This window comes from Phacochoerus africanus, chromosome 9 (assembly GCF_016906955.1).
Source record: "Phacochoerus africanus isolate WHEZ1 chromosome 9, ROS_Pafr_v1, whole genome shotgun sequence".
NCBI classification, from domain to species: Eukaryota; Metazoa; Chordata; class Mammalia; order Artiodactyla; family Suidae; genus Phacochoerus; species Phacochoerus africanus.
In genome coordinates, this window is record NC_062552.1 from 112,900,456 (window position 1) to 113,452,167 (window position 551,712).

Here is a 551,712-nt window from a genome sequence, read left to right on the forward strand (position 1 = left end):
TCGGGAGGGAGAAAAAAAAAAAATCTCAAGTTGTGTCTGCAAACCACAAATAAATGTTCTAAGTAAATACGAGGTTTTTGTTTCTCCATCAGAGTAACAGTAATGGGCATGACACAGTAAAGTCTCCCCTGAGGGTAAAACAGGAACCACAGGCCAAAAGTGGGCAGCACCTTTGACCTCTGTAAGAAACCTACCAGGTGAGGGTGAGCCACATGGTGCTGATGCCACGTTGAGATAGATTCCATAACCATGTCATGCCAAGCTGAGCCCCTGACCAGCCCTGACTCTGGCTGGATCACCCAGGAAGCATCTGTCTCACAAAATCTGAGTCTAGCAAAAGATGGTCACTTTAATTCACCTTGCTGCTTCAGCCAAAGGAGCTGTCCAAACTGAAATGTCCTAATTGGCTTTTCAGTAAAATGGCTTCATTCTAGTTCATCACTAATCTCTAAATCCCCATGGACTAAAAGTGAAATGAATCCACCACCTCAAAAAAGGTACATTTTGCCTTTTCCAGTCAAGAGTGGGCCCCCATTGTGGCTCAGTGAGTTAAGAACCTGATGGAGTCTCCTTGAGGTTGTGGGTTCAATCCCTAGCCTCACTCCGTGGGCTAACAATCCAGTATTGCCTCAAGCTTCAGCATAGGTCACAGATGCAGCTCGGATCTGTGTTGCTGTGGCTGTGGCATAGGCCTGCAGCTGCAGCTCTGATTCTACCCCTAACCTGGGAACTTCCATATGCTGGAGGTGTAGCCATAAAAAGAAAAGAAGGGAAGGAAGGAAGGGAGAGAGGAACGGCCCCTCTCTATATTAAACACCAAATCTCAGCTGTGGGTGAAATTTCCCAAGTTGAAGCAGGATGTGAATTGTGTTTTTTAAATGCATCGAATTTAAGATGATGCTCATATAGAGCCTACTATGGATAGAATCATGTGCCCTCTCCAACAACAACACAAAAATTAGCATGCTGAAACCTAAAGCCCAAACAAGACTGAATTGAAGACAGGGCCTTTAGGAGGTCATTAACATTAAATTAGGTCAAAAGGATGGGGCTCCCATTCTGTAGAGCTGGTGTCCCTTCAGAAGAGGAAGGGACATCAGAGTACCAGGGCCTGGTGAGAAGATGGTCATTTGCAACCCAAAAAGAAAGCTCTCAGCAGATACCAACGCTGGTACCTTGATTTTGGACCTCCAGTATTCACAACTGTGAGAAAATAAATTCCTGTATTTTAAGCCACTCAGTCTATGATATTTTGTTATGACAGCCTGAGCCAACTCATACAGAGTCAAAGTACAGATGTTCTGGAAACAGGGTGGAATAGCAAAGTCAACCTGCCCAGTCTTTTTTTTTTTTATTTTATTTTATTTTATTTTTTTTTTTTGCTTGCTTTCCAGGGCCACACCTCCAGCTTATGGAAGTTCCCAGGCTAGGGGTTCAATCAGAGCTGCAGCCACTGGCCTACACCATAGCCATAGCAACGCTTGCCGGGATCCAAGTCACATCCTCGACCTAATCACAGCTCAAGGCAACGCCCCATCATTAACCCACCAAGGAAGGCCAGGGATTGAACCCATATCCCCATGGATACCAGTCGGGTTTGTTTCCACTGAGCCACAAGGGAACTCCTAACCTGCCCAGTCTGAATTTTCCAGTCCCACTGATTACTGGGATTGGCAGAAGCCTGAGGAAGCTCCCCCAGATACTGCTGGAAAAGAACCCTGAATCAAATCTTGGCCCAGACAGTCCTTGGAACATCTTTCCTCTTTACTTTCTAGGATAATTGTGGTGATTTTGGCATATGATTAATCCCACTTGGAAAGCTGATCTCCTGAGAGTTGGATCTTAAATCAAGATAGATGATTTTCTTTCCAGAAAATCTAAGCTATGCAAATGTGTGTTTGGAAACACATTAATAAAGATAGCATGCAATGGACCGTCCATGTTGAATGCAGCTCACATTCACAAGAGAAGGAAATCTCTTTTTAATCAAGAGAGCAGAGGCAGGATTCAAGGGTCTTCAATTAAACTCATGGGAATAAAGTGCCAGCCAGTGGGAAGTACAGCCTGCAGAAACCAGGACTCACTGAGCAACCCAAAGCCCAACGCCTTCTTCCTCTAAATCTTTCAGAGATTGTACTAGGACAGGGAACTATAGCTAATCTCTTGGGATAGAACATGATGAAAGATAATATGAGAAAACGAGTGTGTGTGTGTGAGAGAGAGGGAGAGAGACTGAGTCACTTTGCTGTACAGCAGAAATTGGTGCAACATTGTAAATCAACTACATTTTAATTACAAATTTAAACATTAAGGTTAAATAAATAAATAAATCTCTCAGAGAAATCTCTAAACGTGTTTTTTGGATAAGACGGAGTCAGAGAGTGCCGGATGAGCAAAAATCCTGGAAGGGAGGAAAACTGACCTGGATGTAGGCATCAGAAGGCCTGGCCCCAGTGCTGCCTGTTTGCAACCTTGGGCCTTCAGGTAAGTCACTTACTTGTTCTAGTCCCATCTGTAAATCTAAGACTCCAAGGTTGACAAAAATAGGGTTGTTGAAAGAACAAATGAGATAATTTGTAAAAAGTGTTCTGTAAACTGGAAGGTGATCACACATACAGTACAGGCCTCTTTAGAATTTTGCATGAAACTCTGCATTACAACTGCAGCTTTTAAAAAAATCCAGCTCCAGAGAGTCCCTTGGTGGCCTAGTGGTTAAGAATCTGGCGTTGTTACAGCTATGGCTCTGGTTACTGCTCTGGCTGAGGTTCGCTCCCTGGCCTGGGCACTTCCTCATGCCATGAGCAAGGCCAAAAAAAACAAAAAAAAAATCCAGCACCAACTCTAAGGTTTTCCTTCTTTCTTAGATGTTTTTAAATACCTAAAATAGAGCTACACACCAATGGCCAATTTGTACCAAATTACTAAATGGACACCAACCACGTCTTTGTCAGGCTACAGCTACCCACCCACCTGATCCCACTGCTGGTGAAAAGGAGAACAGAAGGAAAACAGCCTACTGGAGGCTCTGAAGAACTAGGAGCGTGCAAGGCAGTGGGGATATCGGTGTCCTTTCTGCTACCCTATTATTTAAGGATATTCTTATCCTCATCTTATTTGTACTTTGCCATTTGTAGCTTAAAAGAGTGCTAATATTTCCATTATGCCTAAAGTTTCAGAGGTCCTCTCTGATCCATCCCTACATTCCTACATATACTCAGCAAAAAGTCATTCACTCTGTGGCAGGTGCTTCCCAGGGCACTGGGAACACGACAGTGAAGAACAAGACAGGGAGCATCCCTGCTCATAGGGCTCACCTGCCAGAGAGGAAGGCTGGCATCAAATGTGACACATGGGCAAGTAAGATGGTTTCAGATCAAGACAGGTACCAGGAAGAGAACGGAACAGGTAACATAATAGAAAGTGATAGGGGAGTTCCCGTCAGACAGGTACCAGGAAGAGAACGGAGCAGGTGACATAATAGAAAGTGATAGGGGAGCTCCTGTCGTGGTACAGCAGAAACAAATCCGACTAGGAACCATGAGGTTGCCAGTTCGATCCCTGGCCTCACTTCAGTGGGTTAAGGATCTGGCATTGCCGTGAGCTGTATTTTAGGTTGTGGATGTGGCTCAGATTCTGCATTGCCGTGGCTGTGGCGTAGGTTGGCAGCTGTAGCTCCAATTGGATGCCTAGCCTGGGAATCTCCATATGCCATGGGTGCGGCCCTAAAAAGCAGAAAGAAAGAAAGAAAGAAAGAAAGAAAGAAAGAAAGAAAGAAAGAAAGAAAGAAAGAAAGAAAGAAAGAAAGAAAGAAAGAAAGAAGGAAGGAAGGAAGGAAGGAAGGAAGGAAGGAAGGAAGGAAGGAAGGAAGGAAGGAAGGAAGGAAGGAAGGGAAAGAAGGAAGGAAGAGAAAGAAGGAAGGAAGAGAAAGAAGGAAGGAAGGAAGGAAGGAAAGAGAGAGAGAGAGAAAGAAACAGAGAAAGAGAGAAAGAAGGAAGGAAGGAAGGAGAGAGAGAGAGAAAGAAAGAAAGAAAGGGAAAAAAAAGTGATAGGACTAGAGAACGAGAAGCCAGGTCTTCACATGGGACAGGGAAGCCCTTGCTAACAAGGTGATCTCTGAACCGAGATTTACAGGATGGAAAGGAACCAGCCACGCCAACATACATTATAAGCAATGGAAAGTGCAAGTGCAAAGGCCCTGAGACAGGAACATGTCTGATCTATCTGAGGAACAAAAGGAAGCCAAGTAGTCCAAAGGTTGGATCAAGGGGGATGTTGAAGAGATCGGATCAAAGAGGCCATGTCCATGGCCTCCTTGCACACGGGAGGAAAGTGAAGCCCACAGAGGCTATGTGAGCAGCCCAAAGTCACACAGCTAATTATTGCCACAGTTCATTTTAGAAACTAATTCCTTTGCACTCAAATTCAGAGCTTTTTGACACCATAGATCTGCTTGCCTCCAGCTGTGGGGATGTTGTCTGCTGATCTTATTGGTTAGGGGTTGAATCAGAGCTACAGCTGCCAGCCACAGCCACAGCCACAGCAACGTGGGATGCGAGCCGTGTCTGCAACCTACACCACAGCTCATGGCAATGCCGGATCCTCAACCTACCAAGCAAGGCCAGGAATCGAACCTGCAACCTCATGGTTCCTAGTCAGATTCCTTATCCCTGAGCCACCACAGGAACTTCCTGATCTTACCGGTTTTTAAAAGCCCACAACATACATAAAAGCAGCTAGCCAATCCCAATTTTCAACAGATCATCAAAAGTGATCCCAGTGATTTAAAATGCATAAAAGTTCTGCTATGAAGCCAAGACTTAGTGCCAGTCTACTTTTGTGCGGGTCCTCCACAGTCACTGTGTGTTAAAGGCGTGGCTTTACAAACACCAAGGAAGGCCACAGCTCACCAGAGAATAATCATTTTACACTTAGGTCTTGTTTTTTGCACCTAAACCTCTTAACAGTGCTTTGCTTAATTCACCCAAGTGCAATCAAAACCAATCTGTTCTCAAACCACCTTCATTTTGTGCTATTAAACTGTCAGGTAATGGGGCTGCAAGCAAAACATCATAATTACAACTTCCTTCCAAAATCTGTGAGCACAGCCACCTGAAGGTACAAGTCTGTTAATACCCCAATCCTAAGGAACCAACCCTCGTCTTTGCTATTACAATGCTATGCTCCTCATCTTTCCTCCGCTAAACACACTTGCTCTACGTAAACCCAAACTTTCAAAGAACAGACCCAATGTCTGCTCAGGGGCCAGGACCCAATGACTGCCCCACCCTCAGCCAATAGAGACACTATTTGGTTAGGCGGGTTAATGAAGAAAAGAATGAGTGGGAAAGGCTAATCCACCGCCTCATGCTTCCTCACCTCCTCCTCCTCTCCTCCTCCCCCTCCCTTTCCTCTCGCCCTCCTCTCCCTCCTCCTCATCGCTCTTATTCTCTTCCTCCTCAAAACTGCTCCAGTCCTCAAGCTCTGGAAGCCTCATCAGAGAGAAGCCAGGGATCCCCAAAACAGAAAAGACAGACCAGACCGAAAGAGTGTTTAAGGGCCCATATTCTAGTCCAACCGTACCACCTACCAGCTGTGTGACCTTGGATAAGTTAGCAAACCTCTCTGTTCCTCAATTTCCCTCACCTGTAAAATTAGGATTATCTCTGCCTTCTAAGATTAAATAAAGAAGATTAAATAAATTAATCTTCTGGGTAAATGATAATAAATAAATTGTTCGATCAGTCTATTAACACATGTGCACACAGTTCTCTACACGGGCAAGATATGACACCCTAACCCACCGCTCTCCTCCTGCCTCCACCTCCTGGCTAGGAAAGACTACTGTCACCCCACCGCCAGAAACAATTGTACCTCAAGTCAGAGCACATTACTAGAAGGCAGCTCAGTGGGGTCCCCATGGCAATCAAGTGTCAAATGGGGACAATACACTATGCCATCACCCTAAGTATTGTGAGAACAACTGTACATAAGAATTGTACATAAAACACCTGGCATGCAATGATTGCTCACTGAATGTTGTGATTTTTATTGAGGTCTCTTCATTTTTAGCACCACTGGTTGTGACTGTAGATGCTACTTGCAAGTTCCTCCACTATTTCAAGCTGTAAAGTGTGGGATTCATCTGTGTTTATCACTGGGACATAAATAGACAGAATGATGATTATATAGAAATGTATGTTAAAAGCTAAGACAAGCTTCACAAAATCAGCTACCCAGGCCTCCCTACCAGAGCTCCTTGAATATCCCCACCTGACTCTTTAGACAACCGCCCAATGGACCCACCTCTTGGAGGATTCAGGGATGTCTCCCACTCATCAAGTCCTGGGCTGAACTCACGAGTTTTCCCTCAAGACGGGTCCTGCCTGGCTGCCTTCCCAGTCATTCCAGCTACAGCACCTCCATCTTTAGTCGCACAAAGCCTGTGGATTTTTGCCCTCCCTAGCTCCCTACTCCACCCATTTCTCCATCCCCTACCAGCTACCACCACTATCGCATCTCGTCTCTCACATCCAGAAGAGCCACAGAGCACTTGTTTCAAAATTTAGCTCAGATCATGTCACCCCTCAACTTGAAACACTTCACTAGCTTAAGATAAAGACTACTCCCCAAATCCGTCCCCCCAATCCACAAGCCCACCCTACCCTCAACAACATGAGGCTTTGAGATCTGATCCTATGGATTCCCCAAACACACCCTGAAACACATGCTCTCTTGATCTTTGCTCAAGCCTTGGAAACTTCCCTTCGATTCCTCAAACATACATGTTCCCTATGCCTCAGGGCCTTTGCACTTGTTTCCTGTTCTGCAGGTTCCCCTCTCCATTAGCCAATTAATTCCTACACATACTCCAGGTCTCACTACAAATGTCTGACAGTCTTCCCTGACTACCCACCTCTCCTGGTTCTTACAAGTCTCTTCCATCAGACCCTTTCTAAAAACCTTGATGCTCTTTTTCATGGGACATATATAAACTTGTAATTATGTGCTTCTCTGTTCAATGATTGACTTAGGTCTGTCTCCCTCAGTATAAACTCCAAGAAGGCAGTGTATTTCCTGTATTTGTTGATATTCAATAAATACGTTTTGCAATGATTCTTCTCCTCCCCCCCCCCAAAAAAAAGCAAACAAACAAAAGAAAGGCACACTTTGTATTCCCAGAGATCTATAAACAAAATAAACTGTCTGGATTGTATTTAAGATAGAAAAGCCTTGGTGTTGATAACTGGTAGTATCTCTTCACTCTGTCTTCAGTACCCAGTTAATTCATAAGACATTTTACTCAACAGTGACTGGGTTTCCTTTTTCAGTCTGGAGAAAAGAAATGCACTTGTAAAAAACACTAAACACACACACACACACACACACACATCAAGTAAACAAATTTCAAGCCCAATTCACACAGAGGCGTTGCCTTGCCCCATTCGGAGTTCAAATAAGCTAAGAGAAATGCTTGTCAAAAGCATGACAAAAGCAAGAGCATTCTTGTCAAAACTGGACATGAGGTTTCAACTTGTTCTGCTCCCATAGTGATCACTCACAAGGAGCCCTAGCATCTGTATGCTAATTACAGACACCGCAGCTGATGCTAGGCACACACACCTGCCTAAATGGCACCCCTCTGCACCCAGGGAACATTGCCCAACACTCGGAAGAGCGTGTAGACAATACTACTACTCCGCAGGGGCACACTGCTTGGTCCCCTCCCCAGCCCACCAGCCCCACCCTTGCAAACCGTTCCCCATTCCCCCTCCTACTCTGATCTCCCAGACAAACTAGCTGCCTGGCTTGGTAATAAGACTGAGTGAAGATCTGTAGGGCCCCTGTGGGCTTCATTATTCCAAACGCCCTAGAGAAGGGCCACCTCTAGGGACTGTTGCTGCAGATTCCAGCCCCACTTGCTGCCAGGAAACCTTTCCCACTGAGGCCACCCTGTGCAGGCGGTGCAGCTCCAAGTCTAGGGGGAGGCACCCCACCCATCTGCCAGAGACAAAGATCACCAGAAACAAAGGAGACACACACACACACACACACACACACTCGCACACACAAAGTCAGAAGCAAATACCGACACCTGGTGCAATTTCAAGCCAAACACCCAGCTTGGTGTACCTTTAAATAGATTTTAAAACCATCCAGGAGGGACAATGATTATGTGATAATGACAGGCACTATCTGGGTTTGGAACCCACGCTGCCTCCGCCCTCCTCCCACCCGCGCTGCAGTTCCCAGGCGCATTTTCCAGCCTCAGGACACACGCTGCCAGGAGCCAGAGTGCTTCCACTCGAAGCGCGCACACGCCGGAGATGGAGGTAGGGCCAGGGCGGTCAAAAGTAGGAAATACCAACCTTTAGGATCCCAGTTCACCTGTTTTCTTGGAGTCTCGATTGGAAATTTCATTGCTCCGTTGCCCAGAAGGGGAGAAAATGAAAAGAATCGAAATAATAATAAAGTCCTCAAGCTTTACACGCCTCGGTACAGCAGTCCAACAAAACAATTTCCAAGGATGAGCGAGCCTTGGACTGGCTCGTGGAAGAACCCCAGAGAAAGACAAGTGGGAAATATTTGGCTTAGGAGAGAACTGGAGACTGCTTGGGTGTTTGCACCGGTGGAGGGGTGGCCGGCAACGACCCCCCGGGGTAAAAGGAAAAGTAAGACCGGCGAGGGATGGATGGAGAGGGAGCCTTGGGAAGATGAAAAGAGCCACGCTGTCTCCCAAACGCGGCGCCCGCAGGTTGGGGGCTGAGCAGCTAGAGGGCCGGCGTGAGGGAGAAGCCCACTGCAGTGTCACTCCAGCCCCCGAAGGCGTGTGCTCCCGCACTCCCGCACACACACACTCGCACACACTCGCGCGGGCGCGCGCTCGGGCGGGCACGTCAGCCCCGCTCGGCCGCGCAGGACGCACAAGCCCCACCCCGGCCCCGGCTCCTCGCCCCCCGGGCGACGCCCCCCACTCCCCACCCCGCGAAAGCCATTGGACGTCGGGGTGGCGCGGCACCGGGGAGCGCGCGACAAGGGCGACCCTCCCGCCGCGCGCCGCACAAGCCGCACTTCTCGGAGGGCGCGCAGCGGGTGTAGGCGCCGGGCGGAGGAGAGGCGCTTGGCCCCCAGCGCCCCGCCTGGGGCAGCGGCTGGCTCGGGATTCGCCTGCGCGGCAGCGGGAGGTGGCGGGAGGCGGCGGGAGGCAGCGGGAGGCAGCGGGCGGCGGCCCGGAAGCCGCGGTGGGGCGGGGGGCAGGGAGCGGGCGGCAGGCGCGCTGCTACTTACTGGCTCGGCCGGCCCGTGGGCGGGCGTGGAGGCGGCCGCGGCGCGCTCGGTGGAGTTGCAGCCGGAGACACGCTTCGCTGCCTGGAAGGCGCTGCAGGAGGCGGAGGAAGGGCCGTGGAGGCACCTCTACCTCGAGGGTGACCTCCTGTCACCGGTCCCACCCTGGGCGCACCCCGCTCCTGCTGGTCTCACTTCATGTTTTCACTCCAGTCCGCTCCCGCGCCTGGTTCTCCCGCCTGCGCCCCAAACCCACATCCCCAGCTCCTTCCGAGGAAGCCGGTGCCAGCCATGAGCCTTTTGTTCTGGGACCGCTCCGCGTCGGCAGCGCTCTCCTCGCCCGGGAAGCCCGCTCCCTAGGCGCAGCCTGGTCCCTTCCCCAGCTACCTGGCTGGGGCCGCTTCTCAGAGGCCGGGGAGGGGACTCGCGAGGCGCCGGGGCCCCTGAGGAAAGCTGAGTTGCCAAGACCTGGAGGCCCCGGGAGTCCGAGGGCTCGGCTGGAGCAGGTGCAAAGGATCTCCAGACATGTTCCCGGAAAGAAAATAAACCGAGAGCATTTCCCCTTTCCCCCGGCTCTTGCTGCCTGGGCCTGAAGCCACGAACGGGCTTGCGGTGGGACCTCGGTCTCCAGAAGAACCTGGTGGTCCTGAGATGCTTTTGAATGAGCTACTCGAAGTACCACTATAAATAATGTTTATAAATTGCTTCGGATGCCTAGCGACAGAGACTTGCCCAGAGTAGATGCTCAAGAAATGCTTGCTAAATGAAGGAATGAATTGCAGGAAGCAGTGTTGGACAGGAAGTAGTTTAAGTTACTGTCCATTAGCTGTTAATTTTACTTATATCTTGAGCTCCTTCTATATGCCATTACTGACAATATGGAAAAAACACCAAACAAATAAACAAGTTTTGACCTGGACTTTGCCTTCATGGAGCTTACCATCTAGTGCAAGGTTAGGTTAGATCATTATAGCCTTAAGAAAGAGGAAGAGGAGTTCCCGTCGTGGTGAGTGGTTAACGAATCCGACTAAGAACCATGAGGTTGTGGGTTCGATCCCTGGCCTTGCTCAGTGGGTTAAGGATCCGGCGTTGCCGTGAGCTGTAGTGTAGGTTGCAGACGCGGCTCGGATCCTGCGTTGCTGTGGCTCTGGCGTAGGCCAGTGGCTACAGCTCCGATTGGACCCCTAGCCTGGGAACCTCCATATGCCGCAGGAGCAGCCCAAGAAATGCCAAAAAAAAAAAAAAGAGAGAGAGAGAGAGAGAGAAGAAAGAGGAAGAGTCTATCCAGCTTTTTCCCAAGCCTGCTTTCTATGGCACACCTTAAGGCTTTGGGGGAGCCTTGTATCAGCAGCATTTTTCACATCATCCATCCCCCACTGCCCAGGTTTCTGAGTCCCAGGGCAAGATCCACAGAGGTTCATTGTTATCTGTGGGAAGGGTTGGTAAGTGCTTTGTCACTGACCCTATAAGCTGCCAGGGAATTTTCTGCAGACCTCATTCAGGCAAAATGGGTACCAATCTGATGGCACTATTCTGACTCCTTCAACCTTTAGGCAGGTGCAGGTTCCCCAAGTGCTTCAGAGCCACCTTCTCTGGAACTCCATCTCCACACTTGGCTTCCCTCTGCTAGAAGGCTGAGGATGGTTGAGACACGGAGATAAGACAAAGAATTACTGTTTCTCCAACCATGCCCCCAGAGACACCAGTATGTATGCAAATTCTGCTCCGAAACCCAAAGGAAGCTGCTTCTAAGCTCCTGTGAGAAAGCCTTCAGAGCTCACAGGCAGAAGGGTGCCAGCCCAGTCACTGCAATACAATGGTATTACCTGCATCAGAGTCAGAGAGAGGTTACAAAAGAGAAAGCTACTTTCTCTCCTGAATCCTCTGTGGATGGGAGGCAAGACTGACATTTACCAAATGCTCCTTCACCTCTGCATACTTCTCTCCATTCTTCTTCCCTGAATCATGTGGAGGAAGCTCTCAATGGCCTCACCGTGCAGATGAGACAACCAAAGCTCAGAGAGGTAAAGGAAAACACCCAAGGTCACGACGTGGAGATTCAAACCCAAATGAGCTCATCTGGTTCCTGGACCCATAAATCTGACCCTGAAGCTGTCACATGGATCCTTTAGGGTAATGAAGATCCAAGTACTCTATTTTCCAAGGCTCCAGCCCCTTCTTTTCTGAAATGAATTGGACCTGGTGTCCCAGGGTCTATATCACTATCCAAGGCAAATTCCCATGGCACAAAATGCAGCCATGGGAGTACATCATTCAGTCAATCAACAAACATTTATTGAGCATCTCTTGTGTACAAGACAGTTTCCAGGGTTTTTTCAGAGTTATTTTGGCCCCTAGAACCCTCCCCCAGAAAAGCATCGGCAGAAGGATTATTGGGGGTAGGGGGATGGGCAGTTTGGGATGGATCTATTGGGGTGAGGGAGCAGAATCAGGGGTCCAGAGTTACTGGTCTAGGTTAAAGATCTGCATTAGTCATTGGCTCTTAGGATTTTCTCTCTGCTAAATCACTCCTCCCTCTCCAACCTCTGGGGCGTCCCTCACCTTCACTTTCATACTCCCTTCTCAGAATGTGGACAAAAAGACAAGTTTGTGGAGAGGAAAAAAAAGTACCAAAACTAATTAATCAATTAATTAATTAATCCCCTCCCCTAACTGCCTGAAGTCAAACCCAACTCTTCTAAACTGCGTATCTGGAATGTCCAGGGCCCGGAAAGGGAAGGGGCAGGGAGGAGAGCCCCCTCCCAAGAAAAATAACTTAGCACATTAACCCGTTGTGTTACTGCGATCCCCTTCCATCGCCTTCAATTCTGCCCCTTCGCCGTTACAGACTAGGTTCCACTTACCCCAAGAAGGAGGAATGAAGTGATCTGGGTAGAGAAGAAACATCCAAAAAAGATGCCGCGCCAAGCGGTTCCCTCTCCTGCGTCGCCACAACTTCCATGGCTATTGCTGCGGGCGGGTTAAGTCTGGTGGAAAGAGACCGCCTCGGGTTCCTGCGGCAAGAAAACAAAGCATCGTGGCGCCAAGTCGCCCTGCACCTGCCGTGCCCCGCCAGCAGCCCCGGCGCCGCGTCCGGGGTGCCTTTGGCGGTAAACGGCGCAGTTCCTTGCAGGGTTTGCGTTGCTGCTGGCTGCGCCGGTCTCTGCAGCTCAGAAACTGCAATAGTTGCGGCACCACTTTATTGAACGCCCTGTGGCCCAGCGTGGAAGGGCTGGGGAAGCCGGAAAACCCCAGTCATCTCCCACGAGAAAGTTTCCCACGAGTTAGTGAGACCTTTACCCACTCCCAACGCCGCAGCCCAGGATGGGTGTGAGGGCGGAGGGATGCTGCCTGCCGCTTGGGGAGTCAGCCTCAACGAATGACTGGCAAAGGACGGCTCCGCGAGTTGAACACCGGATCCGGGGTGAGGCAGGAGAAAGTCCGGGACAGCGAATCGCAGGGAGTGTTGGAGCAGCTTGGGGACTCCTGCTTAGTGCTGGTTCGGCAAGCAGAAGCGGGAGGAGGGCAGATCTCATTAGAATCTACTTTGAATTCCCGAAGATCGGAATGATTTTTCCCCCATCGTTTTCACCACTCCTTCTTGAGGTCTAGAAGAAATCCGATTCCTTCAAGTCCTCTTCTCAAAAGACCTTGCAGAGAAATCTCCACGGCATTTTATGAAGATATTCCCCCCACACACACCCTGAGCAGATCCACTCAGTGGTGAAACTGTTAGGCTTATGTCTGAACGTTAACTTAAACTTATCCTACCAGAAATGTTTTCTTTCCCCAGCCGTTTCCACTTCGTTCTCAGCACTTAATCATGCCTACGTTTGTCTTCATGTCCCAACCAGCATCTGCGAAAACACACTCTTAAATATATGTTGCTCTAATCGTAGGCTCTGCTTTTGGCTTGGAAAAGCTGGAGACACATCAGCAACTAAAGGGCAAAAGGGTGTCATATCATACTGCTCAATAGTAAACTCGGTATGGGTAAATCCTACAGATTTATTTAGTGACAGAAACCTCTGATTGGGGATTAATGAAGACAACATACCGTGAACTCCAAAAGAGCTGTAATTAAAGGCCGAGGCTGATGACTACATTTCATAACCAGGAACTGCCTCTGCCTCCTTTGTAAGTTTCTCTACTTTCAAATCTTTTTATTGAGATATAATTGCCATACAACATCGTATTAGTAGGGTGTACAGCATAATGATTCTATATTGGTATATACTGTGAGATGATTACTGCAATTAAGTCTAGTTAACATCCATTATCACATGTAGGTACAAATTATTTTTCTTGTGATCATAACTTTTAAGAATCCCTTTCTTAGCAACTTTTAAATATACAATACCGTACTGTTAACTATAGTCACTATGTGATATGTTACATCTTCAGGACTATTTTAAACTTAGAAAATAGTATTTAAAGTCGTGTAAAGTATTATGCCAAACATTTTACCAAAACTGTACAGAGCTATAATGCTACTTATTATAAAACAAGTTTTAAGGTGATTCCTTCTCTTTGAGTTACCACCAAAACATGATCCCAGGTAAGTTTTTAGAGATGGAGCTAGACTTTTTTTTTTTTTTTTTTTGGTTTTCTCCTCAAATTTTTATTTTGAAATTTTTCTCTCTTTTTTTTTTTTGTCTTTTTGCCATTTCTTGGACCACTCCCGCAGCATATGGAGGTTCCCAGGCTAGGCGTCCAATCGGAGCTTTAGCCACTGGCCTACATCAGAGCCACAGCAACTTGGGATCCAAGCCGAGTCTGCAACCTACACCATAGCTCACGGTAACGCCGGATCCTTAACCCACTGAGCAAGGCCAGGGATCGAACCCACAACCTCATGGTTCCCAGTCGGATTCGTTAACCACTGAGCCATGACAAGAACTCCTCTTTTGTTCTTTCTTTTAGGGCCGGATCCAAGGCATATGGAGGTTCTCAGGCTAGGGGTCTAATCAGAGCTGTAGCCGCTGGCCTATGCCAAAGCCACAGCAATGCCAGATCCAAGCCCCATCTGTGACCTACACCATAGCTCATGGCAATGCGGGATCCTTAATCCACTGAGGGAGGCTAGGGATCAAACCCACAGCCTCATGGTTCCTAGTCAGATTCATTTCTACTGCGCCACAATGGGAACTCTGGTTTTGAAAATTTTCAAACATGAAAAAAAGTTATGGTTGTTTGATTTAAAAAAAAAAAAGAATCCAATCAAAGATTTCACTTGGTTGTTATTTCTATTTAGTATGTTTTATTCTGGAAAAGTCCCGTCGTCTTTTTTTTGGGACTCTGATTTTTTTTTTAAGAGTTCAAAATCATTTGCTTTCTGGTAATGTTTAATGTCATGATGTACCCAAAGACAAGTTCAGTCAAAGGGAAAAACAATTTCCTGACCACAGCAGATCATTAAAATAACTCAACACCTTCTAGTTGAATTCAGCGTCTCTACCAATATCCATGGAATAGAAGGCAGTTCTATCCAGTACTTACACAGGTTTCTCCCCTAGACTTAGCCCTAGCCTTAGTCGAGGAAGTTATATTTGCTTCCTATCTCCCAATACACCATGTTTCAAGGATGAATGAGCGTTTTCACACATCCACACCAAGTTGACAGGCACATATGGTATTTTACTGAATTTAAAAACAAGAACTCAGCAAGGTTACACACCATAATGAATGATTTTCATGTTGTTCTAGGAAGATTTTAACGTGAGCCAAAATTCGAAGGCATGTGGAAGGCATAGGATATATGCTTTCAGATAACCTCTTTATTTATGGGCATGTCTTATTCCTAGAGCCTTTAAGCTTGGCAAAGTGTTGAAAACCCTCTAGAAGGACCTACTGTCTCCATGTATTGGCAGATGCTTCTACCAAGTAGCCAATGAAAGGCTTGGGATAGTCTGAATAATGGAAAAGATTTTGCTCAGTAGGGAGTGGGATATAGTCTCAGCATCCCGTGGGAATGTTTGAAATATAAATCTTTCATTTTTGCTGCTTTCAGCAAATATTTGTTTGGTCATAAATGATTGGATCAAATGTAATGTTAGAACCTTCCTTTCCTACCACTAAGTCATCTAAATGTTTGCTGAATCATAGAACCAGATTTGGATTTATCATTTCAAGATATTTTTTTGTTCACCTTTCCATCTCTGAATAGGATTCCAACTTAAATGACCCTCCAAGATTTCTAAATACAATTAGTGAAAGACATTCTAAATTCTGTGTTGATTGGCTTCTCCCAAATTCAAGAAATTATGATGAGGTCAAATCTTTTCTTGTTTCTAGCCTAAATCCCATCCTTCCTTAAGTTTTTCAGTACTTCATTGAAGATGAAGAGCAGAAAGACCCTTGCAGTAACTTTTATCTATTAGAGATTAAATTGTGAACTACCTCCTCTTCATGTCAAGTGATTCTTTTTACCCCTTCACCAAGATGTACAAGCATTTAGCCACCTCAGATTTGTTTGTTTGTTTTTTGTCTTTTCTAGGGCTGCACCCCGGGGGGCATATGGAGGTTCCCAGGCTAGGGGTCGAATCAGAGCTGCAGCCGCCAGCCTGCGCCAGAGCCACAGCAACGTGGGATCCGAGCTGCGTCTGCAACCTACACCACAACTCATGGCAATGCCAGATCCTTAACCCACTGAGAGGCCAGGGATCGAACCAGCAACCTCATAGTTCCTAGTCGGATTCACTAACCACTGAGCCCCGATGGGAACTCCACCTCGTACTTTTTAAAAAAGCATTTTTTTTTCACTCCAGGTTTCAGAAAAGAAAATCGAAATCTCTCTAAGCCTTACTGAATTTCTCCATCTATAAAGTAGGGGTAAGTAATGAGTACAATGTATTTGGCCAACTGACATCCATCCTTTTAGGTAGGAAGTCCAAGCAAGCAAGTGAATCACGGCAAGTTTCACTCAGTTTCTTTTTTCTTTTTTTACACTTTAATTTTTTATTCTGGTTGATTACAATGTTCTGTCAATTTCTGCTGTGCAGCAAAGTGACCCAGTTATACATATATACACAATCTTCTTCTCACATTGTCTTCCATCATGTTCTATCACAAGTGATTGGATATTAGTTCTCTGTGCTACACTGCAGGACCTCATTTCTTATCCATTCTAAATATAACAGTTTGCATCTCTTAACCCCAGACTCCCAGTCCATCCCACTCCCTCTCCCTCCCCCTTGACAACCACAGGCCTGTTCTCCATGTCTGTGAGAGTGTTTCTGTTCTGTAGATAGGTTCATCTGTGCCATCTGTTCATCTGTTCATCACTTATTCCACATATAAGTGATATCATATGGTATTTGTCTTTCTCTTTCTGACTTACTTCACTTAGTATGAGAATCTCTAGTTCCATCCATGTTGCTGCAAATGGCATTATTTTGTTCTTTTTTATGGCCGAGTAGTATTCCATTGTGTATATGTCCCACATCTTAATCCATTCATCTGTTCATGGTCATTTGGGTTATTTCCATGCCTTGGCTATTGTGAATAATTCTGCAGTGGACATAGGGGTGCATTTATCTTTTTTAATGAAAGTTTTGTCCCCATATATGCCCAGGATTATATATTGCTGGATCATATAGAACTAAATAGTTCTATATTTAGTTTTCTGAGGAATGTCCATACTGTTTTCCACAGTGGTTTTACAGTTTCTTCATCTATAAAACAGGACACTAAATATCTGGCTAGCTCCACATACAGTGTCACTTAAGAGGACAATAAATGTGAAAGTGTTTTGCAAAATGTGCAGGGACTTACAGATTTAAGGGGTCATTGTTAAGATTACTTGCTCCATAAGGTTTTTTTGACTCTGTGCTACGCACATAGCAATCATCTTTTAAGATTACCCCATTGATTTTTTAATTTTAGCCATGCCCATGGCATGTGGAAGGATCTCACTCATGCCACGGCAGCAACCCAAGCCACTGCAGTGATAACACCAGATCCTAAACCACTGAGCCACCAGGGAACTCCAAGATTACCTCACTTACTTCTCATACAATCCTAGAAGATGGGTACTATTATCATCTTGATTTCGTTTAAAACAATGCCTGATATGTATTAGATACTTAAATATTTGTTAAGGAGGAAATTGGAGCTTGGAGAGGCTAGTGGCTTGTCCAACTAACATGGCTAGTTAGAGATGGAAGTAGAATTCAAACCAGGCTCCCATCCATCTCTAAGTCAAAGTACCATTCCTTATGCAGAAATGTTAATAAAGTCCTTATTCACTTTTTACATAAAGTTAGTTTGATCGCTGGAGTAGAGTCCATTCCACCTGAAACTGCAGCTGAAACTCTACATTTCCAAATCCTTGGCATCTCCCCACCTTCTGGGTTCCTTTCATTTTTTTGCCCTATGAAAGTGTGTTCTCTTGGCTCTCAGAAAGAACTAATGAATGTCCTTCCCATCCCAGAAGTATTTACATTTTAACAGCAATTGAACCTTTATGTCAAAGCAGTGAATATGAATCTTAGACCCTCAGGAATCATCAAACAAATAAAGGGAGTGCTGGGGAAGAAGTGAGCAGATAGGTAGGTGGGAAAGCCTTTGTTATGTCCCTGAAGTCACTCCAAATCACACCAAATATGTGGCCATCTTGCCATATTGAGCCAGCTAAGCAGTCTTGATGGAATTACTTTGACTTTCCCAGGTCTTACCCAGTTCTCCACAGTCACATGGTGTTGGTGGGCTACTCTATCCTACTCTGGTCTATTAATAATGATGCTTATAGAAGGAGGATCTCTTTCCAGTTTATGCAATACTCCTATATTTAGATTCTGATAATATGTTGTTTAAAATAGCCCTCTAATGTTACAGACACACAGTGAAGTATTGACCACTAGCTTGTGAAATAACTAATGATCTGCACCACTCTTCATCAGGGGTCAATGTTAAGCTGACAGCTAATTTCTAGGAGTCTTATTGTGTCTCCTACGCAAGATCATTCTTCTCTATTTCTTCCATTATTTTTCAAGAAGAATTTCCAAAGCACTGTATCTTAGGGTGACAAAAAGTTGTAAATGACCATAACCCTTAGTTAGAAAGAATCCAAAATTTTGGAGTTCGTGTGGTGGTACAGCGGAAACAAATCCGACTAGGAACCATGAGGTTGTGGGTTCGATTCCTGGCCTCACTCAGTGGGTTAAGGATCTGGCGTTGCCATGAGCTGTGGTGTAGATCACAGATGTGGCTCGGATCTGGCATTGCTGTGGCTATGGTGTAGGCCAGCGGCTGTAGCTCCAATTTGACCCCTAGCCTGGGAATCTCCATTGTAAGAAAACCACCATCAATTATTATCCCCGCTATCCATCACACCATAGTAAAATACTGGTTTATCAGGACCTACCAAGTTAAATCTGCCCTCAGCAACATCTTGGAAAAGCCAAATACTACATTTCCTTGTTTAAAAACAAGGTCACTGCAAGTCTAGATGGACATTGCTATCCTATATGGTAATTAGCCTCTATAAACAAAGTCCCTTCTAGCCAATATTATAGCTTAGAAAGTCACTCTCTCCAGTGGAAAAAGCACCATGGCACTGGCTTGATTTGCAGGCAGGGCCTTTGTTCAAGCCAGAAGACACTCCTTGGGAGCATGGGGTGGGAATTGGGAAGGACCTACCAATACCAGGAAGCCCAGGAGCCCTTGGAATGGATTTCAGCCCCATCACCCCCACCTTGGTGCCCATATGCAGTGTACAAACTTCACAGCTGTATGCTCTTGCCCTCTGTATAAAATACATAGATGGATGAAATGAGTGGGAATGTATATGATGGGTTCCAAATATTCACAGTCAACTATGGGGGAAAAAATTTAAGCACTTACGTCATACATGAATTCAAATAAATTTTAGATTAGTTTATGGGAGCAAAAAATTATTTTATTTGTCATTGGACATTTTTAGCTCCTCTTGTTTTCCTTATTTTTCTCAAAGACCACAGTATCATAACTCTACAACATTATAACTGTGTTTTTTCTTGAAATTGATAAAATTAAGTTTGAACTCACTACTACAGTGATGCCTCTGTTGCTTTTGAGCCATGAATGACAAAAATAATAAATTTAAGAATAAAATATTAGGGAGGAAAATCTATACTTTACCTTTGATCAGCTGAGTAATTTGTTATTTTATTAGGAAAGCTACTGAGAGGATGTGAAGTTCCTACATTCACAGGGATGTTTTGTTTTCTTCTACTCTCTCCCTGGAAGATACCTTCATCTATTGTTTTCTTCTTTGGTGTTAAGACTTTTATTTGCAATACAGATATATTGGATATAGAGTTTTCCTGGCAAATAAAATTTTAAAAGCTAACACCCGAGGGTTCCCTTTGTGGCTCAGTGGTAACGAGCCCAAACTAGTACCCATGAGGACTCAGGTTTGATCCCTGGCCTCACTCAGTGGGTTAAGGATCTGGCATTGCTGCGCACTGTGGTGTAGGCCAGCAGCTGCAGCTCTGATTCAACTCCTGGCCTGGGAACTTCCATATGCCACAGGTGCAGACCTAAAAAGCCGGGGTGGGGGGAGCCCTAACATCCAAGCAAGCTCATCTACTAAATTTCATATTCAAAAAGAGATAACTGAGGTTTAGTGCACTTATCCCTTCTTCTGCCCTTTCCCCGTGGAAAGCTACAGATCCTTACAATGACATTCACATTGATCCCAGTCCATCAAACGGAGATGCCGTTGCTTTAGAAGTTTTGAGCTTGTTCCAGTAAGAAAGCTGAATCATAAAATGTAGTCATTAGTAGAAGGAACTTTAGAGATCTTATATGACAGCTTCCAACTTCCCAGGTGACAAGAATTTCATGGTCCAAGTGCTTCTTCTGAAGATCCTATTTCAGTGGGTCTAAGGCTTGGAGATTTATATTTCTTTAACAAGAGCGCCTGGTGACTCTCTTGTGCAAACTCTGGCAATCTTTGATGTCCTGGAATCCTTCATTTTACAGATATGGTGCTGAGGTCCTAAGAAGTAAGGTGATTTTCCTGAGGCCAAACCGTCGGTCCATGACAGGGTTAGGACTGGAACAGAGATATCCTGAGTGGCCTCAAGGCGTCATAAAATGAACACATCTATTTCCCCTCATTTAAGAAGCATTCTGGTTAATCAAACACTTACAACACCCTGTCCTTCATTTGCCAAATACGGTTCACCAATCTTTTCTTTGATTGGCTTCCTGCACTTGTGTGGTTAATGGGGCTCCCTTCATGTGGGTCTCTTTGGACCTCATCACCTCTGTCTTCATGAGTCTTGGTCAGAACTCTCCTTCACCTTAAAACTTATCAAACCAGGCATGTGTCACTTGACTCTCAGTTCTTCTCTATATCATTTACTTTATCATCCTTTCATTTTATTGCCTAATCTCTCAGTGTTCTATATCTAACTCTAGGGCATGCTTATTTATATAAATGCTAAGTGTTTGGCATATGAGACAATAGTCATAGAGTGGAAAGACCACCATGATAGAGATCAGAACCACCAATTTCTAGTCCAAGTTGTCCCTAGTAAGCTGTGTGACCTTGAGCAAATCACTCAGCCTTTCTGAGCTTCTGTTGTTCAACTGAAAGGGCTCAACTCTGAGCTTATGAGCCCTTTCTATGTCTGCTCCAACTCTTTAAGAAAGGAAGGGACCATCTCTCCTCAATTTATTTTTCTCTCTACGCTGAGCCTGTTTCATGTAGCTACCTAGAGTGTTCAGCCACTCAATAAATGCTGACACTTCCTTCCTTAGTCTAGTTTGACTTTCCTCCTCCCATCACAGATAGTGTATGAGCCACATATCTGATCATAGCCGGTCTTCGTTTTGGTAAAGACTAGATTTTTTTTCCATAGTATAAACCGTGTGTCTTTCCAGCTTACGATGGGCAGTCACTTGGAGTTCAAAATAATACACAAGATTGTAAAATAAAAACGTACCATTTCAGGACCTTGGACAGTTAAAAGTACTCTGGCTGTAATGACTGGCATCACCACATAAGTGAGCTTGTGGTACATTTGAAAATTTACAGGATCATATTAGACATGGTACCTTGAAATAGTCTACTCGAATGCATATACGTATGTGTTACTGGGTCACCTTGCTGTACAGTAGAAAATTGACAGAACACTGGAAACCAGCTATAATGGAAAAAATTAAAAAAAAAAAAAGAAATGGTCTGCTCAAATTTTTTTCAGAGCTGCAACATAAAAGAGCCTGTCCATAGTAATGTAGAGAATGAGTGCTAGTGTCAGTTACCCTGCACCTGTGTTTTTCTCTGACCTTTTTTTCTAAAATTAATATAACTGAATATTCAGATGCATAAAGTTATTTGCACTCCAAGCTGAAACCTAAAGGTGATCAAAACCCCAGGCAGTGGCAAGTCCAAATTGTTGGGCCACATTCTGAAACTTAGATTCTTTTCTTTTTTCTTTATTTCTTTTTTTTTTTTTTTTGGTCTTTTTAGGGCAGCACTCTCAGCATATGGAGGTTCCTGGGTTAGGGATCTAATTAGAGCTGTAGCTGCCAGCCTACACCACAGCCACAGCAACATCAGATCCGAGCTGCATCTGTGACCTACACCACAGCGCATGGCAAGGCCAGAACCTTAACCCACTGAGTGAAGCCAGGGATCGAACCTGCAACCTCATGGTTCCTAATTGGATTCGTTTCCGCTGCGCCACGACAGGAACTCCCTGAAACTTAGATTCCAAATCTATCATTTCCTCTTTATTTTCCCAGATGTAGTTTCAGGAAATGTAAGCAACAAGCTTTTAAAACTGATCATGGATGATTTTCTATGATGCATATCTTACAAGAAGAAAATAAAGACTTCTCTGATGAGGGGTATAAAAGCCTAGGCTCTATCCTTAGACACATGAGAGTAAACATCTTCAAGGCATTGATGGAACCCTACACCGGGGCATAGTGGTAGAGTCGCTGCAATGCAGTGCTGAGCAGCTTACACAACGCTTCCTTAGATAAGTTACCATTTCTTTTTTAAAGGTAAGCAAACACTTTCAATTACGCAATTATGAAGAACAACAAGTAAACCATGTCAGAAGCAAAAAAAGTTCAACCTCACTACCATCCAAGAAATGCAAATTGAAACAACAATGGGATGCTGTTTTTCATCTCTCAGATTGGCAGAGAGTAAAAACATTCCCAAGGATGTGAGAAAATGATAACCTTCACGCGCTGCTGGCAGGAATGCAAATTGGCACAAGTCTTTGGTAAGGCGATTTGGAAATATGGATCAAAAGTCTAAAAAATAGTGTTGAAGCTATATATGTAATAACATGAAAACAGATTCTTAATCATTGTCAGTTAGGAAAAGGAGATTACCAAATTATATAATCATGTATTTACGTATTTAAACAAACAATCCAAAAGCACATAAACTAGGAATTCCCACTGTGGCTCATCAGAAACGAATCCAGGAGTTCCCGTCGTGGCGCAGTGGTTAACGAATCCGACTGGGAACCATGAGGTTGCGGGTTCGGTCCCTGCCCTTGCTCAGTGGGTTAACAATCCGGCGTTGCTGTGAGCTGTGGTATAGGTCGCAGACGCGGCTCGGATCCTGCGTTGCTGTGGCTCTGGCGTAGGCCAGTGGCTACAGCTCCGATTCGACCCCTAGACTGGGAACCTCCATATGCCGCGGGAGCGGCCCAATAAATAGCAAAAAAAAAAAGAAACGAATCCAACTAGGAACCATGAGGTCACGGGTTCGATCCCTGGCCTCACTCAGTGGGTTAAGGATCTGGCATTGCTGAGAGCTGTGCTGTAAGTCACAGATGTGGCTGGGATCCCATGTGGCTGTGGCTGTGGCACAGGCTGGCAGCAGTAGCTCTGATTCAGCCCCTAACCTGGGAACCTCCAAATGGCGTGGGTGGGGCCCTAAAAAGCAAAAAATAAAAATAAAAAATAAAATAAATAGGAGTTCCCGTCGTGGCGCAGTGGTTAACGAATCCGACTAGGAACCATGAGGTTGCAGGTTCAATCCCTGCCCTTGCTCAGTGGGTTAACGATCCGGCGTTGCCGTGAGCTGTGGTGTAGGTCGCAGATGCGGCTCGGATCCCGTGTTGCTGTGGCTCTGGCGTAGGCTGGTGGCTACAGCTCCGATTGGACGCCTAGCCTGGGAACCTCCATATGCCGCAGGAGCGGCCCAAGAAATGGCAAAAAGACCAAAAAATAAATAAATAAATAAAAATAAAGGCATTAGTTTAAAATAAAGTAAAATAAAATAAATAAAAGCGCATAAACCAAACCAAAATGTCCATTATCCTATATTGTAGGATAGTTGGGAAGGCAGGGAGAGAGTATTTCCATTTTGTTTAAATATTTTCTTAATGTATTTGTATTCAGTATGAATGCTTGTTTCTGTTAAAAACACAATTTATAAAAAAATTCCCATAGAAGTCTAGTGGTAAAAACTGCCTTGTTTCTCCTCTTTAAGGATCTACATTTGGTATAATTTGCTTTGGCATCTTTACGATACTAAAGGGAGGCCCGTGGGGCTCAACAGTTGTGGTCAAGAAAGTGAATGGCCCCAGAGAAGTATGGACAAAGAGTTAGGGTCTGAATTACTCCTCCCGGCTTTGAAGCCATGATAAAGAGTTTGGGTTTTATTCTGGAAGCACTGGATCACCATTTGAGAGACAGAGCAAAAAGAGGTGATAACTAAATTTGTGAAGTATTTGTTTGCTTTTGTTTTTAATTACTCTAATTTTTCTGTGAATAATAAAATGAGGCAAGATTAGAAGCCAGAAAGACCATTGTAAAATATGATAGATGAGATTAAGGCATTAAATGTGTAAAGTGGAAAGAAATAGATTTGATTTACGTTTCGGCAGTAAAAGTAGCAAGATTTGCCTATGTGGTAAGGTAGAAAGGAAGAAATCGAGGATGTCTCACACATTTGAAATTAGGGATAACTCTAACAGTTATTCTTTTTTGTTTGTTTTTGGTTGCAATGTGCAGTGGCTTGACGTGGGATCTCAGTTGCCAGACCACAGATTGAAACCCAGGCTGCAGAGGTGAAGGTACCAAATCCTAACCACTAGGCCGCCAAGGAATTCCTTAACAGCTTTTTGTTTCGTTGCCTTTTTTTTAGGCTAGGGGTTGAATAGGAGCTTTAGCCACCAGCCTACACCATAACCACAGCAATGCCAGATCTAAGCCTCATCTTCAACCTACACCACAGCTCACAGTAACACCAGATCCTTAACCCACTGAGTGAGGCCAGGGATCGAACCTGCATCCTCATGGATACTAGTCGGGTTTGTTACAGCTGAGCCACAACAGGAACTCCCAACAGTTATTCTTTAATATCAAACTTAGAAAGACTAAACTGCTCCTTTTGATGATTACTATTTAAATCTTTTTACTGAGGTATGTCAATGTAGTGAGTTGAATGGTGACAACTAGAAGAGTATGTCCACATCCTAATCCTAGGAATTTGTGAATATTACCTTATTTGGAAAAAGAGTATTTGCAGATATAATTAAATTAAGGATCTTGAGATGAGATCACCCAAGATTACCTGGGTGGGCCCTAAATCCAATGACAAATGTCCTTATAAGAGTGATGCAGGGAGTTCCTGTTGTGGCTCAGTGGGAACCTGACAGTGTCTGTGAAGATGCGGGTTCAATCCCTGGCCTTGCTCAGTGGTTTAAGGATCCAGCATTGCTTCAAGTTGTGGCAGTACGTTGCAGCTGTGGCTCAGATCCAGTGTTGCCATAGCTGTGGTATAGGCTTCAGCTGCAGCTCTGATTCGACCCCTAACCTGGGAACATCCATATGCCGCAGGTGTGGCCCTTAAAAAAAAAAAAGGGATGCAAAATCAACTATAATAGAAAAAGTAAAAAGCCTAAAAAAAAAAAGACTGATGCAGAGGGAGATTACAGACAGTAGACAATGTGAAAGCAGAGACCAGAGTGGTGCAGCTACAAGTTAAGTAATGCTAATAGCCACCAGAAGCTCGACAGGACAAAGGATGGATTTTCCACTAGAAGCCCTGGAGGGAGTACAGTCCTACTGAATTTCAGACTTCTACACTCCAGAACTGTGAGAGAATACATTTCTGTTGTTGCAACCCACCCAGCTTGTGGTGATTTGCTAGGGCAGCCACAAGAAACAGATACAAAAACCTACACAAATTATAAGCCTATAGTTTAATAAATTATCACAAAGTGTTCATTACTCTTTTCCATTTAGAAAAACATTTAATTATGGAAATGGTAAACATATGCAAAAGCAGAGAGAGTAATATAATGCACCTTCATGTTCTGTAAATCCAGTTTCAATAATTAACACATGGCCAATCTAGTTTCATCTGCACATCCACCTACCACTTTGCAGCTGGATTGTTTTGAGGCAAATTCTAGTTATCACATTATTCCATCTAAAAATACTTCAGAATATATCTCTAAAAGATAGTGACTCTTGGAGTTCCCGTCTTGGCTCAGCAGAAGTGAATCTGACTGGTATCCATGAGAATGCAGGTTTGATCCCTGGCCTCACTCAGTGGGTTAAGGATCTGGCGTTGCCATGAGCTGTGGTGTAGGTCCCAGACACAGCTCAGATCTGGCATTGCTGTGGCTGTGGCGTAGGCCGGCGGCTATAGCTCTGATTCGACCCCTAGCCTGGGAACCTCCATATGCTGCAGGTGCAGCCCTAAAAAGACCAAATAAATAAATAAATAAATAAAGACTCCTTTCTCAGCATAAGCAAAATACCATATATCACCTAAAAATTAACCAAATATTCCTAATAAAATCAGATATTTACTTGGTATTCAAATATCCTTCAAGTGTTTCATATAGAGTTTCCTTTTCAGTTGGCTTGTTTGAAACAGGATCCAAACAAGATCTGCACTGAGTATTTGATTAATTTATCTCATCTCTTTATCTACAAGTTCCCTTTTCTTCTTTTCTTTTTCCTTTTAATTTATTCGTTGAAAAAACCCAGGTCAGAGCATTCACATAGTGGAATTCCTTGGATTTTAGTCCATCCCTGAGTGTCTTCAATATTTTCCTTTCTCCTATGTTTCCCATAAACTAGATGTTAGATCTCGAACAGATTCAGTGTCAATAGTTTTGGTAAGAATACTTCATAGGTGAAGTTTTGGCCTTTGCATACGTTAATGCCCAGTGTCTTTTTGTGTGACACTAAGATTGATCAGTGGTTTCAGATTTGTCAGCCTGATCTAACCTTTATAAAGTTCTCCATTAGCTTTCCTCCTAATTGTTTTATATTCACCCATGATCACTGCCTAGAGTCATCATTTGCATAGAGTCCAAAATTATGATACTCTAATTCTACAGCCCCCTTTATAACAGAGGAGGAAACAGAGGGCCAGATTAGCCTGGTAATTCACCAAAATAACTCACCTGGTTAGTAGCAGGATCCAGGTGAGATCCTAAGACAATTCTCTTCCCACTGTAAGATAATTCAGATAGTTAAGCTGTTGAAATTGGTAAATATTGTTCTGCAGAGTAACCACAATAATCACAATCGTGAATACATTCATTTGGCAGATGAGAAAGCAGAATTTACACATCTTGTGATTCTTATTGTGGTTTAGTCAAGGAAGTCAGTAAATGTGAATTTGTGCACAAAAAAAGAGATTCAAGCCAATTGTTAAACTGAAGGACTTGAGTTTGGTTAGGAGAAAAATTCTTTTCTGTTTTGACACTGAAAAGAATCTGTTTTGCTTACATTTTAAAGCAGAAAACAAAATAACGTAACTAGAAAGAGCATCCCCACAGTTTGTTCTATTCCGATTTATTTTATCTTAATTTTAAAAACAATTGTGCAGTATTAAATACAACATGATATGCAAATCTGAAGTCCTGAATTCGCAGCTCAGTATCACATGCATTCAGAGAGACTATAGCTCAAATTATGTTCCCTTCATTAAAATACAACTAAAACATAAATATAACTGATAACAGTCAAGTGTAATGTAATACTCTGGGGTTGTAAGAGAAGCGTTAGCTCTTCTTCCTAGCGCCAAACTTATTAAGAAAGTGATTTCAGTAACATTAACTGGGTATCTGTTCTGTCATATAAGAACTGAGCCTGGAGTTTCCATTGTGACTCAGCTGCTTAAGAACCTGACTGGTATCCATGAGGATGCAGGTTCAATGCCTGGCCTCACTCAGTGGGTTAAGGATCTAGCATTGCTATGAGCGGTGGTATGGGTTGCAGACATGGCTCAGATCCCGGGTTGCTGTGGCTGTGGCAAAGGCTGCAGCTACAGCTTTGATTTGACCCCTAGCCTGAGAACTTCTATATGATGCAGGTGCAGTCTTAAAAAAAATAAAAAATAATTTTAATTAAAAAAAATTAAGGGGGGAATAAAATAACAGAACCTGGAGTCTTTTCACAAAACTGTATTTGAAACAATATATGTCCTTGAATTAAGCCTTTATATTTTAGTGTATATAGTACATATGATAATAGAGTTAAAGGACCTAGAAAATTTTAATCTGGAGACTTAGTAATAACTAATATCTATTCCATCAATTTCTACATAGAAAAGGGAGTTGATATCTTTTCATAGCTAAGTATTAGAGAAATGCAAACCAAAGCTACAATGAGGTACCACCTCACACCAGCCGAATGGCCATCATTAATAAGACTACAAATAACAAGTGCTGGAGATGACGTGGAGAAAAGGGAACCCTCCTACACTGTTGATGGAGATTTAAAGTGGTAAAGCCACTATGGAAAACAGTATGGAGGCTCCTCAGATAACTAAATATAGAACTACCATATGATGCAGTAATCCCACTCCTGGGCATATATCTGGACAAAACTATAATTCAAAAAGATACTTGCACCCCTGTGTTTATTGCAGCACTATTCACAACAGCCAAGACATGGAAACAACCTAAATGTCCATCAGCAGATGAATGGATTAAGAGGGTATGGTACGTACACACAATGGAATACTACTCAGCCATAAAAAAGTAATAATGCCATTTGCAGCAACATGGATCAAACTAGAGAGTCTCATGCTAAGTGAAGTAAGTCAGATAGAGAAAGACAAATACCATATGATATCACTTATATGTGAAATCTAAAATATGGCACAAATGAACCTATTTACAAAACAGAAACAGACTCATAGACATAGAGAACAGACTACTATACTCTACTATAACAAGTTTAAAGCAAGAGTGTTATCCCCTCATGTTTTGGGGTGTTTTTTGTTCTTCTTATCTTCATATTCAATTTTAAGCAATGATTCAAACAATATGAAAAAGGGAGTTCCCTTGTGGTGCAGCAGGTTAAGGATCTAGCATTGTTACTGCAGCAGTTCCAGTCACTGCTATGGCTCAGGTTCAATCCCTGACCCAGGAACTTCCACATGCTGCAGGTGCAGCCAAAAAGAAAAGATTATGAGTGTAAAATTAAATAATGATGATGCATTTTACGGTGGCCGATTGCGTGTAGAACTTTCAATTCTGGAATAAGATTACTTTTTCTACCCAAGTGTCATTAGAAGCTTTCCAGACCTGAATATACAGTGATGTAAGATTCATAGTAAACAAAATACCTGAAATTATTTTAAAAAAACATTCCGAGCATAAATCTGAACACTACAAATCACATTGTATATAAAAAAAAATCAAGCAATTATCCAGTATACATAAGGAACTACTACTAATCAATAAGATAGACATCCAACAGAAAATTAGACAAAAATCTTAAAAGACATTTCACAAAAGAAGCTATCCAAATGACAGTACACCTGTGAAAGGGTAATCAATTTTTCAGTCATCAGGAAATGCAAAATAAAAGCATAATGTGATACAGCTACCTACCTGCCAGAAAATAACAAATGTTGACAAGTATATAGAGGAGCCAGGATTCTCATGAAGTAGTTGAGAGCATAAATTGGTACAACCACTTAGAAAACCATTTAGCAGTACCTATTATGTGCTTGTTCTATGACATAGTGATTTCACTGCCAAAAATATACTCAAAAGACATAATTAGGAATGTTTATCAGAAGCATGATCTGTAGCAGTCAAAAATCAAAAGCTACCAAAATGCCCCATGAACAGTGGAATGGATCAATAAATTGTTGTACATTGCACAACTTAATACTCTGCAGAAGAATGAACAAATAACATGGGTGAATCTCACAAATACAAAGTTAAATGAAAGAAACCAGCCTCGAAAGAGTACATATTGGAGTTCTCTTGTGACACAGCAGGTTGAGGGTCCGGTGTTGGTCACAGTGACCTCAGGTCACTGCTGTGGCTCGGGTTAGATCCCTGGCCTGGGAACTTTCACATGCCATAGGCAGAGCCCCCCCCCCCAAAAAAAACTAAGGAGTACATGTTGTGTCATTCCATTTATATACGAGTTAAGACCACACTAAGCTAATCTATGCAACTAGAAGATATCAGTGACTAGAAGACAATGACTGGAAGATTTAGGGGATTTCAGTAATATTCTTTTTCTTGATGTGAGTTCGAGTTCCACAGCTATGTAAGGTTGGTGAAAATTCAGCCAGCTGACATATATGCACATTTCTCTGAATATATACTACAACTTAAAAGTTAAAAATAAGAAAGGGAAAAATCAGTTAAGTCTCCAACCTGTCATTTCCAGCCTATCATTCCCTTCCACTACCAGTTCCCTTGATGTTTTGTAAGTTGCCTTTCAGTGTTAAAATACTTGCTCTGTTTTAACAGGTGGTGGGTGGTTGATGTGATTTCTCTATAAATAATTTGTAGAGTGGTTTTAGAAGTATGGTATAAATGTTAGTTTTAAGCATTAGGGAGTGTGCACAATATTTTTTCCTCATAGAGATCACATTATTAAGTCATACTACTTTTTTTTTTTTGTCTTTTTGCCATTTCTTGGGCTGCTCCCTCGGCATATGGAGGTTCCCAGGCTAGGGGTCGAATCGGAGCTGTAGCCAACAGCCTACGCCAGAGCCACAGCAACACCAGATCTGAGCCACGTCTTCGACCTACACCACAGCTCACGGCAACACCAGATCCTTAACCCACTGAGCAAGGCCAGGGATCGAACCCGCAACCTCATGGTTCCTAGTCGGATTCATTAACCACTGAGCCACAACGGGAACTCCTAAGTCATACTACTTTTATTCGGCTTTATTTTATCTGTGTAGGACAGAATCCAGACATAGTCTGATTTCCAGCTGCAGATTATACTGCAATAGATCCCTATACACAATTGATTCCTATTATTCCACAGCTGTTGGAAACATTAGGCAAGAATCAGATCACATCTTCATTGTTGATTCTGAAATCTTGTTTGAAATAATGAAATTGTGACACTTGCTGTCCTTTTCAAACTATTGCTATTTCCCAGTAGTAGTCCATATCTAATAGATATAGAATAACCAATGGTCAGGATTTTTTTGCACGTCCTGGTGCTGCAGAGACACCATCAGTCCGGTTGTGCCACAGCAGGAACTCCTGGTCAGGATTTAATAGAAATCATTTTGGAGCCCAAACTCCAGCTTCCTCCATAGAGGCTCACAAGTCTTTGATCCAATCAGAGATCTTCTCAGTGTGGCAACTTCCTCTGTAAATAAAACTAAAAGAGTTCTGCATAAATACAGACAAAGGCTGGATTAAAATTGATGATAAATAAATTAATCCCAATAAGCAGCATCTACCATTCAGAATAAAGAAGTTTGTGAACTATGCAATGCCATTTAAAAATCCAGGAGTTCCCACTGTGGTGCAATGGGATCAGCACAATGGGATGGGTGGCGTCTTGGAAATGCTGGGATGCAGGTTCTATCCCCAGCCCCGCACAATAGGTTAAGAATCCAGCATTGGCATTGTTGCAGCTATGGCTTAGGTCACGTCTGTGACTCAAATCTGATCCCTGACCCAGGAACTCCGTATGTTGCGGAGCGGCCAAAAAAATTTTTTTTAATTAAAATTTTAAAGTAAGTAAGTAAAAATCCAAAAGAATATAAAAACTTTTAAACTGTGAAATTACGAGCATTATAATGGGTAGATATTTACCCAGCGGTACAAACAGACAAAACAGCAAAGGGGTTGTATCGAGCACTTAATTGTTTTACTGTAAGTTACAACAAGTGAGCAGTAGGGAGAGAATTCACATCAGTGTCCTTTAAGGTCAAGTATCAGGCAAATCAAGGCAACAGTGTTTCTAACCCATAATGTTAAAAATAATAATTCCTGGGCATTCTCTTGTGGTGCAAAGGGTTAAGGATCTGGCGTTATCACTGCAGCGGCTTGGGTCGCTGCTGTGGTGCAGGTTTGATCCCTTCCACATGCCATGGGTGAGGCCAAAAAATAATAATAATAATTTCTGTCCTTTGGAAACAGTTATGCTTTGTTTTTGTTGGTATAATATGGGGAGCTTAATTTCCTAAAAAATTCTTATGACATTATTTTTTGAGATTTCTCAGGACCATAGACTAACTTTTAAAATTGAGTAAGACATTTGAGTCTACCTTTTATATGCCTTTGATATGAGCACCAATGGTCCTCAAACTGTATTTTAAGAAGCCCTGGGAGCTCCCACTCAATATGTCAGTGGTGGCCAGGGATTGCCTGGAGAAGGACCAAGAGAGAACTACTCAAGGACACTCCCAACCGAGGGCCAAGATTCACAAGTGGAAAATTTCTCTGGTTTTCACAACGCACTTTTTTTTTTTTTTTTTGCGCTTTTTAGAGCCACACCTGCGGCCTATGGAGGTTCCCAGGCTAGGGGTCGAATCCCAGCTACAGCTGCTGGCCTACACCACAGCCACAGCAATGTAGGAGCCGAGCCACATCTGTGACCTACACCACAGCTCACGGAAACGCCATATCCTTAACCCACTAAGCAAGGCCAGGGATCGAACCCAAAACCTCATGGTTCCTAGTTGTATTCGTTTCCACTGCACCATGACGGGAACTCCCACATAGGTTTTATCTAAAGAAAACATTCAACAGTTGGCAAATAAGAAAAAACACATTTTTTTAAAGTAGGCAACTCATCTGGTCTAAGTACTCTTAAAGCTGAAGGTTTCTGATTAAAACCTGCCTAATCAGATTAAGTGATTTTCCCCAAATCCCAGAGCCAATCAGTGGCAGGACAGGAACTGGAACTTTTGTTGTCTGATTCTGATTTGGTTGGGCTTTCCAAACCACCCTTCAAAGAACCTCTGGAGTTTCCATAAAGAGGGGTTGGGAATCTTGAGTTGAAACTAGTATATGCTAATTTTGCCAGCCTTTATAGATTCCATTCATTTCAATGTTAAAGCCCTTGACAGAGAGACCATCTGCATTTTTTAAATAATTCTTATGGCACTACTTGAAATAATATGGGTAGTAGAGCCAAGGATAAACTATTGAGTCCGCCCGCCTCTTTGCTCCAAAGTGCTATTTGCAAGGGAAAAAGAAATTAGCTGCTAAAAATGTTTAATTGGTTACAATCTCCAATCCTTCAAGAGTAAAACTGCCATGGGAACTGCCTAGCTGATTTTAAGGCTTAAAACAGGTCTTTTAAGTATATATGTTTCAGGATTTTTTTTTAAATATCAGGATGTTTGTTCAAAAACACTGCATAATTAGACATCAGCTTTCTCTCTGTCATGCCAGCTTTATTTTCCAAAGAGAAATCTGGAGTTCCTGTGCTGGAGTTCTGGAGCTCAATGGTTAACAACCTGACTAGTATCCAAAGAGAAATCTACTGAATTCGTTTCTTTTTTCCAGTTTGGTAGCCAAATGGTTAATTAAGGACAGGGATTTCTTTTTTTAGCTGTTACTATAGTCAGGCTCCCATTTAGTCTAAAAATAGTCATGCCTTTGCACCATTTTTAACCCTACAAAGCTGAGACTCCTGTCTATCTAAATTAGGATAGCTTAAGCTTAAAAAGTCCATCCTCAGTTGAAACCATGGCAACCAGTACACACCACACATCCTGCATCTTGACGGGTAGTCCTTAAAATTCTTTAATCACAAGACAGGAAATCTGTTTTGTTTGGTTATCATTTAAGGACAGATTTACACTAAAGGATGGTCAACCATCTGCTTTTATTTAGGAAAAAAATGGATTTATGATAGTGTAAGTTTTAAAATTAGGGAGACAGTCTTATTTATTTATTTATTTACTACCTTATTTCAAAAAAAGATCTGTGGTTAAGTCCCAGAACTTCCAAAATGGGAGATGGAGAAAATGAGAAGAATGATTGGCGTGTGTGCTCTCCACAGCTATGACCATGTAAACAACTGGTTTGGCAGTCATCTAAATAATAAAAATAAAATTGGATTCTGCATGGTGACACTGCCAAGTAGCACCATTAAACTTTTAAATATGAGGGACTATTTATTTTTCTGACTTTTGTTTCAAATTGAAAATAGCTTTATCATTTTTTTTCTGATGATAAAGTCAATACATGCTCAAATAGACAATCCATGCGTTTTAGAAAGGTATAGGGAAGAAGGTCAAAATCAGCCCAAATCATCTAGCGGTAACTGTTTAAAATTGTGGTGGAGGAGTTCCCGTCGTGGTGCAGTGGTTAACGAATCCAACTAGGAACCATGAGGTTGCGGGTTCAGTCCCTGCCCTTGCTCAGTGGGTTAACGATCCAGCGTTGCCGTGAGCTGTGGTGTAGGTCGCAGACGCGGCTTGGATCCCGCATTGCTGTGGCTTTGGCGTAGGCCAGTGGCTACAGCTCCGATTAGACCCCTAGCCTGGGAACCTCCATATGCCGAGGGAGCGGCCCAAGAAATAGCAAAAAGACAAAAAAAAAAAAAAAACCCGGTTGGGGAAAAAAAAAATAAAATTGCGGTGGAACTCCTGCAGTGGTGTGTGGGTTAAGAATCCAACTGTAGCAGCTCAGGTCACTGTGGAAGTGTAGATTCAATCCCTGGTCCTGGGTAGCGATTCAAAGAATCCAGTATTGCCGCAGCTGAGGTGTAGGTTTTGGCCTCGGCTCAGATTCAACCCCTGGAATGGGAACTATCATGTTGCAGGTATGCCATAAAATTTTTAAAAAACTAAAACTAAAAAACAAAATAAAATTATGGTGGCCCTCCTCCAATATCTCTCTGTGCGTAGACACAGGCATGCCTTAATAAATGTATATAAATGAAGTGGTATTATGTATGATGTTTTGTGAAATATATATATATATATATTTAAATGTTTGTTCCATATCATCAGGACTGCACCCCAGAAAAGTTGAGCCAATATATACATAAACAAGACAGAAGTATAAAGTTTCTCTACACCCTCACCAATATAGCATATCTCATTTTTTATCTTTCCCTATCTAATAGACAAGATGTCATGTTTTGATGGTAGCCACTCTTCTCCCATCAATTCATAACTCTAAGAAAAGGAGACAGAGTTCCCATCATGCTGCAGCAGTTAATGAACCCAACTAGGAACCATGAGGTGGTGAGTTCGATCCCTGTCCTCACTCAGTGGGTTAAGGATTTTGCATTGCTGTGAGCTGTGGTGTAGGTTGCAGACGCAGCTCAGATCTGGTGTTGCTGTGACTGAGGGGAAAGCTGGCAGCTGTAGCTCCTATTAGACCTCTAGCCTGGGAAACTCCATATGCCGTGGTGCGGCCCTAAAAAGCAAAAAAAAAAAAAAAAGAAAAGAAAAGAAAAAGAAAAGGAGAAATATAATTAAATTCAATAAGATAATTGAACTAGGTGACTGTGAAAGGTTCTTCCAGTTTCAGCATTCTACAGTTCTACCAAATGTCCTCAATTCATTTCTCTATCAAGCTTCTATTATAAGCAAGACCCTAGGGGAAGAGAAGCTAACTTTGAGCATCTAATGTGTATGAAAACAACTGTTTTAGATCATGGTTTTTATGCTCATTTTATAGAAGGAAACTATAGAGATTCAGAGGTGGTTAAACAAGACCAGAATCAGAGCGAGTTACCTAAATAGAAACTTGAGTTTATCCCCCGCCCACCCATATCATGTTGTATCTCATTGGCTTTTCTGTCTCTCAGGAATATACAGTCTACTCTGAAGCAGGGGTAGGAATTGGAGGTGTGAGTTGCATACTCACATAAAAATTATTTAGGCCAATTTATGTGATTCCTAAGGTCAAGCCCTTGTCCTCCTCCACCCATCCCTATCACCGCCTTGTGTCATTCCCTTAGCATTCAAACTGGCGCATGTAAAGCACCAGAGTAGATGCTCAATAAATATTGCCCATGCACCTCCCCATCCACCTGACTCCTTGTCTGGGAGTGTTAAAATTTTCTCATGGTAGGAGTCCCCGTCACGGCCCAGCAATAAACCCAACTAGTATCCATGAGGACTCAGGTTTGATCCCTGGCCTCGCTCAGTGTCTTAAGGATTTGGCATTGCTATGGCTGTGGCATAGGCTGGCAGCTACAGCTCCGATTCAACCCCTAGCCTGGGAACTTCCATGTGCCAGGGGGGAAGCCCTAAAAAGACAAACAAAAAACAATTTTCTCATTGTAGTCGGGATGGTCCTGCTCACTGTACCATATGATACTGGCCTGGCAATTAGAATACAGATTGGTTGCAACACCTAAATGGTAGCCCCCACTCCCCTACCCAGCCTGACCAGGCTCAGAGCCGTGAGCCCAGGGAAACAGAGTGAAATCCGGAGATAGACACTCAGCTCCAGGGCACAAGTGAGGTACCTTGTGCACTCTCAAAGTTCTGCCTTTACCTTTCTATGTAATCTGATTAAATTATCATTATATCTTATACTTTTGGCATTTTCTCCTTAGCCTTTTGACATTTTTTCAGTGTCTCTAGGTTTTATCGAGATTACTATCATAATTACTATTATTGCTATCAATCACTAGCCATTGGTAACTCTTATTTTCTATGAGTCAATGTTACTTTCAAATGGCACATCTCAACTACCACTATTCTAGTTTAGTTACTAGTTCGGAGAACTAACATCCAGTATGAGCAGCAGCTCAGAACCAAAAAACGACTGAATTCTGACTGATCACATTCACTTGTGGTCAACAAGCCCAAAAGTCAGGGGCTGATGTGCATTCACAGTGGTCTAAGAGCTAGACTCTTCATAAACAGTCTTGCAAAGAAATCATATAATGCACAATTTATATTTCACATAATACAAAACAGCTTTTTATTTCATTTTGTGTAAATATACAACAAGCTGCAGTTTAGCGGTTTCTGCACATCAGATATCCTCAGCTGGAACAGACACGTACATTTCCATTATAAATTTCACAAGAATTTCACCTAGTGTATAAAGCAGGGCCATATTTCCAAGCACATTTCCATGTGCCTTGGTTCAGCTGAAGAAATGTTAATTTTCAATCACTGTCTCTGGTTTTTCCAGGCTCTTGGATATGACAAGCCTTTGATGGTGGCCTGCCTCACTGTATGATTAGCCTCTCTATAGGGGAAAGAGCTGCCATGTGCACTTGGGCCACAATGACAGCCCATTCCTGGAAATAAAATGGGCCTGTTATATTTGCTGCAGTAGACTCAGGCTCTCTTTTCTAATTTGTCATCGTTTTCCCCAAACAAATATGTTATTATTCAACAACAAAGGGTCTGACAAAATGCCACAGAGCTCGTGCAGCAACGCTAACTCAAAGCAGGAGATGATGAATGTTAAGTGCATTCTGGCTTGATTTGTTTTAAAAAGATCACTTCTAAGAAACACTTGGGATCAGTACTTGGGGTATTGGAGATGTGTACTGACAGCTGGGGTTTGTTGGAACAAGGGTGGCTTTGTTCTCTTTTATGTCCGTTCACGCCCATGTACTTGCTGTCAGTCAGTGCTCATGGAGAGGGCTACGCAGAAGATGACACAAGAGAGCAACAGCCAAGAGGTGAGAGATTCCCTCTGACTAATGCTGGGGAGAAGGGATTGGCTGTCACAAGTTCTATTTTTAGTAGTTGCTGCTATGATAATTTCTGCCAAGTCCAACCTGTCCCTGCAAATGACTTCTTATTTGGGCATGGGTACACGTGTGGACGACCAAACCCAAAACCTCTTCTTCCTGTGCACATAGCCAGACTCTGCTTCCCAGCCTCTCTTGAGAAGAGAGCTAATAGAATGTGAGCAGAAGTGATGTGGGCCACTTTCAGGCCTGGCCTTTAACAATGTCCATGGGTCACCCTCCTCCCTCTTCTCTCATCTGCCAGCTGGAGATCAATGCCCAAGGAGTCCTGAAGTCATGTTAGAAGAATGGGGGAGCCCCCGTAAACCAGATTCTTGAATGCCTGAAGATCTGCTGGCTAACACCAGTACCCCTATCCACTGGCACTGCCAAAAGAAATTTTTTTTTTTTTTGTCTTTTTGCCATTTCTTGGGCCACTCCCGCGGCATGTGGAGGTTCCCAGGCTAGGGGGCTAATCGGAGCTGTAGCTGCTGGTCTACGCCACAGCCACAGCAATGCAGGATCAGAGCCATGTCTGCAGCCTACACCACAGCTCACCGCAACACCGGATCTCGGTAACCCACTGAGCAAGGGCAGGGATCGAACCCACAACCTCATGGTTCCTAGTCGAATTCGTTAACCACTGTGCCACGACGGGAACTCCCAAAAGAAAATTTAAATGTCTGTGATATCAGGTCCCTGAAATATGGGTGGGAAGGTGAGGGAGGTTTTTTATAGTAGTTATCCTACCGTGACTAAGCACCATGCAGGAGCCCAGGGAAAGAAGAGATGAGGCTCACTTGGAAGGTGCCCGCTCTGACTTCCTTTCTGGTCATTTTTTAATTTTTTTTTTTTTTACCTCCTCTGCGGCTTGCTCTCTAATAACTGACCCTGAGCTGGAGAATGAAGGGGAGACACATGTTGGGTTGTTATACACCAGCACATTAATATGACGTTGGGAAACACTATGAATATAGAGAAAACACACACTCTTTTTTGGCCACACCCACAGCGTATGGAAGTTCCCAGGCCAGGGATTGAATCTGAGCCGAAGCTATTATTTATGCCACAGCTGCGGCAAAGCCCACTGCTTGGAGCTGGGGATCAAACCCATACCTCAGCAGCAATCTGAGCTGATGCGCCAGATCCTTAACCCACTGAGCTACAGCAGGAACTCAAAAACAGGCCTTCTTGAGGAGGGAAATGTCCTAACCAGCAAATGTGTTTTGGACACACATTCCCTAAAGGAGTCATTCTGCTAGGTGCTGGGAATAGAAAGGAATTATTATTAATAATTAAAAATTATTAATTATCTCTACCTGGAGTTAAAACAATGACAAAAAAAATAAAGTCCTATCTCTCAACAAGCTTACAAACTACTTGGGAAAACTTCAAAGATAGCTGACTAATGAAAGAAGACAAGCTTTAGAGTCAGACAGAACTGAGGTGACATCAGAGATTCCACTTATTAGATTTATGGAAAATGAACCAGTCAGTTCCTCAGTATCCTCATCTTTAAACCAAAGACGGTTGTGTTTTTTAACTTTTTATTTCTTTTTTTTTTCCTTTTTTTCTATTTCTTTTTTTTTTTTTTGGCCATACAACAGCATGCAGAAGTTCCCAGGCTAGAGCTCAAATCTACACCATAGCAGTGACAGTACCAAACCCTTCACCCACTGTGCCCCAGGAAACTGAAAACTCTTTATTTCAAAATAATTTTGAACTTACCGAAGAGCTGCAAGAGTTCCCATCCATCCTTCGCCCAGCTTCTCCTAATGTCAACAATTTAAATAGTTATCACATAATTATCAAGACCAGGAAATGAAGCCTGGTACATCACAATAGCTAAACGACAGATCTTATTGGGATTTCTTCAGGTTTTTGGAGTAGGCCGGCAGGTACGGCTCCGATTCAGTCCATAGTTTCGGAACTTCCATATGCTGTGGGTGCAGCCCTGGGAAAAAAAAAAAAAAAAACAAGACATTACTAGTGACGTTGACTTTGATCACTTGGTTAAGGTGGTGTCTGCAAAGTATCCCAAAGTAAAGTTACTATTTTCCCCATTCAACTGAAGCGAGACATCCTTACATCTTATTCAGTAGGGTGTATATTCAGATCTTTTGCCAATTTAAAAAAAATCATATTTTCTTATTACTTCATTTTAAGAGTGTTTTATATGCTCTAGACATAAGACCTGTATCAGATATGTGATTGGAAATATGTTTCCAGGTCTGTGGCTTATCTTTTTACTCTCTTAAGAATGTCTTTTGCAGACCAAAAAGGTTTTTAATTTTGATAAATTCCAATTTACCAATTTTTTTTCTTTCATTGGTCATGTTTTTGGCATCATGTTTTGTCAAACTCAAGATGAATCAAATTTCCTCCTACGTTTTCTTCTACAAGCTTTATAGTTTCAAGTTTTACATTTAGGTTTATACTTCATTTTGAATTAATTTTGTGTAAGGTATGAGATATGTGTTTAAGTTAATATTTTGCATATGGACATCCAGTTGTTCCAGCACCATTTGTTGAAAAGACAATCTTTCTGCTTTGAATTGTCTTTGCAATTTTATCAAAGATTCATTTATTGTATTTGTAGGCTCTTCTGTTGCATTGATCTATGTTCTATCCTCTTACCAATACCATCCTGTCTTTTTTTTTTTTTTGGTCTTTTGTCGTTTTAGGGCTGCACCCGCGCATATAGAGGTTCCCAGGCTAGGGGTCTAATCAGAGCTGTTGCTGCCGGCCTACGCCACAGCCACAGCAATGCCAGATCTGTAACCTACACCACAGCTCATGGCAACGCCGGATCCTTAGCCCACTGAGTGAAGCCAGGGATCGAACCCGCAACCTCATGGTTCCTAGTCGGATTCGTTTCCTCTGCGCTACAACAGGAACTCTGCACCCTGTCTTGATTACTGTAGCTTTATAGTAAGTGGTAAAATTGGGTAGTATGAGTTTTCAAACTTGTTTCTATTTCACAGAATTATTCTGGCTATTCCAGCTCCTTTACTTTTCCATATAAATGTCAGAATCAGCTTGTTGAGAGTAGCAAAGAAGAACCCGCAGGGTCTTATTTTATCTATGCTGACAATCTCTATCCTTTAATTATTGTTTAGACCATTCACATGTAAAATACATTAAAATTTATCTTCTTACTGGCTGTTTTCTGTTTGTCCATGATTTCTTAAGGTTTTTTCTTTTTTCTTCCTACTCTCAGGTTCTTTAAGTATTTTTTAGGATCCCCCTTTATAAATTTCATATCAGTTTCTTATATGTTAACAAACAACGACAAAAAAACTCATATAAAAAAAGATCAGGGAGTTCCCGTCATGGCGCAGTGGTTAACGAATCCGACGAGGAACCATGAGGTTGCGGTTCGGTCCCTGCCCTTGCTCAGTGGGTTAACGATCCGGCGTTGCCGTGAGCTGTGGTGTAGGTTGCAGATGCGGCTCGGATCCCGCGTTGCTGTGGCTCTGGCATAGGCTGGTGGCTACAGCTCCAATTCGACCCCTAGCCTGGGAACCTCCATATGCCATGGGAGCAGCCCAAAGAAATAGCAAAAAGACAAAAAAAAAAAAAAGAGAGCTCAGATTTGGGGTAACTAGAAGCAGAATTGGATGAGTGTGGTCAAAAGATATGAATTTCTGCTTATAAGATAAATAAGTACTAGAGATGTAATGTACAACATGAATAATATAATTAAGACTGCTGTATGTTACACATGAAAGTTGTTAAAAAGTAAATCCTAAGAGTTCTCATCAAAAGTAAAATATTTTTGGAGTTCCCATTGTGGTGCAGGGGAAACAAATTTGGCTAGTATCCATGAGGATGCAGGTTCAATCCCTGGCCTCACTCGGTGGGTCGGGGATCCAGCATTGCCATGAACTGTGGTATGGTTCACAGACATGGCTCGGAGCCTGTGTTGTTGTGGCTGTGGCGTAGGCCGGCAGCTGCAGCTCTGATTGAACCCCTAGCCTGGGAACTTCCATATGCCACAGATGTGGCCCTAAAAAGCAAAAAAAAAGTAAAATATTTTCTATTTCTTAAATTTTGTACCTGTATGAGATGATGGATACTCATTAAACTATTGTGATAAGCACTTCATTATATATGTAGGTCAAATCATTATGTGTGCACCTTAAATTTATACAGTGCTGTTTGTCGATTATATCTCAATAAATATGGCAGGAAAAGAAAGGCTATGTGCAGCCCCAAAAAATGTTTAGTGCCCAATATTTACAATATGCACCTTGAATTAAGGAGAGGCAACCTGCAAATGTATTATGCTGCTTTATTTGTAGAGTAAGGAATTTATAGCATTATATCCCCAAGTGCTTTCCAACCTTAAGCATGCAGAGAAATGTGGGAAAAAATACCAGTGCCAAGTCCAACCCAAATATCAAAATAAATCTCTCCCTGCAAGGAAGACCCAGGCTTTAGTATTTTTCAAAAGCTCCCCAGGAGAGTGTTAATAAGCAGCCAGGTGTGGCCACCAACTCCTAAAGATTATGGGTTAGGAGTTGGTGCTCACGTGTGAAGTGCAGCCTGGGGATGTGTTTGATTAAGTCTGTTGTTGAAATGGCAAATAACCCAGGCAGTGGTTACACCTGGCAGTGCCACCCGTGACCAAGCACCTATTGTCCTCATACGTTTATGTCAACTGCTCACGCACTGCAGGCTTTTCTGACTTAGAGGTTAACCACTAGAGGACACTGAATTATGAACAAGGAATGTGTAAAAACATATTTAACACAAGTGGGTAGACAAAACCAGTTTCCTAGAGGTGTGACTTAAAAATGCCTCATTCCAGTTAGACAAGGATATACGAGGCAGAATACTTTCTCACTCTGAAACTCTTCAATTTTTTATAAAATGGTAGTGTCAACAATCTTGGTGTTTGAACGTGATTTAAGACCATGAATAACTTTCTAAGAACAAAATAGCAGTGAAATCACTAACAGTAAATCTGCCACCTTCCGTAAGCAGCTACAGGTCCTAAAATACCTCCAGGGTTTGAGAGATTTGGTCTTTGTCAGAACACTAGGAAAAGGCTGCCTTTAACAAATACCCAGTTTTTTGTAGAACGAGGACTGAAAGGAACACTTACTGCATTTTAATTCTTTTATTTTAAAGGTCAAGAAACTCTAGCTCAGAGAGGTATCTTGTTTAAGTTCACACAACGAGTTAAGACCACGCAGCCCAAGGATTCCTATCTCGTAAGTCTTCATCCTATAATATTTCCACGCTATCCTGAGCCAAACTTTAGAAATGTTAAAACAGTTATTCTGGATGACACCAAGAATGGAGAATGCATTGGGAGAAAGGTAACCTGTATATAAAATTTGAATATGGGTTTGGTTTATTTCAAGTCAGTTCTCAAATTGCTCCTATTAGAAATAATTACATCTATGTATTAAGAAATAATGAAAACACCCTTATGTAACAATAAAAAATGCTCTTAAAATTTCAGTCTAATCCAGGTAGGCATTTTGAATTGATTGACTCTTCCAAGTGGTCAAAAAGTTACTTTCTAGGAGAATTCATTTCCATAGTGTACTTTGAAGTCTAAGAAAATTCTAATTATATTTGGCTATGATTATAAAGTGAGTAATAGAAAACCCAAAAGTTTTTCTCTCAGCATGTGAAAGTTCCCGCGCCAGGGATCAAACCAGTGCCACAGCAGTGACAATTCTGAATCCATACCCTGCCACATAAGAACACCTAGTTTTTTCTTTTATGAAAGTCTGACTCCAGGATGGTTATGAAAGTCCACGGTATCAGGAACTCATTCTCCTTCGAGCTCATTACGTGCTGATCCTTGCCTTCATTCCCAGGCCACTGCATGGTCTGAGACGGCTGCTCCGGGTTCTGCCATCACATCCACATTCAAGCCAGGAGAAAGGAGGAAAAGGAAAAAGGAAGACACACTCTCTGCTTTAAAGACACTTTCCTCACTTTGCATCCATCTCTTTTATTTCACACATTAACCAGAATTTTGTCTTGTACATCCTACTTATAAAAGAGGATAGAAATGTAGCTTGATTCCATGTGGCCCAACCAAAAATTAGTTGGTGCTAGGGAAGGGGAAGAGAAGAGCTTTAGATCTGACAGAAATGTTGCAATTAAAAACAAAACAAAACAAAAACAAAACTACATCTTAAAAACTGAAGATGCAGAGTTCCTGTTGTGGCTCATCGGTAACCAAGCCAACTAGTATCCCTGAGGATGTGAATTTGATCTCTGACCTTGCTCAGTGGATTAAGGATCTGGCGTTGCCTCAAGCTTGAACCTAGGGCGTAGATCCCAGATGCGGCTTGGATCTGGCATTGCTGTGGCTGTAATGTAGGCCTGCAGCTGTAGCTCATATTAGATCCCTAGTTCTGGGAGCTTCCATATGCTGCCAGGTACAGCCCTAAAAAAGAAACAAAACAAAGCAAAACAAAACAAAACACAAAGAGTAGATGTGTGTGCTGAATGGCTACTGTCAGTCCTGAGCTCTTGCCACTTTCTGCACATCTATCCCAGTGTCAGCCATCAGTGCCTGCACCTTACTGCCTAGAGCTTTCTCAACACTGAAACCCACTTTACTGCCCATGGGGAATTAACCACCCACCCCCCAGTGGCCCTCAGAGGAGGACCAACAGGAGGTGGTGGATAAATACCCAGCTCTCTCATCTCCAGGGAGGAGAACTCCGAGGTGTTCTGTACTGTTGCCCAGAGTTCCCTGGAAGGATTGCAACTCTAGTGGTCCATGTGCTTGATAGTATCATGAATGTTGTCTTTTCTTCCACCCTTGATAAAGAGAAGCTGCCCCTTTTGAGGGATAATTCTCCAGTGAAATATGTTCCCAAACTCAGTGTGAATGACAGATTATCTCTGGATTATGGTAAAGTCGTCACCTCTAGGGTAAGAGAAAAACTGGGCTTAACTGGGCTTACCTCCATTTTGGAAGTATAATATATGTTGGTCTTTTATAAAAATATATGACTTTTGGAGTTCCCGTCGTGGCGCAGTGGTTAACGAATCCGACTAGGAACCATGAGGTTGCGGGTTCGGTTCCTGCCCCTGCTCAGTGGGTTAACGATCCGGCGTTGCTGTGAGCTGTGGTGTAGGTTGCAGATGCGGCTCGGATCCCGCGTTGCTGTGGCTCTGGCGCAGGCCGGTGGCTACAGCTCCGATTCAACCTCTAGCCTGGGAACCTCCATATGCTGCGGGAGCGGCCCAAGAAATGGCAACAACAGCAACAACAACAATAACAACAACAACAGCAACAACAACAACAACAACAAAAATATATATGACTTTAAAATATACATATTTGGGAGTTCCCTTCGTGGCGCAGTGGTTAATGAATCCGACTAGGAACCATGAGGTTGCGGGTTCGATCCCCGCCTTGCTCAGTAGGTTAAGGATCCGGCGTTGCTGTGGCTCTGGCGTAGGCCAGGGGCTACAGCTCTGATTGGACCTCTAGCCTGGGAACCTCCATATGCTGCGGGAGCAGCCCTAAAAATGGCAAAAAGACAAAAAAAAAAGCATATTTGCATTCGTTTCAGACAGCTTAAGTATAGGTTTTCCTAAGGCAAAGGACTTGAGCAAATTCTCACTTATCTTTTCCATTTTATTTGCTCATGATTGCACATTGAAATAATTTTTCCATTATTTTAGGAAACACATGCCTAAGAGAGCTAACGTACGTAATGAAAAGTCACTGAGATAACTTTCTCACTGCCTGTTTCCTGATTTAGTGGAATGAGCACTACATGAAGAGTCAGAGAGCTGAGTTGGGTGAGCTAATTACATGCTCTGGACTCCAGCAGTCTTTTCTGCAAGATGAGGGTTTTGGCTCAGTGATTCCTGGCATCATTCTAGCCCCCCAGTTCTCTCTGACATACAAGGGAAACTATCTGCTTCTGCCAGCTGCATTTTAAAAAGTAAATTAAGAAGGCTCAGGAGTTCCCTCATGGCTCAGCAGGTTAAAGATCTGGCATTGTCCTTGCTGTGGCTCTGGTTACAAATGCTGGTCTGGGAACTTCCCCATGCCATGGGTGAGGCCAAAATAAAATAAATTAAGAAGGCTCAGAACACCCCTTGTTCCACCGTATTTGTCCAGTTATCTTCCATAAGCATCCATTCTACATGTTATAAGTGACACGGAGGAAGTCTTTCTGTGCCTAGCTCACAACCCATGTTTCTAGACTGTGCCTTTACTGTGGAAAAGTTCTCCTCTATTCACTTCTTGACTTAAAATGTTTTTCTTTAAAGTTGCCTATGGTTATAAATTTCAGTGAACACTCAATGTTACATAACAAGAAGATGTTCTCATTACATATTTTCATACTGTTGGACAATTTAGATTTTGTTTAAAAACATGAAACACAATGAACACTGAACAAATGTTTGCAGGCAAGGCAATGGAAGGACTCAAAGAAGGTAAGAGGAATCTTGTATTTCAGCCAAATCAAGTGAAAGGGTCCGTAACCCATCCCTGTCTCTATTGTCTAAGCTTACATGCTCAAATTTTATAAAGAAATAATTAATGCAGTCTAAATTTAAACATTCCTTAATCTTCTTCATTTCTGTCCTTCATTTTGTCTGGAGTAGAGATTAAATCCCTTAGATAAACTGGGTAGGGCATTTATAAAGGATGGTTTTCATTTCTGGCTTACAAACTCAGTTATTTTTTAATTGATTTCAGGTGTCCATTTGTGATTCATACATGCACCTATAGGAGCTTTATCTCAACTTCATAAATCTGCTAATTGTTGAAATTCCAAACTCTTTTTTCTTTTTGGCCATGCCCACAGCATGTAGAAGTTCCCCCAGTTCTCTCTGGGCTAGGGATCCAACCCAAGCCACAGCAGTGACAATACCAAATCCTTAACATCTAGGCCACCAGGGAACTCCAAATCTCCATTTTTTTTTTTTTTGGTCTTTTGTCTTTTGTTTTTAGGGCTGCATCAGGGCATATGGAGGTTTCCAGCCTAGGGGTTGAATCAGAGCTGTAGCTGCCATCCTACACCACAGCTCACCGCAACACCAGATCCTTAACCCACTGAGCAAGGCCAGGGATGGAACCTGAGTCCTCATGGATACTAGTTAGGTTCAGTAACCACTGAGCCATGATGGGAACTCCCCAAACTCTACTAAGTGGAAAAAATAATATCAGAATAAACTAACAGCTTGGATATGTTTTTTGTTTGGCTTTCTTTTTAATTGTTAAGTTGCTTGTAAACAGAGCATGCTATAGATGGAGAATTATCAAACCTTTAGGCCAAGCATCATCCCTGATGTGTTGTGGCAACTGATGGGCAGTGGAAGAATAGATAAAATGCTCTTAAACTACAGGGACAGGTTACCTAGTAACCACAGAGTGAGTAAGTCCTGTTCACAGAGACTTGCTCTCTTAATTGGATGAAAAGATTTAAGGAACACAGCTGGGAAGAAACTGGAGCGATGGAGGACGATGAAATACTGGTGGGCCCAGTATCTACAATTGCAGCCGCCTCTCTAAAGGGGCATGATGTGAGTGATTCTCAGTAACAACAAACCAGCTGAGCCACCTCCAGAGTCATAATTTTGTACTCTTTTAAACTGTAGGAAAAAAGAAAATAAAGTGTGAAATGGAGCATATTTTAAAAGTGCAGTGAACACTGTGTGGTGATACAGATATGGGAATGATCATTTTCTATGGACAAGATGAAATTTGTGTTCAGAGTTCTCTTTCTTACAAGAGCTCAAAATGGTCCCTCGGGATCAGCTTATCCCTTTATCACTCGCTTCTGTCTGTCTCTATTTCTTTTCTATTGGGCACATGCTGCTTCATAGAGAATTATGGCCATTATAGTTCTCTCCAGCCCTGATGATAAAATTAAGAAAAATCAAGTTATGGGTGGACAATGATGAAGATTTTTTTTTTATTACCAAAGGGCCTTTAGATAATATAGTAATTTCTTCCTGTGCTCCATTAAGAACCCAGTATATATGGCGCTAACTATAGTTGGAGAAGCTCTATCTTGGAGTCACGGTTCAAAATGTTCTTCAAAAGTATAAGGAGTAAAGTCACTCCTTATACTCCCTGAGTAATATGTGTAGGTTAGCATTGCCTTGAGTTGGCTCTCTTCCTCACAGAGATTCAGCTTTAAACTTTCCTAAAGCCCCCTCTAGTGACAAACAGCAAATTAATCCTTTGCTTTAGAACATGTTAATATCACCAAGCTCTAAAGTTCCATTTTCTCCTTAACTTATTAGATGAATGAATAGCTAGAGTATTTTGTTGGAATATGACTCAGAAATCATCAGTGGCTCAAATTTCCAAGCATTCTTCAATCGCTTCACTGAAACCAAAGGGTATTTTTTTTTTTTTTTGAGACAGGGGTCAACACCGAGGGTACATGCCCCATTTATTTCATTCTATTTCTTTTACTCTGCCCTGATGGGTATACTTTAAAAAATACTCACTTTAAAAAGTCCTTCATTTTTATCCGTCAGGGATTTTAAAGATGAACATATGTTCATAAAAAACCATTAAATGGGAGGAGATTATCTTGGCCTTTACCTCTTGGTGTTTTTACTGCATTACTGGATAATTTTCTTTGATAATACTGAGTATGGACAAGCAGACAAGTATAAATTCCAGGAATCTTCTGAATTATGAAACTAATGGTAATCTATAAAGATATATATTAAATGTAAATGTAATAATGTTTTTAAATAATAAATAATAAAATACAATAAATGAACTATGTAGAGTATGTATTAGACAGTATATTATGGTACATAATAATAGAAAGTTAATTTTATTTGTATCTCCATTTCTACAGGGCTTCAAGCTCATCTAATAAAAATAAATGTGACTAAACCATTAAATAAGAAAAAAAAAGCCACCTGCCTAATAAAGTGAATAAAGAGATAAATAGAAAAAATAGGCTACAACCAGTTATTGCAACCAAACACAAATCTTAGTTTTGCACTGACAAGCTAAGACAACAAGAAGAAACCCAATAATAAAAGCAAACAAACCAATTCATCAAGGGAGAAAATTCTTTCTAAAACACAGATATTCAAGTATCTAAATGTCAATAATGTACCATTGGAATAATTTCTTAACAATGAGAAATTAATGTTTGAATAGTCAACAAAAGATCTTCAGGCCATTGCAGCTGGTGGTGATTCTGACAATGGAAGCTTGTTCCTGGGAGCTAACTCTGTGATATACCCGGGCTAGCTCTCTGCATCTACTCGTGACCATGGGTTATTTCCAGGGAATAGCAACCAGACAGCATCTTCTCTTTTTTCTTCATACACACAGAGTGAAGCCCAAGTGAAACTGACAATATTAACGGTCTGAACGTAGCCTTGAACCCTTGTGCCGGGACTCTAACCCAGTCTAAACCCAGATTGGGACTTGACCCCAAGGTTTTAAATTAGAATCACTCACCCTGTGTCTAGACTCACTGAGGTTCAGGTTCTTCATGTCTCCACACAGAAGGAATTCAGCAAGAGACAAAGCGATAGGCAAGAAATAGATTTATTAAGACAGAACACTTGTGAGAGATGCAAGCGGGCAGCCACAGAAGCTCTGCCCTTAGGATCCGGAGGGCTACAGTTATTATCAGACAAGGGGAGTGGGGTTGGAAAAGTCCACCTCTTCTTTTCTGGGAGCAGTAGCTCCTCCTTAGTATCAAGTAAGGTGTGTATTCAAATCCTCAAAAGACTGGTCCTCAAACTCTTGCCCTTGGTCTGAATATGAATGCAGGCCTAATCCCATCCCCCACCCAACGACCTGAGGCAAGTCTCAAGGCTCCGTTGATGAAGCAAACCTGCCTTGTTCTGATGGCTTTTTTTGAGCAATTTATTTACTTACAGCAATCTCCCAATGTCCCTTAAGTTTCCCTCCTTATCTGTGGTCCTTTATTAGGACTTCTAAAAATATCTGTGTCTAACTCCATCCCCATCACAAAGACAAATTAAATTGCACCTATGATAATATGTTCTCTGCTAAAATTGGAGAGAAAAAGACCCTAATCATGCACGTCTTGGAAGAACTAGAAGAAAATCCTTAAGAAAAATAATGACATGCGGATGGCTTCAGCTGAAGTTGGACACGAAGCAATATAGTCTTCCGAACCCTCTCCCATTTTGCTCTTCTTCCAATTGTGGAGCCCCTTTCCTATTTCAAAGCAAAATCTACTTTTCATACCCCAAATCTACTTTCATAAGAGGAACTGGCATCGCCTTTGTGTAAATCAAGTCACTGTGTTGCCTCCCCCAGGGGTATTTGCCCTTCATGCTTTACTTCTAGCTCAATTTAACAAATGCTTACTGGAAGCCTATTATATACAAGGTATTTTCCAGATTCTAGAAGTGGAATAAAAGCCTTCATGTTCTTAGACAGGGATTTCAAACATTAATGACTAGGTAGGCAAGGGAGTTTTTCTCTGGATAACATCTGACCCTCTGCCCCTGTACCCTTCTGAATGACCTTTGTTGTTAGGGATCACAGAACCACTACACACATTTCCACATTCCTCACATTTTGAATCTAATTTTCTCCTTGCCCTAGAATCTTAAAGAATCAGTAGCACAAGCATTACTATAACCAAATTTCTGGCTTATTCCACTTTTCTTTTCATAGCATTTCTGACTTACTCCCTTATGCCTAAATTCCTTAATACCCTGAAGAAAACAAAAGTCTTAAAAGAGAGAAAACTATTGTTGAACATCTCATTTTGCCAGGCACTCTACATGTTAATCCTTGCAACTACAAAATTAGTGGCATATTTTCCATCTTAGAAAAAAGGGATCTGAGGCTCAGAGAGGTTTAGAAACTAATTCAAGTAGTTTAGGAACTAATTGTGGCAGAAAACTCACAATTAAGTTCCACAAATCTGACTCCAAAGCCAGTAATTTTTCCATCACAGCACAGGTTCTCAAATGGGATTGGGGTGGAGTGGGGGGGGGGGTCCTGCCTCTCAGGTGATCTTTGGCAACATCTGGAAACATCTTTGGACACAACCACGGGTGGAGTGCAAGCAGTGGGTAGGGGCCGGGGACGCTGCCAAACATCCTCCCCGCCCCAACGAAGAATTATGCATCTGGCCGAAAATGTCAATAGAGCCACTGCTGAGGACACATGGCAGAACGCTCCCAGGCTCCATTCTGTGACTTCCAAGGATTCAAAAGTAACCGCTTTAAAATTAAACAAATTGTAGAAAGCCATGGAAAAATCAACGCCTAGTTCATGTTGCAATACTCTTCCAACATAAGGGAAAACCGATTTTATTAAGACAAAAAAGGCGGAGGGGGATGGTGAAAGGAGGAGGGAAGCTAAGGAAGCAGGAAAGAAACACAAACTGATTATCCGGGTTAAAAATCAAGATATAAATATGTGGGTGTTTTTCATTCTCATGATTTTTCACTAATTCAAATGTTCATGGGTTACTTTGAGATGTAATTATTTGGAATTGGTTAAATGTTACCCTGACCACAGCCAACATTGGCGTTTTGACTTTTTCCTGGGACCCAGGGGAAAAAGATGCCAGATGAAACCACCACCTCTTCCTGTTCTTCCCGCTGGGACAAGGCCTGTCAGGTGCTGGCGGCTTGACTCCTGACAAGAGGCCGCTCTGTAGACTACTGGCAGAGTCCCAGAGCAACAGACTGGCGCTTAAGGTTCTTTCCCTGCCGGGCCCCTCCATCCCGGCACCCTCCCGGCTTTCCTCCCCTCTGCGGCTACCCCCGGAGGCGGGGCAGCGAGAGCGCACGTCCCAACGCCGTGACGTCACAATCCCGGCGCCGTGGAACCCGCCCTTAGCAACCGGCCCTGCGACAGTCTCCATCCGCTGCCGCCCCCTCGCCGGCCCCTGGTTGCCAAACCTCTGCTGCGGGGGCTGGCCGGGCACGGGGAAGGACCGAAGGGGACCCGGCTGTACCCACGGCGGCTGCAAGAGGTCTAAGCATGGATGGCAGCCGAAGAGGTAAAGGGCAGCTCTCGCGAGCTACCGCTAGCCATCTCGCGCCGGCCGGCTGTCGGGCCTTCGGGTCTGGGCTTCGGGTCCGGGCTTCGGGTCCAGGCTGCGCGGTTCTAGGCCGAGCGCTGGGCGCTCCCTGGCCCCTTTTTAGTCGCCAGTGTTGACCCGAGTGTTGCCCCGTGCTGCCCAGGCTTCTTGCATCAGAGGAAGCCTTGCTTGTGGGGTTCACAGGTCCGCTTCTTGCTCTGAATTTGTTGCCCTGCCTCCAGGAGGCCCTGCCCCTGGAATTCGAGGTCGGAGACAGAGGAACCAAAATTGGTGTTTGGAGTGAGACTTCTCTGGGCCCCCAAATCAAGCCCCGCTGCACTCCTCAGGGGTGGCCCTCAGTTATCCCAGCTTTTGAACGTGGTGGTAAAAACGCCTCTGTCTTGGAGCTCTTGGGGATTAAATGCAGATGATACATCAAAGCTCTTAGCACACTATAAATACTCAGTAAATACGAAATCCTCCATATTGTAACCCTATCCCTGCCCCACCAAACTAGTGAGTAACCCAGGGATTCTCTAACTTTAGTGTGAGTAGGAATCGTGCTAAAATTCAGTAGGTCTGATGGGGACTGAGCCTTTGCATTTCTAATAAACTTCCAAATAATGCCGTATTGCTGGCTGTAGTTTTAGTACCAAAGGACTAATCCGTAATCTGCTCTTGACTGAATAGCCTGGTTAAAGTGGACATTACAGTGGATCCACTGGAGCCACGTAACTTGAAACATCTATGCCTCAGACCGATCCGGATCATTTGCATTTTCTGAGCAAGGCGTTTAAGGCAATCTCCAGACCTCTTCTGGCAATTTAGTGTTCTTATGTTTTAAACTGTACCTTTAAAGCCAGCTGCTAGATGGTTCCTTGCAATCAGTCTTGTTTGAAGACAGGTGTGCCTTTATTATGTAATCTTTGATCAAAAAAAGTGTTGATCTGAATGTAGGAAATAACTGTATGTTAGTAACCTAAGTTCCAGGAAAAGCAAACCAACGTGCCTTTATGGTTTTCAGAAATTTTACCGCATAAGTTAACATTACCTTTGCTGTGTACTAGAAAATATTTCCGAGTTTCCTTAGTTTTAAATGCACAAAACATCTTGTATTATTCTCATTTCACAGCGAATAAAAGTGATTTGCCCAGGTCACAGTAAGTGGCACAACAGGCTTTGAATCCAGGTGTAATGAATGTGAAACTAGTGCCATTGTTTCGTTTACTATCCCTTTGTAGAACTGGGAGCATGGGAAAGGATGTATGTCAAATTTAGAGTATAATGGCCTTAATAAGACAGTAAGTCTCAGTGTTTGTTTATTAAACTTTTTAAAATCAGGTTCATGTCAAAAGATAATAAGGTTTATATTTCCATAACTTACCCAATTAGCTTCATTTTTAGGACATTATATAATGTATGGTATCAAACATTGATTTTGAGTTTTTAAGAAAAATGTAATATTCCCCAGATATCTGGGGTAGTCAGTTCTCCTATACATAATTATTAATAGGAAACCATATTTTAGCCAATGCTAAAATACTTAATTTTAATTGAAAATTTTGCGCTTTCTAAATTTGTTAGATTTCATTGAAGTTACCTGTGATGATTTCAAGAGCACAAAATGTTAAGGCATCTAAAGTTAAAATTTATTTATCTTTTGTCATTTATTCTCTGTGACATTTGCTATCTTCTCTATGTATACCTACTTTTCCTTTTTCTATGGACTGCAGGGAAACATACATACATTAGAAAGGAGTCTGGAGGGCATAAGCTGGATACAGAGAATAAACTGTATTTCTTAGCCTGTTTCATATGGTATAGTAAATTAGAGCACGGTTTAACTCCTAAGCAGTTTATATTGATCAAGATAGCATAATGGTTAAGGCTCAGGAACCAGAGTGCCTGGATTCAGATCCAAAATCTGTCACATTTTAGTTGTATAATCTTGGATAAATTGCATCGCTTTATCTCTCTGTGCTTCATCTATAAAGTGGGAATAATGATAGTACCTATGTCCTAGGATTGTTGTAAGGATTAAGTGAATTTGTAGCTACAAAGTGCTTAGCACTGTGTCTGGCACGGTTAGCAGTGTTCAGTAAGTTAGTTATTTGACTGCAGGCGAAGAAACCCAACTCGAACTGGCTGAAACTTAAAATGGGAACTTTTGAGCGCAGGTAGAGAAAGTCTAGGGTGGGTAGAGCTCCAAACATAGTTAGATCCTGGTATTCAAATGATGTTACCAGGTTTCTCTTTCCATCTTTGTTCCACTTTCCTCTGTTTAGGCTTCATTCTCAGACGGGTTCCCATTGTGCAGTGCAGGCTGGCCACCAATAGTGCCAGGCTTGTTTATATTCTAGGGATTTCCCAATAGTTCCAATAAAAGTCCCAGGATTGTGTCTCGTTGGCTGGACTTGGGTCACATAGTCATTCATGATTCAGTCGACAGAGTTGGCCAGGTGGGGGTGATATGCCCCCTTCTGATGGGATCCACAGCTGAGCTAAGAAGGGGGAGGCGTGGTTCCCCAAGCAGGTTGAGGTCCTATTTCTAGATAAAGGGGCATTGGATTCTGGTCAGACAAAAAGCCAACCCTTTTTTCCCTCTGAAGAAGTAAGGTTTGCCTGAGAGTTTGGTGGTTACTTTGCTTTTTTTATGTTTAGTCTCTCTTTCTTGACAGAAACGTATGCTGTCTTCATTACCAACTCAAATGGTATTACCTGGACTTTTCTTGTCCTAAATAAGTTTAATTTTTTCCTTCTTGCTCTCTGGCCTATGATGTAGAAGGACCTTCTCAGGTATTCTGATCTTCAGACTGGTTTTTTTGTTTGTTTTGGTCTGTTCTAGCAGGCTTTGTTCTCTAATCCTGGATTTTAGTTCTAGTATCTCAACACCTCTTTTTCTATTTTCTTGTTTTGTTTTTAATTTAATGGCCACACTCAGCACATGGAAGGTCCTGGGCCAGGAATTGAATCTGAGCTACAGCCGCAGCAATGCTGGATCCTTTAACCCTGTGCACCAGGCCAGGGATTGAATCTGCACCTCTGCTGTGACCTAAACCACTGCAGTCGGATTCTTAACCCTTGTGCCACAGAGGGAACGCCTAGCTCTTTTTGTATTTTCCAACATGCCTGTTTCTTCCAGACTTTGTCTTTGTCTTCTCCACACATTTATAGCTTATAAAAAGCCTGCCTGATAGCAGATTTTACCCACTTAAAACATGTCTTGGGATACAGTATATTTTGGGGGTTTATTTTTTTGTTTTTGCTCTTTTTATACCACAGCCACGGCAACGCAGGATCCGAGCTGCGTCTGTGACCTGCACCACAGCTCATGGCAACGCCAGATTCTTAGTCCACTGAGTGAGGCCAGGGATCGAACCCACACCCTCATGGTTCCTAGATTTTTTGTTTCTGCTGCGCCACGACAGGAACTCCGGGATGAATGTTAAATTCCACTGAACTCTATAACTCAACCTACTGTCTTGGGGGTTACCCCTCACAGCACAGTCACTTTTATGGGGAAAGAAATTATTTTGTCACAAAGTATGTAAGAGCTGTGCATAGCCAATCTGGTCTAAAAGACAAGATACTGACCTTAGGAGAGATAGTGAGTTTTCTACCACTAGAAGTGCTTTTAAATAGAAGATGTTGAGCTAGAATCCAAGCAAGAAGGTGAGCTGGTTGGACTAAATGAACCTTAGGACATCTTTTAATCATCATCAAGTTCTGGTTCTGACATTTTTATGTGCTTATACATAATAACATTACACTATATAATTTATGATCTACTAAATTACTTTGAGAGGATTACTTTCTTTAAGTCATTTTTTTTTGTCTTTTGTCTTTTTTGTTGTTGCTATTTCTTGGGCTGCTCCCGCGGCATATGGAGGTTCCCAGGCTAGGGGTCCAATCGGAGCTGTAGCCACCGGCCTACGCCAGAGCCACGGCAACGCGGGATCCGAGCCGCGTCTGCAACCTACACCACAGCTCACGGCAACACCGGATCGTTAACCCACTGAGCAGGGGCAGGGACCGAACCCACAACCTCATGGTTCCTAGTCGGATTCATTAACCACTGCGCCACGACGGGAACTCCCTCTTTAAATCATTTTTTAGGACTAGACTATGGTTAACTGAAATAGGTAATACATTTGTATTAACTCAAAATCGTATTCTATTTTGAAATCATTTAAAAACCAGTAGGGTCAGTGGTTTACAGAATAAAGTCAGTGTATATCCAATAACATAAATGATGTCTTTATCATTTTATCTAATGAAACTTAAGTCTCTAGGCACAACAGTTTTGAAAATAACTTATTAAAAGAAAAAGGCTTTTATCTATGGCATCAGGATTTTTGTCTGATATTGCTGGTTAATAATATGATTGAATAAAGTTTTAAACAATTCTGGTAGTTAAGGATAAATATTTTACTTTTTATTTGCTCAATATTGTCTTTGTAGAAGTTGTATTTCATTTATCCTAATTCATATTTTTTTGTTAAAAGTCAGAGCAACTTCAGTCCTTCCCAGATATGGTCCACCGTGCCTATTTAAAGGACACTTGAGCACCAAAAGTAATGGTAAGTGAGGTACTTAAAAAATGGTAAAAGGATTGTTAAAAAGTTGACTATGTTTACTTTATTTGTGAATAATATAACATAGTAAAAAATACTTTGTTTAATCATACTTGAACTTCATATTATTAATTAAATATTATAGGAATTCTTGAGATTCGAGAATTTAGGAGTCCCTCACACCTTGAATGTGGACCTGGCCACCTCCTGTTCGCTGCTGCAGCTCCAGCCCAGCTCTGCTCTTTGCTGGTGGACTACCCTGGCTGAAGGCATGCCTTCCTTGTTAAAACAGTGATTAGAGGTTGTTAAAGACACGGCACTGAAAAGGAAAAGCTGTTCAGGGAAAAAAAACACTTGAAAAATGCATTTTCTGTCAGGAACAAACACTTATCCAATTGGGCCTCTTTATCCAATTGAATTTCTAGATCCAGTGAATGGGAGACACAAACTCTCTAAATGTTTTCATATTTTACAGCCTTTAAATTTTAATGTACGTGGAAAATATTTTTATAATTATAGCTTAAAATTTTTAATCCTAGGTTTTTAGGCAAAATAATTCTTTTTTTTTCCTTATTTACATGAAAAAATCTTTGATACCGATCCTCGACATGTGAAAGAAGAATCATTTTCAGTTACCTCACTTATTTCTTTGTACTAAAGTAAATATACACATAGAGCCAGAATCATGAACTTTGAAAAATAATTTTTAGCTAGAAATTTGAACTAGTTTTAAAATAGGCATGCATAGAAAAGCAGGATGAAGAACTATATGTAGTTTACTAATTTTTTTTTAAAGAATATATGTATAGAGCTGTTATAAGTATGCGCTGCATTGGTTCACATCTAAACTGCATTCTTTATCAGCTGTATGACCTTGAAGACCATACTGTCTGTGCCTCAGTTTCCATGTCTAGTAAATGGTGATAATAATGACTAAATGAGTTTTTACATGCGTGCATGGTACCTAATCAATAAATATTTTTAGTAGTAGTTGCAGTAGTAATGTCAAGCTTATCATTTTGTATATGCTTTCATTGCGCATAGAATTTCCATGGAAGGATACCTTAAAAAAATCACAGAGTATACTGCTGGGAGAGAAGACTGGGAGTCATGGCAGGAAATGCATAATTTTCCAATCTCTACATGCTGTTTTAGTTGTTTGATTCTTTTTTTTTTAACCACATGCATGTATTACTTCTCAGAAACTTTTTAATATTTAAAGAAGTTACACCTACATTTATACTTTTATATACATGCTTAATCCTAAGATTTTTTTTAACATCTAAAGTCAAGAAGTTTAATGTCATCGAATTTCTTTGTGATTATACTTAAAATAGTCCTAATACTTCAAAAAAAAAAAAAAAAAGGCCAGTAAATTGATTTGTAGGTCTTGTTTTCAGGTGTAAAAATTAGAAGTTTGCATCTCAAAATAGAATCTTTGCCTACAGTTTTGGAGTGTGGGATTTGCTTGATTTCCCAAACTCCCCATGTATTCAGGTGTTAACAATGGCTACATTATTTCATCATCAGGCAAGTAGGTAAACATTTTTAGTTAGGAGAGAGAGAGCTGTTGATAAGAAGCAGCTTTGTTAAATGTAATGGTTGATTATATTCCAGAATCTCTTTGCAAGACTCTCAGGCTTGTAAAACTTTCTTAGAAAGGTTTGAACCCAAAGTAGTCAGTAGCTCATCAGTTATCAGTGCAAGATTACAGTGGGGACATATTCAGCATCACAGATACAATGTCAGTATGTCCATGGTTAAATTTCAGAACAGTTTTTATAAAAATGAGCTTAGTAGTCAGTAATTTGTTTACTCTCGTGATGATTTTTATTTTAATTTTAAATATTTAATTAAATATGTTTTAATTTTTAGCTTTTTGCACTGACTCCTCCTCTCTCAGACTAAGTACCCTCCACCTGGTCAAGAATCACATGGCTGTTCACTATAATAAAATCCTTTCAGCCAAAGGTAAAAATGTGCAAATATTAACTTTCTGTACCCAATTTAAACCCTTCTCAGTTTCACTTCTAATTAATGTAAATATGTAGCAAAAATGAATACATTATATATAAATGGGTTTGTGTTTGATGCAGTGAGATATCAACTACTGACTTCTACATCTATATACCTACAAATTCAGAATGCCATTATTAACTGTATTTGAAATCTGTATAATGCCTATTATTTAATTTCCCGTTATTCCTAGTGTGTGTGTATATATATATGTTTTTTTTTTTTCTTCTTCTTCTTCTTTTTGCTTTTTAGGTCCACACTTGCAGCATATGGAAGTTAGCAGGCTAAAGGTCGAAACAGAGCTACAGCTGCTGGCCACAGCCACATGGAACCTGAGTCACATCTGCAGCTACACCACAGTGCATGGCAACACCAGATCCTTAACCCACTGAGCGAGGCCAGGGATCAAACCCACATCCTCATGGATACTAATAGGATTCATTACCACTGAGCCACAATGGGAACTCCCCTAGTATATTTTTGTGGTTAGATACTGATCATAATATAACAAAAAGTTTTAATCTACTCTTTTGTTTTCAAATCTGAAGAATTTGCACAAAGAAAAGAAGATGGTAATTACAGTCTTTTCTGTCAGCTTTATTGAGATATCACTTATATACAATAAAATGTCCTAATTTTAAGTGTACAGTTGAATATTTTGAAAAACATATACATTTTTATGATAACCACTACAATCAGGCTATAAAAAAGGGATCAGCTAACTATAGCTTGCCAGCCAAATCCTCCTGCCACCTGTTTTTTTACAGCTCCTGTACTGAGAATATTTTTATTTATTTTTTATTTTATTTATTTATTTGTTTATTTTTTGTCTTTTTGCCTTTTTCTAGGGCTACACCCATGGCATATGGAGGTTCCCAGGCTAGGGGTCTAATTGGAGCTGTAGCTGCCAAGCCTACGCCAGAGCCACAGCAACATGGGATCCGAGCTGTGTCTGCAACCTATACCACAGCTGACAGCAACACCGGATCCTTAACCCACTGAGCAAGGCCAGGGATCGAACCCGCAACCTCATCATTCCTAGTCAGATTCGTTAACCACTGAGCCACGACGGGAACTCCAGAATATTTTTAAATGGTTGGAAAAAAGTCGGAAGAACAGTATTTTTGTAAAGTGAATTCACACGAAAATTGAAATTTTGTTCATAAATAAACACTGTCACATCATTCTTTTGCATATTGTCTGTGGTGGCTTTTTGCGGCATATAGAAGTTCCCTGGGCCAGGGATCGAATCAAAGCCACATCTGTAACCTTCACCACAGCTGCAGCAATGTTGGATCCTAAACCTACTCTGCTATACTCGGGATCAAACTGGCAGTGCCACAGAGACAAGCCAGATCATTAACCCACTGTGCCACAGCAGAAACATCCTCTGTGGTGGCTTTTTCATTAAAAGGCAGGGTTCTCCAAGTCCTGATTTTCTTTTCTGGGAAAATAACAATTAAAAAATAAAAATAAAAAAAGCAGAGTCGATTAGTTGTGATAGAGGAAAAGCCTAAAGAATTTACTATCTGTTCCTTTACAGAAAATGTTCACTCCTGGTATAGAACATTTTCCTCATCCCCAAAAGTTCTCTTTAGTCCTTTGTAATCACTCTCTTCCCCCCCGTTCCTGGCAACCACTCATCTCCCTTCTATCCCTATAGTTTCGCTTTTTCTAGAATTTCATATAAATTAATTATAAAATACATATCATTTTGGGTCTGGCTTCTTTCAGTTAGTTAACACTTTTGAAACTAATCCATGTTCAGTATTTCTTCCTTTTTATTATAATTACTATTCCAGTTAATAAATAAACCACAGTCTATCAATTCACCAGTTGGTGGACATTTGGATTGTGTTGACTCAATACTATTAAGAATAAAGCTACTGGGAGTTCTTATTATGCATTATTGGGTTAAGAACCCAACGTGTTATCCGTGAGGATGCGAGTTTGATCACTGGTCTCACTCAGTGTGTTAAGGATCCAGTGTTGTCACAAGCTGTAGCGTAGGCTGGCAGCTCCAGCTCTGATTCAACCCCTAGCCTAGGAACATCCATATGCTGCAGATGCAGCCATTTAAAAAAAAAAATAAATAAAGCTGCTATAAACGTTCACATAGAATCTTTTTTTTTTTTTTTCGTCTTTTGTCTTTTTTGTTGTTGTTGTTGTTGTTGTTACTTCTTGGGCCGCTCCCGCGGCATATGGAGGTTCCCAGGCTAGGGGTCGAATCGGAGCTGTAGCCACCGGCCTATGCCAGAGCCACAGCAACTCGGGATCTGAGCCGCGTCTGCAACCTACACCACAGCTCACGGCAACGCCGGATCGTTAACCCACTGAGCAGGGGCAGGGACCGAACCCACAACCTCATGGTTCCTAGTCGGATTCATTAACCACTGCGCCACGATGGGAACTCCCCCACATAGAATCTTTGAACATATGTTTCCATTTCACTTGGATAAGTTTATTTACTAAAAGTGGAATTGTGGGGTAATATGGTAAGGGTATGTTTAACCCTTATAAGAAACTGCCAAACTTTTTCAGAATGACTGTCATTTTGCATTTCCGTCACTTCCACATCCCCACCAAACCTTCCTATTGGCGGTCCTTTTTTAGGCATTGTAGTGGATATGTAATGGTATCTCATAGGGTTTTACTTTTTGTATTTCCCTAATGCCTAATAATGGCGAGCACTTTTTTTTTTTTTTTAATTTATGGTCACACCCGTGGCATACGGAAGTTTCTGGGCTGGGAATTTAACCTGAGCCACAGTTGTGACCTATGCCACAGCTGTAGCAACACTGGATCTTTTAACCCACTGTGCCAGGCTGAAGATCAAACCTCCACCTCCATAGGTACCCGAGCTGCTGCAGTTGGATTCTTAACCCACTGTGCCACAGCAGGAACTCCTTCCTTTTTTAATTGAAATATAGTTGCCATACAATATTTTATCAGTTTCAGGTGAACTACGTAGTGATTTGACATTTGGATAAATTATGAAATGATAACCAAGATAAGGCTAATAACGATCTGTCCCCATAAAGTTATTACAGTGTTATTGACCATATTCCTTATGCCATATGTAACTTATCCGTGACATTTTATAACTGGATGTTTCTACCTCTTAAATCTCCTTCACCTATTTTGCCCCCCATTCCCAGCCCCCTTTTTTCTGGCAACCACCCATTTCTTCTCTGTATCGGAGTCTTTTCATTTTGTTTGTTCATTTTGTTTTTCAGATTCCACATAAGAGATCATAAATTTTTTCTTTCTTTGTACGATTTATTTCATTTCACATAATACCCTCTAGATCCTTTCATGTTTTAGCAAAAGGCAAAGTTTCATTTTTAATGGCTGAGTAATATTCCACAACATATGTGTTTGTGTGTATATGTATATATGTGTGTATATATATACACACACACCATATCTTTATTCCTTCATCTATCAATAGACACTTTGATTGCATCCATATCTTGGCTATTATAATGCTGCAGTGAACTCTGGAATACATAAACTTTTTGAATTAGTGTTTTTATTTCCTTTGAGTAAATTCCTGGAAGTGGAATTGCTGGATCATAGGGTAGTTCTATTTTTATTTTTTTGAGGAACCTTCATACTGATGCACCAATTTACAATCCCACCAAATGTGCACAAGGGTTGCCTTTTCATTGAGCAACTTTTCATGTGCTTATTTGCTATCTGTGTATCTTCTATGGTGACCTATCTATTTAAACCTTTGCCCATTTCTAAAAATGAATTGTCTTCTTTGAGTATTAAGTTGTGAGAGTTCTCTTTCTATAAATAACATACCCTGTGTCAGACACACATTTTGCAAACATTTTCTCAAGTCTTTGACTTGTCTTTTCATTTTCTTTAAGTTTTACCATGAAATTATTTTACTTATTTATTTAATTTTTTTAGGGCCACACCTGTAGCATATGGAAGTTCCCAGGCTAGGGGTCAAACTGGAGCTGCAGTTGCTTATGCCACAGCAATGTGGGATCTGAGCCTTGTCTGCGACCTACACCATAGCTCAGGGCAGTGCTGGATCCTAAACCCAGTGAGCCAGGCCAGAGATAGAACCTACATCCTCATGGATACCAGTCAGATTTGTTTCCACTGTGCCACAAAGGGAACTCCCAAAATAATTTTAGATTTGCAGAAAAGTTACAAAAATAGGATACAATTTCACAGAAACTCTTCACCCATCTTTCCCTGATATTAAGACCTTACATGACTGTAATTAAAACCAGAAAATTAGTATTGATACCATACTGTTGACTACAGACCTCTTTTGAATTTCCCAGTTTTTCACCAGTAGCTTTAAAAAAAAAATTTATTTTTTTCATTTGAAGAGCTAAAGTTTTAACATTTTAGTTCATGTTTTATGAGGTTTATCTTATAAGTGATTAAAACATCTAAAGTATTTTGTTAAATGTGAAACCAAGTTCAGCATTTCGGTTTTTTAATAGTTTATGCTTTTCATGTCCTATTTAAGAAATCTTGCTTAATCTTAGGTCATTAAGATTTTCTTATGTGTTTTCTTCTAGAAGTATAAATTATAGCTCCTACATTTAAGTTCGTGATCCATTTTGAGTTAGTTTTGGTCTGTTGGTATGATATAAGGATTAATTTTTTGCCTATGGATATCTAAATATTCCCAGTGATTGTCCTTTCCTCATGGAACTGGCTTGGCACTTTTTGGAAGACAGTTGACCATGTGTGAAGGTCTGTTTCTGGACTTACTCTTCAGGTCTGTTGATCTGTATGTCTGTTAAAATATCTGCACTGCCTTAATCACTATAGCATTACAATAAATCTTGAAATCAGCTAATGTAGGTGCTCCAATTTTGCTCTTATATTTTTTCAAGCTTGTTTTAAGACTCCAGTAACCAGTATGTTAAGTGCATGATACAGGTAGGTTAAGTTAGTGATGCTCTGTGCATTTATTTTCCAGTGTTTACTGTTTCATTTTGAGTAGTTTAATTGCTGTGTTTTCAAGTTCACTAATGTTTCTTTCTGCAGTATCTAATGAGCTCTTAATCTCAACCAGTGTATTTTTTATGAAGGATATTTTTCATCTTTAAAAGTAGCATAAAAAATCAAAACAAGCAACTTCTGGAACATTTTGTGATATTCATATTTGATATTTGTTGTCATTTATAAATATTGAGAATATTATTAAAAAACTGATTTTTCTCTTTCAGCTGCAGTAGACTGCTCAGTTCCACTAAGCATGAGTGCCAGCATCAAATGTAAGTAATTTTTGACATATTCATTTTTTTTTATTGTAATGGTGAGTTACTTTTTTTTCTATATATAATAATTTTTTTTTTCATTATAGCTAGTTTACAGTGTTCTGTCAGTTTTCTACTGTACAGCAAGGTTACCCAGTTACACATACATGTATACATTCCTTTTTCTCACATTATCATGCTCCATCATAAGTGACTAGACATAGTTCCTGTGCTGCACAGCAGGATCTCATTGCTAATCCATTCCAAAAGCAATACTCTGCATCTATTAACCCCAAGTTCCCAATCCATCCTGCTCCCTCCCCTCCCCCTTGGCAACCATGAGTCTGTTCTCCAAGTCCATGATTTTCTTTTCTGTGGAAAGGTTCATTTGTGCCATATATTAGATTCCGGATATAAGTGATATCGCATGGTATTTGTCTTTCTCTTTCTGACTTACTTTACTCAGTATGGGAGTCTCTAGTTCCATCCATGTTGCTGCCAAATGGCATTATTTTGTTCTTTTTTATGGCTGAGTAGTATTCCATTGTGTATATGTACCACATCTTCCTAATCCAATCGTCTGTCGGTGGACATTTGGGTTGTTTCTGTCTCCTGGGTATTGTGAATAGTGCTGCAATGAACATACGGGTGCATGTGTCTTTTTCAAGGAACGTTTGGTCTGGATATATGCCCAAGAGTGGGATTGCTGGATCATATGATAATTCTATGTATAGTTTTCTAAGGTACCTCCATACTGTTTTCCATAGTGGTTATACTGTTTTCCATAGTGGTTATACCAACTTACATTCCCACCAACAGTGCAGGAGGGTTCCCTTTTCTCCACTCCCCCTCTAGCATTTGTTATTTGTGGGCTTATTAATGATGGCCATTCTGACTGGTGTGAGGTGGTATCTTGTGGTAGTTTTGATTTGCATTTCTCTAATAATCAGTGATGTTGAGTATTTTTTTCATGTGCTCTTTGGCCATCTGTATATCTTCTTTGGAGAAATGTCTATTCAGGTCTTTTGCCCCTTTTTCCATTGGGTTGTCGGCTTCTTTGTTGTTGAGTTGTATAAGTTGTTTGTATATTTTAGAGATTAAGGCCTTGTCAGTTGCATCATTTGAAACTGTTTTCTCCCATTCTGTAAGTTGTCTTTTTGGTTTCTTTTTATGGTTTCCTTTGCTGTGCAAAAGCTTGTCAGTTTGATTAGGTCCCATTGGTTTATTTCTGCTTTTATTTCTGTTGCTTTGGGAGACTGACCCGAGAAAATATTTGTAAGGTTGATGTCAGAGAATGTTTTGCCTTTGTTCTCTTCCAGGAGTTTGATGGTGTCTTGTCTTACATTTAAATCTTTAAGCCATTTTGAGTGTATTTCTGTGCATGGTGTGAGGGTGTGTTCTAGTTTCATTGATTTGCATGCAGCTGTCCAGGTTTCCCAGAAATTCTTGCGGAAAAGACTGTCTTTTTCCTATTTTATGTTCTTGCCTCCTTTGTCAAAGATGAATTGACCGTAGGTGTCAGGGTTTATTTCTGAGTTCTCTATTCTGTTCCATTGGTCTGTATGTCTGTTTTGGTACCACCACCACACTGTCTTGATGACTGTGGCTTTGTAGTAGTGCCTGAAGTCTGAGAGAGTTAGGCCTCCTGCTTGGTTTTTGTTCCTCAGGATTGCTTTGGCAATTCTGGGTCTTTTGTGGTTCCATAAAAATTTTTGGATTGTTTGTTCTAGTTCTGTGAAAAATGTCATGGGTAATTTGATAGGGATTGCATTGAACCTGTAGATTGCTTTGGGTAGTATGGCCATTTTTACAATATTAATTTTTCCAATCTAGGAACGTGGAATATCTTTACGTTTCTTTACATCTTCTTTAATCTCCTTTATTAATTTCCTTGATTAATGTTTTATAGTTCTTTCACCTCCTTGGTCAGGTGTATTCCTGGGTATTTGATCTTTTGGGGGTGCAATTTTAAAAGTATTGTATTCTTATATTCCTTTTCTAATATTTCATTGTTAGTGTACAGAAATGCAACTGATTTCTGAATGTTAATCTTATATCCTGGTACTTTGCTGAATTTGTTGATCAGTCCAAGTAGTTTTTGGGTTGAGTCCTTGGGGTTTTCTGTGTCACCTCTTCTTTTCCTGTTCGGATGCCTTTTATTTCTTTCATTTGTCTGATTGCTGTGGCTAGGACTTCCAATACTATGTTGAATAACAGTGCTGAGAGTAGGCATCCTTGTCTTGTTCCAGATTTTAGTGGGAAGGCTTTCAGCTTTTCTCCATTGAGTATTATATTTGCTGTGGGTTGTTGTAAATGGCCTTTACTATGTTAAGGTATGTTCCCTCTGTACCTACTTTGGTAAGAGTTTTTATCATAAATGGATGTTGGACTTTGTCAAATGCTTTTTCTGCATCTATTGAGATGATCATGTCGTTTTTGAATTTTCTTTTGTTAATGTGGTGTGTGACATTGATTTGTGTATGTTGAACCATCCTTGTGAACCTGGGATGAATCCCACCTGATTGTGGTGTATGATCTTTTTTATATGCTGTTGGATTCTGTTGGCTAAAATTTTGTTGAGGGTTTTTGCATCTATATTTGTCAGAGGTATTGGCCGATAGTTTTCTTTTTTGGTGGCATCTTTGTCTGGTTTTGGAATTAGGGTGATGGTAGTGTCATGGAATGTCTTTGGGAGTGTTGCTTCTTCTTCAACCTTTTGAAAAGTTTATTGAGGATGGATATAAGTTCCTCTTTGTATGTTTGGTAGAATTTACCTGTGAAGCGATCTGGTCTTGGACTTTATTTGTAGGGAGTGTTTTTATGACATATTCAATTTCATTTCTAGCGATCGGTCTGTTCAGTTGATCTATTTCTTCTTGATTCAGTTTTGGCAGGCTGTAAGACTCTAGAAAGTCGTCCATTTCTTATAGGTTGTCAAATTTGTTGGCATGCAATTGTTCATAGTATTCTCTCATGGTTTTTTGTATTTCTGTAGTATCCTTTTTCATTTCTTATTTTGTTTATTTGGGTTTTTTCTCCCCTCTTCATGGTGAGTCTGGCCAGAGTTTGTCAATTTTGTTTACCTTTACAAAGAACCGGCTCTTGGTTTTATTGATTTTTTTTCTTTTTTTTTTTTTGAATCTCCATTTTATTGATTTCCTCTCTAATCTTTATTATTTCCTTCCTTCTGCTGACTTTAGGTTTTGTTCTTTTTCTAATTCATTTAGGTAGTGGGTTAAGTTGTCAATTTGATATTTTTCTTCTTTTTTGAGGAAAGCCTGTGTTGCTGTGAACTTCCCTCTGAGCACTGCTTTTGAAGCATCCCATAGATTTTGAGTGTTTGTGTCCTCATTATCATTTGTCTCAAGGTATTTTTTAATTTCCTTTTTGATTTCCTCAGTGACCCGTTGGTTTTTTAGTAGCATGTTGTTTAGTCCCCATGTAGTTGGTTTTTTCTCATTTCTTTTCCTGTGGTTGATTTCTAGTTTTATGCCATTGTGGCCAGAGAAGATACTTGAAACAATTTCTACACTCTTTATTTGTTAAGGTTAGCTTTGTGCCCCAGTATGTGATCAATCCTTGAGAATATTTCATGTGCACTTGAAAGGAATGTGTATTCTGATTTTTTTGGATGTAATGTCCTGAAAATTTCAATTAAGTCTACCTTTTCTTTTGTGTCATTTAGGATCTCTGTTGTCTTATTGATTTTTTTGTCTAGAGGTCTGTCCATTGATGTGAGTGGGCTGTTAAATTCTCCCCATCAATTTAAAGTATCCCCATCAATTTCTCCTTTTATGTCTGTTAGTATTTGTTGTAGGTGTCTGGGTTCTCCCATATTAGGGGCATATATATTGACAATTAGTAATATCCTCTCCTTGAATGGATCCTTTTACCATTAAATTGTGTCCTTCTTTGTCTTTCTTTATGACCTTCATTTTAAAGTCTATTTTGTTTGATATGAGTATTGCAAATCCTTCTTTCCTGTCTTTTACATTGGCATGAACTATCTTTTCCCATCCCCTCACTTTTAATCATATGTATCCTTTGTCCTAAGGTGAGTCTCTTGTAGACAGCTGATTAAAGGTTTTTGCTTTTTTATCCAATCTGCCATGCTGTCTTTTGATTAGAGCATTCAGTCCATTGACATTTAAGGTGATAACTGATAGATGTTTATTTATTGCCATTTTAAACCTTGTTTTCCAGTTGATTCTATGTTTCTCTTTTTTTCCTTTCTTTTTTGGTTGGATGATTTCCATTTATTTTAACACTTGAGTACTTTTCAATTTTTGTGAATGTAATGTTTGGTTTTGATTTGTGGTTGCCCTGTTTTTTTAAGTATGTTAACCCCTTCCTATATCTGCTGGCTGTAGCCTGATAGTCATATAGGCTTAAATACATCATTAAAATAAAAAAAAGAATCTGTATTTTCTTATTTTCCTTCCCCACATTGTATGATTTTGAAGTCTTTTTTTTTTTTTTTTTAATAACGTTTCTGCTGGCTTATTTAAGTGATTGCTTTTCAGTTGTGGTTTCCTCCATTCTGTTTGTTCTTTTTTTTTTTTTTTTTTTTTAATTTAGAGAAGCCCTTTCAGTATGTCTTTTAGCATGGGTTTAGTATTGCTGTACTCTTTTAGCTTTTGTTTCTTGGAGAAATTCTTTATTTCCCCTTCTATTTTAAATGGTATTCTTATTGGATAGAGTATTCTGGGTTGCAGATTTTTTCCTTTCAGCACTTTAAATATATCTCCACTCCCTTCTGGCCTGTAGTGTTTCTGTAGAGAAATCAGCTGATGGCCTTATGGGGGTTCCCTTATAATTAATGCTTTGCTTTTCTCCTGCTGCCTTTAGAATCCTCTCTTTAACTCTTGCCATTTTTATTATAATATGTCTTGGTGTTGTCTTATCTGGGTTCAGCTTGCTTGGGGCCCTCTGTGCTTCCTGTATCTTGGTATCAGTTTCCTTTAGATTTGGAAAGTTTTCAGACATAATTTCTTCAAATGTATTTTCAATCCCCTTTTCTTTTTCTTCTCTTTCTGGAATTCCTATTATTCGTAGATTGGCCTGCTTTATATTATCCCATAGATCTCTTATATTGCTTTCATGTTTTTTCATTTGGTTTTCTGTATCCTGTCCTAATTGGGTGATTTCCATTATTTTATCTTCCAAGTCACTAATTCATTCCTCTGAATTATTCATTCTGCTCTTTAGTGCCTTTAGCTCAGTTTGCATCTCTGCAAATGAATTTTATCATTTTTCTTGGCTCCTTCTTATATTTTCTAGTTCCTTTCTAAAGGAATCTGCATTACTGTTCATATCCTCTCTTAATTCCTTGATATTCAGCCTAATTCCTTCAGTATTTTCACTGTCTCCCTTTTGAACTTAATGTCTGTCCGACTGCAGAGGTCTGTTTCGTTGTTGACTGCTTTAGGTAAATTCTCTTGTTCCTTTAACTGGGATTGGTTTCTGAGCTTCTTTGTCTTGCTTATGTTTTTCTTTTCCTGTGAGTTTAGGGAAGCCAAACCATAGTCTTGTAAGGTTACTTCTATGCAAGAGCACCCCATTGTATTTTTTGAGGGGGTTACTCTTTATTTTTGGTGTGGGAGTTTGAATATTTTCTGTCTCTTTCTTTGGTGTGAGCAGGCTGTTATTCCCTGGATGCTCATTGTGTTTTCATGGAGAAGGAGGCAGTGGGTGGGGCCAGCAATCAGTGCCTGGTCACTGGGCTCTCAACAGCAGCAAGGACCTGTGGGAAGGTGGCACAGGCTACTCCTAGTTTCAGGGCCCTGGAAAGTGGCAATGAGCTCTAGGCAGATCTGTAAGGCTTCCAGAGCATTTGGCAGTAGCAGTAGCAGGGTGCGTGAGTTCCCAGGGGAGGGAGAGCAACAACAGCTAGAGTTCGATTGCAGTGCTCTCCTCTGAAGTGACTGGAAGCTCCGGTGGTGCCTGTTCAGGGACCCTTAGTGGTAGTGGGCCATGACTACCTCGAGTCAGTGATGACTGCAGTGGTTTGCCCCTGCCACTTGTAGACCATGCATGAAGCACCCCCTCTCACTTAGCCCACATGGGAGGTGCTGCACAGGCTCCTAGTTGCAAGATCCTGGGAAGTGACAGAAATCAGCTGTGTGGTTACTGCCTGGGAGTATTCAGCAGTGGCAGCAGCAGGGCCAGTGTTCCCAGGGGTGTGAGAGTGCCAACAGGTGGTGTTTGGTCACAATGCCCTCCTCTGTGGTGCCCTTGAGGTGATTGGGGCTGCAAGTGGTGCCTGTTCACAGACTCCTAGTGGTAATGCAAATTGCCCTTTTTAAAAACAAAAATAAATGGTAAACTACACATAACCTAAAATGTACCATCTTAACCATTTTTATGTCTACTCTTCAGTGACGTTCAGTACTTCATATTGTAGTACAACCATCACCACTATCCATTTCCAGAATTCTTTTCATCTTGCAAAACTGAAACTTTACACCCATGAAACAGTGACTCCCCCACTCACCCACTGCAGCCGTTGTGGTATTTTCGTCTCTGTGTGCTTGACTTCCCTAGGTACCTCATGTAAGTGGAATCATCCAATGCATCTCCTTTTGTGAAAGATTTATATCACTTAGCATAATGTCCTTAAGGTCCATCCATGTAACATGTGTCAGAATCTCCTCACTTTTTAAGACTAAGTAATATTCCATTGTATTTGTATACCATATTTTGTTTATATATCATAAGTCAATGGACAGTTGGTTGTTTCCACCTTTTGGAAGTGGTAAATAATCCTTCTATAGACATGGGTGTATAACTACTACTTTGAGTCCCTGCTTTCAGCATTTCTGGGTATATACCCAGAAGTGGAATTATGGGTAATTCTGTTTTTACCTTACATTTCCAATTTGAGGGTTCCAGTTTCTCATCCTCCCCAACACCTGTTATTTTCTATTTTTTTTTTGAGAGTAGCCATCCTAATGAGTATTGACATGTTGCTTTTTGAGGAAGCATATACTAATTTCTGAAAATTATCCATAAAAGAAACTTGTGTATTTCTAAGTTTAGGAACTTAGAATTGAGCCCAGGCTCTGCCATTAAACTATGTAACTTTGGATAATTTAACTTCTGTGGGTTTCATTTTTCCTACATATAAAAATTTGAGTAGTACTAAAAGGCTTGCCCAGGTTTAAGTTTAGAGTTCTTTGATTCACATTGCCCTTGGCTTGTTAAGATTAGTGAAGTATTCATTAAAAATACCATGACTGGCACTTTTCTTCAGATAAATAGTATCTACTGTTTGTATCCTAATAGCCTAACTATATGTATCTGAAAAGCCACATTGACATATATTACCACAGAATCATGATATATCTCCCCTTTGACCAAATATTTCTATATCTAGAAATCTTTACTAAGGTGATAATCAGACCATCAGATTTGAAATTCCTGTTTCAAAATGTTCTGAAAGATACCATTTGAAACCTTTTGAGTATCTCTCTTTGAGTTCAGTTCAAGAAATATATACTTTAAAATAGCCAAAGATATCATAGCCTGTGCTTATTAGTAATTATATGAAAATCAAACTTTAATGTTTTCTTAAGCTACTATGTAAATGTAATTGTTACGTATAGTTTGAGAATTTTTATATTAAAAAATACCAACTTAAGGCAGTGCTAAAGTAGTGAATGAATGACTGCATAGATAAGGAAATGCCCCTTTCGTGCAATCTGGGAAGGATCACAGACAGCAGGATATTCGTACTCATCTCTCCTTGTATATTTTCCTTCTTTGGGGGGCGGGGAGGGGCACGCCCACAGCATGCAGAAGTTAGTTCTGGAGCCAAGGATCAAGCCTGTGCAACCTGAACCACAGCCATGACAGTGTCAGATCCTTAACCCACTGCACCACCAGGGGAACTCCTTATATATTTTCTTAGTGAAACTTGATAGGACTTCAGCTGAGCTAACTGCCATACCTACCACTCAGTGAGCACAGTGTCTTTATCAGTCCCTATGCTTGTCCCTTTGTATTCTCCCCATTCTGTGGCCTTCATGTTTGCAACAGGCCCTAGTATAGGCTCTAGTATTTTTTAATAAATCTTGGGCTAGGAATAATTTTACAGGAAGGGTAAAGGCATTTTATGCAAGAGCAGAGTGTTTATATACACACACACACACACACACACATATTTTTTTTTTTTTTTGGTCTTTTCTAGGAGTGCACCCACAGCATATGGAGGTTCCCAGGCTAGGGGTCTAATTGGAGCTGTAGCCACCGGCCTATGCCAGAGCCACAGCAACTCGGTATCCAAGCCACTTCTGCGATCTGCACCACAGTTCACGGCCACACTAGATCCTTAACCTACTGAATGAGGCCAGGGATTGAACCCACAACCTCATGGTTCCTAGTCGGGTTCGGTAACCACTGAACCACGATGGGAACTCCAAGAATATATTTTTAAAGTCAGGTTTCATTATATCACACAAGTTATATGGGCAGGTCATTTTATGTCTTTACCTCCTTCTTTGTATAATGAAGATAATTAAATAATCTCTAAGGATCTTTCCAGATTTTTAATTTATGTTTTATATTTCTTCTTCTGTATCGTATTAGTATCCTTTTTGTAGCTCAAAGCTTGTTCAATGTTTATAGGCTTTAAAAATCTGAATCATGTGAATTAAGGTGGTTTCATCCATTTGACATTAGGTCAGAAAATCCTCTTTAGGATCCAGATGGGAAAGTTTTTTGCCACATCTTCTGCAATCTACACCACAGCTCACAGCAATGCCAGATCCTTACCCACTCAGAGGGCCCAGGGATCGAACCCACATCCTCATGGATACCAGTTGGGTTCGTTTCTGCTGAGCCGCAATGGGAACTCCCAAATGGGAAAGTTTTGATAGATTTTTATACTGAACAGTTTCCCTAACAGTAGATATATAAAAAGATTATCTCTTTTTTGAGAAATTAAAAGGCCTGACTATATGTATTAATTCTCTTACTGAACCAGTTTAAATTCACCAATTTAAAATAATCAGGCGGAGTTCCCGTCGTGGCTCAGTGGTTAAATCTGACTAGGAACCATGAGGTTGCGGGTTCGATCCCTGGTCTTGCTCAGTGGGTTAAGGATCCAGCATTGCCGTGATCTATGGTGTAGGTCGCAGATGCAGCTCAGATCCCGCAGTGCTTTGGCTCTGGCGTAGGCCGGTGGCTGCAGCTCCAATTCAACCCCTAACCGGGGAACCTCCGTATGCTGTGGGAAGCGGCCCTAGAAAAGGCAAAAAAAAAAAAAAAACAATAAATAAATAAATAAATAAAAGTTTGAAAAAATAAAATAATCAGGCATTTTCCATAATATTTTGTTAAGTACGCTAGTTTATTCAGTGATTAATTTAGCAAATATTTATTGGGTGCGTGCTATGTGCTAGAGTAAGGGCTGGAGCTGAAGAAATGAACAAAGTACCTGCTTTTATAGAGCTTACATTCTGGTTGAAGGAGAAAAACAGCAAGCAGATACAAAGGAAAGTAAGTAAGTATGGACTATATCAGATGGTGATAAGTGCAGTGAAAAAGGATGAAGCAGGATAAGGAGATTAGGATTTTGGAGAAGAAGGCCTCAGTGATAAGGTAAGCAGAGACCTGGAAGAATTAAAGGAGAAGCAAGTAAGTGAGTAAAGGAGGGAAGAGCAATCAAGACAGAGAAAAAAGCAAGAATAAAAGCCTTGATATATGACACTGTGGTCAGTGTCTTCAGGGGAACAGGAAGAAGAGCTGCATAGTGTGAAATAAGCCAGCTGAAGAGTGACAGCAGATGAGATCACGGAGGTGGGACGAAGACATGCACACCTTGTAGGGCCGTGCCCATTTGCAAGCACTTTGGCTTTCACTCTAAATGAAATTGGAAGCCATTGGAGGGTCTTGAGTAGAGGAGGAGGACAGAACCAGTTTAAAAGCACCTTGCCCACTGGTGAGTTGAGGATAGTCTGTAAAAGGCAGTAGTAGACTAGTTAGGAGACAAATGACTAGTTAGGAGACAGTAATCCAGATGAGAAATAATGGTAACTTGGGCCAGAATGCCGGTAGTAGAGGGAGTGTGAAATGGCTGGACTCTGGAAACATTTTAGATGTGTCAACAGTATTTACCAATGGATTGGATGTAGATAGAATATGAGAGAAAAAAAGGAATGAGTCAAAGATGACTCCCAGGAATGAGTCAAAGATGACTTAGAGTCTGTCAACTAAAATAACAGTTATAATTTACTGAAGTGAGGAATGTGATAGGAAGATATTTAGCCAAGGAAGTGAGTCAAGTGAATCAAGAGTTCAGTTTCAGTCACTGTAAATTCAAAATAAATACCTATTAGAGTCTAAATGGAGATGCTGAGGAGGCAGTTGGAATACAAAGTCTGGAGTTGAGGAGAGTTTCCAGGATGGAGATAAAAATTCAGAAATTGGCAGCATATAGGTTGTATTTTTTAAATTGATCTTATTTTTTGTTTTTAGAATTTAGACTTAGCTAGTGCTTATTTATCCCATGATATTTTTTTTTTAGGGCTGCACCAGCAGCATATGGAGGTTCCCAGGCTAGAGGTCCAGTGGGAGCTGTAGCCACTGGCCTATGCCACAGCAACAGCAACTCAGGATATGAGCTGCATCTGTGACCTACACCCCAGCTCACAGCAATGCTGGATCCTTAACCCATTGAGCAAGGCCAGGGATCGAACCCACAACCTCATGGTTCCTAGTCAGATTTGCTAACCACTGAGCTACAATGGGAACTCCAATATTTTCTACTTTCAGTCAGTTGAGACAGGTGTTTTTCTTTTTGGCCATGTAAATGAAAGTTGTGATGGCTAGAAGAATTGCCAAATTGTAATCACTAAACTGAAATGCAATTAATAATCATTACTTCGTGTGTTACAGAGCTGATGCTCATATAATCAGTATGAATCAACTTAGAAACAGTCTTTATAGGCATATTAAAAAAATAAATCTTGGAGTTCCTGCTGTGGTATAATGGGATCGGCTTCGTCTCTGCAACGCCAGGATGAAGGTTCTTTCCTCAGCCCAGCGCAGTGAGTTAAAGGATCCAGTGTGCCCTGTAGGTCATAACTGTGGCTTGGATCTGATCCCTGCCCCAGGAACTCCACGTGCTGTATGTCAGTCAAAAAGGAAAAATTAGTAATAATAATAAATCTCTAGAGTTTCTGCTGTGGCAAAACAGGATTGGCAGCATCTCTGCAATGCCAGGAGGCAGGTACAGTCCTTTTCAGAGCACAGTGGCATTGGTCACAACTGTGGCCCACATCTGATCCCTGGCCCAGGAATTCCATATGCTGTGGGACAGCCAAATAAATAAATAAATACATAGATAAATAAATCTCTAGTTTTGAATCATCTCTGTTTTTATAAGATATTCTCTTGTCAGGAGTTCCTGTCGTGGCTCAGTGGTTAGCAAATCTGACCAGGAACCCTGAGGTTGTGGGTTTGATCCCTGGCCTTGCTTAGTGGGTTAAGGATCTGGCATTGCTGTGAGCTGTGGTGTAGGTCGCAAACGCGGCTCGGATCCCGCAGTGCTGTGGCTCTGGCGTAGGCCGGTGGCTATGGCTCCGATTTGACCCCTAGCCTGGGAACCTCCATATGCTGTGAGAACAGCGCAAGAAATGGCAAAAAGACAAAAAAAAAAAAGATACACTCTTGTCATAGCAGACAACTGACTTGATAATTTCAGTCTTTAAACTAGAATATCTCTATATACTGTTTACTTGTTTAAATAATTCTGTATTCTAATGCATTAGAAAGGCTTTCCGTTTTTTGAGGAGGAGGTGCATACCCATGAATACAGAAATTCCCTGGGCCAAGGATCAACCCACACCACAGCAGTGATGATGCTGGATCCTTTAACCATTGAGCCACCAGGGAACTCACAGAAAAGCTTTACCCGTTTTTTTATTTGTTCGTTTGCCTGTTTTGGGGCTGCACCTATGTCATATGGAAGTTCCTGGGCTAGGGGTCAAATTGGAGCTGCAGTTGCTGGCCTACACTACAGCCACAGCAACACCAGATCCAAGCTGCATCTGTGACTTCAGATGCAGTTTGTGGCAATGCTGGATCCTTAACCCACTGAGCAAAGCCAGGGATCACCTTGCATCCTCACGGATACTAGTAGAATTTTTAACCCACCAAGCCACAATTGGAACTCCAAGCCTTTACTTTTTATAGTAGTTTTATTGATGAATATTTTTTCATACCATAAAATTCAATGGTTTTTACTAAGTTTATAAGGTTGTGCAGTCATCACTAAATGGTCAAATGGTAGCTTTACAGCTGTTTTCTCATCTCACTACTAGCCTCGAAAGCCATTAATCTGCTTTCTTTGTACACTTTCCTTTGTGGACATTTATATAAATGGAATCATTTATTTTCTTTTGCATTAGACTTTTCACTGCATAATATTTTTTAGATTCATATCTGCTGTAAACGTAGTATTTATTAATTGTTAAATAGTATTTCATTGTATGGATAACACATTTTGTCTCTATCAATTGATTGACAAATAAACAACCTAACTTTACATCTAAAGCAGCTGGAGAGAGAAGGACAAGAGCTAAAGTTAGTAGAAGGAAAGAAATAAAGATCAGAGCAGAATCAATGAGACAGAAAAGAAGAAAACCATAGAAAAGATCAATGAAACTAAAAGCTGGTTCTTTGAAAAGATCAACAAAATTGATAAACCCTTAGCCAGACTTATCAAGAAAAAAGAGAGGACTCAAATCAATAAAATTAGAAATGAAAATGGAGAAGTAACAACGGACATCACAGAAATACAAAGGCTCGTAAGAGACTACTATATGCAACCATACACCAATAAAACGGAAAACCCAGAAGAAATGGACAAATTCTTAGAAAAGTACAATCTTCCAAGACTAAACCAAGACAAAATAGAAAAGATGAACAGACCAATCAAAAGTACTGAAATTGAAACTGTGATTAAAAAATTTCCGGGAGTTCCTGTCGTGGAGCAGTGGTTAACGAATCCCACTAGGAACCACGAGGTTGCGGGTTCAATCCCTGCCCTTGCTCAGTGGGTTAACGATCCGGTGTTGCCGTGAGCTGTGGTATAGGTTGCAGATGCGGCTCGGATCCCGAGTTTCTGTGGCTCTGGCGTAGGCCAGTGGCTACAGCTCCAATTGGACCCATAGCCTGGGAACCTCCCGTATGCCGCAGGAGCGGCCCAAGAAATGGCAAAAAGACAAAAAAAAAAAAAAATTCCAACAAACAAAATCCAGGACCAGATGGCTTTGCAGTCAAATTCTCTCAAATATTTAGAGAAGAGCTAACACCTATCCTTCTGAAACTATTCCAAAAAATTGCAGAGGAAAGGACACTCCTAAACTCATTCTATGAGGCCACCATCATTCTGATACCAAAACCAGACAAAGATACCACAAAAAAAAATTACAGGCCAGTTTCACTGACGAACAGATGCAAAAATCCTCAACAAAATACTAGCAAACTGAATCCAAGAATATATTAAAAGGATTGTACATCATGATCAAGTGGGATTTATATTAGAGGTGCAAAGATTCTTCAATATCCGCAAATCAACAGTGTGATTCACCACATTAACAAACTGAAGAATAAAAACCGTATGAGCCTCTCAATAGATGCAGAAAAAGCCTTTGACAAAATCCAAAACCGTTTCTGATAAAAACCCTTCAGAAAGTGGGCAGAGAGAACCTACCTCAACATAATAAAGGCCACATATGACAAACCCATAGCTAATATCATTTTCAATGGTGAAAAGCTGAAAAAATTCCTGCTGAGATCAAGAACAAGACAAGGATGTCCACTCTTGCCACTACTATTCAGGATAGTTTTGGAAGTCCTAGCCATAGCAATCAGAAATAAAAGAAGTGAAAGGAATCCAGATTGGAAAGGAAGAAGTAAAACTATCACTATTTGCAGATGACATGATACTATACTAGACAATCCTAAAGACTAGAAAACTGTTAGAGCTCGTCAATGAATTTGGCAAAGTCACAGGATACAAAGTTAATACACAGAAATCAACTGCAATTTCTATATACTAGCAATGAAAGATCAGAAAGAGAAATTAGGGAAGCAATTCCGTTTACCATGGCATCCAAAAAAATAAAACACCTAGGAGTATACCTACCTAAAGAGACAAAAGACCTATACTCTGAAAACTATAAGACACCAATGAAAGAAATCAAAGACATAAATAGATGGAAAGACATACTGTGCTCTTGGATTGGAAGAGTTAATATTATTAAAACGACTGTACTACCCAAGGTACACATTCAATACAATCCCTATCAAATTACCAAGGGTATTTTTCACAGAACTCGAGCAAAATATTTTAAAGTTTGTTTGGAAGCACAAAAGACCCAGAATAGCCGAAGACATCCTGAAAAAGAAAAATGTAGCTGGAGGCATCAGGCTCCCTGGCTTCAGACTATACTACAAAGCAACAGTCATCAAAACCATATGGTACTGGCACAAAGATAGAGATATAGATCAGTAGAACAGGATAGAAAGCCCAGAATTAAACCCACGCACCTGCAGTCAACTAACCTATGACAAAGGAGGCAAGGATATACAATGGAGAAAAGACAGCATGTTCAATAAGTGGTGCCAGGAAAACTGGACAGCCACATGGAAAAGAATGAAATCAGAACACTCCCTAACACCATACACAAAAATAAACTCCAAATGGATTAAAGACCTAGATATAGGACCAGACACTATCAAACTCCTAGAGGAAAACATAGGCCAAACACTCTGACATAACGACAGCAACATCTTCTCAGAGTGGCACCACCTCTTAGAGTAATGACAGTAAAAACAAAAATAAACAAATGGGACCTAATTAAACTTAAAAGTTTCTGCACAGCAAAGGAAACCCTAAACAAAACAAAAAGACAACCCACAGAATGGGAGAAAATCTTTGCAAATGAATCAACTGACAAGGCATTAACCTCCAAAATTTATAAACACCTCCTACCACTCAATACCAAAAAAACAAACAACCCCATCAAAAAATGGGCAGAAGATCTAGAGACAGTTCTCCCAAGAAGACATACAGATGGTGAAAAAACACATGAAAAGATGTTCAGCATCCCTCACGATTAGAGAAATGCAAATCAAAACCACCATGAGGTACCACCCTACACCAGCCAGAATGGCCATCATCCAAAAGTCTACAAACAGTAAGTGCTAGAGAGGGTGTGGAGAAAAAGGAACCCTATTACACTGTTGGCGGGATTGTAAATTGGTGCAACCACTGTGGAAAACAGTGTGGAGATGCCTCAGAAAACTAAAAATAGAACTACTATTTGATCCAGCAGTCCCACTCCTGGGCATCTATCCAGAGAAAACCATGACTCGCAAAGATATATGTACTTCAGTGTTCATTGCAGCATTATTCACAATAGCCAAGACATGGAAACAACCTAAATGTCCATCGACAGAGGAGTGGATCAAGAAGATGTGGTACATATGCACAATGGAACATTACTCAGCCATTAAAAAGGAACGGAATACCGGCATTTTTTGCAACATGGATGGACCTAGAAATTATCATGCTAAGTGAAGTCAGACAATGAGACACCCAACATCAAATGCTATCGCTTACATGTGGAATCTGAAAAAAGGACACATTGAACTTCTTTGCAGAACAGATACTGACTCACAGACTTTGAAAAACTTAATGGTTTTCAAAAGAGAGAGGTTGGGGGGTGGGGGATGTGCTGGAGGTTTAGGATGGAAATCCTGTAAAATTGGGTTGTGATGATCATTGTACAACTATAAATGTAATAAATTGAGTAAAAATTAAAAAATATTTTGAGATTCATATCTGCTACAAACTTAATCAGTACTTATTAATCGTTAAATAGTATTTCATTGTATGAATAATACCACATTTTGTCTCTATCAGTTGATTGCCACTCGATCTGTTTCTGGTTTTTGACCATTATAAATAGTGCTGCTGTGAACACTCATGTACAGGTCTTTCACGTGGATGTAAATTTTCATTTCTCGGGAGTTCCCGTCGTGGCTCAGTGGTTAACGAATCCGACTAGGAACCATGAGGTTGAGGGTTCAATTCCTGGCCTTGCTCAGTGGGTTAAGGATCTGGCATTACTGTAAGCTGTGGTGTAGGTTGCAAATGCGGCTTGGATCCCACATTGCTGTGGCTCTGGCGTAGGCCCGCGGCTACAGCTCCAATTGGACCCCTAGACTGGGAACCTCCATATGCCGCAGAGCAGCCCTAGAAAAGGCAAAAAAGACTAAATAAATAAATAAATAAATAAATTTTCATTTCTCTTAGGTATACACTTGAGAATAAAACTGCTAGGTCATAGGGTAAAATTAAGGAAACTTTGAAAGAAATTGCCAAGCTGTTTTCTGAAGTGACTGTACCCATTTTACACTCTTATCTTCCAACATTAGGATTTCAATTACTCCAAATTCTTGCTTGTTACACTGTTATTAACTCCTTTTTTGATTATAACCATTCTGGTGGCTAGTGACTATAATCTAGTGAGGTGTTGTCTCTTTGTGATCCTCATTTGCATTTTCCTCATGATTAATGATGTAGAGCATATTTTTCATATGCTTGTATATCTTTAGTAAATGTCTGTTCAAACTTTTTGCCTTTTTCCAATTAGGATGATTTGAAACTTGAAATTATTTCATCCATTAAGTTGGGATGGATTCCAATAAAGTATTTGTTAAGGAGTTCTTGTTGTGGCCCAGCAGGTTAAGAACCCGACCTAGTATCCACGGGGATGTGGGTTCCACCCTTGTCCTCACTCAGTGGTTTAAGGATCTGGCATTGCTGTAGGCTGTGGTGTAGCCTGGCAGCTGCATCTCCGATTCGACCCTTAACCTGGAAACTTCCATATGCTGCAGTTATGGCTCTAAAAAGACAAAAAAAAAAAAAAAGTGTTCATTAAATTTTAAATTCTATATGAATATTTAAGTCATTTTACTTAATGGTTAGCCATCCTTCTAACTCTGAAATTTGACTAGCTTTCATTTGGCCATTTTCAGTCTTTAATAACGACTCAGTACCTGACTTAAAACACACTAAAATGTGAAACCACTTTTTTCATTTGTGGTTTCAAATGAGTAGCAGGTAAGACAATTGGAAATCAGTTATTTTATTTAACAATAATGTTTTAGAGAGTTCCCGTTGTAGCTCAGTGGTAACCAAACCCAACTAGTATCCGTGAGGATACAGGTTTGTTCTCTGGCCCTGCTCAGTGGGCTAAGGATATGGTATTGCCACAAGCTATGGTGCAGGTCACAGATGTGGCTTGGATATGGCATTGTTGTGACTGTGGCATAGGCCAGCAGTTGCAGCTGATTCAACTCCTAACTTGAGAACTTCCATATGCCATACCTGCAACCCTAAAATAATAATGTTTTAGGAGTTCTGTGTAGCTCAGCAGGTTAAGAATCTGGTGTTGTCACTGATGTGGCTCAGGTCACTGCTATGGCATGGGTTCAGTCCCTAGCCCAGGAACTTGCACATGCCATGAGTGTAGCCAAAAAAAAAAAAAAAGTTTTAAAATTGTGTCATTTTTTGCGTGATATAAACCTTAAATTTTTATAGCACTTGATGATATGGATAATATTTCATTTGCGGAGGAGTGTATGGACTAATTCAAAGTGCATTTGGTGATTACAGTCGCAGACAACATGGTCAAGCATTTCTAAACTTCTTTTCTCTGTATCTGCTGGGAATTGCTCCCTTGATCCCTTAGGCTTAACCAATTTGTCACATCCTGCATGTGCTCTTTAAATAGTTAATCCATTTGAAGTTTCTATACATTAAATATTTGTTATCTTTACATAGAAAAGCATATGGCTCTTTATTTAAATATTAGTGCAAACATTTTTAACAAGAAAAAAATGTGCCCTTTATTAGTTTTCTAAGACCAAAAAATTAATTTTTCTATTTTATTCTATATTTCAAAAAGATTTTTTCCTCCTCAGATGCAGACCAACAACGAAGAGAGAAGCTCAAAAAGGAATTAGCACGATGTGAAAGGGAATTGAAATTCACTAAAACTGCAGGGCAGGCCAATTCTAAAAGTAATTCCAAGTCATTGTTTACCACTCTACAAAAGGTAAGATGGTATTTTTAGCTTTTAAAAGTAAATATTTCTAAGATACTTCATTGGTTGTGCAACCTCACTTTTTGGTAATGTTTAGTATAGGTCAGAGTTGGTAAACTTTCTGTAAACAGCCAAATAGTAAGTATTTTAGGATTTCCAGGCCACATAGTCTCTGTCACAATTATTGTGCCATTGGAAAGCAGCCATAGACAATACACAAATGAATGGATGTATCTTCGTTCCAGTAAAACTTTATTAACAAAAAGGACCATGGGCCAGATTTGACTGTAAACTCTAGTTTGCTGACCCTGCTATAGGATTTTTGTGATACCTTTTATCATCTCATCAAGGAAGTTCTCTTCTATTCCCAGTTTGCTAAAAGGATTTTTTTCCTTTCTCATGAATGCATGTTAATTTTGTCACTTTTTCTGCATTTTTTGAAATGATGATACAATTTTTCTCTTTTATCTGTACAAATGTAGTGAATTACAATTGTTTCTAATGTTCAATTTTTGCATCCCTAGTATAAACACAGCTTTGTCATGATGTAATATTAGTACATTGTAATATTAGTACATTTTTTTAGTACATTGCCAGATACAGTTGCTAATATTTTGTTTAGGATTTTAGCATGTATGTCTATTATCGATAGTGACCTGTCATATTCCCTTTTTTCTACTGTCAGATTTTGTTAGCCTCATAATATAAAAGTGGACCCTATTACTTCTTTTTCTGTCTAAGTAGTTTACGTAAGGTTGGAATTATTCCTTGAATTTGATGGAACTCAACATTAAAATTGTCTGGGCCTAGAGTTTTCTTTGTGAGAAGACTTTTGATTGATTCAGTTTTTGAAATCATTATAGAACTATTTTCATAAGTTGTATGTATGTAGAAAGCTGTCCATTTCATCTAAGTTTTCAAATTCTTGACATAGACTTCCTCATAATATAATCTCTCTTGAATATGTATTATTTCCTCTTTTTATCCCAATGTTTATTTGTGCCTTCTTTCTTTTATTATTATCAATAGAGATTGGTCAGTTTTATTGATCTTTTTAAGGGCACATTTTTTTACTCCATTGATCCTCTCTTTTGTATTTTGTTTTCTAGTTCAGTAATGTTCATAGTTATCTTTATTTTCCTCTTTTAGCTTTGAGTTTATGTTTCAGTACTTTTTTCTACTTCCGCTTAGCTTATTTTAGGCCTCACTTCTTTCATTGTATAAGCATCTTTTTTTTTTTCTTTTTTTGTAATTTCTTGGGTCACTCCTGCGGCATATGGAGGTTACCAGGCTAGAGATCGAATCGGAGCTGTAGCCTCCGGCCTATGCCAGAGCCACAGCAATGTGGGAGCCAAGCCGCGTCTGCAACCCACACCACAGCTACGGCAACACTGGATCCTTAATCCACTGAGCAAAGCCAGGGATCGAACCCACAACCTCATGGTTCCTAGTCGGATTTGTTAACCACTGCGCCATGACAGGAACTCCTGTATAAGCATTTTTAAGGCTACATATTTTCCTCCAAGTGCTGCTACAGCTGCATTCGACAAGTTTTGATATGTGGTATTTTTATTATGGTACAATTAAAGTATTTTACACTTTCCAGTATAATTTCTTCTTTGAATCAAGAGTCTTTTAGAAGTGTTCTTAATTTCTATGTCTGTTTTTTTCTTGGTTTTCTTTTTGTTACAGATTTATAGCCTAAGGGTTATTTTGATAAGGAAATATCTGTATGATACCCATTTCTTGAAATTTATGGTCCCATAGGTGGATAATTTTTTAATGCCCTATGTCATTATATGTTTAAAAATAAAATGTATTTTATAGCTATATGCAGCATTTAGTATATAGTATATTCATTAGGTTAAGCTTCATATTTTTCAGATGTTTGAATCTACTAATTTTTTTGTCTGATTAATCATTTATTAAGAGAAATCCTTCACATGATTATGTATTTAGCTATTTCTCCAAAAATTAGTACTACCAATTTTTGTTTTCTATATTTTGAGTCTAAGTTATTACATACATACATAGAAATGATATATTTTCTTGGTGAATCAAACCTGTTATCTTTGAACTTCTTTGTCTGAATGCTTTTTGGTTTTTTTGTTTTTTTGTTTTTTGTTTTTTGTTTTTTGTCTTTTTGCCTTTTTCTAGGGCCACTCCTTCGGCATATGGAGGTTCCCAGGCTAGGGGTCGAATCAGACCTGTAGCCTCCAGCCTACACCATAGCAACAGCAACTCAGGATCTAAGCCATGTCTGCGACCTACACCACAGATCACAGCAATGCTACATCCTTAACCCACTGAGCAAGGCCAAGGGTCAAACCCTCAACCTCATGGTTCCTAGTCAGATTTGCCAACCACTGAGCCACGACGGGAACTCCGCTTTTTGTGTGAAAGCGTTTTCTCGTCATGATATGGTTAAACCAGTTTTGATTTCATTAGTATTTCTTTGGTATATATTTTTTTCCCATTTTTTTAATGCTGATATTTTAGATGAATTCTGAAATTTTAGGTGGTTCTGATTATTCACTCTGGTATCTTTGTTCTTTAAAGTGGAGCATTTAGTATGTTTTTATTTCTGCTTTCTTGTACTTTCTGTTTGGCCCACAGTAGTAGGCAGAATTCTTAGCCCCACAAGGATCCCTGCACTTAAACAACCCCCTCCTCTAGAGTGAATGCTGCATCTATAGCTTGCTTCTAACCCATAGGATGCAGCAATAGTGATGGGATGTCACATCCATAAATATGTTACATGGCAAAGTAAAGGAAATTTCCCCCATAGTTTGAGAGAAAGGGAAAATAGATGTGGAAGTATTTCTGCAGTGACAACTGTTCCCCGCCCCGAGCCACACCAAGGAAACAGGGAAAGGGAAATGTTCTTCCCTGAGAGCTTAGGGTGGGGTTCTTAGCGGGAAGGCCCACAAGAGGGTACGAACTCCCCAAGTCTCAGAGGCTTCATACTCTCATGCTAGTTCACACTTAGGCTCTAGCAATTAGCTAAAAGCTTCTAGTATCATCTTCTTAACCGTTTATATGGCATTCAGTGGCATCTGTCCCAAATAAGCAAATGCTCAGGTCCTATTTCTCCCTGCAGGTACCTGTCTCACTCTAGATTTAGGTTGGTTGGTTGCTTTGTGACCTTAGTTCTCTCATTAGTTCAAGAAAAATCACTAATTTGCAGTTTGTCCAGTTTTGTTGTAATGGGGAGAGCTATGCTCTTTCTGTCTCTCTTCATCTCTCAGCTGAAACTGAAGTCTTTTTGTATGAGCGATGATCTCTTTTTTAAAACTTTTTAATTTTGAAAATTTTAGCATTGGAATTCCCATTGCGGCACAGCAGGTTAAAGGATCAGGCGTTGTCTCAGCAGCAGCATGGGTTTGATCCCAAGCCCAGTACATAGGTTAGCTATCTGGTGTTGCCACAGCTCTGTGGCATAGGTCGCAGCTATGGCTCGATTCCATCCCTGGCCCAGGAATTTCCATATGCTGCAAGTGTGGCCAAAAGAAAAAGAAAAGAAAATTTTAGCGTCTATAACAATAGTATAGTATAGAGTATGTTCTTGTCCCCCAGGTATGACAATGATCAGTTAGTGGCCAGACTTATTTCATGTGTATCTCCTCACTCACTAACCCCATCCCAGATTATTTTGATGCAAATACCAGATATATAATTTTATCTATAAATATTTCTGTATGTATCTAAAAGTTTACAATATCATATATCTTAAAATTAATCATCAAATATCCAGTATTCAGATTTCCCCATTGTCTTTTTTTTTTTAGTTTTTTCAAATTTGAATCTAAATAATTTAAACCAATTGATAAATTTCTTTTAATATATAATTTCTCCTTCCCCCTCCTTTTTATCCCTCTACAGTTTACGTATTGGAAAAAAATGAGTCATTTGTCTCAACTTAAAGTTTTTGTGGATGATCTAGGTAATGCAGATTTAAGCTGCAGGCTTGTGTGGAGGGAGTATATGATTTCAGATTCTCAAAGGCCAGTGTGCCAGTGTTCAAGATGGGCAGGTTTCTTTGCAAGTCACCTAGTTAGGTTGTAGCCATTGAGAGGATCCCGGATTCATAAGCATGGTGTCCTAGACTGTCTAGTTTAGTCCCTGAGCTTTGTTTTCTGTCTCCTAGCAACTGGGAGATGGAAACTCTTGCCTATTGATAGAAGCCATTTTCACTGCTCTTTCCATTGTTCACGAAGGTGTGACATATCAGCAGACAAGGGAAAGACCAAGGGCACTTGTGATTAATAATGAGCCCAGATCCCTTTTGTTTGAAAAGTTTGAGGGAGCTGTACTTCCCAGTTTTTAGTTGGGAAGTTATGTCATCATATTAACACTTTATAAAGACAGCCCTGGCAGCAAGGAAGGACAGACTAATTACATGACATTTGCGTATGGCAAAGAAAATGATTAAGACATCTATGAAATAGCAGGAGCACAAGGAATATATATTTATGAGACATTTTGAAAGTAGAATCCCCAGGAGTTCCTGTTGTGGTGCAACAGAAACGAATCCAGCAAGTATCCATAAGGATGTGGGTTCTATCTCTGGCCTCGCTCAGTGGGTCAGGGTTCTGGTGTTGCCATGAGCTGTGGTCTAGGTTCCAGATGTGGCTTGGATCCCTGCATTGCTGTGGCTGTGGCGTAGGACGGCAGTTGTAGCTCTGATTTGACCGCCAGCCTGGGAACTTCTATATGCCACAAGTGTGGACCTCAAAAGAAAAAAAAAAAAGTAGAATTCCCAGGACTTGGTGACTGATTCAGGATATTAAGAGGAAGAGTCAGGAGTTATAGAGGTTCCCAAGTTTCTGGCTTGGGCAACTGGGAGGATGGTGATCATTCACTGAAATATTGATAACAGGACAAAGTAAAGTTTTTCTTTGGGAGTAGATGATGTAATGTGTGAGTTTCCTCGTTTGGACCTGCTTGATTGGCAGTGCATTTGGAACATCTAATATATTCTGTGGAGAGTTGCATATAAGCATCTGTGTCAGAAAAGAGCATCTGGGATGAAAACAGATTTGGGAATCATCAGCAAAGCTGTAAATATTTCTAAGAGTCCACAAGACTGTTATATAGATAAAAGGACCAGAAATAGAGCTACTTCCTTTAGAATAAACTTACTATACACTGTACCATACTTTGCCATCTGAGAATCTGTTCATCAGTATTTGACTTACATGTATTTTCATTTTTAGTGATTATACTTTTAACTGAAAGTTTAAAATATTTTTCTATTATTTAGCATTTGGAATATAAATATTTGTATTTTGAGATAAGAATGGGATTTGTTGAAAATATCTTATTAATTCTGTAAATGTAAGATGATTTCCATTCATTTTTCCTTTAGTCACTGTAACCCTGTAACTTTTTGTCTCTATAGTTCATTTATGTTTTTAAATAGGTATATTTTTATTCCATTAAGAATTCACAGTAATTTGCAGTTTTCTTACATTTTTTATAATACTTGATAAATGTTCAGGTACATTCAAATTAGAATTATTTGGGGCATAGTATTTTAAAAATTAGATGGGTTTTTTGATTAACAGAATAGTTTTGTTTTATTTTTGTCTTTTTTGTCTTTTTAGGGCCATACCCACAGTATGTAGAGGTTCCCAGGCTAGGGATCGAATCGGAGCTGTAGCCGCCGGCCTACACCAGAACCACAGCAATGCGGGATCTGAGCCGAGTTTGTGACGTATACCACAGCTCACGGCATCGCCAGATCCTTTAACCCACTGAGCAAGGGCAGGAATCGAACCTCCAACCTCATGGTTCCTAGTCAGATTTGTTAACCATTGTGCCACAATGGGAACTCCTGGTATTTCATTTTTTATTAAATAAACATTACCGATAAGAATTTTCTCATAGGCAGTCTAATGCCTTATGCATTTCTGCCTGCTCTGATCTGTTTCTACTGATCCCAAGTGTAAATAATTCCTGTGATTGTTATTTAATAGCCCTAAATGATTTTTCAGAGCATAAATTAGAAATTGCTTTCCAGGGAGCCAAACACCTCTGGTCTATACGGTGCAGTGTGAGTCTAGTTTGGAAACGCTTTTTAAAACTAATATTTTCTAAAAAAACTAACATATTAGAGTCATTGACTAAACTGTACCCTAATAATGCTAAGATACTTAGTTGCTTTGAGTAATTTTACCTTATATTTGGGATAGGATTAGAAAGCACTAGGAGGAGTCCCCATCGTGGCTCAGCAGTTAACGAAACTAACTAGTATCCATGAGGATGCCGGTTCAGTCCCTGGCCTCGCTAGTGGGTTAAGGATCCAGCATTGCCAGAAGCTGTGTAGGTCACAGATACGGCTCGGATCCTGGGTTGCTGTGGCTGTGGTGTAGGACGGCATTGTACCTCTGATTCGACCCCTAGCCTGAGAACCTCGATATGCCACAGGTGTGGCCCTAAAAAGACAAAAGCCAAAAAAAAAAGGGCACTTGGAAAGGAAATAGGTTGCTTGACTTATTTTAAGCAATAGTCACACTATCCTATTATCTGCAATTTCCTTACTGAGATAAATCATTACCTAAGTTAGCTGACTTGTTCACTACCAGGAAAGGAATTAACATCAGTTTAAAATTCCTGATTGGTAGAAAAATCTAAAAATGTAGAATTTTCAAATGAGTTTGTAACATAGGTAATATGACATAATGGGAAGAGCACAGGTTTGCCTGGGTTGAAACCTGTGAGACTTTGCACCTCAGTTTCTGCATCTATAAAATGGAGGTAATAATTGTACTACCACCCAGAAGTTGATGTGATGATTACATGAGTCGTACATGTAAAATTAGAACAATATCTGGCACGTGGTACACACTCTATACTGGTTAGTAACAGTGGTAGAAGGTATTATTCCTCTTCTATTCTCCTCAATGGCAGCAACAGTACCTTGTGCACGGAAAGCGCTCGGCTCCTTTCTGATTCAGCTTGTTTATCTTCCTCTTGTTTGCCTCCCCATGAGCTTGTAGGACAGATATAACTGACTAAATCCTAGCCTTTTTCTTTAACTTCTGTGTAACTTCACCTCTACCAATTAGTAAAGTGCCTCAGAGTTCTGTAAAAAGTACAAGAGTGTCCGCAAAGTCTTGGATCACAGACGAGGTTTCTCGGGCGTCTAGTCTGTAAAAAAATAAAATATTACCTCTACTCTTAAACCTTATAGAGAGATACCTGTAGAAATAGTTCTTCCAAATCCAATAGTGCAGGCCAAAATGCCTTCCCTTTCAAAGCTTTCCCCACTCATGAGAAGCTGAGAAAGAAACATATGTGAACTTTTTATGGAATAAATCTTTCTTAATTATGTTTAAAATATCAGCTCCTTAAATCAGAGCTCCATACATTGTGAGGAGAAGTTCCTTTTCATTTCCTCAAAGCCTTTAAGTCGCAGAGGAACTGCAGGCACTGAAGATGGCCAGCGTGACAAAACAGAAGAGGCAGATGCCACCACCATCAGTGGTTGAGAAGGAGATGAGTGCTCACGACTGGTCTAGAAACTCAGGAAAAACTTGAGATCTACCTCAGTACACAAGTTCAAGACCACAAATATGGGTATATGTTCCTAATCATCTTTTTAGTCTCCCAAAGAAAAATGATTGCTACTGGGTATATTTAAAATTATATTTTTATATATTAATAATTCAAAAGCTTCAATATAACTTCATATACAAATTTCCAGGAACATATAGGTTAATTTTGTAGAGTCTTGAGGCAACCATTTTAATGTATAATCTGGAGATCCCCAATTACATGAATTTGTAAATGTAATTGATCACTGTCAAACCAAATGTTCTTAGCCTTCAGGAGAACCACAAGATGAAGATGATGTGTTAATTGAAGAAGTGAATGGATTTCCGTCCTTTACAAGGTCACCGGTAACATCTTCAGAGAGACTACACCCAGGTCTACCTAAATCTGAGAAAGTCCTCACAAACGGTACTGAGAACAACTCCAGTTCCCCACTGTCTAGCATGGACTACGCTGCCTCTGGGCCCAGGAAGTCATACTCTGGAACCTCCTGCAGCAGAGGGCCCAGGGGTGCATTCCCAAATTCCCACCGGTTTCAGTTAGTTATTTCAAAAGCACCCAGTGGGGACCTTTTGGATAAACATTCTGAACTCTTTTCTAACAGACATTTGCCGTTTACCCCACGCACTTTAAAATCAGAAGCAAAATCTTTTCTATCACAGTATCGATATTATACACCTGCCAAAAGAAAAAAGGATTTTACAAATCAGCGGATAGAAGCTGAAACCCAAACTGATTTAAGCAGGTATGACATAACAGCCAATAGCAAATCTGTCAGGATATAGTGGAAATTAAACCATATTCCTTATTTTATATCATGTACCTTATGTGCCAGACTTAAGGTCTGGTAGTGCCCTGTTGTTTGGAATGAGATCAGTGTGACTTTACCTTTTGCATGAATCACTAGAACTATCAGAGGAATTGTTGAAAAATAAATAGCTATTAAACCTGTCGGGCGTTCCCATCGTCGCTTGGTGGTTAATGAACCCAACTAGTATCCATGAGGATGCGAGTTCAATCCCTGGCCTTGCTCAGTGGGTTAGGGATCCGGTGTTGCCATGAGCTGTGCTATGGGCTGCAGACACAGCTCAGATCCTGCATTGCTCTGACTGTGGTGTAGGCCAGCAGCTGTAGCTCCGATTCAACTCCAAGCCTGGGAACCTCCTTATGCCTCGGGTGCAGCCCTAAAAATACATACATACATACATACACACACACACACCTTATCAATCCCCTTCTAAACATGAATGTTGCATATTTTAGTTTATTATTTCAAACATAGTACTAGAACTTCAATATGTTTTTTAAAATAAACTTTCAGAGGATCCTTTAAATGTCATCAGTGTTTGTGTAATTGCATCTATTGATTTATGTTAGAAATGGCAAAACAGAACTTTGTCTAGATACTCATGTTGCAACAGAAGAAAGGGTGGGGGAAAAATGTAATTGTAATGTATACATGTAAGGATAACCTGACCCCCTTGCTGTACAGTGGGAAAATAAAAAATAAAATTATAAAAAAAAAAAAGAAAGAAATGGCAAAACAATGGGCTGTATAGGAGAAAAAAGCAAGTGTTAGTCTAACTATCCCTGTGCTCCCTTCCCTGCAACAACTCCCCAGGTACAATGTAGATAATTGGGATAATTTCTAGAAATTAAGTATAATTTGCCTCAATAATATTTTCATATACAGTGATGCCTGGCACATAATAAATATTCATTAAATATTGCCAAATGATTGAAGAAACGAATCTTATAAAGTATTGAGTTTAACAGATTTGTGATTGCTTTTCCTAGTGTTACATAAATGAATATTTACCTGGTGTTAGATTTTAAATTATTTTAAAAAGTAAAAAACAATTTATGAATAGTATTTTCTCTGTGTAAAATTAAGAGGTATAGTAAGATCAGTCTGTATACATTTAAAAAATTAAAGAATTGAATCCAGTGGTAAAATTTTTCAAGTGAGGAAGAAATGAGGAAATCAAATGTACTTTTATGATTATATTTTGACATTTTTTTTCTATATATAATGATTTTTATTTTTTTCCATTATAGCTGGTTTACAGTGTTCTGTCAGTTTTCTACTGTACAGCATGGTGACCCAGTTATACATACATATATACATTCTTTTTTCTCACATTATTATGCTCCATCATAAGTGACTAGATATAGTTCCCAGTGCTACACAGCAGGATCTCATTGCTAATCCATTCCAAAGGCTATAGTCTGCATCTGTTTACCTCAAGCTCCCATTCCATCCCACTCCCTCCCACTCCCCCTTGGCAACCACAGTCTATTCTCCAAGTCCATGATTTTCTTTTCTGTGGAAAGAAAAGGTTCATTTGTGCCATATATTAGATTCCAGATATAAGTGATATCACATGGTATTTGTCTCTTTCTGACTTACTTTACTCAGTATGGGAGTCTCTAGTTCCATCCATGTTGCTGCAAATGGCATTATTTTGTTCTTTTTTATGGCTGAGTAGTATTCCATTGTGTATATGTACCACATCTTCCTAATCCAATCGTCTGTCGGTGGACATTTGGGTTGTTTCTGTCTCCTGGGTATTGTGAATAGTGCTGCAATGAACATACGGGTGCATGTGTCTTTTTCAAGGAACGTTTGGTCTGGATATATGCCCAAGAGTGGGATTGCTGGATCATATGATAGTTCTATGTATAGATTTCTAAGGTACCTCCATACTGTTTTCCATAGTGGTTATACCAACTTACATTCCCACCAACAGTGCAGGAGGGTTCCCTTTTCTCCACTCCCCCTCTAGCATTTGTTATTTGTGGGCTTATTAATGATGGCCATTCTGACTGGTGTGAGGTGGTATCTTGTGGTAGTTTTGATTTGCATTTCTCTAATAATCAGTGATGTTGAGTATTTTTTTCATGTGCTCTTTGGCCATCTATATATCTTCTTTGGAGAAATGTCTATTCAGGTCTTTTGCCCCTTTTTCCATTGGGTTGTCGGCTTCTTTGTTGTTGAGTTGTATAAGTTGTTTGTATATTTTAGAGATTAAGGCCTTGTCAGTTGCATCATTTGAAACTGTTTTCTCCCATTCTGTAAGTTGTCTTTTTGGTTTCTTTTTATGGTTTCCTTTGCTGTGCAAAAGCTTGTCAGTTTGATTAGGTCCCATTGGTTTATTTATTTATTTGTTTATTTTATTACTCAATAAATTTATTACATTTGTAGTTGTACAATGATTATCACAATCTAATTTTATAGGATTTCCATCCCACAACCCCAGCGTATCCCCCCACCCCCCGAACCATCTCCTTTGGAAACCATAAGTTTTTCAGTCTGTGAGTCAGTATCTGTTCTGCAAAGAAGTTCATTCTGTCCTTTTTTCAGATTCCACATGTCAGTCAAAGCTTTTTTTTTTTTTTTTTTTGTCTTTTTGCCATTTCTTGGACCGCTCCCGCAGCATGTGGAGGTTCCCAAGCTAGGGGTTGAATCGGAGCCATAGCAGCTGGCCTACGCCACAGCCACAGCCACACGGTATCCGAGCCGAATCTGCAACCTACACCACAGCTTACAGTAACGCCAGATCCTTAAACCACTGAGCAAGGGCAGGAATCGAACCCGCAACTTCATGATTCCTAGTCGGATTCGTTAACTACTGTGCCACGACGGGAACGCCCAGTGAAAGCATTTGATGTTGGTATCTCATTGTATGGCTGACTTCACTTAGCATAATTTCTAGGTCCATCCATGTTGCAAAAAATGCCGGTATTCCGTTCCTTTTAATGGCTGATTAATACTCCATTGTGTGTGTGTGTGTGTGTGTGTGTGTGTGTGTACACACCACATCTTCTTGATCCACTCCTCTGTCGATGGACATTTAGGTTGTTTCCATGTCTTGGCTATTGTGAATAATGCTGCAATGAACACTGAAGTACATATATCTTTGCGAGTCATGGTTTTCTCTGGATAGATGCCCAGGAGTGGGACTGCTGGATCAAATAGTAGTTCTATTTTTAGTTTTCTGAGGCATCTCCACACTGTTTTCCACAGTGGTTGCACCAATTTACAATCCCGCCAACAGTGTAATAGGGTTCCTTTTTCTCCACACCCTCTCTAGCACTTACTGTTTGTAGACTTTTGGATGATGGCCATTCTGGCTGGTGTAGGGTGGTACCTCATGGTGGTTTTGATTTGCATTTCTCTAATCGTGAGGGATGCTGAACATCTTTTCATGTGTTTTTTCACCATCTGTATGTCTTCTTGGGAGAACTGTCTCTAGATCTTCTGCCCATTTTTTGATGGGGTTGTTTGTTTTTTTGGTATTGAGTGGTAGGAGGTGTTTATAAATTTTGGAGGTTAATGCCTTGTCAGTTGATTCATTTGCAAAGATTTTCTCCCATTCTGTGGGTTGTCTTTTTGTTTTGTTTAGGGTTTCCTTTGCTGTGCAGAAACTTTTAAGTTTAATTAGGTCCCATTTGTTTATTTTTGTTTTTACTGTCATTACTCTAAGAGGTGGTGCCACTCTGAGAAGATGTTGCTGTCATTTATGTCAGAGAGTGTTTGGCCTATGTTTTCCTCTAGGAGTTTGATAGTGTCTGGTCCTATATCTAGGTCTTTAATCCATTTGGAGTTTATTTTTGTGTATGGTGTTAGGGAGTGTTCTGATTTCATTCTTTTCCATGTGGCTGTCCAGTTTTCCTGGCACCATTTATTGAACAAGCTGTCTTTTCTCCCATTGGTTTATTTTTGCTTTTATTTCTCTTGCTTTGTGAGACTGACCTGAGAAAACATTTGTAAGGTTGATGTCAGAGAATGTTTTGCCTATGTTTTCATCCAGGGGTTTGATGGTATCTTGTCTTATATTTAAGTCTTTAAGCCATTTTTTTTAGTTTATTTCTGTGCATGGTGTGAGAGTGTGTTCTAGTTTCATTGATTTGCGTGCAGCTTATTTATGACAGTTTTTGAAAGTACTAGTTCTCATTTTCTTAGTCCCATTCTGTCCAACTGAAATCTAGCTACCATTCAAAAAAAAGGGAAAGAGTTCCCGTTGTGGCTCAGCATTTAAGGAACCCAACTAGGATCCATGAGGTTGCGGGTTCAATCCCTGGTCTCACTCAGTGGGTTATGGATCTGGCATTGCCGTGAGATGTAGTATAGGTCGCAGACGCAGCTCGGATCCCAAGTTGCTGTGGTGTAGGCTGGCAGCTGTAGCTCTGATTGGACTCCTAGCCTGGGAACCTCCATATGCCATGGGTGCAGCCCTAAAAAAAAAAAGAAAGAAAGAGAAGCTTATGTAATCCAAATCATATCTGCTTCCTGAGAAGAGCTGAGAATTATATCAAAATTACACATTTTATAGGAATGGATGCATTTCATCTCTCGTTTTTTATTTTCTAGGTAGTAAAGCTCATTATCACAGTGTTTACATTTTGAAGGTTTAACAATCATTTCTTTTAAAATATTACAGCTTTAAATCTGATTTTGAAACCGATGAGATTAAGAACTTCACAGATTCAGAAATGAATATAAAGCAGGTAATAAAAATGACATCTCTGTGTGTTCCACATTAGAATTACAGTTGCTTTAATTTAATAGAATATGTGTAACTATTTAGATTGTGAAAAATAATCTCTTGATGTCTTGCATGTGATATAGCCGATATACAGAAGTATTGCCTATTTACAAATGGTTATAGCTCTTTGTGAGTGACTAGCTGCATCCTGCCCAATCTGGGAAGTCATTTTGTTGTTAGCATCTTTTCTAGATGGCTGTTTGACTAGTTGGATAGGTGGGTGCATGGATAAAATAACTTAAATGTTCTTTTCAAAGATGCAGACTTAGATCACTAAAGGAGCTAGAAGAGTTGTGCAGAAGTTATTTTAGTTTCTATGCCTGTATTTTTTTTAAAGAATTGCCATTGATTATATTATTAGAAATTATACATTTTATAAGAATAGATGGATATAAGTCTTCTGTGCTTGCTTTTACACTTTACTAGACCATAAAGATCTTTTTCAGTGTTCGTATTTTGAATGTTTGGCAATCATTTCTTTTAAAACATTACAGTTTTGAAGTTCCCACTGTGGCATGGTAGGTTGAGAATCCAACTGCAGCAGCTCAGGCTTCTGTGGAGGCACAAGGTCGATCCTCAGCCTGGCACAGTGGGTTAAAGGATCCTGTGTTGTGCTGCATCTGCAGCTTGGATTCAAACCCTGGCCCAAGAAGTTCAATATGCCACAGATGCAGCCATAAAAGAAAATATTATAGTTTCAGGTCTGACTTAGAGATAACCTGATTATTTTTATTTGGGGAGTATTAATCATACACTTGCATCCTAATTTAAATTTATTGTTTGTGAAAAAGGTTTGTCTATTAAAATGTCAAACAGAATCAAAGATAGAAGAATAAAACATAAGCACACTCAGCTTCCCTCTTCCCTTCTGAAAATGAGTAGAGGTTTCCATCTCAGCCATTAATAGCTGTTTGACATAAAGTTCTGCTATTTAAGGCCCAAGGACAAATCAGTTCCTCTGAGAGCTCAGTTTCCACATCTGGAAAAACTGTACTTAATGTGCAAGATCATTGGAAAGAAAAAATGTTGTCAAAGTCAAGTACCTAAATCAACCCAAGCTTAATAAATGATAGCTATGACTAACTTGAGATTTAGGAAGGGGGTTAGTTCTGTGGATAACTAAATAAGCTAAAGCAGACGTCTGTTTTTGTGACATTGTGCTCCAAATGTTCAATTAGAAACATGTAGGAAGACTTTGATATGTGCACATATTCCCAAATCAGTACCACCAGCAGTCTGCTTGAGGGAGATAGTAAGAGCATTAGCTGCAGTAAGTAGGCTAGCATTTTAACAGCACTTTTAAAGTTGTAAAGCACTGCACCTAAATTAGCATTATAAAGATTAAATCCAATAATGCAAGTAAATGCTTGGCTCAGCATGTGGCCCCTAGAAAGGGTTCTGTAATACTAAGCTGCTTTTATTTTTGTTTGTTAATATTATTGTTCATACAGTTTTGGAGTTCCCAGAGCTACTACTACTTCTACATATTTGAAAGGTTGGCATTTGAAACAGCTGAGCTATTGGAGTTACTAAATAATAGGATATTTTCTCTCAAGTTTACTTAAAACTTGCAAATATGCATCATTTTCTCTTACTTGTAATTAATGTCACTTAAATATTATTCATTAAAATATAAGAAATTATTTTATGTTGCTTTAAATAAATTTAAGAAAAAGGTCTTGATGGTATGAAAAATGTGCTCTAAAGCATCCTTTGTCGTAATACACATCAGCATTTTTATCTACGGAGTATCTCTACTGTCTCTCAACTATTTTTGGAAGTTACTGTTTTGCCTTATTTCTGCTTTCGTGATATGTTTTTGAAAGAAAAATACAGATGTATTCTTCTCATTGCATCCCAGGCATCTAGTTGTATGACATATGATACCAAAGAAACAGTAATCCCTTTACCTTTACAGGGGCGCGAACTGCCCTGGGACGAGACTAAAGATGGCGCTCTTCAGTGTTCCTCAGCAAGGTAGCTGGTTCTGTTTCTCTGTGCAGCGACATACAGACTTTGCAGCAGAAGTACTATTTTAACCACATGTGCTCTAATCTGTTGCGGTGTTAGACAGTTCGGTAGCCTCCTTAGTTTTACCAAGGGAAATTGTGTAAAGTAAGAAGTCAGTGAAAGTTTATGAATTCATTTTGCTAATTCATTAATAAAGGGAAAAGGGATGCTGGCCTATATTAAATACCATCACTCTTCACATGAGGAAGGATTTTCCCCAAGAGAAATCCTCCAGCAGTGACGCTCACTGGTTTACATGGCCTAGATGGTACTGAAGAACCTTATTACCACGTGAGGATTCAACATGTGTGATTCTGAACATTCATCATGTGCTAGTGCTTTACCTATCCGTGCTTTGTAGAGGAGGCACTATTTTTTTAAATGACTCACCATGTTTAGTAATTGTGGAATACTGTGCCTAAATAAAAATGGTAGGTTAGCAGGTAGTATAAAACCTAAAAAATGTCTTTGATAGCTTCAGCTGTCAGATGCATTTCAATGTTAGAATTTGGATATGTGATGAGGTGGAAGGAAAAAAAGGATTAAAAAGGGCAAGAATGAGGCATCCTATAGCAGATAGGAAGGCAAACACACACAGTCCTGGCAAGCCTTTGGGGGATAGGGGGTGGCTGTTGCTAACTTCTCTCTTGAAATTCATGATACTTTAGTACTTATAACTTAAAATTATTCAGCCAGTTAAGCCGGTGTGCAGTGAATATAAAGAAGGACCTAGAGAAAGAGATCTTTATCTTTCCTAGTAGCTTCTTTTTTTTTTTTTTGTCTTTTCTAGGGCCGCTCCTGCGGCATATGGAGATTCCCAGGCTAGGGGTCTAATCGGAGCTGTAGTCACCGGCCTACGCCAGAGCCACAGCAACGCGGGATCCAAGCCACATCTGCAACCTACACCACAGCGCACGGCAACGCCAGATCCTTCACGCACTGAGCAAGGCCAGGGATCGAACCCGCAACCTCGTGGTTCTTAGATTCATTAACCACTGAGCCATGACGGGAACTCCTTTCCTAGTAGCTTCTATGTAAAAGAAGTAAAATATTATCGTTAAATATACCAGAATAGAAAGCTTGGAGTTTACTAATGATATAACTGAATAGTAACAAAAATTTATAATAACCAGTTTAAAATTTCTTTCCATATGGAAATATGTTTTTTGTTTTGTTTTGTTTTGCTTTTTAGGGCCCCAGTTGTGACATAGACATATGGAAGTTCCCAGGCTAGGGGTCTAATGGGAGCTACAGCTGCCATAGCAGTGTAGCCTACACCACAGCCATAGCAATGCCAGATCCAAGCCATGTCTGCAACCTACACCACAGCTCATGGCAACGCCATATCCTTATCCCACTGAGTGAGGCCAGGGATTGAACCTCATGGTTCCTAGTCAGATTCGTTCCCACTGTGCCACCATGGGAACTCCCTGGAAATATGTTTCCAACATCATTTATGTTTAGCCTTAGTCAAGTTAATAATCATTTATACAAAGTAAGTTTCGTAGTACAGTTTTCTTTTGGGGGGGTGGGGGGGAGCCGTGGCATGCAGGAATTCCTGGACCAGGGATCAAATCCATGATATGGCAGTGACCTGAGCCACAGCAGTGAGAATGCCAGATCCTTAACTGCTAGGCCAGCAGGGAGCTCCTCATAGTACAGTGTTTAAAAGAATTGTCATTTTGTAATTACAAGCCTGGTTTTATTTATTTATTTATTTTTGTCTTTTTGCCTTTTCTAGGCTGCTCCCTTGGCATATGGAGGTTCCCAGGCTAGGGGTCTAATCGGAACTGTAGCCACCATCCTACGCCAGAGCCACAGAAACACCAGATCCGAGCCACGTCTGCGACCCACACCACAGCTCACAGCAACGCCGAATCCTTAACCTGCTGAGCAAGGCCAGGGATCGAACCTGAAACCTCATGGTTCTTAGTTGGATTCGTTAACCTCCCAAGCCTGGTTTTAAAATCGCTCTTTGCTACCTGCTAACATGTGACCTTGGCGAGTTACTTAGACTTTCTGGCCCTTAGTGAGTTGTTTAGTAAGTCAGAAAAATAATATCTACCCAGTATACCTGACAGGGTTATTCTGAAGATTAGATGATGAATGAAGATGCTTTAAAATTCTGAAACATATGATTGCTAACATAATATTCTTGAATGCTTACTGTATGCCAATCAGTTTTGTTCACATATTCCAATTTTCTCTTTCCAGGGCAGTATGTCAATATTCTCTGCATCCTCCTTCAGAGAGAAAGATCTATTCTGAGTAAGATCTTTTTGACCTCTTCATTTTGCTTAGTGGAAGTCAAGAATTAAGAATCACACAAATAAGTCAGGATTGAACACTGATCCTTCTTTATAGCCAGCTTTGCGGTTCGGTCATGTAATACACACTAAATTTGAAAGAATGACCAGAATTTTCTGAAATAATTATTAATCACTTCATTTTTTGTCAGTGGAAGTTTATCCCAAAGTTAATGATACTTGCTGTTTTTTATAATTAGTACTTATAAATTTTTATATAAATAAGACTAATAAAGATGTTTTAGGAGTTCTCGTGGTGGCTCAATGGTTAACGAATCTGACTAGGAACCATGAGGTTCGGGTTCAATCCCTGCCCTTGCTCAGTGGGTTAAGGATCTGGCACTGCCGTGAGCTGTGGTGTAGATTGCAAATGCGGCTCAGATCCCACGTTGCTGTGGCTCTGGCGTAGGCTTGGCAGCTACAGCTACCATTAGACCCCTAGCCTGGGAACCTCCATATGCCGCAGGTGCAGCCCTAGAAAAGGCAAGAAGACAAAAAAAAAAGATGTTTTAGAGAAATGAAGGCTTTGGGTAGCTCAGGATACCTTTCTTAGAGGTTTCTAACCTCACCAGTTTTTTGCAGATATTATACTCTTCTAGGTTTTAATATTGTTTAGCTGTATTTTTTTTTTCAGGAAAAATAATCTCTTTGTATAGAGTTTTATTTATTCTCAAAACTTGGTGCCTCTGAATCAGTTTGAAGGCATAATTTTTATGCAGAATTTTAATCTTCTATTTGATTTGCAAATTCACTTTTCCCTTTATATTTACCTATTCAGCAATTGAGTGGTTACTTGCTGTTGACATTTTCTATCAATTTACTGATTTTTAGCTAATTAGAATCAAACTTATGTTAGTATCCTAATCCTGTAATCGCTACTAAAATATAATTAACTTGTAAGATAGGATAACAAAGAAATATGTCCAAGTAATTAAAAATTATCAATATATTTATATACACAAATGTTTTTCCTTATCTCAAAATCCTTTGGGGAAAAATTAATTTTTCTGCTCAATAAATTTCTCAATGTAAGAGCAAGAGAGGATTTCATGGTTGAGGTTGCTGCTTCTCCAGATGACTTTCCTCTTGCCCTTCCTGCAAGAGCCAGGCAGACAGGCTCACACCTCTGTGGCTGGACGTGGTCAACAGCCAGAGGACATTTAAAATGCTGGTCAGGAACACCTGTCACACTTAGTTGCCCTCTTGCCCCTGGTTGCTTCCTGTTTTGTTTAATCCCTGCTTATTTTGTACTGCCTGATGAATGTTGCAGATGTCTGTGAAGTTTTATTCTAAGGGAATATTTTCTCATCTTTAATATATATCCTTGCATAATTTGAGAAGGTAGGTGCCCATTTATTATATTCCTTTTAATAATATGAGATAGAATTACATTTGTAATAGTATAGCTATTTCTAATTAGGTGCTTATGTTTCCTATAGTTTTCAGAGTAAGTAAGCAGTAATATTTACTCTGTGTACTGTTTTGCTTTCACAGTGAGGAAGAACTGTTGTATCTGAGTTTCATTGAAGATGTCACAGATGAAATTTTGAAACTTGGTTTATTTTCAAACAGGTTAGGGTTTTTTAATTGTATTATGGTGGTCAAACAGTACATTAAATACTCTTGATGTTAATTTTTTAATTATTTTCACATATTAGGAAATGAAAATTATATTGCTTTTGGGGGGATCATGTTCTTATAATTGATAATATAATTGATGATAAAAAATGTTTAATTCATTCTAAGAAGAGTTCATAGTTTGGGGGAGTTACAGAAGAGAATAGAGATTTTATTAATTTAAATACTATTATATTCCGGAATTCCCGTTGTGGCTCAGTGGTATTGAACCTAACTAGTACCCATGAGGATGGGAGTTCAATTCCCTGGCCTCACTCAGTGGGTTAAAGATCTGGTGCTGCTGTGAGCTGTGGTGGAGGTTGCAGACTGCTCAGATCCTAAACTTCTATGGTTGTGGTGTAGGCCGGCAGCTGCAGCTCTGATTTGACCCCTAGCCTTGGAACTTCCATATGCCACATGTGTGGCCTTAAAAAGAAAAATACATACATACATATGTACTAATATATCTCTTAGATACAGAAAACTGATTGATGACTGCCAGAGATGGGGCTGAAGGGTGGGCAGAATGGTTGAAGGGAGTCAGAAGGTACAGAACTTTCAGTTACAACATAAATCATGGGGATATAATGTACAGCATAATGACTACAGTTAATAATACCATATTGCATATTTGAGAGTTGCTAAGAGAATAGGTCTTAAAAGTTCTCATTACTAGAAAAAACATTTCTATAACTGTGTATATAACATGTTAACTAGACTTATTGTGGTGATTGTTTTGCGCTATATACAAATATCAAATCATTGTGTTGTATGCCTGAAGCTAATATAATGTATCAGTTACACATCAACTTCAAAAAAATCTATCACAAAGAAAAAGAAACGGTGTCCGTATTTGAAAGAAAGAAGTAAAGCTCTTTCTTCACAGATGACATTATCATCCACGTAGAAATCCCATACAAAGAAACAAACCAAAAATACTATTATATCTCTTAGTATAAAATAGACTAATAAACTATGTTTTTGCTTCTTCTTTGCAAAGGCCCATCATCTCTTTTTACTATTTGAAACTGTCACAGGACCCCTTTATGTATATACTACAGGCTTTCCTCCTCATGATGTAATAATATGTCAAGTGCCGATATTTCTAATAAATTATTTCTATTTCTAGATAAAGTTTTTTAAATTAAAGCAAGCATTTTCATAATTAGTATAAAAAGCTATACCAAAAAGACCTTAATTTTTTGACAATAATTCTATTTACCTCTTTCATTTTAAAAATGTGGTTAAGAAGTTACCTGTGGCTCAGCAGGTTAAGGACCTGGCATTGTTACTGCCGTGGCTCAGGTCACTGCTGTGGCATGGGTTCAGTTCCTGGCTCAGGAACTTCCACATGCCACAGGGGCAGCCCCCTCCCCCCGCCCCCGCAGATGTGATGAAGAATATTTGTGTAATGGATGTAGAGTTTTAGATTTGCAAGATGAAAAAGTACTGTTGATTCATTGTGAATGACTGAACTGTACCTTTTAAAACTGATACGGGAGTTCCCGTCGTGGCGCAGTGGTTAACGAATCCGACTAGGAACCACGAGGTTGCGGGTTCGGTCCCTGCCCTTGCTCAGTGGGTTAACGATCCGGCGTTGCCGTGAGCTGTGGTGTAGGTTGCAGACGCGGCTCGGATCCCGCGTTGCTGTGGCTCTGGCGTAGGCCGGTGGCTACAGCTCCGATTCAACCCCTAGCCTGGGAACCTGGGAACCTCCATATGCCGCGGGAGCGGCCCAAGAAATAGCAACAACAACAACAACAAAGACAAAAGACAATAAATAAATAAATAAATAAATAAAACTGATACGGTAGATTTTGTTATGTGCTTTTTTACTACCACAACAACAAAAACATTAAGATCTTCACAGTAAATCAAAAAATTAAGCAAAGGTTAGAAGCCAAAACAAAAGCAAAAAAAAGTTGGCATGAAAAATATGTTTATGCTTCAAAAAACTCACATTTTTCTTTTAGTTTATAAGACTGTATGTTGCATCTTTTTGCTTTTTAGGGCTGAATCTGTGGCACATGGACGTTCCCAGGCCAGGGGTCAGATCAGAGCTGCACAGCCACAGATCCTGATGATGCACCAAGTGAGGCCAGAAATCGAACCCACATCCTCATGGACACTAGTCGGTCTTGCTACCACTGAGCCACAACGGGAACTTCCTATTGTGGCACCTTTTTTTTTGGTCTTTTTAGGGCTACACCTGCAGCATATTGGATGTTCCCAGGCTAGGGGCTGAACTGCCAGCCTACATCACAGCCACAACAAAATATGGGATCCGAGCCACATGTGTGACCTACACTACAGCTCGTGGCAACACCAGATCCTTAACCCACTCAGCAAGGCCAGGGATCGAACTGATGTCGTCACAGATGCCAGTTGGGTTCATTACTGCTGAGCCACAATGTTAACTCCAGTTGTGGCATTTTTTAATAGTAGCACAAAAAAATAGAATCAACCTACATGTTGAATAGTAAAGGTTTGGTTGAATAAATTGTAGCATATTTATAACTAAGTTCTGTTCAGAGATTTAAAATGATATAGAGGTAACTTATTGATACATAAAGGTGTTTAAGGGAGTTCCTGTCGTGGCTCAGTGGTTAACAAATCCGACCAGGAACCATGAGGTTTCGGGTTCGATCCATGCCCTTGCTCAGCGGATTAAGGATCTGGCATTGCTGTGAGTTGTGGTATAGGCCAGCAGCTACAGCTCTGATTAGACCCCTAGCCTGGGAACGTCCATATGCTGCCAGGTGCAGCCCTAGAAAAGACAAAAAGACCAAAAAAAATAAGGTGTTTAAAATATATAGTTGGTTAGAAAAAATAATATAGGTATCAAAACTGTGTATTGTTTTAATGACAGTTTTGGTAAAGAAATATAAATATATGCATAGAAAAATATCAAGAATAGTTGTTAAATATAGAACAGATTTCTTAGCTTTTTTAAAAAGTAGAAAATAATTCAGAACAACTAAATCTAAGATTGGTTCATGACTTCATTGATAATGACAGACAGTAACAAGTGAGTTGTTTATCAAGAAATCTATTGAGGAGTTCCCGTCGTGGCACAGTGGTTAACGAATCCAACTAGGAACCATGAGGTTGCGGGTTCAATCCCTGGCCTTGCTCAGTGGGTTAACGATCCGGTGTTGCCATGAGCTGTGGTGTAGGTTGTAGACGTGGCTTGGATCCCGCGTTGCTGTGGCTCTGGTGTAGGCTGGTGGCTACAGCTCCGATTCGACCCCTAGCCTGGGAATCTCCATATGCTGTGGGTGTGGCCCTAGAAAAGGCAAAAAGAGACCAAAAAAAAAAAGCTATTGATACACTCCTGTGATAACACAGTGAAAAAATCTGTCTGGACCCATGCACATCTGGGTTAAAATATTCTCAATGACGTGTGACCTCGTTGGAGAGGAAACCATCATCTTAGAGATGTTGTTTTCTCACCTTTAAAATGTATTTTATATTATCTTTTGTTCTCAATGTTGGTCATGACAATAGGTATAATGATTATTATGTATCCAGCATAAATGTCTAAGTCTTAATAAGTGCTTAATAAGTGATAACTTCAGGTTATTATGTGAATTTACCATCAGTGGGATTTTTTTCCAAGTATAATCTAAGAAGCATTTTAATATAAGAATTTTCTGTAGCGTTTGCTTTTGGGGGTGGTGTGCATGTGAAAGAAAGAGAAAGGGAGGGAAAAAGACTTGATATTTGTATATGTGTGTGAGAGAGGAAAAAAGAGCTTTTTGATGGGGGGGCTTAAAATATTTTACTCACACAAATGTAAGTAGCATGCAATCTTTCAGAAATATTGGCATCTGCTATATATATTAGCTTCCAGATTGGAGGACTTGCCAGAATAGGGAAGGATTAGTGTTTCTTTTTGGAAAGAAAAAGGTAATCTAAATTTTCCAATCTTTCATAGTTTAGTTATTACATGGGGGCTCGGCTATATTTAGTTGATTTTCTGATTTCGAGACATTAACATTTTTATTTATCATTTGTAGGTTTTTAGAACGACTGTTTGAGAGACACATAAAACAAAATAAACATCATTTGGAGGAGGTTTGTCTTTCTTTGAAACTTCATTGGAAAGATTCTTATATGGAAAAAATTTTTCTACCATACTTTCAAACAATTCGCTAAAAGCATGCACCTGCCCTTGCATTTTTTGTGTGTATGGGGTGGGGGGTGCAGACAGTGTGGGGAAGAAGTATTAATCCTGCTGAGATTAGCAGCACTGCAGACAAAGTAATTCAATTAGACTAACTTAATTAACAATTATTCTTGTCTTTTTCTTAATTCTAGGAAAAAATGCGCCACTTGTTACATATCCTAAAGGTGGACTTAGGCTGCATATCCAAGGAAAACTCAGTAAAGCTAGATGATGTCAATATGTTGCATTTACCTGATTTTGAAAAGGCTGAGGATTCAGACCAAAATGAATATAAAAATGAACAAGATTTAGCCATTCGACAGGAACGTCAACAATACCGAAAAGCTTTGGATATGTTATTGTCTGTGCCAAAGGACGAAAACGAGGTAGTCTCTTCATCAAATGAATTTTTCCTGCCCGTCTACAAATCAAAGTATTCAGAAGGAGTTATAATTCAACAGGTGAATGATGAAACAAATCTTGGAACTTCAATTTGGGATGAAAAAAATACAAGTATGTTAGACAGTGTACTAGACCAGGAAACCTCTGTGAATGTCATTGAAGGTGACAGTGACACTGAAAAGGTTGAGACTTCAAATGAATTATGTTGTCTTAGCACAGCACTCTCTCCATCTGTTCAGTTATGCAGTATCAGTGGTGATAATCAGAACATTGAAGGACCAACTCTTAAAATCATGGAAATGAGCATTGAGGACTGATCTTTGGATGTTTGACTAATAAATATCCCAAATGGCCAGTAATTCAATATTCCTTTTACTCTTTTTTTTTTACTTTTATATATTAAGATTTCTGCATTTGTTTTCTATACTGTCTAATAAATTACTATAAATTTAGCAGCTTAAAACAACACATACGTATTTATCTCAGTTTCTGCGGGTCAAGAGTCTAAGCACAGCTTAGATTGGTCCTCTGCTCTTGGTCTCTCACAGGCCTGCAACCCCAGTGCTAGGGCCGTGGTCTCATCTGGAGCCTGACTTGGAGTAGATTCTGCTTCCAGGCTCTTTGCAGGTTGTTGGCAGAATTTCTCTCCTTGTAGTCAGAGATTTCAGGGCTTTAGTTTCCTGGCTGCCCTCAGCAACTCCGGGCTGCCCACCATTCCTTGCCACTTGTCCCTGTCCATAGACAGCTAACAGCATGTCAAACAGAAAAATGAGAGAGATTCTGCTAGCAAGAAGGAGTCTCATAAAACATAATCATACTGTGAACACAGGATTGACTTCCATCACCTTTGCCATATTCTTTTAGTTAAAAGCAAGTGACAGGTCCTGCCCACACTTAAAAGGTAGGACACAAGGGTGTGAATGCTAGAAAGTAAGAATCATTCAGGTCTCCTTAGGATCTGTCGGCCACGATTTCTGAAATTGCTCGTTAGGGGAACATATTTTACGTAGACGTAAGTGATTCTGTAAGCAATGGGAAATGGTCTATCATCTGGAGTGAATCTTGAAACATTAAGCCTTGTCTATAGATCTTTAATTCTTTCTTCTCACTTTCCTGCAGTATCTAAAGCCTCACAACCAGTGAGCTAGGATGACCTGTCAGCTCTCTGAAAAATCATCCCTTCTTGTGAGGGTAAACGTTCTACCAGACTTAGTCTGCTACCCTCCCCTGGCCCTTGCAGTGCATGAACAGGATCCTTACCATTCAGATATGACTCAGAAGACTCATCTCTACTTAGCCTTTCAACTGTTCACAATAATGTAACTAAATATTTGAGTTCCAGTCTTACACAGTTTCATGTTTAGGCACCATGGAGAGTAAAAGATTGAACAGAATAATGATGGTAACCCAAATGATATTCCTGCAGCACATGGAATTTCCCAGGTCAGGGATTGAATCCGAGCCACGGCTGCAACATGCACCACAGCTGCAGCAATGCCAGATCCTTAACCCACTGAGCCAGGCCAGAGATCGAACCTGCACCTCCACAGCAACCCAAGAAGCTGCAGTCGGATCCTTAACCCTCTCTGTGCCACAGCAGGAACTCCTCCAAGTATCCCTTTTTTTTTTCCTTTTTATGGCCACACCTGTGGCATATGCAGTTTCCTGGGCTAGCGGTTGAATTAGAGCTGCAGCTGCCAGCCTGTGCCACAGCCACAGCAACACCAGAGCTGAGCCACACCTACGAACTACACTGCAGCCTGTGACAACGCCATATCCTTAGCCCACTGAGCAAGGCCAGGGATCAAACCAGCATTCTCACAGACACTATATCAGGTTCTTAACCTGCTCAGCCACAAGGGGAACTACCTAAGTATCCCATTCTTTAACTCAGGCTTTTATCATGCTTTGCCCACATAAAAGTTTCCCCACAGGTAGTACATGTCACTGACAGATTTAGAGGTGATTTCTGGTGGTAGAAAGATGACAAGTTCAACTTACTCATGGGAAGCTGACCATCACCACTGTGTTCAGGATTCAGGGAAACCTGCAAAGAATCAGATGGTAGGACGGGTACCCAGTCCACTTCATACCCAATGTCGTATGCCCCAAGTGATCCCACTGCAGCCTTTCCTGAATTCCACCTACCCTCAGCTCTCACCTCTGGGAGTTTTACCTTACTCCCTAAACACCTCCCTTCCCTATCCTGTAACCCTCTTCAACTGCCTAAGATATCCTAACATTATTCTTGGCCCCCAGCCTAGGTCTCCCCATCAGTCATCCTTCACCCTTCTATTTATTTGCTTCTTGGACTCCATTCTTCTTTTAGCACCCGGGGCTCCTTTCTTCAGTCTCACCCTCACTCTTGCACAAACCCCTCACCCCATTATCCATGTAAGTACCTCAGACTCACTGCCCTGGTTCAAATTTTCTGCCTCTTGCAGAAGCTGCCATCTTGCTTAAGGCCTTCTCAGTGACCACCTTTGTGCTGCTTCTCCACCCTCTGGGCCCAGATGTAGACCACTTCTACCTGCCCTGCTTTGGCATGTCCAGTCTGCTCTATCCTCCAGCTCTGGGTACAGCTTTTTGTCTCTTGGGGCCATGACCCCATCCTAACATACACCTGTTAGGGTATTTTGTTATCCTCAGGTTTCCCTGTAAAATTTAAACAGAGGAATGATTTAAAGAAATAGTAAATATGACTTAATGTTATTTAATATTACTTAATGTTATTTAATATTAAATAATGTTCTTGGTTGGCAAAAGTTGTATAAAGGAGGAAGTGAATGCTAAGTTTGGGAAACTGGCTTAGACTCGAAGCAGCATGTTAATTTATGTCTTTCCCTCTACTTTCTCCCACAGCCCATTCTCAACTCTGATTTGTAGAGTCATGATGAGTGAGCCTTTTGAGCCAAATTGCTAGGGTTTGAGCCTTATGAGCTGCGACTTGAAGCTGGTTACTGTGCCTCCTTGTGCTTTCTCATTTATTGAATGGGAGTAGTTACAGAACCTTCATAGCAGGGCTGTAAGAAATTAAATAGGCTGTATGAAAAAGACAGGCTGCTATTTTAAAAACAGACCATGTCACTCCCTTCTTTAAAAAAAAAAAAAATTAACACTTTTGAGAGTTTCCTCTTGCTAACAAGAAAAAAATTCAGGCCCCTTTGCATTTTTTATAAAGTCATGTTTTCCTTCCCAGTTCACCTCTTGCCATGCTCTCCCAAGCATCCTAAGTGTCTTTATCGTATCTAATTGCTTGTTCCCTAAACATTCAGAAGTCCCTCCTTTCTGTGCTTTTGCACTTACTATCTATCTGCTCCAAATATCATCTCCCCTCTGCCGACCTGTTGAATGTTACACTGAAACCTGGAGTGATTGTCCCAATGTATGTCCCACCAGTTCTGGGGGAGATCTCATATCTACCATGTGAATTACAATACTGTTTGTGAACCAGCTGATCTCTTGTCAAGGCTATGGGCTTCTCAAGAGAAAGGACTTGTTTCTCTTTGGATCCCCAGGTCATTGTCTGCTTGAGATAGTTTAACCTGGGCAAGACAAATCCAGACAAAATTTAGTGAAAACAGGACAGATATTTCCTCCTCTCTTTATGCTCAAAGTGCAAATTCCCCATATAGAAAGGGCAAGGTAGCAAATTGCTAAATTTAAATGGCACTTTCCTCACTTGCTCACATTTCAAATGGTTTAAAATATAAATTAGCATCTTCCTTAGAAGCCTTAAATACTCAACATTTTTCCCAGTGAAGCCAGATCCCCCAGATCTTTTAAAAGGAGCAGATGTAGCCAATAATGGCATATCCCAAAAGAACAAATCCATATGTTTAATTCCAAGGCTAGGAAGAAGATGCTTTTTTGAATTGGGGTAAGGAAAGTTTTGCTCAAAAGCCAACCTTATTGTCTTGAGAAGTGTCCTGCATTAACATTCAAGTTTTAAAGCAAAAACCCCAACCAGTCCTGGATGCGAGGGTTCCATGCTCACCTTCCAAGTTCTTAAAACAAGTGAGTCGAGATAGGCCAAGATGGTGGAGTAGAAAGATCCTGAGCTCACCTTCTCTCATGGGCACACCAAAATTACAACTATTTACAGAACAATCATGAAAAATACCAGCACCTACAAGAAACAATCCTCTACAGCTAAAGATATAAAGAGGTGAGTAGGAAGGGCAGAGTTGTGATACAGTCAAGTTCCATACCCCTGGGCAGGCAACCCACAAATGGGAGAATAATTATAATTGCAGAGTTTCTCCTCAAAGAGCAAGGGGTCTGAGCTCCACATCAGGCTTCCCCGTTGCTGCATTGGGAAGATGGGTCCCCCGAACATTTGCCTTCAATGGGGCTTACTTTCGGGAATCCTAGAAGGATAGGGGAAACAGAGGCCCCTCTCTTAAAATCATAAAGACCAGAGCAGACATAAATGAAATAGAGACTAAAAAAAATGGCAGAAAAGATCAATGAAACTAAAAGCCGGATCTTCGAAAAGACAAAAGAGAACCCAATCAATAAAATAAAAAATGAACAAGAAGTTACAACCAACACCAGAGAAATACAAAGGGTCATAAGACATTACTACAAACAAGTTTATGCCAATAAAACAGACGACCTAGAAGAAATTTATCAAATTCCAAGAAATAAGCAATCCCCCAAGACTGAACCAAGAACAAATGGAAAATTTGAACAGACCAATTAGCAGTATAAAATTGAATCAGTAATAAAAATAACCCCCAACAAACAAATCAGGACCAGGTGGCTTGACAGGTAAATTCTACCAGAGTTAACACCTCTCCTTCTCAAACTATTCCCCCAAATTGCAGAGAACCTAATGCTTCTGAACTCATTCTATGAGGCCAGATAGCACAACTACCTGATACCACAACAGACAAAAATAATCACACACACACCCCAATTTCACTGGTGAGCATAGATGCAAAAATCCTCACAAAATATTAGCAAACGACCTGATTAAAAAATGGGCAGAAAACCTGAACAGACATTTCTCCAAAGAACACATACAGATTGCCAACAGGCACACAAAAAGATACTCGACGTCATTAATTGTCAGAGAAATACAAACCCAAACCACAACGAGCTGTTACCTCACATCTGTCAGGATGGTATCATCAAAAAGATCACAGGAGTGGAGTTCCCGTCATGGCACAGTGGTTCACGAATCCAACTAGGAACCATGAGGTTGCGGGTTTGATCCCTGCCCTTGCTCAGTGGGTTAACGATCCAGCGTTGCTGTGAGCTGTGGTGTAGGTTGCAGATGCAGCTCGGATCCCTCATTGCTGTGGCTCTGGCGTAGGCTGGCGGCTACAGGTCTGATTCAACCCCTAGCCTGGGAACCTCCATATGCCACGGGAGCGGCCCAAGATATGACAAAAAGACAAAAACAAAAACAAACAAATAAATGCTGGTGAGAATGTGGAAGAAAAGGGAATCCTTGTACACTGTTGATAAGAACATAAACTGGTGCAGTCATTGTGAAAAAGGGCACAGTTTCCTCAAAAAAATTAATATAGAACTACCATATGACCCAGCAACTCCAATGCTGGCTATATATCCAAAGAAAATGAAAACACTAATTTGAAAGGATAAGTGCACCCCAGTGTCCATGGCAGCATTATTTACAATAACCAAGATATGGAAGCAACCTAAGTGTCCATCAACAGGAATGAACAAAGATGTGTATATCTTGTACATGTGTATATGTGTGTGACACACACACACTGCTCAGCCAACAACTTGGAGGGTTTTATGCTTGGTGACATAAATCAAAGACCAATACTGTATAATATCACTTACATGTGGAATCTAAAAAAATACAACAAACTAGTGAATATAACAACAACGACAAAAAAAAAAAAAAAAACAGACAAGACAGGTGCAGGGGATTGAGAGGTACAAACTACTATGTAAAATAGATAAGTAACAGGGATACATTGTACAGCATGGAGAAAAGAACCAATATTTTCTAATAACTACAAATGGAGTGTAACCTTTAAAAATTGTGAATCACTATGCTGTAACACCTAAAACATATCAATATTGTAAGTCAACTATACCTCAACTTAAAAAAATTAAAATGAAATAAAAATGTAAAAACAGGTGAGCTGACCATTGTTTTTCCTGCAAAGAAGAATATACTCTTTTGGAGTTCCCATCGTGGCACAGTGGTTAATGAATCTGACTAGGAACCATGAGGTTGCAGGTTCGATCCCTGGCCTTGCTCAGTGGGTTAAGGATCCAGCATTGCCATGATCTGTGGTGTAGGTTGCAGACACGGCTCAGATCCTGCATTGCTGTGGCTGTGGTGTAGGCCGGCGGCTACAGCTCTGATTCAACTCCTAGCCTTGCAACTTCCATGTGCCACAGATGCAACCCTAAAAAGACCAAAAAAAAAAAAAAATTGTAAACATTAAGAAAAAGTTCCTAAATAAACTTTAGTGCCTATTAATTTCAGCTTGGCTATGTAATGAATCCCAAATTGTGGTCTATATTGAACACCTATGACCTCTTAATTACTAAAGCATTGGTTCTCTCACTTTAAGGCACATCAGAATCATTTGGAGAAATTGTTAAGCAATTTCTGGGCTCCATAGCCATACCTTCTGATTAGAAGTTTTCAGATCTGGGATGTGCTTCAAGAATTTGCATTTTGAAGCTCCCATCGTGGCTCAGTGGTTAACGAATCCAACTAGGAACCATGAGGTTGCAGGTTCGATCCCTGGCCTTGCTCAGTGGGTTGAGGTGTTGCTGTGAGCTATGGTATAGGCCGCAGACACAGCTCGGATCCCGTGTTGCTGTGGCTGTGACATAGGCCAGCAGCTACAGCTCCAATTGGACCCCTAGCCTGGGAACCTCCATGTGCCGTGGGTGCGGCCCTAGAAAAAGACAAAATAATTTGCATTTTAACAAGTTTCCAATGTTGTTGCTGGTCCAGAAACGGCCCCACTAATAAATGAAGTGGATGTTCAACTAATAACAATAGGTTCCACCACAGGGATGATACTATGAGGAGCTCTGACAACCTGCTGGGAACATAAATATTTATTCTGCGCATGTGTTAATTGTTCCACAAGTGTCCTAATTAATGAAGCTGGCTACTTTGACAAAAATGTATTCTAACTCGTGATTATGGGGGAGATGTGAGATGACAGACTGGCAAGCACTAAAGGAAACATCTCTTGTCTGCAACATAAAATAACTCACTGGGGAAACAGGACTAATTTTATGCCTCTTTGCAATAAGATCTAAAATGAAAAAAAAAAAATAGAGGCAAACAGCTTTAATTGCGCTATTGTACTCACACAAATCACATCTTGCTTTGATATTTATTTTTATGGCAAAAATAGACCGATATATTCATTTCAAGTACATTACATTCAAACTTTTTTGCCCATTGAATGTACACACTTTTACAAACCAATGACAATTTAGAAGACAAGTTCTTCTGATTATATATGTATATTTTTGCAGTACTGATCAGACAGTAGCACATAAAGTTGCTTTTAAAACTAGAAAATAAACTAGCTAGACAACTATGTATACTACCTAATTTCAAAAAGGTAGAATTCCCAGTGCATTGCTTGAATTATAGGGCAACTTTCCAAGAAAATGTACTTCATAAAAATTTTCTCCACATTTTTGTTCGTTAGGACTATTAAAGTCATATTAACTGCTGTTGGAATTATTTTTTCTTTCATTCTTTCTTTTTATGGCCGCACCTGTGGTATATTAAAGTTCCTGGACTGGGGGTCAAATCAGAGCTGCAGATGCCTGCGTATAGCACAGCCACAACAATGCAAAGCGAGGCCAGGGATCAAACCAGCAACCTCTCAGACACTATGTCGGGTTCCTAACCCACTGAGCCACAACGGGTACTCCAGGAATTCTTATTTAAATAGAAATTTATCTAGATATTCATTTTTAAACTATGCTTTGCTAGATTCACTATGGGTAGAGTTTGGATCGCTTCAGTTTTTAACAAAGAAATACACAAGAAATGTATTTGGTTGCAGTGTAAGTATTTGTCTATTAAGCACAATAGAAACACTGAGGTGTTTTCATAGGAAAATATTTAACATTTGCATGAGAAAAAGACTGGTGTATTAATGTAAAAAATTACTTGAGAATATACAAGGAAAAATATATTCTAATGGCCCAATGCCAATCTTCTGAGTAAGGTATAAACTATGCATCCAAGTTTTTTAAAGGCTTAATGTTTTTAAAAACATTTTTATTTTTTTGTCCCTCATTTTCAATGTGTTGCTTAGAAACTGAATACACTGATAATTGTGTAACAGCCCAATTCTACAAGAAATTAAGCTGCTTACTTTTATTATAGAATTGAAAAACATCTAATATGAAGAGTCTAAACTGATATTAAAAGAAAACCTTCAAAAACACCAAGAATCGGAGTTCCCGTCGTGGCGCAGTGGTTAACGAATCCGACTAGGAACCATGAGGTTGCGGGTTCAGTCCCTGCCCTTGCTCGGTGGGTTAACGATCCGGCGTTGCCGTGAGCTGTGGTGTAGGTTGCAGACGTGGCTCGGATCCCGCGTTGCTGTGGCTCTGGCGTAGGCCGGTGGCTACAGCTCCGATTCAACCCCTAGCCTGGGAACCTCCATATGCCACGGGAGCGGCCCAAGAAATAGCAACAACAACAACAATAAAAAAGACAAAAGACAAAAAAAAATACCAAGAATCATTCCCATACAATAACTACTGCAACTTCTCCTATTGGGCCACAAAACCAGACTATGCAAATAAAACCCACTAGAGCGCTACTAATCTGAAAGCTTTACAAATTACAGTATTTTTTTGTTGTTTTTGTCTTTCCTTTTTTTGTTTTGTCAACTTAAGAGTTTTGTATTACTTTTAATCTTGTTTTTGTTAACTCTGTTTTGGAAATAAGTTTGTCACCTCTTTTGGTTTCAGGCTATTTGTATTCCAGTCAAACTACAAACCATTAGATACCTTCATAACACTTAACTCTAAATTACATTTCAATAAATACTGCTATAAAATAAGTAATGAAAGGAGTTCCCTGGTGGCCTAGCAGTTAAGGATTCGGCATTGTCACTGCTGTGGCTCGGGTTCCACAAGTCAGCCGTACTGTTAGTAGTTCTACAGGTAGTTCAAACACTTATCCCTTCCTTGTCATTCATTTATACTTATTTAAAATAAGTACATAGTTACTATCTCTTTCTTAGTATCAAAATAGTGGGCAGAGTTTAGATTTACTCTAGTTTTCAAAAACTATTTTAATTTAAATGTTTTTGGAAATATGATGTACAGCCAGGTTCTAATCACATACATGTGACCTAGAGGTACTCTTTACGTGGGACTATCTGCCTTGGATTTGTTGCTTCCTCGACTAGGTGCTGCAGACCTTACACTTTCTTCTTCTGCCGGGCCTATCTTCTACTTTCCATTTCAGGCCAGGAACAACCCAAAGGTATGTAAGCAGAAATAGCAACGGTAGGGGGATGTATTGCTAATTCATGTCCTTCACCCCGCCCCACCTCTCAGACAATCTCATAGGCAGCGTTCCCACTCACCCTCATCATATGTCCCACTCCTTACCCTTCATGACACTCACTGTAGGGAATTCTCTCGGGAAACTGATCAGTCAGTCTGACTTCCATAGCTTGGTGGGGCCCAGCCCCAGAGCCGGGCCGACGGAGGGAGAGTGCATTCTGCGCTCTCACCAGCAGGGTGCAGTAGGGAGGAAGGCAGCCGCATATTTTTCTTGAAGTACTCATGATGGCAATTTCACTACCACTACCTTTTCAGAACCCCTGTGATTTAAATAAGCTTTGGGAGGACAAATCCAAGAAAGTTAACACCCACTTATAGTAATATTTCCTTTTGTAAACAATACTCTCAATAATGTAACATACACCTGAACTTGCAGAGCATAATTTTTATTAGGGAACTGCCTGCATTATACCGAAAACGATGCCATTTTAACAATTCAGGATTCCTGCAAATGTCTTCTAAAATCCTCCGTCGAGTCACTCCCAACACACACAAGCCTTAAAAACTTTCTGATTTTTCCAACTTTTTTTTTTTTGCTTTTTAGGACCTCACCCGTGGCATATGGAAGTTCCCAGGATAGGGGTCGAATTGGAGCTGCAGCTGCCAGTCTACACCACAGTCATAGCAATGCAGGATCCGAGCCATGTCTGCGACCTACACCATAGTTCACAGCAACACCAGATCCTTAACCCACTGAGTAAGGCCGGGGATCGAACCCACATCCTCACAGATACTAGTCGGATTCATTTCCGCTGAGCCACAATGGGAACTCCTTCCTCATTTTCTATAATTAATCATAGGTGCTTAGGGTAAATGGAAACCTTATCTCAGGAATTTGAAAAACTCATGTTCTTTCGAGAATTGTTTTCCCAGGCAAATTCCTAATGTGTCTATTCCTCTATTTTTGAAATGTCTATCCCTCAGTTCAAAAAAAAAAGCCCCCTCTAATTTAGATTACTTTAATAAACTTTAAACTGGAAAGAGACGGTTTTAGCTTTCCACATGGAATCTGGATAGGAAGCAAATTCCCAAAATTTATATCCAAGAGTTTCTTTCAAAATTTTAGACTTTTTAAATGATTTGCGATAAACAGTATAAAGAGTATTCTTTATATTTTAATACATATAAAGTTGTATATTACATATAACATGGACGTTTGTGTTTTCTTAATATTGTGAACATTAACCTAATCCATTTGAGATGACTGTTTTCTGTTCATGAGGAAAGCTTCCCAAAAAAGATCGGCCATGACATACTGTCACCACTCCACCTACACCCTGACACTCCTTCTCCTCTGGATTTCCACTTAGACCTTGCTCTCCGGGGAAATCTGTTTTAATCCTGCCAAAATATTTTAGAGGCTAAATTCTAGGTCTTTCTGAATGTTTCACAGTAGATGTTCCAGAAGAAAATAAGTAATAATGACTGCAACTAAAATTCCAAATGATATGCTAAAATGAATACTTTTCTGTCCTCAAAACTAACAACTAGACTATGTAATCACAAGACCCCACTAATTAGGAAAACGGATGTCAGAGATGCTAAAGTTGATCAGCAGAAACACTGGATAATAACCTCCTCTTTGTGAAAATGTACAATTTTTGGTAATTTTAATACGAAATTAAGAACATTGATAAACTAAAAGACGCTAAAATACTGAAGCACTGTGTGAGAATGGCAGACAGAAACATCCTCAATTCAGACATGGCGAGCCTGTGAAACCTCGTGGTTCCTCAGTTTACTCCTGAAAATCACATTACTTCAAAGTTCAGGCATGTAGATTTATTTTTATTCAGAAATAATTTCATACTCACTAACTGTTAATTAAGTTTAAAAATTCAAGAGGGACACAAAAAATTACATGGGTCTTAGAAGCTATGTCAAACATGTGAGTTTTAAGAGTGACACTTACACAGTGTAATTTCGCCCTCATAAGTAATTTTCTTATAATCAAATTACTACAACAGGAACATAAGCATACCATATATTACTCTTTAGATTTTTGTTTTACAATATGTTCTTGTCCATGGAACACTTCAAAATGTTTAAACCTGACAGAAGAGCATTTTTTTAAAAAAAGGTACCATGGAAGGAAAAAAGCATCAGAAATGCTTCTGTCTTTTACATGATGTGGAGGCGGGGAATAAAGGAAAATTCTTCCTTTATTCTTCTGGGGAACTCTTTCTGAATATTTACACTTGGGTCTATTGTTCTTTAAACAATTTTAGATTTAACCTTAATTCTTTGTTCCCAAGCAAGAAACATGCCCACTTTCAATATTCATTTTCATTAATATCTTCGGAATTTCTGCTTAAGTGGTTGGTTTCTGGGTCAGAGTTAGGCAGATTCACACGGTATAAAGGAAATCCTGTCTCACAGTTAACAACACACTTAGCAGTGACGAGTTAAACTGCTTTAGGGGCTCACATGGGAGGCAGAACTGTCCCTAGGATATTGGGGAGATAGTCCTAGATTTGATGCTTTGGAGCAGCAGCTTCAAGAAGGAAGAAAGAGATGGCTCCTCAGCTAAATATACCAGTTAGTCCTTCTGATCGCCTTAGCTCCACCGTGACAAGGCCATCCCAGCCGGGGCCAAGGCCACACTCTCCTCTTTAATTTGGCCTGGTCCTGTCCACGGAGACGGGCCCAAGTGGGAAAGGGGAGGAGCTAAAGTCAACCTGGGGTGAGGGGTAAAGCTAGGGGACTGAGGAGCGAAAATTCCAGTACATCTTGAATGCCACAGTCATCTCTGGTGGCCCCCTAAGTCTGGGCAGTGGTTTTGGGAAATTAGGTGAGACTATTGCTAACTCTTCCCTTCTTTCAACCAAAAGAAAATAAAGCCTCTTCAAGGCTTCTTTTAATGATAATATAAATACTGCATTTTTGTGAAGTCGAAGGCAACTTGCATTTACCATCTTGTGTTTACACTGCACTTACTCTGGTCCTAGTCATGGTACATACTCTTATTATCGCTTCCAAAACACTTTCAACATGTCCGTTGTTACTGTTTCATCTATAAAGCAACACATATATTAACAACTCAGATTTATTGTTCTCCACAAAAAAAGTGCTTAAAACCATCTTAGGCAATTGTTTTTCACTTCATTTTCAACCAACGAAATCATACTCATTTGGATTTATGAATAATACTGAAAAAATAGTGAATCTAATCATTCTCATACATTTTAAATAATATGCCTTCATTCCCAACTTTAACTTACATTACTTGCTCATTTCAGTACCTTGATGAGCTGAACTCTTGTTTGGAAAATATAGAAGGTACAAATATATAGAATTTTTAGGATAAAAAATTTTCTGAATATAAAAATGCTTTCTATGCTTCAAAATAACACTTTTAGATTCTTGTAGTTTGGGGTTTGGTAGCTAAACTGTTGCGTACCCAAGACTTTTTAAAAATAAGAAAAGGTAATAACGTGGTTTTAAATACAAAGTTATATAGGAACCACTCGTATCTGGGGATCATCCTCATGGAAAGTTCAGTTTCTCAACAAGAAAACCCCAAATGTTTTAGCCATAAAATAAAATTCCATTACCAAACACTAGCTTAAGATAGAAACCTATCCGCCTTAATGATTGCCAGAATTGCCCAGCGTCGCTTCAGAGAGATGGAGAATTCTCTAGAAAAATACAATCTCCAAATGTGTGCAAGTACTGCAAATCCAACAGACCAGAGGAGGGCGATGCCCTCGAACAAAGTCCTCCTTGCCCGTCTTCCCCGGGTTAAACCCCTCCCTCTTCAGCCTCGCGCTCTGCGAACGTCCTTCTGCGCGCCGGCATTCGTGCCTTCACTTACGTCCGACGTGGCGCTCCGCGTGGGGCAGAGTGTCTGCAGGGATCGAGTGTCGAGGAGAAAGCGTGAGTTAGGCAAGCACTTTTTTTTCAGCTGTAAACGCTTCACATGATCGGGTCCCCTTAGGAAGCTGTGGGAGCTTAGATGAGCCTTGAGCTTTTCAGGAACTGAATGAGAACTCGGTACACGAACGTGTACTGGCACAGGGTCTGCACCATCATCATTCTCTGTTGCCTCAGCATGTCCAGCACCCGTGGGATGTCCAGCACCTAGATGGAGAGAAGCAGCCATGAGGACGGGGTGGGTGCTCCCAGGAGGGGAGGGGGAGGGGGAGAGAGGGTCGAAGCAGAAAGCTGGCTGCAAGCAGTCTCTTTTTTCTTTTTCTTAAACTTTATTTTACTGAATGACAGTAGCTTTACAATGTTAATTTCTGCTGTGCAGCAGCCAGTCAGTTATACATTCAGTTATATATACATTCTTTTCCATTACAGTATCACAGGGTACTGAACGTAGTTGTCTGTGCTACACCATAGGGCCTTGTATATCCTGCACGTAATAGTTTGTCTCTTAATCTTAAACTCCCCATCCTTCCTGCCCCAACACCCTCCGCGCCCTTGGCAATCACAAGTCTGTTCTCCACAGACAGTCTCTTCTCTACCATGGCATCTTCTAGAATGAATCCTCAAGGACTTTTGTTCAGAAACAGCTGTCAGGCCAATAGGTCCCCCTCTTCCCCAGCCTCGTGCCCTGCCCACCTCTCTTCCCACCAAGAGTTGAAATAAGTACCTCGTTGTGTTCCAGGCAGGCGATCATGATCTCTGACAAAATAACAACACCAGTCCGTCCCACTCCAGCACTGCAGTGGACCAGCAATGGAGGGTTGGGGCTTTTTGGTTCACTTGTACTATTTGTATGGCGTCGAACAGACTGGATCTCTTCAAGGTATGCTGTGAAATATCAATGAAATGGAAAAAAATTGAAGAGATTAAGGCCTATCCAATTGATCCCTTTCAGGTTATATCTCCACTGAGAAGACTCCAGTACAGAACCTTGGAGGCCCATTAACCAACCCCAGCTATGAAGTGACAGTGTGGCTTTGGGCAAGTCTCTGACTTGGCCTGGGCTTCTGTTCTCTCATCTCCAAAATGAGGAGCAACTCTGAGTCAGTTGTGGCATTTGCTACTCACTATGAACTATACTTTAAAACTTCTTCTGTTAAGCCTCCCCTAAATACTTGAAATTATTTATTTATTTATTTAGACTTTTTAGGGCTGCACCCACGGCATATGGAAGTTCCCAGGCTAGGGGTCTAATCGGAGCTACAACTGCTGGCCTACACCACAGCCATGATCCGAGCTGCATCTGTGTCCTACACCACAGTTCCCGGCAACGCCGGATCCTTAACCCACAGAGCGAGCCAGGGATCGAACCCACAACCTCATGGTTCCTAGTTGGTTTCGTTTCCACTGTGCCACAACGGGAACCCCTGAAATTTCCTATTTTAAAATGAGCCCAACACTCTCATGGGACAAGAGGAAGGAGATGTTTCAGGAAGCTAAGGCTTCCTCTCTGTGGCGGACTTAACAGCTCTGGCATAAGCTGAGCTGGGAACGAAGATACTCACAAAGAAATCCCTTCAGGTCCTCTGGACAGCCATGCTCAGGCCAGTCTGTGTACTGGAGATGCCACACTGTCCTCTCCTGGCCTGTGAGAAGGTGCTTCATCTTCAAGCCCGTGGTGGCGTAGCAGCCCGAGTCCGTGCGGAACCGGGTGGTGATCTTAAACCTTCCGTAGGTGACCGTGTTGTGCCGGGAACCAAGGCGTGGCCAATACCTAAAGCTCTTCTCCCTTCCACCCTCCTGTGGGAGGAGAGACAAGCGCGGTCAAAACACAGCCCAAGATCCAGCCAAAGGATGCCCTTTCCCAGGGAACACATCTGAACCTCAGAACCGCACCCCTACCCTGCCTTTTTCTCTACAAGTCAGAATTCCCCGCCATCAACATTTATTGTTCTTCTGAGGCTGAGAAAAATCAATGAAGAGAAATGAGTACTGACCTCTTCTGCTGTCACCATTGCTATAATTGCAATCCCCTGTTCCCACACCATCTGCCAAAAATCCTGACAGGTATTTTGTAATGGTCCCTGAGTGGCAATATAATCCCATTCAATTCCACTGACAGAGACCTGAAATTAGAAAACGTTTAAAAATAATTAATGTGTGTGTGTAAAATACTTGTATGTACATTTGTTCAAGGTAATACTAAAAAAGTGAACTGAAATATTTAGCAAAACAAAGAAAAGGCTTTATCTTATTCTTTTTCCTTGTCAGTGCAGTTTCCACTACCGACATCATCATGTGCACTGAATTCACATAATATCTATGTGACCTGCAGCAATTTCCTCAGCCTCTTTGACCCTCAGTCCTCATCATACAATGAAAATATTACATACCCTCGTTCTCAGGATTAGCAATATATATTAGCCCTGCAGGTGCTAGTTTCTCAATAAATGGTTGTTATTGCTGCTTTTGTGGTTCTTATAAAAAATAATATCATCATATCCCAAATTTCAAACACAATTTTCCCTTATGAAGTAATAAACACACTGGAAAAAAGTCCTAGCAAAAAGTTGAAATCTAAGTCAAATGTCAGATTTCTAGGGAAAAAAAAGAAAATTCCCTACCTAAGGTAGTCTCACCTTTGAGTTCTGAGTCAGGATTCCCCTCCATAAAGATACTAAGTTTCCACTATGATTTAACCTCCTTGGATTCAAAGAAATGAAAGATATCCCATGCTTTTGGATTGGAAGAATTAATATTGTTAAAATGGCCATACTATCCAAAGCAATCTACACATTTAATGTGATCCCTATCAAATCACCCATGACATTTTTCACAGAACTAGAACGGATAATCCAAAAATTTATATGGAACCATAGAAGATATAGAATTGCCAAAGCAATCCTGAGGGGCGGAAAAAAAGAACAAGCAGGAGGCACAATTCTTCCAGACTTCAGACAATATTACAAAGCTACAGTAATCAAGACAGTGTGGTATTGGTACAAAAATAGACACACAGATACAGAATAAAGAGCCCAGAAATAAACCCAGACACCTATGGTCAATTAATCTTCAACAAAGGAGGTAAGAATATAAAATGGGAAACAGACAGTCTCTTCAGCAATTGGTGCTGGGAAAACTGGACAGCTGCATGTAAATCAATGAAACGAGAACACATCCCCATGCTATGCACAAAAATAAGCTCAAAATGGCTTAAAAAGATTTAAACATAAGACACCATAAAACTCTAAGAGAACGTAGTAAAAATATTCTTTGACATAAACCATACAAATGTTCTCTTAGATCAGGGTCCCAAGGCAATGGAAATAAAAACAAAAACAAACAAATTAGACCTAATCAAACTTACAAGCTTTTGCGCAGCAAAGGAAACCATAAGAAAGAAAAAGAAAGAAAGAAAGAAAGAAAGAAAGAAAGGAAAGGAAAGAAAAGAAAAGAAAAAAGAAGGAAAGAAAAAGACTACCTACAGTATGAGAGAAAGTAATTGCAAACAATGCAACTAACAAGGGCTTAATCTCCAAAATATACAAACAACTTGGAGTTCCCATCGTGGCTCAGCAGAAACAAATCTAACTAGCATCCATGAGGACGCATGTTCAATCCCTGGTCTTGCTCAGTGGGTTAAGGATCCAGCGTTGCTATGAGCTTGGTGTAGGTCGCAGATGTGGCTCGGATCCCACATTGCTGTGATTGTGGCACAGGCTGGCAGCTGTAGCTTTGATTAGACCCCTAACCTGAGAACCTCCATATGCTGCAGGTGTGGCCCTAAAGAGGCAAAAGAGAAAAAAACAAAACAAAACAAAAACCTCATACAACTCAACAACAAAAAAACAAACAACCCAATCGAAAAATAAGCAGAAGACCTAAATAGACATTTCTCCAAAGAAGACATACAGATGGACAATAGGCACATGAAAAATGGTCAATATTCACTAGAGAAATGCAAATCAAAACTATAATGAGGTACCACCTCATACCAGTCAAAAAAGCCATCATTAATACGTCTACAAATAACAAATGCTGCAGAGGATGTGGAGAAAAGGGAACCCTCCTACACTGTTAGTGGGAATGTGAATTGGTACAACCACTGTGGAAAACAGTACGGAGGTACCTCAGAAAACTAAATATAGAGCTATCATATGATCCAATGAGCCAATGATCTCACTCCCGGGCATATTGCAGATAAAACTATAATTCAAAGATATACGGAGTTCCCACTGTGGTGCAATGGGATTGGCGGCATCTCTCTACCACCAGGACACAGATTCAATCCCCAGCCTGCAGAAGCAGGTTAAAGGATCAAGTGCTGCTGCAGGTGTGGTGTAGGTAGCAACTGCAGCTCATATCTGACCTCTGGCCTGGGAACACCTTATGTCAGCGGGCGGTGACAAAAGGAAAAAAGAAAAAAAAAAGATACATGCACCCTATGTTTATTGCAGTGCTATTCACAATAGCCAAAACATGGAAACCACCTAAATGTCCATCAAAAGATGGATGGATTAAGAAGATAAGGTACACTGGAGCTTCTGTCGTGGCTCAGTGATTAACGAATCTGACTAGTATCCAAGAGGATGCAGATTCGATCCCTGGCCTCACTCAGTGGACTAAGGATGCAGCATTGCCGTGAGCTGTAATGTACGCTGCATTGCATTGCTGTGGCTGTGGCATGGGCCAGTGGCTACAGCTCTGATTTGACCCTTAGCCTGGGAACCTCCATATGCCTCGAATACCTAAAAAGACCAAAAAAAAAAAAAAGGTACATATATACAACGGAATACTACTCAGCCATAAAAAGAACAAAATAAAACCATTTGTAGCAACATGGATGCAACGAGAGATTCTCATACTAAGTGAAGTAAGTCAAAAAGAGAAAGACAAATACCATATGATATCACTTATATGTGGAATCTAAAATAGGGCACAAATGAACCTATCTATGAAACAGAAATAGACCCACACCCACAGAGAACAGACTTGTGGCTGCCAAGGGGGAGGAAAGAGGGAGTACAATAGACTGGGAGTTTGAGGTTAATAGATATAAACTATTACATTTAGAATGGATAAGCAGTGAGGTCCTACTGTATAGCACAGGGAACCATATTAAATCTCTTGGGATAGACCATGATGAAAGATAATATAAGAAAGGGAATGTGGGAGCTCCCGTTGTGACTCAGCGGTAACAAACCCCACTAGCATCCATGAGGACTCGGGTTTGATCCCTGGCCTCACTCAGTGGGTTAAAGGATCAGGTGTTGCTATGAGCTGTGATGTAGGTCACAGATGTGGCTCAGATCCCATGCTGCTGTGGCTATGGCATAGGCTGGCAGCTGTAGCGCTCTGATTAGACACCTAACCTGGGAACCCCCATATGCTGGTGTGGCCCTAAAGAGACAAAAGAAAAAAAAAAACCCTCATACAACTCAACAACAAAAAAACAAATAACCCATCTACAGCTCAGATTCAACACCAGCCATTTCCATATGCCTCAGAAGCGGCCCTAAAAAAAGAACAAAAAAAAATAATGTAATGTGTATACATATATGACTGGGTAACTCTGCTGTACAGCAGAAATTAGCACAACACTGTAAATCAAATATAATGGAAAAAAATAAATATCATTTAAAAAAAGATTTCACCTCCTTGAGAACAGTCTAATAAAGTAATAACAGGGTGTGTAATCAGGAAATTTGGGTTATTTCTCAGCTCCCCCACTATCGAGGGACAACAATAACTGCTTTCTGAGCACCCTGAGTGTAACCCTGGGCCACATGTCATTCTACCCATGCCCACATTTCAGGCTGCAGTCCAACTTACACCCTTGTCCTCCCCCTGGGCCTACGGGGTGTGGCACCAGTTACCACAGTGAACAAGAACCAGGGAGGAAGGGTCTGATGGAGAGCATAAGGGAGAGATGTCAGTGCTTCCTCTTCTCTTTTTTTTTTTTTGGGGGGGGGGCATATGGAGGTTCTCAGGCTAGGGATCTAATCAGAGCTATAGCCTCCAGCCTGTGTCACAGCAATGTCAGATCCAAGCCACGTCTGCGACCTACACCACAGCTCATGGCAACACTGATCCTTAACCCACTGAGCAAGGCCAGGGATTGAACCTGTGTCCTTATGGATACTAGTCAGATTTGTTTCCACTGAGCCACGATGGAAACTCCAGCATTTGTTATTCAGAAATAAGTACAGTGAGGTCCCACACCGGTAAGTGGTCGGTCTAGGAATGAATTTTAAAGTCAGACACTTCACACTGTTCTTCGGGCTGCCTCTGAAGGCTTTGAAATATCACCACAGAACCACAACATCATGCAACTCTTATCTCATGAAAGACTGGATAAGCTATTACAAAGAAATCCTTAGTTATTAAATGATGTCCATGTTAAAAGGCAGACGCGTAGGAGTTCCCATTGTGGCTCAGTGGGTTTAGAACTTGACATAATGTCTGTGCAGACATGGGTTTGATTCCTGGCCTCGCTCAGTAGGTTAAGGATCTGGCATTGCCACAAGCTGTGGTGTAGGTTGCAGATGAGGCTCAGATCCGGTGTCACTGGTGGCCACGGCCGCAGCTCCAATTCGACCCCTAGCCTGGGAACTTCCATGTGCCGAGGGTGCGGCCCTAAAAAAGACAGATTTTAAAAAGCACATGCACAGATTCCCAAAGACCGCCAAGGGGACTGGCACTCACAGACAGACTGCCCGGCTTCTAGAAAGTCTCCAGTGTGAAATGGTTCTCATCAAACATCACTTGCAAACTAAGTAAAATGTAGCAAAGAAGAAAAATAACACCTGACGTTAGATTTCTTCTTTGTTTTCTCACTATGAGGAAATTTCTTCTACCTAAGAGAACGCATGGAATCTCCAGCCAGCATGAACAAAGGGTCCAGTGATGAACAGAGTGCATCTGGATTTTCTCACCTCCCTGCTCTGAATCATCACATTTTCCATCGTAATGGGCGTAACGCTATGCCAGTTAAGTGGCATTACACTGTTTCCAGGGGAAAAGCAAGCACTGCTTCTTCAAAGGACAGAATGAGGTTTGAAAATGATGACGAGAGTATGTGAAGAGCACAGGTGGCAGCACCGTAGGGAAAAGCTCTGGGCCACACCACCAGCATTTCTGTTACTTAAAAATGCACGTAGGTATGTGGGCTAAGGAACCACCAGCGCCTCAGCTGCTCTTGAGAGAGTTTACGAGCTAGAAAGGGATCTTCCGACGTGGAAGCACACAGTTCTCAAGTCAGGCAGACATGTGGTCCCCGAGTCCTGGCAACAGTGTTGGGGGCAGGAGGCTTCGCTGCGTGGAGAGAGCGAGTGCGCCACTGGCTCTGGGGCTAAGCACTGTCCATCCGGCCCTGTGAATGGGGTTCCCAGCTCGCTCTGTAGCTCTGCACAATCATTCAAAACTAGGGTGTTCTTAGAATACAGTCGCAAAGACAATTCAACTGGGACCTCACATCCCCTGTGCCACTCTAGACACGGCCCTCACCTTGATGTGCGATGCATTGATGTACCCAGTGTTGTTTTCTTTGGTTGGGACCAGCTCCACTCTGGCATCGTCATAGGGAAGGACATCCTGGAACCGATTTCTTTCTGCATTTTCAGGGAGTCGTGCAGTCGAGCACTCCCCGTCGACCAGCCGTTTTTTAAGAATTCTTTCGTATTCAGTGAATACCATTCCCTGTTCTAACCGTTGTTCCAGAATTTTACACTGAAAAATAGAATGCGGGGAACGGTCTGAATGCAGTCCCGTGCCACAGCCCCATTTCGATTGCACATCTGAAATCCCATTTTCCACTTCAAGTCTAGCAGTAACTCATACTGAAAATTCAAGATGAAACCAAAGTTAAATTGAACAAGTATAACAATAAAAGAATAAATGAAATAATCTCATTGGTGAGAAATATAATGCAAAGTCCTGTTTAAACTTGCTTTAAAAAAAACAATTCACTGCATTCATTTTCTCTCAATCTATAGTCAATTCTACGACCACTAAGGAAAGAAACATTCCCCTAGAGAATGATAAATCCTAGAGTAGGATAGTCAATTCCAACCTCTATGCAGAAATACTTCAATTTTATAATATGATATATTAAAAAACTGTAAACAGCAGTCAATACTGGAAACTTTCTCCAAGATCCAATTGTATAAGTAAATTAATTTTTGCTTAGCATAATTCATACCTATCTAGTTTTGAGAAAATAAGACCCTCATAGCAAAATACATCTCAGTTACAAAGAAAGTTTTGAAAAATTCAGTAACTGTTCCCTCTTGAGGCAAGCTCAATGTAATAAAAGCAGTTAATGTCTGCTTTCTCTTCTACATGTACTCATATGCACTTGCAGGTTTTCTCTAACTTTATGGCCATCGAAAATCAAGACTGCTACTGATGGCCGGAAAAAGGTCAAGAACAACATTCAGAAACCAACGGGCAGGAGTTCCCTCAGGGCCTAGTAGGTTAAGGATCTGGCATTGTCACTACAGCAGTTCAGATTGCTGCTGTGGCACAGGTTTGATCCCTGGCCTGGAAACTTCTGCATGCTACAGGCATGGCTAAAAACTTCAAAAAAGAAAAAAGAAGAAAGAAAGAAAAGAAAAAGAAAGAAAAAAATCAACAGACAAAAATCAACATTTTTAGCCTAAAATTATCTATTAAGACCTTAGCTATAAACTTGCCCCAATTTTGAGATTACAGAATTCCTAACACTTACTCAGGATTATCGAATGTGTTAAAAATTCAGTAAGATTTCAAGAAGGCAATTCTGTAGCCCCCCCATCAGCTGTCTCAGAGAAGGTGCGCAGCCCAGGGTGGGGTACATACCCTCTCATCGTTAGTGGCTCTGGCAGGCACTTCCCTTCCTTCATCAGGCAGAGGCAGTCGAGACAGGGAGAGTCCATTTAAGGCAGCCAACTTGAGAGGACCAATTTTTTTTGCATCTACTCGGTTCTTTTTCATTCCCTATAAAAAAATATGTATATGTGTATATCAAATAGACACCAATGCAGTCCCTTTGCAAAGAAATTTCAGTGGACTGAAGACAGGAAACAAAGGGAGTGTTCTCCTAAACCAGTCAGCCACCACAGGAGAGATTACACCCCTTCACACACACACACATTTGTTTAACAAATGTCAGGAGGAAGACATTCCTTCGGAGGCCAAAGCCCTGATAAGTCTTCCAGATAGAAGGTTTTGATGTGCAAGTGGTTTCAGGGCTCTGTTGTAATGTAAGGGGAGGCTCCAAGCAGGCAGCATTCCTTCACGGAACTCCCAAATAGCGAACCAGGACACGCCAAAAAATCAGCTGCAGGCCACAAAAAGGGTTTTCAATGTTATCACTTAATTTGCAATAAGCTTTTATAATTTTTAAAGACACAAATGAGCTCTTTAAATCATTCCGAAAAAAATGTAACATCCTCTCTGACGGCTCTCGCTTCTCTGCGCTCTGTTCTGTCACAGACTTACGTGACTGTGTCAGATCACAACACTTCTCAGAACCACCACAGTTATGAGGCAAAGAGCAGGGCTGAAATCTCCATCACTGTACCAGGAGGAGAGGGTGTAAGAAAAGACATCGAGGAGCTCCTGTCGTGGCGCAGTGGTTAACGAATCCGACTAGGAACCAGGAGGTTGCGGGTTCGATCCCTGGCCTTGCTCAGTGGGTTAAGGATCTGGCATTGCCGTGAGCTGTGGTGTAGGTCACAGAGGCGGCTCGGATCCCTCGTTGCTGTGGCTCTGGTGTAGGCCAGCAGCTGTAGCTCCGATTCAACCCCTAGCCTGGGAACCTCCATATGCCGTGGGAGCGGCCCTAGAAAAGACAAAAAGAAGAAGATGACATCAACAGAATTCTGTCTCCTGAAAACTGGCATTTCCTGAAGTTATTACTAAGGCCAGTGGTTTTCCTCTCTGAGGCAGACAAGGCCAAGAATGCCAAGTTTCCTTAGATAGGCTACACCTTCTTAGAAGCCACAATTATTGTAATGACAGTGGCCTTAATTTGACAGAAATGAATCTCTTGATTCTGTCTCAGAAATGAAATCAGCTTTACTCCTGCTCTATCAGGAGGGTGTGGGGGAGAGAGAAGAGAGAGGCACATGAAGTAAAAGCTTCCTGCTTAGGCTAAAATTTCACTGTGTCTCATATGTGCAGAAAACAGGGGTATGCAGAAAACTTGTAAATGTTTTACCCGTGGGTTTTGTGGTGGGGGAGAAGGGGAAGCCCTGATTTGTGAAGTCTGCCAGGCTCCGTGGTGCAAATACTCCCACTGCAGCCGACCTCAACCTGTCAGTGAAACCTCAGCTGGCTCACAAGATCCTGAAAATGGAACACTCAGCTCCCGCCAGCCAAGAGAGGGGCCTCCAGCACTTCTTGGCCTGAAAATGACTCAAATACACCGGATGAAGCCGAATGGATATAAGGTCAGTTCTAAAACCAGTTTCTAAAAAAAGGGGCATACAGTCAAAACTCACCCCCAGGAGTTCTCGTCGTAGCTCAGCAATTAACGAACCTGACTAGCATCCATGAGGACGCAGGTTTGATCCCTGGCCTCGCTCAGTGGGTTAAAGGATCTGGCATGGCTGTGAGCTGTGGTGTAGGTTGCAGATGCGGCTCGGATCCCACGTTGCTGTGGCTGCGGTATAGGCCGGCGGCTGCAGCTCCAATTGGACTCCTAGCCTGGGAACCTCCATGGGCCGAGGGAACAGCCCTAAAAAGACAAAAACAAACAAAAAACAAAAACAAAAAAAGAAAAAACTCACCCCTAATACTCCTTACTTAGCCTTTTTCAATGTAAAACCCAACCCATACAGTGAGTCTTATGTGAGAACCACCACATACGACTAAGGGTGGGGAAAAACTTTCTATAGATGCACAAGCACCCAAACCAGTCTACCTTTTTCCAGATGGCAATCAAATCTCTGGAGGTGGAAATGGGTGGAGAATTCTAAAATGTTTCTGCTTATTTGCAATTTATTGCACTGTTTTTAATACTAAATCTCTATAAACATAACCCACATTAGTATAGTTGCTTGTTGTAACAAAATAATGGCAACCCTGGTTGCTATGAAGGTGGGGTTGGGCAATTCCATAGGGAGCTGGGCTCTTCAGCTCTTGGGAAGTCAGTAAGTTAAATGTATGATGCAACCTCCTAGTGATAAGCTAAACTTGACCGAGCCCTGTCTACGTGCCAGGACCTCACTCTATTCTCCCAACGACTCTCTGGGGTCACCTCATTTACAAATGAGAAAACTGAGTCAGAGAGATTAAGCAGTTTGCCCAAGGTCACACAGCTGCCTCTATATATGGTAATCAGGATTGAAATTAAAACCCTACATCAAAATCAGTTATGCTGCACCTTAGAATTTAGAAAGTGCTTTTCACGCCTAACTCTACATGGGACCTAACACAACGTCACAGCGGGCAGAGGGGGGACCGTCTGTTACCGATGGGGAAGCTGAGGTTCGAGTGTCGAGAGCCTGGCCCACTGGGCGGGGACCCAGGGAACGGCGAGGTCTAGACTCAGAGCTAAGATGTCCCACTCTTGCGTCCTTTGCCTTCCCCAGGCCACAGCTGCCATTCACACTCTTCATGTAAGAAGATCCCTCCTGGGAAAAGGAGGGGAGTAAAAGCATAATCCAATCACGTAACCTCTACGTGAATGAGGGAGAAAATGTGTACTTTTTGCAAACCAAATAGATCAAAGCCCTCAGATTTATCGGAACTTGCCAGGCCCATTCAAAACTGCAAGGACAAGAGGCTTGAATACTGGACTCTACTCCAAGTGTCATTTGGGGAAAAGATGAGGGTCATGCATGAAAATGACAGACAGTTCTTGATGTGATCATGGGAACGTGTGAACTACAAGAGGGCCCAGTCCAGCAGGCTCAGGACTCAGGCAAAGGCCCTCGGAGGACACATTCTCACCCTGTCCCCACCCTGAATCACTGTCGCTTTAGCCAACCTCAGACGCTGGCCTTTACAGCCCAGGCAAATGAGTAAGAATGTACTCCCAAGAAAGATTTAAAGTAAACTTACGATTCAAACCCATTAAAAGAAAACACATTTAAATCCATGGCGCTATTCTAAGGAGTTTTAGTCTATGTATACTGATGTATTTCAGAAGCACTACAACACTGTGCCAACTTTCCTCTGCTTATGAAGATGTTTGTAAGCATCTTAGAAGACCTGATACACTAAGCCAGAATCACATGTGTGATGGGCCCTCGAGTCTGAATACGCCGGCCCGCAGAAATGGGGGGGGGAGAATCCCTAGCTGCCAGGACACCGGGAGCAATTGGGAGACAGAATGTGTAAGCTAATCAATCACTCTCACTTGGCTACAGCGCAGGGCACAGGGAAAGGAGGCCTGGGCAAGGAGGGGCTGGAAGCCTGAGCAAGGCAGTGAGATGACTCAGGGTGTACACCTGACATGACAAGACCACAGATGCCTGGGCAAAGCTGAAGTTAAAAAGCTTCCGTGGAAAGACAGAACAGCAAAGCTTGGACAAGCAATTATTACTCAATAAAATAGACAATGTACCTCAATGCAGAACAGTGTAGAAGATAGGAGAACAGGTTGCAGAGATAAATATGAGTTTAAGTTCCAGTTCAGTCACTCACTAGCTGTGTGACCTTGGGGAAGTTACTTAATATCTCAGAGTCTATTTTCTCATCTGCAGAGACAATAGGCAACTTGTAAACTGGATGTGGGAAAGCAGATGGCCTGCCCCCCACACAGTAAATGCTCTGGGAATGGCAGCTAGAGAGGATGGTAAGCACTTTTATATTTGCCTCTGGTCGGTAAGAAGTGCTTGGTTATTTACGATAGGGAATAGTAAGCTCCATTTCCTACAAAGGACTTTCCTTGGGTTCTCAGTCCACTCAATCTCTCTTTTAAAGAGACCTAGAGCGCTCAGGTTTTTTGTCCTGACAAAGTGCCACCTTCCCAGCTCCAGAATCACCCTCCAGCCCTCAGAGATCACTGCCCAGCAACTCGAGCTACACCCACATGGAGGGTGACATAAGGAACACACTGGGGACACTTCCGGGGGGGGGGGGTCTATTCCTCAGATATCACTTGAACAAACCGAACATGAGCCATCCTGCATCCCTGCAAGGTGCTTTTACCAGGGGCAAACAAAGCAATCTTGGCTGAAGTCAGGAAATCTTAACTTCCCTTTCTGTCCCACTGCATTAGTAAAAGATCCCATTCGTTCTTCCTAGTCCATTGCACCCAGCCCCCTAAGTTTACCTGCCACTTCATCGAAGTTACTATCTGTAGCAAAGCCACTACAATTCTACTCAATCTCCATTATTTCCACAGATAATCAAACTGAGTGTTTCAAAATAAAACAAAAATGGGGAAAAACGAGGTGTGTGTGGGTGGGGGGGTGTAGTTTTAAAAGTTCAAAGAAAAAAGCTGGAAAACATCCGAAAAGACAGAGGGCAGAAGGAGTGGAGGCAAGTCAGGTGTCAAGAGCGTGGTTCTCGCCTGGGTGAGGGCCCCCTGCACACCGCGCGGCTCACCCCTAACGGCGGAAGTCCCTCCACGATGTTCTTCTTTCCCGAGAGGAGGTCTGACACCGGCCGTTTCTTCAGCGAGTCCCTCCGGGCGCGGTACCTCCCGGACGTGGTCAGGTCGGACTCGGACATGGAGGGTGTCAGCAGCCCGTCCCTCCTGGGCCGCTGGGCGTCGGCCCGCACGTGGACGGGGCTGCCGTCCCTCCCCCTCCGCTCGGCCTCGGGGACGTGGGACTGGGGCTCCAGGATGTGCAGGGGCCCCGGGGCGCGGGGGCAGCTGGGCGGGGCTTCCTGGGAGTAGGCCGCCCGGGGCTCAGGCACCGGGGGCGAGGGATGCGCTCGCGCGCTGGGCTCCTCCTCCGGGTCCTCCTCCTCCTCTTCCTCCTCCTCCTCCTCCTCCTCGCTGCTGTGTATCAGCATGGTGGCGTCAGAGAGAGACTTTTTGTGGCCGTATCTCAGGCTTTCCTGCTCATCTGGCTCCTCTCGCTTTGTTCTTTCGATGACGACGTTTGGCTGGGAGCCCGCCGAGACGGCCCGCGGGGCCACGTCCGCTGCCGACGCCGACATGGTCCTCTCCTTGAGCCGCAGGCCGTCCAAGCCGTGGGTCAGCCCGGCGATCTCGATGCTGTTCCTCTTCTGGAGCTGGGCGTGCCGGGCGGAGGTGAGGGGCTCGCTGACCTCCTGGAGGGAGTGCGCCACCGGCAGGCTGTCCTCCTGGAACGTCTGCACCGAGTGATGGACCCGCCTGGTGATGAGATCCGGGTTGCTGCTGCTGATGTAGAGGTGGCGGGACAGGTCTGGGGTGCTGTTGGCGGGCCTAGGGTACGGGTAAGGGGGCGGGGGCCGGTACACCTGCGTTCTCATGATGTTGGGAGCTGGGTACTCCTGGGCCTGGAGCTGCACGTTGGTCAGCTCGGGCACGCTGACGGCACCCACCACCGGCCGCCTCTCCACGGGGTAAGGGTAAGGAGCCTGGCTGTGGAAACTGTAATTCAGACTGAATGGATAGTGGGCAGACTGGGGAGAGGTGAAGTGGGCGTGCTCGCGAATCTCCGGCTGGCTGTAGACCAGGGCATCGGGCCTGCTGTACGCGTAGGAGTTGCCGATGTTGAGGTTTCTCAGCGAGTGGCTCTGTCTCTCGGCGGGAGCCAGCCCTCTGCGCAGCTGCTTCATCACAGTCTCGTAGTCTGGGGTCGGGCGGTAGGACGGGGGGATCAGGGCACTGTGCCGGTGCGACGGGACGTAGTCCGGCCGCATGACGTCGCTCCCGGTGATGCTCGGGTTCGAGGACATGGGTGAGGGCTGCAGGTAGGGCTGTGGGTTATTTAAGGAGTTGGTGCTTTGGGCACTGTAGACACTGCCGTTCCGGATCCGACCGCTGAGGTCTATCTGGGCTCGATCCAGACTTGTCTGAGAGTGACAGTAGTATCCATTCTGATTGGTCACAAAGAGGTTATCTGGGGGGGGGAAAAAAAATTGAAGATGTATTTTCGAATGAGCCTTTTTTTTTTTTTTTTTTAATGAATGAAACTGGACCAATTACTCCAGACAAATACTGAGACAGCACCGGATGCTGATGACATTTCTCAGCAGAGCCTATGGAATTCCATGCTGAGACAACCTGGCTCTTTGCACAGCACCCCGGGAGACCTCCAACACATTGTTCCTGGGAGCCTCGCCTCCTCATCTGGAGAATGGGGATGGCTCTGCCTATGCCAAGGGTAGTGCCCGAGATTTCTGACATTCAATAAATGTCTGACAGTAAGAGTATAATCATACCACCAAATCTAAGTCTGACAGTAAGAGTATAATTGGACTACCAAAGACAGTCTTTTTCTGAAAGTCAAACACAGGTACTTTATTAGAGACGCAAACCAGACTTTCTAGAACTCTAGGGAGCTGTAGGCAGAGAGAGTGTTCAAAGCACTGAGTCTCTGATCCTGCTTTCTCCTCCTCCTGGAGATGCGGCCTTGCTGAGCTAGTTCAAGCACCACCTTTCCATAAATATCTCCTTATATGAAACATTAAGTTGGTTGAACAGATTCTTCTAGAATGAAGACAAAAGGGCCATAGTTCAGCAGGATCTGAGCCTCTTCAGGTTCAGTAGTATCGCCACTCACTTCACACCTCACTAGGGGCCAGAAGCCAAAAAGAACAATGCTCAGATAGCCTGCCCCTGCTTCAGTCAGACTGGGGTCCACAGCTTGCAGAATCAGGAACCTAATCTAATCCACTGTGGCTGCGTGTGTGCACCTGTTTGGGGCTAGAAGGAGGCATGTTTCTTCTGTCCAATCTGTATTCACCTGAAATACTAATGAGGGTGATTTCTAACACTTCAACGGAAAGCAGCAGTCAAGACCATCAGAGAACAGATACCATTAAAAAGCATCTTTTTTTGTGAATCGAAAGCTCCATGATGGTTTAAGTGACAACTGATTATCAAAATGAATACACCACAGTCTTACAGATGGACTTTATTCTGGTGGCCCTCACAGCCATGAAGAAACAGGCCTTCGGGAGTTCCCGTCGTGGTGCAACAGAAACCAATCCGACTAGGAACCATGAGGTTGCCGGTTTGATCCCTGGCCTCACTCAGTGGGTTAAGGATCCAGCATTGCCGTGAGTTGCAGTGTAGTTGCAGACTCGGCTCAGATCTGGCGTTGCTGTGGCTGTAGTGTAGGCCAGCAACTATAGCTCCAATTGGACCCCTAGCCTGGGAACCTCCATAGGCCACCGGTGCAGCCCTAAAAAGACAAAAAAAAAAAAAAAAAGAAATGGGCCTTGAATGCATCACTGTGTCCTTCCTGTTGACACACAATGCTTCCTCATCCTTATCCTTTTCAGGTATCTGGAACATGCTGCAATCTCAGTCTATGACTCCCCCGCGCCTCCCTGCTGTCATAGCTCAGCCTGCCTCCAAGCCTGTCTAGACTAGCAGAATATCCGCCTACGCGGCCTCTCTGTCTCCAGGCTCCTCTGGGCATCCCACAGACCATTCATTTAGGTGTAAAAGACTATGCTAAGAACTAATGGGGGAAAATGACTGGAATCCAGACAAATAAAAAGGAAGAGGTATGTACAGAAATCACCAGAATCCAAGGAAGCAGTGTCACGGCTGCAGGAGATCAGTGTTGCAGGAGTCTGGAGAAGGGAAGGACAACTTCCAGCTTGGGCTGAGCTGACGTGCACAGGGAAAAGATCAAGAACCACCTCAGAAATGACGGCATTCGGCTGGGGGAGGAGGGGGTGGTCCTTGCAGGGTAGGTGGGCAGGGGTTTCATCAGTAGCCCGGTTCTTTACCCCTGGGCATACACAGAATCACACCTCCTCACCTCCGGATGGCAGGCACAGACATGTGACAAGTAACAGTCAAGGGAAAGTGATCAGAGGGCATGGAACCAATTTCCATGCTCCTGTCCCCCTGCCACCCTGACCAACATTCCAGAAGGAAAGGGTGCCCCAGCCTGAGCCCCTGAAGCAGGCTGGCATGGATCAGTGCCCTCCTGCCAGTGCATGCGGACAGGTAACCTGTGCAAGCTCTCCTGTGTAAGCCACTGAGAGTTCAGAATTGTTTGTCTCCACAGCACAATCTTGCCCATCCGGACTAGTCAGAAGTGTACGTGCAGGAGGGTGCATGGGACAAGGGCACTGTGGCTGACAGAGCAGTGTGAGCAGAGCTGGGAGATGAGAGAACACGCTCGGTTTGGGGTAGCAGGTAGCTGGAGAGGGGTACAGAACAGAGGGGAATAAGATGGGGAAAGCAGCATGAAGGAACATGGCAGAGAAGGCTGAACACTCTACAAAGCAACAGTCGTCAGGGAAATGGGATGAGATGAGCCCAGCCGCTGAGTTCAGATGACCAGGGAGGGTGGGCCTAAAGATATCAGCTCCTGTGATGCAATAACTAATGAGAGGGTTTAAAACAATAAAAGGAACTAGATTGGATCAGGAGCAAAGAGACAGGGAGAAGGGGACGTGGAAGAGATGTTACATGAAGTTAATTAGAAGCAACAGGATTTGGAGTTCCCATCGTGGCACAGCGGAAATGAATCCGACTAGGAACCCTGAGGTTGCGGGTTCGATCCTTGGCCTCACTCAGTGGGTCAAGGATCTGGCGTTGCCATGAGCTGTGGTATAGGTCGCAGATGTAGCTTGGATCTGGAGTTGCTATGGCTGTGCCTGTGGCTGGCAGCTACAGCTCATATTAGACCCTAGCCTGGGAACCTCCACATGCCGCAGGTGAGGCCCTAAAAAGATAAAAAAAAAAAAAAAAAAAGGCAACAGGATTTGTAATTAACTGTCTGGGTGTTGAAAAGAAAAAGAGAAAAGAAAATTTACATTCAGTTTAGAATCCAAGTGCCCAGGAGAGTGACTTCATCGTAAAGAAAAAGGAAGGAATGTGGGAAAAGGGACTGGTTTATGGAGAAGAGTAATGAACTCAAATGTGCTACGTTAGTTTGCAGCAACCTGAAACAGCTGCCACCATCTGCTAAGTGCATCCCACTCAGCCAGGTACTTGGCTGAGGACTCACATGCGGTGGTAGCTCCCTTAACTGCCCCAACAACTGTCCGATGAAATGTGGGGCCAGGGCACAAGAGTCATAAAGGGGTAGGAAATAACGGGGTGACAGTCATCTTTGATAAACTCTGATACGGCGGGGGGGGGGGCGGGGGCAGCGAATGGGCAGACCTTCGGAGCAGAGAACAGTGATGGTGCTGCAGGCGGGAGAACCCAGTGCACTGTGAGAGCAGTTCTTCAGGAGGATAGAACACTTGATCTCTGAAGGGAAGGAGGATGTGCGGGGCGCTGGGGACCTGTGACAGGGCAGCTTGAACAGAGAAGCAAAGGCAGGGAGGTCAAGAGGTAGCCCACAAACAGAAGCGGTGCCCAGGTATCACTCTCAGAAGTGGGGTGGAAAACAAAAGAAAAAGAAAATTCAAACTGTAGTTTGGAGAGCAAGGAGGGAAAAAAAATAGCAGGATGCTTGCAGATGGAGGAAAAGAGATGACCAGCAAAAAAACACAAACACGGCAGAGAGAAGAGCCTTTTCCCACACGTAGGGGGCGCTAAGGGGGACAAAACCAGATGAGAGCAGCGTGGGAGGTAGTGAAGAAGGTAAAAGCATCCGGAGGTGGGCACTATGGGAACCCACACCCAAACCCATCCCCTCCTGCCCACCTCACTGCACGGAAAGGCTCCCCTTACATGCAAGCCTCGGCACCAATAATGCATCGCCACCAAACACGTCCCACGGTTCCCGGAGGAAGCAAGTCCAGAAACCTTGACCCCGCTCTGTGCCACAGCATTCCCCAGCCCCCGCAAAGCCAGGAGCAGCAATCCCAGTCAGAAGCCCGCCTCTCCCTCTACCTATGGAAATTCACCTATCTTTCGAGGTCCAAAAAACCCTTCTCAGCCTCTCGGGCACAAGTCCTTCTTCCACTGAAAGGTACAGTTGCTTGCTCTCATCACGTTCTCCGTATTCAAGTTATTTATATATACACTTGTCTTATCCCCCACCACCAGATTCTAAGCTGCTTACCATGTGGAATTACTTCTCTGCATAAATCTCCTCAGCCCTCACAGGAGAGCCCTGTACACAGAATAGAGGAGATGTCTGCAAATTGAAAGCTGGAGATTCAGCTTCAGAGGCACATCCTAAACACAGTGCCCTATGCTCATCATGTGAAAGATAAACGTAAGTAAATAAAAATAATGAGAAGGTCTCAGGCAAGGAAAAAAAACAAAAGGAGCCTGGGACATCTTGGGCTGGAAAGCAAGAAAGCACTCACAGGCTACTGGGGGCGTGTTAACAGGACATGGGAGCCAGCTTGAAGGAGCGCCCATGGGCCAGATTTGGGAACAAATTTGAGCATCAAAAAAAAAACCTTTTTTTTTTTTTTTTTTGGCTTTTAAGGGCTGCACCTGCAGCACATGGAGGTTCCCAAGCTAGGGGTCGAATCAGAACTTCAGCTGCTGGCCTACCCCACAGCCACAGCAATGAAGGATCCAAGCCGCGTCTGCAACCTACACCACAGTTCGTGGCAACATCCTATCCTTAACCCACTGAGCGAGGCCAGGGATCGAACCTGCAACCTCATAGTTACTAGTTGGATTCATTTCCACTGCACCACAGTGGGAACTCCTGAGCATCAGAATGGGTAATACATATTTTCGCCCCATGTCCAAAAAACTGACTCTAATGGCAGCTTCTTCTGCGAATCCAGGTTGGCTATAAACACGACAACGACATAACTTCCGCCAAAACCTATTCTGGCTTCAAGATCGCCACGTCTTCATGATTTATTCACATTATAATAATTTTGCAAGGCATTTCAGAAATAGTGTACTTTACCTTGGGAAGAAGTGTATGGTTCTGTATAGTGTCCGTTATAATGCAGCTGGGGCGGGGGAGCCATCACATAGGGCTGGGGTTTAGGCTAAGAAATGGAAAGTTGGAAATAGCGTTAAAACACATTGCCTATGTAACATATGCAAAGTAATTCTCTGCTGCTTTCTTTCTCTCCATTAAAAAAATTTCTAAAGGAGCCAAATGTATTTTATATACGAAAAATAAATATGAAGACTCGGTAGCTATCCTTTTCAGTGTTTCCCAGAGTGGCCAGGCCAAGCCCTGGGCACTGACGTCAGACATCGGACAGCACAAGAAAACAAGGTGCATCCAAGACGTAAGAGCAAAAAAGGAAAAGACACAAATTTCCTGAATTCCTATATAAAAAACGGAATGTAAGAAGCTTATATGTAGCAAATTTAACCTTCTTAGGCAAAATCATATATCTACTAATTTCTGCTTACTCCCGGCTAACAGTTAAAATTTTTAATATTAGGTTGAACCTAATACTTAAGTATGTGTAATTATGTATATATTATATAAATATTAGGCTTCACCTATGGAAAACCACCATTTCTTTGATTAAGTATCAGCACGCTGTCATAGTTCAAACTGAAAATCACCACTGCTAAAAGCAGATTTTATCAGGGAAGATGACATCACTAAAAGAGAAGAAAGCAATGCTATTTTTCCTTCTTTCTTACCAGAGACATCCTTGAGGAAGACCTCCTCCTAATTGGGTTCACTATGACGGGCTGAGTTTGCCTATAAAATAAGACACGTGTTTGAGAAGAGCATATATATATATATGCTCATATACACATAACTTTCCTAGTTCTACCAAAGTAAGTTAATAAGAAGGTAAAATGAGGAGTTCCCGTCGTGGCTCAGTGGTTAATGAATCCGACTAGGAACCATGAGGTGGTGGGTTCGATCGCTGGCCTTGCTCAGTGGGTTAAGGATCTGGCGTTGCCGTGAGCTGTGGTGTAGGTCGCAGATGCAGCTCGGATCCCGCGTGGCTGTGGCTCTGGGGTAGGCCGGCAGCTACAGCTCTGATTAGACCCCAAGCCTGGGAACCTCCATATGCCATGGCAGCAGCCCAAGAAATGGCAAAAAAGACAAAAAAAAAAAAAAGAAGGTAAAATGATACATCTTCTAAACCAAAAGACAGACTAATTCAATTATAAATTAAAGAAAAGAAAAGGGATTCTCTGTCTCTGGGGCCTTGACCCTTTCCTGCTGCCCACACCCCCGGATCCACTCTGGGATTTGAGCCTCATAGAGCATCCATCACCTGGACTACCAGAGGTGTGGGCAGGCGTAATTTTCCCTGGTGGGTCCAGGTAGAACCTCTGGAGTGAACACAAAGAGAAGAAATGAGGCCGGGCTAGGGGGCCACGAATTCATCCTGAGGGAAGCAAGGTTCAGTGCAAATGCATCTCTCCTATGGGCCCGTCTCGGCACTAACCACCTCCATTCACAGTCCTGAGGAGTGACCATCAACTGCCAGCCTGAGGGCCAGAAGCGATGGGAAGCGCCTTTGATGAAGAGCCTGTTAACGGCAGACTACAAACATGATGAAGAGACAAGTTTCTAACTTTGGAAACTTAAGAATCTATATATCCTCTGCGGAACTACGATACAGAAAGCAAAAAGAGTTGGAAAATTGGCTCAGTGGGGCTGGGGTAAATCCATTTACCTTTCTTTGTGAGAATCTTCCGTTTTCTTTTTTAAAAAACACACAATTTGAATGTTAAGGAGTGCCAACTGACATCTCTCAGATAATCTGAGATTTTAAGCTATTCACAGCAAGCTCCATCTTTGAATAAAAGTAGGTCATAAACAAGAAACGGAAAAAAGTCCTTTTGTAATCCTATCATTTTTCAACAGAGGCAGGGATTTTTTGTTGTTTTTGCATGGTTTTATCGCAAATAAGGTGTAGGCAGCTACACACATGAGATTCTTGGCTTTGTTAATGACATAACTTTGTCAAAGCACTTAAAAAAACTTTGATCATCTGTTCCTGGCTCATGAGCTTATGTGACATGTAATTACTGATGACAAAATATTCTGTGACCCTTGGTTATAGTGTTCTAAGGACCAATTACTAGAAAATCCATAATCACAAAGTGAACACTCATTCCATTTAATCATAATATCAATTTATCATAATATCAAGCCTCGTGTCTCATAAACTCACATTCCTAACACTAATTTCTTTTTTTCTTTTTTTTTTTTTGTCTTTTGTTGTTGTTGTTATTGCTGTTGTTGTTGCTATTTCTTGGGCCGCTCCTGCGGCATATGGAGGTTCCCAGGCTAGGGGTTGAATCGGAGCTGTAGCCACCGGTCTACGCCAAAGCCACAGCAATGTGGGATCCGAGCCGCCTCTGCAACCTACACCACAGCTCACGGCAACGCTGGATCGTTAACCCACTGAGCAAGGGCAGGGACCGAACCCGCAACCTCATGGTTCCTAGTCGGGTTCGTTAACCACTGCACCACGACGGGAACTCCCCTAACACTAATTTCTTACCTTCAAACCCTAAATATTATTAGCTAATTTTGACAAGATTTTTGAGATAAAAGAAAATTACTGCTTATGAGGAACCTATCAGGTAGCTATAATTCCTTTCACGAGTTGACTTTTTTGATCAAATGCTTTCTTTAATAATTTCCTTTTATTATCACTGGAATATTAAGACTATTGAAGAATATATGTTTCTTTCCCAAAGGAGGCTTCCCATTCTGCCAGTAATTGTTACGCAACAATAACATAGATATTAATTCAAAATGCAAAAATACCTGCATCGATTGGGCCTTTTTTTAAAACACTCCCTAACTGCACATTAATATATTTTTTAAATTAGTGTCCAGAATTTAAAGACACTGCATTTGGTAGCCTAAAAGTTTACTTTCCCTTTATTTATTCCCCATTGTCAATGCTAGGTTTAGGCAAACTGGGTCCTTTGAAGTTTATATTTAGGTCAGGGACTCACTAGATTGACCAAACTTTTTTTTTTTTGTCTTTTGTCTTTATAGGGCCGCACCTGCAGCAAATGGAGGTTCCCAGGCTAGGGGTCTAATCAGAGCTGTTGCTGCCAGCCTACGCCAGACACAGCAACACGGGATCCAAGTCGAGTCTGTGACCTACACCACAGCTCACGGCAACACCAGATCCTTAACCCACTGAGCGAGGCCAGGGATTGAACCCGCAACCTCACAGTTCCTAGTCGGATTCCTTTCCGCTGTACCATGACGGGGACTCCTAACCAAGCTTTTAAAGTACTACAAATTCAAAATTCAGAGATGGACAGAAAGGTTGCTGACAGAATCCCCCAACATGTCCAGCTGGGAGCAGAAATAAACTTAAGTATACTGAACACAAAATCCAAGGATGCAGAGCTTAGAAGCACAGGTGGCAACTCCCACACTATTTTGACACCTTGCTGGCAGCACCCAGGATGGAGACAAGCACCCACTGCAGAGGCCACTCCTGCTAAATCCACACCAGTACCTCTTTCTCCCACCAAACTGGCATAGGCAGCCTCACCATCAGTTCTAATATTCTAACCTCTTTCTTCTTGCCAGTGTTCTTGTCAGTGCCGTTCTCTATGAGATCAGCTATCCTTAGCTTAGTACACAAGGGAGGATGGTGTAACTGCTGGTTGTGTTTTGGGGCAGTTACTATGCTGATGGTTGCTGCTAAAAATGAGACAGCTGAAGATCTTTGCGGGGAAAGAAAAACAACAACACTGGAATGTGTGTCCTGGAGAAAACAAAGTAAGAAAAGGCTGCTAGCCCGCCCAAGTAAAACAGATGATATTACTTATTGAAACAGTGCCAAAGGCTGTACATGATTACCTCCTGGAATCCAAACACCAGCCCCATAAAGGAGGCTGGATGAGGAAACTGATACTTAGATAATGTAAATTGCTCCCGGTCACATGGCAAATAAGCAGAATGCAGCCCGGATCTGGTGGTGCTGTGGCTGTGGCATAGGCTGGCAGCTGCAGCTCCGATTCGACCCCTAGCCTGGGAACTTCCATGTGCCATGGGTGCAGCCCTAAAAAGACAAAAAACAAGAGTTATTTTCAGTCTTATTACCCATCAAAATATTAACAGCTAAGAATTCATGTCCTTCACCTGGGGAACAGGCACTACATGCACCTCCTACAACGTGAAATGGATTATCGTCCATCATAAATTTATAATTACATGGGAAGAGTTTGTGAAAATGGACTTCCATCATCTACTAGATGTACAGAGATTAAAAACAAAATGTGGAAAATGTCTCTTTAAATACGATTTCATTTTAAAAACACTCGTTTTCCTTAGATAAACATAATATATGCAACTGAAGATCTAATATAAATGGCTTTATTTATGTTTGGTGATAAACAGCAATATTTTTTTAAAATGAGATTTCTAAGACCTAGTCATTTGCCACATCAAAAAATTGTTTTCCTTCTTAACTGTAACATCATTACCAAGTGGTAATGTGCAAAAAAAAAAAAAACCAAAAACTATTAACCACCAACCAATACGGATGCTCACTGGAAACATTTTTTTTTTGTCTTTTTGCCCTTTCTTGGGCTGCTCCGGTGGCATACGGAGGTTCCCAGGCTAGGGGTCCAATCGGAGCTGTAGTGGCCAGCCAATGCCAGAGCCACAGCAACACCAGATCCGAGCCACGTCCGTGACCTACACCACAGCTCACGGCAATGCTAGATTCTTCACCCACTGAGCAAGACCAGGAATTGAACCTGCAACCTAGTCGGATTCATTAACCACTAAGCCACAACGGGAACTCCTGGAAACATTTTATGGTTTATTCAAAATGACTGATTCGCCATTATTTTGAAGAAAAAGAATGAACCGAGATTAAGTAATGATGGCTCAATATTATGAACACTCTTAAACTTATGAAAGGCTTTAAATTTATGAAAAGGCTGTGGTCCAATGATTGCCTATCCACTGCTTTATGCAGAGCACACTTCTGCATAAAAAATATTACCACCCATGGTTGGGTAAGTAAGCAGGCCAGCCCAGAGGAGCCCCAAATGCAGCAATCCTGGCACCACCGACTGTAGCCACTAGGGGGAAGCACTTTCGTATAAAAATGTACCCAGATCTCCAAGCCAGGCAGCCAGCAGAGGAAGCTTCCCACCTCCACCCAGAAAGCAGGAGTACTGCCCACCCCCCACCCCACCTGTGTCCATTAATGTTTTCCAACCCCCCCCCCCCATCAGCCAACCTGCAATGGGCCGCACATAAAAACACAATCGTGGGGGCAGGGGTGCTAAGTGCTAATCTTTAGCTATTCCCAGGTCATTTCCTTTTCTTTTTCTTCATGCATCCCAAAGATAGGCCTGCTTCTTTTTCTTTGCACTATTGCTCCTAACCAGAGTTTTTTCAAACCCTGGGTCCCTGTAAAACAGAAAGCACCTCATAGCCTTTCCTCTTCTTTCCTAGCCCTAAGGAAAGAAATGTCCTTCCCCCGCCTCCCTGACTTATAATCAGTAATAAAAGGAAACCAACAAGGAGAAAAAGGTCTCTCCTTCCCTCCTACTCCGACCACTATCTCCCGAGGAGATACCTGGGCAGGAAGATGCATGAGAGGATGCCCTGTCCTGGAGGGGGGCCAGCGGACAAGACAGACCTGTTCTATCCTCATCTGAACAGCAGACACACGACACGCTGACAGTCTAGCGTGGTGACTGCAGCCCCAGCTTCTGCCTTTCTGCTCTCAATTACTAGTTTTGTTTTGTTTTTGTTTTTGTTTTTTGTCTTCTTGCCTTTTCTAGAGCTGCTCCCATGGCATATGGAGGTTCCCAGGCTAGGGGTCTAATTGGAGCTGTAGCCACCAGCCTATGCCAGAGCCACAGCAATGTGGGATCTCAGCTGCGTCTGCGACCTACACCACAGCTCACAGCAATGCCAGATCCTTAACCCACTGAGTGAGGCCAGGGATCGAACCTGCCACCTCATGGTTCCTAGTCGGATTCGTTAACCACTGCGCCACAACGGGAACTCCCTCAGTTACTAGTTCTATGGCAGGAGCATGCCTCCTCTCTAAGTCTCCACAACTTCATCTGCAAACAGGCAACAGTAACTGTACCACATCTTTGCTGTAAACATTAGAGGAGATAAAGGCTCTCAGCATAATGCTTCACACAGAGAAAGCATTTACTGAATTAGAATTACAGTTACACAAGTTCCCATCATGGCTCAGAGGTAATGAACCCAACTAGTGTCATGAGGACGCAAGTCTGATCCCTGGCCTCGTTCAGTGGGCTAAGGATCCAGCATTGCCATGGGCTGTGTATGGTGTAGGTTGCAGATACTGCTATGGTTATGGTTTAGGCTGGCAGCTACCATCTGATTAGACCCCTAGCCTGGGAATTTCCATGTGTTGTGGGTGTGGCCCTAAAAAGACCAAAAAAAAAAGAGAGAGAGTTATGGTTACAAGCTGGTACTGAGGACTAAGCAAACTAAATGCATGGTGCAGGGCAACACTGAAACTGGATCTGGAAGAATGATGAAGAGTCTGCCAGAGAAGAGGAGGAAGGATGTTCCAGCAAAGACCTGGGGCCACAAGAGGTATCCACCTAGTAGGGACAGATGGTTCTAGGAGCCAGGATGAAGGGTCAGCTAGGTATGTGGACCCAGAAAAGTGTCAGAGGACTCTGTACTTGGCCCAATGGTTAAAGAAGGCTGGGGAGAGAAACAGGATCAGATCTGGTCCTGGGCCGTGACTGAGAGCAGTGCTCCATCTCTTGCTCATCTCTCCAGGAGACTGGCGAGTGCAGGTGAGACGGGGCAGGTAGACCCGATAGAAGCAGGTACAGTGCGCCAGAGGGGAGAGGACAGCTTCGAGGGGGGGTGGGATGGAGTGAAACCAGGTCTCACTTCAGCTGCCATTTTGCTGGGAAGCCTTTCCTCACTGGGTGGTCCCGGGTGAGGTACCCTTCTCTCAAGGGGTCCCACAGCACCACCGGCATTCCAAACCGGGGCACTGAACTCTTGCTTCTGTAGGTTCATTTAGCAAAGTTACCGAGGTCTCCTGTAGCCAAGGCCCTTGCTTGGCACTGGGAACACAGGGGTTGTCCTCGGCAGTGCAGCAGAGCCCCAAGGGGATGCAGACAGTCAGCAGGGAAACAAGCACACAATTCAAGTGCTTAGCACCACGAAGAGGAAACCAACAGGGTAAAGGGATAGAGGGAAACAGGCAGCCAGGGAGGGATCAGGAACAACCTCTCGGGCGAAGAGCACCTCTGAGGAGACAGGGATGAAGCAGGAGCAAGCGTGTGAAGACGTGGAGGAGAAGGATTCGGGCGGAGGGAGAAACATGTGGACAGATCAGGAAGGATGCTAGTGCGGCTGGAATAGGGTGAGTGAGGGGGAGGGTAAAGGAAACAAGGCTGGGGCCAGGCAGGGACCAGATCCCATGCGGCCTCGTGCCTTGAAGTATGATGGGATGTCAGTGCAGGGTTTGAGGAAGATGAATAGGACAGATTCACGCTGCAATAAGGTGATTCTGGCTGACGATGGAAAGTAAGCCGCAGGCAGGGCAGGTGCGGTGAGGGAGAGCCAGAAGGCTCCGGCAGTATGCTGGATGAGAACTGCGGCACTAAGTTATCAGCTAAGAAGGTACCAATCGTCAGATTTAGATAGATTTTGAAGGCAGAGCAGACAGTGTGCAGAGGAACTGCATGTGGGATGAAGGAGAAACAGGAATTAAGCAGGACTCCTAGGTTGAGGCCTGAGTGCCTATGGTGTGCTGCCATCTGTCAAAACGGAAAAGAGCAGGAAGAAGCAGATTCTGGGGCCGAAAGAAGAGGAGCAAGTCAAGAGTCTGGGGTTTTAGGCATAGGGAATTTGAGAGGCCTGTTCAGCACCCAAGTGGAGAAGTCAGGTAGGCAACAGGGTAAGTGTGAGTCAGGAGCACAGGGAGAAGAGCAGTGGGTGTACTTTTATCATAGAGCTGCTACTTTGAAGTCGGGGTCAAGCTGAATCCCCTAGAGAACGAGTGTAGATAGGAGAGGTCCAAGGATTGAACCAGCAGAGGTGACTGAGAAGAAATAGCCTAGAAGTTCCCGCCATGGACAGTGGGATAAGAATCCAACCGCAGTGGCTCGGGTCACTGCAAAGGCACCGGTTTGAGCTCCAGCCCAGTGCAGTAGATTCAAGGATCCAGCACCGCCACAGCTGCAGCACAGGTCGCAGCTGTGGCTCGAATTCAATCACTGGCCTGGGAATCTCCACACGCTGCAGATGTGGCTATAAAATTTAAAAAGAAAAGAAAAGCCTAGAAAGAAGAAAAGCAGGAGAGGATAGGTTCCTGGTTGCCAAGGTGCCAGAAGGAAGGGATGGGCAGAGGTTCAGTGCTGCCCAGCAGAGAGTGGAACAAATGCCTGAAATGACGGCCAAATGAAGGTCACTGTCACTCTGATGAGTGATGGCAGTGGTGTGGGAGCTTAGGGGGAACAGGGTAGAAGGAAGGAAAGGGAGCAGGATTACTAACTCTTTTGAAGAAATCTGCTATGAAAGAGAACAGAGATACGGCGCCGTGGCTAGAGGGCACGTGAAAGGAAGGAGGTAAAACATCACAGCATGTCTGTGTCCTGATGGGAATGATCCAGCAGAGAGGGGGAAAGCCATGTGCTCTTGGAAAAATGGACATTAGGAAGAAGGGGTGTGAGTTCTTCATATGGCTTGAAAAGCTGAATAATCTTTTATTACTTGAAATGTTAAAAACAAATTCCCTTTTAGCTTTTAAGAATTAGAATAATTCTAGCGACAAGTTGAAAGAAATCTTAGAGGCATGTCTATAGTAACTAGAAGTTGGTCCAAAGCTAAGACTAAAAAAAAATTAAGAAATAAAATTTTCAGGCGTTCCCGTCGTGGTGCAGCAGAAACGAATCCGACTAGGAACCATGAGGTTGTGGGTTCGATCCCTGGCCTTGCTCAGTGGGTTAAGGATCCAGCGTGGCTGTGAGGTGTGGTGTAGGTCGCAGACGCGGCTCACTCAGATCCCGCGTTGCTGTGGCTCTGGCGTAGGCCAGCAACTACAGCTCCCATTGGACCCCTAACCTGGGAGCCTCCATATGCCACGGGTGTGGCCCTAAAAAAGACAAAAGACCAAAAAAAAAAAGAAAGAAAATTTTCATACACAAAAGCAGAGACTGTTATAAAAATGTTATTAAAATGGCATCTTTTTAAAATTTGCCTTTCTAGAGCTCAAGATGAAGACTTCCGCATGCATCGTATCCTACAGATCCCAGAAGCAGGCTATACTTACAGGCTACACTGATTCAGTCGGTAAAATTTGTGTCGCGCAACGCAGAGTCTCCACACGTATTTCGCTGTTTCCAGGTCTTCCTAGGAAGTGACACATGCATAAAGTAAATGAAAGCACATCCACAACTTGAAAAAGAACCTATCTGAGAATAAGAAGGGACTAGGTGACATAATACATCAAAGTCGTTTTAACACACTGTGATTCTTTCATTTTCTAATACTGCACTAATGATATGAACGTTACAATTAGGATTCAGATTATGAAGACCATTAAAAAAAAAAAAAAAAGCTGCTCAACATTGTGATTCTTATATGAAATAGTTTAAAAGTGACAACTGATGAAAATGTCATTTTATGATTGACAAATAGGTACTCAAAGGCATTTTTAAACAAAACATTTGACTCAATGACTCCTTGTCTTAGTTAAGCAAATAAAAGAAACTGTGAAATAGTATGTCTATAGAGCTATTCACTTAGCAGTGGAAATTAAGATATCAGTATTTACCTTTTCCCCTCTTTAACAGTCCCTTAAATTTAATTTAAAGATGATCATGGGAGTTCGGAGTTCCCGTTGTGGCTCAGTGGTTAATGAATCCGACTAGGAACCATGAGGTTGCGGGTTTGATCCCTGCCCTTGCTCAGTGGGTTAAGGATCCGGCGTTGCCATGAGCTGTGGTAGAGGTTGCAGACGCGGCTCGGATCCCGAATTGCTGTGGCTCTGGCGTAGGCCGGTGGCTACAGCTCTGATTCAACCCCTAGCCTGGGAACCTCTATGTGCCTCGGGAGCAGCCCAAGAAAAGGCGAAAAGATTAAAAAAAAAAAAAAAAAAAGATCATCACGGGAGTTCGTGTTGTGCCTCAGCGGTATCGAAACCAACTGGTACTCAGTAGCATGTGGGTTCCATCCCTGGCCTCACTCAGTGGGTTAAGGATCCAGCATTGCCATGAGTTGCAGTGTAGGTCGCAGACACTGCTTGGATCTGGCATTGCTGTGGCTGTGGAATAGGCCGGCAGCTGTGGCTTCAATTCAGCCCCAAGCCTAAACTTCCACATGCCGTGGATGTAGCCTTAAAAAGGAAAAAAATAAAAAAGATCATCATAATCAGATAGTATTTAGCCAAAGACCCATTCATTCATTCAACAGTATTTACTGTTAAGTGCTATTATGCAAAAATGTTGTAAAATGTTATAAAATTTTATGTTCTATAAAATATGAGACACCATAATTTTAATGCTACCCCAAACACGCACACAGAAATGGTAACTTTCAGAGAAAAAAATTCTATGCAGATTCCCAGTGGTTACTCACAGTCTGAAACTGGATGGTCTCCTCTTTGTTTGCCAGCTCTAATGCAAAAAAGGACTTATTGTGGGACATGTTAGCAATATCATGCCACCTAAAGAACAACAAATTGAAAACGGCAATGTGAGCGCTCGTTTTTAATGCTATAGGAATATATGCTAGTTTCCTTTCTGAACCTAATGTATAAGCTACTATTTGTTAATTATTTTAGAAACAAAACAGTTGCTTTAATCAGCTAGCATGCATTTTTTAATTGAAGTGACAAGAGCTAGTTGCAAAAAGTCAATACCTAGGAGTTCCCATCATGGCGTGGCCGAAACAAATCCGACTAGGAACCATGACATTGTAGGTTCCATCCCTGGCCTCACTCAGTGGGTTAAGGATCCAGTGTTCCCGTGAGCTGTGGTGTAGGTCACAGATGCAGCTCGGATCCCATGTTGCTGTGGCTGTGGTGTAGGCCAGCAGCTGTAGCTCCGATTGGACCCCTAGCCTGGGAACCTCCATATGCCGTGGGTGTGGCCCCAAAAAGCAAAAAAAAAAAAATTAAGAAAATGTTAAAAAAGTCAATGCCTATATACTAAAATGAAGGCAGCATATTTAAAAATCTCAAGTCTATTTATCCTCATTTGCCAGACTAGTTTGATCAAAGATCCAGCCCTCAGCTGATTGCCAGTGCCTCCTTAATTCATTCAATACACATTTTAAAGGGTACCCAGTATGACGATACCTGAAACTGCGTAGGACCTAGGACTCTAAGATCAGTAAGGGATTGTGCTGCCCTTGAACGGACACAGCTAGAGGGTGAGGCTGAGAGAACATAGAAGGACACAAATACTCCAGCTCTGCAGCGATACAGAGCAAAATAAGGCACAAAAGTAGAAGAGAGGTGCTCTGAAAAGCTGGTGAAGCAGGGTGAGGATACAATTCAAATGCTAGGAACCCAAAGGGTGAACGCTGGCTGTGTTCCCCAGGATTCAAATTCCGACCTTGAACTTTCTGACTGTACTTTATCATGTTCAGATGTTATCACATAACTATAATTTTGTAAAAGGGAAAAAGAGGTCGGGAAGAAAAAAAAATGTACCCCTCTTGATCCTTTTCCACTATATTAGATTTATTTAAATTAATTTAAATAAATAAAATTCACTTGCAGTAATTTGGTGTTTCATTGTTAAACCTAGAGAGTATTAGCGTCATAGTAAACAGGATAATTTTAGGGATCAGTGGGTTAAGGATCCAGCACTCTCAGTACTGTGGCTCAGGTTCCATCCCTGGCCCAGGTACTTCACATGCTGCAGACACAACCAAAAAAGAAAGAAAGGAGTTCCCATCGTGGCGCAGTGTTTAACAAATCCGACTAGGAACCATGAGGTTGCGGGTTCGGTCCCTGCCCTTGCTCAGTGGGTTAACGATCCGGTGTTGCCATGAGCTGTGGTGTAGGTTGCAGACACGGCTCGGATCCAGCGTTGCTGTGGCTCTGGTGTAGGCCGGTGGCTACAGCTCCAATTAGACCCCTAGCCTGGGAACCTCCATATGCCGCAGAAGCAGCCCAAGAAATAGCAAAAAAAAAAAAAAAAGACAAAAAAGAAAGAAAAAGAAAACCGTATGGGAGTACCCATCCGGGCTCAGTGGTTAATGAATCCGACTAGGAACCAGGAGGTTGCGGGTTCGATCCCTGGCCTCACTTAGTGGGTTAAGGATCCAGCATTGCCATGAGCTGTGGTGTAGGTCACAGACGCGGCTGTGGCTCTGGTGAAGGCCGGCAGCTACAGCTCTGATTAGACCCCTAGCCTGGGAACCTCCGTATGCTGTGGGTGTGGCCCTAGAAAATACAAAAAAAAAAGAAAAGAAAATCACATGGACTTCCCAGTGTAGCACAATGGGAACGGCGGCATCTCAGAAGCACTAGGACACCAGTTAGATCCCCAGCATAGTATGGTAGGTTAAAGATCCAGCGTTGATGCAACTGCAGCTTAGGTCAAAAGCTCAGGTCTTGATCCCACATGCCGTGGGGTAGCCAAAAAAAAGAAAGAAAAAAAATCATTATAAAAAGTAACTGGGAGGGAGTTCCTTTTGCGGTTCAGTGGTTAACAAACCCAACCAGGATCCACGAGGATGCGGGTTCCATCCCAGGCCTTGCTCAGTGGGTTCAGGATCTGGCCTTGCCATAAACTGTGGTGTAGGTCGTAGACGTGGCTCAGAGCCTGAGTTGCTGTGGCTGTGGCGTAGGTCGGCAGCTGTAGCTCTGATTTGACACCTAGCCTGGGAACTTCCATATGCTGTGGGTGTGGCCCTAAAAAAAAAAAAGTAACTGAAATTTGCTTTGATATTGACATTTTAGGAATTTCGATAAAACAAGAATCAGAGAAAGGCCTAGATTTTCCACAAGAAATAGCCCTAGAAACAGCTCACATGAAAAATTCACATCAAAACAAAGAAGGGCCTCCCTATGATAAGAAAAGGGTCACATATTTTTAAGCATTTCATAGGCAGACCACCCTCAGAAGCACTATGTTCTGCAATGTGATTTTGGAAAAAGTATCTTAGAAAAAGAACCACTGCGTTAGGTGGTGTTTTACTCCGGAAAGGGCATGTTTCCATTTCCTAACGAGGCCTTGGGAGAGACTGACTTGTGAGCAATGTAGCACAGGTACTAAAAAATATCACCAACAGGAGCCACAGAAAGTGCACAGAAAGATGTAAGAAAACTACCTGAATACCACAGGAGGCCTTCCATTCTTATGTTTCACAAAGATACCTTCGAGGCACGCTCCGATGGATATGTCGCTGCCCTGGCTGTCCTAAAAGGAGAGAGAAGAGAAACACTCGGGCAGCAGATGCCTAAGAACCACAACGACACCTCCTTCCTGCTCTGCGTGCCAGAGACACAGTATTCAGCAGACCAGTGCTGAAGGGGAAGAGCCTGTAAACAGGTACCACGAATAAGACCTGGGCTCCTTAAGGAGTTCTATTTCGGGAACATTTCCAAAAACAAATTCCAAAACAGGAATGTGTTTTACTAGCAAATTTTGGTTATGGAATTCCTGTGGTAGCTCAGTGGATTAAGAACCCGACTAGCATCCATGAGGATGCGGGTTCAATCCCTGGCCTCACTCAGTGGGTTTAGGATCTGGCACTGCCATGAGGTGTGGTGTAGGTTGCAGACACAGCTCGGATCCAGCATTGCTGTGGCTGTGGCATAGGCTGGCAGCCGTGGCTCCGAAATGACCCCTGACCTGGGAACTTCCATGTGCCGTGGGTGTGGTCCTAAAAAGCAAACAAACAGACAGTTTTGGTCACAAGGGCCTTGGCTTTCACATTTTCAGTAAAACTGAGATGACCTCTGGGGAGCCGGGTCCCCAGGCCATGCTCACCTTGGCAGGGTAGCTCTCTTCTCCGTAGCCATCCATTCTCTCTACCTCTTGCATGTAGAGCATTTCAGCATCAGGAGCGGTGAGCCCTCTGCAACCCCAAGAGAGGTCAGTCAGATCGTTCACAAAACAAAAAAACTTCTCAAAAAAACCCCCATGTCAGTTTGGCATAAAACAGAAAACCATAAACATTTCCGGTTTCTAAGCATCTGTAATTAGTTATTTCTAGCCATCAGTATTTACGGAAGATCAAGTACATGCAAAAGCACTTGTGCTGAATGCTGAGCGTTAGTTATGCAAGATCCTATCCCTTGTACTTTAGGCAGGCGAGTGGAAACGTGGCAAATACAATATCTTCAGTGAAAGCTCAAATTCTTCCTAAACCACCAAAGTATGAGGCAACACTAGGCACTGTGTGTGCTAAATGCCACGTGGTCAGTGCTGGAAGGAAGGGTTATAAGATGGAAATCCTTTTGCGCTCCGGTGACAGAATTACAAGGATGGGTGGGTAGGAAGGCAGGGGGGGTAAAGAGGGCACTCAACCGCAGGGACACTTGCCGCTCCAGCCTCATCTTCTGCTGCTCTCCCACACCGCGACCATCACAAACTCCACATTTCATGGACTACATACCATGTTCCCTCATAGCTCTGGGCTTTTGCACATGCTCATCCCACTTCCTGGTACACCTGTCACCCACCTGGGCATCTGGTCAATTCCCCAATATCCTTCAAGACTCAACCTACATTATCACTGCCCCTTTGTTACCTTCTGTGGTTGCCCCGAGTCGAAGTCAGACGCTCTTGCTCTGTGCAGACCCCAGCACATTCTATGGACACTTCATGAGTATTACACTTACTATTACAGTGGGCTGTCCTGTCCTATCCCTTAAGACTCCAAAGCCGGGAATACATCCTTTGATGGCAGGTCACTGTCCTGTTTATCCCTGTGCCACAGCATCTAGCATTCTCCCTCAAAAAGGAGAATATCTTTTTTTTTTCCCTTATTTTATCTATGAATTATTTTTTTAATTTTATAATGATTTTTATTTTTTTCCATTATAGCTGGTTTACAGTGTTCTGTCCATTTTCTACTGTATAGCAGGTGACCCAGTCACACATACATGTATACATTCTTTTCTCTCATCATGCTCCATCGCAGGTGACTAGATATAATTCCCAGTGCTATACAGCAGGATCGCATTGCTTATCCATTCCAAAGGCAATAGTTTGCACCTATTAACCCCAGAATCCCAGTCCATCCCATGCCTTCCCCCTCCCCCTTGGCAACCACAAATCTGTTCTTCAAGTCCATGATTTTCTTTTTTGTGGAAAGGTTCATTTGTGCCAAATATTACATTCCAGATATAAGTGATATCATTTGTGCCAAATATTACATTCCAGATATAAGTGATATCATATGGAACTAGAGACTCTCATACTAAGCAAGTCATAAAGACAAATACTAAACTATCTTTTAAAGAGATGCACAAACAAATGGATGAAAATAACAAAAGATAGAGGGATGTGTGCCTGAGGGGTTGATTATGCTGGAAATAAAAGGGGGGGGGTTCATTTGGACAGCAGAAGGTAAAGCTGGAATGGCAGGATTTAACCAACTTGTTGGAAACCTTTAATCCCATGGGTAATGAACTCAGGCCAGTGGGAAGCAAGAAAAGAATCATGAACATGTGAGAAGAGGGGAGATGAGTTGAAAGTGATATTTTAGGAAGATTAATCTTTTGTGATTGTATGGGTTTGAGTAGGGACAGATCGAAGGCAAAAGGTTATTTTTAATGGGAAGGGATGAACAATAGGTTATAATTAGACAGACCTGGGTTCAAATCCCACCTCTACCACATGTAACTTTGGGCAAGTTATTTAGTCTTTGTGAACTCGATTTTCCCATCTGTAAGGAGATGAATAACATTTACCTTAAAGAGTGGTTATAAGAATTTCATGATACAAAGGACTTGGAACTGTGTGGTATTCAGTTTAGAGTAAGACCTAGCATTCTCTAGAAAAGATTTTTTTCCTACAGACAACACAGACAGATTCACTTTCAAAGACAGTCATTATCGGTCCAGAGGCGGGGTGGGGTGGCGGGACCTGCATCACAAAAGAAAACAAGTCTCCCTAATCTTACATTCATCTACACAGGACAAGATCACCTCCAAAACCTTTAATACGTGGGGTGAAGAACGGGCACCCTTCAGTGACTGGCTGCTCTCAACTTTCTCGGTATCGCCAATGACCCACCATGAATAATGAAAAAGTTAACATGGGTAAAAGCTGAGAAGAGCCCTTGGCATACAGTGAGAGCTCTGCAAAGGTGGGCTCCTTATAACTGGCAGGAGTTGCAGCAATAGTAGTTAAGTTCCAAACTGAATGGTCAATGCATGGGTCAAATTCCAACAGGCATTAGTTCTACACTATTTCCATTCCTTAGAGATACCTGTATTTCTGATGCAGTAAGGCCACTTTTTGGGTTGCTTCTTCCAATACTTTTTCATCTTGTAACCACTCCTGAAGAAAACATACTGCAGTTAAGGATGTAAATGAGTAACCCAATTTTCTTAGGAAGAGTTCATACTACTGACTGTTGTCACCAGCAGGCAAAACTAGGACTAGTATTCATATGTGGGAGCTTTGCTTAAGGATGTAATAATCATGAGCTTTCTAAGGAATTAAGTGGCTTCTGCTCAGGAGCCAAAGCACTTGTTCTGCCTTCTCAATTCATCCCAGAGAAAGTTTCAGACAAGTTTTTTCAGGTTGGCAAAATCCATCAGCCAGTTCTGAGCCCAGCATATACTAACGTCTTGTGCATTCCCTGGCTGGCTATGTCGCAGCTCAGGAGAACACACCACCTCCCGTGGCTATTCCAACACACAGTTTTCCTGTCCGTTCCATCGTTCCATCGGTAGCGGTTTAAAAAGTAGGAGGGGAGGCTCCTATTGTAGCTAAGCAGAAACAAACCCGACTAGTATCCATGAGTTCGCAGGTTCAATCCCTGGTCCTGCTCAGTGGTAAGGATCCGGCACTGCTGTGAGCTATGGTATAGATTATAGATGCCACTCAGATCCCACATTGCTATGGCTGTGGTACAGAACGGCAGCTGCAGCTCTGATTCAGCCTCTAGCCTGGAAACTTCCATATGCTGCAGGTGCAGCCCTAAAAAGCAAAAAAAAAAAAAAAAAATAGGAGGCAGTGTCTTTTTGTCATCTACTCCTTAAACTGCTGATGAGAAGCCAAATTCGTTTCAACATAACGTTATGAGGTTTCAAGCCTTCTTCAGTTAAAAGCAAAATCTCTGTGTGGTTCCGCAGAAGCTCTTTAGACTCAAATTCAAACACGAAATCAATTTCTCTGGCTGCAGCCCAGTGACCACAGACCCCTCTGTTTCTATGGGTTTACAAGGACCAGAAGACTACAACAGAGAAAGCATTTATACTTCAGATGTTTACAAGAGGGAACTGATTTTTTTTAACTCTATTCCTGTCTAGTAAGTCTACCACATGGACTTCACTTCAGGGATTATTAAGCGTATAGAAATATACTGTTTACAGAAAGCCCCAATGGCAAAAGAAATCTTACCACAGGAAGCAAGGCAAATTTCTGAAGAAAGTCCTGGGATTCATACTGATCAAAGTCACCAAAATCAGCTATATAAAATGACAAATAGTCACAGGTCAATTATGTTTAATTGGAAGCACAACATGCACAACTATATTTCAGTATGCAGTACAGAGATGGTTAGAAGTCAAATTTGCCTTACAGCTTATAAGGTGTGTGTATGTGTATATTGGCCATGCCTGCAGCATATGGAAGTTCCTGGGTCAGGGATCGAATCCAAGCCACAGCTGCAACCTGCACCACAGCTGTGACAATGCTGGATACTTAACCCATGGTGCCACAGCAGGAACTCCTAAAGTGTATATATATATTTTTGTTTTTATTTTTGTCTTTTTAGGGCCTTACCCACAGCATATAGAGGTTCTCAGGCTAGGGGTTGAATTGGAGCTGTAGCTGCTGGCCTACACCACAATCACAGCAATGCAGGATCCGAGCCACGTCTGTGACCTACACAACAGCTCATGGCAACACCAGATCCTTAACCCACTGAGCAAGGCCAGGGATCGAACCTGCATCTTCATGGATGCTAGTCAGATTCGTTTCCACTGGGCCATGACAGGAACTCCATAAAGTGTATATTTTTCAAATTTTTAAAAATTTTAGAAAACATTAATAAGGTAGATTCATTTGAGTTGACTTAGAAAAATGCCTTTTAATAATGTGAAAAAAAAGACAGAAACTATATAAATGATCTCAATTTTTGTCATTAAAAAACAAACAAAACCTACCCTGTAATCATGTATGCTTACTTACACACAGAAAAACATCAGGAAGAAACCGAACCATTCAAAGTAGTGATTACCTCTAGAGAATGGAATTATATCATCTGAGTATGTTACAGTAAGATGTATTTCCTTAGAAAACTTAACTGTGGAGTTCCCGTCATGGCGCAGTGGTTAACGAATCCGACTAGGAACCATGAGGTTGTGGGCTCGATCCCTGGCCTTGCTCAGTGGGTTAAGGATCCAGAGTTGCTGTGAGCTGGGGTATAGGTTGCAGATGCAGCTCAGATCCCGCGTTGCTGTGGCTCTGGCGTAGGCCGGTGGCTACAGCTCCAACTGGACCCCTGGCCTGGGAACCTCCATGTGCCGTGGGAGTGCCCCTAGAAAACGCAAAAAGACAAAAAAAAAGAAAAACTAAACAGTTAAAAAATTCAGCAAAAAGCGTATGAAAAACTAAGTCTTAAAGCCAAAGATGGCACTTAAGAAGATTCAAAGTACCTTGCATTCAAAGTACACACTCCTTTGAATGCGGCGCTATGTGTATCAGGCATTTGCTTGTCTAGAGATATGTCTCCATGCCTGCTAATATCTGAATGCATTTTGTAATGATTCTGATTAAAATTCAACTCCCAAGATTAAATGCCAGTTATTACTGTAAATAATGCCCCATCAGTAATCATTCCTAAGTATATGACATACACATAGATTAGATACATGAAAAATAACAAACAATTCAAAAATCCTTGCGAAATGCAAAACTATTGTGGTTAACAATGCTCTACAATCTAGGACAACTGTTTAAGACACCAAATAAATAATGTATGCTTAAAGTATTAAGAGAACGTAACCTCATCAACTCACTGGCTGATCTTTCTTTTGAAAACATAAGCTAGCAGCAGATCAAGTCCTTGAACTAGAGGAATGTACAGCATGTTAAATGCTGTGTGTGCGTGTGTGTGTGTGTATTTTCTCTCTATTTTTGATCTGTTTGCTCTGCTGACATCTGATGACATGCCAAAGCTTCCAGAAGTCTCATATTTCATTGAGGTAATCCAAACTCATTTACTCCCCACAAGGAAGCCCTTTAGATAACAGAATGATATTTTACTAATATAGAAAACTGCTCTATAGTAGTTACTTTCTATAAAGTCAGTTACTTTATAAACCCCTTACTATTTTTAACATACATTTTAATCTGATAGATCTATTACATTATTAATTGCCATTATTTACCTTGAACAGCTAAACCTGCTAGCTGAATTGCTTGTTCTAATGTACAGGGAATGTTTCCTTCCAAGATATCTTTCTTCAGCTGAAGATAATACTGATACCTATTAAAAAAAAAAAAAGAGGACAATTTTCAAAAGTCAGTATCAGTATTACCTCCAAATTAAGACACAGTGCACTTTAACATAATTTGGTGGAGGAGCATAAACTAACCAAAACCTTAAGATCAGATGGTTTCGGAGTTCCCGTCGTGGCGCAGTGGTTAACGAACCCAACTAGTAACCATGAGGTTGCGGGTTCGATCCCTGGCCCTGCTCAGTGGGTTAACAATCCGGCGTTGCCGTGAGCTGTGGTGTGGGTCGCAGACGCGGCTCGGATCCCGAGTTGCTGTGGCTCCGGCGTAGGCCGGTGGCTACAGCTCCGATTAGAAAGAACCCTAGCCTGGGAACCTCCACATGCCGAGGGAACGGCCCCAAAAATGGCAAAAAAAAAAGATCAGATGGTTTCAAAGAATGACAGGAATGTCTTTGACCTTATCTATACTCACACACACACACACCCCCAAACATACTATAATCAATTTACAGTCGCTGTAGTTATTTCAAAGTTACAAGCTATAATCATTTAGAAGACAGCTAGTCATCTGTCTTATGTCCTATAAAACAGTCTCTAAGTTTCACCATTTTAGTTGGAGAAACAGAGAATCAATGGCCAATCTTTAAAAACTCTAATTAGTAACTTGCTGATGTAAGACTTTACTAACTCTGGAAAGTAAAGCCAGAAGAAAATGGTCCCTGATATTTTAGACCAGGCGTATATTAAGATATTGTTTGATGAAATACCAAAAAGAATAGCTGCTAAGATGCTTTCTCAATATTCTTGTAATGTGAGCTTATTTCTGTTTAGGCTTTCAATATATAGGGCACTAGTTACCAGCACAAGCTGTAGTCAAGCAGACCCAAGTTAAATTTCAGATCTTCAACTTAGCATTTTGCCTGAACTTGGGCAAGGCATAATCTGTGGGTTTAAATTATCGCTAGTGGAGTTCCCGTCGTGGCACAGCAGTTAACAAACCTGACTAGTATTCATGAGGATGCAGGTTCAATTCCTGGCCTGCTCAGTGGGTTAAAGGATCCAGTGTTGCCTGCAGTGTAGGTCACAGACGTGGCTTAGATCCCGTGTTGCTGCAGCTGTGGTGTAGGCCAGCAGCTGCAGCTTCAACTCATCCCCTAGCCTGGGAACTTCTATACGTACCAGGTGAGGCCCTAAAGAGTCAATCAATCAATCAATAAACAAATTATCATTAGTAATATGAGGATACTACCATCCCTTCACAAGGCTGAACATATCAAGGAATATATGTAAAGCTCTTAGTATAATACTACAAAATAATTTAATGAACATTTGTTATTACTATTAGCAGCCATCTACTTTCAGCCAGTCAGGGAATTCCCTCATGATACAGCAGGTTAAGGACCCACTGTTGTTACTGTAGCAGATTGGGTCACTGCTATGGCACTGGTTCAATCCCTGGCCAAAGAATTTCCACATGCTGTGGGCATGGCCAAAACAAAAAGTACTTCCAGCCAGTGAGCAGTATTTCATCAGTATCACTTGTCCATCTTAAAGCTCTACGGTGAAGATTTATTCTGCCTTTCATTTATTCACTTAGGTAATTTACTAGGGTCTGCTATACATCAAGCATTGTTCTAGATGCTGGGGATCCATTGTTGAAAGAAGGTCCACCAACTTTCTGCCAGTATGGTCTACAGAACTATCTTGAATCCAGAATTTCTTCCAGGAGTTCCTATGGCTCAGTGGTTAACAAACCCAACTAGTATCCATGAGGACATGGGTTCGATCCCTGGCCTCACTCAAAAGGTTAAGAATCCGGCATGGCCATGTATGGTGTAGGTCGAAGATGCAGCTCAGATCTGGCATTGCTATGGCTGTGGGGTGGGCCGGTGGCTACAACTCTGATTTGACCCCTAGCCTGGGAACCTCCATATGCCTCGGGTGCGGCCCTAAAAAAAAGAAAAAAAAAAAGACAGAAGCTCTTCCAGGTTTGATGTCTGTCCAGGTACAGGTCACATCTGAATTCCGCCAAGAGCCCACCCCTTTAATCACTTCATAGATGTCTTTACATCATCTTCATTTACTCTAGCTACCTTTGAGGTTTCCATTCTTTGTTATCGAAGAACCTGACCAAAACACCATCCATTGCAAGAAGAAGAATTTAGATCCAGCTTTATCCCCTTCCACCTGCGGAACCCACAGATCCCCCTCAGCCCGCAACAGAAGGCTGGGAGCTCTGGGATCCTGTCAAAGAGGAAATCTTGAAACTTTCTACCAGGCAGTTTCTTTCAATCACCTACTGGAAGGTTGTGCATAAAGAAATATATCTACTGAACATGCTCTCCACATAGTCCACTCTAAATATTCTTGGTTCTTTCCATACTTTTCTCACTGGAAAGCGGCACACCTGAACCACATTAACTTAGCCTTCAACAGAATTTTTTTCTTTGCCTTATAGTATACTTTTGCTGTGATGAGAGTCGTTTCCTCCACATTTACTCATTGCTTGTTCAATACCTTTTACATAAAATCCCCCCTGATAATGTCCTTCTAAATGATACACCAGGAAAATCTGTCAGGTGTGCAAACTGGTACGCTTCTCTTCCTCAGAAAATGAATGCTGGAGTTCCCATCGTGGCGCAGCGGAAACAAATCCGACTAGGAACCATGAGGTTGCGGGTTCGATCCCTGGTCCCGCTCAGTGGGTTGAGGATCTGGCGTTGCCATGAGCTGTGGGGTAGGTCGCAGAGGTGGCTCGGATCTGGCATGGCTGTGGCTGTGGTGTAGGCAGCAGCTGCAACTCTGCTTAGATCCCTAGCCTGGGAACCTCCAGATGCCGTGGGTGCAGCCCTAAAAAGACAAAAGACAAAAGACAAAAAAAAAAAAGGAAAGAAAATGAATGCTGGAATTCAAAATATTCCTTCTTTCCCCCTGACTGCCATGAAGCTCAGAGCTAAAATCCAGGCATAACCTGAATGAACATCCCTCATTACCCTCTTGGCCATTGTCTCCAACGTAAGAGCCCCCTTTTACTGATGAGGGGTTGGAGCTCAAATTACGTCACATGCTCAAACCCACAGAGTTGGCGTCTGCATTCAGCCAGGCCCAAATGACTCCAAAGCTCATGTTCTTAACGGCCACAAATCAGTTATGGATTTTTCTAGTATTTTTATCATAATTTTTTTTTTAAGTATTTTTATACTTTTGTCCACAGACTACAATGGTAGAGAGCAAGGATTCAGGAGCCAGCCTGAACTGAAATCCCAGTGCCACTGCCTAAGAGCGGTGTGCCCTTGGGCAAAAGAGTTGCCCTTTCTGACTACTTTTCTTCATCCACGAAACTGAAATAACAACAATACCTATATTATAGGATTGGTTGTGAGAATTAAGCGAATTAACAAGTGTAAAGTGCTTGGCCATAGTGGCAAACATACAGTAAGGAACAGAAGTGCTTCCTTTTATTATTATCTTTCATTGCATTGTCCCTAAAATTCTATTAGGGCTGTACCACGGCATATGGACATTCCCAGGCTAGGGGTTGAATCAGAGCTGCAGCTACCAGCCTATGCCACAGCCATAGCAACGAGGGATCCAAGCCGCATCTGAGACCTACACCACAGTTTATGGCAACACCAGATCCTTAACCCACTGAGCAAGGCCAGGGATCGAACCCGTGTCCTCATGGATACTAGTCGGGTTCGTCACCACTGAGCCACAACAGGAACTCCAAAAGTCAGCTCCTTTACCTTCCCTGTTCATGTTCCCCACATCCCGCCCCTAGAAGTCCAGGGCCTTAACTAAAGCATTTATTACCACAATACACTATAACTGTTTGACTTACGTGAACTGTCAGTTCCATCAGGCTGTGAGGAACTCCTCCAGAGTAAGGGTAAAGCATCTCCATTTGTACATTCACCTCCCACAGTAACCAATATAAATCTTACACACTGTATTATATCTTTCTTTTTTTTTTTTTTTGGTCTTTTGTTATTTCCTAGGGCCGCTCCCACGGCATATGGAGGTTCCCAGGCTAGGGGTTGAATCGGAGCTGTAGCCTCTGGCCTACGCCAGAGCCACAGCAACGCAGAATCCGAGCTACGTCTGTGACCTACACCACAGCTCACGGCAATGCCAGATCGTCAACCCACTGAGCAAGGGCAGGGATCGAACCCGCAACCTCATGGTTCCTAGTTGGATTTGTTAACCACTGCGCCACAACGGGAACTCCCTGTATTATATCTTTAATAAAGGTTCAAATAAGGGAGTTCCCTTCATGGCTCAGTGGTTAACAAATCCGTCTAGGAACCATGAGGTTGCAGGTTCAATCCCTGGCCTTGCTCAGTGGGTTAAGGATCCAGCATTGCCATGAGCTGTGGTATAGGTCACAGGCGCGGCCCAGATCCTGAATTGCTATGGCTCTGGCACAGGCCTGTGGCTACAGCTCAAATGAGACCCCTAGCCTGGGAACCTCCATATGCCGTGGGTGCGGCCCCAGAAAAGACAAAAAAAAAAGGTTTAAATAAATGAGTCAAGGTGGTCAGTTGCTGTTTTCTCCTCCTACCTATTTCTCTCTCCAGTATTTATATCTCAGATCTGTGTTACAGTCAGTGCATGCTTATCCCTACAACTGATCCTAGCTTCTTTGGTTTTCCATCTTCTTCCAATAATTAACTGTAAACTCGATACATAAAAAGAACATTCCACAAACACAGGGCAGTAGCAGGTTCTTTCAGTTTTGTTTTTTGGGGGTTTTTTTTGTTTTTTTTTTTTTTTTTTGCTTTTTAGGGCTGCGTCCATAGCATATGAAGATTCCCAGGCTAGGGTTCGAATTGAAGCTTTAGCTGCCGGCCTACACCACGACCACAGCAACGCAGGATCCAAGCCTCATCTGAGACCTAGACCACAGCTTACGGCAAGGCCAGGGATTGAACCCACATCCTCATAGATACTAGTCAGGTTTGTTAACTGTTGAGCGACAACGGGAACTCTGAGTACCAAGTTCTTAATATCTGCAGGGCATTATGTTAAGGCTTTTTTTCCTGCTTTTTAGGGCCACAACTGCAGCATATGAAAGTTCCCAGACTAGGGGTCAAACTGGAGTTGCAGCTGCTGGCCTACGCCACAGTCACAGCAATGCAGGATCTGAGCTGCGTCTGCAACCTACACCACAGCTCACAGTAACACCGGATTTTTAACCCACTGAGCGAGGCCAGAGATGGAACACACATCCTCATGGATACTAGTTGGGTTCATAACCCAATGAGCCACAATGGGAACTCATGTGTTAAATATTTTTCGAAAGGCAAAGTTTAAAGAAAACATGGGTTTAAAAATCTAAGAAAAAGACAGGTACACAAATAACTATAGTGAAAGGCTGTGACAACTGCCATCTTAACGTAAGTACAAGCAAATTCTAGAACAGCCTGGAGAGAGCAAAACTCATTCCAGCCTGCAGGGGTCACAGAAGCTTTATAGAGGAGGTGCCTTTTGAACTAAAATTCAGATGAACAGGATTCCAGCACATAGATATGAAAGCAAGGTACAGGACACCAAAGTGAGAAGGCAGATAGCATGTTCAGGACACTGGAAGTAGTCCAGCTCGGCTCAAAAGTGACGTTAAACGGGTCTAAATAAAGATAAGGGTAGTAGTGGATTTTGGAAAATACGAAAGGCAAGAATCCAAAATTTTATTCCTTGGCCTTTTTTTTTATCTTTAAGGAAAAAAAAAAAAAGAGTAGTTCCCATTGTGGTTCAGCAATAACAAACCTGACTAGTAACCATGAGGAGGCAGGTTCAGCCTCCAGCCTCACTCAGTGGGTTAAGGATCTGGTGTTGCCGTGAGCTGTGGTGTAGGTCACAGATGCGGCTCAGATCTGGGATTGCTGTGGCTGTGGTGTCGGCCAGCAGCTGTGGCTCTGATTCAACCCCTAGCCAGGGAACTTCCATAGACAGGGAGTATGGCCCTAAAACATAATTAAAAAAAAAAAAAGGTCTAAAAATATAAGGTTGGTGGTGGATTTTGAAGAATATAAAAGGCAGGCTCAAGAATCCAAATTTTATTCCTTGGTTTTTTGCTTCATCTTTATGAAAAAAAAAAAAAAAAATTAGATCCTCTAGCCCACTCCTTGGTACCTTCTACCTTTTCTGCCTTTGTCCCTTTTAAGTGCACTTACTGCCCAAAGTTTTCTGATCTCAAACTCTCTACCTGTCCTTCTCCCCCCATCTGCGTATAGAATTCGGCTGCTGGTGTCACAACTAGAAGGACCCTTCTACACGCTTCCTTCAGTAGATACAGACTTTGTGACTAATTTTTTAAAAATCTCCTTTCTCATGTCACTGTTACAAAGATAAGAAACAAATCAACAAAAAACATTAAAAAGTGATAGCACTACAAGAAGAGTTCGCCACCAGGGTAAAAACATCCTATTTCCCCTTAATCATTCCTTTGGGCCTTTCGAACCCATAATCCATGCAACATGCAATAAAGCACTCTGACACATCCCATACCAGAACCTCCCCGTGACACTGCAGCTAAAAATGCGGGGCCAGAGGGCAAGGTTTAATTTGAACTCCTGACTTCAACCTTAGTTTCACTTTTTTAATCTCACTACACATCCTAAAAACAGGCAGCACGATATTCCTTACCTGGTAATCTCCTGCTGCAGCTGTGAAACTGAAGGCACATAAAACACGACTCCAAAATAGACAGTAGGTTCCAATGCATATTTATCCAGCTGCTTCTTGAGAGGTTTTTCCAAATCCACCCACCGGCGCTGGTTTTGCTTGTTGTAGTACCAGAGGCTGAAGTAAGTGATCTGGAAAGAGGGGGAGTCACTGAAGGAGACAGAAACGTACAAGAGGATTTCTGTACATTAATTGCTCTAATCTAGGACCTGGGACCAAGGGACCACAGGCTTATATCGCTTCTCTTCTCAGAAAAGGGCCACAGCAAAACCTGACAGGGGAAAAAGAGCGGCAAGACCTATCTCTATGTAGATACTCATCCAGGAAACAGAGGTGAAAAGTCAATTATGCTTGCAGACTATTTCTTGAACTCTGCACAGCAAATGTCCAGACATCAGAATGCAGCAGGTGCTACACCATTTCACGTAAGTTCAACCACAACAAAAATACTGAAAAAAAATAAGTTTTTAAATTATCAAAATACTAAATTTATCATAATTAATAGTTTATAAAAAGCATAACTAGGCTTCTACCTAGTTGAAATCTGACAAGATAGTAGGTGTTTTTTTGCTGTTGTTATTTTTTACTTTTTTAGGGCTGCGCATGCAGCATATGGAAGTTACCAGACCAGGGTCAAATTGGGAGTTACAGCTGGAGGCCTACGCCACAGCCACAGCAATGCCAGATCAGAGCCGTGTCTGCGACCTACACCACAGCTCACAGCAACGCCGGATCCTTAAGCTGCTGAGCAAGACCAGGGACTGAACCCGCATCCTCATGGATACTAATCAGGTTGGTTATCCACTGAGCCACCATGGGAACTCCCCTGACTAGACAGTGTTAATCCAACTTTTCACAACGCTCAAATGTGGTTTCTATAAATGATTTCTATACAAATTATTTCATGTAAATACTGTAAATTCTAGTAATAAAGATACAACTGCAACTCTCTTCATCCTCCAAAGTGCATTAGGTGCAAATTTAAAGCAACTGTAATAATGGGAGTTCCCGTCGTGGCTCAGCAGAAACGAATCTGACTAGTAAGTATCCATGAAGACACAGGTTCAATCCCTGGCCTCGCTCAGCGGGTTAAGGATCCGGCGTTGCTGTGAAACTGAAGGCACATAAGGTCACAGATGGGGCTCGGATCCCATGTTACTGTGGCTGTGGTGTAGGCTGATGGCTACAGCTCTGATTCAACCCGTAGCCTAGCAACTTTCATGTGCCCTAAAAAAAAAGACCAAAAAAATTTTTTTTAAATAAATTAATAAAGCAACTATAATGCTAATGTAGGTAAATACATCCACCCACCCACCCCACCCCCAAACACACACAAGAAAAGCTATACCTAAAGCAGTAAAATAACTTAAGTGTCTTACTAAGAAGTTTAAGAAAAACACCCAAATATTAGCATTCAGATTCCAGCTGCTGTGTAATGAAACTGTTCAGGTAAATCAGTCCTCACCTTTGACACGGTCAACCTGAAAGAGTGCTCATGCACTCAGGGGTAGAAACGAGAGCCCCAGGCCACGGCTAATATTTACCTCAAGATTAATTTACAGATCAAGGCAACTAGAAAAATCACTGCTTTGTTTGAGGCTCTACAGGAATACTGTACCTTCCTACAAGGTGACTGTTCTGTATCTGCACGCTCCAGAACAGCAGCCACTAGCCACATGTGGCTGCTGGGCACTTGAAATGCGGCCAGTGCAGCTGAGGAACTAAATTTATAATGTTACTAAATTTACAATTTTACTTGACTTGAATAGCTGTAAACATCTAAGGGCCACTGTATTGAATAATACAGCTTCAGAGCAACAATAAAATGAGAAACAATGATACTGAGGCTTTATAATCCTCAGTCAAAAAGTGAGTTTTTTTGTTTGTTGGTTTGGGTTTTTTGGCTTTGGGTTTTGTTTCGTTTTGTTTTCTTTGGCCTCGCCCACAGCATGCAGAAAACTCCAAGGATTGAACCTGAGCTACAGCAGTGATATGAGCCACAGCAGCGACAACACTGGATCCTTAACTACTAGGCCACCAGGGAACTCCAAAAAATGAGTTTTTAATTTACAGAGAGAAAGAGTAATTATATAAACATGTCCTCAATATTAATTTCATCTTACAATTTTTTCTTTATTTTATTTTATTCTACTTATTTATTTAAGGTCTTTTTATCTTTTTTTATTTTTTTAGGGTTGCACCTGTGGCATATAGAGGTTTCCAGGCTAGGGGTCAAATCGGAGCTACAGCTGCCAGCCTATACCACAACCACAGCAACACTGGATCCTTAACCCACTGAGCGAGGCCAGGGATTGAACCCATGTCCCAATGGATGCTAGTCGGGATTGCTAACCGCTGAGCCACATCGGGAACTCCCATCTTAGAATTTTTTACAAGGGAAGAAGAACCATATCTTTAAAACGAGTCTACTAATCAAATAAACTCAACAATAGCGAACAATGTATCCACGTTCCCTTTATATCCAAACAACTAGAATAGTGCAGGAATTCAGTGAATTTTGAATGAAAGAATGAATATTCCTTCACTTCTACGTTGCCACCCAAGTCATCACATACGAATGGAATATTCTAAACATGTATTATGTACCACATTCTCTTCCAAGATTAAATCAATATCATGTATTAAATCACCAGCAATACCTTATCAGATAGATATTCGTTGTGTGTGTTAAAAACTCTAAAACCAGTGTTTCTCCAAGTGCTGTCTTTGGACCACCTCTAGCAGAAGTACCTGGACAGCAGTGAGCTCTACAGAGCTATTAAATTCTCAAGCAATTCTTCTAACTGTTAAAGTCTAAAAACCACTACACTACACCACACGGCCCCCCTCCAATGTTATGCAGAAAATAACTCCTAGGAGTAATCTATCCTTGACAAGCCACATGGAAATCAAATTTTTGAAAATCCAAACACACCTGAACACAACAGAAAGTCTCAGTCCTACTGCTAATTATTTTCTATAACTCTGATCATGTTTATAAAATAAATTACATGTCATCTGTAAGGAAAGAATAGTAGCACCTTTTTAGAAAACAGGTACTATTCCTACTCCTATTCTTTCTTTTGAATGGCAACTCATAGAAGAAAGGAGACATTGATTAAAGTCCAAAGTCCTGGGATTAATTTCCAACACTTGCTAGCTAGGAAGTGGAAAAGTCAATCAGTCCGATTCAGTTTTCTCAAGTGTAAAGTAAGGTAATACTTCCTTCACAGCTCCCGCATGAGATTCAAATGCAAAGCATATATGAATGCATTTGGCCACTGGAAAAGCTGGTTTTGTTTTGTTTTGTTTTTTGCCTTTTTACCATTTCTTGAGCCGCTCCCGAGGCATATGGAGGTTCCCAGGCTAGGGGTCGAATCGGAGCTGTAGCCACCGGCCTACGCCAGAGCCACAGCAATGCCAAATCCAAACTGCGTCCGCAACCTACACCACAGCTCACAGCAACGCCGGATCCTTAACCCACTGAGCAAGGGCAGGGACCGAACCCGCAACCTCATGGTTCCTAGTCAGATTCGTTAACCACTGAGCCACGACGGGAACTCCGGAAACCATTATTTTTTTAAAGATTATTTAGTTTCACCCACTCTCCTAAATACTAAAAAAATAAAAAAAAACAAAGACTCTGAAAAAAAAAAAACTTTTCTAATTACATTTATTTGGATTGATTACAACACATTTCTGTTAACTGTACTTATGTGCTATGTTCTACCTGAGCAGTGGACTGTGTGTACTATGTTTGATCTATAACACGTACCACTTCTATGCATTAAATTCTACAAATATTTACTTTTTGCCATAAATATAGAATATTGCGCTTCCCCCCTCCCCAAGATTGGGCATTCTTTAGGAATCTAAAGCTGTTTTGGTTATAATGGTATACCACTTTTAACCAAAATCAAAAGGTCTTAAAAATACTCTCTTTTTTTTGTCTTTTCTAGGACCACACTGGCGGCATATGGAGGTTCCCAGGCTAGGGGTCTAATTGGCGCTGCTGCTGCTGGCCTGGGCCAGAGCCACAGCAATGTCAGATCAGAACCTCATCTTCAATCTACACCACAGCTCACAGCAATGCCAGATCCTCAACCCACTAAGCGAGGCCAGGGATCAAACCCACAGCCTCATGGTTCCAACCCACAGCCTCATGGTTCCTAGTCAGATTCTTTTCCGCTGTGCCACAACGGGAACTCCAAGAAACAAACTCTTAAAATATGCTGTTTATTTATTTTAGCGATGCACTTATTAAGCCACATATGGATAAAAAAATCAAAAACAAATACATTTGTGAAACTGTATCATAATTAATTTTTACAAATTATACGCCTCAAAGGAGTAGCAAGAACTTTAATTGTGCAAACAGCTGAATACAGATTTAACAAGTCATTTGCTGATTAACTATTTTAGATGTAGGAGAGTTTAAAATTTTAGACATTTAAACATTAACTCATTTTATATTGTAGTAAAGTATCTGGCATTTGCCCTTGTATTCAAGCCCTATCCTAAGGAGCAGTTAAGGCTAGCCAAAACAAAGTCTATATCTTGTAAAATACTTCCAAGGAGATATTATATTTCTAAAATTGCTGCTAAAAATGTTTATATACATATAGATAATTATAATATTCTAATTCTTAGATTCAATGCTTTCTTAGAATTTCCACACATACAAAAAAACAAAAAAAAACAAAAAACAAACATTGCTGTGGCTCTGGAGTAGGCTGGAAGCTATAGCTCCAATTAGACCCTAGCCTGGGAAATCTCCATATGCTGTGGGAAGCAGCCCTAGAAAAGGCAAAAAGACAAAAAAAAACATTTTTAATTTAAAAAAATAGGGAGTTCCCGTTGTGGCTCAGTGGTTAACGAATCTGACTAGGAACCATGAGGTTGTAGGTTCAATCCCTGGCCTCGCTCAATGGGTTAAGGATCCGGCGTTGCCCTGAGCTGTGGTGTAGGTTGCAGACGCGGCTTGGATCCTGCATTGCTGTGGCTCTGGCATAGGCTGGCGGCTATGGCCCCGATTTGACCCCTAGCCTGGGAACCTCCATATGCCATGAGAGCAGCCCAAGAAATGGCAAAAAGACAAAAAAAAAAAAATTTTAATTTAAAAAATTAAATTAAAAAAAGAATTTCTACACATACATAATGTAATAAATTCTGATTCCATGAGATTTTATAACTTAATATGGGTTGTTTCTAAGATAAGCAGAGTTTGAGCAATGTGATTATATTTTCATCAGGAATAGAATTTTCCATATAAATTCATTTTGAGGGATTTGTCTTAGATGATAATCTTGAGAAGCTGGATAATTAAATTTCAAAAAAATAAAAAGTAAAAGCCATCCATAAAGCATACAAAAGGCAGAAAAAAAAATCAAAAGACAAGTGGAGGACATTTCCTTCCTCATTCTATAAGGCAGCATTATCCCGATATCAAAGCCAGACGAAAGATCACCAGAAAAAAAAATGACCAATATCCTTAGATGCCAAAATTCTCAGTAAAATACTATAGCTGCCAAAAATCTTCAATAAAATACTATCAAACTTCAATAAGTCAATATCAAACTGACTCCAATAGCATACCAAGAGGGACATATGACATGACCAAGTGGGACTCAACCCAGGAGTGCAAAAAAAAAAAACTGATCAGTGTGAGATATTATTGATATGAAGGGGGGAAAAATCATCTCAACTGACACAGAAAAATCATCTGACAAAACCTGACTCCCTTTCATGATAAAAATAGTCAGAAAACTAGGAATACAGAAAGAACTTCTGAGTATCAAAAGCATTTATGAAAAACCTACAGCTAACATCATATTGAATGGTAAAAGACTGAAAGTTTTTCCCCTAAGATCAGGAACAAGGCAAGTATGCCCATGTTCCCCACTACTAGTGAACACTACTGAATATTCTAGCCAAAGCAATTAGGTAAGAAAATAGAATAAAGACATCCAAACTGGAAAGGAAGAAGCAAAACTATCTCCAGGCACAGATGACATGATCCTATATATTTTAAAAAATCCAGAGTTCCCACTGTGGCTCAGCAAGTTAAGAACCCAAATAGTATCCATGAGAATGAGGGTTCAATCCCTGGCCTCTTCCAGTGGGTTAAGGAACCAGCACTGATGCAAGCTGCAACATGGGTCACAGATGTGGCTCAGATCCAGTGTTGCCATGACAGTGGCAGTAAACCACAGCTGCAGCTCCAATTCAACCCCTAACCCAGGAATTTCCAGATGCCACAGGTGTGGCCATAAAAAGAAAAAAAAAAATCCCCAAAATGCCCCTACCAAAAGAATAATAACAAAAACTACTAAAGCCAATAAACTCAGTAAAATCACAGGGTTCAACATCAATATGAAAAAAGAAAGAACATGGACTCTATATAACAACAATGGAAAATTCAAAAAGGAAATTAAGAAAGCAATTCCATTTATAATAGCAACCAAGAGAATAAAACATCTAGAAATAAATTTAACCAAGGAGGTGAAAAGATGTATATACCGAATAATATAAAACATTGCTAAAAGAAAATTAAATGAAAAAACACCTACAGATTCAAATGCAATCCCTATCAAAATTCCAAGAGCTTTTTTCACAGAAATGGAAAACCAGTCCACAAATTAATTTAAATTACAAGTGGCCCCCAGGCAAAATAATAGCAAAAAAGACCAAAGTTGGGAGACTCACACTTTTTAATTTTGAAACTTACTACTAAGCTACCATAATCAAAATATTGAGGAGTTCCCATTGTGGCTCAGCAGTTAATGAACCCAACTAGCATCCACGAGGATGCGGGTTCCATCCCTGGCCTCGCTCAGTGGGTTAAGGATCCGGGGTTGCCGGATGTGACATGGTAAAGGTCACATGTGCCGTGGGTGTAGCCCTAAAAAGCCAAATATATATATACACACACATATACATATATATACATATATATATATATACACACATATATACATATATATACATATACACACACACACACACATATATATATATATATATTTCCTTCCTCATTCTATAAGGCAGCATTATCCTGATTATCATTATCTGGATATCCTGATATCCTCTATATATAGAGAGAGAGACATACTGGTAAAAGGAGAAACATTTAGACCAATAATATGATATAAAATTTAGTCCAGAAATAAACCCATGCATCTCATCAATTTATTTTCGAGAGCACCAAGACAATTCAGTGGAGAAAAAACAGTCTCCTCAACAAATAGTTCTGAGACAACTGAAGACCACAATCACCAGAATGAAATTAGATACTGACCTAATAATACTATATACAAAAATTAACTCAAACTGGATCAATAACCTAAGTATTAACAAATAAGCCACAAAACTCTTTAGAAGAAAATGCAGAAGTAAATCTTTGTGACCTTGAATTTGGACATAGATTTTTTTTTTTTTAATTTTATGGCTGCACCTATGGCATATGGAAATTCCCAGGCTAGGCGTTTACTCTAAGCCCCAGCTGTGACCTACACAGCAGCTGTGGCAACGCTGGATCCTTTACGCCCCTGCACCAGGCTGGGGATCAAACCTGCACCTCTGCAGCAACTCAAGCCACTGCAATCAGATTCTTAACCCACTATGCCACAGTGGGAACTTCTGGAAATACACTCTTAGATATAATACCAAAACTATGAGCCACAAAGGAAAAAACAGATAAATATGACTTGATCAAAATTTAAAACTGCAACAAAAGACCAATCAAGAAAGCAAAAAGGAGTTCCTGTTATGGTACAGCAGAAACAAATCCAACTAATACCCATGCAGATGTCGGTTCAATCCCTGGCCTCACTCAGTGGGTTAAGAATTGGCGTTTCCCATGAGCTACGGTGTAATCTGCAGACAAGGCTCAGATCTGGTATGGCTGTGGCTGTGGCCGGCAGCTGTAGCTCCAATTCAACCCCTTCCATGTGCCATGGGTGTGGATCTAAACCCCCCCCCCCCCAAAAAAAAAGAAAGGAAAGAAAGCAAAAGGACAACCTATAGAATGGGAGAAAATATTTGCAATCATACTTGTGAATTACATATTCGAAAGGGTCTAGTAATGGAAAGTAATAAGAAATAATATTAAAGCATTCGCAGAGTTCCTGTCGTGGCGCAGTGGTTAACGAATCCGACTAGGAACCATGAGGTTGCGGGTTTGGTCCCTGCCCTTGCTCAGTGGGTTAACGATCCGGCGTTGCCATGAGCTGTGGTGTAGGTTGCAGACGCGGCTCGGATCCCGCGTTGCTGTGGCTCTGGCGTAGGCTGGTGAGTACGGCTCCGAATGGATCCCTAGCCTAGGAATCTCCACATGCCGCGGGAGCGGCCCAAGAAATAGCAAAAAGCCAAAAAAAAAAAAAAAAAACTCGCACAATAACCCAATTTAAAAAAAAGGCAGGAGTTCCCGTCGTGGCGCAGTGGTTAACGAATCCAACTAGGAACCATGAGGTTGCGGGTTCGGTCCCTGCCCTTGCTCAGTGGGTTAAGGATCCGGCGTTGCCGTGAGCTGTGGTGTAGGTTGCAGACGCGGCTGGGATCCCGAGTTGCCGTGGCTCTGGCGTAGGCCGGTGGCTACAGCTCCGATTCGACCCCTAGCCTGGGAACCTCCATATGCCGAGGGAGCGGCCCAAGAAATAGCAACAACAACAACAACAATAATAACAACAACAAAAAGACAAAAAAAAAAAAAGGCAAAGGAGGAGTTCCCATTGTGGCTCAGCAGTATAGATACCCAACTGGTACCCATGAGGACACAGGTTCAATACCTGGCCTTGCTCGGTAGGTTAAGGACCGAGCGTTGCCGTGAGCTGTGGTGTAGGTCGAAGAAGAGGTTCGGATCCAGCGTTTCTGTGGCTGTGGTGTAGGCCAGCGGCTACAGATCTGATTCGACCCCTAGCCTGGGAACTTCTATATGCCATGAGTGTGGCCCTAAAAAAAAAAAAAAAAAAAGGCAAAAAATTAAATAAATAAAAATAGGCAAAGGATTTGAATAGATATTTCTCCAAAAACCATATACAAATGGCCAAGAAACACATGAAAAGATGCTCAAACACTATTAGATATATGCAAATCAGAACTACAATGATACCCATCAGGATGGTCATAATTTAAAATAAAAAATAAGTGTTGCTGAGGAATCAGAAAAATTGGAGCCCTTGTACACTGCTGGTAGGAATGTAAAATGGTTCAGCTGCTATGGAAAACAGTGTGGCTAAATCTTTAACATATAATTACCATAGGACACAGCAATTCCACTCCTACATATTTTCCTCAAAGAACTAAAAGCAGGTACTCAATGAAAGTTCCTTTGTGGCACAGCAGGTTAAGGATCTGACATTGCTCTCACTGTAGCACAGGTTGCAACTGTGGTTCAGGTTTGATCCCTGGTATGGGAACTTTGACATGCCACAAGCACAACTAAAAAATAAAAATAAATAGGGGAGTTCCCGTCGGGGCTCAGTGGCTAACTAATCCAACCAGGAACCATGAGGTTTCGGGTTCCATCCCTGGCCTTGCTCAGTGGGTTGAGGATCCGGCATTGCCATAAGCCGTGATATAGGTTGCAGATGTGGCTCGGATCCCGAGTTGCTGTGGCTCTGGTGTAGGCTGGCAGCTACAGCTCCAATCGGACCCCTAGCCTGGGAACCTCCATATGCCACCGGTGCAGCCCTAAAAGGCAAAAAAAAAAATTGAAACTAGGTAGGGATAGTACTGTGAATGTACTAAATGCCATTGAATTGTTAACTTTAAAATCGTTAATTTTTGAGCTTCCCTTGTCACTACAATGGCATTACTTCTACTAGTGGCTGTGACTTGACCCCTGGCTTGGGAACTTCCATGTGCCATAGGTACGGTCACTTGTTTAAAAAAAAAGAAAAAAAAAATAGTTCTTCCTGTTATGTGACTTTTATCTCAAAAAAAGATATTTTTAAAGATCAGTACTCATAATTAAAATCAAGTACAGAATTTTAAAACTTGATGATTTTTTTTTTTGTCTTTTTGCTATTTCTTTGGGCCGCTCCCGCGGCATATGGAGGTTCCCAGGCTAGGGGTCCAATCGGAGCTGTAGCCACCGGCCTACGCCAGAGCCACAGCAACTCGGGATCCGAGCCACATCTGCAACCTACACCACAGCTCACGGCAACACCGGATCCTTAACCCACTGAGCAAGGGCAGGGACCGAACCCGCAACCTCATGGTTCCTAGTCAGATTCGTTAACTACTGCGCCACGACACGGGAACTCCTAAATCTTGATTTGTAAATGTTTAAATATATTAAATTCAGTTTATCTGAAAAAGTCTTAAGGGAAAAAAATGAAACAAAAATAGATGAAACCTAGCTATGTGTTAATTAGATTGCATATTTTCTACCATCTATATATATATATATATATATATATATAATTTATCTAATATCTATTTTCTAATATGTATACTTGTACAGTTTGACAAGTACCTGGCAAACTCAACTATCTGCAGCATACATCAGAAACACTGGGAATTCTCTTGTGGTGCAGTCGGTCAAGGGGCATTGTCACTGCAGCAGCTTGGGTCGCTGCTCTGGTGCCAGTTTCATTCCTGGCCCAGAAACTTCCACATGCCACAGATGCGGCCAAAAATAAAACAAAATAAAACACTGCGTAGGCAAAAATGTGTTTGATTAATGGAAAAACTGTCAAAATCAAAATAAATGCCTTGACACAAGGCTTACTTATTTCTTTTTTTTTTTTTTTTGCCGGCCTACATTACAGCCACAGCAATGTGGGATCCGAGCCACATCTACGACCTACACCACAGCTCACAGCAACTCTGGATCCCAGACCCACTAATTTGAGGCCAGGTATCGAACCTGCATCTTCATGGATACTAGTCAGATTAGTTTCCACTGCACCACAACAGGAACTCCCTCCTTTCTCTTTCGTTGGACTTTTTTTTCTTATTTTATACATATTTGAAATGAGTTTAGTGATTTGGTTATGCAATTTAAAGCAGAATAAAAGATGACACATTAAAGGGAAAAGACATGTTGGCAGTAGCAGGAAGTGATGGGTAATACATACTAAATAAAAATCCTTTCAAAAGAAGTTATAAAGATTACAAGGCACAGTAGTCTGGAGTTATTTTTCAAACAAATAACTCTAAACATTAATTAGTATGTATTTAATAGCAACCACTGTTGCTAATAATTAGTCAGCGTCCTTCCGTTTAAGACGGGTAGACTAGTTTAAAAAGCTTTCTAAAGATTGGCATTAAAAATAGTTTGGACAGGGAGTTCCTGTCATGTGGCTCAGAGATTAGCAAACCTGATGAGCATCCATGAAGATTCAGGTTCGATCCCTGGCCTTGCTCAGTGGGTTAAGGACCCGGCGTTGCCATGAACTGTGGTGTAGGTTGCAGATGCAGATCTCCTGTTGCTGTGGCTGTGGCATAGGCCGGTGGCTACAGCTCCGATTGGACCCCTAGCCTGGGCACCTCCATATGCCGCAGGTGCAGCCCTTGAATGACAAAAGAGGCAAAAAAATATAGAGTTTTGACAAAAGAGTATTCCTTGATTATTAGGTGAAGTTAGTTATGAAGAGTGCTTCATTTTCCAAATATGGTTAGAAAAATCCCTTAGACACTTTATAGTACTTAAGCTTACTGTGGTTCCATACTTCACTTGTAAATTCCACCATACTATTTCAAAGCCATGAAAGATATTTCAATCTGTGCTATTTGAGGAAGAGCTATTCTTTCTATTTCCTGCAGTTCCCATAACTGCCACTACTAGCACCTTGCAATGCCAAGAGCACAGGCTGATGGTACAAAGGCTTGGTTTCTGTATCCTGGCTCCACCACTCACCAGCTCTCGAGCAAGTCACTTCCTCATGGAGTCATAGCTTATCCGTGGGGAAAATAACACATACCCTGCCTTCCTCAAAAAGCTGTGGTGAAGTACTTTCTAAGTTATACCTGTGCCGGCAAAACTTCAAAGTACTTGTGATATTTGCTATGCGTACATAAATGCAGCAGATAGAATCTCTTCAGGTGTGTCTGAGAAAACACAACAAAACTTGAGTCAAGCATGCATCCTCCTTGAAAATACAACCATCCAAATCATAGCCAAACTAACGTCTTCCTTTAAAGTTACCAGGATCCTCCAGGTGCCTCTGCACTTTTCTTAGAGTTCAGATTCTTTATGAGCATATATCATCTTCTTTTTATTCCTGCCAAATGTATACAACAATCATTTTATTTCCCCTTTTGATGTCTTAGGTCTCATTAAATGTTGCTTTTGAAATAAAATAAATAAACAAAAGTTACCAGGATCTTTTTTTTTTTAATACAAAAACTCTGATACAGATAGGTTGCATGTGTGCCTTAAATTTCGACTATTACCAGTCACTGCTTGGTCCAGGATATTTTCTCAAAATTAAAAGTCTTCTCTCTAGAACCAAGTTTTGGGGTTATGTATGTCCTATATTGTTTATTGGCTTGGTTTAATTGTAATAAAAGTTCCCCATAGACCAGCCTTTAATAATTGGCTTTTTGGTCTTGAATAATTGGCCTCCCACCACTCCTTTTCTAACTTCCCAGTACCTTTCCCACTGAGAAACTTTGGCTTCTCTTTCTCCACGGCTTTGCCTACCCCCACTGGTAACCAAAACAAGCTGACTTGACCTGTGGGAAATTCATTCCAATAGCAGTCTCGCCTTTAAATATCTGAATCTTCTAGCATCTTCTAGATCAATTATCACTGAATAATTTTTATGAAACTTCATTGTCATATGTTTACATTTATCCCTTCCTACTTTTTTCTAATAACAAACATATTAGTAGTTTTCACAGTTATTCAGTGATTTCTTTATAACCCTTTAAATGTTCCACAGCTACCCTCCTAAAATTGTACAGATAACTGTGCCTGTTATGCAAACGACGGTAAATACAAAAGTTACACAGCTACCTGGTGTTTCCAGACCCAAAGTGGTTGACTTATTTTAAACAAACTAACATTTACTCTAAGAATGAGGTGATTGTGATAACTCGCCTTTCTGTTCAGAGGGGAAAAGAGTTGACAAATGTTAGAGCTTGGGTAAAAGGTGCAGTGCCCCAAGTCGCAGTTGTTGAAAGAGATACCAGTGTTACAAGCAGGTCCAAATCCTGTTAGAATGTAAACATTTTCCTAATTCAAGTCATTTCATGTCTACTTATTCTAAGAGTCTCTTTAGTTGTACTATTTTTAAAGCAGAGCAGAGGGACACACAAATTAGCCAGAGGGTTTTTTAAGCCACTGATGCATTGAGTTTGATAAAAGCTAATCCCATAAAAAACTGCAACTATAATTTTATCCTGATGCTTTTCTTAGACTAAGCAGAAGCCAGAAGACTTTTCATCAGGAGAGAGATGAGAGGAGGTAGCACTAGATAAAGCCTATCCCAGGCAGAGATCATCTAACAAGAGTAGTTAACAAGTATTAACCTAATTCAAGTCTAGAGCTTACCTCTACACTGTGTGTGGCATAAATAATGAAGCATTGCACTTCTTCCTTTGGACAGATAGTGTGCTGGTCACAAGGCCTCAAAGCAAACAGTAATTCTTTTTCTTCTGTTTAATTTCAATCCATTTTCTTCTGTTGTTGGTCAATTAATATATTATCTATTTTACAGTCAAGGTTGTAATATATAATATCACTGTACGCTACACATATGAGGAGTCAAGATATCAAAAGTACATCTTAGTCTTGAAACTATTCTGAAACTTCTTAAACTGAAGCTCAAGTAGCTGAAGTTTGCAAATAGCCAGATTTTGTTGTTGTTGGGGCATTTAACTTTCAGGAAAAAACTGAAACGGTAAGCCAGTGTCTTGAAAGAAAGTCCAGTGCATGAATTGAGATCATAAACTGCATAGAGGACTGCTCATACCTTTTCTATTCACCACCCCAGACAATAAGATGCTGTGAAGACACAAGGATCCTGAAACACAGTAAGATCCTTCTTCATAAAATATAGCGCACTTTCTAGAGTACCCGCTATGATACAGCAGGTTAAGGATCTGGCATTGCCTGTGTGTCAGCGTGGGTTTTCTCCCCAGCCCTGGCACTGTGGGTTAAGGATACGGAGTTGCCACAGCTGTGGTACAGGTCTCAACTGTGGCTCCAATTGGATCCCTGGCCCTGGGAACTTCCATAGGCCTCAAGTACAGTCAAAACTAAAAAAAAAAAAAAAACAACAAAAAAAGCTGTATATTATACATACACACACACATATATACACTGCACTCTCCTTTCTTTTTTTTGGCTGCCCCTGCTACATATAGAAGTTCCTGGGCCAAAGATCGGATCAGAGCCACAGCTGCGACCTATATTGCAGCTGTAGCAATTCCGGATCCTTAACCCACTGTGCTGGGCCGGGGAACCACACCTGCAACCTGGAGCTCCAGAGACACCAGCAATCCCGTTGTGCCACAACAGGAACACCTATACTGCACTTTCCAAGAAAAATGGGCTAATGTCTTAGAAAGATTCATCTATTCTTTCGGTGAATACTGACTGAATACCTACTATATGTCAAACACTGTTCTGGGTGGTAGGGTTACAGCACTGAACAGAAGAACACAATTCCTGCCCTCAAGTACTTACATGCCGGTAAGAGGAGAAAGACAAGCCGAATTATAGGAGAAGTCAGATGTTGGTAAGGGCTATGAAGAAAAACAGTCAGGACACCAACATCATATGCTATCACTTACATGTGGATCTAAAAAATGGCAGAATGAACTTCTTTGCAGAACAGACTTTGAAAAACTTATGGTCTCCAAATGACACAGGTTGGGGGGGGTGAGGGGATAGGCTGGGGATTTGGGGTGGAAATGCTGTAAAACTGGGTTGTGATGATCATTGTACAACTATAAATGCAATAAAATTCATAAAAAATAAAGAAATAATTACTGCTAAATCCAGAAAAAAAATAGTCAATTATAAGATTAATATCTAAAGTTTTTAAAGAGTAAGCTAGAAGGAAATGGGAAACTTTAGTATTTACAACATTGCACTAGGCAAGAATGATGTTACTGCATACACGTTCAACATCAAAAGCTGCTCTTCTCTATTTGGTGCTACCATGTAAAAGGTAGTTTTGTTTAGGAACCAAAAAATAGCGGCTTGGGTCACTGCTATGATGTCGGTTCGGTTCCTGGCTTGGGAACGTCCACATGCCACAGGTGTGGCCAAAAAAAAAAAAAAAAAAAAAAAAAAAGAAAGAAAGAAAGAAAGAAAGAAAAACAATCTAGTCAGTATCTATTGCCTAAAAGAATATTACCCAGGGAGTTCCCGTCATGGCTCAGTGGTTAAAGGTAAACCAGCCTCCCATTCTTCAGTCACTTTAGTTAACTAGTTTGTTCTATTACAGGCCCGTAACTTACATCTCATTTCAAGAAATGAATTAGATAGATTTCTCTTTATTCAAATCCCCTAAATTTCAGCTTTCAGGGGCTTGCTTATTAAGATTAACTGACAAATGCCTATGTTTCAGGAAAATGGATAAATCATAGCTGTTCTCTTTTTATTGGGAGGCCAGTGAAAAAAAGACAAACTCAGCCAAAATAGGCCCATATTCCAGTTTTTATATTTTAATGAAGTCCCAGGAAAAAAAATTTTTTTAAGGTTTCTTGAATTCAGGTCTTAGGTATCAATCCTATCTTATCTCACCAAAGACAGTACTGTGAGCAATATTTTTAGAAGTTGTTAATTGTACAATGTGAAAATGAAGAGATGAAATGAGTCCTTTTAGAAACAGCTGCTTATTTTTCTGACATGCACTGTTGTTGTTGTTGTTGCACCTGCAGGATGCAGAACTTCCCAGGCCAGGGATCAAACTAATGCCATAGCAGTGACAATGCCAGATCCTTAATCCACTGAGCCACAAGGGAACTCCTGGCATTCACTTTTGTCAGGTGAAAATTATAGCTCATTCATATTACACAGAAATAGTTACAACGTTAGGGGAGGAAGGCCATAAATAGATAAAGGGAATTAGAAAGAGGATTTTAGAACTATTAATGAATGTGGGTCTTAATACATTTCAAAAAAGAATCTATAGCAAAAAAGGAGTTCCCATCGTGGCGCAGTGGTTAACGAATCCGACTAGGAACCGTGAGGTTGCGGGTTCGGTCCCTGCCCTTGCCCAGTGGGTTAACGATCCGGCGTTGCCATGAGCTGTGGTGTAGGTTGCAGATGCGGCTTGGATCCTGAGTTGCTGTGGCTCTGGCATAGGCCAGTGGCTACAGCTCCGATTAGACCCCTAGCCTGGGAACCTCCATATGCCGCAGGAGCGGCCCAAGAAATAGCAAAAAAAAAAAAAAAAAAGAAAGAATCTAGAAGTTCCTTGGAGTTCCCATCATGGCTCAGTGGTTAACGAATCCGACTAGGAACCAGGAGGTTGCGGGTTCGATCCCTGGCCTTGCTCAGTGGGTTAAGGATCCAGCATTGCCATGAGCTGTGGCGTAGGTTGCAGAAGCGGCTCAGATCCCACGTTGCTGTGGCTCTGACATAGGTCGACGGCTACAACTCCGATTCGACCCCTAGCCTGGGAACCTCCGTATGCTGAGGGAGCGGCCCAAGAAATAGCAAAAAGACCAAAAAAAAAAAAAAAAAGAGAGAGATTATTACCCAACATATTCTCCATTGCCTTAAAAAAACAAATACAGCAGCTCCACTGTGCTTAATCTGACTACACTTGAAGATTATAAAATCAAGGAAATCACTTTCATGGTTAAAATTCTAAAGAGATACACATGAAAAAACTCATAGACCTCTGTTACTTTTTTTTTTTTTTTTTGGTCTTTTTGTCTTTTTAGGGCCGCACCCTCAGCATATGGAGGTTCCCAGGCTAAGGGTCAAATCGGAGTTGTAGCCACCAGCCTACGCCAAGGCACAGCAACACTGGATCCAAGCCACATCTGCGACCTACAGCACGGCTCATGGCAACCCCAGATCCTTAACCCACTGAGTGAGGTTAGGGATCGAACCCATGTCCTCATGGATACTAGTCAGGTTCATTAATCACGGAGCCATGATGGGAACTCCTGAATTCCCTTTTAAACCATGCTCCTCAAAAAGATCAAGGCGTGGGGGTACGTAACTCAGTATTTTTTAATTAAGTGTCATTATACCAGTTACACTTTATTTGAAAAAGTGCTACTTAAAAACACATAAAAGGAGTTCCTACTGTGGCGCAATGGGTTAAAAACCCGACTGCAGTGGCCCAGATCACTGCATAGGTCCGAGTTCGACTCCCAGCCTGGTGCAGTGAGTTAAAGGATCTGTCATTGCCACAATTAAAGATGTTGGTTGCAGCTGTGGCTCAGATTCAACCCCCTGGCCCAAGAACATCCATATGTCTCAGGTGCAACCATTAAAAATAAGACATTTTCATTATATTTAAAAGTAGAAGAGGTTGAACTAGCCATTAATATGTATGTGCGAGCAAAGATAACAGAAATGATCCTCTATTAGCCTATAGCCAACTATATTCAAGGAATGATAAACATCTCAATGAAAAAAAGACATAAAGGTTAAATGATAGAATCGTGACTGCAGAAGAGAAATTAATAGTGGAATAACAATTTACAGTGGCCCTGTCCCCATGCCCATAATTCACAGATGGTGGAACAGAAACACTTCGGTGGTGTGAACTGCTGTAACTGGTGGAAATACACCTGTGTACACAGCCGCTAAACTGCAGTGATCCTGTTCCACCAATAAAGGCAGCAAGCAATTCAATGGGCTCACTGGTTCTACCACTTTTTCTCGTCTGCCTGCAGATTCTGACTCCAGAAGCCCCCACGTTCATCCAACAGCAGTGCAACCAGATCTTGCTTTGGAAAATCTCTCAGCAGGGAACTCTCCTGGGGTGTGTTGCATCAGCCTGTTGCTTCTAACTCTGCTAGGGAACAAGTTCACAAAAGGCTTCCTATGAAGCAGCTCTGCCCTCAGCATTTCGGGCATTTCCATCCGTGTCCTGAGGACTGTCATCACGCATGTTCCTTCTCAGGCTCACCTCTCTTTGCCTGATGTGACTTCAAAATGTTTTAAGCAAAATAAATTGTAGGAATTAAAGTAAAAGATAACAAACCTCAAGAGTACTTTGAAAAATCTCCATCAGATTTGGGAGGCTGCACTATGCCAGGCTGTCCTTAAAGACACAAGCTCCATAGTAAGTCACTTGTCACTAGCCCAAGGTTATATATTAGGGGGAAAGATGCTGATCAAGGAGCCGATGAACTAGTCTCATTGTGGTTTCTGCCACAAAATCATGAACCCGTTAATTAACACCTCTGTGTCTCGGTTCACCCACCTATAAAATGGAGATGGAGAGAAGAGGGACCCACTCATAGGACTGCTGGGGATCAGAATAAGCGAAAACATTTGAAGGACTTATAAGAGTGTCTCACATGCAATAAGTGCTCAAATAATATTAACTCCCTATTATCAGAGTTTAAGTCCCATTAAACAGTATAAAATTTCATATTACGGAGTTCCCATCATGGCTCAGTGGTTAACGAATCCAACTAGGAACCACGAGGTTGTAGGTTCGATCCCTGACCTTCCTCAGTGGGTTAAGGATCCGGTGTTGCCGTGAGCTGTGGTGTAGGTCGCAGACACGGTTCAGATCCCGCGTTGCTGTGGCTCTGGCATAGACCGGCAGCTACAGCTCCGATTAGAGCTCTAGCCTGGGAACCTCCACATGCCGCGAAGCAGCCCCAGAAAAGGCCAAAGGACAAAAAAAAAAAAATTTTCATATTACATCTTCTACAGTTTACAAAATTCTACATTTTTATTTTTTTCGTCACAGTTGATTTACAGTGTTCTGTCAATTTCTGCAGTACAGCAAAGTGACCCAGTCATACAGATATACATACATTCTTTTCACATTATCCTCCATCATGTTTCATCACAAGTTACTATGATATAGTTCCCTATGCTATACAGCAGGACCTCATTGCTTATCCACTCCAGATGCAAGAAAACTCTACATTTAAACGCTTCCTTCACTAACAGGACTTTCTCTTTGGCAAATTTTCCTTTTCTTTCTCTTTGTTTCCTTTTAAAACATTATTTTTATGGCCGTATCCATGGCATATGGAAGTCCCTAGGTCAGGGACTGAATCCAAGCCACAACTGTGACCTATGCCAGGTCCTTAAACCTACTGTGCCGGGCTGGGGATCGAACCTCTGCAGAGACCCAAGCAGCTACAGTTGGATTCTTAACCCACTGCACCATAGAGGGAACTACTAAAATAATTTTTTTTTTTTTTTTGTCTTTTTAGAGCCACACCTGCAGCATACGGAGGTTCCTAGGCTAGGGGTCGAATCAGAGCTGTAGCCGCTGGCCTGTGCCACACAACACCAGATTTGAGCCGTGTCTGTGACCTACACCATAGCTCACAGCAACGCTGGATCCTTAACCCACTGAGCAAGGCCAGGGATTGAACCTGAATCCTCATGGATGCTAGTCAGATTCATTTCCGCTGAAACACGATGGCAACTCCAAAATAAATTATCAAAAAATACAACGCTTGGGGAATTCCCTGGTTGTCTAGTGGTTAGGACTGAGCTCTTTCAACACTGTGGCCCAGGTTCAATACTCAGTCTGGGAACTGAGATTCCACATCAAGCTGTTGCATGCTGCAGCAAAAAACAAACAAACAAACAAACAAACCTAAAAAACCACTTGGATTGCTTTTCCTTAAGAAAATGGTAATGGCTCAAAGGAAAAGTGGTTGTTGAGGAAAAAGTGCTAAACCTGGAGCTGGAAGACCTAAATTCTGGTTGGGGGCTGTCACTGGCTAGTTGCCGGAATCAGACACTAGAGATGCTGTAATGGACACCAAAGCCTGCACTCTTGGACTGAGTGACAGATATTGTATAAATAATAACATGTCGTTTTAGATACAGTCTTCACTATTAAACATGCTTCATCTTTCTTTCGGTTATCATAGTTTAATATACAACTTAAAGATGTTCTTTTCCTTAAGTCACCATTCAAACATAAACCTGAAATACGTGCCAACAATGAAAGTTAAATATATACCTGCAAAATATGGGTAACTACGGTTCTGATCTGATCCCTGGCCTGGGAACTTCATATGCCATGGGGCAGCCAAAATACATAAATAAATAAAACCCCACAAAACATGGCTGAGTGAAAATTAAGGTTATTTTCTAGATAATTCACTCCAAACTCTGCAAGGAAGAAAAGATATTATAGCGAATATCCTCATTCTCAGTGGTATAGTTCTGAACTTAATTGGCAGACTTAATGATAACAGCTTGAGTCATTTTTCTCCAGTCCATTTGCCCTCAGCAAATTATTCCAACTAATGAACACATTTACAGGATGAAGAGAAAATAGAAATGGCTCAAGAAAAATAACTCCACACTAAAAATAAGTGTCCTGCATCAAGACCTCCCCTTGGTCGACACTGCCCATCTTTGGTCCGCTCCAGCCCTGAGATGATGGGAAGAAGAAGGAAGTCAATTACACTCAGGGTTAAATTAAACATATGTCAGGCATCTAGTACTGTGCTAGGCACATGGTCAGTACCCAATAAGAACCTACTGTTACTATCATGTGCAACTATATCACATACGAAAGAAATAAAATCCTGAGAAATCAAGTTGCTTTCCACAAAAGCAGGGATTTGAGCCCATGTGCATTTGGCACCAAAACCTCACCTTGTTGCCGATAAAACCCTGCTTTGCCAACGGCAGTTGAATTTGATGGGACAAAGTTCAATCTGCTAAAAGTTCAGCTGACACCAAAATTAATTTATCAGAGTTCCCATCATGGCTCAGTGGTAATGAACCCAACTAGTATCCATGAGGATGTGGGTTCAGTCTCTGGCCTCATCCGGTGGGTTAAGGATCCAGCATGGCTGTGAGTTGTGGTGTGGGTCACAGACACGGCTGGGATCCTGCATTGCTGTGACTGTAGTGTAGGCTGGAAGCTGCGGCTCTGATTCCACCCCTAGCCCAGGAACTTCCCAACAAGGAAAAAATAAAATTAACTTGTCAATTCAAAATCTGAGCCACCTAAATAATAGTAACATGACTGAGCAAAGACAAGTTGTTTTTATGTTCACAAAGTAACAAGCTGCTGCCACCCAGCAGGAAATTACTTGTGCATCTTTTCAGCCTGCTTAAAGCTTGTTCAAAATAACAGCACTCAGTCCTATTTATAAATCTAAGCACTGCACATCTTTTAGTCATATTAGTTGAATAATCTGTATAAAGTGACATAAACTCTTGATAGAAAAGTTATTTCTACAACATGCCACTACTTCTAACATAAAGCTTGTTTCTTCTTGTGAAATGAACATTTGGAGCTAATTCTTTCAGAACTTAAACTGTATCTGGATATTCTGTCAGTTCATTAGAATTTTTTTTGTTTGTTTGTTTGTGCTTTTTGGTTTTTTTTTTTTTTTTTTTTTTTTGCTTTTTAGGACTTCATCCGCAGCATATGGAGGTTCCCAGGAGGCTAGGGGTCGAATCGGAGCTGTAGCTGCCGGCCTATGCCACAGCCTCAGCAATTCGGGATCCAAGTCGTGTCTGCAACCTACACCACAGCTCACGGCAATACCAGATCCTTAACCCACTGAGCGAGGCCAAGGATCAAACCCATGTCCTCATGGATACTAGTTGGGTTCGTTAACTGTTGAGCCACAGTGGGAACTCTTGGAAGATAAATTCAAGTGACATTTATTTATGAACAAATTGTCTGAAGAACCAAATAGGACAATATTTGCTAAACCAGCATATTGTTAAGACAGTGATCTGTCTTGACAGTAATTCATAAAGCAAAGGCTTAATGAATAGGAAAGAAAAAACCATGCTCAGGTAAGGTGTGTATCTGACAAGAAGGAATAAAGTATTGCACACTCAACAAACTTGATGCAGTTAATGCATCAAGGAAGTTTGGGTCATCCATCCATTCACTGGAGAACTGTCACACACCTACCGTTCAGGTGGGGCACTCACATGCTGTCTGAAAGGCAAGAGGGACATGGATCTACCATCAGAGGTGCACTGAAGAACCATTTACAACTTCCTCCCTTTCTGCCTTGAAAAGAGATTTCTCCTTAACAGTGAAGTTGTCCAAGTGAGGGAATGAATATCCCAAATGGCCTTTCCTGAGATCTAAAGAAAAAGTCATTCCATATTTGTGGGGAAGTGGGTGCAAAGAGATACATCAGAGAAAATTATTTTCTCAAAAATAGGAAGGTCATAAGTGTTCCCATCGTGGCCTAGCTTAACCCAACTAGTATCCAAGAGGACTTGGGTTCAATTCCTGTTCCTGCTCAGTGGGTTAAGGATCTGGCGGTGCCATGAGCTGTGGTGTAGGTGGCAGACACGGCTGGGATCCTGCGTTGCTGTGGCTGTGGTGTAGACTGGCAGCTGCAGCTCTGATTTGACCCCTAGCCTGGGAACTTCCATATGCCGTAGGTTCAGCCCTGAAAAGCAAAATAAAAAAAAGGAAGGTCTTCAATTTTTCCAATCTTACCATCCTACCACTGTTTTTCCCTCTGGAGAAAGAAAGATTAAGAAGGATCCTGTTAAGCTGAAAGAAGGGGAAAGACTGCCTCATCCAAGAGGCTTCTAGACCCACAGCCTGAGTGTATCAGAGACCCACCTAAACTGAATGCAAAATTCTGCCTTCTAATCAGATTCTCAAAGAGGTCCATGACACCTATAACTTTCAAAGTTCATGCAGAAGTCTGACAGATAGAGATGCATGGCTCTTTTAGCTGTATGATCACCCAGATCAGCACAACAAATCACCTAATTTTCAGAACTTCAGTTTCCTTGTTTTAGAATGGAAAAGATAATGCCCAGCTCACTGAAGGGATTAAGTGAGATAAGGCACATTAAGCTTCCAGCATGACAGTGTTCACCTACCCATCAGGAGCACAGCAGCAAGCTGTATTAGAAGGAATGAAATCTAAAACCATATACACCAAGAGCAATGACAGAACCTAGAGAGAGCCCCTAAAACAGCACCAGTTCCCCATACATGCCACAATTCACAAGCCTCCCCATTTGAGCAAATTCATGCTTAATTCCATGAGACCACATGATGCAGCAGGCCACTGGTGAGAGAGATTCAAGAATATCTCTCATGTCTCTTAGGTGAAAAACCCAGTACTGGGAGAAAAGCATCTCAGACCATTAGCCCTTAAATGTATTAGAAATTAAGCAAAGGCTAAATATTCCACTTCTCTGAGTAAAAAGGTGTCCAAATTCTATATTAACCTGTGTGCTGAGACATTACTTTAAAATGCATAGTATCTCCATGTTTGTAAGTATAGTCCCTCTACTTATTTATAACTAGTTCTTAATTATCTAGACCAAGTAAGAAAAGTAACAGAAAACCTTACAAAAGAACAAAAAAGGGGGGGGAGGCTCCCTTCATGGCTCAAGAGAAATGAATCTGACGAGCATTCATGAGGACACAGGTTCGATCCCTGGCCTCACTCAATGGGTTAAGGATCTGGCATTGCTGTGAGCTGTGGTGTAGGTCACAGATGTGGCTGGGATCCCGGGTTGCTGTGGCTGTGGTGCAGGCTGGTCACTACAGCTCTGATTTGACCTCTAACCTGGGAACCTCCACATGTGAGGATGCAGCTCCAAAAAGACAAAAAAATAAAAAATAAAAAAAGATCAAGGAAAATCTTTGCTCATTTATAATCAAGTTTAGACTCTGGAAAGTTTTCTTTCTCTAGGGAGAGACGCCAATCTAAGACTTACATATGCTTCAAATGGTCCAATAGAGCTAACTAAAATATTTACTGATCCTTGTCTACATGTCAATCTTACCTGTTTTATAACACACATACCTGAATGAACAACTCGGCCCAAAGGTTAAAACGTTTGCAGGTACTATACTCTTACCTTACACATATTTCAGCTATTTTTAGAGTCCAAATGAAAACAGCTAGTACAGAAGGAAATGCGCATGAAATTCTTGAGGTCTACTCAGATAACAGTCAAGATAAGGTCAGTGGATATTTGGAATACCTAAGACACTAATTTAAAATAAAACACTCAAATGGCCAAGAACACTTTCTAAATTGTGCTTGAGAGTAATGGTTTGCATTAAATGCTTGATTTCTCTCTATTCCAACAAACCCCTTAGCCAAAAAAAATTCCCATCAGCCAGACAACGCTATGGGAAGAATCTGTTCAAAGTTCAGCAAAGAAGTTGGCACTCCCCTGACATAGCAATCTTAGCTCAGACGGAACATATTTTCTAAGTATCTCAGAGAAGGCCCAAAATGAAAAAGAAATAGAAGTTTAAAGACAAAAAGGTTTTTTTCTACCTGTGCTCAAAGTCTGTAAATGTTCAACTCTCTCCAGGAAATAAAATCATACAGCAAATAAAGGCTGGCTTAACTGAACTATGGTCTGTGCTTATCTAAATTCAAAACAAGAACCTTAATTTTTAAACTAAGTAGACATTCAACAACCATGGTACAAGGCACTATTCCAGACATTGGTGATACAACAGATCTACTGTGACAGAGCTTACATTCCAAAGCTTAGAAACTTGACACATGTGATGTAGTTCAAAAACAATTTTAAAAACATTTTCTGGGAGTTCCCATTGTAGCTCAGCAGGTTAAGGACCTGACCTTGTCTCTGTGAAGATGCAGGTATGATCTCTGGCCTCCCTCAGTGGATTAAGGGTCTAGCATTGCCACAAGCTGTGGCACAGATCACAGACGCAGCTCAGATCTGGTGTTGCCAGATTCGACCCCTAGCCTGGGAACATCCATATGCCACAGGTGTGGTCATAAAACGAAAAAAAATAATAAAAACATTAAGAACATTTTTTGAAGATCTGTGATAAACCACAACAGAGTATCCAAACATCAAAGACTATAATCGTAATTTTAAAATGAGAGGCCAGGAGTTTCTGCCAAGGCTCAGCGGAAACAAATCTAACTAGTATCCATGAGGACACAGGTTTGATCCCTGGCCTGGCTCAGTGGGTTAAGGATCCAGCCTTGCCGTGTAGCTGTGGTGTAGGTCACAGACACGGCTCGAATCTGGCATTGCTGTGGCTATGGCGTAGGCTGGGGGCTAAAGCTCTGATTTAACCCCTAGCCTAGGAACCTCAATATGCTGTGGATGCAGCCCTAAAAAGACAATAAATAAATAAATAAATAAAGCTAACACACGATGTATCATAGCAGAAACACAAAAAAAGTTATCTTCAAAAAGTTTCCAGGATTTTAAAACATCCCTGTTACCTAACTGGAGATATAAAAACTTAAAAACTCCAACCAAATGTAAATTTGAGCTGAATAAGGACATTAAAATGAAGGAAGATGCGCCATGTAAGAAATAATACTTTCAATTAATCTAATTAAAACCCATAACAGCATAATAAAAATGTGATTATCAAATGTAATATAGTAAAAAGAATCCTTGGGGAATTCCCACTGTGGCACAGTGGGTTAAACATCTGGCATTGCTGCAGCTGTGGTGCAGGTCACAGCTGCAGCTTGGATTTGATCCCAGGCCCAGGAACTCCAATATGCCACAGTTTCAGCCTTAATAATAAAAAAATAAAATAAAGAGAATTATTGAGGAGTTGCTGCTATGACACAGTAGGTTAAGAATCTGACTGTAGTGGCTAAGGAGGCACAGGTTCAATCCGTGGCCCCGCTGGACAGTGAGTTAAAGGATCCAGTGTTGCCACAGGTGCAGTGTAGGCTGCAGCTGTGGCTCAAATTCAATCCCTGGCTTGGGAAATTTCACATGCCAAAGGTGCAGCTATAAAAAAAATTTTAAATAAAAAAAAAAGAATTATTGAAAAAGGTACACCATAAGGAAAAAAATATAAACCCATAATCCAAAATTTCATTCAAAAAATGTTTTTGTTGTTTAAATCCTAGGGGTGAGGGAAACAACAGAGCAGGAAAACCTACTGAAGCTGTATGTGAGGACAACGAGGCAATGACATTGTACAAATTAATTTCGGCTATCATGAAAATAGAGGTTTAACCATGACTGCTAAAATTACAATGCTATAGTAAAATTTTAAGTTTAGTAACATCAGGAGTTCCCATCGTGGCTCAGTGGTTAACGAATCTGACTAGGAACCATGAGGTGGCGGGTTCGGTCCCTGCCCTTGCTCAGTGGGTTAAGGACCCGGCGTTGCCGTGAGCTGTGGTGTAGGTTGAAGATGTGGCTCAGGTCTTGCGTTGCTGTGGCTCTGGCGTAGGCTGGTGGCTACAGCTCCAATTGGACCCCTAGCCTGGGAACCTCCATATGCCACGGGAGCAGCCCTAGAAAAGGCAAAAAGACAAAAAAACCAAAAGTTTAGTAACGTCAGAAGTGCAATGACCAGTGGCCACTATACTTGTTTGTACTTTAAGAATGTTTTATAAAACAAGCATGTATTCTTTTATTAAAAGGAAGAAACAAAGATATTCACAAAAGTAAGAAAAGAGTTCACTTGAAGAAGTCAGTCACCACAAGGTGGAAACGGGAGTCACAAATAACAGTGCTGAAAAATAACACTGAGAGTTTCCTAAATGCCAAGTCCTCTGCCAAATGTTTCACATTTCAGATGGAATCCTCACAACTGTCAAATAGATATTAGCATCTCCCATTTACAGATGAAAAACCACTGGACTTGGGCAATTACCTATCGTGCCCAAGGTCACACAGCTGGGTGAGGGGCAGTGCTGGAATTCAAACCCAGGTATTTCTAATCCAACTGGTAAACGCCTTAACCACTCTGTTAAACAGCCTTCTTGAGAGGCAAATAGAGGCTGTGCTCACCCTTGAACGAACCAGAAAGTAGACCCAGACCAGAGGAATGTGTCTCATCCCAAAGGCGGTAGGTACGGTTCCCCTTCTGAAGATCGGTAAGGTTTTCTGGGCAACCTCCCTTCTCTGACTCCACGCTCACCCAACAATTTCTGGTTTTCTCTGGCTCCCACATGGCCTGCTTAGAGAGAGATCACGGCCTGGCCAGAGGGCACACATACTTGAGGCCTTTGGTGGTTCCATATCTCATGGTAAATTACTAAACCTGCATCCTGGCTTTACAAATTCCCAAAGAGCTGGGGTGAGGCAGGTCTTACGCTCTGATACATTAGGTTTTCTAAGCCTGGCCATCTCACTCTAGACTGTGATAGTCTTTCAAGGACACGCTGCCCCATGGGCGTGGTCGTGCCCAGCTGACACACTCATCTCACCACCTCCATCAAACCTCTATAACATACGTTTTCACAATGAGGAAGTTTTCTTAATTCCCCTTATATTCTATAAAGATTTCCAGAGGCTCTCTTGAAAAAGTGTTATGAAACCCAATGAATGACATGCAAGGAATTTCAACAGCTCTTGAAGGCTATTGCTATAATGAACAGCAACATTTTCCAGCCGGAGTCATTTTCTTCCCATTTTTAAAAGTCACTTTGCACGGTTCCAATACAGTGGATTTAGAAAAAAGTCAACGATCTAAGTTAACTATATTAGATATAAACATTAACATTTTTGGTTTTAGTTCCTATTTCACACAGCCAAAACACTGTGAAGACTAAGAAACATCATTTAGCCATACATTCAGCTTAAGAAATAAATACTACCCATATAGTTGAATCTGCTGGTTGCAGTATATTAACGGTATTATTGGATAGCCCTTATAATTGTCTTTAGAGAAGTGAAACGGTATTCAACTAAGCAAGGAGAGATTTGTCCCCCCAGCTTAAATGTGGGCAGTAGCAAAGCTTATTATCAGCCAAATCTACAGTTATGGTAACTGTGAGTCTGCTTGATGGAAGAATAGTACAAGATAACATATCACTATCTCTAGGCATAAATCTCTAAGCGATGTATGAACACCAACTAAAACAGGTGTTTCCCTGCCTCAGATGATTTCTGAACAGTCACTGGGTAAGATTAGGCCTGGGCCTAAGCCATCTGTTTACATGCAACAGAGCTGAGCTTCCGGAGCTTTGAAAAGCTTGCGATACAAACTTTCTCACCATGACTATCATTAAATTTTGGAAATGCTGGGACAGCCTGTCTGGGAGCAAGGCATTTTCGAGGGACCACACCTGTTCCCACTTACAGTACTCCTTCTTTCTGTTAAAAATCAGTCTCAGGGAGTTCCTGTTGTGGCTCAGTGGTAACGAACCTGACCAGTGTCCATGAAGATGCAGGTTCGATCCCTGGCCTTGCTCAGTGGGTTAGGGATCTGTCGTTGCCATGAGCTGTGGTGTAGGCCAGCAGCCATAGCTCTAACTTATTTGACCCTCAGCCTGGGAATTTCCATATGCCCCAGCTGTGGCCCTAAAAAGCAAAAAAATAAGGAGTTCCCGTCGTGGCACAGTGGTTACCAAATCCGACTAGGAACCGTGAGGTTGCAGGTTCAATCCATGGCCTTGCTCAGTGGGTTAAGGATCTGGCGTGGCCATGAGCTGTGGTATAGGTTGCAGACGAGGCTCGAATCCCGAGTTGCTATGGCTCTGGCGTAGGCTGGTGGCTGCAGCTCCAATTCGACCCCTAGCCTGGGAACCTCCATATGCCACGGGAGCAGCCCTAGAAAAGGCAAAAAGACAAATAAATAAATAAATAAAATAAAATCAGGAGTTCCCATTGCGGCTCAGTGGTTAACGAACCCGACTAGGAACCATGAGGTTGCAGGTTCAATCCCTGACCTTGCTTAGTGGGTTAAGGATCTGGCGTGGCCATGAGCTGTGGTGTACGTTGCAGACTCGGCTCAGATCCTGTGTTGCTGTGGCTGTGGTGTAGGCCAGCGGCTACAGGTCCAATTAGACCCCTAGCCTGAGAACCTCCATATGCCGAGGGACTGGCCCTAGAGAAGGCAAACAAACAAACAAAACCCTTCACTTCTCTACTACTTTTAGGACAAGCCTCAACCCTTTAACAAGACCCACTCATTACGTGGCCCCTGCCCTACTGCCTTTCCTCTCCTAACTTCAGGCAGATGACCTGCCTCATGTCTTTGGCCTTATGCCCTTCTTCTGCTGGAAGAGTATTTTCCAGCCCTTGATAGAACCACCCTCCCCCATCCTTCAGATCCCAGCCCAGACATCACTTGCTATGGGAAGCCTTCCCTATGCTGTTTCCTCTTATTATCTATAGCATCTCCTACTTCCCCTATCATTGCTTGGACCATCCCCGTTTCTTACCGGTATCAATACTCGAGAGAGCTCCTATTACCTATGTGCTTGGTACTCAACAGGTCTTTAGTACTGACTGACCAAATGCTCAGTTCACCAGGGGCACGGTTTATCTATTCCCGACTTTTTTCAAAAACAGCAGGATTTCCCAAGACTATAACCAGGTTCCCTTACCCTAGAACCAGACAGCCAAGACTGGAAGGGATCTAGGTTTGAGTAGAGCCCTTTTTCTTCACAGGCCTTATACAACATTTTCTTTTTGTCTTTTTAGGACCACACCGGGGGGCATACAGAAGTTCCCAGGTTAGAGGTCGAATCGGAGCTACAGCTGCCAGCCACAGCCATAGCAACGTGGAATCCAAGCCATGTCTGCCACCTACACGTGTCAGCTCAAGGCAACGTTGGATCCTTAACCCACTGAACAAGGCCAGGGATTGAACCTACGTCTTCATGGATGCTAGTCAGATTCATTTCCACTGAGCCACGACAGGAACTCCTTACACAGCATTTTAAATTTAAGCTATAGGGAGTTCCTCTTGCGGTGCAGTGGTTAACGAATCCGACTAGGAACCAGGAGGTTGTGGGTTTGATCCCTGCCCTTGCTCAGTGGGTTAACGATCCGGTGTTGCCATGAGCTGTGGTGTAGGTCGCAGACACGGCTCGGATCCCGCGTTGCTGTGGCTCTGGCATAGGCTGGCAGCTACAGCTCCAATTAGACCCCTAGCCTGGGAACCTCCATATGCCGTGGGAGCGGCCCAAGAAATGGCAAAAAGACAAAAAATAAAATAAAAATAAAAAATAAATAAATTTAAGCTATTATATGGATACTTAAGGACTCTACAACTTCATACTAACTGGACTTTGAGTTTTCCAGGACAAACCTCCCTATGATTCCTGTAACAGATTCTTAATTATTAGAGCTATGGCTTTACATGCATATTAAATCACACGACCACTCTGAGTATTAGGCACCATTGTTACCCACGGTTCAGATGAGGGAACTGGAGCTCAGACAGGTCACATAACTCACCTAAAGGTAAACAACTAATTGATGAACAAACTAGAACTCAAACTCAGGTAATATGTCTGGAGAAACATGGCTTGGCCTCTGCAAAATAGTCAATGAATGGTGAATGAATGACTGAAGTCAGTAAAAAGTACTAGATCAGGATGACCCATTGGAGATTTTACTAGAAAACCAGAACTACTTGGATAATCCAAAATGTACTCCTTGTTCCCTTTTTTTTTTTTTTTTTTTAGTAGCTTAAAACAACCACTTTATTTTGCTCACAATTCTGTGGGTCTGGAATTCAGGAAGGACTTGGCTGAGAGTCAGCTGGGTGGCTGGGGGCTAAAAGGATTAGTCTCCAAGATGGCTTCTCCACTCAGATGCCAAAATGCACTCCTATTCGTTTTTTGATTGCATTTCGTAGGAATAAACACACATTTTCAAAACTCAGGCACTGTTAACTGTCTTATGGGGCACATCCAAGAAAACACCCTTCTGCTCTGTATTATTTCTTGCTCATGGGGGGGGGGCACAATCAGATATCATGGCCAGGGACAAACTCTGAGAACACACAGCATTATTGCAGTGGAAAAGCAAGGAGTGAAACCAGGCCAGAGAAGCCCGCAGTCATTTTTTGGGCTTACCTCCCGCAGCTCCAGTCTTTGGGCCACAGCCTCCAGGCTCTCCTGGCCAGTGCTCTCCACCGACAGTGTGAACTCCACAAACTCGTTGTTGAGCAGCTGGATCCGAGCAACCAGGCAACTCTTGCTGGATACCGTGTAGCGCCGGGTGCGTTTTAGTTTCAATCCAAATGGCAGTGGCATCTTCTTCTCCCTTCAAGAGTGGAGAGGTGAAAAGGGAAAAGCACCGCCACCAATCCAGTGGTGATGATGGCGGGAGAAAGTGATCCTGTCCTGTTGGGAGGAGTACTGTACAGTCTCCGGCTGCTCACCCAGCAGCTGCTGCCGCCATTAAATAACAACTGAGTCTCCAAAGACCAGGTGATGGGAGCACCCACGCCAGTCCTGGGGAAGGAGGAACAACCGGTTAGAGGCAGTAGCAACTCTGGGCTTTTGTTTTTAAAAGTAAAAATCAGTAAAGCTGTATCTATGGAATAAGCATCCAGCCTCTTCTGGAAGAAATAAGGCTTTAGCAAGATCTGGGAGGCAGTGGGGAAGTATATCATCAGAGCTGTAACGCCCTGGGTCAGACTCCACCCCTCACTCAGTCCCACGAATAGCGGTGACAGCGTGTGGCAACCTTCAGGATTAAATGAGATAATGTCTGGCACTACTATAAACCCAAATTTAGTACCAAGCATTAATGGTCCTCTTTCTATTTTAGACAAAGTTTTGTTTTTTTCATAGTTAACTCTTTTCGGCTCTTCGATACTCCAGATGTCAGGGTTCTCTAGTCCTTAAGTGAGGTAATTGCCAAAAACTTCCAAAAGAGCTAGCTCAATTCTCAGTCCCAATTAGGCAAATTAACCCTCAACCCGAATGGAATAATCCTCTGTAACATATGGCAACTGTGAGTTTGAAACGAGGGGAACAATTAAAAAGCATTCGTAGAACCCTTTCTGGTTTACATCACCAAATTGATTTATTTATAAACAAATCATAAAAGGCCCTATAAATGCTTGTTAGCGGTTCACCACTAGAAGCGCGGAGGCTGTGAAAAGCGCGGCCCCGCCCCTCTCCAGGTGGGGAAGCCTAAGGAAGCGATGAGCCTTCACCTACGCGGGGCTGCAGCCCAGAAGAGGATGCAGGTGAGGCCTTAAACGCCATCCTCAATTTACAAGGGGCACATGGGGCTTAACAAACCCATGACGGGAAGAGGACAGAGCAGAGCTTGGGCTCCGCGTCCACCACCCGCAGCGTCCCCCGCGCGGCGTTGCCTGGGCGACACCCAGACAGCCTTAGAGGCTCCGGAACGCTCCGCCTGCGGCCGCGTTTCCGGACGGACGTGCAGGGAAAGGACAGGCTCCCGCTGATGCCGGAGGGAACTTTTAAAGGACCCAGTTGGAGCCCCAGAGGCGAGGTGGAGTATTGGGAGGGGCCCACCTGATACAGGGCTTGGAGCCTCAGGATACTACTACCCCCAACCCACCACCAAAAAAAAGTGCACAACTTAACTTTTTAAAACAACTCTTGGGCAGAAGTGAACTGGGCATGAGCGGCAACTGGGAACTTTTACATTGGCTGGATTTCCCCCCCCCCAAACAAATGGACAAAATCCCGGAAATTTCCAGAATCCCCGGACGGTTCCGAAGCCTTCGTTATCCCTCGAACAGAGACTGCGCGTGAGGATGATTTGTTCGGCTAGGCTCGGCTGCTGCCGGTTACCCTGAATTTGCACCGAAAACCGCACGGAGGGGCAGAGTTGGCCCCCAACCTTCTCATCTGGTGGACACGAAAGCCACGTCTCTACAGTAGCGGCTTTCTCAGCTTCACACTAGGATGGCCTGACCCGGGAACCGATCCCAGATTCTTCATTCCCAGCCCCTGCTCTTTTCTGCTTTCCTGACTGCGTCTTAGCCCCAGAGGTGATGGGCACTCAGGGCTGAGGGGTGGCAGTGCTAGAGAATACAGTTTAGCTTTACACTACGCTTTGCCAAACTTAACATTTCATATTTCCATTCCACAGAAGCGTACTGTGTCTCTGAGTACAAGGCAGTGTAGTAGGCTATTAGAGAAATCTATGACGAGTCCTAAAACGTCGCTGCTCTTAAGGAGACAGGCATACTATAATTACATACATGACAGTATCTCTAATGAGGGTCCAACCACAGTTTTCTGGGTTTTGTTTGCTTTTTGTTATTTGGGTTTTGTTTTTTGAGCTCTAGTTATTCCTAGATAGGCAGAAAAATAAAAATTAAAAAATAATAATAATATAGGAATAGAGAAAAAAGGCCAGAAGAAAAAAAGAAAACTAGCTAAAGCACTGTATTACTCATTAACAGCATTTGCTGAGTATCCTCGAAATGTAAAAGGTCCACACTAAAGGAGGAAATAGAAAATAATTATGAAAAGACATGGACTCCACTTAACAGGGTTTTTTTTTGCATTTTTTAAAAAAATTAAAGTGTAGTTAATTTACAATGTTGTGCCAATATCCTCTTGTTTTCAATGATCTTTTCTATGTCAGGGTATAAACCAAATAGATAGTTGAGGCAGAATGTTTAAAAAAAAAAAGAAATTAGAACTTTAATAAACTTTCAACTAGAAAACTGCCTGATGAGCCCTGAGTGTTTGTATAGATTTTTTAAAATTATATATACTAAATACCTTTTCAAGAGATGAAATGGTGATTTTAAATTTTTCTTACAAATTATGGTAACTGGAAACAGAACAGATTAAGTTGTGTAGATGAAAGACAAGATATTGCAATATATGCAGAGGAAAGATGAGTATTTGACCTGGGGGTGTTCAGAACTGGTATTCTCTTCACTACAAATACAGAACTATGCCTTGTAGGCAGTAGATACTACACTATATAACTTAATCATTAACTTTAGTGTTGATGAAGCAAACAGAGTAAAACTTTCAGTTGTGCCTGAGATTTGAAATGTTTTACAGTATCAGGGATAAAGAAAAGGTAATGTTTCCTCTGTTTTATTCTGGTAGATGTTACAATGTAATTGAAAAAGCCAAAGGGAGGGTATGTCTGTGTGTGTATCAGATGCATTTTTCCCTAAGATCTATCAATAAGAATAGCTTACTTTTTGATTATATAAAACCTGTGTTAAGATAATGTTCTGCTTAATAATTTAAAAAATTATCAACATACTCAATTTTCAGCTATGCACAGTATTTGCTACCAAATGATGTCAGAGTTATGAGGAGTAGAAATTTATGATGCTGTTTGCAGGGGGAGGGGAGTCTGTTTCAATGTAAAATAATATGAATTAATTTGAAAGGTAGTTAGGTCTAGAATTATTAACTTACTTAACTACTAAAGTAAACGGAAAATTCATAATTAGCTTTTGAAGGAGAAAGTAAGATTGTTTTTACAAAAATCATTGTGTTATGTAATAAGAAAACAGGTACATATTAAATTCAAAGTTTTCAAAAGTCAGTCTGGGGTATTTGTGAATTCATTTTAATGTTTTCACATCCCCCTTCAAAAGTTTCTCACATACACTAATTCTGAATCCTGTAATTTCCCCCTTTGTTGCTGAAGTCCTCAGGACATGTAATTTTGCCAACGACGCTTTAAAATAAAACAATCACTAAAAGAGTATAATGATATTTTTAGAGTTAATAGATCTATAGCATTAAATCAAACGCATGTTTCTCCTGAAAAAAAAAAAAGTTTATGCCTCGAGCTCAAGATTAAAATGTCCTAGCCACAAGACTATTATTTTCAGAGTAAAATTTCTATCACATCCCAAACTTAAAAAAAATCTTTCAGCAACCATTAGGCATACAGCGGTTGTCACTTGGAGCACACGGAGTGTTGTGAACAGGTTTCCGAGCACACGCTATTATTATAAGGCTTTCTCAGCAAAAAAGAAAATAAGACGAGCATGCCAAAAGCGGCCAATCTAATTAGGATCTGCAGAAATCACAGGTCAGAATTTGCAGCCCCAAGAATTCTTTCTTCCCGAGTAAACACTCTTTACTCCAAAAACAAAACAAGTCATCACCAGCGAACAGTCCTTCCCTACTTGCCAAAGTTATCTGGCAAACCGCACTTGATATTCCGAGAGGCACAAATATGCCTAAGACTTCTAAAACCCTAATCCAGAAATAAGCCGCTGCAATCAGCCAAGGAGTTCAGAAAAGAAGTTCAAGACCTCCTTTAGAAATTACTTAAGTAGATCAGGGAGAAGCTGGGAAAGGAAGACTTTTCTTTGTTAACGCTCGCTCCTGCCTTCGGTCTGGGAGCCGAGACTCATCCTCCAGGGCTTCGGGGCCAGCAGACACGCTCCGGGGTCCCGGCTCCCGGACACACCCCAGCGCTCAGCCCGGCGCCCGCCCTCCGCCCGCGGGCCGGGGCCCCGCTCCCTCACCTGCTCCCGCTCCCGCATCCTCGGGGCCGCGCGCCCCGTTCAGCGGCCCGCCTCCCGGGGCCCCGCCGCGCGGCCGCCGCAGCCGCGCCCGCAAGCCAGCCCGCGCCGCGGCGCGCTCATGGGGCTCGCACGCCTCACTTCCTGTCTCCGCAAACTCGGCCCGCAGACCATTCCCCCGCGCAGAGTCCCGCGGCGGCCGCGGCAAGGGGAGAGGCCCGGAGGTGGGACCGGTCGGCCCGCGGCGCCGCACAAAGAAGCCAGGCGGGGGCCGGGGCGGCAGGAAGACGGGCGGACCGGCACGGGACGCGCGGCGGGAGTAGCGGAGCGGCCAGGGCCGGGCGTCCCTCCCCCTGGGTCGGGCGGGCGGATCTGGGGAGGCGGCGGCGGCCTGTGACCTCAGAGAGTTGGAATGCGGGCGGGGGAGGCGCGGACAGCTGCGCCCGGCCGCCGCGGAGGGGGCGCGCCGCTGCTTTTTTTAATCATATGACCACTTATTTTAAGAGTTGCCAAATAAAGCAACTTTATTTAGGCTTTTAATAAAAATGAGGGGAGGGGGATCTTAGTTCAGTGCCAGGTAAAGGATTTCATTCCCCTGTTGTCATCAGGTGGTCAGTAAAATGTTGTTTTTGCTGGAGTCGGTCGTTGACTCTTCTACATTTCTGAAAACAGTTCACATATTAGGTTTCTTCCACCCGCGCTTACGAATAAGGGCAGACCCCATAAAAAAGGAAAAGCACTGATTAGTGCAGGGTGGCAAAGTCCCCTCCCCCAAAATAAGGTGATATGCCTCAAATAACCTGTGGGTCTTCAGAAAGTGCTGTAAGCATAAGCAATACAAAGTAGCTCTCTTAGGGATGGGGAGCTCTGGGTTCAAGTTGTTTGGGTTCAGATCTCAGTGCCAACACTTACTACCTGGGTGACCTTGCGCGAATTTCCTAACCTTTCTATGCCCGTTCCTCGCCTATAAAATGGTAATAATAATAATAATCACTATCCAGTAAATTGTTTAAAATATATGTGAAGGGTTTCGTTTCATTCTAGGCCCTTTAGCAATTTTATTATTACATGGTATTATCACACCACATTATTATTATTATTACTGCATTGCAGCACTTAAGCCAAGGAATAAAAGTGTGTGGCCTTAACACCAGAGTAGGGTGTTCCATCTTTCCTTGGCATGTGATTTGAGTGAGAAACTTTAATCATTTAAATTTATGATTTTTTTTAATGTTTTGGTTGTTCTGGAAAGCTGTCTTATCTTGCATTCCATTTAGATCTCATTTTCTTCAACAGTTAACAGACACTTATGGAGTACATACCCATGATCCCTGCACATAAAGGACTTCTGGTCCAGTGGGTGATAAACCTACACACCGCACATATACAGGACAAACAAGGCCTAAGTGGAGGCACTATCCTAGAGGTATGAGTACTATGGGAGAACAAACCCCAGGCAAGACTCAGGTTGGATAACAGAGCTCAAGGCAAATAAGATTATATGCGTTTCAGAGTTCCTGCTGCTGTGGTGCAGTGGGTTAAGAATCTGACTACAGGAGTTCGTGTTGTGGCTCAATGGGTTAAGGACCCGAATGTTGTCTCTCTGAGGATGCAGGTGGGATCCCTGGCATCGCTCAGCTCAGCGAGTTAAGGATCTGGTGTAGGCCACAGCTGCAGCTCCAATTCTACTCAGCCCCAGAACTTCCATACGCCGCAGGTGCGGGCCATAGAAAGAAAAGGAAAAAAAAAAAAAAACCCAACTGCAGTGGCTTGGGTCACTATGGAGGCTCAGGTTCAATCCCCAGCCCAGCACAGTAGGTTAAAGGATCCATGTTGCCGCAGTTGTGTGGCCCAGGAACTTCCATGTGCTGTGGGTGTGGCCATTGAGGGAAAAAAAAAAGATTATATATGTTTCTAAGTGGAAATAATTCTGCTTATAATTGCTATTTCACCCAGACACTATGACGGGATCAATTTGTGTGCAAGGAAAGAAAAGAGAAAATGAGTCACTTCTGGTCTCCCAAACTAGAAAAACTGAAATTATGTGTGAATCTTCTCCCTCTCGATCTGCAGCCTATTATCAAGACCTGATATTCCCTCCTTTGAAATGTCTCACCAGTTTTCTTTCCTCTTTGTTCCTGAACACCTCCCACCACCATTCTAATCCAAACCTTCGTCCCTCATCATTTTGAATTTGGATTATTGCAACAAGGGTGGTGTCTTTGCCTCTGCTTTCCACTCTCTCTTCTTCCTATTCTAATACCAGGCTTACCTCTACCTGTGGTTTATCACTCCTAATGGACTCTTGAGGTTCAAGCTTTTCTGCCTGACCCTTAGGGCCTTTCTAAACTAGCCTCAGCCTGTCTGATCATCCTTATTTCTCTCTTCTCCCCTAATGCCTCCATCAAGCTGTTTCTTCTGGCCCAGAGCACTTCCTGCCCCCCTTCCGTTTGTCTAAGCCTTCTGTTTCCCTCCAAGCCTCAACTCAGAGCTCTGCTTCTAAGACAACTCGCTAGCTACCCCATTCCACAGTGATCCCCACACTTGGCAAGAACTTTAAAAAAGGGTTTCATGAAGGCTTCTTTTATATCTCCTAGAATTCCTAGGACACCACTGGGCAGAGAGTAGGCACTAAATAAAAACGTGTTAATTGAATTGGGAAGAAAATAAAAGAATTTTAAAAATAGAAAATGATCATAAAACCCCAACCATGCTAGGCACTGAGCTGAGCTTCCTCCCTCACAGTCCACAAGTGTCATTTACTGACCAAGTGCTTAAGTTCTATTTTCCCTCAACCACGTTAATTTGACAGTAACATCCCATGGCAAGCCACTCAAAAACGCCTACGAAGTGTTCCGCATAAAATTATCATTGGCTTGTGTTTGTATGGAAGAAAGTGAAGTTATTTATATAGTTCAACACCAGAAGATACAAAATAATATTAAGCAAAAAGTCTCCTTCCTACCCTGCCTGCTCTCCTCCTGGGGTTAACTGGTGTGTGTTACCATAAGCCTGTGTACCCGTCTAGATATATTCTGTGACTCAATAAGCAATTACACTTCTGTATCTTTACCTCCTCTTGTTATCCAGAAGTGGCAAATTATATATTCTTCTTCATATGAAGGTAATTCTTTTTTTTTTTTTTTGTCTTTTTGCCATTTCTTGGGCCGCTCTCACGGCATATGGAGGTTCCCAGGCTAGGGGTTGAATCAGAGCTGTAGCCACTAGCCTACACCAGAGCCACAGCAACACGCGATCCGAGCCGTGTCTGCAGCCTACACCACAGCTCCCGGCAATGCCTGATCCTTAACCCACTGAGCAAGGCCAGGGATTGAACCCACAACCTCATGGTTCCTGGTCAGGTTCCTGGCCAGGGATTGAACCCACAACCTCATGGTCACTGCGCCACGACAGGAACTCCATGAAGGTAATTCTTATTAAAATAAAGTGAAAAAATATTTGTGTTGAACGCATGACATGTGGAAGTTCCCAGGCCAGGGACTGAACCCACATCACAGCGACCCAAGCAGCTGTAGTTACAATGCAGGATCCTTAACCCACTGCACCACAAGAGAACTCCCCCAAATGTTAAAATTCTATACTAAAAGAAAATGCTCAATAAAAGAGAAAGAAGAAGTTCTCTTGTGGCATGCCGGATTAAGGACCTGGCATTGTCACTGCAGTGGCTTGGGTTGCTGCTGTGTCGCGGGTTTGATCCCTGGCCCTGGAATTTCCACATGCCTTGGATGAGGTGAAAAAAAAAGAAAAAAGGGAACAAAACTGTGTTGCCATGGCTGTGGCATAGGCCTGCAGCTGCAGCTCAGATTGGACCCCTAGCCTGGGAAACTCCACATGCCATGGGTGTGGCAGTAAGAAGTAAAAAAAAAAAAAAAAATTAATGTGCTTTGATAGTTTGGTGAGTACCCACTATCCTTTGCTATATGAATTGCCATCCTCAGGAGTTGCCTTGTGGTGCAGTAGATTAAGGATCCAGCATTGTCAGTGCAGCGGCTCAGGTCACTGCTGTGGTGCAGATTTGATCCCTGGCCGCTAAACTTCCACATGCCATGGGGGAAGCCAATAAAGAAATTACCATCTTCAGAAAAAAAATTTTAATTGCCACCCTCTGCAAGAATCTAAACAGAATAAATGTTGCATCCTAAAGAGACGCTGATGCCTGGGAGGAAGGGGTAGTGGCAGCCAGAGCTAGAAAGCGGAAATCAATCTTTGGTCCCTAAATCCTAACTGTAGGCTCTGCCCACCACACTCAACACCATCTCAGTGGCAGCACCTTTCTAGCTGCAAAAGCAAGACTTCAGGGGATAGTTTCCCCTGGACATCAGAGCAATGATGATGTTGGTAATATATTTGTTCAAATAGACAAGAAAATGAAGAAACATATGCTCGCTTCAGTAGCCAAAGCAGCGGCCATGACGAGAATTCCCAACCCTTAGGGCTTTTGATCCGAGAGCAGACATGCTATCTGATATTCGCTAATGAAAAAAACTTGTCTGGTCATCCCACATTTATTGGAAGCCGGATGCTGCCAAGAGAAAGATAAATGAGGTGCACAGCCCTGTCCTCAAAGACTCACTATATAAGGAACAGGTGACTATTTAATTCTAGTGGGCAAATATACTTAATGGGCATATATTTTAAGGGGAACGACCACATCTGGTTTATCACTGTGCCCAGCTTCTGCCTGAGTCTGGAAGAACAAATAAACGTTTTCTAGGCTTTCAAAGGAAAAAACAGAAAAGCATTCCAGGCTGAAGGGCCACCCCCCCACACCCACACACACCCCTCCTCTGTTCCTGACACACTTGCAAAGGATATACAACACCCAGCTGGGCTGCTGCCCTGAGAGGAGGCTGGAAAGGCCAGGAGGCCGGTGTTAGAGGACTAGGAGCTCCATCAGCTGGAATTAGTACTCAAGCTTCTTTGACTCTACAAGCAATGGTCTTTTTTTAATTCTTTATTGGCTGCCTGGTGGCATATGGAGTTCCTGGGCCAGGAATCAGATCTGAGCCACACCTGCAATTATGCTGCAGCTGTGGCAACATCAGATCCTTAACCCATGGTGCTGGGCTGAGGATCAAACTTGGGTCCTGGTACTCCAGAGACTTGCTACTGATCCTGTTGTGCCACAGCAGGCCCAATGTTCTTTTTAGTCATCCTCTCTCTCCAAAAGACAGTCCAGAGTCCTCTTAGCTGGCTCTGAGATTCATTGAAATATCTGTCTCACCCTGTCTCCTAGAGCAAGATGTGTCATTCTTTGTGAACTGTAGAACACTTCCATGCTGGAAAAGAATTCCCATTGTTGGTGGAGTTCCCGTCGTGGCACAGTGGTTAACGAATCCAACTAGGAACCATGAGGTTGCCAGTTTGATCCTTGGCCTTGCTTAGTGGATTAACGATCTGGCGTTGCCGTGCGCTGTGGTGTAGGTCGCAGACCTGGCTTGGATCCCGCATTGCTGTTGCTGTGGCTCTGGCGTAGGCTGGCAGCTACAGCTCCAATTAGACCCCTAGCCTGGGAACCTCCATATGCCATGGGAGTGGCCCAAGAAATAGCAAAAACACACACACACACAAAAAAAAGAAAATAATTCTCATTGTTGGGCTTAGTCTTTTTCAAGCCAAATACATCAGTCCCTTTGTATTTTAATTACAATATTTTTTCTTTTTACAACCACACCCACGGCATATGGCATTTACTGCACTAGGGGTCCTAGGCCACAGCCACAGCAACACCAGATCTGGACTGCATCTGCTACCTACCTGCAGCTTAAGGCAACACCAGATCCTTAACCCACTATGCCAGGCTAGGAATTGAACCCACATCCTCATAGAGACAACGTTGGGTCCTTGACCCACTGAGCCACAGTAGGAACTCCTTCCTAGTCCCTGTAATGGTTTCTCTTGGGCATGTTTATGATCATCTTCCTCTGGCTGCAAAGTGATTTATGAAGATGTATATTACAGGAAGCAGCTGGAGCAGTACTGGACCCCTGAACACCACAGGTTTAGTGAGGTTACCCCTTCTGTGATCCAGACACACAATTGAGATCTAAATAAGCAAGTACTCGAGCAGCCTGAAAGTCTCCTTCTGCAGTTTTTTTTTTTTTGGCTTTTGTTTTGTTTTGTATTTTGCTTTTTTAAGGGCCACACTATGGGTCTAATCGAAGCTACAGCTGCCAGCCTATGCCAGAGTCACAGCAAAGCCAGCTCCGAGCCACACCTGCAACCTATACCACAGCTCAGCAACACCAGATCAAACCTGCAGCTTCTTGGTTTCTAGTTGGATTCATTTCCACTGCGCCACCACAAGAACTCCTTCTTCGGCAGTTTTAAATGGATTGTCTAAAAAGTTAACTCTTCCTTGAATATATTTTAATAAATGTCTTCCTATTCTGAATGCATTTAATGAAGACATTCACTATTTTTCATAAAACGTTCTTTCAAAATGATCTAAATATTGATTAAGGATTTTGTACCCAGTAAGAGCAAACCATGTATTTGCATTCTTCATTCTGAAATGGTGGGCGAAGAGATAGAAATAACTTACCTGTCTTTTGGATTGTGTCACAAATGCAGGCACCCTCGCTCATCTTTGTGCTCTGGCACCCAGCACAGCATCTGACTGTAGGCATTTAATTTTTAATCAACAAATACAGCACGGCAACCAGCCAAGTACAGTTTGAAATGCTTCCCAATGACTAACTTACTTCATCCTCATAATAACTGTATGAAGGAGAAACTGCTATCATACTTCAGTAACCTATGAGGAAACTAAGGCAGAGAGGGGATAAGCAACTTGCCTAAGGTCTCAGAGGGAGTAGCAGAGCTGGGATTCAAACCCAGACAGTCTGGCCCCAGCGTCCTTGTTCTCAGCCACTCCGCTCCACTGTCTCTCATGAGTTCAATGAGTCTGTGATCATTGGCTTTATTCACGAGGCACGCTTTTGCAATTTAGGTCATTAACTTATTCTATCATACAAATATTTAGTAAGTGCTCACTACGTGTCTAGCATCCTGAAAGACATTTTGGAGACATACAGACCTACAAGGAGCTTCTAATTTTGCTAGGCCAAACACACATATGCACACGTACACATACATGCAAATGAAATGAACATTACAGAAAGGTTATTGTGCCATACGAGTAGCTCCCACATAGATGCTATAGGAATTCAGAAGAATTTCTATGACCTGAGGGTGGCCTCCAAGACAATAGCCAGGAAAAAGCTGGGGCCCTCACTCATGAGGCTGGAGGAGATTAATTCTGCTTACAACCTGAATGAGCTTGAAAGTGGCTTCTTCCTCAGTCATGCCTCCAGATGAGAGCACAGCCTGCCTGACACAGCAACTGCAGCCTTATGAGACCCTGAGCAGAGGACCCAGCTAAGCGGTGCTCAGATTCCTAACCTATGGAAACCAGAAGTTGACAAATGTGTTTTAAGCTTTTAAGTAGATGGAGTTCCCGTCATGGCGCAGTGGTTAACGAATCCGACTAGGAACCATGAGGTTGCGGGTTCGGTCCCTGCCCTTGCTCAGTGGGTTAAGGATCCGGCGTTGCCGTGAGCTGTGGTGTAGGTTGCAGACGCGGCTCGGATCCCGCGTTGCTGTGGCTCTGGCATAGGCCAGTGGCTACAGCTCCGATTCAACCCCTAGCCTGGGAACCTCCATATGCCGTGAGAGCGGCCCAAGAAATAGCAAAAAAAAGACGAAAAAAAAAAAAGCTTTTAAGTATGTGGTCATTTGTTATGCAGCAACTGATAGCTAATGAAGACGACTTCAGGAATTAGTAGATATGGGGAGAGGGGAGATCATTCTCTATGCTTACACTGATTCCAGGGTTTTATGATCAGGGACATGGAGAATTAAGCTCTGCTATTTATAGAAATGGGGAGGTCAGGAGCAGAAGCCTATGTGAGTGGGGGAAGGGGAAGATGATGACAACCTCAATATTTATTTATTTACTTATTTATTTGCTTTTTAGGGCTGCCACCATGGCATGTGGAAATTCCCAGGCTGGGGGTCGAATCGGAGCTATAGCTGCTGGCCTATACCACAGCCACAGCCACGCAGGTTCTGATCCTACACCACAGCTCACCACAAAGCTGGATCTCTGACACACTGAGCAAGGCCAGGGACCAAACCTACCTCCTCATAGATACTAGTATACTAATAAGTATCATTTCCTCTGTGCCTCAATGGGAGCTTCTATTTTTTGTTTGTTTTTGTCCTTCTGTCTCTTTTTAGGACGGCACCTGTGGCATATGGAGGTTCCCAAGCTAGGGGTCCAATCAGAGCTATAGCCCCCGGCCTACGCCACAGCTGTGGCACCGCATGATCCAAGCCGCATCTGCGACTTACACCACAGCTCACAGCAACACCGGATCCTTAACCCATTGAGTGAGGCCAGGGATCCAACCGGCATCCTCTTGGATGGTAGTCGAGTTCGCTAACTGCTGAGCCATGATGGGAACTCCTTTTTTTTTTTTTTAAATTAAATTTACAATGTTGTGTAGTATGTGCTGTACTGGATCATTATAAATAACATTTTAGATTACTGTAGCTTCATTTATTTTTTATTTGCCAGAGTGTAAAATTCATATTTTAAAAATCATGTGAAAATCATGCTTCGCAAGAATGAGCCAGAGCTTGCTTTCTTTTTTATTAAGGTACAAGTTACATATAATAAATAACACTACTGAAGGTGTATAATTTGCTACTTTTTGTATGTATACACCCACAAAATCATTGCCATAATGAAAACAGAAAATATTTACATAACCAAAAGAGTTCTTGTGCTTCTTGGTAATTCCTTCACCTAGCCTTCACCACCTCATCCCCATGCCCAAGTTACCACTGATCTTCTTTTTGTCACTACAGATCATTTCCTATTTTCCGGAATTTTATAGAATTTGAATCATACAGTGAAAAAAATACTTCGACTAGCTAGACCAATATCACACTAACCGTAAGTGAAAGCTGGATTCAAATTTGGATCTCACACCAAACCCAGGGATCTTTCCGGGGCACATTTAATTCATACTTACATTCCAAAGGAGAGTGTGGGTAAGGACAATGAAGAATGGACAGCCTCCCAGAGGCGGAGAAACGGATTCCCAGAGAGGGAGAAAAAGCAGCCCAGGCCATCTGCATGCCGCAGCTCTCCTTGCTGCCAGCAGAGGGCGCAAGAGCGCAGGCTCCGCCGGTCCGAGTACGCGCAGGCGCAGGCGCAAGCGCAGGCGCGCTCGTCTTGGCTCGCCCGGGCACGTCGAGCCGCTGGGGGCGGGTCACGCAGAGCGCGCGGCCGGGAGCGGCGGTGGCGGTGAGGCTGTGGGCTGGGAGCCGGCGTTGGCCTCCTAGTAAGCTGGACCCCGCGCAGTGTTGAGCCCGCCGCCCTCCCCGGAGCCATGGAGATCGGCACCGAGATCAGCCGCAAGATCCGAGTGAGGCCTGCGTCCGGCGAGGGCGGGAAGCCGGGCCTTGGGGGCCGGGTGGGCGCGCGGTTGTCAGAGTAACGGGGACGGTGGGCCCGGCCTGGACGTCGCGGCCTGCTGGTCGCCGGCCGCTCCTGACGGGCCGCGGGGGCGGCGAGCGGCACTTCCTCTGCCAGGCCGCCTCGGGCCTGTGCGCAGCCCCGGCCTTGGAGAGCGGGGCCGCAGCTGAAGAAAGAGCCGCCTGGAGACGGGGGGAGGAGTGGGGGTTCCGGCAGCTGGGGGGGGGGGGGCGGGGGGGGCTGGGCGCCTAGGGGCCCGGAGGTGCGCGCACCCGCCAAGTTGCCTCTGCGCTGCAGTGGGTCTGATTCCCCAGGGCCGCCTTTCTCACACACACGTTTGTCTTTTTTTCCCTCAGAGTGCCATTAAGGGGAAATTGCAAGAATTAGGAGCTTATGTTGGTAAGTTACATGTTGTTAGCCTAATAGACCTTAGAGTTTGCAGCGAATTGAACTTTCAGTTGAATTGAATGCATTTTCCCTACCATACCTTTGACTTTGGAGAAACGCCCTTTTACCTTCAAATCTGATACTCCCTGTTCCTTTTTTTCTTACCATCTTTTCATTGAGCGCTTTATATGCAACCTTTTTAATGTTTCTTTCCAAACCCCCTTCGAAGGGTGTTTTGAAATTGTTTAGCTTCCTCTGTTGAGGCTCTGTCATATTGTCTTTAGTATTTGTCTGATTTTTATTGTTTCTCTTGTTCTCTTTTCTCTTAATCTTCATTTTGCAGAATTATGATTTTGCATATGAGCGTATGACGTTTTCTGGCATTTGCCTCTGTCATGGTTCAGTGAGTTTTATTTTCAGATCTCTTTATTTTTTTCCTCTCCCTTTTTCTCTTACCTCCCAACAGTAATGTGTCTTCTTTTTCTTAAAGAAAAAAAATTATTTAATGATTTCAAGTTTGAGTGTTCTGGGCCATGCACTGTGCTTAATTGTTGTATGTGCGTTAGGTCGTGATAATCCCCAGGAGAATACTGGAAGGTAAGTGGTAATATCCCCACTTGTATAAGCAAGGAAATTGAGGCTTTGGATGCTTGACTTGAGCAAGATATTATGGACTGGGACCCGGGTCTGTTTGGCTTCAAAGCCGGTGCCTCCTATCAAAAGTAATAGCTACTAAGATAGTAGTTCTTCAGGTGTGGAAGACCCCAAGGGTCTCTGAAGTCCAAACTTTTCATGTTAATACTGACAGGGTATTTGCTGTTGTCACTGTTCTGACTTTAGGTTATGCAAAAGTAATGGTAGATAAAGCTTCTTATATCTCAACTTGAATCAGAATCTCACACCAAACTTTACAAGAAATCATCCTGTTCCTCATCACCCTTCCACTTGGAATTAAAAAAAGAGTTGAGTTTCACTTGGGAATGCAATTGATAAATTAAAATATCTTTTTAAACCCTGGCCCTGATTACATCCTTTTAATTTGCATTGAGAGGAAATAGGAAGTACTTATACAGTACTTCTTTCATACTTAAAGCATGATGGTTATCTTAAAAGGATTTGTGTGAGTTGAGAACTGAACTAGCCACCTTTTTTGTGGAACTTTTTTTTAAAATTGAAATTTAGGGAGTTCCCGTCGTGGTGCAGTGGTTAACGAATCCGACTAGGAACCAAGAGGTTGCGGGTTCGATCCCTGCCCTTGCTCAGTGGGTTAAGGATCCGGTGTTACCCTGAGCTGTAGTGTAGGTTGCAGACGCGGCTCGGATCCCGCGTTGCTGTGGCTCTCGCGTAGGCTGGCAGCTACGGCTCCGATTAGACCTTTAGCCTGGGAACCTCCATATGCCAAGGGAGTGGCTCAAGAAATGGCCAAAAAAGACCAAAAAAAAAAAAATTTGAAATTTAGTATTATGTTTTAGGTACACAGCAAAGTGATTCGGTTATATGCGTTTTTTCGATCACTCCATTTTACCGAGGTGCTTCGAGAGGTGGAAGGGCTGTGAGAACAATGGGATCCTTCGTCCTGGCAGGATCTCCTAGCTTCACAGTCACTGAAAGCTATACATGAATTTTTTTTTTCACATTATTTTCTGTTACAGGCTTATAAGATATTGAATATAGTTCCTTGTTCTGTGTGGTAAATCCTTGTGTTGCTTGTCTATCGTATATGTAGTGGTCTGTATCTGCTAATCCCATAGCCCTCGTTTATCCTCCTCTCCCTCCTTTTCCCTTTTGGAACATCATTTTTAATTTCTAAGGACTGGCAAGCTAGTTAATATACTTTTGGGTACTTGGCAGACATTTTCTTGAAAGTGAGCAAAAGAAAAGAACTGATAGACTTTGTGGCCATTGACAGAGGTTTTGCTTTCAAATGAAGATAACAGTTTTGGAAAGTTTATGTATTCCTCTAAATTTGACCGTTAAAGAATTTCTGATGAAGTCAGTGATGTATTACCAAGTCATTCTTCTAAAATTGTGTAATGAAATACATACATGTCAGTGATTTGTACAGCTCAGTGAACCAGTATTTTTTCAAATGACCATTGCATGATGTTATAAAATAGTATAAGGATAAAAGATCCATTGAACGTGCAGGATGGATCAGTGAGTTTTCTTGTAAAGGAGTACAAAAATATTGGTACAATTTTTAGTTTCAGTATTGCTGCTAACCTTTAAGACCCTTCCACTTGGTGAGTTTTGGTGTCGTATCATGGAAAAAAAAATCCACGTTATCTGAAAAGGGTGTTAAAATAGTCTTCTTCCAATTACATACCTATGTAAGACCAGAGACCAGATTTTCTAAATATTCTAAATAGTCTGTGGGGCAGGGTAGGGGGGTGGCTGCGCAACATGGGTGGGGAAGTCCCCTGGTCAGGGATGGAATCTGTTCCACAGCAGTGACAGTGCCAGATTGGTAACCTCTATGCTACCAGGAAGCTCCTCACATTGTTCATTTTGAACAGCATAGCATGTCAGATTAAATGCAGAACTAGAAATTAAAATTAATTGAGCTGTCTTTTATTTATTTTTAAATTTTTTGTCTTTTTACGGCCGCACCCACAGCATATGGAAGTTCCCAGACTAGGGGGTCTAATTGGAGCTCTAGCCGCCGGCCTACACCACAGCCACAGCGACTCAGGACCCGAGCTGCGTCTGAAACCTATACCACAGCACAGAGCAACGCCGGATCCTTAACCCACTGAGCGAGGCCAGAGATCGAACCCGCCACCTCATGGTTCCTAGTCAGATTCATTAACCACTGAACCACGATGGGAACTCCAGCTGTCGTCTTTTAAATCAGGTGTTAAAAAAGATGTATAAAAATACAACTTTTTTTGCACTACTTTTTTATTTCGGAAACATTAGGTATTCATGAAAATAGCGTTAATGTAAACAGATTTATTGTTAACTAATGGATAGGTTATTTTAAAAGAATAAGTCTAAAAATTATCAGTTTTAGTTTCTAGTATGATAAATATCAGTAGCTTTACTCACACAAATAAAAATACACTGATGTTTGGGATCATAAGTAATTTTCAATAGTGTAAAGAGGGTCTGAGACCAAATAGCTTGCAAACTGCTGATTTACCGCATACTGATTATTTGTTAGGAATATTTTAAGACTAACAGATAAGAAAATTGAGGCTCAGAGGTTAAAGATGAAGCCAAACTAGGATTGATTTATTTTCTTTTATTCATTCAACGCATTACGGACACCAAATTTGTGCAGGGAACTTCTTTTGGCTCAAAAAGAAATCCACAGAAAATCTATAAGGAGAACTTTTTTTTTGTCTTTTTAGGGCTGTACCTGCAGCACATGGAAGTTCCTAGGCTGGGGATGAACAGAAGCTGCAGCTGCTGGCCTACACTAAAGCCACAGCAATGCCGGATCCGGGCTATGTCTGTGACCTTTACACAGCTCACAGCAATGCTGGATTCTTAATCCCTTGAGCAAGGCCAGGGATTGAACCTAAATCCTCAAGGATACTAGTTCGATTCATTATCACTGAGCCACAATGGGAACTCCTCTCCCTGTTTCTTGACTGGAAGTTTCTTGAGGGCAGAGACTTCAAATTGGTTGTGTCCCAGTGGCCTAGCAGAGTGCCTGATGTTTTCATAAATGTTGATTACTTGGGTAAAGAGGTATCTCCATTAGGTTCTATTTGAAATAAAAGTATAAATTATTTATAATTAGCTGCCTAATTATTTGTATGTGTATACATTATTAGCTTTCTGAAAAGGATGACCTTCTAATCCCTTTCTTTGTGCTAGAAAGAGTCCTAGAAACCTTTCAGGTTATGGAAACAAATGTTTTTTTGGCTGCACTTGGGGCATGTGGAAGTTCCCAGGCCAGGGATTGAACCTGCACCACAGCAACCCCAGCCCTTGCAGTGGCAACAGTGTATCTTTATCCTGATGCATTACAAGTGAACTCATTGGAAACAGTCATTTAGTAAACATTTGAATATATATTTTCAAGGTTCAGGTAGGATACAAAGGTATTGTTAAAAGAGTTGATAAGGTTTCCTTCATATGTTTGTTTAGAATGGAGTGCTTAGTAAGATGTCAGTTACAACATAGAGCAGTCTTAGGTTCCCTGAAATTGCTTGCTTCCAGGAAGTCGTCTTGTTTCTCTGTTTCCATTTGTAGATTGGGCTTTGAAATATCTTTGTGTTCTTCTTGAATTGGATTTTTGATGTTTCTTCTTGAAACAAATGTCTGATAGTAGTCCTGAAATCAGTTTTTCTGCCTGCATGGAAATGTTAGAGTGTTTAAGTTATTAAAGAAGCCAAAGGAGGAGTTCCCGTTGTGGCGCGGTGGAAACGAATCTGACTGGGAACCATGAGGTCGCGGGTTCCATCCCTGGCCTCGATCAGTGGGTTAAGGATCCAGCATTGCCTTGAGCTGTGATGTAGGTTGAAGACGTGGCTCGGTTCTGGTGTTGCTGTGACTGTGGTGTGGGCCGGCAGCAGCAGCTCTGATTTGACCCCTACCCTGGGAGCTTCCATATACCTCAGGTGCGGCCCTAAAAAAGACTGGGAAAAAAAAAAGAAAGAAAGAAAAAAGAAGCTAAAGAAATTTTTTTGGTAGGGATCAGAGTTCCTAAGAAATGGCTTTTGCTTTCCTTATTCTGTGTTGGTTTTGGCTTTTGTTGTTTTTGGCCCTAGACCTCTCCCACATAATTCATTGTGTTAGGAGGGTGTAAGATTGAAACAGTGAGTTGAATAGAAATTATTTAACTAATTTTAAGATTGAATTTTTTTTAAATGATATAGAAGTGTTTTTTTTTTTTTTTGTCTTTTTAGGACCGTACCCTCGGCATATGGAGGTTCCCAGGCTAGGGGTTGAATTGGGTTGAATTGGAGCTGTAGCTGCTAGCCAGTGTCAGAGCCACAGCAATGCAGGATCTGAGCTGTGTCTGCAGCCTACACCACAGCTCATGGCACGCCCGGATCTTTAACCCACTCAGCGAGGCCAGCAATCGAACCTCATGGATACTAGTCAGATTTGTTAATCACTGAGCCACGATGGGAACTCCAGTATAGAGTTTTTAAGTGGTTTTAATTTACTCGATGTTGCCACAGGTTTGTTACCTTGAGTAATTGAAATCTGCCCTTACCAAGGAAATGGTGTTCTTAAGAAATGAGTATCATTTTGAAATAATCACAAACAAAACTAAATTCAGTTATTCCTGAGAAATAGCCATATGCTTTCTGGAAGCTTCTCTGAAATTAATGAGCATTGTTAAAATGATGAAAGGCAATTAGGAGTTTTCTGGTGGCTCAGTGGGTCAAGAATCCAGTGTTGTCACTGTTGTGTGAGTTCAATTCCTGGCTTGGGAACTGCTGCGTGCCAAGAGTGCAGCCAAAAAAAAAAGGTATAAAGGAAATGAATGTACTCTCAAATTTGATACTGTAATGCAGGATATCTAGTTGTGTAAGTATTCATGAGTTATTCCTAATCCCTGTCCTTCTAGTAATTGAAATGATATAAAGAGAAAGAAAGCTATACCTTTTGTCCAACGTAATTCTTAGTGTAGCCGAGGTATTCTTAGTGCTAACATCTATATATTTTTAAGCACGTCAACTTTAACTAGAAAATACTAAGGAAAGCATAAAAAGTTTTTATATACTTTTCCTTTTAAATAGATGAAGAACTTCCTGATTACATTATGGTGATGGTGGCCAACAAGAAAAGTCAGGACCAAATGACAGAGGACCTGTCCCTATTTCTAGGGAACAACACAATTCGATTCACCGTATGGTATGTTTCTAAACATTTACCCCTTGGACTGAAGTTTGGCACAAGTCAAGACTAGGTGTTGTATCTGAAAAGAGGTTCTTTTTTTAATTTTTTTTTGTCTTTTTTAGGGCCGCACCTTCTGCATATGTAAGTTCCCAGGCTAGAGGTCACATCAGAGCTATAGCTGCCATCCTATACCACAGCCACGGCAACGCGGGATCTGAGCCACATCTGTGACCTGCATCACAGCTCACGGCATTGCTGGGTTCTTAACCCACTGAGCGAGGCCAGGGATCAAACCCACATCATCGTAAATACTGGTTGGATTGGATACTGCTGAGCCATAACAGGAACTCCTTAAAAAGAAGTTTTTGACACAAGAGTCAGATTCAGTGTTGTGAGCACAGCCTCTGGAGCCAGACTGCCAAGATTCAGTCCTAGATCTGTCTCTTTCCTTGGCTTCTCCATCTTTATAGGGTGGTCGTGAAAATTAAATGAGGTAAAACATGTAATGTGCTTACAGCTGTGCCTGGCCCATGGCAAGTCCTTAGTATGTGTTGACCTCAGTTAGTATGTTTCTTTTGTCATTTCTTTCGTTTCACCAAAATCAATTACAGATGTTTTGTGGACTGGGTTAATAACTTCCTAAGTTGCTTTCTCCAGTGAGTTAAACTTAGGGGGCAAGGTTTTTTGCCAGTATTTCCAATCATTTTTTAAAGTTTGGAATTTTAAAACAGGTGACTTTGTGTTCAAAGATAAATTAATATATAATTTTCAGTGACCTTTTTCAAAGCACACCTGCCTTTAGTTGAGAGTACTGACTAAAACCGTGAGATTCAATTTAAGAAGGCAGGCCAGGTTTTGGTACCAGGTTTGAGATTGCATGAGGGTTGGGGAGTATAATGATGTGGCTCAGATCAGAGCAGGAAGTACTCATGTAAGGAGCCTCATGGGGAACCACCAATTACAGCACAAGTTGATGATGAGCAAAAGTTGAATGAGCACAGTGGCCTGCTTACTTTGAATGTCAAGAGACTGGGAGAAGAGTAAGGAGGGATATGAAACTGGTTAACTTGCTTTTAAACCAAAGTTTGCCTTAAAGGAGAGTTCTCCCATGGTGCAGCAGGTTAAGGATCTGGCGTTGTCATTGCAGTGGCTTGTGTCGCTGCTGTGGCCCAGGTTCGATCTCTGACTGGGGAACTTCCATGTGCTATAGGCGTTGCCAAAAAAAAAAAAAAAAAAAATAACAAACCCCCCTACAAACTACTAACTGAATTTGAATTTAAAATCAAATACTTCAAGTCTCTCATCTTGGTATAAATTTAGTTCTTTAACATGTACTAATAAAAGGGATGGGGTCTTTATTTTGGCTCTTTGCTTTCATAAATTCCATTAACACCAGCCTTAAACAGGCCATTCTTATTCTTTGGAGTCCTGCAGTAATTGTGTCCTAGGGGACAGTGGCATGTGATTGAGTTCTGGGGGCACACTGTTATAATGAGATATTTCTGGTGTTTTCAGGAGGCATGGCATGTTGTATTACATGTTTGTAGTATTTTGTCTTCTTTTATCATAAACTACATTGAGTCTATAGTCCTTATGAAACAAAATGTCAGGAGTGTGTGGTCAGATGATATCCTTGTCCTGTATTTTTTTTAGAGAGGCTAGATGTTGAAAATAATGATGAAAAAATAAGGCTTTTGATTAGCTTCTACAGTATTCATGTAAAGCTTTTTTTTAAAAAGTGAAACTTTATTTTAATACTATTTATTAAATACCATTTATCAATATTTATGTGAAGATCGATTCTATAATGTGATTAAATTTAGAGTGACAGTTGAAATACAATCTTTTTTTCTTCCGACTGTGCTGCGGTGTGTGGAAATTGTTCCTGGGCAGGGGGGAAGGGATGGAACCCAAACCATGGAGTTGCTGCAGTGAAAACACCAGATTCTTAACCCACTGCACCACAAAGGAAGTTCAAAATACCATCTTTCTTCATTAAAGGGAGCTCTAACCTTTTGTTTGTTTGTTTGTTTTTTAGGCTTCATGGTGTCTTAGATAAACTTCGTTCTGTAACAACTGGTAAGGTTCACAGAAGTGATGTCTGGGGGTTTTTTTGAGTTTGCTAGAGCATATGGTTGTTTTCCTAAAGTCATTTCCACTGCTTTTGGAAAAAAAAAAATTACAAATTTATAAACAGTTCATTTGAACTTTTAAGAAGTACACTTTTTTATTTAAGAGCAATAAATTTAATATAATTCAAAGATAATTTAAGCAAGTGCAGGGAAACTATGCAGTTTATCCTAAGGAAATATTTATAGATAGATGTGTGCCGTAATTTAGCTTCAGGGGTGTTTCACTATTTTATAATTGAAAATTATTTAAAAGTGCAGTAATAGTAAATTAGATAAATTAGTATATCACTATGTATGAAGTGATATTTAGACATTACAAATGTTGTGGAAGGACACAAATTGCTTTTAAATTGGTGATGAAGAAGGTAAAGGTTCAAGGTAATAAAAATTGCTTAAAGGGACTGTGTGCTTTTTTTCTAGACCCCTCTAATTTCAAGTCTTCTGATACCAACATCTTTGATAGTAACGTAGCTTCAAACAAGAGCAGTTTCAGTCGGGGAGATGAGAGAAGGCATGAAGCTGCCATTCCTCCTCTTGCAGTTTCTAGCACTAGACCTGAAAAAAGAGACTCTAGAGTTTCTACAAGTTCGCAGGAGCAGAAAGCCACTAATGTCAGGTAAGAGTCCTGTGTAGACTGCCTGTGGGCAGGTGGATGTGTGTAGGTGACGTTTACATTAGTTAATATGTTTTTAGATTGCTTTTCACACATTTTTGAAAATAGGTGTTTGTGTGAGCAATTTTTTAGAATAAAATGAGCAGATGAGACCAAAGTATAATTATTTTTTGTACAAAATGTAGTAAATCAAAGTTTAAAAAAAGAATGCAATTGAAGTAGTTTTTAATGGACTATGTAACAGGATTTTCCATACTTTTTGTTAGGATTTATGTAAACATTCTTTGAAGAGTTGAAGATACTGTCCTTTTTTTGGTTTTTATATCTTAATAGACAGACTTATGATGATGGAGCTGCAACCCGACTAATGTCAACAGTGAAACCTTTGAGGGAACCAGCACCCTCTGAAGATGTGATTGATATTAAGCCAGAACCGGATGATCTCATTGATGAAGACCTCAATTTTGTGCAGGAGAATCCCTTATCTCAGAAAAAACCTACAGTGACGCTTACATATGGTTCTTCTCGCCCATCTATTGAAATTTATCGACCACCTGCAAGTCGAAATGCAGACAGTGGTGCTCATTTAAACAGGTTGCAATTTCAACAGCAGCAAAACAGTATTCATGCTGCCAAGCAGGTCGATATACAGAGTAGTCGGGTATATGAAACAGGACGTTTGTGTGAACCAGAAGTGCTTAATAGCTTAGAAGAGACTTATAGTCCCTTCTTTAGAAACAACTCAGAAAAGATGAGTATAGAGGTTTGTATATACTTTTAAATCCTAGCTTGTTAGGCTGAAAATTGGCAGGTCTTAATATTAAATTATATATGAAATAACTGAATACATAGTACATATTGCAAGTTTGTTTTTTTGTCTTTTTAGGGCCACACCTGCTGCATATTGAGATTCCCAGGCTAGGGGTCTGATCAGAGCTGCAGCCACTGGCCTATACCACAGCTGTAGCAACGCCAGATCCGAGCCGTGTCTGCTTCCTACACCATAGCTGACGGTAACACTGGATCCTTAACCCACTGAGCGAGGTCTTGTGGATCCTAGTCAGATTCGTTTCCGCTGAGCCACGACGGGAACTCCTCGAGTTTGTTTTAAGCTGAGTTTTGTGCTACTCAACATAATACGCTAGTCAGATTTTCCTCTCCACTCTTTCTTCTACAGATGTTTTACATCTTGCTTACTTTTCTGGGATGCTAACGTTTGAGAGAGCTTTAACCTTACCTTATAATTTTGGGAAGATCATAGGTCAGTTTTAGATCCTTCATGACACTTGCTAGTAAACAGTTGAATAACTTCATTTTATTGGCTTCCTCAACAGTGCTGTATGCTGCTGTTTATAAACAAGCACTAGTTCTTGTTTTAGTTAAATGTTGGCTCTTAGAGAGATTTCCTGTATTTTTTTTAAGAAACCAGGGAAATAGCCTATGATTCTTAATACGCTTGGCTTTTTCCTAAAAGAAAAAAAATGTTCTGTGGTAGAACCTTGTTATTTTCTGAGACCAGTTAAGAATAAATTTATCTGGTTGCAGGAAGAAAACTTCCGGAAGAGAAAGTTACCTGTGGTAAGTTCGGTTGTTAAAGTAAAAAAATTCAATCATGATGGAGAAGAGGAGGAGGAAGAGGATGATTGCGGGTCCCGTACAGGAAGCATCTCCAGCAGTGTGTCAGTGCCAGCGAAACCTGAACGGAGGTACCCGATCATGTCTCTATAAGTAATCTTTCATTGCCTGATGGAGTTTTCTGGGTTTCTTGAAGAGGATGTCGTGAAAATATAAATTTAATAGCATGTAAGACTTTTCCATTAGTTTGTGAGAAACACTTAAAGTAATGAAAGAGGTTGCCTAAAGTTGGAGAAGATTGTGATGACTATTTAGGAAAAAAATGGGTGGGAGGAAGGTTGATTCAAATTCATTATTTAAAAAAGTTACAATCCTTAATAAAAAGACATGGGCTAAAGTCTAGGCACCTTTGTTCTGGGGAACAGAGTACCTCCTGGTACTCCACTTTCGAAATGTAAAAAAAAATAATAAAAATTAAAAAAAAGTTACAAGGTTTCGGTCCAGTTGGCATTTCCTAAAAACTACAGTTGATCTGTTCCATATCTCAGGGAAGGCTGTAGTAAAGGTATAGAGGATGGCTGGTGTGTGAAGAAATCTAAAATTTAATCAATGGAGTTCCCGTCATGGCACAGCTGAAATGAATCCACTAGGAACCATGAGGTTGCGAGTTCGATCCCTGGCCTTGCTTGGTGGATTAAGGATCCAGTGTTACCATGAGCTGTGGTGTAGGTTGCAGATGTGGCTCGGATCTGGTATTGCTGTGGCTCTGGCGTAGGCTGGCAGCTACAGCTCCGATTGGACCCCTAGCCTGGGAACCTCCATATGCTGCGGGTGCAGCCCTAAAAATACAAAGAAGAAAAATAATAATAAGTTAATCAAAATACCTTTCTTAACTTTTAGACCTTCACTTCCACCTTCTAAACAAGCTAACAAGAATCTGATTTTGAAGGCTATATCTGAAGCTCAGGAATCTGTAACAAAAACAACTAACTACTCTACAGGTAATTTAAATGTATTATGTTGATATTAAGTAAGATATCTATAATTCTTGAGTAAGCCAGAGATAATCGCACCTCAGGTTGTGAACCGTACGAGAGACTTTTGCAGCTGTCAGTGGAACTTGAGTTCTCTCTTTGAGCAACTGTAGTGCCTTTTACTTCTCTTCATAATGCGTGTGAAATACTTAGTGGAAATTTTATTTATTAATTTAATTCTCTTATAATGGAAATATTTTTCATTACAATTCAAATTTTATTTTTAGTTTTTTTTTTTTACTTTTTAAAATTACAGTTGATTTAAAATGTCGTTATAATGGAAATTTTATTTATTTATTTGTTTTGTCTTTTTGTCATTTCTTGGGCCGCTCCCTCGGCATATGGAGGTTCCCAGGCTAGGGGTCTAATTGGAGCTGAAGCCGCTGGCCTACACCAGGGTCACAGCAACTCGGGATCCGAGCCACGTCTGTAACCTACACCACAGCTCACGGCAACGCTGCCAGATCATTGACCCACTGAGCAAGGCCAGGGATCGAACCCGCAACCTCATGGTTCCTAGTCAGATTTGTTAACCACTGCGCCACGACGGGAACTCCATATAATGGAAATTTTAAAGGGAGTTTTGATAAATATGAGACTTTCGTATTTATAGCATTAGAACCAACATTAGATAGGAATTTATGTTGTATTAAAGGAAGCAAAATTAGAAAACGTTAAGAGGCTGAAATTAGAAGAATTTTTGTAGTATATGAACAGGTTGGTTTGTTTTGGTAGAACCCATTAATGGAATATAAGGCACAGAATTGACTCATTTGTGATATTCCTGCCCCAATCCTAGTGAAAGTACTAAATTATTTTATAAGAGAATGTGAAGCTATGAATATGTTTTTAAAACAAGAGTCAGCTGTAATCTGATCTTACAGAAAGCTCATTCTAAAATATAAACCAAATGATAGGTGCCATATTGCCATTAAATCTGTACTCTGCCCTGTGTGCTATAGCCAGTATGTAAAACTTTGTTAATAGTTTATGGTGATTATCCACTCTAAATTTTTAAATTGTATTTTTGCTTTGGATTTGATGACCATTTTAGCATTATTCTGCTTTTCTGTTCTGTTTCGCATCTCTCTGTATGGCTGTTAGCTAAAGTGAAGTAAGCTGTAAGCTAGCAACTTTTGAGCCTGATAGTTATCTGTCCCCTTGCTTCTCCTTATTCCTAATTTTCCCTGGAACTTAAAGAGCTTTTGGCTTATAGGGCAAGGACTGTTAGGCAAAGGCCGATGCTTGACATAACAGCTATCTGTTTACATTCCCTTTTTAGGTCTGTCAGCAGTATTGAGTGTTTAGAATGTTGACAAATTTAAAGACTTACTGTAATCTTGAAATTTCCTGCTTTTATAATTGGAGAGTCTCCAAGTTTGAGAGTTAGCATTGAAATTCTTTCTTTACCTAGGTTATCTAGATTATAGTTTAAAATTGTTACAGAGTCATGAAGCAGAACCCAACTGCATTTGGTTAAAAATGAGGACGTGTACTTGCGGTGTATTTATGGCATGTAGTTTAAAATGTATAGACGTTTACATAAGTATGAGTAACCACGTCAGGGAATGCTGTAAGGAAAAAATGCAGTATCTATGAACTGTTTGAAATTCTTCATATGTTCTAAACCCAAGGAGACATTTGTGTTTAATGTGACTTTCACTGTTAAGTTTCGATATATTACTGCATTTGGATTTCCATCTTTTTTGCTTTTTATATAAAAGTTTCACAGAAACAGACACTTCCAGTTGCTCCCCGAACTCGAACTTCTCAAGAAGAATTGCTAGCAGAAATGGTCCAGGGGCAAAGCAAGGCCCCCAGAATAAGTTCCCCCGTTAAAGAAGAGGAAACAAAAGGAGATAACATAGACAAAAGTCAAGGTAATAATTTAAATTATATTTCGCACTCTATTGTACATTTTTCATGAAGTATTAAATTTTTTTCAATGGGTGTTTGTGCAATGTTAGTTTTTTTAATGTTCTCAAACGTGGAAAAAATAGTGCAGTGATTTCCCATGAACCCAGTTACCCATCTTTAATAATTATCAGTAGTTTGCTGGTCTTTAGAAAGCTTCTACTTAAAGATTCGTAGATACCTACATTCTTTCTCTCCTCCTTTTTGTTAATCCTACCCCTCTCCTCTTAAACTTGAAGTTTTGCTTCTCTCTCTGAGCATCCTGTTTCTGACTTGAAGAATCTGCCTTTTTGTCCCAGTGGTGCTACCTTATCTCCTTGTGCCTGACGTAATTCAGGGAGCTCATCTTTCTGCTTCCTTTCTCTCAGGGCCCCACCCCCAGCTCCTGCACAGACTCTCCTGTCTAAAGTGTGACACTGATCATGTGAGTCCTTTGTGGGAGCATTTATTCCCTCTCCCCTCCCCCAACTACACAGTGCCAAGGACTGATGCCATCAGCTTGGCCTTTAGGCAGCTTCATTATCTGGCCTCTAGGCCTGCCTGGCCCTCCTCCACTGCTCTCCAGTCTGTTCTTCTTTCTCTTCAGGAAAGATTCTAGTTTGTTCTTTTCCTCTTCTATTGAGATCTGATTTAAAAACCCCACCAAAGCATGTGCTCGTCATGACTTAATACTTTAATAAAACTGGAGTACATTTTTTTATTTTTCCTCAGCTGTGTCCTTTAAGTTTTTCCAAGTTCATGTTAAATTTACTTGATTCATGGAGGCTTATGAGTCCATCCTGTATTTGTCTCTTCATTCATTTTTTTAAAAAAAATCTTTTGACTTTAGTGTGCAATTTGCCACGTAAACATTATATGCAATTCCAATAAATGATGGACCTGAGAATAGGAAAAAAAACCCAGTCAGTAGGGACTAACTGGAAAGTCTGAGTGGGCCAATTTGTGAAGAGCAATTGGAAACTGGGATTTGACATTCAGTAAAGATTTGCAGTGGATTGAAACCCATCAGACAGGTTTTTAAATATCATGATGATATTTAAAAGAAATTTTTTTTTCTTTCTGTGACACACGCAAGTTCCTGGGCTAGGAGTTGAGTCTGAGCTACAGCAGCCAGCCTACGCCAGCCACAGCTACAGCTGTGCTGAATCTGAGCCTCGTCTGTGACCTATGCTGCAGCTTGTGGCCATGCTGGATCCTTAACCCAATGAGTGAGGCCAGGGATTGAACTTGCATCCTCATGGATGCTATGTTGGTTCTTAACCTGCTGAGCCACAATAGGAACTCCTCATGATGACATTTTAAAAACGTAAATCCTTAATTGGTTCTTTTAGGGGAGAATAGATACTAATTCATTTTCTTGAAAACCAGAGAAATAAAGTAACAGAGCATTTATTTATGCTGCCTTTCCTTCAAGGAGGAACTACTGGGTAACAGAGTAGTAAAGCAGTTTTTGTTTTGTTTTTTGCTTTTTAGGCCCGCACCCATGGCATATGGAGGTTCCCAGGCTAGGGGTCTAATTGAAGCTACAGGTGCCAGCTTACACCACAGCTATAGCAATGCCAGCCACGTTTACTGTATAGCCAAGACTTATACCACGGCTCACGGTAACGCCGGCTCCTTAACCCACTGAGCAAGGTCAGGGATCGAACCTGCAACCTCATGGTTCCTAGTCGGATTCATTTCCGCTGCACCACGATGGGAACTCCAGTACTTGTTTTTTTATGTGAAATTTATTGGAACCAAGCCATGCTTGTTTATGTATTGTCGATGGCTGCTTTTATGCTATAATTACAAAGTTGAATAGTTGCAACAGACCATAAAGCCAGCACAACTTAAAATAGAAAATGTTTGCCACCCCTTGTGATATAGTAGATGAGGGAAGCATCTTTTATTTAAAAAAATTTTTTTTTTGTCTTTTTTAGGGCTGCACCCAAGGCATATGGAAATTCCCAGGCTAGGGGTCAAGTCAGAGCTACAGCTGCTGGCCTATGCCACAGCCACACTAGATCTGAGCTGCATCTGTGACCTACACTACAGCTCACAGCAAAGCTGGATCCTTTATTTAACACACTGAGCAGGGCCAGGGATCAAACCTGCATCCTCATGGATACTAGTCAGGTTTATTTCTGCTGAGCCGCAGTGGGAATTCCTGTAAACTTACTAATGATGGCCATTCTGACCAGCGTGAGGTGGTACCTCATTGTAGTTTTGATTAACATTTCTCTAATAATTCGTTATGTTGAGCATTTTTTTCATGTGCCTGCTGGCCATCCATATCTTTGGAGAAATGTCTGTTTAGGTCTTCTGCCCATTTTTCTATTGGGTTGTTTTTTTTTGTTGTTGTTAAATTCAATATTTTGGAGAAATTAGGCCCTTGTGGTTGCATCATTTGCAGCTCTCTTCTCCCATTCTGTAGGTTGTCTTTTCATGGTTTTTTTTTTTTTTTTTATGGTTTTTCTTTGCTGTGCAAAAGCTTGTAAGGTTGATTAGGTCCTATTTGTTTATTTTTATTTCTATTGTCTTGGGAGGCTGATCTAAGAAAACATTTGTACTGTTGATGTCAGAATGTTTTGCTTATGTTTTCTTCTAGGAGTTTTAAAGTGTCTTGTCTTTAACTCTTCAAGCCATTTTGAGTGCAAGTTTTGGTTTTCTGTTTTAATCTTTTTAACTACATATGCTGTGGACTTAGTTGCATTATGTTCAGATAATGTGGTCTTTACAATACAATAACCTTTTGAAAATAGTTGACCTAGGACAATTTTGTGCATCTTCCAGGTGCATTTGGAAGAAAGTGGACTCTTAATTGTTGGATTGAGACTTTTTGCATTTAGTAGATAAAGCTCTACAGTTAATGTTCAGATCTTGACCTTGCTGTTTTCAGTCTGTTTGACTTACCAATAATCAAGAGGGTTTTGAAATTGCCTGTCAGGATGACAGATTTGTCTTAATTTCTCCATACTTCTGTTAGATTTTCTTTTATTTTGAGGCTATTAAACCGGGTGCATATATATTTTAAATTACACTGTTAAATTGAATCAGGAAGGTACATCTTCCTCTTGGATTGAACCTTTTATCTTTACCTATGATCTTCAATACCAAGTGATGCTTTTATCTTAACTCAGTTTTGTCTGATATTAATATAGCCTTTTAGTTAGTATTTGCCTGATGTGTGTGTTTCAGGCATTTGTTTTCACTCTTCTCTGTCCTTATGCATTAGTCATATGTACCTGTTAACTAGCATAAAGTTAGGTTATTGTTTTAAAATTCAGTCTGAGCTTGCTTTTTATTGGAGAGTTTAAACTGTTCACATTTATGAGAAATATTGGTATAGTTGGACCACTTTCTATCCCCCTTTTTTGTTTTGAATTTGCCTGCTTGACCTTTTTTTTGCCTTTTTCATTAATTACTATTGTAATTGTTGATTGCCAGATTTATGTTTTTTGTTTTTTTTTTTGTTTTTTTTTTACTACATTAAACTCTTATTTCTGTTCTTTTACTGGCCACCACTGATATTTTACCACACAGATTTAATCGGCTATTGCAAAAGTTAATATTCTGACCCTATCCCCAAACAGTAAATGGATTGTAGAATAATTTAGCTCCAGTCTTTACCTCCTCAGACTTTACATTGTTTCCAGTGCTTCATTTTGGCCTCTTTTTTTTTAAATGAGGCACCGTTATTATTTTACTCAGGTAATGTTCACATTTACGTACATCTTTTTTTTTTTTGTTCTCATATCTCTTGAATGTTTCTTGGGGATCATCATTTTCCATATTTTGAACTGTGTTTTTTTGTTTTGCTTTTTAGGGCAGCAGGTGTGGCATATGGAAGGTCCCAGGCTAGGGGTTGAATTGAAGCTCCAGCTGTCAGCCTACACCACAGCCACAGCCATGCCAGATTCGAGCTGCGTCTGTGACCTACACCACAGCTCACAGCAGTGCCGGATCTTTAACCCACTGAGTGAGGCTAGGGAGTGAACCTGCATCCTCGTGGATACTAGTCGCATTCAGTTCTACTGCACCACACGGAACTCTTATTTTGAAGTGTTTTTTAAGTGTCTTCTGTGAGAGTTTCTGTAAAACTGGTCTGTTGGGGGTAAATTTTCCAAGAGTCTGTTTACATACAAGTGTGTTCATTTCTCCTTGTGCAGTAGTTTTGCTGCATACCCAACTAGGTTATGAGCAGCTATTTGCTCTCAATACCTTGTTTATATTATTCCATTTATTCCATTGTCTTCTGGCTTCCATTACTGTTGAATGGACTTCTGTTATTCTAATTGTCTATTGTTCCTTTGTAGGAGGTCTGTCGTTTTTCTGGCTGCTTTCAAGATCTTCTGTTTGTCTTTGATGTTCTCCAGTTTTACTATGACGTGTCTAGGCATGGACTTCCTTTTATTTTTCCTATTTGGTATGAGTTGAATAAAATGTATATTCAAGTAAAACATTTTATGTTATGTAATATATATTCACCCATAGAAGATTTGGAAAAACAGAACAAATTGTTGCAGTACTTTCTGATATGATAGAAAGAATAATCAAATAGTATAGAACAATTTAAAATAACAAACAAAAGGAGTTCCCCATCATGGCTTGTTGGTTAACGAATCTGACTAGGAACCATGGGGTTGTGGGTTCAATCCCTGGCCTCACTCAATGGGTTGAGGATCTGGAATTGCCGTGAGCTGTGGTGTAGGTTTCAGACATGGCTTGGATCCTGAGTTCCTGTGGCTCTGGCATGAGTCAGCGGCTACAGCTCTGATTAGAACCCTAGCCTGGGAGCCTCCATGTGCCGTGGGTGCAGCCCTAGAAAAGACTAAAATAACAAGGAACATTTATTTACTTCATTATTCTTCACACTGATTCTCCCGGAGGCCACCACTTTTTTATTTTATTTTATTTTTTATTTTTTTTATTTTTATTTTTTGGTCTTTTCGTCTTTTTCAGGGCCGCTCCTGCAGCATATGGAGGTTCCAAGGCTGGGGCCCAGTCAGAGCTGTGGCTGACAGCCTGCGCCAGAGCCACGGGAGCGCAGGATCTGAGCTGCGTCTGCAACCTACACCACAGCTCACAACAACGCCGGATCCTTAACCCACTGAGTGAGGCCAGGGATTGAACCCACAGCCTCATGGTTCCTAGTCGGGTTTGTTAACCACTGAGCCACGACAGGAACTCCAAGTATAGTTTATTTAAATATTTCAGATATATAGCATAATGATTCGGTTTTATGTATGTGTATATGTACATATATACTTTTGTGGATTCTTTCCCGTTGTATGTTACTACTCTCTGTGTTTTTTTTTTTTAATGGCCTTGTACCTGAGGCAAATGGAAGTTCCTGGGCCAGGTATTGAATTTGAGCTGTAGCTGCAGCCCACTCTGCAGCTGTGGTAACCCCAGATTCTTTAACCCACTGCACAGGGCCAGGGATGGAACCTTTGCCTCTGTAGGGACTTGAGGTGCTATGGGTGGATTCTTAACCTACTCCACCTCAGCAGGATTTCCTACTCTTTATGTTCTTGATGTGTGAAATTTACTGTGATAAGTCTAGATACTAGTTAGTTACTAACGGGCTGGATACCTGTGCATCCTTTTAATTTGAAAATCTATGCTTTCACTGAGAAATTCTTTTACATTATTTCTGTAAAACATTCTCTGTTTCATTGTTCTCTTTTGGAAATTCTGTCAGTTGGATGATAAGCTTCCTATTTTGATTTTCTGTCTCCTTATGACATGATCTTGTTCTACTCTGAAATATTTTCTTGAGTGTATCTTTAGTCCTCCATTGTTATTATTGTTTTTTAAGGCAGGCATATTTTAAATTTTCACAAGCTCTCTTCTTGTTCTATTTTTCATAGTGTCTTATTTTGTGAATACAGAAACATTTCAAATTTGTCTGAAGAACATAAGTAGAGGGTTTTTGTTTTTTTTTTTTTTAAGAGTTCTCTGTTGTCCCTAATGGATAGTTTCCTTCAAGGTCAGTTTTTGTTAGCTTTTTTGCCTTTTCATTTGCAAGCTCTTTTCCACTAGCCTCTGGACACGTTCTGGTTCGTAGTGTAAGGAAAGGCAGAAAAGAGGCTTATCTAGACTTGTGGCATGGGCTCTAAGCAGGTTTTGTTTTAAGCAAATAAGGAGCTGCAGTTGGCCTTGAAATTGCAGGGAAGTTTCCCTGTGTGTGTGTGTGTGTGTGTGTGTGTGTCTGTGCGTGTGCGCGCGCGCGCACGTGCAGGGTTGGGGGGCGCATGGGGAGACGGCAGGGACGGCGGGGCGGAGCACTTAAGCTCCCACTAGCTGCCTAGATTCTCCCAGGATAATCTGTTGAGTTTCTTTAGAAAAGAATCTTTTGTTTTTGTTTTTGGCCATGGCTGTGGCATGTAGGAGTTCCACAGAATTCCCTCTTATTCTACCTGGTACCATGTTAAATATACATCTAACTTGACAAGGAAAATAAGAAAATCCCTGGGCCTGGGATCGAACCCAAGCTACAGCAGTGACAGTTCAAGAGCCTCAACCTCCTGCCCCACAAGAGAATCCCAGAAAAAAATCTTTTTTAGAAAACTTAAAAATTTTATCTTTTGCATGCATGTCTATGCATATACCATTCACAAAATCTTGTTTTCTGTTTCACATTTTTCCTAGTTTTTGCTCATTACTCCAGCCTCTCAGGATTGGGTTCCCCTTTTATTCATTTTATCCAGATTTTTTTTTTTGTCTTTTTGTCTTTTGTTGTTGTTGTTGTTATTGTTGTTGCTATTTCTTGGGCCGCTCCCACAGCATATGGAGGTTCCCAGGCCAGGGGTTGAATCGGAGCTGTAGCCACTGGCCTACGCCAGAGCCACAGCAACACGGGATCCGAGCCACGTCTGCAACCTACACCACAGCTCACGGCAACGCTGGATCGTTAACCCACTGAGCAAGGGCAGGGACCGAACCCGCAACCTCATGGTTCCTAGTCAGATTCGTTAACCACTGCGCCACGATGGGAACTCCCATTTTATCCAGATTAAATAACAGTGTTTAAGCACTGTCAGCTGCCATAGTTTGTATTTCCAGCTTGGATCTTGTACCTGAATTCCTAATTCTTATTAAACAACTTAACTCTGCACTTCTTGGCTGTACAATAAACCCTTGTAAGCTTATCTAAACTGAACTGCTGGTGGCCTTCCCCTCCAGCCTGTTCTTCCTGCAGTCCTCCTCATTGTAGTTAACAGTTGCTCAGGCCAGAGACTAGTGCTATTCTTTCTTTTAAACCTACTGCCGATCTTCCTTTCTCCTCTCTCCTTTCCTCTTTCCTTCCATGCTTTTCCCTCTCTTTGCCTTTTTCATCCCTCTCCTTTTTCCTCCCTCCTTCCTTCCACATTTAGCAAATCCTGTCATCTTTTCCCTTCAGAATAAATTAAAATTTACCCGCCCCTTATCTCCTCTGACTCTATTATCCTAGTCTAAGCCATCATCCATGACTTCTGCCTTGATTATTGCAGTAGTGTCCTCACTGGTCTGTTTGCTCTTCTTCATTCCACACAGCAGCAGAGTGATCCTTTTACACAGTAAATTAGATCACAGTGCACTCCCCTGCTCAGAACCCTCTGGTGGCTCCCTTTTAGACTCTAGATGAAAAAAGCCCTATTGATTTCATCATCTTCCACCCTCTCCTGCTCCACCAAGGTCTCCTTGTTCTTCATAGGGTATATGTGGTGTCCTTCTCTTTGAGAACATTCAAAGAGCATGTGTGAGCTGCTTTTGCCCTCTCTTGGGAATGTTTCTTCTAGATGCCCACATAGCTTGCTCATCTCTGTGAGACCTTTCCCAGCACCCCAGTTCCACACTCCCTAACCTTTTCTAAAGCTTTATTTCTCTCCAAAGCACTTAACTGCCGTCTAATATACATTATATATTTTTATAGCTTAGATATTTTTATCCAGACTCAGGGCTTTAAATGTCATCAACATAAAATGTATTTTGTTTTTGAGTTCATCTCCTTCCCCTTACCACCATGATAAAAACTCTTTGACCAGGGATGGTATGTGTGTGTGTGTTGGGGAGGGGGTTCAGGGCTGTCATTGAGTCCCCAGAACAGTGCCTGTCGTGTAGTAGAAGCTTAGTAAATGTCTGTTGCTTTAATGAATGTGTCACTCCTGCCTTTCATCTCACTTGGAGTTTTCCTAGGGTCTGCTTTGTGGCTTTTGTGCTTGGCCTCAGCCAGTATGCGTTCATGTATTTTCTGTTTTCCAGAGATAGTTGAAATCTCAACTGCTATGATGCCCTCTCTAAATCAGGGATCTCCATATTTTTGACCATGCAGTTTTTTTTTTGTTTTTTGTTTTTGTCTCTCTGCCTTTTCTAGGGCTGCTTCCTGTGGCATATGGAGGTTCCCAGGCCAGGGGTCGAATCAGAGCTGTAGCCACCAGCCTACAGCAACGTGGGATCCAAGCCGTGTCTGTGACATACACTACAGCTCATGGCAATGCCGGATCCTTAACCCACTGAGCAAGGCCAGGGATCTAACCCACAATGTCATGGTTCCTAGTCAGATTTGCTAACCACTGTGCCACAACAGGAACTCCCGCATACAATTTTTTGTATACTAAAACGATCTTTCAGTGTGTAACCTCAGTGTTTGTGTTTTATTTACACACACACATAAACAAATGCTATTATTGATAGGTATTTTAGAGTTTGTAAAAATAGAACTCTAAGGAGCATGGAGATAAAAATATTTCTAATGTAATAGCATTTCTTCCTCCACCTCCACCACAGTGGAGAAAGTAGATTATCATCTTAGAAACCCAGTGTGGATTCTACTGCTGTATGTTGTTAAGGATTTGTGCCCTTTTTAAGTTTTTTATTTCATTTTTATGGACTCTCCAGAAGGAGAGGCTATAAATACATGTACTTAAATACATCATGTTGGACTGGAAAGCACTGTGAAAGACTCTTAGTAAAAAGTAGTTTTCATATTCAGAGAAACAAGGGAATCCCCCCCCACTTCATTCTGCCCACTGCCTTCCTCAGAGGTAAGCACTGTACTTAACATACATACTGATGTATGTCTGTAGTCTTGGTGTTTTTAAAAAAAATGTATGTATGTGTTAATCTTTTCTGTATAAAGTAGAATTTATATGCACACACACACGTATATAAAAAAGGCATTGAATCCCATTAATTTCTCTGTGACGTTTTGTTCCCTTTCATGTATCATAGAAATATAATAATATAGTGATTTTGAGTATAGGTTCGGAGAACCTGACCACTTGGGTGTTAACCAGGCGCTGTCACTTAGTAGCTTACCATAATCTTTCCGTGCTCTGATTTCCCAAGAATATGTATGCTCCCTCTGCTGATGGATGTTTACACTGGAATCTGTGCAAAGATCTGCTGCTTGTTGTGCATTCTAAGGTTAGGCTGGGCAGAATGGGAATACCCAGAAGCCTCAAATGGGCTCTTTTTGGGCACCTTGTTTTTTGTGATTTCTCCTGTTAGACCACTTTCCTGTTTTTCTCATTGAAGTGTTGTTTGCTTCCCTCTAGTGAACCAGTTTGTTGGCAGATGTTGCATAGCTGAGGATGTCCCGCTCTTTCAGATGTTTGCTATACAGGTCCTCTGTCAGCTAGTGCTCTTAAAAAATCCCATGTGAATCCAAAGCCTTATAAATGTTGTGATTAGTATCTGTATAAAGATTTTGAAGAATTAGATTAATTTACAGATAGATATAGTGGAGAATTGAATAAAGATTCTTAAAAATTTCAGCACTTTTTCTTTATTCTGTTACTGTGAATGACATCTATTTAACTGAGAAGCCAAATGATACAATTCTATATTAGAATTCTTTTGGGAGTTCCCATCGTGGCGCAGTGGTTAATAAATCCAACCAGGAACCATGAGGTTGCCAGTTCGATCCCTGGCCTTGCTCAGTGGGTTAAAGATCTGGTGTTGCCATGAGTTGTGGTGTAGGTTGCAGATGAGGCTCGGATCCTGTGTTGCTGTGGCTCTGGTGTAGGCCAGCAGCTGTAGCTCCGATTAGACCCCTAGCCTGGGAACCTCCATATGCTGCGGGAACGGCCCTAGAAAAGGCAAAAAGACCAAAAAAAAAAAAAAGAATTATTTTGGAGAGGCTGTGGGGAGTCAAGTTTGCCATCTTGTATCCTTATATTTTATTTTTTGTTTTTTTTTGTTTTTTAGGGTGGTACCCGAGGCATATGGACGGTCCCAGGCTAGGGGTCAAATCTGAGCTGAAGCTGCTGGCCCACCACAGCCACAGCAACACATGATCCGAGCCGCATCTGTGAACTATACCACAGCTCATGGCAATGCCGGATCCTTAACCCACTGAGTGGGGCCAGGGATTGAACCCGTATCCTCATGGATTCTACTTGGGTTTGTTAACCACTGAGCCATGAAGGGAACTCCCATATTTTAATTTTTTAATTATTTTGTATCACAACTTACTTGTTCCTTGGCAAGTAAACCAAAGTGAAAACAGTCTTACTCAAACTAAAGCCAGGGAGAGACATTTTGTGATCTTGGATTGGAAGGTTTCAATATTGTTAAGATGGTGATACTCTTGGGCCCAGATGGATATTTTTTTTTTCCAAATGGCTGCACCCATGGCATATGGAAGTTCCCAGGCCAGAGATTGAATCAGCATAGTATCTGCGACCTGTGCCACAGCTGTGGCAATGCCAGATCCTTCAACCCATTTTTGCCAGGCTGAGAATCAAACCTGTGCCTTTGTAGCAACCCGAGCCACTGTATTCGGATTCTTAACCCCACTGTGCCACAGTGGGAACTTCCCCAAGTAGCTCTTTGAATTCAGCTCAGTCTCCGTTAAAAAATCTCTGCTAGCTTTTTTACAGAAGTTGGCAAGCTGATTCTGAAATTCGCATAGAGGTGAAAGAACTTAGAAGAGCCAAAACTATTGAAAAATAATGAAGTTGGAGACCTTATTATATTTCACAATTTCAAAACTTATTGCAGAGCTGCAGTAATCAAGCCTAGTGCTAGTATAAGGGTATACATATGGACCAATGGAATCAAGTTGAGAATCCTTAAACCAGTACACACCTGATTAGTTGATTTTCAACAAGGATACAGAGACAGTTAATTGGGAAAAGAATAGTCTTTTTGACAAATGGTGCTGGACAACTGGATATCCACATGAAAAGAATGAAGTTGGACCCTTACCTTATACCATATGTAAAAATTAACTCAAATTTGGAAGTTCCTGTATGGTGCAGTGGTTAAGCATTCGGCATTGCCATAGCTGTAACACAAGTTGTAGCTGTATCATGAGTGTGATCCCTGGCTCAGGAACTTCTGCTTGCTATGCGTGTGGCCAAAAAATAAGAACTCAAAATGAATCAAAGACCTAAATGTAAGAACTAAAATTATAAAACTCTTAGGAGAAAAAATAGTTAAAACTCTAAATGCGCCTGGATTTCTTATATAGGGCACCAAAAACACAAGCAAGCAAAGAAAAAATTGAGTTTAAGAACTTGTGTTTCAAGGGATACTTTCAGGAAAATGAAAAAACAGCCCACAGAATGGGAGAAAATTACATACTTAATAAGGATCTATTGTCAAACCAAGGTCAAGTTCTCATTTTTTCTACTTAAAATTTCAATTTATATCAGTACAGTTGAATTCAATTATCACTGCCTTTTTTTTGGCTTTTTAGGGCTGCCACCATGGCATATGGAAGTTCCCAGGCTAGGAGTTGAATTGGAGCCACAGCTGCTGGCCTATACCACAGCCATAGCAATGTGGAATCTGAGCCATGTCTGTGACCTATACCACAGCTCACAGCGACACCGACACCGTATCCCTAACCCACTGATCAAGGCCAGGGATCAAAACTGCATTCTCATGGATACTAGTCAGATTTGTTTCCGCTGAGCCACAAGAGGAACTCCCTTCACTGAATCTGTTTTTAAAGAGATTTGTCTGTGATCATGGTAACTCCCTCCCTTCATTGCACTGAGCTTTGGCATAGGTCGCAGATGTGGCTCGGATCCTGTGTTGCTGTGGCTGTGGTATATAGGCCAGCAGCTGCAGCTCCAATTTGACCCCTAGCCTGGGAACCTCCATATGCTGTGGGTGTGGCCCTAAAAAACAAATAAATAGAATAATCCGAAGCTTGAAAATTATGGGTAATCGGTGAAGGGGCAAAAGTACCTTAGTTCACATAATATTCAGATAAATGTGCTTTGTATATTTTTACATACAAAGTGCTTTAGGAGTTCCCGTCATGGTGCAGTGGTTAACAAATCAGACTAGGAACCACGAGGTTGTGGGTTTGGTCCCTGCCTTGCTCAGTGGGTTAAGGATCTGGTGTTGCCGTGAGCTGCGGTGTAGGTTGCAGACGCAGCTCGGATCCCACATTGCTGTGGCTCTGGCGTAGGCAGGTGGCTACAGCTCCGATTGATTAGACCCCTAGCCTGGGAACCTCCATATGCCACGGAAATGGCCAAGAAATGGCAGAAAGACCAAAATAACAACAACAACAAAAAAAGTGCTTTATGTGGTTATATTGCTTAACGCTTCAGATCTTTAGTGCTTCTCATATGAGGTCAATGATAGAAAATTCTTTGTGTGACGTGTCTGTTTCCAGCCAATCAGAAGCCAGGATTACTTTGTGTGTAATAATAGGGTTTACTGTTTAGGGAGGAACTGTAAGTAGGCCTGACAGGATACAGTGGGCTGCGAGTTAGGGTTTCTTAGTTGTAGCAAAGAGAACATCAGTCCGGTTTGTTTAGCATTTTCAGATTTGCTTTTGGGTTCTGACTCTAGAAATGTACAATCTTATCTTTTTAATTATAGGTTTAAAAATGTTATTCACTCTTAATACTTCTTAAAGTCGCCTTAATGACTACTTTTACTGTTGATGAAACAGTTTAATGGGCTGTGAAAGAAGAATTATCAAATACTAAGGAAGAGAGAGAATTTTATGGAAATGTCTTCAAGGTTTCCATCTCCATCTTTACCAGTTCCCTTTTCACCTGAGCCAGGTTCTGTAACAAGTTCCTCTTGTTCACTTAATGAGCTAGACAATATTTCCCATCTTTTAAGGAAAATATCAACTGATATCAATGAAATTAAAGGCATGAAAGCAGCAGTTTTGACAGTGGAAGCAAATCTTTTTGATTTAAATGTTAGAGTGTCACAGAATGAAGCAAAAATTTCATCTTTGGAGGTTAAAATGAATGAATATTCAGCGTCAGCATCTGAATGCAACAGACAATTTGAAGATCTTCAAGAGGAAGTAGATTTTGAATCACAGTCAAGGACTACTGATGTTAAAATAATTGGCTTCCTTAGAAACATTGAGAAAGGTAAACTTTTAGTATGTGATATCGTCATGTAACTTGACTGTAGTTTTCATGTGGAGGCAGCAAGTCACAAAGAACTTAAATTTTTCCTGGACCTTCACTGACAGTATTGGCCTCTTCTACATGATTTAACTTAAAAGCCTAGAACTTAAGAAATTCTATCCTGGGAGTTGCCGTGGTGGCGCAGTGGTTGACGAATCCGACTAGGAACCTTGAGGTTGCGGTTTCGACCCCTGCCCCTGCTCAGTGGGTTAACGATCTGGCGTTGCTGTGAGCTGTGGTGTAGGTTGCAGATGCGGGTCGGATCTTGCGTTGCTGTGGCTCTGGCGTAGGCTGCATCTCCGATTCGACCCCTAGCCTGGGAACCTCTATATGCCGCAGGAACAGCCCAAGAAATGGCAAAAAGACAAAAAAATAAAAAAAGAAATTCTATCCTTTTTAGTGGCTTTCACTAAAATGATATTTTAAAAAGATGAGTATAGAGAGATGAAGTAAAACTTGAAATGTGAGAAAATAGTACTTTTTCATGTATCTGTCTTGTGAAATTACTTTAAAATGTATAATTCTTTCATTGTTCACTGTTTATGTTAAAGAGACCTGTGGTTAGTATTTGAATTAGAAGAGCATACTTATGTACCCTAATTACATAGTGGTTTTTCAAGCTGTCCTGTAGGAATACAAGTTGACCAAATGATAGGTGTTTCATGTTAGCTTCTCAGGATTTATTGTTTTTCTTTACCATGAAAATTTTGGAATGAATTTTTTTTTTTTTTTTTATGCACAACTAAAGAGTAATGTAATATAGCATATGTGCTAAAAGAAAATAGCTGGGAGTTCCATTGTGGCACAGTGGGTTAAGGATCCGCATTATTGCTGCGGCAGTTCAGTTCACTGCTGTGGCGCAAGTTCAATCCCTGACCCAGGAACTTTTATGTGCTGTAGCACAGCCAAAAAAAAAAAAAGTTATAAAGATTTGATATGTTTTAAAATTAAAAAAAAAATTTTTTTCATCTTTTTAGGGCTACGCTCTCAGCATATGAAGGGTTTCCAGGCTTCGGGTTGAATTGCAGATGTAGCCGCTGGCCTTCTCTCCACAGCCACAGCCACGCCAGATCCGAGCTGCGTCTGTGACCTACACCATAGCTCATGGCAATGCTGGGTTCTTAACCTACTGAGCAAGGCCAGGGATTGAACCTGCGTCCGTGTGGATGCTAGTCACATTCGTTTCCACTGAGCCACTGTGGGAACTCCTTAAAAAACTTTTTTTTTTTTTTTGTCGTTTTGCTATTTCTTGGGCCGCTCCTGCGGCATATGGAGGTTCCCAGGCTAGGGGTCGAATCGGAGCTGCAGCTACCAGCCTACGCCAGAGCCACAGCAACACGGGATCCGAGCCGAGTCTGCAACCTGCACCACAGCTCATGGCAACGCCGGATCGTTAACCCACTGAGCAAGGGCAGGGACCGCACCCGCAACCTCATGGTTCCTAGTCGGATTCGTTAACTACTGCGCCACGACAGGAACTCCTTAAAAAACATTTTTAATGAAATATGGCAATTGCAAAGTTACATGTTTGCACTGAGTGAGTAGACCATCCTTGTGATACCACCAGTAATAGATTACTAAGAATCAGCACGCACACATCTGAGTGATGTTTCAGTGTTTGGAACCCTATCATTTGCATCTCCTCATACACTATACTCTAACCCTTCTGTTTTAAATCAAGTGAGTACCTAGTGTCTGCTGAGCACTCGGCTGGGGAGGTTAGAAGGAGAATGACATCTTCCCATCCCTCAAAAGAACCTACCATCAAACTGAAGATAGAAAAATCAGTTCTTTGTCACCATTTTGTTTCATTTTGCAGTGTAACTATGAGGAAATTATAAATCTGTTCAAGAAGTTATAATACATACTTTAGCTGAGCATCCCACAGGAGAGCCAAGTAATTGTTTGTATGCTTTGCTGGTACTGGACTTGGACTGCAGAGCTCTGAGTGTCTACTTGTTTATTATTCTCTTTGTATCTACCTAAGCCCATAGTTTGTCTCTTGGGAAGGAACTCCGTGGCCAGATAACTCTGGGTGTGGTTTTTGCAGTTCTGGGGTTGGGGGAGTGACTTGTCCTGGTGAGAGCCCAGGTGATACCTCTTGTATTGATCTTGCAGTTGGCTGTTGCCTGTCTCCCAGGGCACAAGTTGAGGGTCTATGCAGCACCTCCTCCTGGCTTTTGTACCCTTTTAGCTTTATCACCAGTCTTTACTACCAAGAAAACCAGCTTCCAGACAGGCAAGGCCATTTAGGTTTAACCTGAGTACAGGTTTCTTCTGTCTTAAAGACCTTTGGTCCATAAATATTATTATTTTTTAAAAAATTTTTATTATAGTTGATTTACAGTGTTCTTTCAGTTTCTGCTGTACGTAAATATTGCTAAGTTGTATTGTTGAAGCTTTAAACTATTTTCAATTAAGAACCCAGAAAGATTATTTTGGTCCTTGTTTCTGGGAAGCACATATGCTGGTATTATTTGTTTTTTAAGCTTAGTGAAGTTTTTAAATTTATATTTTTAGGAACTCAGCAGAGACAGTTGTTATCCCGACTGCAAATTGACCCAGTAATGGCAGAAACTCTGCAGATCAGTCAAGGTTGGTGATATTGATAAATTTTCATTGTAATCTTAACATTTTTCAGTTGCTATTTCCATTCTTTATACCTCATTTAATGTATCTCGTATCTCTTAGACCCTGCCCTAAGATGCAGATCTCTGGAAATATTTTAGGGCCAGGAGATAAGACTTGCATTTTCTTCACACTATGTGATGTTTGTATTTTTTCCCTCATTCAGAACCTTTCTTCCTTTGATGCCATTTCACCTGGGTCCCTGGAAGCTGCTGGCTACTCACTTCCCTGCTCTAGGGACCATTTGAGTTCCTGCCCTGCCTTCCATCCAAATTTTGTTATCGCCCTGAGCTGCTTTAATGTCCTCTGGCCTGTTCAGTTGTATCCTTACTCCACTTGAGAAGCTCATGTGCAGGATTGTTCTAAAACTTCCTGTTCTTAGAACCATTGTAACTTGTTATCTGTCTCCCCCATCCTCAGCACACTCAGACACACATACCCTGGGCTACCTTGGAACTGGTGTGAGTGCCTTATTAATCTGTATTCTCAGTGCCTGACCCCTGCCAGATGCATGTTCAGTGCCTGATAACTGTCTGCTGACTAAATGAATGGAGTCGTTGGATTCCTGCAGACTTAAATTTAGATTGTTTCCTCCTGCATCCTTCTGTTTCCTCTAAACCGCCCACCCCCGTTGTTGGAAGCTCTGGTCCCTTGATCCCTTCCTCTCTGCTCCTGAGTTTTCTTCACTGGTGTACAGGATTCCACAGCCAGCAACTGTACTCTTTGATCCCTTCCTGGCCTCTTGTCCCAGAAAGATGAGCTTATTCTAAGGGTTGCCTTCTACCCAGATGCCAGATCCTTCCCAGTTGGTGAATATTGTGGTGTTGCCTCACTTCTGTAGCTTTAGTCTCTACCTCTTTTGTGGCTTCTCCCTTCTGTCTATAAAATTTTTGAGATATTCTCTGTCCTTGATTTTTGCCCTCTCATCTCCCAACATTCCATCCTGTTTCTACATAAAAGTATTTTCTTTGAAAGTATTTGGCAGCCAAAATCTGAGTTTGTTGTGTTCACATCATCCACTCTTGTACATTCTTTTTGTTTCTTTAGTTATTTTTATCCATGGTGCATAAACAATTTGAAGCATCAAGTAGTTCTCTGAGGCTAATGAATGAGTACCTCCTTCGCCTAACCTGTCATGCTTTTTTATTTCTGAGAGCCCTTTTGTTTCTGCATATCCTTTTTAAAGGATATTTATTGAAAATTTTAAAGGAATTTTATTTTATTTATTTATTTTTTTTGTCTTTTTTTGTTGTTGTTGTTGTTGCTATTTCTTGGGCCGCTCCCGCGGCATATGGAGGTTCCCAGGCTAGGGGTCCAATCGGAGCTGTAGCCACTAGCCTACGCCAGAGCCACAGCAACGCGGGATCCGAGCCACGTCTGCAACCTACACCACAGCTCATGGCAACGCCGGATCGTCAACCCACTGAGCAAGGGCAGGGACCGAACCCGCAACCTCATGGTTCCTAGTCGGATTCGTTAACCACTGCGCCACGACGGGAACTCCGAATTTTATTTATTAAAATTTAGTTTTTAACATAGTGATTTTGTTTCATGTGTGCAGTACTTTCTCTTATTTCTGTGAAGATATCAAAGGTAGTTTTGCACGTTTTGTTCCTCTCTCCTTCCTTGGTCTTATCTTCTCCAAGTTGTTTGTTTTGATTACTGTGTTTCAGGACAGAGGTTTTCTTCAGATGTCTGGGGATCCTTGGTTGACTTGTATTTAAGAGCAGGCACTTAAAAATCTGATTGGTGTTTTGGCTTCATTGGAGTAGAGGGTTTTTGACTTTTTTTTTTTTGTCTTTTTGCTATTTCTTGGGCCGCTCCCACGGCATATGGAGGTTCCCAGGCTAGGGGTCGAATCGGAGCTGTAGCCGCCGGCCTACACCAGAGCCGCAGCAACGTGGGATCCGAGCAGCGTCTGCAACCTACACCACAGCTCGCAGCAACGCCGGATCGTTAACCCAATGAGCAAGGGCAGGGACCGAACTCGCAACCTCATGGTTCCTAGTCGGAACTGCGCCATGACGGGAACTCCTTTTTTTTTTTTTTCCATTTTTAGGGCCACACCTGCAGCTTATGGATGTTCCCAGGTAGGGGTCAGATTGGAGCTGCAGCTGCTGGCCTACTCACAGCCACAGCAACAAAGGATCTGAGCCGCGTCTGTGACCTAACCACAGCTCATGGCAATGCCGGATCCTTAACCCACTGAGCGAAGCCAGGGATCGAACCTGGTCAGATTCATTTCCTCTGTGCCACGAAGGGGAACTCCCGGGGGTTTTTGACTTTTGAGTGTGAATCCTGCAGTGGAGAGTGATTTGTTTTGCCTCTCTACTTTGGGGGCACTGTGATGTCGGTGTCTTTGGTCTTTTCTCTTAGGTTGGTCAGCTTTTCCAAAGAAAGATGTTTCAGGAGATGGATTGGCTGCCAGGGTCTGGGAGCTAAGTGGGACAGGCGGCTGAGGAAGGTGCCTGAGCAGTAATTACTGTGTAAGGTTTACTTAGCTCCCACCTCAAACACCACTGCCCCCCCACCCCATTTTCAGAATGGTTCTTTCAACATGGCTGGCATTCATTGGTCCAGAAACCCGCTGTTTTTACCTTTTCAAGAGTCTAAAGCTTCACTTTTCTCTAAGGGAGAAAATAGTCAGAGGTTGTCAGGAAATCTAACTGCTTTTACACATTTAGTTAATTTTGTTGTAGCACCTTTTCATCGGGGGCCATGATGCTTCATCCATAAAACTTTCTAGCAGTGGTGGTATCTGCATTTATTCCAGGTATCCTCACTATCGAGGTAGGGGATGCGTGTTGTAAGGACAGAAAAGAAGAAAACCGATAGAGTTTAGGAAGAACTAAGTGTTTCTGAAATGGGCACTTGATCCCACTTCTCTTCTGCCCTGTCTTCTCCCCGACCCCTTTCTTCCAAGGGTCCTCTTTGTTGCCACTTTCTCAGCCTTTGGAGAATCTCGGGATCCACCTTAGGTTGCTTCATTATTTCCTTAAGACTCAGCTTTTGGAGATATACTAAGTTAGTTTTCCACTTTCAAAATGTGTCTATTTCTTACAATTATTTTCTTTCTTTTTTTTGCTTTTTAGGGCTACACCTGTGGAAGATGGAGGTTCCCAGGCTAGGGGTCAAATCAGAGCTGTAGCTGCCCGTCTACACGAGCCACAGCAGTGCAGGATCTGAGCTACATCTTTGACCTGCACCATAGCTCTCAGCAGCTCCGGATCCTTAACCCACTCACCGAGGCCAGGGATAGAACCTGCAACCTCATGGTTCCCAGTCGGATTTGTTTCTGCTGCGCCACAGTGGGAACTCCCTACAATTATTTTTTTTATGAGATTTTTTTTTTTTTTTTCATTTTTAGGGTCATACCTATGGCATATGGAAATTCCTAGGCTAGGGGGTCTAATTGGAGCTACAGCTGCTGGCCTATGCCACAGCCACAGCAACATGGGATCTGAGCTGCATCTATGATCTGTACTACAGCTCACAGCAACACCAGATCTTAATCCACTGAGCAGGGCCAGGGATTGAACCTGCATCCTCATGGATCCTAGTCCTACATTTGCTGACTGTGAGAACTCATTCAGTCATTTAAGGACTTTGAATTGCAAATTGGTAATCTGTTAACATGGGAGGAAAGTCTGTTTCCTAGGCCGCCTGAACGGATTCGGTGAGAAGACAGCATTAGTCATTGTGTTCAGTTTACTAAATGCTCTCATTCACCTTCAGCTTTGACTCTACTTCTGTTATTTCTCTCCCCCTTCTTATGGTCAAATCTAAGTTTTCAACTTTTTCATAAACACTGAGAGCCCCATAAAGCCTGTAGATTATAAATCTAAAATTGAAATTTACCTTTGCTCTCTTGTAAATCTATTTTCTCCTATCCTGAGTTCCTCCTCTTTGCCTGTCTTTACCATTCCTACTGCCCCTGCAGGGGTGGCTGGGGCTGGGGGAGTTCTGCCTCCTTCCTGGGGCGGTAGTTGAAGACACCTGCTGTGACTGCTCAGCGATGTGCATGTGGAACGTGTCTCCTCTCCATCCTAGGGCCTGAGAAGAGGACAAGGGCTGAGAATCTTGTGTTTCAGAGCCTCACTATCACTGCTGGGTTCCAGTCCATTCTTACCACTGTTTTTCTAAAAACCAGCTTGCTCATGTCACTTGCCTTCTTAGAAACCTCTCTTGATGGCTTATTACTTTAGAGCACAGGCTAAACTCATTGACACATATAAGATGGGCTTTAGGCCTCAGCCACCTTGCCCCTGCTTCCTCAGCCCATCACACACCCTTCGAGCCACATCGCATTTCTCACCCCATCTCCAGTTCCTTGCCCTGCCTTTCTCCAGCTCTCTTCTGCCTCAAATGCTCTATTTTTTCTCCGACTCTCTTGCCCTCCTAGTTAATTCATGCTCATTCCTTTTTTTTTTTTTTTTTTTGGTCTTTTTGTCTTTCCAGGGCCACACTGGTGGCATATAGAGGTTCCCAGGCTAGGGGTCTAATCAGAGCTACAGCCACAGCAACGCCAGATCCGAGCCGCATCTGCGACCCACACCACAGCTCATGGCAACGCCAGATCCTTAACCCACTGAGCAATGCCAGGGATCAAACCTGCAACCTCTTGGTTCTTAGTCGGATTTATTAACCACTGAGCCATGATGGAAACGCCAATGCTTATTCCTTTAATACTTGCTTCAAATGTGCATCCTCTGTAAGCTTTTCCTTGATTTCTCAGCTGGATAGAGTAGGTTGCTTTGCATTCTCCCCATACCTTGTTCACACCTCTTTGAGGGCCTGCTGTTCTGAAGTTGTTTGTACATCTATTTTTTTAATTTTGTGTACCAGCACAGTGCTCTCATGTGTTGAGTTTGTTCGTGCAATGAACGTGAATAAATGTCCTGTGAATTTTGGTCTCTGTTATTTGCCTGCTAATTTTAAGAGACAGGCAACATTAAATTTGGTTAGTTGATTGCCTATTGGTAGGTCAGCCATCTCCGTTCTAGGCTCCAGGTCTTGGTATATTTTGTAAAATAGTCAAGCTTAAGAATCATTGTAGATGATGTCATCTGTGGCTACTTGCATTAAAGGTCAGTGTTTTCCTTGCTGTATTTTTATCAGTGTCCATTCATCTTAAAATTTCTTTTCAAAACAGTCTATCTACAACCTGACAAGTTATGCCAATTGTGTTCTTTTCATCAGGGTATGTTCTTCAAGTGTGAAGAACAAAACAGGCTTTAGAAAAAAGTTTTTTTTTTAAATGTCACTGCACTCACAACATATGGATGTTCCTGGCCAGGGATCAAACCCACACCTCCAAAGCGACCCAAGCTGCTGCAGTCGGATTCTTAACCCACTGTGCCACAGCAGGAACTCCAGAAATGTATTTTTTTAATCGTCTTTGTATCATAATTCTATGGCACATTAGAACTCTTTATTCTTTATGTTTTTAGAAAATACTGTTGTACTTTGTTCTGTTGGTAATATCCCATTAGCTGCCTCATGGAAGACCCTTTCTGTACTGTAGGCAGGAAGTGTTCACTAGAATGCCTTGGAAATGTTCTGTATGAGGAAAGGAATATTTGACTTCTTTGAAAAGATGTTTGGACGTGTGTGATGTTGGGAATGCAAGGTATATTCAGAAGTAAACATTTGTGGCCAATCTTTTTGGCTCAGATTACTATGACATGGAATCCATGGTCCATGCAGACACAAGATCATTTATTCTGAAGAAGCCAAAGCTGTCTGAGGAGATAGTAGTGGCACCAAACCAGGAATCGGGGATGAAGACTGCAGATACCCTTCGGGTACTTTCAGGACACCTTATGCAGACACGGTAGATGGTTTCTTTTTCTTGTGTAGCTTATTTGCGTTGATTAGATAGTAGAGGTTAACCATTAATTCCCAGCTTTTCTCCTCCCTATCCAACCCCCAGTCTAGAGTTCTTTACTGAGTCAGTGTTTAGGCCATATATCATAGAGCGCATCGAGTTTTCGAAAATTCTCGTTCATCTGTCTTGTTCAGAAATCCATTTTCCTACAAATAAGTCAGTATACGATTTAGCTCTGTTAATATGTTTTTTTTCTTTAGGCACATCTAGGGAATGAAATTGAAAGAGCCAGGTGATCAAAATCAGTAGTCTTAGCATAGAGTTAGGGGTTGGGGTGATTATTGTCTCAGATAATGAACTAAATGTTCTGTAAAGGAACAAACATACAGGTAATAAAGTTAGTGTAAATATAGAACTTCTGGCTTTTGCGTTCTGAGGATCAGTGCTGATTTTTCAGTTTACTTTTCCTGTGACCCTATGAGGGTCAGATGGAGCTGGAGGTCAGGGTTGAGGGGAGCTTGCCCTGAGAGCAGCCTGGTGGGTTGCTGGCATTGCTGCCACAGTGATTGGCCGTAGCCCTTGTGTGTCAGCAGAAGTCCACTAATGCTGGACCTGGAAGTCCTACCAGGTCTTTTTTGTTAATGAGGAAACTGCAAAGCAAGCAAGGAAGTGATAGTTGTGTCGAAGGGCACTTTAGGAGGCTCAGCTTTCTGTGCGTGTTTCCCTAATTCTATGGTATTTTCTATCTGTCTGGCAGAGATCTTGTACAACCAGATAAACCTGCAAGTCCCAAGTTTATAGTGACGCTGGATGGTGTCCCCAGCCCCCCAGGATACATGTCAGATCAAGAGGAGGACATGTGCTTTGAAGGAATGAGACCCGCACACCACACTGCAGCCTCACACGAGGGACTCGCGGGTCTCCTCCACCCACAGCAGTTGCACTTGCTGAGCAGGCAGCTTGAGGACCCAGATGGTAGCTTTTCAAACGGTGTGTTGGGAGCTCAGACTTCTCCTTCTCAGGGTGCTGTCATGCGAAGGGCATCTTTGACATGTTTCTGTACCTTGAATGAATATTGGTTGGAGGACTTTTATTTCTAACTCAGTGGTTTTCAGACAAAACGACCAGTTAAATTTGAGACTGTTTGTCCCCTGTGTGTTTCGTAGCTGGGCTGTTAATCTAGTGCTAAATTGGAGTTCAGCAGTGGAAGCCATTTATGCTTGTTAAAGATGAACCACGGTTCTTGGTGCTTAGTTTCCCTTTTTTTTTCCCCCTTTAGAAACTATACTTGTTAACTTTCCCCTTGACCCAGCAGTAGTCTCTTGTAATTAACTTGACAGAAAAAAATCAATTCAGATTTTGATGCAATTTCTTCCTCAGTGAAGTTCCCTTGAAAGGGGTTTCTTGCTTAATTTCTGAAAATGTGTCTTAGAAGTTCAGAAAAAAAGTTAATTAATATTGAGGCGTGGTAGTTGGAGTCAAATGAACTCAATTCACATAGCGGCGTATTTTTGGGCGGATGAACTTCACAGCAGTGTTTTCTTCTCTCACTGGCTACCAGGGGCAGGTGCAGCCCTATTCTCTCCTGCACTTATGAGAGAGTGATAATCATGCTCCTTGTAGGAAACCTTCATGGGCAGGGGAGATAGTTACTGAATCATAAAAATGAACAGTATCAAGTAAAAAATTTAAAAATTTTTCCGAAGTAACCCTCTTCTTGGTAGAGATATGGAAATGTACTAAGTACCTTTTTCAGTCACTAAAAATAAAATAGCCTTTAGGGGGAGATCAGGAGTGAGTGAAGGAGATATGGCTGTTATCTTGAACGGAATGCTTTTTCTGCTGTGGTTTAGGATGGAGTATCATGGTTTTGATTGGTGGAGGGGTTGAAAATCTGACCATTGAAAGGAAGAAACGTTTTTAATGGTAACAAAGGTGGTAAGACCTGCAGTAGTGGAGTTCTCGTTGTGGCTTGATGGGTTAAGAACCCAACTAGTATCCATGAGGATGCAGTTTCGATCCCTGGCCTTGCTCAGTGGGTTAAGGATCCAGTGTGGCCACAAGCTGTGGTGTAGATCATGGATGCCACTCAGGCGATTCGATCCCCAGCCCGGGAACTTCCATGTGCTGTGGGTGCAACCCCAAAAAGACCAAAGGGGAAAAAAAAGGCAGTAGTTAGGAGGTCCAGATTTCTTGACCCTATCTATGTATTTTGTCTAAAATAAGATCCGGGTGGTTTTGGTTTTCAGTTTGGTAGTTTAATTTTTGGTATGTTAGAACCTGATTTCACTTAAATGTAGGCATTCATGTTGGGCTTTATTGGTATATATGTGACAACAGTGGCGCTCTAAATTGCATGTTAGTAAAAATTCTTGTTGGGCAAGTGTGTGCCCCTGGTGGAGAGAGCGGTGATGAGTGGTCAGCCTCCTTTACCTTTGCTTTGATCTGGAGCCCGCAGTGTTTCCCTGCTGCTCAAAGGTGAGCTCTGGAGTAGTAAGGCTGGGGAGACTCCACAAAGGCGCTCTGGTCTCTCTTCCTTTCCTCCTCCAAGCAGGGGTTTGAAACTATGGTGATTGCTTTGATGGCTTTTTATTTCAACAGCGGCATCCATTTTAAGCCACTCCCACCGGCCATTACATGGCAGCACAGATTTTATAGCTGGCAATAAAAAGCAAGTTTGCCTCTTAAACAGGAAGAGTTTTAATCACTTATGAAGTATATTAAAGAGAAAACCAGAGTTGCCACGTTTGTATCATTGATGTAATTTTTTCATCAGAAAGATAGTTTCCTTGTAAAGTGTTTAACTTCTCTAATCCTTTTTTTTTGGGGGGGTGCTTTTTAGGTTTGTCTGCACCCGTGGCATATGGAAGTTCCCAGGCTAGAGGTTGAATCAGAGCTCCAGCTGCTGGCCTACAACACAGCCACAGCAACGGGGGGATCCCTGACCCACTGAGCAAGACCAGAGAGCAAACCCACGTCCTTATGGATACTAGTCGGGTTCGTTACCGCTGAGCCACGCCGGGAACTCCATAACTTCTCTAATATTGCTTATGAGATCTAGCTCCTTTACTCTGTTTTCCAGCCAACCTGTTCTTGGGTTTTCTGTTAATTTCTTTCACTTGGTCTGGGTTTTCATGTATATGCCAGAGTTTAAAGTATGCTCTTTAGGAGGGGAGGGTAAGACACATTTTCTCTGCAGGAATTATGCAAAAAACATTTAAAATTGGAGAAAACTCCCCCTTCCAGCCCTATCTGTATTTTGAGACTAAGAATACTTTCATATCTTGGAGTTAAATAATGGATTTTATTGACTTTTTTTAAGTAGCATGGAAAATTTATGTCATACACAGTCCTATGACTCTGATGAGCTTCTAGCTGGGCTTCAGGATGGGACTTGTGAGCCTTGTTCTCCTTCATGCACACTGAGTTTGGGTGACCAGAACGATAAGTACCCCTGATACTGGTTGGGGTGGCATTGATTGGTTTTGATTGATTACGTATTTTACATTTGGGTTTCCATTGAATCATGAAATTGTAAGGAAGACATTATTTTCTCTCGGTGTAGATGAGGAAATAGAAGTTCAGAGATGTTAGGTAACATGTGCCCATAGTGTCTCGCTCAGCCAGTAAGTGCCAGCCAAGTTTGAACTGCATGACCTTGGGTAAGAGGACCAGAGGGGTGGTTGAAGTGACACTTGATTTCATTAACATGAGTGTGAACTGTAATACGTAATACCAGTGCTGCCCTTTTCTTTTGGCTAGGGTGTCTTAGGCCAGAAGCTTGGCAACTCTTTATGGCCTTCAGATGTAATTTTATTTGTTTTATTCTTTGTTTTAAATTTCAACTAGTTGCTAGCATTTAAAATTTAGGTATCAGATAAGAAGGTTTTTGGGAGTTCCTGTCATGGCACAGTGGAAACGAACCTGACTAGTATCCATGAGGATGCAGGTTTGATCCCTGGCCCCGCTCGGTGGGTTAAGGATCCAGCATTGCTTGAGCTGTGGTGTAGATTGCAGACGTGGGTCTGATCTGGCATTGCTGTGGCTGTGGTGTAGGCTGGCAGCTACAGCTCTGATTCGACCCCCAGCCTGGAAACCTCCATATGCCACTGGTTCAGCCCTAAAAAGACAAAAAAATAAAAAGGTTTTTAGCTTCCTGAATTGCAAGACAGTCTGGCACCACCACAAGTTCTGCGTCCCCCCCATCTTGTACTTGACGTTGTAAATGGACGCAGCCTGATGAGTGGAGCAGCAGTGAGCGTGCGGGTGGTTGGGGCACACACCTGCCCTCCAGTTTGCTCTTCTCCACTGTTGTTTCCTCCACGAGGCTTCCTGCCATCTCGTCACCTTGCACCCAGCCAGCCTCACTGCTTGGTGATCTGCCAGAACCCTGTAGGTGGTGACATTTGTGACTCATTTTAGGCAAAAATCTTGCCCTCCCTTTGTAGATACTGATATGAGTTTATCACTTGGGCTGAGAAAATTGCACATATCTCAGTGAATGGGCACAATTGTATTTAAACACTCCTCATCTTACCTGAATATGAGACTTAGTTGACATTTTTTATCGCCTGGTGTTTTCAGTTCCTGTTTCATTTTACTGGCTTCCTATTTGACATGCTTTCCTCTTTTATATTTAATTCAGTTGAAATAATTTTGAGAATTGGAATTTTTTGGTGAGAACTTGGACTCTAGGGTTGCAGCAAACTGTCTACTTGATGCTTTACAGTGAGAACTTAAGTTTTCTGGTAATCTCGTATGGGGTTCTGGTATCCGTGTTAATCCGATTACTTAGAATCTTTTATTTTGTGTAACTGTAGACATAGAAAAACAGAAGATTTTAAGACTGGATTTGAGGCAAAATTTATTAAAGGTGTCATGTCCTAAACTGATCATTAACAAGACACTTCTAATTCCCTTTTCTAGCTGAGATGAGTGAACTGAGTGTGGCACAGAAACCAGAAAAACTTCTGGAGCGCTGCAAGTACTGGCCTGCGTGTAAAAATGGGGATGAGTGTGCTTACCATCATCCTATTTCACCTTGCAAGTGAGTAGCAGCAAATTCATTCTGGTTTTTAGCTTAATTTCTACGTCCAGCATATTATTTTTTCCTGTGGACATGTTTGAGTCTAACAACTCAGTGCAACTGTGGCACTTGCTGTGGCTGTTTCAGGACAGCATACACTTGTGTGTTTGGTGGGGGAGGTAGGAAGAGGCTTCTTTTGCCTCATGCATTTGAGATACTGAAACTTTTGGGTTTTCTTGAGGATTCTGTACACTTAAGGAGATGAGTAAACTTGCGTTTATATCCATTGTGGTCACATACAAGTTTTAAGGTATTGGGGAAGAAAATACTTTTTCCTTTTTTTTTTTTTTTTAAAGGCCACACCCATGGCACATGGAAGTTCCCGGGCTAGGGATCAAATCAGAGCTGCACCTGCAGGCCTACACCACAGCCACAGCAATGTCAGATTCATGTCTGCAGCCTGCACCACAGTGCACGGCAACACCGGATCCTTAACCCACAGAGTGAGGCCAGGGATTAAACCTGCATCCTCATGGATACTAGTCAGGTTCCTAACCTGCCTGAGCTACAATGTGAACTTCAAGAAAATAAACTTGAGGTAATGAGAAAACATTTTGGACTTGAGTATAATTTTTCTTTGCCACTTGGTTAGTTCAGTTGAGTAAGCTTTGAGAGATGGCTTTTAGATTTTTTTTTTTTTTGTCCTATAGGTGGAATCTGTATCTTCTAATTTCCTTTAAGGAAATTTTGATGTGAGAATTACATAGATGTGTGTATAAGGAGACCATGGAATGAGTCTTTTTATTTTTATTTTTTTGTAGTGCAGTGCCTTGCACATATTGTGTTCACCAATTTGGGTTTACTCCATAAAGTATTACAGACATAGACCGTATAGAGTAAGTGATGTTTCTCATTATCACAAAAAACCCTTCTCTCTTTCAGGGTGGTGTGTCTTGAGCTACCCCCGGCTTTGGAATAGACAGTTGTGTTGTTTTGATAGCTGGCCTCATTTAAAAATGGAATTTCTAGAATTCCCATTGTGTCTCAGCAGTAACTAACCTGAGTAGTATTCTCAAGGATGTGGGTTCAATCCCTGGCCTCACCTAGTGGATTAAAGACCTGGCATTGCCCTGAGCTGTGGGTAGTTCGAAAATATGGCTTGGATCCTGTGTTGCTGTGGCTGTGGTGTAGGCCGGCAGCTGCAGCTCCGATTCGATCTCTAGCCTGGGAACCTCCGTATGCTGCAGGTGTGGCCCTAAAAAGCAAAAAAAAAAAAAGTTTCTTTTTTTTCCTGTTTCTTCTACCTTCGTCTAAACAAGTAGTGATGGAAGAGAAGTATAAAGGATCCTCTCTGCAAAAAAGCTAATAATGGATTGAGGAGATTAAATGTGAATAATATGTTTTTTTCTTTTATAGAGCTTTCCCTAACTGTAAATTTGCTGAAAAATGTTTGTTTGTTCATCCAAATTGTAAATATGATGCAAAATGTACTAAACCAGATTGTCCCTTTACTCATATGAGTAGAAGAATTCCAGTACTGCCTCCAAAACCAGGTTAGTGACTTTATGCAGTACTATAAAAAGTGGAAAATGACTTTTTGTGACTATAAGCTGAATTAGAAACAAGGATTGTTTTAGAAATCATTGTGCCAGAATCAGTTAATCTAAAGCACCTCTTTAGAACGAACAAGTGTGCTCAACCTGTAGTATTCAAAAATATTTTCTTGACTAATATATAAATCTTATGGTTTTTAATTTAAAAGCGGTTCCCATGAAACATCAGCAGACTGCCTTAACAATTATTTTGCCCAGTAACTTTGATCTTTGTCCTTACTTTTGTGGCAGTTACAACACCAGCACCACCTTCCAGTGGTCAGCTCTGCCGTTACTTCCCTGCTTGTAAGAAAATGGAATGTCCCTTCTATCATCCAAAAGTAAGAACTTTCATTTTCCCAAAAATGAATTCAGTGATAACCTCTCCATAGAGACTTGTAAGATCACTAGCAAACTAAATCAAATGAAACCCACCCCCAGCCCACCCCCGGTTTAACTTTGTTGAACTTTAAGGTCTTTAAGACCTTGAAGTTACTCCTTCATTGTCCCTGAGCCTGTCTGGCCAACTGATTTGAAAGGATTTCATGTTAGTAGCTAATCTCTGAGGACAGTGAAACTCACCGTTGCTCGTCAGTTTCCGTGCCTCCCCCAGAGAACGTGTTCCCCCTCCCGGCTCCTCATGCTGGAACTGAGATGGTGAAACCCAGTAGTACTCGATGATACGGTCCATGCACAGCGGTTTGAACTGTGTATTAAGATTGCCTGCTGTATTTCCAGCTGTCTCAGTGCTCGGTATGAATCATCTCTGAAGAGGCAGCCTGAAAGCCATATGAAAGGCCTTCACCTTCACCTGCACTGGGGCATAGATGAGGGTGAAAAATGCAATGGGTCTTGGGCAGGGTGTGCAGGATCGTTATTACATTGACTAGAGGAAGTTCCTTGTGAAATTTAACTGTTATTCTTTGACCTGGATTTCGTGTTCAGTGGGGCTTCAGCAGTATTAAAATGAGTGTTATAGACCATCTCTGTGTCCCCATTAACGTTAGGGTGGGCTGGTGGTTGTGGTGTTTTGGTATTAGCTTTGCAGACATTGTTGAGACTCTTCTCTGTCTTTAGCACTGTAGGTTTAACACTCAGTGCACGAGACCTGACTGTACATTTTACCATCCCACCATTACTGTACCACCACGACATGCCTTGAAATGGATTCGACCTCAAACTAGGTAAAGGCTAAAATTAGTTTTTCTAATGTCATTTCAAATGCTTTTCTACTGTCTAATTTCTTAGATTTTTAAGTACATAGATTTGGAGGTAACTTATTCTGATTTTTCTCTGCTGTTCAGAGTTTTATACAAGGGTTTTTTTGAAAAATAATTTACTGGAGCTCCTGTCGTGGTGCAGCAGAAATGAATCCAACTAGGAACCATGAGGCTTCGGGTTTGATCCCTGGCCTTGCTCTGTGGGTTAAGGATCTGGCGTTGCTGTGAGCTGTGGTGTAGGTCACAGATTTGGCTTGGATCCCATGTTGCTGTGGCTGTGGTGTAGGCTGGCATCTGCAGCTGCAATTAGTTAGACCCCTAGCCTGGGAACCTCAATATGCCACCGGTGCAGCCCTAGAAAAGACAAAAAAAAAAAGAGAGAGAGATGGGTAATTATAAAACACTGAAAGGAAGTTTCAAAATATTTTTACTATGGCCTGTAAGTTTAAATGCATATGTTATCTTTTATGTACCTTATGTAATCAATTATTCTTTTACAAATCTTATACTTATATTGTTATCTGTAGACAAATACTCATTGTCTGAAAATACCCAACTTCTTTGTCTTTTTTTTTTAATTTTTTTATTTATTTTTTTTAGCTATTTCTTGGGCCACTCCCACGGCATATGGAGGTTCCCAGGCTAGGGGTTGAATCAGAGCTGTAGCCACCGGCCTACGCTAGAGCCACAGCAACGCAGGATCCGAGCCGCCTCTGCAACCTATACCACAGCTCACAGCAACGCCAGATCGTTAACCCACTGAGCAAGGGCAGGGATCGAACCTGCAACCTCATGGCTCCTAGTCGGATTTGTTAACCACTGCGCCACAACGGGAACTCCAATACCCAACTTCTTAACTGAAGTTAATTGAAAAAATTTTTGGTTTTGTTTACTCAGTGAATGACATCCAGTCCTACCTGGCAGAAGACTGTGGAGCTTGAAAGTTTCCATCTACTGATGAAAGATATTCTACAGAATTTGTCAAATCTTTGAAACTTGGAATATATTGCTTTCATAATATGAAATTTATTGCCTATCTGAAGTGTCTAATTTTTCAAGTTTGTAAGTTTATTAAGTGATTTTATTAACATTGGGTGTTTTTGTTTTGACTATGAGAAGAGTTTAAGGAAAAGCTGAATTCTATTAAAACATTTGAGGCGTGTTTGTACACTGCTGTTTTCAAGTATCAGCATTTACAACGTGGTGTGATACCCTTGTCAGTCCTGATCGTCCAATTTGAGGCTACGGTGTCGCTGTGTGTATAGTGAGAGGTACCTGGGGGTGTCTTTATTCCAGAAGTCGACAGCTGCTTTCACTTGTTCCACTCTGAAAACAGGAGAGGCCCACAGTGCTGAGGTGGCTTAAAACAGTTATTCAGTCCTACCTTTTAACTTTAAGTGACTTTAGTTTGGAAAGCATGAGACGAACTTGTGGGGTGGCTTGCCACTTCGGTAAATGGTTCCCAAGTATCTAATCCCTTGCTTTCTGAGAAGGGATGAGTGAGGTGGGGCATGTACAGTGAAAACAGTTGGAGTGGCAAGGGCAAAAAATATGAACAAGTCCTTAAAGTGCTTTCATTTACTGTTTACAGATGCTTTTTAAATAAATATTTTGGGGATCTACATTATCACAAAATTATACAAAATTTTTTGTAAGTATATACATAAGGTATCAGAACAAACTTTAAATCCACAAGATTATAGCTATACATATATATTCTCACATTCTGAAAAATAACATTCTCAGAAATAACTCCACAGAAAATAGTTATTACTGAAGATAATTTTTTAAATGTAAAAATTAGATTTAAATAGTATATTTTAAATGACAAACTATATAATTACAGCTATAAGGTGGGTAAACGGCAAAACAGGAGTAAACTTTTGGACTACTGAATGAAAATAGGGTTTTGTGTGTGGTTTTAAAATTTGTTAAGGCAAGAAGTGTCAAATGCTTTAGAATTAAAATAATAGGTCACTGATTTTAAAGACTTGATGTAGTTTTTTAAAAAGTAAAGCTAAAAATCAGTTAGAAAAGCTAAAAGTTGGTTAATGCAGAAGGGATAGTAATGACTCAAAAACATTCTCAGGACCAAATTAACTATTAAAAAAAACCCAACTTATTGACTTGCTTAATCATATACCCAAAGGATAATAAAACTACATGTGTAAAAGTCCACATTGGCGAGCCTAAAAACCAGCAGTCTCTTGTCTTATGGCCATTGCCTTTCCATTGAGAGAAGATTAACTCATTCGTTATTAAACCATCTTTTAAGTTACACTTTGTTGTGCTCATCAGGCTTGAAACATGAGAAAAAGTCAAAGCACACAGCATACTTAAAGCTATTGTGTAGCTAGACTTAGATGAAATGACAATTCCATTTCATTCTAAAAAGTTTCACTCCATTGACTTTAAGGCATTTGTTCATTCCATTGTTAACTTACTTGAGATATTCTGTAGAAGAAATTTGTTTTAAATTGTATTTCCAGAAATGTAAACATTTTTAGTATCATCACTTATAAATGGAGTATATATAGTGGTATTCGCATAATTCCACTATAAAGAACATATGGAAAACAAGGGCTTAAGCGGTTTAGTTGAGCCAATTTTACAAGGAAATAACATGCTAAAATCAGATGTGTGTGTGTGCGCGCGCTATTTAATAGACACAGCCTGGAGACACGTGTAAGAGTTGAATCTTTCAGTTGCTATGGTTTATGGGCAAGCTAAACCATATATTTTTTTGGTGAGAGTATTTGTTGATAACTTGGTCCAAAGTGAACCACCATCAAAAAAGATGACAAGGAAGGGACTGCATGTGGCTGGCAGTCCACAGTGAGTGGCACCAGGCTGCAGTGTGCTTTGGCATGCGTTACACACAAACGGACTAAAGGTACCATGAGAAGGCTCACGTTACAAATTTGGGAACTTAGTCAAATACTGCACATAAAAATAATTCTCTGGGTTAAAAAAAACAAACACAGGGCAGAAGCTACATCATTCACCTTCCATTAGCTGATGGCTGGGACAAGCAAGGTGGTTGTGAATGACACTTAAAATCAACATGACCTTTAGTCATGAAACTAGCAACAGTGATTAAGGCTGACTTATTGGGTTGGCCGCTTGCAAGAACTTTTTGGAGTTTCATCCTATAAGGTTTACTTGCTTAAGGTTATTAAGTTTCTGCCTGCACGGCAATGGAACTGGAATTTTTTTTTTTTTTTTTAGCCAAATGCAGGCAAACTTGACTGAGAAGGAAAATTTGAAACTGAAACAGCCTCAAAAATAGAGGGAGAGTGTGGTTCAGGGGAATTTTTTGCTTTAATTTATTGATTGCTCCTTTGTAATATACATGAATAGAAATTTAACATTAGTACAACGTAAAATTGGGCTTAATAAGGGAGAATCCATTGATACGGAAAATGAAAGAAAATCATTGTATGTTTTAAGCTTCTTCACTACGAACATCCCAGTTGGTTCTTCAGACTGCTCTTCAGGGCCTTAAAACCAACCAGGATCAGTCACTGGCTAGGCTTTCCATGACATAGTACAGCCATCTCCGTTTTTAATACTTACAAGGTGTTGCATATAGAAAACATTTCCAGAAACCCGATGGGGTCTATTATGCTACAAAGATAATTAACACATAGTAAAATAAAAATTCGTAGGACCAATAGAACATCTTAAACTTCTTCATACTTAGAAAAATATATTTTTTAATAGTAGTCTACATAATTTCCAATCTTCAGGAAACTACAGATAAGCTAAACGGCAAATTCCTGAATGGCAAGTACTGATCTTTGGCAGCATTTAATGTGAAGAGGAGTAAAGATCTAAGAGTTGAGCCCCAATCCACCAAAAAGGAATTTTTATAGACAAGTTTTACAAGTGGACCTATATTCATTCCTTTTGGGAGTCAGCCTATGGGGTGGCATACATCTAACTAAAATTTCTCCAATAGAAAAAAAGCTATAAAAATTTTATTTCATTGCTAAATTGTATAACTTTGTAAACGTGAACTTATTAACACTTTAGTTTACATGTTAAACAAATGTTTCTATTAGACTACAACTTCAAATATTCACTATTTGCTCCTAGTTAAATACTATTGCTATTTAAAAACCTTAGACTGTACACCAGTGAAAATGGTTATTAATCATACTACTTTTTCATTAGGATATAATCATGTTTTACTGTTTTAATTATAGAGATTAATTCTGAACATAAAAAGATTGACAGCTCAAAAATGAAAATGCAGTGATATGATTTGGATTTGTTCCTGAATTTAAAACTGCCAGGAGAAAAATGTCCTTTCTAAACAGGACTTTGTTAATGCTTAAGAAGCTTGTCTGTATTTTTCTTAGGGAAAATGATGTTCACCTTTTAAAAAACTGTGATTCTTTAGAGTGATGGTGTATTTCCTTCTGTAAACACAAGGATAAAATATTTTAATAAACAGTGACGTTGAAAATAAAATATAAATTCTAAAAAAAAAAAAAGTTTTGCTAAAAAAAGGATGAAAATTATCCAAGTTGGGTTTTTAAGGTTTTGGTTTGTTTCTTGAGGAGCACTTTATCCTAAACCTCCCTAGCAGGTCTGCCAAATCTGCACATGAATGGGGGCTTGGCTTTCCTATCAAGTATTTATTCAGTCCTTCCTTGAAGTGTAATTATCTGGCAGTGTGTGGAATATGGACAGTTATCCAGTGCATATGACAAGTATTTTGAACTTATCGATCTTTTACTATTTTGATGAGTTTGGGCATTTATCCTTATTACAATCTTTTAAATTAGCACCACTTGACCATGCAGGGTTTAGTTCTGTTTCTTTTTTCCCCCTCTTGCGTAGTTCTGGTTTCCCAAGGCTGTTAATTTATAGAGTCTTCTCAGCATCCATTATCTTTCAGTGAGGCATATGTACACATCTCCAGACAAATAAACTGCAATCAGAGAAAAAAACTACAGTGAGTTCCTTATATTTCTACATATTCAGAATAGTTTGTAATGTTTTTAGTGAAGTTTTCAAATCATACATGTATACAGGTTTTCCTCCTTAGCTCCTCTTACTCCATGTTTACACAGTATGCAACTTTAAGGAACCAGGTAGTTATGCTACTTTATGATGTTGACTAGCTGAGTCCATAAGTTGAACCTGCTGAAGACAGTCTAGTAAAAGTCTAGTAAAAGACAGTCTGCTCTTTTTCTTGGGCTAAGTTACCAACCTGCAGTCGTCACCTCCAGCACTAATAACATGTCGGTCACCACTGGTAAATCGAATATTTGTCACATGGGGTGAGTGACCCAAGAACCTTTTGTGCTTTGCCTAAAAAACAATAAGAAACAAAGCTCAGGGTGTGTGACGAACACAAAAGTTAAAGAAGTTCCTATCAGAAACCACAATCTCCATCACAAGGGCTGTAGAGAGAGTAAGCAGTTCTGACCTCGGCCGATGATTAAATGCTTTTTCAGAGTTAGTAAAAGATCTGCATGGAAAAACATTTGAAATTTGGTAACTGAGTAAAAGGTTTCATAAAAGGCTAATCAGCTTTTTTTAGGATCGTTTACAAAGATAGTATTACTTGGGTTGGCAAGGGGAGATAATTTTTTCTTTTTCTTTAATTTTATGGCAGTACTTGTGGCATATGGAAGTTTCTGGGCCAGGGATTGAATCTGAGCCCCTGCTGGATCCTTTAGCCCACTGTACTGCAGTGGGGCTCCAAGGGGTGGAAATTTCTAATAGCATTTATATCAGAGTAATGAATTTAGGAAGTTTGGGAAAAATTTTAGAATCACAAATTTAAAATTTTTAAAGTATTTTCAAGTCAGGAGACAACGTTTTAGCTATCGTGTGGGGGGAAGTACTAATGATCAGAAGTCTAGGCGTTCCCGCTGTGGCTCAGTGGTTAACAAACCTGACTAGTATCCATGAGGACTTGGGTTCGATCCCTGGCCTTGCTCAGTGGGGTTAAGGATCCAATGTTGCTGTGAGCCTTTGTGCGTAGGTCGCAGACAAGGCTCGGATCCCGTGTTGTAGGTGTGACATGGGCCGGCAGCTGCGGTTCCGATTAGACCCCTAGCCGGAAAAACCTCCATATGCTGGGATGCACCCCTAAAAAAAGTCTAAGTCAGGCGTAAAAGTATATAAAATAGTAAACTCAACATAAACTTACAAATTTTTCAGGACATGGAAAGTCAAATAACTTAACCATGCCAAAGTCATCTCCTGTGACAAGGCTGATTCCTGAATGAGAGACACAGGCACAGCTAACATCGGCTTTCTCCGCATGTCTGGACCAGATTCCCATAACTTCATCTCCTAGAATACTAGAGAGAAGGAATAAAAAGTCCACCATAACAAACACATATAGCTAAACAAAGAGTTCACTGTCACTTAATTTCTAAGTGCCTAATTATGTTATTTAAAATATAGCAAGGAAATTATAAGGTGGTGTCTGGAAGCCTGAATTCCACCTGGGATGTTATTTCCCCTGCCCTTTTCTTAGTGAAGTTTTATAACCCTTTAATAAAAATTAATGCTTTATGAGAGCTGGTATAATTAAAACTGTTTATGCTACAGGAATTTGATGGCATTTTTCATTTTCATTGATGGTTACATCTCTTCTACGGCCAGCAAAGTTGAACACATATATAAGGTTTCATTTCTGATAGCTGCTAGCGATAGCATTCCTTTAGAGAGAGAAATAATACAAGTGCCTAACAGCACCTAATGTAGATTTTTATTGTCTCCTATTAAGCCTACTGTTATGCTGCAGTGGATAATGAACCCGACTGGTATCTATGAGGATTCAGGTTCAGTCCCTGGCCTCGCTCAGTGGGTTAAGGATTCGGTGTTGCCATAAGCTGTGGTGTAGGTTGCTGTCCCAGCTCTGATCCTGTGTTGCTATGGCTGTGGCGTGGGCCGGCATCTGCAACCCCAGTTCGACCTCTAGCCTGGGAACTTCCATAATGCCACAGGTGTGGCCCTAAAAAGGAAAAACAAAAAACCCTACTATGTAAAGGACCTATCTTTCAAGTCACAACTTCTTTTAATTAAAAGAACTTGTATGTTCGATCAAAAGGGGTCCCAGCATGAGTATATCCTCTTGGAAAGAATTCAAGATGTAACAAAAAGCTTAACAATTACTACTCCCTAGTGGAATGGCTCTACTGTTAAGAAACAGATTTTCCAATTTTCCTAACCTTCAGTCCTTCCCTTGTGAGTGTATGAAATATTTACCTAGTCCACGTAGCCCAAGTAATTCTGTCAATGGCAGTCTGATCCATAAGATGTTTTCCTGAAGGCACTTCATAGACATGCCGTTTATAGCAACCAGTGGAGACCTTTCATAATATTAAAGTGGGACAAGAATTCCATTATGTGAGAGAAAATCCAGTAGGAGTTACAGTATGTTGGCAAAATGTTACTTGATTTACATTGCTAGCATTATTGAGAATGTAAAAGATGACGTCAAAAATCTAAGAGCAAAAAATGAAAAGGACAGGTAATAGGATAGTAAAGGATTTATGCAGAAACAGCGACCGGTCATAAAAGGCAAGAGTTCAGAAGCTCTGGAACTGGGGAATTTTAAAAGCATTCACTAATGTAAGGGCAGAACTCTTCTTGTGGCTTGGTGTATAGTGTTGGTACTGTACCTGGAGATGCCTGCTATCTGCAGAGAAGTCCATTTGAATGACAAAGCTTGGGATGTCTTTGCAGTAGCTGATTCTATTAAGGGTGGGGCCCAATGTTAGGTCATAAAAATCCACTGAGTTCTCACTAGAACCCACTGCCAGAAACCGGGAATCTGGACTAAATCTGAACATATTACAAAAGATTACATGTAAAAGATGCATTAGACCACATGAATAGTATAAACATTGAAGACCAGAGACTTCCTTTTCAGCTCTCGAAAATAAGTACTTGAGATAAATATGTGATATGGCCTCAGAGATTTACCTAATAGGCACAACTGATTTTTATATTTGCGTAATACCAATAGTATATTTGTCTGTGATGCACGGAACAAAAGGCTTTATATTTTACTTCAATGTTAAATCATTTCTGTATTTTTATCTCCTAATTTAAAAAAAATTTCTGTTTTTAAAAAGCCACTGACAATCACATATTTACTAAGTTATATAATCCATTAAGACAGGGTCCTTTCATCTGGAAAGACTGTCTTAGCAGAGGACACAGACCAGCTCAACTCATGCTGGGTTATTAAATGAAGTTTGGAAGAAGTTATTTTTAAGACAATAAAGTACTATTTGCCATATCAATAAATTAAAAAGTACTGTTTGCCTGGTGATCACGAGAAGCAGTTTGGGACCGATCAGTTTTTTGAAAATGTTCCATGAGTCTTGCTAATGTACCTTTGGGACACTGGAGGGCAAAAGGGAAGCCACGGTTACTGTTTATACACTGAAATTTGAGGAGACTTTCATTTGTAAAAAGAGTTTTACTGTGAGAAGAGTGCAAGGTTTTGGCAGACCTGGATTCATTAATCTATTCTGAGCACATGGAAGTGCTCAACAAGTGGTAGCCACTGTTAAAATAAGCTTAAGCACTGAAAAATAAAGGCCCAAGAAAAGTTTTAATCAATTCAGATTCTAGGGCATAGATGTTCAATGACTATGGATTAAACGAACTACATTATTTAGTCAAGATTAAAAGAAGTAAGAGATGGAGTTCCTGTTGTGACGCGGAGGAAACGAATCTGACTAGGAACCACGAGGTTGCGGGTCCGATCCCTGGCTCAGTGGGTTAAGGACCTGGCATTGCCGTGAGCTGTGGTGTAGGTCATAGATGCGGCTCGGATCCCGAGTTGCTGTGGCTGTGGCACAGGCCGGCAGCTGTAGCTCTGATTCCATCCCTAGCACCTCCATATGCCGAGGGTGCAGCCCTAAAAAGCAAATAAATAAATAAATGAAAGAAGAGAAATTTGGGGTTATAAATAATTTCCCAGTCTTTTGAAGGGCAGATGGAAGTAACTCTTGGCAGGACACACTTAACTGGGCATGTCCAGTGTGATACTTATTCATCAAACGTCCCCTGAGTACTTGCTGTTACTATACGGCACTGTGGCTGGTGCCCAGCTGACTCATAATTTGGCAAAGAGAAGTAAATAAGTACACAAACAGCTATATTTCAGCACACAACTTATGTGACAAAATGCAATAGGTTCTAAGGGATTTTTTTTTCCAAAAGCAAGCTGGGTCATTTAAGAGTATCCTAAACGTAATATTCCATTTGTTGACTAACCTGATATCATGGATTGCACATCGTCTATCTCTCTTCTTTCCCCATATTTTCAGAGAGCTCACAAGTAAAATAATAAATTCTCCATTTTTCATTCCAATAGCCACCATGTCCCCTTCAGGGCTGTAACACACAGTACGAGCAGCATGTCCCAAATTCACTTTGTTCAACATCTTCTGCATTAGAAGAACCAAAAGAGTCATAGAGAACTACATTAAGTAGAGTACTTACAAAGTAAGGCAATTTCTCCCCCAAATTCTGAACACAATTCTGAGATAGTTCTTTTAAGTACTAGCAGTTTAGGACTTTGCTTTTTAAAAATTGTAGCATCTTAGGACTTCCCTTTGTAGCTCAGCAGTAACGAACCCGACCAGTATCCATGAGGATGTGGGTTCGATCCACGGCCTCGCTCAGTGGGTTAAGGATCTGGCGTTGCCATGGGCTGGGTTGTGGGTCACAGACGTGGCTCTGATCCCACATGGCTGTGGTGGTAGTGTAGGCTGGCAACTGTAGCTCAGATTTGACCTGTAGCCTGGGAACATCCATATGCCGCAGGTGCGGCCCTAAAAAGACCAAAAAAAAAAAAGTGACATCTTAAAAAAGTTGTACCTACTTTATCAGCAATGTCCCAGAGTCTCACTGTCCCATCTTCTGCAGCAGAAAGGAAAAAATCCCTGGAAGGATGCGCTGCTAGTCCCCATATAGGTCCATCCACATGAGCGTTAACTACAATATTGCATGCTGCATTTTTCTCTCCAACTTCAATTATTTCAGCATTCCTTGTTCCTACTAGTATCTTGCCCTGAAACACAAGTGGGACCAATAAATTTAATGGAATATAACAGTTGCTTTTAATAAGAACAACCCTATTGACCTAGGCAACTTACAAGAAGTACACAGATCTTCCTCGACTTAGGACGGGATTGCATCTGATAAGCCCATCATAAGTTGAAAACATAAGTCAAAAGTGCATGTAATGCACCTAACATCAAACACGACAGCTTAGCCTGGCCTACCTCAAACATGCTCAGGACACTCACCTGAGCCTACAGCTGGGTAAAATCATTGAACACAAAGCCTGTTTTATAATAAAGTGTTGAGTATCTCATGTTGTTTATTGAATACTACCCTTAAAGTGAAAAGCAGAGTGGCTGTAAGTGAACTGACTGCTGATCCCTGTGCTGCCAACTGGGACCTGAGCTGCCCAATGTCACGAGAGAGGACTGTACCACACACCACTAGCCGGGGAAAGATCAAAATTCAAAATTCAAAGTACGGTTTCTATGGAGTGTGGATTACTTTTACACCATCTTAAAACTGAAAATTTTCAAGGATGGTCTGGATATTTGGTTTGTCCCCAGTTACTGGCATGAAGCTTCTAAAGCCCTTGGAACTGCCTAAGTGATAAGCAAAAGAGAGGTGTCTTTGTTAGCTAAGGTGACTCTTGGACCTCACTAAGGTTGCCAGAAGACCCAACCAAGTGATTAGGGGATTGGAACTGGCAGTGATGGGGGAGGGGCTAGAACCTGAATCAATTACCAATAGCCAACTGTTTAATTGATCATGACTACATGATGAAGCCGTCATAAAAACCCAAAAGGTCAGGGCATGGAGAGCTTTCAGGTTGGTGAAAACATGGAGAAACAGGCCAGGTGGTCATGGATGCTCCACACCCCTTTCTGTATGCCTTCCCTGGGCAGTTCTGCATCTGGCTGTTCCTGAGTTATTGTCTTTTACAAGAAACTGGTGATCTAGTGAGTAACGTGTTTCCCTGAGTTCTGTGAGCTACTCTAGAAAGTTAAACCCGAGGAGGAGGTCGTGGGAACCTCTGATTTATAGCAAGTGGACCAGAAGGACAGTAACTGACTAGTGTCTGAAGTCCAAGGAGGGGTTGTTGGAACCTCTGAACTATAGCCGGTCAGAAGCACAGGTAACAACTTGGGGCGGTGACAGGGGCAGTCTCACAGGACTGTACCTTTCACCTGTGGAATCTGGTGCTTTCTCTGGTAGATGCTGTCAGGATTTAGTGGCATTACTGGACACATTGCTAGCATTGGTGTGGGGGAAGTACCTCCCTGCTCTCGACATACATACGTTGGGTTTGGGTCCAAAACCAAAATAATCTTTCAGAGAACTTTTTGCTCTGACTAATCTCGTAATAAGACATTAACTCATGCAGTTTTCTATGACCAGAGGCACGTCTGTGAGAGCACTGGGCCAGGTTGTATGTGAGAGTCCAAGATAAATAAAAGCAAAAGAGAACACATCTGGCCTCTCCAGGCATCAAAGTTCCGACTACGATGCTTTAGATCACAGTGCGTTGGGATATAGGAAGAAAGCATTGGATTTTAGGTAGAAGTAAGTATAAATACAAGTAAGATTAATATTTAACACACAGACTGAGGATAATAACACGTGTTCAATTTATAGATACACTTATTGTGAATGCATACATGGTTGAATTTTTAGAGTAATGTGTTTTTTAAATGAATGGAGATAGCTGCTTTGATCAAAATGAGTCAACTGGCAAAAATTCAACTGTCCACCACAGTTGAATTAGCAGATTCAAGAAAATAAGGCGGTTTAGACACAGTGCTTAGGAAAACAGCTTCCTATCTTTCTGCAGAGAGAGCAGCAGAGAGGAGGCAGAGCAAACCCGCAAGTCCATGGTTAAGTTATTACTCATCAGGTTGCAAAGGGTGAAGGAATCACAGGAGTAACTGTTTCCTATCGTCTGCTGCACTGCAGTGGCGCAGGGAACTTCTTACTTTGCCTCTGCACACAGAACGGACACAGTCTGTGACCTGTCCTGTCTCAAGCTTGAAGGCACGGCATCGCCTTAGCTCCTGATCCCACAGCTTGACTGCTCCTCCTTCTTTTGACCTACGAAAATGACAACCCAAACCGAAAGAAGCAGTTATTATTGGCCATTACAAATAATTTTCATTATAAACAAAAGCTAAATTATAAGCAGAATACTAAGAGAGGCTCCAATCTTTATATTCCTCTAAACTTGCTGTGGCAATTTTAAAATACACAGTATTTGGAGTTGCTGTTGTGGCTCAGCAGGTTAATGGCCTAAAGTTGTCTCTGTGAGGATGTGGGTTTGCTCCCTAGCTTTGCTGGGATAAGGATCCCTGGGTTAATGATCTGGCATTGCTGTAAACTGTGGTGTATGTTGCAGATGCAGCTTGGATCTGTGTTGCAGTGGCTGTGGTTTAGGGTGCAGCTGCAGCTCCAATTTGATCCCTGGCCTGGGAACTTCCATATGCTATAAAAAGGGGGAAAAAAAAGATATACTGTATCTCAAACATTCAGTTTAAGCAAATCGTATTTTATGAAAATTAATTTTTCTGACATGAGCCTAATTTTATTTAGCCCCCCCATACATATATCCTCTCTCATAATACTTTCTTCTTTTTTTTTGGCTTTTCTAGGGCCGCATCCGTGGTACATGGAGGTTCCCAGGCTAGGGGTCTAACTGGAGCAGTAAGCTGCTGGCCTACGCCAGAGCTGCAGCAACACAGGATCCGAGCTGCATCTGCGACCTATACCACAGCTCAGAGCAACGCCGGATCCTTAACCCATTGAGCGAGGCAGGGCTCAAACCCACAACCTCACGGTTTCTAGTCAGATTCATTTCCTCTGCACCACAACGGGAACTCCCTTCTTCTTCTTCTTTTTTTTTTTTTAATGACCATACCCGTGGCATCTGGAAGTTCCCAGGCCAGGGACTGAACATGCACCTCAGCAGCACCCCAAACTGCTGCAGTTGGATTTTTAACCCACTGTGCTACAGCAGAACTCCTGTCATAGCACTTTCTGACTGAGGAAATGTACAAAATGATTCTTAACGTTAAGAGAATAATGTAAATGCAAGGCTACATAACAGGATTACAGATGCTAGGCTACAGAATACATTTTTAGAGCCAAAAGAGCAGCGTATTTCTTTCCAACTGCTATTATTAAATATGCTACTGACACAGTTTAGTAGGTTAGTGGAGTAGGGTGTGCAAGACCAGATGGCAGGTGGGGAACATGAGTGTCAGAGTAATATGCAAAAGGACAAAAGACAGTGCATTTATGGATGTTCTCTTTGAGGAACTGAAAAGTACATTCCTTTATTTTCTGCTAGATGAGCTGCTTGTCTTGGGTGAAAAACCATGCTCCTGCAGCATAATACAGTCTTCCTTTGTGTGAAAGGCAAAAGCTGCTGCACTTGTGTGGGTTCTTTCACTGCTGCATAGGAATCGCTTACTGCTTGGTCACATATATACTCCATTTTAACATGAATACAAATATGCTGTTATGAAATCAATTTTAAGTATCTGGTTTCCATTGGGAGATTTGTAAATCACTCAGAAAAAGGCCTCTCCTCAGACTTAGAGTTTGAGATCTTAATTTTATCTAAGAACTTTGCCTCAAGCAAAAACAAACAAGGCAAAGTTTGTTTCTAGCATCCTCTCATCCTTTTCTAATGCAGCAGTATGAATTTTATACCTTAGTATCCAGTTTGCACAAAAAAGAAAGCAGGCAGTCAAGATGCATCCCGAGTCCAATGGCAAAGAATCTCTCTTATGTCGCCACCTACTACTCAGCAAAGAGACTTTAAGAAAATCAGTTCCTGGAGTTCCTGTCATGGTGCAGTGGTTAACCAATCTGTGAGGTGGTGGGTTCGATCCCTGGCCTTGCTCAGTGGGTTAAGGATCCCACGTTGCCATAAGCTGTGGTGTAGGTCACAGATGCGGCTTGGATCCTGCTTTGCTGTGGTTCTGGCGTAGGCTGGTGGCTATAGCTCCGATTCAACCCCTAGCCTGGGAGCCTCTATATGCCGTGAATGCGGCCCTAAAAAAAGGCAAAAAAAAAAAAAAGAAAAAAGAAAATCAATTCCTAATCTGCAGGATAGCTACCTATCCATACCTCAGAAAAATGACCACTCCAGGTGGTAGAGGTTAGGTTTATCTATAATGTGAAAAAAAAAAAAAAAAAAAAGGAAACTATTTAAGACCAGAAATAAGAATCAAGATAGTGCATAAGAGGCACTGAAGCAGAAGAAACATATGAGGAGGTCAAAGAGCATAGTCTACATCATCGAGAAAGAACCGCAAACAGAGGCATCACAACTCATGAACGTTCAGTAAGACTGTGAAAAGAAAGAGGACTCACGGCCTCTCCTTGCCTCCAGTGACAATAAGTCCGTCTCGAAGGGTGGTGTACATGGCAAACACAGGCCCGTTGTGAGCTCTGGCCACAATTCTACACAATATGTGATCTTTCCACACACAGACATCTCCACTGATGGTACCTGTAAACGTCAAGTTATTCTGAAAAGGAGTGGGGAAGGGGGAGATAAACTCATCAACAGTTCCAATAGAGTTCAAAGAGCAGTTCTCTATGTAAGTGTGAGCCTATGTCACCTTTTTGAATCAAAGATCATGGAGAGGAGTTCCTGTCGGGGCTCGGCGGTTAACGAATCTGACTAGCATCCGTGAGGATGCAGGTTAGATCCCTGGCCTCACTCAGTGGGTTAAGGATCCGGTGCTGCTGTGAGCTGTGGTGTAGGTCACAGACACAGCTCAAATCCTGTATGGCTGTGGCCAGCAGCTGTAGCTCCAATTTGACCCCTAGCCTGGGAACTTCCACATGCCATGGGTGGAGCCCCAAAAAGCAAAAAAAAAAAAAAAAAAAAAAGAAAGAAAAAGAAAAAGAAAAAAAAGAGAGCATGGTGTGGGAAAAACAGTAGACTCAAAGAGTCAGAAAACCTGAACTTGAGGCTTATCTTCATTAGGGCCATTTTCTTTTCTAGGTCTGTTGCTTTTAGCTGGAATAATCTTTGCCAAGACTTTTAGCCTCTATACCAACTTTTTCATGTGTAAAATGAAGGAGTTCAGGCTCTAAGGCCCCTTCTAATTAAAAAATGCTGTAATTCTAGTTTCTGTCATCCCTTTGTATTGCTTCCCTCTAGCTACCCCAGAAATGAAGGTCATTAGAAACTGAGAGTAAAAAAGAGAATAGAAATAGGAAATGAAAACTTTTATTAGGTTTGATGAAATCTTTTGTCTTGGAAAGAAAAACTATTATCTGTATCAAAGTTGTAGTTTTTCAGAAGTTATATAAGAAAACATTTGCCATGATTTCTTAAAATAGTAAAAGTTAATGCATTTCTGCAGTGAATCCAAAATAAGATACATTGTTAAGGTACCAAAAGTTTAAGAATGCTTTAGATCACTTTGAGAACTGCAATCCTGATACAGTTCATTTATGCAAAAACATTTATCAAATCCTGCATCATGTACTGTTTCATTTTAGCTTCAGTTTTAGAGCAATGTGTATAAAATGTTCATCCAAAACAAAATGGAAAAAAAATCAATAGGAAATTTTGGACTATATCAAAAACAAACTGAGACTTTCTGTAATCTTTCCGAGAATACTAGATAGTTTGCATGTTTACTTTCCTTGCAACAATTTAATATTACTTCAAATTGCTCAGCATTTATGCTTATTCTCTATAGCTCACATTTAGAAAACAATGATTGTACTTGCCAAATAGGAGCAGCTTTAATTCATGCCTCATCTGTGACTGGAATGTAAAAACTAATATTTTATTTCCTTTGCTTTTTTTCATAGCCCCTAGCGAACATGTGTTCAAAAAGGCTTAAACTGAACATCAACCCATTTTGTTATGTAACAAAACATTCACACTGATTGTACTATTGTTTTAAACATAAAAAATTAATTATGGCTAAAATTCTTTTTTTTTTTTGTCTTTTTAGGGCCTCACCTGTGGCATATGGAGGTTCCAAAGTCTAGGGGTCCAATTGGAGCTGTAACTGCTGGCCTATGCCACAGCCACAGCAATGCCAGATCTGAGCCGAGCTGAGTCTGTGAACTATACTGCAGCTCACGGCAATGCCGGATCCTTAACCCACTGAGTGAGGCCAGGGATCAAACCTGCATCCTCTTGGATACTAGTCAGATTTGTTTCACTGAGCCACAACAGGAACTCCTACGGCTAAAATTCTAATCTTCAAGTTTATTTTCTATTGGGAATGAGTAACTGAGTAACTAGGGAATTTTATGTGTAAAGAAAGTTAATTTACATGGGCAAGAAACACTTGAATGTGTAGGGTTTTTCTTCTGGAGAAGAATTACTTGCCTTCTACTAAGAATGTCCAAAATATTTAACTCAAGTTTGACAGGGCATAACCAACATTTGCAATGGTCTTTTTCTCAAAAAATGTAAGTGTGCTTTAAGATTCCAGAATTATAATTTTTGTTCTTCAAGTATTACAAACACACATAAACACTTTAGTAAGAAAACTGACTTAGTTTTTTAATGCATCATAGGGTTTAAAAAGTCTGGCCAGGGCAAGGTATTAAAGGAAAGAGATGTGACTTGTAAACCACAAGCCCAGGTGGAATCGGGATGGTGGGGAGGGAACGGCTCTAACGCTCTTTCCAATAAGACCAGGAACTGGGCTTGCCTTTTTCCCCTGAACGAGAGGCACTGGCCCACTTCTGACTACATGACAAGCAGTGAGTTAAGATGAGAGGAAGCAAAGAAAATCCTAAACCAAGTACCACACTGGAAAAGCACATTTCATGATTGATCTTTCTTTTATTCTGACAAATTATTAGGACCTAGGAGATGTAGGGTGACAATTATAAAATTAATAAAGGCTTTTGAGAATAGCAGTGACCCAAGGACTTAAATGTTTCATTATAACCCCTCTCCCTCACGAACTTTCTCTCTCACTCCATCATTTCTCAAGTATCAGAATCTGAAAGATGAAATATATTCATGACCAGGACATACGTAATGATTAGTAGATTATAGTGCCATATAAATAACATTTCTGTAGCTCAACTATCTAAGGCAAGAAAATTCAAAACGGTCCAGTTTGGCTCATTCACAGTTACACTACCACATGCATTTTAAGAGACATACTGCTCCAAATGCGACAGCAAGCATGGTCTGCATCCGGGCATCATCCAGTGTGCTCAGCAGCCCTTTTCTGCTAAGAAGGGTTCTTCCTGCCAGTGTCCAGAACTTCACATGTTTTACTCCCACAGAGACAAAATGGGAATCTGAATCGGGTCGGAATTCTGCCACAAAAATACGTTGGTTGTGACCAGCTCTGCTGGCAATTTTGGCACCTGATAAAAAAGATACAACAAAATTATCTAGGTTAGTGTAAGAACTAAGCTCATTTTTACAGGATCAAAGAGTTACTGAACGTAACATAGTTCAAAAAACAACTGCGCTTAAAAGAGGGCATGTCCCTTACAATGCCACCTAGTAGTCACATGACATACCATTACTAGAGTAGAGGGTCCTTTTTACATATTTTTGCAAGTGATATGTGATTTATGGAGAGCTTCATTATCATTTAAGGGGCACTGTAGACTTTAGAAACTGTGTCTCATTTTTCTATGTAGCTCTATGAATTTCATTTTTTATAATAGTTACATAACTGAGGTAATATTACCCTATTGATCTTCCACTATCACATTATGCTTCATTTCTATTCTTGAGTAAGAGTCTCTATAGCCAACAAAAGAGTAATTAGCAAAGACACTTATATGCATAGTTTTTCCATGAAAGAGCAGTAAATGATTTATAATATTAATAACTTTCATTAATTTATGTTTTGTGACTTTACCATCTCACTGGGGTTTTAAAGTGTAATATACTTACAGTAATAATTGTATACGTGTATTGTGTAGGGCTGTAATGAATAATGGTTTCAATCACCAAATTAACACAAATATTAAACAGAATTCATATGACCCTATTTCTATTTTAATTTTTAAACATTGTAAAGAAAAAAACTAGCACAACATTGTAAATCAACTATACTTTAATAATTTTTAAAAAATTACAAAGAAAAATCCTACCTTCCTGCCATCTCCAAATGGTAATAGTATGTTCTGGGTCTAGTCCCACAGACAGCAAGAGTTTACCTGTAGCACTGAAACTGACTGAACACACTCCCTTTGAATGATAGCATCTTAGTATAGATAAAGTCTGCTTGTTCATTGCATCCCAGATGTGGATAGAAGGTGCTGTAGCTAAATAAAGATAAAATCCAAAAGTTGTAATATACCTATTACAAATGTCTCCATTTCTAAGGCTGACGCATACTCTAGTCTGGAACACGGAAAAACATGAACCAAAGAAAGACTGTACTTAATAAGAAAAAATAGCTCAAACCTAAAACTAAATTAAAAAGAAAAAAAGGAGGGAGTTCCCGTCGTGGCGCAGTGGTTAACGAATCCGACTAGGAACCATGAGGTTGCGGGTTCGATCCCTGCCCTTGCTCAGTGGGTTAAGGATCCGGCGTTGCCGTGAGCTGTGGTGAAGGTTGCAGACGTGGCTCGGATCCCACGTTGCTGTGGCTCTGGCGTAGGCCGGCGGCTGCGGCTCCAATTGGATCCCTAGCCTGGGAACCTCCATATGCCGCAGAAGCGGCCCAAAGAAATAGCAAAAAAAAAAAAAAAAAAGGAAAGGAAAGGAGAAAAATACCGACTACTTTCCTAGGCTATAGTCCAAACTGTACTGTTGAGAAAACAGCATTTAGACAAGCAAATTAGGCAACCACAACTTTTAAACAACTTTTTATTTATTTTTTAATTTTTAAAAATATTTTTAGTCTTTTTGCCATTTCTTGGGCCGCTCCTATGGCACATGGAGGTTCCCAGGCTAGGGGTTGAATCGGAGCTGTAGCCACCGGCCTTCGCCAGAGCCACAGCAAAGGGGGAATCCGAGCCGCATCTGTAACCCACACCACAGCTCACAGCAACGCCTGATCCTTAACCCACTGAGCAAGGTCAGGGATTGAACCCGCAACCTCATGGTTCCTAGTCGGATTCATCAAACACCGAGCCACAATGCGAACTCCCCAAACAACTTTTTAAAAAACAATATTATGTTTTTGATACATGATAAATCTTTATGTAATTATGTGAAGAAAAACAATATAAATGATGAAATACCAAGATATATTTAGTACTTATATGAAGAAGAGATGGAAAGTGAATACAAATTGAGAAACGCAATATGCAGGAAACCATCTGAATAGATCACTAAAGAAATTTTCTTTCTTTTTTTTTTTTGCTTTTTCTAGGGCTGCTCCCATGGCATATGGAGGTTCCCAGGCTAGGGGTCTAATTGGAGCTGTAGCCTCTGGCCTATGCCATAGACACAGCAACGCGGGATCCCAGCTGCATCTGCGACATACACCACAGCTCACAGCAACACTGGATTCTTTCTTTTTTTTTTTTTTTGTCTTTTTGTCTTTTGTTGTTGTTGTTGCTATTTCTTGGGCCGCTCCCGTGGCATGTGGAGGTTCCCAGGCTAGGGGTCCAATCGGAGCTGCAGCCACCGGCCTAGGTCAGAGCCACAGCAACGCGGGATCCAAGCCGCGTCTGCAACCTACACCACAGCTCAGGGCAACGCCGGATCGTTAACCCACTGAGCAAGGGCAGGGACTGAACCCGCAACCTCATGGTTCCTAGTCGGATTCGTTAACCACTGCGCCACGATGGGAACTCCCATATCATTTTATAAGATAGGGTTTTTTTGTTTTGTTTTTTTTTTTAACAAGATTTCATGGGAGAAGTAAAACAGCTCATCTTTTTTTGTTTTTGTTTTTGTTTTTGTTTTTGTTTTTGGCCATGCCTGTGGCATGCGGAAATTCCAGGGCCAGGGATCAAACCTGCACCAGGGCAGTGACCTGAGCTCCTGCAGTGACAAAGCTGGATCCTTATCCTTCTATGCCACCAGGGAATTCCAACACTGCTAATCTTTTTTAAAAAATTATATTTGTTGTTATTTATCTTGTGTAGCCTTTCAGGTACTGCCTGAAAAGTTTTCCCAGTTTCCTATATTTTCTAGGTTAAAAACCCATAGCTTTATATTGTCCTTTTTTTTTCATGAACTGCACCCTATAAAAATGGATAAGTCAATTCAGCTAATTCAGTCTTAGAACATAAGTACTTTTAGTAAAATAATCAAAATGTGCATTTGTTTATAAATCAGCTACAAATATTGAAAAAATAGATAAATATTACATAAAGACAATTTAAAAAAATTCTTTTTGTCTCCCCATTTTCGGCTGCCCTGTGGCATATGGAATTCCCTGGGACAGGGATCAGATACGACCCACTGTTAAGACCCAAGCCACAGCTGTGGCAACACCAGATCCTTAAGCCACTGTATCAGGCTGGGGATCGAACCCATGTCCTAGCATTCCCAAGACACCACTGATCCCATTGTGCCACAGTGGGAACTCCAAAAAATTTCTGATAATAAATTTAGACTACATTGGACACCATCTATGATTTATAGTATACAATGATAAATTAAATCTAATAGTTCTTCAAAGTATTTAAAATATATTAACCCAGGGAATTAAATTTGACTATCACAAAGTAAAAATTGTTCACGATTTATGAAACTGTAAAAAAATCAAAACTACATGGAAACAGACATAAAAGTTTACCATATAATAAGTGCAATATTTATGTGTGAAAAATTGACCACAATAATTTAGGTACTGGACTATAACTAGAATGTACCTCATTCAATAAAAGTCAAAGGCTACAAGGGACTTGAGCTTCATTCAAGAAGGAATGTTAGGTGACAAATTTAAAATGTAAATAGCTTTCAGCAACTGTGAAGCTACAAGATCACTGAGGACATCAGATCTCATTGTTCTCCCAATCCTTCAACCTTCCCCCAAAGCCCCTTAATAAAATGGATTAACCTCAAAAAAAATTAAAATGTAAATACAGACGCAACTAGAGATTCTCTTAGATTTTCTGACTAAGAGAAATAAGACAAATTACATGATATCACTTATGTGTGGAATCTAAAATATGGCACAGAGAGTTCCCACTGTGGTGCAGTGGGTTACGAATCCAACTGCAGGAGTTCCCCGTCGTGGCACAGTGGTTAACGAATCCGACTAGGAACCAGGAGGTTGCGGGTTTGATCCCTGGCCTTGCTCAGTGGGTCAAGGATCCGGCGTTGCCGTGAGCTGTGATGTAGGCTGCAGACACGGCTCAGATCCTGCGTTGCTGTGGCTCTGGCGTAGGCCGGTGGCTACAGCTCCAATTCAACCCCTAGCCAGGGAACCTCCATGTGCCGAGGGAACAGCCCAAGAAAAGACAACAACAAAAGAATCCAACTGCAGCCACTCTACTGCAGAGGCATGGGTTTGCTCCTCTGCCTGGCCACTGGGTTAAAGGACTCTGTTGTAGCTACGGCATAGCCTATAGTTGCAGCTCAGATTCAGTCGCTGGCCTGAGAACTTCCATATGCCATGAATATGCCCATAAAAAAAAATGGCACAGGAGTTCCCATCTTAGTGCAGCGGGAAATGAATCTGATTAGGAACCATGAGGTTTCGAGTCTGATCCCTGGCTTTGCTCAGTGGGTTAAGGATCCAGTGGCCTTGATTTGACCCCTGGCCTCCACATGCCGCGGGTGTGGCCATAAAAAGACAACAATGACAACAACAACAAAATGATACAAATGAGCCTATCTACAAAACAGAAACAAGGCTCACAGACCTAGGGAAGAGACCTGTGGTTGCCAAGGGGGAGAGGGACAGAATTGGGAGTTTGGGGTTTGTACGTGAAAACTTTTTACATTTAGAATGGATAGGCAACAAGTCCCTACTGTATAGCACAGGGAACTATTCATTCTCTTGGGATTGACATGATGAAAAACATAAGAAAAAGAATGTATATATGTATAACTGATTCACTTTGCTGTACAGCAGAAATTGGCACAACACTGTAAATCAACTACAATTTTTTGTTGTTTTTTCAGGGCCGCACCTATGGCATATGGAGGTTCCCAGGCTATGGGTCAAATCAGAGCTGCAGCTGCCGGCCTATGCCACAGCAATGATGGATCCTTAATCCACTGAGCAAGGCCAGGGATGGAACCTGCAACCTCATGGTTCCTAGTCAGATTTGTTTCTGCTGCGCCACGATGGGAACTCCAATAATGGATTTTTAAGAAACATCACTCAATTATTTAATATTTTCCAAACTTAATATTCCATAAATTACAAAGAGTTAACAACCTAAAATTTAAACAGCAAGTAATTTTAAGTAAAGTGAATCACTGAGCTTTTCAAACTTTTACAAAAAATTGAATGACATGGTAAGAAAGTTATACCAGAAATTTATATCTTAAAACACAGGTATGATTATATTATAGGATTGCTACACAGTAAGATTGTTCTAAACTTACATCAGTAACAATATTTAAGATTCCCATTGTGGCTCAGCAGGAATGAACCTGACCAGGATCCATGAGGACGCAGATTCACCCTGGCCTCACTCAGTGGGTTAAGGATCCAGCACTGTTATGAGCTGTAGTGCAGGTCACAGGCAAGGCTCGGATCTGGCCTTGCTGTGGCTGTGGTGCAGGCTGGCAACTGTAGCTCGAATTCAACCCCTCGCCTGGGAACTTCATATGCCACACATGCAGCCCTCAAAAGACATAATAAATAAACACGGAGTTCCCGTCGTGGCGCAGTGGTTAACGAATCCAACTAGGAACCATGAGGTTTCGGGTTCAGTCCCTGCCCTTGCTCAGTGGGTTAACGATCCGGCGTTGCCGTGAGCTGTGGTGTAGGTTGCAGACGTGGCTCGGATCCCATGTTGCTGTGGCTCTGGCGTACGCCGGTGGCTACAGCTCCGATTCGACCCCTAGCCTGGGAACCTCCATGTGCCATAGGAGCGGCCCAAGAAATAGCAAAAAGACCAAAATAAATAAACAAACAAACAAACAAACACTAATTAATTAATTAATTACTGGAAATTCTCAAGGCCTAACTTACTAAAGAACAATTAAACAAAATGAAAAGACAAACTACAAAATGGAGAATATCCTTGCAAATGAAGCAACTGACAAGGGCGTAATCTCCAAAATATACAAAACATCTCATACAGCTTTCTACCAAAAAACAACTCAATTAAAAAATGGTCAGAATAGGAGTTCCTGTCATGGCGCAGCAGAAAGGAATCAGTCTAGGAACCATGAGGTTGCAGGTTCCATCCCTGGCCTTGCTCAGTGGGTTAAGGATCCGGCATTGCTGTGAACCATGGTGTAGGTCAAAGACTCGGCTTAGATCCCGAATTGCTGTGGCTGTGGCTTAGGCCGGCAGCTGTGGTTCTGATTTTACCCCTAGCCTGGGAACCTCCATATGCTGCGGTTGCGGCCCTAAAAAGACAAAAGACAAAAAAAAAAAAAAGTCAGAATATTTAAACAGACATTTCTCCAAAGAAGACAGACAGATGACCGAAAAACACACGAAAAGATGCTCAATGTTACTAATTTTTCAAGAAATGCAAATCAAAACTACAGTGGGGTACCACCTCACATAAGTCAGAATGGCCATCATCAAAAAGAATACAAATAATAAATGCTGGAGAGGGTGTGGAGAAAAGGAGACCGTTCCACACTGTTGGTGGGAATGTAAGTGGTGCAACCATTATGGAGAACACTGTAGCGGTTCCTTAAAAAACTAAGTGTAGAACTACCATATGATTCAGTAATCCTACTCCTGGGTATATATCTGGAGAAAACCATAATTCAAAAAGATACATGCACCCCAATATTCATTGCTACACTATTTACAACAGCCGAGACATGGACTATCAATAGAGGACTGGAGAGACAAGATGTGGTACCTATACACAATGGAATATTACTCAGACATAAAAAGGTATGAAATAATGCCATTTACAGCAACATGGATGGACTTAGAAATTACAATAATAAGTGAAGAAAGAAGTCAGAAAGAAGATGATAACTATCATACAAGATCACTAATATGTGGAATCTAACAAAAAGTGACAAAAAGAACTTACAAAGCAGAAACAGACTCAAAGATTTTGAAAACAAAATCTTTTGGTAACCAAAAGATTACCAAAGGGGAAACTGGGTTAGGGAAAGGATAAATTAGGGGTTGGGACTGACATAAGCACACCACTACATATAAAATGGATGGGTAACAAGGACTTACCGTAGAGCACAGGGTAACCTACTCAGTGCTGTGTAATTACCTACACGGGAAAGGAATCTGGAAAGGAATGGATATGCATATATGCATATCTGATTTACCTTGCTATACAGATGAAACACAACTTTGTAAGTCAACTACATTCCAATAAAACTTATAAAAAAGTTAAACATGTCCATTAGATATTTTATATTCTCCTATAATTTGGAAGTGGTCATTCATGACGCTAGAGTAACACAGATATTACTCTTATTTTTCCCCTTCCTGTAGGCTACCAGACAGAAGTGCATATCATGGGCCAGGCATATTACCAAGGACATGTCATACTTTCTAATCTCTACTTCTAGGCAGTTATGTTTTCCTATGAACTCAGGCTCAGTGAAGTTAAGTGACTTAACCTAGGTCATACACCACTCAGAGCTGGCAGAGCCAGCAGAGGTGTGCAGTTTCAGTACCCAGGAACTAGTTTTACTCTCTTCATATCAAGCTATCTCCAGAAAGTCAATCCCACCAACTTGTCATAACTATTCTTGACTCTCTGTCTCCAGTATAGAGATGCCACAAGGTTCTCTTAAAAGTACTTAGTCGACCTCATAAGAATCAAAGTTTTTTTCTTTTTTTTCTTTTTTTTGCTTTTTAGGGCCTCACTTGCAGCAGATGGAGGTTTCCAGGCTAGGGGTCGACTCGGAGCTACAGCTGCTGGCCTATACCAGAGCCGCAGCAATGTAGGATTTGAGCCGCATCTGTGACCTACACTGCAGTTCACGGCAACACCGGAACCTTAACACACCGAGAGAAGCCAGGGATCGAACCCACAACCTCATGGTTCCTAGTCACATTCATTTCTGCTGTGCCACCACGGGAACTCCAAGAATCAAAGTTTTAAAGGATATTTTTCTTTTATCCCCTACTTTTCCTTTGACATAGCATAGTAAAAACACTATATTTAAAAACAAAATTTTAATGTGGACCATTAAGTGTTCCAATTGTATTTCGCCCTGTAATTTCTGTAGTGGACAACTCTTTGCTGTAACCTAGCATCCATTCCCTCTTTTTTTTTTTTTTTTTTTTAAGGGCTGCACCTGCAGCATACAGAAGTTCCCAAGCTAGGGGTCAAATCAGAGCTGCAGCTGTCAGCCTACATCACAACCACAGCAATGCTAGAACCGAGCCACATCCACAACCTACGCCACAGCTCACAGTAACGCTGGGTCCTTAACCCACTGAGCACCGCCAAGGATTGAAGAGCATCCTCATGGGTACTAGTTGGGTTTGCAATCTCCTGAGCCACAAAGAGAACTTCACCTGATGTATTCCTGGTACAGCGTTTGGCTCCTCTTAAAAATGACCCAAACAGGCCCAAAAAATAAACAAATAAATAAATAAAGGTCACGGTTTTGAAAAAGATTTTTAATCCCTTTTCCCATCTGACGAAAAAGCAAGGAAGCATGTAACTTTAACTGTCACTGGCAGCCCTTTTATAACATGAATTCAACCAGTCTTTGGGATGAGGCCAGTGCTATGGATGACAGAGCAGAAGAGATGGGAAACACATGGGGAGCTCCTGAATCAGCAGACTCAGGAGACCAGTGTGCCCCCATCACTCTGTGTGATAATAGATTTCCTCACTTTCTGTCATCAGAGGGCACAGGGAAGATCACTAAAGATATTTATTTAATGGGCAACTGCCTATCAGAACAAACAGTAATAACAAAGGCTGAAGAGAGCTCTCTTGCCTTGAATTGCCTTAAGGAACAAAAACGTCAAATTCTTACCTTCTGGCACAGTCTTATGTGGGCTGGGAAGACTTTGTCAGAGACAAAAGATGTTCTCTTAGGGTCTACTCAAAACACATGTATTACATTCAAATGGTAACTATACCGTATCTTTTCTAATACATATATTTACTCTCCTACATTCCAAAGTGACAAGTTCAAAACTTTTTTCCCACCTACTTCGCCACCTCTTCACTCACCTGATGAAATAAAAGCCATTAGAGAGGAGCTTCTTATTCCCCCACCTCCAGACCTACTAGTTTCCTTGCATTTGAATCCCTTCATTCCTTATGACTATAGATAATTTCTCCCTGTACAACTATTTCTCCCAAAGTATTCCCCTATCTCAGTTAGCCAGCTGCTCAAGAAAAAAATTAACAATCTTGATTCCTTGCTTTCTGCCATGCCTCCATGTCTACTTTGGCAGAAAAAAACTGCTGGATTTACCCTCAAAATATAGGTCATATTCATCTAGTTCTCTCCATTTTCACTCCTACCACCCTAGTTTAAAATGTCTTTTGCTTAAACTACTATGATCCAAACCTCCTAATTTTCTGGAGGCTCTTTCCCCTCCAATATTCTCAATAGTGCAAAGGGTGATTTTTCTCAAAGTATAAATCAGATCACATCACTTCCTTGCTTAAAATTCTCCAATGATGGACTCTGCACTTAGCATAAATCCAAACTCTGCTCCATGATCTACAAGGCCCTACATGACTGACTCCTACCCTTTCTAAGTTTATCTCAGAGGCCTTTCTCCTGTCACACTGACCTTTCTGTTTCTTGATTCAGCCTTAGGGAAAGAGTTAAATAAGCAGGCCTGAGGTTACTATCACTGGAAGGATCTGCTTGCTAGTGTGGAAGAACCTGACTTTTGAAATGTTCTCCATGTTGATCAGGCTGTTTTGTCCACGGGGGCACTGAATACCTGTTTTCTCCTGGAAGTATGATATTTACGCCTCTGTGACCAATCCGCAATAAAAACCCTAGACTCTGAGTCTTAGGTGGGCTTCCCTGGGCAGAAACACTGCACCTACATTGATGCATCTGGTTGCTGGTAGAAGAATCAGGTTCTTTGTGACCCCTAGAAGAATATGTTGGGAGAGACACAGAAAGCCTGTATCTGATCCTCAAGACTCTACCTGATATATCTTTTCCCCTTGCTGATCACTGCAATAAGCTATACCCCTAAGTATCTCTGGGTCTTCTGATTCCGTCTGTGAATCACTGAACGTGTGGGTGGTCTTGAGACTCCCAAACCAGGCCTTGGCTTGCCCTGGCTAGACCACCCTTCAGTTATCATTGTTTTGTATCATTTTTGGCCTAGCTAAATGTTACCACTTCTGAGAAACAAATGCTTTGCTGCCATCACATCACCCTTTTTGCTGTTTTTATCACATTTATCACCATCTTAGATCATGTTATATTTAAAAATTTACTTATTTTTGCCTGTCTCCTTCTAGAGCAGGAGTCAGCAAGCTTTTACTCTAAATGGTCAGATAAGAGACAAAACTGAAGATATTGTGCAGGTACCTGTGTAACAAAAGAAAACAAATTTCCACAAAATTTTTGTTGATGAAATTCACTGAGTGAAAAATTTTATAATATACATCTACTAATGAGAATGAAATTGTTTGGGGGGGATAATGTTCCAGTTAAGTGGGGTTCAAAGTCGGAGTTTTTATGTTTCAAAAATAATTGCAGATGTTCATTTGTTAATGATGATCTGTAATAATTTTACACATTTCAACCCTGAAAATGTTTCACACAGGTAGGTACTGTCAAATATGAGTATTGATCCAAAAGCATATGATTTTAATTGAGCATATTAATCACCTGAAGACATTTAGAAAATTCTATTAGAGTCCTGTCTTGATACTTGCCTTTTATAATGTATTACATTGCAGAATAACAATCCTAAATTGAAGGTTCCTTATTTGTGCAGTTAAACAGATATTTAAAATATGGAAATTTTCTTTACACTTACATCAAGATCTAAAAAATGCTGCTGTAACTTTAACTTGAGCCCAGAAAATATACTTGCCGCAAATTTGTGCGAGAATGAGAATCTCATTTCTTTTCTTTTTTTTTCTTTTTTTTTTTTGTCTTTTTGCTATTTCTTGGGCCGCTCCTGCGGCATATGGAGGTTCCCAGGCTAGGGGTCGAATCGGAGCTGTAGCCACCAGCCTACACCAGAGCCACAGCAACGCGGGATCCGAGCTGCGTCTGCAACCCACACCACAGCTCACGGCAACGCCGGATCGTTAACCCACTGAGCAAGGGCAGGGACCGAACCCGCAACCTCATGGTTCCTAGTCGGATTTGTTAACCACTGCGCCACGACGGGAACTCCAGAATCTCATTTCTCATCTTAATTTTTACAGCATGAGAAGTATACAGTGCAGTTTGGCATTACTTGTGATTTAAAGATGAGTTGTCATCAAATGATTTTCCTGCAGTATAAGTTTCACGTATAAGCACTGTAATTGTAACCTAAGGTTGTAATTGTACTTGCAGTTTCCTTATAATTTCAGGATGAATCATTAACAAATATTATCAAGTTTACAGCAAAAAATAATTTCCAAAGGTATCTAGTTTTCCATAAAATTGACTAAAGGCAATTCTTCTCATTTGGAAAAATTTCAGTCCTGGTTCTGAGCTCCAGAAATTGCAGGGAAAAAAAAAACGTTGCCACTGCTAAATCGCTGAACTGCTATGGGGATAGAGCAAGTCAGGATATTCGCCTTCTAACAAACTGATGGGACTGATTAAGTCTACGACAGCAAACAAAATTAAGTGCCGACTCTCAATAACAAAATATTGAGGTTCAATTACACGTGATAAATGGAAATATTTTCCACAAAGCACCTGCTAATGAATAACACAATGAATAGGCTTATAAATTTAACCAACTACTCCCCTTTCTGCTCTAGTCCACACATACATTTACCACCATCACTGTAATACATCTTAGCAGATTCTACTTCAGGTTGCACCACATTACTGTTTTCTGACTTATTTGAAAATACTATCTTTTGCAGTTGTTAGGCCATTCATAGAAACAAAGCAATCAGTCACTTAAAAGTCGGCACTTATTCCTCAAAAAAACAACTGATGACATTTGTTAACCCATTAAGAGCCAAGGGAAGCCATTCAAAATCTTTTTTTTTTTTTTAAAGACTACTGATGTTATTCCCAGTGTTCTCAATTTTTTAGCAATGGTTTTTGACAAAAAGTCTTAAACAAGTTTATTTTCTCTGGACACTTGTTTGCTGCAATTAAACATGATTTAATTAACTCAAGTCATAAATAGCTTTTTTTTTTTTTTTTTTTTTTTAAGAGCTGCACCTGCGGTATAAGGAAGCTCCCAGGCTAGGGACTGAATCAGAGCTGCAGCTGCCAGCCTACACCACAGCCACAGGAATGCAGGATCTGAGCCGAGTCTTTGACCTACACCACAGTTCACAGCAATGCCAGATCCTTAACCCACTGAGCGAGGCCAGGGATAAAACCTGCATCCTCATGGATACTAGTCAGATTTGTTTCCACTGAGCCACAAGGTTGGAATTCCATAAACAGCTTTTCTTGATTGGCTAACAAATGAGTCACTCAGAACTTTACTTCAGGATGTAGCCATATTTTATATTTATTTTTGTGTAGAAATTCTGTTGTGATGAAATACTCTTTTAAATTTTCTAATTTTTCTAATCTTTGCTTCCCTGTGAACTGAGAATACTGTGATAAAGCTTAGGATGAAAATGTTGACATGTATTCTTTCCACATGTATATGTGTATTTATATATTCTTTCTATGTACAAAACAGGAACAGACTCACAGATATAGAAAATAAACCAGCGGCTACTTAGGGAAAGAGGGAAGAGAGGAGGAGTAAGTTAGGGGTATGGGATTAAGAGACACAAACTACTCTATATAAAATGGATAAGCAACAGTATATAAGACCATACGATATAGCACAGGAAATTGGAGCCATTATCTTGTAATAACTTTTAGTGGAGTATAATCTATGAACAAAAATCACAATGCTGTACACCTGAAACTAATACAATGTTGTACATCAACAACAAAAATACTGTGGCCTAGCAATACATGCAGCACTCAAAACCTAAAAGTTTTAAAACAGAATCATTGCAATCTGTAGTGCACCAAGCAGCAGTGGAAAGCAATGACAGTGTTACACGCAGTCTCTGTTGCAACCACTCAACGCTGCCATTATTGGCACAAAAGCTGCCATGGACAACATGTTACTGAATGAGTGTGGCTGTCTCCAATAAAACCTTATCTATGGATACTGAAATCTGAATTTCATATATTTTCCATCTTTTGTGATATTTCCCCACTATTTAAATTAATAAAAAGTATACTCAGTCACAGGCTGTACAAGGCCCAAGGACTAACCACTGCTCTTGCGTGAAACCCAAGACATCAAAGACCTCGCCTGTTGTATTGAGTAAGTTTGTAACTGAAGAGCTGAATCACAAAATCATGCCTTACCCTGGAAAACTGAAATGAAATGGACACAAATCACTGGGAAATGTTTTCTTATCAAACAGGTAATTCTTACTATATTCTGTAAGCTAAAATTGAGTTGAAAAAGCTTGGTTATTATAATAACTAAAAAAAACAGACATGCACCATTTATTCAAGAGCTTTTTAAAATCACAGAGCCATGGTCAAAATCAGTAATAAAAAGTTATTTTCAAATCTTTAAATGCTGCTCTGTTGATCTGAAATGTGCAATAATTAAATTCCAAAATACGTTATTTTTTAAAAAAAAACTTAGTTCCCATTGTGGCTCAGTGGGTGACAAATCCAACTAGTATCCACAAGGATGCAGGTTTGATCCCTGGCCTCACTCAGGGGGTTAAGGATCCATGTTACCATGAGCTGTGGTATAGGTTCACAGACGCGGCTTGGGATCCCATGTTGCTGTGGCTGTGGCACAGGACAGCAGCTGCAACTCTGATTTGGCCCCTAGCCTGGGAATCTCCATGTACTACCACTAAAAAAAAAAAAAAAAAAAAAAAAAAAAAAAACGCAACCCCCCCAAAACTTATTATTGCAGATTGGAGTCAGTATCATGACATTAAAATGATGTATTCATAATTTAAAAAGTCACAGTTTCAAGTGTCTTATTACTCTATAAAAATTTGGGCTGTCATTATTTAACAATATGACTACAACAGAAGATGATTAATTTCCTTACCTGACATGTCTGCTGAATCACCTACAATGGAAAAGCAGCAGAAAAAAATTACTCATAAATAGGATAAACACTACAAGTAAAATCTGTAAAGATGCAATTATGATAAAGTGATAATTTAAAATAATTTAAATAATTGTCACATACAAAATTAATTTTATTATGTAAAACTCAGTGCACTGTTTGAAAGTCAAACCATTAATCTCAATTACATGTATATTAACATTTTATGCATATAACCTTTCAATTTTTTTTTTCTTTTTACAGCATATTAAAGTTCCGAGACTTGGGTTTGAATCCTAGCTACAGTTGAAGCCTACACCAGTGCCAATAGCAACACCATATCCAGGCCACATCTGCAACCTACTCCACAGCTTGTGGCAATGCTGGATCCCTAACCCAGGGATCAAACTCACATCCGCCTGGGCACTATGCTGGGTTCTTAACTGGCTGACCCACAACAGGAACTCTGATCTTTCAATCTCTGGATCAGTATTTTCCTTATATTTAGTGAGTTTTCATGGCCTTATTTTAGTTTAACAAAGTGCCCTGTTAATAGATCCTTTAGGCTTTAATGATTCCTACTTGCGGGGAAAAATGAGATCTAAGCCTTCTGAGAGAAACCATGGCAAAAGTTACCATGTAACTGAAGGGAAAAAAACCCCCTTAATTCAGGCCACAAATGAACCCCTTTCTTCTCTTTTTAACGTAAAAATTTTCTGTATGAGTAAAAGGCTGCGCAAAAAGGAAACATGAAAGCCTATGCTCATTATATTTGCAGTGTAAATATCTATTAACCAAAATTTTAGAAGCAACAGTCTTTAGAAAGAAAGAAGAAAACATTTAGGAATCTTTTCAAGATAGATGATTGTTTCTTGCTTTGGTAGAGCTTTACACCCTGTGAAATAATTATTTCAAGGACACACTGTAGACCTATAGCGTCCTGATCTAAAATATGAGAGAAAAAGTCATGAAGTACTTGACTCACTGAGCAGACAACAGGGTTTCCACTTTTAGTTTTGAACATGCTCTGACAACAACCAAATGGTGAGAGGACTTGAAACTATGCCACATGAAGAATGGTTGAAAGATTGAGGGTCTTTGGTTTTAGAGATTAGGCTTATTCCTGAATATCTGCAGTGCCTGGGACAGGGGTACAGATAAAGACCTAAACATCACAGGTCCAAATATTCTAGATGCCCCAAAATGAGGACCAATGAATTGTAACTAAAGAGAGACAGATTTCTACTTCATACAAAGATACACTTTATAACAGAGCTTCCTAAGAAGAGGTTAGGTTACTCTGTTAGGAATCAAGTGATGATGGGGTTCAAGCATAAGTAGGAAAACCCTTAATCAGATATGTAACAAAGGAAATTTAAACATCTAATGATGAACATCTAATGATGGATAAAATTATACATTTGAAAGCTCTGAGATTCCAAGATTTTAGCCAAGAAAAAAGAAAAGTTCAAGTTTAATTGGCTAAACTACTGCAAGAGCAAATATTTAAGTTCCTTTATGATTTACATAATTTTTTACAAAGAGAACCATATACATTTTAGAAAATGTTTTTTTTGTTTGTTTGTTTTTTTGTTTTGGTCTTTTTGCGATTTCTTGGGCCGCTCCCGAAGCACATGGAGGTTCCCAGGCTAAGGGTTGAATCGGAGCTGCAGCAGCCGGCCTACACCACAGCCACAGCAATGCCAGATCCGAACCGCAGATCTGAGACCCACACCACAGCTCACGGCAATGCCGGATCCTTAACCCACTGAGCAAGGCCAGGGATCGAACCCACCACCTCATGGTTCCTAGTCGGATTCGTTAACCACTGCACCACAATGGGAACTCCCTAGAAAGTGTTTTTGTGCTTTGTGGGTATTAAACAAGCCTGACAGGCAAACTAACTACTGATTCAATTCTCTTTAGGTTCAGAGGAAAAAAAGTCCCTCGCTCTTCGGTCTTCTCTTGAGTCTATTTCACACTTACTTAGTCATCAGTAAAGAGTTTTAGCTGTTTTGGAGTTCCCGTCATGGCGCAGTGGTTAACGAATCTGACTGGGAACCATGAGATTGAGGGTTCGATCCCTGGCCTTGCTCAGCGGGTTAAGGATCCGGCATTGGAGTGAGCTGTGGTGTAGGTCACAGACGTGGCTCGGATCTGGCGTTGCTGTGGCTGTGGTGTAGGCCAGCAGCTACAGCTCTGATTAGACCCCTAGCCTGGGAACCTCCATATGCCACGGGAGAGAACCTAGAAAAGACAAAAAAAAAAAAAAAATTGGCTGTTTTGTGGAATGGTATAAGTGGGGCAAGACATAGAAATACGTGCATGATCAAAAATTCACCTCTACACTGTCTGGACATTGATGTGGAAGAACAGGCGGGGGAGATCATTTAGCCATTCCCAATTCTTTACAGTGTTACCCTTCAAATATCAAATCGTTATGTTGTACACCTGAAACTAACATAATATTATGTCAATTATATTACAGTTAAAAAAAAAAAAAATGGAGAAGAGGGTTAAATTCTATGAAAGGTTAATTTGTAACCATAATATTTCTTTCCTTTTTTTTTGGCCATGCCTGCAGAATGTGGAAGTTGCTGGGCCAGGGATTTGAACCTGAGCCACAGCAGTGACAACATTGAATCCTTAACCACTAGGCCACTAGGGAACTCCCAACGTTTTTCTTCTTTTCTTTTTACAGCTGTACCTGTGGCATGAAAGTTCTCTGAGCTAAGAGTCAAACTGGAGCTGCTGTAGGCCTACGCCATAGCCACAGCAATTCCAGATTGGAGCCGTATCTGTGATCTATGCCGCAGCCTGCAGCAACCCTGGATCCTCAACCTACTGAATGAGGCCAGAGATTGAACCCCCAACCTCATAAACACTATGTAGGATTAAGCCAGGTAAGAATTCCAACATTTTTTAATCGAAAGAGGAAGGTAACAGCATTACTATGTTAAACAAGTTTCTTAACTAAGGAGGAGAAGGAGAAAGAAAAGGAGAAGGAGCAAAGTTGGGAAATGAAAACCACCCTCTAGAATTCCATTCAGAAAATGTAAATTCTACTGAAATAGAGATTTTGCCTTTTTTTGTAAGCTGCTTATACCCCCAGAACCAAGAACAATATCTTACACAAAGTAGGTATTCAGTTCACTGAATAAAAGAACTTAATAAAAATTAACTGAGCAATAACTACACGCCAAGAGGCACCAAACTAGGTGCTTTCATGACCAAAATGGTAACATGGTCACTTACTCCTCATGCCGAGTGAAAATAAGACTTCAATTTCAAAAAACTTAGTGCAAAAAAGAGGCTATGCTTAAGTATTATTAGAGAGGCTGGATCAAGACGGTAGAATAGGAGGATGTAAAGCTCACCTCCTCCCACAAGTACATCAAAAATACAACTATATGTGGAAGAATTCTCACAGAATACCTGCTGAACTATCGCAGAAGAGCTCACAAAAACAAATTGTAAGAAAGATTAGCATATAACCAAATAGGGTGAAAGGGGGGAAAAAAAAAGGAATCAAGACAGGACCTGCACCCCTGGGAGGGAACTGGGAAAGTGGAAAGATCCCTTACCTTGGAAACCCCTTCACGGGTGGTGAGATCAGCTGGGAGAGAAAAGGAGTTTCAGAGGCTTGGAGGACAGTACAGCAGCTGCACTGCGGCAGGCATAACAGAAGAACAGAGAGAAACCTCACAGATGGTCCTGGCCACCCCCCTGCACTCCCCAGCCCAAGACATACATCTCCTGGTGCAGGTGGGAACAGGGTTCTCAAACTCAAGCTTCAGAGGACAGACTTGGGTAGAGGACAGGGATTGGCTGTGCAGAGACATCCTGAAGAGGCTGGAGTTTGGTCCAAGCTACAACTGGAGCTGGGGGTATGAGCAGGAAGGAGCCCAGGTTGGCCACTGAAAACTCATTGTTAATGCGGGCACAAGGGAGGGACTGTGGCAGCCTGACAGTGGGTGTGGCTCTGCCTGTCTAAATTCTGGGAGTGCTCAAGTATCTTAAGGGTGCCCACATATGGAGATGGGGCTGAAATCAGAGTTGATCCTCAGGCTGTACAACTTTGGAAGCAGGGCTGAAATGTGAGTGTGCCAGCAGCTGTGTGATCTATGAATTGAAGCACTACAGGCAGCTTTGTAAACTCAGAGCCTGCAGGGCATTTGAGTGGATGAGTGGATTACTGGTGCTCCTTTGTTTGGGGTGGGGCCAGCAGAGGTAGGGCCAGGTCTAGGCTGATTTAGTAGCTCCCAAGGTCCAGCTACATGACTATAGCAGTCCCAGTGCCTGGCCTCAGTGGATCTGTACTCGTAGCTTTGTGAACACATCATCTAAGGGACACTCAGGCTGACTGCCTTAATTCCCATGGGGCAGGACCTAGGACAGTGTCAAAAACAGCATACTTTGTGAGCCCATACAATGGGTGACAGGTGACACCACAGAGCACACTTACCAATGGACAGCTCTTGAGGAGGAATACTCAGTGGCTCATTTCCAAGTGGGAGTGCTCCAGCCCTGCCTATGTCACACTGTAGTTCAGAAATGGATCTGGTGGTATCTACTCCAACAACTGGGGAGCAGGCCCCGCCCCTGACAGGGCTGTGAAAACCACAGAACAAAGAGAAGACCCTGACTAACATCTAGTACAGGCTCCAGTCACCACCACAACAATCACACCCCCTATCAAGGAGATTAACAATCAACACAGAAGGAAGATGTGGCAGGCATCCATATTAAAAACAGCCATTGCACCAAAAATATTAGACTCATGAAAGATATACAGGGACACTCCCACATAAAAAAAGCCCTTTAGGACCACAGTATATAACTGTTCCTCCTAAACACATAGAATCAGAGAAACGTAAGTAAAATGAAGAAGCAGAGGAACCATTCCCAATTAAAACATCAGGAGAATTTCCCTGAGAGAATAAACAATAAGGAGTTCCCCTTGTGGCTCAGCAGAAACAAATCTGATGAGCATTCATGAGGATGCAGGTTCGATCCCTGCCCTTAGTCAGTTGGTTAAGGATTGGGTGCTGTAAGTCGCATATGAGGCTCAGATCTGGCATTGCTGTGGCTTTGGCACAGGCCAGTGGCTACAGCTCTGCTTCAACCCCTAGCCTGGGAAGCTCCAAATGCTGTGGGTGTAGCCCTAAAAAGACAAAAAAAAAAAAAAGAATAAACAATGAAACAGACCACTCCAGGCCACCAACCTCAAGTTCAAAAAGGAGGTAATAAAAATACTGAAAGATTAAGAAGGGCTATCAACAGAAATGCAGATTACTGTAAAAACAAAACAAAACACTAGAAACTAAAGATGAGCCAATTAAAATTAGAAAACTCATTTACCAAGACAAAAGCTGAGCTAAAAGCAAAAAAAAAAAAAAAAAAACCAAACTGGATAATACAAAAGAATGACAAGTGATGTAAAAGATAGAATAATGGGAGTCACCCAATCAGAACACCAGACAAAAAGACAAATGAAAAAAAAAAAAAGCAATGTATGAAACCTATGGGATAATGTAAAGCACCCCAATCCATGCATAATAGGATCCCAAAAGAAGGAGAAGAGAATTGAAAATGTGTTTGAAGAAATTATGGCTGAAAACTTCCCAAACCTAAAGAAGGAAACATATGCACGCATAGGAAGCACAGAGGATCCCAAACAAGAGTTAAAGAGAGGATTCTAAATGGCAGCAAGAGGAAAAGAGTTAATGACAAGAGAACCCCCATAATGCTTATCAGCTGATTTCTTTACAGAAATGTGGGTCAGAAGGGAGTGGCAAGATATATTCAAAGTCCTGGAAGATAAAACCCTGCAAACTAGCATACTCTATCCAGCAAGATTATCATTCAGAATAGAAGGAGAGATAAAGAATTTCTCAGACAAGCAAAAACTAAAACAATACAGCAATACAAAACCTATCCTAAAAGAAATATTGATAGTCTTCTCTAAACAGAAAATAAGCAAGAATACATAGGAAAGAGAAAAATCACAATTGGAAAGTAAATCACTTAAATAAGCCAATACACAGATTAAAAAAATTAAAAAACACTGGGAACTATGTCTAGTCACTTATGATGGAGCATGATAATGTGCAAAAATAGAATGTGTACATGTATGTGTAACTGGGTCACCATGCTGTACAGTAGGAAAAAAAATGTACTGGGGAAATAACTATTTAAAAAAAAAAAAAAAAAGGAGTTCCCATCAAATTTGGCTAGGAACCATGAGGTTGCAGGTTCCATCTCTGGCCTCGCTCAGTGGGTTAAGGATCTGGTGTTGCCATGAGCTATGGTGTAGGTCACAGATGCAGCTCGGATCTGGCACTGCTGTGGCTCTGGCGTAGGCTGGCAGCTGTAGCTCCTACTGGACCCCTAGCCTTGGAATCTTCATATGCTGTGGGAGCAGGTCTAGAAAAGGCAAAAAAGACAAAAATAAATAAACAAAATAAAAACATTTAAAAATTTTGTGAAAGCTATAATTACAATAAATAGCAAAAGGACAAGCCTGAAAATGCAAACAAGGTCATCAAAATCGTAAAATGTGGGGGAGCAGAGAAAGAAAAATGTATATGTTTTTTAAAGAATGTTTCAGGAGTTCCCGTCGTGGTGCAGTGGTTAACAAATCCGACTAGGAACCATGAGGTTGCGGGTTCGGTCCCTGCCCTTGCTCAGTGGGTTAATGATCCGGCGTTGCCGTGAGCTGTGGTGTAGGTTGCAGACGCGGCTCGAATCTTGTGTTGCTGTGGCTGTGGTGTAGGCCAGCGGCTACAACTCCGATTAGACCCCTAGCCTGGAAAACCTCCATATGCCATGGAAGCAGCCCAAAGAAATAGCAAAAAGACAAAAAAAAGAGAATGTTTCAGCCTGTATGACTATCTGTTTAAAGCAAGTAGACATAGTAATAGGTTAACAAGTTTGAAAAACAGGGTAATTACAAGTCAAAAACATACAAAAGACTAATAAAAAACAAAAGTAAGAGAACACGAACATAATACAAAAGGACACCATCAAACCACAAGAGGAAATACAAAAAGAAGAAATACAAAATCAAATGGAAAACAAGGTTTGAACTGGCAATAAACAGGAATTCCCTGGTGGTGCAGTGAGTTAAGGATCTGGCTTTGTCACTGCAGCAGCCTGGGTCGCTACTGTGGCAAGGGTTTGATCCCTGGCTCAGGAACTTCCATATGCTGCAGGCAGAGCCAAAAAAAAGAAAAGAAAAAATGGCAATATATACATATCCATCAATAATTACCCTAAATATCAATGAACTAAGTGCTCCAATCAAAAGACATAGAGCGACAGATTGGATTTACAAAAAAAAAAAAAAAAAGGAGCTAAGGAAACCATACATAAAACAAAAAAACAGCCTATGGACTAGGAGAAAATATTTGCAAGTGAGGTTTGAAGAAGGACTTATGGACTATTTTTTTCTTATGGCTTATTTTCTAAAATATACAAACATAATAACAAAAAACCCCAGATGATGGAATAAAAAAATGGGCAGGATATGCAAATAGACATTTCTCCAAAGAAGGCTTACAGATGGCTGATAGGCTCATGCAAAGATTATCAACATCACTAATTATTAGAGAAATACAAATCAAAACTATCAATGAGGTATACTACCTGACACCAGTGAGAATGGCCATAATTAAAGAGTCTACAAAGAACAAATGCTGGAGAGGGTGTGGAGAAAAGGGAACCCCCCTACACTGCTGGTGGGAATATAAATTGGTACAGCCACTACAGACAACAGTATGGAGGTTCCTTAAAAAACTAAAAACAGAGTTACCATATGATTCAGCAACTCCATTCCTGGGCATATATCTAGAGAAAACTCTAATTTGAAAAGACACAATGCACCCCGATGATCATCGAGCACTATTTACAATAGCCCAAGACATGGAAGCAACCGAAATGTTCATCAACAGAGGAATGGATAAAAAAGATATGATACACACACACACACACACACACACACACACTACTCAGCTTCTCAGCTTTAAGAAAGAATGAAATTGGAGTTCCCTGGTGGCTCAGTGGGTTAAGGATCCAGCACTGTCACTGTTGTGGCTTAGGTTGCTGCTGTGGCACAGGTTTGATTCCTGGCCCCAAAAATTTCTGCAGGTCACTGGTGAGGCCAAAGAAAATGAATGAAATAATGCCATTTGCAGTAATATGGATGGACCTAGAGATTATCACATGAGGTGAAGTCAGAAAGAAAAACAAATACCGTATGATATCACTTACATGTGGAATCTAAAAATGATATAAATAAACTCATTTACAAAATAGCAATTGATTCACAGACATAAAAACAAATTTAATGGTTACCAAAGAAGAAAGGGGCAAGGAGGGATAAATTAGGATTTTGCAATTAGCAGATACAAATTACTATATATAAAGCAGATAAAATCCTTTTGTATAGCACAGGGAACTATATTCAATACCCTGTGATAAACCATAATAGGAAAGAATATGAAAAAGAATATATATATAACTGAATCACTCTGCTATACACTGAAAACTAACACAACTCTGTAAATCAAGTATACTTCAATAAAAATAAATGAATAATATATTCAAAGATTAGAATATTTTGTATGTAACAGGTGAAGTATTGCTCTTTCTTTTCATTTTCTTATTTTTATTAATTTTTTGTTTTTTTAGGACTGTACCCTTGGCATATGGAGGTTACCAGGCTAGGGGTCAAATTGGAGCTGTATCTTCGGCCTATACCACAGCCACAGCAACGCCAGATCCGAGCTGCATTTGCAGACTACACCACGGCTCAGAGCAACGCCAGATCCTTAACCCAGTGAATGAGGCCAAGGAGTGAACCTACGTCCTCATGGATGCTAGTCAGATTCGTTGCTACTGAGCCATGACAGGAACTTCTACTTTCTTTTAAAAGTAGAAAACTTGGAGTTCCCATCGTGGCTCAGTGGTTAATGAAGCCGACTAGGAACCACAAGGTTGTGGGTTCGATCTCTGGCCTCACTCAGTTGCCTTGAGCTGTGGTGTGGGTAGCAGACGCGGCTCGGATCCTGCGTTGCTGCGACTCTGGTGTAGGCTGGCGGCTACAGCTCCGATTAGACTCCTGGCCTGGGAATATCCATGTGCCGCAGGAGTAGCCCTAGAAAAGGCAAAAAGACAATAAATAAATAAGTAAATAAATAAAAGTAGAAAACTTACAGAAAGGAAGATTACAAGGGTATTTGTGGCATAAATGTAGAACTAATCAACTAAGCTTCTTAATGATCAGTTTAGTACTTTTTGAAAAATGGAGATATTAAAAGCATAAATTACCTTATTCAAGAAGAAAAATAAAGCTGGCTTAGCAATTGAGATCAATTTAGCAATCAAGCTCGCTTACCACTGAGATCCAACAAACCCAAGGATTTCAATCATTTTTACAAACTATATCATGTTGTGAAGATCTGACTGACCAAGTCTATTGCGTGGAGGTCACAGTGATTGCTGACTGGTAGATACATCCTAAAGAGACCTGCCATCCTCTCATCATTTTGCTTGTTGAGTTATGGCCTTTAAATATTCTACAGACTTAAAAGAAGACAGCAAGATAGGGGCTTTTAAAATAGTTGGCAAATGAGTGCCAAGGAAAAGGTAATAAGGGCTTTACTAACACGGAACAGACTTGGCTTCTCTTTCTAGCTTAACCCCTGTTGAGGCAGATGTTCTGCCCCTCTCAGTCTAGTTACTTCTTGGCTCCTCTTATTTACCATTTCCTCTTCAAATTCTTCCTTCCTGTTTTATATGTTTATAAAACTTTGCTGGTGGGGAGGGATGGACGAGGGGTTTGGGATTGGCATATGCACACTATGGTATATGGAATGACTAGCCAATAGGGATCTGCTGTATAGCACAGGGACCTCTACCCAATATTCTGTGATAATCTATATGGGAAAAGAATCTGAAAACAAACGGATGTGTGTAAATGTATAACTGAATCATTTCATTGTACAGCAGAAACTATGACAACATTGTAAATAAGCTATACTTTAATAAAACTTAAAAAAATGAAAAAAATTAAAACATTTGCTGATTAGAAATTTCTGCTAAAAAAAAAAGAAAAAAAAGAAACTTCTGTTAAAGGACTACATCCAACTATTTCAACCACCATAAAGTAGCTTTACCAACTCAGGTAACCAAAGTGAGAGAAAGGTACCTGAGAGGAAATAATATGGTTAAACTGGGTGTATGCTTTATATATAAATGCATTTTGTCTTTTTTTTTTTTTCCGCCAAACCCACAGCATATGGAATTTCCCAGGTTAGGGGTCCAGTTGGAGCCATAGCTGTTGGTCTCCACCCCTGCCACAGCAAGCATGGGATCTGAGCCACATCTGTGACCTACACCACTGCTCACAGCAACGCCGGATCCTTAACCCACTGAGCAAGGCCAGGGATCAAACCCACGGTCTCATGCATACTAGGCGGGTTCGTTACCACTGAGTCATGACGGGAATGCCTACGAATGCATTTGAACATACGCAAATATATTTTAGTTTTTCCCCCAGTATACTGAATTAATTTGAACAAGACAATTACTTAAAATGGTTTCTGTTTAAAATATAGAAACATACCTACTTGGCCAGTTGCCACTATGTTGATAAATTTGGGGTGCTGATTTACAGTGAGGCACAGAATATCATCATTATGTTCCTGATAAAAACTCTGAGTCCCTATAAAAAAAAAAAGAATTTGAAAATTAGAGAACTTTAAAATAAACAAATGCATTTATTCAGAGTAATCAACTGTTTAAATTACTTGCTTATTTAACATGCATTTTTTGAGCACTTAATATATACATTTCCTCCAAGGATGGACACATGACCAAGAAATCTTTAAAGTAATAGAACCCTGAAAGGTATAAACCACATAATACAAGACTGAAGACATCAAGTGCCACAAGAGAGTCAAAGATTAAAATGCCATGGGAATTCAAAGCCCAAAAGATTCTTCTCACGAGCAGATGGCACTCCTGGATTGATACAACTTAATCTGTAAATGTGAAGGTGGGTGGAGAAGGCGGTTACAGGGAGAGGAATACTTCAAGCAAAGGTACAAAGGCAGGAAAGTACTGGGTATGCATATAAGTGGCTTATTTGGCTGAAGTATAGGGTAACAAAGAAGAAAAGTGAGAAATACAGTTGGGAAGGCAAATTGAAACTGCATTTAGAGAGGATTTTTAAAAACCAGTCTATCATTTCATATTTATTCTGTAGTCAGTGGGGGAGGTAGTGAAGAATTCTGATCAAAGAAGTAATGGGACTCATCTAGTAGTAAGCAGTGACCGTGAAGAGACCTTAGCAGACTAAGACCATGCAAGAGGTAATAAAGGGAGGCTTGTGCGAGTAAAATGGAGAGGAGGGGAATGAGGTCAGGATGGCAGACTGGCTACACAGAGGTCCATCAACACTAGTCCTCCGAGAAGCAAAACAAAACCAAACAAAAAAAAATTTAAAAATGACATTTAACATATCTAACATTACTTGAAAACTTCTCCTCAAAATGAAACATGCTTTGCATTTTCCAGGGCTGAGAGTTCAGTTAAAAGACCAACCAACCAACCAGGGAGTAACCTTGGGCTGCAGTGGGTTAAATACCTAGTGCTGTCACTGCAGTGGCCTGGGTTGCTGCTGTGGCTTGGATTCAAACCCTGGCCCCAGGAACTTTCATACGAAGTGGGTACATCTCCCCCTCCAAAAGAGAAAGCACAAACAAGCAATTATGTGTGCTGTTGGCTTAATTAGTATATTAGCTAATAGATCAGGACTTCTTAGCAATATATCCCCCAAATGGTGAGAAGCCAAATAATCAGGACTGGAGCAGGTGCCTAGTCTTCTCTCTGCCCTCCTGCTCTACAACCCCTCATTAGAAAAGTGATTAATTAGGAGTTCCCGTCTTGGCGCAGTGGTTAACGAATCCGACTAGGAACCATGAGGTTGCGGGTTCGGTCCCTGCCCTTGCTCAGTGGGTTAACGATCCGGCGTTGCCCTGAGCTGTGGTGTAGGTTGCAGACGTGGCTCGGATCCCGCGTTGCTGTGGCTCTGGCGTACGCCGGTGGCTACAGCTCCGATTCGACCCCTAGCCTGGGAACCTCCATATACCGCGGGAGCGGCCCAAGAAATAGCAACAACAACAACAAAAAGACAAAAGACAAAAAAAAAAAGAAAAGTGATTAATTAAAAGTCGGAAATTTTAAAATGAAGGAAATTACAAGCATAAACATGAAAGTGTATTTGCACATTTATCCCTATGTAGCTTGTCTTATTCTTCTCAACAGAAATCAATCTTTGAAGGATATATGAAGCCTAAACTGAAGAGGATTTTCTAAGAGGTTATTTTTTTTTAATGACTCAAATTATTAAATGGAAAACTGCCACTGATTTGTGTAATCTTGGTGAATCTTTTTTATTAGGAAACTAAAACAGAAATATAATATTAATGATTAATATTGACAAGGAGGAGGAGATTATGAATCACATAATCCACTCTACATAATCAGAGTGAGGCTACCAGAGAAAAAAGCCAGAAATGGTTGGACTAGATAATGTTTATTTTTACTTCTACCTTTCAGACTTTATGAAGTTTATAATTACGTGTAAAATAAAATTCAAAATGAATACTCAGTATTTACAGTAGAATTATCATCACATCATTGGTCATGAAATGATGCTTAGAGAACTTCATTTACTTTTCAACAATCCAATCAGTTACATAAACATCAAGAAATATTTCTGAGTTCAAGTCGTGGCGCAGCAGAAATGAATCGATTAGCAACCATGAGGTTGCGGGTTTGATCCCTGGCCTCTCTTAGTGGGTTAAGGATCCGGTGTTGCTGTGAGCTGTGGCGTAGGTTGAAGACACATCTCAGATCTGGCATTGCTGTGGCTGTGGTGTAGGCCGGCAGCTGTAGCTCCAATTTAACCTCTAGCCTGGGAACTTTCATATGCCGTGGGTGCAGCCCTAAAAATCAAAAAAATCAAAATAAAATAAATAAAATAAATAAATGTTTTCTCGTCTTCTTGAATCTAATAAGGTATCATTAGTTGAGCCACAGGCAAGCAGCTTTCTTAGCTAAGTTAATTTCCTTGGCCTTCCAAGGCCTCTGTAAAAACACTTGCCATTCCACCTCACCCTCCTAGCAATCACTCACCCAACAGTCATTAACTGTCAAAGACAACCATCCAAGCCAACCACTTTCATGTTTAGATTATAGGGAAATAGAATAAAGTTACAAATGGTTTCACTATAAAACAAGGTTTCAACATGCAATAATCCTTCACTTCAAATAGAGATCTATGAACACTTTGCTTTATGAAATCCTCTTCTGCTGTGTTATACTCTCTTAAAGACTAAATTTGGGAGTTCCCTGGTGGTTCAGCGAGTTTAGGATCTAGTGTTGTCACTGTTGTGGCTCGGGCCACGTTATGGCATGGGTTCAATCCCTGGCCCTAAAGCTTCTGCATACCAGAAGAGAAAAGAGACTGTAAATTCGTTCCTTGAAATATTACTGGAAAGTTCTACAGTATGAAATTTTTTTTTTTTTGTCTTTTTGCTATTTCTTTGGGCCGCTTCCACGGCATATGGAGGTTCCCAGGCTAGGGGTCAAATCGGAGCTGTAGCTGCTGGCCTACGCCAGAGCCACACCAACGCGGGATCCGAGCCGCATCTGCAACCTACACCACAGCCCACGGCAACGCCGGATCGTTAACCCACTGAGCAAGGGCAGGGACCGAGCCCACAACCTCATGGTTCCTAGCCGGATTCGTTAACCACTGCGTCACAACAGGAACTCCTGAAATTTTTATTTTTTACTTTTGTCATTTTGTCTTTTTTAGGGCAGCTCCCATGGCATATGGAGGTTCCCAGGCTAGGGGTTGAATTGGAGCTGTAGCTGCTAGCCTACGTCCAGAGCCACAGCAACGCAGGATCCGAGCTGCATCTGTGACCTACACCACAGCTCACAGCAACGCTGGATCCTTAACCCACTGAGCAAGGCCAGGGATCGAACCCACAACATCATGGTTCCTAGTTGGATTTGTTAACCACTGAGCCACAACGGGAACTCCCAGTATGAAATTTTTATATTCTAGATTCACATTTTAATATTATTATTATATGATTAAATTATATAATTAAATATATATATATATATTTAATGGCCACACCCATGCTACATGAAGGTTCCCATGCCAGGGAATGAATCCAAGCAGCAACTCTGGGTCCTTTAACCCACTGCGCTGGGCCAGGGACTGAACCCGCACCTCTGTAGCAACCTGAGTCACTGCAGTCAGGTTCTTAACCTACTGTGCCACGGCAGGAACTCCCAATTATTTACATTTTTAACAAGAATTTTAAGATGCTAAATAAAAAAAATTTAAATTAAAAAAAGTGGCAAATGCAGAGTCAGGGTTTCCTACCTGTAGCAACGTTGTGCAGAACTCCGACAGATGCAGTATGATAAATTATATCATCGCCATCATTTAAATAATGAACATTATTCCTACAGTCTCTGCCTCGGTAGCCAAAAACAAGCTCCAACACAAGGTCCTATAACAATGATAAAACCGTTAACAATTCCTCATGTCTAAAGGTTCATCATTATTTTTTGCATACAGGCCTGGTGTCTTCAGTCAAAATGGAGGATATATTTTTGATGTTTTATAAACTTCAAACACAAAATTAAGCTAGATATACATATGTAACCTGTTGTGGGCAACTGAAACACACACTCCACACTTTTCTACATAAAGTTATAAAAACGAAAAGGGGATCATTATACAACTACACATGTGGTAAGTTCATTGAGTAATTAAAACAAAAACAAAAACAAAGAGACCCACAGGTCATCTAATTCCAAGAATTTCAGTTCTTAAGAGTTCATACATTAAACACTGAGATACTTCTCATGCCCAAAAGAAGAATATTTTGATTTGTAGTATTAATCAGTATCTGATCTGCATATATAACTCAGAATAAATTATGTCCAAGTGACGTACTTTTTTTTTTTTTTGTCTTTTTGCCATTTCTTGGGCCACTCCCGTGGCATATGGAGATTCCTAGGCTAGGGGTTGAATCGGAGCTGTAGCTGCCGGCCTACGCCAGAGGCACAGCAACGCGCGATCCAAGCCGCGTCTGTAACCTACACTACAGCTCACGGCAACGCCAGATCCTTAACCCACTGAGCAAGGGCAGGGATTGAACCTGCAACCTCATGGTTCCTAGTCGATTCTTAACCACTGAGCCACGATGGGAACACCCAAGTGATGTACTTTTTTTTTTTGTCTTTTTAGGGTCGTACCCATGGCGTATGGAGGTTCCCAGGCTGGGGGTTGAATCGGAGCTGTAGCCACCGGCCTACGCCAGAGCCACAGCAACACCAGATCCGAGCCACATCTGCAACTTACACCACAGCTCATGGCAATGCCGGATCCTTAACCCACTGATCGAGGCTAGAGACTGAACACACCACCTCATGGTTGCTAGTCAGATTCATTTCTGCTGCACCATGACAGGAACTCCCCAAGTGATGTACTTTTAAAGATCCAAATACATTAGCTTTGGTGCACAAAACTAAGCACACTGATTCTACAAACTCATGCTAAAGTTCTAACAGATAATTCTGCTATTCAGTGTCCATTTTCATTGACCCTGTGAGGCTGAGTGGGGCAGCAAGTACAGGAGTCACCCTCCCACAGCTTTACGCATTGGTTTTGACCTTACTTAGTACAATCTGATTATTGCTGCTGATAACAGGATTACAAAATGTCTGGGAGAACTTTCCTTTATTATTCAATTATTGTGGAAGTTTTCTTTGCTTGGAAACAGAGCTTTCTTTGAACCCTACAGTGAATATATCACATGGGGTGAAAGTTCTTGATTTGATATAAGTATTAAATCTTTAACTTATAAATTCAAACCTTTAAGTATAAGACATTGCCAAGGTGCCTATGCTTCTATAAACCATCAATCGTTTTGGATATTTACATTTAGAAGTTCTCTTAAGATACAGTTCAATTCAAGATATCACTCATGGAAAACTAAAAGAAAGACTAGTAAAAAAAGGAAAGAGGATATCAATCCAAGACTCAGACTTGACAGTTAAGAATCAATCTTTATGGAGTTCCCGTTGTGGCGCAGTGGTTAACGACTCCAACTAGGAACCATGAGGTTTCGGGTTCAGTCCTTGGCCTTGCTCAGTGGGTGGAGGATCCGGCATTGCCGTGAGCTGTGGTGTAGGTTACAGAGTCTCGGATCCCACATTGCTGTGGCTGTGGCGTAGGCCAGTGGCTACGGCTCTGATTGGACCCCTAGCTTGGGAACCTCCATATGCCGAGGGAGTGGCCCTAGAAAAGACAAAAAGATAAAAAGACAAAAACAAAACAAAACAAAACAAACAAACAAAAAAATACACACACAAATCAATCTTTACAACCAAACAAAAAAGAGTATTCAACACATCTACTTTCATAAAAAATAATGACAAGATTTGGGTGGTTTTACAAAAAGGGAACAAAATAAACTCTGGATACATTTTAAAGTATGAGTTAACACTGGGGAGTGGATTTTCCTTACCTCTATGGGTCTCTTTTTCTTGCCGACATTGTTGGTCTGGAGTTTCTCTGGCTGCGGTGGGGCCCTGCTCACAGGAGGCCTGAAACAGAGAAGTGGGAAAGAGGAGAGGACGCCATCACTGGGTGACTTCACTGAGCTTCTCTCACCTGCCCTCCTGAGAGAGATGTCTGACACGCCATTCACCAAAATGAACCCACTCTGTGTTTCTCACTAGACTCTGCCCTTTATATTTTGATATCTTCTAAAGCAGGAAGGTGGAAAGAAAATATCAGAACTTCTATTCATTTTTCTTTTAATTTCTTTGGTGTATGCTTCATAAATATAACTAATAGTATAGCACAAGAACAGACTGATTATAAAAATATACAAATGTTAGATTTACACACTCAAAAACCTCTTGATGGGGTGCATGCACTACCAACAAAGTGTGGGTTATGGCGCTAATGTAGAATATCACAGTATCTTGCACATGGCAGGTAATACATTCTTTTTGAATTGAATTTTGATAATATTTCCATAAATTTTCTGTACTGTTGGAAATATAAGCCATGTCTCAGTTCAAATTTATACTCATCACCTGCTCTTCTGTGCTCTTTATCTCCTCTCCTGCCTGAAGTCCCTAGTGTAATTATAGCATCACCTTCAGTTAGTCAAGTAAGACATTTTACAGTTGCAAAGCACTGTAAACCACACAACCCTCTGTTAAAGGTTATTACTATTGCCCCAATGCCTTCGTTCCCTTATTCTCATTATTTACTACAGATTTATCAACTTTACCTATATAGCAGCTCCCAAATCTAGCCCTCTCCTTCTGTTTTCACCCTAGTTTGGATCTACTTACAATGTGTCACTAGATGTACAGAATTCCCATTTTGAACCATTTAAATGTGCAGGCTCTTCCATAAAACCCTTTCTTTTAAAAAACCCACATCATTTTTAAAATTTAGTTTAACTCAGATAACTGTTATTCAAATGTTTAATTACCTGAACATGGAACCTAAATCAACTCTCCCCCTCCAAATTTTAATATTAATTTTATAACAACTAAATAAGAAAATGATACGTTAATTTTCCAGTGTAAAAAATTTCAACATTTATGAATAAATCCATAAAATTAAAGTCATAAAAATATATTTGCATTTTCAAAATGATTTTCAAGTCAAAGTTCCCTTCACGGCTCAGTGATTAATGATCCCAACTAGGACCCATGAGGATGCGGGTTCAGTTCCTGGCCTTGCTCAGTGGGTTAAGGATCTGGCGTTGCCATGAGCTGTGGTGTAGGTTGCTGATGTGGCTCAGATCCAGCACTGATGTGGCTGTGGTGTAGGCTGACAGCTAAAGCTCCAGTTGCACCCCTAGCCTGGGAACTTCCATATGCTGAGAGTGTGGCCCTAAAGAGTGAAAAAGGATTTTCAAGTTATACATCTATAAAACGTAAGTGAAGTGTTATGTCTTAAACATGTAATATAAAAGAAATGTGTACTTTCTTTTTAAAAAATTTTATTTATTTATTTATTAATTTTTATTTTTAGGGCTGCACCCATGGCATATGGAGGTTCCCAGGCTAGGGGCTGAGTCAGAGCTGTAGCCACTGGCCTACACCACAGCCACAGCAACACCAGATCTGGGCCATGTCTGCGACCTACACCACAGCTCATGGCAATGCCTGATTCTTAACCCAATGAGCAAGGCCAGGGATCGAACCCGCAGCCTCATGGTTCCTAGTCAGATTTGTTTCTGCTGTGCCACAATGGGAATTCCAGAAACGTGTATTTTCATATGTAATATGAAGCAGTGTGTAGAGGTATATAAGCATGACTGTGACATAAAAGTTAAAATGCATTTACACCACCATATAAAGAACTTTTCAAACCATCACAAAAAGTTTTAATTTCAAACCTTTTTCATATAATTTTTGAATGTCTATAAGTAATGAATATAATTGTATTTATAATATTTAACATTTTAAAATATTTGTGCTAAAGTCATTTTAAGGAATGATAGCAGTTTTGGCTTTTCTTCCAAGTTAATTTTGTTGAACTTTAGTCCATATTAATGTCTGACAGCTTAAATAAACAGATAATTTTTATCTATACAATCCTATATAACAGTTAGGCATATTTTAATATTTGAAAGGATAATTTATATAAGATTTATTACTGCTTAAAATTATACAACTTGTAAAATTATACAAGTTGAATTGGTAAAATTTTAGTAAAGCAGTTACTTATATAATATGAATCCAATAATTGATATATTCATTTCAGAGGAGAAAAACATAGAAAACTGTGAACAGAAGTAAAGAACATCAAGTAATATAGCTCATTAGTGGTAAGTATGAAAGAAAATAAAAATACAAAGTTAGGCCTCATAGAGCATAGCAAAGACAGAAGATTACCTGGAACCTCTTCCCAGCAGCAGATAAAAAAGGGAAAAGATTACAACACAAATTCAGATTTGAAAGAGCAGTAAAATATTTCCTGTAATAAAATATTTTTACAAGTTTAATGCGGATAAAATATTACATATAGTAAATGCTTATTATTTTTACTCTTTGCTGTACATAAGACAAGGTTTAAGTTACTCCATTAATGGCAGTGAAATCAGAAGAAAGAAGATGAGAAAGAAAAATAAACGAGAATTCAACATGTTCTATGTTGTAAACCTTAAAGCTTCCAATTTTTATTTTTCCACAGTGCAATTTGTGCAAATGAAATATTTAAGCTTATCTAATGTTAATTAACTTAAAAGGCTACTAGCATTGGCGCTGCTATTAAGGAAATTGTCTAAGGAGCCTAAGCTCCCCCTACTCTGACTCAAGAGGGATTCCCAGTCAGCCAGTTCAAGTGGGCAGAGTAAGTCTCAGGACCATGCAACATTTAGGACTTTGCTAGCAAAGGAGGTAACTTAAAAAAAAAATTCCTCCTGGAGTTCCCATTGTGGTGCGGCAGATATGAATCCGACTAGTAACCATGAGGTTGTAGGTTCGATCCCTGGCTTCGCTCAGTGGGTTAAGGATCTGGGCATTGCCATGAGCTATGGTGTGGGTCACAGACACGGCTTGGATCCCATGTTGCTGTCGCTGTGGTGTAGGTCGGTGGCTACAGCTCTAATTCGACCCCTAGCCTGGGAACCTCCATATGTTGTGAGTGCAGTCCTAAGATGCAAAAAAAAAAAAAAAAAAAATTTTTTCTCGATAATATAATGACATGACAGAATTGGATGGGATCACAGAAGTTAACCTCATCCATCCTCCCACTGAAACCAGGAATCCTCTTTACACGTCTAGAATCTCTCTTCATAGCACTGATGACAAGCGGTCATTTACCAAACTCTGCATGAACGAGGCTTGTGACAGGGAGGTTACTTCTACAGAAAAGTCATTCATACCCCAAACAGCAATTACATCTCCACTTAGGTTTTTTTTTGAAATTAGTGATATGCAAAGTAATGAAAATTCTTTATGTGAGGAGACCTCCTAATTTTCCTATATCCCGTGCTTCTTTCCAGATCACTGCAAAAACTGTCAGTGTCCCTTTAAAATGTAAAGATCAGGCCTGAATAAGCTACTCCAGATCTGATGATGGGTCTGAATGTTTTATTTCTGTTAAAATAGTATAAGATTATGTGGGCTTCTTTAGAAGTCACATCACATTCTAGACTCACATCTTTGTACATATTACCTCCTGCTTAAAACAGATAATGAGGAGTTCCCGTCGTGGCGCAGTGGTTAACGAATCCAACTAGGAACCATGAGGTTTCGGGTTCGGTCCCTGCCCTTGCTCAGTGGGTTAAGGATCCAGCGTTGCCGTAGCTGTGGTGTGGGTTGCAGACGCGGCTGGGATCCCGCGTTGCTGTGGCTCTGGCGTAGGCTGGTGGCTACAGCTCCGATTGGACCCCTAGCCTGGGAACCTCCATATGCCACGGGAGCAGCCCAAGAAATAGCAAAAAGACAAAACAAACAAACAAACAAACCAGATAATGAATTCCTGCTATCTGCCAGATAAAAGAAGGAGTGCCTAATATTTGAGGTTCTACACAATCTGGTATCAAATCTACTTTTTCATCCTGTCTGCCAGCATTTTCCTAAAGGTACCTTTTTCACTTCTAAAAGAGACCAGCCTTTTCCATACTGTCCTCTTTCGGAAACTGAATAAATTTTTATCTCACTAAAAGTAGCTATAAAACCACCCCAAAGAGTTCTTTCTTGCACATATTTTATTAAGTTACAAATACCATATTATCCCTATGTTAATGCTTTTTTTTTTTGTCTTTTTTGTCTTTTTTGCTGCTGTTGTTGTTGTTGCTATTTCTTGGGCCGCTCTTGCAGCATATGGAGGTTCCCAGGCTAGGGGTTGAATCGGAGCTGTAGCCACGGGCCTACGCCAGAGCCGAGCTGCGTCTGCAACCTACACCACAGCTCACGGCAACGCCGGATCCTTAACCCACTGAGCAAGGGCAGGGACCGAACCTGCAACCTTATGGTTCCTAGTCGGATTCGTTAACCACTGCGCCACGATGGGAACTCCTAATGCTTTAAAATTAATAAAATATTAAACATACATTAAGTGAAGCTGATAGGTTTGTTATAAACTGAAGAAGTATTCACTGGTAAATATTTGCGATTAACTGTTTTTATGAGTCTTTAAAATTTAAGAAAAAACTGAAACTAGAGCATAGGAGTTTGTGAAAAGTAATTTATAAAAGCCTTGATTATACTGAAGACCCATGTAACAACACCCACATACTATATCTATAAATGCAACTCTTTTACAGGATTTGTGCTATTTCCTTTTCTGATTCTTTCTCAACAAATGCAGTTCAATGTTTTACAGAGAAAAAACAATCAATACCTTAAAATACTATAAAGACAAAACAGAAGAGTAAATTCTTGAGTAAAATATTTTCTTTAATAAAATACTTACCTTACTACCCCTTGCCTTCAAAAGGAGCAAGAGGAAAAAAGGAGACATACATGAAAACTGATGATGAATAAAACGTTGCAGTTTAGTAAACACAATAAAGGTAATTTATCAACAGAATTCCAAGGAAATACAAAAATGCCTAAATTTATGTCACATTGTTTTGAATATTTCTACTAAAAAATACTGGAAATCTGATTGACAAATAACTACTTTACACACATAGGATTTGTTAAAAAAGAAAAACATAGCATTATTAAAGTCATTTAGGAACAAAGACTCCACAAAAGTTATCAACTAAATAAAGCCGTCAAATTGTCATCAGAAATATTTTCCTTTAGAGTGGGTATTTGACAAGCATTTAACTGTTTAAAAAGCGTTTTGTTTTGTAAATGATGGTAATCTATTTTATTTAACACATGAAAACAATTCATGTACCCAGACCATTTTATCTCCTCAGAAAAATTCAAAGTCAGTGAAAGGAAGTTTCTCTTCACTTTTACCTCCTTTGATTCTTTCATTTTATGAAAGTTAAGACGTTTAACTATGAATCACAAAAATGACTTCCTCTGCCCTGGCATTTCCAGAAGAATTTAGTAGAGGTGAATTGTAAAATAATTTAAGAACAAATTGAAAAGTAATTAAAAAATAATTTTGAAAAATTTGCTGTAAAAAATGCAAGCTAACAGCAGTGATTACAATTACAACAGTGTCAACAATTTCTTTGAGCAGTAGAATGTTTCCATTTGTCAGAATTTGGGTCACTTCAACAATGAAGGAAGGGGAGTTCCCTTCGTGGCTCAGCAGTTAACAAACCTGACTAGGATCCATGAGAATGCGGGTTGGCTCCCTGGCCTCACTCAGTGGATTAAAGATCTGGCGTTGCTGTGGCTGTGGCTGTGGCTGTGGCTGTGGCTGGCAGCTGTAGCTCTGATATGACCCCTAGCCTGGGAACTTCCATATGCTGAGGGTGGAACCATAAAAAGCAAAAAAAAAAAAAAAAAAGAAAAAAAAGAAAAGAAAAGAAGGAAGAAATGTAAGTGTTTTACCATGAGAGATGACCTACAGATTAAAATTAGGTCACATTTTCTGACATACCAAATTCATCTGATAAGTAATATTTTTCTTTGAAAACATCAGTAAAATAACTAAAAAAGACGAATGGAAATGTCGAGTTCTTTCTTCCATAGAGTACATTTTTCATTACCTGAGAGATATAATTTCTTTTAGGTAATATTAAGTTCTATACTGCAAATATTCTAATTATGAACATCCATATTTACATAGGGATATGTACTCCTCTAATTAGTAAATATATAGGTAGTGTTCATTGTTTAGTGGATATTTAATTTTAGGAAGTGTGTCAAATTAACTAGGTATCTTCTTTAGGTTACTTTGTATTTTATTCCAAGGAAGGGGTTGAAAACTTACCACCTACATTTTTTTTTTTTTTTTTGGCTGTGCCTGTGTCATGAGGAAGTTCCTGGACCTGAGCCATGGCAGTGACAATGCTGGATCCTTAACCGCTAGGCCACCAGGGATCTTCCTTAAATTCTTTATATACATTATTTCATTTCATGAAATACTTCATAAATCGGGGATTAAAATGCCCATTTTACCTCTGAGGAAACTGAGGCTTAGAGAAAATAGTTTCTCAAGGCCACACAACTAGCAAATGATAAAAATGAATATTTTAACCCATTTATTTGATTCCAAAACCCACACTTTTTGCCTTCTATGATACTGCATTCCATCAAGTCACTTCAACCTTGAATACTGTACAGGTATTTAGATTATAGCATGCTCAGCTTTTAAAAAACCTATCTCTAATTTAATACTGTGCTTCTTTATAAGTGATGACAAAATGAATAATCACTGTCTACCTCCTTTCTGTAAGGTGACCTGTCCCCCCATTTCTATTATCTGAGGTATGCTGTCCACAAATGGGGCAGCTGGAAGAGAATCTCATGACTTCAGGGCTAGTCAGTGCAATTCTCTATTTCTCCCCTTTTCTATCAGTAACATGAATTTCACCCTTCAACTTCATCCTTTCTCTGAATATTAAATCCAGAGCTGCAAACCCAAATCCCTCTGCCAGTGCTTGCTTATAATATCATCTCTATCTAGCTGAGCTCCAATGGTCTTTAGAACTATCCTCACTAATGATACATTCACTTGAATTTTCTTTCCACAAATTCTGTTCACTGTGAATGAATTCCCTTTCATTTTTAACACTGTAGTTTCTGGATAATTCTTCCTTTATCATTTCTTTCTTTTGTTGCTGTTGTTGTCTTTTTAGGGCCACACCTGAAGCACATGGAAGTTCCAGACTAGGGGTTGAATCAGAGCTGTAGCTGCCGACCTACACCACAGCCACAGCAATGTGGGGTCCAAGCCGAGTCTGTGACCTACCCCAGAGCTCACGGCAACACCGGATCCTTAGCCCACTTAGCGAGGCCAGGTATTGAACCTATGTCCTCATGGATATTAGTCGGGCTCGTTACTGCTGAGCCACAGTAACTCCCTATCATTTATTAAAAACATCTTCATTTCTGAAACCCATGTTATTCATCGATCCATATGCCTTTTTATTGTTTTTATTGTTTTCTATCTTCTATCTTGATCTGTCATCTATCTCAGAGACTTAATTAAAAAGTTATCTCTCGGAGTGCCCATCGTGGCTCAGCGGTTGACAAATCCAACTAGGAACTATGAGGTTGTGTGTTTGACCCCTGGCCTCACTCAGTGGGTTATGAATCCAGCGTTGCTGTGAGCTGTGGTGTAGGTTGCGGATGTGGCTCAGATCCTGCGTTGCTGTGGCTCTGGCGTAGGCTGGCAGCTGTAGCTCTGATTGGACCCCTAGCCTGGGAACCTCCGTATACCGTGGGTGTGGCCCTAGAAAAAGACCAAAAAAAAAAAAAAAGGCACATTACTTTTCATTTTTTCATTATTTTTGATTTGCTGATTCTGGACAAAGACCAGTAATTCCCATTAGAGACAAGCTATAGGATAACTTGCCTTTTGGGAAAAAATTTTAAAATAATGACTTCCTATTCTTGATCAAAGTCATATGGATAGAGAGGCCTTTTCAAAATTTATTCATCACTCTGCTCATGTGCTTCCTAAAACATACTAGGTTCAATTGGATTCAAATTTTTTTTTGCTTCTTGAAACCCCATCACATATATTTATAAAAGTTAGAAAATAAGATTCCTTTAATCATATAGACTTCATATATAGCATCACTCCCTAAACTACTTTCAAAAGACAGTGTCATCACCGAAAATCACTTAAGAACAAACACACTTTCTAAAAAGTGCTGGAAACTGTAAAAATGCACGAATATCACTGTTTCTTAATTTTTGCAAAAAATCATTCAGTTAAACAATCAGTTCAATTTTTTAATACCAGTATTTTTTCCTTCATCTAGTTTTAAACTAGATTGTTACCTCTCATCAACTGAAGGTTCTTTTTGTTGCAAATGAGGCTTGACTCCAAACATCGGGCGAATATTTGTTGCTAAGGCTCTGATGGTGTAACTGGTTTCATTCTCTCTTGTAACATCACTGTCATAGCCTAACATCAAAATATAAGAATTATTCTTTATGTTATAACTGAGGAGCTCAATTATGACCTTAAAAATTAGTTACAAGGGTGTTCAACAACAGGAAATAGTGTTATAGTAAAATTAGGAAATAACATACAGCCATTAAAAATGATGTAGAATATTTAATGATAATGTTCTCAAAGTATTGCTGGGTGATAAAAGCAAGCTACAAAAAAATAAACTCAATAGGATGCCATTTTTGTTTTAAAAAATGTATATAAATGCACCTACCCCTATGGATATACTCCAAATGTTAACAGAGGTGTTATCTCTGAGTGGTCAAATTATGGATGCTGTATTTATTTTCTACTACAAAGGTACTTTCTAATTTTTCTATAATAAGGTGGTATATTAGGAAAAAATCAAAATCATTTTACTTATTTTGGGGAGCTATTTTTGGCACATGGAAGTTCCTGGGCTGGGGACTGAACCCATGCACAACAATGACCCAAGCTGCTGCAGTGACAGTGCCAGATCTTTAACCCACTGAGCCACAAGAGAACTTCCTCAAATTATTTTAAAATATGAGGCTCAATACTATAAATTTATTTTAACAGTACTTATCTAAAGTATGACTATCATGGAGTTCCCGTCGTGACTCAGTAGCTAACGAATTCGACTAGGAACCATGAGGTTGCAGGTTCAATCCCTGGCCTTGCTGAGTGGGTTAAGGCTCCAGCGTTGCCGTGAGCTGTCGTGCAGGTTGTGGACATGGCTCAGATGCTGCATTGCTGTGGCTGTGGCAAAGACCAGCGGCTATAGCTCCGATTGGACCCCTAGCCTGGGAATCTCCATATGCCACGGGTGCGGTCTTAGAAAAGGCAAAAAGACAAAGAAAAAAAAGTTAAAATAAAATAAAAAATGAAAAAAAAATAAAGTATGACTATCATATATACATTGGTAAATGAAGTTTATATGACAGCCTGTTGTTTCTGAGTCACAAAACCAATTTGATATTAAAAGACTAAAACCACAATTACTCAAGAGTTATTATGACATTTAACTTATGCAGTTTAAATCGGTTGTGCTAAATTTTTTCTATGTATTCATTAAAATAAAATATTTAAAAACAACATACCCCCATCTTCTTCAGAATCTATATCAGATTCTTCACTATCACAAGGCCTTTTTTCTCGATAGCCCTCCATTTCATTTGTCCAAACCATTAAAGACATATCTGTACCTCCTAAGGTAACCAACATGCTGTCATCATAAGTCCAGCGAACATTTGTGACATGTGTACTATGGGCCACATACCTCTTAAACTTTCCAAATTTTCCCTAAGGTTAAAAAAAAAAATTCAAACATCTTTCTGAGAAATGTTATTTCTTGAAAACTTTGTTATAATTGTGAATTTCTTTCTTAATACTTGATGGGAAATTAATCATTACAAAGGCATCTTGTAAAAAAAAATGAGAAAATACTGAAACTCACTAGAATAAAAAATAACAATTCCCAAACCTTTTTAGGACAGGATAAAACTAGTAGCTTTGCACATTGCTAGTACTATGGGTACAACTTTTTTGGAAATCAACTTGGTATTTTACTTTGAAAGCATGAAAATGTTTGTGAGATCTATGCTAAGACATATCTGTCCAAAAAACATTTGTTACAGTGTTTACTTACAGCAGTGAAACATTTTAAATACCTTAAATATTCAATACAGTAATAGTGAATTACAGTGTATAACTTTGGAATAGTTCATAAATATTAAAAACAATGACTACAGACATATTATTGTTAGAAATAGACACAATAACTGAGAAAGTCAGGATATAAATGCCTATGTATACGTAGCATGGCCATGCTGACAAAAAGTAATTAGCAAACATTTTGGTATATATCCTGTAAATATCTTTTATCTTAATTCATTAGTGTTTTTGTTTATAAGCAGATATTATACATATTCTTTTAAATATAAAGAAAAATCCAAATTACTGATACTGGCAATGTTTAAATATAGAACACAAGCATTACCAAAGTACATAAATAAATTTCAGCTACAAGATAGTTTTAGATGAACATCTTTTCAAGGGTGTTTAAAAAAGAAATGTCTTGGAGTTCCCCTCGTGGCGCAGTGGTTAACGAACCCGACTAGGAACCATGAGGTTGCGGGTTCAATCCCTGGCCTTGCTCAGTGGGTTAAGGATCCGGCGTTGCCGTGAGCTGTGGTGTAGGTTGCAGATGCGGCTCGGATCCTGCGTTGCTGTGGCTCTGGCGTAGGCTGGTGGCTACAGCTCCGATTCGACCCCTAGCCTGGGAACCTCCATATGCCATGGGAGCGGCCCAAGAAACAGCAAAAAGACAAAAAAAAAAAAAAGAAAGAAAGAAATGTCTTAAAACACAGTAATTGCTAGACCAGTGAATTCTTGGTAAATGAAGATGCGTGATAAAAATTAGCTGAAATAGGAGGGGAACCTGTCATCAGAACACTGAAAGAAAACAGTTTCCCTAAGTTTTTGTTATTCTTGCTACAGTAAGGTGAAGAAAGAATCTGTAGACCAATATTCTTTGTAAGCCTTCTATAACATCTAGAATATTGACAGTGATGTTTTTGACTAACAAATGTTTTATTAGAACACTTTTATATAGGGTACTATTACTTAGGTATATCTAAAACAAGTAGTTGTGGAATATTTCCTTGGGTGCCTGAGTTCTCTACGAGAATTTTTAAATTTGTGTTTTCATTTCAACGCTGATCTAAAAATATTAATATGAACAGTTAATTAAGACCACTGTGCTCTGAATATCATGATTTCAGGGCCCTATTTCAAGTTGATGTTTGTATTCATGTTGGGGCTAGATTATAACATATATCTGAATTTGTCACAATTACGAAATAAATGCAAGAAAAAAAATACTGGAGTTCCCGCTGTGGCTCGGCAATGAACCTGACTAGTATCCATGAGGATGCGGGTTCGATCTCTGGCCTTGTTTAGTGGGTTAAGGTTCCAGTGTTGCTGTGAGCTATGGCGTAGGTTGCAGATGCGGCTCAGATCTGGCGTTGCTGTGACTGTGGCATAGGCCAGCAGCTGCAGCGCAGATTCGACCCCAGCCCAGGAACTTCTGTATGCCGTGGGTATGGCCCTAAAAAGAAAAAAAAGAAAGAAATGTATCTATACTTGATACATGAATTTTATTTTTGTGCTAAGTGAAAGCCTAATGCTGCCAAGTAGTTTGAATAGAGGAAAGCAATGAAAGGACTGAGTCCTCACACAGCACACAGTAGCATGGGCATGTACACTCCAAAGAATCTCTATAGTTTGGTTTTAGAAAAATAACATCACTCATCACATTAATCCAATGTTTATTTTGATTGTATAGGTATTATATTTATACTATTCTGTATTTAATTGGTTAAAGCATTTTAAACTTTAAAGTTGTAAATATAAAGAACTTATATTTACTGTTAATGGTATATGTTTGATCAAAAGAATGCTAAAATTATTAATATTAGGGACAGAAAATGTTTCTTATAGAAGGGATATTCATATGAATAATGACAAACTGTACAATATAATATACAACTTAAGGCATGGAGTCATAAATTATAATACTACTTCTAGATAAAAGCTCTAAATATGATGTCAAGAACAGGAAACCTAATTTTTTTTTTGCTTTTTTTAGGGCCACACTCGTGGCTTATGGAAGTTCCTAGGCTAGGGGTCTAATTGGAGCTGCAGCTGCCAGCCTATGCCACAGTAGCAGCAATGTGGGATCCAAGCCGTGTCTGTGACCTACACCACAGCTCACGGCAATGCTGGATCCTTAACCCACTGAGCGAGGCAAGGGATCAAACCTGCAACCTCATGGTTACTAGTCAGATTCATATCTGCTGCACCACAACGGGAACTCCAGGAAACCTAATTCTGAACCTTTCCTATTATAGCATTACATATGTAATATGTAATATTAATTTTACAACAATGAAATGCTATGATAGGGTGTTACCTTAACCATTTTTATAATTATGATCATTAGAAGAATTAAAGAAAAACACATACTTTAGAAGGATATCTAAATAACTTCACAAATCCCAAATCATCCCCAGTAGCTAGGACCGTTTTGTCACTGGTGAGGCAAGAGGCAGTTATGTCTGTTACTTCTCCAATTACTGGCCAAATTCCCTCACAGCATAAACCAAGCACACTTGTCCATGATGCCCAACCAATTTTTTCTACCTAAAAAAGAAAAAAAATAATGCTGTAAGTTTATAATATCTAAACCTAAGAAATTACCAACAAAAAATCTGAATTTTTTTCTTTGTAATAATATATGTCACAAGTAAAATTAAAATTTTAATAAAAACAATTAAATAAATTATTAGTTGTCTTGGTTTTGTAGCTTCCCAAGTTCACTAGTTCCCAAAGAAAAATTTAATATTATTCAAAACGTATTTATTATATCCACTGTGTTCTCTAGATGCTGAGCACACAGTGATAATAAATGACTGTTTCTGCCCTGAGAATAATCAGGAAACTCATTATTACACTTCATGTCTAAAGTTCTACTTACACTTTATAAGCATGTTTTCCAATTAATCATTGTTGGAAATTTAGAATTTTACTTGTAGTCCCTCTCCTTATTAAGCTACTTTATGTTAATTTGTTTAGCTTTTCTTCCTTGGCCATATCAAAAAATTTTGTTAATATTGTCAGTCACAAAACTGAACACATTTTTTTCTTTCTCCCTTGAACAGGAATTTTCCAATATGCATCTTAGGCACATGAGTTCCGAAAGATTTGACAGACATGTAGTACTTCAATCTGAGACAGCATGTCTTCTACATGCTGCTGCATGCTTCTTGTCCTTTGAGGAAAGTAATTAGAGCAGAGCTAGATATTAAAGAAGCAACTTATTCCTTTTCTTCATATAGCATCTCTTCTTTTACCCATCTTTATAGCCTCAATAAAATAAACATAAAAAAGAATATCCATAACGTGAATAATCTGAGAACAGGCTTCTCATGTAACTAAATGTCGGAAGACAGGCACTAGCTTTCTAACCACTCTTAGTCATATCAACATCATTATAAGCATTACTATCTTCCTACCTCTACACTGGGGATTGTTTGCTTTTTCCCTCTGGGAGCTTCAAAGAATAACTGTTCTTTAGCACCAGTGTTGACCTGTAAAAGCTTTCCTTAAAAAAATTAAAAATATACATAGATAAAATATAAATACATATACGATTAATACAATGTTTAATTTTTAGAGGAAAAATTAAGCTTAAACATAAAAAACATTTTTCTCTGCAGTCAACCATACGTAAGATAATTAAATTCATAAATGGCTTCATTTTTGTGTGTGTATATATACATATAAACTATTTGTTGTCATTCATATAAACCCCTAGGGAGTTCCCTTGTGGCTCAGCAGGTTAAGGACCTGCCATTGTCACTGCTGTGGCTCAGGTTGTTGCTGTGGGGTGGGTTTGATCCCTGGCCCAGGAATTTGCATGCCACAGGTGTGGCCAAAAAAAAAAAACAAAAAAACCAACCCTAGAAATAAAATGTGAAACACTTTTTTAAAGTAAGTATTTTGGGGAATTCCCATTGTAGCTCAGTGGGTTACAAACCTGACTAGTATCCATGAGGATGTGGGTTCCATCCCTGCCTTGCTCAATGAGTTAAGGATCCTGTGTTGCCATGAGCTGTGGTGTAGGTTGCAGTCATGGCTTGCTCAGGTCCCACATTGCTGTGGCTGTGGCATAGGCAGCCACAGGTCCAATTCAACCCCAAGCCTGGGAACTTCCATTTGCCACAGTTATGGGCCTAAAAAGCAAAAAAAAAAAAAAAAATTATTTTTTTATCTGTATTTGGAAAACTTTAATTTACAATACTAGATTTATTTTATTTTATTAAGTTTTATTGACGTATAGTTGATTTACAAGGGTTGTGATTAGCTGGCTTTTGAACCTCTCCCTCTAACCTAGGGGCTCAGCCCACTGTCAAGGACCAAAGGAGTCTGAGGAGAACAGATTTCAATGCCATATCAACCGACCATTTTTCTCAAAACAACTGGAGCCTCCTACCTCTGAAAATCCCCCTCTTCTCTTCTCTACACTAGTTTCACAATATGACCTCCAATGACTATCAACCAGTCAAAACTGGGAGAAGAGGCAGAGCTGTCTGTACTAGCAATATCTGAATCCCAGCCTAATGTACCATCATTACGATCAAGCTACATTGCTCACAGGTGCATAATGGTGACCAGACATCACGCATGAGCAGTTACATTACCACTATATAATGACGCAGAAGAATGGACACCCATATTCATGTTTCTTGCATTTTCAGGACCTAGGAGGGACTGAACAAGAAGTATACCTGTCCTAGCCTACTCTAGGGACTTTGTTGTATATTAACAGAAAGTTGCCCCTCACCCTGGAGGGCAGTGGAGGGAGACAAGATCCTAAGTTTCTAGAAAGGAAAAACAAGTCACATAAAAAGGATGGAGAATCAGATGGCACAGAGTTTTCAATAGCAACTCTGAAAGCCTAGGGACAATGGAAATTGCATCCAAAATCCCAAGGAAGGAGACTTGCCAACCCAGAATTCTATACCAGCCAAACCATTGCTCTAGAGGCAGAATAGAGTAGATAGTTTCAGATATATGAGATTTCAAAATTTTCCCTCCTATGCTGGCTGTATCCCATTTTTCCCTCCATATCCACTCTCTATCCTTTATCTAGCTCTGTGCCCCAAGACACAGACGCTGTGCACACTGGCTTCTGGTTGGATTCAGCCAGCAGTTGGAAGTATGAGTGGGAAATCAGAGGGCAGGAGAGAATAGTGCTTGAGTTATTTTCTCTGCTTTCTTCCTGCTGGCAGAACCACCAACTTCCTAAGTGACTGCCAGAGTGCCTATGATGTGGCCCTCTCCTGTGGCTGTGGTATAATACTAGATGAAACAAAAATCTCTAAAAATGGAGCATTTAAAATATTTAGCATTTATCCAAATTAATATGCCATACACTTTAATAAAAAACAAAGATAATCATTAAATCTGTTATATGCCACACATTTTAATAAAAAACAAAGATAATCATTAAATCTGTTATACAACTACAACTTCAGGGAATACATTTTACTGAATGCTGCAAAAATGACATTAAGATATTTATTAACATAATTATTTTCCAAAATTTCAGTTACTATTTATATCAAGCTTATCTGACAAAAACCAAGACAAATGACTAAAAAAAACTGTATAATATTTAAATTAATATTTGAAAATTATAGAATTCATCACTTACTGTACTACAATTTGAATTATACTAGAAGTACTGAAAAGTCTAAACTCAACAGCATTCATTTTCAGATGTGAAATAAAGTAGTGGAAAATAATTTTGAGAATAACATTTGTTTTTCACAATGCTTCTGAATTCATCTGTTGAATAACTTGTTTCTCTAAAAAACAGCTATACTAAGTCAAACTTTCGTCCAACGGTAAGTTATTTAAATTCTTACCTCTAATATCCCAGTCAATATGGGTTATGTAACTGGTAGCTCCTTTGCATACTCCTACTCGTTTACTACTCAGTACGTTGTATATATCTATAAAACTATCATGGGATGCTACGGCAAGATATTTCCCAGAACCTGTAAGAGAAACATATTTGCTTAAATTTTCTGCCTTTAGAAATATTTTTTACACTCCACAGCTAGAGTTAATTTTCTTAATGTTTCTTTTGAGGAACTCTTAGGCATTTCGTAAGTTGTAACAATACATGCCAAATGATAAACGGTAACATTTTTCAAGTATATTATAATTAACACACGAAATAAACTTTTTAGTATAGTGAAGTAGTTTGGTGGAAAGCAAATATTGAAAATTATATACAAAGTAATTTTTTTTTGTCTTTTGTCTTTTGTCTTTGTTGTTGTTGTTGTTGTTGTTGTTGTTGTTGTTGTTGCTATTTCTTGGGCCGCTCCCACGGCAAATGGAGGTTCCCAGGCTAGGGGTTGAATCGGAGCTGTAGCCACCGGCCTAGGTCAGAGCCACAGCAACGCGGGATCCGAGCCACGTCTGCAACCTACACCACAGCTCACGGCAACGCCGGATCGTTAACCCACTGAGCAAGGGCAGGGACCGAACCCGCAAGCTCATGGTTCCTAGTCGGATTCTTTAACCACTGCGCCACGACAGGAACTCCTATACAAAGTAATTTTGATATTCTTTGCATTTAACCAAAAAAAAAAAAAACCCACTAAATTCAGAAAAAATGGAAGTAAATCAAAATAGGTACATTTTGCCTCAACATTAGTAATCCTATAACAGATTTTGTCATTGGTAATGAATACATACAAATTGATGAAGCAAAATTAATGTAATTTCAAAAGCATTAAGAATATAATACCCGGAGTTCCTGTCATGGAGCAGTAGTTGACGAATCTGACTAGGAACCATGAGGTTGCAGGTTCAATCCCTGGCCTTGCTCAGTGGGTTAAGGACCCAGTGTTGCCATTAGCTGTGGTGTAGGTCGCAGACACTGCTCGGATGTGGTGTTGCTGTGGCTCTGGCATAGGCCAGCGGCTACAGCTCTGATTAGACCCCTAGCCTGGGAACCTCCATATGCCACAGGAGCAGCCCTAGAAAAGGCAAAAAAAAAAGGAATATAATACTGAAAACAGTCGTCCAAACCCTCTTAGGTTACAAATGAGGAAAATAAAGCTCAAAGAAATGCCTTAGCCTAAGTCACACTGAAAATTCAGTGACAAAATTGGAACTAAGCCAGATATTTTGCCAGTGATCTAACATAGGAATTTTACCTCTCACTACACTGCTTCTTCTGGTCAAAAAACTAAAATTCTGAGATAAAATAACTGAAAAAAATTTACACATTGATATATTTAGTTATTCATTGCCAGACTCAAGTTAATAATCAAAGATTCAATGAAATCTTACCTGGTGAAAATCGAATATCTGAAATAATATCTTTTCTGTGGTGAAAAGATACAAGATCCTCTAGAGTATCTGCATTTGCCATTAAGAAACTTCCATCATTGAGACCTACAGCTAAAGCTTTACCATCAGGAGAAAAGCAGCAACATCTCCCACCTAAAAGAGAAAGAGAGCAGAGGTCAGTAATTTTCCTTTATTTTTTTAAAAAAGTATACACTTAAGGAACCTTTTCAAAGAGGATTCCTATATTTATTATGGCCTTTAATCAATATCAGAATGGAATAAAGATGCAGATAATGACGTTTTCTAGTGAAATCAGTGGTATAGAATTCTAAGCAATAACCAATACAAACCATTTCCTTTTCAGAATATAACATAAGTGAGTACTGATATTTGCCTTAAAAGAATTAAACTGATAAAACAAATGAGAGATTTTAAGTAACATAAGAAGTCAATGATGTATGTGAAAATATTTGCTGTTGTTGGGGGAGTTTGCTAACTTCGTAGTTTCTATTCAACAAATCAGAAATTTAAGAAATTAGGCCATCTTTACCAAAATGCTTTCAAATAAAAAAATCAGACAGCAATTATTAGTTTAAGCTAGGAATATCTATGCACATTTCAAAATGATACCTGAAAAATAAAGACATTAATATTATTAAATTGCTAATATTATTAAAAAACAAGGGTTGGAGTTCCTGCTGTGGTGCAGCAGAAACGAATCCGACTAGGAACCATGAGGTTGTGGGTTCGATCCCTGGCCTCTCTCAGTGGTTAAGGATCCGGTGTTGCTGTGAGCTGTGGTGTAGGTTGCAGACCTAGCTTGGATCTTGTGTGGCTGTGGCTGAGGCTGTGGCTGTGGCGTAGGCCAGAGGCTACAGCTCTGTTTTGACCCCTAGCCTGGGAAACTCCATATGTTGTGGGTGTGGCCCTAAAAAGATAAAAAAATAAAATAAAATAAAATAAAATAAAATAAAATAAAATAAAATAAAATAAAATAAAATAAAAAACAAGGGTTAATGCTGCATTGGCAAAGACAAAAAAATGGGCATACCCTGACAGCAAGGGATACAGCAGGCATAGTCAAAGCCCTAAGGCTTTTGCTGTCTTGCATAAAATTTAGAGAGGGAGGGTTAGGGTACAGTTGTTGTAGAATGAAAAGTTATAGAATGAATTCAGAATAACCAGTTATTTAATTATCAAGAAATCTCAGATGTGATCTCTGATATTTAAAAGACAAGAAATGATGGTGACCTGGAGGTGATAAAAAATGGTAGGATTTGTATACATTCTGAAGAAAGAGCTGGCATGACTTTGACCAACTGGGAGTAAAACAGGAGAAAGAGAAAAGCCTAAGCTATGTTTTTGTTTGAATGACAATCTCATTTACTGAGATGGGAAAAACCAAGGGAGGTACAAGTGTTTATTTCTGTACCTGTTAAGAATGCCTATGAGAGGGAGTTCCCATTGTGAACCTAACTAGGATCCATGAGGATGCGGGTTTGATCCCTGGCCTCTCTCAGTGGGTTAAGGATCTGGTGTTGCCATGAGCTGTGGTGTAGGTCACAGAAGCGGATCAGATCTGGCATTGCTGTGGCTGTGGTATAGCCAGCAGCTGTAGCTCCGATTCAAGCCCTAGCCTGGGATCTTCCATATGCTGTGGGTGTGGCCCTAAAAAAAAAGACAGAAAGAAAAAAAGAATGCCTATGAGATATTCAAATGAAGACATCAAGGAACCAGTCTGGAGATCAAAGGAGAATAAGAGCTTAGAGATACACATATGGGAGGTAGTAGCACACGGATAGTAATTACAGCCATGAAACTGGGTAAGAGCTTGTTATTAATTTATTGCCTCTCAGCTCCAAATCCATCATTCCTTTTCCTGCTAAATAATTACTAGAGTTGGATTCTAGAGACATTCATTTTTTGCCAGCTGACTTGGGTTTGGCCAGTAGAGGGTGCTGGAGGATCCCTGCAAGGCCAAGAGGAAGCAAGGGACTTTTCTTCCAGAGTGTTAGAACCAGTAGTAGATCAATAAGAGGACAGGGGTTGGGGGCCTGGGTGGGGAATTTCTCTCCCACAGTAACAGAAGATCTTCTAGATCAGGCCTGTCCAGTTTCTTTTCCACTGGCAAGTTGTGTGTTCCTACCTCTTCAAAGAGATCTGAATCTCAGCCTGGGGGAAGAAGGGAAGGGTCCATGTAAGTTCATCTTCCTTGATCATTGTTCACTAGCCCTATGGGTGGTAGCTGCTTTTTGCAGTTGCTACTTCTCTATCCCTTAGTACCTCTCTCTTACATCTTTTCATAGTTAAACCACCTTTCATTTGTGAATGCTCCATATTAAACTTTCCCTGTTCAAATCACCGGAGTGGTTTCTGTCTCTGATTGATATAGAATTGGTACTAAAGTGGTCACAGGAGACAGACCATTAAAGATGGGATTTTTGGAACTGGTTTAGTCACGCCTTTGAGCCCTTGCCAATGGGAAATGGGATGCTAGCAAACCAAGGTATGCATTGTCCTAACAATTAATTACCCACTGAAGTAAGTGCCCTAGGAGTCCAAGAGGCTGCTGCCCTTGACCGTTACAAAAGTAATGATACTACAAGGACTGTGTTGTGCAAGATTCCACTGAGTGCGTGAAACATTTACAGAAAGAAGTAATAAGCACAGATCCTTTAAATGCTCAGCACAAGTCATGGTCTGAGTAGAGAGAGCTTCCATGAAAGAATCTCTGATATTGCTGAAAATTTACAATATCAACTGAATTCACAGACTCACCAAGTTTCTTTTCTTTTCTTTTCTTTTTTTTGCTTTTGTCTTTTTGTTGTTGTTGTTGTTGCTATTTCTTGGGCCGCTCTCACAGCATATGGAGGTTCCCAGGCTAGGGGTTGAATCGGAGCTGTAGCCACTGGCCTACGCCAGAGCCACAGCAACACGGGATCCGAGCCACGTCTGCAACCTACACCACAGCTCACGGCAACACCGGATCGTTAACCCACTGAGCAAGGGCAGGGACCGAACCCGCAACCTCATGGTTCCTAGTCGGATTCATTAACCACTGCGCCACGACGGGAACTCCTAGACTCACCAAGTTTCTTATATGAAAGTTAGGGCACTGACTGGGAAAGAAGACAACTCAACTTTGGAATAGGAACATCTGGTTGGACTTAGACAAAGTGGAGAATCTTCAACTTCTAAGTTATTTGGCATCTTACTGGCCAGTGCAAATAGCTTGCTCTCCTGTGTCTAAGAAGACTCACCTTCTGAAAGAGATGCCTCACAGGGGATGCTTAACCCTCTGAAGAACCATCACAATCATTCCTTTGATGTCACTAGGCCCCTAACTTAGATCAAATCTCAGTACACTCTGAGGCAGAGGCTGGAAAATTCTTTTTTTTTTTTTGCGTTTTAGGGCCGCACCCATGGCATATGGATGTTCCAGGCTAGGGGTCCAATCGGAGCTATAGCTGCTGGCCTACACCACAGCCACAGCAATGCAAGATCCGAGCCACGTCTGCGACCTACACCACAGCTGACAGCAACACCAGATCCTTAACCTATTGAGTGAGGCCAGGGATTGAATTCGAAACCTCTTGGTTCCTAGTCTGAGTTGTTTCCGTGATGCCACGACGGGAACTCCTGGAAAATTCTTAAAGGACTAGAGAATAAATATTTTCGGCTTTGCAGAGCATATGGTCTCTGTCACAGTTACTCAACTCTGTGATTGCAGTGCAAAAGACAACAGATAAAAATATGGGCATGGCTGTGTTCTGATAAAACTTCACTTACAAAATCAGGAGGTGGGGTGGAGTTGATCCATGGGCTGACTTCTGATATAGAGGAAGAAATCTAAAAGCTTAAGGAGGTAAAAATGTTGGAGTAGAATTTTCACATGCAAACCACATACCTTCCCATCAATTACATCCCCTAGAAAAGTCTAGAAAATAGTCCCTTCATAAAAACACTGAGAAATACATTAATTAAGGGAAGCATCTGCATCACTGAAAAGCTCTGTGACTGTCCTCCTTTGTAGGTCAGGAACGGGAGATTTTGCTATTAATATGAACTCCTTGATTTTGAGAAGCAGATGCCAAGCAGCAGCACTTAACCAACAAAACAAAGTGGATTCTTTTATCAAAAAGGGCAGCAGCAATGTACTAATAATCAGAATACTTGGGCTTGTGGAGATTTCTGTTGGTGGCTAATTATCATTTTATCTTTGGTGTCTCCAGAGATTAAATAAATAAGTTACTAGATTAGTGTTTGGTCTATTTAATAGAAAAAACTACAGACCTGGTGGCTGACTTGGACTTCAATCATGACAATGCAGAGTGACAGATTCTCAACCACTTTTTAGATCTAGGCCAATTCATCTACTCAGAGCCCCCTGCTTGAAGGGAAGGCCAGGTCCCATTGAGGAAGAACCCTGAGCACTGTTACAAGTACATAAAGTAAAGCTTCCTCCAAGGATCTGTGGCCACTTAGGAGGATGACTGTGAACTGAAGACAAGGAAAGAGCCAACTTTCAAGAATGAGGAGACATGGGCTCTGAATTTACACGAGTTCTTGAGAAAACAAAACGCAGCAGTAAAAGTAGGGCTTTACAGTGATCATGTTATAGATGGAATCACAGTACAATTTTGAATCACAGTGGACCCAAGTGGTCTGTGGAACCCACTGAACTCCTGAATTGGAATAAATATACTTGGCAAATTGTATGATGCTCTATGCTGGCTCTGTTAGCCATGGAGTAAGGGTCATCACAGCAGAAAGAACTAAATAAAAACCCTAGGACATTTCTCTTTCTACCAAGAAAGTAAACCAGAAACAAAACTGCAAGCCTGAGAATTGCAAAAATCAGTGACATTTTCAAAGATGTGAAATACACAGGAGTGAGAATACCTATCACATCGTTATTCAAAATTGCTTGTTTGGTCTGTGCTGAAATAAGACAGATTTTAGCTAATAGACATGGATAATAATTTTAATCAGACGGTGATTCTGACCGAAGCTACTCTTCCAGGTGTACTCGTCTAGATCTTTACTAGAACAAATTAACCAAGTCCCTAGCATTCCACATGCAGCTACTGCCCTGGTCAATGCTTTTATCTCCATATCAATTTGTAAAGACCACCAGAAGCAGTTTGCTTTTACCTGGCTTGTATGTGTGAACACCTTCACATCCTTGACTCAGGACTATTTCAACTTTCCTGTTCTTTGCCACAATACAGTCCACAGAGATCCTGATCATCTTGACATTCCACAAAACAGCTCAATGGTCCACTACTTTGATGACATTATGCTGAATGGATCTGGGGAGCAGGAAGCAACAAGTACTTTAGATGCCTTAGTAAGACATAAGTGAATCAAGAAAGTGGTGGATAATTTCTACAAAAATCCAGGGACCCTGCCACCTCAGTGAAGTTTATGGGGATCCAATGATCTGGAGTATGTCAAGACACTCCCTCCAATGTGAAAGACAAACTGCTCCACCTCCCATCACCTATCACAAACTAAAGAAGCAAAATGCTTGGTAGGCCTTTTGGAAAGCAACATATAACAACATTTGAATGAGCTGCTTCTACCTATTAAGTCACTTACAAGCTTCCAGTGGGGACCAGAACAAGAGAAGGCAAGCTGATCTTCCACTCTGGGCCTTACGATCGAGCAGATTCAATGACACCGTGTCTGTGGTAAACAGGGATGCTGGACAGAGCCTCTGGAAAGCTACAAAAGGAGCTATGGCAGATCTCTCAGATTTGGGAGAAATCCATGCCCTCCCTTACAGATAACTATTTCCCCTTTGACAAGTAGCTTCTAGATTGCTACTAGGTCCTATTAGAGAGTAAATGCCTAACTATGGGATCTCGGATGACCGTGTGTCCTGAGCTTCCTATTATGAACCGAAAGTTACATGACAAACTTAGCCACTAGCTGGGGGTACACAATAGCAATCTATCATCAACTGGACATTTCAGAAAAGACCAGCTTGGAGAGATCTGGAAGTTACAAGTAATTTGTATGAATAGCTGGCTCAGAATCCATCAGCAATAATTCCTACTGCCATGCCTCTTCTCTTTCTCAATCTATACCTATAGCCTCACGGATGTTCATTATGATCAGCTGAGGAAGAAAAAAAAATTTGAGCCAGATTTACAGATGTTTCTACACAGAATGCTGGTACCCACCTGAAAGCATTACAGCCAAAGTCAGGGGTGACCCTAAAGGACAGTAGTAAAAGTAAAACTTCTCAGAGGGCAGCACTTCAAGCAGTACATCTGGTTTACCATTTTCATAGTGAGAGATGACTAGATAGACAGATTTACACTGATTGATTAGCAATTGTTAACTATTTGGATGAACATTTAGGGACTGGAAGAAATAGGATTGGAAGACAAGAGACAAGGACATCTGGAAAATTGATGTGTGTGTAAAATTCTCAGAAAGGGTGTAGGATGTGGAGATTTTTGTGTCCTAGGAAATGCCTAACAAAGGTATCCACTGCAGAGGAGGGTCACAATAATCAGACAAAATAATATCCTCTGTGGACATCAGGCAGCCTCATTTCCTAGCCAGCTAACACTTGCTTAGCGAGCCCAAGATGGCAAGGGCAAAATCTATGCTTGGGTTCAAAAACATGGCTTTCTCTTTACCAAGGCTGAGCTTGCTACCAGTACTGCTGAGTGTCCAATCAGCTAACAGTAAGACCAACCAACTGAACCTCTGGTATGGCACCATTCCCCAGGGAAACCAGCCAGACACCTGGTGGCATGCTGGTTACACATCCATTATGGAGGGGACAAAGAGTCATCCTCACTGGAATAAACATGAATTCTGGATTTGCCTTCCCTATTCATAGTGCTTCTGCTAGCATCACCACCGGTAGACACACAGGATGCCTTATCCACTGTCATCAAATTCCATACTTCTGATCAAGGAACTCATTTTACAGTGAAGGATGTGCAGCATTCAGCTCATACTCATGTAATTAACTGGTTTTATTCACATAACCTCATCACTCACAGAAAGCTACTAGGAGAAAGGTGGAATGGTTTACTAAAAACTAATTTATGGCATCTTTTGGGAAACAACACCCTGAAAGACCAGAATCTGATCTTATAGGATGTGATATATGCTATGACTTACAGACCATTATATGTTGCTACTTCATAGCCAGAATACATGGGTCTAGAAATCAAAAGATGGAGGTAGGAGTGGCTCTTCTCACTATTAAATCTAATAGTGTCAGGTATTTTTGCTGTAAGCTCCTTTGCTGCAGACACATTATTGCAAGTATTTTTGCCACAAACATTTTTACCGTATGACTGATTGTGAGGTAACTGTGTCATGAAAGATGCAATAACTGATTGACAGTTTGGTTTGACAAGCACAGTACAAAAAATGATATACAATAATGATTTCTTACTTTGAAACACAGTATATTGGACGAGAAAGAGGCTAAGGGTCTAATAAGGCACAGAACTGAACGCACAATTCCCATGGAAATTTAGAACATCTATCAACAGACACATGACAATCCATGCTCATGGATTAGTAAAATGTCCACACTACACAAAGCAATCTAGAGAGTCAATGTAATCTCTATCAAAATTCTGACATTTTTCACAGAAAAAGAACAAAGAATGAAGGAGTTCTCTTGAAGTGCAGTGGGTTAAGTGGCATTGTCACTGCAGTGGTCTGGAACTTCCATATGCCACAGGTGTGGCCAAAAAAAAGAAAAAGGAACAAATAATCCTAAAATATATATGGCACCACAAAAGACCCCAAGGGGCCAACGCAATCTTGAGAAAGAAGAAAACTGGAGGCATCACATTCCCTGATTTCAAACTATATAACAAAGCTATAGTACTTAAAAGAGCATGGTACTGGCATAAAAAGAGACACAGATCAATGGAACAGAACAGAGAACCTAGAAATAAACCCAAGCATATATGGTCAATTAATTTACAAAAGAAGTCAAGAATATGCAATGGGAAAAGGACAGTCTCTTCAATTAATTGTGTTGCGAAAATATAATAGCTGCATGCAAAAGAATGAAACTGGAAAAATACCTTACACCATACACAAAAAACTAACTCAATTTGGATTAAAGACCTGAATACAGAACTATGGCATAGCAACTCCTAGAAGAAAACATGGATGATAAGCTCCTTGATATACATTTCGGTGATGATTTTTTGGCTTTGACACCAAAAGCAAACACAACATAAAAAAAAAAGGGACTATATCAAATTACAAAGCTTCTGCACAAGAAAGAAAACCATCAACAAAATGAAAAGGTAACCTACTGAATGGGACAAATAATTGCAAATCATATATCTGATAATGGGCTAATATCCAAAATGAATAAAGAATGCAGAGAACTCAACAGCAAACAAACACTCTGATTTAAAAATGAGCAAGAAGACCTGAATTGACATTTTTTCAAAGAAGTCATACAGATGGCCAACGGGTACATGAAAAGATAGAGTGAAGAGAGCAGTGGCTGCAAGAGACAAGTGGTGGCAGAAGTGGGGAGGTGGAAGAAAAAAATTCAAGTTTGATTATAATTAAAAGCTAAAGCCACAGATGCAAGTTTTTAACATGAATTTTCATGTATATATACATACATATGTAAGTGCAAAGGCTTGCAAATATTTTAAAAATATTTACAGACATTAAGAATACAGACATTAATTCATGTTGCATATTTATACTTCTGGTTATTCTATAACTAGTTACCAAAAATTGCATTATTTATTGCAATTATTTATTGCAATTTTGCAATAAATAATTTTGCAATTATTTATTGCAAAATTCTCACAGGATAGTTTATTTTAACTATAATGACTTATTTATGAAATACTAAGCCTTAGGACCATAATATTAACATATTCATTTTTTGAATAAAAGAATACTTGCTTACTGAATTTTTATAAGAGATAACTGCGTTTTATAATATTTAAACCATTATGGCTTCGGTAATTTTGTTATAATTAAGTCAACCAATATAAAAACTACATATGCCCCTTCAGGGTTATGAAGATCCACTCGCTTTCTCCTTGAATCAGCAATGATGATATAAAAATAAAAGTGATTAGAGAAGAATATTTACTAGAGTTTTTTTTGTTTTTTGTTTCTGTCATTTCTAGGGCTGTACTCACGGCATATGGAGGTTCCCAGGCTAGGGGTCCAATAGGAGCTGTAGCTGCCAGCCTACGCCAGAGCCATGGCAACTCGGGATCCGAGCCATGTCTGTGACCTACAACACAGCTCATGGCAACGCCGAATCCTTAAACCCACTGAGCAAGGCCAGGGATCAAACCCGCAACCTCATAGTTCCTAGTTGGATTTGTTAACCACTGAGCCATGATGAGAACTCCAAGAGAAGAATATTTAAAAACAAAAATACAAAATATGACTTTTCTCTTCAGCCTAATACAAAGATCTACTCCTAGAAGGAGCCAGTAATATCAGCTGATGATTTTTCAGGTCTGATATAAGACATAAACCCAAAGATTCAGGAAGCACAACAAATCCTAAATAGAATAAATAAATAATAAACCATGTACACACACAATGTTATTAAATTTCAGAACTGCAGAACAATGTAAAAGAGAACAACGGAAACCAGAGGAATAATAACTCTTACTCAAGATCTCTAGGAGCAATTAAATTATCATTCAAGAATGACAGTAAAAAAAATCAAAATATGTTCAGACTAGTAGTATAACAAGGGGGGAGCAGTGGTAATAATTCACCCTGAGTGGTAATATTGCCTATCAAAAATTTTAAAAATAATGAAACAATAAAAATAAATTTGCTTTTAAGAATTTCAATAAGTGATTAAATATTTCTGCTTCTAGAACAGGCCATCTCACTGCCCTAGTCTTATATACCACTTGTTCATCCAAAGGAAGATGAGAGAATTTATGACAAATCTTTATTATGAACCCTAAAACTGTATTTTAGAAGAAAATGAGAAAAGAAAAAGTTTGGGATACAAGAAGAAAAGGTGAACAAAGAAATGCGTAAGCATAGATAAACCTAATACTGATGCATAAAATAATAATAATGTCCAATTGAAGGGCAGTTTAAAAAAAAGAGAGAACCTCAAAAAATTAAAAATATAACTACCATAGGATCCAGTAATTACATTTGTGGCTATTTGTCTGAAGAAAACAAAAACACTAACTCAAAAGATTTATGAATCCCCATGTTCACTGCAGTATTATTCACAATAGTCAAGATATGGAAGTAACCTAAGTATCCACGAATGGATGAATGGATAAAGAAAATGTGGTATAGATACATTTCTATGTATCTATATATGTATACATAACTATACATACTGGAATATTATTCAGTCATCAAAAGAATGAACTCTTGCCACTGGCAACAGCATGGATGGAGGTTGAGGGCACTGTCCTTAGTGAAATAAGTCAGAGAGACTTATTTTTATTATGAAATCTAAAAAAAAAAGCTCAAAGATACAGAGAACAGATTGGTAGCTGGGAGTGGCAGGGGTGGAGGACGGGCAAATGGATGAAGGGAATCAAAAGGTACAAACTTTCAGCCATAAAATAAGTAAGTCATAGAGATGTACATCATAGTGACTAAATTAATAAAATTGTATATCTGGAAGTTGCTGAGAAAGCAAATCGTAAAAGTTCTCATCATAATAAAAGAAATTTTTATTGTGTTGTAATGTTATTATGGTGACTAGATCAATATGTTGTACACCTGAAACTAACATAAAGTTCTGTGTCAATTATACTTTAATTTAGAAAAGAAAAAAATCTGATGAGGTTATTAAAAGCAAGTGTATTCCAAATTCGACTGGTCAGGACTTAATTGACTTGTGAAGGAAAGAACTTTTGGCACAGTGGTTTTCTGTACACAAAGAGGTGTGACTGTGATTTTGGAATCTTATTATAACCGTTTACATGGAAAGTTCACAAGCACAGGGCTCAGCTGTGGCTGTGGTAGAGGCTCAGTGGTAACAAATCTAACTAGTATCCATGAAGATGCGGGTTCCATCCCTGGCCTCGCTCAGTGGGGTTAAGGATCTGGTGTTGCTGTGGGCTGTGGTGTAGGTCACAGATGTGGCTTGGATTCTGCCTTGGTATGGCTGTGGTGTAGCCTGGCAGTTGCAGCTCTGATTTGACTTGTAGCCTGGGAACTTCTACATGCTGCAAGTGCAGCCCTCAAAAGACCAAAAAAAGGGAGTTCCCGTCGTGGCACAGTGGTTAACGAATCCGACTAGGAACCATGAGGTTGCGGGTTCGGTCCCTGCCCTTGCTCAGTGGGTTAACGATCCGGCGTTGCCGTGAGCTGTGGTGTAGGTTGCAGATGCGGCTCGGATCCCGCGTTGCTGTGGCTCTGGCGTAGGCCGGTGCTACAGCTCCGATTCAGCCCCTAGCCTGGGAACCTCCCCCGCGGCCCAAGAAATAGCAAAAAAAAAAAAAAAAAAGACCAAAAAAAAAAAGGAAAGAAAGAAAGACAGTTCAAGTACAAAATCACAGATAATTCTCTCTAGTTTCCAAGAAAAAAAAAGAACCCAAAGGAAAACAACATACACACATACATACATACACACACACACACACACACACCAGAGAATGAAAATGCTGGACATCAATAACTTTAAAAAAAAAAAAAAGAGAAAGACCGTGACTGGAGTTCAAGTGTTCTAGGGATTCTGATTAACTTCAGGTTTTTGGTTAAGTATCTATATTAAATATTTAACAATAATCCTAGAAGATAAGAATAGACTCAACTTTTAAGTCAATAGTAGGAAGTAAAAATAAATCAACTGACTGAATTGCAACATGTTACCTAATTTAAACTTGACCTTTCTATTGCTAGGCAATTCTTTCCTTCATCAGCTCATTCTATCCCATTTCTTACAGTCTCAATTTCCAACTATTTCAGAGTACTCCTACAATATCCCCATGCTATAACATTCCCTGCCACTCTTCTAAGAAGTTTGAAGCTATCTGTATATCCTCATCTGGTCTAACAGTAACAGCCTTGTTCCAACAACTGAAGAAGCACTTGTCGTTCTGTATTGACGGGGTAGCCTCATTTGCCTCCTACAGATATGCTCCATTCTGTTTCATACTAAAATATCCTCCCCTTTTAAGGTAAGGCCTTCTTAGTTTCCAGTTTTGAATTACATATAATCCATAGTCAAAGACGGTAGAAAACTTAGCTTCTGCTTCCTTCCTATATTCTTTTCCCAAAATGATACTGAAAACTGGCTCAGGATAGGCATGATCATAGGAAGTTTCATAAGGCAAAGACTAAGTATAATTAATTTTCTTTACATAGGATCATCAAGTGGACACAGAATAAATATTTAAAGTCTTATTTTTTTTCTTTTTTTTACAGCAGCACCTGCAGCACATGGAAGTTCCCAGGCCAGGGGTCAAATTGGAGCTACAGCTGAAGCCTATGCCACAACCACAGCCACACCAGATCTGAGCCACATCTGTGACCTACACCACCGCTTATGGCAATACCAGATCCTTAACCCACTGAACGAGGCCAGAGATCAAACCAGCAACCTCACAGAGACAATGTTGGTTCCTCAACCTGCTGAGCCACAAAAGGGAACTGAACTCTTTTTTTATATACCTACTATCACTGTCTTACATTTGTAAAGGTTAGAAAATTGTGACAATTTACACTCAAATCTGAGAGCCACTTACCCTTTTTCAGTTTCCGGACAGCCAACATACAATGACTAGGAGAGAGATCCCATATTCTTAAAGTTTTATCATCACTTACAGTAGCACAGATGGGCAGATAAGGATGTGTTGCCAAACCCCATACTTCTCCTTCCATATGCCCCTATGAAGAAAACATAGTTAAGATCAATTTAACCTAAAGGTATCTGTAGTTAGACAAATATTTGTAGTTAAAGACAACGTTCAATAATACATGATAATGACAGGCTAATGAATAATAGATAAACCTAATAAGTTTTCTCTTTATTTTTTGAAAACACCTTAAAATACCTTTGTAACAACTTTTCATCACAGTTTCAATATAATCAAATTACCATTGAAGTTAGCTTCAAAACTGTATGGCATTTACTGGGTGGAAAAACAGGAATTGGTTGCCCTGAAATGTTAATAATTGCCATACAGAAGGGACTTCCTGCATGATAGAGCAAGGAGTGCTACAGACCTGCTCATCAGTGAAACTGGTGGAAATCATTAAAAAAAAATTAAGTCTCTGGAAATTGTTTCAAGGAGCTACAACAAATGAAGAAACATTTACTCAAGAAAATCTGCTAAATTTCATTAAGAACTGTAAAAGTTTTTCTATCTAAACCAAGACTTACTCCTTTTCTTCCTCATCCCAACTCACTGACATGAAAATTATAAAACATTGCTGAAAAAGCTAAAGATCTAAATAAATAGAAAGATCCCATGTTCATGGATCAGAAGATTTAATATTGTTAAGAGGCACTAGAGTTTCCAGACTGATGCATAAATACTGCTGCTACACTGTTGTATATGGGGGTTTTCTGCAGGGTATATATATATGAATGTACTTCTGTTGTGTTCATACATTCTCACTTCTCACACTTTTAATTACTATAGTTTTATATTATCTTTATTCCTAGCATGGAGAGTTTCTCAAAAATTTCTTAACTATTTTTGAATACAGTTTCTCTTCTACATGAATAAAAAAAAAATCTTTCCAGAATTTGTGAAAAATTTCATTAGGATTTGGATTATGATCATACCAAATTTTTAACTTACTGAGATCTTTTATGTCCTTATTAAATGTTATCATATACTTTTTTTTTTGTTTGTTTTTTTACCTTTTCTAGGGCTGCACCCCAGGGGCATATGGAGGTTCCCAAGCTAGGGGTCTAATCAGAACTGCAGCCGCCAGCCTACGCCAGAGCCACAGCAACTCAGGATCCAATCTGCATCTGCAACCTACACCACAGCTCATGGCAATGCTGGATCCTTAACCCACTAAGCAAGGCCAGGGACCGAACCCGCAACCTCATGCTTCCTAGTTGGATTCATTAACCACTGAGCCACAAGGGGAACTCCTGTTATCATTTTCTTAATATGAGTATTGCATATTTTTAGCCATATTTATTTCTGGTTACTATACAGTTTTCTTTGTGAGTATCATTTTTGTGTCATTTTCTAACTGGTCATTGCTAATATGCGGAAATACTTCTATATGGTGATTTTGTATATGTACATTTTATAGGACTCCTTAATTAGTTCTAACAATTTTTTAGTTTATTCTCTTGAATATGCAAGGCATAGGGTTATAATATCTGCCAATACTGACATCCATCTAGTGTTACTCATTTGTTTCCAACACTTATACCTTCTTTGTCTTGTTTTGTTTTACTGGATTGGCTAAGACCTTATATACAATTTTGGACAATAATGGTGATATCTGCTATCCTTGTCTTGTTCCTGATATTTAGGAGACAGTAAATATTTGAAAATCTTAAACCTTCTATAATAAATATCAAAAAGTAATAGGATGTCATTTATGACTTATAAAAATCTTTTCTCACAATTATGAAGTTGTCTGTGTTTTTGAATAGGTCCATCTATGGATTCATCTGTAAAAGTGTATTTGTGTTAGAGTTCCTGCTGTAGCACAGTGGGTTAAGAATCTGACTGCAGTGGCTCTGGTTCAGATCTGCACAGTGGGTTAAAGGATCCAGCACTGCCGTAGCTGAGATGTAGGTCACAAGATGCAGCTTGGATTCAATCCTCAGCCTCAGAACTTCCACATGCCATGTGTGTGGCCATAAAAAAAATGTATTTGTGTTAATATTTTCCCAGAGATCATAAAAACATTAACACAACTCTGTCACCTTTTTACTTAAAAGGATTATCATGATGCTGAAATTAAAAAGTAAGACACGAAAGTTTGACAGTTAATTTAATAAAAAATGTTTTGTTACTTGCTTACAAATTTACATTATATCAGGATAATACATTAACATTAAAGCATATGCAGTGTTCTCATCTATATGTGATCTTTAGTATATAAGAGTGAAGTGGGGGTTGGAGAAGAAATCAGTCTGTATTAAGAAAGAAGATAATTCTTTTGCAGGGTAAAAAGTGAATCCAGAAAGTATTCCTGTACAAAGATGGATGAGGACAATTTTTCATTAGGATAGATCTACCTCACCTGCCATGTTTTATAGTATGGAAAACATAATAAACATAGGAAACACAAACCTAAAAAATTGATACAACATTCCTGATGGAAATGTTAAAGAAGAGCTAATCCTGCTGTTACATTTTATATTTCTACTACACAATTCTTTTTACTTCTGGACTTTTAACATATCTTCACTGATAAATATTTTCAGTAATAAAATTTTAGTATACATTCTTTTTTTAACTTTTCTATGTGATAAACTTGAGAAAAAATGAACTAAACTGAAGAGTTTCATAGAAAAACAAATGCCTTGGGTTCAACAATATACTTCAAAAAAATAAAATTAAATATGAAATAAATGGACTGTATTAGATTAGTTACAACTGGCTTTTCTTTCTATTGGTTCCATGTTTTGCAGTAAGAAAGTACTGAAAATACTGGCAAATATTCCACACAATAGCATGCATATTTACTTACTGCATCTACTCAGTTATAATTACATTTAAAACTCCTTATAAATATTAACACTAACAAATATTTCCCTAATTAATTTAACATTTTTCACCACTGCCAACTTTTGGCTCGTATGTATTGAATCAATTTATACAAAGGAGAAAAAATGAACATTAAAAATTTAAAATTACCTGGACCAGAAGCGTTATTGGGCCACTTTTATCCACTTCGAGTATTTCACCATTCTTTGTGCCAACTAAAATATGACCATGTCCTAATGATATCGCACGTATAGATGGGTTATCTTCCAAGAGAAGACCTAAGCGTTAAATGGAGATGTTCTCTAGGTATGAAGTTACTAGACTACAAAGCGGTATATATTGCCAATGATGCTATTTTGACAATGCAAATCATATTACAAAGTTGCTTCCTCCTATACTTTAAGTACTCTAATAAATGCACCACATTTCCCCAGATCACTCACTCTGTTAATCTCAAAAGTACCACTTACATACTACATTTCTATGGTTCTATATAATCCCACATCCCCTACTACCGTCTGACAACTGTTTCTTTTCCTTTTACATTTGCCCCTTATCCATCTCCTGATCCTCTTAGAACATGTACAATATTCTGGTTAGAAATTTTAATTCAATTCATTAAGATTAATTATGTTTACTGTGCTCCAGGTAGGCTTCAGAGGTATACTGGTAAATGTGATAGAGTCAAGCTCCTGTCCTCACAGAGCATACAGTGAAGAAAACAGATCCAATGTGAGAACATATTTAAAAAGGAACAAAAGGGGAATTTAACCTTTTTGGGGGGAGGTATGGGAGAGGAAAAAATCACTCTAGACGAAATAATGACTGAGATCTGAAAAACGAGTATATAGTCAAGTAACTGGAGGAAGCAGGAGGGAGGAGAAAGGGAAAACTCTAGGCCAAAGTGAAAGCACAAAGAAAGGCCTGGAGGTCAGAGATGGTGTGACAGAGTGCAGTAATACACTGAGAGAAAAGACAAAGGAAGAAGAAAGAGCCTGCAAGGCTAGAGAGGGAGAGTCAAAAAACACCAGGTGAAACAAAAGGCCAAGTTTGAAAACAAATCCCTGACTGGAGGTAAATGTGATACTTAACAAGGCAATTTTCTTTGAAGAATTAAAAATGTTAGAAATTAATTATTAATAATCTTGCATTTGTTTATATTTTACTATGTGTATCACTGAAAAGAGATTTTGAAGGGACAGCAATAATTCTGGCATCCAGTTAAATGGCTTCTCTTATAGAACTCTGATGCCTATCTAGTATAGAAGGAAAAATACATTCCAAGTGTCCCATCTCAGTGATCACCCATGTTAATGAGCAATTAATCTTTTTTTCCTACAAAATAAATTAAATCTCAAGTCACCTTTTGATCCTGGGGCCAAAGCAGCTCTTTTTATAGCATAGGTCTTTAGACATCTTTCAAAAGAGTCATCCCAAAGAGCTACCACCCCGTCTTTTCCTCCAGTTACAAATCCCTATGAAAGCAAAAGGTTTAAGTTAATAAAGATCTAAATGTTATAAAAAATAATATTTTATACTGAAAAATGCTAGAGGAAAGAACATTTATAGCCAGAAGTTACAGTCTGAAAGAACACAAATTAGCATAAGAATCCATGACGTTTTTTAAACATGAACAAAGAATCTGCAAAAAAAAATTTACATCGACACTAAACATTCTACTTTTAGGATAAGATTTAAAACACAGTTTGGAATCACAGAGTAGCTCTACTACTTTCAGCAAGTTAACATATATTCTCCCAGAGTCTTCATAATCCCATCCTTTAAAAGGAGAGGATAATAATAGTAGCTACCTCATAGGATACAGGGATTATATATAAAGTACTCAAACAATTTTTGACACATATTAAGTGATTAATAAATATAAAGCTAATTTTTTTTTTTTTTTTTTACAGCAGACCTATTTCACTCTGTGTTAAAGAGTTTGCATAGAGGAAGAAAATACAGTCAGGAAGACTCCAGCTCACAGAGTTTTATTGGGTAGCTCAGCCAAGTAGAAAGGTAGTGTTCCTTTACTTGTGAAATGTTCTGCACTCCATGTTCAGCTTAAGTTTAACAAAATATCATTAGGTTACTTACTTTCTCCAATGCATGCATACTGAACACTGGCCCATCATGTGCTTTAACTGTTTTTACAAGAAAGACATCTCTCCAGATACACACGTCTCCTGTGGATGTTCCAGAAAAAGCCATCTCTTCAGTCCATCCATACACTGCACACATCATTGTGTCATTTTTCCCCAGTGTGCCTACGTAGCCTTTTCTTCCAATCAATCCTCCCCCTGGTTCATAAAAAATATTATGAAAGTACCACTTTCAAAATGTACAAAGTATAAAGCAATAACATTTCTTTTCTACTGTTGTTCTTGCTTAAAGAGAAAGACATAACGATAAGAGTTAAGGAAAAAAATACAGGTCTCTCAGTCAGTGACTTGGGCAGCACTTTGCTTGGCTGAGGCGGCCACACCCACGGCTGCTTTTCGGCCATAGCTTTTTGGATAAACGAAAATATATGCTAAGTCAGTTTTAATCAGTCTTTTGACTAATTAAAAAAATTATATTGACATATTTAATACAAAAAGTAACAAAAGCAATACAATAAACTCTTCTATATCAATTATCAACTTACATAAAATTACTAAAACAACCAAAAATGTATGCCATCCCATCTCCCTTCTTCACCCTCTACTATTCTGAATGTGATATTATTCTCACACATTCCTTTACATATATTTTACTACTTATTTATGAATTCTTAGGTAATATGTCATATTATTTTTCCTGTTTAAAATTTTTTACAAATACCATCCTGTATGTATTCTCGTGCATCTTGGTTTTTTAACCAACAATTAGTGGTTAAAATAAATAAAAAGATAAAAAATTTTAGTGCTGTACCCGTGGCATATGGAGGTTCTCAGGCTAGGGGTCTAATTGGAGCTGTTGCCACCAGCCTACGCCAGAGTCATGGCAACGCCAGATCCCAGCCGTGTCTGCAACCTACACCACAGCTCACAGCAATGCCAGATCCTTAACACACTGAGCAAGGCCAGAGATTGAACCCACAACCTCATGGTTCCTAGTTGGATTCATTTCCACTGCACCACGACGGGAACTCCGTGTGGTAGAGTTTTATACATATGGATTTGTACTTCTAGAAAACTCATTTTCAAAACGATGTAGCTTTCCATTATATAAATATAATTTTTTCCTATCAGTGGGGACTTAATAAAGTGGCTTCCAAGATGTTGCTATTGAAACGATGCTGCTAAACATTCTTGCCAGGGCTTCTTCTATAAAAGTGCAAGAGGAGGAGTTCCTGTCGTGGCGCAGTGGTTAACAAATCCGACTAGGAACCAAGATGTTGCAGGTTCAATCCCTGCCCTTGCTCAGTGTGTTAAGGATCCAGCGTTGCCGTGAGCTGTGGTGTAGGTTGCAAACATGACTAGGATCCCACGTTGTTGTGGCTCTGGCGTAGGCCGGCAGCTACAGATCCGATTGGACCCCTAGCCTGGGAACCTCCATATGCCGTGGGAAGCGGCCCTAGAAAAGGCAAAGAGACAAAAAAGAAAAAAAAAGTGCAAGAGGAATGGCAATAGTGTATGTGCAAAAGGAAATGCATATGGATGAGAGGTATCATCTCTTGCCAAATTGTTCTCCAAAGATGATACCCAATGTATACTCCCATTAACAATAAAAGGACTTCCTGTGGGTTCCCGCCTTTCAGGAACACTTGATATTATCAGACTGGGAGGTGTGAAATACCAAATGAATTGTATTGTGGTTTTAATTTGCATTTCTCTAATTATCAATGAGCTTTATTATAATTTCCTATTTTTATTAGTCCTTCATTACCTATTGATATCTTTTGCCCATGTCCCCAAGAAATACATACGCTATGCACAATTCAAGGGAGAGGGAGTAGAGTTCTGAACAAGAGACAAGACAACAAAATTCCCTGCTTTTATGGAGCTTCTGGGTAAAAGACTGTCAATAAACATGACAAATAGATAAAATGTGCAGCATATTAGACAATAATGGGTGCTATGGAGAGAATGTAAACACACAAGGGAGGTAAGAAATAAGAGGGGCTCATTTTAAGAAGGGTGATTAAGAAAGGCCTCACTGAGAAGCTGGTATCTATACACGAAGACCCAAAGGAGGTAGGAAGAGCAAGCCACACAAAAAGAATGCTCAAGACAGAGGGATCAGGAGTTCCTATTGTGGCTCAGTGGGTTAAGAACCCAATGTGGTGTCCATGAGCATGTGGGTTCCATCCCTGGCCTTGCTCAGTGGGTTAAGGATCCAGTGTTGTTGCAAGCTGTGGTGTAGGTTGCAGATGTGGCTTGGATCCAATGTTGCCGTGACTGTGGCTTAGGCCAGCAGGTGCAGCTCCAAGTTGACCCCTGGCCAGGAACTTCCATATGCCACAGGTGTGGTCATAAAGAGAAAAAAAGAAAAAGAACTAAAACAGAGGGATCAGCAAACACAAAGCCCCCAATGCAGGAACCTAACAAGAATCTTCAAAGAACAACTAGGGAGGCCAAAATGGAGTAACAAAGAAGGTAAATGTTTTTTATCTTTTCATGAGATGAAAAGCATCTGGGTGGTGGAAGACAAGATTTGGCACATCATTTATTACCAAGTTCATTCTGATTTCTGAGTTGAGAGTAATTTGAATAGTGGCAGGGATGAAAAGAGTTAGAAGGTTATTTTAATCATCTGGGCAAATGATAAGGGTGGCACGGGCCTGGGGTAGATGGAAGATAATGAAAAGTAGTCATGTTCCAAATGTATTCACAATACTGTCTTTTCTTAACATGGCAGCCAGAGTTGTTAATGAACTTGCAAGCACTGAGGGAGGAAAATTAGACTCCTCTCAAAATAATAAGATAAACTGTAAATTCAAAGTGTACACAACTGTGTGGTGTTTCAGTGCATAGGTAAGAAGAGAAATTGATTAGCAACTGAAGGATAGAGCTGAAAGAGGGGTTTTGTTTGGTTTTATTTATTTAAGATCAAGAAATAAGATCACGATTTTATGCTTAAGGGAATGAGTTGGTAGAGAGGGAAAACTGATGGTACAGGGGAGAAAAGGAAGCAAAGTTGGAGTGATATCCTCGAACAGGTGAGAGATGGGATCCAGCACACAAGTGGAGGGATTGGCTTTCACCAGAGCACAGAATATCCATCCAAAGCAGGGTCAGCAAACTATAGGCTGCAGGCCAAATCCTGCCATCACTGTTTTTGTATGGTGCCCACTGGAGCAGAGCTGTGGTGGTGACGTCAGTTTCCTTCTCTGCTCCCACAGCCTGCCTCCTTGACTTTTGGCTGCCACCCAGCAGCTGCCCAGGGCCTGAGCTGGTCACCATCTACACCCTGAGGACTTCGCTAATGGCCACTGCTGGGCACCCAGCAATGAAATCACAGTCTAGGAGCTGTTCTGCCTCTGGCCATCTGCCCAAGTTGATAAGGCAGCACTTTTCAGGAGGAAACAACACAGTATGATCGATGTGTCACTAGGGCAGAGTGAAGCTGACTATGGTCTCTCCAGCCCAACCTGTCAGTCCCAATCACTGCAGAGCTGATCTTGGAGGGAACGTCACCAGTTAAAGGCAACTGGGTGCAAAGTGAGTAAAGCAGTGCAGCAGTTTTCTCTCTTGTTCTGTAAGTATCTATATAATAGTCTCCATTTTGTCCTTGGGTCTGGAAAGTCTAAAACTTTACTGTTTAACCCTTTTCAGAGTTTTCCACCTCTAGTTTAGATAATCATTACTGAGTTTTCTGATACACACAACATAACTGGTTCATATTGTATAAGGTCATATTATCGTTGTATTGAAAAACTTTCAGTGGCTCCTGACCCACCAGCCACGGAAGAGAGTTCAAATTCCTTAGAGGAGAGGCTAATTATTTGTAACTTGGAATTCTCAAAGCCTAGATCTGGGCTAGGAGGAAGAACCTCCCTTTTAGTCTCAGTCCTAAGTAATCTTTAACTTAGTTTTACATAAAGCTATGCATTTAGAGGGCTAGACAGATGGCATTTATTAGATTAATAAAATGGTTACTTATTTCCCAGTTGACTAGTGAACCCTATGATCAGAACTCCCAAAGTGAGGAAGACTGAAGTGGCCCAAAGTCTTAACATTTATCCTTTTATGGTTTAACTTCGGGTTTCCTATGTGTCTAATCAAACTTAAGGAAAAAAAGTTATTCAATTGACAATCTTTTCATTTCAAGGCTATTTACTTTTTTAAAGTGTCTTACTTCAAACAAATTTATAGTTTTTTTTAATGCAGCAATAGTAATAAGGATTACTTGCTGGATATCTGCAATTTTAAGTGATTAAGACATTCAAAAGTTTTGTTTAAATGTATGGGAATAAAAATTACCAATGTGAAGATACTTCTTTTTACTTGGTAAATGTCTACATACTATGGTCTCTTGAGTTTGTGAAAAAGTATTAAATCTTAGTCTGAAAATTGACTCTGTCCTGGGTAGTTTAAAATCTGAAAGTTAATTCAACTTGGGAAATATCCTCACTAAGCTTATTCTCTTCTAACTATGTTTCACTTCTCTCTATATCTATGTATTTTATTTGAAAGGTTTAAGTGTACTGAGACTTTGTTAAATTGGTGGAATTTATAAGTATACTATTCTATACAAAAAGAGACTTTTAATTTAATTTTATTCATTTATTTATTTATTTTGTCTTTAGCCTTTTCTAGGGCCGCTCCTGCGGCATATGGAGATGCCCAGGCTGGGGGTCTAATTGGAGCTGTAGCCACCAGCCTACACCACAGCCATGGCAACTCGGGATCTGAGCCGTGTCTGCAACCTACACCACAGCTCATGGCAATGCCGGATCCTTAACCCACTGAGTAAGGCCAGAGATCAAACCTGCAACCTTGTGGTTCGTAGTTGGATTCATTAACCACTGCGCCACGACGGTAACTCCAAGAGACTTTTAATTTTAAAATGGGAACTTTTTCCACAGTAACTATATTATTAAATGATTAAAATAATATATCATTCCACTTCTGCATCATTTTATAGCACATAAAAATTTTGACACAATTTTTTATTTTCAGTTTAGACTAAAAAACATGTCTTTAAGAGAAGGAAATCTGGACATCACTCGATTAATCTCATAAGTTAAATCCTTTTGCAAATAGGAATACCACATCAACACAGCCAATAAAGGATGAAAAAATAAATCTTAACATTTGTTTGCAAGGTACCAAGACAACTGTGAATTATTTGAAAAAAAAAAAACCTTTCATTTTGGATAACTTTAGATTTTCATAAAAATGCAAAGATAACAGTGTTTTCATATACTCCTTGCCCGCCCAGTTCCCTATAACATTAACATTTTACAATACGATAGACTAGCTGTTAAAACTAAAAAAAAACATTTGACGCATTACTATTAACTGAACTCCAGACTTCACTCGGATTTCTCCTATTTTTCAACTAATGTCTTTTCTGCTCTAGGATCCAATCTAGGAGACCACATTGCACTTAGCCACATCACTTTTACAAGTAATAGTTTCTTAAGTTTCAAAGGAGCAAAAAGAAGCACTTCCTTACCTGCTCTACGCCAAAATTTCATGTGTTTAATTCCGGCTGTAATTAATTTATCAGGCACGTACGGGTTCATCTTTACAACAAAAATCTTATCTTTACTTCCTCTGAAATAAATACCAAAATGTTTTAACTCTGAAGACAAATCTCTTCTGTAATAATCTGTTGCCTCATCCATACCCTATCTTGATTACCATACCCATTACTAAAAGCTTGGCTCACTTGTCTCTCAGGTTTGGGCTCTGTAAACACTGACATTCGTTATTTTGTCATTATTTTAATTTATTAACTCTTCTCAAGAGCATCTTAAAATATTGGGACAGTGAAGATTAGCCCTCTTTTGGATAGCACCTACTTCAGTACTATACATTGAGAGGGCCATTTGTGGCATGAATGGGTTAAAACATTTGTTTTATAATACTCTGTTACTGCTTAATATAGCCTTTCCAAGTCATCCAAATTCCTCTTTTTTTTTTTTTTTTTGTATTTTTTAGGGCCGTACCTGTGGTATATGGAAGTTGCCAGGCTAGGGATCGAGTTGGAGATGTAGCTGCTGGCCTACACCACAGCCACAGCAATGCCAGATCTGAGCCACGTCTGCAACTTAGACCATAGCTCACAGCAACACTGGATCCTTAACCCACTGAGTGAGTTCAGGGATTGAACCCACGTCCTCATGGATACTAGTCAGTTTCATTACCTCTGAGCAACAATGGGAATGCCCCAAATTCCTCTTAAACCATCTTTTATTTGGTTAAAAAGCATTTATTTATATTTTAAAAGTGCTTTTATGTCTCACTTTAATGAAGAGAAAGTTAAAAAAATGAGTCTCTGACACTGTTGACTATTTCCTCCTTTAAAGCAACTGTTTTTTTTTTAAACACTTTTAATACTTTTTAAAATTAGAGTATAGCTGACTTGCAGTGTTATGTTAATTTCTGCTACACAGCATAGTGACCCAGTCATACATATACATTCTTTTTCTCATACTATCTTCCATTGTGTTCTACCCCAAGAGACTGGATGTAGTTGCCCATGCTGTACAGAAAGACCTCATTGCTTATCCACTCTAAATGTAACAGTTTGCACCTACTAACCCCAAACTCCCTGTCCATCCCACCTCCTCCCTCTCAGCAACCACGTCTGCCCTCCATGTCTGTGATGTGTTTCTGTTTCATAGATAGGATCATCTGTGCCATATTTTAGATTCCACATATAAGTGATACCATGTGGTATATGTCCTTTACTTTCTGACTTACTTCACTTAGTATGAGACTCTCTAGTTGCATCTGTGTTGCTGCAAATGGCATTACTTTGTTCTTTTTTATGGCTGAGTGGTAAAAGCAATTGTTAACATTTGTACTACTATAAAAATAACGGTGCTCACTGTAGAAAATTTAGAAAATGAAAATTATAATGGATAAAATAAAAATAATCTATAGCTTCTTTGTGATATATGTATTTATGTATCTTCCTTCACTCAAATATCTAATACGAATATTTTATCATCTTTTCAATAACTACAGAATAGCTTATATTATGGCAGCATTCATTCTACCTATAAATAGAGATTTAAATAATAGCTCCTTCCATTATCATATTATAGTCACATAAAAAAGTATGTTCACAAGGGCTAAACCTACAAATGAATCCTGAAATCATTTGTATTTTTACATTGATTATGCTATTTATTTGATGGTAATAAGGATGGCAGCAACAAAAAGTTGCATGTTTGCTTGATTTCAAAAATATTATAACTGTAAAAAATTTTAAGTCCAAAGTAATTTCAGCATTTTGCCAATGAGATATCAAAATTTTTTCTCACCTTGCTAGTGAAAGTTTCTCTCCTTTTTTCCAGTCCCACAGCACAATGGTGTGGCTATCATCTATTCCAACTGAAACCAAACGTTTCCCATCCGCTATGAAAATTAATGAGAGATTAACAATTAACATTCAGAAGATAAAAAACAGTACATAATCTGATACCACAGAACCATATTTAAAATTTTATAAAACAATTTTTAATGTTAGGCATGCATACAGCTATTTAAAAAAACCCCAAAATTTATAAGAAGAGGGAAGAATAGTCTCTCTACACATCTAAGCCTATCTGCTGACATTTTCTCTGATTTCATTCACCTCATCTATCCAGCAGCTTGAGATGGGGGAAAGGAAGAAGATATGAAAAGTGGAAAAAAGAGACTTAAAAGCTGAGAAGGAAAGAAAAAACTAAGAGAGGAGGACAGAGAAATGATACATGCCAATGAAATTCACCATAGGAACTCTGCTGTGATTTAAGAAGTTATAGGGATTATGAAAAGCAAGTCATAGAAAAAGACATAGGTTACAATTACATATTACTGTTGATGTGACTGTTTCTTTGTTTTGGCCATGCCCGTGGTGTGTGGAAGTTCCTAGGCCAGGGAGCAAACCCGCACCATGGCAGTGAACAGAGCCATAGCAGTGACAATGCCAGGTCCTTAACCTGCTAGGCCACCAGGGAACTCCTAATGTGACTGCTTTTAGTGAAGGTCAATTATTTTAGTTATTACCACTATCAAGCAATAAGTAATGATTATTAGACAAATTATTGAGATAAGTCAGTCACACTGGCAGCTGTGCATGTATTTATAGATTATAAAGGCTCAATCTATAATAAAATGTTTGCTATTCTGCCACACTTTTTGCAAACCTCAATTAGTTCATTATTGCTACCAGTGGTATTTTTCTTGTTGACTCCCTTTGTTTGCCAGTTTCTTGACCTTTGGCAGATCCTCGTATGTGTATATACATTCCCCCCCACCCCCAAACTCTACTATAACTATCTCTGCAGTCAAAGCAGCAGAAAGCATATATTTACTGTTTTTCTTTTTAGGGCTGCACTCACAGCTTATGGAGGTTCCCAGGCTAGGGGTTGAATTGGAAGTGTAGCCACTGGCCTACACCACAGCCACGGCAACACTGGGTCGTTAACCCACTGAGTGAGGTCAGGGATCGAACCTGTGTCCTCATGGATGCTAGTCAGGTTCATTTCCTCTGAGCCATAACGGGAACTCCTAAATTTATTGTTTCTTAATATAAAATTCTCTGTTACTGGTATTCCTCCCCATTCCTAACCCACACCCTGGCTTTCATTGTAAATCTATCTGTAGCTGTTAAACTTTTAAATGTGTAACAAAGAGTTAACATGATTTGAAATTATTTTGAAAAGATAGCTTGGGATTGTCACTTCATAGAAATGTTATAAAACAAATATTTCCGTTCTCACCTCTTTTTGTCCTAGCTTTCACCTTAAACATTTTCAAAGTTTACTCTGTTGCTGTAAAATATTGAGATCAGGGTTTGTCTGAAGTGGGAGATACATACCACTAGATGTAACTGACATGGTTTCAGAGGTTATTTAGATAAAACATCTTTTATTTTAATAGAAATATCTTCATAATAGTGGGTATTAAAAATTATACTTATTAAAGTATAATTATAAACCAGCTAGCAAACTCACACTTTCATAGCCTTGACTGGTTAGGACAACATATCCACATTTGATAAAAACTGTGAGGTCGTCTTTAAATGACAAGTTTGGGCAATATTGATTTAGACTAAAGTGTTATGGATTGCCTCTGCATTCTGATCATTCTTACTGAGATAGAAAACTGCCTTACCTGAGAAATCAACAGCACAGACACCATATTGGTGGTAGCCCTTTAATATCGACAATGGTTTAATGGTCTCCGTATCCCATATGTGAATTGTGGGATCCCTACCTACCTAAAACAGAATTATAAAAGTCATTTTATACAATTAAGTCATTTGTTTTCACATCTATAAAAGAAAATAAATAAAACAGAAGACTTTACAGCCTTTGTCTTGTTTGCTATAGACATTTATCAAATAAAAATTATGAAGCAGACTGTATATGTGATCATTTTTCCCCTTACATTTGTGGTAAAACTAATGAGACTAGGCTCATTGTTTCTAGAACAATTTGGCTCCTAAATCTTATCCTATGCTTCATCATTAAAGATAATGTTTACTGAACATCTATTATTTTGTAGTATTACTATGCTAGGTACAATGAGCACTAAGACAGTCAAATAAATTTTGCAAACTTACTGGGATACAAGATATTTTCAGTTACCTAAGAACACCTAGTAATACATGCTTAATGAGGATGAAAAGGCTGCAGAGAAAACCTTCACAGGAGAGATGACACTTGACCTGGGCCTTCAAAAAGTATAGGTCTTAAAAAGAGAAGATTAAAAAAAAGAAGCAAGCAAGCAAATTCTAGGCTAGGATAATGGTGTAAACAAAGAACAGAAGGGCTGGAGTTCCCACTGTGGCATGGCAGGTTAAGGATCCAGTGTTGTCTGGGTTAAGGATTGGGCATTGCTGCAGCTGTTGAGAAGGTTGAAGCTGTGGCTTAGATTCAGTCTGTGCCCTGGGAACTTTCAAATGCTGTGAGTGTGGGCAAAAAGAAAAAAAAAAAAAAAAGATACAGAGGTGTTAAAGCACCAAGCAGTTTAACAAAACTTAATTCCTTTTTTTTTTAGGACCATACCCATGGCATATGAAGGTTACCATAGGGGCCGAATCAGAGCTGTAGCCGCCAGCCACAGTCACAGCAACACAGGATCCAAGCTGTGTCTGCAACCTATACAACTCACAGCAACACTGGATCCTTAACCCACTGAGTGAGGCCAGAAATCAAACCTTCGTCCTCATGGATGCTAGTAAGATTTGTTTCCACTGAGTTTTTTGTCTTTTGTCTTTTTAGGGCTGCACCTGCGGTGTGTGGAGGTTCCAGGCTAGGGGTCTAATAGGAGCTGTAGCTGCCGGCCTACGTCACAGCTCATGGCAATGCTGGATCCTTAACTCACTGAGCGAGGCCAGGGATTGAACCTAAAACCTCATGGTTCCTAGTCAGATTCACAAAACTCAATTCTTAATTATTCCTTTAGACTCAAGTAATCATTGTCTTTATGCAGATAAGAAGAAACAATAACTCTGTCTATAAAGATACATCTTGAAGTAACTAATATAGATGCTAATTATCATTGATTTTGAGATTGGTTTTATATAAAGATATAAAAAACATTGCAATCAGTCAATGTTTCACTAAGTCATTAACTGGTTTCCTTTGATTTCTCTACAGATATACTGTTTTCTATATAAGCTGGAACTCCAAACCACCGTGTTGAGTTATATTTGGTTTAGGTTTTCATAGGTGATATGAATCAGACCTATTAATACACTTTCTGTTTTTCTCTTGTTAAGCTGTCTTTTTGTTAGATTATTGGATAAAACCTAGGATGAGAAGAAGTCAGGTTTTATCTCCCCTTCTTGGGTATCCAGGGATGTCTTCTGGGTATACTGACTTTTAATTTAATACGGCCTGAATTCCCTAAAATTCCAGAATCATGGAGTAAACGACCAGTTTTTACATTGCTTTCACTTCACTAGTAATGAAATAATGTCCAAACTCCTTTCTATATAGTACAATGGGTATATAAATTGTGCATTTCTGGGTTTTGTTTGTTTGTTGTTGTTTTTGTTTGCTATACCAACAGCATGTGGAAGTTCCCAGGCCAGGGACTGAACCCATGGCACAGCAGTGACAACATCGGATCCTTAACCTGCTAGGCAACTGGGAACTCCCATAATTGTTTTTTAAGAGGAACCGTTTATTTAAACTAAAGGTGAAGGTAAATGATGCCCCTAGGGGCCCTGGCAACCCATTTAATTAGTTCTTCCACTAATATCCATCATGTACGCTAAGATTTGAGTACTCTGGCCTGCTCAAAGTTCTTAAAACAAACTGTTTTATTTATTTATTTTTTTTCTGTCTCACTGCTAAACATTATATAACGCACTTAGAACACTTTCCAAAACCTCCCATCAGAGGGAGGTAACTACTTAACTCAAATGTCATCATCTCTATGAGGGTTTCCCTGATTCCATGAGGGACAATTAATCAGTCCCTTATTACATTCCAAGAAGACTTTAAATCTCTCTCTCTCTCTCTTTTTTTAACTTATAAAATTTTAAAATATATTTTTATTTTTAAATTTTTATAATAATAATAATAAAATAATAAAAAATAATAAATATATCTCTACATTAGTGGTTCTCAGGCAACATTTCATACTATTTGGAGACACTTTTGGTTGTCACATCTGAGATGGGTAGTGTTACTGGCATCTAGTGCATAGAGGCCAGGGATGCTGCTAAACATCCTACAATGCACAGGAGTGTATTGTACACAAAAATGCAATTATCCTTATAACAAAGAATTTTCTGGTCCCAAATATCAATAGTGCCAAGGTAAGAAGCCCTTGTATCATAATTTTCTTGCATGTTTGTCTCCTCTCTGCCCCTGAGTATAAATGATTTACCATGGCGAAATGTTACATTTATATTCCCAGCATATTTCCTGGTACCCAGCAACGTTTTATGAATGGAGAAAGGAGGGAGAAAAGGAGGGAAGGAAAAGAAAGAGAAAAAGAAAGATGGAGGAGAGGCACAAAGAGAGGGAGGGAGATGGGAGAAAGAGGAGCGGAAGAGTTTTCTCTCTTTTCAGGGAAGCTATATAGGATGATGCAAGACAGCCACGCTCATCCTCAATACATCCTAGAAGGTATACTTAGATAGTGTTTAAAGGCAGACAGACTAAGGGCTTTAGGCTTTATCAATTATTAGCTAAGAGATCTTTGAGAAAATTATCTAATTTCCTTAGACCTAAACTTCCTCACTTATAAACTGGGGGAAATGGTTTCACGCTCATAGAAGTGAGGGGAGATAAAATAAATATACTTTAAGAAACTAGGAGGGGTGGGATTAAGATGGCAGAGGAATAACACGTGGTGCTCACCTTCTCCTACAAACACATCAAAAAAACCCAAAAAACCCATCTACATGTAGAATGACTGGCATATAACATCTATAGAATGCTGGCAGAAAACTTTAATCTTTAAAAAGAAAAAGAAACCCTCCACATAACTGGGTAGAACAAAAGGAAAAAAGAGAGAGAAGAGAAAAAAGAAGAAAAGAAATCAGGATGGGAACAATACTCCTGAGAGGGAGCTGTGAGAGAAGAAAAGAATCTACATCCCAGGAGGCCACGGTCATGGAGGAAGACCCTCAAAGCCTCAGAGAAAAGTGCAGCAGCCAGACTGAGCAGGGCAAAACAGAAAGGGTGCTACACAGACCATCAGCACCACTGCCTTCGGACCCCACAACCTGAGATACTCAGGCAGAGGCTGGGTGCCGAGACTCAGGCTTCAGAGGTCAGTTCCAGGAAGAGGACTAGGGTTGGCTTTGGGGAGGCAGCCTGAGGGGTGAGGGAGCAGTGTGCCATAGGCTGGGGAGTGAAGCATCACAGCTGAGGGAACACAGGAGGAGGTTTGGGCCTATAGGAGAAGCAAGGCACCACTGCTGGCGAGGGAGAGAGGAAGAGGGGAGGAACTTCCATAGGAATATCTTTCTCTGCACATGTGTGCACTCTCAGGAGGCAGAGTGCCTCTTGCATGCGCAGGGGGAAACTGCCCCAGGCATCTCAGACTCCAAAGGTAGGCATGGCCCACCACCACCAGGGAAACAGGAACAGGTGTCACCTACAGCCCGGGTCACCTCTGGAGTCATGGCAGAGGAGGGCACTGCAACCACCCATTGCCCTCACTCCTCTGGGAGTGCACATGCCCTGCTGTTGCCACTGACAAAAGCTCTGGGTTCCACCTATACCTCAATGAGGGTCACTATAACTTCCCAGGGCCCTGCAACCAGGAGCAGCCTGTGCCACCTCCCAAGGGTCCTTGCCACTGTCAAAGGCCTAGCAACCAGGCACTGACTACAGGCCCTGCCCACTGCCTCTGTCTTCTTGGAAGCAAGCACAAGCCTTACACCAACACGCCCCCTATCAATGGGAAAACAGCCTGCACACTGAGGAAAGAGACAGCAAGCATCCAAACCAAAAGCAGCAGCCAAGACAAAAATAAGTAGCCATCACAAAGTACCCAGGGGCATTCTTCCATATAAATAGCCCTCTAAGACTATAGTAATTGTTTTCCCTAAACTCACAGAATAAGAAAAATATAAACAAAATGAAGAAGATCAAGAACCATTCCCAGTTAAAAGAACAGGAGAATTCCCCTGAAGGAGCAAACAATGAAACAGACCTCTGTAGTCTAACAGACCCTGAGTTCAATAAGGAGATAGTGAAAATAATGATGTAATTAAGAGCAGATAAGAACAGTAATGAAGATTACTCTAGAAAGGAACTAGAAAATATAGGGAGGAACCAAGAAAAATTAGGAAATTCTTTTACAGAGATGTGAGCTGAATTAAAGGCATTGAAAAGCAGAATGAATAATGCAGAGGAAAGAATAAATGAAGATAGAATAATGGAAATGACCCAATCAGGACAGCAGACAGAAAACCAAATGAAAAAACATGAAAACACTCTCAGAGATCTATGGCATAAAATAAAGCAGGCCAATCTATGCATAATAGGGATTCCAGAAGGTGAAGAAAAAGAGGATTGAAAATACATCTGAAGAAATTATAGCTAAAAATTTCCAAATCTAATGGAAACAGATATCAAGATACAGGAAGCACAGAGGGTCCGAGACAAGATGAACCCAAACAGACCCACACCAAGACGTATAATAAAATGGCAAAAGTTAAGGGTAAGGAGAGGATTCTAAAGGCAGCAGGAGAAAGACAAAGAGTTAATTGTAAGGGAACAACCTAAGGCTATCAGCTGATTTCTCTACAGAAACACTGCTGTCCAGAAGAGAGTGGCAGGATGTAGTCAAAGGTCTTAAAGGGAAAAATTTGCAGCCTAGCATACTCTACCCACCAAGATTCTCATTTAACATAGAAGGAGAAATAAAGATGTTCTCTAAACAAGTAGAAACTAAGAGAATACAGCAATACGAAACCCATTCTAAAAGACATACTGAAGGGTCTCCTCTAAATAGGAAAGAAGTAAGAAGATATAGAATGGAGGAAATCACAACTGGAAAGTAATCACTTAACTAAGCCAGTATACAGATCTAAAAGGAAAAAAAAACCTATTTGTAAAAGCAATGATAAACACAAGAGAGAGCAAAAGGATAAAAATGAAGATGTAAAACAGGACATCAAAATCATAAAATGTGAGGAAGGAAAGTTAGAAAACATATATATGAGAATGTGTTTGAACCTATATGACTATCGGGCTAAAGCAAGTGAATATAGGAAGGAGTTAACATACTTGAAAAACAGGGCAACCACAAATCAAAACCAAACAATACATTTATAAGAACTAAAGAGAAGAGGACACAAGCATAAAATAAAAGGAAATCGTCTAACCAAAAAAAAAAGAGAGAAAAGGAGACACATAGAAACAACCAGAAAACAAGGTTTATAATGGCAATATACATATTTATCAATACTTATCTTAAATATCAATGGACTGAATGTCCCAATCAAAAGACACAGAGAGGCATAATGGGTAAAAAAACAAGAGCCTACAATATGGCACCTACAAGAGACTCACTTTATGGCAAAGTACACATACAAATTGAAAGTGAGTGGAAGGAAAAACATACTTATGCAAATGGAAAAGACAGGAAAGCAGGAGTTACAATACTCATATCAGACAAAATAGACTTTAAAACAAAGGCCAGTTCCCATCACGGCTCAGTGGAAACAAATCTGACTAGTATCCACGAGGACGCAGGTTTGATCCCTGGCCTCGCTCAGTAGGTTAAGGGTCCAGCATTGCTGTGAGTTGTGGTATAGGTCACAGATGTGGCTCAGATCTGGCATTGCTGTGGCTGTGGTGTAGGCCAGTGGCTATATCTCCGATCTGACCCCTAGCCTGGAAACCTCCATATGTCTTGGGTGTGGCCCTAAAATAGACCAAAAAAAAAAAAAAGGAAAGTGTTATCTGTTTGGAGTTCCCGTTGTGGCACAGTGGTTAACGAATCCGACTAGGAACCATGAGGTTGCGGGTTCGATCCCTGGCCTTGCTCAGTAGGTTAATGATCCGGCGTTGCTGTGAGCTGTGGTGTAGGTCACAGACATGGCTCCAATCCCTCATTGCTGTGGCTCTGATGTCAGCTGGCCCCTAGCCTGGGAACCTCCATATGCTGTGGGAACGGCCCAAGAAATGGCAAAAAGACAAAAAAAACCCAAAAAAACAAAAAAACAAAACAAACAAAAAAAACAAAGGCATAAAAAAGACAAAGAAAGACACTATTTAACGATAAAAGGATCCATTCAAGAAGAATACATAGGAGTTCCTGTTCTGGCTCAGTGGTTAACAAACCTGACTAGTATCCATGAGGACACGGGTTTGATCCCTGGCCTTGATCAGGATCTAGTATTGCCGTGAGCTGTGGTGTAGGTTGCAGACACAGATCTGGCATTGCCGTGGTGTAGGCCAGCAGCTATAGTTATGACTGGACCCTTAGCCTGGAACCTCCATATGCTGAGGGTGCAGCCCTAAAAAAAACGAAACGAAAAGAAAAGAAAAGAAAAGGATATTATACTTGTCAGTATATACATCCCTAATATAGGAGCACCCAAATACATGCAACAAATACTAATAGACATAAAAGGAAAAGCTGATGGGAATGCAATAATAGTAGGCGATTTTAACATCCCACTCACATCAATGGACAGATCCTCCAGACAGAAAATCAATAAAGCAACAGAAATCCTAAATGTCACAATAGAACAGTTAGACTTCACTGATATTTTTAGGAAATTACATCCAAAAAACCCAGAAAATACATTCTTTTCAAGTGCACATGGAACATTCTCAAGGATTGATCACATACTGGGGCACAAAACTAACCCCAACAAATTTAAGAGTATAGAAACTATTTCAAGCATCTTCTCCTGATCACAATGGCATGAAACTAGAAATCGACCACAGGAAAAGAAATGAGAAAAAACTGACTACATGGAAACAAAACAACATGCTACTAAAAAACCAATGTGTCAACGAGGAAATCAAAAGGGAAATAAAAAATACCTTGAGGAGTTCCCGTCATGGTCCAGTGGTTAACGAAACCGACTAGGAACCATGAGGTTGCGGGTTCAGTCCCTGGCCTTGCTCAGTGGGTTAAGGATCCGGCATTGCCATGAGCTGTGGTGTAGGTTGCAGACGTGGCTCGGATCCCACGTTGCTGTGGCTCTGGCGTAGGCTGGTGGCTATGGCTCCGATTAGACCCCTAGCCTGGGAACCTCCATATGCCAAGGGAAAGGCCCAAGAAATGGCAAAAACACACACACAAAAAAAAAAAAACAAAAAACCCCTGACAAATGACAATGAAAATACAACCACTCAAAATGTATGGGATGCCACAAAAGCACTTCTTAGAGGCAAGTTCATGGGGATACAGGCCTTCCTCAAAAAAGAAGAAAAATCCCAGATCAACAACTGAAACTACCACCTAAAAAATTAGAAAAAGAAGCACAAACAAAACCTAAATTCAGCAGAAGGAAGGAAATCATAACGATTAGAGAGGAAATCAATAAAATAGAGATACAGAGTTCCTGCTATAGCTCAGTGGTAACAAATCCAATTAGTCTCCATGAGGATGGGGGTTTGACCCCTGGGTCTGCTCAGTGGGTTAAGGATTTGACACTGCCATGAGCTCTGGTGTAGGTCACAGATGTGACTCAAATGTAGTGTTTGCTGTGGCTGTGGTGTAGGCTGGCAGCTACAGCTCCAATTCGACCCCTAACCTCAGAACTTCCACATGCTTTGGCCTGAAAACACAAAAAGAAAAGAGAAAAAGAGGATTGAAAAAAAAGAGAAAAAAAAAGCAATAAAACCAAGAGCTAGTTCTTTGAAAGGGTAAACAAAACTGACAAACCTCTGGCCAGACTCACCAAAAAGAAGAGAGAACCCAAACAAGCAAAATAAGAAATAAAAAAGGAGAAATCTCAAAGGATCCTGCAGAAATACAAAAAAACATAAGAAAATACTATGAACAATCATATGCCAACAAATTTAACAATCTAGAAGAAATGGACAACTTTCTAGAAATATACAGCCCACCAAAACTGAATCAAGAAGAAATAGGAAAATAAAAATCGTATTAAAAAAAGAAGAAATAGATCATTTGAACACACCCATCACTAGAAATGGAACTGAATATCTGGTCAAAACTCTCCTTACAAACAAAAGTCTGAGACCACCAGATGGCTTCACAGGCAAATTCTACCAAACATACAAAGAATAACTTATACGCATTCTTTTTAAACTTTTACAAAAGACTGAAGAAGGAACACTTCCAAAGACATTCCATGAAGCCACCATCACCCTAACACCAAAACCAGACAAAAATACTATCCAAAAAGAAAACTGGAGGCCAGTATCTTTGAAGAATACAGATGCAAAAATTCTCAACAAAATTTTAGCCAACCAAATCCAACAACACATAAAAAAGATCATATGCCACGACCCAAGTGGGTTTCATCCCAAGTTCACCAGGATGGTTCAATATAGGCAAATCATTCAACATCATACACATCAACAAAAGAAAAGTCAAAAACCACATCATCATCATCATCATTTCAGTAGATGCATAAAAAGCATCTGACAAGATCCAACATCCATTCATGATAAAAACTCTTACCAAAGTGGGTATAGAGGGAATGTATCTCAACATAATAAAAGCCATTTATGACAAACCCAAGCAAATGTAACACTCAACAAAGAAAAGCTGAAAGCCTTCCCACTAAAATCTGGAACAAGACAAGAAGGCCCACTCTCACCATTTTTATTTAGCATAGCATTGGAAGTCCTAGCCATAGTATTCAGAAAAACTAAAGAAATAAAAAGTATCCAAACTGGAAGAGAAGAGGTAAAATTGTCACTCTATACAGATGACATGATACTGTATATAGAAAACCCTAAGGACTCCACACAAAAACTACTCAAAGTGATCAACGAATTCAGCAAAGTAGCAAGATACCTGATTAATATTCAGAAATCAGTAGCATTTCTGTATACTAAAAATTAAATACTAGAAAAGGAACATTAAAAAAAACAATACCTTTTAAAATCACAACACCCAAAATTAAGTACCTAGGAATAAATCTGACCAAGGAGGTGAAAGACTTATATCCTGAGAACCATAAAACATTAATCAAGGAAATTAAAGAGAATTCAAAGATATGTAAAGACATTCTATGCTCCTGAATTGGAAAAATATTGTTAAATTGGCCATACTACACAAAAGAATCCTCAGATTTATTGTGATCCTATCAAATTATCCATGATGATTTTCACAGAACTAGAACAATCAAAAAAGTTATATGGAATCATAAAAGACCCAGAATTGCCAAAGCAATCCTGAGTGGGGGAGGCACCAAGCAGGAGGTATAACTTTCCCAGACTTCAGACAATATTACAAAGATACAGTAATCAAGACAGTGTGGCACTGGTACATAAACAGACATAGGGACCAACAGAATAGAATAGAGAGCCCAGAAATAAACCCAGACACTTACGGTCCGTTAATCTTTGACAAAGGAGGCAAGAATATAAAGTGGGAAAAAGATCTTTTTAGCAAGTGTTGCTGGGAAAACTGGACTGCTGCATGTAAATCAATGAAACTAGAATACACCCTCATAACCATGGCTTAAAGACTTAAACTTAAGATACCATAAAACTCCTAGAAGAGAACCCATGTAAAAATTCTCTGACACAAACTGTACAAATGTTTTCTTAGGTCAGTCTCCCAAGGCAATAGAAATAAAAACAAAAATAAGCCAACAAGACCCAATCAAACTTACAAGCTATTGCAGAGCAAAGGAAGCTATGAAAAAAAAAAAAAGTAAACCTTTGGAATGGGAGATAATGGTTGCAAACAATTCAACCAACAAGGGCTTAATCCCCAAAATATACAAACAATTCATAAAACTCAGCAGCAAAAAAACCAACAACCCAATTGAAAAATGGGCAGAAGACCTAAATAGACATTTCTCCAAAGAAGACATATGAATGGCCACCAGACACATGAAAAGATGTTCAACATCGCTAATCATTAAAGAAATGCAAATCAAAGTTACAATGAGGTACCATCTCACACTGGTCAGAATGGCTATCATTAATAAGACTACAAATAACAAATGCTGGAGAGGGTGTGGAGAAAAGGGAACCTTCCTGCACTGTCGGTGGGAATGTAAATTGGTACAACCACTACGGAAAATCATATGGAGGTTCTTTGGAAACTAAAAATAGAACTACCATATGATCCAGCAATCTCACTCCTGGGCATATATCCAGACAAAACTTTAAAAAAGATACATGCACCCCTATGTTCATTGCAGCACTATTCACAATAGTCAGGACATGGAAACAACCTAAATGTCAATTGACAGATGAATGGATTAAGCAGATGTGGTAATATATATACAGTGGAATAGTACTCAGCCATAAAAAAGAACAAAATAATGCCATCTGCAGCAACATGGATGGAACTAGAGAGTCTCATAACTAAGTGAAGTAAGTCAAAAAGAGAAAGATATCATGTTATATCACTCATTTATGGAAATGAATCTAAAGTATGGCACAGATTAACCTATCTACAGAATAGAAAGGGACTCACAGCAGACTTGCAGTTGCCAAGGGGGTGCAGGGAGTGGGAATGATTGGGAGTTTGGGGTTAAGAGATGCAAAATGTTACATTTAGAATGGACAGACAATGAGGTCCTGCTGTATAGCCAGGCAACTCTGTCCAATCACTTGTGATGGAACACGATGAAAGATAATATCAGAAAGAGAGTGTACATAGATGTATGGCTGGGTCACTTTGTTGTACAGCAGAAACTGACAGAAAAATGTAAATCAACTATAACCAAAAAAATTTAAAAACACAGCTCAAAAAAATAAACTAGTAAAGTGCCCACATATAGTGAGAATTTACAAGCATCCCCCCTTTCCCTTCCTTCTCTAAGAATATCCACATAGAGAGGCAGCAGTTAAGAATTTTCTCAGTGTTTTCTATTTCAATGTTTCTGCTTTGTACTTTGGTAAACCTGAATATGTTACCGTCATGATTGTAAAATAAAACATAGTTATCCTATGTTTGTCACAGAACATTTGTTAGATAACATTATTTTAGGTAATTAAAAAAATAGATTTGTAGTCATTATGTTTTTATAATTTGTTTTTGGCCATGCCCTCAGCCAAATTTCCAGGCCAGGGATCAAAACCGTGCCACCAAGGTGACCGGGCCAAATGCTTAACCCACTGTGCCACAAGAGAACCCATTTTTACTCGCAAATTAAAAAAATATTTAATATTGGAGTTCCCGTCGTGGCTCAGTGGTTAACGAATCCAACTAGGAACCATGAAATTGCAGGTTCGATCCCTGGCCTTGCTTAGTGGGTTAAGGATCTGGCGTTGCTGTGAGCTGTGGTGTAAGTTACAGACGCGGCTTGGGTCCCGTGTTGCTGTGGCTCTGGTGTAGGCTGGCGGCTACAGCTCCGATTCGACCGCTAGCCTGGGAACCTTCATATGCCGTGGGAGTAGCCCAAGAAAATGGCAAAAAAGACACACACACACAAAAAAAATTAATATTATCCTGAAAGGAAAGAAGTCAAGCCAAAGCTCATAGTTCCAAATTCAAATTACAATAATAATAATAAAACAATAAAACTTGAATGAAAAGTATAGGGAAAAAGCTGGAGTAAATTTTATTTGTAACATGAAAATAGAATTCTTCATTTCCTAGAATACAAAAAATAAGGGAAAAAATGGACTAAACACAACTTTAATCCCAAACAAAGGTCTAACTTATCTGGCCTGTTGTCACAGTCTTTCAAAGGACCTACCTGGCCGGTTGCCACATAGTCTTTCAAAGGATGAATAGCCAGGCAGAGAATATCATCATCATGACCCAGGTAAAAGCGCTGTGTATTCTGTTGTCGATTATAAATGACACCCACTGCTGCCACATGGTACACAATTTCACCAATTTGAGTATAAAACAGATTACTTCGACAGTCATAACCTCTGTAACTAAATTTAGAAAACAAATCACATAACGTTAACTTTGGCCTTTTACTGATAAATATGGATGCTACAGAAGACAGTCAATTTCCAGTTTTACAAGATACCAGACAATTAAAACAAAACACAAACACCTCAGATCCCATAAACTTTTGAGACTTGTTATGATTACAAATAGCTAAATCCAAGCTATAACATCGAGTGAAAAAAGGTGCAGAAAATTGTATACAGTATACTACTCTTTGCATAATACTAAATTTGTATACTATAAAACAAAAGTTGCTTTTTTATGAGTGAAATGGTATAGAAAAGAATATATATTTGTATTTGTTTGTACATACATAAATATTTATGAAACTAAGTTAATGATTACCCTTGTGGGAAAGAAAAGATGGGATGGCTAGGAGGGTAGAGGTGGGAAGATTTTAAAGTATATCATTTTATACACCTTGTTGAACCATGGGAATACAAGATATATATTACAAAAATAAGTTTAAACAATTTCAGCACATCCAGAAAAAAAGTAGCTAAATCCTCTCAAGAATGATCAATAAAATTCCATTTATAGCAACTTTCTTCATATTTCAAAGAAACTCAATTCATAAAACATAAATGCATAGAAATACTGTCCACTTTAACACTGGAGGAAAACTATTTTTATTGAATAAATCTCTTTTCAAATTTTTTGAAACATTATCAACAAGGTAAGAAAATGGTACTAGATGAAAGGAAAGAAGGAGTTGGATTGGAGACCCTGTTGCCCCAAAATGAAATGTGAGACCTGTATGCCAGATGTCCTGAAACAATCTAGAAACTGTGTTTTAATGAAATTAAAATATGAAGGCCAGGGAGTTCCCATTGTAGCTCAGTGGGTTGGGAACCCAACCAGTACCCATGAGGATGTAGGTTCGATCCCTGGCCTCGCTCAGTGGGTTGAGGATCCAGTGCTGCTGTGGTGTAGGTTGCAGATGTGGCTCAGATCCCACACTGCTGTGGCTGTGGTAGAGGTTGATAGCTACAGCTCTCATTTGATCCCTAGCCTGGGAACTTTCATATGTTGCAGGTGTTTCCCTAAAGAAAGCAAAAAAAAAAAAAAAAACCCAAAACAATGAAGGCCAAAATGCTTATGCCAAAACAAGCCACAATATCATTCTAAGTTAGACGTATTTAGGAAAAACAATAATCTCTTACATTTCACTTTTTTTTGGTTTCAAGACAAGAGATCCATTCCTATAAACATAATACTATATTTTCATAAGACTAATTTTTATTGAATAAGCATTTATATAGTGCTAATTATGTATCAGGAAACATTCTAAGTCACCACAAGTATTGACTTAATTATTCCTCACCAGAACCCTATGAAATAAAGCACTGTTACTTTCATTTTACAGCTGGGGAAACAGAAACACAGAGCAGTTAAGTGATTTGCTCAAAGTCACATAGCTAGTAAATGTCAACCAAAATTCAAACACATAAACGAAAACAGTCGGTTTGTACCCGTGAACAAAGTGCAATCGAATACTATTTCCTGGAGCCCGTTCTCTTCTTTTAGAAGTGCCACTTTTTTGTTTCTCTTTGTATTGTTCTTTAAGCTGAGGTAGATCTTCTTTGTAAACCTTTAAATAATGTACATAAGTAGAAAAATTCTTAAAATATAAATTAATAAAGGTGTTGTAACTTCCAACGTTGTTGTTATTATGATCACTAAATTTTAACATCTGTCTTAAATAGGCAGGTTCTTTATGAAATTTACCTGCTTGGAAAGACAAACTTATTTACATTTTCTATGTATCACACTGACAAATACATAGTTTCCATGAAATTTTCATACTTTGTAAGAGAATATATTAAAAGAAATAAATGGAACGATACTGTGACAAAAAGCACATATAATATATAATAAAATATAATACAGTCACATGTAATATATTAAGCACTTACTATAAATAACATTTTACAAAAGTGAACTTTAACTCTTAAAGGGGGAAACAGCCACACATTTCTTGGAAAATTAAACACTACAAAAGAGAGGAGTTCCTGTCATGGCACAGCAGAAATGAATCTGACTAGCATCCATGAGGAAGCAGGTTTGATCCCTGGCCCTGTTCAGTGGGTTAAGGATCTGGCATCGCTGTGAGCTATGGTGTAGGTCACAGAAGCTGCTCGGATCCCAAGTTGCTGTGGCTGTGGCACAGGCAGGCAACTACAGCTCCGACTTGACCCCTAGCCTGGGAACCTCCACACGCCATGAGGTTGGCTCAAAAAAGACAAAAAAAAAAAGAGAGAGAGAGATAACAACAGATAAGTAAACAGCAGGGAGCAAGATAAAGAAGATACTAGACCTTTTCAAGGAAAAATCATGGTATAATAAAAATTACCTGCCGACGATAGGTGAGCTGCGTCTCCTGTTCAATTTCAGAATCCAGTTCTGGAACATCAGATAGATCTGAATCTGATTCATCAGTATTAGAGTCAGCCAGACTTTCTGTAATTAAAAAAAATGAAACATTACTTGTTTAAAAAGATTCATTTTCAAAACAGCACAATAAAATTAATGATTAAGAGCTGACTGGGCCAACTGACATGGAAACAAGTGATAAAACAATCAAATGAAATTACCTATTCACAGATGTCAGTAAACTGTACTACAGATTATCTTCCTCTCCACTCACTGCAAACTCAATAGTTCCTTTAAATCCCTTCACTGGCTCCCCAATGACTGCTACATCAAATTTAAATGTCTGTGCAAATATAAGTGAATATAACCCATAATTAACATGAACAATAGCTGGAAAATACTATATGCAACAGAAGAACTGACATTAGATAATTTTTCTTTGTCAAAAAAACCGAATATGAAACCTAGATACCCATCTCCCAGGGAATATAATAAATGTTTTTTTTGCTAATGTATGGTTTTCACTCATTAAAGTACTTTGTACATACAAAAGTACTTTGTATTCCATGCTCTGTGACATGTGACTTTAAACACATAGATGTAATATTTTAATTTAATAACTCCACTAAGAATAATCTATTATTATCTATTAACATACAAGGCTAGGGTACACGTCAATAGTACAGTTATTTGGAGGTTACTGAAGAGTCATTTGACAAATGTTTAGTCAGTGTGCACTACTCACCTTGGGGAGCTATGTGAAGAGCATCTTTGAGTTTTCTTTCAGGAATAAACTTCCACTGAAAGACAGAGTGATCGGCTCCACCAATAGAAATAACCCACTGATAATCATGTGACCATCTTACATTAGTTACGTGAGCCGAATGGCCAATATATTTTTTAAACTTGGCCCCTATAACAAAAATATAGCTTTAAATCGATAAACAAATGTTGCTACTCAAAAATACCACTGTAAACAATTTCTATACCTGAACCAATGCATCCTACTTCTACTATCCTAATTAATGATCGAAAGGGAAAATGTTAATTCGAACATTTGTTGAGTGAATATATATGAGTATTACATCAAGATGTGTATGGAGTTCCCGTCGTGGCGAAGTGGTTAACGAATCCGACTAGGAACCATGAGGTTGCGGGTTGGGTCCCTGCCCTTGCTCAGTGGGTTAACAATCCGGCATTGCCATGAGCTGTGGTGTAGGTCGCAGACGCTGCTCGGATCCTGCGTTGCTGTGGCTATAGGCTGGTGGCTACAGCTCCGATTGGACCCCTAGCCTGGGAACCTCCATATGCTGCGGGAGCGGCCCAAGAAATAGCAACAACAACAACAACAACAAAGACAAAAAAAAAAAAAAAGATGTGTAAATCACTGCTCTACTGATTCACAATACAATTTGATAAGGATCACAAGGGCTGTGAGGCATTATCTTATTGCTCTGGGAAAAGCCTGTAGCCACAACAGGATCAATTGCTTCAATGCTAAGATATCTGATGTTTTAGCCAGAGGCCTTTGGTCTTAAGTGACTAAGCGACTGGACCACTCTACTCCTCCCCCACTATCCTCAGCCCTAGCAGCCAGACAATCCTTTTAAAGCTCAAATCGTCCACACAACACTAGCAACATATAAAAAGAACTATACAACATGAACAAATGGGATTTATGGCAGGAATGCAAGGTTGGGTCAATATATAAAAAGCAAAGCAATCAATGTAATATACCATATTAATCAAAATAAAATACGGCTGGTTGCTCTCAACAACTATCTTTCACAGCCTTTTTTTTTTTTTTGGCAGCCCCAGGGCATATGGAGTTCCTGGCCAGGGATCAGATCTAAGCTACAGATGTGACCTAAGCCACGGCTGTGGCAATGTTGGTTCCTCAACCCACTATGCTGGACCAGGGATTGAACCCACATCCCAGTGCTCCAAGATGCTCCCAATTCTATTGCGCCACAGCAGGAACTCCTAAGGTCTTTTTTTTTTTTCTTTAGGGCCGCATCCACAGCATATGGAAGTTCCCAAGTTAGGGGTCTAATCGGAGCTACACCACAGCCACGGTAACATCAGATCCAAGCCGTTATCTATGACCTACACCACAGCTCACTGCAATGCCAGATCCTTCACACACTAAGCAAGGCCAGGGATCAAACCCACAACCTCATGGTTCCTAGTCAGATTCATTTCCACTGTGCCATGACAGGAACTCCCCTATGGTCATTTTTTAAACCTATATATTTTGTACAATACCCTTCAATGTGAGTTTGTCTGGAGTTTCTTCATAATTAGATTCAAATGTGTTTTTTGCACAGGCAATGCTGTGTCCTTTCAAATACACTATTTTAAGGGCCACATTCTATTGTTAGTGATGTTACGGAGCAGCATTTGGTTAAAGTGTTATACACCATATTCTCCAATTGTAAAGAAATAGTCTAACTTTGTAACTAATTTTAAAAAATCTGTGTGACGATAGGAACCATTTTGTGGTTCTAAGTTCAGAATACATCTTATATATCCTTCTTAGATAAACCTGGTATCTGGCAACATTTACATATTCCTATTAAAGTACATAAAACATAGTAACTTTTGGCTTCATTTTGATAACATTTTAAAAGGTTTATATGATGTTATATAAGGTCTGAATGGCCTAGAGAACAGATGTGTGGTTACCAAGGGGGATGGAGGAAGGAGTGCGATAGACTGGGAGTTTGGGGTTAGTAGATGCAAACTGTTACATTTAGAATGGATATGCAATGAGGTCCTACTATATAGCACAGGGAACTATATCCAGTCTCTTGGGATAGACCATGATGGAAGATAATATAAGAAAGGGAGTGTGCATATATATATATATATATACACACACACGCCACACACACACACACACACACACACACACACACACACACACACACACACACACTGGGTCACTGTGCTATAAGCAGAAATTGGCACAACACTGTGAATCAACTATACTTTAATAAAGAATAAATAAAATATGTAGGCTTGTATGGCAAAGATCCATCAATTACAAACTGAGAAAAACTTTCACCTTGGCCATGCATTTAGGGATAGTCATCTTAATCCAAGTATAAAAGATTTGACCAAAAGCACATAAATTAAATTACAAATTGCTGCTGCTTAATGGTAATGCTATTATTTTAGGAATCAATTTTTTACGTAGCTTAATAGAAGTCAGTAACTTTCTAGATGGGTAACTTGTCACAATTCCCTTGGTAAAGTCTGATAAGGTAAGATTTAGGCCCATTCCTCTTATATGATAATGTACTATTTGCCTGTCAAGAGGACTTCAGCTACTACTTCCTTTGATGGAGACCTTAACGTGCTCTTAGGCACCAGAGAGCCTTAAAAGGTAAAGCCAGAGATTCCAGCAGTTAAAATTACAACTTTTAAAGATGTACTAATTTTGCTATGTTTAGAGCAAATGAAGAAGAATTATCTGAGCACTTATTCTAATCCAGTACAGTGGGTCATAGCTCCAAGAGAGGAGTAAATAATCCTGCAAGGCCTTCCAAATTATTTTCTCTGTGACTTTGCAAAGATCAGTTCCTCTGGAGGAACCAAGGCAGTTCAACAAGAAAGCTGTTGAATAAGTTACTTTCTAATCAAAGCGACTTTATTAATAATTATTCAATAACCATCACTGTTTAACTATGATAAATAGTTATCTTAAAAGCAAACCTAGACATCACATTTTTTAAGAAGGGACCCAAGGAGTTCCCTGACAGCCTAGTGGATGGGATTCAGAACATTCACTGCTGTGGCCTGGGTTCAATCTCTGGTCTGGGAACTGAGATCCCACATCAAGCTGCTGCATGTATGGCAAAAAAAAAAAAAAAAAAAAAAAAGGAGGAAGAAGAAAAGAAATGACCTTGACTCACCAAGATCTCCTTCTACAGAATTCCCTGTGATTACTCTACGTGGTTATACTTGTGACACTGAGATATAATAGCGAAATTACTTGTTAACTTCTAGAATAAATTATAAGCTCTATGAGGACAGGGATGGCATCTTGTTCACATTATATCCCTAATGCCTGATACACAGCAAACATTCATCAGGTATTTGAAGAAAGAGAAAGAAAGGAAAAGAAAAAGACATTACATTTTCCCTTACTCTGCCTATGCATGTGAGTTGGAATGCTAGTTGAGGAAGGAAGAAGAGTTGCAAAGGAGACTGAGAGGGCATGAACTCCAACACTTATGATTCATTAATGGGGACAAAAGTCTGATGTAAAGGATATTAGAGCTGAAATCAAAAGATTAGAATTTGAGTGTCAGACTACCCAAGAGCACAGATGTTTGAGCATATCACTTAACTTCGCTTAGACTCCATTTCCATTTTAGTATAAGTTGGATTACAAACTCTCAAAGTCCCTTCTTTATGAAAAACTGCCCTATGATAGTAAACAATAAAATAATAGATAAGGCCTAAACAGTCCTATCATCAATTAGGACTAATATCTCAAGAGAAAAGATTCATCAAAGCAAGCTAGAATGGACATAAAAGCTTTCCTAGTTTAAATGAGAGGAGAACGATAATTCTTGGTGAGGACAAAGCAGTATACTGAAATATTTATGTTTCAGCAATCCCATTTCTTATGTAATTTATTTTAGGGTTTATTTTGTTTTTCTTTTTAGGGCCACACCTGCAGCATATGGAAGTTTCCACGTTAGGGGTCAAATCGGAACTGCAGCTGCTGGCCTATACCACAGCCACAGCCACATGGGATCCAAGCTTCATCTGAGACCTACACCACAGCTTGTGGCAACGCTGGATGTTTAACCCACTGTACAGGGGACAGGGATTAAACCTGCATCCTCAGGGATACTAATCTGGTTCTTAACCCACTGAGCCACAATGGGGATTCCTATTTTAGGGTATATTTTAACACAAAGTTAATATGAACTAAATTTCTTCAATAAATCGTAGCAATATGACAAAATATTTTTTCCCACTTAACAATGTTTTGATGACCTTAATACTTCTAAATATAAAATATATAAGAACACCTTTTTTTTTTCTTTTTTGGCCATGCCTGTGGCATGCAGAGGTTCCCAGGCCAGGGACGGAACCTATGCCACAGCAGGGACCCAAGCCACAGCAGTGACAACACCAAACCCTTAACCTACTGAGCCACCAGGGAACTCCTGAGAACATCTTTCTGACCCTAATAAAAAGTAGAATTCCTTAATACACAAAATAGCAATGTTCAGAAAAAAAAAAAAAAAAACTTACTTGAGGAGTTCCCATCGTGGCTCAGTGGTTAACAAACCCAACTAGTATCCATGGGGACGTGGGTTCAATCCCTGGCCTTGCTCAGTGGGTTAAGGTTCTGGTGTTGCTGTGACTGTGGTGTAGGCCCGGCGGCTACAGCTCCAATTCAACCTCTAATCTGGGAACCTCCACGTGCTGCAGGTGTGGCCCTAAAAAAATGACAGACAAAAAAACCAAAAAAACTTACTTGAGTATATTGAAATTAAAAACTAGTCAACAAAAGACATGATTAAGAAAATAAAAAGTCACAAATTGAAAAAGAGGGCATTTGTGAGCCATAAAAATTACAAATTATTTGTACGTAGGAAAAATCAAAAGAAACAACTCTATAAAAATAGGCAAAAGATAAGAACTTGTGTTTGACAGAAGAGGAAATGCAGAAAATGAAATACTGGAAAACATTTTAAGTCAGCTTTATCAGTAGGTAGACACAGGTAAATTAAGGCAATGTGACACCATTAATTAGATAAGATTTAAAACATAAAAAGTGTGCAGGGTTCCTGTCATAAGAAAAAAAAAAAAGTGTGGCAATGTCAAGTGCTGAAGAGGATGTAGATCAACAGGCTTTGTAAAATGGTTAACTATTTTGGAAAACAAGTTGGCATTCTCTTATAAATGCTCTATGACCCAGCAATTTTACTCCTAGGTATAAATCTTTGAGAAACTTGTCTATCATAGCAAAAGACTGAAAAGAACCTAAATGCCCACTGACAGGAAAATAAACACATGGATTGTACCATATACCCATTCACAAAAGTATTTTATAGAAGTGGAAAACAAATACACTAGAGCTACATGCAACAATATGGATGATGCTTAGAAAAGTGGCATTAAGTCAGTCCACATTTATTGTCTGATATGTGTTTTGTTTTTCCAATTAATTTTCTCCTGGAATCTAAAAAGTATCTTTTCCAAATATAAATTTTCATTTGTCAGTAAGTATAGAAAGTCTTGGGATTTATTAACCGTGATTAAGATGTTAGATTAAAGCAACTCTGAGGAGTTCCCTGGTGGCCTAGTGGTTAAGTGTCTGGCATTATCACTGCTGTGGTTCAGGTCATTGCAGTGGAGCAGGCTTGATCCCTGGCCTGGGAACGTTTTCATGCCCCACGTATGGCCAAAATTTAAAAATTAAAGAAAAAAAAAAAAGAAAGAAAGCAACTCTGCCTTCACCTCCACATTCTCCCCTACCCCTGACTGCTTCCCCTCCATAGTCTCTGTGTTGCTACCTGCAAAGAGTCTGAGAGAGATTATGGTCAAGGGAAGGAGAATCCAGAGAGAAAGAAGATAATAATGAACAGTAACAACAATAAAAAAGGAAGAGTAGGAGTTCCTGTTGTAGCGCACTGGTTAACAAATCTGACTAGGAACCATGAGGTTGCGGGTTCGGTCCCTGGCCTTGCTCAGTGGGTTAAGGATCTGGTGTTGCCGTGAGCTGTGGTGTGGGTCACAGATGCGGCTCAGATCCCGCACTGCTATGACACTGGCATAGGCTGGCAGCTACAGCTCCAATTCGACCCCTAGCCTGGGAAACTCCATATGCCGTGGGAGCAGCCCTAGAAAAGGCAAAAAGACAAAAAAAAAAAAGGAAGAATAATGTTTTGAGCTTGAATTTGAGGGGGCTAAATGTGGAAGAGGATCATTCTGGGCTAATCTCATACATTTTGTATTTTAATTATGATGATTCTATAACATAGTTACTTCTATTATTTAACTTCTTTCCATATTTTACAAATGCTTCATTTTTTTTTTCCCCTTGCTTTTTAGGGCTGCAGCATATGGAAGTTCCCAGGCTAAGGGTCGAATCAGAGCTATAGCTGCCAGAGTATTCCACAGCCAGAACTACCTGGGATCTGAACCGTGACTGAGACTACACCACAGCTCACGGCAACACCAAATCCTAAACCCACTGAGAAAGGCCAGGGACTGAACCCACTTCTTCATGGATACTAGTTGGGTTTATTACCATTGAGCCACAATGGGAATTCCAAAAGCTTCACTTCTTAGAATGTAATAGATATTACCTAAGCAGATATCTAAAATACATTAATACATCAGGCACAATATTTCCCAAACTTAAGTTAAATCAACAGTACAACTTAATGTGTGAAATAATGTATAACTTCATAACTAATCTAAAAGACAATTTTTCTAGTTAAATTGCCAGCTTCATTTAAGTATGTAAATTCAATAAATTGATCTTAAACAGGATCTTAAAATACTTCTATTAATCCTTTAAATATGCAGTAGTTATATCCTGTCCTCTCTTCCAATTACCTACTCATAGTTTCAAAGTGACTCATAGGGGTCTAGAAATAAAAGCTTTATCATAAAATAAGTTTCTAACAAAAATCTAAAATGAGAAAATAAGGAAAATAATTTATATTTATATTCTTGAAGCAGTAACTTAACAAGACTAATTTTTCTTTCTTTTTTTTTTGTCTTTTGTCTTCTTTTAGGGCTGCACCCACATCATATGGAGGTTCCCAGGTTAGAGGTCTAATCAGAGCTGTTGCTGCCGGCCTGCACCACAGCCACAGCATCAGATCCGAGCTGCGTCTGCGACCTACACCAACAGCTCATGGCAACGCTAGAACCTTAACCCACTGAGCAAGGCCAGGGATCGAACCCACAACCTCATGGTTCCTAGTTGGATTTGTTTCCGCTGCGCCATGACAGGAACACTGGTATGAATTCTTTACTCATACAATTATTTTGGTGCTTAGGGACTTGTTATAAACTGACTCAAATACTTTATGGAACAAGGCATGGAATGAATAAATAAGAGAGCATTTCATTTAATTATCCTCAGGTCTATGAACAGAATGATTACTATCATCATCTTAAAAGAAATCCAAGAAAAAGAGGTGATACATTAAATATATAGAAAATAACCAATGATAATATCCTTGTTTTTCTTACACCCCTCAGTTATGAAAAATAAATGTCCAAACAATGTGAGTTAAGTATTTATGCAAAAACACATTCTCAGACAAAAAACAGCAAACAAACCAATAGGTTCCAAACTGTGACCTGAATTATACAGCTGACTACTTCATTGGAATTGTTGAGAAAATGACATGAGAAAAATGCCTCCATGGAGTTCCCGTCGTGGCGCAGTGGTTAGCGAATCCGACTAGGAACCATGAGGTTGCGGGTTCGGTCCCTGCCCTTGCTCAGTGGGTTAACGATCCGGCGTTGCCCTGAGCTGTGGTGTAGGTTGCAGACGCGGCTCGGATCCCACGTTGCTGTGGCTCTGGCGTAGGCCGGTGGCTACAGCTCCGATTCAACCCCTAGCCTGGGAACCTCCATATGCCGAGGGAGCGGCCCAAGGAACAACAACAACAATAACAACAACAACAACAACAACAACAAAAGAGACCAAAAAAAAAATGCCTCCTAAAAGATCTATGTTTAATAAGTTAAATGATTAAAGACAATAAACCATAAAGTATAACTATTATTGTATATCCTGACTATATGAGGCAATTCTAGAAGTAGTGAGAAAAATGATTTTTTAAAAGGAAGAGGTAAAGTATTAGTCCATTCATAACATGAATTAAAAGCTAATTTTCTTTCTTTCTCTCTTTTTTTGGTCTTTTTAGGGCCTCACCTGCCACATATGGAAGTTCCCAGAGCAAATCAAAGCTGCAGCTGCGGGCCTACTCCACAGACACAGCAACGCCAGATCCAAGCCAAATCTGTGACCTATGCTGCAGCTCGTGGCAATGTTGGATCCTTAACCCACTGAGTGGGGCTGGAATCGAACCCACATCCTCATGGATACCAGTCAGGTTCTTAATCCACTGAGCCACAACAGGAACTCCCCCAAATAATTTTCTAATAAAAATTTCATGTCAAAAAATAGGAGTTCCTGTCGTGACGCAGCGGAAACGCAGATGTGGCTCAGATCTGGCATTGCTGTGGCTCTAGCATAGGCCAGCAGCTGCAGCTCTGATTTGACCCCTAGCCTGGGAACCTTCATGTGCTGGGGGTGCGGCCCTAAAAAAGAAAAAATTCATGTCCAAAAATAAATATAACATATGACAATACTTTCTGAATTAGCAAAATAAATAGTAGCTAATTCTGCTCATTTTCATGAAATTCTTCACCAAATAATCAGCACTGTTTTTTGTTTTTTGTTTTTTTTTTTTAGAGCTGCACCTGTGTCATATAGAAGTTTCCAGGCTCAGGGGCAAATCAGAGCTGTAGCTGCCAGCCTACACCACAGCCACAAGCAACGCCAGATCTGACCCACATCTGGGACCTACACCATAGCTCATGCAAACACCAGATCCTTAACCTACTGAGTGAAGCCAGGGATCAAACCCATGTCCTCATGGATACTAGTTGGGTTTGCTACTGATGAGCCACGATGGGAACTCCTAGCATGTGTATTTTAAAAAGTATAAACGTTTTTGTTTATAAGACTAACTTTCTGCAAGGACTTAAAAGCCTTTCATAATAAATAAGTTAATTAATAATAAGAAAAGATACCTTTTCTTAAACAAGGATATCGAAATAATTTTACAATTCCATAGTCATCAGCAGTTACTAAAACTTGGCCAATATAGTTTCCATCTACTGAGTTTATATCATTGATATCTGAATACTTGGGCCAAATTCCATTTACTTCAAGGCCAGAAACGCATGTCCATGAAGCCCAATGAACACCTTTTATTTCTTCTTTATTTGTCACTTCTTTTCCTCCTAAAAATAAACCAGAGTCTTAATTTAAGTAATTATTCCCTTTGACTTTTGCTGAAGCGTAAACCGTACTGATAACATGGTATGCTACAAAATTTAAGTATCTTCCCATTCCAGTTGAAGGACAACATAAGGCAGGTGAGTACAATGAAGAAAGGAGAAAATTAAGTGCAAGGAATTTTTAAAAAACCACTACCAAAATTATACTGATTCAGAGACACACACAGATTTGATGATGACATAGCTTGCATGGCAGGTTGACACATGTGGAGTACAAAACAAACCCAATGGAATCATGCTACAGATCAGCAAGGTAGAGGAAAAGCGAAAGCTCTAAGAAAGTGGCAAATCAGATACTAAAAAAGAAACCTAAGCATCTGTGGTAGAGAAAAAGAGAAGTGAAAGGAAGGAAGGGTGGTGAATAATACATTTACATTAGGCCAAGACTTCAGGAGTCAGTTGATCCTTTTTTTTTTTTTTTTTTTGGCTGTGCCTGAAGCATGTGGCAGTTCCAAGGTCCAGGGATCAAACCCTCACCACAGAAGCAACCAAAGCTGCTGCAGTGACAATGGCAGATCCTTAATCCACTGCACCACAAGGGAACTCCCAGTCAATCTTCACTGCACATAGACTGTTAGTGAAAACCTCTGGGGCCATGCATTAATTTTATTATGCATCTAGTCTTATTAAATAAGCTATTGAAAAATAGTAACTAATTCATTAAGCATCATACTAAAAGTACTGAGAGATAATATTTGGATGATTCTATTTTTATTCTTCTCTTTTAAATCTTTGATGGAAATCCTGCTTTTTAAAATTAGTTTATTAGCTACATTATTAATATTTGCAAAGTCTGAGGTAACCACAAAAAAAATCAATTTATAGTCAAACATTTTCATCAATTATATTTAATTAGCTGTACCGATTAAATATGGCATTTTGACTTTCTAATATATGCTAGGACTTTACCATATACTATGCATATGGTGTGGAATTCAACATAAAATTGGTCTTAGATTCTCAAAGCAAAAGAGTTTTAAGAACCAAAAGGATTTCAAATGATAAGGCACCCTTATAGAAAAAAAACATAATACCTGAAATATTAGCTTAGATCTTCTTTGATTTCCTATAATCAAATGTAACTTACACTCTGCTTCTAGTGAAGTTCAAAGATATTTTAAAGGAACTAAAAATTTACAAGTTATATATAATTTCTAAGAAATGTTTACCTGGCATCCTATAGAAAAGTCTTTTACCATTTCCATCATTTGTCTGTAAATATCTACTGTCTGAAGACCAGTCCAGGTGAGTGATGAAACTGAGTGATCCGACACATTCCCCAAATTTTTTATAACGCTGAGCAACTCCGTAAATATCAACTGAGCTGTCATTGCATCCAACAGCAAGGTAAGTTCCATCTGGTGAATATTTTAACTCATGAATTGCCTCCTTCCGATCTTTAATATGTACAACTTCCGTCATATCTCTGTGAAAAAGAAAAAGAGACCATATGAAAAAAAGTCAGTACAGATTTAGTTGTTTTCAAATGTGTCTAAAATGACTGTAAGGCTGTATCAAGCACTTATAAACCAATAAAACAAAAGTAAATGAGAAAAGCATTATTTCAGGAATAATTTTGTTGAACAGAAATATATGAGGACAATATATATGGGAATTAGAAAAAAATGCTAAATTCTGGTTCATAAATTACTTTAAGTAGCTTAGAGATTCATACTAAACTTCTGGAGTCATACAATACAGGAAAAAAAGTCACAGGTTTTTGTGATGAAGTTTCTTATAAATACTGAGTTTACGAAAAATGCTTAATTACAAACACCATGGATTTTCAAATAAATTTTGTAATGAACCAAATGTACAAAATCACATTCAAGAAATACAGATAGGAGAAATTGATTTGTAGTATTTCAGTAATACATTTGAATATATATCTTTATATAGCTACCACTAGTTATTTTTATTTCAACATCTTTGACCTTTTTTTTTTTGTCTTTTCTAGGGCCGCTCCCGCAGCATATGGGAGGTTCCCAGGCTAGGGGTCAAATCGGAGCTGTAACCACTAACCTATGCCAGGGCCACAGTCCAAGCCGCATCTGCGACCTACACCACAGCTCACGGCAACGCCGGATTATTAACCCACTGAGCAAGGGCAGGGACCGAACCCGCAACCTCATGGTTCCTAGTCGGATTCGTTAACCACTGCGCGACGACGGGAACTCCCTGACCTTTTAAAATAGAAAACAAATTCTTCTCAATTAGCGACCACATCAACCAGTGAAACTTTAAGATTTTTTAATGATGACTTATAATCGAGTTTCCAAAATAATACAGGTGTTGGTAACAGCCATAAAAATGGACAAACAGTTAAATACCACTGAATTTCCAAACGTGTGGAGCTGGTGAAAAGGCAAAGAGGAAGGCAGCAAGGAAGAGGGGGCAGGAGGAAGTGACAATTCTATTTCCAACTAGTACCAGGGACTTTTTTTCAAATATATTTTGTATTACCCATCTGAAATTCTCCCAATAGATAATTTAAATAAGTTTAAATGGATTTTTCTCAATTTTTATAGTTTCTAAATGGACAATTTAATGCTTTTGAACTCCTATTTCTTTGAGTAACACTAAGTACTTTGTTTTAGGCACATGGGGTACAAAGATGAACCCATCTTCTGTAAGGGATGGATATAAAGTAATTATAGTTTATAATGAATGAAATGTGGTGAGTACTCAAAAGATTACATGTGAAGATCTATAAGAAATACTGAAAAAGGGTTAAATCTAAAGGCAAGAAGGAACCAAGGAAGAGTGACACCTATTTTGAGCATAAAACCCGAGGGGTTGGTTAAGTATAAAAAAAAAGAGGGAAGGTTTTCCAGAAAGACACAGCATGAGCAATGCAAGTACATGGCGAATTTGAAGAGTAGTATATAATATAAAGTGGATACCAGACAGGTGGGAAAAGTAGTGACTGATGGAGTTAAAGAGATAAATTGAGGACAGTGTGTGACAGATATGATATGTTGCCAGGGAGTTTGGGTTTTACTGTGATGTTAATTATATAAATAAAAGCATGAAAATCATCACTTTTTTTTTGTCTTTTGTCTTTTTAGGGCCGCACCCTTGGCATATGGAGGTTCCCAGGTGAGGGGTCTAATTGAAGCTGTTGCTGCCGGCCTATGCCACAGCCACAGCAATGCCAGATCTGAGCCGAATCTTCGACCTACACCACAGTTCACAGCAATGCCATATCCTTAACCCACTGAGTGAGGCCAGAGATCGAACTCGCAATCTCATGGTTCCTAGTTGGATGCATTTCTGCTGCGACACAACGGAAACTCCTGACTATAAAAGGGTATCAAAATAAAACGAATGAAGGGGAAAAAGTACTTTTTAAAAAAGTTTTCCTCATCAACATCACCTTTGCCTTACTTACACCCTGCAACTTGCAAGGTCCTCTTCCTAAACACAGATGAATGTACCTACCCTACCTTTCCCAGTGACTTCTTCAAGTTTGAATAAATTCATGCATATTATCTCCCTTTCTCCATATCCATTCATCCACCCATTAATCCATCTATCCACTGATCTATATCCACATGAAGCAAGATTTTTAAAAAAAACCTCTAAGGTACTATTTGATAGCTTTTATTTTTTATGCCTTCTTTATTAAAGATATAATCATTCTAATATTAATCATAAGCATTAGTTAAAATGCTCCTGGAAAATTCTTCAGAAGTATCTTGGTACTTTTTTATAGCTCTTTTGTTCCAGAGACTTAACTCCTCCCAGTTAATGACAGATACAGTGTGTATATCTCAGGTTGTCTCTTGCTTTCTACCATGGTACCCCTGCCCACCAACAGACGTGCATACATGCACACTCACACACATACAGAAGAAACCAACAGTGATGGAAAGAGAGATTCTGACTGACATGGTGGTTTTATGGTATATATTATTATGTCAACATTATGAATTATGATTATCTTCTCTGATGAAGACATTTCTTTGACAAATTTATAGGAAAGAAAATTATTATTAAAATGTATTGATTTCTAAAGTCTTCTGGGAAACTGATATGTGAATTCTATGATTTCTTTTAGAAGCAGAGGGAGGCCAAAGCCTGAGAGTATTCATTCTAGCAGTTTGTAACACATCACAAAAGTAAAAGTATACAGTATTGATAGAACATATACTAGAAGAATTGTTCCTAAGTCAAAGTTAGTGGAGACAGGCCAAAGGAAGTTGGAGTTTGAACTTCATTCTGAGGAATTTAGAATGGGTCTTAGCTCAGTGGAAGACAGGAGCTGGGAAGAAAATGGCCCATATTCCAGCAGAAATAACAGTATGCGAAATTGATGACGGCGAGAGCAAGTGTTCAAGATCAGTTTGAGAAGGCCAGTGTAGCAGTACTGACACAAGTAACAGGTACTGGTGTGAGCTTAGTCTAGTGAAGGGGACTAAGGGAAAATTATTAAAGGCTTCACAGATCTTAAAAGTTTTTGGCCTTAATTTGTAAATTTAAGCTAGGGTGGGATGAATCAATCAGTTCACTCACTAATGTATTTCAACAGTCAAAAAAAAAAAAGTTAAAGGAGTATAATGACAAGATTAAGACCAATTAGAAGATTACTACAGATAGCGGTTGCTCAGACTTCAGATGTGAAATATGCGGTATTATTTATTATAATCCATCTATTATAGTATATAATATACACTATGTTAAAGACATTTTAATTTCAATCTTATTCACAAACTTTAATTAAAATGTTCCTAGAGGGAGTTTCCGTTGTGGTGCAGCAGAAATGAATCCAACTAGTATGAGGATGTGGGTTTGATTCCTGGTCTCGCTCAGTGAGTTAAGGATCCAGTGTTACTGTGAACTGTGGCGTAGGCTGGCAGTTGTGTAGCTCCAATTCAACCCCTAGCCTGAGAATTTCCATATGCCACAGGTGTGACCTAAAAGGCAAAAAAAAAAAAAAAAAAAAAGGCTCCTAGAAAATCCATCAGGCAAGTAAAATCAACAGGATGTGGTAATGGGCTAGAAATAGTGGTCGGTTAGAAAGAAAGTGGCATCAATGATAACTCCTAGGTTTGGGGTTTATATCAGAACATGGACAGTGGTACCATTCACTAAAATAGGGTTCACAGACAGAAGACCCTGGGTTCAGCTTTGGTCATGGTGAATAGTAGGTGCCTTTGAGATACCCAGGTGATGTTATATATGGCTAGAGTTTAGAGGAGACTAGGGCTAGAGCTATGCATCTGGGATAATGAGGGTATGGGTAGTAACTGAAGCTAGAGGGAGAATGAGATTACCTATGAGAAAATACAGAGTAAAAAGGGCAGAAAGCCTAGAATCTGAGCTTTGAGGCACTCCAATATTTACTGAGTAGGCAGAAGATTATAGCATATAAAGAAAATGGAGCCAGAGAAGTAGGCTGAGAAGAGAAAGAATTAACATCCAAAGCGAGGGAAAGGAATATATTGAGAAGGAGCCAGTGGTTAAGGGGGTCAAATTGCTGAGAATCAATTTAGATGAAAATCAAAAAGTATTTCCTCGCTTAAGTTACAGGGAATTATTAGTGACGGTTTTTAAATGAAAAGATGAAGGGAAAAGCTATATTAAAATGGCGGTAGAGGAGTTCCCATCATCATGCATCGGAAACGAGTGCATTAGAACCATGAGGTTGTGGGTTCAATCCCTGGCCTCACTCAGTGGGTTAAGGATCTGGCGTTGCTGTGAGCTGTGGTGTAGGTCACAGATGCAGCTCGGATCTGGTATTGCTGTGGCCCTGGAGTAGGCTGGCTGCAACAGCTCAGATTAGACCCCAGCCTGGGAACCTCCATATGCCATGGGGGCGGCCCTAAAAAAAAAAAAAGACAAAAGACAGAATGGGGGTAGAAAGTTGATAAGTTAATTAGAAGAAAAGAAAGACAGTAAAATAGGCAGTTTTTTGAGAAATTTACTGTGAAAGAGTAGAGAGTAGAGATGTGATGTAACTAAAGAGGCCTTAGTTTCAAGGTAGGAATTTTAAGATAAGACATATTTGAGCATGTTTTAATAGTGGTCTTGGTGTGGGCAGGGAGACAAGAAAATCTCTGATGTGAAAAAATAATGGGATATACAAAGAGAGATACTTTTTTAAAAGCCAGGAAACAACTTTTGGAACTTATAACTCCTGTGAAATGAGGCAGACAAAATACAAAAAGGTTGAAAAAAAAAACCTTTTAAGCTCTTCTACTGAAGTCTCCCTAACTACTTATGAGAATGAATTAGTGCCTCTGAGGAATCTGATGTTGATAACACCATGCAGCCCACCACGAGTCAAAGTTTTATACATACACATACGCACACAACACACACACACACACACACCCCCTTCTAATTTGAAAAAATACTGCAGTTTTTCATTTGACTCCATGATATTAGTGCTTCTTTTAATATAAAATTATTAGCATTTTTATCACAAGGAAAAGAGATGTTTTAGGAAGTTATGTGATTTGCCCTGGCACTTCACCTTGTACCCCAATTTAAGAATCAATGCGTTGTTTTCAATCTATACTATGGTCCTCTAAACATAACAACCATTCTGTGAGGGTACTTTACTACTGCTCTAAGTGTGAAATCTGCTCTATGATACAGAGAACATGCACAGAAAACCAAGAAGAAATAGTGACCAGGTAAATTAAGAAGGATTAAGAATATTTTTGAGTTAGAATTTTGTGATTATATACAAAGATATTTAACAGTCATAATAACCATTCCAATGATCCTGTCAGCAGTGTTGAACTCAGCTGGTAAAACATTGACTTATTAGAGATAAGGACTTATTCACCCCGTGTACAAATGAAAAAATAATAAGCACTATTTTTAATGGCAATGATATATCTAACAGAAATTCTTAGGTGTTTTACATGCATCCTAAATTCTTGCTTGTAAAACAATGCAAATATACTTAATGCTACTAAATTTTATGCTTAAAATGGATAAAGTGGTAAAAAAACTAGTTTAAGAGAAGTCTCAGCATATCTCATTGTAAAAACCTGCCCCAGAAAGAAGAGTCATATCTATAGAGTCTCAGAAGTATAAGAGATCATGATGTATCTGAAGAAGCAAAGTTTTTTTTTTAAATAAATGTTGAAAGAAAGAGGTTAAGATAGAAAGAAATAAGCTGGAGAGATGAGCACTATAAGATATGTTAAGAGTTATGAGCCTGGAGTTCCCATTGTGGCTCAGAGGGTTATGAACCCAAGTAGTATCCATGAGGATGTGGGTTTGATCTCTGACCTTGCTTAGTGAGTTAAAGACCTGGCATCACTGTGACTGTGGCGTAGAGTGCAGATGCGGCTCAGAGTCCACATTGTTATGGCTGTGGCATAAGCCAGCAGCTGCAGCTCCAATTTGACCCCTAGCCTGGGAACTTATATGCCGCAGGTGCAGCCATAAAAAGCATAAAAAAAAAAAGGAATTATGAACTTTATTCTAAAGACAATGTGACACATTTATCATACTTTAGAAAGAGGAGGGATGCAAACAAACACATTTTGAAAGGCATCACTCTACCTGGAGAAAAAGGACTTGAGGAAGCAAAACAGGAGATGAGAAAACCAACTGAGATGCTGTTCCACCAATCCAGTTAGGATATGGCAGAAGCCTATACAAGAGTACAATGGTGAGAATGGAAGGAGGGAGATTAACTTGAGAGCTATTTAGGAAGTAAGGTCTCCAAAATTCTGTGATTAACTAGACATGAGAGACAAGACAGAGAAATGAATAAATGGTTTCTGGATAGAGCAACTGAATGGACGGTCCTACTATTCACTAAGCTAGATATGAAAGATTTCATAAGTACTTATCCTTGTGAACGCATGTGGATCTACGGCAAATTTTTAAATGTTTAGAGTTCAATTGAATGCACCATATCTGTAATTCAACAAGAGATGTTAAGTGCTTTAACAAATTCTTTAAACTTTTCTAATTACCCAAAGGAAGAGATGCAGGCATTTTAAAAAAAAGCATAAATCTGAAAATAACAATACCGAAAACATTCACTCATTTTTAACAGTTTCAACGTCTCCTTCCTTTTCAATGGTGGAGGATCATTACTGAAAAGAAATACTACCGAGAAACAGAAATCAAGACCCAAATTTAACTCAAAATTTGTCATTAATCTAAACATTCTTAATTCCCAAAACCACGGTTTTCAGGTTAACTCTCTGAAAAAGCCATTTTTATAAGTATTTTTACATTTGATCAAACTAATGTCTGAAAAATATGTATTAACAGGAGGGGGGGAGGAAATGGGTAAAAACAATAAGTATTACACATTCTATCTCAAGTAACAGAAATTTATTATGTTTCTGCTTCTACCCTAATACATACCTTACTCTAAGCACAGTGAACGAGCCATCCTTCATTCCAAGGGCAAGATGGATCCCATCTACATTTACAGCTGCACAACGAATCGGTTCTTCCATATTACACCTTGCTATAAGTGCATGATCAACTAGGCTCCATATCCTGTAACATTTAATTAAGAGTTAATTAATGTATAGACTTGGAGTTCCCATTGTGTCTCGGCAGGTTAAGAACCCAACACAGTGTGCATGAGCATGCAGGTTCTATCCCTGGCTTTGCAGTAGGTTAAGGATCTGGTGTTGCTGCAGATGTGGCTCAGATCCCACAGCTGTTGCTGTGGCTGTGGTATATGAAGGCCGGCAGTTGCACAGTGATTTCATCCCCTAGCCTGGGAACTTCCATATGCTACAGGTGTAGCCTTAAAAACAACGAAAAAAGACTCTATTAAAAAACATTGGTTAAAATAATAATTTCATTTTTAGGAAGTTAAATCTAGATTTTTAAAACTATGATTTATGGTAAGGAATTCTTATCTATGAAAACAGAAATATTGTTAACACATAAAATGATGAGTTAATTTTTTTTTTCTTTTGTCTTCTTAGGGCCGCACCCACGGCACATGGAGATTCCCAGGCTAGGGGTCAAATCAGAGCAGTAGCCGCTGGCCTATACCACAGTCACAGCAATGCTGGATCCAAGTCGCGTGTGCAACCTAAACCACAGCTCATGGCAATTCTGGATCCTTAACCTACTGAGCAAGGCCAGGGATCAAACCTGTGTCCTCATGGATGCTAGTCAGATTCATTTCCACTGAACCACGACGGGAATGCCAATAGAATCTTCTATTTTTAAGACAAAGTAATGACATTAATTTTTTCCAATTTTTCATTTTAGGTGGATGATGTCTACCCTGCTTTAAGGAAGATACATATACAGTATAGTGGTATATGGTCTATACCATATTTACAGTCATTTAATCTAAGAATATTTAAGATTATGTAAATTCAGAGTCTTTTCCAGACTTTAATGTTAGAAAACTATATATTGTTTTAAAGTTAAGAATTACATTTCCAAATAACCTAAAAGCCAAAATTCTAACGAAAATTAGCAACATTTTAAAGTTAATTACAACCAAAGTATTTTATGTCAAAAGTTGTGGGATTAGCTGAAACAGTACTTCAGGAGAAATTTAAATGCAGGTATTATCAAAATAAAGGCTACAACTTAATGAACCAGCATCTACTCTAAAAGGTTAGAAAGAGATCAGTAAAACTAAGTACATTTTAAACTAAGTATATATAGTAAAACTAAGTATATTTTAGAGCAGTATCTTTTTTTAAAAAATACTGTTTGTTGCTGTTTTATAGGAAAATGATTTGGTATATTGTTTTCATACACAGGAAATTTGCTAAATTCTTTTTAATTCCAATAAATTCTCTATAGTTTTGATTTTCTACAATTATAATGCCTGCAAATGACAGCTGTTTCTTCCCTTCTAATCAAAATATTTTATATATAAATCTATAAAAATATCTCTATATAAATACTCACACATACATATTTGGCTTCACTGTGCTGAAAAACAATTCTAGTCTATAGTTGAATATAACAGTGAAAAATACAATGTTGAAAGTGGGTATCTTTGCCTTCTTTCTGATTTCAAAGGAAAACTTTCCTTGTTGTAACATTAAATATGGTATTTCCTGATGACTTTCTATGCTCTACTAGACTGTGGGCGACATTGGGCCCACTGCCTGTTTTTGTACAATCTATAAGCTAAGAATGGTTCTGCATCTTTAAAAATTTAACTATAGTTGATTTATAATATTGTGTTAGTTTCAGGTATACAGCATAGTGATTGTTACTGTTTTTTTGCAGATTATACTCCATTATAGATTATTATAAGATGTTGAATATAATTCCCCATGCTATAGACTAAATCCTTATTGCTTATCTATTTTATGGAGAGAGGTTTGTATCTATTAATATCATACTCCTAATCTGTCCTATCCCCCTTTGGTGACTCTAAGTTTGCTTCCTATATCTATGAATATGTTTCTGTTTTGTATAATCAACTGCATTTTTTTTTACTTCACATATAAGTAATATCATATAGTATTTGTCTTTCTCTGACCTACTTCTCTAAGCATGATATTCTCTAGGTCCATTCATGTTGTTGCAAAGGCAATATTTCATTCTTTTTTATGGTCAAGTAATATTCAACTGCATGTGCATCTGTGCATGTGCATGTGTGTATCACATCTTAAGCCAGTCATCTACTTATGGGCACTTGGGTTGTTTCCATGTCTTGGCTATTGTAAATAGTGCTGCTCTGAACACTGGGGTGCATGTATCTTTTGAAATTAGTGCTTTCATCTTTTCTAGACATATATTCAGAAGTGGAATTTCTGGATCATAGGTAACTACATTTTTAGTTTAAAGAATCTCCACACTGTTATCCATAGTGGCTACAACAATTTACATTCCTACCAACAGTGTACAAGGGTTCCCTTTTCTCCACAGCTTCTCCAGCATTACTATTTGTAGACTTTGTGATGATGGCCATTCTGCCCTGTGTGAGGGGACACCTCACAGTGGTTTTGATCTGCAATTCTCTAATTAGCAATGCTGAGCATCTGTTCGTTTGCTTGTTTGTTTTTTTATAGCTGCATCCACAGCATCTGAAAGTTCCCGGGCCAGGGGGTTGAATCTGAGCCACAGCTGCGACTTATGCCACAGTAACACCAGATGTTTAACCCATTGTGCTGGGAATCAAACCCATGCCTCTGCAGAGACCTGAACAGCCAGAATCAGATTCTTAACCTACTGCGCCACAGCAGGAACTCCTGTTGAGCATCTTTTAATGTGCCTGTTGGCCATCTGTAAGTCTTTTTTGGAGAAATATCTATTTAGGTATTTTGCTCATTTTTTCATTGGGTTGATTTTTGACACTGAATTGTATGAGCTGTTTGTGCATTTTGGATATTAACCCCCCCGTCAATCACATCATTTGCAAATATTTTCTCCCAGTTCATAGGCTGTTTTTTTGTTCTATGGTTTCCTTTGCTATCCAAAAGCTTATTAAGTGGGATTTGGTGCCATTAAAAAATTTTTGCTTTTATTTCCAGTTTTAGAAGATGGATCCAAAAAAAATATTGCTGCATTTTATGTCAAAGAGTGTTCTGGGAGTTCCTGTCGTGGCGCAGTGGTTAACAATCTGACTAGGAACCATGAGGTTGCGGGTTCAGTCCTGCCCTTGCTCAGTGGGTTAACGATCTGGCGTTGCTGTGAGCTGTGGCGTAGGTTGCAGACGCGGCTCGGATCCCGTGTTGCTGTGGCTCTGGCGTAGGCCGGAGACTACAGCTCTGATTAGACCCCTAGCTTCCTCTAGGAGTTTTATGGTATCTGCTCTTACTTTATGTCTCTAATCCATTTTATTTTTGTATATGTTGTTAGAGAATGTTCTCATTTCATTCTCTTACATGTAGTTGTCCAGTTTTACTTAACACCATTTATCGAAGAGACTGTCTTTTCCCCATTGCATAGTCTTATCTCTTTTGTTGTAGATTAATTGGCCATAGGTTCATAGGTTAATTTCTGGGCTCTCTTTTCTGTTCCACTGATCTGTGTGTCTGTTTTTGTGTAAATACCATGCTCTTTTGATTACTGAAGCTTTGTAGTATAGTCTGAAGTCTGAAAGGGTTATACTTCTAGTTTTGTTCCTTTTCTCAGGATTGCTATGGGAATTTTGGGTCTTTTGTGGTTCCATATAAATTTTAGGATTATTTGTTCTAGTTCTGTGAAAGATGTCATGGGTATTTTGATGGGGACCACATAAATCTGTAGATTGTTTTAGGTAAAACAAAACAAAACAAAAAAAGGATGTTTTTAAAAAGGTTAATTCTTCCAATTCAGGAGTATAGTATATGTTTCCATTTCCTTAAATCTTCTTCAGTTTCCTTTAACAATGTCTTATAGTTATCAGTGTATAAATCTTTCACCTCCTTGGTCAGGTTTATTCCTAAGCATTAAAATGTAATTTTAAGAGAGATTGCTTTTTAATCTTCCTTTTCTGATATTTCATTGTTAGTGCAAAGAAATGCAACAGATTTCTGTGTGTTAATCTAGTATCCTGCTACCATGCTAAATTCATTTATAAGTTCTAGTAGTTTTTGTGTAGATTCGTCTTTATAGCATAGTAACATGTACATGTAATGACAAGTTTACCTCTTCTCCAATTTGAATACTTTTAATTTCTTTTTCTTGTCCAACTGCTATGGCTAAGATTTCCAATACAAGATTTCTGAATACAAGTGGTGAGAGTGAGCATCCTTATCTTGTTCCAGATTTTAGTGGGAAGGCTTCCAGCTTTTCACTGTTCAGTGTTATCTCAGCTATGAGTTTGTCACAAATGGCCTTTATTATGCTGAGATATGTTCCCTCTATTCCACTTTGGCGAGAGCTTTTGCCATTAACAGAAACTGAATTTTTTCAAATGCTCTTTTTATTTTTTTTACTATAACTGATCTACAATGTTGTGCCAATTTCTGTTCTACAGCAAAGTGACCCAGTCATACATTTATATACATTTCTTTTCTTATATTGCCTTCCATCATGGTCTACCCCAAGAAACTGGATATAGTTCACTGTGTTATACAGTAGGACATCATTGCTTATTCATTCTAAATATAATAGTTTTCATCTACTAACCCCAAATTCCCAATTTGCAAATGCTTTTTCCACATCTATTGAATTGATGACGCAGTTTTTATCTTTCCTTTTGATAATACAATGCATCACACTGATTAATTTGCATATGTTGAACCATCCTTGTGACCCTGGAATGAATCCAACTTGATCATGGTGTATGATGCTTTAAATGTATTGCTGGATTCTATTTGCTAATACTTTTGTTGAGGATTTTTGCATCTACATTCATCCAAGCAACTAGCTTGTAATTATCTTTTTCTGTAGTGTCTTTGTCTGGTTTTGGTATCAGGTGATGGTTGCCTCATAAGAGTTAATTTGCAAGTGTACTCCCTCCTCTTTAATTTTTTTGGAATAGTTTGAGAAGGATTGTTAAGGTTCTTTGTATGTTTGGTTGAATTCTCCAGTGAAGTCTCCTGATCTTAGACTTTAGTTTTCAGGGAGTTGTTTTTGTTTTTAACAGATTCTATTTCTCTTCTAGTGACTGGTCTGTTCAAATTATGTTTCTTCTTGACTCAGTTATGGCAGCTGGTACACTTCTAGAAACTTGTCCATTTCTTCTAGGTTGTCCAGTTTGCTGGCATAAACTGTTCATAGTATGCACTTAGGATTTTTTCGTATTTATGTGTTATCAGTTATTTCTTTCATTTTTTATTTTGTTTTTTTTTTGAGTCCTCTCTCTTTTCTTCTTGGTAAGCCTGGCCAGAGATTTGTCCTTTTTTTTTAGCCTTTCAAACAATACAGGTCTTGATTTTATTCTATTGATTTTTAATGTCTTTACACACTTTCCTTTCTGCGGTTGATTTCTAGTTCCATACTGCTGTAGTCAGAAAAGATATTAAAATAATTTCTATCCTAGAAAAATTCCATATGTGTTTGAAAAGAACATGTATTCTGGGTTTTTTGGATGTAGTATCCTATAGATATCAATTAAGTCCAACTGATGTATTGTGTCATTTAGGACCTCTATTGCCTTATTAGTTTTGCCTTGACCTGTCCATTGATGTCAGTGGGATGTTAAAGTCTCCTACTATTGTACTCCTGCTCAATTTCTCCCTTTATGTCTTTTAGTATTTTTTAAGTGTATTTAGGTTCTCCTATATTAGGTACATATATGTTAATGAGTGTAATATCCTCTTTTTGTATTGATCCCTTTATCACTATATAATGCCTTTGTCTTTCTTTATAGCCTTTGCTTTAAAGTTTATCTCGTCTGTTATGAGTTTTGCTATCTCCACTTTCTTGATGTTTCCATTTGCATGAGATATCTTTTTCCATCTCCTCGCTTTCAGTCTTTGTGTGTTTTTTGCCCTGATGTGAGCCTCCTGTGGGTAATATATTGCAGGTTCTTATTTTTTAAACCCAATCTGCCACTCTGGCTTTGGATCAGAGCTTTTAGTCCACTGACATTTAAAGTAATTATTGATAGGTATATATATTTGCCATTTTAATCCTTGTTTTCTAGCTGTTTTGCAGTTTTTCTTTATTTCTTCTTTTTGTTTTTCCTTTTGTGGTTTGATGATTTTCTTTTGTAGCATGCCTGAGTTCCTTTCTTTTGTGTGTGTGTCTGTGCATGTGTGTGTGTGTGTGTGTGTATATATATATTTTTTGCTTTTTAGGTCCAGACCCATGGCATATGGAAGTTCCTTGGCTAGCAGTTGAATCGGAGCTACAGCTGCCAACCTACGCCACAGCCACAGCCACATGGGATCTGAGATACATCTGCAACCTACACCACAGCTCATGGCAATGCTGGATTCCCAACTCACTGAACGAGGCCAGAGATCGAACCCGCATCCTCAAGGATACTAGTCAGATTCGTTTCTGCTAAGCCACAATGGGAACTGTGATTTTATATTTTTGATTTGTGGTTACCATGGAGTTCAAGTATGTTGACTCATAATGATATCCACCTGGTTTAAACTGATATTCATTCAAATTCAAACACACTCTAAAGATGTACATTTTTATACTCCCCTTCCCCATTTTGTGATTTTGATGTCTTATTTACATCTTCATGCTTATCCTGTTTACTATAATCCTAATTGCTTGTATAATTTTTTATGGTTTTTAATTATCTAGCTTAAGTGATCTTTACTCCTTATTATATATTTCCTCTTCCTATTGTGATATTTCCCTTTCCTATAGATTCTTGCTTATTTTTATTTAGATTAGATCCTTCAATATTTCTTTTAGTATTGCTAAAATCTTCTGCTTTCACTTGTCTAAGAAATTTTTTTATATCTCCTACTATAAATGATAATCTTGCTGGGCAGAATATCCTAAGTTGCAGACTATTTCCTTTCAGGACTTTGAATATATCATGCCATTCCATTTTGGCCTACAAAATTTCTATAGAGACTTTTTTTGTGGCCTTTGGAACCCTCTTTTTATGTTTAATTTTTGCCAGTTTAATTATGCTATGTGTCCTCATGTGTGCCTGTCTGAGTTCATCTTGTTTGGGATCGTCTGTGCTTCCTGTACCTGTATATGTTTCCTTCTTTAGGTTTGGGAAATTTTCAGCTATAGTTTCTTTAAATACATTTCCAATCTTCTCTCTTCTCCTTCTGGAATTCCTATTATGTAGGTTGGCAAGCTTATACCATTCCAGTTCTTCTCAGTTCTACTGCAAGGGTGTGGTGTGGAGAAGAATAGGGGTCAGGATATTATGGCTATAGGAATTGAGAAGGCTGCCCTGCTGCCAGAGATGTGGGCTGCAGTTTTCTCCAAGGACTTATCTTCCCCAGATCTAGCACTAATATGCAGTGTAGAGTGGGTGGAGACAGGGCACTCTCATTGAGAGATGAACCTCTACATGTTCCTGTGTGTACTAATAGCGGTCACTGCTACTCCATCTCAACTACATCCCAAGCCTTGCGGTCTGTCTCTGTGTCTTTTTCCAGGGCCTGGTTGGCCGAGATCTTGCACCAGGCTGTGGTGTGGAGTGATCAGGACTAAGGTATTTGCTCCATTCGGATTGGGGAGTGTGGCGAGGTGGCAGCTACCAGTGCAAGGCTCTCTCCACCCTTATTTTTGTGCACATTCCTCGCAAGTAGAGCCTAGGTTTCTTCATCACATCTGGGATGCCAGACTGTGATTCAACCTGCTCGCTCTCCAGGATGAGGATCTTCCTGTGGAGACCTTCTCCTCCCTTTGGATCCCTTGCAAGGGCACAGATCCTGACCCAATACCCCTTTTTCCATCATACCTAGCAACATGAACATCTTTCTTGAAGCTCTGGTTGCACAGGAATTGTCAGTTTCCAATTAGTTTTCCAAGAGAATTGTTCTATACAGAGATGTATTTTTGACATGTTTATGGGGGTAAGGGAGCTCCATGTCTTTCTATTCCACTGTCTTGATCCCCTTCCTTGTTTTCACATTTTTTTAATGGTTGAAAAAATTTTTTCAAAGAATGACATTTTGAGACATGAGAAAATTATATGAAATTCAAATTTCAGGAGTTCCCATTGTGGCCCAGTGGGTTAAGAACATGTCTCTCTGAGGATGTGGGTTTGATCCCTGGTCTTTCTCAGTGGGTTAAGGTATTCAGTGTTGCCACAAGCTGCTGTGTAGGCTGCAAATGTGTTTTAGATCCAGTGTTACCATGGCTGTGGCATAGCCCCAGCTGCAGCTCCGATTCAACCTCTGGCTCAGGAACTTTCATATGCTGCAGGTGCAGCTGTAAAAAGAAAAAGGAAGAAAAAAATTTCAAATTTCAATGTCCACAAATCAAGTTGTATGGGAACACAACCACACTGGTTTGTTTTCATATTTTCTATAGCTTCTTTCACACTACAGAAGTAGAGCTAAATCTTAAAAAACAGACAGTGGATGGTATGTGACATGTATCACTTTGCACAGCTCCTCTGGTATACTATAAACTGAAGTGACACAATCATAGCCTGACGGAATTTCAAGTTCTATATGTATTATCATATAATGGCATTTCATTATTCTTTATTTCTAGTATATTCCCATCATATCAAAAACAAGGAAAATAAGGAGAAAAGTAAACTTCAAATGCTGAGTTTTTAATTTACACTGCTATTGAACTGGATAGTAAAGCATTATGTTTATTATGCAATGACACTACAGCTGTACTAAAATAATACAAATATACATTAATATTGCTAGACTAAGCACTCATCACAATATCTTCAACTTACAGAAAAGCAACAGTCAGAAAAATTAGGAAATTTAAAAAACCTCATTGCAACAGAATTTCTTTGCAGAAGAATGAGATTTTACTTATAAAATTAAGTTTCTGAGTGGCTCATTTCTTAGACAAGCAAAGAAAGCTGTTTACTAGTAATGGATTAGCTAAATCATTTTAGATTGCAGTAGCTGAAGAAATGTGTCCCAGAAAAAATAAATTCATTTAAGAACTATTAGCTTTTGGCAAGAACACTTGCTTAAAGAGTTGAGGGTTTTGGGAACAACACAAACAATTAATTAAAAATGAAGGAAGTAATTTTGAGTGATTTTCCTTGAGTCTTTATAACTCAGCAGATGTTACCAGTACTACTTAGTTGTTTATTTGAGGAGTCAAAGCCAAGTTTGAAATGATAAAGAATTAGCTTTAATGAATAGTTTGCGTGTAACTATTAGAATTTAGAATTAGCAGGTTAGAATATTTTCAAAATATTCTAATATTAGTGAGGAAGCAGGAATCAAAACAACATAAAGTAGAATCACACTGGGGTAAAAAATATGTATGGAGAAAAAGTTTTAGACAGATTTACAAAGCCTGTAATAATGTAAGCTGTTTAAAGTCTGTGATTATTATGTATTATTCTTTAGTAAGTATTTCGCAACAAAAGAAAAAGAAAAAAGAAACAACTCAAATCATGTGTTTTAAGGGCCAATAATGTAGATGGAGTTCCTGCTGTGGCTCAGTGGGTTAAGAACCTTACTAGTATTCATGAGGATGTGGGTTCAATCCCTGGCCTTGCTCAGTGGGTTAAGGATCCAGTGCTGCCATAAGCTGTGGCATAGGTCACAGATGCAGCTCAGATCTGATGTTGCCATGGTTGTGGTGTAGGCTGGCAGCTATAGCTCTGATTTGACCTCCAGGCTGGGAACTTTCATATGTTACAGGTATGGCCACAAAAATATTAAAAAATAAAAAAACAACCAACAGTGCTAATGGTAAACTTCATTTTCTCTAGAGGATTTAACCACTGTCTGTTCTGAATTTTTTGTCAGGAATAGAAGCTAAAAATCCTCACTTGCCCTACTACACAGTAGGTTAACAGCTTAGCAGTAGTAAAGTTTTATTATGATATTTTGATCTTAGAGCCAAGACTGAAATTTTTCTAAACTAGCACTACTGTCAACTACCATTATTAAACACTGAACGGCTTTAGCAATTAGCTTCTGTTGCAGATTTGATACTGTTTCTTAATGAATTTAACCCAAAATTATAAGGCAAAACCAGAACTTACCTGAAACTTTGTTTTATTTATTTATTTATTTGCCTGCCTTTTTAGGGTCACACCTGTGGCACATGTAAGTTCCCAGGCTAGGGACTGAATCAGAACTGTAGTTGCCGGCCTATGCCACAGCCACAGCAACATGGGATCCGAGCCACGTCTGCGACCTACACCACAGCTCACAGTAATGCTGGATTCTTAACCCACTGAGTGAGGGCAGGGACAGAACCTGCATCCCCATAGATTCTTGTTGGTTTTGTTACTGCTGAGCCATGACGGTAACTCCACTTATGCTGTTTTTAAGAGAAATGAAACAACAAGCCCGAAATGGAGTCACTTTTGCTAAGGCCCACATCAACAAACCAAAACTTAATACCTAACCTAACTGCACTTCAGTTTCTCCCAGGAGTGGAATTTTAAACCCATCAGTCTGGAATTTCCTAATTAACACTTAAGAGGTAATCTGCATGACAGTCCCTCTTACTCTTCCCTCAAAGGAAGGTAACCTTGCCTGAAATAATCCTTTCTTTTGTTTTCAATTTTCTTGTCCCACTCCCTTTTTGCCCTTATTATTATTCATTTATTTATTTTTGGCTGCACCCATGGTATGTGGAAGTTCCTGAGCCAGACAACACCAGATCCTTAACCTGCTGTGCCACAACCGAACTCCAGCCCTTCCTGCCTTTAAAAACCTTCCATTTTGTACAATTCCTCAGAGAACTTTTTTACTTGTTAGATGGGATACTGCCTGATTCATGAATCACTTAATAAAGCCAATGAGATCTTCAAATTTAGTTGAATTTTGTTTTTTTTACGACACTGCAGTTGAGTTCCCTAGCAGGTTAAGCATCCAGAATTGTCGCTGCTGTGGTTTAAGTGGCTGCTGTGTGGAAGGTTTGATCCCTGGCCCTGGAACTTCCACATGCTATGGCTGTGGCCGAAAAGAAATAAAACCAACCCCAACACTGTGGTAAAGTCTTTGGGACAATTATGATACTGTTTGAATAACAATATAAAGCTGCTCTATATACTTTCTGCAACATCAAGCTGCTCTATATACTTTCTGTGCTATCAAAATTTGATATAAGGGAGTTCCCGTCGTGGCGCAGTGGTTAACGAATCCGACTAGGAACCATGAGGTTGCGGGTTCGGTCCCTGCCCTTGCTCAGTGGGTTAATGATCTGGCGTTGCCATGAGCTGTGGTGTAGGTTGCAGACGTGGCTCAGATCCTGCGTTGCTGTGGCTCTGGCGTAGTCCGGTGGCTACAGCTCTGATTAAACCCCTAGCCTGGGAACCTCCATATGCCACAGGAGCGGCCCAAGAAATAGCAAAAAGAAAAAAAAAATTATTAAAAAAAAAAAAGAAATAGGAAGCAAGATCTCCATTCCCACATGAATTTGCAAGAAACATTTTTTTTAGAGCCAAATCTATACTTAAAGAAGGGGGTGTTGGACTACTCTCCTTGGGCAGGTTCTGAGTCTTGACTTCTGCCCCTATGCCCCAGTAGAAAGCCAAAAACAGAGCCAAGTTTAGTCAATAGAAGAAAAATGCCTTTGGGGCAAAAGTGATTTTGGCCCACTAGCACTCCTAAATTCACATTTTCTTTCAAGATTTGGCTGATAGTTTCTTACTATCTTGACTGTTCTTTGAATATTTTTAAGGTGATTTACATTTTAACCAGCAGTTTTAGTTGTTTTCAATAGAAGAGTTTATTTCCAAATAACTTGCCCACCAATGATAGAAACAGAAGTCTGAGCAATTTTAAGTAGAGAGGGTAAGGCTTCCCTAGAGAAAGAGAAGCAGGCATGACTTTACTTGACAGAAGAGAAGCCATGTTGACCTAAGCCACTTTGTGATCTAAGCCTGGCCACAATGCTTGTCCTGGTGTAGGTCTCAGTAATTAACGATCTTAAGGAGAACAAAAGAATGCAGAAACAAATGACTGTTATCAAGAGAAGTAAACACAGCAAAGGTAAGAATCTCTGTAAAGACTCCGGTTCTGTTTCAATGGTAAAAGATTAGCCAGAAGCCCTCAACCCCAGATCCACAGGAACCTAAGGGATGATGATGTTGACCCTTTCTGACCTTCATGACGTCAACCAGTTAAAGCCTGGACTCTGAGGACCTTTTTTTTTTTTTTTCTTTTTGCCTTTTTCTAGGGCTGCTCCCACGGCATATGGAGGTTTCCAGACTAGGGGTCTAATCGGAGCTGTAGCCTCCGGCCTACCCAAAGCCACAGCAACATGGGATCCGAGCCCCATCTGTGACCTACACCACAGCTCATGGCAATGCTGGATCCTTAATCCACTGATCAAGGCCAGGGACCGAACCCAAAACCTCATGGTTCCTAGTCGGATTCGTTAACCACTGAGCCACTACAGGAACTCCTGTTCTAATTTTATGCTGAATTTTCTTCTGCCCAAGCACCTTCATGAATATGTATGTAGCCTTAGCTTAAAACTTCTCCACTTTTGCTGTTTGGGGAGTCACTGGTTTGGGAAAGACTGCCCAGTGCTCTCCTTACTGCTGTAATAAATCCTTCCTTCTCCTGACCTTTGGTTTGTGTCTTTTTTTTTTTTTTTTGGCCTTTTGGGGCTGCACCTGAAGCATATGGAGGTTCCTGAGCTAGGGGTCGAATTAGAGCTGTAGCTGCCAGCCTACACCACAGCCACAGCAAGGCAAGATCCTGCGTCCTCATGGATCCTAGTCAGTTTCTGCTGAGCCATGAAGGGAACTCCTGGCTGGTGTCTTTTGAGTCAACACTCATCAAGAGGTAAACCCAGTTTTCAAGTAACATAATTACTTTTTAAAGGACTAGCTGCCATTTTTTCAACAGTTATGCAGAGCTAGTAATAGTTGTCTTCCTAAAATGGAGGAAACTGAAACAGTTTCTAGCAAAGCACATGAGTAAAGTATAGTCCCACAGCAAGTTTCCATGTGGACACAGAGCTATAGCATCTCTCCAAAAAATGAGTAACACAAGGGTAGTAAATGGCATGACTGATTAACATACCATTTGAAAAGTCAGTATTATCTGGAAAGAATTAGGTTGCATCCCCATTTAACTTATACTAAACTTTACACAGATTAGGAGTTAAACATAAAAAATAAACCCACTGGGTTTGGGATGGAAATGCTATAAAATTGGGTTGTGATGATTGCTGTACAACTATAAATATAATAAAATTCATTGAGTAATTAAAAAAAAATAAACCCACTAATGCTCTAGAAGAATATATTGGAAAACTTTTTAACTTTGGGGAGGGTTTCTCCATGATAGAAAATGTATAGGTCATAAAATAAAATGTTGATAAATTCAGCTGCATAAACAAAATGACAAAAAAAAAAAAATTTCACGGCCAAAACTCTAAGCAAAGCAAAAAACCAAGTAACAAATTTGGTAAAAATTATTTGCAACTTACATCACAAAGGTTAATATCCTTAACATACAAACAACTGCTAAAAATAAAGAAGAAAGAGATCTACAACCCTATAGGAAAAAAAGAGCAGGAAATGTAAATAGATCATAGAAAGGATTCTAGGGAATCTTTTTTCTTTTTAGGGCCACACCCACGGTATATGGAAGTTTCCAAGCTAGGCGTCAAATCAGAGCTGGAGCTGCCAGCCTACACCTCGGCCACAGCAAAGCTGTATCCTTAATCTACGGAACAAGGCCAGGGATCAAATCCGCAACCTCATAGATACTAGTAGGGTTTGTTACCACTGAGCCACAATGGGAACTCCTAGGGAACTTTTTTTTTTTTTTGTCTTTTTGCCTTTTCTAGGGCCGCTTCCCGCGGCATATGGAGGTTCCCAGGCTAGGGGTCTAATTGGAGCTGTAGCCACTGGCTTACATCACAGCTCACAGCAACGCCAGATCCTTAACCCACTGAGCAAGGCCAGGGATCGAACCCGCAACCTCATGGTTCCTAGTCGGATTCCTTAACCACTGCGCCACAATGGGAACTCCCCTAGGGAACTTTTAAAATCAGTAAATGTAAAAAAATTAATCACTTTTCTGCTTTTCCTATGCAAATTATACCCAGTATAACCAAACAGTGAATGAGGAGAAATTCTCTTTATAGAAATATGGTGGCTAACAAATGAATAATGAATGATAAAGTTAGAATACCACTACCTGAAATTCTTAATAAGATAATGGATCTAGGTTACGTGTTCTCAACAAGGGTGATATTATTCCAAAGAGGCTAAAAATTAGTTCTTATGGGTAAAAATCATACAGTACACGAGTTTGTGGCTCTTTAAAGACCACAGCACAAAACCAGATATATCTACCGCGTTTTTGCAGTATTCAAATTTCATAGGGAAGGAGTGCGATTGGGGGAAAAAAGGTCTAAAAAGTCTCATTAGGAAAGCAACAGTTTTAAAAAAGGTTGAGGAACACTGAACTGGATAACAAATATCAGTGGCTACTAACATGATAAAAAAGAGACTAAATATTATATACCATCAAATTAGAGACACACATTACCACTTAGGAAATATTCTTGGTGAAAACTTGTAACTTCATCTCATCAAACTTTAAATGCAACTATCAGTTTATAGGATACAGGAGAGTGAGAACATGTTAAAATAACTAAGTATTCAATTCGCCTAATCCAGAACGTGTGGAGCTCTGGCAGGAAAATACTTAGTTTCTTCAACAAATAAACTACAAGTGGAAAAATTTAAGGGGAAGCAGGGAAGCTATGGAATAAAAGAAATTTAAAGGACATATCAACAATTGCAATAAATGGACTTTATCAGAAGGCTAATTCTAAGAAGACAAAGGAATACTGGGTGATAACAGTATTGTGGTGTTTATAGTTATCTTTTAAAGATACAAATGCAAATATTTACTGATGAAATGGGTAAAAAAGACAACATCAAAGTGGAAAAAAATAACTCATATCATCAAGCAATGGTTCCCAAACTTTAGTGTTATCATAGCTACTTGGAAGGTTTGTTAAACCACAGATTGGTGAATTTCTGACATGAGGCCCTGTATAAGGCATGATAATCTGCATTTCTTACAAGTTCCCTTGTAATACTGATGCTGCTGATCCAGAAACCACACTTTAAAAACCACTGTCGAAGACAAAAGGCTAATTGCTTTCATATATAGACAGGTACTTGATCCTATTTGAAAATAATCAGAAAAAGACCAATGAACTAGTAGAAAATAGGCAAAGAGCTTGAACAGACAGGTCATAGAAAAGGAAATACAAATGTCCCCTAGACATATGAAAACATTCTCAGGACCCCTCAGTATGAGAGGAAAGCATGTCTTCAAAACATAACAAGATATCATGACCTTTTGGGGTAATAATTAGTGCTAGAATGTGAGAAAACGGGTACTGTCACGCATTGCTGATAGGTGTGTAAATTGTTATTGCCTCTGTGAGGTGCTATCTATCAAAATTTAAAATGCATATATCTTTTGAACACTGCTAAGAATTTACCATGGAAATATTCATGTTTACACATGTACAAAATGGCAAAGGTATAAAGATATTCATTGCAAGCATTGTATTTAAAAGCACAAAACTGGAAGAACCTAAACTCCCATCAATGATGGATTAATTGAATAAATTACAGTATGCCCACCCAGTGGAATATTATATAGGCTGTTAAAAAGAATAAGGTAGTTCTGTACATTCTGATATAGACAAACTCCAACTTAGGTTTTTAAGAGAAAAACCTAAATCTTATAAATATTTAACACTAAGTACCTATTATGTTCGTTATACCATAAACTGATAAAATTTAAATCTAAGTATTTTTAAAGTTTTTCATATGTTTATGTAAGGATAAATTCCAGCCTATGCAATTACTTTATGATTTGCTTACCTGACTGAACGATCATCACTTCCAGTCACAGCCAAAGGTTTAGTAGGATGGACGGCAAGTGCCCAAAGTTCACCTTCACAATGCCCTTGCATAATCAGGAAAGGTTTGTTTCTTTCATGCACCACAATTTCAAAAATTTCACTGTCCTGTGTTCCAACCAGAATGTGGTCACCTCGCCAACAAACACTCCTTACAGACAAACCTAGTCAAAATTGAACTGTATTTAAGATCAATACTATCATAATAGAATGCCAATCTGCCTAAACCGCTACTAAGTTTTGTACTTTTTACACCTGAGATGTAAGATAAAAGGAATCTGCAAGTCTTGGATCCACGTATTTTCTTCATTTATCCATGCTGTTTTCTATGTGGAATATATCTCTTTTTATGTATCTAACGTCTACCCATCCTTCAAGACATATATTCTTCCTTATTAGACATCAGTCATAGTCTAATAACACAGTTTGCATCATCCAAAAAGTAATTATTCAGTAACTACCCTCATAAAATTGTATTCTTCCCTTACAAATCTCATTTTTCATGTATCTGTAATTTCATTTCTTCAATGTGCTCGTAAAACTATTAAGAAGAGAGATTTTTTACTTTTCTGTACACAATCACTTTTGTAACCTCTGGAAAGCTGGTGTTTTCCTCAGTTTCCTCATCTGAATAGCACGGTGTCCAACATTAAGGTGCTGTGTAACTTACAATGTTGTGAGAATCTAGTAAGAAAAAGTGTCAAATTACTTTGTAAAGTTTAAAGTACAATAATGTTCAGCAAAACTAATGAAAACAGTACAGCAGTTAACACTTCCTGGATGATTATTATGTGGCAGACACTCCTCTAAGTATTTTACATATATTAGCTCATTTAATCCTACGAGATAGTTTTTCTTATTTTCATTTTATAGTGAAAGGTCACAAATCTAATAAGTAACTGAAATATGGCTTAAAATAGACCTGTGTAACTTCTAACCCTATTCTCATAATAACACACTAGTGGATAATTTACCTTCATAGTGAAATATTCTGCTTTATCTTATTTATTTTATTTCTTTTTAAAGCCACGCCTTTGGCATATGGAAGTTCCCAGGCTAGGTGTCAAATTGAAGCTGCAGCTACCAGCCATAGCCACGCCAGATTCAAGCTGTGTCTATGACCTATACCATAGCTCACAGCAACACCAGATCCTTAACCCACTGAGTGAGGCCAGGGATTGAACTGGCGTCCTCATGGATGCTAGTCGGGTTCATAACCCGCTGAGCCACAGTGGGAACTCCAAGATTCTGTTTTATTACATCAATTTTTTAAAAATCCCCCAAAGAAAAAGTTACCTCCAGATGACTGACAAATTTGAATGAAGGAAAAACACATCTACATGCATTTAAATCACCTAAACAAAAGTTCCTCTAACCCTCAACACACTTTAATTTCAACAGTTTATTTGCTAAACAGTTACATTTATTATTCTAATAGTAAAATATTTTCAAACTCTAAGGTTACCAAGGTAAGTACCTATCACATCTCTCTGCAGGTCCTATTATAATAGGCATAAGACATGAAAAGAATCTTTGTCATAACAGTAAACATAGACTGTCTTTAGGCAAAATTTCTCCTCTTCAGCAGAAGGATTTTAATTAAATGTATACATTATGGAGGGGCAAATATAAGTCTTATTTACATTTATAAAACATACTTTTAAGTTTACTGAAAGAACAGACAATCCTTGGTACGTTTAGAATTTGCCTAGTAATGAGGTATTTCTTATTACCTTTGTATCCCTGGTCTGTCTCCCTGAGATCAATCACAGTAATTGGTTTAAAAGTTAAATCCCAAAGACGAATACAGCCATCTCTGCCACCAGTAGCAAAGCCTTCTTCACAAGCATTCATGCTAAAAATTCCTGCCTAAAAGAAGTAATAAAATAATTTAACAATACATACTTTTAAATAAAATCTACTATATATGAAGGTAGAAAACCACTTAAAATTTTGTTGATATGACATAGGAATAAACAAATACACAAATGATGATATAGAAATAAACCTATCTATATACAGGGTCTCAATATATGACCAAGGTGGTATTTAATGACACGGGCACAACATAAAAGAAAATTAAGCTAAACCTTATACCATATATAAAAGTGAATCCTGGATAGACAATATAATTCTAAACGTAAAAAATAAAATAAATACATTAAAAAAGAGTCAGAATAACACTTATGTAACTTTGGGCTGTGAGAAAACTTTTTATGCATGGCAGGTTATCCATAAGATGTAAAGGAAATTTTTTCAATTTTTCATATGGAATAGATATCATAAGTAAAAACAAACAGAGTGGGGATATATTTGCAATGCGTATGACTGTCAAAAGGTAAATATTCCTAATATAGTCAAAAGGCTAATATCCCTAATATACAAACAAAGAAAATCCAACAACAACAAAAGAGGAAAGGATAAGAAAAGCCAATTAATAGAAAAGGACATTGAAGTACAGGTTACCCTTGAACAATGCAGGGGTTAGAAATGCCCACCCTTTGCCTACTTGAAAATTACAGTATAACTTAAGAGTCATCCCTCTGCATTTGAGGTTCCTCCGTATCTGAGGTTCCATGGTATCCGTGGATTCAACCAACCATGAATTGTGTACTACTGTAGTTTTTACTATTGAAAATAATAATCTGCATACAAATGGACCCTTGCAGTTCAAACCCATGTTGTTTAATGGTCAACTGTAGTCAAAAAAAAAAAAAGAAACTTCACAGGAAAGAAAATTGAAACAAAAAGTCACTATTTTTTCACCCAGAAGACAAGCAAAACTGTACAACAGTGGTCATTCTGTGCTGAGAAGTATGAGGAAGAAACTGGTATTTTTACATATGGATGGCACAACCTTTGCCAGAATCTGCTATTTCTGGTTTTTCAGACATTTTGCTTAAAACAAGTCCTTCCCTAAGTGGTTCTTTAACATACTTAATATGTAGTATATATTTAATAGTGGTTCATATTAATATATTTAATAGCTTTTCTACCTGAGATCTTCCTGCCAACAATAAAGCAGCTCTGTGCTGTCTAGCTCCCTTCACTATGTGAGGGATTCAACTGCTAAAATGTTCAAATCAGAAAAGATTTAAATATCAGATTTTTCCCCTGATTTAATAATTTATACAAAAATCTCATGAAGTAAAAATTAAATTCCTTTTTCACTCGCTTAATGAATCAATGATATTAAAGTAAAAAAGTTAATTTTAATCTAAAACTATCCCCAAATTTCCAACTGGTAAATTAACCACAAGAGCACTAGTTTTATTCTAATGTGGCTAATCTAGAATACTTTCAGGTTAAATTTTTTTTTTTTTTCTTTTTAGGGCCACACCTATGGCATATGGAGGTTCCCAGGCTAGGGGTCAAATTGGAGCTATAGCTGCTGGCCTACACCACAGCCACAGCAATGTGAGATCCAAGCCACATCCGAGACCTACACCACAGCTCACAGCAACACTGGATCCCTGACCCACTTACTGAGGCCAGGAATCGAACCCATATCCTCATGAATACTAGTCAGATTCCTTTTCACTGTACCACAATGGGAACTCTCTCTCTCTTTTTTTTTTCTTTCAGGTTAAATTTAACAAGCTTTTTCCAAAACTAAAAAAGGCACCATACTAAAGCAATGGTTTAAATAAAATACCGATTATACTAATTTAATTGCACAACGTTTCTTCATTGAAGTCTTGAAAACAAACAGACAAGTTCAATTGCAACAGCACTTTTCAAGTAACTAGACTGATCAGACATCTGCTATATTATGGAACCTTTTGTTCTAAGACAAGGAGGTGAGCAGTTAAGGTCTACAAGTGTTCAAAATATTTAAATATACTTACAGTATGAGCTCCTTGTATTGTTCGTATAAGATTGATTCCTTTCCAAACATATATATCCCCATTGAGTGCACCAGAATATGTTAATTCATCCCTTGCACAGGCCAGGCACAATATTGTCTGAAGGTCGCCAGTCTTACCAAAGACCCCTCGTTTCGGAGTCAGAGCATTTCCACATAAATTCCAAAACTAAAAAGAACACAGGATAATCAAATTACTAAAGAATGCCCATAATATAATGCAAAAAATTTCCAATACTCTGATATTATACTCGAGCTGGAGATTAGAAATTACCTAAGCAAGTCCATTATTTTACAACAGCATTCAGCGTTCACACCCCCATCTGAGTGTTGGCATTAGCAGTGTTAGAGCAGATAAATCACTGATTTCAATCCTTACTGTAAGATTAAGGGGGGCTAAACTAGATTATTTTAAAAATATGCTGTTTTCCTTAGGTTTCTGGAAAAAAACTACATAAACTTAGATAAGGAGAGTTGGGGATGGGTTAGCAATGAAAATGAAGCTAACGGGAGTTCCCATCGTGGCGCAGTGGTTGACGAATCCGACTAGGAACCATGAGGTTGCAGGTTCGGTCCCTGCCCTTGCTCAGTGGGTTAACGATCCGGCGTTGCAGTGAGTTGTGGTGTAGGTTGCAGACGCGGCTCGGATCCCACGTTGCTGTGGCTCTGGCGTAGGCTGGTGGCTACAGCTCCGATTCGACCCCTAGCCTGGGAACCTCCATATGCCGCAGGAGCGGCCCAAGAAATAGCAAAAAGACAAAAAAAAAAAAAGAAAGAAAATGAAGCTAACATTAATTTCTTCATATTGGCAGTCACATTTCCAATGCTCAACAGCCACGTAGATGCAGTATTTATGGAACATCACTGATCTGAGTCCCAGAATAATGGTTCTTAACTCCTGCTGAACATTGAAATCATTTGGATACCTGGGCTGCACTCTCCAGGGACTGTCTCAATTTATTTCAGTGGAGGCTCAGGAGTATGATTTAATTCTCCCTCAAGTGATTTTCATTTGCAGCCAAAGTTTAGAATCACTGATTTAGAATTATAGACTGAAACTGGGAAGAGAACCAGCTACACTTAAGCACAGAAATCACAGATCTTTTAAATTTAAAAATCATAAAGTTTCACAGATTAAAGCATTCATTAGCTGTTTGAATAGATAAGTATCATAATTTTTAGTTCTTTGAGGCTTCAGATTTAAACTTGGATCTTTAGAACTTAAAATGAGATCTTGGAGTTCCCATTGTGGAGCAGGGGAAACAAATCCAACTAGGAACCATGAGGCTGCTGGTTCAATCCCTGGCCTCGCTCAATGGGTTAAGGATCCAGCGTTGCTGTGAGCTGTGGTGTAGGCTGCAGACATGGATCAGATCTGGCATTGCTATGGCTGTGGTATAGGCTGGCAGCTACAGCTCTGACTGGACCCCTGGCCTGGAAACCTCCACATGCCTTGGGCGTGCCCTGAAAAGCAAAAACGAAACAAAACAAAACAAAAAAATAAAAAAATAAATGAGATCTTGAAGATCAGGTAAGATCTTTAAGTATATAATATTAATAAATTACATTATTTAAGTGGTAATTTACTTATAAAGTTGAACTTATTCTCTGTGCCTAATTCCTTTACACAGAACTATTTAATGTGTATATCCCTGCCCTGCCCCATATTCATTTGTCTCTGTCTGCAAACACTAAAATTTACCTGAATCCACGTAAAAGAACAAAAACCCAGTCATGAGGATGTATGTTTGACTTCCCCATCTTCTTCCAAAAATGAACAAACCATTCCAAATGTATATCTCTCTTACTTTTAAGCTTTATAAGTAAAGGAAAATATCAGAAAGCAACATACTAAATCTTTTTTTCATCCATTTCTCTCTCTATATAATATCTATAAATATCCTAGATTGTAGTGTGATACGTGCTTAGTGGCAGAGAGTAAGTAAACATGACTATTACAAGATATGACCCTTCTAGTACCTTGATATGTTTTACACCACAGCTGACAAGTTTATTTGGCTGGTACAAATCCCAAGAAATATCAAATATCTGTAAACAAATGAGATTCATGATTAAAATACTTATCTTCAGAACCATTTAAGAATCCTGTCCAAAAGACTAAAACACTTTAGTCATAAAATATTCCTCAATAAATAATAATCAGAATCCTACACTTCAAAATCATATGAGAAATAAAGTAAATATGTAAATGACATGGAACAAAAACTATTTCTTAGTTTCTATGAACTGTATGAAGCAACTGCATGAAATGGAATGAAAATTAACACTTCTCATTTCTTTTTCGGCCACAGTTTGGCATATGTAGTTCCTGGGCCAGGGATCAGATCTGAGCAGCAGCTACAACCTAAGCCACAGCTGCGGCAATGCCAGATCCTTAAACCACCCTGCTGGGCCAGGGATGAACCTGCGTTCCAGCACTCCCAAGATGTCGCTGATCCTGTTGCGCCACAGTGGGAACTAACACTTCTATTTTTAATTTAAAAAAACTTCTGGTCTATAAATAATGAGAATGATTCAACACAACTAGGGCATGAAGCAGGTATCTGCATAATTTCTACAGAGGAAAGATAATGAACAGAATATACACTGAACACATACAGCTAAAAATAGAGAACATTTTTATAGCTTTCTATCATATAGAACTACTTACATAAGAGACCAAAGAACTATTTCACAGTAAAAATTTTATTTCTCATTTTCAGTTTTATTACTTATGGGTCAAAAAAAAGTAACTTAAATTTTGGAGATCCCCAAGTTTCATTTTTTTCCCCAAATTTCCATAAATTATAAATACACATGAATAATTTTTGTTACAAAATCAAACAAGAAAAAACCCTAACGAAATAAGATATGCATTAGAAATATGTACTTTAATAATAAATAAAAGAAAATTTAATATTTGAAAAATAATTTCATAGGAAAAAAACAACTCTGCTATCTGGTAGTCTTCACCATTATTTCTTTGACACCTGGCTACATGATCAACTAAGATGCTACTACCTCTAAAAATTTATAAAGTGATAGTCTTTTTTTTTTGTCTTTTGTGTTGTTGTTGCTATTTCTTGGGCCGCTCCCTCGGCATATGGAGGTTCCCAGGCTAGGGGTTGAATCGGAGCTGTAGCCACCGGCCTACGCCAGAGCCACAGCAACATGGGATCTGAGCCGTGTCTGCAACTTACACTGCAGCTCACGGCAACGCCGGATCGTTAACCCACTGAGCAAGGGCAGGGACCGAACCTGCAACCTCATGGTTCCTAGTCGGATTCGTTAACCACTGCGCCACGACGGGAACTCCATAAAGTGATAGTCTTTAATGATACTCAAGAAAAAATACATCTTATAAATTAATGTTTAACAACTCACCCTAATAAGATTTAATGAAAAACATATTGATGCACTGTTAAAATACTAACCACAGGAGAGTTCCCATTGTGGTTCAGTGGAAACAAACCTGACTAGTATCTATGAGGACATAGGTTCAATCCCTGGCCTTGCTCAGTGGGTTGAGGATCCGGCAATGCTGTGAGCTGCGGTATAGGTAGCAAACACAGCTTAGATCCTGTGTTGCTGTGGCTGTGGCATAGGCCAGCAGCTGTAGCTCCAATTTGACCGCCAGCCTGGGAATTTCCATATTCTGCAGGTACATCCCTAAAAAGCAATAAAATAAAATAAAATAAAATACTAACCACAAAAATACTTTAAAAAATTCCAGGAGTTCCCATCATGGTGGGCAGAAACAAATCCGACTAGGAACTGTAAGGTTGCAGGTTCTATGCCTGGCCTCGCTCAGTGGGTTGAGGAACCAACATTGCCATGAGCTATGGTGTAGCAGGTCACAGATGTGGCTTTGATCTGGCATTGCTGTGGCTCTGGCAGAGGCCGGCAGCTGTAGCTCCAATTCGACCCTTAGCCTGGGAATCTCCATATGCCATAGGTGCGGCCCTAAAAAGCAAAAAAAAAAAAAAAAAGAAAAAAAAGAAATCCAATAACAGTATTATCTTTCATAATAACTAAATCAAAAGTACTAATGTTTGAGATGCTTTGATCTAAGTAAGTCAGAATATACAATTGTCTAATAAAATGTACCTAACACTTTAATAATTATCCAAATTGTGTTTGTGTACAATAGGCCCCTCTGAGAATCTGCTGAAAACTGAGTTTATTTTCCAAGATACAAATACATAAACAAATTTTTATACAGCTTTCACAGATTGATAGATTCCTCCTGAATAACAATCAATGACTATACCTCCTGTGCTGTTTCAGGTTAGGATTTTACCATACATCAGAAAAATCAGGAGTTCCCACTGTGGCACAGTAGAAATGAATCCAACTAGTATCCATGGGGATGCGGGTTAGATCCCTGGCCTCGCTCAGTGGGTCAGGGATCCGACGTTGCCATGAGCTATGATGTAGGTCACAGATGTGGCTTGGATCCCAAGTTGCTTATGGCTGTGGTATAGGCTGGCAGCTGCAGCTCCGATTCAACCCCTAGCCTGGGAACCTCCATATGCCACAGGTGCAGCCCTAAAAAATTTAAAAAAAATAAAAAAAAGACATTTTAAAAGAGTTTATGGCAAAATGTGTGATGCATTTTTACAAAAGTAGTATGGTATTTAATTAAAAAGCTGACTACAAGGTATTCATTGCATAAATTTCATACAACTTGGAATAGGAATACTTTTTTTTTTTTCTTTTTAGGGCTGCACTTGTGGCATATGGAAGTTCCCAGGACAGGGGTCGAACCTGAGCTGCCACTGCCAGTCTATGCCAAAGCCACAGTGGCTGAGCCACATCTGTGACCTGTGCTGTAACTTGCAGCAATGCCAGATCCTTAACCCACTGAGCAAGGCCAGGGATGGAACCCACATCCTCATGGACACTATGTTGGTTTCTTAACCCGCTAAGCCACAATAGGAATTTCAGGACTACTTAACTTATTTCCAAAGTAAAAAACATTAGGTCTCTAAAAACCTTAATATTAGTCCATAATTAGTTACAAAGCAACACTATATACCTTAACTATGGTTTGCATATAATAAATTAGTGATAAACCAAACTAAATAGAGCCTAGGCATGAACCATTCAACTTTTAAATTTAGGTTTTAATAATGTAAAATTCATCATTTTTGCTGAAGCAAACACTAGGTTAAAGGTTTTATGCTAACACTATAAATATCAAATCATCTTTTTGAGTACTACAATACATATATGCATTTTAAAACTGTATGAGTATTTATAATTGCACTTTAAGTTTTTAATTACATATGAAAAATTAGCAATAACAAAACACAGAAACTTAAAATATCCTGACTCTTCTCTGGCCTCTTCCCACCCAGTACCCATTACAGGAAAATACTTACTCTATCTGTGTGACCTGGAGCCATAGATAACATTTTCCCTCTTTTCCAATCCCAAACACAAACTGCATTCTTTGAATCAAGTCCAACTGAAACCAAGCGCTGAATTATGTCCAAGAAGTTCAGAGAGAATAAAAAGACAAACGATAAAAAAAGGAACCAAATTATAAATGGCAAACAAATTCTACTTATGGGTATTATAAATATCAAAACTTACACATTTATATTTTACAGACATCATAGAGAAAGGCTGGATGTATTTCATCTTGCTAATATTTGCACATATGTGTGGTTCTTCACATTAAGAAACAGAAGACTTCCATTTCTAACAGTAGGACTGACAAAATACCCTAAACATCTTCCCTGCCAAAAACTAAAAATGCTAGATAAAATGTTAAAATATCTTTTTAAATGCTCTGTTGAACTCTCAAGGAATTACGACTTCTGCTAACAAAAATAAAGTGATTTTCTATGGGAATCCTGGAAGGTAAGAGAGTTTCTACACCCCTTTTCTAAAGGTATCAGCTAACTCCAGGTAAGCCTGATTTTTGTTCTGTAGGCTGAATAGAAATAGGAGATAAAGTTCAGGGCCTGCCCAAGGTTGGGATTTGAATTCCAGACCTTCAAAGCAGTAAACTCTTCAGAGTTAAGAGAGAATAAGAAACCACCCCTTTCCAAAGAAAAGCACAGCAATGCATGAAAGGGGAGAAAAACCTTTCTGAAAATATGTAGTCACAAGCAACCTTCATATAGTGGTATAGCCTAAATCCACATTAACCATGAATCCTTCAAATGAAAATTTTCATTTAGAGTGATCCCAAGGGTTGCAGAGTTTTTAAACGTTTTCAATAATGGAGCACAGGCAAAAATAAATATTATGTGGAGAACCAATAATTCATTCCTCAAGGAATTCCTACAAGTAGAAGTTCAATAAAAATAAACTTTAAAATGAGCAAACCCCCATACCCAATAACTGGAAGATAAGGAAAGAAGGGACCATGAGTGAGAATAAAGAGACAGAGTTGAAAACAGGAGACAGTGAGATAGAAATATGAAAGAAGTTTAAAAAACCTAAGAGTGGCCCTCTAGCCATGAGGAAGAAACAGAATCTGAACTTGCTCCCCTGCCATAAACAGTTGGAAAACTGTACAAAATTATAAAAGAAATATTTTAGACATTCATAACAGGAAGTACTGTAAACTCTGAACGAGGGGGAAGCAAACAAGGTACGTTCTGCAATTGTCTCAGCCTTCATCTAGAAGGCAATTTCCAGACTATAGTATAGAAAGGTAGAAGCCAAATAAAGCCCAGAAGACATGCTGATTTGAGAAGACAGAGCCTGGAGTTTAGAGATGGCTGGAATTTGCAAAGCAGAGAAAGCTCTCTAGAAAATCTCTTTCTGGGTCCCCTTGAGAACATCAATTTTCACATTCACAGGGTAAAATCGATGAGGCCATGCAAAGAACAAATTCTAAAAAAAGAAGAATTCCTAGGGAGCTGCAGCCAAACAAGTCCCAGAGAGTACAAAGAGTTAGCATCACTCAAATTCCCAACACAAGAATGGAGATATATCATTGAATACATGTGTGTATTAAGTAGAGATTCCAGGAGGGTCACACTAGAGTAGTGGACTTAAACCAGTAGTCCTAGAGGAAAAGCTCCACCCCTGACCAAGAAAAAGCTTGAAAGCAAGCTTTGCAAAAGGATCACACTGATCCAAAAGGAACTTAACTACCTGTAAGAACAATGTCCAAAATGCTTTAAAGCGATACAACAAAATCCAGCATCCAGAATGTAATATACACAATGTTCAGTATCCAATAAAAACTTACTGGATATGTTTTACAAAAAGATGTAAATGTGACCAATAGCCAAAAGGAAAATCAATTAATAGAAACAGACCCAGGAATTACAGGGAAGATTAAATTAGGGGACACTGACTGTTGAAATGGAAATGTTCAAGATGCTCAAGAATTTTTTTGGGGGGCTGCACCCACAGCATATAGAAGTTCCCAGGCCAGGGATCAAATCCATGTCACAATGGCAACCCAAGCCACTGCAGTGACAATGCCATATCCTTAAACCAATGAGCCACCAGGGAACTCCCAAGAATTATTTTAAAACAGACAAATAAAAAAAAGAGAAATTGAACATATGAAAGAAAAATATGTTGAACTCATAAAGATAAATGTTAAATTATCTGAAATGAAATTTCACTCTGAAAGATTAAGACAATTAAGAAAAGATAAACGAACTTGAAGATACAGCAATATAAACTATCAAAAAGAAAAAAAAATTAAGAGTTTTAGTTACTTCTAGAAAAATATCAAGTGATCTAATATACCAGTAACTTTGATTTCAAAAGGAGAAGAAAGATGGAAGAAAAGAAAAACAAAACAAACCTATGGAAATAATGGCCAAAATTTTCTCAATTTGATAAAAACAAATGAGCCCACAAATCTAAGATTCTCAATAAACTTCAAGCAGGATAATCAAACACACAGGAAAAAACAAATCAACAAACATGGTCATCAAACTTCTGAAACCAGTGCTACAGAGAAAAATCTTGAAAGCAGCCAAAAAAGACGACAATTTTGGTGTGTAGAAACAAAGATTAAAAAATTATTCTCAGAATTCCCGTCATGGGAGTTCCAGTCATGGCGCAGTAATTAACAAATGTGACTAGGAACCATGAGGTTGCAGGTTTGATCCCTGGTCTTGCTCAGTGGGTTGATGATCCAGCGTTGCCGTGAGCTGTGGTGTAGGTTGCAGACAGGGCTCGGATCCCGAGTTGCTGTGGCTCTGGCGTAGGCTGGTGGCTACGGCTCCGATTGGACCCCTAGCCTGGGAACCTCCATATGCCGCGGGAGCGGCCCAAGAAATAGCAAAAAGACAAAAATAAATAAATAAAATAAAATAAAATAAAATAAAATAAAATAAAATACATAAATTGGCAAGAGTAAAAAAAAAAAAAAAAAAAAAAGAATTCCCGTCACGGAGCAGTGGAAACGAATCAGACTAAGAACCATGAGGTTGCGGGTTCGATCCCTGGCCTCACTCAGTGGGTCAAGGATATGGCGCTGCCGTGAGCTGTGGTATAGGCTGCAGACACGGTTCGGATCCCGCATTGCTATGGGTGTGGCGTAGGCCTGCGGCTGTAGCTCTGATTAGACCCCTAGCCTGGGAACCTCCACATGCTGTGGGTGAGGCCCTAAAAAAAAAAAAAAATTATTCTCAACTTCTTATCTGAAGCTATGCACATTAGATGACAGTGAATAACCTCTTTAAAGTGCTGTGGGGGAAAAAGTCAACATAGAATTGCATATTTACCAAAAATAATCTTTCGGAAACTAGGTCAAAATTAAGTCTTCTTAAGTAAATAAAAAGAGACAATTATCATCAACAAACGTGCAGCATAATATATGATAACAGAAGTTTCTTTAGGCAGAAGGAAAATGATACCAAAGAGAGACTTAATTTAGACATAGTAAATTAAGTACCCAAATGGTAAATATGTAAATAAATCTTTTCAACTTTCTTTGATAACTGTTTAAGGCAAAAATAATACCAGTTATTATGACGTTTACAAAGCATGTAAAATGAATGAAAATGAAAGAAAATTAATGACAACAGCAAAATAAATAGAGAAAAAAGAAACAGCAGAATATATATATATTTTTATATTAACTTCAAAGTGTACCAGAAACTTCACAAAGACCACAAAAGTTTGAATCATAAACTAAGCCAAAACAAATTTTAAAAAATTAAAATACAGAGTATATTCTCTGATAAAGACAGAATTAAATCGGAATAAGAGAAAGTTATGCAGAAAATCCTCCAAATATATGTCAACTAACAATACAATTCTAAGTAACTGAAGAGTTAAAGAAGAAATCACAAGGACCAACCTACAACACATAGTTTGAAAAGCACTGGTTTAGAAGCAGGGGAAAACTATAACCCTCGGGCCTGCACCCTATTTCCATAAATTGAATTTTACCGGAACATAGCCACATCCATTCTTTTCTAAGCTGTCTATGACTGCTTTCAGACTACTATGCAGACCTGGAGTAGCTGTACAGAAACCTTATGGCTCACAAACTTATTTACTACCTGACTTGCTAGAGAACATTTTACCAATATCTGGTTTAGAGCATAAGTTCTGGTACCAGACTGCCTACTGTTTAAACACTAGCTCCATCTCTCACTAACTGGATGACTATGGGCAATCATTTAGCCTCTTTGTACCTTAGTTTCATCAACTGTTAAGTGAGGATAATAAAAGAACCTTATAGGGTTAATATTAGATTTAACATTTATAAAGGAGTTAGAAAAGTACCTGGCACATGGGTAATGTTACATAAATGACTGTTAGCATCATTCTTATGTTTACAATAAGCATGAACTAACTTTAAGAACCCATGCCCTCTATCTATCTGAATGAGAAATCCATTTATTACCTAGTTAAGTTTGTGCAAAGAATTATCATTTAAATCCCCAAACGGGTAAAGTGAATAGCTCACATAAAAAGACAGAGTACAGTTTGTATCTGAAACTCCATCCAATCACACTAGCAGAAAGCCCAAGTGTAGAAGAGGCGATTTGTTCCTCCTGGGAGTCTTTAATATTTGGAAACCAGAGCGTATCAGCAAATACTTAGCTAAAACAAAGATATGTACCTCTTGCTAAAGCATACTGTGTAGAGATTAAAATTTTATCAAATAAGGATAACGTGAGGAATAGTTAGAGAGGCACTGCCCATTCTATCAACGCCTCTTCTCTTTGGCTAAGCTCATCACAAACACAGTGATCTCAACTGGCCAAAAGCTTTATTTATTTTATTTCATTTTTGAGCTTTTATTTATTATAATTGATTTTAAATGTTTTGTCAATTTCTGCTATACAGCAAAGTGACCCAGCCATACATCTATGCACACTCTTCTCATGTTATCTTCCCTCATGTTCTATCACAAGTGACTGGATATAGTTCCCTGTGCTGTACCGCAGGACCACATGGCTCATCCATTCTAAATGCAATAGTTTGTATCTATTAACCCCATATTTCCAGTCCATCCCTCTCTGTCCCTCCCCCTTGGCAACAACCAGTCTGCTCTCCATGTCTGAGTCTGTTTCTGTTCTGCGGATAGGTTCATCTGTTCCATATTTTAGATTCCACAAATAAGTGGTATCATATATCTGTCTTTCTCTTTCTGACTTACTTCACTTAGTATGAGAATCTCTAGTTCCATCCATGTTGCTGCAAATGGCATTTTGTTCTTTTTATGGCTGAGTAGTGTTCCACTGTGTGTATGTACCACATCTGCTTAATCCACTCATTCAACTGTTGATTGACATTTAGGTTGTTTCCATGTCTTGGCTATTGTGAATAGTGCTGCAATGAACATAAGGGTGCGTGTGTCTTTGTGAATGAAAGTTTTTCTGGATATATGCCCAGGAGTGGGACTGTTGGATAATATATGGTAGTTCTATATTTAGTTTTCTGAGGTAACTCTATACCATTTTTCACAGTGATTGTACCAATTTACATTCCTATCAACAGTGCAGGAGGGGAGTTCCTGTCATGGCGCAGTGCTTAACAAATCCGACTAGGAACCATGAGGTGGCAGGTTCGATCCCTGGCCTTGCTCAGTGGGTCAAGGATCCGGCGTTGCCGTGAGCTGGGGTGTTAGGTCGAAGACGAGGCTCAGATCCTGCATTGCTGTGGTTCTGGCGTAGGCTGGTGGCTACAGCTCTGATTTGACCCCTAGCCTGGGAACCTCCATATGCCATGGGAACGGCCCAAGAAATGGCAAAAAGACAAAAACAAAAACAACAACAACAAAAAAAGTGCAGGAGGGTCCCCTTTTCTCCACACCCTCTCCAGCATTTGTTATTTGTAGTCTTATTAATGATAGTCATTCTGACCAGTGTGAGATTGTACCTCATGGTAATTTTGATTTGCATTTCTCTAATAATTAGTGATGTAGAGCATCTTTCATGTGTCTGTTGGCCATTCATATGTCTTCTTTGAAGAAATGTCTATTTAGGTCTTCTGCCCATTTTTCAATTGGGTTGTTGGTTTTTTGCTACTGAGTTTTATATGAGTTGTTTATATATTTTGGAGACTAAGCCCTTGCTGGTTGCACAATTTACAATTATTTTTTCCCATTGTATGGTTTCTTTTTTTACACATTCTGTTGGTGTGCAAAAGCTTTTAAGTTTGAAAGGATCCCACAGGTTTATTTTTGCTTTTATTTCTACTGCCTTGGGAAACTGACCTAAGAAAACATTTGCATGGCTGGTGTCAGAGAATGTTTTGCCTATGTTCTCTTCTAGGAGTCTGATGGTGTCTTGTCTTATGTTTAAGTATTTAAGCCATTTTGAGTTTATTTTTGTGCATGGTGTGAGGGTGTGTTCTGGTTTCATTGATTTACATGCAACAGTCCAGTTTTCCCAGCTCTACTTGCTGAAGAGACTGTCTCTTTCACATTTTATATTCTTGCCTCCCTTGTCGAAGATTAATTGACCCTAAGTGTCTGGGTTTATTTCTGGAGTCTCTATTCTGTTCCATTGGTTTTGTACGTCTGTTTCTGTACCAGTATCACACTGCCTTGATTACTGCAGCTTTGTAGTACTGTCTGAAGTCTGGGAGGGTTATGCCTTCTGTTTGGTTTCTTTTTTTAAACTCAGGATTGCTTTGGAAATTCTGGGTCTTTTATGGTTCCATATAAATTTCTGGATTGTTTGGTCCAGTTCTGTGAATACTGTCAAGGGTAATTTAATAGGGATCACATTGAATCTGTAGACTGTTTTGCATAGTATGGCCATTTTAATGATATTAATTCTTCCAATCCAGGAGCATGGGATGTCTTTCCATTTCTTTGAATCCTCTTTAATTTCCTTGATTAATGTTTTATAGTTCTCAGGATATAAGTCTTTCACCTCCTTGGTCAGGTTTATTTCTAGGTATTTAATTTTTGGGAGGTGCAATTTTATAAGGTATTGTTTTTTTATATTCCTTTTCCAATATTTCATTGTCAGTATACAGAAATGCTACTGATTTCTGAATGTTAATCTTATATTGTGCTACTTTGCTGAATTCATTGATCAGTATGAGTAGTTTTTGTATGGAGTCCTTAGGGTTTTTTATACACAGTATCATGTCATCTGTATAGAGTGACAATTTTACCTCTTTTCTTCCAATTTGGGTATCTTTTATTTGGTTGTCTGATTGCTGTAGCTAGGAATTCTAGCACTATGTTGAATTAAAGTGGAGAGAGTGGGCATTCTTGTCTTGTGCCAGATTTTACTGGGAAGGCTTTCAGCTTTTCTCTGTTGAGTATAATACTTGCTGTGGGTTTGTCAGAAATGGCTTTATTATGTTAAGTTCTCTCTATATCCACTTTGGTAAGAGTTTTTATCATGCATGGATGTTGGATCTTGTCAAATGCTTTTTCTGCATCTACTGAAATGATGATATGGCCTTTGACTTTTCATTTATTAATGCGGTGTGTGACATTGACTGATTTGCCTATGTGGAACCATCCTGGTGAACTTGGGATGAAACCCACTTGGGTCGTGGCATATGATCTTTTTTATGTGTTGTTGGATTCAGGTGGCTAAAATTTTGTTGAGAATTTTTGCATCTATATTCCTCAAAGATATTGGCCTCTAATATTCTGTTTTTGGTTTTGGGTTCTAATATCCTTGTCTGGTTTTGGTGTTAGGGTGATGGCAGCTTCACAGAATGTCTTTGGAAGTGTTCCTTCTTCTTTAATCTTTCAGAAAAGTTTAAGAAGGATGGGTATAAGCTCTTCTTTGTATGTTTAGTAGAATTCGCTTGTGAAGCCATCTGGTGCTCTTGGACTTTCGTTTTTAGAGGTAGTTTTTACTACATACTCAATTTCACTTCTAGGCTTGTTCAAATGCTCTATTTCTTCTTGATTCAGTTTTGGTGGGCTATATGTTTCTAGAAAGTTGTCCATTTCTTCTAGGGTGTTAAATGTGTTGGCATATGATTGTTTGCAGTTTTATGTCTTTGTTATTTGGGGGCTTTTTTTGTATTTTTGCAGTATCCTTTGAGACTTCTCCTTTTTTATTTTTATTTTTTCATATTTTTAGGGCTATACCCGTGGCATATGGAGATTCCCAGGCTAGGGGATGAATTGGAGCTGAAGCTGTCGGCCTACACCACAGCCACAGAAACATGGGATCCAAGCTGCGTCTGCAACCTACACCACAGTTCACAGCAATGCCGGATCCTTAACCCAATGAGCAAGGCCAGGAATTGAACCCACATCCTCATGGATGCCTGTCAGAGTTGTTAACTGCTGAGCCACAACGGCAACTCCTCTTTTTTTCATTTCTTCTTTTGCTAGTTTGGGTTCTCTCTCTCTTCTTTGTGGTGAGTCTGGCCAGAGGTTTGTCAATTTTGTTTACCCTTTCAAAGAACCATCTCTTGGTTTTACTGATTTTTTTTTCTATTGTTTTCTGAATCTCTAGTTTATTGATTTCCTCTATGATCTTTATGATTTCCTTCCTTCTGCTGAATTTAGGTTTTGTTTGATCTTCTTTTTCTAATTCTTTCTAAGTGGTGGTGAAATTGCTGACTTGAGATTTTTCATCTTTTTTAAGGAAGGCCTGTATCGCTCTGAACTTCCCTCTAAGAAGTGCTTTTGTGGCATCCCATAGATTTTGAATGGTTGTATTTTCATAATCATTTGTCTTGAGCTATTTTTTAATTTCCCTTTTGATTTCGTTGACCCATTGGCTTATTTAGTAGCATGTTGTTTTGTCTCCATGTAGTCAGTTTTTTCTCATTTCCTTTTCTGTGGTTGATTTCTAGTTTTATGCCACTGTGATCAGAGAAGATGCCTGAAATAATTTCTATACTCTTAAATTTGTTGGTTAGTTTTGTGCCCCAGTATGCGATCAGTCCTTGAGAATATTCCATGTGCACTTGAAAAGAATATATATCCTGGGTCTTTTGGGATGTAATTTCCTGAAAATATCAGTTAAGTGTAACTGTTCTATTGTGTCTCAGGATCCCTGTTGCCTTATTGATTTTCTGTCAATAAGAGAATCTGTCCATGCAAGTGAGGTGTTAAAATCACCTACTATTATTGTATTCGCATAAATTTCTCCTTTTATGTCTGTCAGTATTTGTTGTATATATATGGGTGCTCCTGTGTTAAGAGCATACATACTGTCAAGTATAATATCTTGAATTGACCCTTTTATCTTTGTCCTTTTTATGGCCTTTATTTTTGTTTTATTTTTTCTTATAATTTTTTTAAATTTTCCCACTGTACAGCAAGGGGGTCAGGTTATCCTTACATGTATACATTACATTTTTTCCCCCACCCTTTCTTCTATTGCAACATGAGTATCTAGACAAAGTTCTCAATGTTATTCATCGGGATCTCCTTGAAAATCTATTCTAAGTTGTGTCTGATAAGCCCAAGCTCCCGATCCCTCCCACTCCCTCCCCCTCCCATCAGGCAGCCACAAGTCTCTTCTCCAAGTCCATGATTTTCTTTTCTGAGGAGATGTTCATTTGTGCTGGATATTAGATTCCAGTTATAAGTGATATCATATGGTATTTGTCTTTGTCTTTCTGGCTCATTTCACTCAGTATGAGATTCTCTAGCTCCATCAATGTTGCTGCAAATGGCATTATGTCATTCTTTTTTATGGCTGAGTAGTATATGGCCTTTATTTTAAAGTCTATTTTGTCTGAGTATTGCAACTCCCATTTTTCTGTCACTTCCCTTCTCATGAAATAATCTTTTTCATCCCCTCACTTTCAATTTATGTGTGTCCTTTGCCCTAAGGTGAGCCTCTTGTAGGCAGCATATTGTAGGCTCTTTTTTCTTCTTTTTTTGCAGCATATAGAAGTTCCCATGCTAGGGCTCGAACTGGAGCTACTGCTGCCAGTCTACACCACAGCCATAGCAACGCCAGATCAGAGCCACGTCTATGACCTTCAACACAGCTCACAGCAATGCTGATCCTTAACCCACTGAGCAAGGCCAGGGATCGAACCCACATCCTCATGGATACTAGTCGGGCTTGTTACCACTGAGCCACAACGCGAACTTTCTAGGTTCTTGTTTTTTAAATATCCTTTCTACCATTCTATGTCTTTTGATTGGAGCATTCAGTCCATTTACATTTAAGGTAATTATTGATAAATATGTATATTGCCATTTTAAACCTTGTTTTCTGGTTGTTTCTATGTTTCTCCTTTGTTCTTTTTTTGATTGGATGATTTCCTTTTATTTTATGCTTGTGTCCTCTTCTCTTTAGTTCTTGTGAATGTATTGTTTGGTTTTGAATTGTGGTTGTCCTATTTTTCAAGTATGTTAACTCCTTCCTATATCTGCTTGCTTTAGCCTGAGGATAATATAGGCTTAAACACATTCTTTTATATATAAAAGATCTGTATACTGGCTTAGTTAAGTGATTACTTTCCAGTTGTGATTTCCTCCATTCTATATCTTCTTACTTCTTTCCTATTTAGAGGAGACCCTTCAGTATGTCTTTTAGAATGGGTTTCGTATTGCTGTATTCTCTTAGTTTCTACTTGTTTAGAGAACATCTTTATTTCTCCTTCTATGTTAAATGAGAATCTTGGTGGGTAGAGTATGCTAGGCTGCAAATTTTTCCCTTTAAGACCTTTGACTACATCCTGCCACTCTCTTCTGGACAGCAGTGTTTCTGTAGAGAAATCAGCTGATAGCCTTAGGTTGTTCCCTTACAATTAACTCTTTGTCTTTCTCCTGCTGCCTTTAGAATCCTCTCCTTACCCTTAACTTTTGCCATTTTATTATACGTCTTGGTGTGGGTCTGTTTGGGTTCATCTTGTCTGGGACCCTCTGTGCTTCCTGTATCTTGATATCTGTTTCCATTAGATTTGGAAATTTTTAGCTATAATTTCTTCAGATGTATTTTCAATCCTCTTTTTCTTCACCTTCTGGAATCCCTATTATGCATAGATTGGCCTGCTTTATTTTATGCCATAGATCTCTGAGAGTGTTTTCATGTTTTTTCATTTGGTTTTCTGTCTGCTGTCCTGATTGGGTCATTTCCATTATTCTATCTTCATTTATTCTTTCCTCTGCATTATTCATTCTGCTTTTCAATGCCTTTAACTCAGCTTGCACCTCTGCAAATAAATTTCCTAATTTTTCTTGGCTCCTCCTTATATTGTCTAGTTTCTTTTTAAAGCAATCTGTATTATTATTCTTATCTGCTAATTCCTTCAATAGTTTCATCATCTCTCTCTTTTTTTTTCTATTTTCAGCTGCCCTACGGCATATGGAATTCCCAGGCTAGGGATCCGATCTGAGCTGCAATTATCACCTATGCTGCAGATGCAGCAATGCTGGATCTTCCTTAAACCACTACACTGGGCCAGGGATCAAACCTGTGTCCTAGCACTTCCAAAATGTTGCAGATTCTATTACGCCACAGTGGAAACTCCACTCTCCTTTTTGAACTCAGTGTCCACTAGACTGCAGAGGTCTGTTTTGTTGTTTGCTCCTTCAGGGGAATTCTCCTGTTCTTATAACTGGGGATGGTTCTTGAGCTTCTTCATTTTGTTTATATTTTTCTTATTCTGTGAGTTTAGGGAAAACAACTCCAGTAGTCTTGGAGGGCTATTTATATGTGAGAGCACCCTGGTGCTCTTTTTTTTTTGGCATGAGGGCTGCTTTTGGTTTGGATGTTTTCTGTCTCTTTCCTCAGTGTGTGCAGGCTGTTACCCCCTTGATGAGGGGTGTGCCAGTGTATGGCCTGCACTTTCTTCCAGGAAGATGGAGGCAATGGGCAGGGCCTGTAGCCAGTGCCTGGTTGCTAGGCCTTTGACAATGGTGAGGACCTGTGGGAAGGTGGTGCAGGCTGCTCCTGGTTGCAGGGCCCTGGCAAGTGGCAGTGACCCTCAGGGAGGTGTAGGCAGCACCCAAAGCTTTGGCAGCAGCAACAGCAGGGTTTGTGTGTTCTCAGGGGAGTGAGGGCAACAGGTGGCTCTTGGTTGCAGCGCCGTCCTTGATGCTGACCCCTGAGATGACTGGGCTGCAGGTGGTGCCTGTTCACAGATCCCTAGTGGTAGCGAGTCTTGCCTACCTCTGGAGTCTGAGATGGCTGCTGTGGTTTGTCCCACAGCCCATGCAAGAGACACCCCACCACCTGAGAGCCCACACATGCACAGGGAAAGATATTCTTATGGCAGCTCTGGCCCTCACCAACTATGGTGCCCTGCTTCTTCTGTGGGCCCAGGCCTCCTTTTGCACTCCCTTGGCTGTGGCACTTGGCTCCCCAGGCCATGGCGCATAGCTCCTTAGCCCCTCCAGCTATCTCCACACAGCCAACCTAGTCCTCTCCTCTCCCTGGAACTGACCTCTTGAGCCTGAATCTCAGTACCCAGCCCCTTCTGGATCTCAGGCTGTGGTGTCTGGGGGCAGTGGTACCAATGGTCTGTGTGGCACTTTCTGCTTTGCCCTCCTCAGTCTGGCTGTTGAGCTTTTCTCCAATGCTTTGAGGTTCCCCATCTCTGCCCCAGCTGATCCTCTGGCCAGGTGTCCTCTCAGGGTGCAGGTTCTTTTCCTCTTTCACAGCTCTCTCTCGGGAGTCCTGTTCCCACCCTGATTCCTTTTTTTTTCTCTTCTCTCTCTCTTTTCCTTTTGTTTTGCCCAGTTATGTGGAGGGTTTCTTGCCCTTTATGGAGGTTTAGGGTCTTCTGCCAGCATTCAGAAGTTCTGTAACTGTTCTACATGTAGATCGGTTTTTTAAAATGTGTTTCTGGGAGAAGGTGAGTGCCATGTCTTACTCCTCTGCCACCTTGATCCTGCTTCCTGGCCCAAAGTTCTAAAACTCCATGTACCTCCAAAGAACCCCAGAGCATCTAGCTCTGTACAGGCAGTAACGAAATAGACCTGGGAACATATCTGTAGCCCTGATAAACATATCGTGGCCCAAACCAACCTCCCTGACCACAGGTTAAATAGTAGCAGAGGAGGAAAAGGCAGAAATAACCAAGTAAATAGAACCCCCTCTCCTAGTTTTCTTTCTTTTTTTTTTTTTTTAACTTTATCATCCTTCGTCACAGGTGAAGAAGAGCATACAGAAAGTTTTCCATTGAAAGTAATGCTTTAATTATATTTTGGAAGACAGTAAGAAATTTTGGGGTAGAAAAATAAGAGAAAGTGCATTTCAGACCAAAGGATATCAAGATCAGAGAGGTCATGGTGCTCTCAGGAAAGAGCTAGTACTTTGGTGTGGCTGAGGAGAGGAGCTGCCAACTGAGAAAGACTGGAGAGGTAGGCCAGAGCTAGGGGAAATAATAAGCTTTATTTTTTAATGAGCTGGAATAAAGAGAATTAAGTTTTAATTGTGTAATACATAGTATATCTATATGACATTCAAGGAGGGTATATGGAGTTGAGAAAAAACGCCAGGGCCACTGTTAACTGATACAGGAGTTGAAGTAAAGTCATGGATCTTGCTAGTCACCTAAAGAGAATAAGCACAATGAGGGGGAGGGGCAAGAGGGGGGCAACAGACTCATAGGAACACTGGCATTTAAGAAGCAGACAGAAGGAATAGCTCCTTTCAAGATAACTAAGAAATAACTGTCAGATAGGGAGAAAGAAAACCAGATAAAATGCCTCTATCCAGCTTCCCCAATTCCCCCCGATCCTATTCCCAAACACAATCTTGGCTGTGTCCACTAATTAAACTGGAAGTATAGTTGACCCTTGAACAACGTAGAGTTGAACTTCCTGGGTCCACTTAACACACAGGTCTTTTTCAGTAGTAAATACTATAGTACTATATGGTCCCTGGATGGCTGAATCCACAGATGCAGAGCAGTCATGAATATGAGGGGCTGACTATAATTTCTATGCAGATTAATCCCTGTGTTGTTCAAGGGTCAACTCTATTAAAAAGCTCTAGCACACTAAATACTCAAATGAGAGAAGTGTCTTAATAGACACAACTAGATGTATCCATGAGTTCCTATAATTGTGAAACGTTCAAATAACAGACAATCAAACCTAAAAGACTCTAGCATGGGGGTGGGGGGGATTCTTGTGATCTCAGTATTTATTACATAAGGACTAGTTGTTACAAGTGTCACAATATAAAAAAATCACAAATTTTACAAAATATCCAGGGCTTAATGGAGTAAATACTGGTCAAATCATACATAAACCCATTAGAAACTAGGATCTGGCAGAGCAATAGAAGAGAACTCAGAATAATACAATAAGCACTTGAGGTATATCTAGATATCTAGAGATTACTAAAACAATCTGAAATATCAGTGAACTCCTCTAATATTTTTGCAAAAGTGACTATCTTCATAATCATTGCAAAAAACAAAGATAAACTAAAGCATTTTATTTTGTACCAGCATATAATTGAGAAAATTAAGTTAAAAAATCAACTTTAGTCTTAGCTCATTATATGTATCTGCAGAGTTTTAACTTAGATTTTGCTAAATATGGGAATGTGTTTTTATAAATTATGATTGTATTTTCAAGATAAAGTATCAAATTCCCCACCTCATACCCACTCTCTCTCATTTACTAAGAAATTTTACTCCCTGTTTGATATGGACTTATACAGCCTTTTCATGCCCTAATTATTCTCAGTAAGGTAGACTTCCAGTATTAGCATGAACAGTCAATCCATTTAGAAAAACCCTTTGGGAAAAGAAAATTCAGCATACTATCAACAGAGAAACTCATTCATTGGGTAAATCTTAATTGTTCACTTACAGTTTCAAATGTAGTAGAAAACGTAAAAATTACACAGTATTTACTAGTTGGTATTTCATAAACAGCTTATAGATATTAGTGAATAGATATGTTCTGAAATATGTTTTTTAACTAAAGCATCTTCTCAGTAACATAATTTCAGAAATTCTCTTAACTTAATCTTCACTTGGTACCAGTTCCTTACAAGTTTTAACTGTACTTAAGATTGATGAATTCTGCCTGAAATATAAATAACCACCTCCTAAGTTCCATATTTGGGAGGCAGTAGAGCATTGCGGTTAAAAATATGAGCTTTTGAGTGTGACTGACCTGAGTTCCCGCTCTGGCTCCATTTACTAGCTGTGTAACCTGGGGCAAGTTATTTAACCTCTCTAAGTCTCAGTTTCTTTATCTGTAAAATAGAGATAATATCTATTTCATAGGACTGCTGTGAGGATTAAATGAGAGAATGCAGGCTTATCACAATGCCTGGCACTTAGTATGTGCTCAGTAAGTTTTAGCTATTAGGTTTTTTTATAAGCCTACATTTTAAAGAAACACATTCTCATGAAGACCTGTGATAATAAAACTCATGTACCCAAGACTTTCCTTATAAATTGTTTAAAGTAGGCAACATTAAAATATTTCAACTAGTAAAAGCTGTGGGCATGATTTCTTCTTGTATATATAAGAGAAATTCCGCAGCAATGCAATACATTACATTTAGAAAGGGCAATTTTAAAATTAAGAATAAAACATCTAGGAGTTCCTGTTGTGGCTCAGTGGAAACAAGCCCAACTAGTATCCATGAGGATGCAGGTTAAATCCCTGGCCCCACTCAATGGGTTAAGGATCCAGCATTGCAATGAGCTGTGGTGTAGGTTGCAGACGCAGCTCAGATCTGGTATTGCTGTGGTTGTGGTGTAGGGTGGCAGCTGTACCTCCAATTTGACCCCTAGCCTTGGAATTTCCATATGCCACACCCACAGCCCTAAAAAGCAAATAAATAAATAAATAAAATAAAATAGAACAAAACACCTATATTTAAAGTATATAGACATTTATAGTTAAAACACCTTGGATATCATAATACCTTTTGGTAAATGATTTTTAAAAACAACTTTGTTGGTTTGTTTCATAAAATATAATCTCCTATGAAATAAGATATTATTCTCTTCCTTTTAAAAAAGAAAATGAAATTCTGATATGAGGACATTAAGGGACTTGAAAAATAACAGCAAATATAGAACACAAATTAAGGTTCTAGAATTGCCAATCACTGCTACAGTGATTCTAAACCCAAAAGCACATTTCCCCCCAAATAAAAGGGCTTAGTTAAATCTTAACAGAGCTCTTACCAGACTCTTAACACAAAGTCATATTAATCTATGCTACTCAGAGAAACTGTTCCTCAGAGATATAAACAAAACATCTACTGGATATCATTTTCAAGTAACTAGACCAAAATGTAATCTGTTCCTATAAAATACCAATCTACAAAATCATTTTTAAGAATGAAAAGTAAGCAGGTAACTAAAATTTTTCTAAAAGTTTTTTAAAGTCTAATTTTCATGTAAAACTTTCAAAAACTATAAATTAACTACATCTGCAAAATCCAACTTCTTACCACTTCTTAAATGTGTTTTAGGTATAACGAGTTCAATGAAAGCACCACAAAAGAGCTCTTGGCTTAATTTTTTTAAAAAAATCAATCAATAGAAGTAAATAATAATTTGGGAATTGATTTGTTTATATCTTTTGTTATAAACTTTGATTTTATATAGAAATAGCTTATAAGACTGCTTCACTATTTTCATTTAAAAATGTAATTTTAATAGAAACTTTTAAAATAACTGAAAATTAAAACATACACAGCTCTACTTAGAGAAACTTCTTTTTCTTAAAATATCTTCCATCTTTCCTATCAATATGTACTACCTGGAAAGGCGCTGTATGTAAAATTTTCCAGAACAACCAAGAAATATTCTACTGAGACAGAATCATTTGGCTTTCACAGAATTAATTTAGCTGAGAAGTTCTGGATACAATGATAAAAAAACCTTATTATTCTTTTTCTTATTTACATCTACCACTCACCCCATCTACCCACTTCCACCTTGAACTAATTCTTTCCATCAATTGCTTTCTAATTTAATATTTATAGATTTATAATAATTTCTTATAGTTCACATTAAACACTATAGGTTAGAAAGAGAAAAAAATCATCACATACCTGTCCATCTAAGTCGAATGCTAAGCAGGCTATACCATGTGTATGAACATCCTTTAGAACTGATACGGTCTGCAGAGTGTATGAATCCCAAACACAGATATAAGGCTCTTTCCCAACTTGTCCTGTTGCTACCAATACTCGTTCAGGATGCAATGCAAGGCTGAAAAATAAATAAAGAGATTTTTTTTTTTTTTGGCTGCACTCACAGCATACAAAAGTTCCCAGGCCAGGAACAGAACCTGTACCACAGCAGCAACCCAAGCCATTGCAGTGACAATGCCAGATCCTTAATCCACTGTGCCACAAGGAAATTCCAACAAACAGATTAAAAATTGCTTATAGAATTTTCATACCAATGTAAAAATTAGACTTCAAATATTTATCCATTTAAGTTACTTTGGATTTAAAGTAACTTCCATTGGAGTTCCTGCTGTGGCTCAGTGGTTAACGAATCCAACTAGGAACCATGAGGTTCTGGGTTCGAACCCTGGTCTTGCTCAGTGGGTTAAGGATCTGGCGTTGCCATGAGCTGTGGTGTAGGTCGCAGACACGGCTTGGATCCCAAGTTGCTGTGGCTCTGGCATAGGCCAGCAGCTACAGCTCTGATTAGACCCCTAGCTTGGGAACCTCCATATGCTGCGGGAGGGGCCCCAGAAAAGGCAAAAAAACAAACAAACAAAAAAATTCAATATCATACTATATATTTTTGCTAGGACAATTAGGCAAGGAAAAGAAATAAAGGCGAAGTAAAACTATCTCTGCTTGCAAATGACATGATCTCATATAGAAAATCCTGGGAGTTCCCCTTGTGGCAGTAACGAACCCGACTGTATCTATGAGGATGCAGGTTCGACCCCTGGCCTTGCTCAATGGGTTAAGGATACAGTGTTACTGTGAGCTGTGATGTAGGTCTCAGACCCAGCTTGGAGCCCACATTGCTGCTGTGGCTGGTAGCCACAGCTCTGACTCCACCCCTAGCCTGGGAACTTACATATGCTGCAGTTGCAGCCTAAAAAGAAAAAAAAGAAAAAAGAAAAAAGAAAAAAAGAAAAGAAAGAAGGAAAAAAAACACAACTTTTTTTTTTTTGGGGGGGGGGTCTTTTTGCCTTTTTCTAGGGCCACTCCCACGGCATATGGAAGTTCCCAGGTTAGGGGTGTAATCAGAGCTGTAGCTGCCGGTCTATGCCAGAGCCATAGCAATGCGGGATCTGAGCCGCACGCATCTGTGACCTACACCACAGCTCACGGCAACACCGGATCCTTAACACACTGAGCAAGGCCAGGAATCAAACCCGAAACCTCGTGGTTCCTAGTTGGATTCATTAACCACTGAGCCACGACAGGAACTCCGATAAAATGAGGGGGAAAAAAAAAAAACAAACAATCCACAACTTTTGAAATCAGACAAACCTAGGTTCAGAACTTGGGCTTTTCTCACAGGCTTCTGGGTAAATTACTTAGCTTTATTTTCTCATCTATAAAAAGCAAATATATTGAAAAGTAAGTAGTGTGAGAAAAATATTCCCAAACTTAGAAATCAGGGAGGAAAAACACAAAGGTCCTCATAGTTTAAGTCCACATACAATAGGTCAGAGATATTCAAAGTATCCTGTTGGGATTGTGACTGAGATTGAATTAAATCTACAGATCAATTTGAGAATTGACATCTTAACTATATCGAGTCCTCCAATCCATAAACATGATGTATCCCTCTGTTATTTAGGTCTTCTTTGCTCTTTTTTAGCTTCGTTTTTTCTTTTTCTTTTTTCTTTTTTTTTAGTTGTTATAAATGGTATTGTTTTAAATTTCAGTTTCTAGTTGTTCATTGCTAGTATGTAGAATCTGACTTATGTGTGTTGACCCTGGATCCCACAACCTTGCTAAATTCATTTATTAGTTTTAGGAAGTCTGTGTGTATGTTTGGTAGATTATTTGGAATTTCCTCTATAAGCAATAATGTTACTTAGAGGCAATTAATTCCTTCCTTTCCTCTAAGTATTTTATCTGTATTTCTTGCCTTATTGCACTGGCTAGAACTTCCAGTACAATGCTGAATTAGGAGTGGTAAGGGAGGACATCCCTCTTCCTGATCTTGCAAGGAAAACATGCAGTCTCTCGCCATTAAACATGATATTAACTATAGGTTTTGTTTTTTTTAAACAGATGCTGTTATAGTTAAGAAAGTGGCTCTCAAGTTTACTAAGCATTTAAAAAAACATGAACAGATGCTGAATTTTGTTATATTCTTTTCCTGAATCTACTTAGATGATCATATAATTTTCCTTCTTTAGTGTGTTAATACAGTGAATTATATTAATTTTCTAATCCTGAACTGGCCTTGTATTCCTGGAATGAACTTCATTTGGACATGATCTATTATTCTATGAATGGATTTCATTTGCTTATTAGCTTATTTTGTTGAGAATTTTTACATCTATGTCAATGAAGGACAGTGGCCTGTAATTTCCTTTTCTTCTAATGTCTTTGTCTAAATTATGTACTGAATTAATACCAGTCTCACAAAACATGTTGAGAAGTATTTCCTTCTATTTTTTGTAAGAAATTATACGGAACTGGTATTATTCTTTAAATGTTTGGCAAAATTACCAGTGAAATTATCTGAAGTTTTCTGTTTGTTTTTTAAAATTTTTAACTACAAATCCAATTACTTTAACAAACATAGAGTTTTTCATGTTACCTATTTCTGCTTGATGAGTTTTGCTAGTTTGTATGTTTCAAGGGAATAGTCCATTCCATTCAAATTGCCAAGTGTCTATGCATAGAGCTGTTATTATATTCCCTTATTATCCTTTTGATTGTTTCTGGATCTGCTGTGATAGTCTGATGAATACTGGAAATATCTGTCTTCCTTCTGTTCTTGGTCATTTTAGCTAGAAATTTATCAATTTAATCTTTTTGAAGAACTAACTTTTGGTTTGATTTTTTTCCTATTGTTTTGCTGTTTTTATTGATTTCTGCTCTTTATTATTTCTTTCTTTCTGTTTGCTTTTGGGTTTAGTTTGCTCTTCTTTCTCTAGTTCTAAGGTAAAAGATCACTGATCTGAGACCTTTCATCTTTTCAAGCATATGCATTTAACGCTACAAATTTCTCTTGAAATAATGCTTTAGCTGAATTTCAAATTTTTCTTTTTTCATTTTCTTCTAATTCAAAATATTTTCTGATTTTCCTTCTATTCAGTGATTTTTTAGTTTGCTTTTATTATGTTCAGAGAACATATTTTGTATGATTTCAATTCATTTAACTTCGTTTAGGTTTGTTCTATAGGATATGAACGATATTGATAAGTGTCCTAAAGGTACTAGAAAGAATGTATATTCTGTTATTATTGACTTATGCTGTTTACTACACTCTAAGCAATAAAGTCCTTTATCTCTAACGCAGGAATTTCATGTCTCTGCCAATCCAAGAAACAATAAAAGTCTAACTTATTAGTTTGTGAAAAAGGTAAAAATATATCCCAGGCTCAACTAGTTTTCAATGCTGTTGTGACATTAACACAAATTTAGCACCTTAACACAACACAAATTTGTCCTCTTGTAGTTCTGCAAGGCAGAAATCCAGTTACAGTAAGGCTCAGCTGAGTCCTCTGCTTAGAGTCTTACAAGGCCAAAATCAAGCTATCAACACTACTTCATCTCTTTCTGAAGTCTTAGAGGATAAATTAGCTTCCAGGTTTATTCAGAATGTTAGCTGAATTCAGTTGCCTGTGGAAAAAGGACCGAGGGTTGTGTTTTCCTGCAGGCTGTCAGTTGGGAACTTCTCATTTTCCTAAGGCCACCTTTATTTCTCATAATGCTGTCACCTCCATTTTCAAACCAGCAATGGCACAATGAATCCTTCTCAAGCTTTGAATCTTTCTGACTTCTGCTGCATTTTTTCTAACTCCAGTTAGAAAAGTTGTTTTTAATCTCACCTGATTAGACTGGGCCCATCTGATAATCTAGGACACTCTCTTAAGATCCATACCTTAATTATATCTTCAAAGTCATTTTTGTCATATAATAATATATTCACAAATTCCAGGGATTAGAGAATCTATATCAGGGGAGGGGGTAATTGGGCTACTACACAGACTCAGATATTGAGTCTACTAGGAAAGTATTTCCAATTTTGAATGTTTCCATTCTAAATATTCCATTTTTTACAGCTTCTGTCTCTTGCTGAGAACTTATTTCATTTGTTTCATGAGCATTATCCTTTCCTTCACTGCATGTAGTTATAACAATTGCTATAAATTACTTAATAATTCCAACATTTAAATCATGTTGGGGCTGACAACTATTGTCTTTTCTAAGTTGTTAAGATTTTCCTAATTCCTTGTTTGGTAATTGTGGTTCATACCCTGGCCATTTTGAATATTAGTTTATAAACTCTGGGCCCCATTAAAATCCTCTAGAAAATGTTGATTTTTGCATCTTTGTTTCAGCAGGCAAGCAGATTAGTTAGCTTCGGGGCACATGTCCCAACTCTCCTTCTGTGGTTCCAATCTTTATTCAGTTGTTAAAGCCTTTGCCTACTACCACATGTACACCCCACAGGGGCTAATCTGAAATATGGATGATTTTAATTTAGTTCTCAAAGACTTTGATATGCCATTTCCAGTCAGTTCCAACCATATGCAGCATACGAGTGTGCGTGGAACATCAAGTATAGCTTGAGGAGATCCCCTTCCTGAGCTCTTTGCTCTCCATAAATTCCCCACATTCCCCATTTCTCAGAGGCCCCTCTTCAGTGTGTATGACTATGAAGTCCAGAATATGGGCCTCTGCACACTGTCATGTACTTCCTTTAAAGGGTCTGCCTCTAGGAAAAAAAAGCACTTTGTCAATTTTTTTAATTGGTTAGGTGTCTATATATATATATGTGTGTGTGTATATATATATATATATATATACACACACACATATATATATAATTTTTTATTTCCCCAATACATTATTATTTTTTTACTGTACAGCATGGTGACTCAGTTACCCATACACATACACATTCTATTTTCGCACATTATCATGCTCCATCATAAGTGACTAGACATAGTTCCCAGTGCCACACAGCAGGATCTCATTGCTAATCCATTCCAAAGGCAATAGTCTCCATCTGTTAACCTCCAGCTTCCAATCCATCCCACTCCTTCCACTTCCCCCTTGGCAACCACAAGTCTATTCTCCAAGTCCATGATTTTCTTTTCTGTGGAAAGGTCCATCTGTGCCATATATTAGATTCCATATATAAGTGATATCATATGGTATTTGTCTTTCTCTTTCTGACTTACTTCACTCAGTATGAGAGCCTCTAGTTCCATCCATGTTGCTGCAAATGGCATTATTTTGTTCTTTTTTAATGGCTGAGTAGTATTCCATTGTGTATATACACATCTTCCTAATCCAATCATCTGTCATGGACATTTGGGTTGTTTCCATGTCTTAGCTATTGTGAATAGTGCTGCAATGAACATGCAGGTGCATGTATCTTTTTCAAGGAAAGTTTTGTCCAGATATATGACCAAGAGTGGGACTGATGGGTCACATGGTAGTTCTACCTATAGTTTTCTAAGGTACCTCCATACTGTTCTCCATAGTGGTTGTACCAGCTTACATTCCCACCAACAGTGCAGGAGGGGTCACTTTTCTCTACACCCCCTCCAGCATTTGTTATTTGTGGTCTTATTAATGATGGCCATTCTGACTGGTGTGAGGTGGTTAGGGGTCAATACATTATTACAACTGTAGGAGTTCTTGATATATTTTAGATAGAACTGTTTTATAAAGTGTAAATGTGTTTTCCTAGTTTGTGGATTGTCTTTTCATTTTCTGAATAGTATCTCTACCATTAAAAAAAAAAAAGGTTTTAGGGAGAACCTGGTTAAGAACCCGACTAGTATCCATGAGGATGCAGGTTCAATCCCTGGCCTCACTCAGTGGGCACTGTCTCAAGTTGCATCTCAGGCTGCAGATGCAGCTTGGATCCCAAGTTGCCATGGCTGTGGCACAGGTCTGCAACTCCAATTCGATGCCTAGCCTGGGAACTTCTATATGCTGTAGGTGTCGTCTTGAAAAAAAAAAAAAAAGATTTTAATTTTTTAAAGAAACTTAACTTTGGACTAATTTTAGACCTTAAAAAAAGTTGCAAGAGTAGTTAAATAAGTTCTCATATTCCTGATCCCATTTCCTTAACATAAACATCTTACCAGGCCATCGAACAGTGATCAGGAAGAGAAAATAAATATTAGTATAATACCATTAAATAAACTACAAATTTTATTCAAAATTTACCAGTTTTTTCTATCTTTTTTTTCTGTTCCAAAATCCTATCCAGGATTCCAGGCTGCATTTAATTGTTATTTCTCACTAGCCATTTCCAGTCTCTGTACAGTTTCTTAGACTCTCCTTGTCTTTCATAAATTACACTTTCGAAGAATTCTAATCAGTTATTTTGTAAAATGCCCCTCAGTTTGGATTCATAAGATTTTTTTTTTCATGACTGGAGTGAAGTTATGAATTTTTGTCAAGTGTACCATAAAAATTATATTTGTTCTTCTTAGTGCACCATATCAAGGAGTTTAGGATATCAATATGTATTATTACTGATGATGTTTACCTTGATAATTGCATAAATTGGCACCTGCTAGGTTTCTTCACTGTATTTTGTGTGTGTGTGTGTGTGTGTATGTGTGTGTTTGTTTTCTTCTTTTTAGGACCACACCTGCAGCACATGGAAATTCCCTGTGCTAAGGGTGGAATCAGAGCTGCAGCTGCAAGCCTATGCCACAGCCACAGCAAAACCAGATCCAAGCTGCAGCTGCAACCTACACCACAGCTCAAGGCAATGCCGGATCCTTTAACCCACTAAGTGAGGCCAAGGATCGAACTGCATCCTCATGGACACTATGTTGGGTTCTTAACCCACTAAGCCACGAGAGGAACTCCAGTTTCTTCACTGTAAAGGAAAATTTTGTAGTTTTTATTTTAGGGTAGATGCTTTGCGACTATGCAAATTTTCTTTCTTCTCAAACCTTCACCCACTAATTTCAACATCTATTGGTGGATACTGCCTGAAACAGTTACTACTATAGTATTCACGTAATGTGATCTTATTTTCCTCTCTTCTTCTACACTTATTAATTGGAATTCTACTATAAGGAAAAACTATCTTTTCTTCCTTATTTATTTATTTAAGCCATTGTTCATTTATATCAACTTGAATTCATGGATATTTATTAGACTCAAAGGTCAACAAACTTTCTATGTAAAGAGAAAGACAGTAAATATTTTAGGCTTTGAGGGCTACATAATCTCTGTCACAACTACTCAAATCTGCTGTATACCACCAAATCAACCATAGATAATTTGTAAACCATGCATTCTCATTAGGAGCAGTATCCCCTCTCAGAGGATAAAAATTGGTCCTTGTGTGTGTAGAGGTCTTTTTTAATGTATAAAGCACAGACATACATAAGGTACATAAACTGATATACAGTATATCTGCGGTATTAAAATTTTGTAGCGGGTTGAGGCAAGTGGGGGAGGGGACCTAAAAGGACTCCTTACAAGGATAAGAATGAAAAAAAAGGCTGCAAAAATAAATAGTCGTGTCTATTTCCCAATAAAAGTTAAAAAAATAGGTGGCAGGCAATATTTGGCCTGAAGTCAGTTGTCTGATAACTCTTATTTTGTTCTATGCGTTAAAACTCAATACTACGATTACTTTTTTTTCAGCTAAATTGGTCCATCTTTGGCCTTTAAGAGATCCTTCCGGTGGGCTCCCTTATTCTTTCTTTTTTTTTTGTCTTTTTTTTGTCTTTTTCTTTTTTGTTGTTGTTGTTGTTGTTGCCATTTCTTGGGCCGCTCCCGTGGCATATGGAGGTTCCCAGGCCAGGGGTTGAGTTGGAGCTGTAGCCACCGGCCTACGCCAGAGCCACAGCAACACGGGATCCGAGCCGCATCTGCAACCTACACCACAGCTCACGGCAACGCCGGATTGTTAAACCACTGAGCAAGGGCAGGGACCGAACCCGCAACCTCATGGTTCCTAGTCGGATTCGTTAACCACTGCGCCACGACGGGAACTCCTCCCTTATTCTTTCAATAAGCCACCATCTCTTTTTGCACTTCCTTACTTTCTTGCACCACAAAATATTCCAGGCTCACCTAGTAGTTTTCCTGTTCCAGGCCTGTAGTCAACTACTTCTCCAGGAAGCCCTAGTTCTTTATTTATTAGAGAACGATGTTTAGAAAACAAAATCTGAATTTCCTGGTAGCCTAGTGGTTAAGGATCTGGTGTTGTCACTGCTGTGGTGTAGGTTTGATCCCCGGCCTGGGAACTTCTATATGCCACAGGAGCAGGAAAAAAAAAAAAAAAAACCTCAATTCGAGTTTAATTTTGCATATGGTGAATATAATTAAGGTTCATTTTATTCCCCATATGGATACTCAGTTGTTTTTAACATCATGTGTCAAAAAAACTGTCTTTTGAGCGTATTTATATGCTCACAAATCATCCGGTAGAAAAATCATCAAAAATATTGATATAGGATAAAGGGAGAATTTCTGGAACAGGCAAAAAAGGGTGGGATCTTATGCACAAGTGGAAGGATCAATGTGAGAAAGAAGCTTGATGTACTGTTGATGGGTGGGTGGAATCTGAAAGTTCTCTTCTGATAGCTCTGGTTTCCTTAATGAGGAAGAAAGCATGAGTGTTTTTCTAATATTCTTGAAGTCAACTTAATATCTTATAATTAAGTTTTATCCCACATGCTGCTGAACATATAAGGGAACTCAACAACACAGACTGATTTGTGAGAAAGATGACAGAAGTATACATTTCAAGGCATATTCCTATCCTAAAACATTTAACTAGGTGACTACCCTTCCATATTGTGACACTATCATTTGAAATACATGGAAAAAAGAGTCCTTTTTTTTTGGGCTATGTCTGCAACATGCAGAAGTTCCAAGGCAAGGGACTGAATCCACCCCACAACAGCGACCCAAGCCACTGCAGTGCCAACCCCTGGATCCTCAACCCATACAACACAGAATTTCTAAAAAGATTTTTTAAAATTTAAGTTCCTTTTCCTATTACTATTTCTGAATATTGGAAATTAATTAGGTAAGAGTACTGTCATCAGGTCCCACAATTACATATTAAGTTACTGTAAGCATTTAATCTCTAAATTTATCATAACTATAAAGTAGTAACACATTAAATAAAAATAAAAGGGGCTGTCTCCTTCGAGGTGGTTATCTTCAAATATTTCCCTTCTTACATATAATTGTGCATCAGCATTTTTAAAAATTATCCTCACAAACCATAAATATGCATTTTTATACTATTACACAATCTTTTTAAACACTTCACTGATAAATTTTGTGTTCTTTTGCTCAACCTCCAAACTTCCTCATGGCCACAGTCCCCCGCCGCCATCAACCTCCTCCTTTGCAGCTGAGAAGCCTGCCTTGTACTCAATGAACAACACAGAAGGAACTAGAGGAGACACCTTGTCCACAACAAATTCACTAACCTAACTACAACTGTTACAGCAGACTCTGATCTCCCTCTTGTAAAATGGAAAAAAATGCTATCTATTCCACACACTCTTCACTTGTGCTCTGGATCCCATTTCCTTTACTTTCGAGTACTTTATTCCTAGGACTATGTTTTCTGGAATTATTGCTTCCTCACTACTGAATCATTCCCATTAGCATTCAATACTTACTGAAAAAAAAAAAAAACAAAACCAAAAAAACCCCAAAACTCCCTTAACCCCTCACCTATCACTCTTACTTTCTTTGCTCCCCATTCACTGCTAAACTCCTTAAAAGAGTTGTCTCAACTTTTTCACTCCCTTACTTTCTCAACATATTCCAATTAGGCTTCCACTCCTTCTTCATAAAAAGTTCTTTTCAAGGTAATGTGTGATCCTGTCAAATCTAATGATCAAATCTAATGTCCTTATCAAATCTAATGATCAAATCTAATGTCCTTATTTTCCAACACTTTTCCATAGTATTTGACACAAATGACTACTCTTTCCTTTTTAGAAACACTTGCCTCTTTAGGCTTTCCTGACTCCATAATCTATTAATCCATCCTTCTCCACCTCCTTTGCTAGGCCCTATCTCCCACACCCAACCACTAAGTGTTAAAGTGTCCAAGGACCGTGTCTTGGCTGTCTTTCTTTCCTTTCCCAGATAATTTCATCCAATCCCATGTCTTTAAATACACATATACAGCGATAACACCCAAATCTATCTCTCCAGGGAAGAACAATGGGTATGTTACGAGCAACTCACATTTAATAGATCCACAATTTTTTTCCTTAGTTACCATCTAATCCGTTCCTTATCATAGTAAACGGCATCATTATGCACTCAACTGCTCAGACTAAGAATCTAAATTTAATCCTCACCACTTTTCTCTTCCTTATTTATCACAAACATACCATGATCCTGTCCTATTGGCATTATCATCACATCTGTCTTCTCTGCTACAAGCCTAATCTAAGCCACCTGCCCTTCTTCCTCTATTACTGCCCTTTAGGGCTTTCTTAACATAGCCAGACTTATTTTTTATTTTTTAAAACAATATGTTCCACTTAGTTAAAATCCCCCAACAACTTCCTACTACAACTAGAATAAACTTCAAACTATCTAATATGGTACTTACAAGGCTCTATAAGATATACCATCACTTGCTTCTTAAATCTCAACTTCTATTTTCCACACTCTAGCCACAATGAACAATGATAAGCACACAGCAAGTATTCAATCAATATTTGTAGATGAATTTCCAAAGAAGCTGCTAGTGTTAAAAGAAAAAAATTAATGAAATAATCCTTAATGCACAAAAAATCCTTATGTACAGTTTTTTTTATTCCCACATCATTATTTAAAGCAGTAAAAACTTGAAAGCTACCTAAATGTTCAACATTTAAGACATGGTTAAATAATTATGGTACACTCACAGCATGGATGGACTCTCATGTGGTAATTAAAGATGTATATGGGGAATTTTTCACAATACTGGAAAAAAGTTATGCTATAATGCTAAATAAAAGGCACAGGATCCAAGATTTTATATACAGCGCAACCTTAATTACTTAAGAATACATGTATCAGACACCATCTGCCAAAACTCACATAAGAAGAAATTAATGATTTGAATAGGCCTATATTTATTAAATAAGTTGACTCATAATTAATAACCTTTCAAAAGAGAAAGCATCAAGCCCAGATGGTAAGTTCTACCAAACACTTAAGGGAGAAATTATACCAATTTTCTATGATCTCTTTTTAGAGGACAGAAGCAGAGGGAATGCCTCCTAACTCATTAATGTGGTCAGCATAACTCTAATACTAAAACCAAAGACAGCACAAGAAAACTACACATCAATCTCTCACACACACAGATACAAAAAACTTCAACAAAACAATTGCAAATTAGATCTAAAAAAAGTATAAAAAGAATTACATATTACAACTATGTGGAATTTATCCCAGGTATGATTTTTAAAAATCAGCTGATAAGATCCATCATATCAATTGGCTAAACACTATATGATCATAACAACAGATGCAGAAGAGGCATCGAACAAATGCCAACACCTATTATGATAAAAACTCTCAGGAAACCAGGAATACAGGAGAACTCTGTGTCAATCTGATAAAGCATAGCTACAAAAAACCCACAGGTGACATCATACTTCATGGTTTGAAACTCTAAGCTTTCCCACAAAGACCAGGTACCAGTCATGTAAGTTCCCCTTTACCACTCCTTCTCAACATTGTACTGGAAGCCCTTGCTAACTCAATAATTCACAAAAAGGAAATAAAAGGTATACAGATTGGGAAGGAAGACAAAAAAAAATGTCTTTGCAGGGAGTTCCCATTGTGGTGCAGCAGAAACGAATCCGACTAGGAACCATGAGGTTTCGGGTTCGACCCCTGCCCTTGCTCAGTGGGTTAAGGATCCAGCGTTGCCGTGAGCTGGGGTGTAGGTCGAAGATGTGGCTCAGATCTGGTGTTGCTATGGCAGTGGTGTAGGCCGGCAGCTGTAGCTCTGATTAGACCCCTAGCCTGAGAAGCTCCATATGCCGAAGGTGTAGCCCTAAAAAGCAAAAAAAAAGTCTTTGGAGATGAAAAGATAATCTATGTAGAAAATCCAAAAGAACCAGCAAAAAAAAAAAAAAAAAAAAAATTCCTGGAACTAATAAGTAACTATAACAATGTTGCAGGATACAATTAATATACATAAATTAACTACTTTCCTATATACTGACAGTGAGTAAGTGTAATTTGAAAGATAAAATGCTTTTTTCTTTGCTGTTTTTGCTTTTGCAATATCATTACATCAGTATCCCAAATTGAAATACTTAAGTATAAATCTAACAAAATAGATGCTAAATCGATATGAGGAAAACCACAAAACTCTGATGAATGAAATCACAGAAGAACTAAATAAAGAAATATTCTATATTCATGGATAGGAAGCCTCACTACCATCAAGATGTCAGTTGTTCCCAGTCTGATCTGCATGTGGGAGGAAGTCACTGAGAGGACATGACTGCTAGTTGACTTGAGAACTGGATCCAGGCAATGAGAGGCTCCTTACACCCTCCTCTGTACCTGGTATGTGCATTCTGCACAGTGGTTATCATACAAAAAGCCACTTCAAGGACACAGCCTTGAGAAATGTGTTACTGAGACCACATGGATTGTATACATAACTGAACCCAATTAAGGCCTCTATATAAACTCTTAATTAAAGATTCTGGCAGGTGGGTGTGGAGATCTACTTGTCTCATAGCTGCTGAAGACATGTCTGGTATCTAAGTTTATTAAAACTGCCACTTTCCAATCTGGAGTGATTTGCTTCTTTCTTCAGTCCATTCTTGCCCTCCATGTATGGGGGCCAGTTTTGAATTTCACTCAGGGAACTCTCAAGGTTGTCAACCAACAATGCAATTCCAATCAAAATCCCAGCAAGTTATTTTATGGATAGCAACAAACTGATTCTAAAGTTGACATGGAAAGGTAAAAGACCCCAAATAGCCAACACAATATTGAAGAAGAACAATGCTGGAGGACTGACACTACCCAACTTTAAGACATACTATAAAGCTATAGTAAACAAAACAGTTTGATACTGGGGGAGTGGCCAAGATAGCAGAGTAGGAGGACACAACTATTGATGAGAAAAACTGGAATACTAGCAGAAAAAAATTCTACAGATAAATATATATAGAAGGAACCACAATAAGATGAATACGGAGCATTGACTCAAGACCCATACCCCCCGGTGGGTGACCCACAAACAGGAGGATAACACAATTTGCAGAGGTTCACCCCAAGGAGCTAGTGGTCTGGGTCCTATATCAAGCTCCCCCATGCAGGGGTCCTACACTGGTAAGATGAGCTCCCAGAACATTGGCTTTGAAGTCCAGTGGGGCTTACTTTTGGGAGAGCCAGGGGGCTGTGGGAAATGGAGACTCCACTCTTAAAGGGCACACACAAAATCTCACACTTCAGGACCCAGGGCAGAAATTAAAATTTGAAAGAAGCCTGGGTCAGATTGACATGTTGTTCCAGAGAGCCTCCCAGAGAAGCAGAAGGCAAATGGAACTTATCCTGGGTACAAAGACACACGTGGCAATCATTTGGGGGAGCTTATTCTACCACATAGACACTAGGGCTGGCAAGCACCATTTTTGAACCCTCTTTCTACCTATTAGTGCCAGGACTCAATTCTTCACACCAGTCTTCCTTTCAGCACCAATACTAGGATGCCTCAGGCCAAGCAACTAGCTGGGCAGAGACTCTGTCCCATATAGCAGCAGGCTTGCTACTTTAAGGCCCCTTGAGCCCACAGTCACTCAGGAACTTAACCCTGTTCACCAAAGGCCCAGGACCCAGAGCCATGTACACAGTGGGCCAGCACTTGCCCCAGAACCAGCCTCACCCACCAGTTTGCAGAAACACTGATTCTGGACCCATGGGGCCCTTGTAGCTAGAGCCCCTGGGACCCAGTTCTGCCTACCAGTGAATCAGCACTAGCCCAAGGATTCCCCTGGGCCTCTTTCCTGCCTACCAGCAGACTGACACCAGTTCTAAAATCCACAGGCTCTGCAACCAAAGACCCCAGGGCCCAGTTCTGCCCACTGGCTGTCTGATACCAGCTCCAAGACACTTTGGACTCCTCAGTCAACTGCCTTAGAATACAGCCCCACTTACCAGTGGGCCAGCACCAGCTTTGGGACACCCTAGACCCTGCAGCCAGCTATGTCTGGAATTGGCCCCATGCACCAGCAGGCTGACATTATGTCTGAAACCACCCAGCCCTGCAACCACCCACTCCACAACCCTAAATGTACAACTATAAAATTCCTGGAAGACAAATAGGAGAAAACCTAGATGACCCTGGGTATGGTGATGCTTTTTTACATAGAACATCAAACACAAGATTCATGAAAGAAATAACTGATGTGCTGGACTTCATTACAATAAAGAATTTCTGGAATTCCCTGGAGGCCTAGTGGGTAAGGATCCAGCATTGTTACTGCTGTGGTTTGGGTCACTGCTGTGGTGAAAGTTTGATCCCTGGCCTGGGAATTTCCACATGCCAAGGGGGCAGCCAAAAAATTTAAATAAATAAATAAATAACTTCTGCCCTGTGAAAGACAATGTCTAGAGCATTAGAAGACAAGCCACAGACTGGGAGAAAACATCTGTAAAAGACCCATCTGTAAAAGGACTGCTATCCAAAATATACAAAGGAGTCTAAAAACTCAACAATAAGAAAACAACCCAATTAAAAATTAGGCCAAAGACTTTAAAAGACTTCTCATCAAAGAAGATACACAGATAGCAAATAAACATGAAAAGATGCTCTATAACATGTCACCAGGGGCATGCAAATCAAAACTATGAGATCCTACTACATGCTTATTAGAATGGCCAAAATTCAGAACACTGACAATGGCAAATGCTGACAAGGATGTGGAGCAACAGGAGCTATAATACATTGCTGGTGAGAATGCAAAAACAGTACAGCCACTTCGGAAGATAGTTTGGCAGTTTCTTACAAAACTAAACATAACCTTATCATACAATCCAGCAACTGTACTCCTTAGTCTTTATCCAAAGGAGTAAAAATTCATTCCACACAAAAACTTGCACAAGGATGTTTACAGCTTTATTCATTAATGTGAAAACTTGGAAGCAATCGTGACATCCTTCAGTACGTAAATGGATAAACCCGCTACATCCAGACAATGCAATATTATTCAGCACTAAAAAGAAATGAACTATCAAGCCATGGAGGAACCATAAAGGCAACTAAATGAAAGAAGTCCATCTGAAAAAGCTACGTAGTATATGATTCAAACTACATGACATTCGGAAAAGGCAAAACTATGGAGTCAGTAAAAACATCAGTTGTTTCAGGGAGGGGCAGTAAATGAACAGGCAGAACACAGAGGTTTTTCAGGGCAGTGAAAATACTCTGTATTATATGACATGATAATGATAGATATATGTCATTAAGCATTTGTTCAAACCACAGAATGTACAACACCAAGGGTAATCCTTAAGGGAAACTATAAGTGATTATGAAGTGTTGATGTAGGTTCATCCTTGAAAATGTACCATTCTACTGAATGATACTGATAAGAGGAGAGGCTATGTATGTGTAGGGGTGGGAGTATATAGGAAATCTATACCTTCCTCTCAATTTTGGTATAAACCTAAACTGCTCTAAAAAAAATAGTCTTCAAGTCTTATGATACATGTACCATAAAGATTTACAAGGAAATAATCCAAAACACAATAGCAGTATCTCTAGATTATAAGACTGCAGGTAAATATTTTACCACTTTTTCTGTAATTTTCAATTTTCCATAATAAATACATATTAACAATTTTCAATATTATAACCACCCTCTAAGAGGGAGCCTACCAAACCTCTCATATTCCCTGTTCCCAACTTCAGACTCCTGCACATACTCTTTGCATGCTGTAATAACTGCCTTTTGCAAGTGCATGTCCACTTATAATCTGAATCTAACACCCAGGTTACAGATAAAATATCCTACTATGTTAGTAGTGCCACCCTCTATGTGTCACATACATTGTCCCTGGGGTCACTAATAATTAGAAAAATCACATTGCAACCAAGTAATGTTGACTACTGTGTGGTCTCTGTTATCACCTATTCCAAGATCTACAACAGCCTTCCACTTTCCACTCCCAACTGAGAATTATGCCCCGCTCCCTAATTGACCTTACTATCTGTAAAGATATGGACACTGAGGTAATTAGATCTGGTTACATCAACATCTTGTGGCTAATTTAAATAATGCCACAAGCAACATCATGCTGGGTAAAAATCGCACAATTCTTAGGAGTAACTGCCTATGGCAATTGCCATTGTGCTCCATAGACTGAAATGAATACGTAATGTGAGCTTCCACACCTGAGGCAGTAGTATCTAGTACTGCACTCCTGAAGAGGAAAGAAAGTCCTCTCATAGTAATGAAAAAAAGATAGAAAATGAATGTCCTCTTTGGTTGGAAGGTGAAACAGGTATATGATTCCCAGGTACAGAAAGAGCACAGGATTTCCTCAACAAGGAGACCTATAGCGACTGCACATCAGTTCTTCTAACTGATCTGGGGAACAGGCTATGTACACTTTTTTCACCAAAAATGCATTTTGAGGCCTTTAGGTGCTCCTGTTTTGCCACACATTCCATGTTTCCAGTACTCATGACTTTGACCTCTCCCTTTCTTAGGCTCCATTATGGGGTTGAACCATCCATACCTTAGCAACAATGCTATCCAGAATTCTCACCTCACATCCAACCTCTCTGCTTTATCCCTATATTACCCAGCCTCTGGACTAAAGTAAAATTAGGTATCTCTCCCTGATTGTGAAGAAGAGGGTAACTTTTAGAGCGAAATCTGAGTTAACACCTCCTACATTCACAACCTCTTTGCCAAACCAGTATTAAGAGCCACCTATCCAAAAGAAAAAATAATTTAAAATGTAGTGGTGTTATGATGAAATGAGCCTGCTTGTGGCCTCAAAAATAGCTGGATCCAGGGTCCAATGTCCATCTTCAGTACCGTATCTATCCCCTCATTCGAGGAATTTTTTAGCATTTTTCCACCATGTCTACTAATTCAGATGGATATGCATGCCAGTTTTGTAAGGTGGGCCCTATATTTCACTTGGTCTTTTAACAATCCAATCCATTTTTAAATTACATTGGCCAACATAAGGTGATATTGTAGAAAGGAAATCCAGGCGCTACTAAGGCTTCTGTACACATTCTGGTAGTCTTGGGCCAAAATGGTAATGCCATGTGCCATCCTAGAATAGATACCACTGTAGCCAAAGTAGCTAATTTACACTGGTGAGGTGTAACCTCTTGCCAGTCCCATGCTGTCTCAGAACAATGATCCAAATTGAAGACACAATGGAGGACACTTGCTGGCCTAAAGAGATGCCAGGCAGCTGTTAGTGGCTGTTTCACATTTGGTGAGTGGCAACATGTTGTTTCAAGCCTTACAAAACACAATATCCCAGCTACCCTGCTGTGACTGGAGATGAATCCAGGGTGCTATTTAAACTGCTTATGTAGATATGTCTACTTTAGAATTTCATTGGGTGGGGATGATCTATCCTTCTGAGGGGAATTTATATGCCTCCTCAAATATTAACATATTTGGTCTATTTCTAACTGCACATTCTGGCTCCAAAATGGAAATTTATTAATGGACAATCTTAGGTTTTCGATGGTCCAAATCGTTTAGCCAAACTCACTGCAACCATTGCAGGAGTCTGCTGAAATCCTCATCTGAGGCCCTGGGTTACACCTCACTTGATACCATGCAGGATGCACATAATTTTGCCCATTAAATAAACCTTCTAAGTCCCCAGTAAGTGAGCATTTTTCTGGACTGATGGAAAATATGTCTTTTCATGTTTTCAGCTACTGATGACACTATATAGATCCATTAATGGAAAGGCATAGTAAGAGTTGCTTTCTTCCGTTAAAAAAAGAAATCTCCAAATGGAAATTAGGCAATACACCCAAAGTTTTTAAAGGCATCTCAATACTTGGCAAATGATCAATACTGTTATATAATGCATAACAGTAAGTGAATAAATTTGGGCAGGCCCTGAATTATTTTAGTTTGCTTCCTGGATTACTTCTATATCTAGAGAAGTGACTTTCAACCCAGGTTGCATATTGGAATCATCTAGGAAGCTTAAAAACAGAAGTAAACAGCAACAAAGAGCTAAGACTTAAGACCTACCCTAAATAAATTAAATCAGAATTTCTAGGGAAGAGACTCAGCCATGGGTAGTTTTATTATGTTTGCTTTAAGTGACTCTAATATGCAGCCAGGGTTGAAAATCTAGAATCTAGAGCAATAGCTATCAAGCTTTGGAATATATCAATATCACATGGATGTGATTAAAGCGGACTGCTGGAGTAAAGCTCAAGAATTTGTATTTCTAACAAGTTTCCAGGTGATGCTAATGCTGTTGGTTAAAGGGCCACTCTTTGAGGACTACTGATCTAGAGTGTGCTTTCCAAACTTTAACATCAAAACCTACAACTTTTTTTTTCTCTTTGCTAAAAATTTATTTCAAAGCAAACATCTCTACTACTTGTTTCTCTAAGACTTGGTTCCCCATTTTCAAAATTAAATTAAAATGGGTACCTTTCTCAAACTTTGAAGTGAACTGAGAAAAGAAGGTAAGTGATGGTGAATCTTTTTTTTTTTTTTTGATATCAAATGGAGGGTCATGATTTATTGATTTATTTATTTATAATTTTTTTTATTTTCCCACTGTACAGCAAGGGGGTCAGGTTATCCTTACATGTATACATTACAATTACATTTTTCCCCCACCCTTTGTTCTGTTGCAACATGAGTATCTAGACAAAGTTCTCAATGCTATTCAGCAGGATCTCCTTGTAAATCTATTCTAAGTTGTGTCTGATAAGCCCAAGCTCCCGATCCCTCCCACTCCCTCCCCCTCCCATCAGGCAGCCACAAGTCTCTTCTCCAAGTCCATGATTTTCTTTTCTGAGGAGATGTTCATTTGTGCTGGATATTAGATTCCAGTTATAAGTGATATCATATGGTATTTGTCTTTGTCTTTCTGGCTCATTTCACTCAGTATGAGATTCTCTAGTTCCATCCATGTTGCTGCAAATGGCATTATGTCATTCTTTTTTATGGTTGAGTAGTATTCCATTGTGTATATATACCACCTCTTCCGAATCCAATCCTCTGTCGATGGACATTTGGGTTGTTTCCATGTCCTGGCTATTGTGAAGAGTGCTGCAATGAACATGCGGGTGCATGTGTCTCTTTTAAGTAGAGTTTTGTCCAGATAGATGCCCAAGAGTGGGATTGTGGGGTCATATGGAAGTTCTATGTATAGATTTCTAAGGTACCTCCAAACTGTTCTCCATAGTGGCTATACCAGTTTACATCCCCACCAACAGTGCAGGAGGGTTCCCTTTTCTCCACAGCCCCTCCAGCACTTGTTATTTGTGGACTTATTAATGATGGCCATTCTGACTGGTGTGAGGTGGTATCTCATGGTAGTTTTGATTTGCATTTCTCTTATAATCAGCGATGTTGAGCATTTTTTCATGTGTTTGTTGGCCATCTGTATATCTTCTTTGGAGAAATGTCTATTCAGGTCTCTTGCCCATTTTTCCATTGATTGATTGGCTTTTTTGCTGCTGGGTTGTATAAGTTGTTTATATATTCTAGAGATTACGCCCTTGTCGGTTGCATCATTTGAAACTGTTTTCTCCCATTCTGTAAGTTGTCTTTTTGTTTTCTTTTGGGTTTCCTTTGCTGTGCAAAAGCTTTTCAGTTTGATGAGGTCCCATGGGTTTATTTTTGCTCTGATTTCTATTGCTTTGGGAGACTGACCTGAGAAAATATTCATGATGTTGATGTCAGAGAGTGTTTTGCCTATGTTTTCTTCTAGGAGTTTGATGGTGTCCTGTCTTATATTTAAGTCTTTCAGCCATTTTGAGTTTATTTTTGTGCATGGTGTGAGGGTGTGCATGGTGTCGTTGCTGTGCATGCAGTTGTCCAGGTTTCCCAGCAATGCTTGCTGAATAGACTTTCTTTTTCCCACTTGATGTTCTTGCCTCCTTTGTCAAAGATTAATTGACCATTGGTGTCAGGGTTTATTTCCGGGTTCTCTATTCTGTTCCATTGGTCTGTCTGTCTGTTCTGATACCAGTGCCACACTGTTTTGATGACTGTGGTTTTGTAGTATTTCTTGAAGTCTGGGAGAGTTATGCCTCCTGCTTGGTTTTTGTTTCTCAGGATTGCTTTGGCGATTCTGGGTCTTTTGTGGTTCCATATAAATGTTTGGATTGTTTGTTCTAGTTCTGTGAAAAATGTCCTGGGTAATTTGATAGGGATTGCATTGACTGTATAGATTGCTTTGGGTAGTATGGCCATTTTTACAATATTGATTTTTCCAATCCAGGAACATGGAATATCTTTCCATTTCTTTCCATCTTCTTTGATTTCTTTGATGAAAGTTTTATAGTTCTCGGCATATAGGTCCTTTACCTCCTTGGTCAGGTGTATTCCGAGGTATTTGATTTTGTGAGGTGCAATTTTAAAAGGTATCGTATTTTTGTATTCCTTTTCTAATAGTTCATTGCTGGTATACAGAAATGCAACTGACTTCTGCATGTTAATCTTATATCCTGCTACTTTGCTGAATTTATGAATCAGTTCACGTAGTTTTGGGGTTGAGTCCTTAGGGTTTTCTATGTATAGTATCATGTCATCTGCATACAGTGACAGTTTGATCTCTTCTCTTCCTATATGGATGCCTTTGATTTCTTTGGTTTGTCTAATTGCTGTGGCTAGGACTTCCAAAACGATGTTGAAGAGCAGTGGTGAGAGTGGGCATCCCTGTCTTGTTCCAGATTTGAGTGAGAAGGCTTTCAGTTTTTCCCCATTGAGGATTATATTTGCTGTGGGTTTATCATAAATGGCTTTGATTATATTCAGGAAAGTTCCCTCTATACCCACTTTGGCGAGGGTCTTGATCATGAATGGATGTTGGCCTTTGTCAAAAGCTTTTTCTGCGTCTATTGAGATGATCATGTGATTTTTGACTTTTTTTTGGTTAATGTGGTGTATGATGCTGATTGATTTGCGTATGTTGAACCATCCTTGTGAACCTGGGATGAACCCAACCTGGTCATGGTGTGTAATTTTTTTGGTATGTTGTTGGATTCGGTTGGCTAAGATTTTGTTGAGAATTTTTGCATCTATATTCGTCAATGATATTGGGCGATAGTTTTCTTTTTTGGTGGTATCTCTGTCTGGTTTTGGAATGAGGGTGATGGTGGCATCATAGAATGTCTTTGGGAGGATTCCTTCTTCTTCAACCTTTTGAAAGAGTTTAAGGAGGATGGGCACCAATTCCTCTTTATAGGTTTGATAGAATTCACCTGTGAAGCCATCTCGCCCTGGACTTTTATTTGTAGGGAGTGATTTTATGACCTCTTCAATTTCATTTCTAGTGATCGGTCTGTTCAGTTGGTCTGTTTCTACTTGATTCAGTTTTGGCAGGCTGTAAGATTCTAGAAAATTGTCCATTTCTTCCAGATTGTCAAACTTGTTGCCGTATAGTTGTTCATAGTATTCTCTTATGGTTTTTTGTATTTCTGCTGTATCCGTTGTGATTTCTCCTTTTTCATTTATAGTTTTGGTTATTTGGGTTCTTTCTCTCCTCTTTTTAGTGAGTCTGGCCAGGGGTTTGCCAATTTTGTTCACCTTTTCAAAGAACCAGCTCTTGGTTTTATTAATTTTCTCTATTGTTTTTTGAGTCTCTATTTTATGGATTTCTTCTTTGATCTTTATAATTTCCTTCCTTCTGCTGACTTTAGGACTTTTTTGTTCTTTTTCTAATTCATTTAGGTGGAGGGTTAAGTTGTCCATTTGGGATCTTTCTTCTTTTTTGAGAAAGGCCTGTATTGCTATAAATTTCCCTCTGAGCACTGCTTTCGCAGCATCCCATAGATTTTGAGCGGTTGTGTCTTCATTATCATTTGTTTCAAGGTAGTTTTTAATTTCCTTCTTGATTTCCTCATTGACCCATTGGTTTTTTAGTAGCATGTTGTTTAGTCTCCATGTAGTAGGTTTATTCTCTTTCCTTTTCCCATGGTTGGTTTCTAATTTCATGGCATTGTGGTCAGAGAAGATACTTGAGATAATTTCTATGCTCCTAAATTTATTGAGATTAGCTTTGTGTCCCAATATGTGGTCAATTCTTGAGAATGTTCCATGAGCATTTGAGAAGAACGTGTATTCTTTTTGGATGTAGTGTCCTGAAGATATCAATTAAGTCTAACTTTTCTATTGTTTCCTTTAGGATCTCTGTTGCTTTATTGGTTTTCTGTCTAGAGGATCTGTCCATTGATGTGAGGGGGGTATTAAGGTCTCCTACTATGATTGTATTCTCATCAATATCTCCCTTTATGTCTGTTAATATTTGTTGTATGTATCTGGGTGCTCCTGTATTTGGGGCATATATTAAAACCTACAACTTTTAAAAAAGAGTTTTGTTTTTGGTTGCACTTGTGGCATGTAGAAATGCCCACACCAGGGACTGAACCTGCACCACAGCAGCAACCCAGAATCCCTGCAGTGACAACACCAGATCCTTAAACCACTGTGCCACAAGGGAACTCCCTCAAAACCCATAATTTTAATTTCAAACCCACAACATTGCCTGCGAATGTTGTTTAAATTGAGAATCTAATTCAGTAGCTCTGGGGTGGGGTCTGAGATTGGCATTTCTTTCTTTTTTTAATTATTATTTTTTATATTATAGCTAATTTAGAATGTTCTGTCAATTTCTGCTATACAGCAATGAGATCTGCTTTTCTAACAAGCAGGTTGCTGCTGAAGCTACTGGTCTAAGGACACACATTTAAACAGCAAGGATCTAGAGCTGTGAGATATGTACCATTTTACGCCATTTTGAAATAACCAAGCAAACTGGAAGCTGCTGGAACAAATCTGGAAGGAGGCCAGTTCTGTATACTAATAATGACACGACTAATTTTTTTTTCTGTTTTTGCCTTTTCTAGGGCCACTCCTGCGGCATATGGAGGTTCCCAGGCTAGAGGTCCAATCGGAGCTGTAGCCGCCAGCTTATGCCAGAGCCACAGCAACACCACATCCGAGCCACGTCTGTGACCTACACCACAGCTCACGGCAATGCTGGATCCTTAACCCACTGAGCAAGGCCAGGGATCGAACCTGTAACCTCAAGGTTCCTAGTCGGATTCGTCAACCACTGAGCCACGACGGGAACTCTGACATGACTAATTTTGATTACTTCTTTCTGCTCCCTCTGTTCCTCAATCCCTTGAACATACATAGTCTCCCAGACAATCTTGTGACAATCTTCTTTCTGCTCCCTCTGTTTCTCAATCCCCTGAACATACATAGTCTCCCAGACAATCTGCAAAACAGCTAACACCTCCACTAAGAAGCAGCACTACTCACCTTGCCTGATACAGCTGATCACTTTCTTCTCCCTGAAACACTCTTTTCACTTGACTTCCATGACCTGCCCCACCCCCCACCACCAACTCTTCCGCTTTTCCTCCGTCTCTCTGGCCACTTTTTTGTCAGTTCTTTTTCATCTCCCCTATATTTAAATGTTGGAGGGCCATTTTTCAGATCTTTTACCTATACTCACTCCCTCAGAGATCTTATCCAGGCTCATGGCTTTAAATACTATATATAAGCTAATAACACCCAAATTTATGACAGCCCATTTTATACCATTCATTAAATTATAGACATGTATGTTCGACTGCCTAATGTACATCCCCACTTGGTTGTCTATTAGTATCTAAAACAAAACGCTTCTAAAATAGCTCATGATCTTCCTTTTCTCCCAAAGCAGAAAATTTATTCTTCCCACAGTCTTTGCTAAGTCAGTAATTGGCAACTCCTTTCTTTCAGATGTTCTGACCAAAAACTGCAGTCACCATTGACCTTTCTGTTCTGTCCCAATTTATACCTGGTCCATCAGTAAATCATGCTGCCTCTGCTTTCAAAACCTATCTAACCCTTTTTCACTATCTGCACTGTAACCACTCTGGCCCAAGCTACCAATATCTCTTGACTGGATCATGGCAACAGTCTCCTGAGTGGTCTCTCTGCTCCTATCCTGCCCCTCTCCCTCAGTCTGTCATCAACATAGGAGCCAGAGGGATCTTGTTAAACCATTAATCAAATTATGTCACTAATTTGATTAAATTGTTCCAATGGCTTCTAATCTCCCTCAGATGGGAAAGCTAAAATCCTCTCAATAGCCTATAAGGACCTACACAATCTGCTCCCACCAACCATGACTCCGTCAGACCTCATTCCTTTACTACTTCCACGTGAATTCACTGCACCCCAGCCTCTCTAACTTCCTTACTGTTCCTCAGACACAGGAGGCATTCTACCTCAGGACTTTTGAACCTGATAGTCCCTTGGCCTGAAATGTCCTTCCCTCAGTTATCCACACAGCACATTCCCCCGCCTCCAAGTCACTTTACTCAAGTGTTACACACTTATTTACAGTGAGGCCTTCCCAGTTACCCTATCCAAATATCTACCTAAACTCTTTCCAATTATCTCTCACTTTCCTGTTTTTCTTAATCCTTACATACTATATATAGATACATACACACAAACTGTATGTACAAAAATAACGAAAATATGTATATGTATACACTATATATTTAATTTATATATGTATATACATATGAAATTCACCTTGTTTATTATCTTCCCAGAGTAGATATTAATTCCATGAGGGTTGGAAATTTCACCTGTTTGGTTCACTGCTGTAACTCTAGTGCTAAAAATATTTCTGGCAAATACTAATAGGTGCTCAATAAAATTTTGCTGAGAGAATAAGCAAACCAAGAAATACCTATTTCTACACTAAGATGTGTTCCAGACGCCACCTAAGAAAGTGTCTTAAGAAAGCAGGAATTGGAGTTCCCGTCGTGGCGCAGTGGTTGACGAATCCGACTAGGAACCACGAGGTTGCGGGTTCGGTCCCTGCCCTTGCTCAGTGGGTTGACAATCCAGGGTTGCCGTGAGCTGTGGTGTAGGTTGCAGACGCGGCTCGGATCCCACGTTGCTGTGGCTCTGGCGTAGGCCGGTGGCTACAGCTCCGATTCGACCCCTAGCCTGGGAACCTCCATATGCCGCAGGAGCGGCCCAAGAAATGGCAAAAAGACAAAAAAAAAAAAAAAAAAAAGAAGGCAGTAATAACCAACTGTGGCAAATGACAATGATAAATCAAGTAAGAAAATAACAAAGAATGGACCACTGGATATAGCACTGTGGAGGCCATTGGTAACCTTGACAAGAGCTGCTATGGTAAAATAGAATAGAGCCAAGACTTCATGGGAGAAAAAGAACTGAAGGTAGTGAGTACAAACAACTTTTTCAACAGATGCAAACTATTGCATTTGGAGTGGATAAGCATTGAAATTCTGCTGTATAGCACAGAGAACTATACCTAGTCACTTGTGATGAAACATGATGGAGGATAATGTGATATATATGTGTGGCTGGCTCACTTTGATGTACAGTAGAAATTGACAGAACACTGTAAACCAACTATATATAATGGAAAAAATAAAAATCATTAAAAAAACTTTTTCAGATATTTTCTCTTAACACAAGACAACTACATATGCTGTTACCTCTTCCCAGAATGCTATACCTTCACTCATTTCTTCTGATGACTATTTCTCTGTTTTCCTTAAAGACTCAGCCAGCTTAAGTATTATACTAACTAGGAAACATCACTGTGAACTGTTCTGTCCCTATCATATACCATATGCCATCATATAATGCTATCCCCAGTACCCACAGTATTCTAAGTGATTCTTAAATGTCTTAAACTCCTAAAATTTTAGAGTTGCAACCCTTGTACAAAGAAGATGCTCGATAAATATTTCTTTGATGAATGAAAAGTCTTTGAAAGAACAGTAAGTTAATAGTTTCTAAGAAACTATTCTTATTCCTTAATATTTTCTAATAATGTACTTATTTTCCATGTTTTCCTTAGTTTATACCCAAAATGTTTTATTAATTATATGTATATTAGACACAGTACAAAATAATAAATGAAAATTGTTATTATAATACAAATCTAAAATTTGTCTTATCCCCCATAAAGATGCATTTAATGTACATTTATGAAAATTTGATTAGTGTAGATAATTCCAACCTTTGCCTGAAAACATCTGTTAATTTTATTCCTTAAACTATGCAGTATTTGAAAAACAAATAACCATAAATATTTTGATATCTAAATACATAAAATAAAATCTTACAGAAGAGAATTATTCTATAGCCTGTGAAAGTTAAGGTTATCTATTCTAATTACTTAAACACAGGAATATTTTACTAAATCTGTATTGCCTAATACTTTCTGCAATACTGCTACTAGCTATTACATAATGCTTAAGAAAATTCTGCTATTAGGTTTGAGGGGAGTGTTTATACCCACTTCTCAAACTGCTTATTTAAGGACTCTACCCATACATTCCTTATGTTCATAGCAGCACTATTCACAATAGCCAAGACATGGAAACAACTTAAATGTTCATCAACAGATGAATGGATACAGAAGATATGGTGTATATATATATATATATATATATATATATATATATATATATATACACAATAGAATATTGCTCAGCCATAAAAAAGAATGAAATAGGGCCATTTGCAGCAACATGGATGCAACTAGAGATTCTCATACTAAGTGAAGTAAGTCAGAAAGAAAGACAAATACCATATGATGTCATTTATATGTGGAATCTAAAATATGACATGGGAGTTCCCATTGTGGCTCAGTGGGTTAAGAATCTGACATTGTCTCCGTGAAGATGTGGGCTTGATCCCAGGCCTCTCTCAGTGAGTTAAGGATACCGTGTTGCCACAGACTTTGGGGTAGGTCACAGATGAGGCTTGAAACTTGTGTTACCATGGCTGTGGCATAAGCCTGCAGCTACGATTCTGATTTGACCCTACCCTGAGAACTACCATATACCACAGGAGTGGCCATAAAAATTAAAAAAGATTAAAAAATAAAAACAAAATATGACACAATGAATCTATCTATGAAAAAGAAAGACTCACAGAGTGTATATACAACTGAGTCACTTTGCTGACAGCAGAAATTAACACATTAAATCAACAATATTTCAATTAAATAAAAAATAAAAATAAAATTTAAAAAAGAATTCTACCCATGCATGTTTTGGGATACAGATTGACAACATGTTTCCTAAAAAGAATCATCTGGGGCATTTTTTGAAAAATAAATTTCTGGGGTCTAGCTCTAGAGGATTTTGACTTAGTGCATTTGATTAAAAGGCTACAAATTGGCAAAAAGTTCCTTAAATGATTCTGATGACCAGCCAGGTTTGGGAAATTGTGACCACATATCTAGAAACATTAAGTAGACAACAAGTAGGTTTGCAATAATTCCTGCCGGACCTTAAAAAGTTGCTACCTTCAACCCATAAAAACAAACAAAAAAATATTGATCCACCATGGAAACATCATACATTCTGAAATGCTTTTGCAACTATAATTTTGACTTATGTTGAATAAATGAAATTACCATACTATAAATAGACTTATGTTGAATAAATGAAATTACCATACTATAAATAGAGAGCTGTTAAAAACCACCTTCACTAGATTATGGTGAAGCTTGATTGGTTTTCTTAAGAACACCACCTACCACAGTTGACAAAATACTACACCTTTCATTTTGTCTAAAGAAAAAAAATTAGTAATGAAATGCACCAAGGTGACTACATTCCAGCAATGGTTTTCACCAGTGATATATGATTTGAACGCTATCAATAACATCTACTACTTCAAGAACAAACTTGTCAAAAATGTGCTGATGGGTAGTAACTAGAAAAATAAATTTTAAAAACTGTTGTATCTTTTTAGAAGACAGGTATCAAAAGTTTCAAAACATAGACCAAGTTACAGATGTGCACCTTATATTAAAACTGATAGTAGTCTATTTTATAACAGTCTTAAACCTTAAACCTGTTAGAACTTAGTAGCTAGAGAATTTTATCAATATAACTTGGGACATAGGAAAAAAACAATTAAGAAAGAAAAAGCAACTCTAAAATTATTCTGATGTTATTTCTGACAGTTAAATGAATTTCTATATAAATCTGAAATAAATATAACAAAGAACAAATTACTAGAGAAGCAATATAATACTGAAATAAAGGTAACGAAAGGACAAATTACCAGAGAAGCATATATATATACATATAGATATATACACACATACATATATACACATGCATATACATACACATGCGCACACACACACACACGTGTGTATATATACATATATATGGCAAAAAGAAGACAATTACTTGCAACACAGATAAAATGATAACAATAAATCACGTGGCCCCACCATTGGCAATGCTAGATGTAGTAAGATGAAAGAACGGTAAGCAGATGATAGACTGGTCCTTATTCAGTCTTTACAACCAATATAGCACTTTCATTTTCAAAACCTAAGGACAATAACTTGCTCATGCTGGTATAGTCTTAGCACCAGACTAAGTTATATTTAACCAATAAGTTTTACATGTTAAGTTTTAAACAAATATGAAAACAAAACAGATGATAAAAATAGAAACGACTTTTTATTAGTAAGGCTAACATTACAGCAATATTGTTTCCCACCATGCCATCACATTCAGGAATATTACATTTTCTGCTGTGACATAAGTGAAAAATTACTGGAATAGTTTTTATACTTATATTTCGAACACTGAATTGAAAAAAATTTGAAAGCTTTGAACATTTGCCTGATCTATTTCACAAACAAGAATGATCTCCACCATTATTATTTGAAACAAAATTCCCAAAGCCCTTTAACTGATTTCAAAGTTACAGTCTTAGTTCTGTATTAAATTTGTGCCACAATTTCAGGATACTCTATGTTCAAATTTTACCAACCCATTGCAATCTGCAAGAAAACTTATTTTTATAAATTATTGTAAGAATGAATCATGTGCATAAAACCGTAAGTATCCAATTATTAAAAAAATTATTTGTTATTTTGAAATATTTTGAGATACTATATGTATGGTTGTGCAAATATGTATACCAAAGAAAGGCAAAAGCATTACTTCCTTACAGCTTACTGAAACACAATTCTAAAAATTCAAGCAGTGTGACATATATTCCAAATGACTGCTGAGAGAATAAACAAAACATCATTTACCCAATCAAATAGCATCTCATTTGAGGTCTTCATACCATGCTGTTCTCAACTACCAAGGAGTAAAAACAATAGAAGCGCACAAGAAAAGCTCAAAATCCTTCAACCTACCCCACCTACTGAATCAAACCTAACAGACTAAATCTCTGGAGGAGGGCTTCCATCAAAGCTGCTTCTAGGAGGTAAAGCTACTATCCCCTGTACTGTGAGAGACCGAACACATGGAAAAGAAGCCCAGAAAGGATCAGGGAAAAAGACAAAGAACTGGGGTAAATTCTACTCTTGGGGTGGATAATAACAAACAAATAAACCCAAAGCACTGTCTTATTTCCTATTCCACAATCTGTTTCTGTTCTCCTTATCTTCACTCCATCTGGTCCTACCTCTTGTTTGTCCTAAGGCTCCTTTACCCCCTTATAGAGCATAAATGTACAGACATGCAAAGTAAAAGATCTTATTTATTTATGGAATTTAAGAACCAGAGCTGGAGTTCCCGTCGTGGCACAGTGGTTAACGAATCCGACTAGGAACCATGAGGTTGCGGGTTCGGTCCCTGCCCTTGCTCAGTGGGTTAAGGATCTGGCGTTGCTGTGGTGTAGGTTGCAGACGCAGCTCGGATCCCGCGTTGCTATGGCTCTGGCGTAGGCTGGCAGCTACAGCTCCGATTCAACCCCTAGCCTGGGTACCTCCATATGCCGTGGGAGCGGCCCAAAGATATAGCAAAAAGACAAAAAAAAAAAAATTAAAAAAAAAAAAAGAACCAGAGATTTTGGCCTACAAGACATCAAATTCATGATATTGGATTTGAAATGCACAATTTAGGAGCTTCTTGCGGCCTAGCTAGGAGCAAGTTAAGGAGCCAGCATTGTCACTGCAGTGGCTCAGGTTGCTGCTGTTGCAAGGGTTTGATCCTGCCCTGGGAATTTCCACGTGCCAGAGTGAGTCCAAACAAACAAACAAAAAAAGCACAATTTAAATCCTGTGAAATATAGATATAAGGATAAAACTGAGTAATCAAATCCAATCACAGAAATTTAAACAACCAAAAAAAAAAAAACCAAAAACAAAACCAGAAGTGCACGCACAGTCTCAAAATGTTTTAAAATACATTCTCCTTCTGTCAATGACAAATATTCTGTGCTTGAGGCAATAATCAATGGCCTGGAATCATTTCTGAAGCTTTTAACTTTATTTGCCAAAAAAGTTCTGCAGAGGCACTGATTGAAAAATTACATTTCAAACATACCGCTCACTACCGAAATGTAAACAAGCAGTGGCACCAACTTTAAGATACCGCTCAAATACAAATTAAAATGGAAAAAAAATACTATGACTTAAGTAAAAAAAATACAAAAATAAGCTTATTTAGGAGTGCTTTATTGAAGAGGAAACAAGAGAATTGGGAATCAATTATTTTAGCACCTTCCTCGAATCAAACCCAGCCCAAACCTACCCAAATTGCTTTTAGGTGTGCAAATTTAAAAGTCCAATGAATTGCCTGAAGGTTGCCAGGGTTTCTTTTTTATCTGCTGATAATAGCAGGCAGTGAAAACTGAACTAACGATTACAGCCAAGAGAGGAGTGCCCTGCAGGATGCCACCCTGGGCGCGCTCCCCAGGACCAGCCTGCAGCTTACGGTACTTTTATCAGTTCTTTACTAGGTGCAGGACCTCCCCCTGGCGCGTTAAGAATTCGTTTAATAGGAAACCTCCGATGGGATTTTAAAAAGTGAAATGTTACCAACACTCTTTTTGCTGTTTCCATAAATCTGATGGAGGGAGAAGGGTACAAGCCAGAAAAGCGAGCACCCGGCATATCCGAGATCTTGGTGTCACCGCACCAACCCGAGAGAGAGACAGAGAGAGAGAGAGAGAGAGAGACTCTAGAGCACGAAGACGGAGAAAGGGTTTTATCCGGTGTTAATAGGGCGGATTCGGGACCAGATGGTTGTGGTTTCTCTCCCGGGGGCTGTGCCCCGCAAGAGCGGTTCATGGGCACCTAGAAGGACCAGCAGGTGCAAACTCTGCGCGCGGGTCGCAGGGGGACAGCGGTCACCCCCGCCCCTCCGTACCTGATGATGTCGTCGCTGTGGCCCCGGTAGAACTTCTGCCGGTGCTCCCGCGGGCTGTACACCACGCCGACGCCCGCCACGAAGTACACGATCTCCTTGGCCGCCGTGTAGTAGAGGTTGTTGCGGCATTGGTGGCCCCGGTAGCCGTACACCCACTCGAGCCGCAGGTGGCAGCTCGGGGCGCTCCGGGCCGCCATGTCGGGGCGCCCACCTCGCCGCTCCGCTCGGGCCCGCGGTGGGAGGCGGGAGGCGGGAAGCGGGAGGCGGCGGCGGCTGGGCGAAGCAAGCCCTCCCCCGGGCGGCTGGGACTCGCCGCCTGCCGCGTCCTCTAAGCCGCGCCTGGCAGGTGCATGTCGCGTCTCCCGGCCGCCGCCGGCGCCGCCTCAGCCCACGGGCGGGAGGAAAACCCTCGCCTCGCAGAACATGCTGAGGGCCGCGGGCGCCGCCGGCTGTCAAGGGGGTGCCGCGCGCTCTTCGCCCGCCTCAGTTCGCCTCCTTTCCTCAGCCCGCAGTGCCCAAGCCGGGAGCCTAGCCAAGCGAGGGCCCGCCTCCCGCCTCCACTCCTCAGCCGCCGCCAGCGCACCCGGCTCCTCGGCCGGGTCACCTGCGGCGTTCGCGTCGCGCGGCGGCCTCGTCCCACAGCGCGGCGGACCCGCGCCGCGCGCCCGCGCGCCCAGGAAAGCGGCGAGCGCGCGCCCTCGCGCGGCCCCGCCCCCTCGCCGCCGCTGCCGCCGCCGCCCACGCTCGTCCCTCCTCCCTGCCTCCCAGCCGCCCAGGAGCACCCGGGCTCTCGCAGCTCCCGGGCACCACCGCTGGAGCTCTCCGTTGATGTCTAGTCCCGCTACCTCGGTCAGGACTAACGACCCCAGCCGCCCTATGTTCCGTCCTCGCGGGGCACTGAGCACTCACGAAGCTGCCCAGGCTCGGGCAGACTCTCAGCTACCCGGATCCCCTGCTGCTGGGAGTTCTCGCCGGAAGGCCCCTGCACCCGATTTAGGGTACGCTTATTATGCACGGAAGAATCAGGATGTTAACCTCTTTTTTTTCCCCTCCTTAATTCTGTGTGTGTGTGTTTCCTGACCGCTTCATAGTACTCAGGATAGTAGACATTGAATGGGGATAAAACCTAACTTCTGAGGTGCACACTTGCTTATTTGTTTGCCCTCAAAGCTAAAGGTAGAATTTAGATAGTAAAATGACATCAGATCCGATTTCTTAATAAATAACAATGGCACCTGAATTTATTTCTTTTAATTACTATTTTGAACACCATTAAACTTTTTTTTTTTTTTTGTCTTTTTAGGGCCGCATCCATATGGAAGTTCCCAGGTTAGGGGTTGAATCTGAGCTGTAGCTTCCGGCCTATGTCACAGCCACAGCAAAGTGGGATCCAAGCTGCCTCTGTGACCTATACCACAGCTCAGGATGGATTCTTAACCCACTGAGCAAGACCAGAGCTCGAACCTGCATCCTCATGGATGCTAGTTGAGTTCCTTACTGCTGAGCTACAGCGGGAACTCCGTGAACACCAGTAAACGCTTGATACTTCTTGCATTGTAGGGATGCTGGAATAAGATAGCTTGAGTCTTATGATCCTGGAGAATGGGCCTGTAAACGCATGTACTGGGAGCAATGAATTCCTCTGTCAGTTCCCCTCCTACTGTATAGTAAGTGCCCCCATTCTCACAGGAATATGGCCACGATTCACCAAAACCTGTAAAAATAATTTGAAATCTGTATTATAAAAAGTTTTAAGTGCAGAATGATGGCCATAAGGTGTACAACAAGAAATACTAACTTATGAAATACTAATATGAATTTCCTTTGTCCAAAAAAAAAAAATCACTTCCCTGTCAGAACTTGTAAATATGACAAAAGCTAGAATAAACTAACATCCTTTTAAGAAACATGATTCCACAGAGATGAGGTTTCCTAGGTGGTACTCATACCTTGGAATGGCTGTTACTCACTCTCTACTTCCTCGAAGATGTAAATTACCAACTTGACACAAGAGGATACCTCTTCAGTTTGGGTTATGACTTCTAGTCTACATGCAGAGAAGAAGGCTCATCTCAGAGGAGAGAATTTGCATAAATGTCATGAAAAATAAACTGCGAAGGAGTGTGCAGATTTGGAGAACTCCACCAGGAAGGCTGAAAATAGAAATTGCATCCAGTGTAATCATAATAATCATCTAACAGAGTCGTGAGGAGCTATGATGTAGAAAATACAGTAGGAACTTCATGAAAGTTCTGATCATTCAGAAATTTTTATTTCATAATAATCATCTGAGTGATGAGAAACTATGATATAGGAAAAACTATGATATAGGAACTTCATAATCATTCATAAATTTGTGTTTATTATTTTCACATTTATTATTTTTGTTATTCCCAGAGTGATTAGCTATAAAACTATTGATGGAAATAATCAACAAACCAATTTATAATAGAAACAGAAAAGAATTTTATTTGAACTAAGCTGAGGACTATAGCCTAGGGTACACAGAATCAAGAAGCACTTGAATTGTGTTCTGCCAGATTACAAAATGGGGGAGGCTTATAAAGGCAAAAACTGCAAAATTACATAAATTGTTTATCAAGAATTAGGATTGGAGCTGGCAAGAAGTAAGGGTGCTTGTTAAGCAAGGATTGATCGGTGTCCAAAATTGTTGCATAATTACAAGGGGAGACCATGAGACCATAAGGTTGCAGCTGGCAGCTGCTAGCAAATTTGTTTTGAGAATGGTTGGTGGTGCCCTTGAGACTGATACAGTTCATAAAACTGAAGTTCTCAGAGATGCAGGAACATACCTGAAATCACATCCACAATGACCCACCTAGTTCCATTTTGGATGCCTAAACCATAGTTTCTCCATTTTGATTTTTTTTTTTTTTGATCTTTTGTCTTTTTACGGCCGCACCTGCTGCATATGGAGGTTTCCAGGCTAGGGGTCTAATTGGAGCTATAGACGCTGGCCTATGCCAGAGCCACAGCAACACCAGATCCAAGCTGCATCTGCGACCTACACCACAGCTCATGGCAATGCCGGATCCTTCACTCACTGAGTGGGGCCAGGGATGGAACCCACAACCTCATGGTTCCTAGTTGAATTCGTTTCTGCTGCACCAGGACGGGAACTCCCCCATTTTGATTTTTAAATACATCCTTTTCTTCAATGGTTAAAGCAGATGTAAAATGCATGTTCAATAGGCCACAAAACAGGCTGTTCTACTTAGCATAAGGTTTCAGTTAAATCATGTATGAGCTGGAATGACTTTCTCCTACCACTGAATATGAAAATTCTTTCCATCAAAACTCTTGCAAAAAGGGCAGCCAAAAATTAGAAGGGGGTGGTGAGCAAGACGGGGGGAAATGTGCCAAACTGAACAGATTATCTTTGCCTTGGGTTAATAAGAGAGAAAGAGAAGAGGAATGTAGATTGGGTTTCTGACACCTGCTGAAAAGGAAAAAAGAACTCAAGCTCGAGAAGTGGCTCTGACACCACAAAAAGGCCTTGTGGGATTTCCTGAACAAAAGCGCGTACAATTTCTCTTTGTCACATGTATTTGTTTTTTGTTTTTTAATAAGAATATGTTTGTGGGGGAGTTCCCATCGTGGCTCAGTGGTTAACGAATCCAACTAGGAACCATGAGTTTGAGGGTTCACTCTCTGACCTCCCTCAGTGGGTTAAGGATCTGGCATTGCTGTGGCGGTGGTGTAGGCTGGCGACTACAGCTCCGATTAGATCTCTAGCCTGGGAGCCTCCATACACCGTGGGTACGGCCCTAGAAAAGACAAAAATACAAAAAAAAAAAAAGAATATGTGTGCTAACTCACTTTTAAGTTCCTTGAAAACCCCTGGTGAGGGGGGACAAAAAGTTGTTGGTTATTTAAATTCAAGCAGTGAACTTAAAAAAGATGAAATAGTAACAAAATATTTGTATAGCAACAAGCTATACAACTGTGGTACATTAATTGTTGGTTTATGTATAATTTTTATGAGATGTAGGATGGTGAAGAATAAGAAACACTTTTCTCTCTGTTTCAGACTTTTCAGTACAATGTTTATGGATCCCATGGTATACATTTATTTATTCATATAAATAACAGATCGAAATAATTTATCTTTCCATTATCATATTTTCCATTACAATTTTTAATGACCCAAGGGTGGAGTGTGAAGCAAAAACATTCTTAATTAAACCATCCTCAACTGACAACTCAAAACCAAAAGAGACAGCTGAGGCCCAAGTGTGGCTAAAAAAGTAGAATATTCATGAATGTTAGAGGGGAAAAAAAATGAACCTGATCAGTTCTTACCTCTACAACTTTATATATGATATGTTATGTTATTACTAATGTCACATTAGAAAGCTTAATCAAGCTTTTATTACTAGATATGATTTCACCATTTGTACCTTTTGAAAGTGATGCAGATAAGGATGCAGGAGAAAGACCCATAGATTTTACACATCAGCAGGTGGGCAATTGTTAGGCATTTTATTTTATTTTATTTCTTTTTTTTTTTTAGAGACACGCCTGTGGCCATGTGGAAGTTCCCAGGCTAGGGGTCCAATCAGTGCTGCAGCTGCTGGCTTATGCCACAGCCACAGCAAGATAGGATCTGAGCCTTGTCTGTGACCTATACCACAGCTCATAGCAATGCCAGATCCCTGACCCACTAAACAAGGCTAGGGATCAAACCTGCATCCTCATGGATACTAGTTGGGTTTGTTACCACTAAGCCAGGATGGGAAGTCCCTGTAAGGCATTTTAAATATAAGCTACAATACACTTTGCTGATCTATATCTTGAAACTTGAGTTCCTAGTATGGAGTTTTATATTCCAAACATTTCAAGTACTAAAATTCAAGCAAATAAATTTTTTGCTGGCTATCAATTTTAGCACCCTCAAGTCTTTACAAAAGAACTAAAAGGTAAAGTATATAAAGCATAAAAGCCAAAATTCATGCTATTAATTCTAGCTACTTCATTCAGCCAGCTTATGAATAATAATGATTTTTTAATATGCCATCCATAAAAATATTCCTGTAACCATACCTTTAATTAACGTGTTTTATGTACAGAGTCTAACATAGTGCCTGGCACTACTGTAGATGGTCTGTATGTATTTTCCCGTCATTAAATAAAAAAGAATACTTGTGTAGTCATAATAGGGTTCCTCTTAACTTTATCTTGAGGGAGTTCCCGTCGTGGCACAGTGGAAACGAATCCGACTAGGAACCATGAGGTTTCGGGTTCGATCCCTGGCCTTGCTCAGTGGGTTGAGGATCCGGCATTGCCATGAGCTGTGGTGTAGGTCGCAGATGCAGCTCAGATCTGGTGTTGCTGTGGCTGTGGCATAGGCCAGTGGCTACAGCTCCGATTAGACCCTTAGCCTGGGAACCTCCACATGCCTCAGGTGTGGCCCTATAAAGATAAAAAAAAAAAAAAATTCTCAAATAGTTGAAGCTTTTGAAAGTTTAACTTTTTTCTCATCTCCCATACTGTATTAGTTGGAACTTTTTTAGTTGTATGTGATAAAAGCCCACTCGAAATGGCTTAAGATAAAAATGGAATTTTAACGTCCCAAAGAACTGAAACTAGAATGGGCATCAGTGCACGTAGATCCTAGGCTCACAAAATACCATCAGAATCAGGTCATCAGAATTAACTTAATTCTCCTTTTCTTTGGGTTGACTCCATTGCCAGATAAGCAAAATAGCTGACAACAGCTCTAGTTCTACCATGATATTCCCTTAGCAATCGCTGTGGAAACAGTTTTCCAGCAGTTCCTCTGGAAACTCCTTGAATTCAACCCCACTGGCTCTGATTGGCTGACTTGAGATACATGCCCACCTTTGGATCCTTATAGTAGTACCAGTGCTCTAAAACCGCAGCAAGGGAGGATGGGAGAGGGGTGGTCTTCCCAAGGAAAACCGAAGTAGTAGTATCAGAAGGAGAAGTAATGGATTCCAGCAATGGCTATCCAGAGCTGACTCGGAATCTTTAGTACTCTCCAATCCCTATTTACATAACCAAATACACATGCAATCTAAATTAAACCAAAAAAGAGATGTTTGCCAAATAAATGTAAGACTTCTTACAACCAGGTTGCTACCCCAAACCCTTCTTTGAAAAAAACTCCAAAGCTACCCCTAGATTTGGGGCAGACAAAATAGTTCCCCACTAGGAAGTTGTTGGGGTTCCCCTTGTGGCTCTGCAGTAAGAAATCCAACTAGTATCCACAGGGATACGGGTTTGATCTCTGGCCTCGCTCAGTGGTTTAAGGATCTGGAGTTGCTGTGAGCTGCAGTGTAGGTTGTAAACTTGGCTCTGATCCTACGTGGCTGTGGCTGTGTTGTGGGCAAGTGACTACAGATTCAACTGGACCCCTAGCCTGGGAGCCTCCCATATGCTGCCAGTTCGGCCCTAAAAAAGCAAAAAACAAAAGAAAACAAAACAAAACCAAAAAGAAAAAAGAGAAGAAGAGTGACTGGCTTAAAGTCCTAACACCCAAACATGACAGGATGCTGTGAAAAGCATTACATCCTAAAGGAAAACTAAATAGGAAAAAGATGGTCTAAATCCTCCCAAGAGTACAAAAGATGTTAAATGAAAGAGAAAAGACTTGATCCAATATGTCCAACATATGACCTAAGAATTCAGAAAAAAAGAAGTATATACAGAATGAGCCTAGTTATGAAGTACATTAAACACTGGAACAAAATATGCCAAATATTAACAGCTTTGTAATATGATGTGTAGCTTTTACACTTTTATTGGTGTTTTCTAAGTTCTTAAAAAATATACATGTAATGAGATGAGAACATTTTATTTCTCATAATTTCTCGTGGGAAAAGAATTATATTTGTTTGGGAAAAAAAATACCCAAATGCGTACTTGGCCTAGGAAATGAGATCCCAAAGGAGTTGAATATAGTCAGAACTGTTCCACCTGAGGAATGAAATGATTTGTTGCTCCAGGAAGATGAGGAAGGAATGAAGTCAGAGGGATGCAAAGCTGCAGGTTTTGCCATGCAACCATCTCCAAAGCCTCTCAAATCTTAGAGTTTCTAAGTTGTTTTGCATTTGCTTTTTAGGGCTGCACCTTTGGCATAAGGAATTTCCCATATGAAATGCTTGGTGCCTTTTTTTTTTTTTTTAAATGGAAACTAGAGAAACAAGGCTTCTCATCTAGATTGTTTTAGTAAGAAGCCACACCCCAGGAAGAGAAATATAAAGTTGCTGGGGAGGGAGCAGGGGAAGATCAGGATTCTAACAAGTGCTAAACTTGGGGTTCAAGCCATATGAAAGCCTCCAAATTGTAGAGAAGTCCCAAATGACATGTTACACATGCCAGGTGCTTCTGTAATTAGGAAGAAGTAATCTTTTTTTTTCTCTTTGTTGTATGGCCGCATCTGCAGCATATGGAAGTTCTTGGGCTAGGGGTCAACTCTGAGCTGCCGCTGTGGGTTTACACCACAGGCACAGCCACAGCAGCACTGGATCTGAGCCACAGCCACATCTGTGACCTATGCCACAGATTGGGGCAAGGCCTGGTCCTTAACCCACAGAGTGAGACCAAGGATTGAACCTTCATCCTCACAGACACTATATGGGGCTCTTAACCTGGTGAGCCACAACGGGAACTCCAAATAATCTTTACCAAACATTGGGTAGCTTCCAATGGACTACAGAGTAAAGGACTCATTACGACACATGAAGCCTCTAATCTGTTTGTCGCAATCATCTCCAGTCAGTTCCTTCATGCCTTGAACCAGCCCTGCTGTCCAGCCACACTAGATTCTGGTCATTCCTAAAATTAACCAGGTGTTTCCCAAACTCCACACACCCACATGTCATTTATGAGCTGCCTAACCTCCACGGCAAACTCCTACTAAACTTTTGAGGTCCATCTCAAACGTACCATCTTCCTATGGGTTGAATTGTGTCCCTTCAAAATTTTATGTTGAAATCCTAGTCCTCAGTAACTTAGAATGTGACCTTATCTGGAAATAGAGTTGTTGCAGATGGAATTGGTTAAGATGAGGTCATACTAGACTAGGCTGGGCCCCTGCTGTCTTTATAAAAAAAAGGAAATGTGGACACAGACACCCACACAGGGAAAATATCATGTAAAGGTGAAGGCAAAGATCTACACGCCAAAGACTGCCAAGGCTTGCCACAATCACCAGAGGCTGGGAGAAAGGTATGGAACAGATCCTTCCTTCATGGCCCTCAGAAGGAACCACTGCTACCAACCCTTTGATCTCTAACTTCTTGCCTCCAGAACCACAAGACAATAAGATTCTATTGGAGTTTTTCTTCAGGGAAGGGGGTTGGGTTTTGTTTTGTTTTTGCTTTTTAAGGCTGCACCTGCAGCGTATGGACTTTCCCAGGCTAGGTGTTGAATCAGAGCTACCGCTGCCAGCCTATTCCACAGCCACAGCATCTCCAGATCTGAGCCACGTCTGTGACCTACACCACAGCTCATGGCAATGCTGGATCCCTAAGCCACTGATCGTGGTCACCGATGGTAACCACATCCTCATGGATACTAGTCAGATTCTTTACCAATGAGCCGCAGTGGGACCTCCAAGATTCTGTAGTTTAAGCCACTCAGTTTGTGGTACTTTGTTACAGCAAACCAGGCTCCTGCACACCTCTTCTCTGGGGTTTGCTGTGACATCCCCACCCACTCTCCGAAATTAATCAGGTTTCATTTAAGTCTCTAGTACATTTTATGGAGTTATACATGTTTCTGTAGGAGCACTTATCTATTGAATTTTAGGAAATTGTTTATTTATGCTTCTAGAGTGTGTATTCTCGAGAGCATGCTTTTCAACTGTATATTCTACAATCTGCAGTCCTCCTTCTTTGCTTAGCCACTACCTTGGCCTGGATTCTCAAGAAGACTGAGCCTGAGGCAGATAATGAGTGAATAAGGCAAGGCTCTTTCAGTCAGGAAGGGCAAACCCAGGACAGTGGGGTTGAGGAAAAGGAAGGGAGGCAAGAAAAGCTGTGAAGCAATGTGAAGTGACATTACTGCCTGGCTCCCACTGTAGAAGAAGCCTTAAGACACAGAGCAGGCCACAGGCAGGTGCATCCACCTGGCACACAGGATTTCCCTTAACAGACTGCAAAGGTGCCTTGTGGCCTGGGAAAGAAGAAGGGGGAGGAGCAGGAATGTATTTGCTCAGCTCCCTCCTGTCTCCTCTTTCCCACTGATTAAAGTTCACCCCATGGAGGAGTTCTCTTGTGGTTCAGCGGGTTAAGGATCTGATGTTGTCACTGCAGGGGCTTGGGTCACTGCTACGCCACAGCTTCAAACCCTGGCCTGGGAATTTCCACATGCCATGGGCAGGGCCAAAACAAAAAGTTCATGCCATGGGGAGTTGGAGTTAATGCCTACACTTCCAGGTTGCATCATCCAGTTTCTCCTGTGATCTCTGAGCCACTGGCTCCCCGAACCCTGATTCCCAGAGGGCAACACAAAGAGGGGCAGATGGTAACAACACACAGTGAGTTGCATTACAGGAGAGGAATCTCTACCAAAGTCGGGAAACCTAAACCTTTTAGAATGGGCAGTAAGCCTTTTTAGCACTTGTCCTGAAGGGAGATACTATCTTTATTATACTGGGCAATAAAGAAACCTGCACTTTGCTCCGAAGGGAGGTACTAACTTTATCCTCCAAGGTTGGTCACGACACAAACTCCCTTGAGAAGATGGTCTCGAACCAAGGCCATCAGTGCCTCTGTAAACAAGATGTGCAGAAACACAGGAGACCATAGAGCATTGTCCCTTAACACAGATCCAACATGCAGCTGCCCAGTGCTTATCTCCTGAGTGGAAATGCTACCGAATTGTGGTGTAAAATACTCGAGAAATAAAATATCACCTGCCATACCCGTAAACAAAGGGTGTCACAGGCATCACTGATTGCAGCCACCTCCGGGCCCCTGAGCCCTGAGGGAACTTGGGAAGGAAACCAAGAATACCTGCCACCCAGTAGCCATCAGCCACTCCCTGGTGCATCCAGAGGAAACTGATGATGTGAAAACACAGGATACTGGCCCCACATAGCTGGGGTACCTATCAAAGAAATGACTTCAGTGAGCGAGCCAAGAACTTGCATCTTCCCATATATAAAAAAGTGCTCAATTCTTTAACTGTCTAGTTTTCCATACTAACAGTTATCTTCTATCCCCACTACCAGCCCTTTGTTGCGAAACTCCTGTATATTCTAGTTCCCCCTTGCCTCCTTGGAATGGTTTTCTCAGGGTTAACTGAGATGGTGCCTCCTGGTCTTAAGTCCTCATTTGCCCCGAAAAACACTTAACTCTCAACTTTTAGGTTGTGCATATATATTTTTTTAGACAACAATACATTTCTGCAACAACTGCAGTTAATGCAACATAATAAAGACAAAGCTGGACATGAGTCAAAGCTGTGAGGACAGATTTTATTCAGTAACACTATTGCAATAGGAAAAAGGGTCCAATGTGAATTGCACTCAACCTGCCTGAAACAAAGGGCTGGAGACTTTAAAAAGGCTGAGTGGGAGTTCCCTGGAAGCTCAGTGGGTTAAGTATCCGGTGTTGTCTGGTGGTGTTACTGCTGTGTCTCTGCTTACTACAGTGTGGATTCGATCCCTGGCCTGGGAACTTCTGCATGCCACTTGTATGGGAAAAAAAAAAAAAAATATATATATATATATATATATATATATATATATATATATATATATTCAGGGAAAGGCACTGCAGGGGTGTTAAGCAGTGTTAGTCTATATACCTAGGATACCTGGAGTTTAATTGAAATTTATCCAGAAGAGAAATAAACTTCTACGTGGGTTTTTTTGGTTTGTTTGTTTTGTGTGTGCGTGTGTACGTGTTTAGGGCCCCACCTGCAGCATATGTAAGTTTCCAGGCTAGGGGTCGAATCAGAGCTACAGCTGCAGGCCTAAACCACAGCCACACCAATGCCAGATCTGAGCCTCATCGGCAACCTACACCGCAGCTCACACAAACGCCGGATGGTTAACCCACTGATCCAGGCCAGGGATCGCACATCCTCATGGATACCAGCCGGGGTCATTACCACTGAGCCACGAAGGGAATTCCTAAACTTCTATCTTTTATGACAGGGGGCAATGGTGCAAGTTCAACAAGGCAGCTACTGACATTATTAGGCCCTTATCCCCTACTCCGCACTCACATGGAATTTTAGGATATTGTGTATCTATGCAGTCCTAAGGATTGAGGGTGAGATATGTGCATCTCCCTGGATGTTTTTCTTTCAAAGAGACAGCTCTCAAGTCCTTGGGGAAACGGTTTGGGGGTGGTGGATTTACATCTCAAAGAGCAAAGAAAGGATCTGTGATCTGACATTCTCAAGTAACTTCTCTAACAGGGAGCTCAGGGGTCTATCAGCAGGTTTTGGCTGCAACAAACAGGAAATTCTCCAAGCAGCACTGAGCTTTCTCAGGCAAGCATTGTAAGGGCGGCTGGGGTCCTTCAAGGGACTCGGTCTCAGGCTGCTAGAGCCACACTAGTTTGTCAAGTTTCATTCTTTTCTCTCTTCCTTTTTTCCTTCGTTCCTTCCTTCCTTCCTTTTGCTTTTTAGGACCGCACTCTCGGCACATGGAAGTTCCCAGGCTAGGGGTAGAGTGGGAGCTGCAGCTGCCAGCCTACACCACAGACACAGCAATACGAGCTTCAAGCTGAGTCTTCGATTTATACCACAGCTCATGGCAACCCTGGATCCTTAACACACTGAGCAGGGCCAGAGATTGAACCTGTTTCCTCATGGATACTAGTTGGATTCGTTTCCGCTGCATCACAACGGGAACTCCCTGTCAAGTTTCTTAAGGCAGAGGTTTGGATGGAATTGTTATATGCCAAAAGTTCTGCAGTTTTCAGTAGAGAAGTTGCATAACTAGCTGCCAGAAAGAAGCTTTTTTTTTTTTTTGGACATCAGTCTAATAACAGAAAACATGAAGATCTTTTGTTCAACAAAATTTTTTTTTTCTTTCTTTCTTTTTAGGACCACCCCTGCAACATATGGAAGTTCTGGGGCTAGGGGTCGAAGTGGAGCTGCAGGTGCCGGCCTATACCACAGCCACAGTAAAACCAGATCCTTAACCCACTGAGTGAGGCCAGGAATTGAACCCACAGTCTTATGGATGCTGGTCAGATTCTTAACCCACTGAGCCACAATGGGAACTCCCGAACTTTAAAAAAAAATTATTTATTTATTTTTGGCCATTCCTGTGGTGGGCAGAAGTTCCCAGGTCAGGAATCTAACCTGCACCACCACCACAAGTAACCAGAGCCACAGCAGTTACGACACTGGATCCACCCTGCTGAGTCACCAGGGAGCTCTGAATGAGCTTTTACAGACCACCTTCAAGACCATAAATAATTCTATTCAAACAGTAAACTAAAACTGTAGATGCTTGAAAGATCTTTTTATATACCGTAGTAATGATTATTCTGTAATTATTGTTAATTTGTTTCAAATTGCTTCATGTTTCTAATGCCGTCAGATACATCGCCAAAAATTCTGCTATTCAAAAGCATGCCCTAGAAAGAAAAAGGTGAAGAACCATCACCATAATCATTCCTAAACATAAATTGAATGCCCACATGAAAAAATCACAGAGTTTCATACTATGAGGGACTAATTAAAGGAAAATGACCTCGCAGTCTGTGCTTTGAAGAATTTAATTTGAAAGAGGAAAACAAGATATAGCCATAAGCATCCTTTTTTTTTTTTTTTGGTCTTTTTGTCTTTTCAGGGCCACACCCGAGATGTATGGAGGTTCCCAGGCTGAGGGTTGAATCAGAGCTACAGCTGCCAGCTTACGCCACAGCCACAGCAACGCCAGATCCGAGCCACGGCTGTGATCTACACCACATCTCATAGCAACACTGGATCCTTAACCCACTGAGTGAGGCCAGGGATCGAACCCACAACCTCATGGTTCCGAGTTGGATTCATTTCCACTGCACCACGGTGGGAACTCCCATAAGTACCTTTAAAACAAGTGAAAAATACACAAACAAATGAATATATATAATATATACAAATGCAACTAAATACATTTTAAAAATTACAAAACAATTATAGAATAAACACGCTCTTATCAAAAGAGATTTTATTGGAGTTCCCATTGTGGCGCTGGGAAAACGAATCCAACTAGGAGCCGTGAGGTTGCGGGTTCGATCCCTGGCCTTGCTCAGTGGATTAAGGATCTAGCATTGCCATGAGCTGGGGTGTAGGTCTCAGATTTAGCTCAGTTCTGGCGTTGCTGTGGCTCTGGCGTAGGCCGGCAGCAACAGCTCTGATTCCATCCCTAGCCTGGGAGCCTCCATATGCCATGGGTGCGGCCCTAAAAAGACAAAAGACAAAAAAAAAAAAAGAGAGATTTTATTGAATTCTACTCATCATTAACAGCTACAATATTTAAAAAATAGACATGGGACAGATAAGAAAGAAAAATAGATTTACCATAGATTCTGCAAAAAGGTAAACTTAGGTTCAAAGTGTTTATGAAAAGACAAGGCTTGGAGTTCCCAGTAGCTCAGCGGAAGCGAATCTGACTAATATCCATGAGGATGCAGGTTTGATCCCTGGCCTCACTCAGTGGGTTAAGGATCCAATGTTGCTGCGAGCTGTGGTGTAGGTCACAGATTCAATTCAGATCTGGAGTTGCTGTAGCTGTGGTGAGGGCCAACAGCTGTAGCTCTGATTCAACCCCTAGCCTGGGAACCTCCATATGCCTTGGGTGCGGGCCTAAAAAGACAAAAAAAAAAAAAAAAAGATACGAGAGAGCAAGTGTCAGGGATCATAGGGTGAAAAGAAAACCCTGTGAACTGCTGGTGGGAATATAAATTAGAAAACAGTAAGGAGGTTCCTCGAAAAATTTTAAAATAAAACTGTCATATAGTAATTCACTTCTAGGTATTTATCTGAAGAAAACAAAACAAAACAAAAAAACGAACTCAAAAAGGTGTATGCACCCCCATGATCACTGCAGCATTACCCACAGTAGCCAAGATATGGAAACAACCCAAATGTCCACCGATGGATGAATGAATAAAGAAGTTCTGATATATATATATGATGGAATATATATATATATATGTGTATATGTGTGTGTGTGTGTGTGTATATATGTGTGTGTGTGTGTATATCTGGTATCTATATATGATGGAATACTATTCAGGGATACAGTAGAAAGAATTCTTGCCTTTCGCAACAACATGGATGAATCTTGAGGGAATTATGCGAAGTGAAATAAGTCAGATGGAGAGAGACAAATACTGTATGATTTCACTCATATGTAGAATCTCAAAAACAAAACATAACAAAAATCATAGATACTGAGAAAAAAAATGCTGGTTGCCAGAGGAAGCGGGGGTTGAGAGTGGGGAAATGGGTGAGGGAGACTAAGAGCTACACATTTCCAGTTATAGAATAAATGTCATGGGGATCTAATGTTTAGCATGGTGACTATAGTCAATAATATTGTAGAGTCTGCCTGAAAGTTGCCGAGAGCGTAAGAAAGTTACCTAAAACTTAACCCTGTGTGGTGACAGATGGTAACTAGGCTTACTGTGTTGTCAGAATTCGCAATAATCCTACAATGGATGAAAGGATCTCTTTCTCCATATTCTTGCCAGCACAGGGTTTTTTGTTTGTTTGTTCATTTGTTTGTTTTGGCTTTTAGGTCCCTACCTCTGGCATATGGAGGTTCCCAGGCTAGGGGTCAAATCGGATCTGCAGCTGCCAGCCTACACCACAGCCGCAGCAATGCCAGGTCCAAGCTGTGTCTGAGACCTACACTGCATCTCACAGCAACCCCAGATTCCTGACCCACCGAGCATGGCCAGGAATGGAACCCACATCCTCCTGGATACGAGTCGGATTCGTTTCTGCTGTGCCACAATGGGAATTCCAGCACAGTTTTTATCTTTCCAGCTTTTCCTGAACTGCTCAAGGAAGATGTGTCGCCTTACTTTTTATTTCTCTGATTAATAGGGAGGTGGACCAGCTCCTCATATGCTTATATTTTATCTTTCGTGTGTTTTACATTTTTTAAAACTTTATTCTTGGTTTATTTTGCTTTATAGGAGTTTAAAAATGTTTTGTAGTCAAATAAATGAGTCTTTTCAATGACAACTTTTGGATTTTTGTGCCTGTTTGGTAAATCCTTCTTCTGCTCAAGTTTTAAGAGAATAAAAAGCTTCTAACGTTTCTTCTTTTAATTTCGTAATTTGTTTTAACCGGGAGGATCTTTATTTTTGCATACTGGTGAGTTGACTCACTCATTCTTTTTCCCCCAAACGGGAAGCTAACTACCCCTACACAATCTGTTGGAAAGCTATCTTTTCCTTACTGTTTTGAAATACCGTATTTGTCATATGTTAAATTGTTACATATCTGCAGCCATTTTTGGCTTCTCTATTCTATCATTGATCTATTTGTGAACCTGCTCTAGTACCTCCTTGTTTTGATAACTACAGCTTTAATGTAGGTTTTTGATATCTTGTAAGGAAAATCCCCCCTTATTAGTATTCTTTCCCAATTGGGGGGGCGGGGGTGTTTTTCCTGATGATTATCAGATTTAACTATCCTAGTTATCAAAAATACACTGGGGAGTTTCCGTTGTGGCTCAGCAGAAACGAATCTGACTGGTATCCATGAGGACGAAGGTTCGATCCCAGGCCTAACTCACTGGGTCAAGGATCTGGCGTTGCCGTAAACTGTGGTTTGGGTCACAGATGTGGCTCAGATCTGGCTGTGGCTGCTGTGGCTTTGGTGTAGGCCAGCGGCTATATCTCTGATTTAATACCCCAGCCTAGGAGCCTTCATGTGCCATGGGTGTGGCCCTAAAAAAAAATTGAATAAATAAAATATAAAATTAAATATTCTGGAAGTTCCCTGGTGACCTAGAGGCTAGGGATTCAGCATTGTCACTGTGGGAACTTCTGCAATCCCAGGGTACCACCAAAAAGAAAAAAAAAAGAAATAAAAGAAATACACTGAATTTATAAGGTAATTTAAAAAGAACTGATACTTATAACTGCATCAGCTTCCTGTGTAGGAACATGGTACCTAATTACGTTTTTTCCTATATGCTCTTCAGCAAAATTTAGTAGTGTTCTTCACGTGGGAGTTAGCTATGTCTTGCTAATTTCGTATACATGGATGTTAGAATTCTTACAATGGAAGACAAAAGTGCGTATGAAGGTATTAGTGTTTGTCAGCTTTGCTGCGACAACGAAAGACCCAAACATCTCAGCAACTTACAAGAAGCACATTTTTTTCCTTTTTTATTTTTTTAAACATTTATTTCCTGTTCACATGACATGTTGGCAGTCATGGGTCAGCTACACTGTGGTGGCTTGGCTGTCCTTTCTTCCGTCTTCTTATTCTAGAGCTCAGGCTGAAAATCCCGGGGGAAGAGAGCAAAAGCCAACCACACAGTGGTTAAAGGTTCGGATAGAGCACGGAGTATATTTCTTCTGCTGATAACCCATTGACCACAGCAAGTCGCATGGCCGACTCCAGTGTCAATGGGGGCGGGCGAAGTCACACGGCAGTGATGGGTGGAGTTTCATCTTCTTGTAGAGAAGGGATGACTGACTCACGGGGACGAGAACACAATTTGCCATAGTATCCTAAAGAAAAGGAATTATGTACGGAATTAAAACCCTATAAATGCTTAAAACTTTGGAATTCCCAGAATTAAATGGAAAATTTTTCAGAATGTGAGGGATGGAGGGGGAATGCCAGTGAATATAAATATGAGACTTCTCCAAGAAGAGAAAAATTCGTTCCACCGTGCAGTGAATTGTTAACTGTAGCCATTCCTCCTCTTCTCAGGTGCCAGTGGGGGTTCAGGGATGGGTGGGCAGGATGTGAATGAAAGTAGGTCTGCTGGGAAGATAGATAGATGACTGACTCTTCTGGATTCATGCTTCATCATTTCTCTACTAAATCAACCTAGTCAGAATACCACGAGGGTAGCATTCTGCTGTTGACTCTAACAACAGAGGAAGGGCCAAGGCCAGGCATTGTAAAGAGAATGGAGTAAAGATACAGAGGTTCTTGAGGTGAGTCTTCTGTTTGGTTTAATGAGAAAGTATAGGTATTATATTCAATTAAATAATCTGCCACGTCTTAGTATTTACCAAAATGCTAATTAACAGTTGGATGTTTCAACTCACACAGTGACCCAGAACTTGTATTATTAAGTATAATATTATTGGCTAGAAAGCCATTTATTTAGTAAATATTTTTTGAAACTATTATGTGCCAAGACCTATTCTAGGCGCTGGGGATGCAGCAAACTTTCTACTCTTGGTGCACTGAAAAATGTGGCAGGGAAATGAGATGGGAATAGCTTGCAGGCAGAATATCTTTAATAAAGAGACATTTCCATAGGGGAGCTTTATGAAGTGACCAAATGAAGTAGGTGGCTATCTGGGGGAAGAGTGTGACTGTCAGCAAACGCTACGCTGTTAAGCCTAGTCAAGGGCCAGCAAGGAGGCCAATGTCACTCCAGTAGAGTGAGCAAGTCAGAGGATGTGAGATGCAGCCAGAGAGACAGGCAGAAACTAGGACCTCTGAGACCTGTGGACCATGGTAGGGAGTTTGGATGGTGGTATGAGAGCATTCCAGAATTTTTTTTTTTTAATTTTTGTTTGTTTGTTTTTTGGCCACACCTGTAGGATGTGGAAATTCCCAGGCCAGGGATGGAACCCCTACTATAGCATCCACAGGAGCCACGGGAGTGACAATGCCAGATCCTTAACCTACTGAGCTACCAGGGAACTCTTCCAGAACTTAATTTTTTTTTAAAAAAAGAGCAGCACTCTAGCCAAATCAAAGACACTTTCTTATTTCCCTCCTGTCATAGGTTTATGTAAGTGTCCTTGTGGTAGATCAAAGTAGCAGGTAGGGATGTATGAATACAGCATGTATTGCGTTTTTAAAAACCAGTGTATTTTGGAGTTCCTGTTGTGGCTCAGTGGTTGAGGAACCCGACTAGTATACGTGAGGATGCAGGTTTGATCCCTGGCCTTACTCAGTGGGTTAAGGACCTGGCATTGCCATGAGCTGTGGTGTAGGTTGCAGATGAAGCTCGGATCCCATGTTGCTGTGGCTGTAGCTCCAATCTGATATGCCAAGGGTGGGGCCCTAAAAAGACAAAAAGACAAAAACAAACAAAACAACAGTACTTTTATTTCGCATCTCAAATATTTATATCAGGAGTCTCAGTATACAAATGCCATATAATAGATTTTTGTTTGATCAAAATATTGTTATTTTAGCTAAAAAATAATCTAGGTCTTTTTCTTTTTGGCTTTCTAGGGCTGCACCTGAGGCATATGGAGGTTCCCAGGCTAGGGGTCAAAGCGGAGCTACAGCTGCCGGCCTAGGCCACAGCCACAGTAACATCAGATCTGAGCCGAATCTGTGGCCTACACCAAGCTCATGGCAATGCTGGATTCTTAACCCACTGATTGAGGCCGGGGATCAAACCCAAAACCTCATGGTTGCTAGTCCAATTTGTTTCTGCTGTGCCATGATGGTAACTCCCTATTTTTCCTTTTCAAAATAATTTTGAAAGGATCTGTATGACCCCTTACCAATGAATAGAAATGAAGCACTCTTTCATATCATGTTCAATCGAATGAGGATGAGATGGAGCCAGAAGTGGTTGTCACATAAATAGAATTTATACCAACAGAGTTCTAAGCTTCAATTGTTGAAAATTAATTCATTTTCAGACTCCAGAATCTGATTTTCAGAGTACAAGAAGCTTGATGGAAAAAGCAATGGAATGTAATCAGCCTCTCTTTATGTGCTTGATTTAAAACTGTTTAGGCTGTCAGATGAGATTTGGATTAGAAAGACCTGATAAATATTCCTGAGAATACTTAGATGCTCATTTTAGTGGATGTGTAATTTCCTGTGAAATTCAGACAGAAACTAGCAAATTTAGAATAAAAGGGTATGTTTAATAATTATATTTTCACGTTTCTCAGACCTTTGCCAAAATAACAGGTGATGACTTCATTGGAGAACCACAGGAAGAAAATGGATCTTAACGATGGCCAATAATTTGACGTTAACGTAATGCAGCTCATGGATAGAAATTGAGAAGCATTTTATTTATTTTCAGGGAAATCACAAGTTTTACAGTGCTTTTCAATTTGGAAATTACCAGGGTGGTAGCAGAGTGTGAAGAGAATATTTCCCACCAGGTTAGGAAAAATTATTGTTCAAATATTTGAAATGCTGGCAATATTGGTTTGTGACTAACTTTATAGCAGAAAATAGTTTTTCTATGTATAAAGGCTTGCCTAAGTTTGAAGACTTGAGAAAATGTGAAGCTTTGCAAAAAGAGCTATAGTAATTAAAGTTATGTTATACATTCATAAATATTGACTTTCACATTAAAAGCCTTGAATAGACAATTCAGAAACAGCATTTGCTCTATGCTATAATTTAGTTTATAATTAAGGTAGCATTACAAATCACTGAGTCAGTGTCCAGTAAATTACAGAATACAAAATAAATGCTTAAAAAAGAGAGCTTTCCGGAGTTCCCATCGTGGCGCAGTGGTTAACGAACCCGACTAGGAACCATGAGGTTGCGGGTTCGGTCCCTGCGCTTGCTCAGTGGGTTAACGATCCAGTGTTGCCGTGAGCTGTGGTGTAGGTTGCAGACGCGGCTCGGATCCGGCGTTGCTGTGGCTCTGGCGTGGGCCGGTGGCTACAGCTCCGATTAGACCCCTAGCCTGGGAACCTCCATATGCCGAGGAAGCGGCCCAAGGAAATAGCAAAAAAAAAAAAAGACAAAAAAAAGAGCTTTCCTACATAACAAAATTTCCAGAAAGAGAATTATCTGTAGTTGGCAAGTAATAACTTTGGCCTTTCCAATAACCCAACGTCTTATTCTGCTCATTGCATTACCTATAATTTTCTTTTCTTTTTTTTGGTCTTTTTTTTTTTTTTTTTTTGGAGGGTAACACCCACGGCATATGGAGGTTCCCAGGCTAGGGATCTAATTAGAGCTGTAGGCACTGGCCTACGCCACAGCCACAGCCACACCAGATCTGAGCTGCATCTGCGACCTACATCGCAGTTCAGGGCAACACCGGATCCTTAATCCACCGAGTGAAGCCAGGGATCAAACCCACAACCCCATGGTTCCTAGTCAGATTCGTTTTCGCAGCGCCACAACGGGAACTCCAATTTTCTGAACAATATTAAATAACAGTAGTGCCAGCATGTCTTGTCTCAGATTTTAGTACGGATGCTTCTAAGGTTGTACGGTTCAGTGTGGTTTAAGATAGATATGCTTTACCATGCTAAGGAAATTTCCTTACATTCCTAGTTTACCAAGAGCTATGATTTTTTCTCCTGTCCATGAGAGGAGAGAGACTTTGCTCTGGATCTTACTGGGTCCCCGTAGTTTAGAACGTGCCTGGAAAGGGAGGCAATCAATAAATGCTTGGTGAATGAGTAAAATGTTATTAAGAGGACTGTATCAAGAAGACATGTGAAGTGTCAATACGTTTATCTGAAAAAAGTTTGAGATCTTAAGGATAATTTGTCTAACAATATTGGAATACATATAGAAAAGTTGCATTAGCAAAAAGTACCCATCAGCTTAAAATAAATGGAATTTCTGAGAATTTGCACAATAATTAAGGTATCTTTTAAAATGCATAAAGAATCACTGACTTGGAGAATAGACTTGTGGTTGCCAAGGGGGAGGGGGAGGGAGTGGGGGTGGTTGGGGAGCTTGGGGTTAATGGATACAAACTATTGCCTTTGGAATGGATTCTCAGTGAGGTCCTGCTGTGTAGTACTGGGAACTATGATGGAGCATAATAATGTGCGAAAATAGAATGTGTACATGTATGTGTAACTGAGTCACCATGCTGTACAGTAGAAAAAAAATGTATTGGGGGAAGTAACAATTAAAAAAGAAAAAGAAACTCATGGACTTGGAGAACAGACTTGTGGTTGCCAAGGGGGAAGGGGAGGGAGTGGGATGGACTGGGAATCTGGGGTTAATAGAGTGAACTATTGCATTTGGAATGGGTAAGCAATGAGATCCTGCTGTATAGCCGTGGGAACTATATCTAGTCACTTATGATGGAATATGATGGAGGACAATGTGAGAAAAAGAATATATGTGTGCGTGTGTGTGTCTGGGTCAATTTGCTGTACAGTAGAAATTGACACAACACTGTAAACCAACTATAATGGAAAAATGAAAATCATTATTACAAAAAGGAAAAAAGTGCTTAAAGATCTTTAAACTGGACCTTCCCCTCCGCCTCCCAGGGCCGAACCTGCAGCATATGGAGGTTCCCAGGCTAGGGGTTGAATTCAAGCTGTAGCTGCTGGCCTATGCCACAGCCACAGCCACACCAGATCCTTAACCCACTGGGTGAGGCCAGGGATTGAACCTGTGTCCTCAAGGATGCTAGTCAGATTCGTTTCTGCTGAGCCATGACGGGAGCTCCTAAACTGGTCTCTTTAAAAATAAAGATCAAAAACCAGCTTGACTGACCTTTGCCCCATCATGTGAAAAATAATTTTCAAATTGTTGTAGGTAAACTACACTTGTATAGACTAATCTTTAAATGCTTTGACATTTTAATGAAAAAAGTTACATAGCACCAAGTTTTGAAATGGTTAAATTAGTTCCCTAATCTTACTAGATGCCAAAGTGTATATTCAACATGAAATTATTTATTTCAAAATATAACTGTTAGTAGGAAAGTATAATACTTATTGAACTTTATTCAGCTAGTCATTCAGCAAACATCTGTGAGATTACTATTACTGCCTACCGTTTGCTGGGCTTTTGGAAAAGAACCAAATAACATTAAAGTCTATTATGGAGACAGACATTACAATGTAGCAAAATAAATTTTACAAGGGGAGTGTTGAGTTTTGTGTTAAGTCTGAGTGATTCCAAAATAACACTTAAGAAAATTTAACCTTTTGCTTTTAAAGTTACACTGTCTTGGAGTTCCTGTAATGGCTCAGTGGTAAAGAACCCAATAAGTATCCATGAGAACGCAGGTTCGATCCCTGGCCTCTCTTAGTGGGTTAAGTATCTGGCGCTGCCTTGAGCAGTGGTGTAGATCGCAGACTTGGTATGGATCCAGTGTTGTTGTGGCTCTGGCGCAGGCTGGCGGCTGCAGCTCCGATTCAACCCCTAGCCTGGGAACTTCCATGTGCCGCAGGTGCAGCCCTAAAAAAAAAAAAAAAACAAAACAAAGAAAAAAAAGTTACACGGTCTTTGGTATCTGATTTTAAACTGGATTAACCTAAAGAGATCCAATTGCTAGGAAGGAAAAGATAAGGATCCATGAACTGAGATCTAGCTCTGATTGTGAAAATGACCCTTTCAAAGAGATTAAGTTGTTTCTCTCTACTTCATTTTCTCCAGCAGGAAAGTGGTCCTACCAATGCTTATCTACCCCTTCACCAGTCACTGTCACATCTACTATTCTTCCTATTACTAGCATGTCATAGAAATCAATAGTTTCTGCATTATAGATTAGAAATTACAAAAAATTAACAAAATCTACCTATATATTCATAAAATTAATTGTACATATGTTTACAAGATTTAAAAAATAGGCTGTTTGGGAGCTCCCATCACGGATCAGTAGTTAACGAATCCGACTGGGAACCATGAGGTTGTGGGTTCGATCCCTGGCCTTGCTCAGTGGGTTAAGAATCTGGCGTTGCTGTGAGCTGTGGTGTAGGTTGCAGACGAGGCTTGGATCCTGTGTTGCTGTGGCTCTGGCGTAGGCTGGTGGCTACAGCTTCAATTTGACCCCTAGCCTGGGAAACTCCATATGCCCAAGAAGCAAAAAGAAATGGCAAAAGAAGCGGCCCAAGAAATGTCAAAAAGACGAAAAATAAATAAATACAAAATAAATAAAATAAAAAATAGGCTGTTTACAACTTTTTTTTTTTTGTCTTTTTGCTATTTCTTTGGGCCGCTCCCTCGGCATATGGAGGTTCCCAGGCTAGGGGTCGAATCGGAGCTGTAGCCGCCAGCCTACGTCAGAGCCACAGCAACACGGGATCCGAGCAGCGTCTGCAACCTACACCACAGCTCACGGCAACGCCGGATCGTTAACCCACTGAGCAAGGGCAGGGACCGAACCCGCAACCTCATGGTTCCTAGTCGGATTTGTTAACCACTGCGCCACGACGGGAACTCCTGTTTACAACTTTTTAAAGATACTTTTTTTTTTTTGGCTACACCTGTGGCACATGGAAGTTCCCAGGCCAGGGATCAAACCCTTGCCACAGCAGCCACCCAAGCCACTGCAGTGACAATGCTGGATTCTTAACCTGATGCTCCATCCAGGGAATTCCTAAAGGCACCTTTTATGCTACATTTGGACAGGCTTAACATCCTGCAATTTGCTAAGTATTCTACATTTTTTCTCCTCTGTTTGACCCTTCTGAAAGAAAAAAAAAATTAATAGCCTTCTGAAAGAAGCTAAGATAAATTATATGCTCTTAAAATATTATATATCTCTGTCTATCTATCTATCTGTCTATCTATCTATCTGCATTGTGATTATTCCCATCTTCCCAGAGAGGAAAAGACATCCTGCTTATGAAAATCTTTTTCTCTCTAGGAAGTTGGAAACAATCACGATGTTTACAAAACCATTCCAAACTCAACATAGTGGGTGTTCAACCCTGGCTGCCCAGTAGAATCACATGGAAAACTTAAAAAAACAAAACGCTCTGATGCTCCAGCCTTAACATCAAACTGTTGAAGTCAGAATCAACAGGAATGGAGTGTGGGCACTTTTTGTTTATTTCTTTAAACACACACACACACACACACACACACACTCACTCACACACCCAATTTTCAGTCCCCCAGCCACTCCATGCTCCTCCTGTCATTGCTCCATGATGTGCTGCCACCAGACTGACCTGGGCACCTGTTTTTTTAAGAGCTCTCCAGACATTCTACTACATACGTGATCAGCACTCTTCAAAACCTGTCAAAGGTTGGAGTTCCCGTTGTGGCTCAGCAGAGTAAAAACCTGACTAGTATCCATGATGATGCAGGTTTGATCTCTGGCCTCACTCAGTAGGTTAAGGATCCTAGGCTGCAGATGAGCTTTTGATCTGGCATTGCTGTGGCTGTGGTGTATCCTGGCAGCTGCAGCTCTGATTCTACCCCTAGCTTGGGAATTTCTATATGCTGTGGGTGTGGCCCTAAAATGACAAAAACAAGCAAACACAAAAGAATCTGTCGAAATCATCATAAACTAGGAAAATATGAATAACTGTCAGACCAGAGGAGGCCAGAGAGACAGGATAATTAAATGTAATATGGTATCCAAAGTAGGATCCTAGAATAGGAAAAGGTATTAGGGAAAAACTCCTGAAATATGAATAAATTGCAGAGTTGATAGTAATATACCAATGTAGGTTCTTTCCTTGTGTCATATGTATCATAGTAATGTTAACAGCAGGGGAAATTGAGTGAAGAGTGTATGGGAACTCCTGTATCTTTGTAATTTTCCATAAATCTAGATAGATGCTAAAAGTATTTTTTTTTATTTTAAACTTTTTTTAGATTCTAAAGTTTTTTTTTTTTTTTTATTTCAAGAAATCTAATATAGAGCCGGGGTTGAGAATCACTTACAAAGAATCCACTACAAGAGTTCCCCTCGTAGCTCAGGGGTTAACGAACCTGACTAGTATCCATGAGGACTTGGGTTTGATCCCTGGCTCTGCTCAGTGGGTTAAGGATCCAGCATTGCCTGTGATCTGTGGTGTAGGTTGCAGTGTTGGCTCGGATCCTGCATTGCTGTGGCTGTGGCTGTGGCTAGGTCAGAAGCTACAGCTCAGATTCCACCTCTGGCCTAGGAACTTTCATATGCTTCTGGTGCAGCCCTAAAAAGAAAAGAAAAGAAAAGGAAAAAAAAAAAGAATCCACTTACATTGTACCAGAAAACAAAAGGACCCTGTGAAACATTGAGCCCAACTGCCAATTCCAGCATGTACAGTCCTAAAAACCTGACCCCCTAGAAAGAATGGGCTGCTGCATTAGGCACATTACATTTCTAGAGGCACCTCCAGGGAAACACAAATGGACTAACTGCAATAAACATAACTGGAATAATGACATTCTTGATAATTCATTGCTTCCAAGATACAAAAAAATTCAAGAAAGGCTGCTTAGTAAAGGAGAAAAAAAAAACTACTCATAACCAGTTTAGAAAGGTAGGTTTCATTTTCATACGTGTGAAAGGTATGCGTATCTGGATTCAATATAATGTCTGATGTCTGTATTATAGTACCTTAGTGGTATGAGAAAATTATGAATGATCTAACATTGCTAACAGCTTTTGCCAGTTTTTTTTAAAATACATGTATTTTAAATTTTATTGAATTATAGTTGTTCTACAATGTTGTGATAATTTCTACTGTACAACAAAGTGATTCAGTTATACATATACACACATATCCTTTTTTTTCAGATTCTCTTCTCATATAGACTGTTAGTTCATTTTTCATCTCTAAAGGAGATTTAGGCCTGATTAGAAAGTTCTTCAATAAGGACTTTTCCTTTCCTGCCTCTCCCACTGTGACAGGAAGAAGCCGAGGAAAAAAAGATCCGGCAGTCCTCCATAATGAGTCTATGTGGATTTAGCTTGGTCACACTTCTTTTTTCCTAACCATGACAGACATGTGTTAACTGCCTAAATCTCTAGTGGAAAGTCAGACTTGTACCTGAAGAAATCGCTCTGCATAAGTAAACATTTGACAAATAACAGGTGCTTGCAGATGATGTTTCAAAAAGCTTTTCAAAAATTTTTTTGTGCACACTATTTTGTTTGGTAAAAATGTTAGTGAGTTATAATTCAGAACCCCTAGGCATCGCTGAATAAACAAGTGTATTAACGGTTCGCAATCTTGCAAACTTCAGGCCAGCTCCCTAACTCCACTGCGACACTAGGTAAATTACTTCTCTGAACCCGTCTCAGTTTCGCAGCTGTCAAATGAATGGGTTGGAGGAAGCGATCTTCAATGTACCTTGTAATTGAGACACTGAAATTTGGTGAGAAGGATTTGGAAGGAAGACTGGAGAGTTTTATATATTTAGGGCTTTGGGTTCTGGTGGGCGGGTGATATAGAAGAAACCGATGTTCCTACAGTCAGAAGAGCAAACGATAGCGGTAAGAGTGCTTGAAGGAGAAGAGTAGGGCAGCGAACCGTCGAAGGGGCAATTCGGGGGACTTTTCTGGAACTGGCAGGGTACGCCCAGCGTTCAGTTGCTAAGCAACAGGATGAGTGGAGGACCCCGGTTGGGAATGTCTAAGTCACTGCCTCTTAATTTAGCCACGGCGCCGGCTCCTCGAAATTAATGAAATGTGTAGCCTTCGAAGGTATACAGTGTTAGAAGCCAAGGTTTGGCAAGCCCTAATGCTGAGTTCTACGCGCGATGAGCATTCTTTTTCCTATTCTCAGGCGCGATGCGGGGCGCCTCTCCGGCAAGGCCCCCGCTGCCGCGCGTTGCTGAGCAGAGCTGGACACCGCCCGCTCCTCGCCCCCCGCCCTCCCCGGACCCGGCGCTGGTCCTTCGCGGCCCGCCCCCCGCCGCCATGGGCTCGGAGATGGAGCCGCTGCTCCTGGCCTGGAGCTATTTTAGGCGCAGGAAGTTTCAGCTCTGCGCCGATTTGTGCACGCAGATGCTGGAGAAGTCCCCTTATGATCAGGTACCGGCCGGACCCGTCAGCCTTGTTGTTCCCGGCGATAAGAGTGAGGGCTCAGGGGGATGCCCCGATCCCCGGGAGGGGTCCAGGGAGGAAGGTCCTGGCTGAGGTTGACCGAGTGGTCAGCACAGTCACCCAGAGCGAGACCCCCTAGAACCACGGCCCTCAGATCCTTGCCCGCGATGTCCCCGAGTCCCTGCAGGACCCATGGGTTCTATGCCATGACCGTCTCCTCCTCAAACTTCAGCAGCCCCCTTGCTTCACATGTCCCTTAAAGGAACACTTTGGTGACGAACTTTTTTTAGTTCCTTTATGCTTGCATAATAGATGGGCTTGTAAGCTCGCTGCGTGTGCGTTACTAATTTCTGAAACAATTATGTATAAACGTAAAGATCTGTAACTTCCCACCCCCTGTGGAAATGGCTGCTTTTTTTTTCCTTCTGGCTCCAACATGTGATCCTTCCATTTCATCTTAAGACAGTTGCATCTATTATTGTCCAAAAAGAGGAGCCTTTATTCTGGGGCTTGAGTGCAACTTGAGACAAATAGTGCAAATTGGGAATGAGAATCTAGGAGAGGAAAAGATAACATCTATTATTGGGAGGGAGGGATGGGGGAAAAACTCTCGATTGATTGAAGAGTTTATTTAGGTTCTCTTATGCTGTGTATAAGAGAGGTCCACCTCTGGTGGGTGGTTAATTCTTGAAAGGGGTAAAAGAGAAACAGAGAGAATAGAGCAGAGATAGTGCAGTTTGTTAGCACTTCTAGTAAATGCAGAATATATTTATGTAGTTATAGTTTCCCAGCTTTTCCTCTGGTGGTGTTGCCTTGGAGATGTTAGAAAAAAAGGAAAATGGAGGGGAGTTATGTAAATGGAGGTGTGAAAACTGTTACTAGGCTCTCTGCCTTAGTTTCCAGCAAATAGATGGAGGATAACCTGTTGAGGTGAGTATTTTGGCCTTCAGATGCAACAGTTGGGTACAGCAGTCCGTGTTAGTGGGAATGCTAAACTAGGTTCTGTTTGTCTTAGTTCACATTAGTTAATGGGACTGAATTTCTGTGGACAAGTGTGTTTCTTGGCACGGTAGTCCCATAAATGCTGCTGCTGGAAAAAAAAGCGACGATTCCACCATCAAATATGTTTGGGAACCATGACAGAATATTGACCCCTTGACATTCATACAACCAGAGTTTGTTACAAACTAGTGATGTACCAGACATTGTGTTGTTATTCCATTGAGTTAAGGTAGTTTCCATACTGTGTTCCACAGAACAGCAATCCCAAGAGTGCTCAAAATTTCCTCATTAAATGCATTTGGGAAATGTATATCCCCTACTTAGATTCCAGATTCGTAGTAGAGGCTCTGAGAAGTTCTGCAGAAAGAAACTTAATTGTGCCTAGGTTTGATTCATACAGTAGTGCTGAAACTTATTCCACCACCGATTTCTTTTTTGGCAGTGGGCGAGGGTCAGATATCTGTTGTTGTTATCCTAGGGAGATGTTGTCACATTGGGGAATGTGTTATAGGCAGCAGTGTTTTTATTAATGGTTAAGACCTTTTAATCTTAATGACATAATCAGAATACTATTCAGTACTGCACTTCAGGTTTAGTTTGTGCGAGGCACTGTGATAAGGACTTTATATGTGTTCAAACCAATGACCTTTTATTGAGTGCTTACTACTTGCCAGGCATAAATTCTATAAATTGTATGTATTTATTTGCTTAGAAGAACCTTGCAGAGTAGATAACAAAGATGATAGCTAGCATTTATTGAGTAGTTGCTCTGTGTCAAGCTGGATTCAGAGGATTTTATATGTTATTTAATCCTCAGCTATTTTAGGAAGTTGGTACTATTTCTCCCATTTTACAGATTGAGGCACACTGAGACATAAGGTGACATAATTTGTCTAAAGTTTCAAAGCTGTTAAGCCCATTCCCTTTGTCTATACTACGCTGCCTCTTTGGTGCTTATTTTAGCCTAATTTTTCAAAACTCTGTGTTTCTGAACCTTTCCCAGTACATTTTCCCATCTTTGTGCCTTTTCCAACATTTTAGCCGAGGAGTTCCCTTGTGGCACAGTGGGTTAAGGGTCCGGCATTGTCACAGTAGCTGTTGGGGTTGCTGCTATGGCACGGGTTGGATCCCTGGCCCAGGATCTTCCACATGCCATGGGCGAAAAGATTTAGCTAAGTGGTAAAGAGCTTATCTGTGCACTTGGATTAAAGGCTCTGAGAAGTCCTGAAGGAAGGAAACCTGTCTAGTTTTGATAAAGACAATATTCCGATACTTATTTGACCGCCGAGTAGTTCCCTTTTTGGAGAGACAGAGGTACAAATTTATCCTGGGGAGGTGTTGTCATTTTGGGAACTGTATAAGCGAAGCAGCAGTGTTTTTATAAATAGTTAAGAAGAGTAGAGGAGATCTTGACTCCTTTCCTTGTATGTAGGAAGAACAGGATGAACAAATTAAGTACTTTGTTTAAAATACCCAATTATGTTCAGTTTCTTATATAGTTCTCCTTAGGCCTTGCTGGCCCTCTTGGAAGATTAAGACTTGTTACAAGGTGTGTTTAGTGGATCTGATTTTGATAAGGGTAATGAAGAAAAAAAGTCAGGATCATTCTGGGAAATGTCATCATTGGTAAACAGTTAAGATCATTATGGCAGCAGATCTTTCTGTGTCCTGGCCTATTCCATTGTCCTATTTGTTGTTGATTTGAGATAACAGTTCATAATATACATAATTAATTTTAATATCATAGGTTTTTTTTTTTTTAATGTTATTCTTTGTTACTGTTTTGCCGTTGTGAGCAGGGATTGATAGGTTCAGCTCCTAAAGATATCAGAGAAGGCATAAGAGAATCTGTGCCAGATCTGGCAGAAATTTATGATATTCTTTTCCTTTCTAATCCTTTTTATTTGTTACACTGAGAGTTTATTTAAAGAGGAACTATGCATGTATTGTCAGAAGTATGAGTAGTACTTTATCAGGAACAGAAGTTTTAACTTGATGTTACCTTATCAAGCTGGCATTTGGATACCTGGATAGGGCCTCTGAAAAATTTATGGGGTTCACTCCTTTTAGTTTTTCTTGGATCCAACCTTTAAACACTGTGCTTTTTCACTGTATGTTTTTCTTAGTATCAATTTGTAATTTTTTTTTTTTTAAATGGCTGCGCTTGAGGCCTATGGAAGTTCCTGGGCCAGAGATTGAGTCTGAGCCACAGCTTCCACCTACACTGCAGCTGTGGCAGAGGTGGATCCTTTAACCCACTGCACTGGCCAGGGATTGAACTGGCGCCTCCATAGCAATCCAAGCTACTGCAGTTGGATTCTCCCTTCCTCTTTTTAAAAAAATTTGTGTATTTTGTATCCAATTGTTATTTTATTTTGGAACTATTTTCCAGTATGATTTTCCCATGCTTACAGAAATCCTTTTTTCTTAACTAATTAAAAAGAATTTAAATATCTATGTCAGAGTGCTGATGCAATTGATGAAATGCTTTGGGAAGCTTAAGGAGATTCCTTTGATTAAAAGCTTGAAAATTCTCTTTCTTTCCCCTAGAATATGAGTCTAGGATCTAGATCTGTTACGGAATGGCACAGAATCTAGCACATAGGTGCCCTCATTATGTATTTGCTGAGTGAGTGATTGATGATACTCCCTTATGCGTTGGGCTGGTGTCATTTATGTGTGGCAGCTTTCCCTCTGCTTGTGATCACCCTCGGTGCCTGATGGTCTCTGCCTCTCCCTGCCCCCATCCTAATTCTCAGCACCCTAGGTTCTTAAATGTATTAGCTTTTCAAATAAATGTAATGGCACTATGGGCATTCTTAATTCCTTTCTTCTTTCAAGGGTCAGTTTTGTTTTATTCAGTCGAACAGATTCTTTCTGGCGTCTTCCAGGAGAGTATTTCTGATAGTCGTTGGTATTGGTGTTTCTTACGATGCTCCTGTTGTTTCATTGGGGGAAATTAAATGAAGAGTCTAGAAATCTACAGAAGTCTAACAGAAACACGATGACGGTAGTAGAAGCAGATGGTCCTCAGCCCTGCACTCAGCCCGTTTATCTTCACCTGCCTCTTTCGCCTCTTGGGCTTTTTTGAGGCTTCAACATTTTGGAGTATTTTTCCCCTGCAGCTCCTTGAATTACCATTCTTGTGCCATTGAAAGGATTTTAGTACAAGTGAGTGAATTTTTTTTTTTTTTTGTCTTTTTGCCATTTCTTGGGCCGCTCCCTCGGCACATTGAGGTTCCCAGGCTAGGGGTTGAATCAGAGCTGTAGCTGCCGGCCTACAACAGAGCCACAGCAACGCAGGATCCAAGTCGCATCTGCAGCCTACACCACAGCTCACGGCAATGCCGGATCCTCCACCCACTGAGCAAGGGCAGGGATCGAACCCCGCAACCTCATGGTTCCTAGTCGGATTTGTTAACCACTGCGCCACGACGGGAACTCCATTTTTTTTTTTTTTTTGTCTTACAAGTAAGTGACTTTGAAGCAATGTCTGGAAAGAGAAAGGAAATTAAAATATTTCTCCTGAGTGCCAAGTGGATTCATTTTAATTTTTAATTTAAAAATTTTTTTGTCCTGCAGCATGTGGAAGTTCCTGGACCAGGGATCAAACCGGTGCTGCAGTTGTGACCTATGCCACAGCTGCAGCTGGGTCCTTAACTCACTGTGCCACAGGGGAACTTCTCCCAGTGGATACATTTTTGCTCTTGCTTTTTTTCTCCCAGAAAAAAAAAAATAGCTTTTGTTTTTTATGTTAATTTTCACTTTGGGTTTTGCTTATTTTTCTCCCAGATGAGGAGAACCTCTCTAAAATGATTTGCTGCTTGCTAATCTTTTTATAAGCCTCAAAAAGAACCTTTCAGTCAACATACATTAACCTTTTGGTCTGAAGCCCACCTCTAAGACTATTTCTTCTACATTTAGGTCTCCTTTAAGAGATTTTGGTATAGTATCATAAAAAATATTTAGTTAGTACCTTGCACTTTCTCTTAGGATTTTATTTCGTTTTGATTCTTTTTTTTTTTTTTTTTTGCTTTTTAGGGCTGTGCATGCGGCATATGGAGGTTCCCAGGCTAGGGGTCCAATCGGAGCTACAGCTGCCAGCCTACACCACAGCCACAGCCACACCAAATCTGAGCCATGTCTGTGACCTACACCACAGTTCACGGCAATGCCGGATCCTTAACCCGCTGAGCAAGGCCAGGGATCGAACCTGGAACCCTGTGGTTCCTAGTCAGATTTGTTTCCACGGTGCCGTGACAGGAACTCCTATTTTGTTTTGATTCTTGGCAAAGTCAGAGTAGTCAGGCTGGCCAGAGAGGTAGGATATACTGTGGACTAGCTTGTTTCCTTAGAGTATAATACATTTTTATTTGGATACAGAAGGACTGTATATTTGACAAAATACAGTGAGAATGAGAGAAGCATCTTTTTTCAAAGTTTTTCTCTAAAGCGTGACTGAAAAAGTGGTTAAAAGTTATGAGATATAACAGAGAATTGCAAAATGGCCTTTCAGGCAGCAGCATGACCTAGAGGGAAATGCTTGTGTTTATAGCTCAGGTCGGTCATCCTGATTAGTTGCTTAATCTGATTACTGTTTTTTGTGTTCCATATGTCAGATTGATGGCTTTAAACCAGCCCTGATTTTTTTAGCTCCAGTATAATAAAGCAGTTCATAAAACATAGAGGTTTTTCAGATTTTTTTTTTAAGATTATATACTTTTCTTAAGGGGAGATTTCTGATAAATTTTTAAATTATTAAAACCAGATTTCTGATAAATCTTTAAATTATAAAAAGCGTGATTCTGTGAGTGAAAAGGTGAGCTGTTTATCAGAATAGGGGTGATTCACATTTTCCTCTCCCACCCTCAGTCTCTGCTTATAGAGAGATGTTGCAGAGAAGAGGGAGTTATTATTGTAAATATTTTTGTAGATTTGTAAAAATATAAATATTGGGGGTGGTGAAAAGGCTGAAAGGCTTAGATGAAAGATAGGGAGGCCGGGGTCCCCTGTGAGCTAAATGTTAGTCGTTGGTTGAGACAGTGATCTAGTGATCCAAGCCAAAGAAACATCTTTCTGTATGATTATCTAATTTATTTCCTCTTTGGGGCCATGGAGACTTAGAGCCAGACTTAATCTTTTGATTCTATACTCTGTGGAGCAGTTCACTTCATGAATTTGTCTGCTGCTGAATTTTACGGACTACATGCCCACTTGGTTTTCATAAACCTTCTGAAATCCATTTATTTCTCTGTGCTCTTACATCCTTTTCCTTCCTGTTACTGCTAAATTCCGAATAATGATTCCATAGTTGAAGAACAGAGCCGGGTAGACTCATTAGCCAGGGTAAGTATTGGTGGCAATTAGGAAGTCGAATTCAGAATAATCTGGAGATTTAATTCCCTGAAGTAATAGCAACAACCTAAGAGAACGCTGTACCCTAGGGAGGAGGGAAGGAAGGAAGCAAACTGCTGTGAATTGAAGTTTGTGCTAATGAGTTTTTTGCTGATTCTGGGCAGTGTCACTCCACTTTCCCAGTTTTCTTACTCACTGGCTTTGAAGGAGATTCAAAAAGAAGTTTTCCTGTGAAGACCCGTAACTGGGAGTCGGTTCTGGATCCTGAAGAAGTCCATGTTGTTGTAAAGAAATTCTGTGTGGTTGCTCCTTCTCGTTGAAAGGGCTACCACCTTTTACACTTCATGAACTGATATCGTCTATGTAAAAGAACTCTGGAAATTGTGGAATATGCTTTAAAATGCAAGGTCTTATGTTTAAAGCTATCCTGTAAAATAGGCATTATTGCTCTCATTTGAGAGGAGGACTAGTTAATGGAGATTGCATGACTTGCTCAAGGTCATGCAGCTAAGTGGCTCCCTGAGGATCAAGCCCAGACCTTCTGACTCTAGGGCTGGCCTGGTGCTTTCTTCTCAACTGTGCGGATACCCATGGAAATGATTTGCTAGACCAAGAAACATAACTTGTGATTCCCTATGTGGGTGGATTAATGCAAATCATAAAACTATAATTGAGAGAGAGCCAAAGATGAAGGTCTTAGTGATTTAAAAATATTGTGCCCTGTCTCTAAGTTAAAATATCTGACTCTTTCTCTCCATTGTCCTGCTTCTCCTGGTGGACCTGCAGACCAGCCACACCTGGTCTTGGTCTTCAGCAGTCTGCTTTCCAGCCTTGCCGTGGTCTCACATATAAAGCAACGTGCTTGATCTTGTCTGAGAGTGTCTAGGTTCAGACACTGCCTGCACACTTTGACCTGTTTTCTCATCCCTAAAATGGCCATGATAATATACCTGCATCAAAGGGTTGTTGTGAGGGCTAAGTTCTTTTTCTTTTCTTTTCTTTTTTTTTTTTTTTTTTTTTTTTTTTAGCTATTTTAGGGCTATACCCGCAGATTTGGAGGTTCCAAGGCTAGGGGTCGATCAGAGTTACAGCTGCTGGCCTACGCCACAGGCACAGTAATGTGGGATCTGAGCTGTGCCTGCAGCTACATCACAGCTCATGGCAACACCAGATCCTTAACCCACTGGTCGAGGCCAGGGATTGAACCCGAATCCTTATGGATCCTAGTCGGGTTCCTTAACCACTGAGCCACAACGGAAACTCCCGTGAGGGTTAAGTTCCTTAACACATGGTAAGCGATCAAAAAAGTTAGCTGCTTATTGACTCTATATAGCTAGAAATATTTGCAGGTAGGATTCTGTCACTTGTATTTTTCTGAAAGTATTGTGGTAATCTGGGAAGCATCTGCAAGGAAAGTGTTCAGTGAAACTGATGATAAATTGAGATTGAATATAATTCCTTGATTATTGGCACTCAATAAATCTTTCCCTTTTTTCTGACTTCCTTACCTCTTGTGTGTCCTGCTTTTCTCTCCTCCATCTATCATTGGTCCATAGTTGAGTATAGCACTTAACACAGAACTGTCATTTATTTAATTATGCCCCTCCCCCCATAGGATGTTTTCAGTGCCCACCAGGGATGCCAGGGATTCCACGTGTGGAATTAACACGTTCTCTGCCTCACTCATGGTTAAGCCTTGCCTCCATCTTCCATCCACACAACCATACTTATTTCTACACCTTTCCATTTTCTGGGCCTCTCCTTTTCTTTTCTTTTCTTTTTTTTTGGAAGTTCCCGGGCCAGGGATCTAACTGTGCCACAGCAGTGACGTGAGCCCCAGTAGTGACCGTGCTGGGTCCTTAACCTGCTGTGCCACCAGGGAACTCCTAGGCCTCTCATTTTCTTCTTAGACCTTTTCATATCACATCATTTCCCTACATGCTCTTTACCTGCACGGTAAGTTGTAAATGTGCCCTTCCTGTGGGGCAGAATGAGACAGGGAGCATGAGGGCCTCCATCACCAAACAAAGTGCCCTGAGACTGAGCTGCTGGTGTCAGTTTGGGCCAGTGGAGGACTCTTCTTGCCCTTGGCAGAGTCACAAGCATCCAGCATTTACTTACCATCCATGGTTCTGTCTCCGTGACTATTTTCTTTTCCTTTTCACATGTTGTTTACAGTCACATCTGGCAAACTTTTTTGACCCCTTTCTATATGGAACTTGTCTCTCTCCTACACTTTATCTTTCATTCCTGCCTTATTGTTTCCAACTTATTTTTTTTATCTCCAAGATGGACTGGCAAGCAAGAGCTTCTGGCTTCTGTGTGATCTTGAGCAAATTACCTGATATCTCTGAATTTGTGTCCTTATCTGTAAAATGGATACTAACACTTAGCTGCCTGCCTGAGATGGTCACGGGGGTCAGATGAGATAATGGGTCATAGAGACAGGTACACAAACAGAGTAGAAAGAGTTATTTCTTCTGCTAGCTCTCTGCCTGTGTCAGTGTATTTCTTTTAAGTGTGGGCTGTGGGTCTAGGAAATCTTTTCTTTTTCCAGATCTCTCTTAGGTGCCCTGGCATTGAAGTGCTCCAGTTGGTATGTCTTCTTAGTGGCTATTTCCTGTTCACTTCAGCTGATGGCCACATCGTCCTGAGGTCCCACCCACAAGGCCTTCACTTTCTGGCCGGGTTTAGCCTTTTTCTCTCATGCTGCTACTGTGCTTGTCATGCTAAAGAAATTGCTTATCCTTGCTTGGTGACTGGATGGTTTACACATTGCTTGCACACAAAATATCTTCTTAAAAAATATTTAGGGTATTCTTTTGGGATTTTGGATCTGTAGAAAGCAAGAAAAGCAAGGATCTTTTTCTTTCCTCCCCCCCCCCATATTCTATTTCTTAGTATCTTCCCCAATAAAATATGATGCAGATTAAGTGTTTAGATGCTGCTAACTAGAGACAGTAAGTGTAGATCTTTTATAAATAAATTTGTTATAAATTTTTTTTTTTTTAACAAGTGGATTTCTGTTTAATTTTGGGCAGGAAAAAAACCCTGAGTTGGTTAGCATCTGGCACTGATATATATTATAATCTATTTATAAAAAATTCTCAGCAGACACTACAGTCAGACTTAATTTCTTATCTTCAGCCACTAATCCCATTATATATATATGCAGAATAGAAGGGTTTATTGTATGTAGATTTTCCTCCTCCTCCTCAGGTGATTAAAGTCTGTATGTTTTAACCACCATAAACTTATTTTTGAATATAAAGAAATAGTTCCTTGGTATAGTTGTAAAATTATTTTTAATTCCTCAAATACTGTGGCTTAATTAAATAAGTAGAGATATCTTCTCTGTGCTCTAAATAAGGTTAGAGTAATTAGAATTTTCTGATCATGGGAAATTTAGCATTCTTCAGTGGATTTTAGTTTTTCAGAACTCCTCAGAGCACTTTTGGAAAAACATTAAAGTTAATATTTGCGGAGTTCCCCTCATGGCACAGCGGAAACAAATCCGACTAGGAACCATGAGGTTTTGGGTTTGATCCCTGATCTCGCTCAGTGGGTTAAGGATCCAACATTGCCGTGAGCTGTGGTGTAGTTTGCAGACGCGGCTCGGATCCCGCGTTGCTGTGGCTCTGGCGTAGGCCGGCGGCTACAGCTCCGATTCAGCCCCTAGCCTGGGAACCTCCATATGCCGTGGATGCGGCCCTAAAAGGACAAAAAGCCAAAAAAAAAAAAGGTTAATATTTGGGTTTTTACCAAATGAGTTGAGTTCACCTACAACTACCTTGTTAGTCATTTATTTTAGAAATTATATTATCCTAAAAATGTTTACTGCCTTCTTAATGCTTTCCAGGAACCAGATCCTGAATTGCCAGTGTCTCAGGTAAAAGTTTAGCTGCAACTTAGTTTAGAGAATAGTTTAATCACTATTGCTTAGTTGTTGCTATAGGTTAGAAAATTTGCTGCATATCTACTTGTACGGCTATAAATTAGCTATATCTACCACGCATTCTGTACCCTCTAAAATAGTAAACTATTATATTTCCAATACTTTGGGTCTGTGGATGTAGAAATAGGACAGTCTACTCATTCAGACTTGGAGCTAAAATAGAAATGACTGATATTGACCCAGAAGGATGAGAAAAATAAAGGAGGAGACAAGGGGGCCAGGGACTTAGAAGGGGAGCCAAGAAGTCAGCAGAGCCTCTAGTGTCTGAAAAGACTGCAATGGACAGGATTGTATATCTTGAGTAAAGAGTAGGCTGACTCTGCTTGGAACAGTCTTATTTTTAGAGAGAGGTGCCTGCTGCAGTGAGCAAGAAGGGAAGACGTGGCCAGACACCTACATCTACTAGAACAACTTGGTTAGAAATGGGAGGCCAGGGAGTTCTCTGGTGGCCCAGTGGGTTAAGGATTCATCATGGTTACTGCTGTGGTGCAGGTAGATCCCTGGTCTGGGAATTTGTGTATGTCGTGGGTGGGCGCAGCCAAAAAAAAAAAAAAATAGAGAGACCTGCTAACTGGATAAGACCTAGCAGATGAGTGGGGAAGGTGCCCAGAAGGTCTGGTTCAGGGGATACCTGGCCAGTGAAGCTTTTCGCCAAGAGCGTTTCCAGTAAGTCTGGGAAGAAGGAGAGGGGATGAGTGAGCTGTAAATCAGAGAACACAAATACTGCCGGTTTGCCTTGCCAAGCAAGAGAGAGAATTTTAAGTGTTTTTGGGTAAATAAACAGATCGAACCTCCTTGGGTTCATTTGCATAATCATCACATCTTTTAAAGAAAGCAGTATATAGAGTCTCTGATGGAGGCCTGTGTGATATTAGACAGGGCAAATAGGTTAAAATGTAGTACTCTGTTCTTTAAAAGGATGATATTTGTCATTGGAATGTTCATAATCGTGACTTCCAAATTGATAGACAGTGCACAACTATTTTTTGCATAGTATATGTACAATTCATAAGGACCTAAGGTACAAATAAAGTAAGTAATGTGCTTTTTGTTTTCGTTAATTTTGGAAGATTTTGATTAAAATTAATATTATGTTAAATTATCAATAATTTGCCTTGTTGGTATGTATTTAAAACTTTAGTGGTATTTGATCGTTGCAAACCAGCAAAGGGACTTCATGAAGGGCCTGTATGTGGCGTTTCCTATGCTGTTACGGGACATTAATCATCCACTGGAGAGTCATCTAAAAGAATCAGAAGTGGGGGAAGTTCCTGTCGTGGCTCAACCGTAAACGAACCCTACGAGGAACCATGAGGACACGGGTTCCATCCCTGGCCTCGCTTAGTGGGTTAAGGATCCGGCGTTGCTGTGAGCTGTGGTGTAGGTCGCAGATGCAGCTCGGATCTGGCTGGGATCTGGCGTGGCTGTAGTGTAGGCTGGCAGCTGTAGCTCCGATTCAGCCCCTAGTCTGGGAACCTCCATATGCTGCCTGTGGCCCTAAAAAGACACAAGACGAAAAAGAATCAGAAGAGAACAGGGCTGACCGGATTCTTTTGAGCTCACTATTCATACTTCTTGCCTTTGCTCTTTTGCAGGTTTTTACAACTTCAGTATAAATGAGGCTTTACGATAATGATTCAATATTCTGTGCCTAAGTTTTCATTTTCATAGAGTAGGCAGAATGTCAAATGTTACTGATTCTCATGATATCTAAATCAGGTTAGACAGACTGTTCTCTTGGTAGCTTTATTCTAAGAATAACTAAGTAAAATTGTTTCTTACATACCTCAAAAGGCCTTACACAGCCTTGCATTCGGTATTAAGAGGAACAGAACAATTTAAACCTGTTTTACTCAGTCACTAGCGTTTTAACCTTTTCATTTGTCTATTTTTATCACTAAAATTGGATTAGCCTCACAGAAGGTAGTACAAGTAAGTCAATATTTTCCTGATGTTGGCTGGCAGATATTTGCCTCAAGAGTAATGTCCTGTAGACTAACTCAGTAGATGAATGAGATGGGATTATGTTTCACAGATAAAAAAAGGAAATAACGTGATGATTATTACTTAAATTGGGAGAATCTATGCTTTTCCCTTAAAAAAAAATTCCCAAGTATATACTGTTTTTATTACTGTACTTCTAATACATAGATATTCAAATTTATTTACAGTAACTGTATAACCCTGTCATTTATTAACAAGTTAAATATATCTGCTAAAGAACAACTTACAGTTTTATTCAGATTCAAGGGGCAGTGTGGGTTTACCAGTTAGCTTCGTTATGCAATTTATTTTAATCAATGATTAGTTTTGAACTTAAAAAAAAATTAAACAGGCAAAGGATTTTAGGGCTGTAAAACATACTTGGCTTGCCTCCAAAATAAAATATTTTTATTAAAATTTCAAGAATTGTTTATATTGCCCAGAGCAGTTCTTTGAATACACTCTGATGTTTAATCAAGCAATGATATGTGCTTTTCAAGGTCATTTTTTGTTAGGATAGAGGGAAAGTCAGGAAAATTAATATTCCCAAATGCTGATGAAATTTAAAATTAAGTAATGGTATAAGTAGATTTTATTGTAGATCTGTAAATATCAAAAATTCACGTCATTATTTCTACTTCTTAAGACTAAGGTTTTTATGGATGAGAAGAATGCTCACCAACTTCAGGTTATGGTTCCTCAGGGAATAAAGAGAATGATTAGGAAGAGGTACAAATGGACTTTGATTTAATCCATAGTGCTTTATCTCTTTAATAAGATTTAAAAATCCAAAGCCAAAAAAAAAAAAAAGATTTTAGAAACTGAAACAAATATAGATCTATTTACCGTTTTGAAAAGGTGATTCTTATGGAACAAAATTTTTAAGAAATATCTATTTGGCTTCTGAAGCATTTCTTCGCTTGGTGGGGAGAAAATAGTGGATTTACTTTCCTGTGTTTTGCTTAGCTTGATATATAAAAATTTGCACCTCCTTGATATTTGAGAGGTTAGTAGGAAGTAGGAAAAGTTAGTAGGGAGTCAAGAAGCATGATGAATTGGACTGTGAGATAACAGTATGGGCATGAAAAGAATTGAAGAAATATGTGCGTGGATAATTAATACCCAACTCTATAAGTGATACCATAATAATAAAAGCTTTTAGAAAGTAGATTTAACTAGGACTCCAAATCATACTTCTGAAGCTTCATCAGCGCCTGTTCCTCCTCAGGACAAAGATCCACAAACCTCACAGTGGCTCAAGATCCCTCACTTGCCCTTTGCCTTTTTCTCTAACGTCTCAGCTGCTCTCTCAGCTGAACCTAATTCTTCTACCACAGTCAACTCTTTTGTTTCCAAGTGAGCCCTCAAGCCAGCCTCCCTCTGCCCTGTTCGCCTTACCTGGAGCATGCTCTCCTGTCTCAGCTACTGGCCAAACTTTTCTGTATCCTTCCCTCCACCCCAAGGCAGTTGGGTGCCCGTCTCTGTCCTTCTATAGCATGTCGCAGATTTTTGTTGCTATACTTTCCCCATAACACTGAAGTTCTTATGAGCTAGAAGACGGGCTGTGGCTTAATCATCTCTGTTCCCAGACCCGGCATGCAGTAGGTGCTCCTTTGGAGCCAGTGAAGTGCACACCTGCTTTTACTGTTTGAACGGAAAATGCTGCGGTCCTTCTTCCTGTCCACCAGAGGGTGCTGTGCAAAGAATATGCCCTCTTGAAAAATTAAAGTCATCTGATAACTTGCAGGGCAGCGTGAACTGTGAGGACTCTAGATAAATCAGGATTAACTTATTTCCATCTTTAGAGTTAAATTAAATCATTAGTCCAAGCCAGTGACAACGTTCCTGACCCCAGAGAATAGCTGTATAGATCTGGCAGCTTTCCTAATCTTTTATGAGTGAAAATCTCAGATTATTTCTGCATTTTGGTGGCTCCCACAGTTAGATGCAGTTCCAATTGGAACTGATTTTTTTTTTTTAGCAGATAAATTGGTCCTTTGGGTCCATATTCTGCTCATTCAATTGAGTTAAATTTACACATAACATTCAAAATATTTTATTCTAAATTATCTGATAAGAATCCAGTAAACATGTGGCTCAGGTCCCAGGTTGCTGTGGCTGTGGCGTAGGCTGGCAGCTGTAGCTTCCATTCCACCCCTAGCTTCACATGCCGCAAGTGCGGCCCTAAATAAATAAATAAATAAATAAATAAGACAAAAAGGAATACAGTAAACTTCAACCAGAAAACTACAAGCCAAAAAACCAATAATCTATAATTTCACTTGATGAGCCTAATATATTCCATATATATTCTAATATATATGGGAAGACTGCCATCTTTATTCCCATTAAAATAAAACCATGAAGATTTTCTTTCATTCTTTTTTTTTTTTTCTTTTTGGCCATGCCTGCAGCATGCGGAAATTCCCAGGCCAGGGAATTGAACCTGTGCCATGACAATGACCCAAACTACAGCAGTGACAAGGCTGAGTCCTTAACCTGCTGAGCTGCAGAGCAATTCCATCTTTTATTCTTAAATATATTTTTTAAATGCATTACTATTACTTTAACCCACAAAAGGATCTCTTTTCTAATTCTTAGAAAACTGTTTTTCATGTTGTACATTTGTCACATGTCACAGGTTGCCTTGCCTTATCATTTAATCCAGTAGGTGATGTGTTCATGGATATTAGGATCCATGTTTTTTGTTTGTTTGTTTTTTTGCCTTTTTCTTGGGCCGCTCCCGAGGCATATGGAGGTTCCCAGGCTACGGGTCGAATCAGAGCTGTAGCCACCACCCTATACCACAGCCACAGCAATGTGGGATCTGAGCTGCGTCTTCGACCTACACCACAGCTCATGACAGCGCCAGATCTTTAACCCACTGAGCAAGGCCAGGGATTGAACCCTCAACCTCATGGTTCCTAGTCATATTTGTTAAACACTGAGCCATGACGGGAACTCCAGGATGCATGGATCCATGTCTTAATCTGCTATTTCCTTCTTAGAACCTAGCCCAGTGCTCAGTAACTGAGATGCTCAGTAAATACACACTGATGATTGAATGCATCTTTCGATCTTTACGTGGGGACTCTTTTTTTTTTGTCTTTTTTTTTGCTATTTCTTGGGCTGCTCCCACGGCATATGGAGGTTCCCAGGCTAGGGGTTGAATTGGAGCTGCAGCCACCGGCCTAGGCCAGAGCCACAGCAACGCTGGATCCGAGCCACGTCTGCAACCTACACCACAGCTCACGGCAACGCCGGATCCTTAACCCACTGAGCAAGGGCAGGGACCGAACCCGCAACCTCATTGTTCCTAGTCGGATTCGTTAACCACTACGCCATGACGGGAACTCCATACGTGGGGACTCTTTGGACTTCTTGTAGCCTCCATCTGTTCTGCTCTCGTCCCCTTGCCTTCATCCAGCATGATTTACAGCCAGATTCCTAGGACGGTGAAGCCTAACCCCTTTCCAGGTTTCCCTTGCTGCTACTGCCTCGGTACCATAGAGTCGGTCCTGAACTGCTGCTTCACGAGTTGCCTTCTCCCCACATCTTCCACAGGACACCAAGCTTTATGGCCCTTTGCTTCTATTCTGTAGTGAAGCAGAAAGGTAAACTTTTCCAATAAAGCTCTTTTCAATATTTAACGATATTTAATTGTGCATATCTTTACATCTATTTCTCAAGAAAAAGCAAAGCTGATGAGTTATTTTCCAGATTCCTTAATTTCCTTTTCCATTTTTTTCCCTAACTTTCTAGCAGGTTTTGTACTGGTTAGATCACAGAGTAACCAAGATTGTGCTGATTAGCTATTGGGAAGTAAGAGAAATTGATCTTAGTTCAAGTCAACATTTTTGTAATAATACCTATTATGTACAAAAACCATAGGTGTTATGGAAAATGTGAAAGTGAAGAAGGTAAACAAGCCTGAGTTCTAGGGAAAAGGATGGCAAACATGCCCCAATAATCATAGTGTTGGTCAGATACTGTAAGTATATGCTGATATAAAGAGACTGCTTGCTTATTTATTTATTTATTTATTTATTTATTTTTTAGGGCTGCACTCAAGGCATATGGAAGTTCCTAGGCTAGGGGTGGAATCAGAGCCATAGCTGCCAGCCACCGCCACAGTAATGATGGATCTGAGCTACATCTGCAACCTACATCACAGCTTATGAGGCGCGAGGTCAGGGATTGAACTGGTATCCTCATGGATCCTAGTTGAGTTCGTTACTGCTGAGCCATGACAGGAACTCCCTAAAGAGACTGCTTTATAAGAAAGACAAGAGGGAAGTAGGTTTAGTGTTAAACCATCAGGGAAGTCTTTCACAAAGGACTTGGCCCTGCAGGAGAAGGGCAGAAAGGACACTGTGGTTGTAGCTTTGTTTATTTTCAAACTTTGACTCTAGTAAAATTTTCTATAATGATCTTTTCTCCCTTATAAAAAGGCGTGTTGGAAGCCCACTGGGTAATTACAACACTTTTATTTACAGATAATTGATATATTAGTTGCTTCTTGATTAATAATGACCTTGCCTTCATATATTTGTTTCTGGACATAGCCCCCCCCCCCCTTTTTTTTTTGGTATTTATTTTATTTTATTTTTTAAATTATTTCCCAGTACAATTTTTTTTTCTACTGTGCAGCATGGTGACCCAGTTACTCATACATGTACACATTCTATTTTCTCACATGATCATGCTCCATCACAAGTGACTAGACTTAGTTCCCAGTGCTACACAGCAGGATCTGATTGCTAATCCCTTTAAATAGTATCATGCATTAAGTGTGGTAACCATGTTTGATAAAAAATTAGATAATAATAAAAGACGACTAGCTTCTATAGGCTATGCTCTCCCTCTAATGCAATTTAATATATGGTTTATCTTCTCTCTGCTTTTAGGCAGCCTGGATTTTAAAAGCACGAGCACTAACTGAAATGGTGTACATAGATGAAATTGATGTCCATCAGGAAGGAATTGCAGAAATGGTACTGGACGAAAATGCTATTGCTCAGGTTCCACGTAAGTATTGGTTTTTTGGTTAAGTAAATGAAGTGCCGTTAGGATTAGGAATTCTTTCTCTAGATACGTTTTATTTTTATTTTTAAATTAAAAATTTTTTTTTTATTTTTTGCCATTTCTTGGGCTGCTCCCGTGGCATATGGAGGTTCCCAGGCTAGGGGTCTAATCAGAGCTGCAGCCGCCAGCCTACGCCACAGCCACAGCAACGCCACATCCAAGCGATGTCTGCGACCCATACCACAGCTCACGGCAATGCGGGATCCTCAACCCACTGAGCAAGGCCAGGGATCAAACCCACAACCTCATGGTTCCTAGTTGGATTTGTTAACCACGATGGGAACTCCTAGATACTTTTTAATAATAAAAATAAGACATTATATGCATGAAACATGTATAAACATGAAACAATATTACCTCAAGTAGATAATCTCTATTCTGTCTTATAGTACAAAGGCACAATTCAGTTATATTATCTTGTAAAATAGACCGATGTGTAACTTTTTCAACAGGAGCTCTATTTTAAAAATTTTTATAAAAGTGCCTTCTATCTGAACTGCTTATCTAATGTATCAAAAGATTGTTCATCCGAGAGTCTAAACACAGAAAGCATCCAAACAACAGAAGTGTTCTAAAAAGATTTTTTAAAAAACGATAATTTGAAAACATCTCTTCATTGTAATAGTTGCAGATGATTTGCTCTAATGCTTGATGTGAGGTCATGGCGTGAGATGCTGGTCTGTGACAATGACAATGAGGATTGTCACAGTGGCCCGGTCCCAGCTTGCAGGTGCACTAACGTGAATGCTGTTGGATGGTTACCATAACATATGGTGGTCTTGCTGGAATTTCTTCGTCATGACAGTTACAAGTCATGTATATATGTTTCGAAGGTAGTAGCTGTTTTAATGCTACAGTGGGAATTGAGGGAAAAAAAAAATATGTGTTTCACATTAAAAACGTCTTTTTTCCCCTATCATTTTGCTCTTTTGGAGTTAAAATATCTAAATTCTAGATATTGGGGGTAAATAATCTTTTATTGGGAGAAGTTTGTATGGAAAAATAAACTATGAACATAAAACTGTCCTTTTAATGTGATGGCACTTTGGAGCCTGCCTGTCTTGAGTTTGAATGCTAGCTTTACTAACTGGTTGACCTGTTCACTTAACTCTCTAAGCCTCTGCTCAAGGGATTAATACTACCTACCTTACAGAATTAGTATGAAGGTTAGTGTGGTAGCATAAATAACATGACAGGTACTCAATAAATATTGGTCTCAAACATGTTTCCTTAAGATATGGTTTCTGTTTGTAATGTCTTTTTTACCAGGCCAGCAGCTTTGTGCAAATTGCATTAGCTGACAGTTTATACAAAAATTGAATTTGCCATCTCATCTCATAGGTCCTGGAACATCTTTGAAACTCCCTGGAACTAATCAGACAGGAGGGCCTAGTCCAGCTGTCAGGTCTGTGCAGTATGCTCCTATTTCATGCCCTCTGCCACTGTGTATTGACCAGACTGTAGGAGAATCTTCCTTTATTGACCTTCTCTGTATTTTAACAATTTACAATCATCACAGGCCCATCACTCAAGCTGGAAGACCCATCACAGGTTTCCTTAGACCCAGCACACAAAGTGGAAGGCCAGGGACGATGGAACAGGCCATCAGGACACCCAGAACCGCCTACACAGCTCGCCCTATCACCAACTCATCTGGAAGATTTGTCAGGCTGGGAACGGTACATTCTGTCAGCTTTACCATAGCCTTGTATGACCGAAGTAATTTCTGTCACATTACATCATTTTTTACTACTGTTAGAGCAGAGAATTATATGGAAGATTTGGGAAGTGATTCCTTTTACTTGCGTTGGCTTTATAATTTTATGCACCTTAAATTTACCTTATGTTTCAAGAGAAGGTTTCAGATTTCTTGTTCTATCATTTTTTCCCATAGGCTTCCATGCTTACCAGTCCTGATGGACCTTTTATAAATTTATCTAGGCTGAATTTAGCAAAATATGCCCAGAAACCCAAATTGGCAAAGGTATGTACTTTAAAGTTATGTTATGAAGTAGTGTTAGAAGTATTATCATAATAACATTGCAGAAAATGGATGAAAATTTGTGAAGGAAAGACCTTGTCTTGATTAAAATAGAAATGTTTAATTACTCTAATATGTAAAATAATCTCTTAGTACTGAGTTAAGGAAAGTCAATCAGAAATAAAATATATATGTTCTTTCTCTCCTGAGAAAGAACAGCAATTTATAACAAAGAAAGCACATATGCAGCACAGTCTTTAGGTAATGAAGCTTCCGGGGGGTGGTTTGTATGGGTGTGTATTTTTTTCTTTCTCAGCTTGGACTATTCTCAGAAAAATCATTTTCGATCCTTGTAGGATTTTAGGACAGTCAAAGAGAGGCTAAAAACTATGTGCTCTTTCTAATTAGTAATTAATCCCTCAGCATATGGAGGTTCCCAGGGTAGCAGTCGAATTGAAGCTGTAACCGCTGGCCTATACCACAGCCACAGCGTCGCCAGATCTGAGCTGTGTGTGCGACCTACACCACAGCTCATGGCAACGCTGGATCCTTAACCCACTGAGCGAGGCCAGGGATTAGATCTGAATGCTCATGGATGCTAGTCAGATTTGTTTCCTCTGAGCCATGATGGGAACTTCCTTAACCACTCAAAGATTAAATGCTCCTTTAAATTGAAGAGAAAGTGAGAGTGAGAGAAAGAGAGAGAGTGCTGGGGGTGGGGTGGGGAGAGAAAGGAGAGTGTCCATGACTTCTCAGTACAGAAAAATTTGGAGATGAGTGTGGAATATTTTAGAGCCAGGAGCAGTTATCGTCTGGAAACTGGTGTAAGCCTAGCTCAGGTTTTTAGCTGTAGTCTCTGTGAATTCTGGGCATGAGGGCTGACCTCATTCCTATTATCAGTTCTACTGGTGCTTAGCATATTTACTAAATATTAAACACTCTAGGGAAAATGAGAAAGGACACTAGCTATGCAGACTTGAGATTTAGATCAGGAAAAGAAATGCCAGTTGGTGAATGGGGAATCAGACTGTGATAATGCCAGTGATGTTTTTCTTAATTTCTTATTAGACAGCAATTCAGTCAACTTTATTTAGCAGAATCGTAAAGTGTTACTGATTTCCTTTTCCTTTATGAAGACTGTCTGGTTCCCTATCTTTTTAGACCATTTACTTGAGGTGACTGAATGGTACTTGATACCCGTGCTATTTTCTCTCTTTCTTTAAAAAAATTTTTTTTTCTTTTTTTCATTTCTTTTTATTCTATCTTTTTTTTTCTTTTTTTTTTTTCCCCCCTTGCCTCACTTGCAGCATATGGAAGTTCCTGGGCCAGGGCTTGAATTGGAGCAGCAAATACAGGCCTACACCGCAGGTACAGCAACACCAGATCCAAGCTGCATTGGTGACCTATACCACAGCTTGTGGCAGTGCCAGATCCTTAACCCACTGAATGAGGCATCCTCACAGAGACAGTGTTGGGTCCTTAACCGGCTGAGCTGCAGTGGAAACTCCCTGTGCTGTTTTCTAACCAGGGAGTGCTGTCAATGGAGGCATTTCTCTCAGTCAAATTAAGATGCTTCCAGAACAGACTGGGCCTATAGTACTAGGTTTAAATTGAACTGGATTTTGCACTTTCTTAGTGTTTTGTAGAACTGATGCCAGGTTTCTCTACCTTTGGTCCCCAACTTGCCTTGACTTATCAGGAATCATTTCTAACATTGGCATATTGCTTGGGGTAGCTGGTAACTCCTTGACACTGTCTTAGGTGTTGTAACATCCTTTTTGTGGCAGTGGTAACACCAACCGTTCTCATAACCTTTTATTTTTTTTTAAATATAATGGAACAAATGGAGGATTAGGACTTACTTTTTAAAGAGGACCTTATTCCAATTTCTTTTTTCCTTTTTTTGGTTGCTCCAAGTCTTCTTTGTCAATAACCTGGATATCAGGGTGCTGGCCTCTTTGAAAGCGTAAAATAATGGTATTATGGACAAACCTAGTACCACCAAGAGGTAGTTCAGTAAATGAGCTGAGTGAAGTATTAGAATAATGGGTCTCAGTCCTGGCTGCTCAAAGAGGCATCTGCACATTAAGCAAAAGAACACCCCACTTTATAGTTAAACTCTACTTTGTTTCAGAAAGAACTTCCAGATTTTCTCATGTCTAAAGTGTCATTATTAATATCATAGTCACTGCATAATACAAGCAGTTTATGATGGTGCTAAAGTTGGTTTTCATTTGTCTCGTTCTAATAAAGTAGTATATATAATAGGGAAAAAAAGTTGAATTATTTGAGTTTTCCAGTTTGTATTCTCTAAAAAGTAGGAATCAGTTATAAGTAGCCTTATTTTAAAATGAGTGTGACAAATGATGGACAGATCCTTTAGTTATAAATCCCAGGCACTTTAGAGTACTTTGTTATTTTGGTTCAATGCAGCTGCTGTCAGAATGGCCTTTGAGTTTTGATATAATAGAGCGCTTTTGTTAAAATAAAAATCTCACATATTTTTTGCATTTTTTTCTTCACAGGCTTTGTTTGAGTATATCTTTCATCATGAAAATGATGTTAAGACTGTAAGTTTTGAATTTGTGCTTGTTTTTTAATTGTAATTTTTCTAACTTTGGGGATTTAGATTTGGAAATGTTCTATATCTTACCTATTAAACAGGTGGAATTATTAAAGATTGGAGAATTACTAATACTTTCAAGTCCATTGTCTGTTTCAATAGGAAAATTAGTATAACTATAGAAGTATAGCTGTAGAAGTAGTAAGGCTTCTGCTTGATCCATAATTAGATCTACAAGATATAGATAATTGAGAATGTTGCATAATATGTTTGTGTTAAAGTTTATTTTTTGACTATTAGGTTACCATTGTTGATCCATTTTTTTCCCCCCCTTTGGTCCATGTAATGATTATGGGCTTACTAATACATATATTTTGGGTTTCTTTGTAGAGTGCCCCATTGCCTGCCTTTAACATTTTATGATAGAAAATTTCAAACATGCAAGTAGAGACTATAATGAGCCCCTATCAACCATCACCCTACTTCACTAATAATCAATGATCAGTCATCTAGGTAGCCTCTCAACAGAGAGTTTTAAGATTATATGCATATGACTTCTCATTTGTGTCAGTTTTTACATGCTAATATGCAAGTGAACAGTAACTTCACAGATTTTGTCAAATCAAATGTAGTTAATTAATTCTGCAATGTCTAATGGTAGTATTTTCTGTCATTTTCCTATTCAAGGAGAAAGCCTTGTATCTTTAAAGTGTTCAGGAAGACAAAGACAATGTTGTGATAATTTCTGCTGTACAACAGTGACTCAGTGATACCTATACACACATCCATTCATTTTCAGATTCTTTTCCCATATAGATTATCACAGAATATTGGGTAGAGTTCCCTGTGCTATTCAGCAATTCCCTGTTGGCCAGTGATTCCATATACCACTGTGTGCATAGGCCAATCCAGACCCCCAATCCATCCCTTCCCCTGCCTGTCCCCTATGGTAACCATAAGTTTGTTTTTAAAATCTGTGAGTCTGTTTCTGTTCTGCATGTAAGTTCATGTGTATCCTCTGTTTTAGATCTTACATATAAGTGATATCATATGATGTTTGTCTTTCTCTGTTTGACTTACTTCACTTAGTAGGATAATCTCTAGGTCCATCCATGCTGCTGCAAATGGCATTATTTCATTCTTTTTAATGGCTGAGTAATATTCCATGGCATATATGTACCACATCTTCTTTATCCATTCATCTGTTGATGGACATTTAGATTGCTTCCATGTCTTGGCTGTTGTGAATGGTGCTGCAGTGAACATTGGGGTTCATGTATCTTTTTGGATTATGGTTTTCTCCAGATAGATGTCCAAGAGTGGAATTGCTAGACCATGTAATAGATCTATGTTTAGTTTTTTGAGGAACCTGCATACTGTTTTCCATAGTGGTTGCAACAATTTACATTCCCACCAACAGTGTGTCATACCACCCTGTTCGTGCCCAATCTCTTCTGATTAGGTTATTCTTTCTTTCTTTCTTTTTTAGGTTACTCTTTAAACACATAACTATTGAGTACCTGTGTATTGGTGCTACGATAGGTGCTAGTATATTGAGAGGGACAGGTGGATGCCCCTTAATCTGTTTTCTGTTATAGGCCTGCCACATTATAGTTCTGTAATGGATCAGACTGTTCCATTAAAATGCCATTTTAGACTTTACCACAAATGTTATCTAAATGGAAGAAAGATTTAATTAATGAGCACAAAGCATGTCTTTGTATACCTTTTCTATATTTTGCAACTTTAGCTGGAAAAAGGAAAAAAGAATTCTGCTTTTCGAAAAAGCTGAAGAAATCAGAAGTGCTTTTATGCTATTTACTTTGGGTGGCCTCCGGATTTCCTTGTAAATATACTCTTTCACACAAATAAAGAGAATATTGGAGACAAAATATAAGTAGTATTTAAGTGTTAAGAAAGAATAAAATTGATCTTCCAGGAGTTCCTGTTGTGGCTCAGTGGAAGCAAACCTGACTAGGATCCACGAGGATGTGGGTTTGATCCCTGGCCTCACTCAGTGGGTTAAGGATCCGGTATGGCTATGAGCTGTGGTGTAGGTCGAAGAGGCAGCTCAGATCCTGTGTTGCTGTGGTTGTGGTGTAGACCTGTAGCTGCAGCTCTGACCCCTAGGCTGGGAACTCCATATGCCACACATGTGGCCCTAAAAAGCAAAAAGAGAAAAAGAAAAAAAAGAAAAAAATTGGTCTTCGATGGAAAACTGTATTTCTCTTTTGAGTTAATACTTTTCTCCTTTGTTGGGGAGGGCAATATTGACACAACTGAAGTGGCATGTAGGTTGGTGGTTCTACCAAGACAAATATGGAGGACCCTGTACATCCTGTACATGGGACAACGATAGCGAATGCTCTGAAGTGGTATTTAAATGTCAAAAAAAATAAAGTTATTCTATGGAAAAATGTATTTCTGCCTTTGAATTCTTAATAACTCGCTTCCTTCCTCTCTCTTTTTGAAGCAATATTGGCAGTAGTGACAAAACTGATGTGCATTGGGTTGGAGATTCTGGAATCTTTATTTCCATATGCTCTTTAATTTTATCATGCTGAAATTGTCTCAACTCTAGTAATAGTGAACGGATGACTGTTTTTTTGAACTTCAGTATTTGGAGCACTATTTTTTTTTTTTTTGCCAATTTTTGGGCCGCTCCCTTGGCATATGGAGGTTCCCAGGCCTACACCAGAGCCATAGCAACACGGGATCTGAGCTGCGTCTGCAACCTACACCACAGCTCACAGCAACGCCTGATCCTTAACACACTGAGCAAGGCCAGGGATCGAACCCGCAACCTCATGGTTCCTAGTCGGATTTGTTAACCACTGAGCCATGATGGGAACTCCTGGAGCACTATTACTTAGGAAAGTCACTGGGACGCTCAGTTGGACACAAACATTATGTTGTTTAGATCTGCGAGGGTTCCCTGTTCTTATGGACTTTTATGAACTTATGCCTTTTATTTATGACATTCTAGGTCTTTATTAATATGTAGATATTGGATTAATTAAGTTATTCAAATATCTTTAAAGTGTATAGTTATTTATTTTGAAAAACTAGTAAAGACTTTAAAGAAATATGGATCATCTGTCACTTCATTAAAATTTTTAAATGTTAATAGCTTTAAATTATGAATCTTATTACTATGACCGTTTTGTTTGGTTCTTAATTTTTTTTTTTAATCTTTTTAAGGCGATAACTTCAGCATATGGAAGAGATTCCCCAGGCTAGGTGTTGAACTGGAGCTGTAGTTGTCAGCTTACACCACAGCCACAGTAATGCAGGATGCGAGCTGCGTCTGCGACCTACACCACAGCTTATGGCAATGCTGGATCCTTAACCCACTGAGTGAGGCCAGGGATCAAACCTGCATCCTCATGGATGCTAGTCAGTTTCGTTTCCCCTGAGCCATGGTGGGGACTCCATGGTTCTTAAGGTATTTTCAACATAAATCAGAGGTAAAGAATAGAATTAGTTTAGTCAGCAAATAATTTTGTTTGTTTGTTTGTTTTTTTGCTTTTTTAGGGCCAGACCCATAGCATATGGAAGTTCTCCGGGTAGGGGCTGAATCAGAACTGCAGCTGCTGGCCTACTCCACAGCCACAGCAATGCAGGATCCCAGCCACATCTGCAACCTACACCACAGCTCACAGCAACGCCAGATCCTTAACCCACTGAGGAGGCCAGGGACTGAACCCGCGTCCTCAAGGATACTAATCAGTTTTGTTACCGCTGAGCCATGATGGCAACTCCCTAATTCTTAAGGGCCTCTTAAGAGCACAGCAACATTCCTGAACAAAAGAGTTGTGTAAGAAGTGGGTGCTTATCCTCAGGGAGTTTAGGGTCCATTTGAAATTGTCACAAATGGTTATGTCTAGTGCAGCCCTAGTCTTCAAGTATGTAATTTTTTTCTTACTGTTTTTTACTACATGAGTAGTTCATATTCATTTTCCTAATTGGTATAGCATAAATATATGGGTCCTACAGAGGAACAGTACCTGAAAGCAGCAGCCTGTAATAAGCACTAAATCTAATCTTGGAAAATTAGAATATGTAAAAAAATTTTCAAATGACATATTTTTCTGAAAAATAGGTCTATTATGTTAAACATGAAAGTGAATATGATCTATTTGCTGATCTTTTAAAAGATTAAGTTAAAATTAATATATTCAGATATTTATAATATATTCCTGAGCTGAGCTGGTTGAAATATGGCTGGCTTTCTGGCATTTCCAGAGATAATGGTAATTGAAATTATTCTTTTTTATTCATTTTTTGCTTCCACTTTTACCTCTGGCTTGGGAAAAAGGAAAAGAAAAATCAGCATATGAATGTAGTATGTGGCTTGTTTTTAATTTCCATAGCTTTCAAGTAGAGATGTTGATTTTTCAAGTCCATTAGAACCTCAGCATGGTGACAGCATCCCTTTATAAATAGTTTGCATATTTAGAAGTCTCCCCTGGAGTGAGGAAAGATGGGGAGCACAGGAAAGTTATTAATTTTGCAGTAGGATATTCCAGGAACTCTTCTGGCATTCATTTCAGAAAAGAGTTAATATTAAGAAATGGACAGTAATATGGGATGCATCCTGAGATAACAACTGAAAAATTTAAGAGTTACTTTAACTGAGCTGTTGGATATTGTGATTATATTAACACTGGCTAAAGAATAAAAGGTTTTCAACCTTAGGAGAAAGAATAGTAAGTATTTTGAAAAGACTTCTTTTTCAATTTAATAAGCTGAGTTTTTATTCACCAGATCTTTATGAGCTTCAGATTTCTGAGAGCTTTAAATTTGTATGAAGATAAATTTGCTTTCCTCTTTGCCCAAATGGTTTCCACTGTTTTTGGTATAGAATCCTCATTCCTAATTAGATATCTCTTGCCTGATCTTAAATAATCACTAGAATGAACAAGCCAGAAAAAATTAGAGAGAAAGGGATAAACACATGTAAAATATGAAAGCAATTAAGATCCTTTTCAGTCGGCTGGCAAAGGCAAGTTTGACCTTTAGAATTACTGAAATGCAAGGTGATGACAGAATAATGGAACAATGGTTGTTAAAGATCCAGTTACCCAAGTGGCCCAGCTTCTTTCATTCGTCTTCAGGATCCTGATTTCAAACCAAGTTCTCTCTGCATCCTTGATCTTTCTCTTTTTCTCCACATCCGTCTTTAAAGTGGGGTTGGCTTTTGGGCCTGCCTTACACGGCAAAGGCTTGACTGAGTTTGGAGGCATTTTGGTGTGGAGAGGGTGAAAATGTACCGATTTTTTAATGTACAGTTTTGTACCTTGTGTATTGAAACTGTGTTCAAATAGACTGTACATCTGCTTCCTTTTGATCAGTGTCTACTTCTCATCTGCTGTCAACCCTCTGGTCTGGAACTGATTATTTAGGGAAAATTGGTAGGGCCATCTGGAGACACGAGCCACTTGCGTTTCTTTGTGATTTCTAATGCATGTTTTGATTGATGCTAATTATATGGTTTATTTCATTATTTATTCTTTCTGTTTATTGTTAGAAAAGAAAATCCTAATCTAAAATGAATTGTTTTCAAAGGCTTTGGATTTGGCTGCCCTTTCCACAGAGCATTCTCAGTACAAGGACTGGTGGTGGAAAGTGCAGATTGGAAAATGTTACTACAGGTAAAATTTTGATTATTTGTAAAAGGCTAAGCTGAGGCAACATATTTCAGAATCGCAAATCTGGTGACCCTTTTGGCGGACAGATTTCCTCATGAAGGAATGAAAACTGTGTCTTTCATTTACTTGAGAAAATGTTTAGTTAGCAATCACATGATGGCACTAAGAACTGATACCTTTGGGATAATAAAACTTTACAAGCTGGGAAAGGGAAACTTTGGGACCATCAGGTCCGACATTTCTTTTCAGATGACGAAGCTGAGGCCAAAGAAAGCATGTGATTTGCATCAGGAGCTAGTTAGTAGCAGACTTGGGATTAGAATCAAATCTGTGGATCTCACTCCACTCCTCTTGGCTCTCTAGTCTTTATTTCTACTGATGTCTCACATCTGTAAAGTGCTTTACAGTTAAGAGATAGCTTGTCTACACATTACATAATCTCACTTAAATCTTTCAATACTTTGGAGGTAGTTGCTGTTATTATCCCTATGTCCAGATGAGAAAAAGTGACCCTCTGAAAGAATAAAATATCTTGGAATAAATTTAACCAAGGAGTTGAAAGGCCTGTACATCAAAAATTATAACACAGTGATTGGAGAAACTGATGAAGTCATAAGTAAATTGAAACACATTCCACATTCATGGATTAGAAGAATTATTATTGTTAAAACATTCATGCTATGGGAAGCAATCTCCAGATTCAGTGAAATCCCTGTCAAAATACCAATGGCATTTTTCACAGTAGAACAATCCTAACATTTGTATGGAATCACAACAGATCCCGAAGAACCAAAGCATTCTTGAGAAAGAAGAATAAAGTTAGAGATATCATACTCCCTGATTTTAAACTGTATTACAAAGCTATAGGGATAAAAATAGTATGGTATTAGCATACAGACAGACATAGAGAGCCCAATGGAATAGAATAGAGAGCCCAAAAATAAACTCATGCATATATGGTCAATTAATTTACAAAAGAAGTCAGGATTGTACAAAGAGGAAAGAATGGTTTCTTCAATAAATTGTGATGGGAAATTAGAATAGCCACATGCACGAGAATGATGGACCACTCCCTTATATCATACACAAAAATGAACTCAATATTGATTAAAGATTGAATATAAGACCAGAAACCATAAAACACCTGGAAGAAAGCATTGGTCTTGATGATGAGTTTTGGATTTGACACCAAAAGCAAAGGCAATAAACAACAACAGCAGCAAAAAGTGAGACTTCTTCAAACTAAACTCTTATGTACAGTAAAGGAAACCATAAACAAAATGAAGAGGCAGCCTACTGAATGTAAGAAAATATTTGCAAATCATATATCCAAAAGGGGTTAACATCCAACATATGTAAAAAAAAACTCATGAAATTCAGTAGTAAAAAAACCCAAACAATCCAAGAATCTGAATAGACATTTTTCTAAAGAAGGCATACAGATGGCCAATATAAAAAGATGTTGGACATCACTAATCATGAGGGATATGCAAGTCAAAAGCCACAGAGATATCACCTTATATCTATTAGAATGGCTATTATCAAAAAGATGAGAAATAACTAGTATTTGGTGAGAACTTGGAAAAAAGGGAACCCACATGTACTCTTGGTAGGAATATAAATTGGCGCAGCCACTATGAAAAATAGTATGGAGGTTCCTCAAAAAATTAAAAATAGAACTACCACATGCACCAGCAATTCTAGTTCTCTGTATTTATCTGAAGAAAATGAAAACGCTGACTTGAAGAGAAGATATCTGCACTACCATATTTATTGCTGCATTATTTACAGTAGCCAAGATACAGAAACATCCTAAGTATCCATCAATAGATAAGTGGATAAAGATATATACAATGAAATATTATTCAGCCATTAAAAAGGATGATATCTGGACATTTGCAGTGGCATGGATGGACTTTGAAAACATTGTGCTAAGTGAAATAAGTTTTTAGAGAAAGACAACGTATAATCTCACTTATATGAGGAATCTAAAAAATGTATATATAAAACAAAGCTCATAGATAAAGAGAACAGATTGGTGGTTGCCAGAGGTGGAGGATTAGGGGTGGGCAAAAAGGGTGAAAAAGTCAAAAACTACAAACATACAGTTATAAAATAAACAAATCATGGAAATGTAACATACAGCATGGCTACTATAGTTACTATATTACATGTTTAAAAGTTGCTGAGAAAGTAAACCTTAAAAGTTGCCATCACCAGAAAAAAAATTCTGTGACTGTGTATGGTGATGGATGTTAATTAGTTATTGTGGTGATCATTGTGCACTATACGCAAATATCCAACCATTATATTGTACACCCGAAACTCATATAATGTTGTATGTCAGTTAATTTCAATTTTTAAAAAATGGGCTTTTATCTCAAAGCAGAAGATGTTTTCAAAGAAGTGTCATTTTCAGTTCTTCCAATAAAATGGAGGCTCTAAGCATTTATTGAGGTCACGTGACGTAATGTCCAGCTTATCGAAGTTCTTTTGGGGGCTGGACTGCTGTGACTTGGCTCTTACTCATGCTGTGACTAGGTTTCACACAGACTCCACACAGCATTTAAGCATTAGATGGGCAGTGAATATGGGAACAGAAATTGTTTTCCTTAGTTTAGGAAAACACATATTATATTAATATGTGTGTTAATACATTGATAAGTGTGTATAGGACATTACCTTCTTGGTACATGTTTACTCTTAAAAATGTAATTTGCCTTTAATTCATATCCTCAGGGTATGAATAAATGCTGTAGTGTTCATTTTTAAGTTGAATGTTTAATTTTCTGAATGGCCGTTCTTAGGTTAGGAATGTATCGTGAAGCAGAAAAACAATTTAAATCAGCCCTGAAGCAACAGGAAATGGTAGATACATTTCTCTACTTGGCAAAAGTAAGTATGCTTAATTTGAGTGGATTTTGTCTTCTCTGGGTAAATGTTTAAATTCTGACTAGGGCATAGGTAGAGTTGCCAATTTCTTTAGGACTCTGACAAGTTAAGACTTAACTTGTTACCCATGGGTAACAATCCCCCAGAGAGGCCCTCTGTTCTGCAACACACTTGTCTCCCACCTACAGAACAAGGATCGTTTTTACGTAGGTCTTTCATTTCTTGGCTCTGTTCTTTACAACAAAAACAGTATTTCCCCTTTATTGAGCACCTTCTGTAAGGTATTGCAAAATACCATATGCAATTTAATTACGCAATTTAATGTACCATATGCAATTTAATTTAACCCTCATATCAACACTGTAAGACAGATTCTAACATTTTCTTTGTACTCTTAAGGAAAAGGAGACTTAAAGAGGATAAGAAAGATTTTCAGGCTCACTTGGCTATTAAGGACCAGTGTTCAAAGCCAGGACTTTCTGATTCCAGAGCCAACTTACTGTCCTGTCATGACACCCACATCCCCAACAGAAGTGAAGGGCCACCTAGAATTTTTGGCATTGGAATAAAGTTACTTCTTGACCCTCACCAAGACTACTTTAAAAAAAAAAAATTTGATGAAGCGGTGGTTAAGACATCACTTTGCTGTATCTTCAAGAATTTTTTAAATTAGAAAGTGTGGTAAAGAAGGTTGAAATGAAGATGAGATATAGAAGGAAGTACTACTACTTTCTAAATATGGGATTAAAATTAGCATACTAAAAAGAAACAAAGTGAAGTTCTGTTACATAAATCTACTGTGCTAATCTTAGTATGTTTATAGTGGTTTTTCAAAAAGGTTTGAAACTATCTGGTATCTCAGTATCTTCTGTACATTATACGTAAAGTTCTTAAAGAGGTTTTTAAATATCACAGTAAACTATTCTGACAGCTTGAAATTGTAACTCAGGTCGCAGTATTTGACTGGCATCTTCTTAAATGATAATCACTTGTCATGTGGTTAAAAATGCACGTTTAATTTTAACTATTATTAAGTGCATGGTTTGGCTCTTTTTTTCATGAAGTGATTTGTTTAAATCCATTGTTGCCTAGATGACTGTATAGAGGTACAGTTTACTTATTTTCTTTAATATGTGAAGGAATTAATTGCTAAGTAATAGAGACCAAGCAGATTTTAAGGAGTATTATTTCTTAAAATTTTAAGTTGTTCATTTAACAAATTATTAAATATTTTATATTACTCAGTATGTGGAATTATATTATTTCATATATTTTAATAAGCATTTCAGAAGCATATAAGATGAAAATTGAAAAGTTTTCATCCATACCATTCCCTCTAATCTCATACTTAGCCATAAAGCCTGTAAGCAGTTTTCTGTGTGTCCATCTAGGTCTCTTCAAAGCATAATGCAAATGTTTAGGAAGAAATAGAGGATCCAAGATCATGAAGAAAAAAAGTCATAATCTTATGTTTCTATACATAAAACTGTAATTCTCTGTTTTAGAAGTTACTAATAAGTATATGGTTTATTCATGCTAATGTAATTGCAGATGAAGCAGAAGCTATCAAGTTAAAACAATCAACCCTCTCAACTCCCTGACCCTGTACCTTACAAATCTGTTTCCCGTCTATTTCCAAAGATCCTTCTCCCAAACCACCCTCTTCAGGGGCTCTCCCCTGCAGCCCCTCCTCAGACCTTCTTTTATGGGTCATCCCTTCTTTCTCCAGCATCTTCAACATTGGCCTCATAATTGTTCCTTAGGGCCAGACTCTAGATATACCCATGTCTATTCCGCCCAGTCTCTGTGACAGTAGTAAGTCTGTCAGAAGTGTTTGCTGAAGGTACAATGAATGAATACTTCATATACAGCATGTGGAAGTAAAATATCAGGAGTTTCCGTCATGGCATGGTGGTTAACGAATCCGAGTAGGAACCATGAGATTGCGAGTTCAATCCCTGGCCTTGCTCAGTGGGTTAAGGATCTGGCTGTGGGCTGTGGTGTAGGTCACAGATGTGGCTCAGATCCTGCGTTGCTATGGCCGTGGTATAGGCCGGCGGCTACAGCTCCGATTAGACCCCTAGCCTGGGAACCTCCATCTGCTGCAGGAAGCAGCCCTAGAAAAGGCAAAAAAACAAAAAAACGAACAAACTATCTATCTATCTATCTATCTGTCTGTCTATCTATCTATCTATCTATCTATCTATCTATCTATCTATCTATATACACACACACTCATAACGTCATTATTGGAAATTAACCCTAAGCATTTTTGAAATTTTTTTTACTGTCATATCTAGGAGATAATTGGTTACCAAACAATAATTATAAACATCATAACAAATGCTCTTGCTATTTCAAGAACCAGTACTTTTTATTGAAATATGCCTTGGCTTTAGGTTTACATCTCATTGGATCAACCTGTGACTGCTTTAAATCTTTTCAAACAAGGCTTAGATAAGTTTCCGGGAGAAGTAACCCTACTGTGTGGAATTGCCAGGATCTATGAGGTAAGATTCACATCTTTCAACAAGTTGATGTAAGATTGAGGTTATATGCTACTTAAGGTAAGCTCATAGTCCTTTCGGGTCCTAGCAAGGATGACAATTTATAAAATTATTATCATCGGCCTATGTTTTACCAACAGAATAAGAGATTTTAGTGTACGTATTAATCAAACCAAGTTTTTTCGTGAAGTATTTCAAACCTATAGAAGAGTATAGAGGATGGTATGAGGCAGGGATTTTTTAGTTTCCCCATAAATAGCTAGTTGTCCCGGCACATTTTACTCATCCTTTTTTCAAGGTCTGTAATGTCAACTATCAGATATTTTTCTAAACACGTTAGATATGTTTTGGGTTTTCTATTCTGTTCTGTTTGTCTATTCTTATACCGGTGTTATACCAACTTAATTACTGTCGCTTTATAATACTTGTAATTTGGTAAGCCACTTTGTTCATCTTCATTAGGAATGTCTTGACTATTTTGGACTTTGGCTTATTAGAAATTTTAGAGTCATGTTGTCAAATTCCATGAAAATCCTCTTGAAATGGTCTCCTGACTGCCTAATTACTGTAGCTTTGTAATAATAATAATAATAATAATAATAATAATTTTCTTTTTAAGGCTGCACCCTTGGCACTTGGAGGTTCCTAGGTTAGGGGTCAAATCAGAGCTGCAGCTGCCGGCCTACCCTAAAGCCACAGCAACATCAGATCCAAGCCAAGCCATGTCTGCTACTTACACCACAGCTCGTGGCAATGCTGGATCCTTTAACCCACTGAACAAGGCCAGGGATCGAACCTGCATCCTCATGGATAATAGTTGGAACCCGCTGAGCCATAATGGAAACTCCCTATAATAATTCTTGATATTGGGTCAGGCACGTAAACCACCTGTTCTTCACACTTGGTTATTCTTGGCCCTTTACTCTTCCATATTAAAACAAGCAAGCAAACAAACAAAAAAAACCCCTGTAGACACAGGGATTGGAATTGCATTGAATATATGAATGATGAGGCTGGGGCTGCCTTTCTTCTCACTCTAGATCACTTGCTTAGGTGTTTTTTTTTTTTTTTTTTGGTCCTTCATCAAGGATTTTGTAATGATCTGCATAAATGTTCTGCTGAGAGTCCCCCAAACCACCTTGAGATTTGATGATTTATCAGGTCTCAGGACTCAGCACACAGTTGTCCTCAGAGCGACAACTTACAGCCAAAGGATACAAAGCAAGATCAGTAAAGGGAGCAGGCACACGGGGTAAAGTTCCGAGGACACCAGGCCTAAGCTTTCAAGAGTCCTCCCCTGCAGCGGGACCACACAGGGCACTTTTAATTCTTCCAGCAAGTTGTGGCAACATGTGTGAAGTCCTGTTTATCAGGGAGCTCACTAAATTTCTGGTATCCGTTACTGGGGCTGGTCAGATAGGCACCATCTGCCTCTCACACACCAGAATCCCAGACCAAGAAGTAAAGCAGGTGTTTATGCACGGCACGTTTATGCCCCACACTGTTGTACAGCTTAGGGGTAGTGAGCCACACTCATCATTTGGGGAAGGGCAATATAGGGCACTAGCCGACTCTAAGATGCCAACCAGGGGCCAAGCTTGCAGGTGGGCCTTTCTAAGAGTAGCAGGCCCAGGCCTGCTATGTTAACTCTTTTCTGCACAGATGTATTTCTAGGTAAAATCGTTTTTCTCTTTTATTTTCTATGGTTATTTACGGTGAGTAGGAATACATTGATTTTTTAAGTTTGATTTGATCTAGCAATTTGGCTAAGTATTCTCTTTTAAAATATGTATTTTATTGAAGTATAGTTGATTTACAATGTTGTGTTAATTTCTGCCGTACAGCAGAGTGATTTCATTATATATATTCTTCTTCGTATTCTTCTCCATTACGGTTTATTACAGAATATTGAATATAGTTCCCTCTGGTATAGAGTGAGACCTTGCTGTTTGTCCATTCTATATATAATAGTTTTCATCTGCTAATTAAATACTCTTTTTATGTTTTAATACCTTATCCATAGCTTCTCTTAGATTTTCTAAGTAAATAAAATAATCACCATCTGCTAATACAGTTTTTCTCTCCTCATTTCAATTACTTTAAAAGAAATCTTATTGTTTAGGACTTCAAATATAATATTGAAGAGAAGCATCTCTAGTCTCTTTAAACTCCTCGAAATCCTAGGTAGGATCTTTTCAAACTGTTTTGTTAGAAAAAGAATGGACGGTGTTAATAGTTGCTGTATCTGGGTATTAGTATAGAAATGATTTTTATTTTCTTCTTTATATTTTCTATATTTTCCGTAATGACCATGTAATACTTTTAATATGAAAACAATAAACATGACCTTTAAATTGTCTGGAAATATTTTCTCTGTTTGAAGTATAATTTTGCTAAACATGTAAATAGAAAACTTTGATCATTCAGTAAAAATACTGTATCAGTATCTCTGTATCTTTACTTGTATGACCCTAAATTGAACAGGAACAGAATTTTGACCAAAAAGCTTAGAAAAGAAGGAAATAAAATGGAATTGATTTTGAAACCTGTGGAACTCATGCATGGTGGTGACCATCTCAATGGAACTGGAGTTCTTTGACTCTCAGGCCTTGTCTTCTGCACATTTTTTTCCTCCTGGCTTTCTCTTCTTAGGCAGGAAGTCCTGGCAGAAAGAACTAGAGAACTCTGGTAGTCTTTAATGTGTGGTTGCTGGTCCGTAGAAGTCCTTCCACACCTCTGCTTTAGTCATTTGCCGTGTCTGGGCTAGGGAGTGGTTCTGGAGTAGATTCTTTTTTTTTTTTTTTTTTGGCCATGCCTGCATCATGTGGAAGTTGCTGGGCCAGGGGTCAAACCCATACCACAGCAGTGATCCCAGCTGCTGTGGTGACAGCACTGGGTCCTTAACCTGCTGTGGCCAAGAGAACTCCCAGAGTGGATTCTTTAGGCAACTACTTTCTTCCTGTCCCTGCTCTGGGTTTGGCCCAGAATTGGAGAAGCACATACCATCCTTTTATAGGGATTCAGGGGGGAGTTTTGTGAGAAAAAGTAGAATTTTATTTTGCACTCAGAGGAAGAAAGAAGTGGAGAGAAAATACCCTAGGCGTGAGGGCAATGTCATATACCAGTAGGGTGACCAAGGACTAAGCACAGGCTTGAAATAGATGCAGGATTTCCCTTTGAATTTATTGGTTAATTTCCTTTATGGCAAAGTTTACCATACAAAGACTTCCAGTGTATTCTTTTTCTCTTTATGTGGCAGTGGATTGAGGTGTAATTGCTCAAGTTTGTCCCTTAGCTCTTCAGCCTGCATAACATATGCCTTTAGGGATTTTTGTGTGTGTACATTGTACTTTCTCTGGAGGGATTCTTTCCCTTTAGGCTTTCTTTTTATTTATCACTTTCATTTTGCTCTTGTTTCTTTTAAATGTTTCCTATTTTAAAGTGAACATGTTGTGCTGCCTATGGTTCATTGCTTATTCTGTACAGAAACTTGTTTGAAATGATTTATCCTTGCTAAAATTATTTGGTTGTGGTTTTAGTTTTTCCTGAGGCCTTTTGTTGATTCATTTGAGAGGCAGGCCTTTATTGGAACTAACTGTTCTATGTTGAAAGTTATTTGGAATTAGAAATATTACCCTAGGAAATATTATTCTAGTGGTCCTTGAACTTTACTGTGTATGATAATGACTTTGGGAATATTTGAGAGTAAGGCCCATCTTCTGCCTCCTGACTCAGATTCCTGGAAGGTGGGACGTGGGCATTTGCTTAACAAGCTCACTAGGTGATTCTGATTATAACAGAGTTTGAGAATCATTGCAACATTCACTTCCTTATTTGTAGTTTTGTTGTATATAACTAAAAATCTAATTAGAGGCAGTGTTCTGTGATGCCTGGTTCAGTAATAAGCACTGTAAAAATCACTTCAATGATACCACAGTTGTTTATATACTTGAAGTGACGTTTATATGCTTGAAAATATTACTTTATGTCTGCATTAATAAAATTTATCCTAGAGCTACTATAATTTAAATGAGTCTGATGTGAGACTAAAGGACAAAAAGAGAATCTATGTATATTCATGTGTCTAAAAAGTTATGTGATATTGTCTTTTAAACAGTTAGATTATTGCATTATTTAGTAGTTTTAAAAATAGAGCTGGATGAGTAATGATTTCTGTCCTTTTTTTTTTTTTTTTGAGTAATGATTTCTTATACTAAAAGAATCCATTGCTACAAGATGACTCAGAATTTAAAACCATGAACGTTCAAGAAGAATATATAGATGAATTTTTGTATAAACTTGGAATGGGGAAGAACTTTCTAAACATGATACCAAGAAAGCCATAATAGAAAAGACTGATAAATTTCAGAGTATAAAAGTTAAATTTTCTATATAGTGAAAACAAAGGTGTACATAAAACTAAACTCAAACAACAGCAAAAAGGTTAAAAACGTTAAACAGGGGACATATTTGCCATACCTGGGACAGACAAAAGTCTACTTTTAATTTCCTCATTCACAATTGCTGGGTTTCAGGTCGTTTACAGATTGGTGGGAGAATTACGCACAAACACATGTGTGCACGCACACTCAAATTCTCCTTTTGGTCAATAATATAAACATGGCAACTAGGTGTTTCCTCAGAGCCGTTGTGGGTCAAAATCATGATGTGGCCCTTGTTGTCCTGCCGGCCAACACAGTGGCTGTTGACCTTCTCCATACAACTAAAGTCAGCCCAGAGACGAGACAACGGACCAAATCCCAGCTGCATTGCGGCTATACCACTGCCCTTTCATGCTGTGGCTAGAAGCACACATCTGGAAGAATTCAGCCAAACCATCTATGCTTTTCCTCGGAAGGGAATGTTTATAAACACAGGGCCTTCCTAGGTTTTGAATGGAAGTCAGCCTCAGCACGGGCTCATTGCATCAGGAAGGAGAAAACAGAGTTCATGCCCAGGGACCCCCAAGCCACAGCTCTGTCTCCAGCTTGCCTGAGTTCAGGAGGGCAGCGTCCCACCCAAGCCACAGACACTAATAGTAAAAGGACAAAAGATAGGATAAGAGAACTGGCCAAGTACATGGATCCACAATACACAGAAAAAGAAAAGTTAGTATCTGGTGTGTTGAGTGTGTAGCCCCAGTAATAATTAAAGAAATAAACATTAATAATGTCGGAGCTTCTGTTGTGGCTTAGCAGTCATGAACCCAAACTAGTATCCGTGAGGATGTGGGTTCGATCCCTGGTCCTGCTCAGTGGGTTAAGGATCTGGTGTTGCTGGGAGCTGTGGTGTAGGTCGAAGACGTGGCTCAGATCTGGCGTTGCTGTGGTTGTGGCGTAAGCCGGCAGCTGCAGCTGCAATTAGACCCCTAGCCTGGGAACTTCCATAGGCCGCACCTGTGGCCCTAAAAAAAAAAAAGAAAAACCCAACAACCAGTACCTTTTTTTTTTTTTTGTCTTTTTAGGGCTGCACCTGCTTGGTATGGAGGTTCCCAGGCTAGGGGTCTAATCAGAGCTGTCGCTGCAGGCCTACACCACAGCCACAGCAATGCCAGATCCAAGCCGCATCTTTGACCTGCACCACAGCTCACAGCAACATCAGACCCTTAACCCACTGAGCAGGGCCAGGGATCAAACCCACAACCTCATGGTTCCTAGTCAGATTCAATGGGAACTGCTTTTTTTTTTTTGTCATTTTTTACTTAATCAGATTGACAAAGATGGATAAGTTCCATGGCATTTCAGGTTATCAAAGTGTGGAGGTTGTGTTTTTTTATGTCTATTTTATTTCACTTAGCTTAATGCCCTCTAAGTCCATTCCTGTTGTTGCAAATGGCAAAATTTCATAATTTTTTTATGGCTGAGTATTAGCATTCTGTTGTATATTTGTACCTCATCTTCATCTGTTCATGGACACTTAGATTGTTTACATATCTTGGCAACTGTAAATAATGCTTCTATGTAAACACTGGGGTGCATGTATCTTTTCAAATTAGTTTTTTTTTTTTTGGATATATACCCAGGAATGGAATTGCTGGGTCATATGGTTGTTCTGTTTTTAGTTTTTTGAGAAACCCCCATACTGTTTTCCACAGTGGTGGCAGCATTTTACATTTCCAGCCTACAGTGTAGGAGGATTCCCTTTCTCTACATCCTCACCAGCATTTGTTAATTTACGTTCTTTTTGATGACGGCCATTCTGATAGGTGTGAGGTGATCCTGTGGTTTTAATTTGCATTTCTTTGATGATTAACGATGTTGAGCGTCTTTCCATGTCTGCTGGTCATCTTTGGGAAAATGTCCTCTGCCTGTTTTTTAATCAGTTGTTTTTTTTTTTTTTTTTTTTTTTTTTTGAAATTTAGAGCCCTTCAGCTCTAGGGCCTCTTATTTTATTTTATTTTTTTATTTTCCCACTGTACAGCAAGGGGATCAAGTTATCCTTACATGTATACATTACAATTACATTTTTTCCCTACCCTTTGTTCTGTTGCAACATGAGTATCTAGACAAAGTTCTCAATGCTATTCAGCAGGATCTCCTTGTAAATCTATTCTAAGTTGTGTCTGATAAGCCCAAGCTCCCGATCCCTCCCACTCCCTCCCCCTCCCATCAGGCAGCCACAAGTCTCTTCTCCAAGTCCATGATTTTCTTTTCTGAGGAGATGTTCATTTGTGCTGGATATTAGATTTCAGTTATAAGTGATATCATATGGTATTTGTCTTTCTGGCTCATTTCACTCAGTATGAGACTCTCTAGTTCCATCCATGTTGCTGCGAATGGCATTATGCCATTCTTTTTTATGGTTGAGTAGTATTCCATTGTGTATATGTACCACCTCTTCCGAATCCAATCATCTGTTGATGGACATTTGGGTTGTTTCCATGTCCTGGCTATTGTGAAGAGTGCTGCAATGAACATGTGGGTGCACGTGTCTCTTTTAAGTAGAGTTTTGTCCAGATAGATGCCCAAGAGTGGGATTGCGGGGTCATATGGAAGTTCTATGTATAGATTTCTCAGGTATCTCCAGACTGTTCTCCATAGCGGCTGTACCAGTTTACATTCCCACCAACAGTGCAGGAGGGTTCCCTTTTCTCCACAGCCCCTCCAGCACTTGTTATTTGTGGACTTATTAATGATGGCCATTCTGACTGGTGTGAGGTGGTATCTCATGGTAGTTTTGATTTGCATTTCTCTTATAATCAGTGATGTTGAGCATTTTTTCATGTGTTCGTTGGCCATCTGTATATCTTCTTTGGAGAAATGTCTATTCAGGTCTCTTGCCCATTTTTCCATTGATTGATTGGCTTTTTTGCTGCTGGGTTGTATAAGTTGTTTATATATTCTAGAGATTACGCCCTTGTCAGTTGCATCATTTGAAACTGTTTTCTCCCATTCTGTAAGTTGTCTTTTTGTTTTCTTTTGGGTTTCCTTTGCTGTGCAAAAGCTTTTCAGTTTGATGAGGTCCCATGGGTTTATTTTTGCTCTAATTTCTGTTGCTTTGGGAGACTGACCTGAGAAAATATTCATGATGTTGATGTCAGAGAGTGTTTTGCCTATGTTTTCTTCTAGGAGTTGGATGGTGTCCTGTCTTATATTTAAGTCTTTCAGCCATTTTGAGTTTATTTGTGTGCATGGTGTGAGGGTGTGCATGGTGTCGTTGCTGTGCATGCAGTTGTCCAGGTTTCCCAGCAATGCTTGCTGAATAGACTTTCTTTTTCGCATTTGATGTTCTTGCCTCCCTTGTCAAAGATTAACTGACCACTGGTGTCAGGGTTTATTTCCGGGTTCTCTATTCTGTTCCATTGGTCTGTCTGTCCGTTCTGATACCAGTGCCACACTGTTTTGATGACTGTGGCTTTGTAGTATTTCTTGAAGTCTGGGAGAGTTATGCCTCCTGCTTGGTTTTTGTTTCTCAGGATTGCTTTGGCGATTCTGGGTCTTTTGTGGTTCCATATAAATGTTTGGATTGTTTGTTCTAGTTCTGTGAAAAATGTCCTGGGTCATTTGATAGGGATTGCATTGACTGTATAGATTGCTTTGGGTAGTATGGCCATTTTTACAATATTGATTTTTCCAATCCAGGAACATGGAATATCTTTCCATTTCTTTCCATCTTCTTTGATTTCTTTGATGAAAGTTTTATAGTTCTCGGCATATAGGTCCTTTACCTCCTTGGTCAGGTGTATTCCGAGGTATTTGATTTTGTGAGGTGCAATTTTAAAAGGTATCGTATTTTTGTATTCCTTTTCTAATATTTCATTGCTGGTATACAGAAATGCAACTGACTTCTGCATGTTAATCTTATATCCTGCTACTTTGCTGAATTTATGAATCAGTTCAAGTAGTTTTGGGGTTGAGTCCTTAGGGTTTTCTATGTATAGTATCATGTCATCTGCATACAGTGACAGTTTGATCTCTTCTCTTCCTATATGGATGCCTTTGATTTCTTTGGTTTGTCTAATTGCTGTGGCTAGGACTTCCAAAACGATGTTGAAGAGCAGTGGTGAGAGTGGGCATCCCTGTCTTGTTCCAGATTGGAGTGAGAAGGCTTTCAGTTTTTCCCCATTGAGGATTATATTTGCTGTGGGTTTCTCATCAATGGCTTTGATTATATTCAGGAAACTTCCCTCTATACCCACTTTGGCGAGGGTCTTGATCATGAATGGATGTTGACCTTTGTCAAATGCTTTTTCTGCGTCTATTGAGATGATCATATGATTTTTGACTTTTCTTTTGTTAATGTGGTGTATGATGCTGATTGATTTGCGTATGTTGAACCATCCTTGTGAACCTGGGATGAACCCAACCTGGTCATGGTGTATAATTTTTTTAGTATGTTGTTGGATTTGGTTGGCTAGGATTTTGTTGAGAATTTTTGCATCTATATTTGTCAATGATATTGGGCGATAGTTTTCTTTTTTGGTGGTATCTCTGTCTGGTTTTGGAATGAGGGTGATGGGGGCATCATAGAATGTCTTTGGGAGGATTCCTTCTTCTTCAACCTTTGAAAGAGTTTAAGGAGGATGGGCACCAATTCTTCTTTATATGTTTGATAGAATTCACCTGTGAAGCCATTTGGTCCTGGACTTTTATTTGTAGGGAGTGTTTTTATGACCTCTTCAATTTCATTTCTAGTGATCGGTCTGTTCAGTTGGTCTGTTTCTACTTGATTCAGTTTTGGCAGGCTGTAAGATTCTAGAAAATTGTCCATTTCTTCCAGATTGTCAAACTTGTTGCTGTGTAGTTGTTCAGTTGTTTGTTTTTTGACGGTAAGTTGTATGAGCTGTTTGTATATTTTGGATATAGCACTTTATTGGGCATATCGTTTGCAAATATTTTCTCCTATTCAGTAGATGTTCTTCTACTTTGTCACTTATGTGTTTCTTTTACGTGACAAGTGCGTGGTTCTCCTAGGCTGTTCCTGCTGCCCAGTTTGCACTTCCCCCAGGTGTGCTCAGGTCTCCATCCCTCACTTTACTCAGCCTCTGTTCACACGGCACCTCCTCCACAACTCCTTTGAAGCAGCACCCACTCCCCTCCCTCTCTCTTCTCACGCTGCTCTCTTTCTCTTAATCACTTATCCTTGTTGGACCTGACATTATATAGTTGTTCATTTCTTTGTCCTCCTCCCAGATGTAACCTCCTTGAGGATAGTGGTCACCCTTCCATATCGAGGGGGGAGAGTTGGTTCCAAGACCCCCTCGTTTGCCAAAATTAGTGGATGCTCAAGTCCCTTATACAAAAGGCTGTAGTATTTGTATATAACCTACCCACATGGTTCTGTATGCACTAAATTATCTCTAGATTACTTTTAATGCCCAATACAATGTAAACACTATCTAAATAGTTGTAAATACAGTGTAGATGCCATGGAAATACTTGGCAGTGTGGCAGATTCAAGTTTGCTTTTTGAAACTTTCTGGAATTTTTTTTTCCTCAGTCTGTGGCTGGTTGACTCTGCAGAGGTGAAACCCACAGATACAGAGGACTGACTGTATCTTTTTGATCACATTGTGTCCCCAGGGCCTAGAACAGAGTCTGGCACATGGTAGGCACTTAATAAATAGTTCATTGAATAAAAGAATGTAAGCCAGTCAGAATAAAAATAATCTCTTGTCCAGTATTAATACAGTATTGCTCTTCTGTCTTAAAAACAGGAAATGAATAATATTCCATCAGCCACTGAATACTACAAAGAGGTTTTGAAACAGGACAATACTCATGTGGAAGCCATTGCATGCATTGGAAGCAACCACTTTTACTCTGATCAACCAGAAGTAGCCCTCCGGTTTTACAGGTGCACTTGACATTCAGTTTGTAGAATTGCTTTCCTGTGAAATCATGGTGAAACAATAAGAAAGATATAATGAAAATGTACAGAAATGATGTATAGCCAGGTCTACATGAGACTAAAAATTTAAGCACCCAACTGTTTTACGAATATTAAAGCTATAGCTCATAATTTGGAAATACACGAGTATTTGGCATCTTGTAGAAACACACCTGGATAATTACCTGAGTTAACACCATGTCATTGTATCAACTGGCCATTCTGTCATCAACCAATAAGAGTTTAATAGTTACTGGAAGCACTTCTACATCACTGCCTCCATCTGTCCCACTGTGCACAATAAAAAGATCCTGAAGGTAAAATAGTAAATGTGATTTGCAAAGAGCAGTGGGCCCTAGGCCCTGAGTCCTGATGGGGCCCTGAAACAAGATCCCTGTTTTGTGAAATATTGTCAATTCTTGTCCAAATATTTTTTTCAAAATTTACATAAATGATGTTCTCTTTTGAGCACATACTTATTTTAAACTATAGAGGGTTTCTGAAATTAATTTTTAAGTTATGACTTCCTCTCCAGCCTTTGGGTGACGAATGAGGAGATAACTGACAGCTGACAAGAGTTCTTTCCAGATAAGTGCTGGGAGCATAAAACATAATGATATGGTGCCAGCCTGTGCACATGCAGCTGACTCTGCTCCCCCCACCCCAGAGTGGGTCATGGCTCCTCAGGGCAGCTGGCGTGGGTTTTCGCTTGCTTAGTTGAGCTCTCTTATCCTTTGGGATTAATGATGCACAGAAGCAAAATGGGGTTCATGAGCTGCAGCAGAGAAGCTAAGTGGATAACCTAGGGATCCACTGATGATCTTGCCATGCTGGGTGGAAGCTCACTAGGTGCAGCTGAACCACAAAATACACATAGCCAAAAACCGGACCCAACTCAGCTGTCCTCGGAGGTGAATGCTAAACATAGGCCACAGATTTGATTAAAAGGTCATAGAAATTTGCTGATGAGCACCAAAGCTTTATGAGGCAAAAGTGTGGATTTTACTTTATGGGACCATTTATTTATTCTTTTGATTCTCTAACAGAGTTGGGGGGGGGGTTAAAAAAAAAGTTACAGAAGTTATTATTTTTTTTTTGTCTTTTTGCCATTTCTTGGGCCACTCCTGCGGCATATGGAGGTTCCCGGGCTAGGGGTCGAATCGGAGCTGTAGTCACCAGCCTACGCCAGAGCCACAGCAACGCAGGATCCGAGCCGCGTCTGTGACCTACACCACAGCTCACGGCAACGCCGGAACCTTGACCCACTGAGCAAGGGCAGGGATCAAACCCACAACCTCATGGTTCCTAGTCGGATTCGTTAACCACTGCGCCACAACGGGAACTCCCAGAAGTTATTTCTGACCTTGCCTTTGGAGTCGTAACTAGTACCATTACAAAAGACATGGTTTTGTATTTGTTTTACCATTTTTTCATTTACCTAATTCTTTCTGTTTATATTCTTTGGAGGGTATTAAAAATTATATAATGAATTCATTTCTAACCTTGTTAAAAAGATACGTGTGTTGGAGTTCCCACTGTGGCACAGTGGAAACAAATCCGACTAGGAACCATGAGGTTGCGGGTTCGATCCCTGGCCCTAAAAGGATGAGAGACAAAAAAAAAAAAAAAGATATGTATATTAATATTTATAAAGTTGGTCTGACACCAAAATGTGTGCTCTTTTTCCAAAAGGCGACTCCTGCAGATGGGTGTTTATAACTGCCAGCTTTTTAACAATCTGGGGCTCTGTTGCTTCTATGCCCAGCAGTATGATATGACTCTGACCTCCTTCGAACGTGCCCTTTCTCTGGCTGAAAACGAAGAGGAGGTAGCTGACGTCTGGTACAACTTGGGACATGTAGCTGTGGTATGTTGTTTCTGTAGTAAAATTTCTATTACAGAAAAGGTAACCGCTTGTTGGAAGAAATCTTCAGGTATTGGAAATCCGGGTGTGATTAGCGATTTAGAGGCAATTTAGAGGTTTCTGGGAGGCACCACAGCTCATTTCATCGTCCCAGGTCGAATCCCCTTACGTGCCTGTCGCCCTTGTCCTGCTGCTTTTGGCTAAGGTAGCAGACACGATTTATCTGAGGAAAGGAGGACTGCGATGGCAGGAGGAAGTGGGTGGAATTGTGTGTGCGAGTTTGTGCTTTCCTCTTGCAGGGCATAGGAGATACGAATCTGGCCCATCAGTGCTTCAGGCTGGCCCTGGTTAACAACAACCACCACGCCGAGGCCTACAACAACCTGGCCGTGCTGGAAATGCGCAAGGGCCACGTGGACCAGGTCAGCCGAGGGCAGGGCTTGCCGCGGGGACAGTCTTCTTTCTTCAAGGGAAAGCTGTTGCGTGCAGCTGTCTTTACATGTTACAGTTTGAAAATGAGCTCTGGAGTCGGACTGGCCTGGGTTTGAATCCCAGCTCTGTCACCTATTAGTGATGTGACCTTGGAGAAGTTGCTTAACCTTTCAGGACCCAACATGGAAGCTTGATTTGGTTAGGACAGATCTGCACCTCCCAGGCTTCCCTATCTTCAGGAACTGTTCTGCCATTCACAGCCCTCCATCCACCGTCTAGCTGCTCAAGCCCCAGTCCTAGGACCCACCCGTGAAACTTCCCTTTCCCGACTGGCCTCCTTGCCATGCTGCACCTCTGTCGTGTCCAGCGGGCCCTGTCAGTTCTAGCTCCACATCCCCATTCTCCACTCCCACCCCCGCTTCTTCAGACTGCTCTCATCTCTCACCTGCATGACTGCAAGCGTCTCCTAGCTATTCCATTTACATCAGCAAGTAAGCACACCCTATAATGCAGCTTCCTCAGAACAGCCTAAAGGATTTAAAAAAAAAAAAATACACAAGGGTATTTTATTACTGCTTTGCTTATTAGCATCCTCGAAAGGCTTCTCCTTGCACTGTTAAGGAAATTTGGACTTCAGACCTTAGTCTACAAGGCCCCACGTGGTCTAGCCTCTGGGTCCCGCCCAGACCACATCTTTGGCCACTACTCTTTTACCCTTGACCTCCAGATACATTAGCTGCTCGCTGCTGTGCAGTGCCTGCTCTTACCGTAGGGCCTTTGGAGTGACTTCTTTCAGATCCTGCAAAGATTTTCTCTTTCTCATTCAGGTCTCAGCTTAATTACCACCTCTTTAGAAAGACCTGCTTGAACATCAGTTTACAGATGCTCTCACATCTCCTGCTGTTTTTTTCTTCACAGTACTTATCATTTTATCAGATAGTTTCATCTTTACGTGCAGATTGCTAGCTGTGTGAAAGCAGGGATTGCCTGTCTTCTACTGATGTATTTTCAGTGTCAAAAACATTGCCTGGCACATGGTAGGTGCTCAGGATTTGTGGAATGGATGCATGATAAATAAAATAGGGTAATAGCAATACTGACCCGAAGGTCCTTGTGAGGATGAGCAGATTGTGTTTGTAAAGCATATGGCCTAGTAAAGCACATAATAGATACTTAATAAATAGTGTTATTAATCACATAACAAGATGTTTAAAATGCTGCATATACTCATAGAAATTAATGGCAATAAAAATAGATGTCATTACATTCTCTGCTTTAGAGATGAAGAAACAGAGCCTGGAGGTGGGTAAGTACCTGCCCCAGGCCACCACACAGTGAGCAGCACGCCAGGACGTTAACCTCCAGCCTGGTCTCCTGAGCACATTGACAAACTTAACAACCAAAGAAATGTCACTGGATGCTGCCTTTGTCTCATAAAATTCTCCAGAAGTAAATAAGATGGACTTGTAGTTTATGAGCAAAGACTAATTGGAATTCCCTTGTGGCTCAGCAGGTTAAGGATCCAGCATTGTCACTGCTGGGGCTTGGGTCACTGCTGTGGCACAGGTTTGATCCCTGGTCCAGGAACTTCCACATGCCACGGGCATGGCCACAAAAACAAAACAAAAACTAAGTTCCCTTAAATGGGAACTGGTTCTATCATGGAATTTATCCTGTGTCCATATGAAGCAAGTGGTTTTTATGATTTTTGTCTGACTCCATGTTGGCGATTTATTTCCCCTCCTACTTATTATAGTTTTTCTAGTATACAATTAACGTGAAATGTTTTGGTGAAAATTTCATTGTTGTTAAAAATTATAACTAAAAAAACCCAAAACAGTGTATCATAAAACAAAATAATATCCACCATCCTCTATCACTATTATTTACTTTCCATGAAAAAAAGATATAAGAGGAGTTCCTTTTGTGGTTCAGGGGTAACAAACCCCACTAATATCCAAGGGCACTCAGGTTTGATTCCTGGCCTTGCTCAGTGGGTTAAGGATCTGGTGTTGCCGTGAGCTGTGGTGTAGGTCGCAGATGCGGCTTGGATCCAGCGTTGCTGTGGTTGTGGTGTAGGTGAGCAGCTGCAGCTCTGATTGGACCCCTAGCCTGGGAACTTCCATATGCTGCAGAGTGTCCTCAGGGCCATTTGTAGCAGTTTAGCTACAAGTTGAGAAGCTGTTCAGCAGCTTGGGATGCTGAGTCTGTGGTCTTGACAATGGATGTACAGGCATCTCATGTCCCTCAGTGGTCTCTGCAGTGCATGAATCTTTGAGCCTATAGGGCACAAGAAAATGATATGAATTTTGTCTTTTGAGTACTTTAGAGAAGAGAAAGCTTGTCATTTTCAGTTGCCTTCTGTTGTCACTTTCAGGTCAGAAGTATAATAACTGCTTGCTCACTGTCATCCAGCACAGAACTTGGGGATTTGAATTTACAATGGTTTTTTGGGTGGGTGATTTTTTATTGTTGCATTAGAGAACAGGTAATTGGAAGCCTACTAAATCAATCAACAAAACTAGATTAATAAGACTTTTTTTTCAGTATTGGGAGGATTCTATTTTTGAGTTGTATATCATATTGAAATATAAACTTTAAAAAAGTGATTTTCGGAGTTCCTGTCATGGCACAGTGGTTAACGAATCCAACTAGGAACCATGAGGTTGTGGGTTTGATCCTTGGCCTTGCTCAGTGGATTGAGGATCCGGCGTTGCCGTGAGCTGTGGTGTAGGTCGCAGACACAGCTCGGATCCTGCGTTGCTGTGGCTCTGGTGTCGGCCAGTGGCTACAGCTCTGATTGGACCCCTAGCCTGGGAACCTCCATATGCAGCAGAAAGCGGCCCTAGAAAAGGCAAAGAGACAGAAAAGAAAAAAAAGTGATTTTCACATAACTTTTCAATTCTATTTTCTCTACATTTTGAAGCATTTTATTATTAATATAATTTGGGCAAGATGTAAGTAGTTAATTTTCTATCAGTAAGGCGTATTTCATGAGGAATTCATCTGTATTTATCACAAGGTCATGTTTATTAAAGTCCTATCCTGGGTTAAAAAAAAAAATCACAAATATAGTGCTAATATATGTTCATATACCTTTGGTTTTTTTTTTCCTCCTTTCTTCCTTTCTTTCTCCCTCCCTCCTTCCCTCCCTTCCTTCCTTTCTTTCTTCTCAACAGGCAAGAGCACTGTTACAAACTGCATCATCTTTAGCACCCCACATGTACGAGCCGCATTTTAATTTTGCAACAATTTCTGATAAGGTATTTTCTTTCCATTTATCATCTGACGTGTTTGTTTATCTTTCTTGGTTTTAACAAATGTACAAGTAAATAAGGACATTCTAACCATAACTTCCTGAAAGAAATTATTTTTTTTATGGTCACACCTACAGCATATGGAAGTTCATGGGCCAAGGATTGAATCCGAGCCACACACAGCTGTGACCTGCACCATAGCTCACGGCAATGCCAGATCCCAACCCACTGATCAGGGCCAGGGATTGAATCTGCATCCTTATGGATACTAGTTAGATTCCTTTCTGCTGTGCCATAATGGGAACTCCACCTCTTTATAGACTGAAAGATGTTGGAGTTCCTGTCGTGGCTCAGTGGTTAACGAATCCAACTAAGAACCATGAGGTTAGGGGTTCAATCCCTGGCTTTGCTCAGTGGGCTAAGGATCTGGCGTTGCCATGAGCTGTGGTGTAGGTTGCAGATGCAGCTCGGATCCCGAGCTGCTGTGGCTCTGGGTGTAGGCTGGTGGCTACAGCTCTGATTTGACCCCTAGCCTGGGAACCTCCATATGCTGTGGGAGCGGCCCAAGAAAAGGCAAAAAGACAAAAAAAAAAAAGATGTTATAGGAGTTTCCATTGTGGCTCAGCGGGTTAAGGTCCCAACATAGCCTCCAAGAGGATGTGGGTTCGATCCCTGGGCTCCCTCAGTGGGCTAAGGATCTGGCATTGCTGCATGCTGTGGTGTAGGTTGCAGATGTGTCTCAGATCTGGTATTGCCGTGGCAGTGGCATAGGCCTGCAGCTGCAGGTCTGATTCAACCCCTAGCCTGGGCACTTCCATATGCCTTGGATGCAACCATTAAAAAAACCCAGTAGCATGAACGTGAAGCCATTCACACGCACTTCTGTTTTGAAAATAAAACAAGCTTTTATTCGTAAGTTGTCATTGTTGAGTGTTTGTTAAGTGCTGGCCACTGTTCCAGGTGATCTATATACCTCCCATTCTCTCAGCAGCCCTGCAATGTAGGTAACCCTTACCTCCTTACTCATTTTTCTCATACAACTCGCGTTTCATTTGTTGAGCCTCTGCTGCATACCATAGACTGTTGTAGGCACAGAGGATGTTAGCAGTGAATAAAACAGAGACCTCTACCCCATGCAGCTTACACTCTAATGGAACCCAAGCCTGTAGATCTTAAAAGCCTTCCCTTGAGCCCTGTGGCGGTGGCAGTTTCAGAATTCAGATCCACGTGATGCCCGTGTGCTTCCCACCGCGCTCTGCTGCTACTTCCTTAAACCACAAAGAAGGCTTCATTACTTTCAGGAATAGTTTTACATTTTAATAATATATATTATAAATGAAATGTTTCTTTAAGTGAAAAGCTACACCTCCGTGCAAGAGAATAGTATGTTAAAAAGAACTGCTATGATTTAAAAAAGGAAACTTATGTTTTAATTCATATGCATGTTGCCCCAAAACTACTAGAATTGAAGGAGCTAAGGTTTTTTTGTTTGTTTTTTGTGGGGTTTTTTTTGTTTGTTTGTTTGTTTGTTTTTTTTTTTGGTGTGCACACACTAAAAAGCTCTCTTTATTATTTTTTTTTAAACTTTTTTTTGGTCTTTTTGCCATTTCTTGGGCCGCTCCCGCGGCATATGGAGGTTCCCAGGCTAGGGGTCCAATTGGCGCTGTAGCCGCCGGCCTACGCCAGAGCCACAGCAACGCCGGATCCTAGCCGCGTCTGCAACCTACATCACAGCTCATGGCAACGCCGGATCGTTAACCCACTGAGCAAGGACAGGGACCGAACCCGCAACCTCATGGTTCCTAGTCGGATTCGTTATCCACTGCGCCACGACGGGAACTCCAAAAGCTCTCTTTAGAAATGTATACATGAGTCAGTACATTCAGATGGATTCAGATGCTGTGAGTGTTTTTCTTTGGAACAGGACTTTAACACAAAGTTTATTGAAGATCAGAGATACCCTTTATCAACTGAAAACAAGATATCTTCCCAACATTCCTCTGTTAGCAAACAGTTAAAAGCTCCCAGAGCATGCTGTTGTATCTTAAATACAATAGTTTTTACTTGAATTTTATGTCTAAAAGGTAATACCCTGATCAAAATATGTCTTTGTCTGTGGTACATTACAAAGAGTTTCCTTACAGAGCTGGCTGTTTTAGCGTACAGACGTCATTTTATCTTTCTTATGATGCTATCCGTGACAGGCAGAGACAACACACGTTTATGAATTCATCACTAGACAATTTTTTTATTAAAGTATAGTTGATTAGTTAATCGGTCATTTTAGTTTTCTCACATTTTTCCAAGATTGAATTGTATTTAGGTGAAACAGTTTTTAAATCAAAGTAGCACAATGAAGCAGTTGACCTTTCAGAACCCCCGGTTTCTATGTTATACAGATAATCCATCTGTCTTTTTTTTTTGCTTCCTTATTTTTTCTGGTTTTCATTCTGTGGTCTTATTCTTGTGTTTCTTCCAGATTGGAGATCTCCAGAGAAGCTATGTTGCTGCTCAGAAGTCTGAAGCAGCATTTCCAGATCATGTGGATACGCAACACTTAATTAAGCAGTTAAAGCAGCATTTTGCTATGCTCTGATTTTTCCTTAGACCAACCTATTCTTATGGAGGGGCATTATACAAGGGTATATGCGTATATGTACGTGTGTGTTATAAACCTGTGCTTGATCTTAGCGAAGGTGACATAAGGGAATTTAAACCAGGACGTCTAATGAAAATTTTCTAATAACAACCTTATAAGATACTGTTATAAAAGACAGAATTTAAGCATTGTAAGCAGATTGTGAAACCTCCCACATTCTATGGTAGATGTTCATTTATAACCTTTACAAAACATTTTCATGAATTTCCTCAAATTTTTATAAACGCACATTTTTAATGTCCTTTAGCCTGGCCATTAGCTATCATGCAGCTGAAGAGGTCTGATACCTGCCTTTAAAATTGCACTTTTATGGCTGAAAGTGTATCCTTATCCTAGATACAGACTTTAGATTAAAAATTGTATTTAAAACTATTTTTTACCAAATGCTTGGTGAGACACTACATTTTCTTATATATTATGCTTTAAAATAAATGTGTATAAAACACCATCATTCTGTTATTTTTCACGAGTTTTTATCTCCATCCTCTCAGAGAAAACAAATTTTCAGAAGTCCGATGATCTTAGTCATTATTTTAATTTTATTTAGAATAAATAATGGACCGTCAGTTTAGCTTTTTTTCTGAGAAGCTGTTTTTGGGATATTGAGTTGTTAATATAAGGATATCAGGATCAGAAATGGAGTCATAGACCTGAAGTCCTTCTTCTGGTCATCCTGAGAAGGTTAGGCCGGATCCCAGGCCCATACACTGGAAAATCCTAGAAAGGCTCTCCTAGTGGAACTTGAAGTGTTCATACCTGCTTCACATTCATACAACACAAGGGAAATGTGGTCAAGCATCAGGGCAACTCGAATTCATATTTTGGGCTTTGGGATCTGTTCATGTCGCTATTTATTTTTTTAACTTCATGAAAACTATTTTATAGGTACTTGTTTCTGCTCTGATTTATATAAACAGTACTACTTACAGCTGGTAGAATGCAAAAAAAATGTGAATTCAAGGAATAGATGGTTAGAGGCTGGAAGTAACCTCAGAGGATCTATAGATGAGTCTCTCTGTGGAGGAGGCCAGGCCCAGAGTCACACTGCAGGTTGGCATGACTGGAACCCAGACCTTGTTCCTGCACTTCAGGCTGGAACCTCCCCTGGTCCTCCGTGATATACGAGTGCTTGTTCAGCTTGCAAGAATTTCCTTAAACACTGTCATGTTTCCCAACACTGTATGCAATATTAGGGTTCAACTATTATATTGTAAATCATTTTCTTCATTAATTAAAAGAACTAATCACGATGGCTTGCATTTACTGAGATGTCCCACGTAGCCAGCACTGTTCTAAGCACCTGGTATGGATTCATTTATGGAATTCCCATTGCTGTCCCATGAAATACTATCATTCCCATTTTACTTGTGAAAAAAATTCGGCGTGGGGCAGTCACGTTCACTTGCCCAAAGTTGTAAAGCTAGTAAGTGGCAGAGTTGGGATCCAAATGCACTTTTACCATAGTGGCTAAGAGCAGGTGCATTCTTTATAAAGGAATGGATGTAAGAATGACACCAGATTTCTGTGTGGCCCTGAGTATGCATTCCTAACTACTGTGTCACATCTCCTCCTGATGTTATCTCCTGCAAACAAAGCTACTACTGTTTAAAATACATGTTTTAGGAGTTCCCGTTGTGGCCTAGCAGTTCATGAAACTGACTAGTATTCATGAGGATGCAGGTTTGATCCCTGGCCTCACTCAGTGGCTTAGGGATCTGGCATTGCCATGAGCTGTGGTGCAGGTCGCAGATGCAATTAGGATCCCACATGGCTGTGGCTGTGGCGTAGGCCAGCAGCTGCAGCTCCATTTGGACCCCTAGCCTGGGAACTCCTGTATGCCTCAGGCGTGGCCCTAAAAATCAATAAAATACAATAAAATGCGTATTATATGCATTAGTAAAATTGAAAAATAGGGCATATTAACACAGCAAAAAAAGCAATGAGTCAGTATTCATAAGGTGATATGGAAAGACTTTCATCTTGAATTTACGGTAATTTAATGTGAAGGAACACCCATGCAGAGCATGAGTCAGGATGGCTAAGGACAGAATGATGACATGGCATAGCACTGCATCGGGAGCTCCTTGCATCTTTATAACATAATTATTTCTGGACCGCATAACTTCTGGCTTTGGTACCAACATTTCTATTTAAGGAAGGTCAGTTGTTTTCTACCGTGGTTCAAAAGAATAGTCAATCCATATACAAGTTGTTCAGCTAAAAGTAACATCCTTGAGTTTCCAACAGATGAAAATGAGATATGGCAAGAAGCTGCCTGCACTGAATAATTGCTGAGGTTATTTCTTCCTTTCCAAGTGGGCCACCTCTGAACCAGTTCCCTGTGGTACTTACTGTTCTGTGACATTTCTGAATGGTGTTTCCCAGGATCAGAGCATCCATCGGGATATAATTTATGGCCCAAAGATAGGAAAATTAATAAAGATAATACATTACTATACTTTGAATGCAGTTTCCACCACCAATTCTTTATTAATATGAGGGATTTCTATCAAGCACTTTCAGCTGGGATTGAATTTAAGCATTCAGAAAAGCAACAAATACTTTAGAGATACTGCAGGAGGACTCAACTTTGGAAAATAATGAACCCGGAAAGTGAGTTTAGGTTAAAAAAAAAAATACAGGATAGTTTTAAATTCCAGGGAACAGATACATTGGAATGGTGCACCGATATGTTCCAGAGTTCCAAAATGGTTATCTAGGCTCAGCTACTCTATGAAAAAGTTTATGCATCCATCTGAAAATAACTACAGTTTTACATCCTTCCACATAGATGGCATTGGTTGTATTTTTTTGCCAACTAAAAATTTACCATTTTTGAGAGATGCTGTCATTTTACTTCCTTGATAAAGCCAAATTCTTAAGATTAAAGAATAAGGATTAAATAAAGATTAAATTATAATCCTTGGGGACTATATTTCTTGCAATGTGATCCTGTCGCTTACCTGAATCCTGACAAATGAGGAGGAATTGGTTGGTGAAATGGGAAGGATGGGAACGCTTGGAAAAAGCAACCAGGTTATCTTAGGGAAGACAGATTTAAACGGTAGAAAGGAAGATTTTTCCTGTTTGAAATCAGCGAAAATAGACACTCCTGCAGTGTTTGAAACGCAAGTTTCTGTGGGCTTCAGCCGTTTACAACTGATCGACCTCCTGCCCCACACCTGCTCTGATCTAATGGCTTTCATTTCTTTCTCTCTACTGAATTGTTTAGCTCTCTCTTCCTCTTTTAAAAGAAATCACAGTCCCTTTAAGCCTTCTTTCTGGTACTGCTCTATCTCCTTTGTCACTTCTTGAAAGGACAGGTGACATTTGTTGTCTACTTCTCATCTCCCATTTGTTCCTTGACCCTCTTCAGTCTGGCTTTAACTCCCACCACTACTCACCTACTTTCACTGAGGTCACCAAAGACTCCCGATCAGCAAATCCAGAGGGTTTTTTTGTATGTGTGTGTCTTTTTAGGGTCGCACACATGGCATACGGAGTTTCCCAGGCTAGGGGTCTAATTAGAGCTACAGCTAGCGGCCTATGCCACAGCCACAGCAACACGAGAACCAAGCTGCATCTGCGACCTGTAACAGCTCTCGGCAGTGCGGGATTGTTCACCCACTGAGCAAGGCCAGGGATCAAACCTGCATCCTCATAGATAATAGGTTCCTTACCACTGAGCCACAACGGGAACTCCCAAGTTTTTTTATTCTTAATATAACAGCTTTTTTTTTTGTCTTTTGTCTTTTTAGGACCGCACCCGCAGCACATGGAGGTTCCCATGCTAGGGGTTGAATCGGAGCTGTTGCCACCGACCTACACCACAGCTCACAGCAATGCCGGATCCTTAACCCACTGAACGAGGCCAGGAATCAAACCTGCAACCTCATGGTTCCTAGTTGGATTTGTTTCCGCTGCGCCACAACGGGAACTCCTAATATAACAGCTTTTAAAGATATTATTCATGTACCATATAATTCTCAATTTTAAAGTGTACTATTTAATGGCATTTATCATAGTCACAGTTAGGCAGCTATCACTACAATCAACTTATCCTCACACACATTACCAGAATTTGTTGAACCTGTAGACTGATTTAGGGACTATTACCATCTTAAAAATATTAAGTCTGGTCCCTGAACATGGAATGTTTCAGTGGCTAATTTTAGTCTTCATCTCACTTGATATTTCAGTATTTACACTGACCACTCTTTATTTTTGTTTGGTTTTTGTTTTGTTTTGTTTTGTTTGTTTTGCTTTTTAGGGCCACACCTGCAGCATATGGAGTTTCCCAGGCTGGGGTCAAATCAGAGCTGTAGCTGCCAGACTACGCCACAGCCCACGGCAACGCCAGATCCTTAACCCACTGAGCAAGACCAGGGATTGAACCTGCGTCCTCATGGATGTTAGTCAGATTCGTTAACCACTGAGCCGTGACGGAAACTCTTGACCACTCTTTAGAAACTCTCTTCTTTGCCTTCTTCAGTGCCATCACTTTTCTGAGTTCTTGTTACACTTTTTAGAGCTCTCCTCATTCTCACGAAAAACTCCAGTCACCCAATACTTTCATGCCTTTCCTTTTGCTTGTCTTTTAAGTCTTGTTATTCAGGTTTCCATTCCTCACCCTTGAAAATTTCACTTTTTGTCCAGTCTGCTCATGCTCTCAAAGTACATTCAACTACCATACACAAGTTAGTGATTCCCAATCTATGCTGCAGTTCCCATCCACTCTCCTGACTTCAGATTCTTATTTCCACCTTTCAGCTGGGATCTCCCCTTGGCTATCTCAGAGCCACCTCAAATTCAAAGTAAAACTGGAGTTCCTGTCATGGCTCAGTGGTTAAGGAACCTAGCTAGTATCCATGAGGATGTGGGTTTGATCCCTGGCCTAGCTCCATGGGATAAGGATCCAGCATTGCCATGAGCTGTGATGTGCTCAGATCCTGTGTTGCCGTGGCTATGGTGTAGGCAGGCAGTTACAGCTTTGATTCAACCTCTAGCCTGGGAAGTTCCATATGCCATGGGCCCAGCCCTAAAAAGACAAAAAGACAGAAAAATAAAATTCAAAGTAAAACAGGTACTCGGTGTTAGCCTCTCCATATCCATGCTTCTTCCTTTATAGTCCATCTCAGGGATAAAGACTTTGTCCCTGAGGATATTGGAGTCTGGAAGAGACAGAAAAATATATAAAATTGCCAGAGTGAAACACAGACAAAAACACTCAAAGAAATGAATAAAGCGCCAGTGGGTTCTGGGACAACTTCAAGCAGCCTAATGTATATGAAATTGGAGTTGCCAAAGGGGGTGGTGGTGGCAGAAAAAATATTTCAAGAAATATATGGCTGAGGAGTTCCCACCGTGGCTCAGCGACTAGCATCCATGAGGATGCAGGTTCAATCTCTGGCCTCACTCAGTGGATTAAGGATCTGGTGTTGCCATGGGCTATGGTTAGGTCACAGACACAGCACAGATCCTGCATTGCTGTGGCTGTGGTGTCAGCTGGCGGCTACAGCTCCAATTAGATCCCAAGCCTGGGAACCTCCATATGCGGTGGGCGCTGCCCTAGAGAGACAAAAAGACAAAAAAAAAAAAAGTCTGAAATTTTTCCAAATTTGGTGAAAATTGTAAACCCACCCAATAATAATTTTCAAGTGTATATCAAACATATTTCTATGGACATTATAAATCAATATGATCAATACCATAACAGCACCAAGAATTTGAAAGGAAAGTAGACTACATTCTTGGTCATCAAGCCAATCTTAATAAATTTAGAAAGAAGTTATACAAAGTATCTCTATGACTATAATAGAATTAAATTAGAAATCAATAATGGGAAGATATATGAACCCCCCCCCCAAATATTTGGAAACTAGATAACACAATTTAAAATAATGTAGGATCAAAAAAGAAATTGAAAGGGAAATTGGAAACCATTTTACACTGCACAAAAATGAAAGCAGAGGGAGTTCCTATTGTGGCTCAGTGGTTAACGAATCTGACTAGCATCTATGAGGACGTAGGTTCAATCCCTGCCCTTGCTCTGTGGGTTAAGGATCTGGCATTGCCATGAGCTGTGGTGTAGGTCGCAGACAGGGCTTAGGTCCTATGTTGCTGTGGCTGTGGCACAGGCCAGCAGCTACAGCTCCGATTGGACCTGTAGCCTGGGAACCTCCATATGCCATGGGTGCAGCCCTAAAAAGCAAAAATAAATAAATAAATGAATGAATAAATAAATAAAAGCAAAGTATAAAAACAATTGTAATCTGTTAAAGTAGTACTTAGAAGAAAATTTATACCATTAAACTCCTGTATCAGGAATGCAAAGTTGTTAAAATACTCAAAACTCAATCAATGTAAGTTATATTAACAAACAAAAAAGGGAAAAAAAACATCAGTAACTAAGAAAAAGCATTTGGCACTCATTTTTTATTTTAAAAAACCCGCTCATCAGATGAGGAGTAGAAAGGAGCTTTCTCAATTTGATAAAAGCACCTACAAAAAGCCGGTAGCTAATATCATACTCAAGGCAAGTGATACAGCTTATGCTTTCCCCTAGGATCATAAGCGAGGCAAGGAGGCTGGCTCTCACTACCTTTAGTGAGAGGGAGTGGATGTTCTAAATAGCACCATAAGGCAAGAAAAAAGAAATAAAGCACATTCAGAAAAAAGAAATAAAACAATGTTGGCTTTTTGGTTTGTTTGTCTTGTTTTCACGGCTGTGCCTGCGGCATATGGAAATTCTCAGCCTAGGGGTCGAATCAGAGCTGCAGCTGCCTGCCTACACCATAGCACGGCAACACAGGGTCCGAGCCACGTCTGCAACCTACACTGTAAGTCAAGGCAATGCTGGACTCTTAACCCACTGAGTGAGGCCAGGGATGGAACCCACATCCTCATAGATACTAGTTTACTAGGCTGGGTTTGTAACCCACTGAGCCCCAATGGGAACTCCAAGAAATAAAACAGTGTTTGGTCACAGATGACATAATCATCCAGTAGACAAATTCTATGGAATCTACAGAAAACTACTAGGACTAAAGAGTGAGCTTCGCAAAGCTGTAGGATAGAATCTCAATGCATAAAATCATTTGTATTTCCATATCTTTGCAATTAATAGTCAGAAATTGAAATTACAAATCAATATCATTTATGACAGCACCAAAATGTGATATGTGTTTAGGGGTAAATTTGACAAATATATACAAGACTTCTACAAAATATTGCAAGAGAAATTTTAAAAACCTAAATAACTGGAGACATATACAATGCTCTTTAGTTGGAAGACATTATTCTTAAGATGTTATTTCCTCCCCAGTTGATCTATAGATTCAACACAATCCTATTCCAAATTCCAGGTGTTGGGGTGGGAATGGACAGTCTGGTTCTAATATTAACATAGGAATGCAAAGAACTAAGAATATTCAAAACAATGTTGACAAAGAATAAATTTGAGAATAACACTACCTGATTCCAAAGCTTATTTTAAAGCTACCATAATTAGTACAGTGTGGTGTTAGCATCATTGTAAACAGATCAATGGGACAGGAGTTAGAAATAGAGCCACATGCATATGGAAAATGATTTCAACAAAGATGCAAAGACAATTTCATGAAGAAAGGATAATCTTTTCAGCATGCTGAAATAATGATATTACATGGAGAGAAAACCCTTTGATTCTTTCTTTGCACTATACACAAAAATTAACTTGGGGTTCCCTTGTGGCTCAGTAGGTTAAGGATCCGGGGATATCACTGCAGTGGCTTGGGTTGCTACTGTGGCACAGTTTTGATCCCTGACCCAGAAACTTCCACATGCCACAGGCATGGCCAACCACCCCCCCAAACAAACAAAATCCTTAAAATGAATAATAGAGCTAAACATACATCTGTAAGTATAAAACTTTTAGAAGAAAGTGTACGAGAAAATTTTTGTGAGTTTGGGTTATACAAAGCTTTCTCAGCTGTAGCACCAAAAACACTCTAAAAAAGGACAAATTGATAAACTGGACATCATTAAACTAAAAATTTTGCATTTTGAAGGATATTGTTAAGAGAATGGGAAAACAAACCACAGGTTAGAAGAAAATATTTGCAAATCTTATATCTGATAAGAATTTGTACCCGGAATATATAAAGTACACACAAAACTCAGTAACAGGAAAACAACATAATTTAAAAATAGGCAAATATATTGGGGACCTGCTCTATAGCACAGGGAACATTATCCAATATTCTCTGATGATCTACACGGGAAAGGAATCTGAAAAAGAACGGATGTTTGTATATGTAAAACTGAATCACTTTGTTGTACGGCAGAAATTACCACAACATTGTAATCAACTATACATCAATAAAACTTTTAAAAAGGGGCAAATAATTTGAATGAACACGTCCCCAAAGAAATTATATGGATGGCAAATAAGCATATGAAAGGATTCTCAATAAAATCAATTACTAAAGAAATGCAAGTTCAAGTTAAATTCAGTTAAAAAGATAGACCATACCACGTGTTGGTGTGTATGTAGAGCAACTGGAACTACCAAGTACTGGTGGCGGGAATGTAAGTGTTTTCAGCCATAATGGAAAACAGTTTGGCAATTTCTTAAAAAGTTAAACTCACCCCTGTAGGGATTTAGGCATCCCTATGCCTTGATTTTTACCGAAGGGAGATGAAAGCATTCATTCTAACAAAGACTTGGACAGGAATATTTATAGGGACTTTATTTATAATAGCCCCAAAGTGGATTCACTCCAAATGTCCATCAACAAGGGAACGGATAAACTGGCATATCCACACCTGGCTATTCCGCAACAAAGAGGAGTGAACTATCAACATATGCACCCCATGGATGGATGTCAGTTATGCTAAGTAAAAGCCGAACTAAAGAAGCACACACTGTATTATTCCATTTATATAAAATTCCAGAAAATGCAAACTAATCTATATCGACTGAAAGCAGATCAGTGGTTGCCTGGGGACAGGGGTAGGGGATACAGGGAGGAGCGGGGAGGAGGGATTACGAAGGTGCATGAGGACGCTTTGGGGGCGATGGGTGTGCTCATTGTCTTAATTGCGATAGTCGTTTTTATCCATGTGTATGTATGTCAATCTCATCACGTTTTTCATCTCGACACATCCAGTTTGCTCTATGTCAGTTATACCTCAATAGGACTGTTTTAAGAAAAACTCATAGATTTCTACACTGTTGCAAAAAAAACTCCATCAATTTTACTATGTGTAGATTATACTTCTGATTTAAAGAAAAAATTGGCACAACATTGTAAACCAACTATTCTTTAATTTAAAAAATTGTAAAAAAAAAATCACAGTTAACCCAAGTGTCATACTTCTTTTAAAATAGATACTGCACGTGATAGAAAAGTTTAGGAGCTCTATAAACATTTTTTTAAAGGACAAGGATTGAGTGCATATGGGAGAAACCACTGCAGGAAGGGTCAGTAGGATTCTGACAACCAGAGAGGAGAGGGGGACTATGGAGAAGCATTCCAGGCAAGGCTTTGGGGACCATTAGGAAATGAACCTGGCTGAGTGGGAATCGGGCAGTAGCAGCAGGTTAGGCTGGTCCAGAGAACTACATTCAGAGGCTCAGGAAGGACGGGCATGCAGAAGGTTTTGAATCCCAAGGTACAGGGTTTAAATTTTACCTGAAGATTGAAAAGGAAGCAGGTGCATTGTCAGAATTGATCTGGAGACGATGTTTAGGGTCAGTTGGAGAATATAGTGTTGGATATAGATTTTAAATCAAGTTTTCTAGAAGGAGTGTGAAGATGAATACATTTACACTAGATAATAGATAAAAATTTCTTCACTGCATAGCATATGCAACTGATCAGCTAGTCCATGCCACACTTCTGTTTGGTTACACCCTGTTCTCTTTCCCATCTGTGGTAAAAAGCATAAGAAATTGCCCAGTCACAGCTCATGCACAGAGCAGATGGTGCTTCATTAATTACAATTTGCAACAAATAGTTTTCTTAACCAGATTTCTTTCTTTTCACAAAAGCAGGCCTATGAATTATGTGCTATTTTTATATTTCATGAAACAGGAATTTTGAGGAAAGAAAAAAATTAATACTTACTACAATTTTCTCTATTAGAATCTTTGTTACATCTAGTGCCTGGGGGTAGACTGTGGAGATTTTGAAGTGTCCTAAAGTTTGTGAACCACTTGCTATATGGTTTCTTTCTTTCTTTTCTTTTTCTTTTTTTTTTAGTTCCTGGGCTAGGGGTCGAATCGGAGCTGCAGCTGCCGGCCTTTGCCAGAACCACAGCCAGATCTGAGCCACATCTGCCACCTACGCAGTTTGTGGCCATGCTGGATCCTTAACCCACTGATAGAGGCCAGGGGTCAGACCCACATCCTTATGGATACTAATCACGTTCGTAACCCACTGAGCCACAACCGGAGCTCCACCATACGGTTTCTAAAAGCACTTTCACCTCTAAATTCCTCAAAAGCCTGTGGAACTAGGGAGGAGCCCTCAAGAAGAAAGAGATGACCTTTCTAACTAGCCCTATGTCTACTAAAGAGCCTACCTATTAATACAATGTGAATGGGAGGTGTCCTGGATTCCTAGAGAGAGAGGGCTTTAAACTGAAGGCCCTAGGCCATCTTTTTTTTTTTTTTTTTTTTTTTGCTATTTCTTGGGCCGCTCCCACGGCATATGGAGGTTCCCAGGCTAGGGGTCGAATTGGAGCTGTAGTCACTGGCCTACTCCAGAGCCACAGCAACGTGGGATCCGAGCCTCGTCTGCAACCTACACAATAGCTCACGGCAACGCCGGATCGTTAACCCACTGAGCAAGGGCAGGGACCGAACCCACAACCTCATGGTTCCTAGTCGGATTCGTTAACCACTGCGCCACGACGGGAACTCCAGCTCTAGGCCATCTTTTAAGACCCACATGAAGCACCCAGGAACAGAGGTGAGGATAAAGGACATTAAAATAATAAGTAATTATTATGTATTACGTGCCTGCGGCTTGTCATCTTTACAACTCTATACATTAACTATTATGATTCCCATTTTCCTGGTCATAACCTCAGGGAGGTTATATAACTTGCCCAAGTTTATCTAGCGAGTAAAGGGCATAGCTGGGGGTCTCTGAGTCCTTGCATGTTATCTTCTTTCAACCAGTTAAGAACAGATGAGCCAGCAAAAGTAGAAGATGATATGGTAGCTGCCCTCAAGTTTGAGAAAGGAGGTGGTGGTACAACCACTATGGAGAACAGTATGGAGGTACCTTAAAAAACTATACACAGAACTACCATATGACCCAGCAATCCCACTCTTGGGCATATATCTGGACAAAACTTTCCTTTAAAAAGACACATGCACCCACATGTTCATTGCAGCTCTATCACAATAGCCAAGACATGGAAACAACCCAAATGTCCATGACAGATGATTGGATTAGGAAGGCGTGATATATATACACAATGGAATACTACTCAGCCATAAAAAGAACAAAATAATGCCATTTGCAGCAACATGAATGGAACTAGAGACTCTCATATGGAGTGAAGTAAGTCATAAAGAGAAAGACAAATACCATATAATATCACTTATATCTGGAATCTAATATATGGCACAAATGAACCTCTCCACAGAAAAGAAAATCATGGACTTGGAGAATAGACTTGTGGTTGCCAAAAGGGAGGGGAGGGAGTGGGATGGACTGGGAGTTTGGGGTTAATAGATGCAGACTTTTGCCTCTGGAATGGATTAGCAATGAGATCCTGCCGCGTAGCATTGGGAACTATGTCTCGTCACTTACGATGGAGCATGATCATGTGAGAAAAAGAATGTATACATGTATGTGTAACCGGGTCACCATGCTGTACAGTAGAAAAAAAATAATGTATTGGGGAAATAAATTTAAAAAATTAAAAAAGAGAGAGAGAAAGGAGGTGGGACAGGGAACAAATGGTTTGCAAACAATGATATGTTTCCCATTGGAATGGGTCCTGATATTTCCATGGGTTCTACAGTTCATAAAGTGCTTTCATGATCTTCTCTGATGCTCTCAGCAGCCCTGTGGGGCTAGCAGTCCAGCAATTCACATACCCATCCTGCAGATGAGAACCACAAAATTCAGAGAGATAAAACCATCCACCTAGAGTCACACAGCTGGCAAGAGACACATTAGGGACTTAACGACAGGTTTTCTGTTCCCTTCTACACCACACATTTCCACTTTTTCGAGCACATAGCCTGTTAATAACACAGAGAGGAACTGAAAGGCCGAGTGGCATGTATGCAACTTTCCAGGCAAAGGAGAGCTGGGCTTAGAAGCTCGGTTCTCTCAAATAGCTCTGAGCACGTCTTTAGATCTATTACACTGAGTAAGCATGGAAGATGTTCACTGGTTCCAAAGAAAGCAGCAGGAGATCCTAAATGGCTCTGACATAAATGGGCTATGTTTGAAACCCTGAATTCCGAATTGTGCAAGTTTACAGTGGGCTTATTTTGGTTTTAGAGTCCCTGATAGGATTTCAGTCAGAAAAAAAACCCAAAGAATTTGATTTAAAAGAATCTGTGTTCTGATATGGAGAACAGACTTGTTGCCAAGGGGAATAGGGTAGGAGAGGGAAGGATGAGGAGTTTGGGATTGGCTGATACAAACCAGTATATACAGGATGGATAAGCAACCAAGGTCCTACTGTGTAGCACGAAGAACTATATTCAATACCCTGTGATAAACCATAATGGAAAAGAATATGAAAAAAATATGCATATATATAACTGAATCACGTTGCTGTACAGCGGAAATTAACACAACATTGTAAATCAACTATACTTCAATGAAATTTTTAAAAAAACCTCTTCCTAGTAGTGAGCTGTGCTTTTGATACTAATTTCCCAGAACAAAGCTTCTTAGTTTCCTATCCATGAAACGCATTAGCAAGCAGGGTTTCCAGGTCTTATAGTGGTGCTCAGTAGCAGGAGGAAGGGAGGTGACTGAGCTGAGAAAAATCTGAGTCCAGGACACTGCCCAAGAGGTCCACTGGAAGCATGACATTTGAAGTTGGACCCTCCTGGGTTTTTAAGATAGTGGATCTAGAGATTATCATACCAAGTGAAGTAAGTCACACAAAGACAACATCATATGAAATCACTTATGTGTGGAATCTAAAAAAAAGATGCAAATGAACTTATTTGTGAAACAGAAGTAGACTTATAGACATAGAAAACAAACTTGTGGTTACCAAAGAGGAAAAGTAGCAGAGCAATAACCTGGGAATCTGGGATAAACAGGTATGCCCTACTGTATATAAAATAGATTAACAATAAGGATCTAGAGTATAGCACAGGCAACTATATTCAAGATCTTGTAATAACCTATAATGGAAAAGAATCTGAAAGAATCTGTGTGTGTAACAATCACTTTGCTATATACCTGAAACATTGCAAGTCAAGTCTACTTCAGTAAAAAAAAGTCACCTGGATATTGTAATTAACCCCAAAGCAAATCTACATTTGTTTTAATATAAAGATAATACTTTCCTCACATCTTCGCATAGAGCAGCTGTTGCAGGGCAAAGGTCTGTAACTCAGCCTGTGGTTTCCCCAGCAGTACCCACACTCCATCCTCTATTTCTCATCTCCATGTAGAGGAAATAAGAGGGTGGAGTTGCCTGTTTAGCACCTTCCTCTCCTCCTCCCGTCCCACTCTGGCTCACTGGGCTTCCTTCCCCTGTGTTCAGGGCTCAGGGACCTGTCCTGTCCTGCTCAGCAGTGTCTTCTGTTCTGGAGTTTTATTTCCCTTCGCCTAAATGTGCCCGTTCTGTGGCTTCTTCCATCAAGATCATGCCAAGTTGCTGCCTAACATGGACATTTTTATGTGTTTGTTTCTCCTTTATTTTCGCATGGGATTTCAGGCACCATGGCAGAGGTACATGAGAGCTGTCTGAGGCCAAGAAGAACTTCATGGCATACCCCAGCTCATACCCTGAAAGCAACTGTAACAGGGAGGAACAAATCTGACTCCATATTGGATCTGTTTCTTTAACTTTTGTATTCTGTTTGCTTTTGCTGCAAATTAATCTCTAAAGGCATGTTGCCTAGAGCTTAAATTGCACATAATGGCCCAACTCTTGGAACTCTGCCTGAGCATTAAGCCATTAAGCTAAAATACCTATTTTTTTTTTTTCTTTTTAGCTCACAGGAGACATCCTCACTAGGATGCTTGGAATGGCTGGGAATGGCTGTGAATGGCTGGGAATGGCTGCAGGAAAGAACAAACACATTCCCTCTGGAACCTGGCTGAAAGCAGGAAACACCTGCAACACTTACTGCCTTTTTGACTTGACTTCCTCACTTCCCCCTCTTTGCTCTGTAAAAGAAACAAGCATCCAAACCCAGGTAAGATGGTTCTTCAGGACATTAGTCCACCACCTTCTCCATCTGTTGCTATTGCTTGCCGCAGCAGCTCATCTCTATTGGCCTGTCGTGTGGTGTGCAGTACAAGCTTGGGCAACCAACCAACTTTGTGGGCACACCGCTCCTGCAAATCCCAAAGGCTTGAGAGCAGCTAGTGAAGTTACAGTAGAAAGCCAGAAAGTTTTAGGTCCTAGGCATTTAAATAGACTTTTGGGGTTTTCACCACGGTATTGTTTGGCATTGTACTTGGAGTTTAATTTTCAAATCCGATGAAGGAATATGACAACAGTGACAGCCGGATTCAAAGAAAGGTTGGCTCACAGCCATGCTGGTCTCCAGATTCCCAGGAGAATCATGTACTCGGTTTATCCTTGGAGTAAACAATTGCTCATTGAGATTTGAATCTCTTTCTAGTATGTCCTGTTAAAATTCTCAGGACCTACTCTCCCATGAGGAAAAGTGTTAATTACAGTTTGAAAGCTGTAAATGCAACACAATGTTTTTGGAAGGTGGTGGGAGGATGAATAAGTGTTTGGAGACACTTTCTGTGCTGGCTTCACTCACACATCCATTTCTGCCCACATGGTGCCACACAGATTACACCTTCCGGGTTCTGTGGGGTTGTTTCTTTGTGCATCTGCGTGAGTGTGTGTGTGTGTGTGTGTGTGTGTTTGTAGGGGAGGACATCATATTCTTTTGTTTTTAAATTGCAAGTTAAAAACAAGTTGTGGTGTAGGTGCCATTTGGAAAATCAAAATCTTTTATTTGCTTTTAACACAGAGATCATCTTGGTAGTCATGGAGCCCCACATTACTGGCATCAGTCAACCACATGGAAGAGGCATATTGTTAGGTGCCATGATCTCTCTTGGAAGTATCTGCTCCCTATCCATAGGCACTGTTTAAACAGCACGACCCCTCCTGCTGCAGCTGGTAGCCATTCACTGGCTGACTCTCTCGCACAGTGGTGCAAACTGAAGGGCAGGGATGAGTTAGGGTTGCCCTGGAGGAGAGTCAGAGAACATTCCCTTTAGCTCCTCTCTACTGATCTGGAGGTTTCATAATCTCTTTCTGTCTTTTTAGTAGTTATTCTTAATATTGAGACATACTCGATTTTTAATTTAATAGTTCTGCTATTTCCTTACACAATTCAAAACTCCCCAATCTTACATGGTAACATGTTACCAGTACTTTAGTCTCACCTTATATCTATCTCGCTCCAAAGAGCCATTTGTTACTATTATTGCTAAGGCTCGTTTAGCTGTACCTATGTGATGAATTGTTTCTTTGTTCACAGGTCTTCTTGTGTCATCTGATTATAAATTCTCAGGGAGACATACCTTCTTTTAGTATGTGTTCCATGGACATAAAATATATATGAGATAAGAGATAGATTTTTTTCTCTTCCTCTAATATACGAATTATATTTTATATTTAATTCGTTTTATTATTCAGTGTAACTATGTCCTTACTGCCTTTTTATCAATTAAATTTGTCAGATTCTTCAAAGCCTATAACTGATAAACTGTCTTGCAGGGTTTTGATTTGGGTATTAAATAAAATTATGTATATATACCAACTGTCTAACTTAGTGCTTTTTAAATATATTTTATTTATTTATCTTTTGCTTTTGCTTTTCAGGGCTGCACCTGTAGCATGTGGAAGTTCCCAGGCTAGGGGTTGAATCAGAGCTGCATCTGCCAGCCTACACCACAGTTCACGGACGCCAGATCCTTAACCCACTGAGCAGGGCCAGAGATTGAACCTGCATCCTCATGGATACTAGCAGGGTTTGTTATTGCTGAGCTATGAGGGGAACTCCTCAGTGCTTTTCTATTGAGCCTATGTGTGGCCAATCTCTTTCCTTCTCTTCCTCCTCCTTTCATAACCAAGCCTTTGATGGCCTACAGTGTCATGGTAAAAAATCCAGAACAATATTGCCTTACCTTATTATAATTTTATTTGGGGAATTCCTCCGTGCTAGAAGCTAGTCCAAAATCAAGATCTCAGCAGGGGTATACTCCCTTTGAAAGTCTCTTCTTGGGTGGCCAGCAATCCTTGGCATTCCTTGGCTTGTACCTTCATCATTCTATTCTCTGCCTTTATCATCACATGGCCTATATGTCTGTTTGCATCCTCTTCTTATAAGGACACCAGTGACTGGATTTGGGGCTCACTCTAATATAATATGACCTTGTCTTAACAAATGACACCTCCAAAGACCCTAATTCCAAATTCCTGAGGTTCCAGGAGACATGAATATTTGGAGGGCATTGTTTAACTCACCAAGGCGAATGATGTGTACGGCTGTGATATTCTAATTTTCTGAATGAAGGCTGTTATTTCCCATCCCCTTCACTGGGACCCTCTCTGAAAGAGGATTCTAAGGTAATTTTAAGAGCAAAAATCTTGGTAGATTGTGTAGGATGCAAGGCTGCTTTGGGCACATTGGGCCATGACAGGAAAGGGATTCTAATGAGAGACTGAAGTTCCCTTCTGCAAATTGGAAAAGCACTGGCTCTGTCCCCGACAGGTTCTGGGACAATGGACATCATCTTTACTCTTTTTTTTTTTTTGGTCTTTTTGCCTTTTTCTTGGGCTGCTCCCATGGCATATGGAGGTTCCCAGGCTAGGGGTTGAATTGGAGCTGTAGCCATCGGCCTACGCCACAGCCACAGCCACAGCAACGTGGGATCCAAGCCGCGTCTGCGACCTACACCACAGCTCACAGTAATGCCGGATCCTTAACCCACTGAACAAGGCCAGGAATCAAACCTGCAACCTCATGGTTCCTAGACAGATTCATTAACCACTGAGCCATGACAGGAACTCCATCCTTACTTCTTTTTTATAATCTTGATAAAAAGCTCTGACTCAAAGGAAGGATACATGGCCAGCCAAGAGCCATGGTCATGGTGAAGTCTACATGGGAATAATAAAAGCCTTCCAGGAAGAATCAGGACTATTACAGGTATGGCAGAATTGGTGTAGAACTGGGGCCCACATCTTTGTCTGTGGCAAACACATGGACTCAAGGTTCTGGGGCAGGAAAGGCCAGCAAGTTAGGGATATTAGCAGGCAGTGGGGAAATATTTGTTTGGGGATACTAATATTTAGATGGTAGCTATTGATTGACTCAACAAACCCTTCCTGAGGGCCCACCGTATGCCAGGCACTGCCTTAGATTGTGTATCTCTTCTTTAGTATAACTCAAATACCACTTATAGGCATATTTTCTTATGGTTATTTACTCAAAAATGTGGGAAAGCTCATCTGAAGATGATATAGTGCTATTTCAGGCACTGAGTTTACTACAGCATGGGGTGTGGATGGAAAAGAACTAGGCATTGGGCTCAGAGATAAATGTCAGGGTTTGTATGAGGCTCAGAGAGTCAGACAAGATCAACATGAAGTACAGGGAAGATGATACTCAGATCTGCCAACCTAAGATGATTCCTAAGCCCGTCACATTAGAACTTGTGGAAAGGTCAAGAGAAAAGAGAGTCAGCTTTAGTAAATATTTGGGAAAACGTGTTGCTCTTGGGGTTTATGTAAAAAAGCCACTGCTAAAAGGAAAAAGGTTGAAAAACATCTTCCACGAAAACAATTTTGCGCATACACCTCAACAGTTGTGCTTCTCACCTGGATGATTTCTTTTATCCCCAACGTGTAAATTTTTTTTTTTTTTTTTTTTTGGCTGTGGTGTGCAGTGGCTTGATATGGGATCTCAGTTCCCAGACTGGGGATTGAACCCAGGCTACAGAAGTGAAAGCAATTGAACCCTAACCACTAGACCACTACAGAACTCCCTCAAAAGAGTGATTTTTGATAAAGGGTCCAGGAAGCTCTCAGACGCCAGAGGATTTCCTTCACTCCATGGGTACCCACTTCATGTATTCATTCATTTAGTCACATTTTGGAGGACCCACCAGGAGCCAGCCACTAGCATTTGAAGCCAGAAGAACGTGAACAGAGGGTTTAATGCTTCCTGTTTATGTGACAGATAAGGAACTTGCCCAGGATTCTGAAAGGCCTAGCTTGAGATCAGCACTGGCCAGGGGAACCAGGCCTTCTTAGCCATATTTAATGCTCTTTCTGCAAGGCCATTGTCATGGATGGAATGTCTATGCCTCCCTCAAATGCATATGTTGGAGTCCTAAATTCCAATGTGATGGTATTTGGAGGTAGAGCCTTTGGGAAGTAAGTTTAGATGTGATGATAAGGCTGGAGCCCCCAGTGTGGGAATAGTGCCATATTCCCACTGCCTCTTTTAAGAAGCAGAGAGACCAGAGCTCGCCCCACCTCTGCCGTGTGAGAACACAGTCCTATGCAAGCCAGGAAGAGGGTCCTCACCAGTAATGGGATCTGCTGACACCTTGATCTTGGTCTTCTCAGCCTCAAGGGCTGTGAGAAATCAAGGTCTGTTCTTTAAGCCACCCAGTCGATGGTATTTTATCACAGCAGCCCAAGGTGACTAAGATGGCCTTATTATCGCTTAAAAAAATGTGTGGGTTCCCCTGCCCCAAAGTCCTGGTATCAGTTGGTTTTTCTATTATTTCAAACAGTTTCCTTCATCTGACTCTATTTTCTTCATTTTTCTTTATTTTATGGCTGCACCCAGGGCATGGGGAAGTTCCTGGGCCAGGGATTGGAGCTGAGCCATAACAGCAAAGTAAGCTGCCTCAGGGACAATACCAGATCCTAACCCGCTGCACCACAAGAGAAATCTGTTTTCTAAAGCAAAGCAAAGCAAAAAAAACCAAAATGGAGTTTGAAATATAGAAGTCAAATCTAAATACTGAAAAGCAAAGAAATGACAAACAAAACCTGAATGACAAAGATATTTGAATCCCAGTGAACCTGTTTTATTATAATCAGTATAAAACTCTAGTACAACATAATTTGGGTAGTTCTGAGAATCTGTGAATATAAATAAGAGAAATCGAGGATATCTTAGGTCGTTTTCTTTTTTCTTTAAAAATTTTTTTTTTGTCTTTTTGCCATTTCTTGGGCTGCTCCCGAGGCAGATGGAGCTTCCCAGGCTAGGGGTCGAATCGGAGCTGTAGCCACTGGCCTACGCCAGAGCCACAGCAACGCGGGATCTGAGCCGCATCTGCAACCTACACCACAACTCATGGCAACGCCGGATCCTTAACCCACTGAGCAAGGGCAAGGACCGAACCCGCAACCTCATGGTTCCTAGTCGGATTCGTTAACCACTGAGCCACGACGGGAACGCCCTTAGGTCGTTTTCAACCTAAACATTCCATGATCTTTTTTTCTTTTTCTTTCCTTTCTTTTTCTTTTCTTTTTCCTTTCCTTTCCTTTCCTTTTTTCTTTTCTTTTCTTTCTTTTTTCACTTTCTTTCTTTCTTCCTTCCTTCCTTTTTCTGTTTGAGACTGAATTTTGTCTGTAAGTTGTAACTGGCTTATAAGTCTGCTCTTTTTCAAGGGGTAATTAGTGACAGATTTAGTTCAGTTCCAACAATGAATCCAGTTCCATCCATTTAGCTGCAGCCCAATATAATCACATATGTAGCGATTTTACATCTTCCACACCAAAATGTATATGTGTATCCCCTTAAGGCAAAGTAACAAGTTTTCATAAAATTTATATTACTTCTTATTATAACTGCCCTGGAGACTCGGAGATATAAAACCTATTTCTTATGCAGTCTCCACATCAAGTTAGGAGAATAAGTGTCTTCTGCCAAAAATCATTATTGCAAGATTTCTGAAAAAGTAATGTCTATTTTCATATGAATCAGACTAGAATTACTTTTTCTTTTGCCTGCCTATGCATATGTTTGATATGCAGGTGTTGGTGATTTTGCATTAATTATTCATTCATAAATATTCTAAATATCGCTGCATAAAGGAAATACAGATGAGAAAACTGAGGTCACATAACCAGGGCACATCCTTAAGTAGCAGACCTTACTGCAGCTGTGCATTTCTGCCTCCAATCAGCTGGTACTCACCGGAAGGTCACTATACCTGTACTGATGGAGCTTAACCTTACTCACAGGGGCATTTTTAGAAGTACTGTTTCTTGTAGTGTGTTGTGATGACCATATGAAAGTCTGCTTGAAGAGAAAGTACTTGTTAAAAACCTGAATTCGGAGTTCCCATCATGGCGCAGTGGTTAACGAATCTGACTAGGAACCATGAGGTTGCGGGTTCGGTCCTTGCCCTTGCTCAGTGGGTTAAGGATCCGGCGTTGCCATGAGCTGTGGTGTAGGTTGCAGACGTGGCTCGGATCCCGCGTTGCTGTGGCTCTGGCGTAGGCCAGTGGCTACAGCTCCGATTCGACCCCTAGCCTGGGAACCTCCATATGCCGCGAGAGCGGCCCAAGAAATGGCAAAAAAGACCCAAAAAAAAACAAAAAAAAACACCCCTGAATTCTTGGCCCTCTATCCAACTCTTCTGAATCAGATCCTGGTGAATAAAGGGTCCTAGGAATAAGCATTTTAGACATGCTCTGTAGTTGTATCTTAGGCTTATGAAAATGGTAGGACTGTTTATACAAGGGACATTGGCATTTCCTATTGTGGCTCAGTGGTTAACGAACCTCACTAGTATCGAAGAGGATGCCGGTTCAATCCCTGGCCTTGCTCAGTGGATTAAGGATCCAGAATTGCTGTGAGCTGTGGTGTAGGTCACAGACGCAGCTCGGATTCCACGTTGCCTTGGCTGTGGTATAGGACAGCAGCTGTAGCTCTAATTCGACCCCTAGGCTGGGAACCTTCATATGCCATGGGTGCGGCCCTAAAAAAGACAAAAGAAAAAAAAAAGGGACATTGACTCAGAGTCAAGTTATCACCATAGCAACCAAAGAACCCATCACCTGAACCACAGTCCACATGATTTCATGTTTACTGTCTTCTACTTTAAATGATAAATCAGTGAGGGAAAAAACCCACAAAGATGCTGGTTGGCAGGTCATCATTTATTCATTAGCACAACTCTGAGTCCAGAAACAGCCTGACGTGACAACTTTTCTATCTTAGTTATGGTCCCCTCCAGACAACAGAGTGACAGGGTCATGGATCTCTTTCAACAGACCAGAGATGTGCTCGCCCCAGGGTGGCCTCTTCAGGGACACACCGTCATTCTGCCAGCCTTGCCAACATGCGACATGGGATGACCCCCAAGGGAAGTGCTGTGTGCTGATTCTATCCCAATCCCTCACCTCATCAAACACAAGCATTCACGAATCAGACTGCACATCAGAGAAAGAAAGAAAAGGCACTCAGAATAATTTAGGAGGAGAAGGGATGGGCCACTTTTAGAATTCTCGCATCAAAACATGAGAAAGGAGGGGAGAGAGAGAGAGAAAGAATATGAATTTTCCATCTTCCATTCTGTCTGCAGCTCACTCCTGATGAAGCTGTTTGAAATAAAGCTCAGGTGATGGGCCTCTGGTTGCCATGGCAATTGCTCAGCTGTGCGCAGCACCTAATGCGTCTCTGATTTCCCTGCAGAAGTGCACACAAGGTCAGCAGAGGACACGGAGTGCCTGTCCCAGACTCCTGGGGACCAAGTTGATCTCTGCCTGTCACGTGACCAAAAAGTCTTTAAAATTCATTCCATGCC

The 551,712-nt window shown here is 40.2% G+C and overlaps 5 protein-coding genes across 9 annotated transcripts; 3 read left to right on the plus strand and 2 right to left on the minus strand.

Annotated features, from left to right (window-relative positions):
* The first annotated feature begins 50,956 nt into the window (after positions 1 to 50,956).
* On the plus strand, positions 50,957 to 105,072 carry SPATA7 (spermatogenesis associated 7). The gene is made up of 12 exons (XM_047796054.1): positions 50,957 to 51,134; positions 55,661 to 55,735; positions 57,605 to 57,700; positions 62,953 to 63,000; positions 80,983 to 81,116; positions 88,931 to 89,406; positions 94,106 to 94,172; positions 96,129 to 96,187; positions 98,435 to 98,488; positions 100,021 to 100,098; positions 104,163 to 104,220; positions 104,464 to 105,072. Exons 1-12 carry the CDS (start codon positions 51,116 to 51,118, stop codon positions 105,028 to 105,030), a joined length of 1,731 nt encoding a protein of 576 aa, XP_047652010.1. The 5' UTR covers positions 50,957 to 51,115; the 3' UTR covers positions 105,031 to 105,072.
* Positions 105,073 to 116,038: 10,966 nt separating this feature from the next.
* On the minus strand, positions 116,039 to 199,909 carry PTPN21 (protein tyrosine phosphatase non-receptor type 21). The gene is made up of 19 exons (XM_047795184.1): positions 199,573 to 199,909; positions 195,203 to 195,583; positions 164,297 to 164,466; positions 157,583 to 157,680; positions 155,589 to 155,656; positions 154,450 to 154,520; positions 152,001 to 152,088; positions 151,339 to 151,427; positions 148,633 to 148,720; positions 147,326 to 147,405; positions 138,729 to 138,789; positions 138,028 to 138,112; positions 131,681 to 133,131; positions 126,980 to 127,117; positions 125,648 to 125,869; positions 120,139 to 120,267; positions 119,707 to 119,941; positions 118,869 to 119,029; positions 116,039 to 118,351 (listed from the first exon to the last, which is right to left on the minus strand). The coding sequence occupies exons 2-19, from the start codon at positions 195,380 to 195,382 to the stop codon at positions 118,223 to 118,225; spliced, it is 3,543 nt and encodes a 1,180-aa protein (XP_047651140.1). The 5' UTR covers positions 195,383 to 195,583; positions 199,573 to 199,909; the 3' UTR covers positions 116,039 to 118,222.
* An 8,942-nt stretch (positions 199,910 to 208,851) lies between these two features.
* Positions 208,852 to 253,216, plus strand: ZC3H14 (zinc finger CCCH-type containing 14). 4 transcript variants are annotated; one of them, XM_047797654.1, is made up of 17 exons: positions 208,852 to 209,027; positions 209,434 to 209,476; positions 215,167 to 215,281; positions 217,305 to 217,345; positions 217,819 to 218,014; positions 218,345 to 218,774; positions 219,557 to 219,717; positions 220,487 to 220,587; positions 222,345 to 222,500; positions 238,419 to 238,493; positions 244,200 to 244,359; positions 245,111 to 245,343; positions 249,280 to 249,400; positions 250,796 to 250,932; positions 251,224 to 251,312; positions 252,049 to 252,155; positions 253,089 to 253,216. In XM_047797654.1, exons 1-17 carry the CDS (start codon positions 208,992 to 208,994, stop codon positions 253,093 to 253,095), a joined length of 2,208 nt encoding a protein of 735 aa, XP_047653610.1. In that variant the 5' UTR covers positions 208,852 to 208,991; the 3' UTR covers positions 253,096 to 253,216. The 4 variants fall into 4 exon arrangements, with proteins under 4 accessions (XP_047653610.1, XP_047653611.1, XP_047653612.1 ...); XM_047797655.1 differs by lacking the exon at positions 238,419 to 238,493; XM_047797656.1 differs by lacking the exons at positions 244,200 to 244,359; positions 245,111 to 245,343.
* A 562-nt stretch (positions 253,217 to 253,778) lies between these two features.
* EML5 (EMAP like 5) lies at positions 253,779 to 451,707 on the minus strand. The gene is made up of 42 exons (XM_047797659.1): positions 451,364 to 451,707; positions 419,896 to 420,055; positions 402,904 to 403,002; positions 399,500 to 399,568; positions 397,503 to 397,688; positions 395,388 to 395,523; positions 393,617 to 393,818; positions 377,650 to 377,787; positions 370,476 to 370,732; positions 369,037 to 369,249; positions 359,972 to 360,139; positions 359,207 to 359,313; positions 358,326 to 358,444; positions 356,648 to 356,834; positions 344,473 to 344,578; positions 342,636 to 342,729; positions 340,817 to 340,917; positions 335,309 to 335,511; positions 334,575 to 334,686; positions 333,362 to 333,489; positions 330,269 to 330,410; positions 317,556 to 317,708; positions 316,118 to 316,249; positions 313,700 to 313,788; positions 312,651 to 312,827; positions 309,725 to 309,926; positions 308,489 to 308,615; positions 300,118 to 300,196; positions 297,963 to 298,092; positions 294,120 to 294,218; positions 283,493 to 283,513; positions 270,348 to 270,521; positions 269,398 to 269,606; positions 266,616 to 266,773; positions 264,218 to 264,332; positions 262,063 to 262,251; positions 261,453 to 261,625; positions 259,844 to 260,006; positions 259,428 to 259,531; positions 258,361 to 258,514; positions 257,413 to 257,513; positions 253,779 to 257,130 (listed from the first exon to the last, which is right to left on the minus strand). The coding sequence occupies exons 1-42, from the start codon at positions 451,558 to 451,560 to the stop codon at positions 257,094 to 257,096; spliced, it is 5,910 nt and encodes a 1,969-aa protein (XP_047653615.1). The 5' UTR covers positions 451,561 to 451,707; the 3' UTR covers positions 253,779 to 257,093.
* Positions 451,708 to 477,989: 26,282 nt separating this feature from the next.
* On the plus strand, positions 477,990 to 530,955 carry TTC8 (tetratricopeptide repeat domain 8). 2 transcript variants are annotated; one of them, XM_047796098.1, is made up of 15 exons: positions 478,065 to 478,178; positions 494,050 to 494,099; positions 495,393 to 495,513; positions 496,912 to 496,975; positions 497,090 to 497,249; positions 497,465 to 497,554; positions 500,077 to 500,121; positions 505,683 to 505,768; positions 508,573 to 508,660; positions 511,057 to 511,167; positions 521,321 to 521,460; positions 523,186 to 523,360; positions 523,657 to 523,779; positions 526,969 to 527,052; positions 529,526 to 530,955. In XM_047796098.1, exons 3-15 carry the CDS (start codon positions 495,429 to 495,431, stop codon positions 529,640 to 529,642), a joined length of 1,368 nt encoding a protein of 455 aa, XP_047652054.1. In that variant the 5' UTR covers positions 478,065 to 478,178; positions 494,050 to 494,099; positions 495,393 to 495,428; the 3' UTR covers positions 529,643 to 530,955. The 2 variants fall into 2 exon arrangements, with proteins under 2 accessions (XP_047652053.1, XP_047652054.1); XM_047796097.1 differs by lacking the exon at positions 494,050 to 494,099 and having other exon boundaries at positions 477,990 to 478,178.
* The last annotated feature ends 20,757 nt before the right edge of the window (positions 530,956 to 551,712 follow it).

Excerpts from the sequence above, each read along its gene's own strand:
- SPATA7 (XM_047796054.1), top strand. Across the intron at positions 57,701-62,952 it reads TAAAATCCTTTCAGCCAAAG|CTGCAGTAGACTGCTCAGTT; the intron begins GTAAAAATGTGC and ends TTTCTCTTTCAG. Across the intron at positions 94,173-96,128 it reads CAGAAATGAATATAAAGCAG|GGGCGCGAACTGCCCTGGGA; the intron begins GTAATAAAAATG and ends TTACCTTTACAG.
- PTPN21 (XM_047795184.1), bottom strand. The coding sequence starts at position 195,382 with ATGCCACTGCCATTTGGATTGAAACTAAAACGCACCCGGCGCTACACG. Across the intron at positions 133,132-138,027 it reads ACCATACACTTCTTCCCAAG|ATAACCTCTTTGTGACCAAT; the intron begins GTAAAGTACACT and ends TCCCCCCCCCAG. Across the intron at positions 125,870-126,979 it reads GAGCCACTAACGATGAGAGG|TGTAAAATTCTGGAACAACG; the intron begins GTATGTACCCCA and ends TCTATTTTTCAG.
- ZC3H14 (XM_047797654.1), top strand. The coding sequence starts at position 208,992 with ATGGAGATCGGCACCGAGATCAGCCGCAAGATCCGA. Across the intron at positions 217,346-217,818 it reads ACTTCGTTCTGTAACAACTG|ACCCCTCTAATTTCAAGTCT; the intron begins GTAAGGTTCACA and ends CTTTTTTTCTAG. Across the intron at positions 222,501-238,418 it reads TAACATAGACAAAAGTCAAG|GAACTCAGCAGAGACAGTTG; the intron begins GTAATAATTTAA and ends TTATATTTTTAG.
- EML5 (XM_047797659.1), bottom strand. The coding sequence starts at position 451,560 with ATGGCGGCCCGGAGCGCCCCGAGCTGCCACCTGCGGCTCGAGTGGGTG. Across the intron at positions 399,569-402,903 it reads CTCCAGGTCACACAGATAGA|ATATTTGATATTTCTTGGGA; the intron begins GTAAGTATTTTC and ends ATTTGTTTACAG. Across the intron at positions 397,689-399,499 it reads GTGGTGTAAAACATATCAAG|TTTTGGAATTTATGTGGAAA; the intron begins GTACTAGAAGGG and ends TGTTCTTTTTAG.
- TTC8 (XM_047796097.1), top strand. The coding sequence starts at position 478,065 with ATGGGCTCGGAGATGGAGCCGCTGCTCCTGGCCTGGAGCTATTTTAGG. Across the intron at positions 511,168-521,320 it reads GAATTGCCAGGATCTATGAG|GAAATGAATAATATTCCATC; the intron begins GTAAGATTCACA and ends TCTTAAAAACAG. Across the intron at positions 523,780-526,968 it reads GCAAGGGCCACGTGGACCAG|GCAAGAGCACTGTTACAAAC; the intron begins GTCAGCCGAGGG and ends TCTTCTCAACAG.